Source organism: Aquarana catesbeiana, linkage group LG03 (genome assembly GCF_042186555.1).
Source record: "Aquarana catesbeiana isolate 2022-GZ linkage group LG03, ASM4218655v1, whole genome shotgun sequence".
Classification (NCBI taxonomy): Eukaryota; Metazoa; Chordata; class Amphibia; order Anura; family Ranidae; genus Aquarana; species Aquarana catesbeiana.
Window position 1 is genome coordinate 485,804,363 of NC_133326.1, and position 508,109 is coordinate 486,312,471.

General features: G+C 42.4%; 1 protein-coding gene and 1 long non-coding RNA gene across 8 annotated transcripts; one reads left to right on the forward strand and one right to left on the reverse strand.

Moving 5' to 3' along the window:
• Positions 1–46,231: 46,231 nt before the first annotated feature.
• On the reverse strand, positions 46,232–78,813 carry LOC141132509 (uncharacterized). The gene is made up of 3 exons (XR_012242918.1): positions 78,430–78,813; positions 49,963–50,129; positions 46,232–46,488 (listed from the first exon to the last, which is right to left on the reverse strand). It is a non-coding gene; the product is annotated as an uncharacterized lncRNA (long non-coding RNA).
• On the forward strand, positions 78,704–374,905 carry PCDH1 (protocadherin 1). 7 transcript variants are annotated; one of them, XM_073621042.1, is made up of 7 exons: positions 78,704–79,093; positions 130,859–131,679; positions 139,701–141,893; positions 297,170–297,389; positions 349,952–350,084; positions 352,090–352,109; positions 366,715–366,833. In XM_073621042.1, exons 1-5 carry the CDS (start codon positions 79,042–79,044, stop codon positions 350,071–350,073), a joined length of 3,408 nt encoding a protein of 1,135 aa, XP_073477143.1. In that variant the 5' UTR covers positions 78,704–79,041; the 3' UTR covers positions 350,074–350,084; positions 352,090–352,109; positions 366,715–366,833. The 7 variants fall into 7 exon arrangements, with proteins under 7 accessions (XP_073477143.1, XP_073477144.1, XP_073477142.1 ...); XM_073621043.1 differs by having other exon boundaries at positions 352,093–352,109; positions 366,715–366,824; XM_073621041.1 differs by lacking the exon at positions 352,090–352,109 and having other exon boundaries at positions 366,715–366,842.
• Positions 374,906–508,109: the final 133,204 nt, after the last annotated feature.

A 508,109-nucleotide genomic window follows, 5' to 3' on the forward strand; every position in this document is an offset into this window, starting at 1 on the left:
GGGGAGTCTGTGGTAGATCAGCGGCCCTTACAGGGGTGGGTGTTACATAAATATAAGAAAACGTTTAGGATTCATTCACACATACATTGCTGTAATACACAGTAAAATGCAGCTACTGTTATGTTCATCTTGTACACGTCACCATCAATTGAAATGGGTCGGATTAGGTAAGATAATTGTGCACTAGCTCTATTCACTTCCTAAGCACGTAAAGATTATTGTAAGAGACATTTGAATGCTTCTCATCAGTGCTGTACCTGGTAACCAGCATATCTAAAAAAAATACAGCTCTTTCTTTTATTTTTATTTTTTTTACTATTTCTGTAGAAGTGTTATTTCATGTCTTATGTAAAATACTCTAAAAGGTTGTAGCTGTAAAAGCATTACCATGTAGGAGACTTACTGTATACACATTTGGCCCCCCCTAATGTACAAGTAATGAAGAGAACTATTGTTTACTTTATTCAATTGAAGGGCCAATCGGCCCAAAAGTGAGGTTTTAGTTATAGATGGAGTATGGTGTGCTGAGTCTGCCCCTGAATTCTTATATGTTTTGGATACTCCAAGAGGGAGATCTCTTTGTGACAATTCCTTGCTCCTGTCCACCTGGGAATTTTAGGTATTCCCACTGACCATTGCATGTCGCAGCCCCTCATGTTGCATTCAGTATACAACATAGAATAAAATCCAACACGGAGAGTGAGGGATCCTCATAATGGCCACAGCAGGCATGCAAAACCTGCAGCAGCTGCAGCCTGCAGTTAATGAATAGTTCATTCTGTCCTGGTAGAGGAGGAGGATTCCTCCATCCACCTTGTTTGTGTAGATGGAGGAATCTGTTGAACAAAAAAAAAAACATTGTATGGCCAGCTTAAAGAGGAGTTCCAGCCTGTATAAAATAAAAAATAAAGTCAGCAGCTACAAATACTGTAGCTGCTGACTTTTCTTATAAGGATATTTACCTGTCCAGGTATCCCGCAATGTCGGCACCCCTAGCCAATTCCTAGGTCTGCTTTGGGTGCAAGAGCTGGCATCTTTACTAAGGGAAACAGGAAGTGAACCCTTGCGGCTTCACAACCTGTTTCCTACTGCGCATGCGTGAGTCGCACTGAGTTTTCTATATAAGAAATTGCCAAATTGTTTAAAACAGCCGGTTTTGTGGTCCAAATTACACACACTCCTGCCAGAAATCAAAGCTACCACCGAAGAGGCAGCACAGTCTAGACAAAAACAAATACCAGCCTACTGATTTGACAATGATGAAACAGCAGTACACTAAAGAGGTCATTACTCTGCTCACTCCTTGTCCTCCTGTTAGCACATTTCATGATCTTTTAATATGAATGCTTCTCATCAGTGCTGTACCTGGTAACCAGCATATCTAAAAAAAATACAGCTCTTCCTTTTATTTATTTTTTTTAATGAATACAAAACAACATTAATTGAGAAATAATTTATATCTGGCATTCTGCTTTACATGCCTCCAGGACTTCTCCCGAGCCTCTCCCATCCTATGGAACTCCCTACCTCAGTCTGTTTGGCGATCTCCTACTCTATCCACTTTTAGGAGATCCCCGAAAACATTTCACTTCAGAGAAGCCTATCTTGCCCCCACCAACAACTGTACTTTTTTTTTTTCCATCAGCTCATTCCCACAGTTATTACCTTAAGTTTCCTTGACCCTCCCTCCTAAATTGTAAACTTTAATAAGCAGGGCCCTCTGATTCCTCCTGTATTGAATGTATTGTAATTGTACTGTCCGTTATCATGTTGTAAAGTACTGGGCAAACTGTTGGCTCTATATAAATCCTGCATAACAGTAATAATAATAATACTCAAGTATGTAACTTCTGGCTTCTTGTACATAAATAATCTACCTTTGTGACCTAAAACACCATACAGAATGAGGGGGAGGGAGGGGGTTACTGCAGGAGAGGATACTAATTGCGCTCCCATTAGTGCATAAGACATCAGTTGCCAAGACACTTAACTGAAGGCATCTGAACGCATAACGAGTGTTATTATACACAAGGGTGTTTGTTGTATGTGTGTGATCTGACCCCAAATAAGGGTCAGCAAATATCTGAACAAACATTAGATGTGAACAGCAGCATGGGGCTTATATGTAAAGAACACAGGAAACAATGCCAAACAATGTCAGCACTCAGCACACTGGATTAATATGAGATATTGAGATTGTAATGGTTATTTTATGCTACAATATGTACCTCATATACTGCCAGGTTGTGTAACAATTTAGTTGACTTTACTTTTCCTAGGAATAACCATACAAAACAGTACTTTTATTTTTTACAGAAAAACAAATGTGATGGTAGTGGAATGGCCCATTTACTGCATGTATTTGCATTGTGGTAATATGCAGTAAAATATATGTTGCACTACACATACATTCCCACAATGTGAAAATGAGAATGGCACCCCAACACTTTATTACAGTAATGGGCAATACTATAATGCCCCGTACACACGATCGGACTTTCCGACAACAAATGTTGGATGTGAGCCTGTTGTCGGAAAGTCCAACCGTGTGTATGCTCCATAGAACATTTGCTGTTGGACTTTCCTACAACAAATGTTTGAGAGCTGGTTCTCAAATTTTCCGACAACAAAACTTGTTGTTGGAAATTCCAAGCGTGTGTACACAAGTCCAACGCACAAAAGTCCACGCATGCTCGGAATCAAGCAGAAGAGCTGCACTGGCTATTGAACTTAATTTTTCTATGCTTCATAAGGCTTTAAAACAAACCTCAGACCAAATAACAAAAAGCCTAACCAAAGAAATAAGAGAGCTGGGAAACCGCACCGCAGCCTTAGAAATAAAAATGGATGAAATTGAAATTACAACCCAAGAAAATATAACAGAATTGGAACAATTAAAAAAAGAGAATTTAATACTTCAAACTAAGCTTGAAGATTACGAAAATAGAGCCAGACGTTCAAACTTGCGCATAAGGGGAATACCTGAAACTGTGACAGACCTGCAATCTACTATTACTGCTCTATTACAAGAACTAAAGCCAGATATCCCTATTGAACGTTTAGAACTGGACAGAGTACACAGAGCCCTCACAGCCAAAAAGAAAGATGGACCCCCACGTGATATAATCACAAAATTTCATTATTACAGAACGAAAGAACAAATACTAATTGCTGCAAGAGAAAAAAAGGAACTTAATTTTCAAGGACACAATTATCAAATTTTTGCTGACCTATCCCAACTTACTATTACTAAAAGACGATCCATGAAACCCCAACTAATGGAACTGCAACGCCACAACATTATGTATCAATGGGGCTTCCCCTTTTCAGTCAGATTTAACTACCAAGGTATAATTTACAGAAGCAGATCAGCAGATGAACTACAACAAACCCTTTTAAAATTAAATCTGACAGAACCCACAAGCAGCAACTCTCCCACACGCAGAAGAATAGCGTCATCTTCACCTTCAGGCAGCACCCAGAAAATTTCAGAACAAAATGGGAATCATCATTCTCACAAAAGAGGCCGTTATGCCACATCATCCATGGACCAAGAAGATTCAATGGACTGACATCCTAATTCCTGATATCTCTTCATATATTATACTAAGAGATGGTTCTCTATAAAAAACCTATATTTATAACTGAATGTAACTGCATTCTGATAGTCACACACTGTGTGGGATCATGTTACATTCCAGTTATATTTCTTATTACTTCTGATTCATATAGCCTTAGAATATATAAGTGAAATAAGGAAATTCTTGTTCAGTTATATATTATCAGGTAATAACAATAGATTTATTACTTTTTAGGACAAATATGTTCAATAATCCAGAAGTAATGGAAGCTTTTTCTTTCTTTTCTTAAAACAAATATATTATTACCTAACTAGTTCCTAGAATTATGTTTTTGTTTATTCTAATCTGAAGCAATACAACCTCAATTTTATGAGTTAACATATCTAAACAGTTACATATGAATAAAATATGTAATTGTTTACTCTAAAAGGGTTAAAATCCCAAAATAATTCAAACTATCTTCATCAATACCAAAGTTATTAACAGTACCTTTCTAACTGAATTATTTAGCCTAGGGCAAGACTAACCATATACAACCACCCTGGAATAAATAATTTCAACAAAAACTATATTCTGCACTCCAATTAATGAAACATCATTTTAAAGCCTTTTGACATAGCACTTCTCTCCTGTAAGCGGAAGATCCGTGTACCCCCATTAGCCCTCCTCATTCTCCCAACCATATTATGTGGGAGTGTGACGAAGGCACTTATTCCCCTGAGAGAGATATTTATTCTCTTTCACGGGTAAATTGTGATTACTTGCAAAAAATAATTTATACAATGTATCATCTAATCTCATATGTTTTTTGTTTACTCTTTACTCCAGAATTCACTGGTTTCTTTTCTATCTATTCATCTCTTCAGTCCACACAGGTTGATCTGCGCAGTCAGCTCTGCATAACAAAAAGTAAGTCAAAACTATTTGATCTATTGCCATGGCACCACTGAATATACTTTCCCTGAATGTTCAGGGAATAAATGTCCCTCAAAAAAGGACCAAAGCCTTCCGTACTTTCCATAACAAGAAGGCTCACATAGTATGCCTCCAAGAAACACACTTCACCAAAGATTCTACTCCAAAATATATTTCTCCTTTTTACCAACAAATTTACACGGCTTCTGCCTGTACCAAGCAAAGGGGAACTCTAATTGCATTTCACCGATCCACACCATTCACCTTATCATCAGAAATTAAAGACCCAGAAGGTAGATACCTGATACTCATGGGTTATATAATGGATACAGCAATCACGGTGATTTCCTACTACGCTCCTAACAAACAACCTACACCATTCCTCTCACATATATTACAAGTGATTAATACACACAAAATAGGAACAGTGATAATGTGTGGGGATTCGAACCAGGTCCTCCTCCCATTTCTAGATAAATCACCTTTTACACCATCCAAAATAACCTCTAGATTACCTTTTTCTCAACTTCTTTCCAAATACAATCTGGTAGATTCATGGAGAGAAAGTAACCCAATGAAAAAGAAATTCACTTATTTCTCGCACCCTCATCAAACCTTCACCAGAATAGATCATATTTTTCTAACAATAGGAATGATACCAGAAATTATTGCATCAGATATAATTCCGATTCCGTGGTCTGACCATAATGCAGTATACACTACTATAGCCTCAGCCATACCAAAAGCGCATGACCCAACGTGGTACTTACCGGACATAATGCTCAAACACCCACTACATCAGATGGCCATTGAACAAGCTTTAAAGGAATACATATCAATTAATAATACAACAGACATCTCCCCAATAACACTGTGGGAAGCTCATAAGCCTGTCTTGCGTGGTACAATACAAAGACAAATGGCACTATTTAAACGGGAACGCAAAAATCTAGCAAAAAAACTAGAACTCAATTTTAATGCAGCCTACATATCATTTCAAGATAATCCATCTCAGAGTACAAAATCTCATCTGGAAAAATCTAGATTGGAATACGATCTATTTCTCACTGAGTCAGTTGATAAATCCCTCAAACGCTCCAAACACAATTTCTACATGAATACAAACAAACCAGGTACATATTTGGCTCAGGCATTAAATTCAACTAACAAATCTTTCAAACCAATACGTTTGAAATTATCAAAAAATGTTTACACTTGTAATCCAGTTAAAATAGTCCATAAATTTCACTCACATCTCGCAACTTTATACAAGACAAACAATGAATTTAATCCTACAGAAGCTGAATCCTTCTTCTCAAAAATAACCTTACCTGAGTTATCTCAGAATCAAAAAAGCAGTTTGGATGAGCCTATAACTATAGATGAAGTTGCTAACGCCATAAAAGACCTAAAACTTAACAAAAGACCAGGCCCAGACGGCTACTCGGCTTTATACTATAAAACATTCTCAGAAATACTCTCTCCCATTCTCACTGAAACTTTTAACAAACTTCTAGATGGACATTCTTTTCGGCAAGAAACACTAATGGCAATTGTTTGTATGATCCCAAAACCCCTTTCTGATGATACTTCCTGTGTGAATTATCGGCCTATCTCTCTGTTAAACCTTGATATTAAATTATTAGCAAAAATAATAGCAAAACGCCTCAATAGCATTATAGGAAAATTAATACATAGAGATCAAGTAGGCTTCATGCCAAATAGACAGGCAGGCGATAATATACGCAGGGCAGTGTTATTGGCACATATTGCTAAAAAACGGAAAATCCCTTTATGTTTTCTATCTCTCGATATTAAGAGGGCATTTGACACAGTATCCTGGCAATATATGCAATATTCATTACAAAAATGGGGTTTTGGACCCCACTTTTTAACATGGATCAAAGCATTATATAATAAACCCAAAGCCTATATAAAATATGCTGGATATAAATCTGAAGCCTTTAATATCGAAAGAGGTACCCGACAGGGTTGCCCATTATCTCCCTTATTATTTGCCCTTATACTCGAACCCATGGCCCAATACATCAGAACAAACCAAACTATAACTGGCATTGAAGTAGGAGGTATTACACACAAATTATGTATATTTGCAGACGATATATTACTTTTTCTATCATCACCACAGGTCTCTGGTCCTAACTTAATACCAGCTCTTGATGGATTTGCAGCCCTATCCGGCCTTATGATTAATCCTAAGAAATGCCTAGTGCTTAATATTTCACTCACAAACATGGAATTGATCCCGGCTAGGGCTGCACTCCCATTCACATGGGCAGAAAAATCAATCCCATATCTTGGAATTCATTTAACAGCATCTCATTCTGACTTATTCTCAACCAATTATCCTCCTGTATTAAGACAGATCACAAATCTAATAAAACAATGGTCGCAACTTCCTTTATCCTGGATAGGGAAGATTAATGCAATCAAAATGACTATTCTACCCAAATTGCTTTATCTATTCAGAGTCCTCCCTATTTCAATTCCTTCCTATTTTTTGAGAATAGTACAAAAAAGAGCAACTTCGTTTATATGGGGATCTTCTAAACCACGTATACCTATACACACACTACATCTTCCCAAAAATAAAGGAGGCCTGGGATACCCTAATTTTACTAACTACTACAGAGCAGCACATTTGGCCAGTCTGTCCAAATACCATGCAAAACAGGAAATCCCATTATGGGTATTTATAGAGGCTTCAGAAAATGACCCTCTATTAATATCAAATTTATTATGGCTTGATCCTAAAGACCGCTTTAAAATTCATAATCCCATAACTAAACACTTCTTATCTCTCTGGGATAAACTAAAAACCAAATATCAGTTACAATCTCCACACAATCCTCTCCTTTCTTTTATCAGAAATCCGGCCTTTTATCCGGCATGGATCTACCCAAATTCTTTTAAAGCTTGGACAACATCAGGCATTCAGACACTAAATGACTTCATAGCATCTAAATCATTCCTTTCATTCCCATCGCTTAGAGAAAAATATGATCTACCAAACTCTGAGATATTTAGATATCTCCAAATTAAAAATTTCTATACACCATTCCTAAAGGGGGATACACCATTATCCCAATTATCCATTTTTGAATCAATCTGTACAAAAGATCCATTTGCTAAAGGTACAATTTCATCACTTTATAATCAATTATATGGAGTAGCAAATCTTAATAGACCCTCTTACGTTCAGAGGTGGGAGGAGGACCTGGGACGAACTTTAGAAGACACGGACTGGTCTAATATATGGCTCACATCTAAGTCATCTTCACCCAACATCTTGGCACTGGAGACAAATTATAAAGTCCTAACTCGCTGGTACCTTGTACCCGCTAGAGTGGCAAAATATTCACCTAATACCTCAGCTCTTTGTTTTCGAGGATGCCCAGAAATAGGCACATATTTACACATATGGTGGACGTGCCCAGTAATCCAAACCTTCTGGAAGGAAGTCTTCGTGATTGCATCTAAAATATTTAAAAAAATAATACAACCAGATCCATATTTAACTTTACTTAATCTAAAACCGGAATGGTTAACACTCTCTCAATTCAAACTTATGATCCAACTAATAACGGCTGCAAAACAAACAGTGGCCAAGGCATGGAAATCTCCTACATTGGTACTAGCAGAAACAATTCACAGAATGAATAATACAATGTCCCATGCTAAGATGGTAGCCATCGATCAAAATCAAATTCCAAAATTTGAAAAACTTTGGCATCCTTGGATAAAACAACAGTTCCTGTCAAATTTCAATGACTCTGTCCTGTTGCCATGGTAACAGATTAAATGACTTACAGAGACACCCATTCTAAGGCTTCAAAGAGAACTAAAAAGAATAATAAACTGACGAGCGGGACAACCTTGTGGACCATACCTCTACCTTTCAACCCTTTTTCTTCTTTCTCTTTCCTTTTCTCCACCTTACGATTAAAGCTCATTATCAGAATTTATTTGACCTATATACACTCTACTTGTAAACAATATGTATAGTAGGTATAAATCATTTAAATACCTACAAAAGTAACCAAGGAAATGATATATATCTTTAATTTAGGTTTACGTGAACCCAATGTTTAATATTTGAAATTTCATGATATTTACCTATATAAACCCTACTGTAAAACAATGAGCTTACTTTATAGATCCTTGTAAACTTACTTTATGTATCTTTATGTATCTTTATAACATTGTATACTCAATAAACTTCTTTTGACAAGGAACTTAATTTTTCTTGGCTTGTCGTACATCTTGTACATCACCGCGTTCTTGACGTTCGGAATTTCCGACAACATTTGTGTACGCAAGACAAGTTTGAGCCAACATCCTTCAGAAAAAAATCCACGGTTTTGTTGTCAGAATGTCCGATCATGTGTACGGGGCATTACACTGTGATGTGCTGCAATACAAAAAGGGCAATATCTGTTGTTTTTTTTTTTCCTTCATTAACCAGTTTCCGACCAGCCACCGCAGTTTTACTGTGACAGTTCAGTCCGGCTGCGCAAAATCACGTTAGTATACATGACGCACGTGGCCGGCTGGGGGGCGCGCGTGCGCACCCCCCTCCCTGCCGGCCATGGCGATCGGATTCGTTCAGGAACTGATGAATCCCCAGGCCCAGGCCAATGAAATCCAATGAAATTCGCTCCTGGCGAATGAGATCCTTCCCCTGCATGTGTAAGTGTAAACACAGCAGGGGAAGTGATGTCATCTCTCCTCGTGTTGGTTTTTTCGGTCCAGACCGAGAGCAGAGAGCATCTAATGCCACGTACACATGAGCGGACTTTTAGACCGGACTGGTCCCACGGACTATTCGACGGACTTCCGACAGACTTTCCGAATGAATGGACTTGCCTACACATGATCATACCAAAGCCTGACGGATTCGTACGTGATGACGTACGACCAGACTAAAATAAGGAAGTTGATAGCCAGTAGCCAATAGCTGCCCTAGCGTTGGTTTTAGTCCGTCGGACTAGCATACAGATGAGCGAATTTTTCGACCGGACTCGAGTCCGTCGGAAAGATTTGAAACATGTTTTATTTCTAGGTCTGTTGGACTTTTGGGAAAAAAAAGTTAGCTGGAGCCCACACACGATCGAATTGTCCGCCGGACCAAGTCTGCCGGAAAGTCCACTCGTGTGTACGCGGCATAACAGTGAGTTGCACCAACACTACACTGACACCAGTTCACATAGGCACACAATTCACCCCCCAGTTAACCCCTTCACCACCTGTCACTGTGTCACCCAGTACAGCAATCGGATTTATTTTTGATCGCTGCACTGGTGTCATTAGTGACCAAAATCAGTGTAATGCCCCGTAAACACGATCGGAAATTCTGCCAGCAAAAGTCGGATGTGAGCTTTTGGTCAGAAATTCCGACCGTGTGTATGCTCCATCATACTTTTGCTGGCAAAATTCCAACCAGCAAAAGATTGAGAGCAGGTTCTCTATTTTCCCGCCGGAAAAAGTTCCTATCGGAAATTCCATTCGTCTGTATGCAATTTCGACGCGCAAAAAACAACACATGCTCGGAAACAATTCGACGCATGCTCGGAAGTATTAAACTTCATTTTCTCGGCTCGTCGTAGTGTTGTACGTCACCGCGTTCTTCACGGTCGAAAGTTCAGAGTTTTTTCTGACGGAAATTCCGATCGTGTGTACAGGGCATAAGGGTAATTAGTCTTAGGCCCAGATAGGTCTAGGGACCCCCCCTAACCCCCCCAATAAAGGTAATCCCCTTGAATACCCCCTGTCACCTGTGATCACAGTATAAGTGTCACGGGTGACGCAGTTTATTTTATTTTTCATAGTGTCGGGGCACCCGCCGTATTTTACCCAATAAAGGTTTAACCCCCTGATCACCCGGCGGGTGATCAAAGTTATCTTTTAGCGTCAGATGGGGTCTGCGTCGCCAGCGTCAGATTAGTGCCAGTACCGCTAACACCCATGCACGCACCATACGCCTCCCTTAGTAGTATAGTGTCTGAACGGATCGATACCTGATCATATCTATACTAGCGTCCCCAGCAGTTTAGGGTTCCCAAAAACGCAGTGTTAGTGGGATCAGCCCAGATACCTGCTAGCACCTGCATTTGTTTTTTTTGCCCAGCCCAGCCCACCCAAGTGCAGTATCAATCGATCACTGTCACTTACAAAACACTAAACACATAACTGCAGCATTCGCAGAGTCAGGCCTGATCCCTGTGAACGCTAACAGTTTTTTTGGTAGCGTTTGAATCAGTCACTAACAGTCAGGAGCTTTTTTACCTGTGAGTCTCACTAGTGTACCATTAAATTTAGAGACCAAAATGTCAAATCGAAGGTACACTAGTGAAGAGGCCTACATGTTTCTGAGCATGACAGATAGTGAAGAGGAAGTCACTCATCTGTCAAATTCAGGCTCAGAATATGAACCTGTAGACAGCAGCGGCACCCTGACAGATAGCTCTGACGACGGTCCCTGCCAAGGTCAGGTGTACCAGACCCCGATCTTCTTTTGCTGTCGTTGAGGTGCAAGAACCGCAGGTCCCTTGTATGGAGCAGAGAGCCAGTACTAGCGCCGCTTTTCCTTCTGATGAACTGGAAAGCGCCAGTGGCCTAGTACATCCTGATCATACATCCAGCACTGCAGTAACACTTGGTGACGTGCCGAGTCCCATAAGTGCAGTTCAAGCTGGCGAGGTGGCAAGCACAAGCAGTGTCCCGCTGCCACCAGGAAGAAGACAAACACAGACCCGTCGAGCCCATAGTGCCCTTCCTGCTGCATTCGCCAATCCTAATTGGGAACCCACCACTTCTGGCCAACTCACTGGCCAACACGGAATTCAGGTGGAAACAGTTGATTTTACGTCACTTGATTTTTATTTGCTGTTTTTCACTGAAGATCTCTATAGATCTATTGTGGACCAAAGCAATTTGTATGCTGGTCAATTTATCACCGCTAATCCCCTGCTGACCCTTGCCAGAGATTGGACACCAATTACGGTTTCCGAATTTAAGACCTTTCTGGGCCTACCCCTCCTCATGGGCATAACTAAAAAGAGTGAGTTGCGGTCATATTGGTCCACTGACCCAATTTACCATATGCCCATGTTCTCTGCCTCCATGGCCAGGACTAGGGATGAGCTTCGTGTTCGAGTCGAACCCATGTTCAACTCGAACATCGGCTGTTCGATCGTTCGCCGAATTGCGAACGATATGGGCCATTCGCGCCAAATTCGTGTGGCGCGTCACGGCCCATAATTCACTGCGGCATTGCAGTGCATTGCTTGCTGATGATTGGCCAAGCATGCACTATGACCCGCATGCTTGGCCAATCACAGCGCCGCCTTAACAGAGAGCCATAATTGGCCAAAGCCAAGGAGGCTTTGGCCAATTATGGCTCAGGGGATTTAGTACACGCCCCACACTATATAAGGCCGCCTGCACGGCGGCCCTGTGCAGTGTGTTCCGGTGTGCTTAGAGAGAGAGAGAGACAGTGTCATTTCATTTGAGTTAGCTAGATTAGGCAGGACAGTCAGTCAGTTAGCTGCACTTAAAGTGTATTGTGTATATATATGCATCCCAGGTGTTGCATATATATATATATATATATATACACTGTATTCAGTTTAGCTAGATCCATTCCTGTTATCTTCTACACTATTTACATTTAGTGCAGTGCGTCCTGCTCACAGTGTTCAGCTAGATCCGTTCCTGTTATATTCCTACTGACAGGCAGGCTTGTCTTGTTACAGTATTTTAAAGAAAATTACTGGTGTTCTTTTGATCCTATTAGTACCACAGTCAGGCAGCTAGACTATTTACATTTAGTGCAGTGCGTCCTGCTCACAGTGTTCAGCTAGATCCGTTCCTGTTATCTTCTTACTGACAGGCAGGCTTGTCTTGTTACAGTATTTTAAAGAAAATTACTGGTGTTCTTTTGATCCTATTAGTACCACAGTCAGGCAGCTAGACTATTTACAGTTAGTGCAGTGCGTCCTGCCCACAGTGTTCTGCTAAACCTACAAGTAAGTGGGGTGCGTCCTGCTCACAGTGTTCAGCTAAACCTACAAGTTAGTGGGGTGCATCCACCTCACAGTGTTCAGCTAAACCTACAAGCTAGTGGGGTGCGTCCTGCTCACAGTGTTCAGCTAGATCCATTTCTGTTATCTTCTTACTGACAGGCAGGCTTGTCTTGTTACAGTAAATACAGCTACCTGAAGAAAATTGCTGGTGTTCTTTTGATCCTATTAGTACCACAGTCAGGCAGCTAGACTATTTACAGTTAGTGCAGTGCGTCCTGCTCACAGTGTTCTGCTAAACCTACAAGTTAGTGGGGTGCGTCCTGCTCACAGTGTTCAGCTAAACCTACAAGTTAGTGGGGTGCGTCCACCTCACAGTGTTCAGCTAAACCTACAAGCTAGTGGGGTGCGTCCTGCTCACAGTGTTCAGCTAGATCCGTTCCTGTTATCTTCTTACTGACAGGCAGGCTTGTCTTGTTACAGTATTTTAAAGAAAATTGCTGGTGTTCTTTTGATCCTATTAGTACCACAGTCAGGCAGCTAGACTATTTACAGTTAGTGCAGTGCGTCCTGCTCACAGTGTTCTGCTAAACCTACAAGTTAGTGGGGTGCGCCCTGCTCACAGTGTTCAGCTAAACCTACAAGTTAGTGGGGTGCGTCCACCTCACAGTGTTCAGCTAAAGCTACCTGTAGAAGGTTGGTGGTGTTCTCATACTACAGGCAGGCAGTTGATTTTGCTAGCTGCAGTATCAGTACATATATATATATATATATATATATATATATATATCCCAGCTTAGTGCAGCTACAGGCCATTAGTATGTCTGGAAGGCCAAGAAGGAGAGGCAGACAGTCACAAGCCAATAAGAGAGGGCAAGCAGGCTCTGTGTCTAGTGCTGGTCGTGGAGACGGTGCATCCTCATCAGCACGTGGCCATGGGACACGCTTGGCCTTTTTTTCGGCAGCTGGCCATGTTGAGCCGCAACATGCGGAAGACTTGGTCGAGTGGATGACCAAGCCGTCCTCATCCTCCTCATCCTCCTCATCCTCTCTCACCCATGCCCAGGGTACTTTGTCTGGCAAAGCAGCGGCCTCTTCCCTTGGCTCAATGTCATCAGTGACTCCTTCCCTAGCCCCACCATGTCCTCCTGAGGAGTCCCTCGAACAGTTTGACCACAGTGTTGGGTACATGCTCCAGGAGGATGCCCAGCGTTTGGAAGGCTCTGATGATGATACTGAGCTCGATGAAGGCAGTAACACGAGCACGGACAGAGGGGGTGCCCAAGAAGGACAGCAATCTGGCAGTCATGCTCCCCCTGCTGCAGCATACTGCCAGGTTTGCTCCAGTGATGAGGAGGGAGGGGATGATGAGGTCACTGACTCAACGTGGGTGCCTGATAGGAGAGAGGAGGAGGAGGAGGAGGAGGAGGAGGCGGCACATCACCAACGAGGCAGGATGCCCTCCAGGGGCCAGCCTAAGGGCAGCACATTGACTGCATCACACCCCAAAGCTCCACATGTGCAGGGCGCTGCAGTCTCTGCGCGTTATTCAAAAAGTTCTTTGGTGTGGGCCTTTTTTGAGACGAGTGCATCAGATCGCACTGCTGCTATTTGCAACATATGTCTCAAGCGTATCTCGCGTGGCCAAAACATCTCCCGCTTGGGTACCACATGCTTGACCAGACATATGTTGACCTGCCATGCAGTTCGTTGGCAAGCGTATCTAAAAGACCCACACCAAAGAACAAAGAGGACCTCTGCTTGCTCCTCATCAGCTGAGATTTCCAACCCCACTAGACCTTCAGTCCTCTCTGAGACCTGCACTGAGAGGAATGAAGGTGTAGAATTAGGTGTGTCACAGCCACGTACTTGTGGGCAATCTGATTTTGGTACACCGACGTCAGATTGTACCAGGCAAATTTCCCTGCCCCAGCTGCTGCACCGCCGAAAGAAGTTTGCTCCCAGCCATCCACATGCCCAACGGTTGAATGCTAGCTTGGCAAAATTGCTAGCACTTCAACTGCTGCCTTTTCAGTTGGTAGACTCTGCCCCCTTCCGTGAGTTTGTGGAATGTGCGGTTCCTCAGTGGCAGGTACCCAAACGCCACTTTTTCTCACGGAAGGCAATTCCGGCTCTCTACCAGCATGTGGAAGGCAATGTCCATGCCTCGCTGGACAGGGCGGTCAGCGGTAAGGTGCATATTACCGCTGACTCATGGTCCAGCAGGCATGGACAGGGACGTTACCTAAGTTTCACGGCGCATTGGGTGACTCTGCTGGCAGCTGGGAAGGATGCAGGACAAGGTGCAGTAGTGTTGGAGGTTGTTCCGCCACCACGCCTCCAAAATGCTAATGATTGTGACACACCTCTCTCCTCCACCCCCTCCTCTTCTTCTTCCTCCATGGCCTCTTCCTCGGAACCAGCGGTGCTCCGTAGTCGTTCAAGGGGCTACGCAAGTACGCAGGCCAAAAGATGCCATGCAGTGCTTGAGCTGGTGTGCTTGGGGGACAGGAGCCACACTGGGGCAGAGGTTCTGTCAGCTCTGCAGGGGCAGGTTCAGAGGTGGTTGATGCCACGCCAACTTAAGGCAGGAATGGTGGTTTGCGACAATGGCACCAACCTCCTCTCTGCCCTCCGACAGGGACAAATGACCCATGTGCCCTGTTTGGCTCACGTCCTTAACTTGGTGGTGCAGCGGTTCTTGGGCAGGTACCCGGGCTTACAGGATGCCCTGAGGCAGGCCAGGAAAGTCTGTGTGCATTTCCGCCGGTCATATAATGCCAGTGCTCGGCTGACGGACCTCCAAAAGGAGTTTAACCTGCCCAAGAACCGCCTAATCTGTGACATGCCCACCAGGTGGAACTCAACGTTGGCCATGCTGCAGCGGCTGCACACGCAGCAGAGGGCCATCAATGAGTACCTGTGCGACTATGGCACCAGGACAGGGTCAGGGGAGCTTGGTTTTTTTTCCCCACGCCAGTGGGCCATGATCAGGGATGCATGCACTGTCCTGTCACCATTTGAGGAGGCCACGAGGATGGTGAGCAGTGACAGTGCATGCATCAGTGACACTGTCCCCCTTGTCCACCTGTTGGAGCACACGCTGCGTGGAATAATGGACAGGGCACTTGAGGCAGAACAGAGGCAGGAAGAGGAGGACTTCCTTAGCTCTCAAGGCCCCCTTTATCCAGACAGTGTTCCTGCGTGCCCGCCGATCACACAGGAAGAGGACGAGGAGGAAGAGGAGGAGGAGGAGGAGGAAGATTGTGTCAGTATGGAGGTGGAGCCTGGCACTCAGCATCAGCAGCAGTCTTTAAGGGATCAGTCCCAAGAAACACATGGACTTGTACGTGGCTGGGAGGAGGTGGCTGCGGACCATGTCGTCCTTAGTGACCCAGAGGACTCCGGACCGAATGCCTCAGCAAACCTACGCTGCATGGCCTCCCTGATCCTGCAAAGCCTGCGTAAGGATCCTCGTATTCGTGGTATCAAGGAGAAGGACCAATACTGGCTGGCAACCCTCCTTGATCCACGTTACAAGGGTAAGGTTGCGGACCTTATCTTGCCATCGCAGAGGGAGCAGAGGATGAAACATCTTCGGGAGGCCTTGCAGAAAGGTCTGTGCAACGCGTTCCCAGAGACTGGGAGGTTACAAACTCCTGTTTCTGGACAACGTGTTGCTGAGGCTTCGGTCAGTCAAAGAAGGAGCGGTGGAGAAGGTGGCCGTCTGACCGATGCGTTCAGACAATTTTTTGGTCCGCAGCCCCAAGGTATGATCGGTTCCAGCAACCATCGCCAGCGTCTGTTTTACATGGTGCAGGAATACCTAGGGGCAAGATCAGACTTGGACACCTTTCCCACCGAAAATCCTCTGGGTTACTGGGTCTTGAGGATGGATCACTGGCCAGAGCTTGCACAGTATGCAATTGAGCTACTGGCCTGTCCTGCATCCAGCGTTCTTTCGGAACGCACATTCAGGGCTGCTGGAGGCGTGGTAACCGATCACAGGGTGCGTCTGTCCACTGACTCGGTCGATCGACTGACCTTCATAAAAATGAATGAGTCTTGGATCACCACCAGCTACCAAGCACCTGATGCTGATGTAACCGAATAATTTTTTTTGAAATCTCAGATCCCTTCAAAGACTGCCTATGCTGATGCTGAGTGACTATCCCTGAGTAATTATCCTCTTCCTCCTCAATCATCACGCTGATAGCTTGTAAGAACATTTTTGGTTCTGGGTGCCACCACCAGTGCCTAAGGCACAATTTTTCAGCCCCTGTTTAACAGGGGCGTGTAATTACGATTTTTGATGTAATACTTTGCAGCAGGGCTCGTTCCTGCATTCCAACTAGAGTGTCTGTGAGGGGTTGCAGTGTTGTGGCACCAGCACCAGTGCCTAAGGCCCAATTTTTCAGCCCTTGTTTAACAGGGGCGTGTAATTACAATTTTTGATGCAATACTTTGCAGCAGGGCTCGTTCCTGCATTCCAACTAGAGTGTCTGTGAGGGGTTGCAGTGTTGTGGCACCAGCACCAGTGCCTAAGGCCTAATTTTTCAGCTCCTGTTCAACAGGGGCATGTAATTACAATTCTTGATCTAATATTTCACAGCAGAGCCCTGTGAGGGCTTACAGTGTTGTGGCCACAGCAACACCTAAGGCCCAAATTTCTGCTGAGTATATAGGGCAGGACCCTACTTTCAAACAACTAACTTACAAACGACTCCTACTTGCAAACGGAAGGAGACAACAGGAAGTGAGAATAAATCTACCCCTAGGAAGGGAAATTCTCTCCTGTAAGAGTTAATATGGGAAAAACATTTCTCCTTTCCACTGATGCTTTCCAATCCATTGGGACAAAAAGTGAGGTGAAATCTTCTGAAGAGGAGGAAAGACAGCAAAACAAATGTCACAGGGGTGATAACCCTTCCCTATGTTTTCCAAAAAGCTTAAAAAAGATTTTTTGGCTGGAGCTAAACACGTTAAAAATGTACCCGTTCAAAATTACAAAGAGATTCTACTTAACAACAAACCTACAGCCTGTATACTGCTGTTCAGAGTATATAGGGCCTGGTGGCCCCACACCTTTCCTTATTTTAATTTGGGTGCGGGGTTTCCCTTAATATCCATACAAGACCCAAAGGGCCTGGTAATGGACTGGGGGGTACCCATGCCGTTTGTCTCACTGATTTTCATCCATATTGCCAGGACCCGACATTACATTAAACCCGCAAGCAGTTTTAAATGAGATTTTTTCCTTTAAAAATGACATTTTGTGCAGGGACTGTTCTAAACACGGGAAACACGCGTCACTTTACAGGCATACTATAGACACCCCTCAGGTACGATATTTAAAGGAATATTTCACTTTTTTTTTTTTACTTTAAGCATCATTAAAATCACTCCTTTTTTACTTTAAGCATCATTAAAATCACTGCTCCCGAAAAAACGGCCGTTTTTAAAAGTTTTTTTTGCATTGATACATGTCCCCTGGGGTAGGACCCAGGTCCCCAAACCCTTTTTAGGACAATACCATGCAAATTAGCCTTTAAAATGAGCACTTTTGATTTCGAACGTTCGAGTCCCATAGACGTCAATGGGGTTCTAACGTTCGTGCGAACTTTCGGTCCGTTCGCAGGTTCTGGTGCGAACCGAACCGGGGGGTGTTCGGCTCATCCCTAGCCAGGACACGATACGAGCAGATGTTGCGGTTCATGCACTTCAATGACAACGAACTCTGTCGTCCTCGGGGTGACCCTGGATTTGATCGGCTCTACAAAATTCGGCCCCTCGTAAACCACTTCAACCAATGTTTTGCAGCCTTATTTACTCCAGATCAAGTTGTCTGCATTGATGAGTCCCTGATTACGTTTTCTGGCTACTTGTCTATCAAATAGTATCTTCCCAGCAAGCGTGCCAGATACGGGGTCAAGATGTATAAGCTCTGTGACAGGGCCACAGGCTATACATATAGTTTTATGGTTTACGAGGGAAGAGATAGTCACGTAGAGCCGGAGAACTGCCCAGACTACATAGGGAGTGTTGGTAAGATAGTGTGGGACTTGATGTCACCCTTATTCTGAAAGGGGTACCACATGTACGTGGACAATTATTACACCTACAATTAAGTCACCTTTTTGATTATGGAATTTGCGCATGTGGCACCGTGCGATCTAATCGCCGGCGCTTCCCCCAACCGCTTGTAGAATCCCGACTTAGATGGGGGGAGAGAGCCTGCTTGAGGTGTAATAATTTGTTAGCAGTGAAGTGGAGAGATTCACGGAAAGTTTTCGTTCTGTCCTCGCTTCACGCAGACACGGCAGTCCAAATTCCTACGGCGACTGGTGCTGTGGAGAAACCCCTCTGTGTCCACGAATACAACCTAACATGGGAGGGGTGGACCTCAGCAACCAGTTGTTGGTGCCGTACCTAATTGCCCGTAAGGCCAGACGCTGGTAGAAAAAAGTGTCTGTTTATTTATTTCAATTGGCTTTGCTGAACGCTTTTGTGCTATACAAAGCTTCAGGACGGACTGGATCCTTCCTTAAATTCCAGGAAGAGATCGTCAGAGCCTTTCTGTCTCTAGACGGTGCTCTTGTCCAACTTCCCAATCCAAATGCAGTGAGCTGGCTGCATGAGAGGCATTTTCCTGTTGTCCTCCCTGGTACCCCTACCCAAAGAAACCCCCAAAAAAGATGTCGTGTCTGCAGCAAACGCGGATTTAGGCGTGACACCCGCTTTTATTGTCCCTCTTGTCCTGACCAACCTGATCTCTGCATTGGTAAAAGTTTCAAACGCTACCACACACTAGTGGAGTTTTAGCGTAGGGTACAGCACCACACAGTCCTAGGCACACTAACACAGGGTCTCGGGGTCTCGAAAGATGTGATGGCCATCACATTTTGAGACCCTAATCTGCAACAGTTCAGTTTACAGTTTTTTTACAATTTTTATAAAAGTGAAAAAAGTGGGGGGAAAAAACACACAAAAACACAAAAAAAATATGAAATAAAAAATCCAAAAATAGTTACATAGTTAGTCAGGTTGAAAAAAGACACATCTAGTTCAACCTTAAAAACAATAAAAAATCAAATAAAAAATATCGTACAATCCAATATACCCAATTTTATACCCACAGTTGATCCAGAGGAAGGCAAAAAACCCCAGCAGAGCATGCTCCAATTTGCTACAGCAGGGGAAAAAATTCCTTCCTGATCCCCCAAGAGGCAATGGAATTTTCCCTGGATCAACATTACCTATAAATGTTGGTACACAGTTATATTATATACATTTAGGAAAGTATCCAGGCCTTTCTTAAAGCAATCTACTGAGCTGGCCAGAACCACCTCTGGCGGGAGTCTATTCCACATTTTCACAGCTCTTACTGTGAAGAAACCTTTCCGTATTTGGAGATGAAAGCTCTTTTCCTCCAGACGTAAAGAGTGCCCCCGTGTCCTCTGTGTTGACCATAAAGAGAATAACTCAACACCAAGTTCACTATATGGACCCCTTATATATTTGAACATGTTGATCATATCCCCCCTTATTCTCCTCTTCTCAAGAGTGAATAAATTCAGTTCCTCTAATCTTTCTTCATAGCTGAGCTCCTCCATGCCTCTTATCAGTTTTGTTGCCTTTCTCTGCACTTTCTCCAGTTCCCAGATATCCTTTTTGAGAACTGGTGCACAAAACTGATCTGCATAATCCAGATGAGGTCTTACAAATGATTTGAACAGGGGCAAAATTATATCTTTCTCTCTGGAGTCCATACCTCTCTTGATACATGAAAGGACTTTGCTCCCTTTGGAAACCGCAGCTTGGCATTGCATTCTATTATTGAGCTTATGATTTACCAAAACCCCCAGATCCGTCTCCACCACGGATTCCCCCAGTTGTACTCCCCCTAGCATGTATGATGCATGCATATTCTTAGCCCCCAAGTGCATAACTTTACATTTCTCAACATTAAACCTCATCTGCCACATAGTCGCCCAATTAGACAGTGCATTGAGGTCGGCTTGTAAATTGGAGACATCCTGTAAGGACGTTATTCCACTGCATAGCTTGGTGTCATAGTTGTGGTTGTGGTTGCATAGTTGTGGTTGTATTTTTCTCCTATCTCTCTTTTGTTCTCTCTCTTATGTTCGCTCTCTACTGTCCGCTCTACTGTTCGCTCACTATTGTTCTATATCTATCGTTCTCTCTCTGTTTTATTTTTACTATGTTTTATTGTATTTGCTTTGCAGGTATGGTATGTTATACTGTAATGTTTGTTTTATTGTTAACCATCATTTGCTTAGCAGGTACGCCATTTAGCCGCAGCACGGGTTTATTTATCTTGATAGCAAAAGCGTTTGCTCCCACGATACGTAAAGCCGTGACTCCAGCGCTGTCGGAAGTGATTTCACCACCACAGTTAAAAAAAAATGGTGCATGTATGCCCATCATTAGAAGTGGGTGGATGAAGGGCGGTATTCTAATGGTGGGCATACCCACCGATCAATCTCTTTTTTTTCGTTCAGCCCACAAGCTGCATGAAAAAAAGAACATTACAATGTATGCTCAACAAGGACCAGCAACGTACAGGTATGTTGCTGGACTTTGAGTGGTTATACCAGAATGATGCCTGCGGCTTTAGGTATCATCTTGTATCATTCTTTTCAGCCAGCGGTCGGCTTTCATATAAAAGCAATCCAACAGCTTATTAGCCTCTAGACTGCTTTTATAAGCAGTGGGAGGGAACCCCCCCCCCCCCCACCGTCTTCCATGGTTTTCTCTGGCTCTCCTGTCCCAACAGGGAACCCGAGAATGCAGCCGGTGGTTCAGCCAGCTGATTATAGAGCTGATCAGAGACTAGAATGGCTCCAATCATCTCTATGGCCTAAGAAATCGGAAGCTATGAGCATTTCATGACTTAGGTTTTGCCGGATATAAACAGCGCCATTGGGAAATTGGCAAAGCATTTTATCACACCAATCTTGGTGTGGTCAGATGCTTTGAGGGCAGGGGAGAAATCTAGGGTCTAATAGACCCCAATTTTTTCACTACCTATTGCTATCATAGGGGACATTTACATTCCCTGAGATAACAATAAAAATGATTAAAACAAATGAAAGAAACAGTTTAAAAATATAATAAAAAAGCAAAATAAATAATTTAAAAAAAAATACCCCTGTCCCCCCGTGCTCACGCGCAAAGGCGAACGCAAGAGTCGGTCTGGTGTCATATGTAAACAGCAATTGCACCATGCATGTGAGGTATCACCATGAAGGTCAGATTGAGGGCAGTCATTTTAGCAGTAGACCTCCTCTGTAGATCTAAAATGGTAACCTGTAAAGGCTTTTAAAAATGTATGTAGTTTGTCGCCGCTGCACGTATGTGCGCAATTTTAAAGCATGTCGTGTTTGGTATCCATGTACTTGGCATAAGATCATCTTTTTTATCTCATCAAACATTTACGCAATATAGTGTGTTTTAGTGCATTAAAATTTTAAAAAGTGTGTTTTTTCCAAAAAAAATTGCATTTGAAAAATCTATGCGCAAAAAAAAATTGCAACGCCCACCATTTTAACCTGTAGGGCCTTTGCGTTAAAAAAATATATAATGTTTGGGGGTTCAAAGTAATTTTCTTGCTTGCAAAAAAAAATATTTTTTTATGTAAACAAAAAGTGTCAGAAAGGGCTTTGTCTTCAAGTGGTTAGAAGAGTGGGTGTGACATAAGCTTCTAAATGCTCTGCATAAAATGCCAGGACAGTTCAACCCCCCCCAAATGACCCCTTTTTGGAAAGTAGACACCCCAAGCTATTTGCTGATAGGCATGTTGAGTCCATGGAATATTTTATATTTTGTCACAAGTTTCGGGAAAATTGTTTTTTTTTTTGCACAAAGTTGTCACTAAATGATATATTGTTCAAACATGGCATGGTTATGTGTGGAATTACACCCCAAAATGCATTCTGTTGCTTCTCCTGAGTACGGGGATACCTCATGTGTGAGACTTTTTTGTAGCCTAGTCGCGTACAGGACCCTGAAAACCAATCACGGCCTTCAGGATTTCGAAGGGTGTACATTTTTTATTTTACTCCTCACTACCTATCACAGTTTTGAAGGCCATAAAATGCCAAGATAGCACAACCCCCCCCAAATGACCCCGTTTTGCAAAGTAGACACCCCAAGCTATTTGATGAGAGGCATGTTGAGTCCATGGAATATTTTATATTTTGCCACAAGTTGCGGGAAAATTACATTTTTTTTTTTTTTTTGCACAAAGTTGTCACTAAATGATCTATTGCTCAAACATGGGCATATGTGAAATTACACCCCAAAATACATTCTGCATCTTCTCCTGTGTACAGGGATACCACATGTGTGAGACTTTTTTGGAGCCTAGCCGTGTACAGGGCCCCGAAAACCAATCACCGCCTTCAGGCTTTCTAAAGGCATAAAATTGTGATTTTACTCCTCACTACCTATCACAGTTACGGATGCCCTGAAATGTCCAGATAGCACAAATCCCCCCAAAATGACCCCATTTTGGAAAGTAGACACCCCAAGGTATTTGCTAAGAGGCATGGTGAGTATTTTGCAGATCTCATTTATTTTTGAAAATATAGAAAGAAAAGAAAAAAATTTTTTTTTTCTTTTTTCAATTTCAATTTTCAAAGCTTTGTGAAAAAAAGTGAGATCTGCAAAATACTCAACATGCCTCTCAGCAGATAGCTTGGGGTGTCTACTTTCCAAAATGGGGTAATTTGGGGGGGATTTGTGCTAACTGGGCATTTCATGGCCTCCGAAACTGTGATAGGCAGTAAGGAGTGAAATAAAAAATGTACGCCCTTAGAAAGCCTGAAGGCGGTGATTGGTTTTCGGGGTCCTGTACGCGAATAGACTGTCAAAAAGTTCCACACATGTGGTATCCCCTTACTCAGGGGAAGCAGCAGAATGTTTTTTGGGGTGTAATTCCACATATGCCCATGGCATGTTTGAGCAATAGATCATTTAGTGACAACTTTGTGCAAAAAAAAAAAAAATAATAATAATTTTCCTGCAACTTGTGGCAAAATATAAAATATTCCATGGACTCAACATGCCTCTCATCAAATAGCTTGGGGTGTCTATTCTCCAAAATGGGGTCATTTGGGGGGGTTTTGTGCCATCTTGGCATTTTATGGCCTTCAAAACTGTGATCGGTAGTGAGGAGTGAAATCAAAAATTTACATTTTTAGAAATCCTGAAGGCAGATATTGGTTTTCAGGGTCCTGTACGCGGCTAGGCTCCCAAAAAGTCTCACACATGAGGTATCCCTATACTCAGGAGAAGCAGCAGAATGTCTTTGCGGTGTAATTCCACATATAACCATGCCATGTGTGAGCAATATATCATTTTGTAACAACTTTGTGTAATTTTTTTTTTTTGTCATTTTTTAGTCACTTGTGACAAAAAAATAAAATATTCAATGGGCTCAACATGCCTCTCAGCAATTTCCTTGGGGTGTCTACTTGCCAAAAGGGGGTAATTTGGGGGGGGGGTTGTACTGCCCAGCCATTTTAGCACCTCAAGAAATGAGATAGGCAGTCATAAACTAAAAGCTGCGTAAATTCCAGAAAATGTACCCTAGTTTGTAGACGCTATAACTTTTGCGCAAACCAATAAATATACGCTTATTGACATTTTTTTTGACTATGTATGACTAAAATTGAGTTTATCAAATTTTTTTTATAACAAAAATAGAAAATATAATTTTTTTCCAAATTTTCTGTCTTTTTCCATTTATATCGCAAAAAATAAAAATTGCAGAGACAATCAAATACCATCAAAAGAAAGCTCTATTTGTGGGAAAAAAAGGACGCACATTTCGTTTGGGTACAACATTGTATGACAGTGCAATTACCGGTTAACGCAGCGCAGTGCCAAATTGTAAAAAGTCCTCCGGTCATTGAGCTGCCAAATCCTCCAGGGCTGAAGTGGTTAAAGAGGAGCTCCAGGCTCCTGCAGAAAAAGTAAAAGTCAGCAGCTACAAATACTGTAGCTGCTGACTTTTAATATTAGGACACTTACCTGTCCAGGAATCCAGCGGTGTCTTCACCCGAGCCTATTTTTCATTTGGCTATTGGGTGCTGCCGCAACCATTTCCACTAAGGGAAACCAGCAGTGAAGCCTTGTGGCTTCACAGCCGCTTCCCTATAGCGCATGCGTGAATCGTGCTATGCTCTGTGAAAAGGCCAGGCTGCGGGGGAAGGAGGAGGGGGGGTGAACATCTGGCTAAGTCAAAACCAGGTACCGCGCTCCCTGGAGCTTCCCCTTTTGGGTGGAGCTCTGCTTTAAGAAGCATTGCAAGCCCATCCAAAAACAAAATGCATTGCATCATCTAAATGGGCACTGGAGGTTGGTCCTTTTTCTAGTTTGAGTAGTTGCTCTGAATAAGCAGTACAAGCCCTTTTAAACAAGCCCTCAATCATATCTGTATCTATAAGCATTGTGAAGATATTAATTTTGAAAGTTCACAGCACAGGCACTGTGTTTTTCTACAGATCTTGGCTGGCTGCATGCCAGACCTGTAATGTAATTAAACAGCAGTCGCTGCTAAGCTGTTGGGCCTAGCTGCTGTATTGTGAGCTGAGGTGCTGCTGTCCTGTGTTTAGTAAATGATTGGGCAGGGATATGTCACCTCCCTTATGCCTGTTTGAAGAGGGATTTTACACAAAAAATCCCTCTTAAACATGCCGCAACCTTATCTATTGCAGCATGACCCCATTCACCTCTATCAGGTATTGTGGCATGTGATATTTCCTGCCAAATATGACATTGCCATTTTTATTTTTTATTTTTTGCTGTGTGGTGCAATGGCAATTTGCATGGGGCTTTCCAGTGACCTGTGCCTGGTATTGACAGGTGGTGAGGAGAGTTAAAAACATGCTTTAACCGCCTGATTTTGCTGCCTGACAGTGCTTCTGTGAAATGTGCATTAGAAACTGACTAAAACCCAACTTTTATGTGCTCAAGCAAGCTACTTTCATACAGTGATGCCCAACTCAGTGCAAGGAGAATGCAGTTTGTTTTATGTCCTATGGCTTCAGTTCACACCAATGAGTTACTACAGAGATAGAGATATAGAGAAAGAGAGTCATACAGGCTGGGTTCACACTAGTGCGAATTGGACGTGGATTTCGCCGCATCCAATTTGCATGACAGGAGATTGTGACCATCACCACCTGCCTGGAGTTTGCATGTTCTCCCTGTGCCTGCATGGTTTTCCTCTCGGGTACTCCAGTTTCCTCCCACACTCCAAATATATGTTGGTAGATTAATAGGATCCTGTCTAAATTGGCCCTAGTATGTATGAATGTGAGTTAGGGACCTTAGATTGTATGCTCCTTGATAGTAGGGACTGATGTGAATGTAATATATATTATATAAAGTATATAATATATATATATATATATATATATATATATATAAAGAGTGCTGTGTAAATTAACGGCGCTATACAAGTACTTGAAATGATAATAATCTCTCAATGGAGCCAGTTCACATATCTCCGTGACGGCTGTGGAGCAAATTGCATAGGGGTCCTGTGTGTCTTTGGCTCCGTTTCAGGTCCAAATTCAAAAATCTGGGCCTGATTCGTCCCTGTAATGGAGAACAGGGACGCACCGGACCCCTGCTGTTAGCGGCATACGATCTTAATGTGAACCCAGCCTGAGAAAGACAATGAAAAAGAGTGTAAGATAAAATGGAGATGAAAAAAAGAGCGAATACTACTTACCAGTAGGGATGACATGAACATACCTGGGTTTGGTTCAAGGAGGGTTCGGTGAATTTTAATGAAGTTTGGGTTGCCGAATTCAAACTCTATTGTAGTTAATGGGAGTAGAATGTTAAAAACCAGTAATGGCCATTTCTAGGCTAATAAGCAACAGGGAACTGCCCTGGGGAAAATTGAATAATGTGATACATTAAACCAGCAAAATGTCTTTAAATAGCAAACCTGTCTGGGAAGTGGCATATCTGTATGCATCTGTACTGGCAGCTTAACTAAATAAATGTTAATCAGAGACCCCACCAAAAAAAAATACAGCATGGGGTTATCCATAAAAATTCATACCAGACCCTTATCCCACATGCCCTCAATGTGAGAGGAATACCTTTCCCCAGAAAAGCATGTTATCCCCATGTTGATGAGGATAAGGGCCTTTTCTTCACAACCCTGGCATAGTGGGTGTGGGGATCTGCGGATAGGGGGGGGGGACTTATGAGAGTCAAGATTCCAGATACCACCTCCCTCATGTGAATATTAAAAAAAAATGAAAACAGAAAATAACAATACCACACTTTTTAACAAGTCCTATATCTACTTCCAAGGCAGCAAGGGTAGGCTTGATCACGTACATGTACACGATCTAGCCTGTTCCAGGTTTGGGACATGTTGTGTCCACCAAATGACAAATACCTGTAACCGGGTATCATGTGGTCGCTATGACTGGTCATTGATAACAATGTAAGCAAACTGTAATTAATGAATTTCCATTCATGAACAGCTGGCTTACGGTTGTCATATGTAATTGTCCCACAGCAATTACATGGGACCTGACTACTTCAACCATGTGTGTAGCCTATCACAGATCACAACCATAAGCAAGCTGTTCACTAATGTTAACCCATTCATGACAGATAAAACTACTGCTTGGACAGTGACTATCACTGTATAAGCAATAACAGTATAAAACAGATAGTGACAATAGTGAAAAATAGTGTCACCATACAGTGCCCACCAATGCCAGCGATCAGTGCCCACCAGTAGCAGCAATCAGTGCCCACCACTGCCCACAAGTGCCACCAATCAGTGCCCATTAGCGATGCCAGTCAATGCTGGCAATCAGTGCCGTTTATCAGTGCTGCCCATCAATGCCCATCACTGCTGTCAATCAATGACCATCAGTGTCGCCCATCAGTGCAACCCATCAATACCCATCAGTGCCCATCAGTACCACCTATCCATGCCGCTATCAGTGCCGCCTCTCAGTGCCCACCAGTGCCGCCTATCAGTGCCCACTAGTGCCGCCTATTAGTGCCCACCAGTGCCGCCTATCAGTGCCCACCAGTGCAGACTAACAGTGACCATCAGTGCCGCCTAACAGTGCTCATCAGTGCCACATATCAGTGCCACCTATCAGTGCCCATAAGTGCGGCATATTAGTGCCTCCTCATCAGTGCCACCTCATCAGTGCCCATAAGTGCCACCTCATGAGTGCTCATAAGTGCCACCTCATCAATGCCCACCAGTTCAGCCTATCAGTGGCCATCAGTGCCTCCTCATTAAGGCACATCAGTGAAGGCGAAAAAAACATTTTTTTTACAAAATTTTTGGTCTTTTTTTTGTAAAGAATAAAAAAACCCAGCAGTGATTAAATACCACCAAAAGAAAGCTCTATTTGTGTGAAAAAAATTATAAAAAATTTGTTTGGGTACAGTGTAGCACGCGCAATTGTCATTCAAAGTGTGACAGCGTTGAAAAATGGCTTAGGCAGGAAGGGGGTGTTAGTGCCTGGTAGGCAAGTGGTTAATTTCTTCATAGTTCAAAAAATTGTGACAAAAAAAATTATAACTTAAAAAAACTTGCGATACCTCTTACCAAATACCTTAGACTGTCTACTTTCCAAAAAAGGGGTCATTTGGGGGGTATTTGTACTGTGCATTTTCGGGCCTCAAGAAATGAGATAGGCTACCAGTAGGGATGAGCCGAACACCCCCCGGTTCGGTTCGCACCAGAACCTGCGAACGGACCGAAAGTTCGCACGAACGTTAGAACCCCATTGACGTCTATGGGACTCGAACGTTCTAAATCAAAAGTGCTCATTTTAAAGGCTAATTTGCATGGTATTGTCCTAAAAAGGGTTTGGGGACCCGGGTCCTACCCCAGGGGACATGTATCAATGCAAAAAAAACTTTTAAAAACGGCCGTTTTTTCGGGAGCAGTGATTTTAATGATGCTTAAAGTAAAAAAAAAAAAAGTGAAATATTCCTTTAAATATCGTACCTGAGGGGTGTCTATAGTATGCCTGTAAAGTGACGCGTGTTTCCCGTGTTTAGAACAGTCCCTGCACCAAATGTCATTTTTAAAGGAAAAAATCTCATTTAAAACTGCTTGCGGGTTTAATGTCATGTCGGGTCCTGGCAATATGGATGAAAATCAGTGAGACAAACGGCATGGGTACCCCCCAGTCCATTACCAGGCCCTTTGGGTCTTGTATGGATATTAAGGGGAACCCCGCACCCAAATTAAAATAAGGAAAGGTGTGGGGCCACCAGGCCCTATATACTCTGAACAGCAGTATACAGGCTGTAGGTTTGTTGTTAAGTAGAATCTCTTTGTAATTTTGAATGGGTACATTTTTAACGTGTTTAGCTCCAGCCAAAAAATCTTTTTTAAGCTTTTTGGAAAACATAGGGAAGGGTTATCACCCCTGTGACATTTGTTTTGCTGTCTTTCCTCCTCTTCAGAAGATTTCACCTCACTTTTTGTCCCAATGGATTGGAAAGCATCAGTGGAAAGGAGAAATGTTTTTCCCATATTAACTCTTACAGGAGAGAATTTCCCTTCCTAGGGGTAGATTTATTCTCACTTCCTGTTGTCTCCTTCCGTTTGCAAGTAGGAGTCGTTTGTAAGTTAGTTGTTTGAAAGTAGGGTCCTGCCCTATATACTCAGCAGAAATTTGGGCCTTAGGTGTTGCTGTGGCCACAACACTGTAAGCCCTCACAGGGCTCTGCTGTGAAATATTAGATCAAGAATTGTAATTACATGCCCCTGTTGAACAGGAGCTGAAAAATTAGGCCTTAGGCACTGGTGCTGGTGCCACAACACTGCAACCCCTCACAGACACTCTAGTTGGAATGCAGGAACGAGCCCTGCTGCAAAGTATTGCATCAAAAATTGTAATTACACGCCCCTGTTAAACAAGGGCTGAAAAATTGGGCCTTAGGCACTGGTGCTGGTGCCACAACACTGCAACCCCTCACAGACACTCTAGTTGGAATGCAGGAACGAGCCCTGCTGCAAAGTATTACATCAAAAATCGTAATTACACGCCCCTGTTAAACAGGGGCTGAAAAATTGTGCCTTAGGCACTGGTGGTGGCACCCAGAACCAAAAATGTTCTTACAAGCTATCAGCGTGATGATTGAGGAGGAAGAGGATAATTACTCAGGGATAGTCACTCAGCATCAGCATAGGCAGTCTTTGAAGGGATCTGAGATTTCAAAAAAAATTATTCGGTTACATCAGCATCAGGTGCTTGGTAGCTGGTGGTGATCCAAGACTCATTCATTTTTATGAAGGTCAGTCAATCGACCGAATCAGTGGACAGACGCACCCTGTGATCGGTTACCACGCCTCCAGCAGCACTGAATGTGCGTTCCGAAAGAACGCTGGATGCAGGACAGGCCAGTAGCTCAATTGCATACTGTGCAAGCTCTGGCCAGTGATCCATCCTCAAGACCCAGTAACCCAGAGGATTTTCGGTGGGAAAGGTGTCCAAGTCTGATCTTGCCCCTAGGTATTCCTGCACCATGTAAAACAGACGCTGGCGATGGTTGCTGGAACCGATCATACCTTGGGGCTGCGGACCAAAAAATTGTCTGAACACATCGGTCAGACGGCCACCTTCTCCACCGCTCCTTCTTTGACTGACCGAAGCCTCAGCAACACGTTGTCCAGAAACAGGAGTTTGTAACCTCCCAGTCTCTGGGAACGCGTTGCACAGACCTTTCTGCAAGGCCTCCCGAAGATGTTTCATCCTCTGCTCCCTCTGCGATGGCAAGATAAGGTCCGCAACCTTACCCTTGTAACGTGGATCAAGGAGGGTTGCCAGCCAGTATTGGTCCTTCTCCTTGATACCACGAATACGAGGATCCTTACGCAGGCTTTGCAGGATCAGGGAGGCCATGCAGCGTAGGTTTGCTGAGGCATTCGGTCCGGAGTCCTCTGGGTCACTAAGGACGACATGGTCCGCAGCCACCTCCTCCCAGCCACGTACAAGTCCATGTGTTTCTTGGGACTGATCCCTTAAAGACTGCTGCTGATGCTGAGTGCCAGGCTCCACCTCCATACTGACACAATCTTCCTCCTCCTCTTCCTCCTCGTCCTCTTCCTGTGTGATCGGCGGGCACGCAGGAACACTGTCTGGATAAAGGGGGCCTTGAGAGCTAAGGAAGTCCTCCTCTTCCTGCCTCTGTTCTGCCTCAAGTGCCCTGTCCATTATTCCATGCAGCGTGTGCTCCAACAGGTGGACAAGGGGGACAGTGTCACTGATGCATGCACTGTCACTGCTCACCATCCTCGTGGCCTCCTCAAATGGTGACAGGACAGTGCATGCATCCCTGATCATGGCCCACTGGCGTGGGGAAAAAAAACCAAGCTCCCCTGACCCTGTCCTGGTGCCAAAGTCGCACAGGTACTCATTGATGGCCCTCTGCTGCGTGTGCAGCCGCTGCAGCATGGCCAACGTTGAGTTCCACCTGGTGGGCATGTCACAGATTAGGCGGTTCTTGGGCAGGTTAAACTCCTTTTGGAGGTCCGTCAGCCGAGCACTGGCATTATATGACCGGCGGAAATGCACACAGACTTTCCTGGCCTGCCTCAGGACATCCTGTAAGCCCGGGTACCAGCCCAAGAACCGCTGCACCACCAAGTTAAGGACGTGAGCCAAACAGGGCACATGGGTCATTTGTCCCTGTCAGAGGGCAGAGAGGAGGTTGGTGCCATTGTCGCAAACCACCATTCCTGCCTTAAGTTGGCGTGGCGTCAACCACCTCTGAACCTGCCCCTGCAGAGCTGACAGAACCTCTGCCCCAGTGTGGCTCCTGTCCCCCAAGCACACCAGCTCAAGCACCGCATGGCATCTTTTGGCCTGCGTACTTGCGTAGCCCCTTGAACGACTACGGAGCACCGCTGGTTCCGAGGAAGAGGCCATGGAGGAAGAAGAAGAGGAGGGGGTGGAGGAGAGAGGTGTGTCACAATCATTAGCATTTTGGAGGCGTGGTGGCGGAACAACCTCCAACACTACTGCACCTTGTCCTGCATCCTTCCCAGCTGCCAGCAGAGTCACCCAATGCGCCGTGAAACTTAGGTAACGTCCCTGTCCATGCCTGCTGGACCATGAGTCAGCGGTAATATGCACCTTACCGCTGACTGCCCTGTCCAGCGAGGCATGGACATTGCCTTCCACATGCTGGTAGAGAGCCGGAATCGCCTTCCGTGAGAAAAAGTGGCGTTTGGGTACCTGCCACTGAGGAACCGCACATTCCACAAACTCACGGAAGGGGGCAGAGTCTACCAACTGAAAAGGCAGCAATTGAAGTGCTAGCAATTTTGCCAAGCTAGCATTCAATTTGCCTGGTACAATCTGACGTCGGTGTACCAAAATCAGATTGCCCACAAGTACGTGGCTGTGACACACCTAATTCTACACCTTCATTCCTCTCAGTGCAGGTCTCAGAGAGGACTGAAGGTCTAGTGGGGTTGGAAATCTCAGCTGATGAGGAGCAAGCAGAGGTCCTCTTTGTTCTTTGGTGTGGGTCTTTTAGATACGCTTGCCAACGAACTGCATGGCAGGTCAACATATGTCTGGTCAAGCATGTGGTACCCAAGCGGGAGATGTTTTGGCCACGCGAGATACGCTTGAGACATATGTTGCAAATAGCAGCGGTGCGATCTGATGCACTCGTCTCAAAAAAGGCCCACACCAAAGAACTTTTTGAATAACGCGCAGAGACTGCAGCGCCCTGCACATGTGGAGCTTTGGGGTGTGATGCAGTCAATGTGCTGCCCTTAGGCTGGCCCCTGGAGGGCATCCTGCCTCGTTGGTGATGTGCCGCCTCCTCCTCCTCCTCCTCCTCCTCTCTCCTATCAGGCACCCACGTTGAGTCAGTGACCTCATCATCCCCTCCCTCCTCATCACTGGAGCAAACCTGGCAGTATGCTGCAGCAGGGGGAGCATGACTGCCAGATTGCTGTCCTTCTTGGGCACCCCCTCTGTCCGTGCTCGTGTTACTGCCTTCATCGAGCTCAGTATCATCATCAGAGCCTTCCAAACCCTGGGCATCCTCCTGGAGCATGTACCCAACACTGTGGTCAAACAGTTCGAGGGACTCCTCAGGAGGACATGGTGGGGCTAGGGAAGGAGTCACTGATGACATTGAGCCGAGGGAAGAGGCCGCTGCTTTGCCAGACAAAGTACCCTGGGCATGGGTGAGAGAGGATGAGGAGGATGAGGACGGCTTGGTCATCCACTCGACCAAGTCTTCCGCATGTTGCGGCTCAACATGGCCAGCTGCCGAAAAAAAGGCCAAGCGTGTCCCATGGCCACGTGCTGATGAGGATGCACCGTCTCCACGACCAGCACTAGACACAGAGCCTGCTTGCCCTCTCTTATTGGCTTGTGACTGTCTGCCTCTCCTTCTTGGCCTTCCAGATATACTAATGGCCTGTAGCTGCACTAAGCTGGGATATATATATATATATATATATATATATATATATATATATATATACTGATACTGCAGCTAGCAAAATCAACTGCCTGCCTGTAGTATGAGAACACCACCAACCTTCTACAGGTAGCTTTAGCTGAACACTGTGAGGTGGACGCACCCCACTAACTTGTAGGTTTAGCAGAACACTGTGAGCAGGACGCACTGCACTAACTGTAAATAGTCTAGCTGCCTGACTGTGGTACTAATAGGATCAAAAGAACACCAGCAATTTTCTTCAGGTAGCTGTATTTACTGTAACAAGACAAGCCTGCCTGTCAGTAAGAAGATAACAGAAACGGATCTAGCTGAACACTGTGAGCAGGACGCACCCCACTAGCTTGTAGGTTTAGCTGAACACTGTGAGGTGGACGCACCCCACTAACTTGTAGGTTTAGCTGAACACTGTGAGCAGGACGCACCCCACTAACTTGTAGGTTTAGCAGAACACTGTGAGCAGGACGCACTGCACTAACTGTAAATAGTCTAGCTGTCTGACTGTGGTACTAATAAGATCAAAAGAACATCAGTAATTTTCTTTAAAATACTGTAACAAGACAAGCCTGCCTGTCAGTAAGAAGATAACAGGAACGGATCTAGCTGAACACTGTGAGCAGGACGCACCCCACTAGCTTGTAGGTTTAGCTGAACACTGTGAGGTGGACGCACCCCACTAACTTGTAGGTTTAGCTGAACACTGTGAGCAGGACGCACCCCACTAACTTGTAGGTTTAGCAGAACACGGTGAGCAGGACGCACTGCACTAACTGTAAATAGTCTAGCTGCCTGACTGTGGTACTAATAGGATCAAAAGAACACCAGCAATTTTCTTCAGGTAGCTGTATTTACTGTAACAAGACAAGCCTGCCTGTCAGTAAGAAGATAACAGGAACGGATCTAGCTGAACACTGTGAGCAGGACGCACCCCACTAGCTTGTAGGTTTAGCTGAACACTGTGAGGTGGACGCACCCCACTAACTTGTAGGTTTAGCTGAACACTGTGAGCAGGACGCACCCCACTAACTTGTAGGTTTAGCAGAACACTGTGAGCAGGACGCACTGCACTAACTGTAAATAGTCTAGCTGCCTGACTGTGGTACTAATAAGATCAAAAGAACACCAGCAATTTTCTTTAAAATACTGTAACAAGACAAGCCTGCCTGTCAGTAAGAAGATAACAGGAATGGATCTAGCTGAACACTGTGAGCAGGACGCACCCCACTAGCTTGTAGGTTTAGCTGAACACTGTGAGGTGGACGCACCCCACTAACTTGTAGGTTTAGCTGAACACTGTGAGCAGGACGCACCCCACTAACTTGTAGGTTTAGCAGAACACTGTGAGCAGGACGCACTGCACTAACTGTAAATAGTCTAGCTGCCTGACTGTGGTACTAATAGGATCAAAAGAACACCAGCAATTTTCTTCAGGTAGCTGTATTTACTGTAACAAGACAAGCCTGCCTGTCAGTAAGAAGATAACAGAAACGGATCTAGCTGAACACTGTGAGCAGGATGCACCCCACTAGCTTGTAGGTTTAGCTGAACACTGTGAGGTGGACGCACCCCACTAACTTGTAGGTTTAGCTGAACACTGTGAGCAGGACGCACCCCACTAACTTGTAGGTTTAGCAGAACACTGTGAGCAGGACGCACTGCACTAACTGTAAATAGTCTAGCTGCCTGACTGTGGTACTAATAGGATCAAAAGAACACCAGCAATTTTCTTCAGGTAGCTGTATTTACTGTAACAAGACAAGCCTGCCTGTCAGTAAGAAGATAACAGAAACTGATCTAGCTGAACACTGTGAGCAGGACGCACCCCACTAGCTTGTAGGTTTAGCTGAACACTGTGAGGTGGACGCACCCCACTAACTTGTAGGTTTAGCTGAACACTGTGAGCAGGACGCACCCCACTTACTTGTAGGTTTAGCAGAACACTGTGGGCAGGACGCACTGCACTAACTGTAAATAGTCTAGCTGCCTGACTGTGGTACTAATAGGATCAAAAGAACACCAGTAATTTTCTTCAAAATACTGTAACAAGACAAGCCTGCCTGTCAGTAGGAATATAACAGGAACGGATCTAGCTGAACACTGTGAGCAGGACGCACTGCACTAAATGTAAATAGTCTAGAAGATAACAGGAACGGATCTAGCTAAACTGAATACAGTGTATATATATATATATATATATGCAACACCTGGGATGCATATATATATACACAATACACTTTAAGTGCAGCTAACTGACTGACTGTCCTGCCTAATCTAGCTAACTCAAATGAAATGACACTGTCTCTCTCTCTCTCTAAGCACACCGGAACACACTGCACAGGGCCGCCGTGCAGGCGGCCTTATATAGTGTGGGGCGTGTACTAAATCCCCTGAGCCATAATTGGCCAAAGCCTCCTTGGCTTTGGCCAATTATGGCTCTCTGTTAAGGCGGCGCTGTGATTGGCCAAGCATGCGGGTCATAGTGCATGCTTGGCCAATCATCAGCAAGCAATGCACTGCGATGCCGCAGTGAATTATGGGCCGTGACGCGCCACACGAATTTGGCGCGAACGGCCCATATCGTTCGCAATTCGGCGAACGATCGAACAGCCGATGTTCGAGTCGAACATGGGTTCGACTCGAACACGAAGCTCATCCCTAGCTACCAGTACATCAGGATTGATCAATTTTCAAATATATATACCATAGTTTGTAGACGCTATAACTTTCACACAAACCAATTAATATACACTTATTGGGATTTTTTTAATGAAAGAAGTGTAGCAGAAAACATTTTGGCCTAAATCTATGAAGAAATTAGATTTTTTTTTGGATATGTTTTATAAAAGAAAGTGGAAAATAATAAATGTTTTCAAAATTTTCAGTCTTTTTCTGTTTACATAGCACAAAAAAAAACCCGGCAGTGACCAAAAACCACCAAAAGAAAGCTCTATTTGTGTGAAAAAAAAATATATATAAATTCCATTTGTGTACAGTCTTGCATGACCGCGCAATTGCCAGTTAAAGTAGCCCAGTGCTGAATAGCAAAAAAATGCTCTGGTCATGAAGGAGGTAAAACCTTCTGGAAGACAAGTAGGAGTAAAAAAGTCCCATGATGCGGTACATTCATCATCTATCATGTCATCTGGTAATCCAGATCCAAGTCAATCATAATGAATGAAGCCCTCCATCACAATCTGTTCCTGTTGCTCACCAAAGTTAGTGCAATCTCCCTCCCCTGTTTACATGGCTGAGGATTCCTAGACGATAAAGAATGGGGACGGATAATGTCACTGGCAGGGAGGCCCGGGCTTGTTGTAGTTCAGAATGTGATAGGGTAATGTTGAGCGCATTTGATTTTTTGGGATTAATATGGAGCCCAGAGACAGAGACTTAAGCAAAGGTGTCTAGTATGGTGAGCAGATTCGGGGCAGAAATGTGAGGATTAGCTAAGAAGACTAGAATATTGTCTGCGAAGAGGCATACTTTATGGTGGATGCCACCTAATTCTATCCCTTTGACATCAGGGTCTGACCTAATCAATTGTGCCAAGGGCTCTATGAGTAAGGCGAAAAGCAACGGGGTCAGGGGACACCCTTGCTTTGTGCCTCTCCTAATATCTATCATCGCTGACTTGTAGCCAGCATACTTAATGTATGCCTTTGGGTTATTGTATAGGGAGAAGATCCAGGTCAGAAAGTGGTTCCCAAAACCCAATTGTTGGAGAATGTATCGTAGGTAGGGCCAGGTGACAGAGTCAAACGCTTTCCTAATGTCGAGGGTTAGGAGGCAAGTCGGGATGCATCGGGTCTTAGCTGCATGGGCGATTAGGAGAGCACGTCTAATATTGTCACCGGTCTGTCGGGTTGGCATGAATCCTGTTTGGTCGCAATGTATCCGTCGTCCTATAATGGTATTCAGTCGGGTCGCTAGGATCTTGGCTAGTAGCTTAATGTCAAGGTTCAGGAGAGAGATGGGGCTGTAGTTGGTCCACGAGGAGGAATCCGATTTGGGTTTGGGTAGCACAGAAATTATGAAGGTCAGCGTTTCAGTTCTAAATGAGTGCCCTGTTAGCATAGAATTGAAGGCTTTAGTTAGTAAGGGCGTCAATATGGGCGCAAACTATTTGTAATATGTTGCCGAAAACCCATGGGGGCCCAGTCTTTTATGGGGTTTCGTCGCTTTTATGGATTCTTTGACCTCCAGATCTGAGATGGGGCGCTCAAGTAGATCTCGCTGTTCCTGTGGAAGGTTCGGGAGGGTAATGTTGGAAAATAGGGTATCAGCCTTTGCCGCATCAAAGTCCTGATCAGGGGTGTAGAGTTTAGCTAGATTAGAGCGGAACACTTTGAGTATTTTAATGGGATTGCTGGTGTACGCATTTTGAGTAGTTTTTAAACGAATAGACATCTGTGGGTGGTGGATCGTCCGCAGAATGCATGCCATAGGTGTGTCTGGTTTGTTAGCCTTAAGGTAGGATACATGTTGACGCTTGCAGATAAGTTTATCTGCTGAGTCAGTCAGGAACAAGTCAAAGTCAAGACAGGCTTTATCTAGACGCGCATTAGTGGTAGTATTAGGGGTGGCTTGAAAAGCTGCATGGCTCGCATTGAAGGTGGCCTCTAATTGTTCGAATCTAATTTTGCAATCCCGCTTGAGGGCTGCTGCCTGTTGGATCAGTTTGCCATGAATGACAGCTTTGTGGGCTTCCCATAATGTCAGAGTGGAGATATCTTCAGTGTCATTAGTTGAGATATAGTCTGTGAGTGCTGCCTCAATCTCCAGGTGGTGGGAGGGGTGGGCTAGGGTAGTGTTATCAACACACCAGGACGTATCATATGTTCTGGGTATCGGGGAGGCTAAAGTGGTGCATACAGCGCAGTGATCAGTCCATGTAAAGGGTGTGATACTAGAAGAGACGATCTCCGGGATCATGCTAGCTGAAGTAAAGATGTGATCTATGCATGAGAATGAATTGTGTGGATGTGAAGAGTGTGTATAGCATCTACTATTAGGGTTAGCTTCACGCCAGGTGTTGACCAGGTTGTGAGTAGAGAGTGGGGTTGGTGGAGATTTATCGAGGAAAGGAAATATAGTTAGGTTGGAATCTCCACAGAGAATGACAGTTCTAAACTTGTGGTTTTCCACCACGTGGAATAGATGGGAAAGAAAGGCCATCGGGCGCTTATTGGGAGCATAATACGACACAATCGTGAACGCAGTGTCTGAGATACAGCCTGCGAGTATGAAGTACCTACCCTCAGGATCATTTATTTGTGAAGTAAGAGTGAATGGCATGGAACGATGGAAAGCGATAAGGGTACCCCTTTGCTTGGTTGTGGCTGAGGCTGAATAGATTTGCGGATAAGAAGCGCTGAGGAATTTCGGGGAGGATTTATCGATAAAGTGAGTTTCATGTAGGCAGATAACATGAGCTTTAGCGGCAGCAAAAGAATGTAGCGCCTTGGTGCATTTGTGAGGTGTGTTATATCCTTGAACGTTCAAGGAGGGGTTGTAAGGGGGCCATAGCGTGTCCATAACAGGCATTATCATGGTGAAGACATAACCTAAGTGAGAACCGCAGCTACCGAGGGTTCAGAGAAAAGAGGGAAGAAAAGGACAGGATAAGAGAGAACAGAGCAAAATCAAACAACCCTGTTAGGTGCAATTGATCAGTGAATAATAGCATAACAATGGGGTATGGGAACGTCTCAGTGGAGTGTCAAGCAGTCCACGAGAGGCTCCATGTCTACCTTCAGAGTCCTGCATAATATAAGCAGGAGTTTGAGGGCAAAAAGCGAGGCAGCAAGAAGTTCCAATGGGGGGAACAACACCGGAGAACGAAAAATATATATAAAAAAACATGAAAACTTGGATGCAGCAGCAGCATGACAGTATTATCAAGGCCAACTCACAATGTGTAGCCAACCAACTGCAAAACCTGTAAGGAAAGAAAACTGGCGATTGCAGTGCAGAGATAACCTGGATCCTAGGGCCAAGAGGGCAATAGAAGCATCCGTGGTGGGATCGTTTAGTGTTAACTTGAGTACAAGAGCAGCAGTACCCTTAACAGCAGTCCAGTCGTACACTGGGGACCCAGGGAGCTTCTGTGCGGATAAACTGGGCTCAGAGTATGGGTAAGTATGTCCCAGGGAGTCCAAAAGAACCAGGAAGACTCACGGGTAGGATTTTGTGCTGTGAGGTGCGACAGTCCGATAGGGACGTGAGCAGGGGTAGATCCAGGGAATGTTGATTGAAGGCAGTCCAGGGCTGTGAGAAGAGTTCTGCAAGACTATCGCCGGAGGGTTTCAGTAGCTCATATGGGTCGCAAAGGAACTGAAGAGATTCGAAACAGAGCCATGGGGCGAGGTCAGTCCATTGAGTCGTCGTTGGATGGTGCAGGATTACCAAAACTACCGCGCTTGTAGAGATTTTGACGCGTGGAATCCATGTGGTTTTTTGCTGACAGTCACCTGCTTTTGGGGGGAGCGAGAGGCAAATCTCCAGCGAGATGAGTCTCTGTGTGGGGTGTGATCCACGAAGCCCAGGTCCATCATGGCAGACTGTAGCTCCTCCACTGTGCGGCATACATATTTGGTTTGAAGATGAATGAATCTGATCGAGAATGGAAATCCCCAGTGGTATGCGATTTGGTTGAGTTGGAGCACCTGCAGATGAGGCTTGAGAGCACGCCTATTTGCCACTGTGAGTGGGGATAGGTTTGCAAAGAGCTGGTACGCATGGCCTTGGAAGGAAAGGGTGTCCTTTCCTCTGGCTGCTGCAAGTAGCTGTTCCTTGGTGCGATAGTAGTGGAACTTAGCTATAATGTCCCGGGGTGGGCCATTGAGTTTGCGTGGGGCTAGGGCTCTGTGTACCCTGTCCAATCTCACCACTGGGATGGCAGGTTGTAGTTCCTGAAACAAGGCTATCATGGTGGCCTGCACATCCAGGATTGTCTCAGGGATCCCCCTAATCCGCAGGTTAGAACGGCGGTCCCTATTCTCTTGGTCTTCTAAGCGAGACTGTAACACTAAGTTCTCCTCCTTGATATTTTCAAGCTCAGTAGTGTAAAGCTGTGTATGGTTTTTTTTAACTCATCCACTCTCACCTCCAGCTCAACAGTTCTCTACAAGTTTTCATAATTTTCATTATTATGTATTGGTTTGTTATCAACACTACATTTTGTTTTTCCACACTATTTTTTCAGTGTCTTGTAACACGTTTATATATTATTCCCACACCCCTATCATCATCACACCTTGCACACCCAGCACACTTTCACACTTTGACTACATTGGGTATTATACCCCATTTATTGTATTCCTATTTAATTTATCCCACTTATATTAATTAAAATTAACTAAACTACAAACTTTCTAACCCATGACTATACTATATAATAAAACCATTAGGTCTAATTAATATGAATCAAACATTTGTTGTAGTACGGGCCAGTCTGTAGTCGTCCAACTGTACTAGACTCTTTTTATTACCTAATAATAAGGTCTTTCAATACCTAATTGCAGGTGCCCAGCCCCCCCGTCCTCCCCTGTAGGTCTAAGCATATGGCCCCTTGCAAGCCCTATGGACTGTGGATCCGCCTGGATGGCATGGAGGGGGTATTCGTGGTCATTGGGATCTCTGAACTCAAATGTTTTTAACAATCTGGTTTGTGCGATGCATCTTCACATCATCTACTTAATGGAAAATATACCTCCACATACATGGAGAGACTTTTTTCTGCATAATTTGAAATGTTGCAATGATGTCTGTATATTGACCAAAGTCTTAAGTTAAACTCTATTTTTGATATATTTCCCTAGAATCTAAATCCCCCTGAAGAAGACCAGAATGGGTCGAAATGCATTGGGGTATTCATGTAGATATCAATGTTGTATACGTACTTAGATTTTCTCCCGGGGGCCTCTTTGCCATGAGTGATGTTTTATGTTGTCGTTTATTAAACGTGAACCTGAGTTTGTATTTTACAATAAACCTATTGCATATTTGAATCTATCTTGAATCTCTGATCTACTCTATTTTTATATTACAAATTAAATGTTTTGCTGCTTAAAAAACCCCCTGGGGAAATTTTTGATTTTTTTGAACCTTTTTTTTGGGTTGTGCAGCCCCGGGTATTCTTACATATGTGTTTCTCGATTTAACAGTTCTCTATCCCAGCTCTCTGATCTCGTGTGTCAGTTTGTCAATGATGTGGTCTGATGTCTAAGTGCTTTTTGTAACATTTGTTCAAATTGCTTAAACATGCTGGACTTTATCACTGATTGAGAGCTGCCAGTGTCAGAATCAGACTCACCGGTGACTGCTTGTGTGTCTTCAGGCTGCGGCTTGGCAGAGCTCGGTATGCAGGGATGTGAGGAGGCTGACAGCGCCATCTTGGCAGACGGCCGGGAGAGAGCATCCCTGATGTTTCCAGCCTTGTACTTGTCTTTGGAACCCCCTAGGACCATGACTGTGGTAGCGGAGGGTTCTGGGGGACTATAGGCGTCCAAGGGTGTCGTTCAAGGAGCCGCTGCTGCTTGTGGTTCTCCGGTGTGTTCGTCCCTGTAGCGAAGCTCTAATCCTGCATGTCCGCTCAGCTAGGCTCTGCGCATGCGCCCTGTAAATATAAAATATATTTACTATACACGCTGCCACCGATGTCATCGGAGCATGCGCAATGAAGGAACAGCCCGCTCGTGCCGTTTCTTCAGGGCCTGTGCTGTGACTGGCGGCTCCCGCACACATGTGCAGAAAGTGACATCATCTCAGCTCCGGCCAATCACAGCGAACCCAGAAATAACTCCGGGAAAGATGTTGGCCCTGTCAGCAGTGTGCCGGCGCCAATTCAGGGCATCGTTCTAAAGTAAATAATTTGATCCATACTAGCTCATTATGCCTTTGTCTTGCATGTTTTTTTTTTTATTATTTATTTTTTTGGAGGTTTACGACCTCTTTAAAGGTATGGACGTCAGCAGCAAATTGTTTTTAGTGGGAATTAGATTCCAAGAATCATAAAATTTATGGTCATTGAAAGAAGAGGTGATAAAAGAGAGCCACACACTGCACCAAAAACTGGGTGCAGCTAAATTGATTAGAGGTTAGGTTTAACACATTAATGAACACTGTAAAAACATGTTGAGCAGGAAATTATGCAGTGTGCTTAGTGAATAAGAACAAGAATCACTGCCAGGATGCAAAAGAAGTAGTGCCAGTGTCTATGCAGGCATAAGAACATACTGAGAATTATGTCCAGTATACAGAACATGAGCAAAGCTACAGAACAGCACCCACGCCTACAGAACAGATACTAAATCTTTGTACACACGGTCAGATTATTAGATGAATTTTCATAGTTTTTTGTTTGATGCTAGTCTCAAATCGAAAGTGAAGAGGGTACTCACCATCAGAAAATTTTCTAACGACAGAATTCAACATCAGAAGTGACGTAATGTGTTGAATTTTTTTGTATGTGTTCTTTCCTTACTGAGCATGCCTAGTCTTGCTCTTCAGATTTTTTTTGTCAGAAAACCATACTAATGAAAAGAAAATTGGACGTTGTGGTCACATCAGACAAAAATCTTCAAGCCTGAACATCCTGTTTTCATCTGCCGAAAATTTGTAATCGGCTGTCAAAAGCAGCATGCTAACCATTCTGGGGCCTACAACGATGGAGATAGAGATGGAGATAAACTATCTCTAGGTTTTTGGTAATTGCGGCCCTTGACCATGTTGGAAATCATTCGTAGATACACTTTGGAGTACGTAGGTACAATCTCTTTTTAATTACTGTGGTTTCAGGTTAAGTGCATGAAGGTCCCACTAAACACCTGGACCTGTGACACATGAGGACCCAGGCCACTGAGCATATACACTTAAAGAAACCATACTTATCACTGCAAGGCGAGTGGACCCTCCACTGTCAGACCACCACCACATCCAAAACCATTTGTCATGTTCACACTTCCCAAATGTTGGCCGTGCCATCTTAGAAAATGCAAGATCAATTAAGCATGCATTCTATCAACAGTATTCTTAGATCACATGGCTGCTGAACACTTACTACTAAGCTGAGCTCTGTGTCACATGCTGTTGATCTTTGCCATGAGAAACGTCTTAGTTGCAAAACATTTACTTAACGTTTTGTCTACTGATGTAACAGAAAGCTGTTTAGATTCTTAAAATTATAGTCCATAAACATGGTAATATCGTGTACAGTACATGGTAAAGTTTTGAGAATATGACTTTGTAAGTCTTCCATACTTTTCCTGATAGCTTATTGGCTACTATACTCAACTGCACCAGATTTTGCACTCTCCAGTTTTAGTAAATCAACCGCTATAAGTATAAGGTCTATTCGGTCTCCCCAAAGGAAACAACATGCACATGTCTTTTCTACACAGTTCTCGCGCTTCTCCATTGTTGCTAAAGCCCCTAAGGAGATCAACGTCTCACTTTGAAGCTCTACATAGTGCTGTAGACTGTGGAGCTACATACCATCGCTCCACCCTTTCCTTCCACTCCCCTCAGGTCTATATATGTTCAAAGTGGGCAGGACCCAAGTTGTGACTAACTGGGAAAAAGATGGGGAAAGTCCTAGAGGGGACCAACACCCCATTACATCTCAGCATACAGGACAAGAGAAATGCTACTGCACAGAATTGATACATGTAAAATCAGAACAATACTGAGAATAACACCTGCATACAGGACAAGAAAACTGCTACTGTGCAGAATCCATACATACCGAATAAGAACAGATACTGAGGAGAACACCTAGCATACAAAAGATGGGAAGCAGTGGTACTGTGTCATGCTTACATACAAAAATACAAAACAGCATTGCATTGCTTCCAGTGTGTTCAACAAAATATGTATTATTACTAAGCCAAATATTGTATTATAGAGACAGTATCCAAGGCACCAAAATACACATTTACCGCATCATACAAATACCATATTTAATGAAGTAAGATTGATGGGTGTATAACTGGCACCACACCCCTAAAAGTACATATCGAAAAATTGTGAAATAGTTGTGGGGCATTAAAGGTGAAAACATATGAACTAAAACGTTAAATAAAAACAAACTTTTATTGTACAAAAAGGTAAAATTTCAAATTCTTTTTTTAAAAGAAATAGCATTCAATGCATTATACAGATTGATGCAACATTAAAGAAAATTATACTCGTACAAATGTTCCTGACTTGGGCAACTACTAACAAACCCCTATATAGTTTGCATTACAAAAGAAATGCTGCACTTGTGCAAACAAAATAATATATCATACAAATAAAATGAAACGATTACAGTGTAACTATTCAGCAGCACCACTAAAGTGAGATATAATCACATTAAAGAGCATGTACAAAAACAGTGTTACGCTAAACATAAAATTGCTCATGAAGTGTTGATAGAAAATAGTCCAATTGTAGAAAAACTCAAAAAACACAAATCTGTGAAATTGCAGATGAAGCCAGAAGACCCTCCACCTTGTGCATTTACCGCCACCTCAAGCAATATTGACTCTTACCAGAGAGCCCGGACCAATTATTACGGAGGGTCAAACAGGCTTGATGTAATAATATTTGCAGGAGTCATCAGCTGGAGATGTATCCGCAGAACAAATTAAAGTGGACGTCCAGTCAAAAATGAAAAATGTTCTATTAACTCTATGTAAAATATCTTTGACATTATTCATTTTCTGTATAGCGGTTTGTGTCGATTTGAAAGTCTAATCAAAGCCAATCAGCTCCGTCCAGTTCTTCAGGGCCAACCTTACTTCATTATTTCTGAATTCTGCATAGGGACCTCTCACTTCCTGAAAACGTTGTCCTTCTCTTCTACACGCCCCACCCCCCACCCTCCTCTCCTTTTTAGACAGACATGCCTAGACCTGCCCAGACCCGCCCCCATCCCTCCTTCTAAGATCTCCTCCTGTCTTCATAGCCTCGATTTGGATTGCAGTTTCTCCTGAGGGGGGGTCAGGCTTTGGAAGTATGTTCTGTTTGTTAGAAATTGTAAGATAGATTACAATGCAACATGCTGCAGATTTTCTACAGTGTACAACCACGTGGTTGTTTCTGCATGGCACTGTGATGGACACGGTGTGCATGGTGTGGCACACGCCCAGCTGAGGGAGCTACATGTGAGTAATGAGTTTAAGGCTCCCTTTTCACCTGTGCAACTTGTCATGCGACTTAGGACACATAAAGTTGCATGACAAGTCACAGCCCATTGATTTCAATGGCAAACGTTCCCATCTATGCTACTTTGAAAAGATGCCTGCACTACTTTGATGCGACTTTGACCCAGAGTGTAAAGTTGGATCAAAGCTGCATTCAAAGTCGCACTCTAAATCGCACAGCTTTGGAGTAGCACTAGTGGAAACGTAGCCTAATGCCGCGTACACACGACCACACATTCACATCCAACAAAATCCATGTTTTTTTTCCTACAGATGTTGGCTCAAACTTGTCTTGCATACACACGGTCACACAAAGTTGGTCGGAAATTGCGAACGTCAAGAACGCAGTGACGTACAACACGTACGACGAGCCGGGAAAAATTAAGTTCAATAGCCAGTGCGGCTCTTCTGCTTGATTCCGAGCATGCGTGGAACTTTGTGCGTCACAATTGTGTACACACGATCGGAATTTCCGACAACGGATTTTGTTGTCAAAAAATTTGAGATCCAGATCTCAAATTTTGTGTGATGGAAATTCCAATGGAAAATGTCCGATGGAGCCTACACACGGTCAGAATTTCCGACGACTAGCTCCCATCGAATATTTTCCATCGGAAAATCCGACCATGTGTATAAAGCATAGGGCTAAAGTGCGACTTTTGAGTGTGACTTTGCTGCAACTTTACATTCTCTGGATAAAAGTTGCATCAAAATATCGCCGGTACCTTGATTTTCAAAGTCACATAGATGGGAACGGGTGCCATTGAAATCAATGGGCTATGACTTGTCATGCAACTTTATGTGTCCAAAGTCGCATGACAAGTCGCACTAGTGAAAACAGAGCCTTAGTGTGGTTGCCTGTACTATGATCAATGTAGACTGTGAGATGAGACCCAGGAGCTCTTCCAGCTACACTGACAGCCCCCCGCCCCCCGTGTCCAGCTGACTTCTCCTGTGCACAGCTATACTGTATATGTGCCCTGCACCTCCCATACCCCCCCACCCCCCACCGTGTGGATTGGTCTTTTTATTTCTTAATTTTCTCATGAATTAGGATGTACAATGAGAGAACATTGGGCAGGAACCTATGATCAGCTCCTCCCATCCTGTATATGCCCACTGGCCACAGAGGAATAGTGTCCCTCCCAGGAACTGATGTCACTAGCTTTCAGTAACCACACCCACTGGCTGATTTTAGTTTTAGAAGGACGTAGATTCAAAGTCATGTGACGGCACTGGATTCTGCAAAATAAAGGTAGAAAAACTGTGATTTTTGCATTTTGAGACATAAGGCTGAACATTAATGATTGCAGGGTGAGAATTTAAGTGTTAGGGTGGACTTCCACTTTAAGAACTTTCACTGGATAATCAGACCAGGCTCCATTCACCCCAAGACCAGATTTAACCATGTAAATGAAGAAGATGCTAGATAGTGTAAAATCCCAGAAGACTCATTTAAAAAAAGGTATTGCACTTACATTTGTTTATATAAAAACCAGCATTGTATACAACATAGGCGGCCACCATAAAAACATCCAGATACTGTAAACAGGAACGCGATAGATGGAATCAGCACCTTTACCCTATATGGTTTTGTCATACATAGCTTTATATAGACAATCTTATGATATATGCAGGATGATGGGTATGTGCCAGTCTTCTACGTGTTTCGCTTCATGGCTTCCTCAGGAAGAGATGTTGAGAATGTATGTTGAGGGAATCTGTAATTTTACTTAACATAGACATCAAATAAGCTTATATATCCCTTTATAATAAGCCAATATAAATATAATAATCATTGAATTATGCTACATACATAGAAGTGCTGAAAAGACCCACAGAAAACAAAGTAGAAGGAAGCCAAATAACCCTTGTGCATTAGAATCTTCTAAAATGTTAGTAAATATGCTTACTTTTATTTCTGCTTCTGTACTGCAAAGGGTGATGTCACTATTCTTCTGATGAGATCCTGGAGATTTGATGATGATGTCACCGTTGCCTAGGCATCATGGACAGGAGTGGGGGTAAGGTATGTATATTAACTACTTTTTCTCCTGGTAACACAGCACTTTAGCATGGGTGAAGGGTTCCTTGGTGAGTAAGCAAACCTTGCATGTTTAGAGCAAGTGTTTATTAAAGTCCGCTTTAAGCTCTTCCTTTTTCAATCGTGATCTTGTTTTCAGAATTATCAGTTGCAAGTTGTGAGCTTTCCTAAACCAAGCTATATGCACAATATATATAACAGTGACCAGACTTTCCCAGTGTTGGATGCTTATAAAAAATGCATGTCACAGAACTATATTGATGCCAGTGCAGACCTACAGAATAAAACTTTCATGACTGCCCTGCTTAAAAATTAGGTCTGTTCACTTTATACTGCATATATAATGGCATGGGTGCTAATGACCTTCTGTCCACAAGAGACATTCCTTTAAACCTTCTGTCACACGTCCGCTCCTAGGCCATCATCATCTATCATATGTTTGTAGTATAGATAGTGAAACAAAAAACAACTTTTCTCACACTGTTACATGTTCGCAGTATAGATAGGAGAACTAAAAAAAACTTCCGTCCTCACGCAGGCAGTCAAATGTTCACCGCTGTTTTGGGAAGTGGATGTATTCTGATACCAGGCACAGCTTGTTGTGATATCATTTTGTACTCTTTAGAATTTGTGCAATACGCTTGGATGGGATAAAGTTAATTTCAGAATAGATATTGGGTCAGTAGTAGGGACATTCTGTTCCCTGCCAGGAAAGAAAAGTGCTGATATGGTCTTAAACCATGAATACATGTTTGTAGTGTAGGGACCCTGTCTTAAGCTGGAGTGTTCCTAGCTAAATTTGATTCAATTTGTAGTTAGGCTGTAGCCATTCTGAGATCTGTGCTCTCTATTTTTCTACGAAACCCATGGCATTATTATTTTCTGTATGATGCTGTTGAATTGTCTCCCATAGTTAGTGTGAGAAATAACAGTATATTGCGTTATGAATATTTTTCTGCCTTGGCCAATCACTGGGGGGTTTTGTTCCAGTGATGCTGGAGAAGATAAATATTTGAAGCAACCTTCTGGAAGGGTCATTGTCCTTTCCTCCTGGGCTTTTTTCTGAAGAGGATGCCACAGTGAGGAGAACCTAGCCCCAGCCATGGCGTGTTACAGTACCCAAGAAATCTGAGCTGGTCTGTGCTAGGGCCTAAATAAACAATAAATGGCTACTTATAGAAGGAATCTCTAACAAAAAGGCTTAGGGAATCTACTATGAAATTTAGCTACCCAGAGGGAAGGGAACCCTAAAGCAAAAAGGTGGCTACCCAAAAGGGTAGCATCTTCAGGGAGGTCTACTATGTAGAGGAGTGTCCAGAAGAGTTTAGGATTAGATGCTGCAAGATGAAAATTGCATGGGGAACTCACTATTCAGAATTATAAGGTAGAAAGACTGCATCAGGGAGATCGAGTAAATGGCCGTGCCTGAAGATGTGTATGTGAACAGTTTAGCTTGTGGACCTGTAGACAGGTTGCTTAATTCTGCCTAGGTACTGCACCAGGAGTTTCTCTTGGTGGGCTTCTTGGGTCTGACCCACTGGTCCTGTGTGAATATAAAAAGGACAGAGGTCTGGATCCAGGGAGTCGTTGCTGCCAGTGTCATTCTAACTGTTGATGCCGTTGCCAGAGTCCTTCCTGTCAGACTGCTGTGTCATGCCGAGTCCGGAGTACGTCTGGTCTTAGGAGCCTCAAGCATTGTAGGGGGATTGCTGGGACCTGCAGTCCGCCTTGAAGATACCAACCCTGGTTCCTGCACCTTGGACTTTGCCAAAGATGAACTCTTATCTGTGCAGGCACAGATAAGGAAAGACAGTTGCCTTTGTTTGACTGTCATGTTTAAATTATTTCAAGTAAAGCTTTAGGAAACGTTGTCTTTATATATATATTTTTTTTTTTTTAAGTTTTTGATAGGGTACAGAATAGGTAGTAATCCATGTCAACTTTTTTTCTGTCTGTGTCCAATTAGGGAAAATTCATGTCCTGGAAAAGGAAGTTTAAAAAAATAAAGTCTCTGAAGTGATAGGCAATTCCGTATTAGAAAGCTATCACTTTCCACCACCACCCCCTCATACTTAAGTTCTCACTTTCTTTTAAGCCCAGTGGAACTTTCACACCTTTTTATCTATTTGGCCTCATTCACATGGGCATACACCCAAGCAAAAGGTCATCTTTGCTCATGGGGATTCACAGGTGTGCATCTGCGCAGTCTGTCCCATTAATGTCTTTTGGGATTCAGCTGCTGGTCCCAATTTGACAGATATGTGGGTGCATGTCCCCAGACACACAAGAGTTGATTTACTGGAGAGTGCAAAATCTGGTGCAGCTGTGCATGGTAGCAATCTGCTTCTATCTTTAGATTGTTTAATTAAGCTTTGACAAAAAAAAACCTGAAAGCTGATTGGTTTCTATGCAGAGCTGCACCAGATTTTGAACTCTCCAGTTTTAGTAAATCAATAAGACACTGTCTGCACACAGATTCATGAAACACCTATGCGAGCTGTTCAAGAAAACACACCCCTTTGCATGGGTGTGCATATAGGTACATCCAGGTGAATGTGACCTTATTGTCCTGTACGCCCACATGCTATTGTTATAGGGACCCTGTCACCAGACCATTTATTACAACAGTATGATTATATATGCAATTACCATATTTTATGCATGTTATTTACCTGCAAAAGCCTTCCCTTTCTAAACATCCAAAGGCCTGAGACTGCTGTTGGGCGCCACTATGCTGGATGTGATGTAAGTATCCTAAGAAGACTCACAGTTGTCACTTCTTGACCTTTGTACCCCTAAGGAACCCTTGAAATAATTTTGAGGTCTCAGGCAACCCTTGCTAAAAAAAAAAAAAAAAAAATTACATTCAGATTCTGGCACATTAGCATAATCCGTAAATTACAGAACATTTTAAATAGAGGATTAAAGAAAATAGCATAACTAGAGTATTTGTCACCCAGAGCAGAACAAACAATAACGACCACAAAAGAAGGTTTTGTATTAAAGCAACCCTTTTATGTTAAAACACACAAAATGGACATCAGATACAAAATAGTTGACGGTGTAACAAAACTTTGGTTGATGCAGTAATTAGCATTGAACAACTGTAATTTCCTACACAGTGGTTTTTGTAGTCTCTAGTACATAGTTACCAGATTTTCAACTTGAAATCTCAGAATAACCTACTGACCATGCCCACTTTTAACCACAGTTACAAAAACACTCCCAATTTGTAGCTGCACCCACAATATCACATTCCCATTTTTAACACACCCTGAAACAATAGGTCTCATTGAAGGTATAAAGATCCTATGAGGGGGGAGAAATTATGCATGCCAAGATAAATTGTGGGTGTAGCCAAATTGCGGTAATAAGTCTTTAAGGGGTATGGTAAAATAAAACCTGAGCCTACTCTGCTCTGAGCCAATAATGTGTAAAACACAGACAGCAGGGGGGTCAGGAGCATATACCACAGAATGCAAGAGTTGAGAGTGCACGGAGTACAAGAGTTAGAAGTGATTAAAGCAGAACACAGAGATCAGGAGTGTGAGGCACAGAGTAAAGGGATAAGAACTAGTAACACACAGAGTACATGGATCAGAGGTATGTAATGGACAGAGTGCAGGGATTAGGAGTATGTAGCGCAGCATACAGGGGTCATGAGTATGAAAAACAGAGTGCAGGGGTCATGAGTGCATTACACATGGAGTGCAGGGGTCAGGCATATGTAACACAGCATGCAGAGTTCAGGAGTGCATATTGCATGGAATGCTGTGGTCAGGATTGTGTAACACATGGAATGCAGGGGTTGGTAGTGTGTAATACCCAAAGTGCAAGAGTCAGACGTGTGTAGTGTGGTGCATAGAGTTCAGGAGTGCATAATATACGTCAGTGTACATAGAACCAAAATACCCCCTCCTCTGGTGAAAACCCATTTCCAGTACAGATTACCCCCTAAAATCACTCCAAGTACAGATCACTCCCCCACAAAAACCCTTCCTGTTTAGACCTCCCTCACCCCATATCACCGCCAGTACACATTGCCCCCAACATACCCCTCAGTACAGACTTCTGCCCCAATATAGAAGACCTCTCTCTCCCAGTACAAAGCTCTCCCACCAGCACAGACCTTCCTCCTCAATTCAGACCCCCCACCCCCACCTTTTCCCTATGTACAGACCTCTTCCCTTTCCTAGTACCTTTCCTTTACCTCATCCCCAGTATGGACATACAGCCTGCCCCCTTTTCCTAAAGTGTTTGTACCAGACCAAAGATACAGTGGCATGGCACAGTGAGGGAGAAGCCCTCAGCAGTGCCATGTGACACTGCACATCAGAGCCAAGGAGGATCTTAGGAGGAGCTTAGGGGGAGCCTTCCTTGGCTCTGTACAGCTGCTGTGTCTGAGATCTATACAAGCCAGCAGTTGCAGTGCAGATGACACTGCAGTGCCAAAACTAAAAAAAAAGGCAGGTCATCAGGGCATGACAACCCAGGGCATTCCATAAGAGAAAGAGATGCTGGGCAACCAGGGGCAACTCTAGGGACCCTTGTTTCCTAGGGACAGACCCCTTAAAACGGGGACTGTACCTCCAAAACTGAGATAAATGGTAACCATAATCTAGTGACCTACAAATGTATTTATTTTTTTAATACCAAAGATTGTTTTTATTGTAGAATAGGAATAACAGGAAATATACATACAAAAACTTGTACACGAGTGCAATCAGCTCTATAATAACAATTTTTGTTCTGATATATAGCCAGTGACCCAACTGGGAACATTCAGAGCGTGTCATTTTAGATTGTCTCAGCCATGTTTCACATGTGAATAGTGTAACAACGTAACAGAAGAAAAGCATACATTTAAAGGGAGAAACATACATAAGGGTATCAAAACTATGTGTGTAAACCACAAATCCATACTACGACCAGGGTTCCCATTTTCTGTTATAAATCGGCATTGTTTAAAAAATAGTATGATGCACCCTTTTCATGAGCTGGATAGCCACCATACGTTTTAGAATCTGATCCCAAGGAACCCTAGGGGAACCCAAAATAATGCAATAGCCCAGTAAACAGCATTAAACAAGGTGTGGACCGATTTTTTGTTCTGGAGGAGAGACCTTGGGTAAATCGGCAAAAAGAAGGCACATTTGATATGTCAGGGCCAATTGCATACTCGTGATCAAGGCAACCTTGGAGGAAACTCTCTGCCAGATCGATTTGATCACACCACAGTTCCAAAAAATATGTAGGTAAGTACTCCTGTCTGGACAATCTCTGAAGCAATTTTCTGGAACCATGGGGTAGAGTTGTAATTGTAATGTAATTTAGAAGGTGTGTAATACCACCTAGTGCTGAGTTTGACAACTGTTTCTTTCACTGCCCTGGACTTAGTGCATTTATGCATATTAGATATCATATCTAACCAGTCCTCAGGGGATATTTCCTGGCCCATCTCCTCCTCCCAGCCCAGCATTGCTGAGGACTTGGCTGGAAGACCCTTCCCATTAGGGTACCTGTACGAAGTAGAAATTGTACCCCTCTCTCTGTAAGAGGACATGCACAGATGCTCAAAAGTGGAATTTGTGCTAGGTGAAATCGGTGGCAAAAAAGTGCCTGACCTTCAATTATTTGTAAAATTCTGTTCTGGGGAGGGAGTAGCTCGACTAGAGGGAGGAGAAAGAGCAAAATGTGCTGTCTTTCATCAATAAGTCCAGGGTAATAAGGTCGTGAACTTCAGATTTAATTGACCTTAGGGGGTGTATAATTATAAACCAGTAAATGATATTTGCAGAACATTCACAGCAGATGAACCTTTATGGTGTATGTGTTTTAAATTACAAAAAATTTTGTTTGGTAAACCTCACAATCACTTCTTTATAAATAGGCCTATAATGTGGAAGTTAATGCTGTGAAAGAGCACAAGCTTACTCAATTTCCCTTTCACTCTATACTACATACAGTATTTTATGGGATTAATAGGAACATTCTTTCTGAAAAGGATCCTTTATTAAGAGAGCTGATCTCATGCAGTATTATATCGGGTGCATCAGCAAAAGAATGTGAGTATGAAATATTTCCTAACGTGCAGATTATGTTGTGCTTTTTTTTTATATGTTTCAGTACATTAGGTTTATTCAAAAATATTGCAATGTGCAAATACAGTCATAGGCAGTTAGAAACACTTTGTCAGTACTGTGCATTTCATGTTGTATGCCTTTTGCAATTATATTTATCTGGATTCAAAAAGAATTAATATTTGTAGTATGGTTTATGCATTTTCCATGTACATGTAAATGCTATGCATTAAAGTATAACTAAAGTCAAAAGTTTTTTTACATACATTTTGAATAGAGTATAGAGGGAATTAGAATGCTTGTGCATTTTTATTTCTGTCTGTGCCCCGTTAAGGATATACGCCCTTTCTATTTGTCCTGTTTACTAGTCTTACTGAAAGCAAATGTAAAAGAAAAACCCAAATTTTGGGTTGTCCCCAGAAAAGTAATAGAGTGGAAATCTTCCAATGGGATCACTAGTTCTGGTGACCTGAGGGGCTCCTAGGAATTCCTTTAATGCGCAGGAATTTTCTCTCATTTACTGTTTGGCTATGGGACATAAAGTGAAGGAAAATCTCCGAAATGGGACACAGATGGGGAAAAAAAAAATCTGACAGGGGTTATAATCTTCCCTTGCTCTATCCAAAACGAATAAAAAAGTTCTACTTTAACTAAGTTTGCCAAAAATGTAACTAATAAACAACACCAGTGTAAGTTTTCATCTAGATCAGCTCAAACTTGATTGAAACCCTGTTATTGTGTGTACTGGCTACTAGTAGTAGATGTGATGGGCATTTCTTCATAGTGGTTGTTATTCAAAGTTGTAAATGTGTCTTTCTGTCCATTCCTTTATCTCACTGTCTTGCTCTCCATCTTTCTTTCTCTCTTTTCTCTCAAACCCATTTGACCATCTGTTTATCCCTCTGTCGATCTATTTATGTATCTGTTGTAAGGACCATGCCAAAAGTTGGCGCATCCCTAGTCCAAATTTAATGTTTGAAGCTAGGCTGTAGCCAGCCTGAGCCCTGATTGTTATTATTTTCTGGATTTGTTGAGTTTTCCCTTAGCCCAGGACATTGTTTTCATCTGCCTGCTGCTGGGGGGTCTTCTCTTGTAGATAAAGTGAGAACATACAGTGTTATGGTTTGAACATTTATTTCACCAAGGCCAATCGCTAGGAGGTGATATGAGCTGGGGAAAGGGGTAAATATTTGGTTAATGTGCTGCCTTATCATGGATTGCATTGGAGCACATTCATTTGTAAGCAGGTGTTACCATGCTGTTGCATGTGATAAATGTTTTTTTTTTTACTTTTTTTTTTACTCTTATGGGTTTTGGTTACTTAGTCTGCAGGTCTGTGAGAAAACTGCATATTCTAATTTAAGTTCATTATACTGTTAACTGTTGTTGCACTGCTGAGCTGGTGAGCCCAGAGAAGTAAGAGTTAATATCGCTGGTTTGGTGTTCCCGTGCTTTTCCGGAGAATAAGGCCCCCTGCACGTCAAAACATATAAAAGGGGAGTCATTTGGCCCTTTATTGGGGGGGAGGGGGTGATCATGTGAAGGATGTAGCTGCCACTCTGCTGCTTTTCTGCCCTTGTGGGAACCCAGTTGGGGTTAGAGGTAATTATGCTGCCAAACATGGACTCTTGATATCCAAGGTATTCTAATGTAGTGTTTCTCAACTCCAGTCCTCAAGGCTCCCCAACAGGTCATGTTTTCAGGCTTTCCACAGACGATTTGATCAATTTCACTGCCTTAGTAACTACCACAGCAGTTTTATCTGAGGGAAATCCTGGTAACATGACCTGTTGGTGCGCATTGAGGACTGGAGTTGAGTAACACTGTTCTAATGGACTTTAAGGACTTTCACACCTAATAAGGTATGCCTACGTCATTGGGCAAAAGGGAGCATAAGGGGCACAACAGAATGTAACTTTAGAGAACATGTACAGAGAATATGTGGAAGCTGGCTGATTGAATTGTTCATCTGTATTCTTTAAGTACTTTAGCAAAGAACTTTGTTGTGATTCATAACAACAGGCCTGAAGTCACTAAAGGGGTGCATGTATGATGTATCCAAAGAACAGGGCTTACTAAGGGGACAAGAGAAGTAGAGAAGACACAGTACAAAGGTCTAATGAGCAGAGAAGTTATACTAAGGAGGCCATTGTGCTTAAAGTGGGTATCCGGCGACCAATCTTTTTTTTTTTTTTTTTTTTTTTTTTAGGTCATTGATACACTTTGCTAATCCCAAAATAATATTCACAGTTTGGGTGTAATATTTCCGCCTCTGTCTGTTTTTGTACTGAAGAATAACTTTAAAAATGTGATGCTGGCTGTTTCCATCTTGCTTGTGGGCATGTGAAGCCCACAAGCATTGATTTCCTGGATGCGGTGAATGCTGTTCATTCACAGCTTGTTCACATGCATGATCATTGTTTCCCACACTGAATCTTGGGAAGCCTGACACTAAGCTCCCAGGAGACAGTGCGGCGCCGGGGAAAGGCAATAAACACGCCTACTCCCATGGGAGGAGAGACAGGAAGTGCCACAATAAAGTACAATATAAAGGTAATTACAGCGATAAAAAAATTTTTTGTGCGGCATTTGAACATCTATGCAATTAACTGAAGGGGGTAAGATTAAGTTAAAAATTTGAGAGGAACCCCACTTTAAACATATAACCAGTTAGGAAGTGAGTGACATGGCAAGGGTGATAGAGACTCTGGTAGTGAAGGGCCCTTTTTCTAGTGACCAGTTCCCCACATACTAGGACCAACCTTGCGGCAAGGTCTGTTTTGCCGTCAGTTTTACTCTAAAAGAGGGATCACCATTGTCCCAGAAGGCTTCTTTAACTCAGAACAAGTATAGGGATAAGGAATTCTTATTTACAAGCTGAGTCTGTGACTCAAATGTTCTCAAGTCAGACAGAGCCAGACATTTAGCATATTTAAAAGGAGGCCAGCTAAGGCAACCCCAAAAATTTCTCCCGGTCACATTAATTACTCCCTCCCCAGCAGCACATACTCATGTTCTTCTACCAAGAACAAAGAGAAATACAAAGTACTTCCCAGTCCACCAGAGCATTTGACTCACTACCCTTTCTCTATTGTTCCAGCACTGGTGCTTGGTGATTGGCCAAGAGCTGTCATATAGTGGCAGTGAAAGAGTCCTCCACCATGTGTATGTTCCAACTAGAGCATTTAAGTGCTTATACAGGGCCTTTTGTCCTTTTTCCCATGACCTGGACAGAGCACTGGGTGAGAGATAAGAAACCAATTGATTTGCTTTGTTCTCGATTCTATTATATGTTCCAAATTTGCACGTGTATTTTCAAACCATTGATTTTTTGGGTAAGCTACATTATTGTTTATAGAAAAAAATGTTGGTAGAAAAGATTAATTGGAAGTGCTGATTGGATGTCGATCGGCAAAACTTTTTCGGTCGTCACAGAAGTGCTTCTGTTGGACCTGCTTCCGTACACACGAGCCGAATGCCAGGCAGTTTCTATTGAACCGGCTGATGCCACCCGATATTCGGCCCATGTGTACGGCCCTTTAGATTCCTCACTCAGTCCGCAGAATGGATGGAGGAATCTACACTGCTGACTATTGTATTTAGACAGCAGCAGCACCCATGGATGCCTGAATACCTGCACAGTTGCTGCATCTGATTGGAGGCAGTCACTATTCAGCTGATAATTTTCCACCTGTCTCCTGCATTTTTTAAATCCACTTTGGTAAGCCAGATGATGCCAACAGGGCCAACCACAGCTCGAATTTTAGCCGGTTCAGCGAGAGTCAGCCGCATTTCAAGTCGCGTATGGCCAGGTTTACACTACATTTCTCTGTCAACAAAAATTGCAGGATCAACAGAGGCTGGATATAATGGGGAGTTGCACTCCTGCCCATTGTTTAAAAAAAAAAGCATCTGTGCATGTATGGCCCCATCTAAACCAATAGCAGGTTTAAGTAAATATTTCATCCTTAAACACATAGGTGAAATTAATTTGCATCCGTTGCAAAGATTAAGAAAGCTGGATCAGAAGAGAAAATGTGTATTCTAGACAAATAATGAAAGAGAAAATGCTGCTTTACTAGACCCCTCCGTCACGACATTTTATTATGTTTTTGATGCTATAACAGAAGGTAATTTTTCATGAGGACTTGATTGCTGTGAAGCCTTTTGCATCCATTTGGCCGGTCTCTGCTGGCTGATATTTTAACCCCCTCAGTGGCTATCTCTCACACGCAGCCCAATGCGGTTCACTCATTGGATGGGCAAGTTCCCGGATCCTCCTACCTTTCTAAAGCAAAGAGATTTTTAACGCTCTCGGCACCAAATTCAATTGCATCCTCACCGCACATCAAATAGAGGAAGGGTAATGCACACTACACAGCCATTAGGAGAACACAGCCCACAGCCATTAAGAAACCTCTCCAATTCTGCATGAATGTAGAAACAGTGTTACAGGATATTGAACGAGTATGAGATAATAATTAAATTGGAATAGGAATAGCACGTTTGGTATTTTTCCTTTTTTTTTTTTTTTTTTTTTATTGCATCTGTGCTTGGAGATGAGAACGGGATGGTTTGTGCTAGAAAGCTTTTCTTTTCTCCCTCTAGGGAACAACAAGAACTACAGATTAGCAGGGTCAGGCACATTCTATCCTGGTTTTAAAAAGAATTCTCACCAAAGGGCTCTAGACAACATACTGCAATGTGGGGTTGATGTGGGGCCCCCCCTTGAGTTTAGGCACTCCTTATTGAGCCAAGCTGGGAAGCTCTCCAGGGAACGCTGCTGGGTCTTTTGTGGCTATGTGTTATCGCTAATGTTGTGCCAGACAATCTACAACTCTTGCACAAGGTGGATTAAATTGCAGGTCTAGAATGGCTCACAGACATTTAAATATGCAATATTTATTCAGTTCATATTTACAAACAAGGAAAAAACTCCTGTATTTATCATAATTACACCTACAGTAGAATGGTCAGGAGGGGCAGCACCAAGCATCATAACAGTACCTACGGTAGAAGGGGGCAGCAAACATCATAATTGCACATAAAGTAGAACGGTCAGGAGGGGCAGCGCCAAGCATCATAATTGCACATAGAGTGGCACAGTCAGGAGGGATGCTTCAAGTTTTATAATTGCACCTATGGTGGTACGGTCAGAGAGGACAGCATCATATTTGCACCTATGTTGGTAAAGACAGAGGGGGCAGCATCATAATTGCACCTACAGTGGCACGGTCAGGAGGGATAGCATCAAACTTCATATTTGCACCTTCAGTGGTACAGTCAGAGATGACAGCATCCTAGTTGCACCTATGGTAGTACAGTCAGAGGGGGCAGCATCATAATTGCATCTATGGTGGTACAGTCAGAGAGAACAGTATGATAATTGCACCTATGTTGGTAAAGACAGAGGGGGCAGCATCATAACTGCACCTATGTTGGTACAGTCAGAGGGAACAGCATCATAATTGCACCTACAGTGGGACGGTTAGGAGGGGTAGCATCAAGCCTCATAATTGCACCTACGGTAGTACAGTCAGAGGAAACAACATCATAATTGCACCTACAGTGGCATGGTCAGGAGGGGTAGCATCAAGCTTCGGAATTGCAACTTCAGTGGTACAGTCACAGAACACAGCATCCTAGTTGCACCTATGGTGGTACAGTCAGAGGGGGCAGCATCATAATTGCACCTACTGTGGCACGGTGAGGAGGGGTAGCATCAAGCCTCATAATTGCACCTTTGGTGGTACAGCCAGAGAGGGCAGCATAATTGCACCTATGGTGGTACAGTCAGAGGGGGCAGCATCATAATTGCCCCTTTGGGGGTACAGTCAGAGGGGGCAGCATCATAATTGCATCTATGGTGGTACAGTCAGAGAGAACAGTATGATAATTGCACCTATGTTGGTAAAGACAGAGGAGGCAGCATCATAACTCCACCTATGTTGGTATAGTCAGAGGGAACAGCATCATAATTGCACCTACAGTGGGACGGTTAGGAGGGGTAGCATCAAGCCTCATAACTGCACCTACGGTAGTACAGTCAGAGGAAACAACATCATAATTGCACAGTCAGGAGGGGTAGCATCAAGCTTCGGAATTGCACCTTCAGTGGTACAGTCACAGAACACAGCATCCTAGTGTCAGAGAGGGCAGCATCAAGCATCATAATTGCACCTACTATGGTACCGTCAGAGGGAACGGCATCATAATTGCACCTTCAGGAGGGGTAGCATTGAAAACTGCACCTATGGTGGTACAGTCAGAGGGGGCAGCATCATAATTGCACCTCCAAGAGAGCAATCTAGTACTACTTTAACAATCAAATAAAAGAAGGGTGGGTTCATAAGAAAGGGGATCATCACTCAAATGTGCCTAGGGCAGCATAATGTCAGTATATAGCCCTGTATGTAATACGTGGGGCTACCTAAATAAATGATTTGATTAATAAATAGGCTCTCCCATTACATTTATTGGTAATTGTTGCTGATTTAACAGATATTATCTAAAAAAAAAATAGAAAAGCTGGGAAGACAGGTCAGGCATGCAAGCATGAATCCACCCTCCCGAGGCATATAATAAGTCAAGGACTTTCATAAACATTGATAACCCACTGGACAACTGCTTGGGTTTAGATCTACAAAGAGACGTAGAAAAGGCACACTGCAGACTATATATATATATATATATATATATATATATATATATATATATATATTATATATCCAGTAAATAGGAAATGTGATGATTTATGATGAGCTTACAATTAATGAGGTCTTGTGTATTTTTACATTCTAACTGCTGAGCTGTATTTCCACACTTCATTCATTATCCACAAACATCTATTTTTTCCCTTTTAAAGCAGACACATGATTCTGACGCTACAGCTCATGAAAGATTTTGATGCAGAGTGAGAAGCCAACAGTCTAAATTTGGAAATAACAAATTGTTTATTTTCTCGTTCATTCACTCATATTTAATGAAGACTGCTAAAGGGAAAAAAAAAAAAGCTTAGCTGTCAGTCTTCTCAGCTAGAGGAGATGGAGAGCAGTCCAGGACAAATGGTGAGAGGCTGATGGGTAATACATGCGCTGGTTGCTATTACCTGCGGGTATCGCAAATCTTGAAATGCTTACGCTGTAGTCACAGAAAGAATATCTCATACATTGATTTAATCATCTGTCTTGATAACTCGCAATCATTGCTTCTGTGGAGCAGAACATGACATTTTTTATGGACCGATAGCCACGGGTAAGTAGAGTAATATATGATCAATAAGAGGAAACAGGATATGGGTCTTCGTGTCCTGGAGAAAAAGAAGGCTCCCTTGAGAGAGTGCCATGGAATTGTAGGGGCTAATGCTTGATTCATGGAGACTCACTTGTAAAAGTTACAGCAAGGAGGAGTAGAGGTACAGTATTGTCCTGAGCGGACAATTCGATTTCAATGGTCAAATTTTGAGCAGGATATTAAAGCAACATCCTTATTAGTTATGAAAAAGAACCATTTTTTTTTTTTTGCATTATTTCTGTATAAGGGCATCTATCGCTAATAAACCAACCTTTTTTATTCTTTTTTAATGTGAAGCAACCCTTGAAATAATTGTAATACTTTAATTTTTCATGGAACCCCTGCAAAATAATTATTATATCTACAGCCCACAAGACATTAGCATGAGCAGTTATACAGTACTGTGGATATTAGACAAAAAAAAGAATAAGAAATATTAGACACTCCAGGCTGCTCGATATAACAATATTGTTTTCTGTAAAAATACTGAAATAAAACAAATAATAATGATAATGACCAGAAAAAAAATAAACTCAGCCAGTGAAAACTGTAATGTTCCCTCACAAATTATGTTAAGCAGAAAAGTGACCCTTCCTTTCAAACATGGTTAGTAGACACGTTTCCCCTTACGTGGGAAGAATGCTCCTTATATTTGTGGCCAGGGAGAAAAATGGCCCTTACATTGGTGGTCAGTGGGAAGAATGCCCCTTACATTGGTAGTCAGCGATAAGAATGGCCCTTACATTAGTGGTTAGTAGAAAGAATGCCCCTTACATTGGTGATCATTGGGGAAAATGCCCCTTACATTGGTGGTCAGTGAGAAGAATGCCCCTTACAGTGGTGCTCAGTGGGAAGAATGTCCCTTAAATTGGTGGCCAGTGAGAAAAATACACCTTACATTGGTAGCCAGTGGAACAATGTCCCTTACATCGATGGTCAGTAGGAAGAATGCCCCTTACAGTACATTGGTAGTTAGTGAGAAGAACGCCTCTTACATTAATGGTTAGTGGGAAGAATGCCCCTTACATAGGTGGCCAGTGGAGAGAATGCTCCTTACAGTGGCGGTCAGTGGGAAGAATGTCCCTTAAATTGGTGGCCAGTGAGAAAAATGCCCCTTACATTGGTAGCCAGTGGAGCAATGGGGGTGATTTACGAAAGCCATGCGCCATCAGTAGAGGCGCAATGCACATTTCCATATTTATGAAATGGCGCGCCGGTAACAGAGTGGGAATCCCACATTTCCTATAGCGATCTCGGCGCATGGGAGAATGCAATCCGTGCGCCACTATGGACATGGCGCACGGCATCTCCAAATCAATATTGACAGAAAATGGAGGTGCCAATATTATAGGGTGATGTGAGAAAGTTCAGTAACAACTGCCCAAGTAACAAATATGCCCAAAATAGAATGAGAAAATAACTTTTTCAGAGAAAGCCTGCTGTGCCCGCAAGTACGTTTACAACTGCGTGAGATCAATGTAAGCACTGCACATGCGCAAGAGGCTGTTGCGCTCGTTCACATGCGTTTGCTCACTGCATGGCCAAAATCTTAGTAAATGTTAAACAACATACATGCAATTGCACGGGTTGAACGGGAGCACCTCTAAACTTGACTCCTTAACCATACAAGGCCACATGCACTCACGTCAGATCATATGGTCAGACCTCAAAACCATAGTCTGTTAGTGTACAAATTAACATACATGTGTTTTTTGCTTTCCTTGCTCTTTTCCAAGTCCTGTTTTGTTGACCAACAAAATTTGTAGCATATTTTTATGTTTTAAAAAAAAAAATTACAGAGAGGTAAGTATTCAATTTTCCATTTTAGCGCAGTGGTTCTCAGCCTCAGTCCTCAAGTACCCCCGGCAGGACATGTTTTGGGAATTTATCTTAGCTAAAATAGCTGCCCAAAATACCAAGCCATTGACTCTGATTTAAAGCACCTGTGCAAGATGAATGAAAACCTGCAAACATGGCATGTTGGGGGTATTTGAGGACAGGGTTGAGAACCACTGATTTAGAGTACTGAGCTAAAATCTAGCTCAAGACAATCCTATTCTAATTGTGGGCATTTGAGGGAAACCAATTGAGTGTTGGAACCTCTGCTTGTCTTTTTTAGGTTGGGCTTTGTGTCACTTTTCTGATAATTGGCTTCACTTCCTGACACATAGCCAAACAGGAAGTGAGGGTAAAACCCTACCAATGTCGTTCCTTGGGGACACACAGGTCAATTTAACTAGTGTCCCCATTAGGCAAATTGCACTCTAATGCCCTGTACACACGGTCGGATTTTCAGATGGAAAATGTCTGATCGGAGCGTGTTGTCGGAAATTCCGACCGTGTGTGGGCTCCATCGGACATTTTCCATCGGATTTTCCGACACACAAAGTTGGAGAGCAGGAGATAAAATTTTCCGACAACAAAATCCGTTGTCGGAAATTCCGATCGTGTGTACACAAATCCGACGCACAAAGTGCCACGCATGCTCAGAATAAATAAAGAGATGAAAGCTATTGGCCACTGCCCCATTTATAGTCCCGACGTACGTGTTTTACGTCACCGCGTTCAGAACGATCGGATTTTCCGACAACTTTGTGTGACCGTGTGTATGCAAGACAAGTTTGAGCCAACATCCGTCGGAAAAAATCCATGGATTTTGTTGTCGGAATGTCCGAACAAAGTCCGACCGTGGGTACGCCCTATAACACTTTGTTGTGTACACCCCAAATTATTATAATAAGTATTTTGGAGTTCATAAAAGGCAAATCCACTCTGGAATACAAGTGTACTCGCTGTAAATCTGAGGGGAAGCACTGGTGATTTTATCATCCAATCATGTAGAAGCAAAGATGCTGTTTTTTTTATCTTCCTTGCATGTCCCCTCAGATCTCCAGCAACTGCACTTCCAAGTGTGCTTGTACTGCAAAGTAAATTAGCCTTTAGTAAATAAACCCCAAAGTCCAAGATACCTAATAATTTTGGGTGTACAGAGCAAAATGCTAGAGTGCACTTTACCTAATGGGGAAACTTTTTAGATTGACCTGTGTGTCTCCAAGGAAAGACATTGGTAGGGTTTTACCCTCACTTCCTGTTTGGCTATGTGACAGGAAGTGAATAAATTTGAAGGAGAAACTGGCAAAATTTGGGAGGTGTCTTCACCCTGTCAGGGGTGCAGACATCACCAAAACTGACAAGACTTCTAATCCCTCTGCACTCTATCCCCAAGCAAAAAAAAGAAAAGATTTCATTTAGTTTAACTTTGGAAAGACACATTCCTAAGTTCAACTGTGATGCATGTCAATGGCTCATTTAGACCTTGTTTAATAGAAAACACCAGTTGCCTTTCACTAGAAACATGTGTTAGTCCAGCCCTGGAAATCTGCATATGCTTTACTATTAATTTCCATAAAAATTGGTTTCCTACAGCTAGATGCGTGACCGCTGTGTATGTGAGATGCGCAACTGCTGTGTGCGTGGAGGTATGTACCCATGGCATATATCTGGTTCCCGGGAAAGGGTGGCCAGCACACAGGAATGACACCACGCCCCTCCAGGAAGTTGCTTGTACTGCTGCTAATTTCTTCCCACCACCATGCCCAGCTCACTGTTCTCTGAAGAAGAGATGATCCTCATTTGCAAAACAAGATTATTAAATAAGATTTATTTTTACATGGAGTGGTGTTTGTGTGGGTCATGTGTGAAGGGCTAAATGAATTGAATGAATGGCTTCAATGGCCTCAATGAATGGCCCCAAACACACACACCTACTTCCTGTGTACAGATTCACTTCCGGGCCAATGTGTATTGCTTCCTGCTTCAGTGTGTGTGTGTGTGTGTGTGTGTGTGTGTGTGTATAGATATATCTATAGATGTAGGTTCTTGTGTCCACCTCCAATTCTGGAGGCATAATAATGGTCTAGCACAGGGGTCTTTAAACTACGACCCTCCAGTTGTTCAGGAACTACAATGCCCATCATGCCTAGTCATGTCTGTGAATGTCAGAGTTTTACAATGCCTCGTGGGATATGAAGTTCCACAACAGCTGGAGAGCCGTAGTTTAAAGTTTCCTGATCACTCTAGCATGTCTTGAAAAAGGTGTTTGTTTATGTGCCTTGTATAATGCCCAATAAATATCCTTTGGAAAATACAAGTGGCTCATGGCACGTCTACATTCCAAATTTGGCACTTAAGATGGTCATGCACTATGCAATCTGATTGGCCAACCTCTATACAACTCGATATTTAGGCAAAATAGGTAATAGGAAGACGCTCTTGAACAATTAATTCAAAATATAGGAAATCAAACAGGCTCTTGCACTAATTTATTTAAGATCTAAATGATTGCAGTTTATTGTCACCTTTAAGGATCAAGATCTAAAAATTTTTTGGGTTTAGAAACACTTCTCTGTTCTTTGTAATGTATTGAAAGATTTGGGTAAAGAAAGAAAAAAACACATTTCAAAGATATATTAGTAGTGATAGGAATGAGATTAGCATCAAAAGGGTTAATTAACTGAGAACACCTACCGTACTAATTGCCTAACAAGACACATCCAATGAGATGAATTAACCAATTGTATTGGGCGTCCGCTGTTATCAATGAGAAAACTGCACTTACCCTAGCGACAGTTGCAGTTTACATATGCGGGTATTTATTATTGTTTGCACTTCAATGTGCGCCGGTTCGCACGTTCAATTAATGACTTTTCCGGCCCACCAATTAATGTATGAACTGGTGCAGTGCCTTCTTCTTAAGCCCCGTACACACGATCCAATTATCGGACGAATGATCGTCCGTTTTTTTTTTTGCATGCTAATCTCACGTCGAATCTGATGAGTTTACTAAAGTCCCGAAAATTCCCGTACGACAGAATAAAAATTCGGAAGTGATGTCATGTGTTGTAATGCATTTGTATTGCATTTTGGAATGATAGCTGTACTGATTGAATGAAAATCATACGATCTGACATCGTACGAAAAATTCGGTGCATGTACGATAGAATAATATCGGATGAACCATCCTTATCGACTAACGATCCGATTATCGTACGATCAATTCGAATGCAACATTTTTCGTACGATTTTCGGATCATGTGTACGGGGCATTAGTAAATCACCCCCAATGTCCCTTACATCGGTGGTCAGTAGGAAGAACGCCCCTTACATTTGTGATCAGTGGGGAAAATGTCTCTTACAATGGTGGTCAGAAAATTGCCCCTTAAATTTATGGTCAGTGGGAAGAATGCACCTTACATTTGTGGTCAGTGGGGAAATGCCCTTTACAGTGGAGGTCAGTGAGGAGATTGCCCTTTACAATGGAGGTCAGTGAGGAGAATGCCCCTTAGTATTTCCCTTCTTTGGCATCCTCGTAGGTTGCAGGGCACTGGGCTTGATGATGGCAGAGGACCTGTGACCGCTGGGGCATAGGGAAGAAGAGGGGAACAGTCTTACAGCCTGGAGGCAGTCTGCATAACTGGAGGACTGGGTCAATAAATCTGCTGTTTGCAGCCCCCTAAACCTAAATGAGCATTTAACATTTTGCAGTGCAGGTACAACCCACTGCAAGGAAGAATTTTTCCTTTCCCATACTATAGCTTGAAAAATGCACTTTAAAAACATAAATTTTATGTGCAGAAGTGAAAATGGGTCATTGAAGTGCAGTTATCTTGATTGCATGGTATGAGCCTTCTCCAGCTAGACTAGGCTAAACACAGCTTAATTCAATGTATTATTGATCCTGTTCAAAGTTCCTAGTTTTACCTAATAATATCCTTAAACAAAAAAAAAAAAACTTTGAAAAATGTATCATGCAAGTACAAGTATATGTATAAGTGGTAGAGAAAACCAGCTCTTACAAAAAAAAAAAAAAAAAGATTTATAATAAAATGTTAAAAACATGTACAGTATTAACTTGGTGTAGATATTGTAGTACCCCGTGCTGAGACAGGGTTCTAACAGATGACATAGATGGACATGCTGCCCTGCATGCTCTGCTGTGCTATCTATGGCCCTGCCATTTTCTTGCTTTCTAGAAGCAGAGGGGGTGGCATGGCTGTATAGTGAGCACGCTGGAGCACGGTGTGACAGTATTAGTTGCGGCCTGGTAGAAGGGAGGCCACACCCTTTTAGATGCCACCAATCTGGAGTGTGCATGCAGTGTTCACACAGTGCCATGCACCCCCCATTGTGTAAGGGCACTGCACACTGGGTGGTGGAGGACACAATTACTCTGACACACCCGGAAGTGCCGCTTTATATTTTGAAGAAAAGAAAGATTTGATCCGCCAACTGCCAGAAGGGGAACTTCACTCTCTCAATCAAGATTAGCCTTTGTTCCAGGTATCCAATGCAGGGACCTAGATCATGGGATATTAGATCATGGGATATCGGAAGTGACATGATCGCGTTCCAAGTTCCGACTTGCGTATTTTGTCATCGGACGTCGTCAAAAGCGGTGCCGCTGCTGGTGGCGTCAGATGACGAAACGCGCAAGACGGCACTTGGAACGTGATCACGTCACTTTCGATATCCTGTGATCTAACACACCGTGGAAGAGGTCCCTGCGTTGGATATCTGGCACAAAGGATAATCTGACTACATGCGTTTTACCCCTGTAGGGGTGCAGCTATCTGGTGAGTGTGGAACCGAGAGGGGAGCACGAGTGTTGATCACTTTCTGCACAGAAGTCGTGACCAATCCTTCGTATATAGTCACTTTGGAATTTGGTACCAGTCACTTTGGAGAGTCACGTTTATTGACATTGATTGCACAAGTCACTTTGGATTATAATAGGATATTGCATATATAATTTGTGTTGCTTTTTATACATATATGTTCTTTTATTAGCCTGTTTATGGATGAAGATTTTGGTACACAGCAATATTTGCATATAATTCTCATAGTTTTACAAGGTAGTATCTGGATGTGATATAGTTTGCGGACGTGTCTGGAAGTTCCCCACTTTGACCCCTGGGGGCACGGACGTTTATTTGGTTCAATTGTACTCCCGTGGATCATGTTATTCTAACTAAGCAATCAGCTAGATGGAATAATGCTGTGAGAACTCTTAGTGCACTCCCAATGAGATATATATACCGTATTTATTGGCGTATAACATGCGCCGGCGTATAACACGCATCCCAAGTTTAGGAGGGCATTTTAAGGGAAAAAACTTTTAGGAGGGAAGTTTAAGGAAAAAACTTACATTTAAATGCCCATCAATGCAGCCTTATCAGTGTCCATTTGCAGCCTTGCCCAGTGCCATTTGCAGCCTTGCTAAGTGCCATTTGCAGCCTTGCCCATTGTCATATGCAGCCTTGCCCAGTGCCATTTGCAGCCTTGCTAAGTGCCATTTGCAGCCTTACCCATTGTCACATGCAGCCTTGCCCAGTGCTGTTTGCAGCCTTGCCCAGTGCTGTTTGAAGCCTTGCCCAGTGCCGTTTGCAGCATTGCCCAGTGCCATTTGCAGCATTGCCCATTGCTGTTTGCAGTATTGCCCAGTGCTGTTTTCAGCATGTAATTGTTTAAGTTTGCCACCACCGAGATAGACAGAGCCTGTGTACTCGGCTCGTCTTGCAGTCCCGCCCAGCTCCTATGATTGACATAACACAGGTCCATTGGAGGGACTGGGCGGGACTGCGAGCGGAGCCGAGTACACAGTACACTCGGCTCGGTCTTTTTCGGCAGCGCTCGCTCCTCATCCTCTCAGAGACAGCAGGGAGGCGGGACGGCGTGACAGCGAGCGGAGCCGAGCACTCTGCTCGGTCTTTTTCGGCGGCGCTCAGTTTTTTTCGGACAGTGGGGATCGGCATATAACATGCACCCACGATTTTTACCTGATTTTAAGGGGAAAAAAGTGCGTGTTATACGCAGATAAATACGTTATATAGATACAGTAAAACCTTGGTTTGCAAGCATATTTTCGTTCCGGAAACATGCTTGTAAACCAAAGCACTTGTATATCAAAACAAATTTCCTCATAAGAAATAATGGAAACTCAGATGATTTGTTCCACAACCATTTATTCATAAGTCTTTCAGTTTATAGTCCATATAAAAAGATCATAGCAATGTGATGGGTTGTGTAACCATAAAATGTCCATTTACAAATGGAAGACTCCATAAGGGGATTAGAATGCATGAAGGTAAAAATCCTTGAGCCCTTAAAACCACTTTAAAGGATAAATTCCCCTTTTCACAAAAAATAATAAATGCACTTTTTTTGAGGGTAAAAAAATGTGCATTTATTATTTTTTGTTGCAGGAGCCTGTAAAGCATTGCAGATTGGTGGTGCCATGCAGATCTGTCAGTGTATCGGCTTTCCCGTACCTTGTAGGAGGAAGCCGATACATGCTGACAGGAAGAATGTATGCTCACAGCGCCATGGTAGTTCATTGAAAACTACACGCTGATAGCCACAAAGGCTGCCCGGACCTTATGTTTTCCATTCACAGAGCGCTGTGAATGAGTGACATGGCCGGGTGGGCGGAGCCCCACCAGGCCGAGTCTTTTAAAATGTTTTGACAGCTAGCGGGGAGTGATTCCCCGCTAGCTGTCACAGCGGGAGAGCAGGAGGTGAGGGGGCTGGTGCATTCATAACATGTTACACCCCAAATATGGGTGTAACATGTTAAGAAAGGTGAACTTATCCTTTAAGCTGGCCATAGATGGATTGAAACTGGGTCACTTCAGCGTGGGGGAGGGGGGACTGGCCAATCTTCAATGCAACTCTGGCTGTTCCCACTGAACAGAAGTCGATCTAACAATCTTTTCCTGTTGAACCAAGGGCCGGGTTCACACTGGAATAACACAACAGTCGTACCACTTTGGATCTGACTTCGCCCTGCGACATGCGTCCGACTTTAATGAACAGGGATCCGACTTTGATCCCTGACAATACCAGGTACTGTGGCTGGTATGAATCTTTAGGGGGAACATCACGCACAATGTAAAAAAAAAAATGGCATGGGTTCCCCCTTAAGGAGCATACCAGGCCCTTCAGTCTGGTTTGGATTTTAAGGGGAACCCCCACGCCAAAAAAAATGGCATGGGGTCCCCCCAAAATCCAAACCAGACCCTTTTCTGAGCACACAGCCAGGAAAGGGGGTGGGGGCAAGCGAGCACCCCCCCTCCTGAACCGTAACAGGCCGCATGCCCTCAACATGGTTTGGTGGGTGCTTTGGGGCGGGGGGCCCTGCGCCCTCCACCCCAAAGCACTGTGTCCCCATGTTGATGAGGACAAGGGCCTCTTCCCAACAACCCTGGCTGTTGGTTGTTGAGGTCTGCAGGCGGGGGTCTTATCGGAATCTGGAAGCCCCCTTTAACAAGGGGGCCCCCAGATCCCGGCCCCCCACCCTATGTGAATGAGTATGGGGTGCATTGTACCGCTACCCATTCACCTAAAAAGAGTGTCAAAAATAAAATACACTACACATATTTTTAAAGTAATTTATTAAGGCAGCTCCATTGTCTCTTACAAACTCTTCTCCTCTCTCCGGCTCTTCTGCCTCTTCCACTGATGTCTTTTCCCCTCTCTGAGTCTTCTTCGCTATCTGCTGAGGTCTTCTAGCCCTCTCAGGTTCTTCTCCCTCTGTCTGCTGTCTTCTGCCTCTGCTGGGTCTTCTCCGCTATCTTCTCGCTCTTTTGCTGGGTCTTCTCTGCTGTGTTCTCCCTCTGTTCTTCTGCCGATGTTGACTCAATGATCTCTCCCGCTCTAATGCTGGGTGCGCGGCGTGCCGCTACTTATATTGGCATGGGACGAGGTCACCAGAGGCCTGTCCCTTATGATGTCACTGCCCAGGGCATGATAGGGCGGTGATATCATAAGGGGTGGGGCCTCCGGGTGACATCACCCGTTGACTCCGCCCCATGCCAATAAGTAGGGGCACACTGCACACCCAACATTAGAGCGGGAGAGACCGTCAAGTCAACATCGGAAGAAAAACAGAGGGAGAACACAGCAGAGAAGACCGGAGAGAGAGCGGAGAAGAGCCGGAGAGGGGAGAACAACTGTCAGAGGCAGAAGACGTCAGTACAATGTACCCCATACTCATTCACATAGGGTGGGGGGCCAGGATCTGGAGGCCCCCTTGCTAAAGGGGGCTTCCAGAATCCGACTGATAAACCCCCCACCCACAGACCCCGACAACCAATGGCCAGGGTTGTTGGGAAGAGGCCCTTGTCCTCATCAACATGAGGACAGGGTGCTTTGGGGTGGGGAAGTGCAGGGCCCCCCTGCCCCAAAGCACTCATCCCCCCATGTTGAGGGCATGTGGCCTGGTATGGTCCAGGAGGGGGGGTACTTGCTTGTCCCAACCCCCTTTTCTGACCTTCCAGGCTTTGTGCACAGATACGGGTTTGGTATGGATTCTGGGGGGACCCCCACGCCGTTTTTTCGGCATGGGGGTTCCCCTTAAAATCCATACCAGACCAAAGGGCCTAGTATGCTCTTGGAGGGGGAACCTATGCCGCTTTTTTTTTTTCAATTGACGTGGAGTTCCCCTTCAAGATCATCAGACCACAAGTCGCATGCCAAGTCGGATCAGTCAAGATGGTGATCCGACTTTAGTGATATTCAATGGGCTGAAGTAGGATCAAAGTCGTACCAAAGTAGTGCAGGGAGCATTTTCAAAGTTGAACCGACTTGTGTCTCCCACAGGGAAACATTGATTTTCACATGTCATGCGACATGAGCTCCCAATGTCGGAGCATTTGTCATACCAGTGTGAACCTGGCCAAAATGTTGGAAAATGTTAATTTAATTAGCAGTTGCAGCCAATCAGCTGCAGCACTGATCAGTGTATTCTGACAGCAGAGGAATATAATAACACAGTGGAGGTATTCCTCCATCCACCTCACTTTTGTGCATGGTGAAATCTGTTCAGCCCACTGGCTGATCAATAAATAATGACCCATCTACAGGCAGCCTTACAATTGCAAAAATAGAGAAAACCAGGCAGTTGGCATTTTTTAAAAGAGGCCAGCAATTACAACCTTTGAATATGGCTGCATTTTCTTTTACTAGTTCAATGCAGCCTGGGTAAATTACATTTCCATAACACAGGTAACCCTGTACTATTTCCATCCCTATAAGAAGATGGCTGCTATTTATGTCTCTGTATAATCATACAATTATTGTACATTTTTTATCCTCGGCCCTGTGGCGAGCTGCAATCCAATCCCTGTATGCCATGTAAACAGAATCCAACTAGAAAAACCTGTTTTGCTACCAGGATGCACTCAGTAGTGTCATTGTACTGGCTTGAATTTCCAGTTTGGGGGGATCTGAATGAATGGAATGCCACTGGTTTCATGGTGGAGGAAGATGAATTTTGGTATTATTTTCCTGCAAGCTTTTGAAGTAGAGAAATGTTGATGTGAGTTCTTCCCATACAGGTGTGCAGTCTGTGTTTCCAGTACAAACGGTGCCGTGTTTTGTCACTACCACACCCAGACTGGCTGTAACACAAACAACAAACTTTCAACCGTTAGTGACAAAAGTGTGTGTTTACTGTCAGCATTTGCTGAGCACATAGCAGGACCTTGTTTAGTGGGGGAAGACTAGACCTGGTGTTCAGCTTATCAGCATTTGTCAACAAACACCTCAGTGCTTACCTTGTTTATCAGCAAGTGGGCTATTGAATGGGGCTGCTTCTAAAGTTACTGAAGAGTGTGGCTTAAAGTATAAGTACACTTTAAGACAATGCACTTATCCTATTTGTCTTTTTAGACTGACCTAAAGTAAGCCCCTTTCCCCATCCTTAGATGTATACTTACCTGGATCCCAGGGCTGCGGCCTGAGCTGTTTGTTTACATCCTGGCTTTGCCTGAGAATTACAGCACTATAGATGTTAATTAAGCTGTCTCCCATTGTTTCCAGTAGGAATAAGCTCAAGCGTGTTCGGATCTTAAGTTGGCCATAGACAGAGTGATTTTCCTTACCTGCAACCACGGGTTGCAGATAAGGAAATAGCTCAAATGCCTCCCATGGAGCCATTGTGTCCTCTCAGTAGGAAGCTGTCCCTGCAAGGAGAACACCGTGATTACTGCTAGTGGCTTAAGTAATAATTCCATGTAAAATCTGATGGGCTGGTTGTACCCAAGATGATTAATTTGGGTACATTCGCCTGCCCAGACATGGTTCGAATGTTGTCCAGTTCCTGCTAAACCAGCTGAAATTTGAACCGTCTATGGTTTTAGTCCTAGGTCAAACGCACCCTCCAGGATACTGTCATTGAGGCAGGCGGTATGCAAGAACAATAACATGCAATAAATTACTACAAGCAAAGGAAACGCTGCTTGAAAAAAATTGGCCACTACTTTTTTTTAAATTTCAGATAAATGTATAAACTTTATTAGCAGCAACATATTTGGAATAAGTAAACCCATCAATTTAAAGTGGTTCTAAAGGCTGAAGGTTTTTTACCTTCATCTATTTTACGCATGAAGGTAAAAAACTTTCTGTGTGCAATGGCCCTCCCACTCCTTACTTGAGCCCCCTTCGATCCAGCAATGTTAACAATAGCCTTGGCTGGATGGGGACTCTCCCTCCTCATTGGCTGAGACAGTCCATTGGCTCCCACTGCTGTCAATCACAGCCAGTGAACCAATGAGAAGATAGCAGGGGGTGGGGCCGAGCCACGCCTTTATGTGTCTTATGGATGCAACCAGGACAAGCAGCTTTCTCTAGGGACACTGCTCGAGTTGGAGGAGCCAGGAGTGTCAGCGAGGGACCCAGGAAGAAGAGGATCGGGTTTGCTGTGTGCAAAACCATTGCACAGAGCAGGTGAGTGTGACATGTTTGTTTGTTAGAAAGAAAAAAAAAGAAGCTTTAGTATTATTTTACTGGTTTCAAAAAAGAGTTACATTCCTGGAATGCCGGGATTGCTAACTGTCACATTGTTTATGCTCTCAACCAATCTGTCAAACCATCAAATGGCTGGTGTCATAACTGATCACATGTGAGAGCCGGTCAAAATCTCCTGCTCCGCATCCAATTCGCAATGGTGTGAACCCAGCCTAAGGGCTTTTGTATGTCTACACAGAACATGCAAAAAATATGTTATGCATGTAACATATGGGAAGATTGTTGTTGAAATGAATGGTCAGGCAATAGGGTCTCCATTTAAAGTGTTCCTGTCAGCACATACTTACCTTTATTGTGGCCCATTTGTTAAAGTGCTATATATTCACTGTTACTTGAGTGTCCACCAACCCACTCTGCCACTTCATTCATTTGCTTCCAAATGCCCAGTGAATAAAATTCAAAATACTAGCAACATCATACAAAGCTATCGACAAGCTACATCACCAGTCTTGCCTCAAAATATCACCCAAACCATTTTTTCTGATGGCCTCGGCTTGCATGCGCAGTTCCAAGCTGAGCGTCACAGCCATATTTTTTACTGGCAACCTTTTTCCTGTCACTGGCATTTATTGGCAGGAGAAAAATGCCCGTTTTTTACAGGCTGCCTGTAAAAATACTGACGGTTGGCAACACTGCCCCACCCTTTTAGACTGCAAGCTCTCACAAGCAGGGCCATCCTAACCCTCTTGTGTTGAACTGCATTGTAACTGTACTGTTCATGTCCGAACCCACCTACAGCCGGCCATAGATGGAGTGATTTTCATTTCCTGCCACAGGTGGCAGGAAAGAAAAGTTCTTGATTCCACCATCAACAGTGTTAATGGCTGAATCCCACCCGCAGAGCCATTGTGTTCTCTGGGCAGGGGAGGTTGTACCCACTGGGAGAACACAGTGTCTACTGCTAGCGGCTATAATTGCTGCTAGCAATAATCACATGTAAAATTCAACAGGCTGGTTGAACTCAAGTAGATCAATCAATCAAGTTGGGCACAGACAGCCTGCCCATGCATGGTTGGAATCTTGGCTGGTCCCTGCTGAATTGTCCGAGATTCAAAGCATCTACAGACAGCTTTAGCTATCCCGCCAGGGAGCTGTCAAAGCTGACATCCCACCATTGGCAGTGGAGGTACTTCCAGTCCCGCAGTCACACGTTAACAAATAGCGTGTATGTGTGGCGTGTATATGTGCCACTGTGAATGTTTCTGCTGCCTATGATTGGCCGTCCGCTTTGACAGCTTCTTGGTGAAGTAGCTCTTGTCTAAAGCAGCTCATGGATGATTCAATTTTTGGGTGAAAGGAAAGAAAAATCGCTTGATTCCCACATCAACACAGTCAAGGTTTTTGGGGGAATGCCTAACACAGCGCTATTGTGTTCTGCCAGCAGAGGGGGGCAGAGACAGCGTCTCTGGCTGGTAGAACACAATGATTACTGCTAGCTGCTATAGCCGCAGGCAGTAATTGCATTTAAAAAATCCAATAGCCTGGTTGTACCCAAGTCGATCAATGAATCGACAGCCTGCCCATACATGGATTGAATCTTGGTCGGTTCTTGCTGAACCGGCCAAATTTCGATCCATTTCGAACCATCTGAGCTATCCCACCAGTAGAGATGGGCTGGGGCGTGTTCGAAATCCCACGTGCGCGATCCTGCCAGGAAGCCGATACTGCACACGGCTAATCACAGGCAGTGAGACATTTTCCTGATCTGTGCAGCTGCGGAGCAGGAAATGTCTCACTGCCTGTGATTATACGTGTGCAGTATCGGTTACCTGGCGGGATCAGGAACGTGGGATTTCGAACACATCTGAGCCCATCTCTACCCACCAGGAAGCTGTCAAAGTGGACAGCCAGCAAGCATTCCCACACATATACAAGGAGTATGTATCCGTGAGGCTGCAGGACGGGGAATGCCTGAGCCACTTATGATTGGTAGACACGTGCACTGACGATAAATTAGTTTGTTTTCGTTTTAGTTTCATTCGTTTTTTTTTTTTTTGTTCGTTTTTCGGGTCGTTTGTTATGATCACAATTCGTAAATTTGAAAATTCATACATTCGAAAATTTGTAAACACGTAAATTCATAAATTCGTAAATTCATAAATCCGAAAATTAAAAAAATCCAAAAATAAGAAGGAAAATCCGAAAATTCTAAAGAATTACTAAATAACTAACTAATGATAACTAACTATTAAATTATAGTTATTGGAATTTCCTTTTAAATTTGGCTGTTTGTGAACATAACGAATACGAATTTATCCGAAGTTACGAATTATCCGAAATAACGAATGCTGCATCTAAACAAATGGAACGGAACTAATTAATAACAAATAATAACAATAAAAAGTTTTTTTTAATTATTATTAATGTTATTTATTTTATTAAGGAGAAAGAAAAAAAGTTCCAAAGAAATAGGTTCTTTCCAGCTTAAGCAGCGCTGCTTAAGTTGGAAAGAACTTATTTCTTAGGAACTTTTTTGCTTTCTCCTTAAAGAGGAAGTAATGCCTCTGAAAAAAATTATGAATGACTTACCTGAGATCGAAGCCCTCACATCGGCCCTCGTTCACCTTCTCCGACGACGCCATCCATCCCGGAGTGACTTCCAGGTATCGCGGCTCCGGCGCTGTGACTGGCCGGAGCCACGATGACGTCCTTCCGTGCATGCGTGCTGGTGCTGCCACTAACGGCATGATCGCCGTTAGAAACGGCACGCTCAGTGCGCCTGTGCCCGATGTTAACAGCGCATGCGCCGTAGACATCAGTGCCGCTATTTCTGCAAATATCTCCTAAACCTTTAAGGTTTGGGAGATATTTCTTGCACCTACAGGTAAGTCTTAATCTAGGCTTACCTGTAGGTTAAAGTGGTTGTAATGGGTTTACAACCACTTTAATGTTATATTTGATTATAGCAGCTGCTTAGTTTAATATACTTCTTATCTTGAGCGCTGGATAACTGACCCTGTTTGCTTTTACTTATTGTATTGTTATTTATTATTATTAATTCATTATGTTCCATTTGTTTAGATACGGCATTCGTTATTTCGGATAATTCGTAACTTTGGATAGATTTGTATTTGTTACGTTCACTAACAGCCAAATTTGAAAGGAAATTCCAATACCTCCAATACCTGTAAATTAATAGTTAGTTATTATTTCAGATTTTCCGGTTTTCAGATTTCTGAATTTACGAATTTTCAAAGTTTTGAATTTACGAATATTCGGGAAAATTCGTTAAATGGGTTTTCGTTAATTTGGATGTTTCCGAATTAACGAATTTGTCAAAATTCGTTAGAAAACGAATTCGGAGTGAAACGAATCGCACATTTCTAATGATTGGCTGTCTGCTTTGACAGCTTCCTGGCAGGACAGCTTTGTATACCAACCCGCCTGCTGCTAATGGAGGCAAAACTAATGATCATTTTACACCCTGGCCAATCAACTTAAGCCTTGCACACAGGATCATATTTTTGGACAACCGTTTTTTGTTGCATGCTAGTTTCATGTCGAAAGTGAAGAGGTTACTCACCATACGAAAATTCACATATGACAGAATACAACTTCAGAAGTGACGTCATGTGTTGATTCGTTTAGTATGTGTTCTTTCGTTTTTCTGAGCATGCGTAGTCTTGCTCTTACGATTTTTTTCGTACGAAAACTGTACTGATTAAACGAAAATCGGACGTTGAGCTCACATCTGACAAAAATGTTATAGTCCGCACATCCAGCTTTTGTCTGATGAAAAACCGGACTTGGCTGTCAAAAGCACCTAACGATCCGAAAATCGGCAGATCGTTCGTTGGACAAAATTTTTCTTCTGATTTTTGTATCGTGTGTAGGGGCCTTAAGGTTCACTGAAACTGATCTAAAGCGATTGGAAGGGAAGATGTGACTATTCGATTGCTTGCAGATTCATCCATTTTTTATTTTTGATCAAATCGTGCCTTAATCGAGTAATAAAATAGAAGCGTGCGTGGCCAACATTAACCACTTGCCGACCGCCGCATGACGGCGCAATGGCAGCAGTGAGCAAATGGGCGTACCTGTACGTCCCCTTTAATTGGTGGGTTAGCGGTGATCGTGTCACGGAGCCGCAGAGCGGGGAAGTGCCTATGTAAGCAAGGCATTTCCCCGTTCTGCCTTGTGTCATGACAGAGATCTACTGCTCCCTGCCATTGAGAGCAATGATCGCTGTCATGTGAGTAGTAGCCCCCCCTCCCCCACAGTTAGAATCACTCCCTAGGACACACTTAACCCCTTGATCGTCCCCTAGTGTTTAACCCCTTCCCTGCCAGTGTCATTTACACAGTAATCAGTGCATTTTTATAGCATTGATCGCTGTATAAATGACAATGGTCCCAAAATAGTGTCAAAAGTGTCCGATGTGTCTGCCATAATGTCGCAGTCACAATAAAAATAGCAGATCACTGCCATTACTAATACAAAAAATTATAATAAAAATGCCATAAATCTATCCCCTATTTTGTAGACGCTATAACTTTTGCACAAGCCAATCAATATACGCTTATTGCAAATTTTTTTTTACCAAAAATATGTAGAAGAATATATATCGGCCTAAACTGAGGAAAAAAATGTTTTTTTATATATTTTTGGGGGATATTTATTATAGCAAAAAGTAAAAAATATTGCTTTTTTTTCAAAATTGTCGCTCTTTTTTTTGTTTATAGCGCAAAAAATTAAAAACCGCAGAGGCGATCAAATACCACCAAAAGAAAGATCTATTTGTGGGTGAAAAAAGGACATCAATTTTGTTTGGGTGCAACGTCGCAACGACCGCGCAATTGTCAGTTAAAGCGACGCAGTGCCGAATCGCAAAAAGTGCTCTGGTCAGGAAGGGGGTAGAATCTTCTGGGGCTGAAGCGGTTAAACAGGAGCCGATGAACCTACCGGCAGGTCTTTGGATCTATACGAATGCAAGGCAACCATGCAAACTCCATGCGGACCCATACATCGATCGATCCGACTGTCTGTCTCCTGACTTGGATGGGGCTTATCCTTCTCCATCAGATCACAGCCTAGCAGAATGAGCCTGTGATTGTAACACCCAGAAATATTGCAATGAAATGATTTTTTTTTTTTCCTTTGAGTTGCCCCCCTCCTTCTGTTGGATCAAACAAGTAGAGGAGGAGGAGGAGGAGGGGCTGTGTTTGTTAAGGCAGTGAGGAGGAGGAAGAGGAGCCCCCATTTGCAGAGTTAAGGCATGCAACAAGCAGCTGACAGCTTTGCATTGAGAGAGGCAGGGAAGAGATGCTGGCTGAGTGCTGATCCCGGCCGGCTCCTCCCCCCGCACACAGACAGCGGACTCCGCTCTTCTCCCGGCTCATACACAAGCATAGACTTCTCCGGGACGGATCTCCCCATCCTGAGCGCTGCCTACTGGAGGAGCAGGTGATCGCAGGGGAGCCGATCAGCCGGCACACACACACACACCGCTCACCATCCGATCGCCCATTTCTCCGGGACTTGTGGATGTGACAGCCCAGACCGGCCAGGCGAGCGATGAGGAGCGCAGAAGGGGGAGGCGGCTGGAGGAGACAGGGGGACAACACAGGTAAGGAAGCCCCTAAAACTACTAGATCTAGTGTGGAGGAACCTCCCCAAATCCTCATCGGATACTTCTCGGACACATCACCTGCCTGCTGCTGGGGGAACCCTCCATGGAGCACCCCTTTAAGTCATAGGGCGTCACCCCCCCCCCCCCCATGATGGAGAGGTGAATGGGAAGTGGGGGGCGCTGTACCCCCCAACATGGGGTGACCAGGATGGAAGCCTTGGATTGCTGCTTTCTGCTGATCGTCCAGGACACCGAGGAATACCAACCATCAATGGTCCATCTAATGACCCTTCACTGCTGCTTATGGATGGGGGGTCCTAACACCCCCTATGTCATGATAGATACGTTTTACCAAAACTGGGGAACCCCACTTCCACTCTGCAGAGCACGACCCCATGCTTGGTCCTAGGGGGGCTGATCACATCACCCCCTAGATTCCCAACGTCTTTAGAGGAGGGAATCACTACTGCTACACACACATCTGCACCCCAAAATTACAGACATGTCACAGTAGTATGGAGTGATGCCTGATGATGTACGAAGGACTGGATGGAATGGGCTGGCTTGTGTGACCATGCATGGTCAGATTATTCCTATGTTCCCTCTGTGTGTATATAAGAGAACCTCTCTACTCCAGAGGGATCTGCACCCCAAAATATAGATGATCTCTCCTGACATCTCACAGTAGTGTGGAGTGATGTTTGATGATGTACTAAGGACTAGCTATGATGGACTTGTGTGCAGAGCAGGACCCCATGCATGGTCAGATCATTCCTATGTTCCCTCTGTATATAGAGAGGAGAACTCCAGAGGGATCTGCACCCCAAAATATAGATGATCTCTCCTGACATCTCACAGTAGTATGGAGTGATGTTTGATGATGTACTAAGGACTAGCTATGATGGGCTGGCTCGTGTGCAGAGCAGGACCCCATGCATGGTCAGATCATTCCTATGTTCCCTCTGTATATAGAGAGGAGAACTCCAGAGGCATCTGCACCCCAAAATATAGATGATCTCTCCTAACATGTCACAGTAGTATGGAGTGATGCTTAATGATGTACTAGGGACTAGCTATGATGGGCTGGCTTGTGTGCAGAGCAGGACCCCATGCATGGTCAGATCATTCCTATATTCCCAATGTATATAGAGGAATACACCAGAGGGATCTGCACCCCAACAATACAGATGATCACTCTGACGTGTCACAATAGTATTGAGTGATGCTTGATGATGATGTACTAAGGACTAATTATGAGATCATTTCTATATAGAAGACACCTCTCTACTCCAGAGGAATCTGCACCCCAAAAATATAGATCACTCTGACATGTCACAGTAGTATGGAGTGATGCTTGATGTACTAAGGACTAGCTATGATGGGCTGGCTTGTGTGCAGAGCAGGACTCCATGCATGGTCAGATCATTCCTATATTCCTTATGTATATTAGAGGGGAACCTCACAACTCCAGAGGGATCTGCACCCCAACAATACAGATAAGCACTCTGGTATGTCACAGTAGAGTAGCTGTTTGATGATAGGCATGGCTTGTGTGCAGAGCAGGACCCCTTGCGTGGTCCGAAGAGGCAGATCGGACTATTCCTATATTCCCTACGCTGTATAGGGAGGAGAGCCTCGGTACTAAACGGGGTGGTTGGCTGTGTGATTTGTATCACACTGACATGTCACAGTAGTATAGAGTGATGCTTTCTAGTCAGGCTTGTGTGCAGAACAGGACCCCATGCACTGTCATAAGGAGGCTGATCAGAACATTCCTATCATTTTATAGAGAGGATAGCTTCAGTACTCAAGGGGGTGGGGGGTGGGGGGGGGGGCTGTGTGATCCTGCACCCCAGTAATACAGATGGTCACACTGACATGTCACAGTAGTGTAGAGCAATGCTTGATGATGTACCAAGGAGTGGATGTGATGGACATGGCTTGTGTGCAGAGCAGGACCCCTTGCGTGGTCAGTGGGATGCTGATCAGACCATTCCTATATTCTCTGTTGTATAAATGAGAGCCTCAGTACTCCAGAGGTTGGGGGGCTGTGTGATCTGCACCCCAGTAATACAGATGATCACACACTGACATGTCACAGTAGTGTAGAGTGATGTACGAAGGTCTAGATGCGATGAACATGGCTTGTGTGCAGGACCTCTTGCACATAGGGAGGCTGATCAGCACATTCCTATATTCCTCTTGTTCCTCCAGAGGGTGGTGAAGGGGTTGTGTGATCTGATCTGTACCCCAGAAATAAATATGATCACAGCAACATGTCACAGTAGTATAGAGTGATGTTTGATGATGTACTAAAGAGTGGATGTGATGGAGATGGGGTATGGGGAGGGGGGGATCTGGAGAGATTAAGGGGAGACCCTGCTCTGGAGACCCTGACGTAACCTAGATGACCACATCTTATTCTGCATATAGATTTGTAAATAACATTCATTGCAGGTCTAATAGGAGTCCATTGCCTTTTCTTCCAGCAATAGCTGGCTATGTCCACCCAGACTTGCATAAGAGGGTATGACACGGCATCTAGTGCTGTGCTGTCTCTAGCAGTGGTCAGGCTCTGTAGCTGTAATTGAGCTGTATTCAGAGGCAGTACTGTGATTTCCCTGTGTACTGCTGCTACGTTGCTTGATATTTCCAATGTGTGCATGGAGGTAAATGCTTCTGCTAGGGACACTATAACATATGTATGCTGGTGAAGAGCACCGAGGGTGGGTGGGAGGAAGTAGGTTGTGAGATATTCTACAGAGCAGATTGCAAGCCTGCATAGTCTAGCTTTGCCTTCTCAGCTCGGGTTTCCTGGCTTTGCACTGCCAGCGGTAGGGAAAGCAGCTGCACCTTCTCAGATAGGCTGGAGATGCCTGCAGGTGTCTTGTGAGCACTGATCCAGCCGGTTAGTCAAGGAGTAGTTCAGTGCAAGGCTGGGGTCTTCTCACTCCAGTTATTGCAGTGAGTACATTAGTCTTATCCTTGGATGCACCTGCTGTAGCATCTACCCTTTTCCAATCATCTGAAACCAACTGGTGTTCTAGGTTTACCTGCTGTGGCATCCACCTTGTCTAATCTTCGAAACCCAACATCTTTTTATATGTACCTGCTGAGGCATCCACCTTTTTTAAAATCCCAACATCATTCTATTTGTGCCTTCTGTAGCACTTTCCTTTTCCTATAGTCGGAAATCCACCATCGTTCTGTATGTACCTGCTGTAGCATTCACCTTTTCCAATCACTGGAAACCCACCGTCGCCCTAGATGTGTAGCATTCACCTTTTTCCAACCATCAAAACCCACCACCTTTCTATATATGCTTGTTGTAGCATCCCCTATTCCAATATTTGCAAACCCACCGACGTTCTATATGTACCTACCATAGCATTCACCTCTTCCAAACCTTTGTTCTATATGTATCTGCTGTAACATCCACCCTTTTCCAATCATTGAAAACCTTAGTACTATATTTATGTAAGGCTTTTCTATTTATTTTTTTTTTGCCAGTTCTAGTGCAACTTTGTCCCCCGTCTCCTCAACTGCATTTTTTAATGGACAATATGTGGCGTTTTATGTCTTCTCAGTATTTAAAACAATCCTTACATTACCCACTGGCAAGTTGGCCAAGAGACTTATTTAATCAGCGAATGCCATTAAAATAAGCCAGTCTGACTGCCATAAACAGTTCTTATGACTTGGCACTTAGGAAGACGCATCAGAATTGCTGCCATGATGATAAAGGTGATGTATTTGCGGACAGATCATGTATGGCGAAGCAGATTTCTAAAGATCCTATATGCCTGTCTATCAGATATAGTGACACAGGTTTTCTTGCGCTGATCCCCAAAAAAAGTGTGTTGCAGCTGGAGTGGAATTCTTTTAGAATTTATTGCTCTTGTCTTGCAATTTAAACCCATTTTAATGAAATCATTGATCGAGGCACTTTTCTAATGGTTAACGAACGTTGTGCCTATAACTGATCAAGCCATGTAGATTCGGTGGGCTAAATGCAGGAATATGGATTTGTTAACCTAATGCATTATAGAATATTGCACAAGCTATAGAGGTCTATGGGATGCCATACATTATTTAATTTCTAATTTGTCTACATCTCAAGTGAGAATGGTGGTGGTATATTATTTGGGTGGCTTGAGAGATAGGCAGGCAGTTCATTTATTCTTGCGCATATATGCTCTTCCTTTTTTTTTTGCATTGCATTTATTTTTGTGTAGCATGTGGGAAATGTTTGCTCTTTAACCCAAGGTATTGCTGATGAGTGCAATATGTAGCACCTGTTCTATAACCTTGCAGAGTGCCTTTTATTTTTTTTTTTTTCCCTTCCTATTTAACTATTTTTTTTTTAATGTTTTTCGTTAAAACCTTCCGACTGCTACCCAGTTCACAGATGGTGTGATACTGAGAAAGTTCATCTTAATTAGCAAATCTATTTCCTGTTCCCTTGAAATGGGCAAGATACGTTCCACAATTGGATGGACTCCATGAGTTGTTTTTTATATATATATATATATATATATAATTTGCTACCATCCATTTTGTTGCAATAGGCAGGTCGCTTGTCATGGGCAAAGCCACGATCATGGCAGACCTGACAAGATGTTCATATTAAAGTAATGTAATTCTTGATGGTACTTGTAAATGAAGCAGAGAAGGCTCTATTGATCGTAAAGCGGTGAGTTCAGTCACCCATAGCATCCAGTGATGCTTCTATATTGAGCACCGACAGGTTGCTGTGGGTTACTGGTTGTTGTTGGTTACCACTGCACTTTGCACGGTACCCTGCTTCATTAAATGGGCTCGGTTGGCTTGAAAGACATTGGAATGTTGGCTGGTGTAGTGGTCAGCGTTGCAGGTCCCACCTCTGTTGTGTACGTACACAAAAGCTTGCAATCTCCCTGGTTGTCATGTCCCCATCCTTTCCTGGTTTTAATGAACGTCTGGCTCAGCCGCTGCAGACTCTTAAGAGCTGCCAGTCCCGACCTATCCCTGAATCTCCTACTCGCGTCTTGCCTGAAATGAGATGCGATCAGCCTCGCTGGGCTGTGCTTTTCTGCCTGACAAACGGGTCTCCATGAACGCTTTCATTATTGCTTTTTTGTTTTTTAATCAGGTTTCCTCTTTTGTTTTGCCATTAAGTGTATTTAGTTGTTTACGGAACACAATGCAGGGGAGAAATGCGTAACAATGGAAGTATTGATCTCTTTCGAACCGCACAGATTTAACTCTTAACATTCTTGACCAGATTGCGGCCAGTAGATTAAGGTCCAGTAGGTTTGTTGCATCATAAATAGAAAACCTAATATGTCCTAATATCTTGTTCAAGGCACTGCAGCGGTTGCATTTCCTTCCGCCGAAGCTCAGTCACTTGGGGATATGCTTTGGTCCTTAGTCTGGGAATTGTTTGACGGGGAAGGGAGGGGGATTTGTGCCACTTTTTTTTTTTTTCCCTGCCGGATAATGAAAGTCCATTCGCCTCCAGAGCTATCAATTATCTAGTGACTACAGCATTCCACTTGTGCTCGGCGGCAGTGAAAGTCAGGCTGTGTTATAGAGGCTGGCTAATCACGGTTCGCCAACTGTGGTCTGTGTCTGCCAGTAGAGTAAGCGAAGAGGATTATTGGGAACGAACATGCCTGTGTGGTGTTTTATTTTTCTCTTATGCTGTGTATAGAAATCAGATTCAACAGCTTTTGTATTCGCTCGTTCGTAAATGCTTAAGCTGCTTTGTATAGGTTGAATAAGCTATAGGTTTGTAGGATTCCCCTGTCAAGTCGGATTAGGAAAAAAAATAACGAAGGCGTTTGAAGACGTAGGGCTGGCGTATTTGCTTTTTGAATGTGCGTTTGCTCATCAGGAGGAAATCGGAGACAGCGAGTGCGTTTTTTTGGTATGTGTGAGGGGAGAATCGTGGCCAGCGTCGGCGAGGATGCCACTGAGATCCACCTAACACTTGTTGTCTCAACGTAAATCCTTGGTGTCTGTATTTGCAATATTAAACCTGCTTTCTCCAAGCTGTCACCTGTAGCTTCAACCCCACCCAATCTCCACAGTCCCCCTCCTACAATATTCGCCGTGCCTGCGTTCTTAGTGATTTTCACAAGGCAGTGACTAGAATATATATGAATTTATGTACTTGGCTACGCACTCCCTCAGTGCAAGCGTTAGATTATTAATGATGGCTGTATGGTGAAATAAAAATCGAGTGACGCCGTGAAAGATCAGAAGCTGCTTTGCACATACGGGCTTGCTTAACAAGGCTGCACAGAGAGCGATGAAGTGCAGTAACCCGTGGCAACCAATCAGACGTCACTTTTGAAGCAATCAAAGACGATGAGAGATAATTGCTAATTGGTTGCAGCGCTGCTCTTTGCATATTCTTCCTTTTTTTTTTTTTTTCTTTTGTCCTTATTAAAGACACTCAATTTAATGTTGATAACTGCAGTATGTGAGTGTATATGCGACAGACGTGGTCGTAATCTTATAGGCTCTATTAGCCAGCAAGCTTTGTATTTACGTATTTTATTAAGGATATATATGTGCAGATGCACATACCTAGTACGCTTGATTTTGTATATTAATTTAAAAAGTTTCCCTTTTTTTTTTTTTTTTTTTCCCCGCCAAATCACGCCATATTAAAGGCTTACATTTGATAGCATTATGCCTGATCCTTGAATCTGTGTTGTGTCTCTCCATCTCGTGCTGTTTTTCAGGATCTGCGGTTTATATTCTATGCGCTGTGCCAAAAAGCAGCCAGCGCGGTACAGGGACTCTCATAAAACGTAGCGTGATTATGTATGTGATTGAATACAATGCACACTTCCTAATGTACTGTTATAATGGATGACAGAAGCTGGCTTCCTAGAACGCTGTGGAAGATTTGGAGAAAGGGGTGTGTGTGTAATATATTGTGTGTGTGTGTGTGTGTGTGTGTGTGTGTGTGTGTGTGAAAGGGGGGGGGTTTGGGGTCGGGAGAACGCGGGGGGGGAAAAAATTTTTTTTTTTATATATATATTATATTTCGCTCTCTCCCAACCCCCCCCCCCCCTCTGAGACAATAGCACTTTGAATAACACAGCTTTATAGCTAAACTTCTTCAATATGCTGGGCGAGTCGGGCCCTATAAAGGGGAAAAAAAAAGCGGAAAAATTGAAATCTCTTGTTTTGATATAGAAACATAACTAGACGTAATGTTTTTGTGTCAGGTTGGCTCTTTGTGTTTGACGTTGAAGCTGCAGAAAGTCCATTCCATTATTAAAGAATACATGCCGGACCCGTCAATATTCTGTTTCTAATTTTTGTTTATCAGCTAGCTAGACACCAACATATAGGATTTAGGGAAGGTTGGTGCATTTACAGACGTAGTATAGACCTAATATAGCAAATGCCTGCTGCCAATCAAATTTCCTCTTTCATTGGTACAGAGTAAGCAGCATAGAGAAAGCTGATTGACGATTGGTTGCTGTAGTGTATGGCGGTTGCGCACTGTTCGCTGCTTCTGTTAAATACACTTGGCAGTCTTGCATGCGTAAAAGCGACAACCGATAGAAACCACTGATCAAACTGGGTGCTGAAGGTGACTCTGGTTCCCATGGGTTATGCATCTCTTTAAGTTACTAATAAATAAGCCAACGTACTATTGTAATTAACATGTAATGTGAAGATTAACTCGATATGTTTTGTACCATTGTGTGCCTTTTTAAAATTGGTAACCGTAGATCTATACGGAAAAGGAAAAAATAAGGTGTTAATTATTTAGGATTGGTCATCTATCTGATGCCTGGCTACTTGAGGCAGAGCCTATATTTCCGAGCCCTCTGGGGTATACAGTGTTGTGTAGTCTTTTTAGCTCAATGAGGCATGGCCAGAACGGATTATCTTAGGTGTGTATATTGGCAAAGGACCTATTTAGCAATAGAGGATATTAGGAGGCATCAAGCTTTTAAGTATATCCCATACGCGTGTGCATTAGAAAAAAAAAAAAAAAAAATAAAAAGTTGCGTGTGTAAAATAATATAATATATATTTATACACTTCTTTTTTTTTTTTTTTTTTTTTTTTTTTTTTGTAGTAATTTCTGTTTGTGGTAGAAATAATAAAGAAAATGTATACTTTTTTGATGTATGTAGTTTCAGAAGGGTTAATCCTATGAACCTGGTGCCATTTTGTTCCTACCGTTTTGCCGCTGTTGGTCACTGCACTGACTCTTCACGTTAAGATAAAATATAAGTAATTGCACAAAGAACACTGACACAAAATACTGTGCATCGAAGCAAGCCTTTTTCCCTCATATTTAAATATATGCTTTTAATACTGCCACCATCGAGCGATGGGCACTCGCTTTGAAGCATCTGTATTGTTTGTGATTTTGGAGCTTAGTTCCTGAGCGGTTTAGATGACGCAGGAACACCTAATTGTGTGATGATCATTAATATAAATAAAGTTTTTTTTTTTTTTTTTTTTTTTTTTTTTATATATAATATAATATTTATAATAATTTTTTTTTTTTTTTTGGCTGTTCGAGGAGGCTGTAATTATTCTGACAGCCACTAGAGGCATCGTAGAGCCATAGAACAGGTGGGCAGCTGTATTGTCATCTTTTATGTATACATGGTTTTTGAGACTACTTTTTTTTTTTTTTCTCAAATTTATGTGCACACGTAATGAAGTTGTGCAGCAGAATCAAGTCTCTTTGCTCAATTCTGACACTTCAAATTTGACAGTGCTTTGCTGTAGAACAGGGACATTAGATGTGCAATAATTCTTCCGAGTTCTGTCTCGGATTATATTTGCAAGTGATCACACAAACAAGCATTTTACGTTTATGGGAATAGACGTCAGGCGTTGTAAAACTGTAGCCGTTTGACCGTTTTAAAAACAGATGTTTGCTGAGTGCTGCACATAAATGAGAGAAGGGTAACCCATAAAAAGTGCATTTTCAAAATAAATGAAGGGGGCGCTAATTTAACTCATTCTTTTCCAGAACCGCGCTCAATAAATATAATAAATATATATATATAATTTTTTTTTTTTTTTTTTCAATTGATCGTATTTAAAATTATTATTATTACTATTAGCGTCCATTCTAACCATTCTAATTTAACTATAACTATTTAACTATAATCTTCATAGCCATCTATAAGTTCTAACTTGATAGTCGGAATCTGAGCATGGCTGTAAAGAAAAAATGAGCGTATGTGTTGTAAGGAAAAAAAAAAGTTGCTAAAGAGAAAACAAAAATTCTTGTTAACCAAATAGTCTTTTTTTTTTTCCAATTCTGATTTGCAAATACAGTTTGTTGCGATGGGCAGCACAGAAATTCTTTCCTGCCGCATTGCAAAATTGTATAGACTAGTCTCAATTCACAAAACTTCAGGATAAAGATAATTCATTATTTTCAAAAAGTGAGTGTTATTTACACGTATGTTTGTTGAAATTTAAAAAAAGAGTTCCATTATAAAAATTCTTATCCTTTTGTCAAAGCTTATTGAATTTAAGCTTAAGGCCTTTTGATACTCGATGCTTCATGAAATATTTGGCCTTTGAAGGAAAGGAAGTGATTGATGCCCATTTATCTGGTGCCATTTTTTTTTCTTTAAGTATCTGGTTGGTTGCTATGGGCAAAGTGTGTGTGTTTGTGTTCGTTTTTTTTTTTTTTTTTTTTTTTTTTTTTTTTTAGTAAATGGTCTTCACCAGCCTTTCTCAACCAGGATTTTGTGGAACCACAATGTTCCTTCAGAGCTTGTTAGGGAATTTTTTTTTAAAAGAGAGCAATTTTTCCATCTTGGAAAGGTAACCAACACCACCAAGGATCTTTTTAGTTACCTGTAAGGAGAACGTTCTTCCCACTGACTACTAATGTAAGGAACAGTCTTCCTGCAGACCAGCATACTAATTTCCTTGTGAGCTATAATGTGATTATTAGCTTGGATTCCCTCAGGCCTGAAAGTTCTTTCAAGGGTTCCTCTGTGTTAGGTTGAGAAAGGCACCACACATGTGGTTCCCAGTTTACAAACCATATCACCTATTTCAGCATTGCTTAGAATTATTGTCCATTGAATGGCTTAATGGGATGAATTATGAAAATTCAGTTACCAGGAGTGCTCATTATTGCTATAAAACACACATTGCTCCATTTTTTAGGCTCAGTGCACACTGGTTTAAAAAAAAACGCTGCTCCTAGAGTTTAGTGTTTTGCCTGTAGAAGCAACTAATGTTATCCTATGGGGGAGATTTACTTTAACTAGTTCACACAGAATCTGGTGCAGCTGGGCATAGTGACCAATAGACTTCTAGCTTCAGCTTGTTCAATGAAGCTTTGACAATAAAAACTGGAAGGTGATTGGTTACTATGCACCCCCTGTGTGTTCATGCACATTAGGTAGTCTCAAAATTATTATTTTTTTCCTTTTAAGCTAGTGTGCATGGAGCCTTAATGTTGTACGTGTCACATTCACGCTAACTTAACCAGGAAAAAGTGGTGATGGGTCTGTTATCAGAGCGAAGGCTGGCAGAGCTTTTATTTATTTTTTGCTGATTATATCAATAGGAGACCAGTCGATATGTTGAAAACCTTCTCATTCTTAACCACCTTGAAAACCTCATTCAATGAAGCAGTTACAGAGCTGATTTCTGATTGGGAACAGAATTTTGGTATATTTAAAAGGCTCTGAGCTTTTTCTTATTGAATGAGCATGCCTGTGTATTATACATATCCTGTCCCTTCCTTCCCTCTCTTGTATGAACGGGCTACTTGGTGTGATAGTAAAAGACAGGAACAGAGCTGTTTCTTTAGGGCTGACTATTCACACTGCTGTGTCAGAATTTGCCGGAAGCCTATCTGCTAATTTGTTCAAGCTGCAGTTGAATAAATTGGGCCTTCCTGTCATTACCCCACCAGCGGTGACCCCCTGTAGGGCCAAAAGGTACAGATGCTACAACTGGCAGATGGAAATATTTAGGTGGTCTTGCACCAAAGCGATTTTCCTAACCTTTTAATTGCCTGCTGCTGGTCTGCAAGTCTAACATTTGGTACAAGTTTGTCTTTGTGTATAAATGGCTTTTTTTTTTTTTTTTTTGTTTGGCACTGGAATTTATTTGTTTGGTTTTGTGTACATGCATTGTGTCTCGATTTGTAAAAATCTTGAGATCTGTTTTCCCGCCAAGTAAGTTATAAGGTTGTTGGAAGAGTAACGGGTGGCCAAGGATCTTGCTTTCGTCACATATGTGCAGTTCTGCCCTGTAGACACTACAGATACTTGTGTCAGGCCATTTGGGTATAAAACAATTTTTACCCATCTAGTAATCTTTAACCTTACTGGATATGGGCAGAGGAGAATTCTCCACGGGGTGCCAGTTAGCATGATTTTGTAACCAGGCGATCAGCCATTTAATGTCTAGCCAATTTTGTTACCTTGGAGAAAACCTTAAAAAAAATTAAGTCTTAAGACGTGTCTTCTATTTTATTTAACAGGTTATGGTTACATTTATCATACACATTACATTGTAGATGCATAAAATAAGAGAAATAGATCATATGTAGCATATACCACACCCACCCTGGATATTTTGTCTTATTACACAGCTGCTCTATGCAACAACATTTATTTTCATCAATAATCCTAAAATGATTCTTAATAGTGGCCAGAAAAGAACCAGTTAATGAAAATGTGTAGTGTCCCCTTAGGTAGGTGGTCTTTGGGCGAAGGGTCCCCTTAGGTAGGTGGTCAATGTGTGAAGCCCCCCCTCACATTTAGGCAGGTGGTCAGTGGGCCAATGGCTCCCCCTTAGGTAGGTGGTCATTGGCAGAAGGGCTTCCTTTTTTATGTCGGTGGTCCGTTGGAATGTCCACCTAACAGACTGATTCATAGGGATCAGTGGTTAGTCACCTGAGGGAATAAATATGAGGCTTCTTCTTGCCACTGGTTCTGCCGAGTGATGTTGGTGCAGATCAATCTACAGCTGCTCAAGGAACCCCTAGAAACCTCTGGAGGAACCTGCCTGGAAGAGGCTGGTCTACAGGGATATTACAAAATGTATTTAATTTTCTTTAAGCTTTGCAATCGCCTTTTAACTAACCACTGTTGTTGCGAAGGCTGGCCATATATTAATATATGTCGTCTTGTACAATTTTCCTTTTAGATTTAATAAAATCATATAATATGAGGTCAAACCTAAACACTTTAAATTTGTATACAATAAGGCAGGCTCTTGCACGACATATTTGAAGGTAAATCTAAAGGAAATTGAATAATGTATGGCTAGCTTTACCCTGGTCTAAAAGAATGAACGGTGAAGTCTGCTTTGTTGCTGCTTTTTGTATAGACTTTTCTTAAATAAGCCCTTTAGTTGGATTTTCTGCTTTTCTTTTTATTAGCCTTGTATTTATCTTGCAATAAGTGAGTTCACATTAAGAAGGCTGGATGTCTGGCTTCATAGTTCAAGTCATGTGCGATCTGTTCCTCTTCACTGATTGTCTTGCAGCCTTTGGGTTAGTGCCGTCCTGGTCTGCAGCGTACAGGCTGTGCTTGTTTGGCAGTAAGACCCCACACATGTACAAGCTGAGACCTGCGGTCATACCAGGATCTACGACTCTGGACTCTTTAGAAGCTTCTGTTGAGATGCCCAGAGGCAACCTATCTGCTTCAAGTGTCAGGTGTAACGAAATGGCTATTTTAACACTTTGATGAATGCCTGTGAAAATCCACATACTGCCGTGGACTTTTACTGCCTTTGGTTCCTGGATCTATGTATTTGCCAGCGTTAGTTACCAAGTCTGTAAAACAAAACTTTGTTGTCATGGAGAACTTCATCTCCTCGTCCTAAATTGAATGATATATTGTTTTAAAATAGCATTTTCAACATTCTTTCTTGGAGGAAAGAGTTTTTTTTTTTTTTTTTTTTTTAAGGGATTTTCTACTTACCATTTTGAAAGATTTCTTCACTGCTAGACTGATGTAAAACTGAGCTACTTTCAATAAGTGTCTGAAGTCGGAGCAACTAAAAAAACTCAGTAAGGCAACAGGCCAATTTAGATTGTTACCTTGTGTTACCGCATACATGTTAATGTGCATTGGATTGAGGCAGGTTAATTGTGCATACACCACAATATAGGTTGTAACAGACTAGATGTTTTGTGGTGCCATTCTTACACACACATTTTTTTGTAAATCATTCTGTGCTGTTCTATATCGGATATCCTGATGGCTGAAAGGCATCCTGGTGCATTGCGCTAAAGCTGATTTTTTTATTTTATTTTTTTTTTTTGCTTATTCACATGCATTTAAAAAAAAAAAAAAAAAAAAGACATACAAGAAATTTTGGCAACACGAGGCATCACAGCACACATTAGTGTGTTATGGTGAGCTACAGTGCATGTGCATTGGAATTAGATTTCCTCAGTGCGTTGGCATGCCATTCAGAATAATGGGTGTTCCAGCATCACAGTGAAAATGTTTCGGCCCTAAAAAGACATTACTGACACATAGCAACGACCTTCAAGCTATCTGCATCTTGGGTCTGTCTTGTGCATAGGTTCATACATCTAAGGCAGGGTTCCTCCAATGGTTGCTAGGGGTTCCTTTAAACAATGACCAATTTTTGCCTCTCAGATAAGTTCCCAGTGATGCCAATGATCTTTTTAGCTATCTGTAGGGGGAAATTCTTTCCCAAGACCACATATGTAAGGAGCACTCTTCCATCCCACTGATGTATCATGAGTTGTAGATATAGCAATTTTTAACAGGGATTCCCTGAGACCGAAAGGTTATTTCAAGGGTTTCTCCGTGTTGAAAAGAAAGTCATTTGGTTAAAAGCCCCAGGGTTGGCCAGTTACTCTGTTAGCTGTTCTCAGTGGCCAGACTGTTAACCTATAGTCCTATGTGAATGTGCTCATTCTGTGGAGCTTCTGTTTGAAATCTGACCTAAACTGCAATCTTGAGGTGTCTTTTATGTGAGGACTGCACTGGATTAGGGCTTTTCTATAATCCTTATTGTAATAGAGAAACCAATGAGGTGAGTTTTAGTCCCCTTTCACACTGGGGCGGTTTGCAGGCGCTATTGCGCTAAAAATAGCTCCTGCAAACCGACCTAAAACTGCCGCTACTGTTTCTCTGCGCCTGTCAGGAGAGAAAAAAAACTCCTGCAAACAGCATCTTTGGAGCGGTGAAGGAGCGGTGTATTCACCGCTCCTGCCCATTGAAATCAGTGGGGCAGCGCGGCTATACCACCGGCATAGCGCTGCTGTAGCAGCGCTTTGCGGGCGGTTTTAACCCTTTTTCGGCTGCCAGCGGGGTTTAAAACCACACCGCTAGCTGCTGAATACCGACGCTAAAGCGGCGCTAAAAATAGCGCTGTTTTACCGCCGTCGCCCCCACCGCCCCAGTGTGAAAGGGGCCTTAAGGATTTATTGACCTCCTTGTCGAAACTTCTTAAGAAGTCCCACCAGAAATTGAAGATGAACATTCAGTGTAATACTCAGAGGCACATTTGGGGTATCTTAGTATTTTCTATTATATATAAAATTGCTGGAACAGGTGCTGTTAAATGAAAAGAATGTATTGAACTATGAAGACCAGTCACATTCAGAACATGGTGATAGTAATGGCTGATGGACTTTGGTGAGTTGTAAAGTGGATTTAAAAGGAATCTGTCATCCTATAGAAATAGGAATTTCCTTACTTCTTCCACTACCTAAAAAGTCACTGGGGGTTATTTACGAAAGGCAAATCCACTTTGCACTGCAAGTGCACTTGGAAGTGCAGTCGCTTTAAATCTAAGGGGTAGATCTGAAATGAGTGGAAGCTCTGCTGATTTTATAATCCAATCATGTGCAAGCTAAAATGCTGTTTTTTATTTTCCTTGCATGTCCCCCTCGGATCTACTGCGACTTTTCTTCCAAGTGCACTTGCAGTGCAAAGTGGATTTTCCTTTAGTAAATAACCCCCTATGACTTGAAAGCAGCACATGTGTTGAGATACTGATCTACAAATGCTTGCTTGAGAATCACAACTTAGTACACGATAAGAAGTCTGTACTTTTTTTATTTTTTTAATAAAAAGCAGAATATAAATGCTTTTTAGGTGTATGTTTTAATGACTGGATTTTTAAAATGAGCTTTTCATCCTAAGGGAGACTTTTTTTTTTTTTTTTTTTGAAAATTACTTGGCAGCCCTATATAACAGTGCAGCAGATTTTTTTTTTTTCTAAGCCTCTATCTAAAGTGGTTGCTGTCAGAATAATTCATTCTTTCTGCTGTATAGAAATAAATACAGTATTGGACATCTAATACTGGGCACTTACAACATGGACTGATTTGACTTGTAAATCGGTAGCTTTCAAAAAATAAATATATAAATAACGAATTTCTTTTGTTTTTAGATAGAGGGATGGTTGTTGCTTCTGGTATGTGTTTAATGCTGTCTATTTCTCCTACTAGAATTTCTCTTGCTAGTCAAGCAGAGTAAAATGCTTGTATTGCTCTTCTATCTTTGGAGAAATGCTCATTGCTTCTCTATACAGTAAGTTAAGGCAAATAACCCTGATGGGTTTACTTTCTTTGTTTCCCTGCAAAGGTAAAGCATAATGGGCTACTATGTATCGCATAGTAGCCCATTATGTGTCACTTACCTGACACAGGAGCCTGCGATGTCACCGCTGTCCCCTCTGCTACAGAGCGTCCATCTTATTTCAGGGTATCGTGGCTCTGGCGCTGTGATTGGCCGGAGCCACGATGACGTCACTCCCGCGCATGCGCACGGGAGCCGCTACTAATGGCATATCGTCGTTAGCAGCGGCATGCTCGGTGCGCCTGCGTGCCGCTGTCTACGGCGCATGCACCATAGACAGCGGTGCCTGTCTTTTTGCAAATATCTCCTAAACCATGTAGGTTTAGGAGATATTTCTTGGACCTACAGGTAAGCCTTAATCTAGGCTTACCTGTAGGTCAAAGTGGTCTGTAAAGGTTTACAACCACTTTAAATCCCATTAAACATCTGTGGAATGACTTGAAGACTGCAATCCACAAATGGTCACCATCAAATTTAACTGAGCTTGAGCAGTTTTACCAAGAAGAGTGAGCAAATAAGTCTAGATATGCAAAGTTAGTAGAGACATATCCCAACAGACAAAAGGCTGTAATTAAAGCAAAATGTGGTTCAACAAAATACTGACAAAAGGGATCACCCTTTTTCCAACTCGGTGATTCTGTTTCAGAATTTTTTTTCTGACATGTTGGTGTTAGATCTTTCACTTGGATGTCAAGTAAATACAGCTAGATAAAACAAAAAATGATTCTGTCTTCATTTCAGGCTGCAAAGCAAAACATTTTCTATTCTGCGCTCGCGCTCTCTCTCTCTCATATATTTTTGAGACCCTTGCCTGGATTTGTGTGGTAATGTTGCGGTAAAAACTGTATTATCATTCTTTAGTGTAAGTAATACCGTAACATCGAATGTGACATCAGAATACCGTTTGCACTGCCACGGTATTCTTTATTGAAACAAAATATGTGTAGAATTCTAGCAAACGTGTGCTCACTACCCAGTTACATAAGATTTTAGAGAAATAGGAGAACACAGCCTATTGATCAAGCTCGTATAGAGAAGCTGGTCATTGCGAAACGCGATGGTCTCTGGGGCTATCCAGCAAGAGAGACTTTATAAGATGTTGCCATGGAAACTCAGCAGTGCTTTGACGCTAGGAGGAGATCATGTCGGCATACTGGCATCAAAGTGGTTAACCCATCCTAGACAGTGTAATCGGTGGCGTGTAATGTATCAGATTGCTATATGCATTCCATCCCCCCCCGCCTTTTTTTTTTTAAAAAAGCAGCATATCTTTGTATAAATGTGGATTTATCTGCCTGTTTTTAGGAAATTCTGGTTACTGATAAGACCGATGCTGCCCATTTTTTCTTTTTCTATAAACCTATGTATATGTTCCCTCTCTAGAATTACTGCCTTTTCCTTGTACATATCTCTGTCCATAAAGACACAGCAATTAGTCTTGACAAGCTAACAGTTTGGTCCATTATAATGAATAACTTTGTATGTAATTGAAAATATTGTAAGCATAATCCGTGCACATAGACGTCCATGTCGATGAATTGTTACAGAAATTGGTTTTACAGAGGAATTCTGGATTGCTTCAGGGTATGGTCCAGTTTTTATTAGCTGCAGTGTTGCCCGTTGCCCACCCAAGCCCACCTATTTTTGGTGATTGTTTGGCAATTTAATATGTTACCCACTCCGTCTACTATATAGGGGAACAAATAGACTCAAGGCAATTCGTTATTTCATTTGGATGTTTTAACAGCAGTGATGATATGAAAAGTGCATTCACCCAAATTAGGCAATTCATTATAAAGGAAATTGGTCTTTATTGGTGTGTTTTAGCTAAATATGTAAAAGTGATAATTTTGGGAAAAAAGGGACTTGTGTGGTGTCCCCCCCCCCCATGTCAAATTTTGTATTTTTCTGTGTACTTGAGGAAAGCCATATTTTTTTTTTTTTCCTTTTTTTTAATTTTTTTTAATAAATATAGAGATATAGATAGATAGATTCTGCTTCCTGCACTACACAGTGGCTGTGCCTTACTGTCCCTTCTCTCAATTCAAATCAATGAGTTGCAAAAAGTGCACTCCCTGTGTGATCTCTAATTTCAACAATTGTCAAAAAAATAGACTGTAATTGCATCAAGCCACTGAGAGCTCCATCTAGTGGCCAAACTGCAATTCTCTATTAAGCCTAGGTTCACATTGATGTGATTTGGCATGCCAAATAGGCAGCTATTGCCAGCAACTGCACCGCCCGCATTGGTGCGACGCCACACCGATTCCCAAAAGTAGTTTCTGTACTACTTTTGGTGACTTCAGGTGCGATTTCAATAGACATCTATGCAGGAACCCACACAGATGTCTGAAATCTCCCCTGAAGTCAGACTGACATGCGGGTATGATATCGTGCAAGTTCAGCTGATTTCAATCCCGCCGTCAGTGTGAACCTAGGCTTAATGCCATTATGAATATGGGAAAAAGTACGTTTGTGAAAATGTAAGTCCTATCCAACATCGTGTATAAAATCCCAATGCCCCTAAATTTTTTTTCTTTTTTATATCCTGTCCCCTGACCCTCTACTCTCTCAGCACTGGTTCTCTTTTGGATTGAATGACAACTTTATTCATCCCATTTCCTGGTATCTGTCATGTGCACACCTACTAGGGTACATCATATACAGTACTTTTAGCCTGGGCCCACAGTACAATAATGCTGAGAACACTTCTGAGACCATCCATTGCCACTAGATGAAGAGGAAGGATATGGGATGTCATATGACCATCTAGAAGACCTCTTGAAAAAGATATGTATTCTGGGAACTTTTTAAAAATTTACTGCAGAGGTGGGGCACTCTAAACCTAATTTTAAGGTAAGTGCTCGTAATAGTTTTTTTATTTTTATGTTGACTGGAATTTTAGTTTTAATGAGGAGCAACCAACAGTCTAGGGATAAGGGGAATTCTAGCCAAGAAAGATTGTGTTCCAAAGCTAACAACTGTTTCAGTTTTAAGCACCTTTTATTATGGCGTCCTTCATGTCTCTAAAGCAGGTGCCATTCCTTTAAAAGTCTCTGCTTGTTCTGCTCTTTATTGAAAGGCAAACCATCACTCTTCCCAGACATTTTATTGCCCAAAACATTGCATTTATGCTTTTTTATTTCTTTAAACATGTTATAATCAATAGTAATACATCCTTGGGTAAAGTATTTTTAGAAGGTGTTAAGATGTCTGTCGCGGTCAGCGACTGTAACTTTTATTGTTTTAGTCTTCAGATTGAAAAAGGCATATAAATTTGCCCATAATTACCTCTATTGTGATATATTTTATATTTTGTGATATATTTTGCCCTTAATTAACACTATGGGGATATATAGTGTATATATTGTCTTTAATTACATCTTTTTGATGTGTATAATATATAGTAAGTGTGTGTGCGCTCTCCGCCCTAAGACTGGCCATCCACCTATAGATTATCTGCAGATTTTCTATGGTCAGATGGAAAAAGTGGAACAGATTCCTCCATCTACGCTGAACTGTGTGATGGAAGAATCTCCCACTGGACCAAGCTTCCATATCTTGCTAGTCGGCCCCACTGGCTATCACAATACCTGAACATTCTGATTGGGTGCAGGCTTTGTTAAGGTTGAGAGCCAACGGGGCTGACTAGCAAGTTACTGAAGCTTGGCCCAGTGGGAGATTCCTCCATCCACACAGTTTAGCATACATGGAGGAATCTGGTGCACTTTTTCCATCTAACCATAGAAAATCTGCATATAATCTATAAGTGTATGGCCAGCTTAAACTTGCCCAAACTGCTCCCACAAAGTTGGGAGAATGAAATTGTCCAAAATGTCTTGGTATGCTGACACCTTAAGAGTTCCCTTCACTGGAACTGAGAGGCCTAGCTCAATCCCTGAAAAACAAACAACCCCACACCATAATTTACCCCCCCCCCCCCCTTCCACCAAATGATTTGGACCAGTGCACAAAACAAGATCCATAAAGACATGGATGAGTGAGTTTGGGGTGGAGGAACTTGACTGGCCTGCACAGAGTCCTGACCTCAATCTAATGGGGATGAATTAGAGCAGAGACTACAAACCATGCCTTCTTGTCCACATCAGTGCCTGACCTCACAATTGCGCTTTTGGCAGAATGGTCAAACATTCCCATAGACACACTCCTAAACCGGGTGGGCCAACTCAACCCTTACCCTACAGACTAAGCTATTAAAGTGCAGGTGTGTATATGTAATTTATATTTCTCACAAAAGTGAGTACACCCTCACATTTTTGTAAATATTTTATTATATCTTTTCATGTGACAACACTGAAGAAGTTACACTTTGCTACAATGTAGTGAGTGTACAGTTTGTATAACAGTGTAAGGCTTCATGTACACGGGACGTTTTTACAACCTCTCCTGAACGATTTAACTTGACAGTAACCCACATTTAAAAGGTCAGTTTTTCCACGTTTACATGCTGCGTTTGCGTTTAGAAGCGTGTGTGTTGTGTGTTGTGTGTTGTGTGTGTGTGTGTGTGTGTGTGTGTGTGTGTGTGTGTTTTTTTTTTTTTTTTTTTTGTTTTTTTTTACGCCTGTAAACAAAATGCGGCTAAACGTGCGTTGTCTCGTTTAGCCACGTTAAGAAGCGTTTGCCGCTTAAAATGCCTCTAAACTCAGCTTCTGAACCTGTTTTTTTTGTGTTCCAAAAAAAGCCTCTAAACTCAACTGCCTAGAAAGGACTGTAAATGACCCTGTGTACATGTACTGATAAGATAACATAGAGGAGGGTTCAGGAGCAGTTGAAAAAAATGCCCAACTGCTTCTAAATGTCCGATTACCAGCAGCAGTGTACATGAGGCCTAAATTTGCTGTCCCCTCAAAATAACTCAACTTGGCCGTTAATGTCTAAACCGCTGGCAACAAAAGTGAGTACACCCCTAAGTGATAATGTCCAAATTGGGCCCAAAGTGTCAATATTTTGTGTGGCCACCATTATTTTCCAGCTGGGCATGGAGTTCACCAGAGCTTGACAGGTTGCCACTGGAGTCCTCTTCCACTCCTCCATGATGACATCACGGAGCTGGTGGATGTTGGAGACCTTGCGCTCCTCCGCCTTCCATTTGAGGATGCCCCACAGATGCTCAATAGGGTTTAGGTCTGAAGACCTGCTTGGCCAGTCCATCACCTTTACCCTCAGCTTCTTTAGCAATGCAGTGGTTTTGGAGGTGTGTTTGGAGTCGTTAGGTTGGAATACTGCCCTGCGGCTCAGTCTCCAATGGGAGGTGATCATGCTCTGTTTCAGTATGTCACAGTACATGTTGGCATTCATGGTTCCCTCAATGAACTGTAGCTCCCCAGTCCCGGCTGTACTCATGCTGCCCCAGACCATGACACTTCCATCACCATGCTTGACTGTAGGCAAGACTCCCTTATCTTTGTACTCCTCACCTGGTTGCCGCCACACACGCTTGACACCATCTGCGGGCTTTCTTGTGCATCATCTTTAGAAGAGGCTTCCTTCTGGGAAGATAGCCATGCAGACCAATTTGATTCAGTGTATGGTCTGAGCACTGACAGGCTGCCCCCCCCCCCCTTTCATCCTCTGCAGCACCTGTTCTGAGTGGAACCTCTCCTGACCGCTGTATGGTCTTGGCCACCGTGCTGCAGCTCAGTTTCAGGGTCTTGGCAATCTTCTTATAGTCTAGGCCATCTTTATGTGGAGCAACAATTCTTTTTTTCCCCAGTTCTTTGCCATGAGGTGCCATATTGCACTTCCAGTGACCGGTTTGAGAGAGTGAGAGCGATAACGCCAAATTTAACACACCTGCTTCCCATTCACACCTCAGACCTTGTCACACTAACGAGTCACATGACATCGGGGAGGAAAAACGGCTAATTGGGCCAATTTGGACATTTTCACTTAGGGATGTACTCATTTTTGTTGCCAGCGGTTTAGACTTTAATGGCTGTGTGGGAGTTATTTTGAATATAAAATATATATATATATATAGTGTGTGTGTGTATACATACTATCTACGTACAGTAAGTGCTTAGTTGCTCTGATTTCCAGGTTTTGTGAATCCTGCAATCTCTGTCTATCGCTTGGCTGGCGCAAAAATACATTGCAGAGACAGGTCGCTCTTCCGCTGAAGCTAACATGGAGAGCTGTAACTGTGATGTAGCAAAACCATTAAATGGTCCCGATGTCGCCATTGTATTCTCCAAATCAAAGCAGTCCTTCCATTGATCTATAGAATAGGGTTTACATTTTGTCTTGTGTAGATGTTCTGAAATTGATATACATTCATTTTGCCCCACTTTATTTAAATTGTGTGTAGCCAGACTGTTCTGGGACCTTTGATTCCCTGGGCCCCATAGGATTCAAAATTTTTCGTGTGTGCAGGTTTTTTTTTTTTTTTTTGTGACGTCCTGCCCCAATCTGTCTGTTTATATAGCTGGCTAAAAATACATTTCAGAGACGGCTCCCTCTTTTATTGAAGAAAAGGTGCCATTTGGCTGCACATTTTTTCAGAAGCGCCCACTGAAGTGTCCTGTAATTAACCCCTTCAAAGCCACTTTAGAAAGATATGCTGAGATTTGGCCGCTCGTGTGTGTGTGTTTGTGTGTGTGTGTGTTTGTGTGTGTTTGTGTGTGTGTGTTTGTGTGTGTGTGTTTGTGTGTGTGTGTTTGTGTGTGTGTGTTTGTGTGTGTGTGTGTTTGTGTGTGTGTGTGTTTGTGTGTGTGTGTGTTTGTGTGTGTTTGTGTGTGTGTGTGTTTGTGTGTGTTTGTGTGTGTGTGTTTGTGTTTGTGTTTTTTTTTTTTTTTTTTTTTTAATTTTAGTAATCTGTCACTTCCAGCTTCTTTTTAACCTTTTGGGACCTCTGTTTTTATTGGCTGTCTCCTTATCTGTTAATGGGCCTGTAGCCCAGATCCTCTGAATAGACAGATAGTGAATCAGTCATCCTTCCGGGAGCTATTTAGAGGTGGTCTTGTTGTTAATTTAGGAATAGTCACGTAGAGACAGTCCAGCTTGAAGGTGAGCCGCGGTGACTGATCTCTCATTCATCCCCTACACAGTTGCTTCTGCTTTTATTGTCATGTACTGTAGAGCAGACCTTTCACCTCTGGTAGTCCATTACATGGATTTAAGGTCATGGTTTTCAGCGGGAGTGCTGTTATTTACAAGGAATGTAATCCTCTGTTGAGTAAACTTCTCACAAAGCTAGTAATCGGGGAAATAAAAGGTTTGTTCAAACCTGTCTGCTGACAATTTCTTAAAGGTCCAATCCAGAGGAAACATGAGCCTCGAAATCCACGAGGGGTAGAGCCTTCTTGAAGCTTGAGTTTTCATACTCTTCATACAGAGAGACTTTTGTGTCAGACTTCCAAAACTGATATCTTAAACGGCAACTAATTCAAAACGGCCATGGAGTTAGGAATCGTAGTAAATGCTTAGTTTGCTATAACTGGAAGGGAAACGTGTTGGGTGTTTTCTACTCACAGGCCCTCCCTGATTCACCAGGCTCCCTTGGCAATTTAAGGTTTTCTAAATAGTATGATAGCATTCTAAAATGCTATACCAGAATATTGACTGATGGGTCATTCCTTCAGTACACTTCAAGATGCATTAAATGCTACTTGAAGCTTGACAAATCTGGGCTAAAGGGTGTTGGGAAAAGAATCTGTTTATGTAGTACTTAGAGAATGGTTGACATCAAAGAGTGGAAATTCGAACTCTTTTTAGGATGTCTTCCTAGCTTTGTATAACTGCAAAGCTAAAGGTGGAGATATTTAAAAGGTATTGTATCTAGGACCTTTTTGCTTTTATATGTGGTCTACCATATTTCTTGCTGAGTTTCAGTAAATTCTCAGGTCATGCACTGATGCAACTATCCCTACTCTTGGGGAGCTATTGGGCAATTCTTTGATTGCCCAGGAGCTGGAAGGCTGCTGAGTGGTACATTTGCTTTGGGCTCACATGAAAATTGATAACTTACATGCAATTGCAGACTAAATAAAGCTGCATCAGAAATAACTGTTGGTACCCATGATCGAGCACTATGGACAATTCTGCAGTCTTCCATACTAACTGGTCATAGAGCGAAGATGGAACACAAAGTGGTTGTGTATTGCCGCAAACGGACTTCTCCTATTTATTTAATTTATTTTTTTAAATCCCTACCAAGCCAACATTTCGTTTTTTGCCTCATGCTTTTTTATATTATATTCCCCCCCCCCCCCCCCCCCCAAAAAATAAAATTATTCACGTCTACCACAGAAACTTTTAGACAAGGTTTTTGCAAGTGAATGTGAATATCTTTTGTCTATGTGACCTTTTTATTGCACTTGCCAATTTTATAGCTTGCATTGTTTCTATTGGTTGAATACTGTAAATCTGATTGTGGGCGGCTGAAGAGATTGACATTCTGTTTGGAAATCTGTGTGTTCATAAGCATGTTGCATTAAAAAGCAGATGAACTTTCTCTTGACTGGAGCTCCCTTGCCCTGCAAGGGGTGGAGCAGGCCCTTGAGACACATGAGTTGGGCAATGTTGGCAACTTTTGGAATTCATAGGAAACAAGCGAAAGGCATTGGGGCTGTTTTTTTGTTTTTGAGCTTACAGCTAGACTTTAGTGTCAGGGTTGCACAGTTTATTAACTACAACAATTAACAGTTGCAAAGATTTCAGAATGTCATTTTCAAGATTGTCTGTCTGCTTCTGGGTCCATTAAGTTTTCCCAAAACAGCAAAGCTAAAGTGCAGGCTGGCGACTGGCACAGATACAGAGAGTAAAGATAGAAAACAGAGCCCGCTTCCCCTGTCAGCTCTCTGAGCAAGCTTGGAAGTGCTGACTACATTGCCAAAGGTCATCCCTGTCAGCCAGATGCACTATTTCTGGTCCTGTCATCGGAAATTACCATGCTTAGGTCTGTTTGACAGTTGAAAAGCCTCCATAGTGCATTAAAGGAGCCCCGGTGTTCACACCAACAAAGATAGCATTCCATGCATTTTGTGAAAGTTGAAGATGATCCCAACAATATGTAGAAATACCCACACCTGTACAGAAACTGAGTTGATGTGGGGCTGCTGACTGAAAAAAATCTTCTTCCCCGTCCACACTTTAAAAATATTTTCTGATCGTATTTCTTCAACTTTTTTACATTTTGTATTCACATAAGAATGCTCTTGGAATCCAGTAGTTGTGCTAGAGTAGAATTCCATGACTAAAAAGGATCCCCTTGCCCAGGTGGCCTCCAACACTAGCCCCCATGTCACTAACCTGCTCTGTAGTTTTTGATCTCTCCAGTTGCTGACTGGAACATCCAATTCAACTACTCTAGGCCATTGGACAGATCTCTTACCAGGAGGAGGTAGTGGGGGCTGTTCATTGCTGCCTTCTAATTGGTGTGCACAGGTAGCCACTTTGAATGAAGGCCTCTTGGATTCCATAGGGAATGGGAGCATTGACTGCAGGAAGAATTGTCCACGCCCGGTAACAGAGCCAGAGTATGAATGTGAGTGTCCTAAGATTAGCTGTTTTGACACAGGGTGAGGGGGTTGAAGCTGAAGAGCAAGTAAGAAGTTGCCTGCCCATCCCATTCTTTCTTTTCAGGTTGGTTGTCACAGCTTCAAGTGCTTCCTTGCCAGCTTTAAGTGTTTCTTTGTAATGGGCTTTGCCCTTGAGTGAAATTCAATCAGTCTGGCTGTCCAGAACTCATGGTAACGACAGGCCTTTTAGGTCAAATGAAGGTTCAAGAGTGCTCATAGTACTGTGATTGGCACTGGTTAAAAAAAAAAAATGTTTATGTTGGAAATTAAATAAATAAAGCCGTGGCCTTGCCCTTTCAAACTTGACCTGTCTTGTGGTGTTTACTGGGCAAGGCTTTTTGGTTGGTTTATGGCTTTAAGCCTATGCACCTCAGCAGTCAAGCAAAGTTGCAGTCACTCTACCCAAGAGAAGGAATACTACAAAAAATCCTGCTGCAACATTGGTTCCTGCCTAACTTTGAAAATTTGACCAGTAGGAAGATTGCTGCTGTTGGCAGGCAAGTTTGTTCCTCCTGTTGGTCTGTACATCCTGTAGTGATATACAAACTGTCAGGAGTAACCAACACAAAGCTATGTTTATCCATGCCTCCTTTACAGTTGAGCTGTAATGTAAAAGTGACTCTTTAAAAATAGGTTCACTTTAAGGGCTCTTTCACACTGAGGCAGTGGGGGCGTCGGCGGTAAAGCGCCGCTATTTTTAGGGGCGCTTTTCAGCTGCTAGCAGGGAGCTTTTAACCCCCGCTAGCGGTCGAAGGGGTTAATGGTGCCCGCGTAGCGGCGCTGCTGAAGCGTTTTGCAGGCGCTTCCCATTGATATCAATGGGCAGGGGTGCTTTAGGAGCAGTGAATACACCGCTTCTAAAGCGCCCCAAAGATGCAGTTTGCAGGACTTTTTTTACGTCCCGCAATCGCTATTTTTAGCGCTAAAACGCCTGTAAAGCGCCTCAATGGAAGTAGCCTAAGCTCTTCCTTTTTTTTTTTTTTTTTTTTTTTTCTTCCTCCACTCCGGTATATAGGGGAAAACATCAATGCATAAATGGAGCCATTTATCAGCTATGTTATCTGTTTTTATGTCCACACAGCTCTTCCGGAGGAGAAGCTACAAAGACAGAGCTGTTTGCCTGTAATTGTGTCAGTGTAACTGTCTGTGAAGTCACTGTTGCAGCAAAGTGAAGCTATAGCTTAGTAAGGGCTCCTTTCCTAGAGTCATTTACAAATACCTGAGGCTCTGGACTGGAGGCGGCATTTACTACCAAGGTCACAAGGAGGACTCTGTTACAAGTCTTATCTACCGGTATTTCACTGTGAGACTGCCAAAGCTTTTCTAAATCCTTTAGATATTAGTGACTGCATACTCCAGCCATACTGCTGTGACTGATTTATGGTGGACTTTGGTATGGCTGGAATTTATCTACACAAGGAACAGCATATAAGATCCTGGGATTACATATTAGAACATTTTAGCGAATAGCTGGATTGGTGCACTTGAAACACGCCAGCACGTTAATTAGGTTGATTATGGGTGCATTGATATGAAAGCGTTCAATAAGGCAATGCAATGTGAAATAAACTAGGGCAATCAGATTACGCTTTTTTACTCTGCTAACTGCAATTAAAGTAATGAAACCCCAATCACAAAAATCTCATGTACACTTTTTTATATATTTAATATAATTTCATTTTTAATAATGTGCAGCATTCGTGAGGGTCCTGCCATTAAGGTCCTTGTGCAGGCACTTCCTATTATAGGATAATCTGCTCTCTGTCCTGGTTTTCGAGTCGTGCTCCCGTGTTCTCACTCTGTCACATGGGTTTCTGAGGGAGAGTACAAGTTGCCGCTTTTACAGTCCTCACGCTCAGATGTCAATCTAAGAGACCAGAGATCTAAGTTCCCCCCCCCCCCCCCCCCCCCCCAGAAGATTGCCCGGCCAGTCAGCTGTGAAGCTGCAAGCTGTCACCCGCGGGTGCCCACGCTTGTGATGCTGGGGAGAGGCGAGGGAGAGAACCGAAGCTTCGAGCGGCCGCATCACTTGATCATGGATAGCGTCTGTTTATTAAAAGTCAGCAGCTACAGTTTTTGTTGCTGCTGACTTTTAGGCCTGGTTCACCTATGCATTTTTTTTTTTTTTTTTTTTTTTTTTTTTTTGTGCGTCTTCAGTTTTGCATATAAGCAGGACAGTCCATTTAACATGGTTTGCTATGGGTCTTATTCACATCTGTGCATTTTATGGAAAGGGCCAGGGACTTCTTTTTCCTGGTTTTTGGTTCCATAGATTTCAGTGGATCAAAAACATGTATTGAAAAATGCACCTGGAATATGCAAACTGCAACCTGCATAGGTGTAAACCAAGCCTTAATGAATACAAAAACCACTGGAACTCTGCTTTAACCCCTTAGTGCAGCCACCTGCCTTTTTTTAAGGGGTACTAAGACAGGAGGTCGAGTTAAACAATCTTGATCGTGTGGCCACTGTGGTTGGTCGTTCAAGCATTCACATGATCGGGGAGCACCGCTCACCAACTCCTGGCTGAAAACAGTGACAGCTCAGTCACTAAATGGAACAGTAGAGCCAGCTGATGCACTGTACTGATGCATATGGGCAATTGGGAAGCAGTGGGAAGAGCCTAAATATGCCATTGAAAGTGTGTTTTTCTTAATATTTGTTCGATAAGTGTGTGTATGTATGATATATATACTTGAGCGTTTGAGGTTATTTCACCCGCGGCTCCAGAAATAGATGAAGCCTATTTTATCAATTTTCAAATGGCTGCCTCTGGAATGCTACCTGATGATTCCCATGTCCTCTCTTAGCTTCTAGGCTTCTTGAACACGGTATGGCGGTGAAGTCACCTGGGTGCCCAGACAATGCAGTTGGTGACACCATTGCAAATAAAACATTATTCATTCTTAAATCAGGTTAATTAGCTTTTTTTCCTGAGAGCTGTAGGCACTGACCTCCAGTGTTTTTTGCTTTTATACCATTCTGTGCTGTGCAAACTGGGACTTTGCCCACATAGACCTTGGCTGCATTGTAATAGACAAGGCTTTTGTGTTACCGTGGCTTACAAAGGTGTCTGCATTTTCTGCCAGGCTCGTGGGGAAAGGTGTGCAGTGTAAAGGTCTCCTGTAATATTATTTCAAACAAAACCAGCTCCTTTTCATTTCCCCTGCTGTACAGTAGCCAGAAGCTGTGCGTCCTGTGACATGAATGTAATTGCTACAGCTTGGATATATGCAGTTAACCTTGTGCATGCATGTCTGTTGCTCATAGCAACCATTCGTGTGTGTGTGTGTGTGTGGTGTGTGTCCCCCCCCCCCCCCCCCCCCCACAAAACCCTGTAAACAGACTGGAGAATTAAGACTCATGTGGACAAGGCGGGTTTTTTAGTGCAGGTCCTTTTTTAGGTGTGAGGCCAAATGTTTTGTACAGATGCTGTAGAATTTGTGAGAATCGTTCTATGTTCTTTGTATGTGTTGTGCTTCATAGCAGTGGTGCCCAAACTGAGGTCCACAGTCTAAAGAGGGCCCTTTATTTGCCTTTATCTGTTCCTTGGGGCACTTTTCCTCCCACTGACACTCTAATTGGCTACCAAGCCTTGAGGCATTATTCCCACTGACATTGGGGCATTTTCTATTCCTATTGGCCACAGTCTGCCCCAACCAAAGTCTGAAGGACAGTAAACTGGCCCTTTGTTTAGAAAGATACTCCTGTTACTTTCACAGCGTGTTCAATGTAAAATATAACTGATTATTATGGGCAAAACCATTTTTAGGATGGGTCAGCTAGGGCAACCCTACGTGGGCATATCTTTCGAGAGCTGCTTGTTCTCCTCTTTGCCAGTTTTTCCCATGTGAACTGAACTGGCAATATTCCCCCATTTTCTGCAAGTCCATTCCCCATGCAGCGAACTGTCCCACCCTGCAAAATGGCCGCTGTGCTTTCCTCCTTACAATAAAGTTTTTTTTCAGGGGTTTTTTTTGTGGGAATGGTTGACACTATGTAAGTGCTTATGGGTGTGCTGTATGTACAATCTTTTTATAGGCTAGGTTCATATTTCTTTCCTTTATCCTTTTAAGGTGGGGTAGGGTGTGTTGTTGGGGGTGTGTGTGTGTGTGTGTGTGTGTTTGTTTTGTTTTTTTTGTGAAATTGAACAAGCATTTTTCATAGGTGTTTTTTAGCCTTGATCCTTTTTTGTTTTACGAATAGGAAGCTAGTTACTAGGCAAGAAATTGCACAAAAAAGGCACAGTTTACATGGTTTTAGGCACACTCATTGAAGTCTATAGGGATCAAAAGATATGCAACTCTGCCCCAAAACAGCTCATTTACTTTTTCAAGCTTTTGAGCAAATGGCTTCATGTGACACAATGCTCAAGTGTGCACAGCACCATAGGATACAATGGGAATCCTTATGTCGAGCCATGATGTGCTTCTAGAAAAGTACTTCACATCGCTCAGATGTGAACCAGGGTATTTTGACTCTGCTAAAGCCTGGTACACACTCCAGAGGAGCTCGCTGTACTATCTGATCTCCCCTCTGAGCTATTGTGTTTTTACAGGGGTACTGCTCCCCCCCCCCCGCCCCCCCCCTCCAGAACAGCCAATGGTTGCCAGCACTGATCGGATGCTGGTTTTCCAGTATGCCCATACACATTTATGGCCAGGTTCTGTCGGACAGGCTGGTCTACACACAAGCTGAATGTTGGCCGGTTTCTGTTGAACCAGCCGATATTTCGGACGTGTGTACTAGGCTTAAGTGCTAGTCAAGACTCAGGAGATAAACTTTGTGACAAACGCCTAAAACCACCTCTTCATCACCTGATTTTGACATGTCCATTTCATTGCAAGCGTTGCTCCTAATGGTTTGATTGTTTGCTAATATTAGGAAGCTCGTGGTCAGCCTATTTTGCTAGCTATAAGCTATTCATGTAATGATGGCTTATTTTACGTATCTTTGCCACTTGAGTAAATGCGTGTTTTCCACTCTTTTCGGTCTCCCCTGTAAGCCATAAATCTCGGATGTGCAGGGAGAGTTAAGAATAAATGGGGATGGCTTGTGGAGAGGGAGCAATGCATCAGGAATTCAGGCGTGCCGAAGTGACTGGCTGAAGTGCAAAACCACTTGATCAAATGCCCCATCAGCTCCCTCTCTGCAGTGCTCACAAGGCCTGCAGAGCGTTGCCGTTCCATCTTCAAGAGAGAGAAGTTCATACACTGTGACACAGCGACGCAGAACGAATCCAGCTCCAATGTTTGTGTGGATGTCCCTCGCCGTGGCGTGATATATATAGCCTGACACTCTTTTCTGAGAGTTCACCTTTTTACCCTGCCAGAATTTTTTTTTTTTCAGTTTTTCTGGTGTTTGCTCCATCCTCAGTGGAAGCATAAAAGACCAGTTAATGACTTTTGGCAGCATTTGTTAATATGACCACATGGTATAAAAAAGAAACCTCAATGTATTTTTATTTTACATACCACCTTAATCATGACTTGAGATCACTGAACTTTAGAAGTCCTATGGGATATCTTGTGTAATTTGTAACACCTGATAGAAGTAGAAGATGTTGGTTAATGGTCCATATTTTTTGCTATACCCTATAGACCTGCCAGCTGGAGAACTTTTTCCCCTTTTCCCCTTTTCCCCTTTTCCCCTTTTCCCCTTTTCCCCTGCTCTAGATTTGGGGATAAAAAATATTGCATATTAGGTTTTAGACTGTATTGATAATGAGCACTGGCCGTGGTGCATTCCAATCAGAATTTTTAATATTAAACTTTTATTCTTTATAGTCCTGTACCCCATATGCAATTGGAAAAATCTTCAAGTTAAATTCCAGCTTTCATTTGACTTTAAATGGTGCATTTGGGCCAAGCTGGCCTCTACAATCTATTTCTATCATACACTGATGTGGGCACTAGATCATACCATTGTCCCATTTGCTACATACAGTATACAACGCTCTTTTTTCTGCGGCGGTATGGATGACTTTGCATTGGCTACCGGAACAAAATTGAGTCAACCTGATTGCTTCTCCACCATTCAGGAGAATCCTTGTATTTTTATCAGTGAATTAAAGGGGTGGGGGGGGGGGGTGGTATGGGGTTTTCTGTGAATGAATGATGTCTCGATTTCAATGTCCGCCATCAGAGGATTCATTGATAACAATTCAAGGGTTCTTTTGAATGGCAGAGAAGTTTTTATACCAACTCATTGTATTTGTGCAGCAGATGGGAAGTCGCCTATACTGCAGCTGGAACACCTTTTCACATGCTGTATGTAGATAACGCTACAGCAGTATGATACAGCACACATAATGGTGGCATAGAAATGTGATGGAAATTTTTTTTTCTTGGCCCAAACATATTTTTTCATAATGAAAGCTGGAATTCTACTTTAAAGTACATATGAAAAATGCATCTTCCTGGTCTCTAGCTCCAGTGCTCTGTGCTGCCATTGCACAGACTTGTACTGCAGAGGAAGACAAGGGGGCATGTGTCAGACCAGCTCTTCCTGAGTGCTGATTACTGAATGCACTAGGTCTAAATCCGGAGCCTTTTAGATTAGTCATATTTAGATACCTAACACAGCAGTAAAGTGAAGGTAGTTATAAAAGTTTTCATAAACTGCCTATCCTATTCTATGACTTGGGATTTGAGCCGGAGATAGCCAATATAGGCAGGCTGGACATATATACCATAATGGGGGACGTGCTGGCACCAAAGGACATTCCCTTTTACAGGCTAAGGAGGAGGTGGTGAGTGGGATGCCAAGTTCTTTCTAATAGTGCATTTGGCACCCTCCATTTGTGCGCTGTACATTTTACTCTCGTCTGTTCCATCCTCCGCAATAAGCTTAACTGTAGCTTCTGAAATCGGCTGACGTAGCCTGAGCTGAGGCTGCAGCTGTAATAGGGGAATTACGTTGCAATTATGCCCAAAATTGACTTTCCTCCAGTTAAACAATCGGGTTAATTCACACAAGCAGTGTTCTCTCTCTTCTCTATTATAATACTTAATGGCCCTGCAGGGTCCTGTCTTTATTGAACCCTTCCTGTGGAGCTTTGCATTGTGGGTCTTCTTGGTTGCAAGAGCTTTGAAAAATATGTACATTGCATTAACTATTGTGAGTTGGAACTCTTGGGATTACTCCATTCAAAAACAGACATCCCGTCACAAGATTTCACGCTTTTTTTTTTATTTCTAACACAATACAACACATCCCACCTCTCAACGAAAGTGAATAGCTTCACCCCAGGCTAGTGTGATGCAAATCAGGGTGTTTGTGCCCCTCGCTAACTCTGTTTTCTCATCACACCCCTCGACAAGCTCTTTACTGCCATTAAGTAGTGTTGCAGTTCAGCACGGGGCGAAGACATGTCAGAAGAAGCAAAACATTGCATATACATTCAAGTCAAATTAGATTTTCTTTCAAAACAATAATTGTTGCCTACACTATTTACCTATTTCTGTAGCCTATAGATGAGAAAACGCATACGCTGAAATGGATCAGGGGAAATGCCTTGTTGCTCTTAACAGAAACTTGTATAAAGAGCAATACGGATGTTGCCATTGCCGACCTCCCTGAAAATACTACAGTAGTTGTTTTCGACATCTCTGGCTTCATTAATGGAGACTTTGACCTCGAAAAATCTTAATACTTGTTTCAGATTGATATCTACTGAAACCACTGGATTAGCAAGATCACTAGAGCACTCTATTCCAGGTACCCCTGAAATGTATGCATCACCTGTGATGATCGAGACACGTAAGGGTTAATTAGTGATTCTGAGTGACAGATTTCTGACCTCTCTAGCAGACAGCTGGTCCATGCTTCTTCTGTGAAGCCACGGAAAGTAACCTTTTCACTGCAGCATTACCGTTTTTCAGCTGAGTCAGGTTGGCAGGTGTCATTGGAACAATGATTCAGGAACAGGCAGATCTTTAATCAAAAAAATCCCAAATGTAGTCATGGTTGTGCCCTTCAAGCCCAAAATGAAAGGCCCTGAGGACCTCTTAACTGCTGCAAGAATGTGTCCTTATTGCAGCTTTTAAAGGTGTTGTTTTTCTTTAGTGTAACTGGTAGGGATGCACAGATGTTGATACCAGGCTTTTGAGTGAGTAATGGTGTACGTCCAAATGCTCCTAATACCAAAACTGCTACTTTGCGGTGCGATTTACGCCAATACAAAATGAATGGGTGCAAATTGCATTACAATAAATCGCATGTGATTCCAACAGGAATGGGGTACAATTCCTGTCCTAATCTCATCCGATTTCCTCCACTGGTGTGTGTGTGAGTGAAGATTACATCGCCATCTAGTGGGCAGTTTAGAACTCACAGTACATATCTGGTAGGAAATCGGGGCCGCTGGAGGAGATGTAGAGGCGGTCCGCGCCCAAGCTGATATCACTTCCACCCTATACCCACAGGGTCCCGAAACTTCTCCAGCCCTCTGAGCACCTCCAGCGGCCCTGATTTTCTACCAGATATGTACTCTGAGTTTTAACTTTGTTTAAACTGACTAGATGGCACTTTAATCCCTTTTATACACACGCACTTATTTGCAGTGCAATTTGCGCCAATTTTTTTTGTATTGACGCAAATTACATTGCAAACTATGAGTACTTTGTATTGGCAAGTACTTGACCTTAAGTATCGGTACTCCTACTCTCCGTTAAAAAGAAAAAAAAAAAAAACGGTGTCAGTGCAACCCTAGTAACTGAGCATATACTGTATGTTTGTTTGTTTTGCACTACTTCATTGTGTATATCCATATACTCATCAGATGCCTTCTTGCACCAAAGTATGCAGAGCAATATTCAAAGGGTCAGTGACATTCTATCCAAGCTAGTGGATCCCCCTTACCTACCCCTTATCAGAAAGGTGCAGAAATTATAATTGTCTAAGGATGCTTAAAAGGTTTCCTGTGGGTTTTTTTTTTTTTTTGGCTTTTGTATATTCGTGGTATATATCCAATTCTTTCAGGTTGATCATAGCATACAATAGAGCTTGTTCCACTTCTGTTATTTGGCGCAGTTATCTCACATGACTACACAAGTCATTCATGACTTATTGATCACCTTATCTGTCATCTCACCATGCTGAAACCTTGCAGTGTTTCTATAGCATCCATTGACTTGTTACTCCTTGCTTTCTCCAAAGGCAGATGATACAGTGTGCTATAAGTTGAGTAATTTTGCATAATAACCAAATACTGCCTGTCCTGTAATTAGAATTATGCAAGAAAACCGTACAGAGTGCCCATCATATCTTTGGTATTATTGTGGAACCCCTGAAACCATCCAACTTTTACGGATCTGTCAGATTTCACTTATAGGTGTTACAGTGCGAGAGGTTGTCTTACTGGTTACCATGACATCTTGCATATTGAATTTTGGTGGTAAGTGTAGAAGTTGCTATAGGCAGGAGATGACTGCCACAAAATTGGTTGACAATTGCATGTATATTGGTAGTATGCATTCTGGACAGTCACCTTTGACTAATCAATCTCCAGGGAAAAATCCGTCAGCTAGGATAGATTTTCCAGACCAACTGCTGCTATTCACACAAGATAAGGCAGGTTACAGGGGGAGTTTGCATAGCATTATTTATCTCTACAGGCCTGCAGGGTTAAGCATCAACCATTAGATGGTCAGATCTTCCAACTGCAATCTTCAAACTTCAGTAAGTCAGTGGGTGGCCATGCATAGTCAAAATTTACCCACAATGTGCCAGTCAGACACGTATTTGGCAATGTCTGCAGTACTTATTGCAGGTGGAATTATTGCAGAAAAGGATAGGAAGTAACTGGCTGCACTTGTGATGGTTTCCCTATTGGCCAAGATGCAAGTTGGTTGATTCCGGGGAGATTGAGGGTGAAGATATTTTCTAGGCAGGCATTAGTTCAGATATCTACCCATTTGTACCTCCTCTAAAGCAACTCGTAGGCATGGGAATAAGTTGCCCAGTCCCTTTGGGGTCTGGTGTCAGGGAACTCCTCGGCCTGTTCCCATTTTATTTCGCATTGACTTAAATATAAACACTCTGGCGAGTATTGCCGATGCCCTGGAACCTGCTTGTGGGAAGGAGCCATTGGCTGGGATGAGTTTTCCTGGCCATTCAGTAGTAATACCCCCTCTCCTTCATAAGATCAGATTTACAGGGTTGTTTAATGCAGACTTGTACATTTACGTTGACTATTATATAGATAGCTTGAGCTGGCTATACACTAGTAGAATTGTGTTTCAAAAATTTTCGTTATATTTTCTAAACTTAAAGTTGACCATATGTGATTGAATTTCCATTCATGAGGGGTTGATCTATTGATCGTGTTTTCATAAACTGTCCTGCTGCAAAATTGTGCTCAATCAGTGCTTGCAGCCAATTGGCTGCAGCGCTGATCAGTGTGTTCTGACAGCAGGGGAGTTCCGCTATCAGAATACAATGACCCAGCGGGAAGAATTTCCCTCTGCACCTCCAATGTGTGGATGGGGAAATTGGCTCTGGCTTTTTGGTTCAGCCTGCTGGCAGAACCAAAAAAAAACTGTAACCATGTATGGCCAGCTTTAGTAGGGGTCAAAATGCTCAAAAGAATTTCTAAATTTCGGCGGCCGAAACATCGGCTGGAAATGGTGTTTTCGGCATATTGCCAAAAGAAAAAAGTGCCACTAAGGTGCTGATTGCTGGGTGTCCTGGCGGCTCAAGGTCCTCTCCCTCCTTTCCTCCCGCTCACCTTGCAGAGCGGCAATCTTCCTGTGTCAAGGAGCTGAATTGCCTGGGCCCCAGTAACAATGTCCCGCCTCTTGTGATAGATGGCACACTGATCCTCAATGCTGGGACATAGTTACTGCGACCCAGGCAATTCAAATCCAGCTCCATGACACAGTGGAGGATTGCCACTCTGATCGGGGCACTGATGAGAGGCTGCATCTGACATGCACTGGCGAGGCTGCGTCAATCTCTTGTATCGTGTCTGCAGTCTCTGATCATCTCCTGTATCATGTCTGCTAGAGGTGTGCCAAATGGAAATTTTACTAATTACTGTTAGCAGTGTGTTTTTTAAGTAAGATTGCAAGCACCAAAATTTCCAAAATTGCGTCGCATCGCTCCTGCAGGCAGTTCACATTGCCCTCTGCGAACTGCTGTGGGTGTCAATACATTGTTAATGACACCCCCAGATCGGTTCACAGTGCGAACTGTAAACTCTCACATGAATCAGATCGCATGGGTGAGAATGCCCATGCGATCCAATTATAGTACAGGGGAAAAAAAAGTCCCTGCACTTTTTTCGTGTGAATCCAATGCGAGTTCAGCCATACAACTGTATGGCTGAACCCGCACTGCACAGACCATGCATGTGATCGGCACCTGCGGTGCGGGTGCGAATTGCAAGCTATATCTGAGATTGCATATATATGTGAACCTAGGATAAAGGATAACGAATAAGCTTTCATCTAGCCTATACTAATGTAAATGTTCTACTCAGATAAGTGTAAATCCTGATGGTTTTTCACTGATTGCTTTCTTGCACATAGCATGTGTGCCTTCACACCTCGTTATCAGCCTTTAAGGTGGTCTAGCGACTTGGCTGCTGGTTACCTAACAGGTGATTGTGGAAGGCCTTGTGTTTGTATTAAGCTTCATGACCCCAAGAGAGCCTCCATAATTCATCTCCACTCACACAGCACTCCCCTTTCTTTCCCCTCTTAGGGCCACAGTCCATACTTGTCAGAGGTTGGTAGTTGTGGGATGAAAGACACTTTTGATTAACTGCAGCTACCTTGGGGAGGACAGGCTCATTTTTAAAAGTAAAGGAGAAGAGTCTGTTGATGTTTAGAAGGAATAGGAGATCTCGGCAGGGGAGATGGTGGCTGGTAATGGGGGAGGTAGAACGACGTAGTCTATAGCTAAACAGAACCTGCTTGTGTGCAAACAATGGCACCATTAAGGATCTTGAAGCTGAGTGATTAAGTAATTGTATGGGCTTCCTGCTTTTGTCCTTGTCTTCTATACATTCTGGTAAATTGTATACACTTCCTATTTCTCTGCATACAACACTGTCCGCCCACCTACTATACACCTCGGCTGCAGAGAATGAATTGTTTTATTACTTTTATATTTGGTTTTCTTTAGGTAGCTACACCACATTGCTTGTTTTTGCTGAAGGTAACATGATCATGAGATAATTACACATTCGTTCTAACTAGTGTTTTTAAGCTATGATTACCTCCAGAAGCCTTAAAGGAAACATCACTTAAGACTGATTTTATGTTATTTACCTACAAAAAAAAAAAAAAAATGGCGAATGGAATTTTCTGCTTCCCACTACTTTCCAAATACCTAGCTTGGCTTGGTAGGGATAATGTGGGAGTCCAGGCAGGACGTGGTGACCCTGTTTGGCATAAAGCCGATTTAGCAACGTGCAGCTGTTGAGGTTGGGCATCTATAAATAGGAGTGTTTTTATAGGAATTGGTGTCAGTGGCCCATAGTTTGTTTTTGGGTGGGCTTACCCTTTAAAGTTCTCACTAGCAGATGGGACCAGCGTGGAACAGATGGGTCGCTAATAGGTTTGGTCATACATTCGTGTCAAATATCACAGTTTAAACAGGAATTTAAGAACTTGTTTGTACAAGGTAATTCTCGTATTTTGATTTTAACTTTTATTAGTAATTCTATCAAGGAAAACTTAAAATGACTCTCTTGATACAATCATTTTGAATAGGTTATGACTGTAATGCCCTGTACACACGGTCGGACATTGATTGGACATTCCGACAACCAAATCCATGGATTTTTTCCGACGGATGTTGGTTCAAACTTGTCCTGCATACACACGGTCACACAAAGTTGTGTGCATACACACAAATCCGATCGCTCTGAACGCGGTGACGTAAAACACATACGTCAGGGCCTATAAACGGGGCAGTAGCCAATAGCTTTCGTCTCTTAATTTATTCTGAGCATGCGTGGCACTTTGTGCGTCAGATTTGTGTACACACGATCAGAATTTCCGACAACGGATTTTGTTGTCGGAAAATTTTGTAGCAAGCTCTCAAACTTTGTGTGTCGGAAATTCCGATGGAAAATCTGTGATGGAGCCCACACACGGTCGGAATTTCCGACAACAGGGTCCTATCACACATTTTCTGTCGGAAAATCTGACCGTGTGTACGGGGCATTAGTCCCATTACCACCTCTTAAAGATGAACTTCAAGCCACGTTAATTTTTCTTTTTAAATCCCCCTCCTTCCTTTTTTCTTTTTTTTCTTTGGTTATCTTTAAATAATATACTTGTACACCCATCAAATCCAGTGTTCTTTTTTGTTATGATCAGCCACTCCGCTGCTACACACTGGATTCTGCGCTGTCATCTTCCTCTGTCTTCGGGAGGTGGTTGTCTTCTGCAGATTTTTTGCAATAGGCCCCCTGGCCCTGTGATGCACATTAACAAGGGGGAGGCATTTTGCTGTGAAGGTCTGCTTTAATTGGGATATGTTGCAAACGATAGTTTACATGTTTTACACAATAGCTTGTTGATAGGGGGACCTTTTTTGTAAGAAAGCCTAAAGTGTGAAGAAATGGGCACCTCCCAGCTAGTGTTGGTCCAGCTTAGCACTGCTGTGTACGTTCTCTGTTAACATCCTATGTTGGCCTTCCGGACTAAGAATGGCAGAAGTTTGTGCAGGATTTTTCCCCAACTCCGATAATCCGTTGTAAGTTTGGGATTGGGGATTGAGGAACCTGGTGGAGGGAGCATCACGATATGGGGGTATAGCAGATTAGTCAAAATAAACACATTATCTGTAGGAAATAAGTCATGTTCACCTTTGGCTGTCTATAAACCGTCAGAACTTTTTAATAAGGAATGACTAGTAAAGAGTCGTCTATCCTTTTATGATGCTTTTGAACTGTGGAACCTGCTGCAACCTTTAAGCCCCCTCACACTTGTGCGACTTGGGACTGCAAAGTCGCATGACAAGTTGTACCCCATGATTTCCAGTGAGGACCGTTCATATCTGTGCAACGTTAAAGTAGTCCCTGCACTTCTTTGGTCTGATCTTGATGTGACTTGAGGTTCATAGACCCAAGATTACACCGGCATTGCTTCAAGTTGTGTCAGTCACGCTACTTTCAGGTCGTACAAGTGTGAAAGGGGCCTCGCTTCTTTATGCTGACACAACAGGCGCACGTGCCCGCCACGTGTCCCCGGAGCCGATGTGCGTGGGGGGCACGATGGCCGCCGGGCACCCGCGATCACTCGTGACAGAGCAAGAACCGGGATCTGTGTGTGTAAACACACAGGTCCCAGTTTTCTCAGGAGAGGAGAGCGATTGTGTGTTCATACTAAGTATGAACACCGATCTCTCTCCTCTCCTAGTCAGTCCCAGCCCCACTACAGTTAGAACACACCCAGGGAACACAGTTAACCCCTTGATCGCCCCCTAGTGTTAACCCCTTCCCTTCCAGTGACATTTTATACAGTAATCGGTCAGCTGAGCTGTCCTCAGGCCTTTCCGGCTCTTTCCGAGGCTCTCTGGCACCCCCCACGCCTCTGGTTGCATGCGGTATTGCATGTCATTGAAGTCAATGCGTAACAAATTATTTTCGTTTCCATTGACTTCAGTGGGGAAACTCGCTTTGATATGCGAGTACTTTGGATTACGAGCATTCTCCTGGAACGAATTATGCTCGTAATCCGAGGTTCTACTGTATAACACATTTGTTAAAATAAATAACTGAGCCTTTACAATCACTTTTAAGTATAATTCTGAATTCCAAATGGAGATTTTCACTATGCAGCAATATGCCTGAGAATTGCATGCTTGTTAATCCCCAAAGGATCTGATTATGCTTAAATACATCAAATCTCTTGCAAGTATGTAGATGTACGTAAATCTGAATCCGGGGAAATGGTTAAATCCCCCGCTCAGACACCAATGTATGCACTGATTTACTTGCTAAAGGATTTTAAATCCTGTTCAGCTTGTCTTGTGATCCTGCCTGCACCACCAGGTTCCTGAATATTACTGCTTGGTGGAAGACGTGACCCCAGCTTGATGATTGGGGAAATTGAAGGAGCAGCAGAACAGTTCCTTCTGTATGCATGTTCATTATACTGACAACACTATGTAAAGCCGTGTGCTGTAGGCGTGATTTGGACAGATTTTTTTTTTTTTTACGTTTTATTTTTTTTTGCAGTGGAGGCCCCCCCCCCCGTCAGGTTCCAAGCCTGAGGTTCAGGTTCCCTTCTTAGGTAGACTTCCTCCAACTTGTGTCCCAGATGCCTCCAGGAGAAGACCAGAGTATGTAGAAATCTACACAGTGTGCTATCAGGCAGCTGTAAAAAAAAAAAAAAAAAAAAAAAAAACCCTCCTTTCACTCAAGCCTAATTCCATATTTATTTTTTAATTATTTTTTCTTACAATAGATTTTTGTGTATATGTAACGGGAATACAATGTGTTTAAAATCTGCCTGATGTTTACCTTCAGTGGTCCTGGTTTACTTTATTTATGGTGACTGACTAGCTTTTAATGCTTGGTATTTGACCTGAAAGAATTCTGTTCTTTATCAATGACTTTGTTTTTTGTTTTTTCTGTGCCCTGTCTGCTATTTGGCACACTAAATCCCACTACCCACCCTCTAGTAGATAAGGCTGCTACTTCAGTAGTGTATCTGGCAGCCAGCCAGTGTCTGGACAGTTTTACTGAAGGCCATGGGAGGACATTGGTTTACCCTATTTTTTTAAATTTATTACTTTTTTTTTTTTAAATATCCAGCGCTTCTTTGCTTCCAGAGCTTCCCGTACATAATTTCACAGAGGTTGGCGTGATGGGTCTCCTAGGGGCGGCCTTGTGCAGGAGCCCATTTCCTGTAATTATCCATCTGGTTCATACACCTGGGCAGTGTAATCTGCGTTTATGGCTCATACACATTGGAGGTCAATTTGTGCAAAATACAAAATATTTTCTTAGGGACTTGAAATTGCCGAAAAACTACCAGGGATGTAAACGGCAAAGCAAAATGTTTTTAGTCTTTGAACTTCATCCAGAAACGATTTTCTCTACCCGCTGAATATTCCAGGCTGCTGTATATTTTCTTACAATCAAGATGTGCTGGTCTTGTTGAAATAATATATTTTTGCTAAAGCGGTGAAACGTGGATAAAAATGTAAAACAAAAAATAAGAGCAAACAAATGTGTGCATCACAAATCCCCTCTTTTTTTAATTTTATTTATTTTTTTTATTTTGGGGGTGTTTTTGGAATTGTGGATACACTGGTCCCTTTTTTTCACAAAGGTCGACAACAAGTTAAAGTATACCTAAAGGCAAAGCTTTTTTTTTTTCAGTTTTGGATAGAGAAGAGGGATTAGAACACCTGTCAGTTTTTTTTTTTTTATTGCTGTCTGTGTCTCCATTAAAGAGAGTTATCCTCTCTGCTTGTCCTGTTTACCATTATCATTGAACGTAAAAGAAAATCCCAAATTTTGCTTTGGAAATTTTAGTTCTGATGGCCTGGGGGATTCTCTAATTTGCAGGGATTTCCTCTCACTTCCTGTTTTGGCTTTGGGACAGGAAGTGAAGGTAAATCTCCCCAAACCTTACAGGGGTGCCTTATGCTATCCAAAATAAAAACCAAAAGCTGTCAGGTTAGTAAAACAGCCATATCAAACAATTTTAGGTTACATAGTAGGTGAGGTTGAAAAAAGACACAAGTCCATCAAGTCCAACCTATGTATGTGATTATATGTCAGTATTACTTTGTATATCCCTGTATGTTGTGGTCGTTCAGGTCCTTATCTAATAGTTTCTTGAAACTATCGATGCTCCCCGCTGAGACCACCGCCTGTGGAAGGGAATTCCACATCCTTGTCGCTCTTACAGTAAAGAACCCTCTACGTAGTTTAAGGTTAAATCTTTTTTCTTCTAATTTTAATGAGTGGCCATTGCCAACGCATGTTATCTCAGCTTGCGGAGCTTGGATTCTTTGAATGAGTTTACCAAAAATGTAAATATTGCAGAATATACAGCCTCATGCTACATAACTAAGCTCCTTTTTTTTTTATACTGAATGAACTAAATTATTGTATCGTAAATAAAAAAATATCTAAAAAGATAGTTTCTATTGTTTTTTTACTGCAAAAACATTTTATAAAAATTTTGATAAAAATCAAAAATCTTTTTTTAACTGCTTGCCAACCAGCACACAGAATGGCACTGGCAGGCAAAAGGGCGTACAGGTACGTCCCCTTTAAGAAGCGGTGTCGTGAGCCCGCTGCGGTCTCCGTGACCGCGGGTTCCGCGGACTCTATGTCTACCAGGTGTCCGCCATCATGTCACGGAGAGGAAGAATGGGGAGATGCTTATGTAAACAAAGTATTCCCTGTTCTGCCTAGTGACAGGACAGAGATCACTCCCTAGGACACACTCAACCCCTTCACTGCCCCCTAGTGGTTAACCCCTTCACTGCCAGTGAAGGGGTTAATTACACAGTAATCAATGCATTTTTAATCGCACTGATCGCTATATAAATGACCATGGTCCCAAAAACGTGTCAAAAATGTCCGATGTGTCCGCCATAATGTCGCAGTCCCAATAAAAATCGCAGATCGCCGCCATTACTAATAAAGAAAAATTAAAATTAAAAATGCCATTAAACTATCCCCTATTTTGTAGATGCTATAAATTTTGCGCAAACCAATCAATATACACTTATTGCGATATTTTTTTTTTTTTTTTTTTTTTTTACCAAAAATATGTAGAAGAATACTTATCAGCCTAAACTGAGGAAAGAAAATTTTTTTTATATATATTTTTGGGGGATATTATTGCAAAAATTAAAAAATACTGCGTTTGTTTTTTTTTTTTTGTTTTTTTTTTTTTTTTTTCAAAATTGACGCTCTTTTTGTGTTTATAGCGCAAAAAATAAAAACCGTAGCGGCGATCAAATGCCACCAAAAGAAAGCTCTATTAGTGGGGAAAAAAGAACATCAATGTTGTTTGGTCGCACAACCACAATATTGCCAGTTAAAACGACGCAGTGCCAAATCGCAAAAAACGCTCTGGTCTTTGGGCAGCCAAATTGTCCGGGGCTGAAGTGGTTAAAGCAAAAAAAAATCTTTTTTTTTTTTTTCTTTCTTTTTAATAATAAAATATATATTTTATAAAATTTTTTTTTTTTTTTTTGCTTTAACCACTTCAGCCCTGGACCATTTGGAGAAATAAAAAAAAAAAAAATATATATATATATATGTTATATTTTATCTTTTTTTTTTTTTTTTTTATCCACCCTGCACACCACTCGAAGTAAGTGGCTACACTTTCCGTATTTCAATCCGTCAATGGCTGGTTTAACACTACTACCTCTTCATTACTATCAACGGGATCGTCATCACGCTGTCTCAGCTACAGAGGGAGTGTTTCCATAGGGAAATCTAAGCAGCCTCTTAGCGATCACTAGTGGTAGGATCAGCCTCAGGGCTATATCAGACATGCAATTTTGTAGCAATGACTAATTACTGCTGCAAATGTCTAATGTCAGCGATTTAACAACACTATGGGGGTTATTTACAAAAGGCAACTCCACCTTGCACTGCAAGTGCACTTGGAGGTAAAGCCGCTGTAGATCCGAGGGGGACATGCAAGGAAAATAATAAAAGAGCATTTTAGCTTGCCCATGATTGGATGATAAAATCAGCAGAGCTTCCCCTCATTTCAGATCTACCCCTGGATTTGCCTTTCGAAAATGACCCCCTTTGTCTCTAGTAGCACTTTGTTGTTGCTACAAGTTAAACTAGTATTATTGCATAGGGTTGGTTTGTTCCACTACAAATCTCTCTCTGGCCTCCTGCACACTGAAGCTGATAAAAAAAACTGAAGTTTTTGGGAGTTTAGGCATTTTCTTTCTTTCTTTTTTTTTTTTTTTTTTACCAGCCCTTAAACTCCCCTCCTATCTATCCTATGTGTCCATGCACATATGAACGTTTATTGAAGTTTATTAGCAGGGGAGTTTATGGGCTGTTGTCTTAACGCCCTAGAATCGCATTCAAGAGCAGTTCTGACCACAAATGATAAAAAAAAAAAAAAAACCCAAAAACGTTTTTAAAGCGGTGTTTTCCTGCCCGCAATCCGACGTCCAGAGACTTTTTTTGTTTTGAACGTCCTGTGTGCATGGAGCCTATCGGTGTTTTGTAATCCATAGAAGTAAATGCAGAGTGAGTGTTGCTGGCGTAAAACACTGAGGCTTGGTTCACACTTGCCCGCAGTCTGCGGCTTGGTTGCGGGTGAAGGAATCGCCAAATCACGCTGCTCTTTATGAACACATGAAAACCTTTTGTTTTGCAAGGGACAGCCCGCAGCGTGTTTGCAGGTGCGGGAACTGCAGGGAAATCGCATGGTCACCAAGACTATGCAGTTTCCCTGTAGCCGCATTTTTAAAAAGGAGCATGCACTTTTCTGTGGGAAACGCGGGCACAGCAGCCCATTCAAATGAATAGGATGCCGTGCCCAAGCAAATGTGCACCAAGCCTGAAGCCTGGTTCACATGTGCAATTTCATATGTTACTTGAGTCGCACAGAATCGCATGACAATGGAAATCCCATTGTTTTCAATGGTTTCGGTTCACATCAGTGCCACTCCGCAAAGAGCAATTTTCAAAAAGGGTTCCTGTACTATTTTGGTATGATTCCAATGCAGTCTTGGCCCCATAGAATATGCAAACCTTATCCAAGTAGCACTACATGATCGCCCTGAAAGCTGGATCAAAATCTTATCGCAGCATTGTAAACCTAGACTAAGCTACCGATTGCTGTAAAATTTGTTACTTCCATGGAAAATAACTGATTTCTGTTACAAGAAATTGTTAAAAAAAAAAAAAAAAAATAGCAGTGAATAAATTGCCCGTTTTGACATGGCCCTGCAGTGATTTCTTTTTACCGTTCTATAACAGCCTGCTTCTTGTGAGCTGTTCAGCTCTTTAGTATGATGAGTGTTCCGTTTTTTCTCAGCAGGTTTGCTTATGTGTCATCTGTTCTCTACTGATTAAAAAGTAGACGAGTAGTCATCAGCGTTTCTTCTGTTTTTTTTTTTTTTTTTTGTCGTTTCCTCCTTGGCACTTACTGCCCCTTCTACGTTGGCTTGACTAAGAGCAGACGTGAGAGCCTCTAGGGTATTCATTGTACAACACAAAGCCTTGGAAATGCAGGCTGTCCCACGGACGAGGGAGGCACAAACACTAGGGGAGGGAGGGGACTGACGAGTAACACTAAAGGAACAAACTCCCTGACTCCTTATCATCTCCGTGTTACCTTCTGAATCATCTGATACTGAGCTGTCCCACCTACCTGAATAAACTGCAAGCAAGAGACTGAGGAGGAGGCAGCTGGCGTTCTTCTCCTCCCGGGAGGCAGCGAGCAGAAGGTGGGAATTGTAAGTGTAGCTTTTGGATTCCACTATGTGCACCTGTTGTCATGTAGACAAGGACGTTGTAGCTGCTACAATTCCTATGTACTCTCTCCCTTTCCGTTCTCTTGGGTGTGCTAGAGTGTCATTTTTATTTGTTAGCAGAGGGGGGGGGACAAATGAATATGGAATTTAGGAGCCAGCCTGTCCAATCCAGAAGCCAGCAGGATTTGTTTTAGGCACAAGCTTCATTGATTACTAAAGAAAACCTCATAAGTTAGGCGCAAGCTGTCATTTTTAATATGCTTTGGCTACCTGGCTCTTTGTACTAGCCAACGTGTGCCCGTTCCAGTTACGGCCAAGGTTGGGGATATTACAAAGACTTTAAAATGTAGCGTGTAGTACGAAACGTTGCCACAGAGTACATTACTAGGATTATAATGTGTTACTCTAATCCAGCCCCCCCACTGGTAAAACGGAAGTCCAATTTATCTAGTCTGTTATCCAATTTATATATTGTGGTACACCAGCTAATCTACTCTAGGGTAGCCATACCTATCGGAGTATTGAAGGCTTCAGAACTGTATAGAGTACTTCCAAGTAGCCAGAAGCTGTAATAAAATCGGTTTCTTTTTACGATCGATCCCTTCAGACAGGAAAAATCAATCTATAGTCGTCAACCTGTCTGATCGATATGCCCACACACAGGGAAGTTGATTTTGTCCAATAGTTATAAGATATGATCAGTAGTCGGTTATTTAGGATATGCCACCTGTAGAGAGAGAGCCTTTTCTCACTATCTTAACATGTGATCACTGTTATAAATTGCATATCTGCTTCCGCCATGTAATCATTTGGAACGATCGTATTCATAAACAGTTTATAGCTATTGGCTCAATTGTGGAGTTGATTAATTTGATGGAGTTACACCTCAATCCGATAAAAAAAAAAATCTAAGTGCGTATGGCCAGCATAGTTGCTGCATGCTGAAATATTTTTTTATTTATTTCCAGCAAGAACAAATGGTGAACCTGGGTGGAGGTTGTGGGCTGTGCTGCCATGTGATTCTTGCACAGACAGCTAGTGCTCCAGCCGCTCATTACGCTTCACGAAAGATCTAGATCTGTGGGCACCATAGGACAACTACTAGATCGCTCTTCTCCTAGTTGATAAACTTAAGGCGTTGCCATGACCGTACCCTCCGATATGAAGCAGCGCATTCGCAATAAAGGGGTCGGCCCTTTTTTATATCTGGATTAGGGGAATTTGGGGGTCTCTTTTGCATTGGAGTTATAACCGCTGAAATCTGCAGTGCTTCTGCATTGTTTTTCTCTGGAGGATATACTTTGTACTCAAAGTTTCAAACTGGAAGCCAGAACCTGATTGGTTGCTTTTGGCTGCACCTTCTCTTTTAGTTCAGTAACCTTTGTTCCTAATGTTGCTCAATGTCCAACAGATAAGCCCCCTCCCGATCAAACCATTTGATAAAAGGCGGTCATTTTTCTTCTTGGAGTAATGCCATTACCACACTTTTTCTTTGCAATTTGTGTGTTTGCCTCCTAACCCCCCTCCTTTTCCTTGTAATATGAGAAATTGTGAGGTTCCAGGTAACTGACTTGCGAGCTAGGGCAGAGGTCGTGTGTCTGCTGCGGAGAGGAGCTGTGTCGGTGGCAGTGGTCCTTGGAGCTCTGGTGCCTACTGAAGGCTGTAACCTCATTATTGGCTTCTCTAGGTTTCATGCTTGGGGGGAGCCACATCTAAGATGGCTTTGCTTCACCTACAAACAGAATTACTCTTGGGTGCTGTTCTGTTAAGGCTAGCCTGCAGGTGACACTCACACCTTAGATGATGAAATCCAAGTGAAAACCACAATCTTTGAGTTTTGGAGGAGTAATATCAGATTGTAGTTTTTACGCTTCTAACCATTTTTTTTTTTTTTTTTTTTTTGTGAACATTGCTGTGTTTATTACCAAATTCCTTCAAATCTAGTTTTAATTCTAGTGTGTGGGTGTTACTGTTTTTGCTTTGTGTATGTTTGCTTACTCATGTTTTGGATACAACCGCTTGCATGCTGAGCATTTTAGGTTTCAGCGTGAACACATTTGCATGTCTATGCAATGCTTCTTCTATGGCTGAAATAAAGGTGTGTGTGTGTGTGTGTGTTTGTTTTTTTTTGTTTTTTTTTTTTTTATTTGAAATTGGTCAATTCTATGAGAAGATAGTCAGCTAAATTGGTCGGTTTTGGTCAGAGATGACAACAGTCTCATTTCAGTGGTACCAGCTGGGCATCTGTCCCACAACTCTGGACCAGGCGGGAGTAAGACATTGGATAGGTTTAAAAAAAACCTTAGGACTCCTTTCACACTGTTTAGTTTTTGATGTGCAAAAAAAAGCACACGGGTGTGTTTTTTTTTTTGCCCCCCCCCCCCACAAAAATGGATCAGTGCAAAAGGGCCCCAAAAGTCCTGCATGCTGCATTTTTGATTCACGTTAAAGGCCGGGTTCACATGTGCGACTGCACATGGTCCAGTGCGTTCCTGTTCACCGATTTTCAGGTGCCAATCGGGTTTAAACATTTTGCCTAAAATCGCACCCGAATTGGAACCAGAAACACACAGGACCCTTTTGGAATGCGGACTACGGCCGCCTCGGACCTGTGTGTACTGGCTCCACTGCAAGCTGGGCACACTCGCTTGTCATGTAAATTGGATGCACCTCTCCATTGAAATTAGAAAACTCATCAAAAATACATAGTGCATTTTTTGAGTCACATGTATAAGTTTTACATGCTGGCAGTCAGGAATTCAAGAAAACGCACCAAAAACTCATTAAAACACCTTTAAAAACATAAGCGTTTTTACAAAACACATACAGCATTTTTAATTGCACCAGTGGGAAAGGACTCTTTTTTTATATTGATGTTTCTGTACGTTTCTCTTTCTCCTTCTTCTCCTCCTTATCATCCATCATCATCATCATCATCATTTAAAATGCTCGATGGTGCAACCTTCTAAAGATTAGTAGGCTTGGTTTGATTCTCAAAATGCTAAGTTTTATAGCAAAAAAGAACGGTCATGTTGGAATTTTTTTTTTTTTTTTTTTTTTGCATTAACACGCGGTTTTCTAAATGTTAGTAGTGGAATCGATCGGAAACAGAAAAAAAATACAACGCATGTGCATGGTAAGATGTAACCCCCGGAAGCACAAGGATACGTACAGTTGGCGAGTGGGAGGGTTCACAAAGGTCAAATCTTTACATAATTTCTGTGGATCATGCAATCGATTGACAAAAAATACATCATTTATGTTCACGATCGATAATATATTGAACAGTGGAGAAATTTTTTTTGACACAATGGTGTTATCGATAGATCTTTATCAAATATGAACCTTTTTTTTTTTTTTTTTTTTTTTTTTTTCAAACGATATTCTAACCATCTATGGTCAGCTTAAGATTTCCATTATATTTTGTAGTGAGTGTAGTGTCACTTGAAGCTCATGAATTTGGTGCAAGGCTTCTATCTACATCCCCACCACTAGAAATGGGTCACAGATGCCATCTTAAATCGTCTCCACTTTGACGTCCATGTAGGCACATTTACATAGTGACAGGTGTACTCTTAAATGCATTCCAGTGTAATGGGCGCTTGATTTTACCAATGCTTAAGAGGTTCCTCACTTTGATTATCCAAGATTATGAAAATGATTGTGCCAGCAAACGAAGTAATACTATATGTGAATATTTAAATATTGACATTTGAGTCACTAGCTTTATATTCTTAGCTTGGTAGATATTTTACTGTTGACTAGGCAGTTTCAGTTTGGGAAGAATTTTAATGACGTGTTATCCAATAAGGGCCGAGCCTTTCTTTTAATTGAGGCCTTTGTGCCGAGTTGTCGCAGCCAGTCACACCGGTTTTAAAAGTTTTCAGTACAGGTGAAAGATGCCGGACGAGGAAGTTTATGTAGTGATTATCTTCATAGTGGCACAAATTCGGGAACATGGCGATCTCGCAGTCACAAAGCTTCCTGCAATGCAGGTTGCTAATTAAATGTTTTTTTTGTTTGCTTTGATGTTTGTTTAGTGTTTTTAGTTTGTTTTGAGTGTTTCAATTGCCGAAAGGAAATTCTTTTCAGCACCTTAAACATATAAAAATGAATACTAATGGGCTGATGTTAAGGAGATGCTGGATCCTTCTTATTTTTTTTTTTCCTTTCTGCTGTAAAAAATTGGCAGCTGAACTTGTAGATTTGATTAGAAAAAAAACATAAATATACAATTTTTTTTGTGTGTGTAATATATTCTCTAATACTATATTACCAAAAGTATTGTGACACCTGCCTTTACAAACACATGCGCTTTAGTGGCATCCCAGTTCAATATTGAAGCGGATTTGTGGGGTCAGGCACTGATGTTGGATGAGAAGGCCTGGCTCGCAGTCTCCACTCTAATTCATCCCAAAGATGTTCTATGGGGTTGAGGCGCAGGCCAGTCAAGTTCCTCCACCCGACACTCGCTCATCCATGTCTTTTTTTATGGACCTTGCTTTGTGCACTGGTCCAAATCATTTGGTGGGCTTGGCCCCTTAGTTCCAGTGAAGGGAACTCCCTAGGGCGTCGGCATACCAAGACATTTTGGACAATTTTATGCTACAACTTTTTAGGAACATTTTGGGGATGGTCCCTTCCTGTTCCAACATGACTGCGCACCAGTACACTAATCAAGGTCCATAAAAACATGAATGAGAGAGTTTGGGGTGGAGAAACTTGACTGGCCTGCACCTCAACCTGATAGAACACCTTTGGGATAATTTAGAGCGGAGACTGTGAGCCAGGCCTTCTCATCCACATCAGTGCCTGACCTCACAAATGCGCTTCTGGAGGAATGGTCAAACATTCCCATAGACACACTCCTAAACCTTGTGGACAGCCTTCCCAGAAGAGTTAAAGCTCTTCTAGCTGCAAAGGGTGGGCTAACTTAATATTGAACCTACACTGTGGACTAAGATTGGGATGGCATTAAAATTAATGTGTGTGTATATATGTGTGTGTATATATTGTGTGTGTGTGTGTGTGTGTATGTATATGTGTGTGTATATATATATATATATATATATATATGTATATATATATATATATATATATATATATATATATATATATATATATATATATATATATATATATATATATATATATATATATATTTGGGGGGGGGGGAGAATGGAGTAGTGGAAGACAGGCTGGAAAACCAGTCAAAACTTTATTTCCTGTCTAGTGAAACCAATATCACAAGGAAAGTAAGTGAGGGGAAAACCTGACCGGGTTTTTTACCCTATCCCTTTTTTATCTGTAAGCTGACAGATAGTAACCGACATTTAAAAATGTCCGTTGTGCTGCGTTTACATGCCACGTTTGCTTTTAGAAGCTTTTTTTACATTGAAAATAGTCAAAAATGTTTCTCCATTAAAAAACGCCTGGAAACCAAACGAGGCTAAATGCGAGTTACCGCGTTTACAAGCTGTTACAGGCACTTCGCGTTTCAAATGCCTTGGAACATCTGTCCTGAACGCATTTTTTTTTTTTTTTTCTTTTTTTGGAAATCAAAAAAAAAAAAAAAAAAAAAAAAAAAGCTTCTAAACTCAACTGCCTAGAAACGACTATAAACAACCCTGTGTACATGTACTGATAAAGATAACCTATAGGAGAGTTCAGGGGCAGCTGAAAAAACCGCCCAACTGCTCCTAAAGGTCCGTTTACCAGCAGCAGTGTACATGAGGCCTTAGTGCTATTCTTGTCCTATTTTGTTGCATAACTTTCTGTGAAGTGTGACACATTTTATTACTGCCCTTTCTGCATTCTTTGTACATGTGCTGAGATGATTGCATTTTTTTTTCCTTTGCTCTAATCTGTCGGAGTCTGTCATCTCACCCCCTTGCTGTGAATGATTAAATTCTCTGCATGGCACCTGTTAAGTAAGTTATCTAATCACACAGGTGTGGCTCTTCATTGTGTCACATTAGGGACAATTGCTAGGTGTATGTGACAACAGCTTTTCTTTCCAGCTAAGTTCTACCTTGACTGTGTAACAAGTCAAACAAGACCGAGTGATCAGGAACAGACACCTGCATTCCACAGCAGGGTGTCCTTCAGAGTTTCACTGATTAGCATGAGAGTAATTGCTTTTTTCTGATTGGGCAATAGTTTACCTGGCCCTAACCTTATTTCTGTTTTCTCTGCAGAGTGGCCACACTCACTAAAACCAAGGATGAAGAGGGCAGCATCCTGCTTCTACCTATGGCTTTTCCTTCAACTTCCCCTAATTGGTTCTTCCACCCAGGTGAAATACAGAGTAGAGGAGGAGCAGCCACCAAATGTCTTGATTGGAAGCCTGGCTGCTGACTATGGCTATCCAGACTCAAAGCACCTGTACAAGCTGGAATTGGGACATCCTTACCTCCGAGTGGATGGCACGAAAGGGGACATCTACACAACTGAGACTGCCATTGACCGAGAGAGCCTGCGTGAGTGCCAGAACTTGTTCCCAGGCCAAGCATGCTTCCTGGAGTTTGAAGTATCTATGACAGACCTGATGTCCCCAGTTCCCAGGCTTATCGATGGTCAGATTGAGGTTTTGGACATAAACGATAACAGTCCTAATTTTGCCTCTCCAGTACTCATGTTGTCCATTCCAGAAAACACTAATATTGGAATGCTTTTTCCAATCCCTGCTGCTACCGACCGGGATTCTGGAGTGAACGGGGTGGCATCCTATGAGCTGATTGTGGGCCCTGAAGCACATGAACTTTTTGGACTGCAAGTAGCCGAGGACCAAGATGAGAAACAACCTCAGCTCATTGTCATGGGAAATCTTGATCGGGAGCAAAGAGACTCTTATGATCTCACAATTAAAGTTCAAGATGGTGGCAAGACCCCACGAGCCAGCAGTGCCCTACTACGTATCTCTATCCTGGACACCAACGACAATGCTCCCAAATTTGAAAAGATGGCTTACGAGGCAGTGCTGCCTGAGAACAGCCCAATGGGGCATTCTGTACTCCAGGTAAGAAGAGAATTCTCTACAATGTAGATTTGTTTTACTTTTTAAAACCTGTTTTCATTAGTTAGATTCAAGAGCAGAGGACGAGTCGTCAGCATGAATGCCTACCTATTTTCTATCGGATAAGTAATCAAAGTATGTGCTGTGTGTCTAATGGAGTGGCTCTTCCATTTTGTTCAGGATTACAGCCTGAAGGGATTAAGCAGTGGTTGGATGAAAATGTTTAATGTGGTAAATAAAGCACTGATCAAGTTAAAGCAATCAGGGGACTTTTAAAGTCTTTCCTATTAAAATGCAGCTTTCAAAAAAGGTAGTTCGTTCTTCTGGCTTTCAATGTAGTTATCGTTTTGTTGTTTTATTGCATTAGGCAGGTAACATAAGATCAATGTCGTCAGATACAACTCTTCAATTGAGAAATTGCTGCTAATGATCCTGCATTCCACAGCCTGGATACTTTATATGTATGTCATGGCTGAGTTATGCAGGTAATTTACAAGTGCATACATTCGCATATAAATTAACTTTTGAAAAATGTTGTCCATGTAGCCACAACAGGACAATTGCTAGTCGTTCAGCCAGTCTGTTGTTAATGTTTTTTACTTTTCAGTGAGTCTTAAATGGCCTGATTTTCCTTTTAAGGATAGGAATTTGTTATGCTCCAGTAAATGAAGCTGTCATTCTAGCTCTTTGCTGCAATAAAAATTAAAAAGACAGGGTTTTTTTTTTTTTTTTTTTTTTTTTTTAAAGCATGATTGCTCAAGGCCCTTTTTTTTTTTTTTTTTTAGCTTTTATGGTTTAGCATAGGCCAAAATGGAGGTTCACATGAGTGTTTCCTATCCTCCAATCAGCTCTCACACTGAATGTGTCAGACCTCTAACTGCAGCTCTCCACCCCCTTCTCTGTGAATACTGAAAAATGTAGAAGGATTTCATCCCTTCACTTTGAAGGGAAGTACAAAAGAGAAGACTGCAGATAAACAAGTAAAACTTGTGTACAAGGCTTTGTTTCATCTGTGTATTATCTGAGGCTGTCAAAATTAACACTGGTGCCAACTGAACATCTAATATCTATGGGTACCTAAACCCAAGGATAGCTTCTGAGACACCAATACCTACCTATTATAATAACTATTCTGGAATAAATATAGATACTGCCATTGCTGGTATCCTTCTGAAAATGATAGCTGCCTGGCTGGTTTAATTATTTTTGAGTCGAACTTTGAAACAAGTATGTAAGAAAGTGACAAGAGTCAGGTTTTCTTGCCTCCTTTTTTTTTTTTATTGGTGGCAAAGTACTGAAGTCAAAAACATCAATTGACAGCCAAGCAATGACCATTTTCAGAAGATGTTGGCAGAGACGGCCTACTTAGGCATCTCATGATAAACTTCCTTTAAGGCCTTGTTTGGAAATCCTTTGTAATGGGGTATAAACAGTGGCATGTCTTTTGTGGACAAAGGATGCAGTAGGCATCCTCTGCCTTCCAATAAATGGCATCTCCATGGCAAACAAAACATTTCTAATGGTAGAGCTAAAATGAAGCTATAAATTGCTTTTCTGTTCCTGCTAGGGAGACAGCTTGTATGCAAATGAGCCAATTTCCTACACCAGACACCTAAAAAAATTTATCGTCTGTGCCCACCCTTCTTTACGATTATTGTGAGTTGGTGGGAGGAGTTACATCAATGACCGCTACGATATTTTTGGGAAGGAAAAGTAGCCATACACGGCTCCTAATATTTAAATTCTTCCATTTGTTTGACTTCTAGAGGCCAATATTACACTATTTTTATTTTAATCTGAATTTACAAGTGGTCTTGTGTTAAGTGGTCCACATAAATGCAGATAGTGCTTAGTGAAGTAACTCTTTAACATCTACTTCACAAAAACTGCGTTGTCAGTTCTAAATAAGAAAGGGCACCTTGGCAATGCCATGTTTCTTCCAGTTATCAAATAGGGGAAAAAACTGTTTTGATCTCGCTCAACACAGTTTACTGTGACCGTGACTGCTCCTCTAAGCTGAAACTGGTTCCAGGTGACTGCTTTGCTGGATGTTTTGCATTCCTACCATGTAACATAACTTGGGCCTTTGCCTGGCTAAGAACTGGTTGGGTGAGTTTTGAATGGTGACTTATTTCTCGGTCTATCTTGGGAGAGGGTGACTCTAGGTCTGACTCCTGAATTCATTTCTTTGTGCTCTTCCTTCCTTAATGTGGCCTTGTGTAGGATTCAACAAATTAGCACTGTCAAGAGGTCATGTATGTCCTGAGCAATTAAACACCTATTCCAGGACCAGTGTCTTCAGCCTCTGGCTTATTTGTCTGGCTCAAAAATATTCCAGGGAAGTCTAGAAATGGAGAGGCAAACATTGCTTCAGACCCTTCTCTCTCTAAATACAAATTGTATATAGTGCATCTTTCAGAATCACAGGACCACCTAAAGAAACACCATAACCTGATTGAGGCAAATGCCATACAACACAGCTGCAGTGCTGATTAGAAAATCGACAACCTTTTTGTGATGGGGGGGGGGGGGGGGGTTGGGCGACATATATCGGGCATATTGGTAACAAAGACACAAATCAGTTCCCCTCAGTTAGCAAAGTCTCTGTTACAGTTTTAAGCTGGACATACACTATTTACATTTTCCCTCTATGGGTGGCCCTGTTGCCACCCTCCCACCCAGCATCTTTCAGATAAACTGTCCAAACTGGCGTTCAGGTATTCTGACAGCTGCTGGTGCCATGGTTTGCACAATAGCCACAGTTTGAGATTTGTCCACCAGTGCTGTATAATGGAGGGAATGTGGCAGATTCTTTCTTTTTTTTTTTTTTTTTATTCCGCCCACAGGCTGGATGAAAAAAATCTAGCTGTGCATGACCAGCCTTAGGCCCCTTTTACTCTAGTGGACCGATCGGGTCCACCTGTTGGTTTTTCAGGCGGACCCATTTGGACCCTCCAGTCCCATCTGTGGATCTATGTCCCTTGACACCTGCCAACATCCTGTCTGCTCCTAGCCACCAAAACTGGACTGATGGGAATCCATTCCCCTTTGGTCTGGTGGATGGGATGGTAGCTGTGTGAAAACGGACAGGTGGTCCATTTTACATCCAACCGCCTATAGAGGAGAGCAGGCTGTACCTGTGTCTGTTCTCCATAAGCAGAGTGGACACAGACCAGCAATCTGCTCAGCAGTGATTAGCAGACAGCTTTACCACTGAGCAGGCGGACTCCATTGAAGTCCGCCTCGTGTGTAAGGGGCCTTACTATGTTTTTGTAATCCTGGGCAGCCAACTGCAAGTTTTTTAGGCTCCATGCACACTGGAGCTCATAAACGGCCTTTTTTGGAGTTTGGCCTTTTTTTTTTTTTTTTTAACAGCCCATAAACTCCATTCTATGTTATGCTATGTGTCCATGCAGACATGGACGTTTTTTAGCTTTTATCAGCAGTAGAGTTCATGGGCTGTTCTCTGAACGCCATAAAATCGCGTTTAAAGTGACGTTTTTCTGACCACAAAAAAAGCTGATAAACGCTCATAAACGTACGTTAATTGGCATTCTATTTTTTTCAATGCATTGTAGGATTTTTGGAGTGTCCTCTGTGTATTTTTATTAAAAACGCCCATAAACGCTAATGCTATAAAACGCTCATAAACGCTAGTACCAAATGCTGTTAAAAGCGTGTTTTTCAACTGGCGTCCAGAAAAAAAGCTTTTTTGAGCTTCAGTGTGCATGGAGCCTTAGAGTTTTGAGATTTATTGCTGAAGATGACAGATTTTCACTTTTAAACGCATGCACAAGAAGTGGTCAGGATTAGGTTTTATTCTGTCGCAGTGTTACTTGGAGCAGTTGAGAGAATTTTATAAATCGAGATGTAACCTTGAACCAATCTATCTTGGAATAGGTAAATGTTCCCCATGGTCATTTAGCCACTTTTACATTAACCAGCAGAAGGACTGGAGGTGATTGTACACTGATACTTTGGTGGATTTGGTCATCCACAAGTCCTGTGTTAATGTGCTTTTGTTTGCTTGAGATGCGTTTTTGCTTTCTATTGCAAGTCTATGGCAAAACTCAGGCCAAATGCAGGTTAAATGGAGGTCACATGCAAAATTAAAAGACATCTACCACTAAAATTATAGACTGATCATTTCTTTGTCAGTGGGCAAATGTACAAAATCAGCAGGGTATCAAATACTTTTTTTTCCCTCACTGTATAAATATCTTAAAATGCATAACAGAATTGTGCAGGATTCCATTGTTGCTCTCTCCTTTTGAGTTCCCAGGCTTGTACTCAAGCTCCAATGCTTTGGGTCATAGACCTGCAACATGTATAGTTTTCTAGTATTTATTTCCAATAGCCTATTTTGAGCCTGTGACTCTAACAAATATTAAAGATTAGTTTTAACCAGGTAACTAGCAATGGCTTTTCCCATTACAGATGTACTTTAAATATATTTAGTGTGACTCTAGTGACATCTAACTTTGATGGTAATAAACCTTTACTTGAAAAAAAAAAATCAATTGGGATCCTCATATCCCCCCCCCCCTTCCTTACAGATACTCTCTTATCCAATGTAATATGTAGTTATCGGAAGAAGGGGCCTTGCTCTAATTTACCTACAAGGTCCTCTTTACCTTAAACAGGCTTACAGCTTTATTGGCCAGAAATATTGGAGAGGTAGTCCATATAGCACAGCGACACTGTGTGGCAACATCTTTGTGAAAAAGTCAGAACTGTTTTCACTGTGACTGAACAAAGCTAACTTTGCTTGCTGTGAACAAGCTATAATCTTGGAACAAATCATCCTTCAGGCACTGGGTGCTCTTGTTTTTATCCACACACAGAGAAGCTTATTGTGTGCTCTGACATTCTGACTTTTTAATGAAAAAAAAAATTTTTTTTGAACATTCCTCAACGGCAGGTGTAGCTTAGCACAAACGAGACAAATATTTCTTTCTGCTGTGAAATGCCATTTATTAACAGTCCTGTGCTGGGAGCATCTTTCTTTTAGACTTGTGCCATATGTGGATCCTGATTGTTCACCTGGCAGGGCCTACTTTTTCTTTAAAGTGGTTGTTAAGCCACTCTAACCCAGCCTTTCTCAACCTTATAATCACAGAGGAACCCTGGAAATAATTATCTGGTCTTGGGGAACCCCTGCTAAAAATGAAAAATCATACATTAGTCTGATGGTCAATGAGAAGCATGCTTCTTACACTTGTGGTTATTGGGAAGAATTACCCCCCTTACAGAGAACTAAAAAGATCAATGGAGTCCTTGAGAACCTACCTGAGAGGCAGAAATTGACCATTGCTCAGGGAACCCCTAGCAACCTCTAGAGGAACCCAAGGGTTCCACGGAACCCTGGTTGAGAAACCCTGCTCTAACCTGTATACACCATCAGCACTGCCTCCAATTGTACTATCCCCCATCTGTGTGTGATTTATAAAAATAAATGCTGCAAATGCCTAATTTAGCTGCCGAGATGGCGATCACATGACCGGTCAGCTTTCTCCTTTCCTCCTCTGAGATGCAGCGGACGGGGCTGAGATTCCTTTGACGTCAGTCTGGAGGGGAGGAGGAGAGAGCTGGCTGGTCATGTAATCGCAATCTCGGCTCTTAAATTAGGTTTTTACAGCATTTATATTTATAAATCATTCACAGAGGGGGACACTGCAATAGGTGTATACAGGTTAGTGCCGGTTCACACAGGGGCAGCCCGACTTGTAGTGCGACTTTGCAAGGCCATCTTCACACGACTTCAGGGGCGGCTTCTGTATAGAAGGCAATGCAAGTTGCCCTGGAGTCATCCCAAAGTAGTACAGGAACTTTTTTTTCAACTTATGTCGCAATGGAGTGCGACTTGTCAGGATGCTAAGTCGCCTCACAAGTCACCCCTGTGTGAACCGGCACTCAGTGTTATGAGAGCAGCGGGAGGAGGACACAGGAGAAGGGAGGAGAGCTGCTGATGACAGAGGCACATAAACTGACCACGGTGTCTCATGGCTACTGAGACCAGACACCGTGGTCAGTTTACAGGGGGTTGAGGAGAAACTGTCAGGATCAGCCAGGTTTTTTAGGTGTTACAGGGGGCCAATTGACACAAGACAAGCACTGTGTCATATAACATGCTTTAAAGGAATAGGATCCATTTTCTTTTCTCTTTTTTTTTTTTTTTTTTCTTTTTCTTTTTCTTTTTTTGGGGGGGGGGTGGGGGGGGTTAACAAATGCTTTAATTTTATGTAACAAAGGAGGCATTAAGTCTGTGACAACCTTCTGTTGAAGCAAAACCAGGAAATTTGGCTAACGCAGAAATCTCTGAAAAATATAAGAATATTCAATAATAGTTTCTGGAAACCTTGTCATATAACTGAAAAGCAAATGTATTCAGTACATTTGTAAAGGCAAGTGTTAACAGAGCATAGCAAACCCAAAGCCATAGAAGGCATATGTTTTGGATGAAGTCAGCCTACTCTCCATGCACCGTCACTCAAAGTTGAGGGCATGTATTTCGCAGCAACAGGAGTTGGATATGTTTCAAACAGTTAGAATAAGACCTTGAGGAACAGTGCAAATAATTTCCTGCTTGTAATGGTTGCCTTTCACCCTTCTGCTTTGGGCTAGGCTAGTTGGAAAAACGAGGAGTGTTCAGTAGCATATTGATCACAGCCCTGTCCCACATAATTGAGGCAGCCTGGTTTAAAAGGGTTCAAAATCACGCCCGTCATGGATGAGTGGCTCTGACACCATCAATATGTGATCAAAGCAGTCCTCGCACTTCATGACTGTATTGACCTTTTTGGCAGATATTCATTTCACAGAATTGATTTCAGACTATAAATCCAGAAAAAAAAAATAAAAAGCTGAAGCTTTCTCTAGAGTTTGGTGCAACATTGTTGAATTTTCTATTCCTATTTTTTTAATAATTGGTGGTAGTTTAACACTCATTAAAATGTTATTTATGGGAGGTTTCTTCATATTTGGCAGTATATGAATGGATTCAATAAAAGTAAGAGACATGGTGCTATTTTAGATAGGGATGCACCGATGACACTTTTTTTTAGCAATGAGTATGATTTTTTTTTTTGTAAGTACTTGCTGATACCAGTTACTGATATCTATTGCCAGCAATTGGGGAGCTCAAGATGAAGAGAAGGAGGAGCAGGGAAGGCGGGGCGAGGGTGTCTCCAACATCTATCAGTGTGCTTACCATCTGGCTTAGACCAGGTGATTAAGAAAGACAACACTGCTGAGGGGGGAGGGAGGGAATCTGTCCCCACCATACCTAAGCCGCTGCATCTTTGAGCGCTGACCTTTTCTATCGTGGTGCCCTCTACTGGTCAGTCTGCCCCTAGTTTTGTTTACATCAGTTTCACTATCGATGCATTTGCACAAGTACCGATACTGGTGCAAATGCTTAGTATCAGGCACAACCGTAATTTTATAATTTGAGTCTTTTTTGTTACTTTAGATGTTAGGGCAGAATGATGCTAGTTATGATTAATGTAGGCTGTTATTACAGTTATGACTTTTTGGTTATTTACAATAGCAATGCCAAACTTAAAGTATAACTATTGGCAGAACTTTTTTTTTTTTTTTTTGATAAGGAAGGGTTAAAACCCCTGTAAGGTTTATTTTTGCCATCTTTGTCCTATTGGGGAGATTTACCTTCACTTCCTGTCCCATAACCAAACAGGAAGTGAGAGGAAATCCGCTGCAAATTAAGGGAACATCTTGGGCCCCATTGGAAAGTTCCCCCTCTATTAGTTTTTGGGGACAACCCAAAACTTGGGATTTTCTTTTTACTTTCAATGATAATGGTAAATATGGTAAATGATTTTGAAAGGGGAAAAAGGATTAGGATTTATGTTTACAACAAAGAAATGTAACTTATTTTGAAATATCTTCAAATAAATACATTTTTGATTTTAGATGCCTTGTTTCTTGTTTTCTGTATTTTTAACTGGCTGAAAATGTCTGTCTGTCAATATTTGAGCTAATTATCTTGTTTATGTGTTTTGCAGGTGAAAGCCAATGACTCTGACCAGGGTGCCAATGCTGAGATTGACTATTCCTTTCACCAGGCCTCAGATACTGTTCGGAGGCTCCTGCACCTAGATAGGTCATCAGGTTTGATTACAGTTCAGGGTCCCATAGATCGTGAAGATGTTGGAACTCTGCGTTTTTCAGTGGTGGCCAAGGACAAAGGATCGAATCCTAAATCTGCCCGTACCCAAGTTACAATCACCATACGTGATACAAATGACAACAAGCCAGTAATTGACATCAGAGGGTTTGGCCTTGTAACACACCAAGATGGTGTGGCAAATATATCGGAAGATGTCCCTGTGGAAACACCCGTGGCATTGGTACAGGTGTCTGATATAGACGAGGGTGAAAATGCTGCTGTGACCTGTGTTGTGGCTAGGGATGTTCCTTTCCAGCTGAAACAGGTTAGCGACACAGGGACTGATAGCAAAAAGAAGTATTTCCTGCAAACCACCACACCGCTGGACTATGAGTCTATGAAAGAATATACTATTGAAATTGTAGCTGTTGACTCTGGTAACCCTCCTCTTTCCAGTACCAATTCTCTTAAGGTGCAGGTGACAGATGTGAATGACAATCCACCTATCTTCCCCCAGAGTCTGATGGAGGTGACCTTCAAAGAGAACAACTCTCCTGATGATGTTGTAATGGAAGTTAGTGCAACTGATGCTGATAGTGGTTCAAACGCTCAGATATCTTACTCCATACTTGCAGATGCCAATACTCGTGCAATCTTTTCTATCAACCCAGATTCTGGTCAAATTAGAGTCAACACCGTATTGGACCGGGAACAGAGGGAACATTATGATTTTCATGTTGTTGCTGCAGATAAAGGATCCCCAAGTCTAAAAGGGACAGCTTCTGTTGTTATCACTGTTCTGGACTGTAATGACAATGATCCTAAGTTCATGCTAAATGGCTATAACTTCTCAGTCATGGAGAATATGCCTAGGTTGAGCCCAGTTGGAATGGTGACAGTTATTGATGCAGATAAAGGTGAAAATGCTCGTGTCCATCTCTCAGTAGAACCGGACAGTGGAGAATTTGTTATCCAGAATGGGACGGGCACTATCCTTTCCAGCATCTCCTTTGACCGGGAGCACCAGAGCACGTACACCTTCCGGTTGAAGGCGGTGGACGGAGGGGACCCGCCTCGTTCTTCATATGTGGGTGTGACTATAAATGTCCTTGATGAGAATGACAATGCTCCAGTTATCGTTGTACCTTCAAACATTTCATATGCTTATCTTACTCCTTCTACACACCCAGGTACCCAGGTCAACAAGGTCCGAGCTGAGGACATGGACACGGGTATTAATGCTGAACTTGTATATAGTATTGCTAGTGGCAATCCCTATGAACTTTTTCAGATAACGCCCACAGGAGGTGAAGTAACCCTAGAAAAGCAGATTTTAAGGAAGCACCATGGCCTGCACCGTCTAGTAGTAAGAGTAAGTGATCGAGGAAAACCTACCAGACATGGCACAGCCTTAGTTCACTTCTATATCAATGAAACTTTAACAAACCAGACTTTTGTGGAAACTCTACTTGGTCACAGCCAGGATACTCCATTGAACATTGACATTGCTGGGGATCCTGAATATGAGCATAACAAACAGCAAAGAATCATCCTATTTGGTGTGTTTGCTGGGATTGTGGCAGTTGTCGTAGTCATTGTGGTGGTTGTTTTGGCTCGATACTGCAGACAGAAGGAAGCAAAAAGTGGCTATCAGGCTGGTAAGAAAGAAACAAAAGATCTGTATGCCCCAAAGCAGAGTAATAAAAACAGTAAAAATAAAATCAAAACAAAGAAGAGCAAATCTCCAAAGCCACCCAAACCAGTAGAGGAGGATGAAGAAAGTGGGCTGCAGAAGTCCCTTAAGTTTAATCTGATGAGTGACTCAGTTGGGGACAGCCCGAGGATTCATCTTCCTTTGAATTACCCACCTGGGAGCCCGGATTTGGGGCGTCATTACCGCTCAAACTCCCCCCTGCCATCCATCCAACTGCAGCCACAATCCCCATCTGCCTCCAAGAAGCACCAGGTGGTACAAGACCTACCGGCTGCCAACACCTTTGTTGGCACTGGGGACAACAACTCCACTGGCTCTGATCAGTACTCGGATTACAGCTATCGGACCAATCCCCAGAAATACAACCATAAGCAGGTAGGCGATTACTTCCTACACAAGGCTTCAGCGGATGGCACTATAGCTTGGACTGACGTATGGTGATGCCTTTCCTCTTGAAGTACCTAAGAGCCAGTGGGGATGGTGGGGTCAATAAAGACTTTTTATTTTTTATTTTATTTTTTTATTTTCCTTTTTATATTTTAATTTTACCTTCTGTAGGTCAGGTAGTAGTTTGATTGAATTGTTGCTGTGTCGAACCAAAAACAAATTGTATTGTAAATTTCAGCAGCAGTTCATGTTAATAGGCCCTATGAGCATGTGCAGGCCTCACAGTGCCGTGTGTATATAATTTTAAATTATTGAAGAATGGGCTGGAAATGCACAAGTAGTATGCATATTAAGAAAACTATTTTTTTTTTCGGTTTACTAGTGCAGTGTTGTGAGCTGGCTCTCACTGCAAGAGCTCGTGTTAACCGTGCTTGTGTTGATGCAGTGTCGTTCTCCTTTTTTTTTTTTTTTTTTATCTTTTTATCTGTTTTGTTGGGGGCAGGACTATGCTTTCCTTTGCAATTAATCATTCCTTATACCTTTTGCTGAGCTCTGCTGGGTGACTTGTTCTTTATTGTGGCTGTAGCTGATAAAGATCTTGGCTTTTGCTTGATACAAGTGGATGGTTTTATCATGGCATTGAGTGTTATGACTAAGACTTTTTCTAAAGGGTTTTTCATGGGGTTTGGGATTCTTTGAAAGAATAGGCGCATTGTGTTAGGGCTGCTAACTTGTACAGTGTTATTAATATTTTCCTTTAGTGCCTGCTGTTTGCATGGTTTATCTCCTACTTTCTCCTCTGTTCGCTCTGTGCTCTAATTTTCTTAACCAAATGTGTCTTTAGGAATACACCGACACACTGTTCTAATGCCTAATGCAGGACGACTGGAAGTCTGTGGTCCATAGCAACTATTCAAATCCTTTCTATTCAATGACTTGCACTCTAAGATTTGAAGTAGGTTGCTATAGGCAACGGGTTTCCTTTCCTCCGGTTTTCCTAGCCTGTTCCTTTTTAGTCCAGTGAACCTTCTAAATGTACACAGTTGAAAGGGTGAGCTCAGGCTGATATGTATGGCTCTAGAAATAATGGACTACATTCACAGGAAAACTGCCTCTCCATCTGTGTAACCAGAAGGTTTAGGGTATACCTGGCTGGTACCCAAACGGCTATAACTGCATTCATTTGCAGCCTAGGTGCCCTGAATCCAAAACTGTTGTAATTGACAACTTTTTGTTGTGACCCCAAACCAAAATTGTGGATGGTGCTCAGGCTGTAGGAATCCCATTCAGTAAAGCCAACCACTGTGAGTGGAGGCTAGGACAGCACTCGTTCCAGCTCCAGACAGCAATGTACAGGGAAGAAAATGTCTATATGAGCCACACATCCCTGCAAGCTCCAGCTAAGAAAGTATAACAGCCTCAGCCCAGGCTCCAGCCAGGCCATGCCCCCAACGCGTTTCACTCTGCCCCTCTGGCTTAATCATGGGGATCTCCATCATTAAGCTCCAGGGTGGAGTGAAATGCGTTGGAATGGCCTGGCTGGAGCCCGGGCTGAGGCTGTTGCACTTTCATACGTAAGGTTTGCAGAGATGTGTGGCTCATATGGACATTTTCTTTCCTGTGCATTGCCAACTTTTGTTGGTGTTGTTATGCTGGTCCCTCCCCTTACCACAAATTCCTATTGATTAGTAAAGCTACCTATCATATAGATTGACCAATAGTAACATGCGGGATGGCAGCAATACCATTAAACACTATTAGGAAATATTTAAGCCTGCCAGTTAGAGCAGCCTAGGATTTTACACACCTGACATGCAGATTAATCTAAAATGATATGCATGCACCATTTTTCTGCTTTGTAGTCCTTCAAGTCTGTCAACGTTTGGGTACTGACAGCTTTACTGCAAACCTACGAAGCCGACTTAAGTTGTCATAGGACAAAAGCGTAATTATTTTTAGTGAGGTCATACACTGATTGGAACATGGCAGATTAATAACCTAGGAATGTTATTAACCAGACCTCAGAGGGGCCTGTGTATAATGACGGGGAAAACAGTTAGCTATACTTTTCAATGGTTACGTTTGTGTTGCATGACTGCTGTAAATAACTATTTTTGGTAACATTCTGCATAACCAAGCAAGACTTGCATGTTTAAATAATTACTCAAGGAAGATCACATAACCTTGGTTTCTCAATAGGAATTCAAATTCCAGCAAAGTTTTACTACGTCTGCAAAGTTTTAAAGTGCAGAGTCTCCAAATCAATAGAGACCTTTGCCTAAAGAGCTCTCTACAAAGAAGTCATGCCATTGTGCAGGACCTTGTAAAAGCACAATAAATATTGTCCTCCTTAAATATGCCTTATAAAAACTCGAGCAGCGCCAATGTGCCTTATCGTGTGATAGCTTTGTAACTTAAAGTTTTGTCTTTTTTTTCTTTTTTTTTTTTTCCAAGACCATAAAATATTTTGAATATTTGTTCGAGAAATCTCTACTTTTACATGTTAATAAAAATGAAGGATTTTTATAACTGCTTTGTGTATATATAAATATATATATAAAAAAAGTTAAAGTTTCATATTTTGAAGACCTCTTGGTATGTCATCTTATTGTAATTTACATTTTTGGCACCGTCGTGGACTTTTATACATGTAATTTATATCTGTATATTAGACTTGTTAATTTTATGTTACTTCTTTGTCCTGGACTTATACAAGGAAAAAAGCCAAAGTCAAAACCTTTTGTGTAACATCTCTTGGAGGCCAAAATGAAGTATGGTGCCAGTTTTGTCATGGAGATGATCTAAGACTGTGTAATATTTGCCTTACTTTATGGTCCCGCACGCCATTGCCGGTAGTGACAACCTGTCCCACAAAGCTTCTGTCCTTGCCAATGTCTAATTATGTCACCTCCCCTCTTGCCGACGTCAACAGTTGCAATGCAGAACCGGTGGCCACAGCAAATTGTGGGATGATAGAGGATGGGAACACCAGCTACCGCGAGACTGCGGAGAAAAGCAAGAGTTACTGGCTTTATGTTGTCCCCAAGACAAAACAAACCTTCTAGTCTGCATCAGATTTTGGGGAAGCTCAAAGTTTATAATGCGAGTGCCAGCTTTAAGATAGTATACCTTGCGGACCCTAAACCCAACCACATTCTTTTTTTTTGTTTTGGGTGGGGTAGGAAGGGGTAGACCATTGTAAAGTATTATTGTGTCCCTGCTTGGCAGATTTTTCCTGACTTCCTGTCTAATTTGATGGATGTCAACCACATGTCCAATAGGGGCACTAAATAACCAACAGAGGTTTTACCCCTTTCCTATCCTTTACAAAACGAAGTTTCCCTGGAGCTGACGTTTTAATAGGCACTTAAATTGTCTTCCTCGTAAAGTTCCTATTGTCCATTTTGGTGGGTGTTTAAAGAACTTCTTAACTTCCGGACAGAAAATAGAAACCCTAACTAGTTTCTGGTAGGGGTCCCCCTACTCAGAATGCATACTGATCAGCTGCTCAATGCCGACTCTGCCAGAAATAAACACATCTATGTAACTATTACAGAAGTGTTTATTGCAATGCGCATCATACAGCATGGAGAAACAGGGTGTGGCTGGCGTAATAATGAAGTCACTATCTCCTCATACCAATTGCAGTTACAAAATTTTGAATTGGTTTAGCTTCACTATCCCAGAGACGCATGTGCGTTAGGATATGGTTGTTTCAAACACAGGTTTTATAGACTATTTTAACTGCTTGTCAGCAAGGGTCTTAATGGAAAGCCGTGTACGTAGAGATTTCTCTCATTCAACCCACTGGCTGAGAGACGATAAATAGATTCCCCCATCTCTAATTATGTCCACTGCTGGCTATGGTGTACAGATAGCCAGCCCCTGTGGTTGTCTGAATAACTAACTAGCGTCTGCAGAGAATGCAAACACCGTTGGGCTTAGTTTCTATCAGGCTCAGTCAGTTTGTAAATAGATTTTAGTGGGAGGTATTGACAGGGTCACCCATGGCTGCAATTTTGGCTGATTCAGCAGGAGTCTGCAAAAATTTGAGCCATTTATGGCCAGCTTAACTCCTTGCTAATATAATTTATTTGCAATGCACTAATGTAAACCATAGGAAGTCACCAATAAGTAGTCCAGTCTTTGTTTACCAGCGATTTTGTTGATGTGATTAGCAAGTTTCTAGAGTCCCTCTTGTTAGTGGACCTAACAAGTGAACTAAACATAACATACCTTATATACATGCCCTCGCTATTTTGTCACCTGATCTGATGGCAAAGGTTATGTACTTACCTGTGAATAGCTCCAGGCTTCTTCTGGCTGCCAGCCCCTGAACAGAGCCAAGTTATTAGGTCACATGTTCCCCATCAAAGTGGCATGTTGAGGCATAACTAGCAAACTGCTGAACACAGATCCTGCTTTTATACTAGAGAGTATACTAGAGAGTAGGTGTCCTACCGCCATGGTTGTGTTCTGGTGTTGGCAGCCAGGGAAAGCATTGACAGGTACAAATCACACTGCTTTCATTATCGGCTTAGCTGATTGAACAGTGCGAGGTGTAAAATGGGCATGGTTCAGAATAGACTTGGGTTCACTTGAATGTTCATAAGGTTACTGTAGACTTAACTAGCCCTGGCACAGATTCCTTGATAAATGCAGAGCACCATGTATGACTTGTGTCTCGGCTCTGGTGCTCCAGCAATTAACATTGAAACGTGTTGGCCATATACCAGCAACACCATGCAACTTATGGTGTCACTCAACACCTCTAATGCTATCTAAGTCTTGTGATTGCAAAGCCTGACTTGCAAATGCTTTCACTGTTCCTGCCAAAGACATAGATGTCGCGAGAGGATTGAGCGACATCAGTTGCATGGTGTCATTGCAAAATGGCTGGCAGTTTCCCAAAGCCTATTGCTGGGCAACTAAAGCATTGACAGAAGTCAAACCTGGTGTCATATATTTATCAAAGTACACGTGTTTTAATTTTCATAGAATATTTCAAGGATACATTTCCACTTTAGCGCTTTATAAAGCTTACAAAACATGTTACAAACTGATTAATCTTCTTTAAATCTACCAACAACTATGAAGTGCAAGAGCTTACCTGAGTTGATCAAAATTGATTATTTTGGGTAGACGGTCCTATTGCGTATTTTTGGCACATTTTAAAGTTGATTGTACAAAGATTGTAATGTGTATGGTAGACTTATTAAAGCAGAATTCTAGGCCAATGGCAAAATTACACAATTAAAATACTTATGTAAACTATCTTGTGTGCTAAAGAGTTGCAATCCTTTTGCGTTAGTCTTGTGACATAACATAAGGCACCTGTGACACACAGAACTGCCACATACTTGACCCCCAGTACCATTAAGCCCAAAAACTTGGTCCCGGACCTACAAACTGGAGAGTGAAATTGCAGCTCTCTGACTAAATTACTCATTCTGCTTTTCCTTTTCGGTAACCACGTTCAGTTTTAGACTGGCAGCTGACAGTGCCAACTCCCTCCCCAGTCCTGCTGTGCTGGGGATTACAGGAAGCCAATGGGTACAAATCAAATCTGGATACCTATATTGGCAGTATTTAATACATTTTTTTCATGACTTAAAGCTGACCTCCAGGAATGATATGCATTGCATACTTAACATTGTTCCAGCTTGACATATACATGTCTCAGACCTGATGGGCTGCTGGGAAAGCTGCAAAACGCTGATAGCCGCAATCTTCCAGTCCCTGCTATTGGTTATATGTGAGCTACATCCTCTTTGCATACTGACCACAGGTGGTCACTTACTCTGCATTTCCATCATTTTTTTTTCAATAATTACAAGAGGTTTTCTGATTGGAAGAGGTGAAGATCGTGACGTCGCCCCTCCCCTTCTGCCAAGCTGAACCAATGTAAGTATGCAATACATATAATTCCTGGAGTTCAACTGTAAATGAATACACGGCTGCATTTGTATAATTGGCCTTGGCTTCAGCTTTTTAAAAGCATTTCTGAAGTACAGTATGCACCAGGGTGAGTGATAGGTGACTTATCAGACACCTATAACCCTCTTTTTTGCGAATTCATTATATCCTATATGGTCTTGCACTAGAGGTTTCTATGTTCTGTACCCACCTCCTTGTGTAATGACTATGCAATGTTTGAAAATATGACTACCAGTTTGTTGGTCTCTCCTCCATTTTTCTACTTGATTGATATTTATTGAATACTGTGAAATATTGATTTGTAAATAAAGTTTTTTTTTTCTGGTATTTTGCAGTACTTTTCTTTTTCTTTTTCTTTTTTTTTTCTAAGCATTAATTTAGTTGGGAAAATGGCTATTGCCGTTGGTTGCTGACTTTGAATATGGAATTGAAGCTCCCCGGAGGCCTTGCTGAGTGCCTTGTGAAGTGTACAGAGCTTTCCTTGGTGTCCAAATGCTGCAATTAAGGCTGTGAAAGAGGGGAAGGCACACTTAGAAGCATATTAGTGGGTATTATAGGCATTTTCACTTGTAATGGAAGTGATCCTAATGGACAAAATGCTAAATTACTGGATGCAATTTGGTCTTTGTAAAACTCAACACTTCTTCTTAAAAAGATGTTGGCATATTTTTTTTTCAGTTTTATGGGCAGGTGAAAAAGTAATTGCAGATCTGTTTCACTGCGTCTGCACAACAATTAAAAAAAAAAGAAAAAAAAGTATAATTTCAGACTGAATACTAGTTACACTAGTTACTTGTAAATAAACAAATGCTTATTCCACTTCTAAGATAGCTACCTTTTTTAGCTGCAAAAATAAACGTATTTGTAAAGCCAATCTCTAAAAATCCCCTGTAAGCTTTGACATGTTAATGCCTTTTTAGAAGTAATTTTCAAAATTCCCATTTGCATTGAAAATCTTGTGAAGGTACATCCTGTTTATAGGGTGACAACCATGATTGAGTTAGGCGCAACCGATACCCTAGGCACAGCCCAACAACGGTGCCCCCACTCCGCTTGAATAGGACTTCTCAGGTACATTAACTCTATCACAAAAGAGGAAAATCTGTTCTCTTTTTCTTTTTTTTTTTTTTTTTTTTTTTAATACGGGATAGCTCAACTTATTCATTCATTTATTTATTAAATACTCTGAAAGGTATATGAGTGTTACTGTAATGATAGAATATACAAGATCCTTTGGACTTGCATCTGCCATTCTAATAGAGTGTGCATGGTCAGACACAATATCCACTGAGCTGTGTTTTTCTCTCCCGTTGCATTTTTTACATTTGTATGCTCCATGCACACCAGGCTTTTTCATAAGCTCAAAATAAGGTAGAAAAAACATGCTGGGTGTAAAATGCCGATCATTTTTGTGCCAGCTTCTAGTAGCATTTTAGTAGTTCTTAGAAGCTTTTAGGAGCATTAGCCTTTTATTAGCGTTTTTTTCAGTACATGAAGAAAAAAAAAAAAAAACGAAAAAAAGCTGTTAGGAGCATTCAGCGTGTGGTGTTTTTTTTTTTTTTTTTTTTTTTTTTTTTCTGCTCCTAGACGCCAAAGCTCAAAAAATGCTAATGGCCTAAAGTAGAGCGCATGGACACCTAGGATAACACTATTTAGCTTCTAGGAGCAAAAAAAAAATAACCGCTTCTAGGAGCTTAATACAATGCTCGTGTGCATGGAGCCCTAAATTTAATTAAAAAAATTAAGACAAATTTGCTACACCCCTATAAGGCTATTTAAGTTTTTTATATATTTGCTATTCTCCGCTTTAAAGGCTGTGGTAAGGAGGCAGATTTTCATTTTAATATCATCTGGCCCTAGGCCTGCCTAATACCTCTTGTGTGAAGGTGTGTTTGATGGGACTGGTACGTGATCTACAGCTCCACTCCCCTGAAATTAGAAGTGCAATACTATTGTGCTAACAAAAAAAAAAATCAATTATTCTTTCATGGGAAAGACTCTCCCCTCCCTCAATCGATGACTGGCAGCAACTAGTTAGCTCTGTTCCTCCATTATATTAGCTTACCTCAGCCTTCCTTAAACTTTTTAACGTGGAGGAACCCTTGAAGTTTTTTTTAGGTTTCAGGAAACCCCTACTAATAATTAAACGAATATCCACAGCTCACAGTGCATTCGTTTAAACCAGTAAGCGGAGACACAAGGCTCCTCTACCCAAAAATAACTTGCTGTTGGTGGTCAGTGAAATGCTGCCTTGGATTGGTGAGCAGTGGGAAGAATGCTTCTTACAGTGATGGTCATTGGGAAGGTTGTCCCTCTGAAAAGATCATTGATCGATGGTAACTTATATGAAAGGCGAAAATTGCTTAAGGAACCCCTAGCAATCTCTGGAGGAGCCCTAGGGTTCTACCACATCGTGATTGAGAAATGCTGGCTTGCCCTCCTGCTCACCTTTTTTATAGCTACTTTCTCTGACAGCCAGTGAACCAGAAGGTTAATTCCTCTTTATTAAATTTTGAATACTCCCCTAATTTGTATGTTTCAGCAACATTTTATGGACAAGCTTTTATGTAACCAGCAATGAAAGACGAGACTGTAGTTCGTCTTTTGAATTTGTATGATAATGCAGTGTTTAATATAAAATATACATATTTTACCAAAAGTAATGGGACGCCTGTCTTCACACGCACATGAACTTTAATGGCATCCCTGTCTTAGTCCGTAGGATTTAATATTCACTTGGCCCACCTTTTGCAGCTATAACCATTTCAACTCTTATGGGAAGGCTGTCCACAAGGTTTGTCTTTGGGAATGTTTGGGCCAACTCAATATTGAACCCTACAGACTAAGAATGGGATGCCATTAAAGTTTGTGTAGATAGGCAGGTGTCCCAATACTTTTGGTAATATAGTATTTGTACAGCTTGTATAACCATGTAAATTTACTGTCCCCTCAAAATAACTCAACATACAGCCATTAATGTCTAAACCATTGGCAACAAAAGTGAGTACACCCCTAAGTGAAAATTTCCAAAGTGAGCCCAATTATCTATTTTCCCTTCCCGGTGTCATGTGGCTGGTTAGTGTTACACGGTCTCAGGTGTGAATGGGGAGCAGGTCTGTTAAATTTGGTGTTATCGCTCTCACTCTTTCATACTGAAAGACAAGTATGTCTTGCCTGCGGTCAAGCATAGTAGTGGGAGTGTTATGGTCTGGGGCTGCATGAGTGCTGCCGGCACTGGGGAGCTACAGTTCATTGAGGGACCCATGAATGCCAACATGTACTGTAACATACTGAAGCAGAGCATGAGCCCCTCCCTTCGAGGACTGGGCTGCAGGGCAGTATTCCAACATAACGACTCCAAACACATCTCCAGGAGGACCACTGCCTTGCTAAAGAAGCTGGGGGTAAAGGTGATGGACTGGCCAAGCATTTCTCCAGACCTAAACCCTATTGAGCATCTGTGGGGCATCCTCAAATGGTAGGTGGGGAAGCGCAAGGTCTCCAACATCCACCAGCTCCGTGATGTTGTCATGGAGGAGTGGAAGAGGACTCCAGTGGCAACCTGTGAAGCTCTGGTGAACTCCATGCCCAAGAGGGTTTAGGCAGTGCTGGAAAATAATGGTGGCCACACAAAATATTGACACTTTGGGCCCAATTTGGACATTTTCGCTTAGGGGTGTACTCCCTTTTGTTGCCAGCGGTCTAGACATTAATGGCTGTGTGTTGTTATTTTGAGGGGACAGCAAATTTACACTGTTATACTAGCTGTTTCACTACTTTACATTGTGGCAAAGTGTAATTTCTTCAGTGTTGTCACATGAAAAGATAAAATAAAATATTTACAAAAATGTGAGGGGTGTACTCACTTTTGTGAGAAACTGTGTATAGTGGATATAAAGTCTCCACACACCTGTTAAAATGTCAAGTTTCTGTTATGAAAAAAATGATCGCTAAATTTTCGAACTTTGTCCACCTTTTTAATGTGACCTATAAGCTGTACAACAAAAAAAAACCAAATCTTTTTGGGGGGAGAGTAAAAATAAAAAACTAAAATGTGGTTGCATAAGTGTGCACACCCTCTTTAGAACTGAGGGTGTAGCTGTGTTCAGAATTTAAGCAATCACATTCAAACTCATGTTAAATAGGAGTCAGTACACACCTGCCATCATTTATAGTGCCTCTGATTAACCCCAAATAAAGTTTAGCTGTTCTTGTAGGTCTTTCCTGGCCTTTTCTTAGACACATTCTACAGCAAAAGCCATGGTCTGCAGATCTTAGTCTCTTTTTTTTTTTTTTAACATCACAGAAACCTGACATTTTTAACGGGTGTGTAGACTTTTTATATCCACTGTATATATAAGACTTTAGCAGAAAGTTCTTTTTGCAGGTTCAGAAAGTGCAAAAAGACCCCAGTGTTGCCAAAGTTTCAAGAAAGCAACATAAATTTAGGGGAGCTTTTAGAAAACCATAGCCACTGTAGTTTGGGAGCTAAAGGAAATTGACATAAAAAATGGCTTCTATGTCAATTCTATCTTACGACCTTTATTGCAAAAGTCAAATATTCCTTAAAATGTGCTTTGTGTTCCAACTTTTGTATGTTTCCTGTACAATAACACTGGCATTAGGCTGTCTTTTGCCACATTTACAAGGATCTGCATCAAATCCAAGTGGAGTCCAGTGGTGTGACATAAAATACAGTTGACAGGTTTGTCATAGATTCTGTTGAATGTCACTGGGGAGTCTTTCCCACACCACAACACAGTAATTTCATGCCTGAGGTATCAGGTGAAAATTTAAAGAGAGAGAAAAGGTATACAACCAAAATAATATGGTGATAAATCACTGTAGTGCATTTTTAGGTGAATCCTGTTGTAAAATCTAAATGGGGATGAAGATCTGAAATAATTACATTCAAGTTGAACCTTTATTTAACGAGGACAGGGATATCACCGGGGCGGGGGGGGGGTCCTGTCTCTTCAGGTCAGGAAATGTCTCTATCATAGTGTAATAATAAAGGTTACATTCATCCTTAAAGAAGATTGACCATGCAGCCTAGGGGCCCCAATAGGTTAAATGCACTGTTAAAGTTGGAAAAATAGGTTTATGTAATTGCTATGCCTGTAGGCCCTTTTGTGACACCCGAAAAGCCTTGCAGGAAAACTCTCAATTGTTTGCACTCTCCCCATCCTGTCTAATTGCCAAGATGCTCCATACGTTAAGTGACCCTTCCCCTGGAGCAAGAGCTCAGAGTTGCTGCACAGCCTTTAAACGAGGAAGAGTGCTCACTTTTATGGTGCTTTTGGCCCAAGAGAATGAAGCTTGCATTGACCAACAATGGTTTTGCCGGTATTTTATTATTTATTTATTTTTTTAATTGCGCCTATAGATATTGATAAGTCTCTTCAATGGTGGTCAACTTGAAAATTTCTAGAGGGCTTCAAGTGTTCCAGAGGGATGCACAATAGCAGTGCATTGCCGTGTTGGGAAGCCCATTCGAAATGGCCTATAATGCACATTTATGCCCCATAATAGCCCTGGCAGTAGTAATAACCCCAGGATTAGTGTCAGTGGCAGTTATAATAAAAACCCCCAGCATTGGAATCAGTGAATACAATAATAACCCTCAACATTGGTGTCCGTGAACATAACTCCCCCCCCAACATTGATGTCGGTGAATGCTGTAGTAACCACCAACATTGGTGTCAGTGACGGCAATAAATAGCCCCACACATTGGTACTATTACAACCACCCCCCTACATTGGTCACTGGCAGTGAAATTTAATCCCCCCCACCCCGTGTTGGTGGTCATGGCATTAAAATGTACCCCCCATCCCCACCCCGGCATTGGTGGTCAGAATGACAAAGCTATCCTTGTTCAGGTATCATTCAGGGTCAGATTTGAATTCCTGGACTGGATCGGAGATTATACAATCATGTGATGGTTCCTGTGCATTTCTTGGGCATTTTTACAAATGGCTGGTATAGATCAGCCTCAGCTTCTCACCTTGTGATTGGCTGCAAAGTTGGGGCCTGTGTCAACCGACTTTTGTTTGCTCCTGCATTCCGATACAAGACAAGGAGAATACAGATCCCATTTAAGGCAGGTCAGAAGAAGTTCAACTGCGGGTCAAATGTACCTGACATTGATTTTTAAATTACTTTACAAGTGTTCATACTGATGCCATCGACACACATCCAGAACCCATCAAAATAATGTGGTAGCCTCTTTACTGGGGCAGTGAGACTTGTTTGCAGCAGACTGATGACATCATCTCAGCCAGCACTGATTGGTGCTCAAGGACAGCTTTTTAATATCAAGAGTACTGCTTTTTTTTGCAAAAATGGAGTTGATTTATACAGTATGGTGACGTGTCAGGAATGTGTTAATGATGGATATAGTTAAGCAGGCCATACACCCATAGATTTCTTTTGTTTAGCCTGAAGACTGAGCAAAACAAATGTGCTTCAGTCCCCGGTGCCAGCATACTACTGTGGGCAATGTCATCATGCTGTGCTGTGGCTGCTTGCGGCTTCACAGCGCTATATGAATGGTCCTCAGTGGCGTGACCCAGAAGGCTGCAGGGGAAAGAGGGGGCCGAACAGCGATCCATGGGGGAGCTGGTACCTGTCAAACCCAGGTAATTGCTTCATGGCTCCTTTTGCTTCACACATACTCTTAGGGAGAAGGGAGAACAAAGGAACAACCACACTGGTGTGCTGCTGCACCTCCACTGTCCAATCACAATCTGGGGGTGGGTTCTGGACCCAAGTTGCATTACTTTACTGCAGTGTAGACTGGGAAGGTTCAGCATGCCATCGTGCTGTCTGGCATGGTTGGTCAAATCCTAGAGACTGAACAAAATTACAGGTTCAGGTAGAAAAGTATACATATGTTTATCCACTGTGTATTTAGCTGATTTTGTATGCTGCAACATTTTTTTTTTTTTTTACATGGCTAAATTGTTGTGATGTCTGCGATGAGATTCCTATTTAGATTCCTGGGCCAAGGTTTTTCTGTACTTTGTACATATACTTTACCAGCATCAGAAAATGTTAAACGGTGTACCTGTTAACAATGCCTAAATGGTAATGTTTAATACACAGTCATTCTTTTCTTTTACAGAACAGTAGGTCAGCCACATAGCTTTTAGCGAAGACCCCGCCAAAGTATCTGATTTATTTATTTTTTATTTTTTATTCCGCAGTGCAAAATACTTTTGTCTCCATATTATAGTGCAGTTGTACATGTAATATTGAGAACCGTCCTACAGTGATTGCATAAGCTGTTGTGCAGAAGTGATTGTATCATTTTCTTAATCCCCTTTTTATTTTTTTTATTTTTAGTTCTTTTTTTGATACTTTTGTATTGTATGGGGCAGAATTTCTCAACTCCAGTCCGCAATCTCTAAATGGGACACAGATGGCTTTTCCATTATGTGGACTGCTTAGGCGGTGCTCAGATTTGATTCCCCATACCAGTGTTTCTCCACTCCAGTTCTCAAGGCGCCTCAACGGGTCATGTTTTCAGGATTTCCCTCAGATGAAACGGCTGTGGAACTGATCAAATCACCTATGCAAAATAATGTAAAGCCTGAAAACATGACCTGTTGAGGTGCCTTGAGGACTGGAGTTGAGAAACACTGGTATGGGGAATCAAATCTGAGCACTACCTAAGCAGACCACATAATGGAAAAGCCATCTGTGTCCCATTTGCAGAGATTTCCCTTCACTTCCTGTCCCATAGCCAAACAGGAAGTGAGAGGAAACCCCTGAAGATTAAGGGAATTCCTTGGGGCCCCCAGCTCACCAGAACGAATGTCTTCATTGGAAGATTTCCCCTCTATTACTTTTCTGGGGACAACCCAAAATTTGGGATTTGTTTTACTTTCAATAATAGAGAGGATGAATCTCCTTGAAGGGGACACAGACAGCAATAAAAACTGACCGGTAATCTATCCCTCTCCACTCTATTCAAAGCTACAAAAAGTTTTGCATTTAGTTATACTTTAAAGTGGTTGTATATCCACTTTTTTTAAATTTTAATAAGGCTTACCTGTAGGTAAAATGAATATCTCCTAAACCTGTACGGTTTAAGAAATATTCACTTTGCATGCAGCCGCTGACATCAGCGGCACATGCGATGTGAATGCCCGGCTGAAGGTCCGGCAGACGCTGCTGGACCCTGCCTGGAAGAAGACTTCCGTGCGCAGGAGTGACGTCATTGCGGCTCCGGCCACTCTCAGTGCCAGAGCCACGAACCCGGAAGACACGCTGAGGGCCAAATGTCAGCTCCCTCTGCGTGGACCGGCCTGCGATACGGGGACCTCGTTTTTGTTCAACCCGGCAGGTTGAACAAAAAAACGGACAGCTCAGGTCAGAGCGGCTGTTCTAACAATCCAATGTTAGTCTAATGGTCTCCCCTGCTGTGCTATTGTGTTCTTAAATGGGAACAGACCCCCCCCCCCCAACCAGAACACTCTGGTCAACGTTCTCATCCATTGGCTGAGAGCGCTGATTGGGAGGCGGTTGGCAGAACTTTATTGGTCATGACCCTTCGACATAAGCTGGCCCCGCTGCCATACACACAGGCCGAATGTCTGCCCGATATATGGCCCATGTGTATTAGGCTTAAAGTGATTGTAAAGTCTTGTTTTCTTTAAAAAAAAATACTAAACATGTTATACTTGCCTCCTCTCTGCATTTTGTTTTGCACAGAGCAGCCTTGATCCTCCTCTTCTTGGGTCCCTCTTCGCTGTGCCTGGCCACTCCCTCTTATCGAGTGCCCCCTTAGCCAGCAGCTTTCTATGGGGGCACCCGAGCCGCATCAGAGCTCCGTGTATCCATTCAGACACGGAGCCCCGGCCTGGCCCCTTTCTCCCGATTGGCTAAATTACTTTGACAGCCGCGGGAGCCAATGGCGCCGCTGCTGTGTCTCAGCCAATCAGAAGGAGTGTCCCGGGTGACTTAGACACTCGTGAACATCGCTGTAGAGAAAAGGGGCTCAGGTAAGTAATTAGGGGGGTGCTGGGGAGGCTGTTACGTACTAAGGTTTTTATCTTAATTCATTGAACGCATTAAGATAAAAACCTGCCTTTATAACTTCTTTTAAGGCTTTACAACCACTTTAAGGCCAGCCAAAGATGGTGTGAATTTTGCCACGATTCTCTGATCAACACAGACAGTACTGACACGGGAATCCTTACTGCAGAGACCTTGTGGTCCCGTGGCAGGGGTGCGGGGGAGGCCTTCCCCACTGAAAGAAGACTGTGAATATTGCCAGCTGCTATAGCAACTGCTAGCAATAATCCAAAGTGAAATCCAGCAGGCTGGTTGTAACCAAGCTGATGGATTGAACCGGCTGATATCTGGACAGTCTATGGGCAGCTTAAGGAAACTTGATAGCAGTAAAGAAATACTCTTGCGCACAAGTGTGTTGATAAGGAGATCTAAGGTTCCGGGTGGAAAATGTCTCAGGCCTTGCTGCCCTCCAGGATAGGGGTATCCTAGCAGTCAGAAAGAATAAAGAAAAGAGGGCGCACCAGCCTTGTGCATTATCCTTTGATATATTTTTTAAAAGACTGAATTAAAAACTACTCGCAAGCATATGAAAGAAAACCGCAGTGTAAAAGCCTTTAACAGGTGGCAGCCGGTCTGATAAAACAGTCTCCAGATGGAGAGGACATGAGGACCACTGTTTACTGACGCGTTTCAAAGGGATACCTTCTTCCTCGGAGCCTCTGAGGAAGAAGGTATCCCTTTGAAACGCGTCAGCAGCATTCCTCATGTCCTCTATATCATCTGGAGACTGTTTTTATCAGACCGACTGCCACCTGTTAAAGGCTTTTACACTGCGGTTTTCTTTCATATGTTTGTGAGTAGTTTTTAATTCACTCTTTTAATAAATGTGTGGAAGGATAATGCACAAGGCTGGTGTGCCCTCTTTTCTTTATTCTTTTAGGGAACCTTGTGCTGAGAGAAACCTGGGAGCTGCCATGGCTGAACTCCCCCCTCCCAAAAAAAGAAAGAAATTCAGAAGCACTGTCCTAGAACAAGCATCAAGTCAAAACGATCTATGTTCTAAGTCATTGTAGACAGATCAGTATGACAGCCAAGCAACCAGCATTTTCAGAAGACAACAGTATCATCCGCCACCATCTATGCCAGTTTCCTTCAATATTAGGTGTGGTTTTGGCGTTTTGCCAGCTGCAATGACGACACAGCCTGGGAGTGTGAAATATCCTACAGTGATTTCTCTGCCATATAAACAGGTATGTATATATTAAAATAAAATCCTAGGTTTCTAAATATCATCACCTTAGATAAATACAATTTAAAAAAAAGTACAAGGTGTTCATATCTTGTCTATCTGAATTGGTAGAAGCGTGTCCTAAGCCATCCTTGGAATCTTCCCGTTTTTATTGCCGTAATGTCTTTTGATGACTCAATCCATCTTCATTCCATAAGCGTTTAATGAACTTGTCATTGCTGCATCAGAGGAAGCAGATTCCACAGTCTCCATGTCATCAATTGAATTCCTTTGTGACTGAGCCGGGCATATGACACTACTGTCTCTGGTCAGTAGTCGAGTTTAATTAAAATGTAAGGATATAAATTGGAAACGGGGCAGTAAATAGCATTCAGCGGGCTTTTATAGAGGCTATACAGACGGCTTGCGTAAAGTATTGTGTAGATTGCTGTGGGTCGATAGCTTGGTATTAAAGTTTGTCCTCTCCGAAGTGTAAAAGAAATTCAAAGACTATGCCAGCTCTTCAGGTTTGCTGCTGGCTTGGAAAAAAAAAAAAGAAAAAATCTGAGAAGTGCCGTGACTGATGTCTTGAGCATCTCCTGAGGCTGTATAAGATACAAGCTTTTGGCTGTTTTGTGGTTCAAGCAAAGGGTGAAAGGTTTAAGGAGCACTGAGTAAAGACACGTTAGGTGATAGGAGAACTGATTTGCAAAGAAAAGGAATTGCACAAAATGTGGATGCTCTAGTAAAGAATTATGGGGATGTTACTTGGCTGCCATGCTGCTCCAGTGGCTTGAACCCTTTCTACGGCACCACCGTGACACAAAGTGTGCAGAGTAGAGTTCCGATTAGACTTTCTGATTTGCAAGCTTTTTATGGGGATGTCTGAAAATCTTGCAGCCAGGCAGCTAGCATTTTCAGATGGGGATCGGCAATGACAACTTCTGTATTTCAATCAGTATAGGACAGGGATCCTAAAACTATGGTCCTCCCAGCTGTTGCTGGACTACACATCCCATGAGGCATTGGAAAACTGATATTCAGACATGACTAGGCATGATTGGAATTGTAGTTCCTGAACAACTGGAGGGCCATAGTTTGAAGACCCCTGCTATAGGGTATCTTTAACCACTTCCGGACCCCCCACCACCATTTTATGTCGGCTGTTTGAAAAGGAATAAAGTTGTTATGGCAGCAACTATCTGCCATAACCCCAGTATCCTCTTCTTCAGTGAGCGGTCCGGTTTCAGATAAAAGTGGTCTCTGCGGTGGATTCGCTGCGAGATCACTTTTATTGGCAGCGGCCCGCTTACCGGAGCCTTCGGCAGCGGCGGAGGCGATCTGATCTTCACCCTTGCTAGGCATGGAGACGAGTAAGGGGGAGATGGTCCCCACCCGTCTCCATAACAATGCAGGGCAGAAGCAACGTCAAAAAGTCCCATCTGCCCATAGCTCTTAAAGGGCCTTTTTTTTTTTTTTTATATATATTTTTTTAGTGACAAATTTTTTTTATTTATTCATTATTGCATTTTAGTGTAAATATGAGATCTGAGGTCTTTTTGACCCCAGATCTCATATTTAAGAGGTACTGCCATGCTTTTTTCTATTACAAGGGATGTTTACATTCCTTGTAATTGGAATAAAAGTGACACAATTTAAAAAAAAAAAAAAAAAAACAGTGTAAAAATAAAAGGTAAAATTAAAAAAAAAAAAAAATATATATATATTTTTTTAAACTCGTCCCGTCGAGCTCGTATGCAGAAGCGAACGCATACGTGAGTAGCGTCCACATGTGAAACCAGTGTTCAAACCACACATGTGAGCTATCGCTGCAATCGGTAGAGCGAGAGCAATAATTCTAGCCCTAGACCTCCTCTGAAACTCAAAAAATGCAACCTGCAGAATTTTTTAAACGTTGCCTATGGAGATTTTTAAGGGTAAAAGTTTGTCGCCATTCCACGAGCGGGCTCAATTTTGAAACGTGGCATGTTGGGTATCAATTTACTCGGCGTATTTACATTATCATTATCTTTCATAGTATTATAAAAAAAAAAAAAAAAAAAAATTGGATTAACTTTACTGTTGTCTTATTTTTTAATTTAAAAAAGTGTATTTTTTACAAAAAAAAAGTGCGCTTGTAAGACCACTGCACAAATACGGTGTGACGAAGTATTGCAACAACCGCCATTTTATTCTCTAGGGTGTTAGGGAAAAAAAAGTAGAATGTTTGGAGGTTCTAAGTAATTTTCTAGCAAAAAAAAATATGTTTTGAACTTGTAAACAACAAATCTCAGAGGCTCGGTCCTTAAGTGGTTAAAGTTGAATTTGAGCGAGGTTGGCAAACGGGTGTTCAAAGCTCTAAAAATCTTACTCTATGCCCATTAGGCATAAGCATCCAACACAAAAATACTGACGTGTTTCACTCTTATGGACTTTAGTCAGGTCTAAGAACTCCAGACAAGTTAATGCAGCTCTGTATTCAGTTCTGGATGTGCATTTGGCTGTTGGTGTGACGCAATGATTTGCATGGCTCCATCTACTATCCTGAAATGAAGAAGAATTTTTGTATTTTTTTGGACATGTGATGGATTAACATGTGAATAGCTTCTGTAATTAAAAGGCTGAAGGTTTTTTGATTTGCTTTCTCACCATAACTTGTTAATACAGTTTTGTTGGGTCCCTACTCCATAGAAGTCATGGTTTTCATACACTGCACTGATGATGTCCAAATGGCCCAAAACAGTTGTATGCAGTTTGGAATAAATGGTTCTAGGTTAGGTTATATTTGTCCTATACACCAACAGTTCTGGATGTGCACCTGGCCAGTGGGGCGTAAAGCAATGATTTGCACGGGTCTGATGATTGGTTAAGGCCCCATTAACATCTAAAAAAAACGCTTTTCAAAGGACAGGAAGGACCCCCTCGTGCGTGAAAGAATATTTCTTTGTATTCCTTCTGTATATTTGCCCGTAGTTCCGTTTTGAAGGGGTGACTCCACTCAAATGTGATATTTTGGTGGTAAATGGAGCCGGAGGGGCTGAGTCAGATCCTGCCTTGTGTTGTATGTTGGATACTCGAAAGCAAGACCTTGCATAGCTCCTGACTCTTGCCAGACACAGGGCTATGCAGTATGGCAGCTGTGTAAATCTCAGAACTGGATGGACAATTGGGCTCGGTTTCCACTACTGCGAGTTGTGCGACTTGACACATGTCAAGTCACACAAGAAGTCAAAACCCATGTATTTCAATGATCCCCATTCTAATTGGTGCGACTCAAGTTGCAGCGACTCCAAAAAAGGTTTTTGTTCTCACTGGTTGCATGACATTGCATCAAAAATCGCATTGCAAAGTCGTACTGTAAATCGCACAACTTTGGGGTGTCGCAATAGTGGAAACGGAGCCTTAGCAAAGCCTTTCACAGGTAAAACAACTCCCTCTATTTATTTAATGCACAAATTTAGCTGTTTGACAAAGTATTTTAGATAAAGAAGATAATGTATACAACTACATACATCTAATAGCAGCACAATTCGGTACGTAAAGCAAACCTGAGCTTTGCGCACAAGATTTTAATTACTAATAAAACTGCCCATGCAGAGTAGTAATCTATAAATGAGCCGTAAGCATAAAAGTGAATATTTTCATATATGAAAAAGCACGTGAAGTGATAAATGAATAAAATATGCTGCGCTAATAACACGGAGTGCTAAATTGTGTTACAAGCGATTAATCTAATTCTGTTAGCATAAACCATTAGCGATTTAAAGGCTAATTTGACCGTTTTGAAAAAAAAAATGCTAAATACCCATATTTTTGCAGGAAATATTATTTATATTATTGTATTGTAATATTATATATTATTGTATTTTTTATTAAAAAAAAAATATATATATATTCCCAGGAGCCTGCAGAGGATGGTACCCACAATCGGTGGATCATGGGTGCAATGCCGGGCTCCTGCACACACTGCCTGTAGCTCTGTTGCAGTGAGAACTACAAGCGGCCTGCCACAGTGGAAGATGGAACTTGTAGTTTTCTCATTCACAGATTCCTGTGAGGGTGATGCCTACTCTAAATATGAGTGTAACATGCTCCAAAAGGTGGACTTCTCCTTTTTTAAGGCCCACTCTATGCCTGAATGGTCCAAGACCGCGGATTCAATGCAGTGCAATTTTTAGCCTATTCATTTGAATAAGCTGAAATTATAGTGGATCACACAAAAAGTTTGTGTGTGTCATCCACTGGTTTATGGACACACATGGAACAGTTTATCACAAGGGTGCTTTAAGAGCGGATATTGAAAGCATTTATGGTTTGTGCCAGTAGAATTTGATTGTTTGTAACACATTTTAGCACAGAGGCCCGGCTCATACTGGATGCGGTGCAGAAACTGCATGCGATTTGAACAGGAATCGCATCACATTCCTGTTGAAATCACATTCGATTCTGCAGCAGTGCGACTTGAGCCATGCCCTAAGAGGTGGTATTCTGTGTTCTCATTTAATGCTATGGTGATTTTATAAGCATTGCAATGTTCCAAGGAGTAAATACATTCATGGGTCCCAATGGGAAACATGACTTCATTCTCAATAGGCTACTTTATTCACAATATAAATACGTGCCTGTGACCCAACCTGCAATGTACATGTAGAAATAGAGCAGCCATAGACCCAATATGTAAAAATGTTTCTTCCCAGCAGAACGCAGGTGAACGATTGGCAGCTGGCCACATGGAAATATATTCATCTCCGTGTAACTTCACCGTCCCACTCCTGCCCTCTGCTAATTACAAATTGGGACTTTTACCTTCTACATTTTAATCAATTGTTCCGTACCAGTCTCAGAGCTTGTTGTGATCATTAAAGATAAAGGAACGGAGTGGTTTTCTGTGCCTCCGCCTGAACTGTGAATGTAAACCGATGGGAGCAACTCCCTCCCAAGTTTTATTTAAAATTAATTAAAATATACTTTAGTTGTCATGTTTGTTTAAGAATGCCATCCATCATTGCAGTGACTGCCTAAAAATATTGCTGCCACTAATCTGTGCCTTTGGAATAAGAAGCTTTGAGAGTGGAAAGGTGTGACTGCATACAGAAGCAACGGTGCCGCTTTTCGAGGCAACTGTCAATTTTTTTTTTAAAGTTTGTTGATTTTGACCTGGTTTAGAATGGAAGTGTACAAATACAGTTTACGCAATAGCGGCGTTTTGCCGGCAGTATCCCAGCGCTGCCCCATTGATTTCAATGGGGAGCAGCGGAGGAGGAACGGTAAACGCACCGCTCCTTCACCGCTCCAAAGAAGCTGCTGGCAGGACTTTTCCCCCTCGGGCTTTCACACTGGAGACAATGCTGCAGCTGTTTGAGGGCGGATTGCAGGCGCTATTTTTAACGCTATAGCGCCTGCAAAACGCCCTCGGTGTGAAAGGGGTCTTACAGTTGGCGTTTTAGTGGCCCCAGTGAATATTCATCATATAAAGTATGCAACACTAAATGACCCCTCTCTCGTTCCTTCAGTGTTGGCCTTCTGCCCCTCTGCCAACCCCTTGCTTGGCTATAATTATAATGGGCATTCTTTTTCCCAATATAGATAAAAGATCGACTTTAGCCACTTGTGGTTTTAAACTGAGGCCTGAAAAAGTGTTATCTAAACCCAACAACAAACACTTTTTGTATATTGCAGTTTGCAAGTCCTTAGTTTGGTGGTCTCCAAACTGCGGCCTGGGGGCCGAACGTGGCCCTTTGCTTGCCTTTTTATCAGGCCCTTGGGATGCTATTCCTCCCACCGATAGACGACATAATTCCTGTCACTGACACTGACCAATAGGGTACTATTTCTACCACCGGCCCCAACAATGGGGCACTATTCTTCCCATGACACCAATGATGGGGCACTATTCCTTCCCACGACACCAATGATGAGACACTATTCCTTCCCACGACACCAATGATGGGACACTATTCCTTCCCACGGCACCAATGATTATTCCTCCCCACGACACCAATGATGGGGCACTATTCCTTCCCACGACACCAATGATGGGGCACTATTCCTTCCCACGACACCAATGATGAGACACTATTCCTTCCCACGACACCAATGATGAGACACTATTGCTTCCCACGGCACCAATGATTATTCCTTCCCACGACACCAATGATGGGGCACTATTCCTTCCCATGGCACCAATGATTATTCCTTCCCACGACACCAATGATGGGGCACTATTCCTTCCCACGACACCAATGATGAGACACTATTTCTTCCCACGACACCAATGATTATTCCTTCCCACGGACACCAATGATGGGACACTATTCCTTCCCATGGCACCAATGATTATTCCTTCCCACGACACCAATGATGGGACACTATTCCTTCCCACGACACCAATGATGGGACACTATTCCTTCCCACGACACCAATGATGGGACACTATTCCTTCCCATGACACCAATGATGGGACACTATTCCTTCCCACGACACCAATGATGGGACACTATTCCTTCCCACGACACCAATGATGGGACACTATTCCTTCCCACGACACCAATGATGGGACACTATTCCTTCCCATGACACCAATGATGGGACACTATTCCTTCCCACGACACCAATGATGGGACACTATTCCTTCCCACGACACCAATGATGGGACACTATTCCTTCCCACGACACCAATGATGGGACACTATTCCTTCCCACGACACCAATGATGGGACACTATTCCTTCCCATGACACCAATGATGGGACACTATTCCTTCCCACGACACCAATGATGGGACACTATTCCTTCCCACGGCACCAATGATGGGGCACTATTCCTTCCCACGGACACCAATGATGGGGCACTATTCCTTCCCACTGACAGCAACGATGGGGCACCATTTCTCCCACTGATACCAATGATGGGGCATTTTCTACTCCCACTGGCCACAATCTGGACCCCTCAAATTCTGAAGGACCGTAAGCGGCCCTTTTGTTTAGAAAGTTTGGAGACCCCAGCTTTTGGATTTTTTTTTTTTCCAGGCAAAGTATAGTTTATCATAAATGCAGAAAAATACCTGTTTCTGTCAGCAACCTTGTGTTCTTACAACCTCTAATGCATTCCACTGAAATCTTAATGTTACCTGCCATGCCAGTTCTCTTCTGCGGACTACAGAACAGCTCCCCAATATGGTATGGGGGTGGGTGTGATTGTAGTTCAAACTAGGAAAGCCCTTCTAGAGTGACAATGCTGCTCCTCCATACAGTGGATAAAGTACAATAAGTGTTACCACCCTTGGAGAGGAAGTGTTACTGGCACGATCACCAGATTAAAAATAAAGGGGGGAAAAAAGTTGACTACAGCCACCAGATCTAAGCACTGATATACTACAATATTTTCCATTTTTGTTCTTGGGTTCATATACTCTGAGAGCTCCTACATAAGGGCTTTATTTCATAGCTTCTGTCAATATTAATAATATAACCATCCATGTTACAAGACTGCCAGCATTGCTTTGTGCCGATGAAAATGTGTTCTGAAACGTGGACCCCTGTGTTGGGCTGAAAATGCAAGTCAATGGGAGTGCTGGATAATTGCCCATAAAATGGCCACTAGGCATTATCTGTGATATTTTAGTTGGCTCAGGCTTTAAAAAAAGATTTTAGAAGGTTTGTGAAAGGCTTTTTTTTTTTTCCTCTTTTATAATAATCCTTTTACAGTAAAAAAAAAATCTTTGCGAAGACTTGATCAGGCTTCTTGGTTTAGCTTTCATTAAGGGATGCATACAAAAAGCTGTAACATTGTAAATGGGCTATGTAGCGCTTTTTACATTTGCTGCATGTAAAGCATTCCAGGAGTTTCTGAAGGTGTTGAAGATCGGGACCATGTCATTAAGATGAACAGCTGACTGATTTGTCAAATATCTTGCTTGCTTAGCATAGCCTCATTGATGAGCCTCATTGAAGTCATTCTAGGGCTCTGATGAAGGTAAACTGGACACCTCTCACCTTTCTAAACTGATGTGGGGTGGAAAATAATGTGTAGGTAGTCGTGTTTTCTAGCAGCTGGATTGGTAATGTTTGTAACCCAACAAATGAATTGAAGAAAGGTTGCACGATTGCTAATAAATTGCCATTCATATCTTACAGTGCTGGCTGAATTCCCACCAGTGTTCTGTGTTTTTCTTCCAGGTGCTTCAGCTTCTTCCCATATCTCAAAACCTTACTGATGGGTTATCCAGTTTGCAAACCCAAATTGAAACTAGTGTGTAATTAAGGTAGGGACCTTGGTTTGAGAGCCTGTTCAAGGACAAGGTCTGTTGATTCTGCTCTGCAGAGTTTGGCAGCATTTTATAAATGCACGCAAAGAAGTAAAGTGCTTCAAAACCTGGAATTCTACACATTTTTGCTATGAAATATTTCTTTGCTGAGCTTCTGTCCTTAATCACAAGGGTACTATAATGATCTTTTAGTTTTCTAATACATAGAATCCCCTCTCTCCTTCCTCTCCCTCCCATCTGGGACATATAAATAATACTCCTATATAAAGAAAATGCTCAGCCGTTCAGCACTGTAATGGCTTCTAATGCGACAGATCTTTGTTTAATAGACTTCTCTAGCTGCCCCAGTGTCTGCAAAATGAAGACTTCAAGGTTGCTCACAGAACAGAAGCCACAAAATATGTGTTCGAAGGCCCAGACTATTAACGGGTGACCCTGATTAACCCCATTGAGTCTTAATGGGGCCTTACATGAAGAATTTATAGATTTATGCACCCGTAATGGAGTGATCCAACTCGTGATGTTAATCTGAGAACCGGAGAAAACGCGGGAACCTGTAACATGGCTGGAGCATACGGGCTTTCAGGAAATAAAATTATTACTTTGAGCGATGTTCATCATAAATTATTTAAAGTGTGTATGTCTCAGAATTCATTTAATGTATTTTTGTCAGCAGTTCTGGCATTTATCAGTTATAGTTGGTCATGTAAATCCAGCTAGGTTCATTTTTTTTTTTTTTTTTTTTCAACCAGTGTCATTCACGTGTTTCCCAGCTTTGGTCGCTATGGGTAGCATATTTTTTTCTAAAAATGGTAGCAACCGCAGTACCTTCCTCAATTTCTAGGGAGTGCTCTTCTTAAGACCAAGTGAGATTTTTCCCCTGGAACATGTTTTCCTTCTATTCATGCATTCTAATGCATTGACCTGTTTAATACTAAGTAGAAGCGTCGGAATGCTTCTTAGTTCTCAGTACATAGAAGTGCACATTGCCAGGCTTGAACCAACACCTAGACCATTTGAGTCATTCGAATTCCCATTGTGTAGTTGTGAAGCGGAAGTGTGTACAGTCTTTTAAGACATACCGAAATCATGTAATCCCCAATAGTCCAATCACACTTACTATCTCTATATAGTTGTTGGTAGAGCTAAAGGAGATTGTGCAGTAAGATTGTAATAAGTATAGTTGGCTTAACTTTTTGTTCTAAGAAGGCTCTATGCTACCCATGGGTTAAGTGGGAGGCTTTTTGGTTCCTTTTCTCCCTCTCCCAATAGCTTCCTGGGTTATGTCGTCTTGGTTCCCAAGCCATAGAAGCCGTTGTTTCCATTCACCACATTAATGATGACCAACCACATTGCTTTTTGGCATGAACAGCTCTATATTAGGCTGAATCAGTGCCATATAGCAGCGGTTTTGGATGGATAGTTAACCAGTGGGCTAAAAAAAGAATGATTTACATAGTTCTGCCCACTATCCTGAATTAAAGTATAACTAGAGGCAATTTTTTTTTTTTTTTTTTTTTTTTTTTTTTTTTACGTTTGAGTGGAGAGTGATTAAAACACCTGTTCAGTTTTTATTAATACCTCTGCCCCCATTAGGAATATTCACCCTCTCTATTTGTCCTGTTTACTGTTCTCATCAAATGGGAAGCTAAAAGAAAATCTAAAATTTTTGGTTGTCCCCAGAATGGTAATAGAGGGGAAATCTTCCAATGGGGCACTAGTTCTGTGACCTTGGCAGTGGCGTCACCAGGGTTGGTGTCACCTGGTGCGGTAAACCATGGTGTCACCCCTCCTCAGGCTCTCTTCTGCCACGTTGCCCTGCAGGGTGCTGGTCAAGCTAGTTTCAGGTCAGTAGCATGCACACACCAAACCTGCCCCTGTAAATGATGCAGTCAGATATTCATACTTGATCCAGGGCCATCTTTTAATAATGACCCTAGGAAAACATTTTCTTTGCCCCCCCCCCCCGCAGGCATACTACAGGAGACGGTCAGAGACTGCAGGCATGGTACAGGAGACAGTCAGAGACTGCAGGCCTGGTACAAGTACTGTGGATGGTGTGGTTGCAGTCAGTGCACACAGCTTTGGGGAAACCTCCCTCTAGAATGCACCCATGTAATCTCTGACCCACTCAGTGTGCAGCCATCGCTGGAGCTCTGCTCACTTCCACTATCAGTGTCCCGGTCTGGATTGCACTCAGGTCTCCTTCTACTCCTGACCATCCAGCTCAAGCTCAGCAGCACTGTCCTGGTCCCAGATATCAAGTCTCTAGAGACTCTTGGGCCTTCTGTTGTCAGTGGGAAGTAGATAGTCTCCAGAGACTCTTGGCCCTTCTGTTGTCAGTGGGAAGTAGGTAGAGGCAGAGCAGCTCAGGAGGAGGAAGTTACATCTTTCTCTTCTGAATGCCGTGGCCTCCATGCACCTGATTGGTTGGTAGGCGGGCCCAGGCAGCAACCAATCACATCCTAGATGTTCTGCCACTGGTGCAGGTTTTTATCCCAAGTTAAAGACGGCCCTGCCAATCCCCCCCCCCCCCCAGCGACGCCACTGGACCTTGGGCCCCCAGGGGATTTTCTTTTACTTCCTGTTTTGACTATGGGACAGGGAGGAGGGGAAATCTCCCCAGTAGAATACAGATGGAAAAAAACTGGGTTATAACCCACCCTAAACCCGGCCATAGGTGGATCCAAATATGACCGATTTAGCAGGGACCAGCCAGATTTCGATCTATCTACGGGCAGGCTGGTTGTACAGAAATGTATCTCCCGTTTGACTTCTGTACAACTAACCTGTTGGAAAAATTTATAAGCCCTTTTTTTGGGACATGTGATGGAATTAAATAGGTGAATACCTTCTGTTCTAAGACTCCAGTGTGCTACTCATGAGTTTAGTGGAGGGCTTTTGGTTCATTTAGTGCTGCCTCACCATAACCTTCAGGGTATTTTCATAGAGTAAACTTTATTTATTTAATTTTTAAAGAAAATTGTTTAAAAGAAACCTAGGGAAAATCTGAGGAGAGGAGCTCCCACTTTGTAATACACACCCTCTCTCCCATATCACTCTCTAATAATCAACAGTAGTACCCTTGTCACATTTGTTAACATTTGAGAGAACTGAAATGATGGATCTTTGTTTGGACAGGAGGTGGACGAGGGACCAAGAAATGGAGGACTTTATCTGTGCTGCTGCATGTTTGATTTTCCAGCTGGGGTTGCAGTGTTTTGGCTCCTCCTGAAAAAAAAATGCTTAAGACATTAGCAGCTTTGTTTTCATCCTCAAACTGACCCCTTTCTCCGCTCCAATATATGGTCTAGTTGTCACCAACCTAAATTATTAAGCATGTCTGTGATGATATCACTCAAATGGCATGTAGAGGCTTTGATAGTAAAAAGACTGCACCTTTAAATTCTTTAATCCTTGCTTTTTTTTGTCTTAGATTCATTCGCTTCCCTCATTTCAGGATGCTTTTATTGCTTACCAACCGAAACACATTAGCAGATGCCTACAGAAGGTCGTAAACCACAGGCAGTGGGAGCAACATCCTGTCCTCTTACTAAGCAATAAACATACAAACATCAGGCATTCAAGGCTAGCTCTGTACTTGCCATAATGTCTCTGGAAAAGACCAGAACTATAGCTGAACATTCCATAGAATCAGATATTTATCCTATTTTATTTTTTAAATCACGGTTTTCCTGTCAGTGCATATTTACTAAACTTACCCTGTACATTGATTTATTTTTTGCCTTCCATGGAGTCATTGTGTAACTGTTGCGTGATTTCACTTTATCATATATATGTTCACCTTTCATCTGGCACAACTATTTTTTGTGTGTACACAGTACTTACCTAATTTGCATCTGCTCTGCTGTGATCACATGAACCCGCAGCTCTGGTGCCGCTCTGTATGTCATGTTGTGATCATCCAGAAGTACTGGAAGGTTTTTGGGAGACCCTCAAAGATGTTGTCTGCTTATATGAAGGGGAGAGGTTGGGGTTGACAGATGAATGTGAAAGTCAACAAGTCTATTGGGATTAATCGGCTAAAGTAGGGTGAAGAGCTCTGATTAAACACAAGAATACCAACCTTTAACAACCAGGCTACACCACTTACATTGGATAATTAAAGGATTCATTTGAATGGGAGTAAGAGGTGACTCCACTTTTACGGTTTCCCTAATTGAATAAGCCTGTAAGTTTACTTTCCCCTTTTTTCTATTAATTTGATCACAGGATGAGTGCAATCAATACAGCCCTATATCCCTCCAGAGTTTGCTGTATGGAGCACAAACCGAAGGCCACTCCAATGCATCGGAAATGACTTTTGCTCATGAAGCCTCATTGACAGATATGTAGTACATTTTGTTGGTGACTAATGATTTGAGGTGTCAGAACTACAGTTGTCCATACATGGTGGCCCTGTCAGTACCTTCCCACCCAACATTAGTAGAATGAAAATTTGAAGCAAGTGCCTAAGAAATTCTGGTTGGGTACTTTGACAGCCAGTAGCACCAGCTGTCTGGATACAATAGCTGCAGTGGAGATTTTTCGATCTATGCAGTTTAGCTTTTGTGTGTATGGCCAGCTTAAGGCATGCCATAGACTTAGATTTCCTGCAACCAATCTATTTTCCTGCCAGGAGAACAGTGATTATTTCTGCTGACAATTGCATGCTAGAAATCCAACACGCTGGTTGTGCTCAATTTGCTTGATGGATCGACTTTGATACAATCAGCCTGCCCAAACATAGATTGAATCTTGACCGGTCCCTGCTGAAACAGCCAAGATTGGAACCATCCATGGCTGGCTTTAGGCTTTCAATGTGAAGATAAGTTGTACCCCTCTCCTAAGACCCAAAATCGATATCTCAGTGTTTCATGAGTGCTGGAAAGATAACCCCACCTCAGTTTCTTCTATCTCTCTGGGACTTGTTGTTAGGAAATATTTTTGTCCCACGTTCAGAGATAATTCTGTGTTGCTAAAATACACATTTAAGCCCTAACTGTAGATTCACTTACTGTTGACCTCTCCTACAAGTCATACCCCTGTGTTCATGAAAACACTACCTAACCGTTCGCTAGGGAAAGAGATGTTCCTAGTAAAGTACTATGTAATCTTCTCATGGTTACCCGTTCAACATACAAAATGGCTGCCCAAATGCAACTTTAGATCATCTAAGCTAGTATAGCCATAAAAACTGGTAATCACTTCACAGTGACTAGTATGTAATACAACAGCAAAAATTATTAGCCAAAGTCTCCTTATCCACCACCCTGGCTAAAGATCATTAGCAAAATGCGATGGTTTAACTGCTATTTCAATAACGCTAATAAAATGTCCAGTGCCATTAAACTAACTGATAGGCTGACATAAATCAAGGAGGTTTGCCTATATTTTCTAACCAGGTTTTATGTCTAGAGTTAAATACATACAAATATAAATAAGTCATGTCGATATATGTGCCGCATAAATTTAGTAATTGGGAAGAAACAACAGGCTCTGAGAAGGTAGAACGAATTTCAGTTATTGATCACTTAATGTAGTGACATTAAATAACTTGATAGTGGTCATCAAAGGTCATGGATAATTCCAGTAGTCAAGTGGATACTTGTAATTCACTAAATGAAGTATAAATATAATTACCTTGTATTTCCCTCCTTTTATAATCTATCATCTTGATAGAAAGTCTTTAGATCACAAAACTTTATATTTTATTTTTTTTATATAGCATCAGCATTTTCCACATAAATTCAGTGTATAAAAGCTTGATATATATAGCAAGATCATTTTTTAGTTTTTAATCCAGTTTTTATACTTGCCTTTATCGTACTTGAAAAACACACTGCGTGAAGATCTTCTTCCAGTGGCTTCCTGCTCATGGCCATTTTGGGTGAACATCCCTTATTGGTGAAAAGGGCTAACTCCTGCTTGGTCTTAGTCTGTGGACTCCAATTAAATGTGCTGGAGTTGAATTGTAGTCCAAATCATCAGAGCAGCCTGGGGTAACAACGCTTATCTTCCATAGTTGTAGAGTTAGGCTGGCCATACATTGAGCAAATGTCTTTCCTGTAAACTCAGGTTGCAGGAAAGAAATTTGCTTGATTCCTCAATGAACACTGTGATGCCTGAATCCCTCCGGTGGGGTCATTATCTTCTCCCTGCTGGAGTGCAGGGGGAAACTATCCAGGCCGTGAGAGGACAGTTATTATTGCTAGGGCTATAGCAGCCGCTTGCTATAATTGTAAGCGAATCCAGCAGGCTGGTTGTGCCCAAGTTGATTTGATCAACTTGGTACATTCAGCCTGCCCACTAATGGTTTGAATTTCAGGCGGTTCCTGCTGAACCCGCTGAGATTCAAACTGTGCATGAAGGTATTTGAAGGTATTTAGAGGCATATTTGGAAAGAAACAAAACAAAAAAAAAAACCTGTGCATTATGGCTGGATACACGAGAGGGGCTGGCAGTGACTTTTTTTTTGAAAGTTTAATTTTCTATTGATAGGGGAGGGGGGGAGAGACAGACACACGGAGCTGACAGGCAGCGAGGGTGGGAGATGAGAGCTGAGCTGCGGATGACGGAGGCACGTAAACTGACCTTGGTAACCTGGGCTCAGCAGCCAAGATTATCGTGGTCAGTACAGAGAGGGGGGACACAGAAAGGATCAGCCAGGTTTTTTACAGTTTAGAAAGGGGCAGATTAGACAGCACAAGTACTGTGCTGTTTAATCTGCTATAAGGGAACAGGAGCTCCTCTTCCACAGGTTACAAACGCTTTAAAGCTATAATCACATTGGCACCGGTTAGAATCAGATTATTTTCAGGCATACGAAATGCTGTCTATATACTATGTGTGAACAGCAGACGCTGTCATTGGCGGCTGTCAGATTTGTACTCTGTACAAGTCAATGGCCGGCGTTACCATTGTTCATGTGTAATCGCTTATAAACTTTGCACTGACCCTAGATGCAGACGGTGTTTGTTCAGGGTTGGTACTTCAGTAGAGTTTTGGCTACAGCTAATCACCCAATTTGTAGGCGGCCATAGCACAGTGTTGTGCATCCAGAAGCAGCCTTGTGAATACAGCCCTACTGCTCTCCATCGTAGAGCAAAGGCTTGGGACCACCTGCTTGAAGACAAGTTTTTCAACAAATTTGTTTTATAAAATTGTTGATGGCTGTAGATATGGGATCTCCAAACTATGGCCCTCCAGCTATTGCAGAACTACATGTCCCATGAGGCATTGTAAAACTCTGACAATCACAGACATGACTAGGCATGATGGGAATTGTAGTTCCTGAACAACTGGAGGGCCATAGTTTGGAGAACCCTGCTGTAGAATAAAATAGAAAAGTCATTTTCGGCAACAAATTACGAAATGACTTGTGTAGCAATTATAGATTATATCAATTTCTTTGTAATGAGGGTGGCATCAAGGTATTGGTGGCTTGCTGTCTATACAATTTGTGTGCCATGCATGCAGCAGTTGCACATGGTCTTGTGTGAACTACAAACACACTATCAAAGGCTTATAAAAACGTCCTTTTATTTTTCAGTTTCATGCATTAGAATAGTTTTACTTGCCAGACATGATAAATAATGTTAAGATTTATTGACAGACAGCTAGAAGGCAGAAGGCCACGTGGCCATTCAAATATGAAGTTCTCATGCAAACTAGATATTTGCTTTGCATGGTACCCTTAATAACCACTTCCTTGTCACCAGCAGAAAACTTGAAGCAGTAAAGCCATGAAGATTTTTAATAGATAGTAGAAACAATGTAACTGATATCAGTCAGCAAAGGCAGAAAGCAAGGAAGATTTCAGGGAAGATCAACAGGTTTCCTTTTTTAAATTTAACAAATTTGATGGTACCTTTCCACGGAAAAAGAAACGCACAATTTTCTCTGTTAATGTGAAACCGATTGGCGTTGGCAAAGTGATAGGAATCCATCATGCTTTTGATTTTTGGCTAAACTGAATATTTGAAATAATAAAACCAATGAAGATGCTGTGGACAAAAATCGGGGGAATCAACTTCTCAATTCTTGGACAACCTTTAGAGGCAATCGCTGCAAACAAGCTCTTGGTGAGTTTTTGACATCTGCCAGCAGATAGTTTGGCCCTCCTCTTCTTGAGTAAGCATCAGGGCTCATTGAAGGGTGCTTTAAGATAGTCCAGAGTTTTGATCTTAGTCATTGTTTGGTGCAATTAGCGGTGGGTTTTGAGTCCTTGTGTATTTTGGCTCATTATCCGGTTGGAGGCCCGTTCACCATGGCCTGAGACTGAGCTTTATGACAAAGAACAGTTTTCTCTCCAGAAATCCTTAGTCTTAAAGAATAAGTTCACTTTTGGGAACATGTTACACCTGATTTTACGATGGAACATGTAACATGTTCCCAGTGCTGTAACCGCCACCCAATTCCCCCCACTCAGTGGCAGCAGTACTTGGAGAAGTTCCCCGTACTAGCTGCCACTATTTGAAAGCAGCGCGGCCATGCAGGGTCGCACAGCTTTGTGTGTCTGGAAGAACTACAAGTCCTGACATACTTTGCGGCTGTTGTATGTAGCTCTCAATGAACTTCCACGGCACTGTGGAGCACCGTGGCAGTTCATTGAGTCTTCCTGTCAGGGAGTATCTGCTTACCCGTACAGGATGTACGGGTAAGCTGATACACTGACAGATCTGCAGGAAACCTGCATGGCATCAGCGATCCGATGATCGCTGGTGCAATGCTTTCCACGCTCCTGCAACAAAAAATAATAAATGTACATTTTTTTACCTGCAAAAAGTGCCTTTTTTAAAAAACTATTTTGAAAAAAAGTGAACTTATTCTTTTAGACTTCAGACAACGCTAAAAACATGAAATGGAACTATATATAGCCCTTTTAGCCCCCCCAAAAAAGTTTAGTGGGTTTTAATCTTTTTTTTTTTTTCTGAGATTGTACCAAAAAAAAAATACAATGTTTAATGTAATTTTTTTGGTGCACAAAAGAGCTTGTATGCACAGGCTTGGCTCATAGGAGTGTGATTCTTCCATCTTTTTTGGATGATTATTCCGGATTGAGCACTTTGGTTTTAAACCAGTGGCCTCTAATATGTGGCCCTTTGCCTTTTTATCCGGCCCTTGAGGTGTAATTCCTGCCACTGACCCAAACAATGGGGCACTATTCCTTCCAATGACACCAATGATGGGGCATAATTCCTTCCACTGACAACAAAAATTTGCCGCTATTCCTCCCAATGACGCCAACTATTTATTCCCTTAATACCAAAGATCGGGCATTGTTTACTCCCACTGGGCACAGTCTGTCCCCCTCTAAAGTCTGAAGGACAGTAATCTGGCCCTTTCTTTAGAAAGTTTGGAGACCCCAGTTTTAGACCATGGAAAGTTGGTTATTGGGAGGAAAGGCAAGAAATTTCATTAAAAACATGTATTACTTGCATTTCAGGTGATCCTATAAGGACTAGATATGCATAACTCTGCCACTAATAGGCTCATGTAGTTTTTCAAGGTTAGTGTGACAAGCTTCAAATGACAAGACACTCAGGTGGAAACGGCACTATAGGATAGAATGGAAATCCTCATGTTGAGCATTGAAGCCCTATTAGAAAAACACTTTAAATTGCTCAGGAATGAACCAGGTTTTTGTTTTTTGGTACTTTTACCTTTTTATTTGTCCATTCATCTCAACCGCAAAGGGATCCTAGAACAATGCAAACAATCTGTGAATGCACGACAATAAATAGGAACACACATGAACATGTACATTCTGGTGTGGCCAAGCACTCATTTTTTCCCCTCATAGTTTACATTTTTTCCCATCAGCTGTCAAATGTTCAAAGAATTATAGTATGGCTTCTCTTGAACTTGTGTTAGTCGTAAACCACAAGAAAGTACTTTTTATGGCATCTAATAGCTGTGGATGTGTTTTGTGGAGACAGTCTACCTAACCTAATAAATACACACTTCCTAAGCAGAAACCAGCCGACAAACTGTTGACATGCAAAGTGGGAAGGTTAATCATCTGCATCTTTACAGACAGTCGTGTTTAAACTGTTACACCATATGCTAGAAATGTGAAGGGCAAATATAAGGCTTGTTTGCCTGTGGTGTGGCATTTGCAATATGCAAATGGTCCGTCAACAAAGCAGATACCAACTTTTTTTCCAGGGGGAGCTCCCATACACACTAAGATGTGGCTGCTTGATCTTGCCATAGAAGCTTTGCAAAAAAAAAAAAATGTGTGTGTATGTGTGTGTGTATATATATGTATATATATATATATATATATGTGTATATACACACACATATATATGTATATACACATATATGTATATAATTTTTTTTTTTTGCAAAGCACAGATGATCCAAATCTAGGAGTTGTGTGCGCTAAAACACAAGTGTGCAGTGTTGCTCAGGTGCATTGCAGTGCTGCAACACACTACATTCTACATTACTGTGTGATGCAGTAACACACGTTAATGCTGCGCAATACTGTGAATAGGACTTTAGGCTTCGTTATGTAATTATAAGTAGAATATTCGAGCAGCATCTAAATTTTCAATTTAGTACAATGAAAAATATGATGACAGCACTCCAAACTTTATTTCCTTACAATGGAATAAAGGAAGTAGGTTCCCCGCTTTGGCGTGCCGTCGTCATATTGTCAGTTGTAGTAAGATCTTTCAGTAACAAGCGGAATGCGCACCCATGAGAACAGGTCTGAAGCAGTAATGTTTAAATGAAGAGTTTTTGCTGTTGGGCTGATACAAATGTATACTAGTTCAACAAGGAAAGACTAGCCATTTTTTGTGGACAAACCAGTGTTTCTGCATTCTGTTAATTCACTAAAAAGTACTGAGAATACAACGTCATCAGTTCAATAGGAATATATCTGACTGGTGTAAATGTATTAGTTTGATAGTTGGCACTATAAAGACTGGCAAAAAATTGGGCAGTCATCAAAATGGCTCATTTTCATTTCTGGCCTCTACAGCTTATTCATACTGGTTCATACAAATTAGCACTTAGTGGGAATCTTGCTGACGAATTGCTGTGTACCACTGATCTTTAGTTCTCTCTAAAAAGACAATTCGCTGCTTCCATCATAATATCTTCCTGAAACCAAGAGGTGGAGCACATAGCAAAATGGCATTTTTAATAAAGCTGATTACTGAACTCCGCTTCTAGTCCTGGAGACTATCATTTGGCGCAGAAATCGATTTTTCTCAGAAATATGAAAGCAGATGTCCTTTTAAACATGTATAATTAAGGATACATGAAAGGTTTAACTCTGTTTTCGAATGTTCTTAAGAAAACAGGAAGTGCTTTATTGCAGAACATCTCAGAAATAAAGTTCAAAGCACTTTGATGTCCTGCAGGAATAGACACTTCTGTGAACATTTCTTTACCATTTTACATGGACTCTACTATCCAAATGGGGAAAATATGTTCATATTAACACAGTATATGCATAGTAAAGAGAGCTTTATTTTCAAAATGTGACTACACAAAGTCTATTCCAACCTTCTACTCCTCTGGAGCAAAATCTCCAGTAGGTTTGAAGCCGCTTTGAAACTTCCTGATAAATGTAAGTGTCCTACATATAGGCCATTTGTCGAACCCTAGCCCAAAATCTCCCATTAAAGCGGAGCTTCAGTCATTTTTTTCATCTTTACATCTATTAAATCTTCTGCCCTTGTCTTAAAGCGGTTGTATACCTGCTGAATTTTTTTTTTTTACCCCTGTAAAGCAAAAGGCATAATGAGCTAGTATGCACCGCATACTAGCTCATTATGAAATACTTACCTTAGAACGAGGTGTCGGTATCTTACCTGGTCCACGCCGAGGGAGCTGTCATGTTGCCTCGGCGTGTCTTCCGGGTATCGTGGTTCCAGCGCTGTGAGTGGCTGGAGCCGCGATGTCGTCACTCCTGCGCATGCGCGCGGGAGTTTTCTTACCCGGCAAGGTCCGGCAGTTGCCGAGCCTTCAGCCGAGAATCCCCTGTGCGCATGCGCCGCTGCAGTCAGCTGCTCATAGCAAGGGGAATATCTCCTAAACCTACAGGTAAGACTTATTATAGGCTTACCTGTAGGTAAAAGTGTAAAAAAAAGACTATACAACCACTTTAACTTTGGATAATAAAACATTTTTTTTCTGCCAGCAAATACCTTATACAGCCCATGTCCCTTTTCTTGTCTGGTAAAAAGCCTAGGCTTATGACGACATGCTCATCGCTCTCTCTCTCACTCTCGTGAGAGTTTGCCAGCAAGGGAGGGAGGATGAGTCATAAGAGGGCCAATGAGAGCTGGAGGTGTGCCTCTGTGTGTAAATCTAGGAAGTGAACAGGCATCAGCTTCAGCTGCCCACACTTAAAATGTATGCAGCTAGACTTGGTGGAGGAAGATTTCTGCAGCATATTTGGCAAGTACAGAATCACAGTATATATAAAATAATATGCAAAGTTGTTGGAGGGAAGCTTCAGAATGGCAAAGATGTTTTTATTACAAATTATTGTCAGTAGGCTGTAGTTCCTCTTTTACATAGTAGTCATCCCCCCTTCCCATCTAGTTGCTAGAATGCCTCACACGTTGGACGCGCCATACGTTGTTGCTAAGCTCACCATTGCGGAGGCAGAGAGCGTCACTGCGCATATTCGGCTTTTACATCTTGGAGAGTTCTCATTCTTGTGATGGGAGTGGGCATCCGATGTATGGAGTGTTTTATCAACAAGGAAGGATCGGGGAATGATAACTATAGGGCAGTTTTTTTTTAGGTCAGGCTTGGAGGCCCATCATTTAGGAAAGGCTGACATAGAGGACCAAGAGTGTCCTACCATTATTAATAATAATAAAAAAAATGATTATAGATTAATTTTTTTTTTTTTTTTTTAGATTCTGGGGTAGGCCTTACCCAGACATTGCCACTTTCTCTTGATTGGGCAAGATAACTGGTTCTCTTTACCCTGACCTGTGAATTCAGAAGCAAAGATAAGTTTAAAAGACATTTTCGGTTTAATCTATTCTAGATTTCTTTTATTGATCGCTTGTACCGCTGGTGTGATTTCTACTGCTCCTTGACAGTGCAGCATTATAGGGGTTAAAAAAGAGCACCATCTTTCCGTCTTAATGCGTCTTTACAACAAGCCCTTTTGACACTGAGCTCTGCAGCGGCAGCTGCCTTGGTTCATAGGTCCTTCATTTGGAGGAATTCGCTGCTTTTTGTCCTCATGGAAACCAAGAGACAAAAGGCCTTTATTGTTTCTGCCTTCTCTCCCTCTGTGACTTAATACACTAAAGATATCATGAAGCAGACGCTCGGCTACACGCTAATATATTTGCTCTCTGGCTGTTCCATTACCCACACCTGAGCAGGGTCTAGCGATAAGGTGCTTGAAACCCTGATAGCACCATATAAAGCCAGCAGTCATTGTTTGCACAATAGCTTTGCAGCATTGATTGCTAAGTTATTACATGGTCTCTAGCTGCATTTAATCTCATCTCAGCTTTTTCCACTAGAACATTAGCATGCCACCTTCACCTGATCGATTATTACATTATAGATATTTTTGTCTTTCTGCTGTTTAAAGTAGATGTTGCAAGCAAAGTGGAAAACCATATGTCAAAACCGTTCATAGATCTAAATACAGACATCTGAAGTTGTATGCAGAGCTTGGCTTCCTTATGCATGTATGTTTTGCTTGTGCCCACCCACACCTGCGTCCCAAGCTTCCTTCTGGTCACTGCCTACCCACCTATGAAGGGCAAAGGTTCTTCCTTAACCCCCCACCCCTATATACTCACCTTAGCTGCACTCCCTCGCAGCTTATTACTGAATTCAGCTGTTTTGGTAACTTGGGATAGCTGTAATATCACTCCCCCAATCATGTGACAGTGCTAGCAATTGGTCACATGTTCCACCATACCTGGAAGCGCTTGGGGTTCTCGCTGGCTGTGGAGAAGAAAAGATCTCAAAGGGGTTGGCTAATGCCTCTTGCAGAGACACTTTAACTTTGCCAGACGGGTAACTAGCCAGCATCTCTTACTGGCTAGTAAGGGTGGGGGGAGTAGGAGGTCAGCCATTGTGTGACAGTGGCTAATCTGGTGGCTATGTGCATGTTGGAACATTAGGATTTTGAGCATCCTGTGGATAATCCCCAGGTGCCTGCACTGAGGATTTGGGCTGCTTTTCCAGTTGAGATGAGCCCACAAATTTGCCTTATGGAACCCAGACACATCTGATGATCACTGTTCAAGGAATGATTCCTTAGTTCAGGGGTCTTCAAACTGCAGCCCTCCAGTTGTTCAGGAACTACAATTCCCATCATGCCTAGTCATGTCTATGAATGCCAGAGTTTTACAATGCCTCATGGGATGTGTAGTTCTGTAACAGCTGGAGGGCCGTAGTTTGAGGATCCCTGCCTTAGTCTATGGGTAGCCACAGCTAACCGTTGCTAAGAAATTAAACTTTGCCTTGCTTGGATTTTCTTTCTTTTTACAATTCTTGTTCCATTGTGACATTACGATGGAATTATTTCCATTGTGACAATTCTTGATCTTGTGACATTTAAATAGTAACTGATGGAAACCTGGTTTATTTAGTATACTATGAATTCTATTTAAAGGCAAATTGAAAGGTGCCAGCTTACCTTTAAATAATTCTATTGTGTGCAACTTCTGTCTACTTTGTGTAGTTTATTTTTTATTTTTACCTGGTGATCCTGCCAGCAAGATCCTTCCCAAGTGCTTCTGTAACAGAAGGACAGTGAGCAGTGTTGTCACCTTTTGATGTCACTTATAAGAACTATATGGTGATTTGCCAATGCATTAGAGCACTGGTGTCCTGCGGCCCGAATGTGGCCATTTCCTTGCCTTTTTAATCTGACCCTTGGGGCACTGTTCCTCCCACAGACACCAGCAATGAGGCACTATTCCTCCCAATGACACCAACGATGGGGCACGATTTCTCCAATACCAATGACAGGGCACTATTCCTGCTCTTGCTGACCAAAGGTGCTATGTCCTTCCTTTTTTTTTTTTTATTCCACTGAGCACAAAGTCAGAGGCATTGTTTACTCCCACTGACGCTGGGGCATATGGTACTCCTGTGGGACCACAGTCCGACCCCCTAATATCTGGACGACAATAAACTGGCCCTTTGTTTAGAAAGTTTGGAGACCCCTGCATTTGAGCACAATCATCCTGTGTCTTCAGAGCAAAACCTGTAACTTCCTTCTGTAAATCCCCCATTTTTTACCCTGATAGCAGCTCCAGGGGCACTGCATTTACAGCTATGGTGCATCTTTCTGTATCTAAAACTGTGTGCTAAAGCTATTGAGATGTTGTCATCTCTCAGTGTACATCCTTCTCATATATAAGTAAATGCTAAAAAAGGTATAAATTGCAAAAAAGCAGCAATCTGGTATGCGTTAACACTGAAAAATATAGAATTGTGTCTCAGTGGTTTAGTTCTACTTTAAGCCCAAGGTGAAGGCTGTGATAATTCCAAGAACTGAAATAGTTTAAGATTACACGTCCCTGATAAGCAGTTGATAGCCCAGCCTGGTTTCACAATAAAGTCTTTGCCCAGTATGCATCATCTGAGAATTACACCATTTCCTGAGTGTTGGTTTATATAATGACACCTTTGTCTTTCGTCTCTGTGGCATTTATAACATTCGTAGATATTTGACGGGCTTTGTCTAGCATATGATGGGTTTAGACTAAGAAATGTGACATCGAATCCTGTATGCACAGTCCCTCCTTTGTTGTCTTTTGTAGGTGTGTTTTGACTGTAAAAGGGTGACAGGTTACTTTTACCTTTTAGAGCCAGTTTTGCTTCCGGATTAGCAAACTTCCAATGGTACTTTTCTCTTACTGTCATTAGAATTTTCTATATAATTTTCCTAGCTGGTATTTTATTTCAAAGATAGTGACCTGGAGCTTCTAACAAGCTCCATTCATTACAACTTGAAGCAAACATATTGTGCAACTTTTTTAAAAGCTAACATTGATAATGCAGCCAACAAAAGCAAGTACATCAAAGAGCACTTGTACCTGTGTAAAGAATACAGCAAAGGAAATGGGTGCTAGAGTTAAATTAAATATTATTTGCTTCTCCAGTGGTAAACATTTTGGTGAGTTTTGCAAGAATTAGTTGGAAACTTTGTCCATATCCACACCCTCTCTAGCTAATCGTGCTCATTTTATTTAAAAAATAAAGCTGCGCTAGATGCCCTCCAAAACTCATCCACATTTGTAGTCACATGATGCATCAGGTCCCGAGGTTTCTTACAACTTGACAGCAGAGTTGGAGGATCCTTTTTTGGGTGCCCACGTTGCTTCCTATTTTTGGCCTGTATAGAACAGGATGGATAGTTTCCTCTACCATGCCTCTAACATAGTCCTGGTGAAGAAATGCATAGAGTAGGATCTCTGAGATATTGTCATATTCTCAAAGCTGGATGCTCTTAGGTTTCTTACAACTTCACTGCAGAGTGTGTGTGTGTGTGTGTCCTTTTTTCAGGTGTCCACATTGCTTCCAATTTTGGACTATATACAACAGGATGGATAGTTCCCTATTCTGCGCCTCTAATAAAGCCCTGGTGAACAAATGCATAGAGTAGGATCTGCGAGATGTTGTCATATTCTCTAGGCTGGATGCTCAGATGTGGGGTGCAAGGCATTAGTTAGGCTAGTAGTTGTTGGATTTTCCATTGATCCAGGCATCAAAAATATGTTCATCAGCAAATCCAGTAACTTGCAAAGAGCAATTTTAATGCTCCCATTTAGAAGCTTTGCAGGACCAATAGTAGCACAGATAAACTGTCACCTAATGAAGCCCTCTGAGGCTCTAAAATATCACTTTCTGCTTGTGAGCATTAAAGTTGCACTTCACAAGCTTCTGGGTATGTTGATGAACATTTTATGATGTCTGACTCTGTGGCACCGTCCACCACATTCTCCAAGTACCCCTGATGTTAAGGTCCTAAAGCCATTTGAAGTGCATATTCATATCTTATTGGGGGATATATGTGATGCCCAATAAACATCTTCCAGTAATGAGAATAGGAGATACCTACCGTATATACTCGAGTATAAGTCGAGTTTTTCAGCACATTTTTTGTGCTGAAAGTGCCCCCCTCGACTTATACTCGAGTCATGCACTTTTCTGCAGCAAAAAATGTCATTTTCCGAACCGACTTTGGGGCCCCTGTATCTCAGGGCCACTTGGAGCTAGGAACCCCAAATTTGGTGTGCAAACCCAGCGGAACTGGTATCACAACATATCCAAGCTGAAGTTCCTAGCACTAATTGGCCCCAAGATACAGGGCCCCAAAATCGGTTCAGAAAATGTCATTCTCTGCTGCAGAAAAGTGCTTGACATTTTCTGAACTGATTTTTGGGGCCCTGTATCTCGGGGCCACTTGGAGCTTTGGAAATTTTATGGTGCTAGTTCCACTGGGTTTGCACACCAAATTTGGGGTTCTTAGCACTAAGTGGCCCCGAGATACGGGGCTCCAAATTCGGTCAACTGTGTCCATCTGCAGCAATGTCATTTCGGGACCCTTTGGGTTCAGAGACCCCAAATTTTGGCTGCAGCTAGGGGGCATCTAGGAACCCTTAACTACTGAGTTTGAAGTTCCGGGGACCTATGGCTGCAAATAGGCACAGTGAGGCATGCAAATGGGCACAGTGAGGCATGCAAATGGGCACAGTGAGGCTGCAAATGGGCATTGTTGACCCTCTTTTCCACTTACAGTAGCTGTGCATTTCTCACCCTCGTCTTATACTCGGGTCAATAAGTTTTTCCCATTTTTTTGTGATAAATTAGGGCCTCGACTTATACTCGGAATTACTTATACTCGAGTATATACGGTAAGTTCTTTTTGACCTATACATTCTGTGGAGGTCATACAAATATATAGTGCCCTATCCTATTGGCATTGGTACTTTATTTTTGTAATAATTACAAACCTGTGCTTCTGAAAAGTTTAGCAACATAGATGTAGACTTTTTCACTTCTTTTTTTTTTTTTCTTTTTTTACTTTTTTTTTTTTTTGTATTTGTCTGTGCTGGGACGCGGTTATGTGCTTTAAAGTTTTTTTTCGAACTGCCAAACCCAGTTGAGTCAGTCCTGTAGCACAATTCCTCCTGGAGCTCTGCATATAGGTCTCAATACAAGGGTCCATGGCGATGGCATTACAGTGAAAGTTAGATAAAAATAGGCCTTGAGGGGAGAAATGAATTCACCTTGCCAGAGCCAACGTAACCAGGCTTAGCATCTGGATTTCTTCAGCGCTTCCTTTTACTGTATTATACGTGTATTAATGTTGTCTTCTATGTCATGTTCCTTTCTTTTGTGTGCCTTTCATGTCCCATCTCTTCTACCCCCCTCCTTCTTCGCAGTCTTCTCATTTTCCTTGTACACACTTTCTCCATATGCCAACGATTCCTCGGATTCCTCCGAGAGGCTAGGTTGTGTCTGTGTACGCACTTGAACTGATTTATCTGAACACAGGCGAGACCAGAGAAAATATAGAGCCAGTTAAGAATTGCCAATCGTCTGTAAAATTGTATCCTGGGTTTTTCCATTTAGAAGTCTGTGTAGTGCTTTTAATAACGGTTCTTTAGCCGCGAGAATTTTCCCACAGTTAAAGGAGAGAAAGAAAAAAAAAAAGCGATGTCCTGTTAAAAGAGATTTCTAATAATCTGCTTCTTCACGGAGGGAAATACAGCGATTCTTTCTTTATCCTGGCAGGTTGGAACCAGAGACCAAGTAGAACCCATTGCCAGTCTGTCGTCATAATTGAATTTTTATCTTTTAATCCACATTTGTAAGCAACTTTGGATTTACAAAAGGAGCACTATGGAGAGGGAGCAGGTTATTAGCGAGAAAAGTGGACCTGTCAGTAAGTATTAACTGTATGATTAAATATTATATTAAACGATGTCATACTCTCACCATTTGTTATAGAAGTACATTTTTCATTTTCTTTGCCCAGTGACCTGTCCCTTGCTACTTTTACTTCTCTGCAGCCAATAACAGTCAATGTTAGCGATATTAGACAGGTTCAGCTTCACTGCCAGCAGATTGCAGCTTTTCAAAAAACAAGATTTTGGTGATGGGCTGTTACCTTCAGGTTGCTGCAATCGGCAACTGTGCAAGCCAATAGAACTACCTGGGGCGGCCCATCCATTAAGGGCGCGCGGCTGCTGCCCCCCCATGCATGCTGCCACCCCCCCATCCATGCGTCCGGCCCCTTGCAGGACGCCGGGTGCATGAATTGGTGGCAGGGGTGTTTTTTTTGAAGCACCTAATTAGAGCCAGAGGCTCGAATAGACTTCAAAATGGGGTGGGCTCCGTACGCAGGGCATTGCTCCTGGAGACCACCCAGGTGTGTTGCAATAGCGAATCAATATTCGCTGTTGTAACACTGATCCTCCTCCCAGCCAATCAGGAAGCGGGTCTGAAACCGTCACCCGATTGGCTGAAAGGACAGGCGGTCCTATTGGACACCGAGGAAGAGGGGAAGACACAGGAGCCCAATACCCGCCGCTGCCTGATGCCCACCGCTACCCGATGCCACCACACAGATGGGGTAAGTGCCGGAGGACCGGCAGACAGAGTGGGGGAGGGGGTGATTGTTTGCCACCAGCCAAAAACCATCAGCCGCCACTGATTACTACACAAGGTAAGGGCTTGATCACATCAGGCAAGATTGCGTTTTTTTTTTAACTTTATTAAAGCGTCACAAAAATAACACTTCATCCAGGTCTATGCACCTTGGCCGAGGTTCGATCCGTCCTTGACCGGCTTAATTCTTCCTCAGTCACAGCCCTTGCAAAGTACCTAGTGCTTTTTTTATATGGGGGAGCATGTGATCTCCTGCCATGATACAGATGGGGTTACAGAAGAAGGCACATCAAGGGCGTGCTGGAGTATAATTGAGCCAGAGGTGACACAGACTGGTCGCCCTTACCTGAAAAAGTGACTGTCTCCCTAAGTTAGACATTAGTTGACTTATAAGATAAATGTTAGCCCAACTACAGCCAAAGCTTTTTTGGTTGCATCCTAAGCATATGAGGAGGCAACACATCCATATGAGAAGGCACAGTACATGTTGACTTGCATGCGTTCATGCACTACTTTAAAGTGAATACTTTAAGGCTGGGTTCACACTTAATTCCCATGCGGCTGACAGCAGGGGTCCGGTGCGTCAGTGTTCTCCGTTTCAGGGACAAAGTTTTGCCTGAATTCGGATGTGAAACTGAGCAAAAGACGCACAGGTCTCCTGTGCAATTCGTTCCGCATCCGCCATGGAGGTGTGAACAGGCTCCATTGAGAGCCAGACACAATCTCCTGTTATGTGAATTGGATGTGGAAAAACCCACATCCAATTCGCACTAGTGTAAACCCAGCCTTCGTGTGTTACTGGTAAACTTTGGTTCAGAGGAGGTGAAATTTTTGTTAGAGAGCCTGTTTGTTTTGAGTGTTGGGTTAAACTTTTTGGGTAATGTCTCGTACACATGATGAGAATGTTGAATGAATGATGATCTGGTTTTTTTTTTTTTTTTTTTTTTTTTTTTTTTTTTTTGCATGCTAGTCTCATATCGAAAATTTTCGTTATTTTTCGTTAAAGGTTTCGGAAGTGATGTAATGTGTTAGTTTCTGAGCATGCGTAATTTTGGTCTTCTGATTTTTTTTTTTTCTGGACTACTGTACTGATTAAACAAAGATCGTATATTCTGGTATTGTACGAAAACATTTTTTGGGTTAATTTCACATAAACTTGTCGTGATTGGCTCTTGAAAGCTGTGAACGAACGAACAGATTATTATAGGATCGCTTCGAAAGCAGTATTTTCTGCTCGGCATTAGCAAGAGTTTAGGACTAAAGAGCACTACTTATACGTAAAGTTTCAATTATAAAATCTGCAGCAAAGTTAGGCATTTCCTGCAGAAACCAGTTGATTTCATCTTTCACGCAAACCAAGCTATCTGATTGCCATGAGGTGTTGCGATTTTGCTATGGATTTTGTAAACCGGACCTACTGCCTTTTCATCCTATATCCCTGCCAGATTTCTCACTGACTGAAAACATAAAATGGACTCCATTCTTTTTTTTTTTTTTTTTTCAATCTCTGGCTACCTGGGAGGAAAACACCATTACCCATAATTCATGGCTTCTGTGAAAATACCATAACCCATCTGTAAATATCACATTGTAGAGACCTCTTATAACAGGCAAGGTAAATTGTTAGTCTGCCCTGTACTAGAGGCAAGCAGAATTTGAGTCCCTGTAATTTATAGCAATCTGCCTATTTTTGGTACTTGACCAAGTGTATTTATGTGAAAGAGCTGGGTGGACAGGATTTTCTCACCTTTTTTAGCAACAAAGTATGTGAAGATACAGTTCATTTGTCAGCATTTAGTAGTGAAGGTTTTCGTCACTTGAGCTATAATTTTCCATGATTATGTGTAGGAAGGAACAGGTAGGTTGATTTGAAAAACTCCAGGATCCTTGGCCCCAAATGATGGTAATGGCGCTCACCTACCTGAGGGGTTGCTAAAGGAGTGCCAGCAGCTAAAGTTCTGCTCCCTTGGTCATTGCTTCCAGCCTAATGATTGGACAGTGGAAGAGCAGCTGTGTGATGTCAGCCTTCAGTTTGCGATTTTAAAGTGTATGTAAATCCTAACAATGCCTCCCATCATTGGTTTCCGCTAGGAGAGTACCGTTGTACCAATCTCAGTTCATCACACGGTTTCCTTTTTTTTCCCCCACAGTGGTACTGAATGACCTACCTACATGCTTCTACATATTTGGTGGTCCTGCCCTGACAGCAAATAGATTTTGACTGGATATATGTCATATCCTATCAACACTTTTCCAGGCCACCATAACCCCAGACCCAATATTGGCATTTATTACCAAGTGCCCCCCCCCCCCCCCCCAATCTTACATCAGTCCAATTTTTAAAGTCCTATTCCTTTTACTACAGCTTCCAAACTGAGCATAGGGAAGGCCTGGAAGTCCACTACAACATTTTCCAGACACTAAAAACAAAATTACCCAGGCCATGATCCACAGCAAAATCGAAGCTACACTTCTCGATTAAAATTCACCAATACATGAAAGTCTGAAAGCCATGGGTGGACCTTTACATTTTGATACATCTTTGTTACGACCATACTCAGAAGCTATGGTCTCCCATCTCCTTGGTACGTTATTAGACCACCGGAAATCCCTATACCCACGATCCCTATTCTCTCTCATTTCTACTCCAGTTTCCTTACCTTTACTTTTTGTTTAAATTTATAGTTGTATCTTTTTAAAAAAGACTCTTAAGGTATCTACTTATTTGGCCAAAGAACAGCATGTCTATGCCAAATATCTGAAATCTCTCATGGCTGAGAAAATGTTTGTATGTTATATGGTTGTTCAAGGCTTGTTATATTCACCTTTTAATTATTGTTGTAACTAGCATAATTTACAATGTTTTAGACTGTATGTATCTCTGTACATTGAAGCTGTACTATTCCAATAACCATATTGAACAAGAAATGTCACAAGTGACAATGCACTACAGTTCTATTTACTGCAGCAGCATTATGATGCAGTGGTTCGCATTGTGACCCACTGCACTAAAAAAAAGTTCTGCATGTACGGTTATTTTTTAAGCACACCCACAGCAGTGCTGTAGTGAGAACTAACACCATTAGAGACATGACGTTTTGTCTTGTTGGTTTGCTGGGTTTGTGCTGGCAATAGCCACTGTAGCACCAATGCATCTGAGTCCTTAGGGAAATGAGGAGAGGAGGAAGTGTTCAGTAGTGCTAAAACACTTTGTCATAAGGCGACAATGCTGCTTCACCATAGATGCACTATGATGAGCGGGCAACATAGGCCAGAGAGCGTGTTATTGGCAGGGTTACCAGGTGAACAAAAGGGGGGGGGGGGTGTGCCCTGGAAAAAGAAAACTAATGCCGCCTCCCAAATGCTGTTGCTGGAATTGGATAAACTTTAGGGCTCAAGCATACAAATACTGAAATGTATGCATTATCTTACTAGCACAAAGATCCTGCGTAATGGTCCGTAGTGCATCTCAACCTTTAGCCCATATGAGTTGAGATGCATACGGGTAGCTACACGGGCTGTTATACATAGTAGTTTATATTCCCACCCTGGCTGCCCTGAATAAGTCATTCCCTAGACAGAGGCAGGCGCAGAATTACCTCAGCTTTCAATCATTCTAAAAGACTAAGGGCTGATTCACACAAGCCGCTGTGCTACAATGCAGAATCTGGTGTGTGGTTCTGCTAGATCAAAGCAGTGCTAATGCGTCAATCTTGGCACATCGTACTGTTCACTTTTTTTTTTAACAAACTTTATTGAAATGTCACACAGACTCCCCCGTGTCAGAATACAACAGCTCCACAGGAGGGATTCCCCCATCCACCTCGAATACGTGGATGGGGGAATTGATTCATTTTTTCGTTCAACCTACTGGTTGAACAAAAGAAAATTAATCAAGTATGACTTTCCTTACAGTCTGCCCCGTCTTCTTTTAGTTTGCCAAGAACCATGTACTGTTATAGCTTTGGAAAGACCCACTTTTTTTTCTTTATGTCAAAGCAGATGGTACAAGCTTGTCCAGTGCCTGTTAGTGCACATAAAAAGTTTTTTTATATGTAGCCAAATAGTGGACTAATACAGCTACAGTCCCATTAGAATTCCTATTAGGCCTCGTGCACATGGGCGTTTTTACAGTGGCGTTTTTGAGCTTTTTTTTTTTTTTTTGCAGCTTAAAAACGCCACTCCATGTTATTCAATGGCCTCATACACACCATGGCGTTTTTGAGCTGTAACAAGCATTGCTGTTTTATAGCTCCAAAAAGAAAAAAAAAAAAAAGATGACCAGCATGTTTTGAGGCTCCAGTGCTGTAATAATGCCAGATGCCGGTAAAAGGTGTTAAACGCAATTTAACGAGGCTTAGCGCTGTATACACAGCGTTAAGCCTCATCCAGCGTTTCTCTGCCCCTATCCAAAATCAATGGTTCCCTATGGGAAGCCCATTGATTTGAATAGAAGTCGCATCAAGATGGTGTGACTTGTGTGCTGAGAATGTTGAAGGGGAACCCCGCCAAAATGTAAAATAAAAGTTTTGCGTGAGGTTACCCCCCCCCCCAGACAATACCAGACTCTTATCCCAGCACGCAGCCCCCCTCCTGGACCATACGAGGCCACATGCCCTCTACATGGGGTGGAAGGGTGGGTGCTTTGGGGGTGGGGGGGGGCTCTGTGCCCCCCCACCCCCAAAGCACCTTGTCCCCATGTTGATGAGGACAAGGGCCCCTCTCTGACAACCCTTGCCGTTGGTTGTCGGGGTGTGCGGACAGGGGCTTATAGGAATCTGGAAGCCCCCTTTAACCAGGGGGCCCCCAGATCTCAGCCCCTCAACCTAGGTGAATGAGTATGGGGTACATCGTACCCCTACTCAATCACCTAAAAAAAAAAAAGGGGGGGGCAAAAATAAACACTACACAGGTTTTTAACATATTTTATTATGGCAGCTCCGGCTCTTCTCCCTCTTTTGGCCTGTGTAGCGTGTTCATTTTTGACATACTCATTCACCTAGGGTGGGGGGTTGGAAACTGGGGGCCCCCATGTTGAGGGCATGTGGCCTGGTATGGTCCAGGAGGGGGGCTCTCGCTCGCCCCCCCCTTTCCTGACCTGCCGGGCTGCGTGATCAGATAAGGGTCTGGTATGGATCTTGGGGGGACCCCCACGCCATTTTTTTGGCGTAGGGGGTTCCCCTTAAGATCCATACTAGACCGAAGGGTCTGGTATCCTCTTGGGGGGGGGGGGGAGTACCCCACGCAAAAATGTTTTTTACATTTTGGCGGTGTTCCCCTTCAAGATTCTCAACACACAAGTCACACCGCAAGTCGGATCATACGACTTCTGGTGCGACTTCTATTCAAATCAATGGGCTCCCATAGGGAACCATTAATTTTGAATAGAGGCAGAGAAACGCGGCTGAAAGCTAGTGTGGCTAAACGCGCATTGACGCCAGTGCAAAATGTGGATAAAATCGAATTTTTAACGCCCTTTTTTTTTTTTTTTTTTTTTTTTGTCCTGGCTTTGGTACTAGCTTTACATCGCGTTTTTTTTTTTTTTTTTTTAAACGTCCGTGTGTATGAGGCCTTAGAAGAAATTCAGGTTTTTATAACCCGGTGCACAAAGCCAAGATGTGCGTCAATCCATAGCAACCAGCGCTCACCACTGATTTCTTTAGTTTAGTTAAATCATAATAGAAAATGATTCCTATATGTACAGGGAGGGGAGGGGGATTTCCATTTTGCGGAAGTATTTTTATTATATGTTCTGTAGCCAGAAGGTTAATATCACATAATTTGAAGAATGAATACAATTAAATTGCGTAAGACTCATTGCGGTATAAATAACTAAATATCGCACACACATAACATTCCTGAGATTGTGAGCATTTAATGCTCATCATATATGCCTTGAGCATTAACTAAAATATCTGCTGGTGTAGGCAAGTTCTTGTCATATTATTCCTGGAGGTGCAAATGGTGCCATTGTTCTGAAAGGTGGCAGCGATCATGCGTGTATGCTTCTGCCAAAGCATGGTATAAATATCTCCATCTGCATAGATGACTAAATTAAAGCAGAGTTTTGAAAATCAACACTTGAAACTGTACTAAAGCACAAAATTGATGAACGTGGAAATTTTCATATGTCTTCCATTGTTATAAGCTTGCTCTTGTCTATTTGGGTTGTATTAGAACAGCCATTCTCAATCGGGGTTAAGTGTAACAGAATACTTTGTGTTTTACCGCTGTATACCTGGAGTACAGCAGTGCATGGCTGTTCCTGTCTATGGGCAGCTATATGCAGCACTTGGGCTGCTCAGGTGGTGAAGAAATGCTGGTATTTATGTTGCTTGGGCACTCATGTGCAAGAATCTTCAATGTTTAGCTGGAATTCAGCTTTAATTAGTCAAGTCTATCTAAATGTGCTAGTGTATCTAATACTGAATCTAAAGGTGTCAGTTTGTAGGTAGGGTGCAGCGTAGTGCGTCGGCAATAATTCACACGGTCGGGTGCAATATAGAACTTGCATTGAAGTAATGCAGCAACAGTACATAACAACCCAGAAGGATGACTGCCCTACCGGGTGCACTCACAGTTTCCAAACAGTGTGCCAAGCACAGTAATCGGCCGGGTTGATAGTGTCAAGAGAGCAGAATGCGACTTTGCAGTCTCCTGCCCAAATGGGATGACATCCAAAGGAGTTGCGGCCCTACGTTTTACCTCTTAGTCAGGAACCTTTCCCTACTGCTAGTACTATCCCTAACAAGCGGTGTACCTTTCTCTACACTGCCCACTCGCATAAAGCATGCCAAACCAGGGAGCCAAGGCCATAAGTAGGCTCTGCCTGACTCGAGATTGCTGCCATAGTCACATGGGGTGGCAGTATTCAATTGGGTGCTTCACCAGTGACCCAGGAAACAATAGAGGAACTGTAGACTGCACCATGCTTAAAAGTTGCTTCTCCATCCAGAGAGGAGACACCTGAAGACAGGAAGTGTGTTATTGGCCAAATCACCAGGGAAAAAAAAGCCCAAAGAAAATGATGCAGCTACCATGTTTAAAGATTGGTAATCTGCAATAAATTGCTACTTTATTTTTGGGTTATCCTCTTGCGGTCAATGTAACACTAATGTGCAGCAGCAAAAAAAGGGTGGCTCTTAATGCCCACACGCTGCACATGTGTCCCATTGGTGGCAGAGGTTTCCATACTGTGATCAAGCTGGGACAGGCTCCTGATCATATGACCACTGTGACAGCCAATCACAGTGGTCATGGGATCAGGAAGACCTTCCCATTCCAACCCCCCCCCCCCCCCCCATCCAAGGCATAATATCCCAGTTTAATGATTTTAGCACACCTGTAGTGTTTGTGGATGAGTTTTAGTAGCTCTTGTATTTTACTTGATGCTCAAAATTGTTCTTTGAACTTTCCAGTAGATGCTAAAACTGTACCAACGGTCTTATTTTTCCACCTGGAAGATAAAACTAAATTGCCTGTTTGTGTGAAACTGAGAATTCTTGTCTCTGCTACTGCTATGCCAACAAAACACAGTGGCGCTATCACTCCTGCGGCTTCTATCAAGTGGGATTTGCGTAGATGTGAAATGAACTAGGAACCTCTTTAAGAAAAACATTTCTGCCTCGGTGTCAGAGGCTTTGGGTCATGGAAAGCTTCTGCATCTACGTTTTCTCTTGCTTTCTACTGACCGATTCTCCAGGCGGTTTCTGCAGGCTCTATTGTATGGCTTTGATGCATTGCAGGAAGAGAATTAGTTGAACTTGCTATTGTGCGATAAGAGGAATCTTCACGTATGGAAGTGGGAAAGGAAAATCAAAGCATTTCTGTCTTACAAAGCCTCAGGAGAGGGAAATACAATTAACCTGTTCATCGAACACTGCTTTTCTCCTTTCATGTTCAGTATCTCTATCTCTCACGTTCCTCAGTCTTATCTTATATTTTTCTTCTCCCATAAACTTATCGCTGCCATGCTCTCTTCTGTTGCCAAGCCTTGTCCACTTTCCTGTCCTTGTCGCATTCAGTCATGGTTCTTTCTTAAGGACTTCTTTTTTTCATGTCCTCCTTAGCGATGCTATTCACGTTAAAGGAACCATGTACTGGAAATACAGTATGCACTTCCCTACCAGAGGCTGGTTGCATGAGTGTCATGCTGATCCAGTGGTTCCAATAGTTTTGACCTTGAACTTGAATATAGCCAAGACATTCTCTGCATATATGCTGCATTCATGTCCAAGGTTATAGCTTTGTAAATGTTGAAGTCAGAAACAGCCGTGCAACTTATGAATGGAAGCCTACACAATTCTTGCGTCTGAGGTAGGAGAAGCTTTTACTTTAGCTCCTAACTGAGCACTCTATACCTGCGTCTGAAAGGGGCAGCTGACTTCGTATTTATAGTAAAGGCCAAGTCCACTTTTTGCAAGAATATTAAATGCACATACTGTAAATTTGCAGAAAGTAGACTGCGTGGGGCACCATAATCTCCAATGCTGGCCCTGCGTAGCCCACCCAGACACTGCAGACTGCAAGGTGAAATATGAAAGGATTTTCTGCAATGGAGGGAGCATTTCAAAGCAACACTATAGATTTTGATTTAATAAGTGTGAGGTAAAGTAGAGAGGTGGCACAGAGAGCAGAGATCAATACTTCCTCAAAGAAAGATCTTGCAGACCCTCATTTATCTGGAGGTGAATGGCTGATAAAGCACAGTCTATGGGGGAAGCACCCTGATTACCTACAGTATCTATCTATAGCAAGGCCTTTTGCATTGATTTCATGTGGCATTGCACATTTCAGGTGCTGTTAAATTGGTGTGACCACAAAATAATTTTTTTCAGTGGCTTATTCAGTCAAAACATACTTCCCCAGATGTATGTGCAGTGTGCCTTCTGTTTTTTTTTTTTTGGGGGGGGTGATGGGGTCAGGTGCAATGGTTAGGGGAGGGGGTGGGGGTCAGATGCAGCGGTTGGGGGGGGGGGCTTTGGGGATGGGACCAGGAGAGGGTGTGGAGATTAGGGTCAGGTACAATAGTTGGGGAGGGGTTGAGAATGGTGATCAGAGTTAGTGGTTAGGGGAGGGGGTTGGGGCTCAGGTGCAGTGATTAAGGGTCAGGCACTGTGGTTAAGGGAGGGGATAGGATTGGGCATGGTGGGACAGGGGTGGAGGTCGGTGTGGTGGTTGGGGATTAGGTGTCATAGTTAGGGTAAGGGTTATATTAATAGAGTGCAGATTTCCTAACAATTTTTGAAAGTAAGAGCCATGGTGAGTCCAAGAGGAGACTGGTCTAGTGAGTGGCATCTTTTGGCATTTGAGAGGAAGCCAATGGATGGCTTGGTGAGTGAGGGAGAGTGGAGGTGCTGAATCCTGGCCGGGCATTATCCCAGTGGTGACTGCTTTGTTATAGTGGGATCTTTGCGACAGAGGGGTTTATGGTTGTTCGCAGGAGAAAACTAAAGGATGTTGGAGGTATTCCTTCCTTTTTAGTGGCCTCAGGCATAGACATCCAGGGCCATACAGGCGTACACCTCACATTAGTTTGTGCAGTGGGTATGGCCAGGTCTATCTATCTATCCTCCACATCTGCCTGTTCAGCTCCATGAGAAAACTAAATTCTACTGTTGCATAGCCAGCTTTACAGATGTGATGTCATTTAACCAATAACTAGGTATTCATGGAAAGAAAAGTTTTCACAAGCCTATAACTGCTTGATAAAGATTTCTGTTTTTGACAGAAGTTCTATTTAAAAAAAAAATTATTCATGTTGCCTACCGCAGTGCCCCTAGTCTTTTTTTTTTCTTTCTGCTCAATATATGGTAATCTCCGTAGCGACTGTCAAAAACTCACTTTGATAGAAATTGCCCTGCCAATGACTTTTTCTGTGGATTCTAATGATCCTTATCTGATGCTACATTTTAATTACATTGGAAATTGCATGGTAGGGAAGCAATGAATGAAACGCCAAGAGGTCAGCTCAAACCCGTGCTGGATTTGGCAGGTTGTATGGGGAACAATCTTAAGATTTTCACACATTCTGCCTCTACATTAACTACTTCATGTCCCAGTACAGTGCTCCTGATATACACGGTATTCTTAGATGCAGACCACGTGACTCCCATATGTTTCTATGATGGTCATACATTTGTGTGAATGTTGAGTACATGTGCTGGTGCAGTTTCAAGGTGGCCTGTGGGTTTTGGTGGCTGGCATGCTTTTAGGGCCATCATTTTTAGGATTTTGCTATCAAAGCTGAGGCCATGTAAAGATGATGGTGGACAGCAGATATCTCCATAATTTTGAAGGCATAGGCCCATCCTGAAGCAGCTCCAGCCCCACCATGATACTTGCCCAGTGCTGACTGCAGCACATATGTGGTACTCCTTATTCTTCATGGTGAAGTGAAGGGTCAGGATCTGAATCCTCAGGACCCAAAATCCCTCTGCTTCAGTATAGGATCTTCAGGAGGATCACTTGCTTTTTTTTAAACCACTTATGAACAAGTTAATTTAACTGGATCCCTACTTAAAGCGGGGGTCCACCTATCTATCGTTTTTTTTTTTTTTTTTTAGTTCATTCACAAACTTTTCTTCTCAGCATTACATACTCACATATTGTGTGTAATATGTCCGCCTGTGTCAGATTTCGCCGGAAAGAATAACTTATATTATTCACTGCAGGCGGTTTCCATCTTCATTGTGGGCATTTGAAGCCCACAAGCATTTATTTCCTGGATGTGGTGAATGCTGTGCTCCCAGCATTCACCGCTCGTTCCCGCACATGCTCAGTGGCATCCTGGGAAGCCTGAGACTAGCTCCCAGGAGTCTGGGAGAGGCTAGAAACACGCCTACTCCCACGGGAGGAGAACCAGGAAGTGCAAAGAAGAATAGAAAAATAAAAGGTAATTACGGCGATTTAAATTTTTTTAAACGGCATGTCAACATCTAGGCAAGGAAGAGAATATATACAGATATTGTTCAAAATTTGGGTGGAACCCCGCTTTAAGGGATCGTTGTAAAAAATCACATACCTTTTAAGAGGCTCTATACTTGCCCTTCTGGCTTACTGCGGCACTGCTTGCCAGCTACCGCATGCATTCCACACTTCCGGGTGTATAATACCTGTCCCCCCCCCCCCAACGCTTGTTGTAGTGTCCTCCCCTAGCTTGTACGTCACTACAAGCCAGAAGGAGGAACCATTGCATTTAATGGGGGAAACTGGTATTCTACTCCTTCTGCTTGTCCAATACCTACAGTGGCCAATGAGCACCCCCAGAAGTGACGTTTCAGTAAACAGGCTGCCAAAAATGGTAAGTATCGAGTCCTTTTTTTTTTTTTTTTCTTTTTCTTTATGTATTTATTTTTTATTGCAGATATGTTATGTTATTCTTTACTCTGTGCTGACAGGGTTACTTTAAACATGCCGTCCCTTACACACTGCTAGAGCAAAGGGAAATACAGGTACTTAAGCGGAATAACCACCCATTTAAAAGTCAGCAGGTACAAGTAGCTGCTGACTTTTAATAATCAAACGTTCACCTGTCCCACGGTCCAGCAATGCGGGTGCAGGAAGCCTCGCTTCTCTCCTCCCTCCTCTCCGAGGTGCTAGCATTCTATCTGTGGGCACCCGGATGTGGCTTCACAGCCGGGCGCGCACTGTGGCTGGCCGGGCAATCTTCTGGGACCTGGGACCTGTGACGTGTGACAGAAGGGAATGTGAACATAGGCAGCTAGGGGGCTTGGAATTAAGTGCAACAACTGCTTTGTTGTTCATGGGGAAAAAAACCTTGATTTACCTGAAAGCAAAGCTATTAATGATTCAAAAGGGAAAGTTACCCGGGGAGAGCTCACAATATAAGACATTAATGTGTATCGCTGTGAAATCTCTGTTATTGCTCTTCTACAGGTTGAATAAAAGCCATTTCAATCCATACAATCTCCACCTCAAATCTGAGCATTTGGAGACAACAACATAGCCCTCCAAGCCTTGTCACGTTTGGTGACTATATTCTTAACCCTTTCATGACTAAGCCTATTTTTGAAATTTGGTGTTTACAAGTTAAAATCCATATTTTTTGCTAGAAAACCAAACATTTTCTAGAACCCCCAAACATTATATATATTTTTTTAGCAGAGAATCTAGAGAATAAAATGGAGATTGTTGCAATATTTTATATCACACGGTATTTGTGCAGCGGTGTTTTAAACGCAAATTTTTGGAAAAGGGACACTTCCACGAATTTAAAAAAATCCAAACAGTAAAGTTACCCCAATTTTTTTTGTATAATGTGAAAGATGATGTTACGCCGAGTAAATAGATACCAAACATGTCAGGCTTTATAATTGCACGCACTCGTGGAATGGCGACAAACTATGGTAGCTATGAATTTCCATAGGCGACGCTTTAAATTTTTTTTTTTTACGGTTACCAGGTTAGAGTTACAGAGGAGGTCTAGGGCTAGAATTATTGCTCTCGCTCTGATGATCGCGGCGATACCTCACATGTGTTATTTGAACACCGTTTACATATGCGTGCGCGACTTCCGTATGCGCTTTCTTCGCTGCGCGGGGACGGGGGTGCTTTAACATTTTTTTTTTTTTAATATATTTATTTTATTTATTTTTATACTTAAAAATTGTGTTTAAAAAAAAATGTTTTTTTTTTTACTTTTATTGCTGTCACAAGGAATGTAAACATCCCTTGTGACAGTAATAGGTGGTGACAGGTACTCTTTATGGAGGGATGGGGGGTCTAAAAGACCCCCCATCCCTCCTTTACACTTCAAAGTATTCAGATCGCCGAAAACGGCGATTCTGAATACTGTGTATTTTTTTAAATTCGGCGCCATTGGCAGCCGAGTAAACGGGAAGTGACGTCATGACGTTGCTTCCTCGTTTACATTGAGAAGGCTGGAACGAAGCCACCCACAGCTTCGTTCCAGCCCGCCCACAGCCGCCGGAGGCAGCCGATTGGACACCGGGCCTTCCGATCGCACGGGAGGCCCGGTAAGAGCGGCGGGAGGCGGCGGGAGGGGAGGAGATGTCCCCTCCGGTATAACAGCCGAGCGGCTTTTAGCCGCATCGGTTGTTATATACGGGTAGCCGATCGCCCGCTCGAAACAACGGTACCGGGATGATGCCTGCAGCTGCGGGCATCATCCCGGTATAACCCCCGAAAGCCGAGTACGCAGATGTGCGTATGGTCGGCAGGAAGGGGTTAACTGTCCCAGCCAGATGGGTATTGTTGTAATGTATTATATGTTCTTGACAACCTGGTCTAGTTTGTAGTTCCAGGTGTATATCCTAAATTCAAAACTCTTTAAGGGTTATGACAGTCAGCCGCACTTGATACTTGACTATGCTCAACAAGTAGAATCCCATAGTTTGTAATTTGTGCCTGTTCACATCTTAATGCTTAGTTGCTTGTACAATCTACACCTTAAACCAGGGGCGTTGCTAGGTCTACAAAAGATCTGGGTCTAGAGCCCACAGCAGCGAAGCAAAGAAAGTCATACGCTTGGGCGGGCATACACATGCATATAATATACGTGTGTGTATGTGTATGTATGTGTGTATGTATGTATGTATATATAATATATTGTATAGTACATATATTATCATTACATCAGGATTCCCAGAGAGCCCCCCTTTCATCAGTGTCCTCAGAGAGCCCCCCTTTCATCAGTGTCCTCAGAGAGCCCCCCTTTCATCAGTGTCCTCAGAGAGCCCCCCCTTTCATCAGTGTCCTCAGAGAGCCCCCCTTTCATCAGTGTCCTCAGAGAGCCCCCCTTTCATCAGTGTCCCCAGAGATCCCCTTCCTTACATCAGGGTCCCCAGAGAGCCTCCCCACTTACATCAGGGTCCCCAGAGAGCCTCCCCACTTACATCAGGGTCCCCAGAGAGCCTCCCCACTTACATCAGGGTCCCCAGAGAGCCTCCCCACTTACATCAGGGTCCCCAGAGAGCCTCCCCCCTTACATCAGGGTCCCCAGAGAGCCTCCCCCTTACATCAGGGTCCCCAGAGAGCCTCCCCCTTACATCAGGGTCCCTAGAGAGCCCCTTTCTTACCTCTCTGTTCTCTCGCCCTCCCGGCTCTCCCATACTGTCTGCCCGCTCTCTGGTGCTGCCCGCCGCACTCACGGCCCGGCTGCAGAGAGGCCACGACCACGGCCGTCTCTGAGAGACTCGGGGCTATGGGCCCCAGATTTGGGGCTATAGCCCCAAAAGCCACCCCCTAGCAACGCCCCTGCCTTAAACGCAAATTTGTTTTAATATAACTAGGCATTTTGGGCCTAATAGACTTCAATGAGACCACCTGTAGACACATGACACGTGTTTTCGAGCCTGAAGTTCTCCTTTCTTCATCCAGAACTGCCCTTCTGCCCTTGCCCAGAACTGCCCTTCTGTCCTTGCCCAGCCCCAGATAGAAAAAAAAAATCAAGTTTGATACACATGCAAAATCACTCACACAAAGCTGGTAAAATGCTACAGTTCACTTTTTTCCCCTAAATTCCAGCTCCCCTATGTTTCACTATACCATTAATCATAACTCCCAACTTTTTGAGATGGGAACAAGGGACACCTATTAGCAAAAGTGTGTAGGCATAGGACACACCTCCTACCATGCCCCCTTAAAGGAGAATCCTACCAAAAATATGATTAGGTAAACCCACAAATGCTTTTTTTTTAAACCACTACTATTCCTTTATATTGGCTTTTGAAATGTACAAATGCAGCAATTTAGAAATTGGATGAAAGGTTTATCACTGGGAAACACTTTTTGAAAGCTAAAAAGTGCATTTTATATACAATTGTATAGATCAGACCAAAATGAGGGACAAATGAAAAGGAAAGAGGGGACAGAGGGACTTTGTTCCAAATCAGGGACAGTCCCTTGAAATCAGGGGCAGTTGGGAGCTATGCCATTACGGCACTGCGTCACTTTAACTGACAATTGCGTGGTCCTGCGACACTGTAACAAAATAAAATTGACATACTTTTTTTCCCCCACAAATAGAGCTTTCTTTTGGTGCCATTTGATCACCTCTGCAGTTTTTATTTTTTGCGCTAGAAAAAAAAAAAGACCGAAAATTAAAAAAAAACAAAAAAAACAATATTTTTTACTTTCTGCTATAATACATACCGTATTTAAAAAAAATTAAAAAAATTGAATTTTCTTCATCAATTTAGGCCAATATGTATTCTGCTACATATTTTTGGTAAAAAAAAATCCCAATAAGCGTAGATTGATTGCGCAAAAGTTTATAGCGTCTACAAATTATGGGGTAGATTTAGGGACATATATTTATTTTTTTACTAGTAACGGCGGTGATCTGTTTTTTCTTTTTTTTTTTTTTTTTTTTTTTGCGACATTGCAGCGAACAAATCTTACCCTAAGTGACACTTTTTGGTGACCAGTGACCTCAATACAGTGATTAGTGCTATAAAAATGCACTGATCACTGTGTAAATGGCACTGGCAGGGAAGGGGTTAATACTAGGGTTCAAAGGGTTAAATGTGTTCCCTGGGTGGTGTTTCTAACTGTGTGTGTGGGGGGGAGTGTTACACTGGAGGAAAGGAGAGATTGTGATTCAGCTTAGCTAACACACGATCTCTTACTTTTCCTCACTGACAGATCAGCGGTGCGCTCTGTTTACATCAGCACACCACTGATCCGGCTCTCCTGTGAATGATCGGCAGGTCATGGCAGCCATCGCAGCCACCAGACCCATGACCCATTGATTGGCTCCCGCTGTGTCCAATTGCAGCAGGAGCAGTGTGTGCTCCCTAAAGTGCATGCACGAAATCGCGTACAGGTACATGATTTTGCGCACCCGGGCCGCCCTGCCACAGTTAATGTACGTGGGACAGCCTGGAAGCGGGCAATGTACCTATGTCGCAGAAAAATATATTCTTTCTATGAATTTTAGAACAAGGCTGCTAACTCTGTAATCTGATACCTCTGCACATTTTTTTTTTTGTAATTTTTAGTTTCCAAAACTATGGAACAGGATGACCCACCTATCTATTCATTCACTCTGTATCTAATCAGGCAGGCTCTTGCACTACATCACAGGTGTTCAACCCCCACAGCCCCAGAGAGTTTAGCATGCAACCCATGCCTGTCTAGAGAGACCCTGGGGATGCCTTGCAGCCATGGCGGCTTGCATTGACCAGCCAGGCAAATGCACGTCTGGAGAGATGCCAGGGATGCAGTGCCAAACATAGTTGATGGGTGCATGTGCTAATGAGGTCAGCTGGTGAACTCCTTCCTGTGTCTTAAAGTGGAAGTAAATCCTATTCTGGCACTTGTACCTACAGGTAAGTCTATAATAAGGTTTACTTGTAGGTACAGTGAATATCTCCTAAATCTGCAAGGTTTACGTGATATTCACACTGCAGTGACTGCATGCAGCCAGTGACGTCACGGATGCATGCGCTCTGATAGGGCGGTATACCTGTACTGTCCCTTCAGAGCTCTGTGCTGTGCTCCATGACTCCTGCATGCACGGGAGTGACGTCATCGCAGCACGTCCAATCAGACGGCTGGATTACGCAAACCCGGAAGAAGACCAGGTGAAGATGGAATCAGCTGTCAGCGGTGACAGCGCAGCACGGGAGGACTTTGTTCTAGGGTAAGGATTTCATGATGTGCTAGTATGTTATGCATACTAGCAGATTATGCCTTTTACCCCGCAGGGTTTTTAAAAAATTGGTGCAGTTTACTACCACTTTAACAGTTTTTACATCCCAAGCCTTACATACCAGGAAGCCGTGAACTTTTCTATGGAACACACCAGGGCTGAGGTAAGTCCTTGTTCTAAAAAAAAAAAAAATTCATAGGCTTTATTTTTCTGTAAAATTACATTAATGGTTTACTGGTACATAGGGGAGCTGGAATTTAGAAAAAAACTTAGGTGAACTTAGCTTTAAAAAATGCCAAGAACTAAAGTTTTAAAATCCTGAGGAATACATTCAGCTCACGTGTGAATGCAGGCTAAAATTCACACTGTTTATGGGCTCTTGAAATAGCACCAGGGCAGTTTGGGAAATATGGACTCTTAAATCAATGTAAAAAGTAATACTCGTCAGAAATACCGACTGTATATAGAGGACCATTTTGTACTTATCCTTCCCCTCTTCATAAAATGTAGACTGTAGTGCACATGGCAGTTTTGACCATTCTGGTAATGAAGTAATCAATACAGAGGAGCAAAGTATAAATATCCAGCTTGTTTAATCATCTTGGCCTGCTATACCCCATGCTGGGAGTTCACCATCTCCTGCCTGGTATATGCGGTATCCTACGGTCTCAATTATAGCACAGTCTCCGGGCCTGCAAGAAAATGAATGGAAGGAATGAAACATCATTCCTGCTGCTTTCCGGGACCTGTCCCGGCCTCTACCTGGCGCATATGAAATCCGTTCTATTTTCTGTTCTATTTTAGCTTCTCTTCCTGATAATTCCTTCCTGTGTGGACATTGCTATTTCTTTCTGACTTTCTCACCTTGCTTTTATACCTCCTTTTTTTTTTCTTTTGCTGTGCTTTTTTACTTTATTATTTTTTTTTTTCATTTGTCTCCCAAAATGCTTTAAGTGGAATTGAACACTAAAGTTATATGGAGAATGTGGAAATGTAAATTGTACCCTAAAAAATATACCCATAGTCTAGAATTCCTTCTGAAAAATGGCCGTGCACTTCTTGGCACTCCTGTTCCTATAGCCTCATAGCTGTATATTTTTAGTGTGAGATCTAAGGCACTGCTGCCACTAATGGCTAGTCTCAGAAGAGATGGACTAAAACTTGGTGATGTCACTTCTGTGCTACTCTCTATTCTCCTTGCTGGAGGCTCTGACATGAGGAAGCAAAGTCCTGCCTCTACCAAGATAGTCATCTCCAAACAGACACGATGAAGAACAAGGCATGTAATGGGGAAAGATCAGCTGCAGGGAGGCCACAGTCAATACAGGTAACCGGTCCTTTGCCCCCCTCTTGCCTTTTTGAGGCAAAGCTTGCACAATTCAGTTGTCCTTTAACTCGCATTTGGGCATTTTGGAATCTTGGGCAGAATCTCTGCAAGTCTACCCGCGATCTCAAATTGCGCTGCAATTGCAAAATGTAGGTTCGGGTGCCATTAATTTTCAATGGCACCTAAACTTGGTTTGGTTTGCAATGATTACATGCGGCAAACTGCAATGCGTGAAGCTTGTCACCTGAAACAAGCTCATGCTCCTTTTTGAGTGACTTTTATTATTATTTATCGCAGTGAAACCACACTGCGTTTTAGGTGCCATTGAAAATAAATGGCACCCGGACCTGCATTTTGCGATTGCAGTGCGATTTGAGATCACGGGTAGACTTGCAGCAATTCTGCCTGATTTTCCAAATCGCCAAATGTGAATGGAGCTTAACTTTTAATTGACACCTCCAGCAGATCACATGAACACAGTGCCATTGCTATATGTTGTGGAAAACACACAGGAATCGCTGCATTTCCCGCATCCGTATGAACCAGGGCTTAATTTAATGATACCTAAACGCAGTGCGGTTTTGCTGCGATTGATGCGCGAAAAAATTGCAGCAAACCACTTCGCTCGAAGCTTGTTGTCCAAAAAGGAGCAGGCGCTTCTCTTGGGCGACCAGCTTTGCGGAATGCGATTTGCTGCGATTGCAGCGTCATTTATCGTGGCAAAACCACATCACGTTCAGGTGCCATATAAAATGAGTGGCACCCAAACAAGAGTGATGCGTTTTGCCAGCATTGCAGTGATTTGGAATCGCTAGATTTGAACAGGACCTAGAGAACTGGGTGCATATCTTTTTTTGTTATGAGACCACTCCTTGCGATAATTAACTCGCTGCAATCTGCCCCACCTTGAATGGACAGTTTTCTGACTATATGCTTTTTCATAGTCTTTACTGCTTGGTTGTATCACTTGCCTAGCCTTGTGATTTTTGCTTTGGTGTGCTCCTTGCATACACCTGGCTTAGCTTTTGAGCACAATCGTTCATAAATCCATACAGGCTCATTTCTGAGCACGTGCAATTGTTTTATAAATAAATATCAAGAAGCAGCATCCATGCTCTGTAAGCACTTGGCCTGTGACCCTTTGATTACAGCCTGTGACCCAGTGGTGGCTGCAAGCTGATTTGTGATTCACTCTGGGAAGACATCCAGTCTAGCAGAACCAATCACAGGTATCTTCCTCCAGAAACTCAGAGGCTTAATAGTATTTGGTTACCATTGATGCGTGCAGAATTTCATCAGTCTCCAACAGCTGGCAGGCTCAGGCCTCATAAAATAACTTTTTTTTTTTTTTTCCTCTCTCCGTTTTCTCCCCTGAAACACTTTTTGTTTCTGTGCTCTCTGGATGATGATCTGACATTCGTACTGCACAAACGAAGAAGAAAAAATATATTATTTTGCAATTCTGTTCAGTAAGGCTGTGTGTTTTTTTTTTTTTTATATACTGTATAAATAAGAACTCCTTTGTCCCAGAGAAGTCCTGGATTTCCTAAATTGTAGAGCTTTGTTATGTAGTAATAGTCATCACTACGCCTGCGATTCAATCTTGAGAAATTGCAAAAATTTTGGCCACCAAGGAGTACATGAGGTAACAATGTGTGGCCAGACTTTACAAGCAATAGTATATATAAAAATAAAAGTGCAGTGCTAAAACCATATCTGTAACCATATACAGTATGTGCAAAACAAAGTAAATGAGAATGATACAATAAATAACATATGTAAAGGGTGGACTGACAACTCATGGGGCCCCCGGGAAATAGGAGATTATGGGGCCACACATTATACATATACACACACTATAAAATCACAGTATACATACACATATACACACACACATACGTATACACATACATATTCATATACATACATATACACATTGTGTGTGTATGTATATGTGTATGTAAGTATGTATGTATATGTGTGTGTGTGTGTGTGTATATATATATATAATATATGTGTGTGTGTGTATATGTGTGTGTATATATATATATATATATATATATATATATATATATATATATATATATATATATATATATATATATATATATATATATATATATATATGTATATGTGTGTGTGTGTGTGTATATATATATATACACACACACACACACACACACACACCAGCAATTTCCATCTAGAAATCATCCTGATGGAACACACTGCTGCTGCCCCCATCTTCTGTCATGCTGGTACTTGTAGTGCCCCAGCAGCTCATAGACACATTAGGTGGTAGTACAGGAGAGGAGGGGGCTGTGCCTGTGTACTGGTGGGCAGGCAATGAGTATGGAGATGTAGCAGAGATTGGGGGAGACATTCAGGAAGTCCTTCCGGGAGCAGTGCACTTATTACACAAAAACGATCTAATAGCCTCAGAGACAGGAGGAGCCATGCTAGAGGAAACACATCCTCCACTCTGCTCACCAGGGTAAGCCACTGACAAGAATGCATTTAGCTGGAGCCAGTTAGCTTACATTCCATCAGGCAGCAGTCTGTACCCATACTGCTGGCTGTGTCCCCTGATCCCTCTCCTCTCCTCTCCTCTCCTCCAGCAGTCGGCATCTCCTCTGCTACAGACAAATGAGCCCCGCTGGAGAACGGGACATGTATGGCGTGTTTCTATTGGCTGAGAGGTATTGGAGAGGCAGGACAGCTATAATCTTAGACCAAAAGGATGTTGGTAAGGGACATTTTAGGGACAGTAAAAAAAAACACAGATTTTTACATACTGTCCCTGGTTTTACTGGCAACCCTGATGGGGCCCCCTAGTGGCCCGGGGCCCTCTGGCAGTGCCCAAGAGCCAGAATGGTCAGTCCGCCCCTGCATCAGTCTAAAGAGTGGTATCCAAATGACAAAGTAAAAAGAGTATGTTCACAATTCGTAGTGAAAAAAAAACACTTTGTGAACAGTCTGTGACAAGCAGTCTGTCATGTGGTATGTAGTGCACCTCAACCAAACGTGCAGAACCAGAACTGATTGGCCACTGTGTTACAGATGGTCCTGAAACACTATTAGGATTAAGGTCTCCCTCTGAGCCTCTTCCACCAGAGCCAATAAGGACTGTACCACTAAGATCACTCAAAGATAGGATATAAAAGGCACTCGTAGTGTAAAACTGCATGTCATATGTTTATTAAAAATGTAAAAAAAAATGCATGCTCACATGGTAAAAAGGCAATAACCGCTTCGCAATCAGGTGTGACAGCTGATGGCATTCTTATGGGCTTACAGAGACTGTGTTCTAATTATGCAATGCGTGATGACGTCACCACCGTAGGCCCCTCTCTATGTGTTTCGTCGTCTGGGGGATGGGTGAATAGAATGTTATCTATGAACAATTTCAAAAATTTTTATAAGCTATGTTCTAATACCTCCCCCCTTCCTTTATAAGCAGAGCACTGTGGGCCTTTGCTTATAGGACATAGCGACAGGACTCTTTTGCCTGTAAAGTTGGTGGATATGTTTTGTTGTTTTTTTTTTTTTTTTTTTCCTTTATCGCCATCATTTATTAGTATTCAACAAAGCTTCCATCCTATATTGTATCTTTTTACATTTTATGTTTTTATATCTTATATAGATCTTTTATATTTATATCATACATGAAGGGCAGGGCTAGAACCCCTTGTCAGTTGTTTTTGTTGGTTTTGCATCCGCGCTGAGGAGATTTACCCCCTCCATTTTTCACCATTGGGCAAAAAGTGACGGTAAATCTGACATTTTACAGTTGTCACCCTAAGGGCTTGTTCACACTTGACTAAATTCCTGATGCTCGACAAACGCTTCTATAGCGATGGATGCCATTAGTATGGGTATCAGACAGGCATCAATGAGCTTTAGAATGGGGCGTTTTACAAGCGTTAAAAACGCTGCCTAAACTCCCTATGTGTGGTTTCGTAGCATTTGAGGAGCATTAAAACTGCTCCTTAATGGAACGTAACAGAAATAAAAAATGTTAACGTGCCGCAAAGCACACCAAAACCGCCCTGAAAACGCCTGCCAGAGCTTTTGCAGAGCGTTACCATAGACTTGAATGGGAGGCATTGAAAGGCTTCAAATGCCTCTTGACTCGACATGAGGCTTTAATTTTGACGTGACGCTTAGTGTGAACAGCGCAATGTGCTGTCTATTATATCTTGTGCATAGGCATTTGAGGGGCGTTTTTAACGCCTGTCAAACGGCCCTCAAACGCCTGCTCTTAATGCGAATGTGAACTGAGCCAAATGGGTATGGGGAGTTAATCCGTCAGGCAACACCTATTCTGGTAAACCGTCTAAGGCAGTGGTTCTCAACCACTCTAGTGCCGTGACCCCTTGATAAAATTTCCCAAGTTGTGGGGACCCCTGACAGTAAAATTATTTTCGTAGCGTGGGTTGTCAGCACCCAAAGCAAGACAAGTAATTTGCGCCCCCAACCCACAGATATTTAGCGCTTCCTGAGTCCCTTCCACTTGTACAGTATTAAAATCCCTTATGGTACATTTTAGGATGTACCACTCTTTCTCTTTGTTCTCATTTCTTTCCCTTTTATCTCTCTCTCTTCTCTATTCTAATTTCTTGTTTTTTTCCCCATCCCTCTCTCTAGCCGTCTTCCTTGTTCTCTTATTTTTCCTCTCCCTTTTTCTTTGTTCCTCCCTCTTTCCTCTCCCTTCTATGTATTCTCTATGTTCATTCTTTCTCTTACTCCTTGGTGAGGGGAATGGTACGAGTGACAGTGCTGGAGGGGAGATGGGTTGAGTGGCAATGCTGGGGGGAATTCTGATTAGCCAACTTAGGTGCTCTTGTTTAAGGTCATCTGCTGATCTGAGAACTGTAGTGGGGACTTTTAATAGGAACTATAATCACAGGTAGTGTTACTCACTGTGTCTCCGACTTTGGGTCTCTTCCAACCCCTCCTATTTCACATTCCTCACCAGTCACCTGACCTCTAGTTTCTGCCCCCAAGCCATGCCGTGAACTGAATGGGTGGCTGCGAAGAGGCTGAGTGGGCGGCCGCGGGCTCCAGGAACAGCCCAGGATTCGGTGACCCCTGGCAAATCATCATTCGGCCCCCAGGTTGAGAACCACTGGTCTAAGGGGATTTTACCTTTCTTCCTGTTGTGCCTCCAATACAGGAATTGTCGAGAAATCTCTCCAAAGGGATACAGATGGGGAAAAAAATCCAGGTTAGGTCCAGAAGAGGTTCTACTTGACCCTAGAAGTGGGATGTTGCATTGGGCATAAAAGTTGGTGGTCTAGGATGGAATTCCAACCTTGGCTTTGTAAATAGTCTATCATACATATGCATTGTTGTTCCTTGTTCCTGATGCCAGAAATTACATACATTTCATACTTTTTTTTTTTTTTTCCCTAACTACAAAACCAGCGTACAGCCTTTTTCAGCAGCTGTGAGTAAGGAGAAGGGCTTTAGTGGTTAGGGCGCCAGAACCTCAGCACAATTCCAGCATGCTAATGAAATTTGTTATTGGCATCCTGGATTGGGGGCCTCAGGTGTTCCCGGTGACAGCCACACTGACAGATTCCAATTATTTGTGAGCAGTTCATGTTTTCAGCAATAAGCCTGACTTCCATAGGTTAATTCTATATAGGGTATCTGTGTATATAATGTGCGTCTAAGCAGCTTAAAAAGAAGGGGGTTGCAAGGGAGAAAAACCTGCTTAATTAGGGAGGAAGTAGGTAATTGCCCTTCACGGAGAAAGCTTCAAACAAATAATTTTTAATCAAGAAAACAAAATTAATTAGAACCAGAGCATCACTCCCCGCTAATTAGGATTCTAAGCAGCCTCGGCTCAGGAACATATCAAAGGCTATTTGTTCTGCAGCTTGTTTTGGCTGAAGCGCTGATTTGCATGGGGATCATGACCCGCTCTGCTCCACGGCAGATTTTGGCCAGCGAGCGCTGTGTGTGTCAAATCAGGCTTACACTTCAGGTACTTAGCACCTCTATTACCCCTCAACTTTACTGCTGTGCCTGCATTACTCCTACCGTGTATAGCAACAGACCTCTCTGTTATTTATAACCAGAAGTCCGTTTGATTGCAAGAAATCACAGGAAGACCAAATATGGAAGAGGTTATTGTAAATGAGGTCTTATTTATGGAAACATTTAAATCCAGGCAGATGTAAATGACTCTAATTCAGGCTTTCTCAACCTTTTAACCCTAGAGCAGTGATGGCGAACCTTGGCACCCCAGATGTTTTGGAACTACATTTCCCATGATGCCCAACCACACTGCAGGGTGCATGAGCATCATGGGAAATGTAGTTTCAAAACATCTGGGGTGCCAAGGTTCGCCATCACTGCCCTAGAGGAACCCCAAAAATCATTTTCAGGTCTCGAGGAACCGTTACTAAAACCAATTCATTGGGAGTCAATAGGAACAATGCTCCTTATACTGGTGGTCAATAGGAAGAATGTTATCCTTAGGCCTGATTCACACCTATGCATTTTTAGTGCTTTTTGCATTTTGCAGATTTGCACTACAGAACGTGTTCCATAGGAAACAATGTTAAATGGACTGTAGTGCAAAATGCAAAAAGCACTAAAAATGCATAGGTGTGAATCAGGCCTTAAAGTGGTGCTCAGAATGCCACCCTTAAAGATGGCTAAAAAGATATTTTATGTCATGCTGCTGGCTTTGCTAAGTGATGTTGAACCTTGAACTCTGTAGGCACCATCAAAAAGGTGGTTCATCAGCCACAGCTCAGGGAACCCCTAGCAACCTCTGGAGGAACCCCAGGGTTCCACGGAATCCAGGTTGAGAATGGTTGCACTAATTAGTGCAGCTCTGTGTTCATTGGTACTTTAAAAATGCTTCTATTGTAAATAGCTACATTCTGATTTGGTGAAAGCTTCCTGCGATTTGTCTACAGCAGCACCAGGAGTGGGAAGGGCAGGACTGAGAGCCAATCAGATGTGCCACATGCAGCGGCATTTGCAAAAGACATGCTAAGAGGGGAGGGCTGAGGTATGACCTAATCAGTCTGCTGCTGCTCTTTTATGTCCACTCAGAAAACTGAAGGTCAAAGAGAACACTACAGTATTCCTTAACTGTAATTGGTGTCATCCACCTGGCTATGCTGTGTGAAGGGGCTTTGTTACATCTCCGGGGGGGGGGGGGGGGGGGTCGGTTTGCTTCAGGCCCTGTTCACATCTGTCAATTTGGGATCGTGGCAGAATGGCCTAGATACTGACATTTAAAATTGCACTGCAATAGTGGCAAAATGCACCCCACGTGTGTGGGTGCCATTCATTTTTAATGGCACCTCAAAACGCAGTGGGGTTTTGCCATGATTGTTGCGGCAAACCACATCGCGCAAAGCTTGTTGCTGAAAATGAAGCAGGAGCTTCTTTTGGGTGGCAAGCTTCGCATGATGTGGTTTGGCACAATTGCCATGCAATTTATCCCATCAGAAACCACACCACGTTTGCGGTGCCAATAAAAACGAATGGCACCCGAACATGTAGTGCGTTTTGCCACTAGATCAGTGCAATTTAGAATTATGGGTAGAATCACAGCAATTCTGGCTGCGATCCCAAATCGCCATATGTAAATGGAACCTTTTAGGTTTACTCCTTTGATGTCTTTTAAATATCAGATTCTGTCCTTGAGTCACAAAGATTTTTATATATAAAGTGTATAACAAAAACTCCCCTTCCTCTTTACACTGAATTCGAGCAGCAGCAGAAGCCATTGCCTATTGCTGCTGTCAATCAGAGGAAGTGAGGGCGGGCCTAAGTCCTGCTGTGTAAGTCTATGGAGCGCGGTTCCGTAGACACAAAGCTCGGGAGCGCAGGGACTATCTCTCTCCATAGCAAGCGGCTATGGTAGTCCTGCAGAAGAAGAGGAGGAGCCAAGATCGAAGCCAGGGACCCCAGAAGAGGAGGATCGGGGCCGCTGTGAGCAATACCACTGCACACAGCAGGTAAGTATAACATGTTTGTTTTAATTTTAAAAAAAAATTGAGTTTAGTAACATCCTAAGTAATGTACATAAGAGTTCTGTGCTTGGGCAGTGTAAGGCTTCATGTACACGGGGCGTTGTTCAACCTCTCCTGAACAATTTAACTTGACAGCTAAAAACAGCCGTTTAACCACGTTTACATGTCGTGTTTAGCCGCGTTTGCATCTAGAAGCGTTATTTTTCTTTTTAAAGGAAAAACGTCTAAACGAAACCCTGCTGAACGCGAGTTACCGCTTTTAGCAGCGTTTACAAGCTGTTACAGGCATTTGGCGTTTCAAATGCTTCTGGACATTCGTCTGAACCCATTTTTTGCCTTCAAAAAAAATCTTCTAAACTTAACTGCTTAGAAATGACTATAAACGACCCTGTGTACATGTACTGATAAGATAACATAGAGGAGAGTTCAGGGACAGCTGAAAAAAATGCCCAACTGCTCCTAAATGTCCGTTTACCAGCAGCAGTGTACTGTCTGGAGAGGTGCCCAAATTCAATGATGTGATTGGTTGCTGAGGTTACCAGCGGTCCAATCAAATAACACTGCAAAGTAGTCTGTAATTAAAGCCAATGAAATGAGCTGTCTTCTAGGACTGTTGGCTGTCGTTCCAACCAGCAGCATTGGGCTATGTTGCCCAAGGCAGTCCCCATGCAAGCACAAGCCAAGGGCATTATGTCCTTTGAGTTCAGTTCTATTAGTTGGTGTGTGCTAAAAAAAAAATAGGATATATAGCATTTTAGTGTAGCACACTCTGGCATGTTATAATGCAACATGCTGCGGCTCATGCTAATATTGCATTCATGAAAAAAATAAAAAGAGTTTAGAAAACATACTAAATTGCCCAATAAAAATGCTTTCAGCACAGGTTTAAAAATGCATGACAATGCATGCCCATAATGAGCACACTGTGGAGGTTATTTACTAAAGGAAAATCCACTTTGCACTGCAAGTGCAGTTACTGTAGATCTGAGGGGGGACATGCAAGGAAAATAGCATTTTTGCTTGCACATCATTGGATGATAAAATCAGCAGAGCTTCCCCTCATTTCAGAGATTCCCTTCAGATCTACAGCGACTACACTTATAAGTGGACTTGCCTTTAGTAAATAAACCCCTGTGTGCTCTATGGTGTGAATGAGCCCCTACAAAAGCTTTTGTTCCATTCTTGTGACGGTAAAAATAACAGACTCAAGCATCAAAGCCAGGTGTGGGGGCAGCGGCTGTTTCAATTTACAAAGGATGTAATTAATCAAATCCCGGCTGTATACCACTGGTCAGGTGTCTTTTGGTGCTTGGTTTCATGTTATTGTTACTTTATAATGGTGGTGGGAAAAAAAAGGTAAACTTTGACTTCTCTAGTGCTTTCTGCAGTTTGGTGCTTCAGCCACCTGCGTACAATAGTTCATCATTGCCGTTGTTGGGTTGTAAACCAGGGTTCATTAATCTTCTTGTCTTTAAAAGTAATAACACTCAGGTGTTTAACCAAAACAGAAATAGTCATTTTGGGTTGCCTTGGTCCTTGAATTAGAAGCATAGGTTTATGGTTTACATCTAAGGGTGCCCATACATGGATCGAAATTCAACCGGTTCAGCAGGGACCTGCCAAATTTCGATTCATGTATTGGCAGGCCGGTTGTACACAAGCCGATATATCGACTGACTTGTGTACAACCAACCTGTGGGGTTTTTTCCTGAACAATCCGTGCCGACAGCTATAGCCGCCAGCACTGATCATTGTTTTCTGATGGTGGGGAAGTCTCTCTGCCGTCAGAACACAATAGCATATTGGGAGTGATTCCCCCATCCTCCAAAAAATGATTAATGAATGGCCAGCTGAACTCAGTAGGCCGCTAATGCTGATCTCTCCTGAAAATGCTACTGATCAGCTTCAATACTTTGGGTAATCAAGCCAGGATATATCGACAGTTTAAGTGTATGTAAACCTGAACAGTGAACCTACATATCTTTTTCAGCTAGGAATCTGCCACCTTGGGTTTTGTTTGTTCTGCAACTGCCATGATGCTGCACATGTGATCAGTTATGACACCAGCCATTTGATAGTTTGACAGGGCTCTTTCACACAGTAATGTCGGTTTTCACTGACTCTGCTTGCTCAGCGGGGATCGATACGTTGATCCCCGCTGAGCCGGCAGATGACAGGTCCGTCTCTGCTCACTGTGTGGAGACGGACCTGTCAGAGCCCCGCTCTCCTCAATGGAGTTCGGATGAAAACTGATCCGCCTGTCTGTTTTTTCATCTGATCCGCCAGACGAATGGAAAATAGGGTTTCCATCCGCCTGGATTTAGCGGATCGAATGTCGGCGGACATTTCACTGCTGACATCCATCACTCCATAGAGATGCACGGAGCGTCCGTCTGTTCAAGTCTGCCTTAAAAACTGACAGGTGGACCTGAATGTTCCGCATATGTGAAAGGGGCCTTTGGTTGCCAGCACAAGCAGATGTGACAGTTGCATTCCTGGCATGCCAGAAATTTGACTTTTTTTAAACGGTTTAAAACTTGATGGGTTTAGTTCCGCTTTAAGTGTACCATTAGAAGTATTTTGTTATATTTTTTTGATAAGTGAAAAAAAAACAAAAAAACCTTGAGACCTGGTACACATTGGTGCGATGCGGGAAACACACAAGATTTGCTGCATTTTCCCTGCATCCCACTGCAAGGCAATTGCACCGCATCCATGCGATCTGCTGCAGGTGTCATGTTAGATTAACGACACCCTGAAACATTGCAAAATGCAGTGCGATTACCAGAATCGCATACCCATGCGGTACGATTTAGGGGAAAAAAAGGGTCCTGCACCATTTTGATGCGATTTGAGCCAAATGTATGACTCAAATCACATAGCATGTGTTGTGCACAGGAATGCGGTGCAACTCATATGCAGTGTTTTGCATGCATCAATTTGAACCTAGGCTGATCCTGCAAGAAATCCAGTGAGCTTAAACCTTGTGCCTTCTACCTGTACTGCAGTCATTTTAGTTACATTGGTCCTCGGTCCATCTGTGGGCTACAGAATATCTTCCCCTTAAGGCTGGATTCACACCTATGCATTTTTAGTGCTTTTTGCATTTTGCAGATTTGCACTACAGAACGTGTTCCATAGGAAACCATGTTAAATGGACTGTAGTGTAAATCTGCAAAATGCAAAAAGCACTATAACTGCCCTGATGTGAATCCAGCCTTAGTTATGGAGAGGAGAGGGGGGAGGTATCCGGTTGTCCTTTCCTAGGATGACACTCATGCTCTTCCATAGATACAGTAGGGTGAATGAGCGTGGTCACCCCAGGACAGAAAGTGTTACTGGCAAGATCAACAGGCAAAAATAATTGGAAAAAGAAAGCTAATGCAGATTTTAGATTTGGGGCCCATTTACTATTATGTGGTTATGTGTGTTATGTCATGTGTTGTGTTGAGGCAGCCCAGGCAGTGGTAATAGTTGTACTTGACCCTTTTTTTTGTAACTCAACACATGGGTGCTTTGGAGTGCTACTCAAAATAAATGGTACTACAACGCAGTAACACATATCACGTGTTACTACAGAAGTGTGAAGGGGTCCTTGATGACTGGGGAGCTGCAATATATTCAAATTTTCTTCTTGGGTTTAGATATGCTTTAAGGATCTCTGACATCTGCTGCATGTTTGTTCTAGCGTGCCTCCGGAATTGTCCTGTTGGCCTCAAAAGCCACCCATCACAGTGACAGGTCAATAGGAATATAAAGAAGTTGGCAGAGGATGGGCCAGCTTCCAACAGTATCAAATTAGCATCTAGCGAAGGTCTGGGATTTGGGGGAACCACCAGCGCTAATCATTGTAAAGCTGACAGGTTGGCTTTAAGTGTTTGGTCATTCTGCATCATATGGTGTTTATCATTTTACTGCGGACTCGTAAAAAGACCAATTCTTTTTTATGTACTTTAATAAATATTGCTTCTATATGTTGAGACAGCTTCCTGATAGCTGAAATGGGGCCTCCTGGCAAACAAGGGTTCATCTGAGCCCAAATGGCCCGTAGACCAGAGTCACGATGTATAGAACAGAAGCTGCTTTTTGGCATTTTTTACATTCTTGAACGTATCGTCGTATAAATCTCTCTGCTGCGTTTTTTCCTCTGTTCCTGCACCAGCTCAGTAGTTGCAATACATTATGTCTGGCAGCGGCGGTGATTAAGTGTTATAATTTACTTTAGTGCTGTGTAGGGTTATACATTTCAAAAGAGATCATTAAATTTGAAAGGAAGAGAAACAAGCAGGTATCTTGGAAATTGGGTCTTTTTTGCATATTTATAGCCCGTTGTATTCCAGAGAATGTAAACCAAGAACAAGTTTGGGTCCAATTTTAAATTATTATTCTTCTTTTAATAATGCAGGAGAGTAGTGTGGAAATGGTGATAGCATCTAACTTTTCATCCAAAGTCTATTAAGGCGTGCTGGAATAAAGCTTCGGTGATTTACGCTCACAGATGTAGAATATAAATATTAACTGTTAAGACTGCTTGTTGAGCCTTGTCGAAGGTACAAAATGCATCTTTTGAACCATCCAACTTTACTGTTCTTTAGATTGCAAAACATAACGAAGGGATCCGTGCCCGTTAACTGTTTAACGCTCAGTACTTCTCCAGCTGAGAGTCATTTTGCTGCTAATGGCAGCGACAGTTGATGCGTCTTAATTGGGAATCTGAGCAGTGAATTAACGAACATCTGCTTCATGCCTTAAAGGTTGTCTGCAACCTTTTTTTTTAATTCAATTTTTTTTTTTTTTAAGAGCATGAGGCTTTGTGGTGCAGATCAGCTAAGGTCAGCTCCTGCCATTGCAGTAGCCATGCTGGATGGGTGATGGCAGGTAATGGAGTAGAATGTCTCGAAGGTAGTATAGCTTTATCCTAGAATAAAATTCGGCATTCGTAGAAATGTGGGCATATGACAGTTAATACTTGGAGACTGTTCAGATTTGGTTTTGTGATTCCAAAAAATGAAGTGATATGAAGATGATTGGCTTAATTTTAATCTGATAATCAGTCTGCCTGCACAAACATTATTGCATGTAATCTGGCTGTGAACAATCATATCTGTCAAGTCTTGATTCCCTTTGTGGTCCTGTTGGAAGCTTACCTAGTTGCCAAGTACTTGGGCTAAGCAGTGATATTGGCAGGGAGGCTCGGTGTCCATTTTAAAAAGCCTTTTCATTTCACGTTATGGAGGCATGCATTTGGTTGGCCAAACTTTTCAGATAAATACATTCCTATTAATTTACTTGGGACCAGACAAGCTGGAGATGGACGTAATCAACATCTCGTCATATGCTTTATTAGAAAAATTGAAGAGAACGTGTGGAAAAGCAGTTTCCAACTATATTGTGCAGCTAATTCTGAGCAACTGTGATTTTCAATATGTTTTGAAAATCTATCCACCAGCCCTGCAAATACTGATTGGCAAGGGTCTCCCGAGCTGGATCCCACGCTCACTGGTTGCTTTAATATCTCCGGCTTCTCTGACTTCTCGGGGCCTTGAAACCTCATGCTTTTCATTGAGTTTCTGAGACAGGGCTGTGCCTGTAAACCCACCTTGAAGACTACTGGATTCTGAAAGTATTCTGGGTTTCCTCATAGAAATTGCTACTGAATAGTCCAAGGCCTGGTAATCAGGAGACCCTGGGATTAGGGTTGCCACCTGTCCAGGATTCACCCGGACAGTCCGGGTTTTGAATCACGTGTCCGGGTTTCAGTCTGCCTGAAACCCAGACTCATTATTCAGACTGAGCTGGACCTCCCTAAATAACCAAGATCAGGAGCAGTTTGGTCACACCTACTGTGCGCCGCATAGTTACTACTCTTCTCGGGGCACCCAAAGGTGTCCCAGGTCTTTTATAATCCTATAGTGTATACTACAGAAAAAAGAAATTGGCCCTGTGCCACTAAAGTGTGTTGGTTTGTCTTGAAGAAAAGGTGGCAACCCTACCTGGGATGCATCTGATGGTGATGCTGGAACATAGTCCCTTCTGCCTCTCATATACAAAATTTCTGATGTATGTAGCGTAAAAAAAAAAAAAAAAAAAAAAACCCTTCAGGAAATACTCCCAACAGTAGTTGGTCTGGCACTGTGGTTGCAGTGGGTTATGAAAATGGCTACAGTGAGGAATGCATTAGTAGCACCTTTGTAGGTTTCACCTTTTTTTCCTGGTATTTTTAGAAGTTCTAACTCTTCTACTTGTGGTGTTACCTGCCCTGACGAGAAGTGAAGGGATGTCTCACCAATGGGGACACAGATGTCAATAATTTTTTCCAGAAGCTCTAACCATACCTCTAACCATGGCCTGGAGTTAGGCTTTAAAGCAGATCTTCACTGCATTTGAGCACCACAAACCAACAACACAATTTCATTCATTTTTAATATTCAAAGCAAACTCCTCCCATCCATTCATGTCTCCATGCTTTATTTTGTTGAGAAATTAATTTGAAAAATGACCCCCTAGCATTTCTGCCCATGGCCATCTTGAGTAAGGGCAAATGATTCATGTAGCAGTTACTTCTTGAAATCCATCTGCCCCTAGCTCAAGCATGCATGCAGAAAAACACCCCTCTCCTCCCCTCCCTCCTGAAGGCTCCTGGGATGCATGACATCATTTGCCTAGGAAAGAAACCAGGAAGTAACTGAAGAAATGTAAAAAAAGTTTAAAGAACGTGTATCCTGTTTACTTGTTTATTTTCTAATGCTAGCAGCATGAGAAGTAAAATAATCAATGTTGATTGAGAGTGTGACGTTCCACTTTAAAGTGTATGCTCAGTTAAACTGTTTTTATTTTTATTTTTTTTATTTTGGGTCAATTGGGGAGGTATAAGATCCCCTTTCAGGTTTTACAGCCATCTCTGGCTCCAATAGAGACATTTCCATTCACAAATTCTTCATCTGACAGCCATTTTACCAGATGGGAAGTGAGGAAAGTGCTCAAACAGGGACAAAGACAGAAATATAAAGCTTAAAGTGATACTAAAGTCTCGTTTTTTATTTCTATAGAAAAAAAAAATTTTTTTTCTACTTACCTGCTTGGTGTAATGGTTTTGCACAGAGCCGCCCAGATCCTCCTCTTCTCGGTTCCGTCTCCTGCGCTCCTGATCCCTCCCTCCTGTAGAGTGCCCCCACTGCAAGCAGCTTGCTATTGGGGTACCCGAGCCGCTGCTCTGTGTCCATTCAGACAAGGAGCCGAGGTTCGGATCCGCCCCCCTCCCTCTCCTCATTGGTCAGTGGCAACACTGCTGTGTGTCAGCCAAACAGGAAGGAGAGTCCTGGACGGCAGAGGAACTCGTGCACATCGCTGGATCGAGATTGGGCTCAGCTAAGTGTTAGGGGGGGCTGCTGCACAGAGAAGGTTTTTTTTATCTTAATGCATTAAGATAAAAAACCTACCTTTACAAGCGCTTTAAGTGAGCCAAAAGAGCACCAAACAAAAGTCCATCAGGAACACAACACATTTAAGCCAAAAATACCGCTTCATCAGGGCTTAGAAAATGTAGCAAAAGTAATCTTTTAAACTTTTTTTTTTTTTTATACGCCTTTAACGCCGCTGAAGACTTAACCTCACGTCTTGTCTAGTAAAATTACCAGCAGAACAGGAAGTGAGGGGATATCCCCTAATTGGGTCCCTAAAAGTAGTAAAACCCAATAGGACAGGGGTCTCAAATTGGTGGCCCTCCAGCCCTCCAGCTATTGTGAAACTACAAGTCCCATGAGGCATAGCAAGGCTGACAGTTACAAGCATGACTCCCACAGGCAGAGGCATGATGGGACTTGTAGTTTTACAACAGCTGGGGGGCTGCCAGTTTGAGACCCCTGCAATAAGGGCTCTATCCAAAGCTTTACAAAAAAACAAACATAGCGGGACATACACTTTAAACTGCCACGTAACAAGCATTTGTTTGTTTTTTGTTTTTTTAAATGTAAATCCTATCACTTGACACAGCGGTTACATGATCAGGAGTCCCACTGACTCATGGCCAAGAGCTGTCTTCGACAGTCTGGGCAATGTGCTGGGAGCGCGATCTCAGCCCAGAAAGCTCTGCCGCCCATTAACGCGTAGATGTGGCGTGTGGGTGTGAAAACGCGCCCTCTTTGCTACTGCAAGCTTTAGGTGATCAACAAGAGATTAATATGTAAAAATAAGAAGGACCTGTTACTGTGGAAGGACACATTGAAAGGTACAAATGACTTCCAATAAAAACACCTCTAGCTTCATTTAGCCTAAAATCGCAGATAACAGGGGCAGGTTGCAGATCCAAGCGATGTGGATGTCAGATGTTAAGCATGGGAAATTCTTGATACGATCTTGTAAATGCAATTAGTAGCCGTTTCACGTAAAGTAACTTTATTGTTTCAGGTATTACAGATCCTTTAAATGATTGTTCTAGAAGGGAAGTGTAATGCAGCGATTTAGAAGGTGGGGGTGGCAAACCGGCCGTTCTGCTGTTTTCTTCCAAATCCATTAATTGCTGAGATTTATTGAGCTGAAAGCCCGGCCTTAAATGCTGAGAACAAGTGCTGCTATTTTAAGCACATTGATAGCATCCCAAGCTCTCGGAGGCCCTCTAACACCCCATAATCCTCGTCAACAAAAGCAGTTCTGTGCTTCTGGAAGTCGCACTCAGGGAGGGGACCTTGGTGCAAGGCGAGCCACTTCGCACTTTTTTTTTTATTTTATTTTTTTTCTGACAAGCTCACACGCAGTCAGGATAGCGAAGTACGGATTAGTCATGGGTAGGGAGCGTGTTAATCATTGCTGTGTTGAGCAGTCTATTAACATAAGGTGTGGGAAGCTTCAGATTTTCCACACATAGGCTACCCACTGCTTACAAGAGCCGTGCAGCCCCCTTCATCCTCCAGAATGCTGATCCGACACTTGCCGCATTCTCAGCAACACAATCCCACTTGCTGTATGAGAAAGAGAAGGTGAAGCCTCTGCTGATTATTGCTACCACCCACTGACAATGCTACGTCAACATTCCCTGCCGCCTGGCTGAGGCCTTTCATACAAGCAGTCTGCACCTACCATGGACAGCTACTGGAAACCCAAGCCTGCTCAGAGCTGTGAATGGTCATGGCAACAGTCGTAGTCGTTAACATCGCTACCCTTATACATGGCTCAGCTGCCAAGTGCTTACTTAATAGTGGGAAGCCCTGAAGAACGCGTTGTGCCTGCCAAAGTATCCATTTACATTGAGGATATTCACCTGCAGAGGCCAGAATATCCATTTCTGTATTCTTAGTGGTGACTCAGCTTTCTTTCTTAAAGGGTAGCTCCACTTTCATGGGGGGGAAAAAAAATTGCAAATAAAGAAAAAATAATATAGCGCATATAATTGCAACACTAATCATTTTGTAATTGAATGCTATTAAAAAAATCCTTTCCTTTTTCAATCTGCAGCCACTGTAATTTTCTGAGAATACATTACAATATGGCTACATGGAGTTGTTCTATACACAATGTGTGTACTGACCACTCCCCAGAAACATCATTTCCTGCTTGTGTGATTGGCTCAGCAATTTACCCAGAAGTCTGCCTAAGATACAAGTCAGATTTCAGGCACCCCTTGCAACAAAAATGTCATTTTTTTGAAAGATACTTTCAATAGGAACACATCTAAAGGGATGCAGGCCCAGCAGATTTCCTCATTAGTGCCCTGCAGCTGCACACCTGACAGTTAATTATGAAACCACTCCCATTAGACCCAGATATTTAGTCTGATTTCCAGATCTCAGGCTCTTCTCCAGCTCTCGAATCTTCATCTGTCACTGAAGGTGGAGGAAGATAGAAGGGATGGGGCACAGCATTAGGAATCACCTAGACTATCCATGCAAATTTGGGACAGTTGGCATCTGTGGTGATGTGCAGGTAGTGCTGGAATGAGTGCATGTAGGCAGGAGATCAGCGGCACTGGGATTATCATATAAAAAATGCCTATTTTTCATAAAATACAATTTATTTATTTTTGTCACTGAGGCCGGGTTCACACTGGTTTACTGCGTTATGACCGCAGCGTGGGTGTGTGCATGAATTATCTGGATTTTACACACATTTTTAGCCACGGTCCCATTGACTTCTGTTAGGTTGTGCATTTTTGCCACGTTTTCTAAAAGAGCACTAACAGTCTCACATGCCGCATCTTTGGATCGCTTTCAGAAACTGCCACAAAACATGCGCAACCTAATAGAATTCAATGGGACCGCAGCTAAAAACGCACTGTGGCCCAAAACGAAGCATACCAGTGTGAGCCGGGCCTTAATGTATTTCATGTGTGTTTAGATCATAGCACAACTTTAAGCCTTTGTTTACACTAGTGCGATTGGTTGCGTGTCTGCCGTCACGCTGCGGTGCACAACAATGGAAATGGCATTATTCTCCATGGGGTCCATGCACATCCATGTAACATCCATGTAACATGGTGCAGTGTGATATTTAAAAAGGTGCAGGTGCCCCTTTTTGGTGCTATACAGTTGTTTTTGGGTACGTAGACTTCAGTGAGAGCGCAAAAAACAAACAAAAAAACGCATGTGATTTATGTGCTTATAATTTAGTCTCTTCTTTGTTACAGCAGAAGTGCAACAGCAAAAATGTGAGCCTAGGCTAAGGGCTCTTTCACAAATGCGGACCATCAGTTTTTCAGGCGAACCTGAACGGACGCTCCATGTACCTTCTATGGAGCAACGGATGTCAGCGGTGATATGTCTGCTGACATCCGATCCACTAAATGCAGACGGATGGAAGCATCCGTCGATCGGATGAAAACGCGCAGGCAGTCCGTTTTCATCCAATCCCCCATAGAGGAGAGCGGAGCTCTGACAGGTCCGTCTCTGCACAGTGAGTGGAGATGGACTTGTCATCCCCTGGCTCAGGATCAATGGATCAGTCCCCTGCTGAACAAGCGGAGTCCGTGAAAACAGACATTAATGTGTGAAAGGGGCCTTAGGCTTCTTTCACACGTGTGCGACTTGAAAGATGCGCAATTTTGACTTGACTTGGAGCAACACCTGTGTAATCTTGAGGTTTATGGACCTCAAGCCGCATCGAAGTCGGACCAAAGTAGTGCAGAGACTAGTTTGAAGTTGCTGCAGTTGAAGACGCACAGATGGAAATCATGGGGTACGACTTGTCATGCGACTTTGCAGTCCCAAGTCGCAGAACAAGTTGCACAAGTGTGAAAGGGGCCTAAGGTGTCGCATTTGTGTGATTGTTCTTTTTTTATCTATTTTTATTTACAGAATCCAATAGAGTGATACAGGTGACAATGGCTTATCTCTGATTAATCAGTAGTGGTGGTCTCAAGAAACCGCTCTAAGACCCCTTTCACACCGAGGGCGTCTTGCAGGCGCTTGCAAATAGCGTCTGCAATCCACCCTCAAACAGCTGCAGCATTGTCTCCAGTGTGAAAGCCTGAGGGCTTTCACACCGGAGCGCTGCGCTGGCAGAACGTCAGGAAAAGTCCTGCCAGCAGCTTCTTTGGAGCGGTGAAGGAGCGGTGTGTTCAATCAATGGGGCAGTGCTGGGATACCGCCGGCAAAACGCAGTTATTGCGGGCAGTTTTAACCCTTTCTCGGCTGCTAGCAGGGGGCAAAAGTGCCCCTGCTAGCGGCCGAAATGCGCCGCTAATCCGACAGTAAAACGCAGCTAAAAAGAGCGGCGTTTTACCGCCGACGCTATGGGAGGCTCAGTGTGAAAGGGGTCGAAATATTTCAGCCTTTTGTTTGGTGCTTATCTGCTGCAAGCTTTACCTAAGGGTCTGCTGGTTCGAATCCCGACCACGACACCATCTGCCTGGAGTTTGCATGTTCTCCCTGTGCCTGCGTGGGTTTCCTCCGGGTACTCCAGTTTCCTCCAACACTGTAAAGACATGCTGGTAGGTTAATCAGATCCTGTCTAAATTGGCCCTAGTATGTATGAATGTGAGTTAGGGACCTTAGATTGTAAGCTCCTTGAGGGCAGGGACTGTACATTGTATATGTAAAGTGCTGCGTAAATTGTCGGCGCTATATAACTACCTTAAAATATCCATAGCTGCTCAAGTCGTCCTATCGGTGTTTCTATTGGAATCCTTTAGATCGGGCATCAATTTCACTAGTGCGAGTGTGTGTGCATTGTGTGAGTGTGTGTGTACATTGTGTGTGTGTGTGTGTGTGTGTGTGTGTACATTGTGTGTGTGTGTGTGTGTGTGTACATTGTGTGTGTGTGACTCACTAGTTAAATTATTAACTTCTGACCCGCAAGTGAACCGAACTAGTCAATATTCAGGAAGCGGCTCTTGGGAAAGTAGGTTGAAATTGATGAGATAACGTTTACAAGCAACAAAACAAACAAGAGCTTAGTGACGCATCGGTGACTGGCCTTAGGATGGGTGAGTCTGTCAGGTAGCTGAAACCCGTTAAAGTGGCCCTGTCATTGTGGATTAGCTGCTAGCGGCAGGACACTCCATCGGGAAGTGACTACGTATGATGCTTGTTTGTTTTATGCATTTTGTAGTGCTGAATCCTTTGCTCCTGTCAGCGTTCTCTCCAATGTCAGGGCAATGGCATGAATCTACCAGGCTGAAGGCAGATTTTTGAAATTGATCCTATTAGAGCTTATTATTGAGTCCCCAATGTAATTCCATCTGCACCGGATTTCATCCTGCGACGTGTCACGCACAAATGATTGTGTGCTGTTTGATCAGAGCAATCCTCATAAAGTTCCATAATCTGGTCCAAAAATGGACTTGAAGATGCCAGGTACTGACCCCTGTCAGATTTGTATTGTATTGTCACCACGGGAAGATTCACCTTCTATTTGTCCGGGTGAATGTCGTCATTGGGACAGAAAATTCTAGGAAATCCAAAATGTTACCGTTTTGAACCAGGACAGGTAGTGAAGGAAATCTTCCTTTTGGGACATCTGTAATGGTGACAGCTGTCGGATATCACTTTTGAGAGATTTCCTTCCACTCTTACGTTGTTTCCAGGACAGGAAGTGACACAAAATCTCCCCTGTGGGGGACACAGCAAAAATCAACAAGTGTTTTTAACCCCTTCCCAATCCAAAAACACAAATGATAGTTTTGGCTTTAGATCTCCCTTAGGGCTTGTTCACATGAACAACAACTTCTCCCATTAGACAGGCTGTGAGGAGGCGATATGTTGTCTTTTTTAACCCTGTAAATGCCACACCACACACCTCAGTCACTTGTATTGCACATGTTTGTGGCGCAGCCCCATAGACTTGCATTACACTGAATGCAACATGCTGTGGGGTGTGTGTACAGTCCCAAGCATCTGTATGCTCTGGTTCAGGTGGGCATGTATGAACAAAGCCTTAGTGAAGTAAGCATCAGTTTTGGCCATGTGTTTGAACATTACAGATACCCGTTTACAGTCAACAGTTGTATTTTAAAAGTTTTATGTAACATTTAACTCTGCTGTTTTTTTGCTCTGAGAAATATACCAAAACTGCAAAAATACTTTACAAAATAGCCGAACTATATTATTATTATTATTATTATTATTATACAGGATTTATATAGCACCAACAGTTTGCACAACACTTTACAACATTAGGGCAGACAGTACAGTTACAATACAATTCAATACAGGAGGAATCAGAGGGCCCTGCTCATTAGAGCTGACAATCAGGAATATGTATAAAATTTACACTAAAACATTTTCACAGAAATCTAAGTACAGTAAAACCTTGGATTGTGAGCATAATTCTTTCCAGAAACCTGCTTGTAATCAAAAGCACTCATATATCGAAGCAAATTTCCCCATAAGAAATAATGGAAACTCAGACGATTCATTCCACAACCATTTATTCATAGGTCCTTCAGTTTATAGTCCATATAAAAAGATTCCACAACATCGCCCCCAGCTACATCACCAAACTCATCTGCAGATATCGCCCAAATCGTCCCCTCCGCCCCTCCCAGGACCTCCTGCTCTCTAGCTCCCTTGTTACCTCCTCTCATGCTCACCTTCAGGACTTCTCCAGAGCCTCTCCCATCCTCGAACTCCCTGCCCCGGTTTGTCCGATCAGCCCCTAACCTTTCCACCTTTAGAAGATCCATGAAAACTCACTTAGGCCCCTTTCACACTGGGGTGGTTTGCAGGCGTTATTGCACTAAAAATACCACCTGCAAACCGCCCCAAAACAGCCTCCGCTGTTTGTTCAGTGTGAAAGCCCGAGGGCTTTCACGCTGAAGCGGTGCGCTGGCAGGAGAAGAAAAAATCTCCTGTCAGCCGCATCTTTGGAGCGGTGAAGGAGCGATGTATTCACCGCTCCTAAACCGCTTCTGCCCATTGAAATCAATGGGACAGCGCGGCTATACCGTGGCTATAGCCGCGCTATACGAGTGGATTTAACCCTTTTTCGGCCGCCAGCGGGGGGTTAAAACCGCACCGCTAGCGGCCGAATACTGCGGTAAAACAGCGCTAAAAATAGCGCTGTTTTACCGCCGACGCCCCCTACCGCCCCAGTGTGAAAGGGGCCTTAGTCAGGGAAGCCTATCCCACACCCACCTAACAACTGTCCCCGAGCCACCCCCATCAAATCATTCCCTGCATCTATTACCCTTTGTACCACCACCCCATCTCTTTAGAATGTAAGCTCTACGAGCAGGGCCCTCCTGTCCCTTCTGTATTGAACTGTACTGTAATTTTGCTGTCCCGCCTCTACATTGTAAAGCGCTGCGTAAACTGTTGGCGCTATATAAATCGTGTATTAATAATAATGATCACAGCAATGTGATGAGATGTGTAACCATAAAATGTCCATCCACAAATGGTAGCCTCCACAAGGGGATTAGAAGCAAAATTCAGCAGGAGCTAGAGAGCATAAAAGAGAAGAGAGGTGCCTCTAAGGCCCCTTTCACACTGGGGCGGTGGGGGCGTCAGCGGTACAACAGCGCTATTTTTAGCGCGGCTGTACCGTCGTTCTTGCAGCTGTATTCGGCCGCTAGCGGTGCAGTTTTAACCCCCGTTGGCGGACGAAAAAGGGTTAAAATCACTCGTACAGCGCGGCTATAGCTGTCCCATTGATTTCAATGGGCAGGAGCGGTGAAGGACTTTTTTTACCGTCCTGCCAGCGCACCGCTTCAGTGTGAAAGCCCTCGGGCTTTCACACTGAACAAACAGTGGGGGCTGTTTGCAGGCGGTATTTTTAGCGCAATACCGCCTGCAAACCGCCCCAGTGTGAAAGGGGTCTAAGTGTAGCAATATAAAGGAATAAAGATGGCGCTGCCCTCAATGTGATTGAGTGATGTAAACTAATATAGTAAGTGAACCCAAACTATGTATTCATGATGCAATCTCACTGAATTTGCAGAAATAACCCAAAAACGAAAGATCCAGAAAGGTCAAAAAACACAAGACAAATGCCGTAATCTCAGTACATACGACACTGCTACTAAAGTAAAAAGGAAAATAAATTAGAATCCTCCCAGTGGATTAGATAAATAAGTCAGAATAGAGTGAAAAAATATAAGTGATAAAGTGAACCGTGATTAAATATAAAATATTGTGTTTCCTTAGAACTCAAAAGTTTTGGGACAAGATGGCGCCAAGGGTGATGTAAATATTGTGCTGAAAAATAATTAATTGGATGTGTATATAATATTACTGTGGTCTCCGTATATCTTTACCATGTGTGTATAAGATAATTCCTACAATTTCCAAAAGTATTGGGACACCATGACGTTTGTGAACCACAACAACTTATTGTGAACCATAAAAAACTTAATTGTGACACCCTGTTAACACACTCCTTATGAGTTAAATGCAGTTATATAAAAGAGCATACAGCAGCCATAAATCCAGTTATAAAAGTACATATTCAGCAATCATTAGTTCCTAAAAGGTCCATGCAAGGGGTCATCCCTTAATGACCAGATGGAGAAGACAAAGTTCAACACTATAAATGCTGTTGATTTTATCCTTGGGGACACACTGCAGTGACTTCCGTGCCTTTTACTCAAGCCAGTGACTTTCAGGTGCTCACCCCCCAATGATACCCCACTCACCAGAGATGAACACCCCTACAGGGGTACCGAGTGACAGAGTGGGTGTCCCGGGGCAGGTGATATTCACTACAGCGTTCGATCCTCACCGATAGGTATTTGATCACCTCTGTGTGGGGCTGGAAGTTTGAAGCTCAGCAACTCAACTCAGATACATGGTGGATGGTGGATGGAAGTTGTCGATGCCTGAGCCTCCATCCTCGGCGCAAAAAATAAAAACCGCAGAGGTGATCAAATACCTATCGGTGAGGATCGAACGCTGTAGAGGAAAGCAAGCAGACTTGGAGTGAATATCACCTGCCCCGGGACACCCACTCTGTCGCTCGGTACCCCTGTAGGGGTGTTCATCTCTGGTGAGTGGGGTATCATTGGGGGGTGAGCACCTGAAAGTCACTGGCTTGAGTAAAAGGCACGGAAGTCACTGCAGTGTGTCCCCAAGGATAAAATCAACAGCATTTATAGTGTTGAACTTTGTCTTCTCCATCTGGTCATTAAGGGATGACCCCTTGCATGGACCTTTCAGGAACTAATGATTGCTGAATATGTACTTTTATAACTGGATTTATGGCTGCTGTATGCTCTTTTATATAACTGCATTTAACTCATAAGGAGTGTGTTAACAGGGTGTCACAATTAAGTTTTTTATGGTTCACAATAGGGCTGAAACAACTAATCGATTAATCGACAACTAATCGATTATGAAATTAATCGATTACTATTTTCATAATCGATTAATCGTCCAGTAAAATAGTGGGGTTAAAAAAATAAAATGAGCCCCTTATAGTACAAAAAGAGCAAATCGCTAATGTAAATATTACTTTCATCGTTCTACAGTAAAAAAAATGAACCCCTTACAGTTGCGATTATTTGCTTTTTTTGTACTATAAAGGGCTCATTTTAGTTTCTTTTAACCCCATTATGTTACTAAACGTCTTAGACCTGGTTCACATCTATGTGTTTTTTGGTGCTTTTTGCAGAAACACACTACAGTTAATTTAACATGGTTTCCTATGGGACACGTTCACATCTATGCTTTTTTTCAGCCGCTGCGTATTTGGAAAGGGTCAAGGACTTTTTTTTTTCTTAATGCAAAATGGTGCTTTTTAGGTTCAATATACTTCAATGGAGAAGCTGCAGAAAAGCATGTAATGCGTTTTTGCAGCAATTTGTATTTTTTAATCTGCCCAACAACAAATTGGCCAAAAAACAGTATTTCTCTTCTAATAGTGTATACAGTATATCTCCTCTAATAGTGAATATACAGTATATCTCTTCTGTCTATTATTCTCAGAGTGGATTCAATATTTTGCTCCCTAACCATATAGTTGGTTGTTTATATTTACCACTGCATAGAGATATTTAAGAATGAATTGCCTTTTTTTTTAAACTTTACATATTAACTAAATTATACACCACACTTTTTTTTTAAGGTTATTAACCGATTAATCGATTAATCGAAACAATAATCGGCCAACTAATCGATTATGAAAATAATCGTTAGTTGCAGCCCTAGTTCACAATAAGTTGTTGTGGTTCACAAACGTCATGGTGTCCCAATACTTTTGGAAATTGTAGGAATTATCTTATACACACATGGTAAAGATATACGGAGACCACAGTAATATTATATACACATCCAATTAATTATTTTTCAGCACAATATTTACATCACCCTTGGCGCCATCTTGTCCCAAAACTTTTGAGTTCTAAGGAAACACAATATTTTATATTTAATCACGGTTCACTTTATCACTTATATTTTTTCACTCTATTCTGACTTATTTATCTAATCCACTGGGAGGATTCTAATTTATTTTCCTTTTTACTTTAGTAGCAGTGTCGTATGTACTGAGATTACGGCATTTGTCTTGTGTTTTTTGACCTTTCTGGATCTTTCGTTTTTGGGTTATTTCTGCAAATTCAGTGAGATTGCATCATGAATACATAGTTTGGGTTCACTTACTATATTAGTTTACATCACTCAATCACATTGAGGGCAGCGCCATCTTTATTCCTTTATCATTTTAATCACTTTCATATTGGACCCTTTGGGGTACCAATTAGGAATAGGCAGCAGCTCTCACACTGTCCTAAGCGCGGACTCTTCCATTTATATTATAAGTGTAGCAATATGGTTACATTTAATGAAGGTACAACATTTAGCAACTCACATGGTTGATGATCAAAACCGACACATCTAAGTATGCAGGAATCCAGGATAAAGCTGTCCACATAGACCATCCTTCTCACCTTAGGCTCTCACCGCTGTCAGTCTGTAATCATGATCGGGAAGGCTACCCTGCAGTAGAGCGATCTGAAAGCGAGGCTTGAAGCACTCGTGGAGTCTAGCGTGGAAGGGACGATCTCCATGGCGGTGCGGAGGATGGTCTATGTGGACAGCTTTACCCCAGATGCCTGCATCTTTAAGGCCCATACACACAATCAGACTTTTTGACAATGGTCCGACGGACCTGTTTTATCGGACAATCCGACCGTGTGTATGCTCCATCGGACAATTGTTTTCGGTTTTTCATCGGACAAATGTTCGCTGTGAATGCTCTCAAACTTTCCGGCAACGAATGTCCGATGGAGGATAATCCGATCGTGTGTACACAAGTCCATCGGACTAAAGTACAAACATGCATGCTCAGAACCAATGCTAAAGATCGGACAACAATACCAGAAGTTGCCCAAAGGGTGGTAGTAAAGAGCTGAAAAACCACATGATTTGGGGAATGTTGGCTGAAAAAGTTCTGCTGTGTGTATGCAGAACAAGTTCACGGCCAACGCCCCTTCGGACCAAAATCCATGGAAAAGTCTGATGGAAGTCCGATCGTGTGTACGAGGCTTTAGATGTGCCTCTTTTAATTCTCAACCATGTGAGTTGCTAAATGTTGTACCTTCATTAAATGTAACCATATTGCTACACTTAAGGCCATACACACGATCTGACTTTTTGACAACGGTCCGGCGGACCTGTTGTATGGGACAATCCGACCATCTGTATGCTCCATCGGACAATTGTTGCTTTTTCAACGGACAAATGTTCGCTGTGCATGCTCTCAAACTTTTTGACAACAAATGTCCGATGGGGGATAATCCGATCATGTGTACAGAAGTCCATCGGACTAAAGTCCAAAGTACAAACACGCATGCTCAGAACCAATGCTAAACATCAGCCAACAATAGAAGAAGTTGCCCAAAGGGTGGCGATAAAGAGCTGAAAAACCACGTGAGTTGGTGAAAGTTGGCTGAAAATGTTCTGCCGTGTGTATGCAGAACACGTTCACGGCCAACGCCCATTCGGACAAAAATCCACGGAAAAGTCCGATGGAAGTCCGATTGTGTGTATGAGGCTTATGAAGCACCTCTCTTCTCTCTTATACTCAGTGTCACTCAGGCGGCTGTTGCCATCCGTGACTGCATCGAATAGGATGCAGTCCCTGTTTGGGAAAAAAATTTCCACCTAGCTCCTGTGATTTCTACATAGAAGGATGTTGAGTTGGGTGTGGCTGAAAGGGTCACCCATGGCTCCAATTTCAACTGATTCCTGCTGAATTCAAGCTGTGTATGGGCTAGCATTGGTTAAGCCTGAATATGGTGAACTTGGGATGGGGTGCACTTTTGGAATTTATAGACTGATTTTTGGGAATAAAATAGCTGGCAGTGGGGATTCCTCCATCCACAGTGTGATTAGCATGGATGGAGGGGGATCAAGTGGTTTTCTTTCCTTCAGCCCATAGGTATGCCTACACTATGCCTTGCTCCATTTGTGGCCTAAAAACCAAGACTGTGCCAATATTGGGACAAATGGAAGCAGGTTTGGATGATTCTGTATAATTAATTTTTTCCTAGCAATATTTTACTGAACTCCTGTACAGCGTTCCCATTTTCCATGTAACCATCACCATGAAAGTTCCTGGAAAAATAAACAAATCTGTTTCCTAATGTTCTTCTTTCACATGAAACGATGATTTGAAGAGCATAGCACTTGCCATTCTTTACACTGTACACAGGTCTCAGTCAGCTGGTGCGTTACTAATTAGCAGTTTGACATTTTCATGACAATCTGTTGAACCTTCGTTAAAAATAGACCATAAGTGTCCAACTCCACAGGTGCAGCTCCAATTACCTATGCAGCTGAAGAATGGTCTCCGTGCTGCTTTATCATGCTGGATTGTGGCATTATCAGCGCGTTTGGGCCAAAAACAAAGAAGTCACTAATCATCTCTTTTAATAATGTGCTATACATCTCCTTTCCCCCTATCTCTGTGTGCCAATGCCATTTACAATAGGTCATTAGGATTATTAGAACAATGATGTGCAGCAAGCTAATAAGGAAACTTTTATTATATTAATATGTTAAAATATCCAATTTTGTTTCCAGATATCTATCATCTTTTATTACATACATTTTTAATGTAGATGCTGGGCACTCCTAATTAAAGCTGAACTCCAAGCAGATATAAAAGTCCCAGATTAATACAGTTCTGTAATCATTAATACGTCTTAAACAGCCTTTTGCAATCCACTGTACAGCAGAACTCAGACTTGGTGGCCACACATGCTTAGATGTTTTATTTATTTTTATCTGATGGTTGATTCAATCAAAATAATTGAACCCACGAGCAATCGGATATCTATAACTTCCTTTTTGATTGGTTTAGAATCCATTTTGATTGGATTTGAGATCTACCAAGACTATTAAGATCATATAACCAAGATTGCTCTTAATAATTGATAATTTTGCATCATTCTGGAGCACTGTGACGTCATGAATAAGATCATATTTTGATTAATCAGATGATGAGATAACCTGGTTTAAAACAGAGATGCAATCAATAATTTACGATTGCAAGTTACAAATTATGTCTGAACTATTAATCAAAATTCACTTTCCACGTTGTGTCATATTGATCAAATGGGTTGCTGATTTATAGAGTATGGCCACCATAAGGGAGGGAGAAGCAGCACAAACAGTTAGCCAGTTCTACGGTTCTGACTTGTGCTGATAGGATGAGAGAGCAGATTGACAGAGAAGTGCTCATCTGTCTGCTGCTTCTCCTTTCACTGTCCAGTCACAAGGTTGACACCGAAGAGGATATTTATGATAAAACTGAAGTTCACCTTTAAATGACATATTTTGCTGGTTTTCCATATAATATGTCAATATACTGTATATTCTGTGAAATCTGAACCTTAAGCAGCTAAATACTCAGGAGTTGTTTTAGTTACCATGTATAATTCTGTGCTGCCAATTTGTAATTCAAACAGTACGGACAGACAATACCACAGATACTTGAACTTCATACCAGCAGCTGCACAGCTTGGTCAATAATTCATCCCAAGTCTCTTGATTGGACAGTGAAGGAAGAGAAGCCTACCGATAAGGTCATCCTTCTGCTAATTCAGTTTTTCATCTGTCAGCCTGTTCATTGCCAGAAATCTCAACTGCAGGGCAGCCTAGTTGGTTCGTAGAGCTGCTCTACAGTGATTTACTGCAGGCTGGTATCAAGACCCATTCAGTTACATTAGTTGCAGCTAAGCGATACAACATTGCCGCCTTACGAGGTATTTACACTGTATTGAATTGTCTTGTGACTGTACTGTCTGCCCTCGCTTTGTAAAATACTGCACAAAGTATTGGTGCTATAATAATCCTTAACAATAATAATCCTCCTCACTAGCACACAACTCAGAAACATGGACCTCAATCAGTGGTCAGTGTCATGCCAGTCGTATGTTTTTGTGCCTTTTAGCAGTCTGTGGATTTAGAACCACTGGCGTGTAGCAGATACAGCCAGTATTTCCAACTCCCATACAGCCTGTTCATACTTCTCGGTTCTTGACGGTACAAGATATGGCTTGACTAGCTCTATGGTGTAGGGTTTGTGAGTCCAGGACAACAAGCAACCATTAAGGCCACACTGAGACATTACTAATATTGGAAATACAGGCTCTGTAAAATTATGGCTATATCTGTGTTATACAACAGTGGTTTTGAATGGACTGATGGCTAAAAGGGGCAAAAAGCAATGACTTGCATGAATCCACCGACTTACTCATAAGCACAGACTGAGTATCTTGTTTTTGGGTTTTAGCTCTGGAAATGAGGACATGCAAATGCATTCGGTTATAAGAAGACAGTGTTGTATCTCCCAGTAATTTAGAGGTGGACTTTTTGGTTCCCTTTGTACCACTTCACCACGATCCTAATGCTTATACTCTTTCCTTCAGTTTCAATTCATGAATCTTTTTTTTTTTTTTTTTTTTTTTTTTACGAATACATAACCAGATTTGTGTTTTGTGTATGTTGGCCTAGAGTTAAGAGTTAGAGTTAAAAAGCTTAAAAACTATTTCTGTAAATTGAATTCTATTAAACAAACTTTACTGTTTTCTAATTTTAACGAGTTGAGAAGAATAATGCCAACGAAACAGGATTTGACCATCCCCACAATGCACAGTATAGCACATCAGAAGGAGAACAATGGCGACCTGTACTCTAACCTCTATGACTTTTTCCAACAGCTCTCCAAGCTCTGGGCCCATCTGCAGACGTATTAGGGTGTCCATCCAAAAACAGTCCTTATCTGTACTCTTAGGCGTCATTTTGTTCAACACTTCCACAAAGTACAACCCCAAAGGTTTCTTCTACCCTACCTAATACTATTTTATCCTTGTTTTAGGATTCTTTTTCTCACTCTTTGCTGAACACTTCATGTTCAGAAATATTTTTTGGCTGTCTAGCGTTCCGTGCATGTTTGATGTCTAGCTACAGATTTTCAATGAATTTCTAGTTTAACTAAAGTGCATTAGAAATGTTGCTAATATGTAAATTCTGAATTTTTCACTGCAAAGGTTTTGTTAGGTTTCAATCATGACTTGGTTTCTCTAAGAGGCCACCATTGCTGGCTGATAGGGCTGTAAATTCTGAAAACAGGTGGACAGAAATACAAGTCTCCTAGTTAGTAAAACGGCTCGCATATGTTTGTACGTGTGTGATATAGATCTATCTATCTATAATTTCGAGAGAGAGCGAGATATTCTGTTCTTGAGGTTGGCTTTCATTTTTTACATTTTGTCAATTCTTACCTGTTTGGGATTGCCCCTCACTTCCTGTATAGTCACCGCGGCTAGATATGAGGGTTAAAGGACAGACATCCATATCAACCCTTACCTGCTCTATTTAAACAAAAATATGTTTTGGCCGGAGATCTTATTTAAGAAGCAGAATACTCTTACATAGTTACGTAGTAAGGTTGAATAAAGACACCAGTCCATCCAGTTCAACCTGAGTGAGTGTGGGTGCGTGTCTACAATTGTCCCTATCCCTGTACGTGTCTCATTAAGATGCTCATCTATTATATTATTATTTATTTAAGGTACCCATATAGCACCGTCAATTTACGCAGCGCTCCACACATCCATCCCACACTCACATCGGTCCCTACCCTCAAGGAGCCCACAATCCAAGGTCCCCAACTCGCATTCATATACTAGGGCCAATTTTTGGACAGAAGCCAATTAACCTACCGGCATGTCTTTGGAGTATGGGAGGAAACCAGAGTACCCGAAGGAAACCCACGCAGGCACAGGGAGAACATGTAAACTCCAGGCAGGTAGTGTCGTGGTTGCTGGGTGAGAGTGCTACCCACTACACCACTGTGCCGCCCCACTCTTGCTCCTTGAAGGTGATGTATAAAATATGTTTCAGGCCATTGGTCTTGTCATGCTTACCAACAGACCTGGATTTCTTTAGGATAGTTTCAGAACTGGTGGTCACATAGCGATGGCCTTTCCCACAGTGGGCAAGTGAGTAAAGAGCACAGTTGTATCCATACTACCCAAACCTGGGACAGTGCAAGTTCTCTTGTGCTTTGAACTCCATAATATTTGCAATCATGCCTGCGTTATCCAAACCTCAGTGCTGTAGCAAGTCTAGATTGCAATTTGTAACTGTGAAACTGACCTATCACTGAAGGCCTGGCAGCACTGAAGCCATTGCCAGCCATTGTCCCCGCAAGCCAAATGTGCCGAGTGGTTCATCACGAACTGTCAAATTCTCATTTTCTATGCCGACATAGGACAAAACTAAAAAAGGCCCTTTTGTTTCCTTAACCAAGCAGAAATGAGTTAGACCGTTTTTTTAGAATGTTCCTGCCAAGAGTGGTATTAACTAAAATGTGTGCAGATAGATTATACAAGTTTTTTCTTTTAAATAGATGATACAATGGTTTTATGATTACTGAGCAAGTAATCAATCGTCCTTACTAAGCAATTTCCCCATCTGCTTCGCTGTGTTCTGCTGCTACGCATCCCTAGGACTTGCCAGCTGAGTCAGTGCAGAGGATTCTGTTCTCACTGTGGGCATGTTGGACGGTAAATTGTTGCTTATAGCTCATCTGGCACGCACCCTCTATCTCGGTCATCTGGTTTCCTGTCTGTTGTTTTGTAGCTGCTGTCCCTTTCTCTTTCGGCTCCTCCATCACTTTTTCATTTTCTCTCGTTCTGCTTTTAACGGTTATCTCTTTTCTAGTCTGATGATAACTTGTCCCTGTCCTTCCTTCCCATTTCTATTTCGGCTGTGATAGCATTTGGTTAACCCTTCTGCTGAACTCCCCTAGATTAGAAAAATTACAAAATCTCCTTTGTTTTATCGCCAGTGCTCCTAAATAATTATTTTTTTCTCCTGCTTACCTTTGTTAGGAGCTTCTGTTTTTTGATGACCTGACACCAATAACCTAACCCAAAGGCAGTTCAGGTAAAAAAAAAAACCTTTCTGTCTTGGTTGGGGGTAAAGGGATCTCGTCCCCCCACCCGAAAAAAAATGTCAAGTCTGAAGTCTTGGGTTTATGAGGGTCAAAATTTGGCAGTGACTCTGTTAGCCTTTTTTTGGAAATGGAAAGTCAAGGTAAAAACATTTTGCAAACCACTGACAGGGGGGCAAAAAAACAAAACTGTGCTTTTGCTAGTGCCCCGAGCTCAAATGTTGACAAAGTGACCTTACCTGCAGAATGCCAACAGGCTTTTGTAATGTGTACTTTTTATTACTATTATTGTTATTATTAAATACTGCCAAGTCAGTAGGGTAGAATCGCATAAACTAGTTTTAGCCATTTCTGCTTAAAAGAGAAGTATAGCCAAAGCTATTTTAGCGATAGTTTCTCCTGGGGATCACAAGAGTGCAGTTTCTTCTGTACTCCTGTGACCTGTTTTCAGCCGACAGCGGGCTAAAGTCTTGTGTCGTCTGAAGTCACTCAGCCGAGCCAAGCTTGGGAAAGATCCCGACTTTACAGTCTGTATCCACCGAGGTGCCAGGACTGGCAGCTGGCTCAGCCTCTCAGCGAGCCGCTCATGCCTCCTCCACAGCCTGGTGCTCCAGTGAGCACTGGAGGAGCAGAATGAAGGGTGAGAAGTGAGCAATCGGCAGTGTTTGATTGCTTGGTTCTCAGTCTTCGAGTTGGCGGGGAACAGATGCGGCATTGGATCAATGCTACCCGAAAAAGAACCCCAAAAAATTGCTCCGCCCACCGTGAAGGCAAACGGCCAAATGATGACCCCGCACTTACCTATATAAGAGCTGTCAAACAGTGGAGGAGGCTTTCAGCGGTCAGCCGTCAATGAGTGCGGATCATTTATTTGGGGTTTTTTTTTCGTGTTCCGGTGGTGCAGCGAGCGTCGTGATTTTCAATGGCTTTACATTGGGGGACATTGTTTTTTAATTTTTTAACCTATACTCATTGACATGGGGGGGCAGGATCCAGGGGCCCCCGTCTTAAAGCGGGCTTCCAGATTTCGATAAGCCCCTGCCTGCAGACCCCCACAGCCCATGGTTGTGCGAAATAGACCCTCGTCCCCATCAACATGCACCCCCCCTCCCCCCATGTTGAGGACATGAGGCCCGATATGGTTCGGGGGGGGGGGGCCTCACTCGCCCCCCCCTTTCCTGACCTGCCAAGCTGCATGCTCGGTTAAGAGTCTGGTATGGATTTTGGAGGGGGGACCTCACTTTTTTTTTTTTTTTTTTTTTGCCATGAGGTTCCCCTTAAAATCCATTCCAGATCCTCTGCCATTTACTTTCAATTCCTAAGGACCACGTATCCCAAGTTACCTTGCTGCCTGCAAGTAGCAAATCCTATACTGACTCCGCCTTCTGAAACTCCTTCCCTCAGCACCTCTGTAGTTTAGAACGCAGGCTCTGTGACATGTGTGACACAATATGAATGTTTCACAGAATTCAAGGAGGTACGTTTTTGGGGATCTTTACAAAGTAAGTTTACAAACTTCAATTGTTCAGGTTAATAGGAGTAGGCTAGAAATATAATTTTAAATTGTCACCATAGATGCACTTAAAAACTTACAAAATAAAAATAAAAAAAGGGGACTTTTTGGGACCACTCTGTCTTCTTAGCATGCCATACCTAAACACATATGAACCAGCAAGAAAAAAAGCTTTTGGTGCAGTAAGGCTAGATTGACATATTCATGTAAATAATAATGACACCTGATTTTGAGAAGTTTAGTTTAAAGAATAACTTGTCCATTAATCAGGCAGGATGTTTTCAAATTAGAAGTTGATAACGTATGACCAAATGCGTGTGTATATATAATTAAAGCGGTAGTAAACCACTGGCCTTCAGAACGCATGCGCCGGTGATGTCACTGGTTGCCTCCAGGGTGAATATCTCCTAAACGCTACACATTTAGGAGATATTCATCTTACCTACAGGTAAGCCTTATAGACTTTCTTGTAGGTAAAAATCACAAAGTAGACTATACTACCATTTTATAATAATTTGAACCTCTAGCTAATGGTAAGCTTAAAAAAAAATTGTCACGTTGGATCGGCAATTTGCCCATTCAGAGTGAGTGTCTTCTGATACCCACCTCCCTAGCAAGGTATGCTCACTGATCTATGCTCTCCACCCTGGGTGACCCTAGGTGAGCTCTGGGGCTGTATTGTGTTGAAGTTTACCCGAATGACTTCATTGTCCCACCTCAATCGAAAGTAGGGAGGCTATGTGCTTCCCCATCCCTGGAAGCCTGCTGTATTAAAGCCAACAGAGCAAAGGCTCTGATGGAGCAGGTGGGTGGCAAAGGAGCATGGATTTGGTGAGTATAACGTGATGGTGGGGGGGGGGGGGGGGTGCTCTCAGTGGGCATAGCTTAATAGGCAAAAGTGACCATGTCCATTGGTAAGAATGAAGTCAATGGGTTCAATCTACTAAGCCAGGGATCTCCAAACTACGGCCCTCCAGCTGTTGCAGAACTACACATCCCATGAGGCATTGTAAAACTCTTACACTCACAGACATGACTAGGAATAATGGGAATTGTAGTTCCTGAATAACTGGAGGGCCGTAGCTTGGAGACCCCTGTACTAAGCTATAACGCATTTTATTTTCAGCTGAGAATAATCATGGCAAATTAAAACGGTTAAAGCTTACTGAGCTGATCTTTACTATATATCTTCTTTTTTTTTTTTTTTTTTTATTTCCTTGCTCCTGTAAGTAATTGTTTTTTTTACTACCTAATATAAAAACAAGGTCTACCAACTGTCAGGTGACCACGGATCTCCGAAACGCTCACTGCTGCGCTTTCCCGCTAACGATCCTTCTGCCTGCTGTATTAAGGTTTGTTTACTTATACCTTAAAATATTCCGAGAACCTTTCTCTAGTCCTTATTTTGCTATGTGTCCATGTCAGGATGAATTTGCTAAAGCAATGTCGCACCATTCAAGATAATCTTTTGGCTGTTGTAGGCTGCCCAGTCAAACACGATTTGTTCATCCCCATTAGTTTATCCCAGCTGATAATAGGGAAGTGTGCAGTTTGTAAAGCGCCAGCTCTGGCATTCTTGTGTGTCTCAGGTCAGCGTGTATGCCTGAGCCTCCAGCTGCCAGCGTTCAAGTACACTTCTCTACGGGGAGATGTGCCTTTCTGATTTTTATTATTTATTTTGCCTGACCTGGTTTTATGTCAGGGGAACCTTAAGGCTAATAGTGTTCTTAGAGTGTGAGTCGGCAAGCCCTCCGTGGGGTCTGCTTCAATAATGACACCAATATGATGACACCGAAAAAATACGGGCATCGATTGAGATGTATTGAAGGAGCGTTATGTATGAGTTTACTGTGTATATATTGTAAAGATCCCCAAATTTATTTCAATGCTTGTTGCCATGAACAGCTAACAGAAATCCCAGCCACTTCTCGGGGATTAACTACCCCTTTTCAACATCACTTTTATATATTATCTGTAGATTACGAGAGGATTGTCCAATGCAGATTCAGTCTGTAGGCTTTGTGCCTTTTAACTGAAAATGGAATGTTAATGTGTTTTTGTTGTGAAAGGTTGGCGGCGGCGGGGGGGGGGGGGGGGCTGTAGACCAATGCCTGGCTGAGAACCATGGAAGAAGAGACCTCTGTCCGTCCTCAAATGACTTGTTGTGTTGTGACCCGCCAAGCTATAATTCCTAAATAGGCCAATACATGTAGCGGATGCAGAGTGAAAGCTGGGATCCTTTCTGCTTAAAGTGTTACTAAACCCACAACAGTAAAATCTGTCTTTATATGCAGAATAGCGTGTATGTTCTACTCGCTGTGGAACTCAACGGGTTAATCTTCTTTATTGTGTATAAAGGCTTTTTGAGCCTGTATGGACAGATCCTCCCCCTCCTGCATACCTCCCAACATTTTGAGATGGGAATGAGGGACACCTACTAGCAAAGGTATGTAGGCAGAGGACACGCCTCCTTGTCACACCCCCTTAAAGGAGAATTAACCAAAAAAAGTTTAAATCCACAAGGGCTTTTTTTTAGCACTAATATTCCTTTATATTTGCTTTTAAAATTTACAAATGCAGCAATTTAGAAATTGGAGGAAAGGTTTAGCACTGAGAAACACTTTTGAAAGATAAAAAGTGCATTTTATATACAACTATATAGATCAGATCAAAATGAGGGACAAATGAGCATGAAAGAGGGACAGAGGGACACTTTTCCAAATCAGGGACAGTCCCTTGAAATCAGGGACAGTTGGGAGCTACCCTGTTTCCCTGAAAATAAGACCTAGCGTGATCGTCGGTGATGGCAGCAATATAAGCCCTACCCCCCCAAATAAGCCCTACCCCGTTTCCCCCAAAATAAGCCCTACCCTGAAATTTAAGACCTACAAGGACTTTAACTAGGGCTTATTTGGGGGGTAGGGCTTATATTGCAGCCGTCACCGACAATCACGCTAGGTCTTATTTTCGGGGAAACAGGGTATGCCCTCCTGCAGGGTCTCTCTTGGCAAGGCCAGATAAGACACAGTGGAGGGTAGTACTGCTGCACATGCTCAGTTTGGTCATGAGAACATTACCTTGTTGAGCTGAGCTTCTCAGGTCACATGGTATTGACATCACACATTTGGGCATGTATACAGATCCTAAAATGACAGCCCAGTCCCTCCCTCCTACTCCATGCCCAGTAACTAAAAAAAAAAAAAAAAAAAAAAACCACCGTAGGTGGGTCGTCACATCTTGGCTCCTGGATGATCCGCCTCCCATAACAGCATGAGGACACCAGCTGTAGTGGAAATCTCCTCCTACCTGCACACTCAGCACTTGGGTGGAGCCTGCAGTTTATCACATGACCGTGGTATACAGATCAGCCAAAAAGGTATATAGAGGCAGCATTTTAATGTAAAAAGAAGATTTATAAGCTGTGGGCAATGCGGATTAACCATTTTCATATTACTGGGTTTAGTAACACTTTAAGAAACTGTAAATAAGCTCCAAACCTGCAGGGGGAGCATAGTTGATTGGCTCCAGGGTCTTAATCCAAATTGTAGACTTCCAAGGCGGCCACCTAAATCAGTCCCACTTGGGGGTCTAATGACACTATAACATAAGAGAATAGGCGCCCCTGTCCATGGTTAAAGTTTCCTGCTTAAAGCCCTACTCCAAGCAAACTAAGTTTTCTAATGCAGCAGGGCTGTGTCCCCACTGCACAGGTTAACTGCTCGCTTTGTCCACAGGGATTGGTCTTGTGTGGGAAAGATTGGAGGATTAGGTATATATATCTCCGTCTCCGTATATCACCCTAAACAAAAACGAGCAGTTAACCTGAGCAGCCCCCACTGCATGGGGAAACTTTTTTTTTTTTGCCAGGAGTTTGGCATGGAGGAGACACTTGGCTATTGCTTACAAGAGCTGTTAATAGGTCTCTTTTCAGGATAACTATTGTTTTTGTTGTTTGGAGGTAGACATTACACTTCTGCATAACCAAATTGTATCATGTGATGTTTGAATTGGCAGCATCTACTCCTTTGATCTGGCTGTATAGCTTGCTAGATAAGTGCTACTTACAGTTTTTAAGTAGAGCAGTTAAGATTAGTCTGGTAAATGTGAAAATGAACCCGCTGAGTGGAAATCCTAAATATATTATTCATATGCAATATTCAAGTGCAATATTTCATTTTTTGACTACAGAAAAGAAAATTTAGATGTAATAAAATTTAAAATTTAGCACGGTTTGGTAGCTGATCTGGAAATGCAGAGGACACTTCATTTCACATTAGCCCTACTTGTCATTTCATCTCTCGGCCGAGCCTGGTGAAGTGTCTGAAGTTTAGCAAACTAATTTAGGTCTGCATTTTGCGAACTGCATGGCAGTTAAAGCAATTGCCTGGATTGCAAACACTTCTAATGGTTTCAAAGGGTGAAGACAGGAAGATTGTGTTGCGTGCATGAATTAAAGATTTTACGATGGTTCGAGAGTGCTAATCAAAGCAGGAGAATGCATGCAGGAATATTTCGTTTACACTATGAAATTGTGGTCATCGACACGGTTTTCTACTCCAAAATAAAAAAAAAAAATTTATGAGCGCATTTCATTGACATCACGGGCACTTGGATAAAACAAGTCTTTAAAGGGCTTTTTTTTTTCCAGTTTCCAAAAAGTGCTTTGTAACTACAAAAATCTGTAAATCTAAAACAAGCTATTTTATGTAAAAAAGTTACAGATAATGTTCATAGTCAAATGTCTTCATTTTTGTATAGTCATGTATACTATTACAGACATGTAAGAGTTTTTATGACAATACAAAAATGAAGACATTTGACTTCACTTTGTACAATCTGCTGTTCTGCTGTCTACCACTACTTTTTGTTTGTTCTGTTGGGCTATCTGGACTGAAGGTCTTCTGGGTGTTGGAAATATCCTACTACCCAGGGCCGGGCCACCAATGAGATCAATTAATGTGAACTCCTCATGGAGGCACGAGAGTGGCACTGAGGCCAAAGTGCCCGTGCTCAATGCATCTCAGCGATGCAAAGTGTTGCCACCCAACCACTAAAACTTACTGTGCCAGTAAATGGCGTGTGCTACTTGAAGCAGCAAAATTCGTTTTCAGTGGCATCTGTCCTTGGTACAGTCCTGATGCTGCAATATACATTCATTGTACTGTATATTCCTTAATTAAAATGTAGTTCCACTTAAAAAAAAAAAAAAAAATCACCTTTGGGTGATCAATGTAAACAGTAGGAATTTTAACAAACTTTGTTGCAAGTTCCTTCTCTTTTCCGCTCTTAAGAAAGAGCTGCACACCTTTTTCAGACTAATTCTGAATGGGAGGGACTGGTTCATTATAATTAGCTACTGCACTTAGTGTTCTGATGAGAAAAGCTGCAGTGTCTGCATCCCTTTAGTAGTATTTAAAGGGTTACTAAACCCACAGCAATAAAATCGGGCTGTATATGCAGTAAAGTATGCTTGTTATACTCGCTGTGGAACCCAAGGGGTTAATCCTCCGCATTGTGTAAAAAGGCTGTTTGATCCTGTTTTTTGCTGATCCTCCCTTTCTTCCACAGTCCCCACTCCATCTCCTGATAGTACAGATCCTTTGGAGTCACTCTCCACATGCTCCGCTTGGTGTGCATTGCTAGAGTTTGTTTTTTTTTTTTTCTTGGGAGGGTGCATGTGATCAGCACAGGGCCAGACAGAGGGTCGGGGGTCCTGCAGCGTCATAGGACAGTCAGAGCAGAATAAAAACTGCTCCTACTAGCTTGCTAACCAAAACCTCATATTTATTTACTAAAATAATTGTATTTCTATGTTCTGTGGGAGACCAGATCTAATGACTGCAGAGTCCTGGGTTTAGTAACACTTTAACCCTTGGGAATTATCTCACTAAAACTATAATTCCTATTGCAGAGGGTGCCTAAATTGTGACTTGTATTTTAGTGTAGACTTCTGAGAAAATCGGTGAGCCAATCACACAATTAGGAAATTACACTTTTAGAGGCATTCTGTACACCAACGATGTATAGAACTTCTCCAGGTTTCCTAAATTTATTGATTTTTACAGCAAATTACAGCACTGCAGATTGAAAAGGAAGGGCAATTTTTAAAGTAGAACTATAGGCAAAGAGTTTTTGTTCATTTTGGATAGAGCAAGGGAGGGTTATAACCTCTGTCAGATTTTTTGTGTCCCATTGGAGAGTTTTCTTTTCACTTCCTGTCCCATAACCAAACGGGAAGTGAGAGGAAATCCCTGCAAATTAAGGGAATTCCTTAGGGATCCCCAGGTCACCAGAACTAGTGTCCCCCATTGGAAGATTTCCCCTTTATTACTTTTCTGGGGACAACCCAAAATGTGGGATTTTCTTTCAATGATAATGGTTAACAGGACAAATATAGAGGGTGAATCTCCCTATTGGGGGCACAGACGGCAATAATACCTGACAGGTGTTCTAATCCCTCTCCACTCTGTCCAAAACTGAAAAAAAGTTGTGTCTTTAGTTCTACTTTAACCGCTTCCCAACCACCTCACGCAGATATACTGTGACAGAAGAGCACGTACAGGCAGATTAACGTACCTGTACGTTGCCCTTTAAAAAGGCGGCTTGCAGGAGCGTGCCGGGAGCTGGTCCCGCGGTCTCCATGTCCGCGGGGATACCCGTGATTGTCTCACGGAGAGGAAGAACGGGGAAGTGCTGATGTAAACAAGCATCTCCCCGTTCTGCCTAATGACACTGATCACAGCTCCCTGCAATCTAGAGCGGTGATCAGTGTCAACGGCCCCTCCCCCCTACAGTTAGAATCACTCCCTAGGATACACTTAACCCCTACAGCACCACCTAGTGGTTAACCCCTTCACTGCCAGTCACATTTGCACAGTAATCAATGCATTTTTAATTGCACTGGTCTCTGTATAAATGTGAATGGTCCCAAAATCGCGCCAAAAGTGTCCAATGTGTCCGCCATAATGTCACTGTCGCAATAAAAATCGCTGATCGCCGCCATTACTAGTAAAAAAAAAAATTAATAAAAATGCCATAAACTATCCCCTATTTTGTAGACGCTATAACTTTTGCGCAAACCAATCAATATATGCTTATTGCGATATTTTTTTTTTTTTTTCTTTTACCAAAAATATGTAGAAGAATACGTATCGCCCTAAACTGAGGAGAAAAAATGTTTTTTTTAATATATTTTTTGGGGATATTTATTATAGCAAAAAGTAAAAAAATAATGCATTTTTTTCAAAATTGACGCTTTTTTTTGTTTTCTAGCGCAAAAATAAAAACCGCAGAGGTGATCAAATACCACCAAAAGAAATCTCTATTTGTGAGATGTCAATATTGTTTGGGAGCCACGTTGCAGGACCGCGCAATTGTCAGTTAAAGCGACGCAGTGCCGAATCGCATATATATATATATATATATATATATATATATATATATATATTATAAAATTTATTTTCCCACAAAAAGTTTTTTTAAATCATTGCCTAGGCTTTGTTCACACATGCTTCAGCTTGTATAAAAGCAGTGTGTACAACAATCTTTGAGCAGCTTATGTCAAGGGTGGAAAAATGAATTAGTATGTCTCTGGAATGCATGCACTTTTCCTATGTTATATTCCTTTAAACACACCACAAGTGCATAAAAATAACCGTTGATGTGTTAAACATATATGTATGCTCATATTTTCCTCTTTGACATGAATTACAAAGAACATTTCCATAGACCTTACATAGACCTTTCCTCCTCTCCAGAACCCCTCCTTGTGCACAGGAAGCAATCACTTTACAAGAGTTATGTTCAAAGTCAATAGGTGTTTTTGGCATTTATCAAACAGAAATAACAAAATCTTTTCAATGGTATTTAGCAGGCCAAAGGGGAGCAAACGAGAAGTTTATTGCCAGGCCCCTTTCACATGGAGCGGGTCCTGTGTGAAATCTGATTCAATCAGCAGCGGATCAGCTCCCAGAACCCCTGCTGATTGGAGCAGAGCGGGAGAATGACACATCCCTGTTCTGTAGAGAGGACACGGACAGAGCCCATTTTCCCCGTATTGGACGGCAAGGAGTAAACAGACTCCGCTGCCCGTTTACACCTGACTACCTTCTGATCTGCCTAAACGGAAGAGGATGGCTCCCCTTCAGGTTTGTTTTCTCAGTGGACCGGATTGGACCCAGAGGTAGGCAGATGTAAATGGACACAAGTATGTTTACACCCGCCTGTCCCTGACAGGCGGACCTGAACCTGATTGGATCCGCTGTGTGAACGGGGCCTTAAAGCGGTGTTCCGCTGAAAAAATATAAATAAAAGTCAGCAGCTGCAAATACTGTAGCTGCTGACTTTTGAAATAAGAACACTTACCTGTCCAGGGCGCCTGCAATGTCCTCCACTGAAGCCGACCCGTCTCTCGGGTGGAGGCACTGGCATCTTCAGTAAGGGAATCAGGAAATGAAGCCTTGCGGCTTCGCGGCCTGGTTCCCTAATGCGCATGCGCGAGTCACGCTGAGCGTCCGGACTGATCCCTGCTGTCTTCTGGGACCTGTGTGTCTCCCAGAAGACAGCGGGAGGGGCCGGACATAGCGTAGATCGCCGCGGGTTCTGCGGCGATCTATTGCCAGAAGTGGGAGCAAATACCTGTATTAGACAAATATCTGCTCTTCCCTGAAAAGGTGCCAAATGTGACACTGGAGGGGGGAGGAACCGGATAAGTGGAAGTTCCATTTTTGGGTAGAACTCCGCTTTAAGGTTTACATAAAAATATATTTTTTTGTTTGTTTTGGAAGCCAGAGTTGAGTGTCACTTTAAAGTGAAATGCTATAGAAACCCTTAAAGTGGTTATAAAGCCTAAACATTTTTTTACCTTAATCCATTCCTTTCGTTAAGGTATAAAATGTTTAGGCATCACCTCCCCTTTTCCTTACCTTGGCCTTCATTCGGTCCAGCGCTATGCACGTCTGCAGCCTTTTTTTTCTCCCCTCATTTCCGGGTCTCGCTGGCTTTGATGGGGCACTAAGAGCCATTGGCTCCTCATCACTGTCAATCAAAGCCAGTGACCAGGCCGAGTCCCGCTGTCTGGGTCAATGGATGCAGCAGCGGGGCTCGGTAGCGCACATGCACAAGTGCCCCCATGGGAGGCAGCTTCCCTGGACAGAGAGGAGGAGCCATGAGTGCTGGCGGGGGATCAGAGAAGAAGAGGTGCAGGTAAATATAAACATTTGTTTTGTTACCTTTTACAGTTGCTTTAAATAGTTTAAATACATACCAAGGGTTTATTTCAGTTCTCTACCGGTCAGTAAGACCAATTTGCTTCTTTCTGGTTTATTATTAAGTCTTCCTTTGGTCAGCTGTGGTCATTGGATAAATGTGACCATATGGAATTCTTGTCCAATACATAGCCTAGAGTTCAATTACATTGTAAGCTGAATTGCTTGCTCAGAAAAGGTGTCTCTGGTCTGTGCATTGTAGGGAGCATGTGTAAATTGCAAGACTGTCTGTGCAGAACTGCAAACCCTTTGCCATTTAAAACAGTAACCATGTATTTCAGCTCTGTATTCAGCGGATTGCCTGAAGCCTTTATGCCCAACATTTGTCTCAAACCATTTGTGTATTTCAGGAATAATCCAGCCATGACAGTCTGGTTTTCCTCTACATCCTTGTGTAACTATGTCCATTTTATATCCCATGAGTATATTCACTGTGTTGTTCTTGCAGCATAGCCTTGTCATTTTTCTGTAGTTTATTTAAAGGAATATGTTAAGTTAAAGTTGTAAGGCCCCATGAATGTTTACATAAGACACAACGTCTGCCCAAAGGCAAGCTACTGTGACAAATGTAGATTCAAGTGAGAACTGTACAGGTGTGAAGTGACCTGGCTGACACAATGCTGGAGTGCAAGATGGTAACAACTGTGAAAGCACAAACATCGCAACTAACTGTTGTTTACATTGCATATACATACCTCTTCCTATCCTGTACTGTTATGTGTAGCTAAAGAAAATACCTCAATAACCAGGGATCTCAGGATAAACTTAAAGAATTGAGTAGAAAGCTGTCAACGATTTTTTTTATGCCTGTTTGAACGCTGTGCAATGGTTATGTATAACATGCATATAACGGTTCGCTTTAGTTTTCCCAATAAAAACAGTATTAATCTTAGCAGATTTTAGAGTACCAAAGTTACCCCAGATGTGGTTAACTTTTTTTTTTTTTTTTTTAAATAACAATTTTTATTGATCATAGCAACAGATGAGTTTACATGAATCAAATGCTGTAATGCACAGATATCATTATGAGAAAAAAGCCAATGCATACAACAGAGCAGTAAACAAGGTATCATATTGTAGGTATATGCAATAAGCGCAATATTTAATCTGTCAAACATTAGGTAACATCTGCCATAGGCCTTCATTAGGTCAAAGAAAGATAGTAGGAGGAAAAAAAAGGAAAAGAGTTATGCCGTGTACACACGAGCGGACTTAACAGCAGACTTTGCCCGGCGGACTTTTCGACGAACTTTACGACGGACTTTCTGAATGAAAGGACTTGCCTACACACAATCAACCAAAGTCCGACAGGTTCGTACGTGATGACGTATGACCAGACTTAAATAAGGAAGTTCATAGCCAATAGCTGCCCTAGCGTGGCTTTTTGTCCGTCGAACTAGCATACAGACGAGCGGACTTTTCGACCGGACTCAAGTCCGTCGGATAGATTTAAAACATGTTTCAAATCTAAGTCCGTCCAACAAAGAGAACAAAGTCCGCTGGAGCCCACACACGATCGAATTGTCCGACGAAATCCGGTACGCCGGACCAAGTCTGCCGTAAAGTCCGCTCGTGTGTACGCGGCATTACAGAGAGGGGAAGAGGGGATTAAGAGGATGGGACCTGGTTAGCTTTTAGAGTACCTAACCACGAGTGGTATTGAAACAAAGATTGAATTTGGCTCATCTTACCTAAAGAAAAAGTTCCATAATCTTGGACCCAGATTCGTTCCAGAGATAGTAGAAGTGATTTGACAATAGCAAACAGACCTGGCCGATTTCTTTTGACCTGTTAGCCCCTTTATTCTACCAACAAAAGTTTGAAACTCCCATCTTGTCACTAAACAATTGGTTATTGTCCCAGTAGGCCAAAAGGATCTGCTTAGAGAAGTAAATACCACATAGACCCTAGCAGAAGTATTGCTGAAGCAGGCGTTCTTTGCACCTGTGAAAAGAAATGGGTGACTGCAGGCATTTCCATTTGTATATAGAGCAGTGTTTCTCAACATTTTTCTAGTTAAGACATGCTTTAAAATCATGGACAATCTCAAGGCACCCTCCAAAATTATGAACAGTCTTGAGGCACCCCATTCTAAAATGTAAAAACTATTCTAATAGTTTTAAATAATGCTGCAACATCCACACACGTAGGACACACAACGTTGGAGGTGATTTATTCTTCTAACACGAATACACTTTTGCAAGCTGGTAAGGAGTAGTATTCCAATGTTTCTCTTCTCTCTCGGTTTTTCTCCATCACTCAGCTAATCAGACCCCAAAGCTGATGGAGAGAGGCAAGGGAGAGTCAAACAATGCAGGTGACTAGCATCCTCCATATCAACTGCAGTTAGACGGTCATAATGGTGCACAATGAAAACCTTTTGGCTTTGTGTTAACTTTGTGTTTTGGTTGCCAAGGCACCCCTGAAGAAACCTCAAGGTACCCCAGGGCGCATGGGCACCCTGGTTGAAAAAGGCTGATATAGAGCCATCCATTGACCCCCTACTTCAAGTGAATGTGTCCCACGGTGTTCCTGCTGCTTCTGAATTAGCATTGAGTACTTTTCTGTTCCTGGTGTCCATACTCTTCTACTATTTGCCCGATACATAAAGGAACATAAAAACGATTTAGAGTCTAAGGAGCTGTATATTGAGGTGATAATGAGAAGCGTGAGGAAAGGATTTCCTTTTTATATGGAGAAAATAAAAGGGTTTCATTCCAGTTGTGTCATATTCAGCAATTTGCCCATAGCCAACGATGCATGCGGGAATGGGGAGATCTCGCAATGTTCATCAAACTTTAACATAGATATACTATTCTGTTGCCACCCAGAAGATATCCAGAGACACGAGACGATAGTTGCCTGATCTGAGCGTTGTTTGCTAAATTAGGTGACCACCTCGTGTCTGTGAATTCGTACAGATTAAGCTGTCAGTGCCATAGGTTGACTAATGAATTGGACCAATTTAATAAAAAAAAAAGGCTTGCTGCTTTTTTTTTTTTTTTTTTGAAAATTCTTTAAAAATCTAACGGTACAATATCTCACAAAAATTGGACAGCTTCACGGGACAAGATGTATACAGGGTGATTGCCAGAGCCCTAGGGCTAGCGTAAAAAAAATCATCCCTATAGGCACCAGAAAGCTTAGCATTGCCTACTGTTTTACTTTTAACTGAAAAGCTAATGAAAGCCCTTTCCCTTTCAGCATGTCTTCCCTTCCACATTAGTTTATTTTAAAGTCAGTAGAGTAGCCAGCCTTGAGCTTGGTCAGGTGGCACTTGTGTATATACAACTCCTCAATTCTGCAGCTGCACACCTACTGTGCAAAATCCAACAATCAAAGGCAAAACCATTACGAGACCTATGTAAATACTATCTACTGTTCAAGAGTCAGAACTAAAACTCACTGCTCCCAAGAACTATACTGCAGCCAAACGATGCCCCAGTGAGACATTACTGTGGATAAGAGCAGCTACCAGTGAAGTGAGCCTTGTCAGAATGTGAAAAATGGAACTGAATTTCAGGGATGCTCCCGGACACACTCTGAGTCTAAGGTGGTTACAGGACGATAAGATTTATTATCACGGCCCAGCATCCCTAACAGCTGGTACCATAAATAATTAAGGCCAATGGAATTGTATCCCTTTTATCACCCACAGCCCCCCTATTTCCCTCATCACAGCTCACTGGTTAAAAAAACAACTCTGCACTGAAATACAATCATAAAGATAGGCACTTAGTAGCTGTCAGTCCTTTAAACATAGCCTTCACTAAGTGCCTGTAATTGCCAAGGCTACCGTAATATTTACTAACCTTTTAGGTCTCTGCAGATAGTGGAATAATGAGCCGGTGGAACGTGGGGTTAGACTGCATCATTCATTTTCATTTCTTGGGCCACTTGCTGTTCTGGATGCCAAAAATATAGACTGCCGCATTTTAAACCCCTTTTTAAAAAAAAATCATCATCATCATTTTACACCAAGCGATGCATCTAGTGCTTCAATCTACTTTCTAGGTATTTTACCTTTTAAGCGCATATGTGAGAAAATTACAGGTTCTTGGGATCTCTCCTGGATCGATCTAATGATCTAAGATTTAAAGACATAGATGAAAGCAATTTCTCAGAGAGTTTGGTGGCTATTCTGACTTTCAAATTGTGTATATGTACTGTATTCATAACTTCTACAATTTCTACATACCAAATACATACTTGCATGTATTTTAAGTCCTTTTTAAATGTGCAGTTTTCATTAAAATACCTGGTGATCTTGGCATGAAGGCCCTTGTTCATGCACTTCCTGTTATAGGGTGTCTCCGTCTACCAATTGTGCTGCTACATTGTCATGCTGTCACACAGGCTTCTGATGGAAACTACAAGAGGTTGTTTCAACACACTTTATGCAAGTATGGCCCGCTGAGGTGTCCCCATCAGAAAGCCCACCCAAAGTGTGTGTTTACATCTTCTGCCTCATTTTTTTAACATTTGTTCTGGCTAGTGACTCAAAATATTTAGCTGGTGGGTCAGTTTGACAGCTAGGAGGCTAGCAGTAGTATCCCTGTATTTTTCTTACAACAGGTGTTCTTTAGGCTTGATTTATACCTAGATGATTTGACATGCGATTTGAACCTTCACCAGAAGCACTTTTTAACGTTTGGTTCCTTAAATTTCCATTTTATTCAGTGGTGCTCATTCACACCTGAGCAAAGTGTAGTTTGAAGCTCCAAAAAGTGCATGAGCTTTTTTTTGGGGTTTGAGTTGCATGTTCTGGTCCCAATAGAACTCAATGGGAGCTCCTAAAAGCTGTGTAGAAACTAGCTTTCCATTTGCGAAAAATCATTTTAAGAAAATGCTCAAATCTGAAACAAACATAAAATGCCTATACGAAAAAAAAAAAAAAAATTACTAAGGACACTGTGACTGGGGACTGAAAGTGTTAAGAATCTATCCACTTTCTGTTAAACTTTCCAGTGTTCAAAATCAAGTTGGGCGAGTTATATTCATTGTGCAGTTTTATGTATTTGTGGAAGAAAAGAATATATTGTCCAATATTCAATCAAAAATTTTAGGATTTTTTTGAAAAATTGTTGTATGCAGGAGGTGATCTATTCGATCACCACCTGCTTCATTTAGCGGGACAGGGTATCCCATGAAAAATTCTAATTGCAATATTTGTAAACAACCACTTTAATCACTTCCCACCCGCGCTATTGCCGAAAGACAGCTACAGCACGGGCTCACATTGCTGGAAGGACGTCTATAGTTGTGCCATGATCGCGCTTCCCACGCGCATTGGCATAGATGTGTTCGCTGCATCCTTCGTCCTGACAGCGCAAGAGGAGAGGAGAGCCGATAACTGGCAAATCCACACAGGGGACATCTACACTGATATTCAGGGCACTCATCAGTTTCCTGATGATCAGTGCCACCCCAACAGTGCTCACAAGGACTGCCAGTCAGTGCCCATCAGTGCAGCTTCATTAGTGCACATTAGGGAAGAGAAAAATTACTTATTTAGAAAATTTTATAACAAACTAAAATGTTTTTTTCTTTTCTTTTTAATTTTCCAACTTTTTTCGTTTGTTTAGCAAAAATAAAACAGTGGTAATTAAATACCACTAAAACAAAGCTCTATCTGTTTTAAAAAAAAATTAAAAAATATTGTTTGGTTACAATGTTGCGTGACCGTGCAATTGTCATTCAAAGTGTGACAGCACTGAAAGCTGAAAATTGGCCTGGGCAGGAAGGGGGTAAAAGTGCTCAGTAGGCAAGACATTAAATTAAAGGCCCCTCCACCTAAAACTGATTTTTTTTTTTCTTTTTTTTTTGTATACCTCTTGGAGATTCTATTGGTGAGATCTTTGCATGGCTAAGATTAAATTTGCAGTTGGGGAGCAGCAAAAACAGGTGGTTGAGATGTGTTTTTACGATCCTAACACATCTTCTTCAAGCTGTGAAGGCAGGCGGTGTATATGTGCAATTTTACCCCCTGTTATGTTTGATACGCAGTACTGCCCGCTAAACATGACCCCTGTTTGGAGTGAATGAGGCTGCACTGCAACCCTCCTGCAATGCACCCAGTTATGGTGTGGTGGTGGCTGCTTCTAGAGGTCAAAACAGGTGGTGAGGAGGCAACATAATGTCAGCTGTGTGTCAAGCACCCTCTGAAATAGTCCACCGCCAGTTGCTCTTCAGAGGGCAATGCATTCGTAAATGAGCTTTTTATTTTATATTGCGAAGAAGGAAACCACAGGAACTGGAATATGTCAAAGTAGGCAGAGCCTTTTGAAAAATCACTATTCAAGACCTATAGTTGTTGGCTTCCTGATTCAACATACTTGACTGCACTTACAACTATGGTACTTTTGTCACCCCAAAAACACTATTCACCTAATGCCTCCCCTCCACAAAGCATACAAAGCTGCCTATTGTTGCCCTCTTTAGAAGATGTCTAGAGAGAATTTTTCTAGTTACCTGCGTTGGAAGAGGCCTGCCAGTTTAGCTCTTTTGCAGGAACCCAAACCCTAAACGGGTCTCTGAGAATCTTCCTTTTATCATTTCTGCACATAATGCTTGCTCTGTTACAGTAAGCAATCTTCTAACATTTAGGAATACCCAGTAATATTTACATTTACCTTGAGATCACAGTATTTTTCAGTTGTGAATTTTAATCGGCAAAGATCCAATTCATGTACAGCTTTGTTTGGGCAACAGGTCCGCTTCAACTTTCTGCGTTCCAGAAATACAATGTTTGGGATAAAAGCTATAATTAACCTAATGTGTCTCAGAATTGGTTCTGTACCCTTCCTTTGACTGCCTTTTGTAGCGAAGATTTTCACAGCACCTTCCTTCTGAACATGTGTACTTTTGTTAGCCTCTAACACAATAAAGACCAGAAGGAGAGCTCTTGAACCTATTGCTTTGCTGTTAAGGGTCCTACTATAGCTGCACGAAGATGCTTGTAGAACATTCTAGGTAAGACGAGGATCAATCTTCAGCTGTGAAGTGTACGTTTTTCTGGTATTAGAGTGGCCTGTTTGTGATGTAACCAAACAAATGTATCTGCTGAGAAATGACACACAAAGATCCCTTGCTTGTTTTGGCTGAAGGCATAAACCGGCAGTTACAAAACAATGATAATAAAAGTTTGCACAGTTAAAGTGATATTAAAGGCATATTTTTTTTTTAATAACGAACATGCTATAATTACCTACTGTGCAGTGGTTTTGCACAGAGCAGCCCCAGTCCTCCTTTTCTCGAGTCCCATGCCGGCGCTCCTGGCCCCTCCCTTCTGCTGAGTGCCCCCATAGCAAGCATCTTGCTATGGGGGCACCCGAGCAGGCTCCCTCCTGAGCTGCTGCTCTGTGTGTCCATTAACACACGGAGTGCGGCTCGGTCCCTGTTCTCTCCTCATTGGCTCAATGGCTGTGATTCAGAGTAGTGGGAGCCAATGGCTCTTGTTGCTGTCTCAGCCAATGAGGAGGAAGAAACCCAGGAGAGCCACTACTCTTGTGCACATCTCTGGATCGAGATGGGGCTCAGGTAAGTATGGGGGGGGGGGCTGCTGCACAGAGAAGGTTTTTTTTAAAAAAAACCTTGAGCCTTTACAACCACTTTGTGTCTAAAACAGGGGTGCTCAACCCATAGCCCACAGAGCCATCTGTTGTGGCCCACAACCTCAAACCAGGGAAGCGCATGCCCATGCTCTGGAATGGCGGGTTGATGCACCCAGATTGTGATCAGCAGTTTGCTGACCTGCTAACCCGAGGGCATCCGAGTACATCGAGCCAGCGTGGCAGCGGAGGAAGCAGCCGCAGCTTCATTGTTTTGGGCTGGCTCCTGTCCCAGGCGGAGTGATACCAAGTGCACTTTGCCTGAGGTCATTCTAGCAGCCTGGAGACAGAGCAATGCCCGCAGAAGCTGGAAAAGGAAAAAAAAAGTCAGTGTATTCAACACTGTGCTTTTGCAATGGACATATTAGCACCTATAAAAGGGTTAGCAACTATTAGGCTGCTATCACACTGATCCACGGGTGCAGGGCAGTGCACTTGTGGCTTTCCTGCGGGTTCGCTGCACTGAGCCATAGACTTCTATTATATCCTGTGGGTTTGTGGTTAGCACTTTCACCTAGCAGCAATAGGGTAGCCGGTTCAAATCCTGACCACGATACCATCTGCCTGGAGTTTGCATGTTCTCCCTGTGCCTGCGTGGGCTTCCTCCGAGTACTCCGGTTTCCTCCCACACTCCAAAGACATGCTGGTAGGTTAATCAGATCCTGTCTATAAATTGGCCCTAGTATTTGTATGTGTTTGTAAGCGCGTCGGGACCCTGCGGGGTAAATGATTGAGCTATATCAAGATGCAACTCAACTCATATCTTCCAAATATCCTCATCTCCATATATGTTCTAGTTTCCTAAACATGACCATCAACAGCCAAGCCCTTTCGATGGCTTCTCCAGTAGTGAGAGTCCTGAGAGCCATCATTGCCCAACACCGTCTTGATGCAAGAACTGGACACTATACCAGTGATAAATCAGCGCAATCACATACGATAAATATATAATAATAATAAACAACCTGTAATAAATTGCTAGCTAACACCCATAAGTGATATAAAACTTACTACATCAAACTAATATCCAAAATTGGTGTAGCGCAACTCTTTTATATAATCTCAAATCAGTGTTATACAAAACTTCACAAAACATATAAACAAAAAATTGTGTACAGAAAATGTGTATCCAAAAAATCTTTAGTGATATATTGTCTCCAAATCTCAAACAAAAATGAAGTCTAATGGATATCCAAATGTAGTTGAATCTGCTCTAGATGATCTCCACCTTCACTGCACTTTAATCACTACTGTGACACGCATAAGATAAAGTGAATCCACCACCCATCAGAATGGCCTCTCTCCTCCCTGACGTGACCCCTGCTTTATCAGTAGGTCATATCACACAGTTTTCCCTCTCTGGGGATGAAGCAAAGACAGCTACTCCTTCCGAATCATCCCTGCTTCCCAATCACAAGAGTGGATGGGTGGCTGAATGGATCGCCAGTCACAGCATTACATAAACGGGAAGAGAAAGCACACACCCTAGTCTTTGTTTAAAACTCTCAATTTATTAAAAGATAAATATTGCACTTAAAGGAAATGGCACTATCGGCAGTGCTAACCATATATCGCTCGCCTTTAATGAGACAGCTTGGTACAGAGATGGTCGTGGAATGACGTCCTGTATGGGGTTCCTCGTCCTATACCTATTCCGATCCAGGACGAGAAACCCCGTACATGTACACGTCCTTTTGGTTCAGTATTTGTGCAGGTGTATTTTCTTTTTTATAATTGAAGCTCGTTAACGACCCATTTAAAGTAAATGGCCTGCTTAATGCAACACACACATAGGTGTTAATGGGCCCTGAGACTGGAAACAGGTTTTAGCTGAGGAAGACCCTAAGATTTTTGACTGCAGTTAGTATACAGGGTTAAATTGAGAATGGCTGGGCTGTTACTGCCATGGTAGGTGCATCTGACTTTTGCTCTTCTGGACTAGACATCATTGTTTAATTTGTCTCAACGGCTAACTAGGACCCCCTCCACCTCAAGCTCAATAGCAACTGCGTGGACTGCTATGACTATAGTTTTAGTTCTACTTTGTAAAAAAGCTCTACCCACTACAGCAATATAATAACTAATATTCTTATCTTAATAATCTTATCCACCTTACCAACCGCTCAGTGTCTGCCAACCCTCTACTCCAATCCCTACACTGACTACCAATCACCCAGCGAATTAAATTCAAAATACTAACCACAGCAACAAAGCCATACACAACTCTGTCCCGAGCTACATCACTAATCTTGTCTCCAAATATCACCCAAATCGACCTCTCCGCTTTTCTCAAGACCTCCTGCTTTCAAGCTCTCTCATCTCCTCCTCCCATGCTCGTCTCCAGGATTTCTCCAGAGCCTCTCCCATCCTCTGGAACTCGCTACCTCCATCTATCCGGCTATCCTCTACTCTTGCTACCTTCAGGCGATCCTGAAAACTCATCTCTTCAGGAAAGCCTATCACGTCTCCAACTAATCTCCTACCACTTCCACTAGCTCATTCCCCACAGTTACAACCTTTTGTACCACCTGCCCCACCCTATTAGATTGTAAGCTCTTCTGAGCAGGGCCCTCTTAATCCTCTTGTATTTTATTGTATTATAACTGTATTGTCTCCCTTATATATTGTAAAGCGCTGCGTAAACTGTTGGCACTATATAAATCCTGTATAATAATAATAATATATAAATGTGAGCCATTTATAACGCTGTACTAAATCTTATATACATTTCTCTTATGAATTTGTACAATATGCAGTCAAATATATATCAATATTAAAGAAGAAAAATTAAATATGTTAGTATAGAAGTGAAATATAGTTATATTTTATTGATATTTGTATAGAAGACCTCTGCAATTAAAAAGATATCGGCACAGTTCATTTTTGTTTGATATACGGTAAATTTGGGGGTTTTTTTGATCATCGTATTGGTGTAGTGCTATGTTTAATAATACTTTGATTTTGCTTTATTTAGTCTCTTTGATATCCATATCCTAAAGTACTATAAATTTATTTTTTGTTTTTATTATTAATTTTTGTAGTTTTTATCAGGTAGTGTGGAAAGCTTATATTTTTTGGTATACATACATTCACACAGTGCTAATCCATCAACCTCTTTCTCCCTATATACATTGCTCGGTGGCTTCCTTTTCCCAAAATACTATGATCTTACCCTAAGGCAAAAAGAGGCTACAGGCACACAAGGACACCATCTATCAACTAAAACATTTCATGCCACTTATCTTGTATTACTCCAGCACTCAAGAGCTGCTCTGTGACGGTACTAGTGACAAATGACTGTTCCTTGCCTGTGACATCGAATCATCTACCCTTTATTATTGATAGACTTCACTAGAGAGTGTAGCCATTTTTCTTACAGCGCTACAGAGTATGTTGGAGCCATACGTACATTTTAATTAAGATACATCCGTCTTAACAATTCTTTCGCTGTTTGAGTGTCAGAATTGACCTTTTAGAAATGTGACTTCAGATAACATACTACCTCACATGTATTACTAACAAAATCCTTAAAGGATTACTTGTGTAATATCTGCATGGCAGGGTACATGGCAGACATTTTTGAGAGGGCTTGAGGTGAGGTTAGTAGGCCCTTCACAAATATTATCTCAGCTTAAGGTCACATGGAACATAAGGCCAGTCACCCTTGGGTACACCTAAAGCTGGCCAACGGGGACCAGACAAATTTCAATCTGTGTGTGTGTGTGTGTGTGTGTGTGTGTTTTTCCGCTCAGCAGATGTTAATTATTTGGTCAACTTCTGTCGAAGGGATATGTTAAAATTTCCTGGCCGTAACCAATTAGCTGCAGCCACTGATCAGTGTATTGTTGTCAGAATACAATCTCCCGGCTGGGGATTCCTCAATCCACCTAGTCTGTGTGGATGGAGGCATCTGTATGACCAGCCTTAAAGTACTGTATAGCTAAACATCAACCCTTGTCAGTTTGTTTTGCCATCAGCAGATTTTATTCTTTCTTTGGGAGATTTCCCTTCACTTCCGGTTCCTGTAGACTGATTGGGAAGTTAAAGGATATCCCCTTAGCACCCTCCTAGATAGCTTGCTACATTTAGTTCTTGTTTGGCTCCACTGTAATCAGTGGATCAGTTTGTGATTGCTTTGGGCTATTCTGGGCTCCACTGGTTGCAGGTTTGATTGTTTCTCCCTGCCTTCTTGAGAATTACAGAATGTAGTGGGCTGAAAAGGCAAATCAGCAGCCTGAATATTTACAGTAAGGTCCATATATATTTGGACACAAGCACAATTTTCTTACTTTTGGCTCTGCCACCAGAATAAAATTAAAACTAAACAATCCAAACTAATTTGAAGTGCAGATTTTCAGCTTTATTTTAAGGGGTTGAAAATAAATATAAAGTACAAATGTTAGGAACTGCAACCATTTTTATACACATAAATAATTAATAAGTAAAATGTTAATTTTTAATATTTTGTTGAGAATCCTTTACTGGCAATTACTGCCTGAAGTCTGGAACCCATGGACATTACCAAAGACTGGGTTTCCTCCTTTCTGATGCTTTGCCAGGCTCTAACTGCAGCTGTCTTCGGTTGTTCTTTGTGGGTCTTTCTGCCTTTAGTTTTGCCTTCAGCAAGTGAAATGCATGCTCAATTGGGTTGAGATCAGGTGATTGACTCAGCCATTGCAGAATATTTCACTCCTTTTCCTTCAAAAACTCCTGGGTTGCTTTTGCAGTGTGTTTTGGATCATTGTCCATCTGTACTGTGAAGTGCCGTCCAATCAACTTTGCTGCATTTGGCTGAATCTGGGCAGACAGTATATCTCTAAACACTGCAGAATTCATCCGGCTGCTTCTGTCACATCATCAATAAACACCAATGACCCAGTGCCACTGGAAGCCATGCATGCCCATGCCATCACACTGTCTCCACCATGTTTTACAGATGCCGTTCAGTTGTTACAGGAACAAGTGTCTTCATTGAAAGATTTCCCCTCTACCTATATTCTGCTGGCATACCCAAAAGGGCTAGGAGATCTTCTGGACAATAAAGGATGTCTATTGGGTATAGTGTTTTGTACAGGTTGTAGTGTATGAGTCCTACATCGGTGATCTAGGAACCCTTTATTTTTTCTTGCCTGTTTGCATTATAGCAGAGGTTTCCAAAAAACAACTCACTGTAGGATCCTTGCTTTCTCTCACAAACAAAGCCTAATCTATCAAATGATCAATACTAGAATGTTCCTTGCAGCAAATCAGTCAGATTCAGACCTGCCTTTACCTTTTGAATCTGGTGATATATCAAGTAAAGACAGAGAGGACATTGCAGTATTCCTTAGAAAACAGACTTGTCCAGCCAACTTGGTGTGGTTTCTGTGCCTTTCATTGATTTGCACTTTGACTCAATGTACACAGGAACAAGTAGGCTGCCATTGCAGAGCTGTTCCTCAATCCCCATTCAGCCCTATAAAGGTAAACGGGTAAATTAGGTGGACTTTCTGCCTTTAGCATATTTGCAGTGTTTTTTGGCAAGCATTAGGCTTGCACTGATTTGATTTGTTGATTGACATTTAGGCCTCATGCACACAGAACGTTTTGCAAACTAGAAGCCTTTCCTCCTGGCCGCAGCGTTTTTGGCAGAAAAAAAGGCTGACACTTGTAAACGTGTCCTAAAGCTTTTACAGGCTTTTAAGGGGTGTTTACAGGCATCAAGAGCTCAGGCGTTAATGAATTCCAGTGGCCAGATTAATGATTTATGCTGCCCATTGAAATGAATAAATGCTCAAGCGATGAACCCGCCTAGCATTTAGATGCGTTTAGCAGCGTCAGGTGTTTTTTCTGCCAAAACTCTGCTGCTCCTGGACGCACTGGCAGTGTTTTGTTTTTTTTTTCCTGCCACTAAACTGTGCTAACAGCCTATGTACAATAGAAGTAACTATGTTGAGACCTGAACTGAAAGTAGAGCTTGTTCCCCATTAATTCACCAATGCATTGTACCACTCAGATGTAGCTAGCTCCTCTAGTTTCTAGTATTTTTTTTTTTCTTTTTCTAGTTTTCCTAGTTCACCTCCATTTTATAGCCTGAGAATTATTTTCTTCTCAGAAGCTGCTTGTGTATGGGTGACAGGTACACTTTATCAATTAAGTGATTAACATTTTCTTGAGTAAAAGGGGTCTGTGCCAATAGCTAATGCAGCAGCAGCAAGATTTGACTGTTCCATCCTGGCTGAAATCAATGCAGCTTTATTTGTCTGGACGCTCTCCATGTCACACTACCTGTGCCAACAGGACAAGGCAGATGCCCTACCTTGGCAGCTGTCATTAGCACCTTTTTGTCACATTTTGTTTCCCATACTGAGAACAGTGAAAGGTGTTTGGGGTTTACTTTACTATAGCATTTGATACTGCTACAGTGAGCGGCAGGTTTTCCAGATAATTAAAATTCTGCTATTAGACCCCATTCACACCTGAGTGATTTGAAGTGCATTTCCTGAAGCATTTCAGTGCTCAACATCAGGATTTCTATTATGCTAAATGGTGCCCATTTATACTGTACCTAATCATCCTGGCACTTGAAGTTTGTCCATCAAAGCTCAAAAAATTACATGAGCTTTGTGAGTCAGATTTTGCCAATTTTTTGCCCCTATAGTTTTCAATTGGAGCACTTGAAGATGAGTGTTTTTATTTATTTTGCTTGCCTCTTCACCTCCAGTATCCAGCTTTCCATTGGCTAAAACAAAAATGCTCAAGCTTGAAAATAGCCTTTAAAACACCCAACAACCCAAAAAAATCTGGAATATCACTGCAAAAATGCGCACAAGCTAGTGTTAATGTAAGCTTATCTCTTTTCATTATTGTAGTTGACAATTTTCTGCTTCAGTTATCCAATGCATATTTTTTTTCTCTCCATGCTTTAGCTTTTGGAAACTAAAAACACCAATTAGAAGCATAAAATGTCACAGGAGGTCCATTTTTTCCCCTCATTCAGCAAACAGACCTTTGACAGACCTGGTCAATAGAATAATAAATGGGGGGGGCGGGTGTATGAAGAAAGGCTATTGCATTATCTTGTGCAGAATGTAATCTCGATAGTATGTAAATGAAGAGGATTGGTCACCATGACATCATGGACCCAGGAGTAGGGCCCCCCCCCCTGTAGTTACCACCTAGCCAATCTCATTTGATGGGGCTAGTGAATGCTAGACAATTTTACAACTACTGGCCACATTTTTGGGTACAGACACACCTTAATTCAAATAGCCAAACATTCATGCTTGCAGCTTACATATGGTCCAAGTCAAGTGGTTCTGGTAGTTTTCTTCTGAACATTAGGAAATGGAAAATAGTAGATCTAATTGACTTTTACTGTTGAAGGATTTTTGGTGCTAGGCATGGTGATTGCAGCATCTCCGAAAAATCCTAAGACCTGTGATTTCCACAATCTAACTTCTCAAACGTGCATGCACAGTGCAGTACACTTTCCTGCCAAAATTACATATACAGTGGTATACAAAAGGAATGGGATACAATAATCCATAAAAAGGGCAAAATAAAGTACAAGATATGAAAAGAGAAGTCAGATGAGAGTAGGGGGATAGATAATCCGCTTTTTGTACGTGGTTATGGATTACAAAGTTGAGACGTTTACCATTTCTTGGACGTGGAACCAACAGGGCTATATCCGAGTGAATTTCGTGGGAGTATCACGCGCTATGTTGATCAGCTCCTCCATGTCAGCCATTTAGCTCCCCCATATCAGCCGTTTCATTCCTGACATTTTCAGTGGTTGGTCAAAGTTGTTGGCTTGGGGCTTTAATACCAAGTGTACCACATTCCATTACATGCCACAGTAAACCCCAACCCTTTACTGACAATGGTGTGAAAACCCAAAACACATCAGCGAGAGGCACTTTTTCCCAAGATGCAATACAAAGATATATGAAAAGTAATAGAGGAAGACTCAAACTAGTCCAAAAGGTCGGAGTCTGCTTAGATGAGCACTTTCTCTTTTTTTCTACAACCGTTCATAACAGAAGAACTTTTCTGAAAACCCAATCTGAAGCTGGGCTACAGAACCAGAAGACCATGATAGGTTTCCCTCCTGTCAGCATGGGCATAAGAGTACCAAACTGGACAGATTAAATGGAACTAAACCTGAAATAAAAAACTATTTCTCAGGTAAAAGTGTGTTTTTTATTTTTTTTTTTATTTTATTTTTTTTTATTTTTTAATTTTTTTATTATTTTTTTGGACCTTTTCCTGTGGCTGACATCTTGGCAGTCAAGATGTTGCTGGACACATACCCTATCCCTTGTTGTTTTATTGATAAAAATGACAAGAACACAGAGACCGGAAAGTACATCATGACCATTAGGAAGAACATTACATTATACAAGAACATGGCAGAACTAGTACTCGCAGTATAATATGACAAATGTTGTTGCTAACAGTTCCGTACACACTCCTGTCATTTTCAGTGTTTGGTCAAAGAATTGACCAACCGCAAACCCTAATTCTGTTGCTAAGCTTGTGTAGTTCTTTACTGGTACTTCATTGGTTAGCTGATAAAATGGCTATTAAATGTAGGCTTGTTGCCATTGCCCTGGGTTTGAAGCACCAAGTGCATGTAGCATTTGTAAAAGAGGAAGTATGTTGTTGGTACTGGCGACATGTGAGTTCTTTATATTTGCCTGTTCATTTGTTTTGCCTTCAGACACTGTACAGTTTTGAATGATTTTCTCCAAACTACTTTGTGTAGGAAAAGCAGGCTCGGTCTAGGACTAGGTCATTAAATTGTCCAGTAGAATTCTGCTGCAATTGCATTTTTGTCTGTGTTCTGGACATTCTATTTATTAAACATAATCTGAGAGAGTGTCTGTCACCAATGGTGGAGTCCATTTATATTTCAGGCTACATGTACATTTACTGAATAAAATGTGCATTCACTAACGTTCTACCCAATGAGTCACTTTTAAAGCAGCATATGGAATGGCTCATGGATGGTTATGCCTAGAAAAAAAAAAAAAAAAAGATTTAGCTATATTTCTATACATGTACTTTATACACTTAAAGGGGTTGTAAACCTTCAAGGTTTCTCACCTTAATGTATTCTATTGTACGATCGCTTAGAAAGCGGTATTTTTTCGTCTGATTTTTGGATTTTGTGTACTAGACATTACTGGCAAATGTAATGGTTTTTTATTGGTGATGAAATAATCTATTTATTCCTCGCAGCCATCTAATGCTTTATTTTTTTCCAGTTTTACACCTGTCAGAAATTTGAACTTGGTAGGCACTTGTAGGAACATGAGGGCTATGTAAGCTAAAGGCCAGTGAAGTCTTCATGGTCTATTACCATGGTGATTTAGGACATGTCTTTGACAAACCAGGCTCTTTTGTCTATTGTTTTACGGCTTATACACTGCAGAGATGGTAAGTAGACAATGAGGTGGCTTACTCATTCTTTGTCAACTACTTGACTCTATTATGAGCCTAAATGTGTAGACAGTATATTTTGACTTTATGACCAAACAATAAAGCTTGTATTTCCTGGGTTTCGTGACGCCTAGCAACCAAATGTGGTTAACTGCCAGTCTGGTGAACAGGTACTCTTTTTTTGATGAGCTACACCAGGGACAGTGATTCCAAAATGTTTGCGTTTATGTCAAATGAACATTAGATTAGGAAATAAAATGGCTGCCTCATCTTTTCTATAGGCCTTTGTTCACCTCAAACTTGTAGTTGTATGACCATTACTTCTTTGACCAAAAGCTTAGCCAAAAGTTTGTAGACACCCCTCCAAATTAATACGTTTCGATATTTCCAATGACGGGTACAGTTAATGCTACCGCGATCGAGAACAATTCGCCAACTGTGCTTCCAATTTTGTTAGAGCAACAATTTAGGGAGGTCCCTTGTTTGATTCAGTGCGACTCTGACCCGTCGCAAAGTGCTTTGTTTTAAGTTCAAATCAAAGTCCTGACCTCCTCCCACTAAACATCTCTGTGATGAGCTGGAATGCTGATACCGATCTTCTCTAGCTAGATCTTCTCCTCCAAGATCGGTACCAAATTCCTACAGACACTCCAAAATCTTGTGGAAAGCCTTCCCACAAGAGTAGGTGGGGGGCCTACTTTCTAGTATGCTTGTTCATGGTCTGTAAGCCTGCCACAGCCTCAAAGGTTCCCACTCTTAGTGCTGGATTATTATAGGGAATATTGCAGAAGGTACTGAAGCAAGTGGATGGAAATGCCCAGGTGGATAGCAATAGACTTGGGTCCTACTGTATGATATTGAGCTCTCGCTGTTGACCTAAGGCAAATAAGCAGCCAGAGGCAGACTTTTCCTTTAATCCAAAATGACCACTTTTTGTAGACCTGTTCCTTTAAGAGCTTCAGGAATGCTTCTTTGTCAATACTTACTGTACATGTTGCTCCTTTACCAGCTGAAGCAAGTGTGTGTGTTGTGTTTTATAATCTGATCAAAGTCGTTATTTTAGCCATGTGGCATATATAGTGCTAAAACCCAGTAATAGTATCCGCTTCCCCCTTTTATTCTACTGAAGCCAATGTTTACGGAATCCGGTTTCAAACTTTATTAGCCAGTTATTAAATCTGCAAAATTTAAATATTTTAAATACTGTATGTTAACATTTTCTCAATTATACTTCACATTAGAATTATCAGAACAGCAGCATAATTGTAATGCAATATATTTTACTAGACATTTCTTTATATAAAGCACAATGCTTTGAAACAATCCACTAAATTAATATCATAATTACTTTTTCCCTTCGTGTTCCTCATGATGTTGTAATTTGCAGTCACTGTTCTGTAGTTAACCCCTTGTTTTCCTGCTGTTTTACTAAATTGCAGAGCATGGACGAGGTTTTTTGGAAATGTGTGAACTCTGATTGAATATTTGCATCTTATTTCTTGATCCATTTGTCTTTTTTAAGTGTAATTGAAGCTTTAACTTAAAGACTTTCCTATGTGCCATCTTATTTCAGGGAGGATACTAGAGAATATTCTGCAGTATGGAGGCTTGTGTAAAGAAATGGTTATGATCGTGTTTTACCAGCAAACCGGTCTGTTTACAGCCTGCTTTAAATGTATATACAGTACATCATGTGGACCACACAAAAAACAGGACTTGGCATGAGGTGTAATGCCAACCAAGTACATCATATGGTCACCATGTACAGCCTAGGGGCATAGTATCTTATTTTATCACTATCACTTAAATAGACACCAAAACACTGTAATATTATCTTTAATGCTTAAAGCAGAGCTCCAGTCAAACGCCTATATACATTATTGAAATATAACCTGTTGCACAGCTAGCTTGGTGACCGGACTTTACTTTATTGTAGTTAAAGTGGTTGTAAACCTCAGACATGAAATATGAACAAAGCATATCCCTTTATTGTGTGCACTTTGTCTGATGCTTCATTCATCTGCTATCAGCATGAGTCACTTCTGACAGGTTTTCCTGACACCAAGAGAAAAAGGGTGACAGGGGAGGAAGCTCTAGCACACAGCTTGTGATTGACAGCCTCAACCCTGTTCTTGTGTGCTGTGTGAAGGGGGTGTGTGTTCCTTTCCTCCAATCCGCTCTGAGCTCTTCTCGCTAAGCTCTACAGTGTGTAATTTCAGCTCTCCGCCCCTCCTTTTTTTTTTTTCTGAACGTTCAGGCAGGGTTCACACTGATTCCGGATGTGGCTTGTAGCAGGGGTACGGTGCATCCCTGTTCTCCTCCATTTCAGGGACAAATCGGGGCCGAATTTGTGCCTGAATTCAGGCCTGAAATGAAGCCAAAGATGCACAGGACTCCTGTGCAAGCCACTCCGGAGCCACCATAGAGAGTCGTTCACAATCTCCTGTCATGTGAATTAGATGCGGAGAAACCCTCATTCAATTTGCACTAGTGTGAACCCAACAGAGTGCTTTAGTTTTGCAGCTTACTTCAGCAGCTCTACACAATTATTTTTCACCTGAAGAAGATATCCATTCTTTAGAAACATTTTGTTGTGCTTTAATGGTAACCAGCTATTGCAAAGCTTGTTATAGAGAACCTTTTAAAGGTAGGAACATGGGAACCATCTTTGCTGGCTTCTGTTAAATGACAACTTTTACTTTGACTATACTAAGCAAAGGAACAGTCTACCCAAGATATACTTAGGGCTCAATCACAGCAGAATGGTCTGTTGTGTATTAATGTGCATTATGTTTAGGCAGCCTATTCAAATGGATGGGGTGCTGACTAAAATGTGGGACCTGCACCAAGCTGGAGTGCGGCACGGGGCAACACATGATGCAATATTGTGCGTTTGGGCTGAAATACAGGTGTGTCAGGAAAGTGCATTGGTGTGCCTTTCACAGTGAATTGTATCACACCAATGCATGTAATGTGAGGTAACACAAGACCTTGGTGTCAATAGGCCCTAGTGTTTCAAGGTACAGGATGTCATGACTTGCTTCCTGCCTACTCACCGTGCTTAGTGCCTGAGCAGCCAAGCACTCTCATGTGGAATTGGGGGGGGTAGCTTGTAGCTTGCAAAGGCATATATAAGGTTTGGTCTAGCTACACAGGAATGTCTGCTAGCCTGGCAATGCTTTATGGTGGCTGGTAAAGGCAGAGAAAGAATACATTCCTCAAATGTTCACTTAATGGAGCAAGCTCTGCGCTGTCAATCTTATCCATTCAGTCCCTGACTCAAGTATGCAGCCAATGAATCTGGAATTAGTGATCTGCATTCTTGTTCTGTATTATTGGCTCATAAGTAGTGCGGTGAGGATGAAAGCATCCGCTTTAAAAACACCTTGATAACGGCATTTTTATCCCAAGATGTTGACTTTAAACTTGGAGGACCAATTATGCCACTAGCATAGGAAGGGTTATTTTCGCTAGTACACAACATTTTCCTTTGGGATCTGCTGACACTTCAAGCGCCTTTAGAAGCACAGGAATTAAATGGGTAGTAAGAACTGGTTACAGAGTTGATTAAAGGTAGAGCCATGCTGAGCATCCTGGGAGATGCAGTTCATTTGTAGTTTGCTGCATGAAGGGTTGCTGTTTTTTTTAGACAGCAGAGGCTGCAAGAGATTGCTTTTTCATTTATGCTTTATGGACCCTACAGGTTTTCCCCCATAATCAGTAGAAATATAACTTTTTTACCATTGTCAGAAAATACTAAGCTGGGTTAGGACAAGTAAACAACTATGTGAAAGAGATTAAACTATATTTAGAAGCAAAAAATTTGTAGGGAAGGACCCTCTTTTTACCTCTGTGTCCCATTGGGGACTTTTTTTTCCTTAACTTCCAGTCCTCACATTAGGTAGTAAGAGGAAGTTTCCTGAAGCAAGTATCCCCATTAGAACACTTCTCTATTCTTGTTCCAGTGACAACTGTAAATTTGGGATTTTCCCAGACTTTGTCACCAGGACAAATAACAAGCCAACCATTGAATGATTATGCTAAAAAAAATTGTAGGAATTTGCCTGTATGCACCTGCAGGTGTTAGCTTATATAGTGGGAAAAAATGGCGATCAAATGGGAAAGTGGTTTTATGTAGGGTATAGTGGGGAGGGCTTAAAATCATACAAAGTTTTCCGGTCCAACTGTAAACTGGGTAAAGGTTTTCTTACAGTATATCTGTAGGTTCTGTTACTTAAAGAATAAGTGCATCTTAGACAGATATTTCACCCCTACCCACCTAATTGTCTTGCGTAAATTCTCATAGGACTCTGAAGAACACTAATACAGGTGGACCCTGCTTTGTCCGTATCTATGGTCTACACTTTTTTTCCCAAATTTGATGAGTAGGAGTAGAATAGAAGTGCTGTGAAGAAGGCAGCTTAGATGACAATGGTAATTTAAAAGAATAAAAACAACCAAAAACATTTTATTCGGAAAGGAAATCTGGTGCGTAAAAAGTACATTCCAACTGCTAGCTATTATCTTTTGCATTTATCCGTTCACTTTTTTTGTTTTTTTACACAAGCTTATCTTTTGTCTGTCTTTATTTTCCTTCACTTTGCAGTTTTATTTTCACCACTCATTGTCTGTTTTCGCTACCATTGCTGCTGTTTTATTTGTAACACGCGTGAGCTCATCGAACAGCCCTGTTCCAGCGGGATCTCAGAGAATTAAATTCATAATTAATTGACCTGTATGACTCTGTTCATACCTCCACCATGGGAGGGAAAAATCTCTTGGTGAACCAGTGACACTCACCTCAGGGGATGTTAGTGGTGGAATGATTATCGGAGAGATACAGGTCATGCACCAGCAATCCTATAGTCTAGCAATATATAACAGAGTCTTTCTTTCTAGTTTGCAGTTCTCCTACAATTCTGTGTGTCATGTAGTCTTCTATTCCCCAAGGCCTTGGCTCCTTGGGGAGAAGATTATTACTGCTGGACATAGTCTGCCATGGAAATCATAGAAGCACGGATGGCAATTGAAATACGGTAATTCTAGACCAGGGGTCTTCAAACTACGGCCCTCCAGTTGTTCAGGAACTACAATTCCCATCATGCCTAGTCATGTCTGTGAATGTCAGAGTTTTACAATGCCTCATGGGATGTGTAGTTCCGTAACAGCTGGAGGGCCGTAGTTTGAGGATCCCTGTTCTAGACGTTATAAGAACTATAGGAATCAGTAAATTTAAGATCAGAACTGTGTGTTTTTGTTTTTTTGTTTTTTGCTGGATATGAAACAGTTGGTCTCCAGCTTTGATTCTCCATTTTCCATTCTGATTTGTGGTTGTTGGGTAATGGACAATTCTTGTTAAATGAGGTATAAGATAGTTGAAAGGTAGGATCTAGTTACTTTCCTTAATATCCTATTATGGATGAAAGGTATCTACATGACAATGGTGGCAGGTAGATGTCTGCCAATCCTTAAAGTGGTTGTAAATGTTCAAGGTTTTTTACCTTCATGCATTCTATGTCTAGCAGCCCCCCTAATACTTACCTGAGTTCCATCTCGATGCAACGATGTACACGAGAGCCATTGCCATTTCCCTTGCTGAAAATGCTAATAGTCTGAATAGTACACTGACTAAGGCCAATCATACTGTAGACAGTTTGAATCTCGTCCGGTACGAGATTAGAACCATGTATGGCAAGCATCAATTGATCAACTTGGGTACACCCAACCTGCAGGATTTTACATGCAGTTATCACTAGCAGCTGATATAGCCACTAACAATAATCACGGTCTTCTCCTGTCTTCCCCAATCCCCCTGCTGAGAGAATACAATGGGTCAGTGGCAGTAATTCCCCTGTTAATACTTACTATGTAGTAGTTGCAGGAAAGAAAATAACAGTCTATGGCCAGACTAAGGTAAGGAACACAAAGTACTGAAGAAGAGAGTAAACATAACTAGCAAACTAAAGTTTGTAGAACAAGATATCAACATTGGCAGCTTCCATATCTCTTTCAGGAGAGGTTTCCTGAACTAAATCAGAGAAGTCGCCTAAGACTTGTAGCAATTCTTTCCCAAGTGTCGTTGGGCACATGCATTGTGCAGAGCTTCTTCAATCTTCTCCATAGAATAGCTGGTGATCTCACAATAAAACACCTGTCAAGTATAAAGTGCAGTAACAGTTTAATCCATCTTGCACTATACCCCCCCCAATGAAGGGTTCTTGGCCAACAATTATAACGTATTAAATGTAAACCTCAAACGTGCAAAAAAAACTTGCGTTTTTCTTTTTTTTTGTAACATTTTTTTTGTGGAAATAAAAGATCATGACAAAGGAGGGGGAGGAAAGTCCTCCCCTCAAAGAAAGCGTATACATCTTACAGGAAAACGCGTGTAAAGTTGCATCTTGATGGTTACATTCATAGTCAAAAGTGTATGAGGGAGCATATAGGTGGTCAGCGAGGACACTGCTTCTCAGGGGAGAGGGAGTATCCAGAATGGGGGAGAAAAGAAGGGCAGGAGAAGGAAATTAGGGAAAGAAAGAGGACACAGAACTTGAGTGTATGCGATAGCATAGCTTATTATGAACCTAAAACCGGTGTATTACGGCTCCATTTGGTCTAGAAGTGGTATGGTAGCATCACTTATGGGGGGAGCCGATTATCTGTACTCAGGTGTATCATGTTTAGCGGGTGTCAGAGTGGGAGTGAGATGGTTCTGGTGTCAGACAACTTGGGGAGCCAAAGTGTGGTAAATTTGCTCATTGTTAAATGTGTTTTGGCAAAAAGAAATTCCATGTGGCAGTGGTCATTAATGGATGAGATAACAGAGTGGTGGGGGAATGGGATTATTCTAAGAGCACGCTATTGCTAAACGGCTACAATCAAGATATGTGTAACAATGGTATGAAATTTAGATGACCATGATGATAGGCCTAGACCAAAGAGAGCCAACGGAGGTGTGAGTACACATAAGATACCAGTCCTGTATTAGATTAGCAATACTTTTCTACTTGCCCATCACTGTCACCCTGTCACATTCTGCCAATGGGGATTATGTTATGCAGACATGGTCCACTGTTTTCACCATCAGGAAGCCCACCTTGAGAAAGGCATTTGAGTTGCCTCAAGAAAACAATGTGGCTGAAGGGGATCAGCAGCACTGAAATGCAGCAAAGGATGAAAAAGGTTCAAACTGAATTTTCTTTAAAGCACATCTCTTTTTAACGACAGTGCTCTACCAAAGTAAATATTTAGTTAGGATTTACATATACTTTAAAGCTTAACCCCAGGTAACTAAAAAAAGTTATCCCTTGCAGTGATGGACCTGCACTGCAAAGGGTTAATTGCTCATTTAGGTCTAGGGGATCAAAAAATAATTTTTTTACTTGATGCTTCACTCCTCACTGATGCTAGACCTATCTCTGCAGTGTCTTTTCCCGTTAGCAGTGTAGGATCCTGATGACGTCATCAAGATTAAAGCACGGTCCATAGCCCTTCAATGAACGTGTTGACACGAGGGACAGTCCACAGCTGGAGCGCCATCAGACTGGAGTGGAGGATCGGGTAAGTAAAAGTTTTCCTCCTCTCTCCTAGACAAAGCTAGCAATTAACCCTTCCACTGCAGGGACAGCCCCACTACAATGTATAAATGTAAATTTTCCTAGAGCTGGGCTTTGGAAAGATTTAGGATAAAAAGCTGACAAAGGCTTTATTTTTTTCCTACTGTGTCTGAAGCTAGGATAAACTTCATCCTCCAATTGGCTAGAATTCAACTTTATAGTGGTCCCTTTTCTGGAAGTTGTTACGGAATAAAGGAACACATAGCTATAGAGGAACATGAAAGGGTTCTGCATAATGAAATAAACCCTCTTAATGGTTGTAGTGAAATCGGGGTGGACAGTGATGGGGATTTATGGCATAACTCTTCCTGCTGCATCTTTTCCTTCTCATTACCCATCCCTGTCAGAGTCTCGCAGGGACTGAGCTCTTAGACGGAAGGTAAAGCTGTTTACATAAGAAAAGCGAGATTTTGTTCTGGGTCACAGGCTTCCATTAAATTCGTGTCAGTGGCTGTGGCGGAGTCTGTTAGCATGCCGAAGACTCTGATATTCTTTATAGACTCATGAATCAAATGGGATAGCTGCCACTGGTGAGTCAAAAATGTGTACTGAAATGACCAGAACATTTTTTTCCTTTTGTCATTGGCTCCTGGGATCCTTCACTTCATGTTTTGAGCTTGGCTAAAATAATTTGTCGTCCTAACTCCCTATCGGATGCCAGTCGCACAACTTCATTTTTTAAATCTGTCCAAGATAGGCTGGCCAGATACATCAATGAATGTCAGTACTTCAGGGCTCATTCACACCCTGTGCAGTGACCTTCGTTTTTTTTCTGCACCTGATTGCGCCCGAAAAGCGCCGCTAATGCACCGCAAAAACACAGCAAAGCTTTAGCGGAGCTGCAGTGTGAAAGGGGTCCTAATGTGAAGCTGAAACGTAATGTCCTCTCTGAGAAGGTACCATAAGGCATCATTCTAATGACAGCTTTGCTGGCCAGTAGTTTGTTGTATGTGGAGACAGTCTTGCTTTAAAGTAACTTTAAAGCTTTGGCCTTTTTTTTTTCTCACTTCCTACTGCTCAAATAATGAGTTTACATTATCTGCTGTTTTTTTTTTTTTCTTTAAATACTGCAGTGGTCCCATCCTCCTGGATTCTGATGAAGCACACAATTCTACCTAAGCTCTACCTAAGCGCTCAGGGTGGCTCCTTTCCCTTACAGGGTCCTATGGACCCCGAGCTGGGAGCCTTAAGACTGGGTTCACATTAGTGCCAATTGGATGCAGGTTTCCCCACATCCAATTCGCATGACAGGAAGAATGTGACTGGCTCCCTCTGGAGTCGGTTCACACATCTCCGTGGTGGCTGCAGAGAGGCTTGCACAAGAGTCCTGAGGTGTCTGGCTTAGTTTCAGGGCCGAATTCAGGAAAAAATTTGGCCCTGATTCATCCCTGAAACGGAGAACAGGGACGCACCGGAGCCCTGCTGCGAGCCGCATCTGGAATCACTGTGAACCCAGCCTGAGACGGCAAGCCACACTTCTATTAGCATCTTCTCCTTCCTCAACCTCTTAACATGGCGGAACCCTTGAAATAACTTTCAAGGCTCGGGGATTCTCTACTAATTATTACTATTATATATGTATAGCTCACAGTACGTTAGCACGATGGTCAATGGGAAGGATGCTCGCTATATTTGTGGTCATTGGAAATTTACCCCCCTCCCTACAGATAGATAAAAAGATCATTGGTGGTAGTGGTTAATTATCTAAGAGGTCATAATTGCCCATTGCTCATAGAATCCTTGGCCACCCTTTAGAGGAACCCTAGAGTTCCATGGACACTGGTTGAGAAAGGCTGCAATAGATGGATAGCTGGTGTCCATTGGGACTTGGTAACTAGAGCTTACTTTCCTAGGCAGGACATTCATCAAAGCTTCCCTTGGGAACTTGGAGCCAGTGACAGTGATTAGAAAGGTTTATGAATGTTCGGGCACATTATTAATGAAGAATGTACTGTACAATGTTTCCCAGCTTGCTTATCATGCAATATGTTTAAAATGCTGAGTGTTTGGTTGTGAAAGCATAATAGGGGGGAGGTTTAGTGTTCAAACCAGTTTGAGTTTATTTTTGCTGTGTGCGTTTTGCTGGCGAGAGTCTCAGTTGCAATTTCTGACCTGGAGATGCAACAGGAAGCTGAGAGGAAATATCTACAAAGTGACAGGAATTCTTTTCTTAGACAATTGTTGCTTAACAGGTGTCCCCGTTGAAAGATTTACCACAACTATTTGCTCTGGTGACAGCAAAAATGTTATATTTCCCGTCATTATCTGCCTCAGTAGTAATGGTCACCTTGACATCCAGCGAGGGTGAGTATAGCTAGTGGGAACAGAGAACGTTTTAAAAAATAAAAATAAGAGGTTCTAATCCTTCCGTACTCCAAAACTAAAAAAAAAAGTGACTTTACGTACACTTTAAATTGTAAGTGAACCTTTTTACACAAAATGAAAAGGTGAACGGACAGCCTACACCCTCCACCAGTTCTTGCTGTACTTGCCTCCCTGGGCGTTCTCAATGCCCATACAGCTGGTGCAGCACTCTAGCACTCTGTGGGCACTGACTGCTCATCACCCACCAGAAGTAAGCAGAGCGGGGACTGGAAGGGTGCAGATTGTTCCCCTATTATTTTTTTTCTGACAAACTAAACTACATCTTTAAGGTCCCTAAAATTGAACTTTAGTCAGAAAATGAATTCTTGCTAGATCACTTCATGCTGGCTCCTTTTGCAGGTATAGCATTAAAAAAAATAAGGGTCTATACTGTTTAAAATCCAGAAATACTGTCACACCCTGCTCTGCACATGTTCAGTTACTCTCTATTTTTAGACACTGTGCTGAATTTGTAAAGGCCGATCTGGTGACAGCCTAAAGATTCACTGCTGTTCAGGGGCCCTGGCCTTCAGAAAAAATGGCAGCCTTCAGCAGAAAGTAACAGGAGCAATGCTCAAGGCAATTTACAGCACACGCTAGATTTGGTAGCATAATTATTAATGTGACATGTATGTTCCTTGCTAAAGAACTTTATCAAGTTATTATGGGTAAAGTTCCACTTTAACGGATCTGGGTTTTGTGCGTTAAGAAAGCCTATTTGTTGTGAATGGGCTGTTAGCGCCCTGTAATGCACGGAAAAAATGTATCTGCATACACTATGTGCATTGTGGCGAGCTGTATTGCAGGTGCGCTGCCAGATATTGTACATGTGCATTCAGGTGCCATACTTAATGTATAGCAATTAACAGAGTACTATTGCAATTGCTCTTGTGGACAGAGAAAGGGTTAAACCCCCCTGTATGGAAGAGAGATTCCAGACCCGTCTTCTCCTTCCAGCGCCTGCCATTCAGTGTAGCAGAGCATCGCAGGCCCCTGTGGCAGCAAATGGATTAAAAGTGCGGTTTCACTTTCTTGGTCCAATAAATCTCTTTGAACAAATTGCCCTGACTTTACCATTTTCATCCTGCTCACATACTTCATCATCAGAACCCCCAGGAGCCCTCAAATAAAAATTGATGCACATATACAGTCACTTATGAGTGAATTTCCAAGCCACGGCATAAGATCTCAGCGCTGTGACTTTGCAGATGATTAACAAAGTTGCGTGTAATGAAGGAAACGTGACATGTGTCTGTGTTTTCATACTACAGGTGTATGTATGACTGATAGCCAAGACGATGGCACTGACTAATGAAAACCCGCTGAGATCTCTCATCCTACGGGAAAAATACATAGCCGCCTTTCAAAATGTACCTGTTGCAGATTTATTTGAAGGAATGCTATTTTATTTATTTTTGAATACGCTGTACATAACGTGAACCATTGACTGCAAGTCAGCATGTGCAAAGTCCTAATCCTAAAAATGTTACTTGCCCCTTCCTTCTGACATACTGCAGTTGAGTCCAGATGTCAATGGTGCCTGGCGCCGACATGCACAGACATTCTTTCTCAACCTTAACATGAAGGAATGCTTGAAATAACTTTCCAGTCTTTGGGACTAATATTTACAGCTCACTGTACGATAGTAGGATGGTCAGTGGGAAGAATGCCACTTACATTTGTGGGTAGTGGGAAAAATTCCCCCTCTTGCTGATCTGTTCCCACTGACACCAATGATCTTGTAGGCTATCTGAAAGGCAGAAATTGGTCTTTTCTCAAAGAACCCCTAGCAATCTCTGGAGAACATTTGCTAAACACTATGCCCATGGACCGAATCTGGACCACTAGGCCATTTCATGTGGTCCCCCCACCTCTTCTGAAGCTGTGGCACACCCCTCGTTTCCACCAACAACTTGTCTCAGTAGTTGGAAGCAGAGAGGAGGACATAACTCCAACTACAGATCCTGCAGCTCTCTGTGCAGCTGCAGAACCCCCTCATCCCTGGCTCCCCTGGTCTCCGCATTCAGCAGACTCCAGCCCTCCTCTGGTCCTCCTACAGACCCTGCAGGTTCTGCTTCCTAGCTCCCCCCACAGCTTCTGCCTGGCAGCACAAGATGAGGGAGGATGGGGGACTCTTGACTTCTGATGGTGAGGGGTCTCTTGACATCCAATGTAAGGGGGGAGTGGGGTGCTCTTGACATCTGCTTATAATTTATTATTTGAATAATACAATTCTATGACAGTTGAAAAGAAGGGTCGCACACTGCTGGTATCAAACACAAGAAACTTTATTGGAAACTGTGCAGACAGAACACCATGGGACAACCATGTTCTGTCTGAACAGTCACTGATAAAGTTCCTTGTGGATCATACCAGCAATGTGTGACTTTCCTTTTCAGGCTTGCATCACCTGCTACAGGAGTGTGATTGGGCTCCATGCCGGTCTGCACCTGCCCTTCACAGCTTAAGTCTGAAGCTATTACTAAAACCAGTGATAATTAAAAAATACAGAGGCAATCATTTAATGTGATAGAGTAGACACATCTGTATAGTCTTACAGATACAACTGGCGCTTCAAGGGCAACTATAGTGTTGATGCGACCTGCGGTGAAATTGAGTTTGACACCCCTGCTCTGGAGGAACCTTGGTTGAGAAAGGTTGGCCAAAGAGGACAGCATGCAGAGAATAAGCCTCTGCTGATCCTCCGGTCTGACGGGGACTCAAGTCAGTGTCCTTAAAGTGTCACTAAACCCACAACAGTAAAATGAGTCTGTATATGCAGTAAAACATGCTTGTTATACTCATTGTGGAACCTAAGAGATTAATCCTCCACATTGTGTAAAAGGCTGTTTTGTCCTGTAGGCACAGATTCTCCCCTTCTTCCACGGACTCCAAAACATGTCTGGATAAGACAGAGTTACTGGAGTCAGGCTGCACATGCTCAGTTTGGTGTGTATTGCTCAAAAGTTTTTTTTTCTTAAACCTTGGGAGGGTGCATCTGATCAGCACAGGGCCAATCGGCACTGTCCAGGCAGAGGGTCAGGGGTCCTGGATAGGACAGCCAGTGCAGTGTGAAGACTTTAACCTGGCACTGATAGAAGTCACAAGACTGCTATATACCGCTGATGAGAAAAGGTATTTAGCAGTTTATATTTACTAAAATGATTGCATTTCCATGTTCTGTGTACTGTGGGAGATCAGATATAGTGAATGCAGGGTCCTGGGTTTAGTAACACTTTAAAGCCCTGTTCACACCTGCGCATATTGGAATTGCAGGTAGAATAATGTGATTCTGCCTGCGATTCCAGAATCACCGCAAAATGAGGGACGTGGTTGCAGTGCCTTAATTTTTTAATGGCATCCCAAATGTGGTGCAAATTTGCCACAATTGACGTTTAAGAAAATGCACGAAAATCGCCGCAAAACACGCAATGCCAAACGCACCTGGCTCTGTTCCAAAATTTGGTAAGCAAGCTTTTTTGGAGCATTTTTGGAGCAGAGGGAGGCCCATTCCTTTTCTGGACTTTGCTATAAGCCATTGTTGACATGTGCTGTGTTGGACTACAACTAGGCTTTAATACTGCTTTTACTCTTGGTGACAATGGTTATGGGACATAGGCCACAATAAAAACTGACAGAGGTTCTAACACTACCCCCCACTCTATTCAGAACTACAAAACAAAGTTTGGGTTTTAGATACGCTAAGGATAAAGTGGAGCACTTACTAGAAGCCTGAGCTATGGCTTCATACATTTTATAGTAGACGGCACGTGAATAGTTGCAATCTCTCTATAGTTGGTGGCTTTGTTCATTATATTCCATACAAAGAGCCTTAAGAACTCCACCAATTCAATAGTTGGGACACCACAAAACGATTGCTTCATTATTTTAGCAAATCTTTGCCTGTCTTCTGCGGGATTGGATAGCCGGAATTATTTGGGAATGTGTGAATTCTTTTGTTTGAGGACAACAAAGAGTAATGGGATGTAAGTTTAGAAAGTGACTGACCCGTTACTAGGGATCACTGACCTGTAGAAAGTCATTTCCCATGGCCTGCCAGTATGTAGATTTAGCAGAAAGTGACTGGTTAATACGCTGAAGAGGACTTCTTTACCTTGTTCCTCATTGTTAGGGCGCTGATGGTAGGCTTACAGCAGGGCCGCTTCATCTTCTGCTTTTCCTCCCGTTAGAGGTCTTTGGGGAAATTGAATTACGCACAGTTGAAGGACCATTATTCTCTTCTTTAGTTGATGATAAATGTCTGCACCTGATTTAACTCATCAACCTGCTGAATGCCAAGTAATGTGAGCTTTTGTAATTGAAATTTTAACCAATGTGAGACGAATAGATTGATTATTAGAGGAACCATGAAAGACAACTGTGGCAGTAAGTAAAAAAAAATGTTTTATATAGATTAAGGGGATTCCATTCTGCATCTCCAGTGAGTACTAATTTTGCGTAAATTATGTATAAACCCTACATCCAATTTTCAGGAGGTTAGAAACCATGCCTCACTGTATAGTTAGAGTAGTAACGGCACTTTCTGCTCAAGACTGACTGTTGTGTCCTACATATTATGGGGTTACTGCAGCTGCAATGTACAGTATTGTATTGTTAATATAGTGGTGTCTAATGGCAGTGTGGTGCTGCAACAAATGTATTTGTGCCCTTGTTCTTCATCCTGTTTAGTGCTAGTTGGTACACTCCTGTTTTCTCATGCTTCCTCATTCATTGCAGACACGGGCTTAGAAAGTCATTGGGGTTGATTTTCTAAAACTGAGTGCAAAATCTGGTGCAGCTCTGCATAGAAACCAGTCAGCTTCCAGTTTTTTTGTTTTTTTTTTGTTTTTGTCAAAACGTGAACTGTTACTAAACCCGCAAAATAAAATCAGTGTGAATATGTAGTAAAGCATGCTGGTTATGCTCCACGTGAAACCTAAGGGGTTAATCCTCTGCATTGTGTAAAAAGGCTGTTTGATGCGGTCTTCTGTGAACCTCCCCTTCTTCCATTGTCCCCAATCCATCACCTGATAGTACAGAGCCTTGGGGGCAAGCTGCGCATTCTCAGTTTGGTGTGTATTGGTAGTGTTTACCGCGTTTAGCCACGTTTGCGTTTTTAAAGGAACATTTTACAACCCGACTTTGGAGGCCCATATCTCGGGGCCACTTTGTGCTAGGAACCCCAAATTTGGTGTGCAAACACAGCGGAACTAGCACTACAACATATCCAAATTCCTAGCACCATGTGGCCCTAAGATGGGGCCCCAAAGTCGGGTCACAAAATGTCATTCTCTGCTGCAGAAAAGTGCTTGACATTTTGCAACCCGAATTTGGGGCCCTATATCTTGGGGCCACTTGGTACTAGGAACCCCAAAGTTTGAGTGCTAACACAGGTGGACTAACACTATAACATATCCAAATTTTGGATTCCTAGCACCAAGTGGCCCTGAGATACGGGGTCCCAAATTTGGTTTGCAGAATGTCATTCTCTGCTCTGCAGACGCTTCTAGACGCAAATGCGGCTAAACGCGGCATGCAAACGCGGCAAAAAGGGCGTTTCTAACTGCCGGTTTCAGCTTTTAAAAACGTGTTCAGCAGAGTTTGCACCGGCGTCTCATGTGCATGAGGCCTTACAGTTTATATTTACTAAAATGATTGAATTTCCATGTTCTGTGTATTGTGGGAGACCAGATATAGTGAATGTAGGGTCCTGGGTTTAGTAACACCTTAATTGAACAAGCTGATTGGCTACCATGCACAGCTGCACCTCTCTGGTTTTAGTAAATCGACCCCATTGTCTTCTTGCACATCAAAGGTTGGGGAAGCATCCCCTGTACTGTACTTTGTGAAATTAAGGTGTTTGTATCCCTAAAAGAAAAAAAAAAAAGAGATCCTGTTCCCTTATAGCAGATCAAACAGCACAGTGCTTGTGCTGTCTAATGGGCCCTTCTCTAAACTGTGAAAAACCTGGCTGAACCTGCAACTTCCTGTTTCCCCCACTGTGAGCTGACCACGATAATCATGGCTGCTGAGCCCTGACTACTGTGGTCAGCTTACGTGCCTCCATCATCTGCAGCTCTCTTTCCTCCCTGCCTGTCAGCTCCGTGTCTGTGTCTCAGTCTCAACCCCCCCCCCTCGCTATTCGTAATAAAAAAAAAGCTACAAAATATCCTGGCAGCCCCTCTCCTTTATCCGGCGATAACTTGCTCTGTAAGTGTTTGTTTAAATAGATGCTTCTTAAATACCTTTTTCTGTTATCTTCAGGCCGGTCACATGACTCCCGGCCGCTCTGCTAACTGCGATCCAAGACTACAGTCGGAGGTGCTGAGCGGCCAGCAGCACAATGGTCACATGACTCCTGGCTGACATTAGTGAGAAGATCTCGGCCCCTCCTGCTGTAGCCCTGAATCGTAGTAGCAGGGAGGCCAGGAGTCACATGACTGGCCTTAAAATAACTGGAAAAAGGTATTTAGAGAGATTTTTTTTATAACAAACACTTACAGAGCGAGTTATCGTCAGATAAAGGAGGGGGGCTGTCAGTGAATGACGTTTTAAGGGTTTCAACCTCTATACACTCCATTGGATTCAACTTCTATGCCTGTGGATTCTGCCCCCCAAAACAATCCACCGCTGATCACTTATCAGTGGACAACCGTTATGTAAATGAGCCTGGGGGGGGGGGGGGGGGGTAAATCTTTCTAACCAAGCCTCAGATACCAATAAAAACCCAAAAGGGTTTGGATTTTGTGAATTGGTTCATAGAATAGAAAGTATTCTGTGTTTGGATAAGGGGAGAGGAGGGGTGGGCAGTGCTGCAAAAAAAAAAAAAGAAAAAAAACCTTACACTTAACTCCTTGTGTGCCAACAGATTTAAAAAAACATATTTTTCCAGTTTTTCTTTAAAAAAAAAAATAACTAGCCTTAAACTGTAAACATATATTTCTTTATAGTGTATGTGTAGTACCCACTGATAGATTTCTCCCTACCTCCTATTCTGGCAACAACTGGAAACTTTCTATTTTGCATCACTTTCTGGCCTGGTGACCAAATAGGCAGGCTAAGCTATCCAGTAGGCTCATATGGCAGGAACAACCTGACAGGGGGCCTAACCCTTCCCTACACAATACAAAGATAAAACAGTCATGTCTATGCATACATTTGAATTCATATTTGTTTTATTGGCATCATAAAAAAACGGACCTTGTTGAATTCTAAATATTTTCTTTCTTTTAATAGTGACTTGTCGTCAGCCCCCTAGAGACCCACAGACATATAAATTGGTTGGATGTTATATCATGGCTGCCATAGTGATACCCACTATACCTATTACACTTCAGTAGATTTTTGTAGTTATAAATGTATCCGGTCTGCACAGAAAATGCAGAAAATATTCATTTTTCCAGCTGAACGGACTCAGTTAATTTACTTTTTGGTTCTATACTCGGTGCCTGCTTATTTTTATTAATCTGAATACACACCTTGAAAAATGGCTCTGCATTAATCATATCACTGAGGAAGGTGTAGTGTGTTAGGCTTTTCTTTAATCAAAAGGAAATGTTTCTGAAAGTCATTTTTGTCACAGCTCTAAAGCCGATGAAATGATGAGTTTGGCTAATTGTTGGAACAAACGGGTTCTCTTTTTTTCTGTTCTATCCATGTAGAGCTAGAGCCACGGCTGTCCACGTACAACTGCACATTGATCGGATACACGCGCTTAGGGACAGATGTGTGGCCCTGGATGCAAACTGCCTGGGTCCACAGACATTCATCTGACCCTAATCACATATAACCACTCGCTGTGAGGTTCCATGTGAACCACGCAACACTGTCAGTCTGTCATTCATTCGCTTTTTGGCCATGGCTGTTCACACACACACACCTGTGATCCCCACTGTAGACTCTGATAGGCCATTTCAATGAGGCCCTTTGCTGCTTCAGTTTCTTCTCCTATGTATTGACCACAACTCTCTAATAGTTTAAAGTCCATCCGATATTTTTTTTTTCTCTCAACCTTTAGGCCGGGTTCACACCTATGCAAATTAGATACAGGTTTCTCGCATAGCAGGAGAATGTGACTGGCTCCCTATGTAGCCGGTTCACATAACTCCGTTGCGGCTGTGGAGCGCACTGCACAGAAACGCTGTGTGTCTTTGGCTCAGTTTCAGGGCCGAATTCAGGCATAGAATTGGCCATGATTCATCCCTGAAACGGGGAACAGGCACGCACAGCTCTCCTGTGCGATCCGCAGGGGGTTACAGTGTGAACCCGGCCTCAAACCAGAGCTCAAGGATTCTAAAATACTTTTCCCAATATGCACGTTCTCATGTAAATGGCATTGTATGTAAACGGGTGCTGCAGCGACCATTGGCTGAAACCGAAGATCAGAGTGGAAGAATGTCACCACAGATCTCCACAATGGGTCCAAAGCTTTACTCAGTCATCACATCATTACAGCAGAAGCAACGTTTCGCAGCCATGCAGGACCAAGTCATCAGGCATGTGACCGTCACATCCGTGGTATGCTGGTGATATTCTTTCACTCTAAACCAGTGGTCATCAACTATGGTTGCCACCTCAACCCAAACACATATTAATTACACAGGTTCTGTGGCTGATTAAGGTGGTAATTAAACTCACTTGGTGCCTTATCTGCATTTAATTAGCCTCAGAACCTGTGGAATTTAAAGGTGTAAAGGGATGAGGTGGCAACTCTATCATCAACCCTGTCCTCAGGGCCCACTAACAGGTCAGGTTTTATGTATTACCTTGGGGAGATGCAGACTAGAATACTGCAATCAATGAGCAGCAAATGATATCACCTGTGATGTATTTCAGTTATCTTGCAAACCTGGCCTGTTAGTGGGCCCTGAGGACAGGGTTGATGACCACTGCTCTAAACCAAAGCTCAAGGCACAGAGATTTTGTTAAGCTCTGTATAAACAAATGTCACCTCTGCTCAGGTGTAATTCATAGCCAGTTCGCTGCATTGTACTTGAAAGTCAATATCTTCTTGGCGGATAGTACGGCTCCCGTTTTTTACTTCCTGCCTGCTCTGGACAGGAGTGTTGAGGGTCCTGTAGGTTGCAGCTCTAGTGTTTTTCCACTCCACTTTCTCTCCTTAGCTAATCACAGAATAGATAATGTTCTGTGAATGACCAAGGGGGGGGAGAGGGTGGAAAAAAACAACTCTAGCACTGCAGTCTGAGACCTGCTGTGGGGATTTGGTGGACTTTGTAGAAAATATAATAACTGTCACTTTTAAAAAAAATAAATATCCTTATCCTGGTGTGTTAGTTTTGGAATTTAGCTTATATTCTTACCATAGATCCTCACTTTAAAGTGTGTGTGTGTGTATAGATTTGTTTGTGGTCCAGAATTGGTGGAATATGACCCATTATTTTAAATCCAACCCCAGATGATTCATTTAGGAGATACCACCCCACGTTTGATAAACCCCTCCTCTCCAATGCCTAAAGTGTTTTTAAACCTCTGACATGAGTATGAACAAAGCATATCCCTCTATGGTATGTACTGTGAGCACTAAGTGTCATTTCTGTCTGCTGCTTCGGTCCTCTGTTATCACAATGAGTCATTTCTGACACGTTTTCCTGAACCCAATAGAAAAAAGGTGACAGGGGAGGGAGCTCCAGCTAACTGACAGCCTCAGTTCTTTTCTGTGTGAAGGGGGGTGGGTGTGTCCCTTTCCTTCCCCTCCCCTCCAATCAGCTGTCAGAACTCTCCTCAGTGAGCTCTGCATACAGCTTTTTGCCCACTTTTTTTTGTCACAGCTCAGACAAGTTGTATAAATTCTGAACTTTGAATAGCTGTGGAAAAGAGAATACTGCAAATGGGTACAACTTATATAGGGGGATTAGATGTCTGTGCATCACCCGAGGCTAGTCACTTCACTGGGTATACATAAGGCCCCTTTCACACATGCGGACCATTCGTTTCATCGGTTCAGTCATGTTTTTTCAAGATTTACATCTGGTTTGTCATCGAATGGATGAAGAACGGACAAACGGTCCGCATGTGTGAAAGGGGCCCACAAAACTGTTTTTCTTAAAGTGGAACTAAACCCTCCTAATAATTTTCACTCGAGGAACGTGCCATCTTGGCCTCTGTTTGATCTTCAATTACCATGTTGCTGTACATGTGATCGGTTATGACACCAGCCATTTGATGGTTTGACAGTTTGGTTGAGAACACGACTAATGGGACAGTTATATTCCTGGCATGTGCCATAACTTTTTTGAAACTGTTGAATCAGTGGCTTTAGTTCCGCTTTAAACTACATTCACACAGCCACACATGGGAGACAACCAGTCAGAATCATTATTTTCTTGCTGGCACTTCCAAACAATGATTGTACACATCTTGTGCGACCAGCAGGAGCTGTCAGGCTTATACTTCGTCCAGACAGTGTGCCTCCAGGGTTGGCTTTTCTGTGGAGTTTCTGACCGCACACAAACTGGCAAGGGCTAGACAGCTTGTTTGTAAGTTAGCCATTGCACATGGTGTCCCTGCGTCCAGAGGTGGCATTTAGCACCTCGTGTGAATATAGCCGAAAGCATAGGCAGTTTATGTGGTTCCTTTTTTCATTTTGTTCTGCTAAATTAGAGGCTTTATTCTAGTTTCCATGGATTGCTTTAGATGTATAACTTTGGGCTGGTTGCCTGTCTCAAGAGCTGAGCAAATTACGTGATCATTTAGAATGGTAAGAAAAGGCAGTTTCCTCAAATCGTGGTTTCCTTGAGGCAATCTACTGTTATGCTGTTCCTCCTGGGTTGTCTGCCTTGATCTTGAGTTTTCCTGCTCACATCCAATCCTGTCAGAGCTCCTGTGAGACTTGAGAGAGAAATTTAAAAAGTGGATATGCCAGATTCTCCAGTTGATCATATTCAGCTTGAAGAGCGTTTCTCCAGGAAATGTTCTGCCGTATATCCCAGAAGATCTTCACCCCCATATATGTCTCATTGCGTATCTTCTGCTAGTCACTGGAGCTGCTTAGGGGGGAAACTAAATTAATAGGGCCCTTTCTGGTACTAAGCGTCACTTAGACATGTATATTATATGTCTGTTTCCTAATCCCCAGCCATGGTCTGTCAATGAAAAATACTTGGTTAACATACTACAAACTTGAGTATTTCAAAATGAACATATGAAAAAGAAATACAGAAGAGTATTAGAGATATTATCCTCATGTCAAAATGATCAGTGCATCCAGGTATAGGCAGCTGAAGGTATATCAAATCTCATATACCTTTCTTACTAGAAATAAGGTTACCCTAACACTTTTCCATGTCTTAAGCTTGCTTATTGGTCAGTGAGGTTGTCTACCACAATAAAGTAAAATGCAAAACATTTTTGTTTAGGTAGAGCTGGGAATTACCCTAGGGCACATGTGTCAAACACAAGGCCCGCAGGCCAAATGTGGCCCCGCCGGGCCAATTCATGTGGCCCCCGCACCTCCACTGCAGCTGCGGTACCCCCCTCGTCTCCATCCCACCTTGTCTCAGTAGTCGACAGCAGAGAGAACGACAGATCTCCTCTGCCAGATCCTGCATGTCTCTGTGCAGCCATGGAGAGATGCACCCCCCGTTTCAGCAGTCAGCAGCAGAGAGGAGGACAGGACTCCAACAGATCCTGCGCCTCTGTGCAGCCGCAGCACAACCTTGTCTCTACCTCCCCCCTGGTCTCGGCAGACTCCAGAAGCTAACTCCAGTCCTCCTCCAGACCCTGCACTTTCTGCTTCAAAGATCCGCCTGCAGCTTCTTCCCAGCAGCAGCAGCACAAGGTCGGGGGGGGGATTGTTATGTAAGGAAGGGTGGGTGACTCTTGACTTCTGATGTAGAGGGGGTGTGGGATGCTCTGGACATCCAATCTTACAGATACAACTAGTACTTTTGAGGACAACCAGATTGTTGTTGCAGCCCGCAATAACATTGAGCTTGACATCACTGCCTTAGGGGTTTAATTTCTACTTTGGTAGATTTCATCCTAACCTCTTTTGTGGTCTCCAGGACTCCTCCAGCTGACCCCTAAGTCACTACTAGGGATGAGCGTGTGCTTGTTCTGAACAGGTTTAGGTCTGAACCCATTTCTTGGCCAATTTGGCCACATGTATTGGGTCAATGATATGGACTTAACATGGCCATGTGGCCATATTAAAGCGATGTTGTCATTAGCATCCCCACCCCTTTGTGTGAGTTAGCTGGATTCCCCACCCACAGCTCATTGGCTCAGAAATGACGGGTGACTTTTGGGTTCTGACCTAAGCCTGTTCAGAACAGATGCAAGCTCATCCCTAGCTGTGACGTAGGGGTGGGCAGGAGGAACCACGGCACACTGACAGGAGACTAGGAAATTAATACCCAAGTTTCAGATTCTGCAGGTTCTTTAGCCACCGGTTTCTTTTCACTATTGTGGGCAGCAGGAGAGGAGTATTCTTTGCAAGAAGTCATGTATTTTGAACATTGATTTTACCAAGAGTGTCACTTTGAGGCCAATGGTGATTTTCAAAAATATGTGCAAACAGTACATATAAAGGTCTTCCCCCTCAAAAAACAGCACACTACATTTTTTACACATATAAGTCAGAAATTTCTGTTTGGTGAATATTCAAATAAATACGCGTCAATTTTTCTGCATTTTTAACGCATTGGATGGCCCATAGAATTCAAAGGCAACACGTCAAAAGCATTTGATATGCATTTTGATGCAATGGCAACATGCGTTAACAAGCATTGGTTGTTGACTTTATCTTCTAACTACTGAATTCAGAAATGCGCGCCAAGTTGCATTTTAGCTGAGAAAGGAAGTTACCGTCACATACAAGACTGCACCTGCCTGATGCTACAGAAAAAGTCCCTTTTAAAATGGACCCTAATATTGCTTGTGAGGTTAAATTGCATAAGTAAATTGACTATAAACTGTTGTGTATTGCCCTGTATATCTTCCAAACCATTCGTGCTGTTGGTGTGAGAAGATGATCTGTATTACACAAGGCCAAATCTCTATTGATTGAGCGACCCTGCGCAGAAGTATATGCTATTGACAATTGCCGGCATGTCCCAGGTTATCAGTTTCTCATTTGTCTGCATTACTATGTAGTGTTGTCAGGGATTCCTGCTTAATGGGTGCAAACAGACGACTGCGGGGCAGTAAAAGTGGTGTGACCCTCTATAACCGATTGATTCTTTTCTACTGCTAGGTAAACAATGAGAGGGTATTTGGTTGCTGTTTTGTTATGCATTTGCTGCGATATTTCATGACTTATTTGTAAAATAACTAACTTCTCTCAAGAAGAAAAAAAAATTAATGGTTTGCAAAGAAAACTAAACTGAGTTTTTCTACAAAAACCTATACAGTAAACCATAGCAATCATCCAGCAGCAATTCTGGGTTGACATATGAGCATGAGCACTTTGTGATTTCAGGTGATTTCAGGCTTGAGCATTTTTGGTTTAGCCAATAGAAACCTAGATACAAGGAGGAAATGATTGTGTTTCTCACAAAAAAATGTTTTTTTTCAGGCACGCCCGTTAAATTATTTTGGAGCCAAAAATATGCAGTTATTCCCCAAAGAAGCTCCTGTATATTTTAGTACTGCAGGGGTACTTTTTGCCTAATTCCTAGAAATGGGCAAGTTCAGCTTTAATCATTACTATTTTTTTATTCAATTAGGCTTCATTCACATGGGCATATTGACCGGTGCATCCATGGATAGGGGTGTCTTTAGCTGCCCGGAATGCACAGTTTTTCCATGCAGGGGCATGCAGGCAGCCTATTGTAATCAATGACAGGCAGCTGGCTTCACTGACCTGCACAGACCTCTACGTGCATCCCTGAATACACATCTGTGTGTATTCAATTCACAGATCACAACATGAACTGTATTCTGATCTATGCATCAGACCAGCCCGATGTGCAGTTTGGGATGCGCCGGCTGCCTGCATGCAATGCCAGGACAAGGCAATCCAGCATCCAGGGAAAAGATGCCAAACAGCACATCACCCCCTTCCCTTATCTCTGGCCCTGCCTACAAGGAACACCTGTGTATCCCGGGAAGCTCCAGGTGTATGGATTGTTTGAATGCAGCCTTAGTGTAAGCAACTGATTTCACGTCTGCCGATCCAGTACTTCTCCAGAGCCTCTCCCATCCTCCTGGAACTCCCTATCTCAATCTGTCTGGCTATCTCCTACTCTGGCCATCTTTAGGCAATCCCTGAAAACTCATCTCTTCAGGGAAGTCTATCAGGCCTCCAACTAACAACTGCACTTTTAACTCTTCCATCAGCTCATCCCCTACAATATTATTACCTTTTGTACCACTTGCCCCACCCTATTAGATTGTAAACTCTTATTAGCAGGGCCTTCTTGTATTGTAACTGTACTGTCTCCCTTTTAGATTTTAAAGTGATGTGCAAACTGTTGGCATGCTATAAATCCTGTATTATAATAAATGCAATCCCTTACATCACTTAGAGCCCATTCACACAGGGGCAACACGACTTCTAGCACGACTTTGGGAGGCAACTTGGACACGACTTGAGTATGAATCACAGCACGACTTGGGGCAACTTACAACACAACTTGAAGTCGCCTCCAGGACAGGGAACTTTACAAGTGGCCAATCAGAGCTTATCAGCTGTGTGTGAGAAGGAGGGGGCTGGCTGTTTAGTGGAGGAAATTACTTTCTATTTCTTTTCTGCTTCCTGTAAAGTTGCCTCAGTATGAACAGTGATCAGACTTGGAGGCAACTTCCATTGAAATCAATGGGTACAAGTTGCCTTCAAGTCGGATTGAAGTAGTACAGGAACCTTTTCTGAAGTCGGAGCGACTGCAGTAGTGTGCATTAAGACAGATCCATTCACTTACATTGATTTTTTCGTGTAGCGCGACTTGAGGCGACTAGGGGCGACTTGGGGCGACTTGAAGTCGGATCCAAAGTTGCCCCTGTGTGAATGGGCTCTTAGACTGGGAGAAGGAGGCTTAAGGCCTGGTTCACACCTGTGCATTTTCAGTTTTGCAGAAATACACTACAGTCCATTTAATGTGGTTTACTATGGGTCAGGTTCACATCTATGCATTTTATGGAAAGGGCCAAGGACTTTTTTTTTCTTCTGGTTTTTGGTTCCATTGACGTCAATGGATCAAGAACTTGTATTTAAACAGGCGAAATTCACCTGCAATATACAAACTGCAACCTGCATAGGTGTGAACCAGGCCTAAAAGCCAATCAGGCATGCTGTAGGCAAATGTGCTGACAGAAACCATGCTGACAGAAGGAGAGTAGAGGAGGCATCGGTCTTCTGCTCCTTCACTGTCCGGTCAGAAGGGAATTTGGTTAAGAGAGGACGTCACTGTGTTCCTTAATTGTATCAGAGAAAGTGGTGCCCTCCATTTGGTTTTGCTGTGCAAATCTCAAGAATTGATTAAAATACAAACTGTTTAGCAGGTAAAATGCTTCCTTCTATGCATTTCCTCTATATATTTGGCTGTTTGCCTGGAGTTGAGCTTTAATTGAAGTCTCTGGTCCATGTAATTGGTCATTTGAGAGCAATCACAACTATTTTAGTCATAACATGACCATTATATAGGTGAATAAAGCAGGTCAACCATAGATATTGTCTCTTGTTCCACTTTTACATGTAAAAATGTAAGAGGTTCTACTGTTGCATGATCCTCTACTACCGCCAAAAATACGATGCTTGGTGTAATCCTGTGCTGTTCTGAATGGCACCACAATACATTTTTCCAGTGCACCGTAGAACATGGTAACACCAGAAATGCTGCATGTCCAATTTTTGTGGTGCATTGAGCAATTCATGAAATGATTAGATTATCCCAATGCAGGCTAATGTGCAATGTAATGTGCATGCATTTAATGCAATGCAACAGACCTGAACGATGTGAGTGGGCCTTTTACCTTTTTACATTGGCACCTCTACCAGGAAGATTAAAGGACAGGAGATTCTACAGCTCAACTCAGTCGCCCACCCTTTTCAATCGTTCCAAAGCCTGTACAGGCAACACAGGCCGAACATTATTTTTTGACAGGACATAAATACATGTAGTTTTTTTTTTTCTTTGCTGTGCATGTTGACCTTTTATTGGCTAACTGATGTTTGTAAGATGCCGGCTTGCAGAAACACTTATAGCCTGAAAGCTTTTATCTGTAAACCCGAGGCGGCCAATTGAAGAGAGCACTAGTGCGATTCTGAAAGTAGGCATCTGCAAATCTCCATAAACATCTGTTACTTAATACAGGTATTATCTCCTACTGAGACAAGTGTCCAACATCTCTACAGTAAGGGCACCTGAGAACAGAAATTTCACCTAGTCACGATTCGCTTATAACAATAAAAGTGTTATTAATGTGGTTTTTTTTGTTTTTTTTTCTCTCTGCTCTTCCAGGATTGAAATAAAGCTCAGCAGTAGCTGAGAGACCAGATGAGGTTGTCATTATGCTTACCATGAGGATAGACTGAATGTTCTGAAGGAAGCTATAACTACTTCCACAGTAGGCCAGAACTGCAGCCTGCGGCTTCCCAGCTGCTACCAAACTACAGTTCATAGAAGTGACCGCAGAACATGCTGGATTTTGTTGTTCAGTAAAAAAAAAGATTGGCTGTAAAATAGGCACTTAAAATCTGCCAGGCGTCTGACAATGGGCTTGTCTGGCTGGAACAAACTGGAAGTCGTCCCAGCAGAGCAGATTGTATAGATATGATATGGTTAGAATTTCAGATCCTCAAACGAACAGGATGATCAAAATTGGGTGTGACACCTACCACATATCAGGTGGTCTCCGCTTTTTGGGCAGGTCAACCCAGTTTTGAATTCTGAGCAGATGGGAACATTGGGCCTTGGTATAAGGTGCATACAGACATTTTAGAATATTCTAGGCTGGGAAACGTTCGCATGGTATAGGCCTAGCTCTGTGGTCCATTGAAGAAAAAAAAAAAAATTATATCTTTAAATGCCTTCTAATATCGACCAAAAAAAACTGAACTGTAACTGAAAGTTTGATCTTTATCAAATTGCTATGTGCATGATCAGTTTAGAGACCTATCACAACTTAAAAAAAAAAATATCAGATAAAAGCACCAAAAAACTAGGATTTAAATGCTTACGTTTTTCCATCAAAGTCCCTTGCGGGATTTGTAGCCACGTCTGTTGCAACTAAAGAAAACCTAATACGTAACAAGGAGAATATGGTATACAAATTGAGATTTTTTTTTTTATTATTATTGTGTGATTACCAGCTAGTGAGATTATTAAGTGTCTCTGCGGTATCAGTATACATATCCCTGCCTGATGATGGGTGGATTGATTAAAGGACCAGTCATTTTCCACGGAATCCTAATGGGGTTATTTTCAGTATGTAAACATAAAATTTACCGCGCTGTGGTAGGTGCAGATGGAGCCATTAGTGTGCCAGAAATCATTAGACAACATTGCTGCTCATATGTTGCTTGTTCCTTCTATAGACAGTCAAAAATAACATGGCTTTCCGTTATAGCACTGACAATGGCCCCATGACTACAATTGATTTACTTGAATGGAGCAAACAATGGGAGATACAGGAATTCCTGTCATATGAATGGAATGTTTTTTGTTTTCTGTCCTATACATAAACTTCAAGAGCATTCTGGGGTCTGGTAGGTCACCTCATGTCATGGTAACACCAATGTATACATTCCCTGCTGGCCAGAGCCCTGCAAGAAATAAACAGCTGGGAATGTGCTTAGAGGTGAACTTAAGTCAAATCTAAAGAAAGCAGCCTTTTGTTCCTTTAGGCCCCTTCACACTTTTGTGCATTAGAACACACACAGGTTGAGTGCGTGTTGCGTTAAGGCAGACTATTCATGGTAAAGGGTTGCCTAACGCACCAAAAAAGGTGCAGGAAGCGATTTTGGACAGTGTAATACACACTTGTTTTTCAGACTGAATGCAACTACATTGCACAAGCATCATACTACCTTGTGCATTACTGCAGCACAGTAGTGAGAATGGGCCTATATGTAATCTTTTGCAATTTTTTATGTTTAAATTCAATTTGTGTACTTTATCTTTTTTTACTATGTTGCCAAACGCCATCTGAAAGTTAAGGCTAGGCTTGCAGTAGTAGTTGTTTTCTAACCTGATAGGCAGTAGGGGAAGGTTTCTAAGTAGGTGTCAGGACCTGGATCACCTGCTGGTGGCACCGTGCTTCCTAGAGCAGAAGTTTGAAGTTTCTGTGTCCACCAGCAGGTGTCTCACAGCATCCAGATTCCAGTAATCAGTTTCCACCTGATGCTGGCTGCTGGTGGGGTATTTAGGTCCTCCTCTACTAGTGCCCCTTGCTCCAGTGTTTTGCTGCTGCCAGATTCTGTTTGCCATTGAACCTGACCTTGCTCCTGCTCTGTACCCTGTAGCCTTGTACCTGCTCCCCCTTGTTAGGTTGATTAGTTAGGTATTCTGTCACTGGTTGGTTCACTTACATTCTTATGTTTGCTGTGTGCTGGCGTTTGGATTGATCTTCTTTCCATGTAAATAAATCTCACTTAAAGCATACACAGTCTGGTCCCAGTCTGAGTGTAGGCACGCAGATCTGGCCATCCCTGCTGCTGATTCCTGACAGTAGGCTTACATGTAAATGCAAACCCACTTAAAAGCTGTTTTCCAGCCAAATATAATACACATAATTTAATGCAACCCAATAAACCCAAAGCACCCCTCCAAGCTTCATAAAAAAAAAAACTTCATCACTCAGTGATCCCAATCCTGCCAGGTGCTACTTTCCAAAGGGCCTGTCTTGCCCAGTCAAAAGGCTCTGAAAATGAAAAAGTGGAAACGCACGCTGGACAGCTGCCTGGTTCTAAGTGTATCAGGCTTCAGCATTGCCTTCTCTCAATGCCCATTAACGCATTTCACCCACTCACTGGCTTATTCGTAGACCTCTCGGCAGCTTTCCACCTTTTCATTGACATAATTTAATATATTTATGTGTTCATTAATATATTGGTTATTGTGTTTGTTTTTTTTTTTGTTTGTTTTTTTAATGCAGCTAATTTAAGTATCAAAAATTTACTGGGTATAAGCCTTTTGCAATCCCCAGTAAAGCAGAAAGATTGGTAGATGGAAAGGCAGAAGTTGGGGACAGTGAGGCATGCCGCATTTATATATACTGAGAGGAGAAGACGTCAGAGTGAGCAAAGTGATGAACTCATCGGTCTGCTGCTCATCAGTCAGTGGTTGTACTTTTATATGTTTCAATAAAAGTACCCTTATAAAAGATTATTACCTTAAGGTCAGCGTTAAGTAGATTTTTAGTTGGCAGCCACTTGGCTGGATTGCAAGGATGGCCCATATGCGCTGATGACCTCATCTTTTTGGGTCCCAGGCTTCTGGTAAGAGGCTTATAATTGCATTTTAGGTTGTCATGTGTCATCAGGATATGGACTCATGCATTGTGTGGATTTATCACTTTTTTAAGAATTTCACATCTTTTTGGATTATCGTCACTACATTGTTTAGTGCTGTTCTTGGTATTATTTTATTATTGCTGTTATTGATTGCATTTGAAGGGGAAGCACATTAGCAGGCTGTGCTTTCCATTTAATATTCTGTATTCAGATATTTTTTAATGTGGTATTCCCCATATTTTTTTTTTTTACACACTAGAACACAGGTAGTACCTAGTGCAAAGTTTTACACAAGAATATAGCCTTTAAAAAATAAAAATCCCCAAATATCACCCCCAAAACAAAGGTAAGCTTTACAGCAAAAAAAGTTTGTTTCAGCAACTAAAATTACCCACTTACCTCAAATCAACTTCAAAATAAAATGGAAGACAAAAATCCCCCCATAATGAGTGAAAAAGAACAAGCAGTTAGAATGAAAGTGGTTCTAAAGACAGTAGTTTTTTTTTATCGTAATACATTCTATGCATTTAGATAAAACACCTGTGTGCAGCGGCCCCCCTCATCCCCTAATACCCAAGACTCGGCCTCGATCCAGCGATGTTGCATGAGAGCCTTGGCTGTCTGGGACTCTCCCTCATTGGCTGAGACAGCAGCGGGTACCATTGGCTCCTGCTGCCGTCAGCCAGCGAGCCAATGAGGAGAGATAGGGAATGGGGCAGAGTCGCTGCTCCATGTCTGAATAGACACTCAGAACAGCGGGTGCCCCCATAGCAAGCTGCTTGTTGTCTGGGCACTTGGCAGGAGGGAAGGGCCAGAAGTGCCCACGAGGGAGCAGAGGAGGATCCAGGCTGCTCTGTGCAAAACCACTTCCCAGAGCAGGTAAGGAAAACATGTTTGTTATTTTTAAACAAACAAAAAAAGACTTTAAAAGAGAAGTATGGGTTGGGGGGGGTTTCCCCCCATCATACTTACCTAGGTGGATGCAGCATTGGTCCGATGCTGCTTCCGTCCCCCAGCCCCTCTACACTGAGAACCGAGCGATCGAATATCGCCGATGGCTCGGTTCTCACAGCTTCCCGAGCAGAGAGCTGCTGCCTGTCAATCAGCAGCTCTCCTGCGCTGCTCCTCAACACTCACTGGAGCGCTGAGCTGTGGAGGGGCAGAGATCGGTCATCTCAGGCTCTCAGTGGCTCGCCGAGAGGCTGAGACGGCTATTAGTCCATTGTCGCGATGACGTGGTGCCTGGACCGATTTCTGTGACGTCAGTCCGCTCTCTGCTGAAAACTGGTCACAGGACTGCAAAACGAATTGCACTCCTGTGACCCTTAGGAGAAGCCCAGCCAAACGAGCTCAGGCTGGACTTCTCCTTTTAATATCACTTTAATGTAGAGTTTGTAACGGACCCCAATCTTTCCTTCTGCAGTTTTCCATCTTTCCCTGTGCTTTCCCTGCTACAGCTTCCAATTTACTGACACTAAGGTGTGCATTTAAAAAAAAAAAAAAAAAATCACATAGCAATTACCAAGAGCACATACATTCGCTCTCTGCAAACAGGGAAACAAAACGTAGCACTCTCTAGTGGCCAGATGCAGTATTTTCCATTTTAAATCAATGAAAAACAGTCTTTCAGCACTGGAAATGGCCTAATAACATTTGCTTGTCCACCCTTTGCACAGAACACACACTTTTAGTGGATGAAATGTTAGGCATTTTTTTATGATTACACCAATTTATAGTGAACATTTATATACCTTCCCTTTTAAGTACATAAATGCTGTAATGCAACCAATGCTACTAAACTAGAATTGATATAATACCAAATAGAAATATTATTGCTTACATTCTGTAATAAAGCACTGTCTGCTTTTTTTCTATTCCATTTGTTCTGTGTTGGTTTCTATAGCACCCAAACTAACACCTAGTTTATCTAATAATAGATCAGTTGATATAGTTGGTGCATACATCCACATTATTCCTGTCCAATTACTTGATCTTAATGGGGGCAATGTTCAGTCATTTTATTTGTCCAAATTCCTGATCATTAGCAATACCATGCATGTGGAAGAGTGATGTGTTTTTTTTTTTTTTGCAAAAATAATGCATATTGTGTACTGTATAATGATGGCATGTAATGATGTGGATTCCACGCACATGGTATACTCAGTAATAATTTGCATATAATGAGGTGGATTGTTGCAAGAGTAAATGGACTTCTTGTATTGCAAGTGCAGCATTTGTTACTACTGTAGCTATAAAGCAAAAATGAATAAACTACAGTAATACAGAACCTGAAACACATCCTAACTGTACCATTTGCCATTGTTCCAACCTTTTACAAGAAGATTGTTTTTTAAAAAATGTCTTCCTCCATGCTGAATTTGCATATGGACATGCAGAATCGGGAATCGGTATTCCATGCTAGGGATGTCTTTCATGCAATGTAAAGCAACAGGCTAGTTATTAATGGAGACCTTTACAGCATATATTTGCTGGGATATATATACTGGGATAGTAAGCAAAATCCCTGTCTAAGGTATGAGTTGTTATGGTATGAGTTGTTGGACTAGTAGCTTACACAGGACTTCACATGTGACAACGCTGATTGGCAGCTTTGTCACATGGAGTGAGTTCAATGCAGTACTTATACATGTTTTCCAGTATTCTCCTTTTATCTCCCAGTGCTAAACAGAGAAGAAAAGGTAGGTACGGTATGTGCGGCTGAAAATGAGGGATTGACAAATCTGTTACATTTTCCCGATCAGGCCAAGCATAGGTTTGCTTTAAGGATTTGCGTATATGCTCTGTGCAATGAAATTGTTTACCAGCACTCCTGAATATTTTTGCTTAACTAGATGATGGCAAGTTAATGTGTCTAGACAAATGCAAGGAAAGGTGACTATAAAGAACTATATGGTTGATGTAAGAAAAGGATTCTACAGGAACATTTCTTATTATCTACCAATCAGTTGGCTTGTTTTGTTTTCAAACTTGATTGCAGGAATTAAAGCCAAAAGCTAATTGGCTGCTACTTGCAGCACAGTTTTCATACAGTACATTAACCCCTGTAGAGCTACAATACACAAACTAAAGATCAGTGCATTTCCTTACTGTATAAGCTTAAAAGTTCTGTTTTAATGTGCTGATGCATCCAATGAATTAAATTAAATTTTATCTTTTCCGTAGTTACCTCATCGCCGAGTGACGTTCTCTACATCCAACCAGGCCCCTGACCTCCAGGACCCTTCTCAGCACAGCTACTATGACAGCGGCCTAGAGGAATCGGAGACCCCGAGTAGCAAATCGTCCTCTGGGCCAAGAATAGGGCCTCTCGCTCTCCCAGAAGACCACTATGAGAGAACCACCCCTGATGGCAGCATCGGTGAGATGGAACATCCTGAAACTGGTAAGAACAGGAGGAGAACAGGGCCTCTTTATCACGCTGTCCAGTGTTGCACCATCACCAGGCCGCCTGCTTTGTAGCTCTGTCTGTAGCATTTCACTTTAAGTGTACGCGTTTTCCAATACATATAGTACTTCAACTTTTTTTTTTATTTCATCACATTCTGCAGCAGTGGGAAAGGGATATAACGCAGCAGTTTATTAAGACAGCGGTAGATAAGAGGTTGACCCACAGTTCTTTGGTCGTGGAGTTGGTTGGCATCCTAGCCTTAGGCAGGCTATAGACTAGTCGATTTTTGGACAAACATTCTCAGTACTTGCAATGTCAGAAAGGACTTCAAGTCTATGTTTAACGAAAAACAAAAACATAAAAATTAGCACAAGGGGCATAGCTTACAGTTTGTATGATGTGACCTTTGTGTTCAGCAGAAATATTCCTCTGTCCTACCTTCTCCTGCCCCCGCAGCCATAATCCTCCAGTGCAACAGGAGTTAAGACAACTAAAGGGCTGTCAGGAGTTCTCATCATGAGAGCTCGTCTATGCCCACTCTTTCCTGCCAGATCTGCCATTCACAGATGCCTAAAACAGCTTATATGAATGACATAGGATATCTGTATGTAGGGGACAGTGCTATCCAATGGATTCTGGAATTGGCAGATCTGGCAGAAAAGGGCAGGCATTGTCGGTCTCTCTTGATTGGAGTTCCTGACAGCCCCTAAGCCGTATTACCCCCTCCCATGGCATCGGAAGAGTTCGGCGAGGTGAGTGTGGTAGGACAGGGGAAGACCAGATTCCATTCCTCCAGATTCTTTTAGCATTCGAGTTTGGAGTAATTGTAATTTTCCAAACAAAAACCGCATACACTGTTAGTAATTAATTTGAGAAAAAAATTCAGTCCAAATTTTCTCATCGCTATGGTTGAAAACTAACATCGATTTAATCTAAGGAACAATTTTAAAAGTCATAAAAATGTTTCCTTAAAATGAAAAATGAAATAGTATAGTAGAGCTGCACGAATAATCGTTAAAAAAAATTGCGATCTCGATTCAACCCCCCTCATGATCTCTATTCAGCATTTCCCTGATTCATTCATGTAACAAGTACAGAGGTTTCTCTGCTCACTCAGAGCTGTCAATAAAAAAAGCAGGCAAATGTTTATCAACTTTGTCAGTGCTGTGAGATAACTATAAATAAAAGTATCTTTTAGTTCTTTTAGCTCAGAGGAACAAACTTCTGTCTGTAAATGAGGCCAGTTTAACCACTTAAAGACTAAACCTTTTTTGGACACTTGTTGCTTACATGTTAAAATCAGTATTTTCTGCTAGAAAATTACTTAGGACCTCCAAACATTATATATATATATATATATATATATATATATATATATATATATATATATATATATATATATAGTGGAACCTCGGATTGCAAGTAACGCGGTTAACGAGCGTTTCACAATATGTGCTATTATTTTTTTTTAAATCCTGACTCGGTTTGTGAGTGTTGTCTCGCAAAACTAGCAGGATTCAAGCCTCTGCGGTGTTCAGTACCGCATTTGGCCACAGGTGCAGGGCACCGATGATGTTCGGAGCTGCTCTTAAATACTCCATTCCTGAGTGCATCCGAGTGGTCTCCGAGTTTTTTCGAGTCTCTCTAGCGCCCCCACCTCTGGCCACATGCGGTATTGCATGCAAGAGAAGTCATTGTGGAACGAATTATCTTTGTTTCCATTGACTTCTATGGGGAAACTCACTTTGATATGCGAGTGCTTTGGATTACAAGCAGTCGTAATCCAAGGTTCCACTGTATATATTTTTTTTTAGCAGAGACCCTTGAGAATAAAATGGCGGTTGTTGCAATTATTTTATGTCGCACGGTATTTGCACAGCGGTCTGTTGAATTTTCAAAAAACTAAACCGTAAAGTTAGCCCAATTTTTTTGTATAATGTGAAAGATGATGTTACGCCACAAGAATCGTGATCTTCTAAGGAAAAAAATTGTGATTCTCACTTTAGCCAGAATCATGCAGCTCTATACTATAGTGATTCTCTGTGGTACGACTCAAATTCAAATTCACACCTAATGCAGCTGATCAGTTGCCTTTTTATCACAACTTGGTCACCTTTAGTCATTCTAAGTCTATTCAAACGTAAGGCCTGAAATATTGCAAAAAAGAAATATATAATTGTCTCTGGGTATTGTAATGGGCCAGATTTTTTTGATTTGAAGCATGGTAAACCAAGACCATAACTATACATGATGGGGCTTCATAAAAAGCCATTGCAGGGTCCCCGTATCTTTAATCTCTCTCTTAGGATACTTGCACATGGTACAATGTATGAACATTAGATATTCCTAACAGAAAAAGTGTGAGGATGGGCTGTATAGCACATACACATGTGCAAAAAATCTTTTAGCTTTTTTTTTTTTTTAAATCAAGGCAGTGTGGTATGTGTATATATGCGCATAGAAATACTGACCAGCAATGCAGATTTTTGTGTCTTTTCTTTTTTTTTTCTTTAGTGATCTATACGCAGTGTGTGTTTACATGTCTGTGTATACAGACCCAATGAAAACAATGGCCTTCCTTCGATCAGTAAAAAATAAAAAAAAAAAGAATGCCTAATAACACCTAAAGAGAAGTTTTTATCCAAATGGATTGACTACATTCTATGCACTGTGTAGATAGACAGGTTGTGAGTCTTCTGTGCTTCTGAACCCAATACCAGTATCCATTGCAGTACATTTTTGCTGCGGGCATTAGTGATTTTTAAGTAGAAGTTAGTGAGGCAGGAATAAATTGGTAGGCCTCAGTGCCTTCAATTTTAGTACAGTGTTCAAAATGGCTTCCTTCACTCTTCAAATCGTGCCATATACCAAAACATACCTCTCAACGTTTTGAGATGGGAATGAGGGACACCTACTAGCAAACATATGTAGGCATAGGACATGCCCCCTGCCACACTCCCTTAAAGGAGAATTAACCAAAAAAAAAGGTTTAATAAATCTACAAGGGCTTTTTTTTGTTTACCGCTGCTATTAATTTATATTGGCTTTTAAAATTTACAAATGCAGCAATTTAGAATTTGGATGAAATGTGTAGCATTGGGATACACTTTTTGAAAGATAAAAAGTTCATTTTATATGGATCAGACCAAAATGAGGGACAAATGATGAGGAAAGAGGGACATTGCTCCAAATCAGGGATAGTTGGGAGCTATGTACTAAAATACTTCTCAGCAATACGGTAAAGAATACAAGGTTATGAACAGGGTATAGCTGCTCATATGTCCAGATTCTTTTAGTGACAAAGGCCCTAAATCTCAAAGGCTTAGTCTCAGTCCTCAAATATTATGGTGGTCATGGGAATAGGCCTGAAATTCAGTTTACCTTTTTAGAGCTGCAGCTCAATAAGACTTAAAATCTACGATGACTAAAGGCAAAACTTTTTTTTTTTTTTTTTTTTTCAGTTTTGAATAGAGTGGAGAGGAATTGGAACACCTGTCAGTTTTTATTGTTGTCTGTGCCCCCAATAGGGAGATTCACCCTCTCTATTTGTCCTGTTTACTATTATCACTTAAAGTGAAAACAAGAGAAAATCCCAAAAATTTGGGTTGTGCCCAGAAAAGTAATAGGGGGAAATCTTCCAATGGGGACACTAGTTCTGGTGAGCTGGGGATCCGCAAATTATTCTCTTAATTTGCAGGGATTTTCTCTCACTTCCTGTTTGGCTATGAGACAGGAAGTGAAGGCAAATCCCAATGGGACACAGATGGCAAGAAAATATATCTGACAGGTTATAACCCTCCCCTATCCTTGCCTATAGTTCTACTTGAATTCTAAATCTGAACTAGGACTTGAGGTTTCCTTATTCCTGATACCTTTCATACAAATGCTTTTACACAGTGTAGGCAGCAAAATGCTAAACGCACTACTGCTATTTCGTAGTGCCTGAGTGGAGAAGAAATAGACATTCTTGATTCAGGGTTGGAACCTTGAGGAAGCCATTGAAGCATTCATTGTTGTGTGTTCAGTGAGTACACTCCAAGTTTTAATTGTCACACTTCTCTTAGGGCTCCTTCACACTTTTGAATGCTTTTTTGTATTGTGGACATTGTTTGTGGTACAGCAATGTGATGTGTATGGACATTGCCATGTACACGTCGCAGTGTGCGTTAAAAAAATAAACATTGTGAGCTCTTGGCCCATTGACACTCTTCAAGGGCTCTGTAAAAATGGAGCATGGTCACATGGCACACCATTATGCATTAAAAGAAACAGTATCATTTATTGCACAAGATTAAAAACACTTACAAGATATAAGTGGGAGTAATAGAACTGCCAGGACTACATACTTAGGACGAGCATTACGCCCATTTATATCCTGTAAGTGTTTTTAATCTTATGCAATAATTGATACTGTTTTGATACTACACTTAGAGGCGCCTCCCCCCTTGTTTCTTTTATATGTTTTGCAGAGTTGCTGGACACACTCTGAGGATGGCTGCCCCTTTTTAAAATCCACCACTTTACAGTGGTTCAAGTTTATTTTTACCTAAAGACTGACTAATCCAATATACATTATTACAAACTAAGGGCATTGCCTCCTGAAGTGCCAGATACCCAATTTACCTCCATTGTGCATTAAAATGCATTAATATGTACACAAGTGTAAAGGGGCCCTAAAAGTAATTCTGGCACATTAATATGCTTGCTACCCAATGTTTTTGCAACTAAATTTCATACACAGATCTGTGGACTTTCCCTCTCCTGCCTGTGTATCAGGGAATGTATTCAGAAGAATTGATCAAAGGATAATGTAAGAGATTTAGGAAAGATGCTTTGAGAAGGGGGAACAGTGAAGCACAATAATTCTGCAGCACTACTAAGCAGGAAGCCAGGCATGCATATGTAACAGGCAGAGCTGGCTGCCCTATATACATATATTTTTACAAACTATGCCTAGAAACAGAGTTTAAAGCAGACATTGATAGTATTTTTGACATTAATGTGAAACTCCTGCCATAACTGTCAGTATGAGGCATGGGGAAAGCACCACAATCCCCTAAAAAAAAAAACTGCACTGCTTATGTAAAACATAAATAAAATAATGAAAAAAGTACACCAATCAGCCATAACAACATGACCACCCACCATAACCCATTGAGGCATAGACTCCACTAGCCCTCTGAAGGTATGCTGTGGTATCTGGCACCAAGCTGTCATTTGCAGATCCTTTAAAGAGGAAGTAAACCCTGATGGGTTTTACTTCCTCTTTATTTCCCTGCAAAGGTAAAGCATAATGGGCTACTATGCATCGCATAGTAACCCATTATGTGTCACTTACCTGAAGCCGAAGCCTGGGATGTCACTGCTGTCCCCACTATCAGCAAGCTTCCATCTTCACCCCTCTTCTTTCCAGGGCCGCGAACTCCGGCTCTGTAACTGACTGGAGTCGCGTGACGTCACTCACGCACTGGAGCCACCAGTCACGGCATGACTGCTATTAGAAACGGCATGATGTGCCCTTTCTAAAGTGCGCATGCGCCGTAGTCATCGGCGTTTAGCTTTTTTGTAAATATCTCCTAAACCGTGGAGGCTTAGGAGATATTTCAAGCACCTTCAGGTAAGCCTTAATATAGGCTTACCTGTAGGTAAAAGTGGTTTTACAGGGTGTACAACCACTTTAGGTCCTGCATGTTGCGAGGAGGGGCCTCCATGGATTGGACTTGTTTTTTTCCAGCACATCTCACTAATGCCCAATTGGATTGAGATCTGAAGCATTTGGAAGCCAAGTCAACACGTCAAGCTTGTCATTGTGCTCTTCAAACTATTCATCAATTCATCAGACCAGGCCACCTTCTTCCATTGATTCATGGTCCCCCACTTGTCCTGATCACCAGTATCATTGGGAATAAGTGCCAGGTAAAGTTCAAAATTTTGAAATGCCACCAGAACAGGAATATTGGTAAAATCTTCCAGTGGGGCACTTGTTCCTGTGGGAAATTACCTCATGTTTAAAAGATATCTCAGTTCTTATCAAGTATTTGACAGAAATTAAAGTTAGTTCTCCTTTTATGGGACATAAATGATCGGTTGTAATGCTCCCTTTCTATAAACAAAAATGTTTTGGCTTTAGACTTGAATGATACTATGTATGTGTGTATATTGTGAGGAATTATCTCAGTAGAGTGTTGTGCTTGATGAGTTGCAGCACAGTGAGAAAGGCACAGCAAGACCGCAGGATCTTGGTGAAACACAAGTTGGTTTATTTAGTCTGTGTCCACAAAGTGCAGGTATCAAAACCGCAAAAGAAAACAAAAACAGAAAATAAACCCTCGCCACGCTTGGTATCGAAACAACAAATTTAGGAACCTAGCTACTTGTCTTAGAACAGCCTACTGCTGCCCAGACACTTGAATTTTTACACAGAATAAATCAGAGTCCATAGTCACACAGACGTAATCTCGCCATACAAGCAAATGACTGCTCCCCAGTCTGTCATGCACAGAGATCTGGTTCCAGGACGGAGCATCCTCCCTAAGCAGCCTGGGAGCTTTATAGAGCCCAGAGTATTCAACCTGCTACAGCTGAGCTTGTTAACACCTCAGTGAGCCAAACGGGCTCACTACGCAGCACAAAAAGGAAAACTGTATACAGCATTAATCTGGGACAAATATACCTGCCATCCTGGAAACAACCCATCGTTTTTCCTGGTTTCCTGTCGCAATATACACTAACTGGCCACTTTATTAGGTGCACCTGCTCAATTGCTTGGTAACACAAATTGCTAATCAGTCAATCACATGGCGGCAACTCAATGCATTTAAGCATCTAGATGTGGTGAAGACAACTTGCCGAAGTTCAAACTGAGCATCAGAATGGGGAAGAAAGGGGATTTTAGTGACTTAAGGCATCAAAAACCATGCCACATTCAGACAGACTGGTCTCAGTATTTAAAAAACTGATCTACCGGGATTTTCACGCACAACCATCTCTGGGGTTTACAGAGAAAGGTAAAAAAAAGAGAAATTATCTAGTGAGCAGCAGTTGTGTGGACGAAAATGCCTTGTTGATGTCAGAGGGGAATGGGCAGACTGGTTCAAGATGATAGGCAACAGGAACTCAAATAACCACTCGTTGCAACCAAGGTATGCTGAATACCATCTCTGAATGCACAACACATCAAACCTTGAAGCAGATGGACTACAGCAGAAAAACACAGTGTGCCACTCCTGTCAGCTAAGAACAGATAACCGAGGCTACAATTCGCACAGGCTCACCAAAATTGGACAATAGAAGATTGGAAAAATGATGCCTGGTCTGACGAGTCTCAATTTCAGCTGCAACATTCAGATGGTAGTATGGTCTGAATTTGGCGTAAACAACATGAAAGCATGGATCCATTCTGCCTCCTATCAACGGGTCAGGGTGGTGGTGTAATAGTGTGGGGGATATTTTCTTGGCACACTTTGGACCCCTTAGTACCAATTGAGCATCGTTTATACGCCATGGCCTATCTAAGTATTGTTGTTGACCATGTCCATCTCTTTGACTACAGTGTACCCATCTTCTGATGGCTACTTCCAGCAGGATAATGCACCATGTCATAAAGCTCAAACTGGTTTCTTGAACATGACAATGAGTTCACTGTACTCCAATGGCCTCCACAGACAGCAGATCTCAATCCAATAGAGCACCTTTGGAAAGGTGGTGGAAAGGGGGATTTGCATCATGGATGTGTAGTTGACAAATTTGCAGCAACTGCATGATCCTATCATGTTAATAGGGACCAAAATCTCTGAGGAATGTTTTCATTAAGGCAGTTCTGAGGGCAAAAGGGGGTCTAACCCGATACTAGCATGGTATACCTAATAAAGTGGCCAGTGAGTGTGTCAATAAGTGTCAATTTATTGTGTGGCCACCATTTTGTTTCCAGCCCTGCCTTCACCTTCTTGGCCATGGAGTTATCCAGAGCTTCACAGGTTGTCACTGGAGTCCTCTTCCACTCCTCCATGACGACATCACGGAGCTGGTGGATGTTAGAGACCTTGCGCTCCTCCACCTTCCGTTTGAGGATGCTGCACAGATTTGGGGTCATTATCATGTTGGAATTCTGCCCTGCGGCCCAGTCTCCGAAAGGAGGGGATCATGCTCTACTTCAGTATGTCACAGTACATATTGGCATTCATAGTTCCCTCATTGAACTGTAGCTCCCCAGTGCCGGCAGCGCTCATGCAGCCCCAGACCATGACACTCCCACCACCATGCTTGACTGTAGGCAAGACACACTTGTCTCTGTACTCCTCACCTGGTTGCCGCCACACACACTTGAGACCATCTGAACCAAATAAGTTTATCTTGGTCTCATCAGACCACGGTTGCAGTAATCCATTTCGTTAGTCTGCTTGTCTTCAGCAAACTGCGGACTTTCTTGTGCATTATCTTTAGAAGAGGCTTCCTTCTTGGATGACAGCCATGCAGACCAATGTATGGTCTGAGCATTGACAGGCTGACCCCCACCCCTTCAACCTCTGCAGCAATGCTGGCAGCACTGATACGTCTATTTCCCAAAGACAACCTCTGGTTATGACTCTGAGCACGTGTACTCAACGTGGCGAGGCCTGTTCTGAGAGGAACCTGTCCTGTTAAACCACTGTATGGTCTTGGCCATCATGCTGCAGCTCAGTTTCAGGGTATTTGCAATCTGCTTATAGCCTAGGCCATCTTTATGTAGAGCAACAATTCTCTTTTTTTTTTCAGATCTTCATAGAGTTCTTTGCCATGAGGTGCCATGTTAAACTTCCAGTGACCAGTATGAGAGAGTGAGAGCGATAACACCAAATATAACCAACCTGCTCCCCATTCACACCTGAGACCTTGTCAGGTCTGGTGCAAGGATTTTTGACACCCTAGGCGAAACCTCATTTTGCTGCCCCCCTGACTCTGCACCTGACGCCACCCCCTTTGCCCTTCTCACGTATACGGTGGGGGGGGGGGTTTTGTGACGTCTCTTCACCTATTAAACTGTGGTCCGCACCTGCGCCTCAGGATCCTGTCTGAAGACAAATGGTAGTAATACAGCACCCCCTTACAATACAGTGCCCGCTTTACATTACAGACCTCTTTTGCCTCCAAGTCCCCCAATTTACATCACAGCCCTTTTTACATCGATACCCTCTTTCACCGTCACATCACAGCCCCCCTCTTTACAACAAAGACCTTCCCTCTTTACATCAGTGTCCTCAGCCCCCTTTCCTTGCATCCAAGTCCCCTTCACATCCCCCTTTCTTTGCACCTCATTCCCCTTCACAGCCCCCTCCTTGTGTCCCAGCCTCCTCAGCAGCCCCCCCCTTGTATCCCAGTCTCCTCAGCAGCAGCCCCCTTCCTTGTATCCCAGTCTCCACCACAGGCCCCCTCCTTGTATCCCAGTCTCCTCCGCAGCCCCCCCTCCTTGCATCCCAGTCTCCTCCGCAGCCCCCCCTCCTTGTATAACAGTCTCCTCCTCAGCCCCCCTCCATCCTTACTTGCCCCTCATTCCCTGTCACAGTCCCCACCTTTCTGGTATCCTGGTCCCCTTTACAGCCACCTTTGTGACACAGTCCTCTTACTATCACTGCTCCATCCCTTACCTCACACAGCAGGTAGAAGACAGACAGAGGATGCGGCACGTTCGAGCAGAGGGCAGGAGCTGTCCAACTTTCCACAGACAGACGATTGGTTGCTAGGGCCGCCCCTAGCAACAAGTCACAGGCATTTTACCTTGAAAAGTTGGACAGCTCCTGCCTTCTGCTCGGACATTCTGTCTTCTACCTGCAAGGATGAGATCGGCGGCGGGGGAAGGAGGAGTCACACGGGAGGAGAGGACACCCAGGCAGGCTGAACTACGTGTGCATGCCCTCCACCCTGCCCCCCACTCACTCCCTCCAGCAGTGATACGCTGCAGCCAGCACTGGAGCTAGCAGTGCAGGGAGCTCAATCCGCACTGCAGCGCCGCCGCCTCATGTACCTGAGAAATAGGCGGGCAGGAGCGGTCATCTTGGAAGTGCCATTACCTTCTCCTCAGTCCAAATTGATTTCCAAGCCTCCTGAGGGTGGAGGTAGGGGCGGGATGGGAGTTCTCGGTGTCGTTTTAGGCAGTCTGTCCGACAGCACAGCTGAAGTGCTCACTCCTCACCGTCGCATGTAGACAGCGCAGCGCCCTCTACTGATGTGCGCTCTAGGCCGGCACCTACCTTGCCTATTGGTAGCACCGGCCCTGGACCTTGTAACACTAACGAGTCACATGACACCGGGGAGGGAAACTGGCTAATTGGACCCAATTTGGACATTTTCACTTAGGGGTGTACTCACTTTTGTTGCCAGCGGTTTAGACATTAATGGCTGTGCGTTGAGTTTTTTTGAGGGGACAGCAAATTTACACTGTTATACAAGCTGTACACTCACTACTTTACATTGTAGCAAAGTGTCATTTCTTCAGTGTTGTCACATGAAAAGATAGAATAAAATATTTACAAAAAAATATAATATTCTTTAATCTAACCGCTTGCAAGAAACCTAAAGCTTAATTCACAAAGCTAACCAGTATAAGGATCTGTATTTAATACATAAGTGACAATAATTTTGAGTAATATTTTTACATGGCTAGCTATGGCTCTTTTTGTCCCTTTCTGAATGGAGCCTACAGAGTTTCTAGGTACAAGGACAGGCATATGTCTTCCTTGCCTCCTATAGACCTGTCTGTAGCTAGCCCAAATCTTTTAGATGATTTTTCCATGTAGTTTTTTTTGCTTTCCAACTTCCTTTCTACATTGCTCCAATCACTGTAATGCAGCGCTGTGAATTGAGTTAAGGCCTAGCTTTTAACCATGTTAATCAATGTAACTGATGTTAACAAGCCTCATTTGATGACTTCTGAAATGGAACGTTCAGTCTCTTTATTGTAAAGAGCCGTATAGCCGTAACTAGTGGTTTCTGAAAGATGAGATGCAGGGAAGTCACAACGGACAATTTGGAGACAGAATTTTCAGTTTGATATATGGCAGGCTATAGGTTGACCTGACCTTTCCAGTATTGCTGTATCTTCATGAAAAATGTATTCCGAGGAGTTGGCTGGCTTCTTTTCAGAGCTACAGAATGACTTTTTCATAAGCTCAAGCTCCAGCTGGCCTTGTAGCGTAGTGAATATTGTGTACTGCAGACAGTAGCCCTCCTTTGTGTATGCCCTTTAAATGGACAGAACAATTATTCCTTCTTATGTTCCTCTGTTCTTGAATCCTCGAGCATTTTTGTGCACAGAGAAGGGTCGATCTATGATGCTGTGTACTGCTGTATATGGGGTTGATTTCCATAAAGCAGCAGATCTTCTAGGCAAATATGTGCCCTGCCTATCCTCAAAACTCACAATTTTTCACTGTCCCAATCATGATGAGAGCTCTCAGCTTATATGCCTTTGTTTGATGCATGCACATCGAAATAATTCTGGTCATATGGCTATTTCCAGGATGCTTATAAATATTTTGGTACAGGCCACGCCTAACTGTCCTCTGCCCGCAATGTCCCAATATGTGTGATTGATCGCTGCAAGATGCTGCTTCATGCTACTTGTGTGTCCGACTCAGAAGGTAGACATTTGCTCCATCTGACTAGCAATCAATTTCTGCTATTGGTTATTATTAGGGATTTCAGTAGCACAATACTAATAAATCTGGGTTACTCTAGTCTAATGAGGAAACTGTCAACAAGTGGTTAAAGTAAAATAAAACCCTATTTTTTTTATAGTTAGGATGCTAATGGCAGTCTTTTCATTGCGTTCTGCTTTTTTTTTTCCTTCTAGAATCAAATATTGAAACCACTTTAACACTTTCCAGAGCATTTGCATCGTCAGTAAAACATACAATAGTGTCTCAGTGCAGTTACATACAGCATAAAATTATACTTGAGACAATATCAAATCTGAACCCAGGAAATGGAAAAAGGGGACTTTTAAGGTGCCTACAACAATGAAAAACTATACCATGTATAGTAAAAATCTAATTTTTATTGAATACATTTGTTAATTTTTTTTTAACAAATGTATTCAATAAAAAAATATATTTTTCACTATACATGGTATAGTTTTTCATTGTTGTAGGCACCTTAAAAGTCCCCTTTTTCCATTTTCTTTAATTTGGGATGTGATGACTTGTTCCATCTATCCTTGGCTGATTTATTATATCCTTTATATATCTAAACCCAGATTAAGAAAGCCTAATTACTTTCCCCAACAATACACCTTCATAACTTTGCACACACTTATAGTTGCTTGTCCCATCTGGTAGATTCTTGCACAGAAAATGTAAAGGAAATTGCAACAGCAATCACGCCAACAGACCAAGTATTGCCAACCAGCCATACCAAACGTTGTCAAATTTGACAGGACAGCCCCGATGTTGATCTATAACTTTTTAATACCTAAGAGTAGTGTCGTCTGTGGTCAATCCACTCCTTAGGGGAGAGAGAGGAAGTACTCTTCCAATGCAATAAGTGGACTTTACGTGCCTGAAATAATGCTCTAGTTACCGCCTCCCTAACGTATCTGACCAGAGTTGTTTGGAATGCCTGGTTAAGTGTATGTTTCACAGTTTCCCAATACCTGTGTAACTTAGGGCATCACCACAGCATGTCGTCAAATCCTCATGATCCCTACAACATTTAGGGCAAGTGTGGTCCAACAATAAGCCCATTTTATGCAAGTTGAAAGGAGCGTAATGTACAGTACTAGTAGAATATAGTTGTGCGAGCCGTTGGACACATTTCCCATTGATCCACCAGTCAGTTCCCCCATGTCTGGTACCCAGTGTTCTTTTTTTGACACAGCTTCTGCATTTCTGTCCTCCTCCTATTTCACCAGGTGCCCCCATTATTGGCGTTGACTTCCGTTGTAAGGATGGCTTTTAGGGTCCTTTGAAGCCATGCCAGAGTCACCCTTTTAATCACAACCACTGTATAACTGCCACAGCTCCCTGTGCTGGCCAAACACAAGCAGCACAGGGATATGGAAACAATATAATGGCGCCAGTGCACATTCACGCCAACGCTGGGAGAGATGGAATGCGTAGTCTCGAAGAGGGGATCAGGAGACTTTGTTTACATTCAGAGTGCATGCAGGAGCATGCACTCTGAATGTAAACAAAGCCAGACGATCAGGGAAACCAAACAGAGGACGCTGGCACTATTTTCAGGAAGAAAATGTGAGTGTTTAGTGGCGCTGTAGCAAATTATGATTTGATGGCAAGTGAAAAAATTGGCAAGAGGGATGTGTTTGTTATAAAAACGTTGGGATTTCAGTACTGCTTTAAATCTCTCAGGAGCAAGAAATGTAATTTGCTATTGTAGCTTAGCATTTACAGATGCCATGGGTGCCAGGACCTTGCATAGAATGCAGAATTGAGACAGTCCAAAATCTCCAGTATAATGACCCAATTCCTATAGTTCCTCCTCAAAGCCACCATCTGATGCTCCTCACCACACTTCATTGATGTAAACTTACATGCTTATGAAGCACTTTTCATATAGCTTGGTGGTGTGGTTAGAGGGTTCTAGCACAAATGATTACCCTCTCAAGTTTCTGGGTAGCTTTATTCAGCGTTGGCAATTTTACTTTTCTTCCCTGGTCTGTAGTATCACAAGCAAAGGCAATTGGTGTATAATTTTAACTGTCCATTCCCTAATTAGTGACATCCCCGTAAGCTTGACCCTCAGAGATTTGCACACCCCAATTAAAAACAGTCCGCCTTGGGGAGATCACACTGGAGATTCTTCACTAATCCTTTCTTTATGCTGAAAGCTTAGTAGGACTTAGACATGAAGATAGAGATTGTTAACTAGGGATTAGTTATATTAACCATAGACTGATAAAAATAATTTGTCTGCTACTGTCTGTAAACAGACCGTCTTAACTGCTAGGTTGAAGAAATAGCTGGCGTATTTGGAAAACATTGAGTGTTTGTTGGTAGTGTTATGTTGTGGCTTGTAATTAAACTGTAAATGCTCGTCCTGGGCATTAGTTATATTGCACATATAAGGCCTGTTGGCCTCCGCTACTTGCTGGGTCAGCACAAAATTAAAAATAAATTAAATTTTGGCTTGTGAATACTGTGCCTGTGTTACACCCTTCATTGGTTGATCTGCATTACAATATCCATGGAAAATAAATATGGGCTTAGCGTTCAATAGTACCATCTGTTTTCTCAAAGCACAGAAAGTGGAATGCCCACTGCAAGCACAAGACCTAGCCAGCGTATCAAAGGGACACTATTATATAGTTAATAATATAAATATTCCAAATGTAATGCTAGTTTTAGCCTGTCTATTTATGTAAATCCTCCATTACAACAGGGTTGTCCTACGTGCTACCTGCAATGGCTATGAATGCGACCCAACACATAACTGTAAATTTAAAAATTTTAATTTTTTGGGGAAGTTTTTGTAAAAATGCATTTACACTTGAACACATGCAGCCGAAGAAAAATTTGACAGTGTCTCTTTACTGGACTTTTACAAGTTTTATCTACCCAAATAAAAATATCCCACTCTTCACAATCACGCCTTATTCATGTCATCAGTTTTCAACAGATAAAGAACTTGGCTAGTGCTGAACTGTAGTCTAGTGACTGTACTACCACATCCCGAATTACCAAAAAAGAAGGAACCCCCCCTATGGGACTTTAAGGGCAGTAGATAGATAGAGCGTAACCAAAGTATATAAAAAAAGTATACATTTTATTACAAATGATTAAAACAATTTAGTCCATCAATTCATAGGTATTGAATAAAAAAAATGAACCATAATATAACAATCAATGTACAATAGTATACAATACTCTGAAATAGAAGGTGGTTGGCCCCAAATTAGTCTTTTAAAAATTTGGACTTAGTCTTACATAGGGGTTCACCAAATGACTCGTACTCCCAACATGTTTTGGAAATGCAGGATCAATTCCTTCATCAGGGAAGAATAGAGACAGAGTATACCGTTTATATATGGTTGTTTAATGAAAAGGGTAGCAACATGACCTATGTGGATGCATCTCCCACATACATCAACAGCCACTAGGAGTCTAATCTGGGGCCAACCACCTTCTTTTTTTCAGAGTATTGTATACTACTGTACATTGATTGTTATATGATGGTTCATTGTTTTTATTCAATACCTATGAATTGATGGACTAAATTGTTTTAATCATTTGTAATAAAATTTATACTTTTTTATATACTTTGGTTACGCTCTATCTACTGCCCTTAAAGTCCCATAGGGGGTTCCTTCTTTTTTGGTAATCCGTTTTCAACAGCACCTATTGTATATTTGTGAGCAACTATTTTCAAGGATGAAGCATGCGAAGGGAAAAATTGGAATCACAATATCTCGTGAGCACATTAAGAATTCATTGAGAGTTGCTACTACATCATTCTAAACCAGATATTGATGCGTTCGTTTATTTAAAAAAATGTCCAATATCGCATTAGTGTTGTGTTGCCCTCTTTTACTTTTATAATAAAAAAAATTACAAAAAAGTTTTATTACTCAGGTACATTACCTATATTGGTGAGCTTTAACTTGTGCTCATCAGCTATCCTTATTGTTAGTGTATTTTATATGTGGCCCAAGACAATTCCTCTTTTTCCAGTGTGGCCCAGGAAAGTCAAAAGGTTTGACACCCCTGCATTAGAACTTATGGATCTAAAGTCCTTTTTTAGCATGCAGTACCTGCTCAAGTTGCTCCCCTTTTCCAAATTTTTCTTCTGGAACAGTATCTCACTGCAGGACACCACAACTCACACTGTTCTGTGTTGTTAGATAAAAAGTGCATGCACCTTATATGGTGCATTAGGCAGCCCATCCAAACAAATAGGCTCCCTTGAGCTTGCCATACACAGTTCAAATTCTGAGCCGCTTATGGTCCTGCCAGCACCATCTAGCGCGACAATTTTCAATTGAGAAAGCTACGGAGTCGGGCAAAAAAAATTTGGCTGGACAGTAATTGCAGCCAATGAGCTAGGTATTTTAACAGTGAACCCATGCAAACACTAAGCTTGCCGCTCAAGGCTCCGATAGGTCCGCAGACAGGAAAGGAACTCGTCTGATCTTCATGGATGTCAATGAGAAGAAAAGGAAAGTCCCAAAAGCCACACATCACAAACAAAACCCCTGTGTGTAAAGAGTAAAAGCAGTCTCAGCCCAGGCTCCATCTAGGCCAACTCCCCTTCCTCCCCGATGCGTTTTTCCCCCCTCCACGGGGCATAATCATGGTGACACTCTTTGCACACAGGGGTTTTGTTTGTGATGTGCAGCTTTTGGGACTCCTGCGTATTCTAACAGCCACAGTTGGCAACTATCAGAATACAATAGCTGGCAGCAGGAGATGTGTCCATCTACGCTGTTTAGTGTGACAGAGAAATCTCTATGCGTATGACTTGCTTTAATGCAGCACATGGTAATACATGGCATAATTTGCATTAACATGAATGCATTAATGCATAACAGGGTGAATCCAGCCTCACTCTTCGAACACTTTTTTTGTTTTGATGCACCGTAAATAGCGTTTTATACTAAAATTTCACCTGGCCTTCAAACTGTTTTTGCACACTAGAAAAGCTTTCCCTTTTATCATAAGAGAAGTGGAAAGATTTAATTGCATTTGTTTCACTATGGCATTTGTCAGGCAAAGTACATGATAAAAAGCAGGGGGTCCCAGGACTATCATTGACAGGTAGACATGTGCCTATCGATCAAGTTTAAAGAATCATTTTTAAAATTGTGCTGATGCTCATTGTTAAGATTATATAGTTTGCCTGCAGCCATGTAATGAGCAATGGCTGGATCTGGTAACACTCCCCTGGGTGGTCTATGGGTACTGAGCTCACAGAATTTGCCAAAAAAAGCAGTCTATCACATAGCAACTGGGCAGGTTAGAAAACCTTTTTGTTTTCAGTTGCTGCTGTATTCCCTGGTGCTGGTGATTTCTTCTCCAAGCTCTCCTCCTGCCCACTTCTTCCTTCATAGCACAGAAATTAATACTAGGGTGAGCCAAAAGTTCATGTTTATGCTTCAGGCTTACATATCTGTTCTCTGATGTCTATGGGGAGCTTACAATTGAGCAAAGGCTGAGGACAGAGTTGAAATACATATATGTGAACTGAACTGTTAAACTAGGATGATGAAGAATTTATGATTCTGTTCAGTCAGTCCTGAGATTCACATACCTATGCCACCTTTTTGAGCTTTCTGCTTTCAATGTCCTCTCAGATGGAGGTGATGATACTAATTTATTGTCTAATAAGCAGGCTGGTGGTGGAAAGGACACAGGAAGGTGCAAAGCTGTACCAGGAATTAGTGGCGTCACCTGCCTCACTGGGTATGCGGTGGCAAAAGAGAGCTGTGTAAGAGAAGTTTGCAGATTTTCCATAAAACAAGTCTGGCTTAGGGGTTTCCCATAGTGATCCTCCACAGTACCAAATGTATGCCTTTGTGGAGTACCTTGAAGTGGCAAACTTTTTCTAGTTTGGGACAGAACGAGTTAGAACCTCTGTCAGATTTGTTATCATTTCCTGTCTCAGGGGCACAACAGGAAAGAAGCAGAAATATTCTCAAAGTCAAGGCCTCCTTTGACTTTTATGACCTGTAACCGGAAAATGTCCCCTCTACTCCTATTCTAAAGGAAGAGTATACAATTTTATAGTTCCACTTACAGTTGTCCCCAGGATATACCATAAAAGTAAAAAATATCCAGCGGGGTCGCAGACTGAAGTCTAAACCCAAAAAAGATTTCTAATTCTTCCCCACTCTACCCAAATCTAAAAAAAAATACATTTTGGCTGGTTCTAATTTAACCTGAAGACAGGTTTACGTTAATCCGAAATATTATTGGAGTGCAGTATCATTTTGAAAAGAAACGGGGGGTATTTTTATACATTTTATGATGAGGGTTTTGTTCTTTACTGATACCCCCCAAGCTAGATGGCGATTTAGTTACAGCCATACTTTGCATATTTATTTAAAAAATGTAATTTAAGGATGACTCATCCTAGCTCTAGGGAACTGTGTTCTGTTACAAATCAGCTTTTACTAGAGGAAGTGGTCATAATTATGTGAATTAAAGTAATTGATGTGTTAATTCTCGCAAATCCCATGTTGTAAAATTCATAAACCAGGTTGTGGTTTATACCTTGCTAATGCAGAAGTGCACAAATTATACGTTTTTAATAGTCACACATTGGTTACAGGAGAGAGATTGCCATTGCTGACAGCTTTTATTGGCCAGACTCCAGACATTTCTTATGTGAGCAGCATGCATTAGATATTATATATCTACTCTTGTCCTGTGACATTTTCCCTATGTTGCCCAATTACAGTTATGGCGCCAATAAAATTCTGCTTTGGTACTTGAACTAAGAATTTGAGCTAATGGCTACAAGTGTTGGTGTCCTGACTCATCATCTGTTCTGCTTTAAAGATTATTTAAACTTTTTTTTTTTTATAACAAACGTGTCCTACCTCCTCTGTGCAGTTTATTTTGCACAGAGTGGCCCCAATCCTCCTCTTCTGGGGTCCCTCAGCGGTGCTCCTGGCTCCTCCTCTTCTCAAGTGCCCCGTCGGAGAAGCGCTCTCCCTCCTGGCACCCGTACGGGCGCGTTCACATGTCTTGTGTCCATTGACATAGGCAGCAGGACTCAGCTCCACGCCCGGGCATTGGATTTGATTGACAGCAGAGGGAGCCAATGGCTGCACTGCTATCAATCTATTCAATCAGGAACAGACACTCTGGCTGGAGCGCAGGACCAGACACACCGGCTGGAGCGAGTGTGCTCCTCCCTGGCGCAGGAACGGTCGGGCTCAGGTAAGTAAAAGGGGGGCTCTGGGGGGCTGGTGCACTACAAGAGGTTTTTCACCTCAATGCATAGAATGCATTGAGGTGAAAAATCACGAGGGTTTACAACCCCTTTAACAGATCAGTAGGGCCAAGGCTAGCCAATTCTTCCAAAGATTCAGTCACACAAACTGATGTTAAACAGATTTAGCCAGTGTTCTCATTTGTGAACATTCTTTGGAGATTAGAAGGCTGGTAAAGTTGAGGTGCTGGTCGATACTGGTGGACCATTAAGCAGTTGGATTTTCCTTCTGGTTACAGATTTGTTCTGAGTGGTTAAAGTGTATTTAAAGCCAAAACCCTTGTTAAGTTTTTGTTGATCACTTGACTATTCCTGTCACTTGATCAGGAAAAGAAGGGTGTTTTCCTCAAATTTTCTGTTTTGTCTACAAGGCCAGAAGTGGGGAAGATCCCTCCAATGAGACACAAACATAAACAAATAAACATTGAATGGAGTTTTAATTATTCAGTACAAAATGCCAATTCATACACTTTGATTGGTTATATATTCATTTATGTCTGAGATGACCCCTCTAGTCCAATATTTTGGCTCATATAGTGGGCAGCTGGAGAGTCTCTTTGATAACAAGTACTTCTGATAGACAGGAAAGTTAATTTTCCCCTTGTCTGGCTCAATCCGTGCATTCAATCATGACATTGACTCATACCATGTAAAGCCTAGTACACAGCACTATTTTTTATTTATTTTTTTGAACGAAAAAAACTGATATCTCGGGTCATTGTCTGCTGGTTTTCCAGCATGCTTGTCCAACCAGATTCTGTTGGACTGGATGACATACACACGGGCTGAATGTTGCCTTAGGGGTAATAAATAGAGCACTGGGAAGTAAGAGTCCTTTTTTCACCTAATGCCAAAACAATGGAAATTTAATATAATAAAACTAGACAAACTAAAATGCAAGCTGACAAACATTAGATGGCAGTAGGGCGTGTGGGTGTGATAACAACTGACAGATCTTTCCATAAACATGCTTGGATAAGCCATGTATTGTCATTCTTCTACCAACAATAGGTTATTTTTGTGAAAAACGTTATCAATGGGCCAGTAAAATCTGACCTGACCACTTGGTTCCTCTCCTGTGGAGTCTGGCCAGGAGATGTATAGCAAGGTTGGCGTACAGATATATTGCTGTCTGACTGTAACTGGTCAGGGCAAAGCTGATTTTGTAAAGCACTGCACAAACGATTGTCGCTATATAAATCTTGTATTATAATAATAATCTGTAAACCTTTATATATTAACAAAAAACTAGAAGAATTCCTACAATCAAAATTCAACACCGAAGCCTGCATATATCTACCAAACACAAAGGAGCATGTTTGTATAAGCTTGTGGAAAGAAAGTAGAAAAGTTGCCTATAGCAATCAGGTTTCAACTTGAAATCTCTAGGTGCAGCAACTGTTTTGCTTTCAGGAAAAAAGAGACAATTCAATTAATAACACTGTGAAGATGATTTTGTGCACAATCATTTTACTCATATGCTTTTAAAACATAAGCAGTCATACACATACGTGTTTTCCTCTCATTGTCAGAATAAAAATTCTAGAAATAGTCAGCGATTTGTTATACACAAAGCAAGGCCAATCAGCTCCCACCTCCCTAGCCCTTGTCCTCAATCTCCTCTTTCCTCTCCGGATGTATCTGGGCCGCCGCGTCTATCTGCTATGAGCTTATTCAATTAGAAGCTTCTAGCCCTTGGGGGTATAATTCCATTTTCGGCTGCTGGATCTCCAATATGTGAGGTTATCCCTTGTTAGTTCCCCAACACACTCTCCCTCCCTGCCTGTAAATGCATTACCTTGCCATCCCATCTAATCATTTCCCGTTAAATGCTGCTAATTGAATCACACCCATATTAGCTGAAACCTTCTCCTGCTCTTGTTTTTGCTTCTCTTGCTTCCTCTGCTCTCCAGTGACTCAGGTGCAAACTGTAGCTGCCATTGTTGCAGAGACTTCTGGGCTGTGGACTTGTCTGGTGTCTGGTTTTAGCAAGGGCTGGCAGTGAGCATCCTTGCTCTGGGTGTGAAAATACGAGCTTCTAAAGGATCATCGTCTTTATAGAATCAGCTCAAATAGAGTTAACACCCTAACCTTGCCTCGTTTACACGCATCCCACCCTTTGGCCCCCCGCCTTTCCTGACTTGTCACTTCCACTAATCCATCTGTTCCTGGCTGCAGATATCCGTTTGTTAGCCAGGACATCAAACCAATTAGAGTAGGATTTAAGAGCTGACCAGGGCAAGCAAGTGTGGGTGAGACACAAAAGGATACAAAGCGACTTCAGGAGATGATCCCGTGTGGACCAAACCTCTGTCTCCTTTGCTGCTGTTCTGCCCTCTGAAGTAGAAATGTTTGTACTGAGCTGTGAATCACTGTCCTCTGTTTTGCTCTTGAACTTATTTTTTTCCTAATGGCTTGTTGAAGTTAATTGTGTACAAAAGCCTATTGTATTGAAATGTATTGTTTACTTCCTCATTGTGTATAGGCCCAAGGTTAAGTAAAAACTGTAGAACAGAGCTTTATTTCAGACATGTTTTCCTGACAGTGAATGTGTATCCCAACTTAGTTGTCCTCATTGGAAGTTATTTCCTCTCCTCTTCCTCTCATGACAACTCTAAAATTTAGGATGTCCCCTTTATTTTTTGTCTCAGGTTGGAATGGTCACCAGAATAAAGAGAGGAATGAATGGGATACAGACTCAATAAATATTTGACAGAGGGTCTAACCAAGGGGTAAGCGATCCTGGGACTCCAGCTATAATGAAACTTACCCATCCCATCCTATTCCCCTGCTTCTAGGAGTCATGTCTGTGGCTGTCAGAGTCTTGCAATGTCTCATGGGATTTGTATTTCCTTCACAGTTGGAGCATCAAGGAAAACATGGTAAATGCTCCTGGAAAAGCATTAGTTGCCCAGTCAAAGCCTGAAGACAAAAATGTGTGTAAAAGGTTTAAGGCTCCATGCACACTAGCGTTTTCTTAAGCTCCTAGAAGCTGTTCCTAGAAGATAAATAGTGTTATCCTATGTGTCCATGCGCACTACTTTAGGCTATTGGTGTTTTTTTAGCTTTAGCGTCTAGGAGCAGGAAAACAATTGTTTTTGTAGAATTTTTTGGAGTGTTTTTCAAGCAGAAAAAAAAAACGCTAAACGCTACTAAAACACTTTTTTGAGCTTTTTTTTTTTTTTTTATGTACTGTAAAAACTTGAATAAAATGCTAATGCTCCTAAAACGCTACTAAAAGCTGGCACAAAAAGTCATTATTGGCATTTTTCATCCAGTGTTTTTTCCTAATGTTTTTTTGAGCTTATAATGAACAGTGCATGGGGCCTAAAGCCTGTGATAGCGCCACCTCTAAATGCAACCATCCAAATTATGGTGCAGTATGATCACCCAAATAAAGTATGGAAAAAAAAACTATATCAAGATGGAAATGGCATAAAACACACTTAGATTAGTAGTACAAGAACCACCTTTGTACTTTTTAACACGGAACTCTAGGGAAAGTTAAAATCTATGTTTTGCAGTGGCATTCTTCCCACACTGTAATGCCCCGTACACACGGTCGGACTTTGTTCGGACATTCCAACAACAAAATCCATGGATTTTTTCCTACGGATGTTGGCTCAAACTTGTCTTGCATACACACGGTCACACAAAGTTGTCGGAAAATCCGATCGTTCTAAACGCGGTGACGTAAAACATGCACGTCGGGACTATAAACGGGGCAGTGGCCAATAGCTTTCATCTCTTTATTTATTCTGAGCATGTGTGGCACTTTGTCCATCGGATTTGTATACACACGATCGGAATTTCCGATAACGGATTTTGTTGTCGGAAAATTTTATATCCTGCTCTCAAACTTTGTGTGTCGGAAAATCCGATGGAAAATGTGTGATGGAGCCCACACACGGTCGGAATTTCCGACAACAAGGTCCTATCACACATTTTCGGTCGGAAAATTCGACCGTGTGTACGGGGCATTAGTGTTAAATGCTGCTTTTTGTCAAGGGTTTCAATAAAAAAAACATCCCTGGCAGCCTGCCTCCTTCTTTCCCCTTTGATACTCAAGGGTGTGGATGAGCCTTGTGTCCTCACTTACAATGCAGATTTTAATCATAATAAAATAGATTGTCAGTTACATTCTAGCACACCCCAGGTGTGCTGTATGCACTCAGGGCACTTTAATATACACATACTGACTTATCCTAGGAATTTTGTACCTGGATCCGGAGCTGCTGAATCATGTGACTGGATTGGATTAAGGTTGGGTTCACATGTGTGCGGCTGTGGTTTCCAGCTTGGGGTCCGGTGTGTTCCTGTTTGTTCTGTTGTTGATTATTATATCAGCACAGTGGCTAAGTGGTTGGCATTTCTGCCTAGCAGCACTAGGGTCCTGGTTTGAATCCCAACCGTGACACTACCTGCCTGTAGGTTTGCATGTTCTCCCTGTGCCTGCGTGGGTTTCCTTCGGGTACTCCGGTTTCCTCTCACACTCCAAAGACATGCTTTTAAGTTGATTGGCTCCTGTCTAAGTTGGCCCTAGTATGTGTAGGTATGAATGTGAGTTAGGGACCTTCGATCGTAAGCCCCCAGAGGGCAGGGACTGATGTGAATGTACTAGGCGCTGCATAAATTGACAACGCTATATAAGTACCTGTAGTATTAAAATAAATATGTATGACAAATTGATATGGATAACATACTGCAAGCTCTAGTTACAATTATCCGGTATTCCCCGAGACCTGAAATTGGTTCCTCTGGGGTAAAAAGGAGACAGGCTGCATTAGAGGATATTCTGGCTCATTTGAAGAGAAATCATCCCACTTTAAATGGAGTTAACAGTGCTATACTCACAGTAAACCAGATTAAATGCAGTATCAGCAAATTAAATGTAAAGATTGCTTCCCTTTAATCAGAAGTATTCTTTAAACCATCTCTATTGGGGTTAGATGAGGACGGGCATTGCAGTAAAAGTAAATCTTGGCTTCTCTTACAGTGTCGTAGCTCTGGCAGAAGCTGGCTGAACATTGTTGCCTTACTTTTCCACTTGGGTTTTCATTTCTACATGCTCCCCGTGACCCCCTCAGTCTTGGTAGAGCATTACAAGGGGAGGTCGGGATAGAAAACCAGAGGCAATTTAGCAAACCGTGATCTATTTGTTTAGTATTGATCAGTGCAGCGCTTGAAGCAGAGAGCTGTGTAGGTGTGCCTCCAGTTTTCTCTTGTTCTCTGGCATTCTGTTGGGGTGTTCGATCGAGGCTCTGTTGTTTCCAGGAGTTGTGAACTCGCCGTACTTTGTTGGAGATCCCTCGCTGATCTGGCCTCGTGCCCACTGTTCTGTGTGTCAACTTTTGTTTTGTGCCTGCATGTGTAATTATCCTCCTGTTTGCATGGCTCAGCATGGTGCAGCAGTGGCACTGCTCACAATCGGTGTGGGGTGTGCGTTTTCTCTGCTGTCCTTCTTCTAAATTTTTTTTTTTTTTTTTTTTTCCTGTTTTTGGATCATAGTAGGCACTGATGCTTTTTTGGAGTAGAGGCTACATTATTGAAGCTGAAAACCAGGGGGGTTGCTACTGGTCCTACTGGTGCTGTCCCACCCTCTTGGAGGGGGGGGGGGGGGAATATATATATAAATTTTTTTTTTTTTTTTTTTTTAGATTAGATAGTATTCATACCCCTTGAAATTTTCCACATTATGTCCTGTTACTACCAAAACTGTAAATATATTTTATTGGGATTTCATGTGATAGACCAACACAAAGTGGCACGTAATTGTGACGTGTAAGGAAAATGATAAATGGTTTTCAAATTTTTTAAAAAAATATCTGAAAAGTGTGGTGTGCATTTGTATTCAGCCCTCCTCGGTCAATACTTGGTAGAACCACCTTTCGCTGTAATTACAGCTGCAGGTCTTTTTGGGTATGTCTCTACCAGCTTTGCACATGTAGAGGCTGACATTTTTGCCCATTCTTTGTAAAACAGCTCAAGCTCTGTCAGATTGCATGGAGAGCGTCTGTGAACAGCAATTTTCAAGACTTGGCACAGATTCTCAATTGGATTTAGGTCTGGACTTTGACTGAGCCAAACCATTTGATTGTAACTCTGGCTGAATGTTTAGGGTCGTTGTCTTGATGGAAGGTGAACCTCTGCCCCAGTCTCAAGTCTTTTGCAGACTCTAATAGGTTTTCTTCTAAGATTGCCCTGTATTTGGCTCCATACATTTTCCCATCAACTCTGACCAGCCTCCCTGTCCCTGCTGCAGAAAAGCATCCCCACAACATGATGCTGTTTCACATTGGGAATGGTGTGTTTAGGGCGATGTCCAGTGTTTTTTCTGCCACACATAGCGCTTTGCTTTTAGGCCAAAAAGTTCAATTTTGGTCTCATCTTACCAGAGCACCTTCATCCACATGTTTGCTGTATCCCCCACATGGCTTCTAAGCAAACTGCAAACGGGACATCTTATGGCTTTCTTTCAACAATGGCTTTCTTCTTGCCACTCTTCCATATAATAGATCAACTCTGGTACATTCAGCCTGCCCATACATGGTTAGAATCTCGGGTTGGTTTCTGCTGAACTGGCTGAGAGTCAAACGGTCTATAACTATAACTTAAGTCATGGCTCCTTGCTGATACAAAATAGAGATCCAAAAGTGATATTAAAAATATAGATAGAGCATGGTGGAATGAGTCCCCTCATGGCTTCCCATAACGTCTGATGATTCTAGTGATAAGATTTCCCTGCCATAGTTCTTATCTTCTAGCCTCTCTTGGGGGCCCTGGTTGTGCCTTTTTCATGTTTTGCAGTCTCCATATATAATCTAAACTAAAAATCCGATCCTTTATGTAATGGCCGCAGCAAGTGTGCAGGTCTGGGTATTAATTTAAGAAGTTTACACCACTGGAGTTTTGTCTCTCCGACGCTCCTGCAAGTTACCTGCAAGTAAGGGAGACCTCCCATATGGGATCAAACAACCGTAAAATCTGGACAGTGGTCCAACTCTCTACCACCTTATGCAAGTCTGAAGTTGGGCTTTAAGTTCTAAATAGTAACTACATTTGGTAGCATTGTTACTTGCTGCCTTCTGTTGCAGATTGCCTGCAGTTTTTTTTACATCCTGCAGCTTTTCTGCTGTATCTATTTTGGTCTTATTGACTGTTCTACACATTTAATTTCTTTACCTCTAAATCATCTAATAAACTTGTTCCCTGTGGTCACCCTCCACATTCACTTCCTCTAGTACTGCATCTTGATTTCATAGACTTAGCACCGTGGGATCTAGAGGTCTTTGCGAAAGGGAATTGGTGGATTAGTGAGTCCTGCTAAGCAAGATTGGGTGGCAGTGGAAGGGAGGGGGGGTCACCAAAAGAGATTGAAGCCCTAAGAAGTAGTGAAGATCAGTGCGGCGGCTTCTGAAGAGGATCAAGCTATTGCAAGCAGAAGAGGATTATGGGATTAGTGATATCCCAGCTGTATCGGACACCAGTTGGCCACTCGTAAATCCACTGTGTCTGCTGCACTTGATCAGCCAGTGTCAGGTCTGTTCTGATGAGAGGGACCAGCTATAAGTTTCATACTGTACATGAAAACACAGGGGACAATTACTGTCATACACAATTAGATTTATGCAGTACATTTGTTGGTTTAACCTCATTTCTGAGGATCAACGCATACTTTGTGCATTAAGTCGATGTTCTTTATTGGGTAATAGAAGGAAGACAACCTCAGGATTCATTATCTCTCGTCAGTCTGACAGATATGACACTTACATGAAAATATGAAGCTTTCCTTATAGATTTGAATGCACAACTTTTCCAATGTCTTTTATTATCCAAGACAAGAGCTGCTAAAATTTATCAATGTATTTAACTTTCACATTTCTTCATGTGACCCTATCACTAAGAAATGCTTTCTAAAAAAAAATAAGGGACAATATGATGTATTTTCAGTGAGTATGCTTTGTGGATAGATTAATACACACGTTTTCCTTTCTCAAATAAGGCAACCTTGTAGTGCATTTTAGTGAGGGTGTCTATTGAGACTAGAAATAAGCAAGTCGAGTGATAAAGTAATGAACCATGAGATAAAATAATGATTGATGATAAATAAAGGTTTTCAGTGATTTAAAGGGTAACTCCACCTTCGTATGAAAAAATATTGCAAATAAAAAAAAAAATATAGCGTGTACAATTGCGACACAAGCATCAGTTTTTGTGAGATACTCCCAAAGGGTTATTCACATCTACAGAGATTCAGACCCTGCAACTGTCCTCAGAACACTGTCAGCGCAGCACCTGATCGGTAATGAAAACCTCAGTCACATTCACTTTGCACATGGACACAGACAAACAGCTATTTCTTCAGTCTCTTCAGTATTTAGGGATCTACAGCAAAGGTAAAGTGGTTTTAAAGGGGAAAAAAATCTCTACCTACCTGCTCTGTGCGATGGAATTGTACAGAGTGGCCCGAACATCCTCTTCTTGGGTCACTTGCTGGCCCCTCCTCTCTGTCATTCCCAAACACCGCTGCTGCATCCATTAACACAGACTGCGGGACCTGGCCCTGCCCACCCGCTCCCTCGTCACTGGCTTTGATTGATAGCAGCATGAGCCAATGACTCCCGGTGCCCTATCAAAGCCAGTGAGACATGGAAGTGAGGGGAGAGAAGAGCTGTGGACGTGCACAGCCCTGGATCAAATGAGGGCTCAAGTAAGTATGTAAGGGGGGGGGGTGTAAGGAGTCTAAACATTTTTTACCTTAATGCAAGGTAAACACATTAATGCAAGGCCAGCACATTAAAGTAAAAAATGTTTAGGCTTTAGAACCACTTTAAAATCCCTGCAATGTACAGTGATCACCCAGAAGGGAAAGTGGAATTTCTATTTAAATAAAACATTTTACCTTGTCAATATTTGTAAATTAACCATTTTACAGTGAAAATTATTATTCAATAATATTCTGAGAGTAGCAGATAGGTTGCAGGTAGCTGCAGCTATTTGCGACTGTCCACGCAGTCAGCGATTACCTGCGATGATCACTGCTAGATGCACACAAAGTGGTAGCTGCGATCAACGACAACCTTCCATTATAGTGAACAGGCTGCACCTAGCTGCTCACAGCAGCAGCAATCAGAAGATTTCTGCAGCTGCAAGTTGCACCAAACTAAATTACCAGTGTGAATGTAACCTTAAAGTGGTTGTAAACCTCAGACATGAAATATGAAGAAAGCATATCCCTCTTTAGTGTGAACTAATCAGCTCATGCTATCAGCATAAGTCACTTTGGACAAGTTTTCCTGACACCAAGAGAAAAATAGTGACAGAGCAGGGAGCTCCAGCTGATTGACAGCCTCACCTGTGTTCCTGTGTGAAGGGGGTGTGGCCCTTATCTCCAATCAGCTTTCAGAGCTCCCCTTACTGAGCTATGCAGAGTGTCTTTTTTTTCTGTTTCTTTCAGCCCTACAGGGTGCTTTTTTACATGCTTAGCCAAAGTTATATGCCGTTTATTTTTTCCAAGTTTTTAAACCTCAAAGATTGTGTAATGATCACATCTATTGGCACTGTTATTTTATTTTTTTTTTATATATATACAGAAATACAAAGTGAATAGTCTGCTTTATCCCTAACATTTTATTGATGTCCTAGGTTGAACTGTGCCTTGTTGTTGGCTTACCTTTTTATCATATGCATTCCGCCCACTCTCTAATTGGCACACAGATGAATGGCTTATCACGGTTGTCCCTCTCTGCTTCCTCCTCTTCCTCCTTTGCGTGGATGCTTTAATTGGTACGAAGATGAACCAGAACTCTGGTGCTGCATTTTGCTTCCACCCCCTCTTGATTCCTTTTCTTTACTTTGTTACATAGGGTTTTTTTTTTTTTTTTTATTCACCCATGCCTTCATTTTGTGCCAAGATCAGCTTTGATTTCATCTCTTCCCTTCTTTTGACTCATACAGATTCCACCTCTTGCCGCCAACTGATAGATTTGGTTTGGGATTAAACAGAGGATTTCATTGAAGCTTTATCCACCTTGAACTTTTTATCCCCCCTCTTTTTTTATTCTCTCGGTCCATTTGTCTTTTGTGTTTGATTCTGCTATCATTATTTATCCTTTTATTGCTGTTGTATGGGTTGTTGCTATTACTGGTCATGCACCCCTCTTTTAATTTTCTACTTTCTCGGTTCCCGTGGGTTGTTTTTTTTTGTGTGTTTTTTATTTTTTTTTTTATTCCTGCTTACAATAAATTACCAGTCTTTTCTCATTAGTCAAAACTTCTGTTTCACCTCAATTTTTGAGTTGTCGCTAACGTGTTTCATTTTCATCATTCTGTTTTCCTGTCTAATCCCCTCCAAATGGTTCTCCTGTCTTTCTGCCGTTACCAATCCGCTTTCCTCCTTTCTGCTCGCCCCCACCTCGTCTCTCTATTTGTGTCCCCTTTGATTAGGTGGAGACAGCGCGGATATTCAGAGGTTTTAATTAAATGATAACAGCCCGAGGCTCCCTCCCTTCCGGATGATAACACAGGCCTTTATCGCACTCGCGCTTCCAATCCCTTTTCTGCCTCTCTCCCGCTTTCCTCCTTTCATGTGTAATTTTTAATTATGTTTTATAATCTCAATTGCAAAATAGCCCTAAAACAAAAAAAACGAAGCTCCCTTTTCTTACCATGTGTCACTTTTCTCTACTCCAGTGCTTTTGCTGTATGTCCGGGAAATGGCTACGTGCATGTGTGTGGTCTGCTCCATCTCAGCGCTTTTTAAAATCCAAGAAAATGAAAGCCTTAGACTTTAATTTAAAATAAGTAAATCGTGTATCATTTCTAATGAGATAGGAAGCATTTGTCATGACGAATGGAACATTCTTTTATTGTGACAGTAAATTGTGCAGCCTCAGTAATCGAAGACAAATATATTATGGCCCTGTTCATGGAAAGGCCTGAATAATGCAGTTTACATGCATTACGAATGTGCAGCTATGCGTGCAATATTGCTGTCAAAGGAGATCTCTTGACTTTCCTAAGTTATGGCTGTTTGTCCATAGATATTTTTGCCCCTGGAAATGTTACAGGTTGTTTTACAAGTTGAACCCTCGTTTGTCCACCCCACATTTGAAAACCCTCACCACCATTTTCAAAATGCACCTATTTAGCTGGCGTCTTGTTTATCTGTGCCAAAGCTATGATTTTGGTTGGTTTGTTAGTTTACCTGTTGCCATATGAGTAGGAGGCAATGACAGATATTTGATTGAATTAAAAAAAAAAAAAAAAAACTCACAAGATTTTGGTAATCCATACATCTGCATCTACCTCATTGCACACATGACATGGCATCTGTTCAGAAAAAATAAATAAAAAATTAGTGGGCATTCCTGAGATCTCAGTTTACCCACAGGAGCTTCCTGGAAGGTATTTGTGATGTAGCCTTTCCAGGGAACAGAAGGAGACACTGGCTACTTCACCAGTGCCTTTGGAAAATCAGCAGGTAAAAAAATGTTAATTTTTTTGAAATAATGTATGTTTTACATGTGGCTATAAAGTGATTACTGTTCAGTATGCAGAGCTGCATTCTGATGGGATTTATTCAGCTGGGTCTGGGAGGGGCTGATCTGCTTTAATGAATGACTTAAAGCAAAATTCCACCCACATTTTTTACTCCTCACCATGCAGCACTAACGTACATCCTTAAAATGAATTGGCAATTTATTTATTCTTTCTGTTCACTTACCTGATTTATGCACATATCTAATTTCACTTCATCCTTTAGTGGCCGCGGCGACGTATGTCATTTCCGGCTTTGTATTGACTCCTGGGAGACAATCCCAGGAGGCAATGGTTAGGCAAACCCGACCTACAAGCTATTGTGCTTGCTCTGCACTGCCTATGTACAAGATCGGCAGGTGAATGCTAGGTAGCCAGCATGCACGGAATGCCAGGAAGGAGGACACTGCGGCTTCAGATGGCCACACTGAAGATGGCCACGCTGTGCAGGAACTTCACAAAGGAAGAAAACGATGCTGCACAAATAGAAAACTGGTCATAGGTTACAGCATACCTTTATTATAGTGCATGAGGCATGAGTATTCTAGGGGTATTTTCCTCTTAAGTCATATTTCGGCCAGAACCCCACTTTAATGCCCCGTACACGCGGTCGGATTTTCCGATGGAAAATGTCCGATCGGAGCGTGTTGTCGGAAATTCTGACCGTGTGTGGGCTCCATCGGACATTTTCCATCGGATTTTCCGACACACAAAGTTGGAGAGCAGGAGATAAAATTTTCCGACAACAAAATCCGTTGTCGGAAATTCCGATCGTGTGTACACCAATCCGACGGACAAAGTGCCACGCATGCTCAGAATAAATAAAGAGATGAAAGCTATTGGCCACTGCCCCGTTTATAGTCCCGACGTTCGTGTTTTACGTCACCGCGTTCAGAACGATCGGATTTTCCGACAACTTTGTGTGACCATGTGTATGCAAGACAAGTTTGAGCCAACATCCGTCGGAAAAAATCCATGGATTTTGTTGTCGGAATGTCCGAACAATGTCCGACCGTGTGTACGTCCTATTAGAGTTATTGATCTTTGTGGCAGTGGGCTTAAAGTGTAAGTAAAGTCACTTTTTTCAAAAAAAGTTATGATAGTTAGCCTGTTTGTCTCCTCTGTCAGAGTTTTCCATTCTTGTCAGCTTTTTTTTTTTTTTTGTAATTATACTGAGCTGCACATGTGCAACTCCGTGTATAGTCTCGGCACATTTCTGTGCCAGGACGAATCAACTCACTTGAGCATACGTAGATTTACGTCGCCTGGGCAAAGCCAGTCAAGCGGCCGAAGGCTCTGAACCCAGGAGATGAATGCATTGGTGATGGAAAGGATAATCGAAAGCGCCACACTGGAGGGGATCGCTTTGGTAGGTAAGTCTACCATAGATGAGCTAATATGCTGTGCATGCGGGCACATTATGGCTAAAGGAGCCTGGGGGACCCAATTTTTTTTTTTTTTGGTTGATGATTTCCATCCACTTAACAATGTCCTTGAGATCATTTTAAAATGATTATAATTATTTTTAAATTTTACATAAATGTTACAATCACTCCTTTTTTAGAATTTCACTGCTGAAGTCTGAATAAGGTGGATAAAATTAGCTCTGCATCCATGTTTCTGGGAAAACCTGTTTTCGCTCTCCTAAACTGCATTGGAAAGGCTGGGGCGGATACATAATATGAGAGGATGCCAGTTATGGGACGTTGTATAGAATTCAGAGCCTATATGGAGAAATGTTACCTTTAGTGACCTTAAAGAACATTGAGGTTGTATGTTGTGCTTTTTAGGGACCTAAGAGTTCAATTTATTTAAAAAAAACCTTTTTCCCATAATGTGCAGCATTGGTTTATTTCACGTACAATTGTAAAAAAAATCCAGGCTGCCCAGAGGGTGATCAGTAGCATGCTATATGAAGTCCACTTTAGGTATAGTGGTGTCAGAAGCCTTTGCAACAATTTGACCAATGCAGTAATGCTGGCTGTACTGCCTGTAAAGCTTAGCTGGCATTGCAGTACAGGATAATCAGTTGCTACAAGATACACCTTCTTTTCGATGATAACATGCATTTTTCTTCTCATTTGCTGCTCTAAATGTGGCACACAAGGCAATGCCAGCTGTCTTCTGAACTGCAGTATAAAATGCAATAAATGTGCAGGGTGCAATTATCTATAGCAACCAATGACAAATCAGCTTTAAATAAGGCTTTCTTATTTTATTTCTTTAGTGTCAATAAATTGTGCCGTAGTTTAGAGTACAAATACGATTTACCTTGATCCTTGCCCCCCCCCCCAGGAACATTATCAACATCTCCTAGAAAACAATTGCCTATAAATCGTGTCTTTTAATGTCTTTATCCTTTTAATAGCATTGACATTAGGTCAGTACTAGTAATAAGCCAAGCCTATAAAAAAGGAGGTGGCATCCTGATTGTCCTATAGAAATATGAAAGGTGACTGGTTGCTATGAGTTGCAGTTAACTGCGTATATCACCTCTGCTCTTTGCCCTCCCTTATGACTAGGCCCAGATAGACTAAACTGTTTTTCCTGTGTCCCAGGATAGTGCTCATTTTGTAGAATCGTACAGCTATACATTTTTGGGAGCACATTTTATTTTTATAATTTTTCGTTTAGAGTATAGTTTTAACAACCATTTTTACCCTTTTTATCAAATTAGCTGTTTAACATAGACTGCTGTGTTGCTACACATACTGTAACAATAAGAGGTTAAAAAATATGATATTGTAAGGTCGTTAATGAAATCGAGAAAAAATCCTGACATGTTTTATTTTCCTGATTTCATTGACTTTGGGTAGGCGGTCGCTGTATTGAGTTTCCCATGTGCTAAGTTGACAGTAACGAGAGGGCCCCCTCGGGTGGCGCTTGTAAATGTGGGAAATATGGCACAGTTGTGAATGTGTGAAGAAAAGCCAGGTTGTTTCACTCATACATCTGTGATCATCCAGATTAACCTAAGCTGCGCGCCCTGCTTCAAAAGTCATTTATCAGCGTTAATGTGAATTCTCCAGGACAAGATTGTGACATGCAAAGTAGACAGTGAGACACATGGCTGCAGGATGAGGAGCGTCTGAGAGTCTTGCGTGCTGGACCCACACGGTGATGCTGTTGGCACTTTGCAGGCAACAGAGAAGCCATTTTCTATCAGCTTTAACATGCTGCTCTTTTCATACTTTCAATCATCACTCAATTTAAAATATTGCTACTTTTGGCTTTAAAATTATTTCCCAATGAATGTTTTAATAGAAGATGCATAGTAAATATACAGTGTATGCTCACTTGCAGTTTCTATTTGCAGATATGGTGCGAGGATGAAGGGAAGGGAGGGGGGGGTGACAAATCAGTGTTAGCTCAATTTACATTTATGCAATGGCTAGTTGGTGGTATTGTTTGCCCCCTTTTTTTGTTACAGACCCAAATGTTAAAGACATATTCTCTTTCTTCGCAACAATGCTTCAGGAACAAAAAGCGGACGCTGGAAAATAGCAATAACAATTGCTTACTTATCACTGGACCGTCATATGGATGTGCCAGCCCCACAGTAGTGGAAAGAGATGAAACTGCATTTTCTCCATGTGAATGTGCCTGCTCCACAGTGGTGGAAGAATGGGTCAGTGGGAGACACTTCAGTCTAATCTTGTCGCCACTGGAGAAAGCTACCTGAAGCATCTACATCCACCTACCCAGATCTAGATATACAAATTTTATATTATGAGAATGATTCACTGAAAGGTTTTTCATTGAGCAAAGTGAATGGTCACTGAATTTAGTGAATAAGGTAAAGCTGCCATTACTTTGACTACCCAATCATGCGCAAGGAAATGAAAAATTAAAATTTGATTTTTGCTTGCATATGAGCAACAAAGCTTGATGTAGCTTAAAAAGAGGTCAAATGCAACTGTCATTGTTTTTGTCTAAAACTGATCCCAAATGCAAGTGAAACGATAAACAAGCTGCATTTGCTTATTGACACAAGCCCAAAGCCCTTCGACACAGGCCCTTATTCTGTCTCAAAGGTGACATCAAGACAACTTTCAGGATCTCCCAAGCTTTGGAACTTTTGAAGTAAGTCATTGAACTGCAAAATGAAAAACACTTTTGAAGAAGATTTAGATTTCTTTTTATACCTTTATGACCCTTTTAAGCCCGTCCTTGGGTGTCCTCAACAGGAAAGCACTCATTACCCCAAGACGTATGCAGGAGGAGCAGGTGGTTTGCTTGGGAGTCTGCCGACTTGCTGCGTGCAATATGAATAAATTAGAGTGGCGTTACAGATAATCTGAACAGAATTACTGTCAACTGAAAGCTGTTAATTCTTCGGGTGCTTTATCATCATCTTACCATATGTTTCATAAAATACATTTTCAATAAAACGAAGTGTTACTAAAAAAAAAAAAAAATGAAGGGTTAGAAGCCTAAGTTTATGAGGCCCAAATCGTTATTTTGCTGCTAGTCTGCGTCTTCAGTAAGCAGGCTCTTCCCAAACTGAAATAGTGGTCAGTGATGAGATCTGAACAGAATCTGTTTAGATTGGAATTGTATCCATTCTAATATGCTCTGGGCCACTCCCTCCTCCATGTACCATGCAGAGTAAATAGCCATGCACTGTATATATTGATGCCCAAAGACCACCCACAGACTGGAGCTTCAGTAAGCAGAGGAGAGCACTAGAATGGAGGGGTTAAGGCAAACATTACTCCTGATTTCGGCACCGCTAGACTTGAGCAGTTAACCCTTGCAGTGTGGGGTGGGGATTGCAAGGGTACATTTTGCCTAAATTTTGAAGTTCAGCTTTAAGATTTGCATTCCATGAACACAGCTTACATTCAGGCTTTACTGTAGTAATTCAACTTTACTTTTGGTAATGTTTGAGGTGTTTTCAAGCTCAAACGTAAGATCCAAATGTCTCACATTGGTGGGACTTTACTGTAACTCATGCTCATTACAAAGATGTTTTTAAAATTACTCTGTCATGAGAGAAGTCCAGGGCTGGCATTCTCGACCTTCTAAAATAAGCACATTACCTGGCTGTGTTAAAGTTAATGATCAGCGATAGCGGTCTCCATGATTCTTTAGTCACAGGTTTAATTTAAGACTTGACTTAGAAGTTTGAATCTGATTGGTAATAGAGCAAGAAAAGCAAGTAAGTTGTGGGCAGGTCAATGAGCTTTGAGTATATGTCAATGGGTGCATGCAGCCTGCTTTAGGATATAATATGGAAACACTTTAGATATGATTGAGAATTCATTGATACGCACATTGATCCCCTTCTGACCTGCACTTGATCTGACAGGCTTCAAACTGCTTTTGCATTCCTTAAGACTTGGATGGGGGGGGGGGCAACAGTTCAACATCGGTCCCTACGTAGCTCAGGCTTCAGGAAGTAGACACACCCACCCTTCAAATGAGACCATCTGGAGTATGGCTGCAAGTAGCACACCAAAGAGGTTAATTGAGCAGACTTTCCTGCTTTCACCACAGTAGCCATGCTTGAGGGAAAGCATTAGAAGTTGACAGATTGGTTTCATTCCATGCCTAGTATTGCTCTTTAAAAGGGAGGAGGATTTGAATTCTTCTAGAACAAGTACCAATTTCACAGTAGAAGGTGATGTGTCTACGACTAGCCATTAGCACTATATGGTACAATATGTTAATGTTTAAGGAGTCCATTTCCTAGAGAACATCATTTTCAGGTTGTAAAGTTCAACCCCAATTAGCAGCATATGGCCAAAGAATGGGAGCACTCAGCCATCTAATGCTGCTAATACATAATTTAAGAGCCATGTAATAGCTTCTCACATTTAGATTTTAGGACCATAATGAAAAATCTCTTGTTATACTTTTGGCCCATAGCAAGGGTTTTACACCTACAACAAAACGTTGGCGGACATCCAGGTATTATCTATAATACTATTTGAAATGCCATTTTTTATTGTTATCCTCCAGAAAGAGTTAAGAGTATCCCTATAATGCTGGGTGTATTCGAAGGTCTAGCTCTGGCCTGTAATTGCTCGGGGCCTAACTTGATCCCATCAGTATCACCCATCCCGCCGCTGGAGATGTTTTCTGGATGGGTTAATGATGGTGAATTTCCCTGGCCACTCCGCTAACTGTGCACATACGCTCTGCATCTCATCATATAGTCCCCCAGTAATTACACATAGAAAGCTGGCTTCAGTGTTCCAGCAGGATCTCTTGAGTAACTCGGCTGTATGCCAAATACTCATTCACTCTAGGCTCCTTCTTTATATTTTAACTCTCTCCATCTTTCTGATTTCCATGTCGGCATATATTTTCCAACAATACGTTTTTTTTTTTTTTGTTTTTTTTTTTGCCTTCTTAAATCATTACTTCTTAAAGAACACCCAACTGCCACCATTCATAGCAGTCAATGAGTGGGCCAGGCAAATTATCGTGGTTGCCTGGTCTGGATGATCAGTAACAGCCCTTTCTGCTTTATAAGCTTAGAAAAACTTGTAAAAGTTCATTTAAGAAATCCAAACAGATTTGAGATGGCCTCTTTCCCTATATACAGACTTAGTGGCCATTTTTTATGCTCCGCTAATATTTGATGGATGTAATGGTGGGCATTAAAGTGGTATTAAACTCGAAAGCAAACCTTTATTAAATTGCAGCTTAGATGTAAAGGCTGAATTTTTGTTTTCTTTTTTTAGAATTGTTTCTTTTTTCACCTGTTGATCCGGTCAGTAAATGATTTTTTCAACAGAACCAGGCTGTCCATCAAATGTAAAAAAGGGTTGAGACAAACCATTTAGCACTGACAGGGGTGCTTACAATGGCCAGCTTGTATTTATTTATGTAAAGCCTTTATCCCAAAAGTAACAAAAGCTGGTGCTGTAACTGCTTATAAAGTGTGAGGAGTTTGGATTTAATTTGTTAGTGCATCTAAATCTGCTAGTGCATCTAACCCCAGGAATAAAATGATATTAAATTTATTTGGGGGGGGTGTTTTTTAACAAAAATGTTATACTTACCTGCTCTTTGCAAAAGTGTTGGGCACAGAGCAGCCCTGATCTTCTTCTTGGATTGCCCTGCCGGCGCTCCTGTCTCTGTCTCTTCCCCTTTGACCAGTGCCTCCAACAGCAAGCCGCTTGCTATGGGGGCAGTGGTGCGTGCTCGCTCCCGAATGCGTTTATAGGACACACAGAGCTGCGGCTTGACCCCGCCATCGCTCTTTCCTCATTGGCTCACTGGCTGTGGTTGATGACCCCCGCTGCTGTCTCAGCCAATAAAAAGAGAGGGACTCAGGACAGCTGAGGCTCCTGTGCACATTGCTGATCGAGAGGGGGCTCAGGTGAGTATTCGGAATGCATGAAGGTAAAAAAAACCTTCAGCCTTAACAGCCACTTTACAACTATGCTTCTGTCTAAGGGTGTCTGTTGCTCTTTCATACAGACCGAAGGCACTCTAATACAGGTGGTGTGTTATTGACAAGATCACCGGGTAAAACGAGGGTAAAAAAAATCCTAAAAAAAAATAATGTAGCCACCACATCTAATGATTGATAAGCTGAAATATGTTACATTTTTGGTTTAATACCACTTGAGGCCCTGCGTTTAATCTCAGCTGCAACTCTGTCTGCTTGGAGTTTGTATGTTTTCCCTGTGTTTGTGTAAATTAACTTTGCCTTGAAAAAAGTGGTTGGTATTACTCATCCCTTGACTACGACAGGTTCCAGTTCTTGCTAGCAACACCTAATCGATCACATTGCTTGCAAATGTCAGGCCTTAAATGGCAGACAAGGAAAGGTGTTTTCTGATTGGTTACTATGGATTAGTGCACATTGAGCTTTCCCTTATTAAATGAAGGCCTCAGAGTAAAAAACAAGCAAAAGGCTGTTTACATTGCAACATCAATGAACCCATTCTATTTAACCACGAAAGCATTGTAAATATATAAATCCTTTTTTGCTGCATTGAGTCTCTGGGTGCCGGTTCTGCTCTCGCCTGTGAGTCAGCGTTCCTGATTACCTGGCACACTCGGGCTGCTGATTGGCTGCGTACAAATCCTGTACTAGAATAGATGTTTAGCCTTTAGATTAATGACAAGAAAATCAATAGCTTGTGCTGGCAGCCGGTTCATGATGACTGTTATGGCAGGCTGTGATGGCCTTGCAAGTTACCCCATGCTCAAAAACTGTTAATGCACATTGATAGCGAGCGGCACAGCAGCTGATCTCTGCCAATAACTTGCTTGCAAACTCTTGATGCCAGAATCGCACGGCTGGCAGCACGGCCAGCTCTGCAGGCTGATCTGCTATCTGATACCCCCAGGAGAGCATCTTCTGAAACTGTTCATAACATTGCCTCATGGACAAAAACAACAGCTTTAAAGTGGATAATGCCATAGCTTTGACAAATTTAATTAGAACATTGTGTGTTTCTTTGGAATGCCTTCACTGTAAAAGCAGTTATTTTATTGCATGATGTCACTGGATTGTAATCTTTGGTGGTTCATTTTTGAAATCCTCCAATTTTGGCAAGCAAAAGATACCCAATGAATACATATTTTAAATTCTCTAAATAGAGGTCTTCTTTATATTGACAAAAGTGTGCAAAAAAAAAACAGCCACAGGCCAGCTTCAAGGCGACTGTGTACATTATGGACCTTATTGTAATCTAGATATATGGGTGCTATCTCTTATATCTAGATATATGGGTGCTATCTCTTATATCTGCAGAGGTATGCAATTTCTAATTTACTGTTATACTAGCAAAAAGGGAGCCCACTTGTTGAATTAAATGAAGACTGAATTTCTTAATGACCTAGCAGTATGAATATACAGAAGTTTACAGAGTTCAGCAGTCTGGGGAGTGCAATGCATAGTGTACTTATTGCATTGGTTTTTGGTAGATGGAGTTCCATTACAGAATGTGACATCAGCTTTAAAGTGTGTCTTAACCCAAGAAAAAAAAAGTAAAATATTTCAGGTTTCCAATCCTCAATGCCATGTACACATGACCGGACTTTTCGTCAGCAAAGGTGCGACGGAACGAATCCGCTGGACAATTCGATCATGTGTGGGCTTCATTGGACCTTTGCTGTCGAAAAATCAGATGGACTTTAGAAATAGAACATGTTTCAAATCTTTCCGACGGACTCGAGTCCGGTCAAAAAATCCGTTCGTCTGTATGCTAGTCCGACAGACAAACGACGACGCAAGGGCAGCTATTGGCTACTGGCTGTAAACTTCCTTATTCTAGTCCGGTCGTACGTCATCATGTTCGAATCAGTCGGACTTTGGTGTGATCGTGTGTAGGCAAGTCCGTTGCGTCGGAACTCTGTCGAAAGTCCGTCAAATAGTCCTTCGGAGTTCAGTCCGGTCGTGTGTACACGGCATTAGATGTGGTGAATGCCTTCTGTTTTCTCTCAAAAGTGGAAAAGGTTTCCCCATGGGGTTTTGTATTGCAGCAAGAAATTCAAAGTAGAATGAAAAAATATATTTATTACAAAAAATTATCATACAAAAGCGTTAATAAATGTTAAAACATGAGCTCTGTGGATGAGGCTAACATACATACATAATGATACAGCCATTGAGTAAACATAAAAATCATAGCATGATATAGGTATACATGTTCATACTAGAACACTGACGCGTTTCGACCATATGTAGTAGAGGTCTTCTTCTGGGGGAAAGAGTAAAATACAATATATCAGTAAGCACATTTAAAGTCAAACAATAATCTATACTGATTTTAGCACATTAGATTATAATTTATTATGCTATTTACCACTATCGGCTGTGAAGAGAGCCTCCCAAGTATTGTGCCTAAAAGATTTTCTTGAGGATCTAGACAACGCAGCAAGGACTCGGACCCCAGCACCAAGGAGGGGCAGATGCCCACAGGGCCTGATTTCTGATTTACTGTTATACTAGCAAAAAGGGAGCCCACTTGTTGAATTAAATGAAGACTGAATTTCTTAATGACCTAGCAGTATGAATATACAATAGTTTACAGAGTTCGGCAGTCTGGGGAGTGCAATGCATAGTGTACATATTGCATTGGTTTTTGAAAGATGGAGTTCCTTTACAGAATGTGAAATCAACTTTAAAGTGTGTCTTAACCCAATAAAAAGAAGTAAAATATTAAAGGTTTCCAGTCCTTAGATGTGGTGAATGCATTTGTTTTCTTCTTTTTTTTTTTTTCGTAGGCTTTTCTTCCTTTATTTTTGCCTGGTAATCCTACCAGTAACACACTTTCTGTCCTAGGGTGACAACACACACTCAATGTACTATATTTATGGAGGAGCAACAATATCTTACTATGACAGGACATATGTTTAGAACACATCTCCCTCTCCTCACCTCTATAACATAGATAAGAGCAGGGATCTTCAAACTACAGCCCTCCAGCTGTTGCAGAACTACAAGTCCCATGAAGCATTGTAAAACTCTGACATTCACAGACCTGACTAGACATGATGGGAATTGTAGTTCCTGAACAACTGGAGGGCCATAGTTTGTCCCCTGGATTAGAGGTGGTCTGTAATTCACAGAGGAGAACTGGGCTGGGCTGATAACATTGCAGAGCTTACAAGCGTTAACAAACTTACCTCATTTCTGGCAGGATCCTCAGAAATTATTGTTGCACTCACCAGGCAGATATACCAAAACATCTTCAATGGTATTTTTAAGGTGGACCTTCACTCTTCAATAACTCTCATGTTGCCCTGCTTCCTCCTCCCTCCCTCTCTCATAATTGCATATCCATTTTTAAAATTTCATAATTAAAATGTAAAAGATTTCTTGTGCTAGAAAGCAGCGCTTCGGCCTAGACAAGAATGATCTTTGTGCCCACCCAGATTCTGCACTTACGCAGATGTGCCACGGAGCTTTGGGTTCTGACTAAGCCCCGTGGCACATCTGCGCATACATAGCTTTCCAGCACGTCTGCACACGTGTGACTTCCCCCACGCAAAGATGGTTATTACGGAACCCCCAATTCTTCTCTGTCTTAATATGGGTTTAATATGATAACTAATAAACAGTGCTGGGCATTTTTGATGGGGCTTCAAAACATGGTACAAAGAGCAACAATGCACAAAGTTCAGTATTCTATAGCATTCATCACTAATTCTCACTAACCGCATCTGGGGTTGGTGTTATTAGATCTTTGTCCTTTGAATCTCTTTGCACTTTGATTTGCCCTATTGCACAATTGTGTGTGCTTAGGGCTCTTCCCAATTACTTGTGGCTGCAAACCCTGAATGAAAATGAAGCTGAAATGCTTCTATAACCCTTATTCAGTGGAGTGCAGTAAACCCATGGCAAGGAATCGGGTTGTATTTTTCGGTGTCAGTGCCTTTTTGTCATCTTTTTTTTTTTTTATTTCACACTGGCACAACAAAGAGTAGGGGGGCTTATGCCATAATACTACTCCCTACAAAGTCTTTGGACACATGCCAATATACTTAAACTAAAACATAATACCAGGCGACTCCACCAGTAGACCCTGCTGCCAGCACCACCAGTAGAACTATACTTGCTTGGTTTTTCTGCAGCGATAGATTTCACCACTAGGAGGTGTTGTGAATGACTTCTAAGATTGTGGCCCAGGTAATTGTAGGAAAGGAGATCACTCAGGTCCAGGCAGAATGAGCTGACATTGCCAATATTATCCCAGTATCCACCAGAGCTGTGGATAGTGAATTGTACAAGGATTTGGAATCGTAGCCAGACTAATAATTAAAAAAAAGTATAAAAAATTAAAATGAGCATATGGCACTTTTATATAGTGTGTAAATTTACTATTTCACTTTAAATGTGAGAAGGAAGAGTGCACAGCAGATGTGCCCCAAAAAGGAGATGTGAAAATGAAGAATTTTATATTGCAGTCATTGTATGAATATAGGCGTTAGACTTTATTAGTTTGTCTGAAAGGCAGAAATCGAGATTGCATTTAAAATTCTCTCCCTTTTTTTTCTCTTTTTTTTTTTTTTTCAGAGTTAAGTTAGCCGCTTCTACGTGATGTCTCAATGTATCTGTCTCTTGTATCTATTCTGCCCTCAGGTCTTTCTTTATATTTTTTTCTCCCTGTGTTGTCTTTGTAATAGAGCTGATAGCAATCTTTTCAAACGCTCCTGTTGTATATAGAGCACAGTACGGATGCAATTGGTTACTCCTCTCTTCAGTTTAAGGAGGAAAAAACAAAGTTCACGAACAGCTGCAGAAGCAAAAGCCATGAAAGGTGAAATCCTGTTCTTAAACTGTGCATACAGAGTCATGTTGTCACAAAACCCAAACTTTTTCTGAGTCATTTTACAACCTATTGACAAGGAACAATTACTTTTGATGTGTTCTGATCCCTACAGCATCTGTAGGCTGCAAAATCAAACTGAGGTTCCATAGATCTGGTACAGGAATTTGAAGTAGTAGGGTGCCATTACTGACCTAATTCTGAATATGCTAGCTGCCTGGCTTTCATATTAACCCAGTAGCTTAAATACCTGAGGTACTGACCCAGAAAAGTATCTAGATTAGGATTTCTGAATTCACTTCATGTTTGTTTTGGGTCAGTGACTTGAAAAGCGCTATTTTTCAAAAACTGCTAGGCAGCTAGTTTTTTTCAGAATGAGGTCAGTACTGGTCTGCATTTTTTCTCACAGTGCTATCTCCTTTATAAAGTGTAAGCTCAATTTCTACAAAAATGCATTAACCATCCCTCTTCAGGCTACAAGCCCCCATCCAAGCTGTTCAATACCTCCGAAACCCAGCCCCAGCCCGCTCTGGCAGGCAGCTTTATTAACATCCGCCTAGTCCAGAATCCTCTTAAATAGTTAACACTTCTGCATACTGTGCTCCCATTGACTAAGGGGAACATCCTTTCAGTTGTGTTGCTACATACAAGTCTATGAGGGCTCACTATGTAGACAAGGCCTGCCATAAAGAGGCCTTCAGCCTGACTCTGAGCAGCCTAAAGCTGTGTTGCTGAAAGAAGTAAAGGGGTGGGATACATGTACACATTAAGATGACCTGTGGTGGCTATTTTTTCAAAAGCCAGATGTGCATTATATACTCAAAGACCAAGGTTTTTGAGGACCAAAGACAAAGATGGCAAAGCTGGCTTGGTTGGAAAACCTTTAACAATCACTGCTTTCTCCTTTATAAGCCAGGACTACTGGGATTTCAAAGGCACTTGTTCTTTAGGCTTAAAATGAATGGCTGCCTTAGGAAAATTTGTAAAGGGGGTATAAATTCGGCCATAGACAGTTCAAATCTCGGCCGGTTCAGCAGGAACAGGCTGAGATTCAAACCATCTATGGGCAGGCTAAATGTCCCCAAGTTGACTGACCAATCAACTTCGGTGCAACCAGCCTGCCGGAATTTACATGCATTTATCGCTAGCGGATGGTATAGTCACCAGTAATAATCACTGTCTTCTCCCAGCGGGGACAGCTTCCCCCACCAGGAGAATACAATGGCTTGGCGGGAGGCACTTTCCTGTTAGCACTGTCTGTAACCCGTGGTTGCAGGAAAGAAATTTGCTCAGTGTATGGCCAGCTTAAGATCCCTAAGGGTGGTAGAATTGTGCCTGTAGTCACTTTTTGGTTCATGGAAAACACACAGGAGGAACATAATGCAGCATGAGTATCTGAAGTAGACATGGCTGAATAGGTGATGTGAATCAGTCATAATGATTATGGTGAAACGAGCAAGGTTTTCATTAACATTATAATAATCAAAATGATTTTGTCTGTAGGGGAACTAAGGCAGCTGATAACTCCTCATTCTCCTATTGAAAAATTGCTAATTTTATTCTGTGATTTGCCCCTTTTTTTTATAAAGGTGCTAAAAGTGTTTTTGTAAAAGTTATTTACAAATATGAAGGCATTTTAAATGTTGGGTATTTTTATAATGCAGTGGGGGGGGGGGGGGGGTGGCTAGTATCATCCTGTACTTGCTGGATATGGATGTCTGACAGAAGGTTGGTCTTGGAACCATTTGCCTCTTCCTGATGTACAGTGCCTTGCAAAAGTATTCACCCTCCCCCCTTGGCATTTTTCGGGTTTTGTTGCCTCACAACTTGGAATTAACATGGATTGTTTGAGGATTTGCATCATTTAATTTACAGAACATGCCCACCACAACATTGAAGATGTGTTTTTTTTTTTTTTTTTTTTTTTTATTGTGAAACAAACAAATAGCACAAAATAACAGAAAAGGTCAATGCGCATAACTATTCACCCCCCTAAAGTCAATACTTTGTAGAGCCACCCTTTGCGGCTATCACAGCTCCAAGTCGCTTTGGATAAGTCTCTATGAGCTTGCCAAATCTTACCATTGGGATTTTTGCCCATTCTTTTTTGCAAAACTGCTCCAGCTCCTTCAAGTTGGATGGTTTGCACTTGTGAACAGCAATATTTAAGTCTGACCACAGATTTTCTATTGGATTGAGGTCTGGGCTTTAAATAGGCCATTCCAACACATTTACATGTTTCCCCTTAAACCACTCAAGTGTTGCTTTAGCAGTGTGTTTGGGGTCATTGTCCTGCTGGAAGGTGAATCTCTGTCCTAGCCTCAAATCACACACAGTGTGATACAGGTTTTGCTCAAGAATATCCCTGTATTTAGCACCATCCATCTTTCCATCAACTCTGACCGGTTTCTCAGGCCCGATTGCTGAAAAACATCCCCACAGTATGATGCTGCCACCACCATGTTTCACTGTGGGGATTGTGTTCATTGGGTGATGTGTTGGGTTTGCGCCAGACATAGCGTTTTCTTTGATGGCCAAAAAGTTAGACTTTAGTCTCATCAGACCAGAGCACCTTCCTCCATACATTTTGGGAGTCTCCCACATGCCTTTTCACAAACTCAAAACGTGCCATTTTGTTTTTTGCTGAAAGTAATGGCTTTCTTCTGGCCACTCTGCCATTGAGCCCAACTCTATGGAGCGCACAGCTTATTGTCGTCCTATGTACAGATACTCCAGTCTCTGTTGTGGAACTCTGCAGCTCTTTCAGGGTTACCTTAGGTCTCCGTGCTGCCTCTCTGATTAATGCCCTCCTTGCCCAGTCTGTGAGTTTTGGTGTGCGGCCGTCTCTTTTTTTATAACCTAACCCTGACTTGTACTTCTCAACAACATTGTCCCTTACTTGTTTGGAGAGTTCCTTGGTCTTCATGGTAGTGTTTGGTTAGTGGTATCTCTTGCTTAGGTGTTGCAGCCTCTGGGGCCTTTCAAAAAGGTGTGTATATGTAATGACAGATCATGTGACACTTATATTGCACACAGGTGGACATCATTTCACCTATTATGTGACTTCTGTAGGTAATTGGTTGCACCAGAGCTTTTTATGGCCTTCATAACAAAGGGGGTGAATACATACACGCATGCAAATTATCAGTTTTTTATTTCTGAAAAATAGTTTTATATATATATTTTTCTAATTTTACTTCACCAACTTGGGCTATTGTGTTCTGATCCATGACATATAATTCAGATTAAAAAAACATTAAACTAAAGGCTGTAATGTAACAGAATAGGCAAAAAGCCAAGGGAGGTGAATACTTTTGCAAGGCACTGTATGTGTGTATACAGCTGGTCATACACAGCTTGGTTAAAGACAAGTACTATAAGGTGGGGGGATAATTGCAATGCAGTAAAAAGTGCTTGCAAGCATTCAGAAAACGTATCTGTCAATATTTCCATCCTGCTGACACGTGTCAAGTCCCACCTTTCAAGAGACACATCTACTTCTTTTGTCACTGAAGTGGTGAATTTTGTATTGAAGATCTCATCTGTGCAATTGTTACCCATCCCTTCAAGTCCTGCACAAAAAGTTCTATTTGGGAAAATCCATTTAACCCCCAAGCAGTTAGCCCTATCTTTCCACAAATTGCATGGTGATTGCTATCATTTAATAGCAGGGTGTTCTAATGCTCCATTAGTCAGTATAACTGTAGCCAAAAAACAGTAGTGAGGGAAATTTTCTATGGAGCACACTTGGTACAGTAACAAGGGATTTCCTCTCAAATGAAGAAAGCAGTGTATCGCTCAAAGGCAGCCCACACTTGCCCACTCAAACCAAGGTGCCTAACCAGTTTGCTGATAACCACTGTTCAAAAGAATCGGATGACTGCTCATCAGCTATTTGCGAACTCCATCTTTATTCGTTTATAAAAGCAATATACGAGATGAATGGAGACTTTTGATATGTTTCACACACAGGTGCAAAATGAAGTGTCACTCTATCTAGCGTCTGCATGTGGTGAAATACAATGTCAGGGGTCTCGATTTATTTTTTGTGTATTGCTATTATGACTAATAAAGAGGGAGTTCGGAAATAGCTGGTGTGCGGTCATTCCGATTCTTTTCAACTGGGATCTCTTCTCACTTCTTGTTGTGTCTCTGGGACAGGAACTGATGGGAAAACACTGATATTGGGCTTTAACCATTGCCTTCTCTATTCAAGACTAAAAAAGTAAAGTTTAGATTTCCTTGAATCCAGTAGAAAAATGGTTTCACTAGAACCCCAAGCATCAGTGTCGTAAGCACCTGGCAAAAGATGACTTGCCTCAGAATATACAAAATTCTTTGTAATCCGTAAAAGAAATTGCCACCCCAATAGGCTCTCCACCATGCATGGTATGCACACCTTGGCAGCTGAGAAAACATTTCACCTGCTTTGCTCTGCTCTACCTCTCTCAAACTCTTGAGTGTCTTGAGGTTGTAGAATGTTCTCCAGAGACACTTGTCGCACACGTGCAGCTTCATGGAAAATATAATGCCTGATACTTTTCCTCCCCTACCCTGTTATTTCAGCCAGTATAATTGTGTGGGGTCTCCGAAATCCCTATGCTAGAATCAGCAAGCATATAATTATGCTGAAGAAGCAAGCCTCTGGGAATGGATTGCAAGCTTCCTTTCAGATGGTATCAGGTCCATTCCCCTCCAGATTTTTAGCATTGTATGTAGCTATATGTGTAAAAACGTACATTTGCTGCATCTGAAAGTACACTATACATAGGTCTGTACAGCTGCCTTTATTTTTATTGTATGAGCTTTTCTCTTATTAGAATTCTAGAAGTGGAATGACTATTAGGGTAATGCGTGTTTAAGTAGGAATTGCAGATAATGATATGCAAAGTAAATGCATCTGCCTTGATATATTTTTGCTGTCTGCTTCCTAAAATAATTTTAGAATTTTTAAAACGTGGATGAAAGCAGACACATGTTAGCTACCCAGCTGCTATATTACTACAGGTGTGATATATGCAGCACCTTTAGCAATGAACTAATTTCACTTGACAGTAGTTTTAAAGTCTAAAGCTGCCTACTCCAGTCACATGATCAGTCTTATGTTGTAAAAAAAGAAAAACTCCGATGAAAATCAGTGGACCAATTACACAAACTAGGAAATTTGTGTTTTTTGTTTTGTGTTTTTTTTTTGTTTTTTTGTATTGTAATGCAGCCAGGCTGCATAATAGGAATACTTTTGGGTGTCGGCTTTTTCTCCTGCGTCATGCCCTTTTAAGCAGCACACCGGAGATCTGGGCCGCCGCTCAACACAAACACCCCTTCACACTGTGCCAGGCAACAGTGCTGCTCAGAGAGCATAAGCTGTTGAATGGAGCACTGTGCAGAGGGCACATCTGACTGCAGGAGGCCCATACTGCTGTGCAGATCTCCATCGTGCTATCAGCACAGAGTATTTTATCCCTAGCTACAGTGAAATAGTACAGTTAAAAAAACAAATAATACAAAAGATGCCCACATTTATTACTGTTCATGTCATTAGATTGCATTACAGTTATACCTTTTTGTTTGCAAAATTACAAATAACAAAATCGCTTTGGTAGGAATGATATATGTAATGTGTTTTGTTTTTTTTCTGTAATGATTTAGTTCATGTTTTTACATGGAGGGGGGATGTAAATGCTAAGTGAACGTTGAACTCTGTGGGACCGCTGGAGCTCAACATGAGTACAGCTCTCCATAGGAATGAATGGGGCCACCGTGCAAGGTTGAATGCACCCGGAGAGGAGAGGGCCATGTCTTTTAAAGGACAACTTTAAAATTCCTAAACTAGCGTTGCACCGACACCGGTATTGGTGTTGATGCTAAGCATTTGCAGTCGCGCAAATGCTCCGATACTAAAACCTATCCCTTCAAGGCAGAGACTTTGAAAAAGGTTCCTGCACTACTTTTTTGCAACTTGCATTGACTCTTGTTATGAATTTGCTTGCTGCAATTAAATCGGAGGTACAAATTGCACTGATCTTTTGGCTCTGAAATCGCGTTGAAGTGTCTCGATTTCAAAGCTGCGCTGGTGTGAACCAGGGCATACAGTTCATAATTTGTCTAAAAAAAAGCTGTCACATGACACTAAAAATAGGCATGGGCAATTGGCATTGGCGAGTACTTAAGAAAAAGTATCGGCACTTGTACCAGGTCTTAAAAAAAACTGATATTGGTGCATCTCTACCTAAAAACACTATGGTCCACAAAAAAGAGAGAGAGCTGCATGTGGGCCAGAAAACACTAGTTTGTGGCATTTCTTCAGCTGCTTCGGGACAAGGTTATCAGCCTTTTTTCTATTAACTGATTTACAAACATTCAGCTTTTTTTCCCATCATGTGCGAGAGTCAATCAGGAAAGAAGTTTAGCAGTGTGATTAACAACCAGTTGTCCATACCCAGGACTCATTCACACTGCTGTTTGCCAAGTGATGCCAGCATCAGGTTTTGTCATTCATTTATAGGCGCATAAAATATTCTGCATACACTACTTTAACGAACACTGTGCAAATATAAAGTTGAGCCACTGTTAAAAGCAAGCCTGCCGCTGTTTGGGAACGCTGCAGAGCAGTGGTCTCCAAACTGCGACCTGGGGGCCAGATGTGGCCCTTTTCTTTCTTTTACCTGGCCCTTGGGCTGCTATTTTATTCACCAACACGAATGAAGGGCACAATTTCCCCCAATTACATCAACAATGGGGCTCAATGACACCAGCAGTGGGCCACAATTGCTCCCACTGACACCGATGATGGGCGATTGTTTACTCCAAATGACACTGGGACATTTTGTACTCCTGATGGCCACAGTACGGCCTTCCTGAAGTTTGAAGGACAGGAAACCGGCGCTTTTTGTTTGGAGACCCCTGCTGTAGAGGATGGTGTTGGGAAGTTTCACTGAAATGCCTTGAAAAAGGGGCTGCGTCATTGGCATTAGTTTAACATGCTTCTGAGATCATTCAGAATTCATTGACGTGTAATTGACTTGCAGTCGACCTTCTTGTGACCTGCGCTTGATCTGCTTCAAAGGAGTTTTCCTTTCCCATAGTTTTGTATGGGAATGCCAACTCGTTGTAACCAAAACCCCATCAACGCAGTTTTTTAGGAATAGTTAGCAACCATAATCTATAGTCTAATAACTAAATGAACCATGGCTTTGTGAGTGCATATGTAATAATGAGCTACATGCTATAGAAGAAATAGCTTTTAAGTTATAGAATCAAATGCATACAGGAGGTATTGAAGCCAGTAGCAACCAGTCATATGGCAGCTATCACATTTTTACTTCAGGTTGTAGAATACAGTTCACTATTGTTCCATCATTGTGATACATTTTACCACTGCCTGAAAATTTTTAAGCAAAATAACACTCTAGTACTAGGCTCACATTTGTAAGCACCTTTAGGCTGGCCATACACTAGTAGAATTTTGAATCAACGTTTGTACGGACATTTGTACTAGAATTCTCTTAAATATGTGTGATGCCCTTGCGCATGTTGTTCACAGGTAATTCAAAAATTTCTACTGTTTTTACATTTGATTTTGTAATGTAGTATACCAAATTAAATCCACATTAACTGTTGGAATTTATTTCGTTTGAGAAACGATCCTGCTCCTTCAAATTTTGTAAAAATAAAGAACGTATATTTGACCCTACTAAAAATTTTTGAAAATCAAACGAATGGGCCCTGAAACAAACTTATTCTAGTGTATGGCCAGTTTTAAGATTTAAATGATTGGTCCCTTTTAAATGATTATTATTTTGCTATTACTCTTCCATTGTGTTGGCTCTTCTGCCTTGAAACCTCCTATAGAGATATACTGGATCTTTTGAAAATGGTACACGCTTCAGCTCCTCATTTGCATGCCTGTTTCCATATTCCCTTTTGGCTTCTGCTATGCTTCACGCAATGCCTAGCTTTTCCTCCTTTGGGCCTCCACTTGTAATTTTAGATTACTGAGAATATATGTAAGTCCTGCATTGTTGCAGATGGCTGCTGCAACAACGAATCTAGCCAAATGGTCCACCAAGCTTTTGATAAATTATATTTTCCCCTTGTTTTAGCATGTTCTAGACCTGTACAGCTTCCTGCATATTATATATTGTGCTATCGGTCCTATTTTGATTTTGAAGCCTATAAAGAGAAGACATTTCACATTCTACCGAAAGCTACAGCCATTGATATTAGAAGGAGCTTAGTAGCCAAGTATGAATGTGTCATTAAGACCCAGTCAGATTAAAGTGACTTCTTATACAAGCCCATAATTGTGGAGCTACTGTTTCAAATATTAGGTCATCAGGGCTTGTAGAAATGGACACCTCAGTAACGGCCAGCGCCTAGGAACGACAGGAGGGCTCAAAACCATACATAGTGCCATATGGGTATTGTAAAAAAGTCAAAGTTCCAGAATAAAAATATAATTTAGTAGACAAACCCCAGTGTATTAAAAAAAAAAAACCTTAACTTTATATATTAATTTATGAAAGTACCATAAAATGTTTTTCTAAAATCAGCTTCCTATTTCAGAAGCTGCACCCTAGGAGGAGAGACTGCTGCACATAGGTCACATGACATTGGGACAAGTTTTGATCGGATTATAAACTTGTGGTGCTCTCATTCTTTACATTTTCTTTGGACTACTCTGGGGTCCCATATGGATATCCTGTATGGTAGAGAGCTGCCTCTTGAGACCAAATTTAATTATACTTACCTTAGGGCCCAGCACTCCACCAACACTTATATTGTACTGTTGCCCCTCTATGGAAGGGGGGGAGGCAAGGCTTCAACCGGATGTTGTATCTGCAGTGCACATTCTGAGCCATGTTTGCTTTGGAAGTAGCAAGCTGTGGCTATTGGTGCTCCAAATACAACCCAGAGGAACTTTTATCAGGACAAAAATGTAATTCCTAATAGGTCAAGTTTACTATTTAATTTAAAGCTCTGTAGATTGACATGATTGGAAGATCATCAATTCTAGGTTTTAAAAAATCCAAATTAAAGTTTTTCTGTAGTTTAAAAATGAACCATTATGTTTTTCGTTACCTGGTTAATTCAGTGCCAGCATTCCTAGTGATCATTTCTTTATTAGCACGTCTTCAGTGCAACGTCTGGAAGCATGTACAAAAGAACATCTGCTGAAAGGAGGAGGAGAAACAAATAGAAAATGTTTTCTGATGCTCTATTGAAGGCACAGCTAGCATCCCTAGGTATGTATCATCTTGATTTCTGCAGGCCACAGGTGAACTAGCCTTGGTAGTATGCACATTTAAAAAAAAAATACTGAGGATGCTTTTTGCTGTATCTCTGTATAGAGAGTCCAGTGCCTGCAGATAACGGTATCAGAAAATAGCATTACACTTGATAATCCCAGTACAGCTTTTAAAAGTTCAGCAGGTCAACATAAAATGGTAACATGTTATTAAATGGGCCAAGCTGTGTTAAAAGAGCATTTTTTTTTAAAAGTAGGGTTATCTGGAATTGAAACCCTTCAAAAAAGTGCTTAATATGGAAGAGTATAGCTTAAGTAAAACTTCAAAACTGAACTGGTAGCTAAAGAAATTCTAGGCCTCTGTCCTTAGAAACAATGGGCGGGACACGCTATATAGTTAGATTATATAGGATGAGATGATATACATGGAGGTTCTCTATATACTAATATCCAGCTAGAGTAATTGTTTGCAGTAATTGGTTTTAGTTGTTTCTTTTGTCCCAAATGGGACTACACATTGCAGTTTGTGTATGTCATGTTCGTCTCTCCCTGTCTCACTGGCCGTCCTCTCTCTCTCTTTATCTCTTTCTTATACATGCGCACTGCCACAGGGAAGAGCGGTGAAAAATTCGATAGTCCGCTAACCCGGGACGTGCCAAGATTAGGCTGCGGTCTGCCTCATTATAAAGTTCTAAAGTCCGCAGGGCAGGCGACTCTGCAACCCGCGATGTAGAAAGGATTCTGGTAAATGACCTCCTGTTCCTCTTCTGCCCACTTGACATTGTTTTAGTGAGGACAGGGGTGTGCTGCTTTTAGCGATAGTTAATCTATTGTTGTGGTGGGGATTGGCAGCCTCCATCCTCAGTGAATTGGGACCAAAGGGAGAAGTTTTGGGTCTTGTCAACAGAACTTTTACTTTAGACTAGTACGTGTTAGTGTTGTGACTTTGCTTACTCAACTGTTAGGTCGTTTTAGTAGTAACAGTGTATGAAGAATATTATTAATATAAGTACTTTTAACATTTAAAGGGGTTGTCCACTTTCAAAATCCACCTTCAGATTTGTTTTCTTGTGCTTGTGTTTGTGTGTGTGTGTGTGTGTGTGTGTATATGGCTTTAGTTATTTTTAGGCTTATATGAGCATTAAAATGGAGAAATGGACAAATACATCTTTACTTCAAGACATAATGCTACAGACCTTCACATTGCTTTTTGCCTTATTGCCCCCCCCCCCCCCCCCAAATTAGTCAGCTGTAAATTAAAATTCATAATTTACCTTCAATTACACGCAAATGTATATGCTAAATAATCCGCTGTATTAATTTTTTTTTAGCTATTTTTGTTTAAATATGGCTATATTTTATTACTATAACTGTAGAAATGATTTTATATTAATGGAGAAAACCATACTGACTAGTTGGGGATCTTGCATGGAGAGGGTGGGCAGGTCACAGCAGTGCTTGCACATAATTTTCTTTTGAGGAACAGGTTGCTGATAAACTACATGTCCACCATTTTGCATTTGGTGAGCATTTTTCTTGAAATAAGAACATTTAAGTGTGACATTGTTCTAATGATGGAGGTGATGGGATAATCTAAAGGAAGAAAGGAGGTCCCTTCTGGTACCCTGAAACTGGCTGAAAGAATTCTACTAAAACCACCTTTAATTAATATTAATATTTATTTCATAAAATCACTTTTCAGTTTCGTTTGTGTAATTGCCCAAAATCTGTCTTTATATTTAGATGCCAGAACCCAGATAGCAAGCAATTGTGCTCTAAGTTTGAAAACGACTTGCTAAGCTATTGCTAGATTTGCCAGGCTTCACAAGTTTGTTGCATAATTGCAGCAAGTCCTCATTGGAGGCCTCCAGATTTCTTTGAAAACATTCTGCAAGTCTGCTCTAAGTTCTGGTTCAGTTTTGTTGTGCAATGCTCATCCCACCACAGGGGTCATAAATTTTCATGCTGTAGACTTGCAGAGCTCTTGCTGTAGACTCACCACTGCAACTTTGCTCGTGGTAGAGACCTGCCAAGCAAATTTGCTTAAAATTGGAAAAGTGTCAACTAGAACTGTTTCAAATGTTCTGCAAGTGTACAACTTGACAGTGAAAATGTGCATCAAGTTAACAGATTTCCAATTCAACACTGCCACAAATTTGTTGCACATTATCTTTGCTACCTGGGAAGCTAATGGCAAGTTGTAATCAGGTGGGCAAGAGGGTAAAGTACTCAAAGCCCCCCTAAACATTAAATTGGTGCCTTTCATGCAGCATATAATGGTTTTAGTCTAGAGGGGCTCTAATAGGGAGATTCTGCAAACTCCCTTCCCACCAGTTTTGGCAATGGCGATAGACCCTTCCTTCTTGCATGTCATCACATACAGTGCAAGATTGGTACCCACTGCTAGTTCTGCATTGTACATGATGATGTCAAGGCCTGACCACATTGCAGGGTAGGAGCGAAGAAGACTAGAGGAACTACTGCTGCAAGACCCTGAGTAACGCTAATTATTCCACTCTCTAGATCAGCCTAATTAAAATAGTAGAGGACACACAAATTGTTTTATTTATAGCCAGACTGGAGTTTAACTTGGGATTACAGAATCAATAGGTGTCAGGGTTGACCTTACCAGTCTAGTGGTGATCACTAATGGACCAAAAGCAGGTAGGAGGCGTTGTTACAAATCTGCACACCCGCTTGTGCTGAAAAGTCCAGTCACTTTTTTTTTTCTTTTTTATGCATTGCACAGCAGGAGTGGGTGGAGCACAGGTATGTGCATTACTTTGCATTTTTTTTTCTTTTCATAAGGATTTTAAGTGTGTATAGCTGTTTTGCTGAAGTTCTGTTGTCAGTTGAACCCTGCTGGTACATTCCTGAAGTGATCTAAAAACTGTATTACACTGACACAACATCATCAATGAGCATTTGTTCACCTCAAGGCTGAATTGTGGGTTATCAAATCACAAAGGGGCAGCACTGCTCAGGTCAGCATTTCAAAGATCCCATTTTTCTTTTCTTAGTGCTAAATCATAGTCTGACCCAATGACCTGTTTGAGAACAGAAATGAGAGTTCAGTTACTTGGTGGTTCCTGAACTCCGAGAAATATAAGATTATTAATGAAATTCTGTATGTGGTTACATACCATACTATCTTTGTTCTTTTTAGGGCTTTGCATGAGCCATTTAATTATAGATTTTTCTTTTTAGCTGAAAAAAAAAAGTATTACCGGACTAATTTAGTAGCATAGGCAGTAAAGGGAATGTCTCAAGCAGAACGCACCTGTGATGGAAGCATTTATTTGTGATGTAGACTGGCTCTGTGATAGTGATCTGTGATCAGTACATGAACTGGACAATGGCTACTTCCACTAGAACCACTCTCACAATCCTTTTGATTGTCCCATAGTCCCTTTAAGGTATAAGCAAAAATGAGTAGTATCATTCATTATTCAGCAAAATGGCATTTGAAATAAGACCTGTTTGATGTAGAGTCTGAGTTAGAAGCAATGTTATTAGGAACAGGCAGTTCCTCACATCTTTACCCACATGAAAGGTTCCTCTGTACATGGTCTTGTTTTAGCTTTGAAGGTGAACCCCTCCCGAAGCCAAAATGCCACTTTTATGTGCATGTGCATGTCCATGTGTGGACTGAGGTTCTTGTATCTTTCAGAGAATGTAGTGGCAATTTCCTATCTCGGCCATGTCCAATTAAGGGGGGCTCTTGCCTCTGATTTTTGTTTACAGAGACTATAGCAAAATGATTAAGGCTACTTGTCCTGATTTCATAAGGGCTCATGCACAAAGATGATAGTTACAGACACACATCCAGTACATGTGGTTTTGACGTTGTGTTTCTCTGAGAATGAGGCCAGAAACCAAAGTCCACATTATATACACTGAGCAGACTAGTAATGCTGATGCTGAAATGGCTAACCTGTACCTCCCCACACCCCCCTCAAAGTACTGTGTCAAGATATTTGCTGTGTGAAGCTTAATCTTCAAATTCTTATGCCCAGGTAGAGCTCACCCTGCACATGCAAGCTGCAAAGCACCATTTAAACCTTTTGAGGGCTCCACACTTCATTGGAACAAGTGGAGTAGGAAAGCTCCATAAGAATTAATGGAGTCGGCAACAAACATGTACAGAGGGAGCCAGAAGATTTTGAAGACCTGCTGTGGTGCTGAGCAGGCCATACAACAAAAATCCTGGCACAGTGGGGACTGATGAGTAGAATGTTTCTGGAATCGAGCTTTGGAGCTGTACTTGTAAAGCCGAAAGCCTAATCTTAAAAGTGAACACAAAATAGACCCCTGCTAAACTGCCAACCCCACTCATTTAAGATTGTAGGAGCTCCTCCTAGAAGTAAAAGCCCAAGAATGGGTCATTTTCTCTTTGCTGAAGAGGAGGCTAGAACAGCATTAATGATTGGCCACTTTCCTCTAAGATCTCATGAGCGTTGCAAGAGCTATTGACTTTGTAATGGCTGTGGGGTCCCAGAACTGAAGGTTTATCAAGAAAGGTTGCCTTTTCATGCTCCATGGGGAACAATGCAGGTTCTCTTCAAATGGCTGTACATACGGTACTCGTTCTTCAAACCCACCACCCCATATCTTGCTGTACAAATACATTGTGGGACGCAGTCGCTTGTAGAATGATTTATTGCTTCTTGGAACACCTACCCAATTATGATTGCAACATGCCAGGAGCAGTAGAGAAAGTAATATCATTAGCCATAGGAATCGACACACTTAATGGGGAAAATGTGTTCCACAGATTCAGGAGAAACAATACAGAATGCAGTATTTAACAATGTATTTCTTTAGGCCAGTGAGGCTTTAACATGGTTTTAGCCTTGCTGTGCCTGAAAGCAAAGAGCGTGACTGTTTTTGTCCAGAGAATGAGAACTGTTTCCAATTCTCACATTGTTTTTTTTCATTGGCTGAGACATTATGAATATGTCTTACAGGAAACCGTACAAGATATTGCACGTTTGTTTAAAGTAGGGGTCCTCTATATTCTAGTGGCTGCTGCTGTTTATGCTTTTTTCTGTTATATGAATAATTAGAATATGTTATTTAAGTACAGTATGTACAAACCAAATAAGTAAAATCTTGTATATGTGCATATACATGCATGCATATGTGCAGCAGCAAAAAGGGTGAGCTTCAACGCCCACACACCTCACATATATGTCCATGGGCAGCAGAGGTTTCTGTGCTGAGAGCACACACACTGCGCACACTGAGCGTAAGAAAAAAAAAAGCAAAGGCTGCTTTTAAGGGTGTATTGATTTTTGTTTTTTTTTTTCAGCCTCTAAATACCCCTCTGTTAGCCTATGTGGCCATGTACACATAGGCATTTGCAGGTGTAAAAGAGGTTAGAAGAGGAGCATGTAAAGGTTGGGGGAAAAAAAAATATATAACATGAGTGTAGGGGAGAGGAGCATTTTGAGCAGAAAAAAAGCTTGATACGCCTAAACACCTATAGGCGCGTCTAAACATGCCTAAACGCTAGTCGCGTTTAGTGCTTGAGAGTTTGTTAATTTCAAAATTAATTAATTGGCCAAAATAAGTAGTTATTCTTGCCAATGGAATAAGCGCCTAAACGCATTTACAAAACATAACTATGTGCATTTTTAAATTTGCTTTTCTCCTGCCAAGAGAAAAGGAGTTCAGCAGAGCTGGGCAAACATCTAATGTGCATGAGGCAGTTTCCATTAAAAATACCTAGTGTTTCTCCCATGCAGGTTTTTGTTGAGACATTTCCTGTTATACGAGTTGCAGTCTCCAAATTGCTCCCTTGTCACACAGGCTTCTGACAGGGACTACAACTAGCAGTTTCACTACATACTTAGGCACTGTTGTCACCATCAGGAAACCATCCTTAGCAATGCCATGCACCATGTAGATAGGAGGCTTTTAGAAGACGTGTCAAACACAAGACCCGCAGGCCGAAAACCAGGCCACCAGGCCATTTCATGCAGCCCTCGCGCCTCTTCCGCAGCTGCTGCACCCCCACCTTGTCTCAGCAGTTGGCAGAAGAAAGGATGATAGAGCTCCCACCAGATCCTGTGCGTCTTTGTGCTGCTGTAGAAAGGCTCTATTCCCCTACCCTAGTCTCAGCAGTTGGCAGCAGAGAGGACGACAGAACTCCTACAGATTCTGTGCAGCCGCAGCAGCCTCCTCATCTCCGCTTCCCCTGGTCTCAGCATTCAGCTGCTGACTCAAGCCTTCCTCTAGTCCTCCAGACCCTGCACATTCTGCCCCCAGCTTTTTCCCTGCAGCAGCACAAAGTAAGGGGGGTGCACTGTGATGTAAGGAAGGGTGGGGGACGCTTGACTCCGGATGGTGGGGAGGCTCCTGACATCTGATTTAAGGTGGGTGGGCGGGCGATGTGGTGCTCTGGACATCTAGTCTTACAGATACAACCAGCCCTTTGAGGGCAACCATAATGCTAATGAGATCCATGATGAATTTGAGTTTGATATACAGTTTAATTTAACAAACACGAAATATAATTCAGTTAGTGTCAACATCTACTCTAACTAAATAGCCATTAGCATATAGAACACATTATCTGATGATAGAGGTGACAGGAGGGTTGGTTCCAACGTGTTCTGTAAGTGTCATGTGTAACGGTGGTCATGCACAGGCAAAGTTCTCCCTAAAAGTCATAGGAAGATAAACATTCATCCATTCTCAAATCCTCTAGTACTTGATTGGTGTCTTGAAACCTGGTCAACAGAAAGAAGTTGGTTAAATAGAGAGAAAGTTCAGTTTGGTCTTGCAGAGATTTTGAAAATGAAAGCAAAATGCCTCCAACAGTCAGTTACACTTGTCACCCTCTAGAGCATCTCTGAATAGCCCATGTCCCATAGCCCAGTCCTCGATGTGACAGATTGTAGGTAAATGTATGAGAGGAGGATCTTAGGCTAGCCATACATGTTTCTTTGATTCCTTCCAGTGTGACCAAAAAAACATGAAACATGCACCCCAGGAGATAACAAGATAACAATGAATATGGCAGGTACCCAAAATATAATAGAACCAAAAACGTTGCATAAAAGCATCACATGGCATCAATTGGCATAAATGGTTTAATGGTATATAGATTATGACAGAAGTAAAAATCATAACATTCATACTAGATACTATAAAACCCAAATGCTTTTATGCAGCATATGTGGTTCTATTATATTTTGGGTACCTGCTATATTAATTATCGTGTTATCTCCTGGGGTGCATGTTTCATTTAAAGTCCCACCTTATTTGTTTTTTGTTCAAATTATCGGGGATGGAGGCGCTTGGCTCTACACACCTCGCACCGCATACAAAGTCCCACCCTGCTGCTCTGTTTTTAAACTTCCTTCCAGTGTGAGTTGAGGAATCTCCCCTGCCCGCTCTTGTATTCTTACAGCTGCTGCTCCAGTGGCTATACCCAAACAGTGACTACATCTGATTGGCTGCCGTAACTGTTCAGGCGAGATTTTTCCGCCTGTCCTCCTTTGATTGAAGTTTGTTGAGCCAGGTGGTGGCAATAGGGCCACCCACAGCCAAAGTTCAAGCCATGTATGGCCATCATTACTTTTGTAAAACTAATTGAATCGCGCTATTGAAAAACAGATGTGTATATAAGTGATAATTAAATCACCTTTAGGATAAATCCAAATGTGTATAATCATATAGATAGACATGTATAAATAATCAATAAGTCTAACATCAAAAATGCAGTCTTCGTGTGCAACAATGGAAAAAAATTAATGTGAGTCAATATGTGAACAATAGAACACCCGAGTGTTGAATTAAATGAAATGAAGATCCTGCAGGATGAGGACAAAGTCCTCATCCCTTTGACCCCAGGTCACATCACTCTGCTGAGAACCTGATTTCCCGCTGATCCATCCATCCACATCGAGGTCCCTGATGTTCCATCCTAGTGTCCAATCTCGGCTTTACAGTGGTCCGGAGCAATTAGATCTAACAGCTCACTCAGACCCTCTGTAACGGGGGTCATGGGTTTCTGGTAAGCGGCCAGTCACTCTATACATAGTGGTGGATTCAGGCACTTAGTCCTCATCCAGCAGGATCTTCATTTCATTTAATTCAACACTCGGGTGTTCACATATGGACTCACATTCATTTTTTCCATTGTTGCACACGAAGACATTTTATGTTAGACTTATTGATTATTTATACATGCCTATCTATATGATATATGATTATACACATTTATATTTAACCTAATTTTACAATATTCATGTTTTGTGTTTGTGTCACATATAGGAATTTGCAGCTTTTATAATATTACAAATATTTCATTTATTTGCTATTTCTACCTGATCCCTTTTTTTGATCACTTTATATCACTTATGCGCAGTTAATCTCCCCCCCCCCTTTTTTCCATCATTACTTTTCCCCTCTTTCCAATTTTGTAAAAACATTTGGATGTTTAAACAAAACCCCATTTGGTTAGAAAGCCCCATTTACCTGAAAGTAAAATCTCTTTTGTGAAATCTAAAATGTAAAAGCCAAACTTGCTTGTGGGGTAAAAAACGTAACACTTAGGCCTCTTTCACACGGGGCTGTCCATTTTGAGGGTTCTGCTTGCTCAGCAGGGATTGATCTGTTGATCTCCGCTCACTGTGCTGAGACGGACCTGTCAGAGTACTGCTGTCCTCAATGGAAAATCGGATGAAAACGGATCCGCCTGTCCATTTTCATCCGATTCCATCTGATCCGCCAGAGGGATGGAAAATAGGGTTTCCATCCGTCTGCATTTTGCGGATCGGATAGCGCCGGATGTCAGCGGACATGTCACAGCTGACATCTGTCACTCCATAGAGGCGCAAGAACGAACAGGCAAACCTAATCGAACAGCATGTGCGAAAGGGCCCTTACCATTTCTTTTCTTTGATATGCAGCACCTAGTTAAACAAATAATAAAACAACAATTCTACAATAAACACTTTAGCTAAAAGTAACATCTACGTTTTTCGTTTTCTTTTTTCAGGTACATATGAAATATTGTGTATGAATAGTTTGTATTAGTCCAGCCAGTAGATCAGGCTGTAGTCTCCTTTCCACATGCTTTTCTGTAAACTGTTTAAAGAGCTCAATAGCATCAGCTGTAAACCAATGTGGGAGGAATGAGTCAAAAATTACATTTAAACACAATGAATGTGTGTTTGTAGATATAACAAAACATTCTTCATTAAACATAAAGGAGCCAAAACCATCATTGTTTTCCTTAAAATTTATATTTTACATATTTTTTTCATTATAATTGCAAGGTTTTCCTTATTTAAGTCAGATAAATCAGACATTTGGATAAATTGTTTCTTTTCCTTTTTTTTGTATGTAACAATCTCCAGATCTTGTGTGTCATTTCTAAACTATCAGGAGTCTGGGGATCAGGTTGAAGAGATGGAAAGAGGAGGGGTAGAAGGAGGGAGAGATGGGACTCTTAATAACTCAAGGGAAGCTATGCAGCAGCTGTCAGACAGATAGAGGCAAATACATGGCGAACCTTTTGGGTCCCCAAATCAGTAGGTTTATTGTTTGGCATGACTAGTAATTAAATGTTTTGTTTTGATACTTTAATGGTGCGCCTGGGTCTTTTGTCTGCGCCTTGCAAGCTCTTCGTACACAGTTGCATCAAATTTCCCTTTTATTTAACCTCTGTTGCATCACAGCAAGCCAGCTTCTGACCAGCACTGTCTGAAATGCCTGTGCAGACTTGATCTATAAATTATCTTTATTAAAGAAAAAAAAAAATACAAGATCTGTAAAATGTAAGCAGATAATATACATGATCAGTGCCAGGTGCTTCCAGCTGGCTCTTAAAACAACACTATCAATCACTGCATATTTTTACATTCATTTTCATAGCAGAAATTGACTTGTGCGTTTCATACCGTCAGTGATTTTTTTTTTTTCCATCCATACGTTATGCAAAGTTTTTAGCAGTCTAACCATGCAAGCTTTATTCTCTTGAGCTGAGGAGCCAGCTTTCATTTTCAGACCAACACTTTTCTGTAGCGTTTGGTACTTAATTTAGTGTGAGTCCTGCTCAAACACAGGGGAGGTAATGAAAGGCAGATACTCTGATGCTTATTTAATAAGATGCAAAGAGCAATATTGTACAGTAAGCCATGGCTATCAATCATTGACAGAAGATTGTTATGGGCTACACTGCATTGCTGTCCCATTTAAAGGAAACCTTTAAGTAAGCCTTTCCAAAAAGAAATATGGAGGCTGGCTTTGCTGAATAATTTCTGAAATGCTAGTTGCCTAGTTGATCCTTGGGCTTCTTATTTTTTTGTACCCAGTGCAGAAGAAACATGCAGATAAAGATTCTTAACTACTCTGACTCTCCTATCTGCATAATTCCAGGTCAACGAATCTGAAAATATTAAAGTCAATTGGTTGGCATCGCCCCCGTGTGAACCGGCTCTAAGGCAACCAGCATTTCCAGATGTTGGTCAGCGATTTATTACATGACAGGTTTCTTTTAAGATGGATTGTTATCTAAGGCCCCTTTCACACTGGGGCGGTGGGGGCAGCGGCGGTACAAAAGCGCTATTTTTAGCGCTGCTGTGCCGTTGTTCTTGCAGTGGTATTCGGCCGCTAGCGGTGTGGTTTTAACCCCCGCTGGCGGCCGAAAAAGGGTTAAAATCCCTCGTACAGCGCGGCTATAGCCGCGGTATTGCCGCGGTATAGCCGCGCTGTCCCATTGATTTCAATGGGCAGGAGCGGGGAGGGAGCGGTGAATACACCGCTCCTTCCCCGCTCCAAAAAAGCGGTTTGCAGGACTTTTTTCACCGCCCTGCCTGCGCACCGCTTCAGTGTGAAAGCCCTCGGGCTTTCACACTGAACAAACAGCGGAGGCTGTTTAGGGGCGGTTTTCAGGCAGTATTTTTAGCGCAATACCGCCTGAAAACCGCTCCAGTGTGAAAGGGGCCTAAGCAACACATCTCTTTATAATCTAATGGCAGCCTGTGCCCTCCCTAATTTTAAAGTGGAATTACATTTATCATGGTGGGGATGAGCTCTCATAATGTAGAAGTATGCACAGCATTTGTCTTTGAAGGTTCCCATTTCTTCAGGTAATGGTATATATCAGCGGTCGGGCCCTTGGGGCACTATTCCTGCCACTGATAAGACACACTATTCTGCCAACTGGCAACAGCAATGGGGCATTATTCCTCTCAATGATGCCAACGATAGGGCACTATATCATCCACTAATACCAAATGTGTTGATGTTTACTTCCACTGATGCCAGGAAAATTTCCACTCCCGCTGGCCACAGTTCAGCCCCCCTAAAGTCTGAAGGACAATAAAGCGGCCCTTTTGTTTAGGAAGTTTGGAGACCCGTGGTGAATAGTTGTAGTTTGTCAACATTACAGAAAAGTCTAGCTGCATGTGACTGTATGTTTTGCAGCTTCTCCAAGACCCTTCCAATAAGTATCAGGAAGATACCCCAACATTTTTATCCACACAGGTAGCACAGACTCTGTAATTCAATTAGCTTGACATGTGTAGATGTTATTGGTTAAGAGAAGGATGGGAGGTGTGAAAGTTGTAGAACCATACTGTTCTGGTTACATAACCTCATCCTTGGTGTCAGGAAGTTTACAGAGGAGTTTAATTTGTTTTATTTACTTGGCTAAAGGTATGAATTGTAAAATCACTGAGTTAGAAATATTAAGACTGATGTAGTAGATGGTTCCCACCCCTGTTCAGGGATGGTTGATGTAGCTAACCCCTTTCTCACCTCTTGCGGGACAGTGTTTTTTCCTTTTTGCTTTGTATACAGTGGGAAGGAGTTGGCTTTCTGTTTTTGTCTGTTTCCCCATGGAAGATTTTCCTAATTTCCTGTCTACTTTGCTGAGACAAAATTTGCTGGGGTGCTAGCATCATTGGGACAGAAAGGTGCTGCTTAAAAATTAAACAGTGTGAGAAATTCCAACCCATGCTTGCACTCTGCTAACACTGTTTTTGTCTGTGTCCATATTGGAAGGATTTCCTCCTTTCCTTCCTAATAAAGACATGGCAATAAAAACCAAAAAATAGAAGCTTTAAACCAGCCCTGCTATATCCAAAATGAAATAAGTCTTGTAGCAGTTTAGCTCTATGGTGAAGTTATGAGTTAAGACAAACAAGCATTTTTGGCACTTTTTTTTACTGTAGTTTACCTGCCGACCACTCATAGTAAATATACTGCTAGCGGACGGCAGGTACAGCCACGGCAACGTACATGTTAATTGTTGGTCATCTTCCGAGTCTGGTGTGTGCATGCCCGTGCCCCCTGCTGACCCGTTCTGTGATTGGACACAGCACAAGTTTGGTAGCAGATTTCATCCAATGATTTTGTCTCAAACCTGCTCAATATCCAATTACACCCAGAGTCCAGTGTTTACAAAAACACAGAACTCTGTGTACAGTAAACAATGATCTGGCGGTTTCTTCTCCCTGAAATGCAGAGAGAAAAAAAGCCAGATTAGTAAGTAAAAGCAGCACTCATTACGCTTGTTAGGCACATGGTTAACCCCTTGATTGCCCCTAGATGTTAACCCCTTCCCGGCCAGTGTCATTAGCACAGTATTACTGTCTTAGTGTCATTTGCGACGTCAGTGACCTTCCCAGCCAGTGTCTGTTAGCGCCTGACTGCCTATCACCCTTTCAAAGTCACACTAAGTTGGCTGATCAATGGACATACCCACTTGGGTTTGTGGACAATGAATAATTAAAGCGAAATTAATGTTCCGCTGTCACAAACTAAAAGCAGGCAGGCTCCTTATTGCAGAAGAGACACCTACCTGCCTGCTCGTAGCATTCTCCTGCATGTAAACTGAGCTGCTCATTACAGGCATGGTCTCTGTGTGCCAGGAGGACTTACTCCCAGGCATGTGTGGAAGTGACGTCATCCCGCAACTGCCAGAGGCCAGTCCCTAGAAAAAGATTCCCCAAGGGATTACTGTATAACATCTGTAGCTGTGTACATTTTTTCATTTATATTGCAAAAAACAACCCAATACAAATACCACCAAAAGAAAGCTCCATGTGTGTGAAGTTATATAAATTTCATTTGTATATAGTGTTTTGTGACTGCGCAATTGTCAGTTAAAGTAGCACATAGCCGAATAGCAAAAATGGTCTGGTCATGAAAGGGGTAAAACCTTCCGAAGGTCAAGTAGTTAAAGCCAGTCTTAAAGCGGGGGTCCACCTAAACCGCCAAAAAAAATGTATTAAAAGCCAGCAGCTACAAATACTGCAGCTGCTGACTTTTAATAAATGGCCACTTACCTGTCCCAGGGTCCAGCGATGTCGGCAGGCGACGCAGAGAACCCGCTCGGTTCTCGGCAGCTGTCGCCGCCATCCTAGGTGAGGGAATCAGGAAGTGAAGCGTTGCGGCTTCACTTCCCAGTTCCCTACTGCGCATGCGCGAGTCGCGCTGCGCATCGTAACTGGTCCCCGCTATCTGCTGGGAGCTGTGTATTTCCCAGGAGACAGCGCGGAGGGACAGGAAGAGGCATAGACTCCCATGGGAGTCTATGCCGGAAGTGGGTGCAAATACCTGTCTTAGACAGGTATCTGCACCCCCCTCCCCCCTGAAAGGTGCCAAATGTGACACCGGAGGGGGGGGGTTCCGAAAAGCGGAAGTTCCATTTTTGTGTGGAACTCCGCTTTAACCAAAAAGCGAAGTTTGAATATACTACAGCTTACTAATCCTTAAGCCTCGTACACACGATCCGATTGTTGGCAGGGGATTGTGTGATGACAGACTGCCTAGAATGCAACCATTCGTACGCTCCTTCAGACTATTGTTGTCCAACTTTCGGCCAACAAATGTTGGCTGGCAGGCTAGTAAATTTTTGGCGGACAACGGTCTGTTGTCAGATTTTCGTATCGTCTGTACACAAGTCCATCACACAAAAGTCCAAAGGACAAACACGCATGCTCAGAATCAATGTTAACCAAACGCGACATTAGCAGAAGGTGCCCAATGGGTGTTGCTCAAAAGCTGAAATTCCACGTAGTACGTCATTACGTTCGCGTTTGTTGGCCGACAATTGTGTGCCGTTGGTATGCAAGACAAGATCCAGGCACACGCCCTTTTGACAAAAGTCTGCCGCTCTGTTGGCTAACAATCCGATTGTGTGTATGAGGCTTTAGATGTGGTTTCTGCATTTAGTTACCTTGTTTTTACTTTTCTCCTATATTTTCACCTGTATATGAAGCCAGTATGTTATGTTATTTTTCAACTTCCTGTAACAGACAAAAGCTCTCAAGCAAAATTGTCAGTTATAGGGCTGTGACAAGGGGTGCTTACGATGGTCAAAGGTTTATTTATCTAAAATCTTTTTCCAAAAAGGAAAAAAAAGCTTTTACTGCCTAAAAAGTGTTAGCATAAGTTTGGCTTTAATCTGTTAGCCGAGTTCATCTTCCACATAACACTATGCTCTCCACAAGTTGACAATGCTGCTTTTCAAGGGTGGTTCAGTTGATCTTCCGTAGAGTGGAGAAACCCTAAGACAAGTGTGTTACTAGCTGGTTTGCCAGTTGAAAACTAATGCAGCCACCACATTTAATTATTGGTTAGCTGCAATTTATTGTTTACTTTAGTTTTTGGGTTTAGATGCTGACCCTTTTGGGGTTTGGTAGCTTTTTCAAACATTCTGCCTTGACGACTGAGAAGTTTTAAAGTTATAAAAAAAATCATCACTGCCCTGTGAGGATTGATGCCATCTTGGCATGTGACTACTACTGTGTTTGCGCACTAACAACCTTGAAAATCTTTTGGATTGGGTTTAGAGCAGGGATCTTCAAACTATGGCCCTCCAACTGTTGCAGAAATACACATCCCATGAGGCATTGTAAAACTCTGACATTCACAGACATGACCAGGCATGATGGGAATTGTAGTTCCTGAACAACTAGGGCCATAGTTTGAAGACCCCTGGTTTAGAGGTTATGAAGGCTCGGGTCTCTGAATTTGGTGCTGTATGATATGCATAGCTTAGTGTATACCCTAAAGTAGCGGTCTCCAAACTGCGGCCCGGGGGCTGGATGCGGCCCTTTCCTTGATTTCACCCGGCCCTTCAGGCACTTTTCCTTCCACTGACACCAACACTGGGACACCATTTGGCTACATGAATATGTAGAAACAAGGGTCGTACTCTTTGGTCCCCCTCCTACCTACACATTTCCTGAAGGACGCAAGCAAGTATAAATAAAACTAATTCTTTAAGCACAGGAAACGCACAGTTTGACACAGTCGTGAACAACAGTTCACAGTATTTTTCTCATGATAAGATTTTGTAATGAGCAATAATCCAACCTTGCCTAAAACAAAGTATTTGACATAACTTCCATCTTATATCAAAAAGAACAAAAAAAATGCTGAAAATTGTGTAAGTTTAACAAGGAGAACAAAACCCATTAAAGCAATGATTACATATACACTATATCACACTATATATAGTGTTAGTGTGAACAGCATAAGCGGCTCAGTGTACAATAAATCTGGCAGGCATTAGGGTCCCTACTCATTATAATAATGTCAAATTAAACTCTACAGTTAATATGATGACAAAAAAAAGGAAAAAGTTTGTAAAAATGCAAAAGTTACATAAATAATTTAAACCCCCACAAATAACTACTCAAAATATGTGCTCACTAAAAGTACATTATGTTCTCTTTATTGGTTATACTGATTATAAAAAGGCCCTTATTGATCAAAGGACCCAATTTATCATTATGTCAGAACCGATTCTTGCTTTGTAACCACCAATTGGATTTAAACCTGCCTTGCAAAGGGATAGTTGGTGAATAAAAAGTCAATTACTATTGGCTACTGTGGAGAATTACAGTCTTCCATTTGAGACAACTTGATAAATGAGACTCTACTTGAAGTAAAAACTATTTGTTGTCTAATCACAACTAATTGACTTTATATTATATTTATATTAGAACTAAAAAATATAGATTCTGTCATTGCAAAAATGGCCTCTAAGGCTGGCCATACATGGAGCAAATTTCTTTCCTGCAACCAACCTGGGAGAAGATGGTGATGATCGCTAGCGGCTATAGCAGTTGCTTGCGATAATTGTAAGGGAATCCAGCAGGCTGGTTGTACCCAAGTTGACTAACTTGGTAGATTCAGCCTGCCCATTTACGGTTCAAATCTCGGCTGGTTCCTGGTGTACCAGACGAGGTTTGAACCATGTATGGCCAGTCTAACCTACAAATTGCTTACCTCTGCCCTGCAGTAGGTTTCCGTGGAGTCCATCCAGTCTGTTTTATCTGCCTTCTCTTTGTTGTGACAAAGGACCTGATCTGGGTTAGGTGGAAGCTGTGATTGGACGTTCAGTACAGGTAACCACAAAAGCCAGTTGCAGTTTTTTTTTGCCTTAGCTATAACAGAAGGTGAAGCATAGCAGCAACTATGGGATCCCTGCTTTAGAACCGAGATATGCATTTAGGGGTTGTGGTGGGCCATCTTGGTGATGGAAGCCGCAATGGGAACTAGCATGCCTAGAATCTTTTCTCCTTTAAAATATGAAGTGTTTGTGTTGCCACATTACGAATATCTTTTAAAACATTTTAGTACGTGATCCTCTGTAGTATTCTTAGTCCTGGTTGTTCACTGATTAGCTTCTCTTTTTGTGACAATTAATATTGTAAAGTTTGAGTGGGCAACCTACTTTTTTTTTTTCTTTCTTGTTTAAGTCTTTTTTATTACGATCTCATTAAACTGTACTGTTTGGCTTATTCAATAATCTGCACTAGGAGAAATGTGTAGTAATTCATTGCAGCCACTCAGAATGAAATCTAATTTCAACTGTCTTTGCATTTGGCACTTTCTTGTGCCATTTTAAATAAGCCTAGATATATAAAATATTCCATTTCAATTTGATGTAGTTACTTACCATAATTGCTACTGTCACCTTCTGATCTTGCATTGTTGCTGGAGCAGAGACGACACATGACCAGTAGATCAGGAGCCCTGACTGTTTTTTTTTTTCTCTAAATGGCATATAGACTTGACAAGGTGCAATCAGGAGCATGCAGTGGGTAGGGCCAGACTCATACTAAAATCTGACATGACATAGGTAATGCTTGTTAGAATGTCTTTATTCCCATAGGATCCGTATAAGGCGTTTGTATAATGTTCAGTGTAGGAATGTTGGTTTTTTTTTTTGTTTTTTTTTATGAGATATGACTCATGTTTTATTCCTATAAAACATGATTCGCATTTGAAAAAAAACACTTTGTATTAAGACATGTGGGTGGGACTGGATAGATGTATAGAGAATCGGGATCTTGCTAGATTATTGGTGCATTGACCAATGATTTTTTTCTAATTCTAGATCTCAGACCACTGCCTGATGTAGCCATGACGGGAAATTGCACACGGGAATGTACAGAATATGGACACTCTGACACTTGCTGGATGCCTGGTCAGCCATCACCCAACCGCAGGCCCAAGAATGCCCTCAAGCTCTCCACTTTTGTGCCTTACCAAGACAAGGGGAGTCAAGAGCAAATTGGCAATGGCAACCCCAGAATTCCAGAGGACCGCATCGGAGGCAACAATAACAGCACCACCAAAATGGCTAACATTCAGCTGTTACCGACTTACAGTGCCTTTACCAGTAACAGCCATGAGTCGTCATGTACGGACTCCCCTTTGGAGGAAATCCCACTAACCCAAACGGCTGATTTCCAGCACGCCACCACTCCATCTCAATCTGCCAAGCGGGAGATATATCTGTGAGGTTCACTTGACCCTTTTTTTTTTCCTGGCATGGATTAAAGTCAAAAGGACCAAGGGAAGAATTTGGGAGATAGACCTAAACCAAGCTAACTTTTAAATGAAGGAGAAAAAATTAAAGGTGGACAAAGGACAACACAGTGCTTTATGGTCCATGCAACTGCTTCTGGGCTTGCGCCTACATTAATTTCTAGTGTTTTATTTTTGTTTGTTTTTTTCCTTTTCAGGTTTATTTTATTATACCTATGTAAAGTTTCAAACCACCCTCTACATAGACAATTCATTGTCATACAGGTCAGAACTGGATTTGAAGAGGGGTGGGGGGAGTTTTTTTAAGGTATAGTTTTTATATATGTAAAAAGGGAGCTTGCATTTTGGTTTCTCATGCTCAAAGAGGGAAACCTCAAAGCAACGGAGGACTTTATAAGCCATTCTGGTTCTGGTTTCAGTTTGAAAAAGTCTAAAAAAGTTCTTGGTGCTCTTCTGGTACGTAGGTTTGAATGTCCTCATTATTAAGAAAAAAACACTTCTTTGTGATAACTGAAGTGGGTGAAGGCTTCTGATTTTCCGCTGTGCTATTTAAAGTCCTTGCAGTTTTTCTATGCGTTTGTGGGTAGAGCAAATTTTTACATCTGACGGTAGGCTTTGTAACCAATTTCTCCACTAGGAAGAAAAACACAAGGTCATGCTATTATCTAAATTCCAAGCTTTCTTGAAGATCCCACTCCAAAGCGCACGCCTCTGGACTCCAAATTCTTTTTAAATATCTGGTACCAAGTCCTTTTTCATTTTACATTTGGAATACATTTTACTGGAAATATTTTTTATATTTACTCTGAGGCTTAAAGCCCACAGTTTTTTTTCTTTATTGGCCTAAAACTTACTTCTTAAACACGGCATGCAGACTTCAAATTTGACATTTTTATTTTTCTTTATAACCAAGCGGTTTCCTGGTATATAGGTGGTAACTGCTGTTTTAGGGTCCAATTGCTATCAACAGTGCTTATTTAGATAAAGAAGGTACATGCATCTGGTGTTTGTTGAATGGTGTCCACGTGTCTGTTTTTGAAGCCAACAAATAACTTGTATAACGCTGTTATTTAAAATTCACAATAATTTTATGCACATTTTGTTTTTCATTTGGTTTATTGCATGCTAACTTTTAAGTAAGGACTGCTCACATTTGAGCCTAATTTGGTTGAGGATAGCCAAGTGCCAGAGGTTGCTCCCTCGGGTGTGCTATACAAGATGGCCTGGTCAAAGTAGTTCTGTGAATCTTAAAAAGGGCCGTCAACCAATAGGAGGAGGGGGATAACATATGCCAAAGGTGCCAACTGAATGAGTATAGATGTTTTGCAATGGAAGCCTGAAGGGGACCAAACTGTATTCTATCTGCATATCTAACTTATCAATACAGGGTAAGCTGCGACTGACCTTTTCATGTAGACTTCTGTAAATACAATCCCTTTGAATGATGATTAAGTCTGCCTGATTTCAGCTTTTAATGTTGCAAATACCCTTTATTATTATTTATTTGTTCTGCACTCTCCAAAGTGGTCGAAATAAGATTTGGCACTTTGGCAATGAGAGCATGTATATTTTTTAAAAATATTTTTCTTTTTTTGTTGGAGGCATTACATCCTGTTCTCATCTACTGGAGAAAGGAAAGCTTGTCTCCAGAGTAGAAAGGTTAAGTTCCCCTATGTGTATTCCTGTCAAATGATGATACATACTAATTTGCACATAATTGGCCTAGATTTGCTAAGTGAAAGTTGCTATTTTTTAATGTGACTCTTCACCTGTGAATTGCACCACAGTCTTCACAGAAAATGATTTAACAAGTTTGTTTCATACGGTTTTTAGCTAAAAATACATTCGCACATTTGCTGGGGGATAAAAAAGAGCAAACATCACTTAAGCCAGATCTAGATCAAATGTCAGGGGTTTTAGCCTACGAATTGAAACTGGCTGTCTTGATACTCATATGCCAGCTGCCAGAGTCATATTTTTTTTTTGGGGGGGGGATTTGGAATTCATTTTTGTACCATTTTATAACATTGTGTGCATGTGGAAAAAGTAACAATTGTTTTGCATTTGAGACTACTTACATTTTAAAGGACCTTCACTCCGTTGTTATCCACAAGGTACTGTTTACACTGATCAGTTTTACATTGTGTGCCGGCTCTATATTCATGGTTAGCCATTAAAAAAATATAATTTTTATAAACACATTATGGAAGCCTATATCCTGTTCAAATATAATACTGTACTCATTTAAGTTATGTTGTATGAGGAAGATGAGCCTCTTTACATTGTGTACCATTGGCTATCAACATTTTATTTTTTAATTCACACGTATTGGGTTGTTTTTGCTGTTTTATCCATGTACACGTCTTTAAAAGTTTTGCACTAGAGCTGTATAGATTTTTACAAGGTTGTTTATGGCCATACCGACTTATTAAAAAGACAGTGGTGTACTAAGTAACCAATATTAACCAGACAAGTCTCAGTTTAGAACAATGAAAGGTGGCTGCTGATTGGTTGGGTTTTATATTTGAGCTACTGCATTTTAAGACTTCACCCTTTAATCAGCTCATGTATTACAATGGGGTAATTGTCTATAGTTACACAGTGTCGAGGATCTATTTTTCTGAAGTTAAAACATGCATTTAATTGGTTGCTCAATGTTGTGTTCTCTGTAAACACCCCCAGATTTTACCATGGTTGACATCAAGCCTTGAAAGTATTTATTAGGAAGGTATTTGTGTCTCCCAAAGCTCCAAGTCTGACTCCTACTTCTAGTTTTTAACCATTTCTAACCAGCACTGGAGGATTAAAAGTTGGAATGTGATTGGTTCCCATCAGACTCTTTATACTAGAGGCCTATTATGTTTTAAGGCATATTTGGAAATTATATACTGATCTCGTTGAAACCTTTAACAACTATGTACTGTTCATCTAGCATCTGTTCCATAGATAAATACAGAATTCTTTAACCTTCTTAGTGAAGAATTTAGCCCCCCATCCTATTTTTTCCCCCTCCCCTCTTACCTGTACAGCCGGGTTGTTCACCAGAAGAATACTGCCCAAGCCTAGCAATCCAGTGGTGTTCCCTAGGGATCAGCCTCTTCTTTGCAACACCTATGGTCCCACACCTCTTTTGTCTTCTGATGTCACCGGGGGGGGGAGTCTGCTGTGTCTTCTGGGTTGTTCAGCCACCCCATGATGACATACATGTGTTGTGCCTTTAGGGAGGTGACTGTAAAAAGCCTGGATAGGCTTCTGGCTCCCCTGATAAGTTTTGTGCATGCATCGTAGAGTACCCTTCAACCTCCTGGAACCCCTGATGTGGGTATCCCAGGAGGTTCAGGGCAGAGTACATGTTAGGACAGCCATAGTATCAATTCCATTAATGGAGGAGAGAGGAAGGAAAATGAATAGGTTGTCTGGGAGAATAAATTTTCTCTTTAAAGTTCAAGTACCCTTTGTCCACAGATAAGCAGCTATTTTGTGGGTGGTATTCGTAATGAGAAGCTTTACTAGTGAAAATGCCTAAATAATTTACGGACAAAATACAACCAGGTATTTGTCAGAATGCAGTTTGGCCAGGTTCACCGTATGAAGGTAAACTGCAGATGAGGTTTTTTTGTTCATTAAAACCCACCAAATTGATAGGAAACATGGAGCTGGACATCGTTTTAATGGATTTAGGATTACAAGTAACCAAAAAACGTTGAGATCTGAATGCTGTGCTGATGGAAAGGAGATTCCAACTTTGGTGTCATAGGCCAACAAGTAATTAACCTTAAACCTTTCACTTTATAGCAGGATCCTAGCTATTGTCAGTTGTGATGTTCTCTTTATCCTTAAGTTAAAAGAAAGGGAGCTTGGTACTGCCATAAAATCTAGGCTAGAAATACATAGTCTGAGCTTCAGGTCCTACATTCTGGATTTGGGTTCTCTAGGCTGTCGATATTGGGCCACATAACATTGCCAATCGCATCTTTCAACATCTTGAAACAGCAAAACTTTCATGTCCTAGAAAAAATTAGCATTAAAAAAATAGACGCTTACAAGGCTGTAGTACAGAAAGATGGTGCTTTCACAAGGCAGGAGCTTAAATTGGAATCTGCGACAGCCTCTATATCTGACATACTGCTTTTTCCACCCAACACAGTCAATTATAGATATATATTGGATTCAAAATAGTGCGATTGTGATAGAGATCTTTTTAGCCATGTCCAAGTTTTTGTGCACCCTGGTATATTAAAACAACTCAGGCATATCCTCAGTTTTGGGTCTCGAACGATCCGCAAATCATGTGCTTCCTCATCCTTATAGCTCATGCTGCACAGGTTTAAATCTCTGCTGCTCTTTAACACATACTGCCTGTTGTAAATATAATTTCTCATAAATGCACTGTCAGTTTGGGGCCTTTGCCCCTATGTTCTGAAGCGATCTTCCTATCTTGTTTCTGTTTGTTAAGAGAGTTGGACTGGAAGATGGTGGCATACACCATTCCAAGCTAGTAAGTGATGGGTGCCTGTGTTGGAGCCAAATGTTGCTGCAGCATGCTGAATTATGACAATGACACATTAAACACTAACATAAAGCTCTCTCTTGGTGGATTGTTAATTATCCACTGCTATCTTTCATTCACTTCCCATCTTTCCTCGCATTTTCCTGCCCCAGTGTTTCCTGCGTTGGACAGTAGGGCCCTTCAGCTCATCTTGCAAATATAATTGTTGCTGCATTTTTAATAGGGGTGAAAATGTTGTTTGCAGTTTTTAAAAAAAGTCAATTTTTTCCTGCAGTGATTCTTGACTTTCAAGTGTGATCGATTAGAATATTTGGACATCTTGTCACTGGCACCATAAGATACTTGGACTCCTCAGGCTTTTGACAGGTACAGAGCTCTGGCTGTGACAGGTACATAGTGTAAAAACAAACTGTGCTTTGTCAAATAAGTAGCGATAGGACACATGTAATTGGATTCCTTTCAGGATCGAGCCTTGTTTGCAGGACATGCAGAGCATGATGGGAGATTTTTGTCTGGTCCTGTAACACTGCCATTCTCAATGCTAAACTGATCCTTTTTTCCATATTGTAAGAGTTCATAACATTTTTGTGATGCTTCAGATATAGAACAACTGCCTATTATAAGGGAATTACTTTTTATATACTACTGATATTGTCATTTGAACTATGAATAGAGATCTTGCTTCTGCATGTTGGGCTTAGTAAAGGATTTAGGGTCTGGCTCAGAACAAACAATCTTGGGATTTATTGCAGGGTCCTTTTCTGCTGTGGTATCCTTAGCCCCGGTTCACACTGGGACGACTTGTCAGGCGACCTAGTCGCCTGACAAGTAGCGTCCCGTTCTGTGCAATGGAACCGTTCTAATCAGAGCAACGCAAGTCGCTCCGACTTAGAAAAAGGTTCCTGTACGACTTTCGGGGCGACTTGCATTGACTTCTATACAGACCCTTAATCGCCCATCATGACACAGCCATGATGCTTGAAAGATGAATGATATGGAAGCATAGTGTTCTGTGGCTGATGGTGAAACACCATGCGATTTTATTTTGTTCATGTTCCCGAGTAATGCTACCCACCAACATTCCTATTTTTGAATTCCAAAAATGCAGACAATAGAGTTGGTGTGGTCTTAAAGGAGCAGTATGGATTTAACAAAAAAAAACATTTATACACATCTAGGTGATTGCAGCATCAATCCGATGCTGCATTGTTCCCCACCGGCTCTACACTGAGAACTGAGTAATCAAACACCACTGATCACTGAGTTCTCCACCTCTGCTTTAAACAGAGAGCCATGGATCTCTGCTCAGCCCCTCGAGTGCTCACTGGAGCTCTGAGCTATGGAGGGGCTGGCTCAAGATTTCACTGGATTCGCTCAGTGATGTAAGCGAACAGCAGAAGTTTTACATTCTGCAACATTGAGTGCAAAGATAATATTTTATATCCAATAAGAAATCAACTTTCAGGAGCTGTACTACATAGAGTGCTAAAAATATTTCTCTTGGTTGCTCGGGTGTCCCTGCTTAGATTTTTGCCAAAACTATTTGACAGTTTTTTTGGGTGTCATTTCTTCTACATATGGAAATAGTTGAAAACAAGTACACATAGAAGAGTGCTTTGACACTTTCCTGATAAGACTGTCATACAGTTAACATTATTAGGTTTAGGTTTAATCTGTCCAATAAATTGAGGCTTTTTGATACATATATGTTGATTTTTGAATGTTAAAAGAAAAGGAAAAAAAAGATCAGTGCCAACATTTACAACCTTAAATGGAAAAAGCATGTTTAAAATTTGTTTGAACGGATCAGTGATTATCCACCAAGAACAGCCAACAGAGTCCATTCAATCCAGACTTCCAGGCAGTTACTGTATATTAAACTCATTAATATTTCACTTCTGTTTGTGGGAAGAGAACAGGAAATCATGCACAGTTAGTTGAACTTGGAGGCCAAGTTTAGGGAGCACAAAAATTCACACTTCCAAGCTTTGCTTTGCAAATGTTATGTTACAAACTTGGGGCATTATTAAATTGTGCACGGGTTGAAAACGTGGCGGTTTCTGTACTTTACTAACGGTATGCTTTATACAGTTTACCTTGAAAATTTACAGAATTTTGAATAGTCGATAAGAATTAAGAATTGCTTTAGCTAAAATACACACCATTTGGAATAAAACACAAAGTGCAGAAACTGCCTGGTTTTCTGACTGTAATAAATGTAGCCTACTGTCAAAAAATGTACACTGATCCACAGCACAAGGATCCATGCTTTTTGTGACAACCTTGTTCTTTGCAACATGTAATGGAATTGGTTAAAAACATTGTTGTAAATCCTACATAAAACATTATTTTACATTTAAAGCCTGCACTATGTTAACACGGCTTGTTTTATCTTTTAATTTTTGGACAAATACCAAAGGTACGAAAAATGAAGTGATGGTAAATTGGGCCAAAGTGGCTACAGAAGGCGGAGTAGTCTGATGCAGAATGCAGAGTGTTTTACAAAAATCCACAAAACACAAATGTATAAAAGGAAAAAAATAAAAAGCCTGTTTTTTAGATTTTAGTGTTGATTCTCTTTGCCCCCGATCTATTGAGGTTTGACAATGTTAGGTGTTCACCGTGTATCCAACAATGGAAAGGGGCTAACACAAAAATTTAATTTACTTGCTTGTGATGCTGCCTTGTTTTGTACAGTTTTATGTACATGAAAGTGTTGCTTTTTAATATATAAACCTTTAAAGAAATATATATAAAAATTCCCAAACAAAAAAAAACTCGATTGAAATTACTATGGCAAAGTATGTAACTATTTTTAAAATGGGTAAATTCATATGTATAATCAGAAGCTTATCGTTACATTTTTCTCGGTTTATAAATATTTGATGTATTTTATTTTCCCCAAGTGACCCAAACCTTGACCTTTCTCTCTGGGAAGTTTTTCTTTCTTCTCTTCCAGTTTTAATTTCATAATTTTTATTTCTACATTTTATTTTGTCCATTTTTTAAAAATTCCCTGCCCTGCTTTTATTTCACATTGTTTTGTTTTGGTTTTCTTTAGATTGTTCCCCGTGTTTTTTTTTTTTGTTTTTTTTTGTTTTGTTTTTTTAATTGTTTCAGCATGGCAAGAATAAAACAAAATGTGGTCTGTCTATTACCGTTTTTACTTTTCAGATACATGAAAATATTTCTGTTCTGTTTGCGGAGCTGTCAAATAAAGAATTCCATTGTAATTATACTTCAAAAAGCCTCCTATTGACTTGTGCTATGTGTCAATTTGTTTTGTATTTCATCTGGTTTACTAGCTGATATATGCCTGTTTGTTAAACAGAAAAAAGTGTTTTCAAGAATGTGCACAGATTTTATTGGGAAAAGCAACAATGGGAAACTTGCCTACCTAACAATTGATTAGCCATTGGTAATGGAAATTAAATCTATAATACAGAAAGTTTGTATTTTCACAAGACTGTCTTTATGAGATGAGCTTTACTAAAAGAAAGAATGACACTATGATACTATGTTCTTTGGTAACTATATCTGCATCACAAGTCTTTACATACCATTCCTGTGCATGGAAAGGCTAACTTCCAGAACTGGTCACTGAAAATATCTACAGTATATTATTATTATTATTATACAGGATTTATATAGTGCCAATAGGTTGCTCAGAGCTTTACAACATGGGGGCAGACAGTATAGTTACAATACAAATCAATACAGGAGGGATCAGAGGGCCCTGCTCATTAGCGCTTACAATCTATGTGCCACTACCATCTGTAGTGAGCAATAGGACTCGGAGTGCATTCATCCAGCAATGGGTTCAGATGTATCAGCTCATGAACACTAAAGTTTAATCTCATATGTTTTTTGGAATCTTTTATTCTGCTGAATATTGAAAATTGAATGTCTGATTTCCAGTAAAGAACTCCTTAGGACCAGTTCACAATAGAATGAGGTGTTCCATGCACCTTTCCCACACTGCATTCAAAATGCACTGCCTTTGCAAACTGCCGCAGGTTCCAGTACATTGTTAACGGCACCCCAAACACAGATCACAAAGGCAGTGTGTTTGTGGACACCAGGTCACATGATACCACAGTACCATTCAATTTGGTGAGGCATGTTTTGCATGCGCTACCCATTTAAATAAAAAGGATGCCAACTTAAACTGCAGGGGAACACGCAGGAATCGCACAAGAACGTGGGCTGCGTTCCTATGTGATTCTGGTGAGAACCGGCCCTTAAGCAATGTTGGAAAGTGAATTAGCATTACAGGACACCTTCCTCCATGCTATGAAGAAGGGGAGTTGTTCTGCAGGCCTAACACACTTTTATATAGCACTGAGAAAACACTGCAAAGTGCAAACAAAACATGACTTCACTAGATTTGGGTAATACATACAGAAGAGTAAAGTGTAGATGTGGTCTCCTGCTTTTATATTGTCCAATCAACAACCTGGTGAAACCACCTGCACTCCATAACTATAACAGAAATACAGGTGCATCTCAAAAAATTTGAATGCCATCAAAAAGTTTATTTCAGTAATTCATTTCAAAAAGTGAAACTCATATATAGATTCATTACACACAGAGTGATATATTTCAAGCACTTCTTTCTTTTAATTCTGCTGATTATGGCTTACAGCTAGTGAAAACTCAAAATTCATGCAAAGGCAGGGTATCAATCTAGAAAGTACTGAGCAGGACTAAGTGTGGCCAGGTGCTGACTGATAAGCTATGAGCTTTTGAATCGGCAGTAACGATGATAGCCATGTCCCCTGAAACATCTTTCTTTTACTACTATTGAGGGACACAGAGATATAGTATTCCATAGATGTGTGGGTTAAATGCAGCTGCTTTCAGGAGGTGGACACTGACACCATAAAAAATGTTGAAGGCGTTCTGACGATAATCCCACCCCTAATAGCCATGCCTCAGCTTATAGTTAGTGTCCTAGACGATTAAATGCTTTTTCCTCAGCTCTGATGGGGAAAAACCTACACTTTGCTGTTTTTCTCTAACAACAACATTCTTGGTGCTAAGTGGATGTTTTTTCTAGTCAATCAGGATTTTTATTAGGGTGCTTGAGATGGTTTTTAAATAGTAGGTATCCAGATCGTCTAATCCTTGGCATAGCCTTGGAGGCCATACCCTAAACAAGCTGGACAGCAGATTGTGAGGCCTGGCTGGAGGGTGACTTTTGGGCTCTGCACTCTGCCATTGGTGGTTTCCAGACTCTTTGTCCATGTCAGCAGCCGAGCACTCAGATTCAGAGAAATAGGCACAGTCTTTGGTGTGAATCTGTCTCCAAAGATTCACTCTAAGTAAGCCCATGTACAGGGCGAAGATATAATGGAATGTGACCTTTGGGCACTAGGCTCTGAATTATGGGTATTACAGCTTTCCAAACCTGTGGGTACTGTGTCAGTTGCAGAGTTCTCCACTTCTCCAGTTTTGGAGCAGTGGTACAACCCTCGGTATACCCAGTCTCTATTGTTTCCCTCTGACGCAGGCATCTTGGTAAATGCGATCTTCGCTATAATCTGGTTAATGCTGTATTCTAGACGATACCTATAGGAGTTCAATATGCTGATACAGATATAGACTCCTCTGTGACTTATACCAGTGTTTGTCAACAAGGATGCCACAGTTGAAAAACACTGACCCAGTTTGCCCTGGATCAGCATCATGAGTTGCCATCGCATGAGTGGGTCGGCCACCCACAACATATCAACTGATGACGCTCTAGGGCCAGGTTGCATGGTGTCAGTTGCTATGGTGATGGCAGCCAACTCTAATCCAGGGCAGGTGGCATGCAGGGCTGCCCCCAGTATTCAAAGACAGAAGTCTGCCTCGTCCACCTCTCATCCTCTGCTGGAGAAAAAATTAGAGTTTTAATGTGGAGATGAGACATTGTGGTTGGAGGGTCTGATCATAGGGAGGCTCCAATGTGATAGTGTCATCTCTACTCTTCAGTGTAACAAACACTATCCTATTTACCCTCTATAGAATTGTGGATACAATTTGTCATTCATGGGAATGACATTTGTGCCCTAAGGAATCCGACATTCCCTAAGGTCAATGATTATGTATCCTAGGCACCAGCCTTTTCTTACAAATTTTCTTGTTTTTTTGTTTACCATCTTTGCTTCTGTTCTAGGTTTTCATTCACCATATGTTGTTTCCTTATGTGATTGCTTGGCTCTCCTCTACTTTATCATTAAGGCCCTGGTGCCCAACCTGTGGCCCTTTGGTATAAAATGTGCAGCCTTTGGACCTCAGCATTCTGTAGTGGGAACATTGATTAGGGTAATGGCATTGGTCTCTACTAACCTCAAGTAACATGTTCTCAGTTTCATATTGTTTTCTTTCCAAAAATGTAGCATGTCCATACTTTCTGACCCTCATTTACTCTATTGGGTCTGCAGTTTCTGACAGTCTTCTCAAGCATTATATATATTGAACATCAAATGCCACCCTTTGATGTCAAGGGCTGCATTTAAGGGCCCCTTTTTCTCATAAGTTGAAAACCACTGCATTAAAGTGGATGTAAACCCAATGTCATCCTTTCTAAACTATTGCCATAGGGGTTATCTATAAGGATATACATGCCTCCTGTATGTATCTTCACCTGTCAAATGTCTCCCCTCTGTCTGTTATGAGAGCCGAAAAACTGCATATTCTGTGGGTGGGTCTGTTGTCTGGAGCTCAGTGGGTGGAGTCGTGATGTCAGTAGACTCCCCGCCCACCTCTACACTCCCCTTGTCAATATGCATTTTCTCCTGTGTATTTCTTACACTGAACTTCTGCTATGATCTCTAACATCCAGTGAAAAGGCAGGAAAGTAACCACATGACTTCAGCATGCCAAATCATGCTGAGGTGTGGAACAGCCAATCCTTGCAGAGCTGCTGAAGAAAGGAGTGGGGGTGGAAATAATGCCTGTGTCTTAGGCTAGTGCACGAGATATGTAAATCACCTGTCACTGGCAGCAAGGGGGAGGATTTGACAAAGTTTTTCTCTGTCAAGATTTATCTCACTGAACAATAAAAGAGGATTGCTCAGAGATGGATTAACTCTTTGTAGCAAGACTGGGCTCAAATGATAGGAAATCTTATACTCTACATTATGACATAAAAAGAAAAATTTTTCGGGTTTACATCCACTTTAAAATCTACATACGTCTCCCTCTATTGGTGTTGCCTATCTGGTTCTGGAATATCAAATTCATTATTGACAAAACTAAAGCACAATCTTTAGGGAGGTTATATTGGGTGGGCTCCCAATGCCTTTACTGTTGCAAGTGCCCATCTCCTGTAGGCAGCAGTATAAAACCCACATTTCTATGATTTACCCCTTTGCCCCTGTGTAAGTGCAAATGTACTTAAGTGCTGCTTTTTTTTTTTTTTTTTCCTAATTGGGAGCCATAGTTCTGCTTTAAATCCAACTTAGGCAGAAGTCAAGTCCCTGTGCATGACACTTCTGGGTTTCAGGAGATACTCAGATACACTTTGATCACACTTTGGTGATTTGAGTATCATCAATGGCATTTGCAGCCAATATAGAGAATTTGTACACTGGTAGTACTGTTTTTTTTTGGTTTTTTTTTGGTCCCTTGAGCTCGCTTGTGCCACCCAGCATGGGCTGCAGGGGAGAGAGTGCCCCGAGAACAGCCGGTAAAGCTCTAAAGCTGTGATGTCACCCATAGGCTTCAATGGCCTATCCATTGTCGGTGCTCCCTCCTCTCCGTGCAGCTGCGCTGGCTGACAGAGCTGGATCATATGATCGGACCAGAGCGGGCTGAAAATGAGGTAAGTATATGAACCTTTCTTACAGTTAGCATAGGTGTTAGGAGGGGGGATGTTAAATTTTTAGACTAATCAGCTGTAAGATGGAACTATACTTTAATATATCTGTTAAGCATGCTTAAAAGTTAGACCCCATACAAACCATTAGATTTTCGGCAGATTTTTGTCTTCAGATTTACCAAAACCATATAATATGAGGTCAAACCTTAAGAGTTTCAATTTGTATGCAATCAGACAGGCCCTTGCATTACATGGTTTTGGTAAATCTGAAGACAAAAATCTGCAGAAAATCTAATAGTGTATATGGGGTCTAAGTGTCAACAATGTGATTGTAGTATTCTCTGTAGAGCAATTTTGATCCTGCTTTAAGTCCAACTTTATTTTGCCTACCATAAGTTATCCATGCTTACGTTCCCCACACTCTCCCGTCTCCCCATATAAGCGCCAAGGTAAATTTCCTCCTACACGTGGCTATGCACACTTTTCTAAATGATTGGTCACATAGACAGTGATCACTGTTTTTATGAGTGGCAGAGTGGATGACTCATTGCTTATCCTACAAACGAGAAGCTTTGTTTGTGAGCAAGCACGGGAAAAGTGCAGGCCCTGCCTACAAAGCATTCTATGCAATAAACAGGCTACTTTGCCTAGCATGGACTATAAAGTTTTGTGAACAATAATGGTCTTATAGTAAAGGAGGGCATATATGCAACCAATATATATTATGGTATCAAATTTTTTTCAAGACTTTTCTTCTGCTGCTATGTTTCATTTTTATAACCTCACTCAGCATGTTCAGAGATACCAATTAACTAAGTTAAGCCTTTAGTAAATTATGTCAGAAGGTTTATTTACCAGCACATAAAACAAAACCCCAGTCTGTCAGCTACAGATAGGTAGCATGTAACTCCGCTATTTGTTTCCTTGATTGGCTGCATCCTAAACATTCTCTTGAAAAGGTCACAGTCATCCTGCATAGACATAAGACAACATAATTGATCTGTTTAATGGGTTAAATAAAGGTGGTCGATGGCTGGTTTTAACAATAGATGCTTGTAAGCAATTAGTATCAAAATAACCTCTTACTGTACGGAACATTGGCTAGAATATACAAAACATTGCCTGCTCAGTGTTGGGGGTTAAAATGTCTACCTAAACTTAGAGCTTCCTGCATGACCTTAGGAGCAGTGAGAGAGGAGACATTTTCTTTGAAATGAGTGGAAAGTACATTTCTAGCTCATAGAATACTTACAGGGAGCCTTTTAGATCCAAAGGTAATGTCAATCATCTGTTGTTCTTGGTAAATCGACATTCCAGATTTCAAATAAAAAGTCAATAAGTATTTGGTGAGGATGGATTTTATTCTTTCTCTACAGTAACATTTGTTTTTTAAGCTGTCAGATTTGGACTACTTAGACTAATCAGTGAGCTGTGCCTTTGTTTAAAATTGTTATCCAAATAAAATGGAATTCTGCATCTGCTTTGAATAGTGGCATGATGGACTCCTACCTCCAGAACCACCTCATAATTGGCACCATGATGTTTACCCGGCTATTGCTTGGTGAGCCTAAATATTTTTTGCAGATGTATATATTCATAGAATGTTCCTTGCCACAAGTCCAGACACTCTTCTAATCAAAGTGATAGACACAAGAAAAGCAACCTTGCAGAAAAGAAGAGAGATGTCCCAAAAAGGTTCAAATGGTGGCCTCTGATGGACTGACAACACCATATTGAGTTCCCACAGAGTCAGTGGAGCGTGCATTGGTGAGCAAAAATTGAAAAATCTTTCTGTAATGAGAATAACTGGTTTGCGTTCTCTAACAGAGGAAGCAGGAGTTTCAGATGCATAAATCAGGCTGAACTGATTTCATGGAGTGACTAGGCCAATGGCCCTCTTCTCCTATCATCAGGACCCACTAACAGGCCAGATTTTAATTATGGCCTTGGGGAGATGCAGACTGGAATACTATAATCACTGAGCAGCAAATTATATCACCTGTGATGTATTTCAGTTATTTTGCAAACCTGGCCTGAGGACAGGAGTTAAGAACCACTGGACTATGGCATTTACTCTGAAGGGTGGGACACAAACCTGTCCAGTTTGTGGTAGAGTCTGGATCCCAGTAGGTCTATGTCCCCAACCCCCTTCAGAGACAAAGTGAAAAAAATACCTGCTTGTGGCTTAGGAGATTTGCTTACCAGTTTATCACCAAATGCATGTAGCGCTGATGAGGCAGAAAAATGTGAATGTGGGGGGTAAACAGCCATGTTTTCAATCACAGTTTGGAATTCCCCCCCGATGGAGATAAGCAGCCAATAACCACGCAAGTTCTCTACGGAACTTTTGAATATACAGAAACTTGTTCAAGTGCTTTAGATCCAGAAAGGGCCACGCATCGCTGTTGGACTTGGGTATCATGAAAAGGTTGGAATATGATCTCTTTGGAGTACAACTGGCCCAGTGCAGTAAACAGGACTGCTTATTTGTTGGATGTAGCAGGTATATCTGACAGTAGGAAGTGTGGAGCAAGCCACAAAACTCCAGCTTGTATCCTTTGGAGACAATGTGATATCTTGGATCGTCTCAGCTGCAAAGGCCACTAGACCTCACCCTGAAAGGCTTCCAAAAGTAGGCTTTCTGGTTAGATCCCAAGTTCTGAAAAGAAACATTCTTGGCTCCAGACGAAGATGGGTTTTTCTCTGAAGATTTCTACTGCTACTTTAGAGATAAGTGTCTGTCCCCCCAAGGTAGTTGCAAAAGAGGAATTCACCAGTGCCCAGAGCAATTTCTGGCAAAAGAGGTCTGCTGACCAGCATTTTACCCCAAGCACTCACCTTATATGAAACCAACATTATTCCCAGGCAAGAGAGTTATGTGACAGAATATCCCAACGCATCCACATGGAAGCATAATGTCCCTGGAAAAAAACTCCAAGAGCTGTCTAGCTGAAGACCCTGACTTAAGGGCCCCAGGTTCCTTAGCCATGCACTTTGCCCGTACCAGCAAAAGCAGGCAAACTCCCATGGGTGCAATAGCAGGGTTTCACTTGCCAAGAAAACAAAAACAAGTATGCAGTGTACTTAATCACTGGTACACTAACCACTGGAACTGTCAGTGTTATTATTTAAATAAGACACTGGTCCATCGGCAGGACTGCCAACATTTTTGCAGAAGTTGTCCTGCAACAGATATTGCTGCATGAGAATGCATAAAAAAGGATTCAGCTGGTTTGTACGTTTTCCAAGGCTCTAACGCTGTCACCTTAGGCCTAGAGGTTGCAGGCAGTGACTGCTTCAGATTCTTACAGACCACCTCTGTGAAGAAGTTCTCCTTAATGGTTGGAGTTTGGGAAATGTTTGAGACGGAAGTTTCCTCTGAGGAGGGCACTCTGGCCTCAGAGGTGTCCGATTCCCTAAACCCTTTCTCCTATTCTTCCAACCATAGAATGGATGGGATAGAAAACTCACAAGGCAGCTCCTGTGGTGAAGGAGACCTAGACCATTTACAGCTGTCCCGTTGTGATGACAGAGGCCTAGACTGTTTACAGTTGCCCCGCTGTAATACCTTACAGACACCTGCACCAGCACAGTAAAGAAAGCTTAAGAAAATCCCCCCTTGGCTACAAAGACACCTTCGGAAGGACAGACATTGATTCAGGGCCAGAGGTGATTTGTTTGCCTCCAGATTCCTCCCCCCCCCCCCCCCCCGAGTCATATTCACTATGTTCCCTGTGCCCATCAGTGCATGGTACCTGCAGTACCAGATTAAAGGATGGGGTGGGGTGGCCTCCCAGTATCCCACCACCTGGAGGCCCACGGTTGCAATATGGCCTGTGCTGTCTGTTGTCCTGTGTGGTCAGTGTCCCAGTCAGGGAAGGGCAGGTTTTGCTCCAATTTGGACACACCTGCACAGTAAAGTGGATGGCCATGTGTGCACAGGAGGCAATAGGTTACATCTGTGCATGTACCCTCTAGCACCACAGGCTGGGTGGTGAGTGCATGCCCAGTGTCCAAGATACCCAGAGACTGGTCAGAGATAGCGTAGGCCCAGAAAGCCTAGTACAGTGCAAAATTGTGACACCCTCTGGTTGCTGTATGCAGCTCCCACACAAGACAGGGAAGCGTCACAGCCTGAGGGGGGAACTCAGTAGGACCCCACATTTTAGGGGCAACTTATCTGGAGGTCAGCTCAATCTTCACCTATCCATGGTGCAAGTAGCAGCTTACAAGCCATTCCCATTCTTCTTCCAGGGTTCTGGATATAAACCCTCCAGGAACAGAAATAACTTAAATTGGGATTGATCTGGATAACTGCACCTGCTTGCTGCTCTTCAGAACTGAGGCTCAGCAGCAGGATGCAATTGTAAGAAAATTTTGCATATTAAAGGAAAAAAACTCTCAGCAGTAAGACAGGTCAACACTAACGAAAAAACTGAGGCAATGTGGAGAGGGGTAGAGGGGGAGGGGTCGTGCAGGGCTAACTCAAGCTCTTTGCCAGTGTCCAATTAGCTGGAGGTGGAGCATAACCCAATGGTCTAAGAATTGACTCCCCTGTGTCCTGTAACAAGCCAAGAATACAAGGCTTCCACTGATTGGCTGAAGTAGAGACCGTGACATTGCCCAACCAACCACCTCAGCCAATCAAAGGAACCCTTGTATTCATTCATAAAAATATGAGCTTTCTTGTGAATGGCTAAGCAGTACTCAGCATGACACAATTTTGTTCTGGCCATCAACGGGAAGTCCCTGTACAACTGCCAGGACACAGTGCTGTATACAGTATGTAGCTGATGCTATATACAGTTTATACAGCTCTGACAGCGGCCACATCTATCAGTAATGGAAATGTATATTGACTAAACACAGAAGGCATGTTTATCCTTACTTGATTCTTGGTTTGATTTTAGATTTATTTTAGATCTGTTCAGGCTTCTGTCTCCTTGTGCAGGGTGACTGGTCTTGTACCTGCCCCCACTGTGGCAGACTGTAGTGGGTGGAGCTACTGGGTCCCTCCCATAGCTCTGCTGTCTGCCCTGGCAGTGATGAGATCAACACTACTTTTACAAGGTGATATCTGGATTTACAAAGGCATTTGGTGCAAACAAAGTGGATTTATATCCTTACGTTTTTAACCACTTGCCCTCCAGAATATTTACCCCACTTCCTGCCCAGGCCATTTTTTTTGCGATACGGCACTGTGTTACTTTAACTGACAATTGCGCGGCCATGCGATGCTGGACCCAAATAAAATTGATGCCCTTTTTTTGGTGGTATATGCATTTTTTTTATTTTGAAAGAAAAAAACAATATTTTTTACTTTCTCCTATAAAACCTATCCAATAAAACATGTAAAAAATCAGATTTCTTCATCAGTTTAGGCCAATATGTATTCTGCTACAAAATTTTGGTAAAAAAAAATCCAAGTAAGCGTATAAAGTTATAGTGTCTACAAATGATTGTATATATTTATGAAATTTTTATTTTGCATTAGTAATGACTTAAAGCAGGACTGCGATATTGCGGCAGACAAAACGGACACTTGACACTTTTTTTGGGGGAACCAGTGCCCAATACAGTGATCAGTGCTAAAAAAATATGCACAGTCACTGTACTAATGATACTGGCTGGGAAGGGGTTAACAGGGGCAATCAAAGGGTTAAATGTGTGCCTGACCAGTGTTTTACTACTGTATGGGGGGTGATTGTACTAGTGGAAGGCAAAGATCCGTGTTCCTGCTTTGCATCCGGAAATGCAGGATCACATATACATATACAATTGTGCTCAAAACTTTGCATACCCTGGCAGAAATTGTGGCATTAATATTGAAAATATGACTGATCATGCCAAAAAACTGTTTTTTATTTAAGGATAGCAATCACATGAAGCCATTTATTATCACACAGTTTTTGGGATCCTTTGTTAAATAGTAATGATAACAGAAATTACCCAAATGGCCCTGATTAAAAGTTTCCATACCCTGGAATGTTTGGCCTTGGTACAGACACAGAAGGTGGCACACACAGGTAAAAATGGCAATTAAAGGTTAATTTCCCACATGTGTGGCTTTTTAAATTACAATTAGTGTCTGTGTATAAATAGTCAATGAGTTTGTTAGCTCTCACATGGATGCACTAATCAGGCTAGACACTGAGCCATGAGGAGGTAAAAAAGAACAGTCAAAAGACCTGCATAACAAGGTAATGAAACTTTGCAAAGATGGAAAAGGATATAAAAAGACATCCAAAGCCTTGAATATGCCAGTCAGTATTGTTCAATCACTTATTAAGTGGACATTTTGGGGATCTCTTGTTACCAAGCCAAGGTCAGGTATATCGAGAAAGATTTCAGGGTATGTACTTTTGGGCCATTTGGGTTATTTTTGTTATTATGATTTAAAAAGGATCCAAAAAACTATGTGATAATAAGTGGCTTCATGTGATTGCTATCCTTAAATAAAAGACAGGTTTTTTGGCATGATCAGTCATATTTTCAATAATAATTCCAAAATGTCACAATTTCTGCCAGGGTGTGCAAACTTTTGAGCATGACTGTGTCTGTGTTGGGGTGTGTGTATGTATGTATGTATGTATGTATATATATATATGTATGTGTATATATATATATATATATATATACATACAGTGGGGACGGAAAGTATTCAGACCCCCTTAAATTTTCCACTCTTTGTTATATTGCAGCCATTTTCTAAAATCATTTAAGTCCATTTTTTCCCTCAATGTACACACAGCACCCCATATTGACAGAAAAACACAGAATTGTAGACATTTTTGCAGATTTATTAAAAAAAGAAAAACGGAAATATCACATGGTCCTAAGTATTCAGACCCTTTGCTGTGACACTCATATATTTAACTCAGGTGCTGTCCATTTCTTCTGATCATCCTTGAGATGGTTCTACACCTTCATTTGAGTACTTGTGAGTACACCCCTCACATTTTTGTAAATATTTTGCTATATCTTTTCATGTGACAACACTGAAGAAATGACACTTTGCTACAATGTAAAGTAGTGAGTGTACAGCTTGTATAACAGTGTAAATTTGCTGTCCCCTCAAAATAACTCAACACTCAGCCATTAATGTCTAAACCTCTGGTAACAAAAGTGAGTACACCCCTAATTGAAAATGTCCAAATTCAGCCCAAAGTGTTAATCTTTTGTGTGGCCACCATTATTTTCCAACACTGCCTTAACCTTCTTGGGCATGGAGTTCTCCAGAGTCCTCTTCCCCTCCTCCATGACGACATCACAGAGCTGATGGATGTTAGAGATCTTGCGTTCCTCAACCTTCCGTTTGAGGATGCTCAATTGGACATGCTTGGCCAGTCCATCACCTTTTACCCTCAGCTTCTTTAGCAAGGCAGTGGTTGTCTTGGAGGTGTGTTTGGGGTCGGTATCATGTTGGAATACTGCCCTGTGGCCCAGTCTCCAAAGGGAGGTGATCATGCTCTGCTTCAGTATGTCACAGTACATGTTGGCATTCATGGTTCCCTCAATGAACTGTAGCTCCCCAGTGCTGGCAGCACTCATGCAGCCCCAGACTTTGGACACTCCACCACCATCATGCTTGACTGTAGGCAAGACACACTTGTCTTTGTACTCCTCACCTGGTTGCTGCCACACACGCTTGACACCATCTGAACCAAATAAATTTATCTTGGTCTCATCAGACAACAGGACATGGTTCCAGTAATCCATGTACTTAGTCTGCTTGTCTTCAGCAAACTGCAGGCTTTCTTGTCCATCATCTTTAGAAGAGGCTTCCTTCTGGGACGACAGCCATGCAGACCATTTGATGCAGTGTGCAGCGTATGGTCTGAGCACTGACAGGCTGTCCCCCCACCCCTTCTACCTCTGCAGCAATGCTGGCAGCACTCATACATCTATTTCCCAAAGACAACCTCTGGATATGATGCTGAGCACGTGCACTCAGCTTCTTTGGTCGACCAAGACGAGGCCTGTTCTAAATGGAACCTGTCCTGTTAAACCGCTGTATGGTCTTGGCCACTGTGCTGCAGCTCAGTTTCAGGGTCTTGGCAAGGCCTAGGCCATCTTTATGTAGAGCAGGGGTAGGCAACCTTAAAGAGGTGGAGATCTATCTGAACAACATGGGAGAAGTTGCCTCCTCACTCCTGATTTAAACTACCGTATCGCAATCGTGCGCATTGCACACCAATCATGGATTTAAATCAGGTGGTAAGGAGTCTAGAAAATGTGGCGAGAGGTCAGCACCAAACAAAAAACATAACATGCAAACGTCCCAACATCCCTGGAAATAGTAAACAAAAAATTTATTGAGAATGGGACTTTAGAGGTACTTCATAGTCAAGACAGAACAATTGAATAATATAAAAATATAAATCATTTTTTCAAAAAACACAAAAAATTATAAAAATATGGCTACAGTTGCAATCATGGTCCTGGGTATACACACCTAACCTATCCCTGACCAAATGAGAGAACTGAAGTTACATATATGTTGTTCCTACGTCCTGAAATTTCAACATGTTTCGCCTGAACGGCTTCATCAGGAAAAGGACGGAGACATTCAAATAAATGTTAAAAGCAGCGAACTGTGCACAACCTTAACCAGTTACCAACCGGCCCATAGCCAAATGACGGCTGCAGGGCGGTTGGATAACTCTGGGAGGGCGTACAGTAATGTCCTCCCAGAATCCTGCTCTTGCGCGCCCCCTGGGGCATGCACCCAAGAACATCTGTGACCAGAGTCCAGCGTCCAGAGGATCGGATGGCAGCAGCGCTGTGGGCTGGATGTGTAGTGCTCACAGCACTGCTCTGTGACAATTGCTGTCACATCCATGGATCCATCCATCCATTCTCAGCCATCTCTCCATGCTCAGCAATACTCTGCAATACCCTGCACTACTCTGCCATACCCAGCCATACTCTGCCATACTCTGCAATACTCAGTGATACCCATACCCAGCCATACTCTGCAATACCCAGCCATACTCTGCAATACTCGGTGATACCCAGTCATACTCTACCATACCCAGCCATACTCAGCCATACCCAGCCATACTCGGCCATGCTCAGCCATACTCAGCTGTACTCGGCCTCTGTATGTGGCCAGGCTGTGGAAGTCTCACACGTGGTATCGCCGTACTCGGGAGGAGTAGGAGAATCTATTTCGGGGTGTCATTTTTGGTATGTACATGCTATGTGTTAGAAATATTGTATAAATGGACAACTTTGTGTTAAAAAAAAATGCATTTTAACCACTTCCTGTCTGCCGGCCGCCATAGGACGTCCTTGACTTTGTGCCGGAATATCTGAATTATGCCTGCAGCTATGATCATAGCGGCTGTTCCACTGCTTGATCGTTCTTACGGGAGGCGAGAGGGGACGTCCCCCCCCCTCCCGCCGCCCTCAGGTGCTTCTACCGACTTACCACTATGATCGAAGCCAGGATCTTTTTTTTTTTTATTTCAGGCTTCCCAGCCTAGAGGTGAGATGTGGGGTCTTATTGACCCCATATCTCACTGTAAAGAGGACCTGTCATGCCACATTCCTATTACAAGGGATGTTTATATTCTTTGTAATAGGAATAAAAGTGATCAAAAAATGTATTTTTTGGAAAAAAGTGTCAAACTAAAATAAATAAAGTAAAATGAACAATATTTTTTTTTTTTTCCCATTGTCCTCAAGTGCTCGCATGCAGAAGCGAACACATACTTAAGTCCCGCCCACATATGAAAATAATGTTCAAACCACACATGTGAGGTATCGCTGCGATCGGTAGAGCGAGAGCAATAATTTTGGCCCTAGACCTCCTCTGTAACTCACAACATGTAACCAGTAAAAAATTTTAAAGCGTCGCCTATGGGGATTTTTAAGTAGCGAAGTTTGGCGCCATTCCACGAGTGTGTGCAATTTTGAAGGGTGATATGTTAGGTATCTATTTACTCGGCATAACTTCATCTTTCACATTATGCAAAAACATTGGGCTAACTTTACTGTTTTGTTTTTTTTTAAACTAAAAAAACATATGTAATGTTTTGGGGTTCTATGTAATTTTCTAGCAAATGATGATTTTTACATGTAGGAGAGAAATGTCAGAATTGGCCTGGATGCTCCAGATTGCCTGAAGGTGCTCCGTGCATGTTGGGCCTCTGTATGTGGCCACGCTGTGTAAAAGTCTCACACATGTGGTATCGCCATACTCAGGAGTAATAGCAGAATGTGTTTTGGGGTGTAATTTGTTGTATGCATATGCTGTGTGTGATAAATAACCTGCTAATATGACAATTTTGTGAAAAAAAAAAACTCTTGATTTTGCAAAGAATTGTGAGAAAAAATGACAACTTCAAAAAACTCATCATGCATCTTTCTAAATACCTTGGAATGTCTTCTTTCCAAAGAGGGGTCATTTGGGGGGTATTTGTACTTTTCTGGCATGTTAGGGTCTCAAGAAATTAGAGCACCATAGCTTTTGGACTCTATAACTTTCACAAAGACCAAATAATATACACTGATTTGGGTTATTTTTACCAACGATATGTAGGGGTATAAATTTTGGCCAAAATATATGAAGAAAAATTACTAATTTGCAAAATTTTATAACAGAAACAAAGAAAAATGCATTTTTCTACAGAATGTTCTTTTTTTTTCTTTTATAGCGCAAAAAATAAAGAACCCAGCGGTGATTAAATACCACCAAAAGAAAGCTCTATTTGTGTGAAAATAAGGACAAAAATTTCATATAGGTACAGTGTTGCATGACTGAGTAATTGTCATTCAAAATGTGAGAGCACTGAAAGCTGAAAGTTGGTCTGGTTATTAAGGGGGTTTAAGTGCCCATTGGTTAATGGTAGGCCCTGGAGTGAGCGCAGCTGGGAGGAACCAAGACAGCCCCTCTGCCTGTATCCAAAACCGGTCCATAAAATGTCAGACTTCCCAAAACCTACCCGGGCGCTCATAAGTCATACGGATGGGATTTTAAGAGATCGATTTTAGCCATCTTTTCCATTTGGAAATTTGGCTTCCTGATCCCCTGCCATCCCTATGCATCTTTCCAGTACTGGCGTCTGGGAAAGATTGGAATAGTGTAAGAGTTAGTTACTCTGAGATTTTGTAGATGGCGTTAACTGATTTATACATAGTGCTCACAAAGCAATAGGAGTGTGATACTGCTGCACTTTTATCTCCTTGATCAAACTAAAAACCACATCTCTCCAGGGAAGTCTGACATTTTATGGACCGGTTTTGGATTTAGGCAGCGGGGCTGTCTTGGTTCCTCCCAGCTGCGCTCACTCCAGGACCTACCATTAAGGTTGTGCACAGTTCGCTGCTTTTAACATTTATTTGAATGCCTCCGTCCTTTTCCTGATAAAGCCGTTCCAGCGAAACATGTTGAAATTTTAGGACGTAGGAACAACATATGTGTAACTTCAGTTCTCTCATTTGGTCAGGGTTAGGTTAGGTGTGTATACCCAGGGCCATGATTGCAACTGTAGCCATATTTTTATCATTTTTTGTGTTTTTTGAATAAATGATTTATATTTTTATATTATTCAATTGTTCTGTCTTGAATATGAAGTACCTCTAAAGTCCCATTCTCAATACATTTTTCGTTTACAGGTGGTAAGGAGGTAACATATCGCCTCCTTGTCACCTGTCAAATACACTTTTCAGAGCGCCTTGTGCTCTTGTGCATGAACCCTTAGTTGCATTTGGGAGTGGCACCCTTAGAGCTCGTCAGTGCCGGGACAAGGTCCCCCAGCGCCTAGGGCGAACTTTTCAAACTGCGCCCCCCCCCCCCAATCACCTTGCCTACACATGATCATTATACCTACAATTGGAGTGCAGAAGTCAGGATTGGATAAATTACAAAGTGCAGGGAGCAAAAAGAGATGTGAGTGCAGGAGTCAGGAACAGGGTTTAATGTAAAATAATAAATTGGACCCTGCTTCTAGAGGATGCGGCTTTCACTGTGCTGGCTATTGGGTGAGGCTTAAAGGGATGCGCAGTGCAAGGGTTCAGTAGCAAGTGATGCAGATTTCAGACCTTTATGACTGTGGAAGGGGGGCATTCAGAAGATCCAAATGTTTTTAGGGTTGGGAGGGTCTACTTTAAAGTACTTTTGCTGTTTTTGTTCAGAATATCTACAATACTTTAGTGTGCATGAACTGGGGAGTGGTTCAGAAATATTAACCTGAAAAACAAAGGCTCCCACTCTGGATAAAGGAGCACATGAGGCACAGCAGACAGCAACACTATCAGTCTGGGGGGAGAGGGGAGTGTTCATTTATCTAACAGATTTAAATACACTAACAAATTGAAGTAAAACTCCAGTTCACACTTTATAATTTACTGTAACATATTTTTTCCCCTTTTTTAGTAAAAAGATTTTACCTAAATATATGCTGACCATTCTAAGCACCCCCCTGTCAGTGGTAAATGGTTTGTCTCATCTCGGTATCTGCAAGTGAGCTTGTTCTTTTGAAAAACAACAGACTTGCTGGCTGGATTACCAGATAAAAACAAAAGAAAGCCTAAAAAAGAAAACAAATGCAGCCATCACATCTAGGAATTGGTAACCTGCAATATAATAAATGTTTGTTTGTGGGTTTAATGCCGCTTTAATGTTTATTCCACACTTGTGACCATGTTGCTGGTGACAGGTTTGCTATTGAGAGCAGAGAAAGTCATCACCTGACATTGCTACCATGCTGACAGGCTAGTCCTGCTGTTGGCTAGTTGACACCAACAACTGGATCATAATTGTGACATAATGTACTTCAAGTCTGGTTTGCTAGGAGTTAGGTAATCCTGACAGTTTTATCTGTTACTATATTCCTGGTAGTTTCTAGGCCAATTTAGAACATACTGTTCATCACAAGCCTATGGAAAACAGGATCCACCATACCACACTTCAGCACACCTCTACTTTCTGCTGGCCTATTCCAAGTGAACCTGGGAAAGAGAACAAGGAGATCACACTCTGACATGGGGGACTCTGATTCCCAATGAGGTTTATGGCAAATAATGTGTTTGTACAGCTGGAATCTCCCAGCGCTGCCCCAGTCTGCACATACACAGAGCTCTGTACTTAGACCTCAGGACTTCTCCTCCATCTCTGCTGACAATGTGGGGGGCTGTAAGAGAAGCTCTGCCCCTGGACCTTTTCCTGTGCTTGCACTGAGCTGTAATTTAGAGGCAGGGCATGAATGAAGCAGGACACACTGACAGAGAGTTCAGGGGACCTGACTGCCATGTTTACACACACAGAGGAAAGAAACTTAGATTTTGGCTGGGATCCAAAATCATCAGGTTTACAGCACAGCCAGATAGAGTTTAGATTTCAGAATAGATCAGGTCTTACAGTTGCAGAAGACAGGTCAGAAACTATCCATCCATCCTCTCATCTTCACTCTGCCCTGTGCTGAGCTCTGATGTCTGCAGTGCTGGGCGGGAAGCAGTGATCGGGGCTGCAGTTTAGTGTTATCTTCTTGCTCCGCCCCCTGTAGAGAAGCTCTTCCTGTGACAGCCCCGATGGAGCTGGCCAGACTGAGAGGAACTCAAGCCCAGCCTGGGAGAGAGCGTCCCTCTAGCTTCTGAGATAGGACATGAATGTCACTCAGTGACAGTCACTGTACAGAGGAGGCAGCCAATGGGCGTGGGCGCATCGTTAGCCCCGCTTCTGGGCAGACTAAAGCAGCAACAGAGGATGCAGCACAGAGCGGTGTGAAAGCCTGACTATTCTGTGATTCTTATTACTGGCAACCCGGCGCCCCTCCCCCACTCCGCCCAGGGCAGACGCCCCTCCCGCCCCCCCCCCCCCTTGTACCAGTCCTGGGACTCGTTCACACGTAAAGTTGAGGAGTGGTAAAATCCTGCGGTTAAATCGCAGTTTTACCACCCCCTAGCCCTACCTGCTTTAGCTGCTGAAGCAGCAGCCAAAGGTGCACACATGCAGCAGCAGGATTTAAGCCCATTTTGTGGGTGCTACCGTCTGCCAATTACAACCTATTTAAGTAAATAGGGCCATTCTGCAAGTGCCTCGCAACTGAATGCTTCTGCAGTGTCCAAAGGGTTAAACCAGGTAGTGAGAAAGCAACACAACCCTGCCTGCTTTAACCCCTTGTTTGCTGTACTGCGCATGGCTGCAGGGCATTTGCAGAGTGGCCTCATTCACTTGAATGGGTCATGCTTGGCAGGTGCTGCACAGGTGTGGGTCGCTTTCAGAAAGTGCACAAAACCTGCAGGGTATAATAGAAGTATAAGCACTGCAAACCTGCAGGTACACTGCACTGCACCTATGGTGTGTGTAAGCCACAGTACATCAGTGTGAAGGTAGCCCTATACTATTATGCCCGGTGTATTGCTGCACGCTGACCTGAAGATCTGTTCTTTTCTGCTGCTGGCACCACTCTGGAGACTGCTAGCCGGGATAAGAGGTGGAGTGCAGTTGGTATCACTCCGCTTGGGACAGGAGCCAGCAGAGACATCAGCTTATGCGGCTCTTGCTCCCTACTACAGCTCCAACTTTGCAAGTAGTCCCTCTGCGCTGCACTCTGTTTGATGTTCTGGGGTGATGTGTCAGCAAGTCCAGACCGCAATCTACCAGGCACCTGTCAATGAGCTACATGTGGCTGAATCCCAATGTAGAGCAACAATTCTTTATTAGAGATCCTCAGAGTGTGCTTTGTCATGAGGTGCCATGTTGAACTTCCAGTGACCAGTATGAGAGAGTGAGAGCGATAACACCAAATTTAAAACACCTGCTCCCCATTCACACCTGAGACCTTGTTACACTAACTAGTCACATGACACCAGGGAGGGAAAATGGCTAATTGGTCCCAATTTGGAAATTTTCACTTAGGGGTGTACTCACTTTTGTTGCCAGCAGTTTAGACATTAATGGCTGTGTGTTGAGTTATTTTGAGGGGTCAGCAAATTTACACTGCTATACAAGCTGTACAATCACTACTTTACATTGTAGCAAAGTGTAATTTCTTCAGTGTTGTCACATGAAAAGATATAATAAAATATTTACAAAAATGTGAGGGGTGTACTCACTTTTGTGAGATACAGTATATGTTATCCTGCGCAGTGCGGCCACCTTATTACAGTAAATCTGCTATGGGGCAGTGGGCAAGTGGCTTTACAGGAACATGTTTAAATAAAAGTGCTTGTGTCTATAGTTCAGCTTTATGACTTCTGGTCTTGACGTGGTTACTGCCCTTGTATTTTTGTTTTTTTTTTTCAAACGTTTTCACTAGTCTTCAAATCTGACATCCTGATTCTTGTCTCTATTAGGCCACTGCACAGAATGAATGAAATCACAGTCTGGCACGATTCCACTAAACCAATCTAATTGTCATTCTATTAGTAGGGTAAGATTTCTACAGCCCTCATCAGGCAATTAGAACCATATTGATGAAAATTTCTGTGGCAAGCCCAACACCTAATGTAATATTGTGATTACATTAAACTCAATACACAAAACGGCTTTATGGGAAAATGCCACTCACAGCGCTGTTCTTGTTCTTTCAAGTAGATATACAATTTTATATTCACTTTTTTTCAAAAGTGGCTTTAAATATTTTGCTACAGAAAATATTCATTTGATTTTTCTTTTCTGTGGATATTTATATATTCAAAGGATTCATACTGACTCATCATAAAGCACAGTAACTGAGCAGTCATTTGACCAAACGATTACAGAATATATAAACCCAACATTTCACATTCATGATATGTGCCTGCTGTACCATGTACTTGTATAAAAAAGGATCCTGTTCTCTTTGTATTGCTTCCTTTGTGTGAAATCCCTGGTGTTCCCGCCAGTCCCTTTGCTTTCCTATTTAAAAAAAACTGACCACGCTAGACATGAGAGCACAGCATGGTCAGTTCTCTATCTGTGCTGAAAACTCAGCCTTCTCTCCTCCAATGATTAGACTTGTCCCGACACGATTTTGCATATGATTGGTTAAGTGAAGTAAACCCAGCTTCATCCTATTTACTAAGCTCAGTGACCAGCCCCTATCCCCTTAGGAAATCAATCTCATTACCATTATTCTATCATTTCTATCATTATCATTATTCTCAATGGGCTTTTTTATTTATTTAGCACCAACCACTTATGCAGAGCTTTACATACATGATGTGAATGTATATGTTGCTCATTCACATCAGTCCCTGCCCTTAGGGAGCTACGGGGCTCTTTCACGTGAGCGGCAGTGTCCACTGCCATCTGTGGTGGATTGCTTTTTTTGTAGATGGCGGTCGAGCAAAGTATGCCTGGAATTCCTGCGAAATGGATCTGTGCTCCATTAACTTTATTAGAGGGCAAGTGAGAGATCAAGGATCTAAAAGATCTTAAAGAGGAACTGCAATCTGCTCACATAATTTATAAAAACATCTTTTCCATTCTGAAGCTTCCCTCCAACCATTTTGCATATTTATCACAAACTCCCTGAGCCTACTTGCAATTACTGAGACCTGGATTCAAGAATCTGACCTTCCTTCTCCTGCTTCTCTCTCCTATGGTGGCCTCCTGTGGACTCACTCTCCCAGGCCTAGTGGACGGAAAGGAGGTGGTGTTGGAATCCTCCTATCCCCTCAAAGCACTTGAAGCTCACTGTATTCGTCTATTTTCTCCAGTTTCATTGAGAATTGCTGTGATCTATCGGCCCCCTGGACCGGTATCAAACTTCCTTGACGACTTCTCTGCCTGGCTACCCTACTTTCTCTCTTCTAAAATTCCAACAATCATTCTTGGTGACTACAACATCCCTCTTAATCTTAACACTCCCGCTACTTCTAAGTCTCTGAGCCTAACCTCCTCTTTTTACCTAAAACAATGGACAAGCGCTTCTACTCACTAACCACCTCATTGAGAATAACCTTCTTGATCCCCTTCAGTCTGGATTTCGCCCACAGCAGTCCACAGAAACTGACCTCCTAAAGCTCAAAAACGACTTACTAATAGCCAAATCCAACGGTCATTATTCTATACTCTTACTCTTGGACCTTTCCACTGCCTTTGATACAGATGACCACCCCCTCCTCCTCAAAAAACTCAATTTGCTTGGTCTCCATGGCTGCACTCTCCGTTGGTTCGAATCTTACCTTATCTCATCGCACCTTCAGTGTCACTTACAACTCCACTTCCACTTCTCCAACTCCTCTTACCGTTGGGGTCCCCCAAGGTTCTGTCCTTGGACCTCTACTATTCTTGATCTACACGTCCTCCCTGGGTCAGCTGATAGCCTCTCATGGCTTTCACTACCATTAATATGCTGATGACAGCCAAATCTATATCTCTGCCCCTCAGCTTACCCCATCAATCTCCTCACACATCACTAATTTACTAACAGACATATCAGCCTGGATGACAAACCACTTCCTCAAAATGAATCTATCTAAAACCGAGCTCATAATATTTCCTCCCCCACGTGCCCCCTCCCCTGACTTCTCTGTCAAGATCAATGGCACATCTATTAGTCTGTCCCCACATGCCAGGGTACTAGGGGTAACCTTAGACTCTGAACTGTCCTTTCAGGCCCACATACAATCCCTGTCCAAATCATGCCGCCTTAGCCTCCGCAACATTTCCAGGATACGCCCCTTTTTAACTAATGACACCACCAAGCTTCTAATTCACTCACTGGTTATCTCTCGTCTCGACTACTGCAACTCCCTCCTCATTGGATTACCTTTACATAGACTATCCCTCCTTCAGTCCATAATGAATGCCGCTGCAAGACTCATCCACCTTACCAACCATTTAATGTCCTTCACCCCTCTCTGCCAATCCCTCCACTGGCTTCCACTCACCCAACTAATAAAATTCAAAGTACTAACAATAATTTACAAAGCCATCCATAACTCTGCCCCCAGCTACATCACTAACCTAGTCCCAAAATACCAACCAAGCCGCTCTCTTCGGTCATCCCAAGACCTCCTTCTCTCTAGCTTCCATGCTCGCCTCCAGGATTTCCCCAGAGCTTCTCCCATCCTTTGGAACTCCCTACCCCAATCTGTCCGACTGTCCCCTAATCTATCCATCTTTAGGCGATCCCTGAAAACACTTCTCTTCAAAGAAGCTTATCCTGCTTCTAACTAATACTGTTTTACATCCCCCATCATCTCATCCCCCCACAGCTATTACCTTTTGTATGAATTGACCCTTCCTTTTTAGATTGTAAGCTTTAACGAGCAGGGCCCTCTGATTCCTCTTGTACCAAATTGTAATGTAACTGTAATGTCTGCCCTCATGCTGTAAAGCGCTGCGCAAACTGTTAGTGCTATATAAAACCTGTAAAATAATAATATTATTTATATATATACTGCGATTCTCTACTTGCCAAATATGCTGCAGAAATCCCCCTCCACTAAGTCTGGCTGCAATCATTTTAACTGTGGGCAGCTGAAGCTGCTGCCTGTTCACATCCTGGATTTACACAGACACACCTCCAGTTATGTAGCTCTCATTGGCCCTCTTATGACTCATCCCCCTCCCTTCCTGGCAAACTCTCACGAGAGTGAGAGAGCTGTGCATGATGTCATAAGCCTAGGCTTTGTTCCAGAAAAGAAACAGGAAGTGGGATGTATAAGGTATTTACTGGCAGAAAAAAAATATTTTACTATTCAAAGTTAAAACAACAAGGCAGAAGATTTAATATATGGAAAGATGAAAAAATGACTGAAGTTCCACTTTAATAAAGAGAACCTGTCACATAAAAAAAGCATCACATAGGGGACTTTTTGTCCTATGTGTGATGGAAAATAAAGTTTAGCATAGAGTTAAAGTGTAAAAAATTAAAGTTACACCCAAGCACTCAAAACTCCCTTAAAAACATAAACACATTCATCGGGGTTACCTACTCATGAAAACATTGATTGTGCTACACATGTTACGTATGGTTATACATGCTATGAGTGAGAGCTGGAAGTCTAGGCCCATTATTCATGATTAACTTTATACTGATGACCTGTAGGGGCTATTAAAGAATTACCTATGGAAAATATAGGTTATTGAATGTTTATTGCCATTTCACAGGCACACACAGATTTTAGGCAAAATTACTGGGTAATATAATAGGTTTGTGTGCCCTAAAATTAACTTTAGTGTATTTTTTGCTGAAATTTTGCACTTGATAAAACACTGCACTATTATTATGTGTCCTAAAAAAATGGAACTAACACTATTTTATTCTCCAGAGTTCCTGCTTTATGAAAATATACAGTATAATGTGTTGGGGGTTTTTTTCATAATCCTCAGGCCTAAAATGATTTTTCAAACTGCAAAAAAAAAAAATGTATTACCGTATTTATCTGTGTATAACACGCACTTTTTCCCCCTGAAAATAGGGGGCAAATCACGGGTGCATGCTATATGCCGATAGTGTACCTCGAAGGGGAAGGAGGGGGACGTGCGCTGCCGGAATTCACTGAGCCGTCTTCTACTGTTTACTCGGCGCTCACTTGGCTCTAACTCGGCTCTCATGTCACACACAGTCCCACCTCCGCCACCGGCATTGGACCAGTGTTCTACTGTCTATTACTGGAGCTGGTCCAATGCTGATGGCGGAGGCGGAACTGTGTGTGTGTGACTGCCGACTGAGAACCGGGTAAACAGGAGATGACGGCTTGGTGATTTCCTGCACTGTATTGATGAGAGATGGTGAGGCTGCAGATGGACATTGATCAGGCAGGTGCATTGATGGGAGATGAGCTGTAGATGGGCACAGATCAGGCTGCATTGAAGCTGCAGATGAGCACAGATCAGGCTGCATTGAAGCTACAGATGAGCACAGATCAGGCTGCATTGATGAGAACTGACCATTATTTTGCTTCAAAGTTGTTCCTGAAACTTCCTTCTTAAAGAGGAGGGCCAGTCAAAAAAAAAATTAAAAGTCAGCAGCTACAAATACTGCAGCTGCTGACTTTTAATTGGACACTTACATGTCCCAGGGTCCAGCGATGTGGGGGATTGAAGCCCCGCTCGTCTCCCCCTCTGTTCAGCGGCGCCGGCATTGCAACTGTGGGCGCCGGGCTGTGGCTTCACAGCCTGGCACCCACTGCGCATGCGCGAGCGGCGCCGCGTGCCATGATTGTCCGCTCAGTAACCTGGGACCTGTAATGGGTCCCAGATGATTGACAGGAGGGAGGGAGCAGAGCTGAGCCCTTCCTGTGCCGAGACAGAAGTGATGTCACCAGCCCAGGCACTGAAAGAGGCAGACTACGAGGGACCTCCTAGCAACAGGCATTTAGAGGTGAGTAAAAAAAAAAAATATATCAAAATGTTTTTTTGTATTTTTTTTTTTAGGATTTTTCATGTAGTTTTTTTTTTTTTTTTGGGTGGAACCCCACTTTAAATTGAAGGTGCGTGTTTAAAAAAGAAAAAGAGAGGTGGGACTTTAAATGAAGCACACAGCAGCACAAACGCAGGTCAAGTGACCAAAATTCATTTATTTGATATAATCCATGGTATGTAAGAAACATTTTGGGCATCCAACCTCTAAAATGCTGTGGGCATCAAGCCTCTATATAATAAACCATGGATTAATTGTACATAAAATACACATAAATTACACAATAAGCCATGATCCATTGTCACACAGAAAGCAAAGATAACAATCAATATGCATGTGTACATTTGTTACTGTAATTAGACCCAAAAAGAGCCATGAAAATTAGGACATAAAAATTAAAATAGTAAAAGAGACTTATTGCCATGACAGATACTTATGGAGGCAAGTAGAATCATTGAAATCTTGGTATTCCATGATAAGGGAAGATTGGTAATAATCAAAGCTCTACATGTTTCGCAGTATAGCAACCGCTCATCAGGAGCATACGTCATGGAATGATTCTAAAAAATATTTTTATAAAAAAAAAAAAAATTATACAGTAAATATGCAGGAAATGAAAAAAAGGTTTTGTATAAGAATGGTTTGGTTGTACAAAATTAATTAAAGGTTTTGCGTCCAAACTCACTTCTGCATCAGCGATCCAGTGAAACAGCATCCAGAATCGCATAGAGCTGCAAAGCAACGCCGCCGGACGCCAGGGTGATCTGCAGGAATGAGAACAACCGCCATAGGCAAAACCATAGCTGGTGGGTGCAATGAGTGTAGGATGCGGACCTCCATGTGGGAAACCTAGATGAAACAAAGCGTAGTGATATGTGTTGATGTGTAAGTGTGAGAAAATGTAAAAAAGAGTGATGTGGTGACAAACGTGGAAATAAGGAGAGAGGGTGGGATAGGAAGGAGTGAAAAAAGAGAAAAAACAAAGAAAGAAATGAGGCCAAGAAAGAACATAAACAACAAAGACTGATGAAAAAGAAAAAGTAGGGAAAAGGGAATAATACCTGATGTGCACAAGGTGGTCAATTCCATACATGTGTGTGTGATGCTGAACAGGAAGGAAGGTAAAGTGTGTGAAGCCCAGCCTGAGAGATGCCTATATAGGTGTTCCATCATGGCCCAACCCCCCACATCAAGTCGACAGACAACACCTGAGAGTGGAGCACTTTCACCTGGGCGGCTCAGGTGATTAGCGCCAATCCATCTCCCCAGTGTGTCCGCCGAACAGTGACACACCGCCGGAAATGGGCAGATGGGCACAGATCAGGCTGCATTGAGGCTGCAGATGGGCACTAATCAGGATGCATTGATGAGAACTGACCATTATTTTGCTTCAAAGTTGTTCCTGAAACTTCCTTCTTAAATTTAAGGAGCGTGTTATACGCTGATAAATACGGGTACACTGATTATTCATTTCAATTGTCTCATTATATTCACATTTCACTTAGTCTATACACATTTTATTTATATTCTCTTCAACACCCTGTGCGTCCTCCTCATATGGATGCACCATACATTATATTTCATGCTTGCGTAACATCATTTACAACATATATTTTTCACAATTTTTTTTCTTCATTTAAATTCCCTTCACAAATGAATCACATATAATATATCAAGTTTTCACGTATTTTCTTCATTTGTAAGCATATTTGTATCTTCACATTGCAATGTTGGATTTTTCTTATGCACCGCTGTGTTTCATTTTTTGCTAATTGATCAATGTTTAGCCATTTGGCGATTGCCAGACCAGGTGAAGGTTTGGTGATTCTGGGCTCCCGATTGGTCTCTTCCATGGACTTTTTGCTACAAATAAACATGCACATTTGGGGGTACTCCAGTGATGACTAAGCACGTCTGTATGAAACGCATCCACTGAGCACCTTTTTTTGGATTGATGTTTGTAATGTTCGCTTGATTTTATGCACTTTCAACAAATTCTTTTGATTTTACTTCTGAATGTGCCACCGTTCTTCTTTGTTTCCATTGGGTAATATAATATGTTTGTGTGCCCTAAAATTTAGTGTATTTTTTGCAGAAATTTTGCACTTGGTAAATCACTGCACTAATATTGTGTGTTCTAAAAAAATGGAACCACCACTATTTTATTCTCCAGGATTCCTGCTTTATGAAAATATATAGTATAATGTGTTGGGGTTTTTTCATAATCCTCAGGCCTAAAATTATTTTTTTAAACTGCAAAAAAAAACAAAAAAAAGCAAAAAAATGGCTCTGGCAGCAAACGAGTTAATAGATTAGGAATAATGGTTGACCAGATAAATAATATATGACCAGATAAATAATATCTTGAATATTTTCTAGGTAGAACGATCGGTTTATCATTGGTGGCACCATTGTTTTTTTTTCTCTATAATGAGTGTCTCTGGTCAGTCAGCTACTCATAATGTTGCTTTGCTGATGGGGAACAAGGAGCTGGTGCCAGCTTTAAGTAGGCATATACCTTCCAATGGTGTAACACCATGCCCTTTCTACTCCTTGACTCTTGCAAACTAAGGCTGGCCATACACGGACAGTGTTGATGCAGGAATCCCTCCTTCTAGGCCATTGTCTACTTCCGGCAGGGGGGTGGGGAAGAGCAGGGAAAGCCGTCCCCGCCGGAGAAGACAGTGATTATCGCTAGCGGCTATAGTAGCCAGCTGGCTGGTTGTACTCAAGTTGATCAATCGATCAACTTGGTACATTCATCTTGCCCATTAACAGTTCGAATCTCAGTTGGTTCCTGCTGAACCAGCCATGATTCAAACCATGTATGGCTGACCTAAGGCTCTGCCACTGAAATAGACCTTTTAAAAAGAATATATGTAAAAGGAAGAAGAGATACCAAGTAGTTTGTAGGCACAGGCTGCTGTGGAAGGGCCTGCTCATGTTTTGTCTCAATTCTGACCTTGTCCCTAAGCAAAGACACTCATCATCATGAACATTCACTTGAATTTGAAAATCATCATTGCCAAATATAGCATGCACAATTGTCAAAAAATACAACTTACCTTGGAGACTTCTTAAATAAGTATTTACAGTTTTGCTTGGTGAACAGTAGACACATGGAATGTTTTATTTATGGTAGTACTCTGTAGGCAACAAAAGACAATGAAGACCTCAAGGGTAGAAGTTCTAAATAGGAAAATTATTATCTTTAAGAAGGCACAAGGACAAATGGAACAATTTAGGTAGTAAAATTACTTTTTTCCCCAAAACGAAACTCAATTAGGGTAGCTGAAGATGGCAACTGTAACAACACATGATGGTAGGTTCAAAAACAATACTTGTTTAGATCAGGAGTCTCCAAACTTTCTAAACAAAGGGTGACTGGTTAGCTCTTCATGTGTGCCGCTCAGCTCGATGAGCTGGGGATGTACAAATGGGTGCCTCTGCATCTGCTGCTAAGAGTGCCAGCAGGAGATGGAGCCCATCCTGGCTCCTGTAATGGCTCAAAGGGAAAATGGGTGACCCCTAATGGCTCACATTGGGAGGTGGATGTTTCTAAACAAAGGGCCAGTTTATTGTCCTTCAGAATTTAGGGGGCCGAACTGTGGCCAGTTGGAGTGTAAATTTTCCAGGCAGCAGTGGGAGTAAGCATCACCACATTTGGTATTAGGGGAAGGAATTGTGTCACATTGTTGGTGTCAGTGGAAGAAATGGTGCCCCATTGTTAATATGAGATACTATTCTACCAACTTATATCAATGGGAGGAACGTGCACCAAGGGCTGAATAAAGGCAAGCAAAAGGCTGCATCTGGCCCCCGGCACACAGTTTGGAGACCACTGTTCTAGATAATTGAATAAAATGGGCCATAAACAATAAACAAAACAGAATTCAGGGGCCCCAACTATTAAAGTATACATAAAGGTAAAACTTTTTAAAGTAATTTTGCAGAGGAAAGGTTAAGTACTCTGTCAAGTTTTTACTGCTGTCTTTATCTTGGGGAGGTTTACTGATTGTCCTGCTAACTATTGCCACTTAACTATAAAATATAAATTTTACAGATGTCATGCGAGCAAGAGGGGCCGGGAATTCATCCAATTGGGACAATGTTCCAGTGACAACACTCTAAAGTGGAAATTGCCTTCACTTTAGGGAGATTTTCTCTCGCTTCCTGTTGCATCTACAAGACAGAAAGTGAAGGGAAGGCCTCCTTAACAGTGCATAGACAGACTGGTAGGGGTTTTAACTCTTCCCTACTCTATGATTAATTAAAACAAAGGTTTGAGCTTTATATACACTTCAAATAGACTGTTTCATCAAATATTTTACAGATTGTAATGAAAAAAAAAGTGTTGGTAATACCACATGTATGTATGAGGGAATTTAAAAAATCCTCAATGTCATTCACCCCCACTGAGTATTATCAAACTGGCCAATTTATACAGCCCATCAAAGAAAGTATGAAGGTCTAACTTTAGCTGCTGCAGATTTGCCTAGGTCAGTGACTTATTGTTATAAAACATACAGTTAGAGGATTAGAATTGCAACCAGGCATCCAGTGTTTTCAAAAAGAGGTGAGCAATGGCAGCCCATGTTTATCTCCATACAGGTTTCACTGAGAGTATCTTTTCCTTTTAGAAAGTGGCAATAATTAACATAGAGAATAGTGCTTTATACACAAGTAGCATTAAACTACACTCATTAGCATGTCTTATGCGAGACACCCAACGCCCCTGACTCATTTGTATCCCCACTCCAGACATCAGAGTTAAAAGCAATAAAGGCTGGTCGTCATTATTACAACTGTGTCGAACTAGTTTAATAGTGAGACGGGAATGCGATAAACACGTTAATGGGAGTAATATGAGATAAGGAAAGATCATTACAAGCAATTTATGCCATCAATGTAATGAGGTTTTTGTTGTTTGTTTTCTCAACATGCCAAACACAATTTGGAGATCTGTATGATGGGTAAGATTATGATCTTCAAAAATCAATCTAGGAATACAGTATACTCTGCTCTCTTCCATTAAACATTTTGTAACTTTCAATAATTCTTTTTTTTCTCTTTGCAAAGCTTACTGCCGTCTTTATCTTCCCTGTTATCACATATCCTCGCTTGCCCTGTAGTCATAAAACCAGTTTTAAAAGGACACTGCGTAAGACTTCAGCTGTATTTTACATACTGTCTTATGGTATTTGCTGTGTAAACCTGGGAAATGTCATGCATAATTATATTTTCCAAGAAAGTTTGTTGTAGGATGTTTTGTCTGGTAACAGTCTGATGCCACCAAATTCCAGGTCTGATCGAAATCCACCTGGATATCAAATGGTAACATAGAACATGCAGTTGTATGAGGTTCTCATTGAGGTGGGTGTTCAAATCCATTAATTGCCAATGCTGTAATGGGTTTAGGTCACCAAGAGACATGTGCTGGAGTGTCTAGGGTTGAGGTTATGTAGCTGAAAATACCTTCTCTTGAGCATAAAAGATGTGGAGGTGGTGAAAGCCACCTAGGAGACAATTCAAATACTTGTACTAAAAGTTCTTTTCTTGTTCCTCTTATAAACAGGAGGTGTAAAAGCATCTCACTGATGAGTCATTATTACTAGGCATAATTCCTTCTACTTCTCTTGTTATCTTTTCCCTGTTCAGTCTCTTTCAAAAATCTATCTGTGCTCCATTTTACACTCTTAGGACCCTTCACATACTTATGTTCCATTGCAGTGCTATATTACACCTCTGTTAACATACTGAATTTTGCATGTTAACATGCATTGCATATGGAATGGGCTCCTATTACATTGGTAATGCACAAAAATAAGACATCTGTTCAGCATTTTTTATTTTTTTTTAATGCAGTGCACCTTGATGTGTACTGCAGTACAAGTGTGTTGCCAATTACTGTAGTTGTAAATTGTGGGTGCCATTCTAAATGTGCTGTGTGTTTTTTGCAACACATACAGTAGGTATGAAATCACCCTTAAAAGGAAAAGTCCTGCCTAACACCAAATGTCACAAGATATCTTCTGTTACATAATAGCTAAAAAAAAAGCTTATTTTGTACCCCTCTCTCTAGGACCTCACTTTTTCTGACTTCATGGTTTAGCCCTGTGCTCCTGCTCAGTGAACCTTCCTCAGTGATCAGTGTGATAATAATGAGGTTGACATGTCCCCAAAAAATTAATAAGAAAACAGATTAACACCCATATCCTATATAAATTCAGCAGTCTGCAGTGCAAGTTAGTTTCAAGTCTGTAAAGTCCAGCACTTTGCATCCAGGGCTGATCATTTGCAGCAATCACTCTATGAGCAATTACATGCGAGCGAGCGCGATTAGCTGCGGGAGCTGTCAACTTACCATTGCTTCCAATTGGGCAGCTAATCAATAAACAATAGTTTTAAATAATTAAAATTATCTCTGTTGCAGTAAGCTAGAACTTAAAGAATCCATGCCACTACAGTGTGAACGTCCAAATTATCCTTAAGCCTGGGTTCACACTATTGCGAACACAGGCATCGCATGTGATTTGCACGTGTCAGGTATTTTTTTGGAGGGATCTGAGGTCTATAAGACCCCAAATCCCTCCTATGCACTTAAAAGCATTCAAAACGCCAAGTTTGGCTGTTTTGAATACTGAATTTTTTTAAAATCTGGCGCCTTTAAGGCTCCAGTAAACCGGAAGTGATGTTATGACATCGCATCCGGGTTACTAGATCCGAGACCCGATCGAATCCGATTCCCGCTTTGTTCAGGTCTCCAGCCAACCGGTGAACATTCTGGCTGGTCGCTCGGACTTCCCGGTGGAACGGAAGAACCCGGGTGGAGCGGTGGAAGGCGACGGGAGGAGGGGGGATGTCCCCTCCGACTGCTTGTGATAACAGCTGCTTAGCCACATTCGTTGGTATCACAAGAAAGCCGACCGTCGGCTCTAAAAAACGTACAGCTACAGGCATCTCCCCGGTACAACCACTTGAAGCAGAAGGACGTACAGGTACGTGATTTTGCGGCAAGTGGTTAAAGTTTAGACTTGTTACAGTATTTATTTTAAAACGTTTGTTTCTCTGATCAAACACAAGGTGGGAACTATTTGGTGTGTAACAGGTTAACTGTATAGTTATCCAAAACCTGTGTCAATCACTCTAAAACCTGGTACACACTATTATTTTTTTTTTTTTTTTCATTCAACCCAGTGGGCTGCATGAAAAGGAACTGAAGAGCTCAGGAGGAGATCCTATACTAGCAATCTGATGACGCCCCCCCGCCAGAACACACCGTTAGCCAATGGCTGAGAGCGCTGATCGGATTCCGATTAGGCAGACCTTTTTCGGTCATGCCTCTTAGACAGAAGCTGGACATTTGGCCAGCTTCTGTTTAACTGGCTGCCATACTCAAGGGCCGAATGTCGGTCAGTTTCTATTAAACCGGACGATGCTGCCTGATATTCAGCCAGTGTGTACAGCCCTTTAGTCTGCTGGCATCTAGATTGTAGTCCTGCGAGCTGGATAATCTTTGCGTTGGGTCGGACTGAGCGTTGTTGTCATGTATTGGTGGCTGCACAGTGAGATAGGACCTGCTCTTGTCATACATTGGTGGCAGTGGCTGGGCTTTGACAGGGCTTTTATCACATATTGATGACAGCAGTGGGATCTAACACTGATGTTGTTTTCAAAACCAGTAAAGACACTCCAAATACATTGTGAGGTGGAGGTTGCTGAGGCTTAACCATGAAGTCAGGGAAAGTCAGGGGCCTGTAGTAAAGTGAAACTAAGGCTGGGTTCACTTCTAGTGCAGACGTGGCTCACAGCAGGGGTCCCGTGTGTCCCTGTTCTCTGTTTTAGAGATGAATCAGGCCTGAATTCGGACCTGAAGAACTAAAACAGAGCCAAAGAGGCACAGGGCCCCTGTGCAATCCACTCCACTGCAGCCATGGAGATGTGTGAACCGGCTCCATTGAGAACCAGTCATAGTTTTTTGACATGCGAATTGGATGCGGAAAACCTGCATTCCAATTTGCACTAGTGTGAACCCAGCCTATATTACAGAGGACAGAAGAGGCTTGCATTGGCAAATAAATGGTATATATTTATGTAGCGCTTACCCCCCGAAAAGGCCCATTGATTTGGTTCCAAGGTTCTTTCCCTAGTTAGGATACTAGCAACCAGGCACACAGGTGCAGTCACTCTTTTGGCCCATTAAACAGTCTAGGGCAGTAATGGCAAACCTTGGCACCTTAGATGTTTTGGAACTACATTTACCATGATGCTCATGCACTCTGCAGTGTAGTTGAGCATCATTGGAAATGTAGTTTCAAAACATCTAGGGTGCCAAGGTTCGCCATCACTGGTCTAGGGCAGCTCTCAAATTTTCCACTCACCTACTCTCTTTTTGCGAGTGGAAAATGAGGGCTTGCAAGCTGGGCTGCCTGGGAGCGGGAGGGGGGGGGCGAGCACTGCCGGCGGGTGGGGTTGATTGGGAGCCGTTCTCCCAGTGATCGCCCCGGTGGAAGAGAGCATGGAGGAAGAGGAGAGCCACGGGGTAACCGAGCGGTATAGCACCCTGTTACATTGAAGTTGCCTCCGCTCTGCTCGCCATCACACACACCCCAGCCTCCTCCCAACCTCGCACCTGTGATAGACAGAATGCGGGGTCCAATGCTGGGATCACAGGCGCGGGGTCAGGAGGAGGCGGGGCTGTGTGTGTGACGGCGAGCAGAGCGGAGGCGATTTCAGTGTAAGCTGTAACAGCGTGCTATTTGCGCTCTGTAATCCCGTGGCTCTCCTCTTCCTCCAGTCATGATCCGGCCACCCTCTCTGTTCCTCTGCCCTGGCGAGGCTGCAATGTTGGGCACAGTGAGTCTGCAATGGGGGCACAGTGATTCTGCAATGGGGGCACAGTGAGGCTGCAATGTTGGCACAGTGAGGCTGCAATGGGGGCACGGTGAGGCTGCAATGTTGGGCACGGTGAGGCTGCAATGTTGGGCACGGTGAGGCTGCAATGTTGGGCACAGTGAGGCTGCAATGTTGGCATGGTGAGATTGCAATGGGGGCACGGAGAGGCTGCAATGTTGGCACAGTGAGGCTGCAATGTTGGCACAGTGAGGCTGCATTGGGGGCACGGTGAGGCTGCAATGATGGGCACGGTGAGGCTGCAATGATGGGCACGGGTCACGCTGCATGGATGGGCACTGGTGAGGTTGTGCTGAGGGGAACTGATAAAGTTGTTGTTAATATTTATTTTTTGTAACTTAAATGTTTTATGCAGAATTAAGTGTCATGTCATGAGATAATTTATGAGTGCGTGATTAGGGGCAGAATTAGGGGCGAGGTAGGGGTTGGGCGGGGAAACTGGTGGCGAGTAACCCATGAGACCTGACTAGTAGCTCAGGACTTGAAATTTTGAGCCCTGGTCTAGGGGTATTCTTTTCTGATGCTTTATTAAACACAGTAAGACATTTAGGACACCTCTCACTTCCTGAAACTTCGTAGCACAGTCTTTGCAGCAGAAAATAATGAACCGGGCTGCACAGGGACACCATAAGTAATGTCCACTTTTAAGTAGGCTCACACTGATTCCAGAGGGATAGCAGCAACACACAGTTACTGGGATCACAAACACCAGTCTGTACTCACAAATGTCCCTGAATAATTGGAGGCCTCCTTCCAATATTAGCCAGACATGTCTCCTGTGGGCTCTTCAGGCTGGATACCTAGACAAATCCCTTGATCAGCTCCAGAAAAATTCTGTAGATTAGGCCCCACAGGTCTGCCATAGCTGAAACCTCAATGAGCAAATAGAGAAGTACAGCTGGATTGCTCAGAAGGGCAGGAGCCCCTTGGGCTGGGAATTTCTCCTCCTAGACAAGAACAGGGCAGATCCAGGCCTTAGACTATTTATGCTCAATCCTAGCCACCATCTGGGCAACCTCCCCCAGGTATTGCCTAAGACAACATAAATATTCAGCTGCTGATTTACTTCATCCAGCCCACTACTTTCCAGAACTATTGAGAAGGCAGGGGAAGCAGTCAAACCTGCAACCAGTGTGACACAGAACAGCCCAAAATAACCCAAAGCTGCTTAACTGATTACAGTGGAGCTAGATACTAAATTTATCTAGCAGCCTAACTTGGAGGATGAGATATATATATATATATATATATATATATATATACATACACACACACACACTGTATGTGCATATTCATAACCCCAGTAGCAAACCTGTGGCCAAGAGTATCGCATGTGACCCCTTGACACTTCCTGTGTTGCCTTCAAACAGTAGTCTATTTTTTGGTGCTAGGGAGAGAAATATATTATTTACACTGGCTTCAAGCAGATGGTAAATGGTTTGCTTTTTTTCTTTCACACTATATTTTTCTGTGCTGTCATGTTCATGCCTTTTGTCTTTTATGCTTTTTTACGTCCGATTTTTTTTTTAATGAATCCTGAATGATTTCTAGCAGTCTCATTTAAATTATTTCCAGTCAATGGCTGTCTCCTGAAGCATGCTATAGAAGTTGCTGGAGACTGGAGACATGCCTTATGGTCTCTGACCACCTTCTGTAGCATGCCTGCAGTCTCTGCCCATCTCAAGTAGCATGCCTGCAGTCTCTGACCACCTCAAGTAGCATGCCTGCAGTCTCTGACCACCTCCTGTAGAATCTCTGCAGTCTCTGACCATCTTCTGCAAGATGTCTACAGTCTCTAACCATCCCCTGTAGAATGTCTGCAGTCTCCAACCATCTTCCGTAAAATGTCTACAGTCTCTAACCATCCCCTGTAGAATGTTTGCAATCTCTGACCATCTCTTGTAGTATGTTTATAGTTTCTGGCAATCTCCTGCTGTATGTCTCTTTAACAGCTTTCTGTAGCATCTGGTGATGTCAGAGACCATACATGAAGTGCCCTAAATAAAGTAAATTGTGCACAACTGGCTTAAAGCATAATGCCAGTGTTCCTGGATAGTATTAGATGGTCCGTTGACAGAGTTTTCTTTTTGCCAAAAGCTGCTTTAAATGATAGTCCAGTTCTGTCCCTGTTAAGCCGGGAATTATAAAGCACAATGTATTTTGTCTTCAGTGAAGACCAAATCCAGTCTATCAATTGGAATGAAAATTAAAGTGGAAAACATTAGAATAAATACATATCTCTCATCTAGTCATGTCTGTCTAGAAGAATAGACCATTAAAATATAACGAGTCCCTTCCACTTGCTCTTCCCCATCCACGGCACTCTTAGCTCAAATTAATCTTTTAAGTCTCCGCTAATGCATTGAATAAGTGTGTTGGTAAATGACGAGCCATTACTTGTACGTCTCATTTGCTATAAGCTCTCCATGATCCCCAGTCCCTCACAAAGCCGTTACTGCAGCACTGCTAATGAAGCAATATTTTTATATTTTGCCTTAAAAAAAATTGCCTTTCTGATTATAAATTTGTAGAACTTTTTTTATTTTTTTATTTTGCAATAAGGCAATTTTCTCCAGATGTAATGGATATAATAATATTCTTGTCTCCCTTTTTTAATCTCTTAAAACTTTGCAGTATCATTAAATCCCTTTTTTCTATATTAAACATATAACTCATAGAGAACAGCTGGGGATATTGTGCGCCTCTCTTTGCAGTTTCACCAACTTGGAGAAGGAAGGGTGGCTAGCAGTGAATGCAGATATATGTCTGCCCCAGGCATAAGTGGGTTATTAAGGAGGAAGAGCTCAGCTCAGTCGATGCTATCTAGAATTAGACCTTTGTGGTATCTAAGTGCCTCATATTCTAATTTTCTTGTCATTTCTTTCATATACTTTACTGGTTAACATCACTTTCAGCAAAGATCATATTATGTTTTAGTGTACCCATATGATAATCTACAAAAATTTATGAAGGCGGTAACACACACACAGTTTGTAATTCTTTGGAAATATGTGTTGGTTCTCAGGGCGTCAGATTTATTAGGGATGGACAAGGTAAGGCATGCACAGTTTGTTATGCCCTGGAAAATTTCTGAGGGTTGTCATGGTGTCATCTGCTGGTGCAAAAAGAATATTGAGGTATTGTTCATGTGCTATCAGGTTACTAATACAGCCTTCCTGCCTGTATTCTGAGTATGTTCAACAAAAGGAGTGAACATGACTAAGATTGTAACATAACTGGAAAAGCAAATTTAAAACACTAGTGGGTGGATGGGGAGCAAAGTTGCCCACAGTCAACCCCTACCCTTCCTCTATTTCCCCCCCATACCTCTTGTTAACATTTTTTTTTCTCTTTGGACCTTGGTGTAGCTTTTTGACATGGAACCTTTGCTTGGGGAAGACCAGAGACCAGGATGGATTCATTTTAAAGTCATCAAAGTGAAAGCCCTAATTAAACATGTCCCTGTAAGAAAAAAGTAAATACTTATCTCTATCTAAAGTTGTTTAAGAAACCATTTAGGAGTGTCAATCTCCTGCTCACCTGTAGAGCTTGGTGGTTCGTTCCACAGACTCATTGTGTACTTCACTACAGAACACAGTAGAGAAATGGGGGTTGGCAAAGGAACCACTAAGTGATGTGGGGGTGCAAGAGATTGACATTCACAGTGTTTGTCTTTCAGCTGCCAATTTCTCATTAATGGGGGACATAAGAATTAAATATTTACTTTGCAGGCACAAATTTTATTGGAACTTTTAGTTTTGATGATAGAGTCACAAAAGTCTGCAACTGGATGGGCAGGTTTTTGCCATAATGCTAAAGTGCCCCCAAGCAGTCTGTGTTGTGGTATTCATCCCTGCGCATGTTGAACTAAATGGAAGTCTGTTCAGTGCACGGCACGGTCCCGGCCCTGGCCAGCGGCAGCATCTGTCAGCCTCTCATAGACAGGTTGCCAGTAGCAAGGCTGGATGGTGTGTCTGTACCTTCCACCTGCACCTAAATGCGGTATGCATGAGACCTAAGTAACCTATTTTCTTTGCATTATATGTTCTTTTAAATATACTCCTACATGGAGGGAACCATACTGTATGGTAACGGCTTATAAATGCACAGAAAATGTATTGATGCATGTTTAACCGGTTGTGCTGCATTTTTTACTGCACGTTGAATCTCTCTTTACTTGTGTTTTTTCTGTACAAGCCATTTCAAGGCCAAAATTCGAACCTTCGCAAAAATTATGAGAGGCATGCTGCATTGACACAATTTTTGAGCGTTGCATAAAAATGTAGACATACTGTAATTTTATGCAACACATGTGTATACAGTACAGAAAACAATTGTTTTTTGTGATGTGTCCTTATGTTGAGCCTTCATTCAATGCAGCTTAATGGACATGGTGTAAACAAGCCCTTACACTATCACCCTACAGCCATCATTGTTGAAATATAAGGCACTAAAGCTGGCTGTAGATGGAGCATTTCTCTTTCCTGCTGTTGGGGGACTTGGCAGTCAGTGTTGTTGGGGGAATCTGTCCCATGGAGCTATTGAGTGGGGGTGCGGGGAGCTGTCCTGGCCTGGAGAACACACACTGATTATTGCTAGGGGCTATAGCTGCTGGTAGTGGCGGCTGGTGCTCAGTTTTCTTGAAATTGAAGTTGGCCAACCAGCCTCCTCCCCCCCCGGCGCTCACTTGATGGCCACTTCTCCCGCTCATTCGCTGCATTGCTCTGCCCGTCGCCTGCCAGGCCCTCCTGCCAGCCCTGTACTTACCCCATCCGGGTCGTGGCTTCAGCGGCTTCCCCCCTGCGTCACCTCGCAAGTCCCGGCAGTTGCTTCTCCTCCCGGCCAATCAGGACTGGCAGCCAATTGGGTCTTAGGACTACCAGTCAATCGGATCTCAGGACCGCTTCCTGATTAGCTGGAAGGAGAAACAGGAAGACATTAATGAATAATAATTTGCTAAAGTCATACAACTGGGTGGGCTCCAGGCACAGTGCTTGATTGATCAATCAGCCTTCCCACACATGGTTTGAATCTTGGCTGGTCCCAGCTAAACCGACCAAAATTCAAACCATCTATGGCTGGCTTTACTCTCACGCCCAACCTGGCTTAAAGTACCTATGAACTTTATTGGCAACATAATATAATACCAGTGATTATGCAGCTTCTGGTGCCACTGTGGTTTAACATTTGTAATCGAGGTGGAACCCTCTGGTGGCATCAGCACTTCTCCCTACACCCACAAAGGCTGATTGACACCATAATAAAGGAGACCAGCAAAAATAAGTACGGGCATGTTGAGATACTCATGTGGCTGAGCCCACCAAAAAGCTGTCACCTGTAATGGGCAGCTGCAGGGCATGGAATGCTCCACTGCAGATGATTGGTCCATTATAGGTGACAGCTTTCTGGCGGGCTCTGTCACATGTGTTCGAAAGAGTATCCAAACACTCAATAGAACCATGGGGCCACTATTGTCTGTAGTGTATTTGGATAGTGTAATCAGACAAAGGCTTATGCAGGAGAATATAATGGCAGCAAGAGAAGTACCACCTGTGCATTAAATATTGGAACCAGTGGTATATGGTATAAAAGTATATTATCAAAAATATAGTCATACAGCTGTCTTCTCCATGTATGGATAAGATTTATGTGCTTATGGTAAGGTTTGTTTTCTTTCAGTGAAACCCAAACCTTTGCGCTGAGCTCATGAGAACAATCTTAGCATAGAACTCTGATCACCTGGTGGGTGGCATCTATAGTATGAGCTGGGAATAGGTAACACCTGCAGTTTGTCTTTTGTATGCAATTTGATCTCATGACAGGTGTGTGATGTAACATAGTAATTGTAATAGGCTCTTATGGGGGTCATTGTTGAATACAGCTGGAATTAGATCAAGGAAAGCTTAATTATCAGAGTTATGCAATGGTGTGACTAGAGTTGAAACAACTATTGAGGGGAAACTATATTGAATTTTCAGCATTATGTACACATTTTGAATTTTTATTGTAACATTTATCTAAAAGTATTTTGTTGATGAGACTCCTATATTTTGACTTGCTTGATATTTCATATTTTGGTTATATTGCACATACAATGGTAGTTAGCTCTTCTACTTTGCAGCACTAGGATCCTCAGCTCAAGTCTCAGTCAGTAGAAATTTCCATGTTCTTCTAGTATTTGCATGGGTTTCCTCCCACACTTTAGCCCTGGCTCACGCTGCACACCTCATGTGATTCGTACAGGAAGTGCAAATCACATGCAATTCAGTGCGGTGCAATTTGAGTCCATTCATTTTTGATTGGCTCAAATCTCACTGCCTCTGCATGAAAAAGGTGCAGGCAGCTTTTTTTTGTTTGCAATGGAATGGGATGAGGTTTTGCACTGGAACACACATGTGATCCTGTTCAGGCAAACGCACTGCATTTTGCAACCTGATTTTGGAGTGTCGTTAACTTTTAATTGACACCCACAGCAGTTGGCATGAACATAGTGTGGGAAACGCACATGAATCGCTGCATTTCCAGAACCGCATCAGTGTGAACCAGGGCTTAAAGAGGAACTGCAGTCTGCTCAAACCATTTGTAATAAAAAAAAAAAACTTTGCCATTCTGAAGCTTCCCTCCAACCACTTTGCATATTATTTTATATATATACTGTGATTCTGTACTTGCCAAATATGCTGCAGAAATCTCCCTCCACTGAGTCTGGCTGCATTCATTTTAACTGTGGGCAGCTGATACTTCCTGGATTTACACAGACACACCTTCAGCTCTGCAGCTCTCATTGGTCCTCTTATGACTCATCCCCCCTCCCTTCCTGGGAAACTCTCACAAGAATGAGAGCTGTGCATGATGTCATAATCCTAGGCTTTTTACCAGACAAGAAACAGGAAGTGGGCTGTATAAGGATTTTACTGGCAGAAAAAAAAATGTTTTACTATCCAAAGTTAAAACAACAAGGGCAGAAGATTTAATAAATGGAAAGATGAAAAAATGAATGAAGTTCCGCTTTAAAGCAGGACTAAATTGTATCTGAACACCACAAATCGAAAGCACTATTTATTCCATGTCTCCATGTTTTATTTTGTTGAGAAATCACTTTAAAAAACACCCTCTAACATTTCTAGCCATGGCCATCTTGAGTGAGGGCAGATAATTCATGTAGCATGTACTTCCTGGAATCCATCTGCCCTTAGCTCAAGCATGGAGACAGGAGTGTGTGCTTAGCTGAGAAAGCCCCTCCTCAGCGTTGAAAAACACCCATGAAGACTCCTAGGATGTATGACATCAGAAAGCAACTGAGAAAATGAAAAAAAAAATTAAAAATTAGAGCAAGTCTATTTACTAACGTTAGCAGCATAAGGATTAAAAATAGTTAATGTTAATGCGCTCGGCTATGGGATCGGACATGTTCTGACTGGGCTCTGCAAGCCGCCGGCCTTTTCAAGCTTATAATAAGCAATCTGGTGGATTGTCAATCCCTTCAGCTTGGGGACTTAAACAGCGTAGAACCGTAGGAGCGGTAAAGAATAAGCCGCCCAAGTCTACAAAATCGACACGCTCGGTACGTCAGCAGACTTCTTTACCTAAGATGGCAGAGAGAGGCTCCACGCACTGCCCAGTCACAAAAGGACTCAGCTAATTTAAACATACTCACGGTTGTAATGTATTGCCGGCTCCTGGTAATATAGGGGGAAAAAAAATAGAGGAAAAAAAAGGTGTGGGTCCCCCCCCCCGGACCATGCCAGGCCCATTGGGTCTGGCATGGATATTGAGGGGAACTCCACACCAAAATGTAAAAAAAAAACAAAAAAAAAAACAAAACAGCGTGGGGTCCCCCCAAAAATCCATACCAGGCCCTTATCCGAGCATGCAGCCTGAAGGACAGGATGGGGGGAGAGAGCGAGCACCCCCCCCCCTCCTGAACCATACCAGGCCACATGCCCTCAACATGGGGACTCGAACATCGGGACCATCCTTACTGACCTTGCTAAACTAGCTCTAACTCAAATGAGTCCTACAGAAGAACTGTCACCCCCACAGCCTGCTTCTCACTCAGTTGATGCAGTGTTACTGGCTACATTTTCTGCACTACTTCAATAGGAACTATCTAAAGCTTGTGATATAATAACTGTTGAATTAAAAAATGATTTACATAACAATGGTGAGTGTTTAGACACTATCAAATTAAAGATGGAGGGCACAGTGAAAAGAGTGAACCAAAATTTCACTATAATCTCATCTTTACAGAAACAATTAGATCAGGGCAATGCTAAAATAGAGGATTTGGAATATCGATCCAGACGATATAACTTTAGAGTACGAGGTCTGCCAGAATCATTGATGGATTTAAAAGATGCAGTACACACATTGATGTGGGATTTGATCCCAAATATTTCACCTCACTATCTTGAAATTGACAGGGTACATCGTGGCCTGATGGCTCTTAGACCAGATGGCTTACCCAGAGATGTCATAATTAAACAACATTTTTACAGAATTAGGGAGAAGGTTATGTCTGCAGCCAGAATCAAAAGTGATATCAACCTCCAAAGTCATACCATTCAAATATTTGCAGACATTTCTCAATTAACCAATCAAAAAAGGCATTCAATGAAACCATTGCTGACTCACTTGACTGATCATCAAATCAAGTTTCGCTTGTCGTTTCTCTTTCGCTTATCCTTCTTCTACATGGGCAAGTCACATTCCTTTGCCACTTTTCAGGATGGGGAGGAAATTCTACTCAACCTGGGCCTAATATCCAGAGATTCATCATCATCTCCTAAAGCTCAACAGATTCGGGATAACCGACTCTCACCCCTGTGGTACAAACAAGAAAGATCTTCATCCAAGGGGTCTTCTCCTTCTGCAGGATCATACGGCTGATCGTCATTACTTTAATTTAAAAATGCAACTTGATGGTTGATGGCTTGATTCTTCAGAATTCTGAAGAACGCCTCCTCAAGCTGTTTGGGACTTACAATTATTCTCATTTACTTCTCTCTTAGTTATAGTTGATTTTTGGACAGTTGGCACATAGAAATAAGTTGGCGCTTGCGTCAGGCTCAGTGTTAGCCCACCAACCTAATTAGCTCATAGGGGAAGGCTATGGTGGAGGGGAATTTAAAAGATGGCTAATAAAAAGTCCATATAGTCTGTGTAATAGCACCTTGAAGGCAGCCCAGTGGAAGATAAGAAGCGACTTCTGGGACAGCTGAGAATAAAACACAGGCACCACTCTAATGCCCCGTACACACGGTCGGATTTTCCGATGGAAAATGTCCGATCGGAGCGCGTTGTCAGAAATTCCGACCGTGTGTAGGCTCCATCGGACATTTTCCATCGGATTTTCCGACACACAAAGTTGGAGAGCAGGAGATAAAATTTTCCGACAACAAAATCCGTTGTCGGAAATTCCGATTGTGTGTACACAAATCCGACGGACAAAGTGCCACGCATGCTCAGAATAAATAAAGAGATGAAAGCTATTGGCCACTGCCCCGTTTATAGTCCCGACGTACGTGTTTTACGTCACCGCGTTCAGAACGATCGGATTTTCCGACAACTTTGTGTGACCGTGTGTATGCAAGACAAGTTTGAGCCAACATCCGTCGGAAAAAATCCTAGGATTTTGTTGTCGGAATGTCCGAACAAAGTCCGACCGTGTGTACGCCCTATTAGTGTAGTATAACAGAAGATTTAATTTCACAAACGGATATAAGTACTCACAAGAGTAAGGTAGTAACAGGCATTTAGGCACAAATTGCCAAACGTCCATGAAGGGAATGCATCCGTGGAGCTGCTTGTTGGTGACTCAGAGCGGGCTGCATCGGTGGTCCCTGATGCTTCCTGGATCTGGAATACACACAGGGAGCCGAGGGATGACGTCACTTCCGGATAGAGAAGGGGATGACGTTACTTCCGGATAGAGAAGAACCAAAAGGCGACACGTTTACAGAGCACGCGCTCCTTCTTCAGGCCGAACGGAGGCCATGTTGGATGAGGGCTTATAAGCACTGGAGCCGCTGCTAATAAGTTTTTCCTTTCGCCTTGAATTCTTTTTAGCCCTGGTTGACATGTTTGCATGTCAGACACAGTGCCTTACGGCACTGGTACATGCCCACTAGAAGGATGAGGCATAAAGTTTGTGTCAGCGAAACGGAGTGGGGTTTGTACTGGGAGCTACTAGGTTTTTGATATCTCTGGCTTTTCTGTAAGAGAATTTGGGTTTGGCTGGGATGGTAGATTGCAACTGATGATCCTCAAGTAGAATGGACCAATGTTTTCCCAATATGCGTTCCATTTCTTTGTTTAGTGTGGAAGTGGGTAACAAACCTAACTGGTTGTACAATGGACTTATTGGTGTCTTTGAGCTACACAGAATGATCAGACAGATAGAAATTAAAGGAGTTCTAAAGGCAGAAGGTTTTTTTTTTTATCTTAATGCATTCTATGCATTAAGATAAAAAAACCTTCTGTGTGTAGCAGCCCCCCCAGCACCCCCCAATTACCTACTTGAGCTCCTTCTCTCTCCAGCAATGTTCATGACCCCCTCAGCCATCCAGTACACTCCATCTGAATGGCTGAGACAGAGCAGCGGCGCTATTGGCTCCCACGGCTGTAAAAGTCAGTCAGCCAATCAGGGGAGAGAGGGGGTGGGGGGGGTGGGGCCGGGTCAGGGCTCCGTGTCTGAATGGATACACAGAGCTCTGACTTGGCTTTGGTGTCAACCTGTCGCAAGCTGCTGGCTGAGGGGCACTCAAAGGAGAGAGGGACTAGGAGCAGCAAAGAGGGAGAAGAGGAGGATCTGGGCTGCTCTGTGCAAAACCAATTGCGCAGAGGAGGTAAGTATAACATTTTTGTTATTTAAAAAAAAAAAAGTGAGCCTTTACAATCACTTTAAAGGCTTCATCTATGAGTTTGGGTGGGAAGACTTTTTCAGTGAATTTTTTGAGATAGGATACTGTAGTGGTGCAAAAATGAGTTACCGGCTGTGGGCTTGGTGTAGTTTTTAGCTAATATTTGGCCCTCATGGTGGAACAATATTAAATCTAGGAATGCTAATTGTTGAGAATTGTGTTCTAAAGTAAAGGATAAACTGTATGTGTTGTTGCAATGCTGTACGAATTCCATGAACAGGGACTCTGGGCCGTCCCATTTTTTTCCCACAAAAAGAGCTTTCTTTTGGTGGTATTTGATCACCTCTGGGTTTTTTATTTTTTGTTAGACCGAAATTAAAAAAAAAATGCAAAACCGTTTTATATTTTGTTAATAAATTTTGTAAATGGGTAATTTTTCTCCTTCATTGATGTGGCTGCATTGATGGGCACCGATAGGTTGCATTGATGGGCACTGATAAGGTGGCACTGATGAGTGGCACTGAAGGGCACTAATAGGTGGCACTGGTAGGTGGCACTGACAGCTGGAACCGATAGGTGGCAGTGATGGGCACTGATGGGTGGCAGTGATGGGCACTGATTGGCACTGGTAGGTGACTATGATAGGCAGCACTGCCAGGTGGTACTAATGAGGCACTGATTGGCACCACTGGTGGGCATTGATAGGTGGCACTCGTGGGCATTGATAGGTGGCACTGATTGTTGGCACTGTCATGCACTGGTGGGCACTGATTTGTGGCACTGTGGGCACTGGCAGGCAGTACTGGTTGGCACAGATGAGGCGGCTTCGCCTCTTCCTCTTCGGGACCGATGTCCCTTGCACAGAAGTCGGTGATCGCCTTTTTTTTCTCCTGACGCTGTCATGATTACCGATCTTCTGTTTGCATCACGTGATCAGCTGTCATTGGCTGACAGCTGATCACGTGGTAAGGGGGCAGGATCGACTCCTTGCTCCGATCTGTGATCACCCGAGTCGTATGACTCGTTGATCACAGCGCGCACCGCGCACACCCTGTCAGGGGGCACGCGGGGAGTGTGCAAAGGGGAGGACGTCCTACCTCCAAATTTAAAATATTAACTCACAATGTCCAGGGACTCAATTCTCCCACTAAGCGCACAACAGCCTTTCGATATTATCACAAGCTGGGTATAGATCTATTACTCCTTCAGGAAACTCACTTTTCCCGAACTTCTGACCCTAAATACCTACATTCCAAATACCTCACTTTCTATCTCTCTAATGGACCGGAAAAAAAAGAAATGCTAACGGCTTTGATGCCCCATATAGATGGTCATTTCATATTAGGTGGAGATAGTAACCTGCCCCTGGATCAAGCCCTTGACAAACCAGTCCGCATAAACCAACTTTAAAACACACTCCAAAACAAAGCAGTAATTTGGCTCAACTATTATACTCTTATGATCTTATAGACATTTGGAGGGATCATAACCCCACAGTTTGAGACCATACTTTTTATTCTCACGTACACAAAACTTATTTGAGAATGGATCATCTGTTTACGCTATCGACATTGCTTCCCTTTATTAACTCAGCTGACATACTTACCATACCATGGTCTGATCACTCCCCAGTACAAATCACATTATCAAACCTATGGTTCAAACCAAAGCCCTCCTCATGCCGGTTGAATGCCTCTCTACTTAATGATCCTTCTATCTATAGTGAAATAGAGACAGCTATACGTCAATATTTTAGTGATAACCACGTCACTGATCTCTCCCCGAGTATCACCTGGGTAGCGCACAAGGCCACGAATCGTGACAAATTGATTCAAATTGCCTCTAGAACTAAGCGTATCCATGAACAAACGATACAACAACAAGACGTGGAACTACGGCGAATCACGCGTGAACAGAAATCTAGTCCTCAATTAGATGTTCGACGTAAAATTGGCGCTGCGCGTACGATTCTGCATCTTAGCCTTACCACCAAAGTGGAAAAGTATCTATGATGGTCTCAACACTGATTCTATACCTTTGGAGACAAACCATCCACACTATTAGCGAAAAAAACTCACTCCCCGATCACTTAACCCAGCTATACCAAAATTACGTTTAAAAAATGGAAAATTAGACCAACTATAATATGCCCTACACTTTCCTTTTCAATAAGTTTATGGGATAGACTAACGAAAACACATACACTTGTATCTCACCATATTCCTTTGGCTCCCGTAACTTGCTATCCTACATTTACCTTGGGTCTAAATCGAGACGCAGGGTAAATGAACAAAGGTTTAATACGCAGTGCTGATTTCTGTGAGCACAAAGGTATTTTATCAATACAAACTCTGCAAGAAAAATATCAACTTCCCGATTCAGAAATACACCGTTACTCCCAGATTGTACACTTTCTGAAGACTTTACAACATACGTCTGACCTAACTACTTCCACCTATGGAGATCTTTTGATAAACATACAAGTCACATATCGAAAATATATTCTATTTTCATTTCTAAATCAGACAAATTATTTTATATGAATAAATAGGAACAAGATATAGATGAAACATTTGAAGCTTCTGAATGGTTAAAAGTGATGCAATATGCCTCTAAATCCTATATTAATACATCCCTGAACGAAGCTAACTAAAAAGTGTTGCTGAGGTAGTACATGGTACCAGTAAGAATAGCCGCGTATGTCCTGGGGATTTCTGGAGGTGTGGCATAGAAGGCACATGTACCACATATGGTGGACATGTCCAAAAATCAAACAATTTTGGATCCGCATTTATAATTGAATATTACTTCTTGACTCCTTGCTGTGGTGAATCCTATTAAATCACCACAGCAGGCATTACTAGGATGCCCAGTTGGGGATGCTCTGGGACATACGAGGAAGCTTATAGACTTCATATTTACTGCTGCAAGGATTGCAACAGCCAGGTCCTGGAAAACTCCTACAATTTCCCTTGAACTGATGAAAAGTAAATTGTCATGGATCATGATCAATGAACGCTTTTCGGGGATATTGCTTGACAAACAAACTTATAAAGTGTGGAAGCCCTGGATTGACCACTTGTCGGATGCCTTATGACAGGGCTCAAAATTTCAAGTCCTGGGTTACTCGCCACTAGTTGCCCCACCCAACCCCTACCCTGCCCCTAATTCTGCCCCATATATGATCTCATGATAATGAATATAATATACAATACAATACAATATATATACTGCCATTGCTGACCTCCTTCTGGAAAATGCTAGTTGCCCAGCTGTCATGCTTGTCAATACTTGTTCCCCTTCAGTGACTCAGAAGCCATTAAAGCTACAGGATCAGAATGACAGAGAGGCAACTACCATTTTCATAAGCAATGGTGGGCTTTGTATTTCTGTCGAGACAGGTTCCTTTAAAGCTGAACTCCAGGTAAACAGCTAAATACATAAATTAACTAAGGTTGCCCTCTTTACCTGCTAAAGGATCTGTGATCCTGTCCATCCAGTACTGAGATTAATGCAGCTCTGACACACAGCAGGACTGGAGCCCTCATTTTTCTTTGCTGCAGTTAAGTAACACTTACAGGTCTCCTCCCCATCCCCTGCCTGTGACTGGACAGTAAAATGAGAAGCAGCAGACTTTTGAGCTCATCTTTCTACTCTCCCCCTCCTATCATTTTCTTTGTTCAAGAGCACAACTTGTTAGCTCCTTGTGCTGCTTCTGTCTCTCTCCTTCTCTCAGTCTAAGCTCTGCTGCACAGGGATTGCACAGGGCTGATACAAATTCAGTAAGGTACTTACGGTATATCACTAGCAGATTTTAAAAATACATTTGATAATGTATTAATGAATATCGAGCTGCAATAATTTGGATTTTTTTAAATATATGAGTTCAGCTTCACACATCAAACTCCCATGGCGGAGATGATAAAGAGATGTCTGTATGCCATCTAAGACTTCATATAAAAAATCTGGTCCACTAATTCAGCGGCTGCAAAATGTCTTATTTATTCAAATACTGAAATGCTCTTATCTCACTAAAATGATTTCACTTTTTTTTTGTTTCCTGTGTTAAATACTGAATTTATTTAAGGAGATAGATATGTAAATACAGATCCTTTCTCTGCAGCTTGAAGATGGGATTCAAAGGAGTAACATACATTCCCCAATGTCATTTCATCATTAAAAAGCACATCGATTTATGTTTGGGAGGCACCCAATTATATTTTTTTTCCTGCACGTCTTCAGTACAGCGATTAAAGTCCCTATTTAAGCAAAATTAAAAATAAACCTCTAGCTAGTTTTCCGTTTCTTGACAACATAATTAGATTGGAAATAATAACTATTCTTTTTAAAGCCAATTTATCAGATCCCTTTTATATTTGATTTCTTTTTTAACTCATCAGACTGAAAAAGGCACCGCAGTGGGTTTGGCTTGCTGCATTGACTCATAGCACAGATGTCCTGGTTAAAAACCATTTTAGAATGTTTATTGTTAGGACCAAGAAAAAAAATGATCGCATTAAATGGCCTTTTAAAGGGGTAGCTGGACAAATCAAATCCGTTTTTTTTTTTTTTTAAATTGCTGCCTGTGTTATATTTTTTGTATACACATTTATTTCTTAAAAATAACAAATGACAGTTTTTGTTGCACTGAATATCCTGCTTGCAGAATATCCTGCATAAAGCATGTGCCTTTAAAATAATTGCAATTAGAAGCATACAATTTTTTCGAATGACTTTATGTGTGTATGCGCATTTATTCACATTTTCATGCATACATGCTCAGAATCTACAAAAACGTATGACCCCAGACACAACCGTGTCCTACTTCTTTTCTTTTATACTTTTTTTTAATAGATGCAGCTGTGTGTATGACCCCATTCATTCCTATTATGCTGCGTTTAGAAGTGTACAAAACTACAGGTGCATCTAAAAAAATTAGAATATCATCAAAAAGTTTATTTATTTCAGTAATTCAATTCGAAAAGTGAAACTCCTATATAATATAGATTCATTACACAGAGTGATATATTTCAAGCATTTCTTTCTTTTAATGTTGATGACTATGGCTTACAGCTTACAGTGAGAATCCAAAATTCAGTATCTCAGAAAATTAGAATAGTGTGAAAGTCCAATATTTTAGACTCATGGGAGTTTATTTACTAAAGGCAAATCCACTGTGCACTGCAAGTGCAGTTGCTGTAGATCTGAGGGGGACATGCAAGGAAAATAAAATCACAATAAGCGTATATTGATTGGTTTGCGCAAAAGTTATAGCGTCTACAAAATAGGGGATAGATGGCATTTTTATTATTACTTTTTTCAAATAATGGTGGTGATCTGCGATTTGTATCGGGACTGCAACATTGTGACAGACACATCGGACACTTTTGACACTTTTTTGGGACCAGTGTCTTTTATACAGAGGTCAGAGCTAAAAATAGCCACTGATTACTGTATAAATGTCACTGGCAGGGAAGGGGTTAATACTAGGGGGCGAGCCAGGGGTTAACTGTCTTCCCTGTGTGTGTTTCTAACTGTGGGGGTGGATGTGGCTGACTAGTGGAGGAGACTGATCGGTGTTCCTACTTAGTAGGAACACACAATCTGTCTCCTCTCCCCTGACAGAACCGGGATTTGTGTGTTTACACACACAGATCCCTTATCTCGCTCTGTTATGAGTGGTCGTGGGTGCCCAGAGGTCACGCGCCTGCTACAGTGTCTTAAAGAGCCCACATACAGCTACGATGGCCCATGCAGCTGTGCCAACTTGCCGCAGTGTAACTGCGGCAGCTGGTCGGGAAGGGGTTAATGGAAAGTTCAGTGGAAGGAAAACGTGTGGTAGAATAAGGTGCACGAGCAACAAGGATAACTGCAGCCATGGGAGGATTGTGAAGCAAAGGCCATTCAAGAATTTGGGCGAGATTCACAAGGAATGAACTATGGCTGATGTCCGTGCTTCAAGAGCCACCACACACAGACGTTTCCAGGACATGGGCTACAACTGTTGCATTCCTTGTATCAAGCCACTCCTGAACCAGAGACAGAATGCCAGATGTCAGAAGCGTCTTACCTGGGCTAAGGAATTAAAGGACTGGACTGCTGCTCAGTGATCCAAAGTCCTCTTTTTGGATGAAAGTACATTTTGTATTTCATTTGGAAATCAAGGTCTGAGAGTCTGGAGGAAGAGTGGGGAGGCACAGAATCCAAGTTGCATGAGGTCCAGTGTGAAGTTTCCACTGTCAGTGATGATTTGACCAGCTTTATGGAGATGCTGATTTTATTTCCCAGCAGGACTTGGCACCTGCCCAGGGCTGGACTGGGACAAAAATGTGGCCCTGGACTTCATCCAGACTGGCATAGTTTAATTTTGCAAACACACAAAAACAGTATATAAACTATACGCAATTGCACAAAAAAAGCCTGCCCCTTACATCAGAATCCCCAGAGAGCCCCCCTTACATCAGGGTTCCAGAGAGCCCCTCCTTACGAAATGGTCCTCAGAGAGCCCCCCTTACATCAGAGTCCCCAGAAAGCCCCCCTTAGATCAGAGTCCCCAGAGAACCTCAGTCTTGCATCAGTGTCCCCAGAGAACCTCAGTCTTACATCAGGGTCCCTAGAGAGCCTCCCCTTACATCAGGATCCCCAGAGAGCCCCTCCTTACATCAGGGTCCCCAGAGAGCCCCCCTTACATCAGAGTCCCCAGAGAGCCCCCCCCTTACATCAGGGGCCCCAGAGAGCCCCTCCTTACATCAGAGTCCCCAGAGAGCCCCCCTTTACATCAGAATCCCCAGAGAGCCCCCCTTACATCAGGGTCACCAGAGAGCCCGTGCCTTGCATCAGGGCCCCCAGAGAGCCCCCCTTACATTAGGGTCCCCAGAGAGCAACCCCCTTACATCAGGGTCCCCAGAGAGTCCCCCCTTACAACAGGGTCCCCAGAGAGCCTCTGCCTCAGATCAGGGTCCCCAGAGAGCCCCTCCTTACATGAGGGTCCGCAGAGAGCCTCTGCCTCACATCAGGGTCCCCAGAGAGCCCCTCCTTACATCAGGGTCCCCAGAGAGCCCCCTCTTACATCAGGGTCCCCAGAGAGCCTCCCCCTTACATTAGGGTCCCCAGAAAGCCCCCCCCTTACAACAGGGTCCCCAGAGAGCCTCCCCTTACATCAGGGTTCCCAGAGAGCCCCCTCTTACATCAGGGTTCCCAGAGAGCCCCTGCTTTGCATCAGGGTCCCCTGAGAGCATCCCCTTAAAACGGGGTCCCCAGAGAGCTTCCCTTCTTACATCAGGGTCCCCAGAGAGCCTCTGCCTCACATCAGGGTCCCCAGAGAGCCCGTGCCTTGCATCAGGGCCCCCAGAGAGCCCCCCTTACATTAGGGTCCCCAGAGAGCAACCCCCTTACATCAGGGTCCCCAGAGAGCCCTCCCTTACATCAGGGTCCCCAGAGAGCCCCCCCTTACATCAGGGTCCCCAGAAAGCCCCCCCCCTTACATCAGGGTCCCCAGAGAGCCTCCCCCTTACACCAGGGTCCCAAGAGAGCCCCTACTTACATTAGGGTTCCCAGAGAGCCCCCCCTTTACATCAGGGTCTTCAGAGAGCCCCTCTTTACCTCAGAGTCCCCAGAGAGAGGGCGGACAGTGAGAGATGATGTAATCTCTCTGCTGCTCGTGGCTGTACAGTGAGGGTGGAAAAGCAGTGATGCAGTGCGGGTGGTGAGAGATGATGTCATCTCTCTGCTCTCTTGCCCACCCGGCTCTCCCGTGCTGCCTGCCCACTGTCCGGCTGTCCCTTGCTGCCCGCTGCACGGCTACAGAGAGGCCACGGTCTGGTAGTGGGCCATGGCCCTGTGGTTCAGGACCCCTGGGACCTGGGGCTATGGGCTCCAGATTCGGGGCTATAGCCTCAAAAGCTACCCCCTAGCGACGCCACTGGCTGTCACTAAAACCAGCCCACCAGGAAACTCCTGGTAGTTCTGATGGCCAGTACATGCCTGCACCTGCCAACACTGCCAAAAGTACCAATATTTGGTTTAATGATCATGGTATCACTGTGCTTGATTGGCCAGCAAACTCGCCTGACCTAAACCCCATAGAGAATTTGTGGGGTATTGTCAAGAGAAAAATGAGAAACACCAGACCCGACAATGCAGATGAGCTGAAGGCTGCTATCAAAGCAACCTGGGCTTCCATAACACCTCAGCAGTGCCACAGGCTGATCGCCTCCATGCCACGCCGTATTGATGCAGTAGTTCATGCAAAAGAAGCCCCGACCAAGTATTGAGGGCATACTATACTGTACATGGACATACTTTTCAGTAAGCCAACATTTCTGTATTTAAAATCCTTTAAACTGGTCTTATGTATTATTCTAAGTTCCTGAGATATTGAATTTTGGGTTTTCATTAGCTCTAAGCCATAATCATCAAAATTAAAAGAAAGAATTGCTTGAAATATATCACTCTGTGTGTAATAAACCTACATAATATATTTGAGTTTCACTTTTTAAATTGAATTACTAAAAATAAATTAACTTTTAAATGATATTCTAATTTTTTGAGATGCACCTTTTTTTATGCTGTATGCATCTAAATGCATAACTTTGGATGCACAGATGAATGAGCTCAAATCCTAAAACTGTGAGAGAGGAGGGTAATAGAGATGCCAAATTTGATTCCATGTGGTTTGCTGCAATTTGATAATATAAGCTATAAGCACAAGTTATCCAATGTTAGCTTCACATCTGAGCTTTGCAATAATGTGAAGTATAATGTGGGCTTTACTTCATCTTACTGTAACACATGGTGTTGCATGTTCCGTGGTAGGTACATTGTGGTGCCATTAATTTTGAATGGCACCCCACAACAACAATGCACCACAATGCACTTGCAATACAGCTCACAATAACCATGTCCATTTCTGGATTTTGGTGCATTGGCAGGCCATTGAAAAAGAATGCGCTCCCCTAGCGCAGCACAAACACATGGAATATTACGCAACACACTACGCAAAGTAATTTTCACTTTTTTTCAATCTACAGATTTAAAGTGGATGTACACCCTCACATTAACCCAGTGAAGAGAACACTCTCAGATGATACACAGGGATGAAACAAATCTCCCTACATAAGTTTTACATGTATATCTGCTGTCTTCAGCTTTATATATTCTTTAGAAAGTGCACCTCGTGTTAGAATGTTACTTCCTCTTTCAGCAGTGGGAGGGGAGTCTTGGCATACACCGTGTGACAGCTGATTGGAGGAAAGTCACCCCCCCTCCACATAGGCAGAGGAATGAAGAAACTTGCAGAGCTGTCTTGTGAACAGATCAGCTCTCTGCTAATCTATTTATAGCAACCTCCCCGACACAAATTTCCAGCTGCTTTTATCTCCTGTGTGGGAGAGCTTGTCAGAAGTTATTATGCTGATGTAGCGATGGCCCTGTGGGGTCCCTGTGTGTTTCAACATCCACAAATTTCACCCTGCTGGACAGACATCCATTTTGGCACACTTTCCCAGACAATGAATAGTCTCTTGTTAGATTTTTTTTGTTTGTTTTTATTAGGGAATTAAACTTGGATGGGGAAAAGGGATATGGGATGCCCAGATAATGAATACTTCAGAATAAGTAGAATAAAAGTAGTTGCGTCTTTACTTCTTAATAAAATAAAAGTAGTTGAGTCTAGATCTGACAGTCTCTTTCTCTGCACATCTCCTCCAGCACACTACTTGAGATCACTTGCTTCACTTCACTGTCCAAATCTAGATTCCTGTCACAATTAGCACATGGCTGGGCCCCACTCTGAGTAAGTCCTAACGTTTTCCTGATAGCCCATTACAGGCAAGGGTGGGCAGGCCCCTTTGAGGTAGCAACCATTTTAGAAGAGAAGAATAAATGTGCTAATTGCTACTTGATGGACTACTGATCCCAGCATGTCCGATGCAAATCCTGCCTGCCCTCCTGGCTGCAGCGACTTGACTTCACAACAACCCCACAGTCTCTCCCTCACTCCTCTCCCAACTCCTGGCATGTCTCTTCCAGAGCTTTCCACTGTGCTTTTCACTCACCAACCCCAGCATGGATCCCTCCTAAATGACTTTCTCCGGACATGCTCCCAACTGTTCTCTTTCCTGCTCCTGTTTCAGGACACCTCTCACCTCTCTAATGAAAGGCTCCCTCCCAGCTCCCGAGCTCCAGACCTGAGGTACACCCCCCCCCCAGAAAAGGAGTTCCCTCAGATCATGACAGTCTAACACTCCATCATCCAGTTCATCCACCCGACAATACCTCACACAGCAGGCTGACCATGGATATACAGTATATAGGAGGCCCAGTTGGGGATTGGTCAGGGCTCCCACATACACCCCATGTCACTCCAGCCCTCGGCCCTGCCCCTTTTCCACAACCTTCTCCCTGGAAGCAGAGGAGGCGCCCAAGAGCTGAGGCACATGTCAGTCACCTGCTGCTACACTAAACCACTCCCCTGCCACCAGATCAAAACAAACAGGCCTAACTCACAGCGTAGGCCTGCCTAAATTTACCTGCGCTGACAATAAAAACAAACCTGCTACTCTAGCACCTACCTACCTAAAGTAGAGGGTGCTACACTGATAACAGAGGAACAAAGCGGCATAAAAACACGGGACTTAGGGCTTTGGAGAGAGATAAGTAAACACTGCAGATAGATGTGCCCAGGTCCAAATTTAATGAATCGGGTTTTCATCCACTTTCAATAAATAATAGAAGATCATCTTGCTATAAAAGTAATTGATGAGGTACTTTCTTTTATGGAGTAACAGCGCTTTTTCTATAGCGGGAAATTTCCCGGTAGGCCACTTTGAGCTGTGGCTGCAAACGCCGCTGCCCCCCTCTCCTGCCCCGAGTAGCCAGGAGACACTAACACACTGCAGAAAGAAGGCCAAATCCTGCCTGTGCAGCTTGTAGTATGAAGAGGAAGATGATTGGCCAGCTGTAATGTCTCTGCTTTGCACTATATTCTCTGATGTCCGAGAATGTAGGTCCGAAGGCAGGTTCAGCGCCTTCCTTTTGCTAACAATCACCAGGATGGGATCTCGCTTATTTCCTGCTTCCTCCTCTCCCGGGCTGAGCGCTGAGTTCCCAGGCCACTGCACGCCCAGACGCCAAATACATCGAACTCTCCTCTCTATAGGACTTTCCTGTCTGTGCTGTTTGAGTGTGTAGTCCTAGTACTGGGGGGGGGGGGGCACAGCACTGACAATGGTGTCCTGATCACACCATACATGGAGGAACCAAGCTCAGCAAGCTGCACATGCTTTGTATAGGCCTGGGGCTTTATGCACACTAAGGAAAGGTTCACATTTACATGTGCGCAGCAGTGCAAGTGGAAGTAAAGAGGTTAATATGCACTTTATAGCTTCACCCTCTAAACCGCAGGTGTCAAACAACTGGTGGCCCTCCAGCTGTTGCGGAACTACAAGTCCCATGGAAGTAATGCAAGGCCGACAGTTACAAGCATGATTCCCACAGGCAGAGGCATGATGGAACTTGTAGTTCTACAACAGCTGGAAGGTCACCAGTTTAAACCATGATCCTTCCTCTCCTCTCCTCTGCATGGATTATGTTTTTTCTTTACAAAATTGTCCGCCCCCACCACCCTTGCACATCATTTGCCTAGGGGAATGACATGCACTGTCCTCCCTTAGCTTCCTGGAATATACATGTCACACAGGGCCAATCCTAGGTGAGTACACAGGGTGCATCACGCCCAGGCGCCACAAGTTGAAGCAGGCAAGCCAGTGGCGTACCAGTGGGGGAATGGTCCACCCCGGGTGCCACACATTGAGGGGGTGGGGGGATGTCAGGCTGGAATTGCCTGCTGTGACAGCTTTGATTTGAATTGCCAGGCTCTCGCAGACAGTCACACAAAGTCCTGCCTACTGAATCTGCTCCTTTAATAGACAGCACACTGGTCCAATGTTGGGACGTGTGATGTCTATCATAGGGGCTGATCCAGGAGACGGGACTTTGTGTGACTGCGAGCACCAGTAACACTGGGCGATTCAAATCAAAGCTGTCACAGTGGGCGATCCCCACTCTGTGTGATAATCTGGCCAGGTCTCCTCTTCCTCTCCTCTCTGTGATTACATGCACTAGTCAGGCTGTGCTGATGGGCACTGGTGAGGTGAAACTGCATTGATGAGCACTGGTGAGGCTGCATTGATGGCCACTGGTGAGGCTGCATTGATGGGCACTTGTGAGGCTGCATTGATGGGCACTTATGAGGCTGTGCGGTTTGGCACTGGTGAGGCTGCATTGATGGCCACTTATGAGATTGTGCTGATGGGCACTGGCGAGGCTACATTGATGGGCACTTTTGAGGCTGTGCTGATGGGCACTGGTGAAGCTGCATTGATGGACACTGCTGAAGCTGCGCTGATGGGCACTGATGAGGCTGTGCTGATGGGCACTGAGGAGGCTGCACTGATGGGCACTGGTGAGTATAATACACTCTTCAAATGTGCTTTAAAATGCATGGTTTTCCCTTTTATGACCAAAAAAAATGACATAATGCTGTTGGACTGGTATAAAAATGCTATGGGGCTGGTATGAAACTATTTCCTGGGCTAGTTTTTATTCCCAGTCCGGCCCTGTACAATACATTATCATTTATTGAAGTCAAATCATAATTGTTCATACAATAAAAAATATCAGATATCTGCATATCCACTTGCTAGAAGAGTAGCAAAAATTATACTCAGAATGAGTTCTGGGGACACACTATCAATGGAATAAACATTTCATCGAAGAGCTCTTTGTACAATTAAAATGTTTTTTTTTTAAATGTTAAAGATGAAAGGGTTATTTCACCATTGATAGTGGTGCCTCAGTGTCCCAAGATCTTTTTTGAATATACCTTTTGCTGCTCATTTTCTATGCTTTAATGACCAATGCCTATAGAAATGTTTCTTTTTTGTATGGATCATGTCTTTGGTACTATCATCCTCATCCTTTCTATATAGCTGCTTTATCTTGAAGTGCAGAACCACATTTTCTGAGACAGAAATTGGTTTAATTTGGCTTTCAATGCACCATCTCCTGACACATTCGTGAACTCTGAGTGCTGTTTAAACACATCTTGCCTCCTCCATCACCTGAGTCAGGTTTTTCATATTATATTTAGTTAACACCAAAAGAAAAAGAGAAGAGATTGGAAACTGTCTGCGTTCCCTTTCCTTTCAACAGCTAGTGTAGGCATTGACAGGGAAGAATCGTCCATCTATGGCAGGGGTAGGCAACCCCTGGCACACGAAGCCTCTTTTGCCAACACTCGACTCCCTCTCCATCAGCAGAGCAGGGCAGGGAAGTTTCAGTGAGACACTAATGCATTCCAATATCAGAATTCCCCACACCGCACCTGCACTGAGGGGGAGGCACTGTGCCCCTACACATTGTAAAAGATGGGAAATATTGTTTGGTTCCCTAATTTTGCTGTAGCTGTGATTGTCAGCTTTTGTGATGGGGAAGAGATTGGGTACAGTTCTGCTGGGGGGGGGGTGGTCCCTGTTTCCAGGAGGAGGAGGACTGTGATTGGCCACTGCCAATCACAGTCCTGCTAGCCCCGCCCACCGTCTGGAGGAGGATGACTCGTTTGGTTGCCAATCTCAGAAAGAAGAGATTTCACTGTGATTGAGAAAACCACAATCAGGTGACAGTTTGTGGAATTACTGTTGAGCTTCTGGGAACTTTGTTGAAATTATTCCTGAACCTTTGCATCACTTACTACTGAACCCCTGCACTCTGTGCCCCTTTAAGCCACAGCCAGTATTCAGTGCAATGAAAATCACACCCAACTTTTCCTGTGGTGCAGAGCGCCGCACTTTTCCTCAGCTACGGGGGCCCAACTTATGATCCTGCACACAGGCCCACTGCTTTCAGAAAATGTCCCTGACCTGAGCTCATCATTGCGCATCCATTTCAGATGCTTGTATGTGACATCACATACATCACATACATCCCAAACATCACATACATCCCAAACATCACATACATCCCATACATCCCAAACATCACATACATCCCAAACATCACATACATCACATACATCCCAAACATCACATACATTACATATAAGCACGTGGGCTGGATGCGAGAGGTGGATCAGCAGGATGAGTGGGCCAGGTCAAGTAGATGTGTCTCATCTCTGCTTCCTTTCACCACTCTGCATATCACGCATATCATAGATGAGAAGAGGGTACAGCGGTGGAGCAGATGAGCAGGAGGGGTTCAGAGGTGGGACAGATGAGCAGGAGGCTACAGTGGTGGAAGAGAAGAGAAGGGGCTTCAGCAGTGGGACAGAAGAGCAGGGGGGTACAGTGTTGGGGCAGATGAGCAGGGGGGTTCAGTGTTGGGCCAGATGAGCATAGGGGGTTCAGTGTTGGGCCAGATGAGCGGGGGGGGGGGGTTCAGTGTTGGGTCATATGAGCAGGGGGGTTTAGTGTTGGGGCAGATGAGAAGGGGTACAGTGGTGGGACAGAAAAGCAGGGGGTAGAGCAGTGGGGTAGATGTGAAAGGAGGTGTATTTATGGGACAGATGAGCAGGCGGTTACAGCGGTGGGGCAGGGGAGCAGGGGGGTACAGAGGTGAGACAGATTTGCAGGAGGTACATTGGTGGGGCAGATGAGAAAGCGGGGGGCAGATGAGCAGATGGGTTCAGTGTTCAGTGGACAGATGAGAAGGTGATTCAGTAGTGAGACAGTAGAGCATAGGGATATGGCGGTGGAGCAGATGAGCAGGGAGGTAAAGTGGTAGGGCAGATGAGAAAAGGGGGTACATTGATGGGGCAGATGAGAAAAGGGGGTACATTGATGGGGCAGATGAGCAGGGGGGTTACAGTGGTGGGACAGAAGAGCAGGAGGTACAGTGGTGGGAAGGATGAGAAGGGGGTTCAGCGGTGGGACAGAAAAGCAGGGGGGTACAGTGATGGGGCAGATGAGCAGGGGGTTACAGTGGTGGGACAGATGAGCAGGGGGGGTTAAGTGTTGGGCCAGATGAGAAGGGGGTTACCGTGGTAGGAAAAATGAGCGGAGGGGGTTCAGTGTTGGGGCAGAGGAGAAAGGAGGTACATCGGTGGAACACATGAGCAGGGGTTTACAGTGGTGGGGCAGAAGAGCAGGGGGTACAGTGGTGGGGCAGATGAGAAAGGGGGTTACAGAGGTGGAGCAGATGAGCAGATAAGTTCAGTGTTAGGAAAGATGAGAAGATGGTTCAGCAGTGAGACAGAAGAGCTTGGGGGTATGGCGGTGGAGCAGATGCACAGGGTGGTACAGTGGTGGGATAGAAGAGCAGGGGGTTACAGTGGTGGGGCAGATGAACAGGGGTGTTACAGTGGTGGGGCAGATGAGTAGGGGGTTACAGTGGTGGGGCAGATGAGCAGGGGGTTACAGTGGTGGGGCAGATGAGCAGGGGGTTACAATGGTGGGGCAGATGAGCAGGGGGTACAGTGGTGGGGCAGATGTGCAGGGTAGTACAGTGGTGGGGCAGATGTACAGTGGTGGGGCAGATGAGCAGGGGGTTACAGTGGTGGGGCAGATGAGCAGGAGGGTACAGTTGTGGGACAGATGAGCAGGGCGGTACAGTGGTGAAACAGATTTGCAGGGGGGACAGTGATCTGAGGTGTGGAGTTGTAGGAATTGGGGCTGATCTGAGGCGTGACAGTTCAGGATGTTAATTTCTCACTACTAAAGTAGTTTACAGCATTTACTTTATAAATAATCCTTTTCATGATTAAGAGCGTGAAGTTTGACATTTTTTTTGTTAAAAAATCAGCACGCTCAATTTCTTTGAAATATATTTATCATATTATAAATAATAATCTTTCTATTGTATTCTGTTTTTTAATTCCATAAAAATGCTACATTTTTCTAAAATGAACCTGTGAACTCTGTGTTAGTCTGCTGGTAACAGATATAATTCCTGGGGTAGATACATTTGTTTTTTCAAGGATACCAGCTGCTTCAATATATACGTAAGGTGCCATTAAAGCGAAATCAAACATTTTTTATATTGCAGCTCACTGCTTCTTAGATGTGATGGCTGCATTTGTTTCCTTTTTTTAGACGTCCTTTCTTCTATTTTCACCTGGTGCTCCGGGCTCTAATAGGCTTCAAAAAACGGTGGGCTCGGGGGCCAGAGCACTGCACCTGAAGCCCACCCAGTTGTGTGACACTAACGAATGAATATTCGCTACTTTCATACTAAATCTCCTCCCCGCCAACCAGGAAACGGGTCTGAAGCCCATTTCCCGATTGGGAAGAGCAGAGAGAAGACATACGCCAGAAGCTGCTCCAGGAGAGGACACCTGAGCCGCTTTCCCTGAGCCCGCCACACTTAAGGACACCGGACCGGGGGGCAACTGCAACTGAAGATGGCCACACTCTGAATCAGCTCCACTCCTCGGCTGACCAGCGCACTCCATAAGGACCCGACCGCAGCTATCTCCACCCACATTCAGCTCTCACAACACCCCCAGACCTCGCCACATGTCCTTGCGGCATCGAGACACCTGCCCTCCTCACGCTGGAGGACACCGGAGCCCGCCACCCACCACCGTGATGGGGTAAGGACCGTCTGGCAGACAGTGGTTGGGGAGGTTTGCTAGGGGTGTTAGTGCTGCACCACCAGCCACCCAAGGGGTGGGGGGGCGATTTTGCTAGGGTAGCCATGCCGACCGCCCGGGAGGGTTGTTTGCCGCTCCCCCCCCAAAAAAAATAAGAAACACCAGCCGCCACTGATCAGACCAAAATGAGGGACAAATGAGGAGGAAACAGGGACTTTACTCCAAATCAAGGACAGTCCCTCAAAATCAGGGACAATTGGGAGCTATGAAAGAACCTGTTCTGCAGATGTAGCAGTTACAGGGTTGAGACAAACTATTTACCTCCGACCGAGGTGCTTACAATGGTCAGCTTTTATTTATTTATGTAAAACCTTTACACTGACTGTGACATTGAAATCGTGCTACATCACTTGAAGTATCATGATTTCAAAGTAGCATTTCAGTTCTACTTCAGGTGAAACTTGGAAGACGTCTGTGCAACTTCATGCACAGATGTCTATGCAAGTCCCACCTGAACTTGCAAAAAGTAGTGCAGAAACTACTTTCAAAATCAGTGCAACTCTGACTCTGTTTGACCGATTCCAATACAGACAATAGTGTGCGACTTGTCATGCAATTTGAAACTGTCAAAACACATGACAAGTCGCACCGGTTGGACCAGAGGCTTATCCCAAAAGGAATTTTTCTTTTTGCTGTAACTGCTTATACAGTGTTAGCTAGAGTTTAGTTTTAATTTGTAAGTGTATCTAAATCTGCTAGGGCATCTAACATTCCCCTGCGCTCAGATTGACAATGCTGCTGTCCAAAGATGCCCCTGCACTCCTTCATCCAGAGTGGGGGCACTCAAATACAGGAGGTGTGTTACTGGCCTGATTACCAGGTCAAAACTAATGCAGCCACCACATCTAATGATTGGTATGCTATACAGTGGCGTCTCCAGCTTTCAAATTTAGGGGGGGCACATGGGGGGACAGGGACAAAAGTAGGGGGGCAACTATAAAATGCATATATATATATATATATATATATATATATATATATATATCCTGGGGCCCTTTACTACGACCCCACAACGGGCCCTTTCACATGTTCTGCAGTGAGCTCCCTTCCTACTGTATTGGGGTCCCCCAGGGTGGCAGAAAACAAGAGATATATGTCACCAGCATACCAAGAAAATATAAGGATCCAAAGCAGTGGGAGAACTATCAGGGTTGCAAAGGTTGTCTTGCCTCCGGGCTCTGGTGTTCTGCCACTGTGGGGTTCCCCAGCCTCCTCTTGCTGTCCTGCCCCTGCTATTGACAGCTCTGGTCTGGCATCTCTTGGAATTTACAGGCTGGTCCTCCTGTCCTGAGGACGGGAGAAATCAGTCTGTTTTTTCAGTAACTGAAAGTCCTGGTGGAGTCCTTCCTGCAACTCGCTCTTCTCCCTGCCAATGAGGATGCAGGTGAAGGAGCAGATCAGGCGGCCGTGGTTGTGTGAACGCTCGCATTATGCAGTGTCAGTGAGCAGGGGAGGGGGGAGGAATCACCCGCAGGAGCTGACTGGGGACTCTCTCCCTCTTAGACATTGATTTTTTGTAAAAAAAAAAAAAAAATTTTTTTTTTTGGGGGGGGGGGGGGGGGCACATGGTGGGGCACAGCATAGTGTTGGGGGGGTCAGGGCCCCCTCTGGCCCCCCCTAGGGTCGCCATTGATGCTATAATATATTACATTTTTGGTTTTGGGTTTAATACCACTTTAAAGCTGAATTCCAGCTTTTGATATACTGTACTTTTCATAGTTTGTTTGGGCCAGCTTGGCCCAAACGATCTACAGTGCCTTAAAAAAGTATTCATACCCCTTGGAATTTTCCACATTTTATCATGTTACAACAAAAAAACATGAATGTATTATATTGGGATTTTGTGTGATAGACCAACACAAAGTGGCATATAATTGTGAAGTGGAAGGAAAATGATAAATGGTTTTCAACATTTTTTACAAATAAATATATGAAAAGTGTGGTGTGCATTTGTATTCAGCCCCCCTGAAACAATACTTTGTAGAACAACCTTTAAGTGCAATTACAGCTACAAGTCTTTTGGGGATGTCTCTACCAGCTTTGCACATCTAGAGAGTGAAATTTTTGCCCATTCTTCTTTGCAAAATAGCTCAAGCTTTGTCAGGTTGGTTGGAGAGAGTCTGTGAACAGAAATTTTCAAGTCCTACCACAGATTCTCAATTGGATTTGGGTCCGGACTTTGACTGGGCCATTCTAACACATGAATATGCTTTGATCTAAACCATTCTATTGTAGCTCTGGCTTCATGTTTAGGGTCATTGTCCTGCTGGAGGGTGAATCTCCACCCCAGTCTTAAGTCTTTTGCAGACTCTAATGCAGCGTACACATGGTCGGACTTTTCAACCGGACTGGTCCGAAGGACGCCGACGGACCAAATCCGGCGGACAATCCGATCGTGTGTGGGCTTCCCCGGACCTTCAGCGGACTTTTCCAGTCGCAAATCTGACGGACTTTAGATTTGGAACATGCTTCAAATCTTTACGTCGTAACTCCGCCGGACCCAGAAATCCGCTCGTCTGTATGCTAGTCCGACGGACAAAAACCGACGCTAGGGTAGCTGTTGGCTACTGGCTATCAACTTCCTTATTTTAGTCCGGTGTAAGTCTTTACGTACGAATCCATCGGACTTTTGTGTGATCGTTTGTAGGCAAGTCCGTTTGTTAGAAAGTCCGTCGGAAGCCTGACGAAAGTCTGTCGGACAGGCCGTCGGACTTTTGTTGCTGAAAAGTTCGACCGTGTGTACACGGCATAGCAGGTTTTCGTTCTAAGATTGCCCTTTATTTGGCTCCATCCATCTTCCCATTAGCTCTGACCAGCTTCCCTGTCCCTGCTAAAGAAAAGCATCCCCACAATATGATGCTGCCACCACCATGTTTCACGGTGGGGATGGTGTGTTCAGGGTGATGTGCAGTGTTAGTTTTTCGCCACACATAGCGTTTGGCTTTTAGGCCAAAAAGTTCATTTTTGGTCTCATCTGACCAGAGCACCTTCTTCCATATGTGTACTCTGTCCTCCACATGGCTTCTTACAAAATGCAAACGGAACTTCTTATGGCTTTCTTTCAACAATGGCTTTCTTGTTGTCACTCTTCCATAAAGACCAGATTTGTGGAGTACACAACTAATAGTTGTCCTGTGGACAGATTCTCCCACCTGAGCTGTGGATCAGGTGACGTGGCAAGTGACAATCCGCAATGTGTGGCAGGTGACATCGTGGCAAGTGACAATCCGCAACGTGTGGCAGGTGATGTGGCAAGTGACAAACCGCAACTTGTAGCAGATGACGTGGCAAGTGACACGCTCAGGGCTCCCACTGACTCTGCATTATGGTGAGTTGAACCATTTCATTTTATATAACAATGTAGTAATAGAAATAATGCACTTCAATCATTCTTTTTTTGCGATATGGCACTGCGTTGCTTTAACTGACAGTTGCGCGGTCGTGTGACATTGTACCCAAACAAAATTGACGTCCTTTTTTTCCCACAAATAGAGCTTTCTTTTGGTGGTATTCGATCATGTCTGTTTCTTTTTTTTTTTTTGCGCTATAAACAAACAAAGAGCGACAATTTTGAAAAAAAAAACAATATTTTTTACTTTTTGCTATAATAAATAAAACAAACAAACAAAAAAACCCCAAATTGCTCAGTTTAGGCCAAATATGTATTCTTCTACATATTTCTGGTAATAAAAAACGCAATTAGCGTATATTGATTCGTTGGTGCAAAAGTTATAGCGTCCACAAAATAGGGGATAGATTTATGGAATTTTTAGAACTTTTTTTTTGTACTAGTAATGGCGGTGATCTGCGATTTTTAGCGGGACTGTGACATTGCAGTGGACAGATCGGACACTTTTGACACATTTTTGGGACCATTGACATTTATACAGTAATCAGTGCTATAAAAATGCACTGATTACTGTGTAAATGTCACTGGCAGGGAAGGGGTTAAATGTGTTTCCTGGGTGGTGTTTCTAACATTGGGGGGATGGGACTGACTGGAGGAGGAAGAGAGATCTCTGTTCCTAATCACTAGGAACAGCAGATCTGTCTCTCCTCCCCTGTCAGAAAGGGGATCTGTCTGTTTACATTGACGGGTCCCCCTTCTGGCTCTCTGTGGAGTGATCGCAGGTGGCCTCCAGCCACGCACATGTCCTTTTACACTCCTATATTCCTATATACATGTATAGAGCCATGACATGTCCTCTTTATACTCCTACATATATGTATAGAGCCATGACAGGTCCTCTTTATATTCCTACATACATGTATTGAGCCATGACACCTCCTTTTACACTCCTATACACATGTATAGAGCCCTGACAGGTCCTCTTTATACTCCTTTAAACATGTATAGAGCCATGACAGGTTCTCTTTATACTCCTTTAAACATGTGTAGAGCCATAAAAAATATGATATGTGAGCGTCACAGACACCTTAAATCTGTAAACCAGGTGTAGTGGAATACCGCAAAGAATGTAGTGGGGATGGGGTGAAGTCCATATAAATAAAACCAAAGAGAAGTGAAAGTCCCCAAATAAATATGTACTTAAAAACTCACTGGCAATGGGAATGTTCCCAATGTGGACAGAAGACTGGGTTGGTCAACACACAGATACGGCTTCAACCTGCAACAGCATCAAATCAAAGAATGGTAGGCATGGACTCTTACTGGATCCTGTGGACTCCCCTGTCATATGACATGGAGTCATGTAGGCATTTCGCCACTCAGGGCATGTAAACCCTAGTAGAAGACCTATGGGTCGAAACATGTCGGGCTTCCTTACCTTCTCTCAAGTTGCCCTTGACTTTTTACAGTGATCACTTTGTTTTTATGTATCTGGTTTTATTACAATAAAAGATACCACCTTTTTTATTTGCACCATGGGGAAGCTCTTCTTTTCTTTTTACATAATACCGGGAGAGAAGTAAATACCCCATCTCCGTTACCTACTGCATATTCCAGTCGGCAGAATTTAGTTTATACCCACTGCGAAGATCCGTCTGATGACTCCGCGAAGATTTGGGGAATTGACATCTGCGAACCCTGACGGTCCGGATATCGGTTTACATGCCCTGAGTGGCGAAATGCCTACATGACTCCATGTCATATGACAGGGGAGTCCACAGGATCCAGTAAGAGTCCATGCCTACCATTCTTTGAGTTGATGCTGTTGCAGGTTGAAGCCGTATCTGTGTGTTGACCAACCCAGTCTTCTGTCCACATTGGGAACATTCCCATTGCCAGTGAGTTTTTATGTACATATTTATTTGGGGACTTTCACTTATCTTTGGTTTTATTTATATGGACTTCACCCCATCCCCACTACATTCTTTGCGGTATTCCACTACACCTGGTTTACAGATTTAAGGTGTCTGTGACGCTCACATATAATATTTTTTATGCGCTACATTTTTTATAGATTTTGTATTTTTGTTTGTCACATTGTATGTAGCTGCTTTATTTTTCAGCCTAGCGCAGTGTTTTTTTGTTTTTTCAATGTGTAGAGCCATGACAGGTCCTCTTGATGTTCCTTTACATGTATAGAGCCATGACAGGTTCTCTTTCTACCCATATATACATGTATAGTGCCATGACCGATCTTCTTTATACTCCTATATACAGTGGGGAGGGAAAGTATTCAGACCCCCTTAAATTTTTCACTCTTTGTTATATTGCAGCCATTTGCTAAAATCATTTAAGCTCATTTTTTTCCTCTATAATGTACACACAGCACCCCATATTGACAGAAAAACACAGAATTGTGTGCCACTTTGTGTTGGTCTATTACTTAAAATCCCAATAAAAAACATTTACGTTTTTGGTTGTAACATGAGAAAATGTGGAAAACTTCAAGGGGTATGAATACTTTTTCAAGGCACTGTACCTGCTCTGTACTCTGCTCTGTAACTTTTGTGCAAACCAATCAATATACGCTTATTTTGATTTTTTTTACCAAAAATATGTAGAAGAATACATATCGGCCTAAACTGAGAAAAAAAAATGTCAAAAACAAAAAAATTGGGATATTTATTATAGCAAAAAATAAAAAATATATTTTTTTCAAAATTAGCGTTTTTTTTTTGTTTATAGCGCAAAAAATAAAAACCGCAGAGATACCACCAAAAGAAGGCTCTAAAGAGGACATGTCATGGCTCTACACATATTTATAGGAGTATAAAAGGACCTGTCAGGGCTCTATACATGTGTATAGGAGTGTAAAGGGGACCTCCAGTCATGGCTCTACACGTTTATGGCTCTATACATGTATAAAGTGGACCTGTCATGGCTCTATACATGTATATAGGAGTATAAAGGGGACCGGTCATGGCGGTCTACATGTACAGTGGGGACGGAAAGTATTCAGACCCCCTTACATTTTTCACTCTTTGTTATATTGCAGCCATTTGTAAAATCATTTAAGTTCATTTTTTTCCTCATTAATGTACACACAGCACCCCATATTGACAGAAAAACAGAATTGTTGACATTTTTGCAGATTTATTAAAAAAGAAAAACTGAAATATCACATGGTCCTAAGTATTCAGACCCTTTGCTCAGTATTTAGTAGAAGCACCCTTTTGATCTAATACAGCCATGAGTCTTTTTGGGAAAGATGCAACACATTTTTCACATCTGGATTTGGGGATCCTCTGCCATTCCTCCTTGCAGATCCTCTCCAGTTCTGTCAGGTTGGATGGTTAACGTTGGTGGACAGCCATTTTTAGGTCTCGCCAGAGATGCTCAATTGGGTTTAAGTCAGGGCTCTGGCTGGGCCATTGAAGAACAGTCACGGAGTTGTTGTGAAGCCACTCCTTCATTATTTTAGCTGTGTGCTTAGGGTCATTGTCTTGTTGGAAGGTAAACCTTCGGCCCAGTCTAAGGTCCTGAGCACTCTGGAGAAGGTTTTCGTGCAGGATATCCCTGTACTTGGCCGCATTCATCTTTCCCTCGATTGCAACCAGTCGTCCTGTCCCTGCAGCTGAAAAACACCCCCACAGCATGATGCTGCCATCACCATGCTTCACTGTTGGGACTGTATTGGACAGGTGATGAGCAGTGCCTGGTTTTCTCCACACATACCGCTTAGAATTAAAGCCAAAAAGTTCTATCTTGGTCTCATCAGACCAGAGAATCTTATTTCTCACCATCTTGGAGTCCTTCAGGTATTTTTAGCAAACTCTATTTCATGTGTCTTGCGCTGAGGAGAGGCTTCCGTCGGGCCGCTCTGCCATAAAGCCCCAACTGGTGGAGGGCTGCAGTGATGGTTGACTTTCTACAACTTTCTCCCATCTCCCGACTGCATCTCTGGAGCTCAGCCACAGTGATCTTTGGGTTCTTCTTTACCTCTCTCACTAAGGCTCTTCTCCCCCGACAGCTCAGTTTGGCCGGAAGGCCAGCTCTAGGAAGGGCTCTGGTTGTCCCAAACGTCTTCCATTTAAGGATTATGGAGGCCACTGTGCTCTTAGGAACCTTAAGTGCAGCAGAAATTTTTTTGTAACCTTGGCCAGATCTGTGCCTTGCCACAATTCTGTCTCTGAGCTCTTCAGACAGTTCCTTTGACCTCATGATTCTCATTTGCTCTGACATGCACTGTGAGCTGTAAGGTCTTATATAGACAGGTGTGTGGCTTTCCTAATCAAGTCCAATCAGTATAATCAAACACAGCTGGACTCAAATGAAGGTGTAGAAATGGGATATGCAATTAGCGGACCTCCAGCTGTTGCAAAACTACAACTCCCATCATGCCTCTACCTCTGAGTGTCATGCTTCAGGCTGTCAGAGTCTTGCTATGCCTCATGGGACTTATAGTTCTGCAACAGCTGGAGGTCCGCTAATTGCATATCCCTGGTGTAGAACCATCTCAAGGATGACCAGAAGAAATGGACAGCACTTGAGTTAAATATATGAGTGTCACAGCAAAGGGTCTGAATACTTAGGACCATGTGATATTTCAGTTTTTTTTTTTAATCAATCTGCAAAAATGTCAACAATTCTGTGTTTTTCTGTCAATATGGGGTGCTGTGTGTAAATTAATGAGGAAAAAAAATGAACTTAAATGATTTTACAAATGGCTGCAATATAACAAAGAGTGAAAAATGTAAGGGGGTCTGAATACTTTCCGTCCCCACTGTACATGTAGACCGCCATGACCGGTCCCCTTTATACTCCTATATACATGTATAGAGCCATGACAGGCCCACTTTATACATGTATAGAGCCATAAACGTGTAGAGCCATGACAGGAGGTGCCCTTTACACTCCTATACACATGTATAGAGCCCTGACAGGTCCTTTTATACTCCTATAAATATGTGTAGAGCCATGACATGTCCTCTTTAGAGCTTTCTTTTGGTGGTATTTGATCACCTCTGCGGTTTTTATTTTTTGCGCTATAAACAAAACAAAAAAACGCCAATTTTGAAAAAAACTATATTTTTTACTTTTTGCTATAATAAATATCCCAATTTTTTTGTTTTTGAAATATTTTTTTTCTCAGTTTAGGCCGATATGTAATCTTCTACATATTTTTGGTTAAAAAAAAAATCGCAATAAGCGTATATTGATTGGTTTGCGCAAAAGTTATAGCACCTACAAAATATGTTATTGATTTATGGCAATTTTATTATTATTATTATTTTTTTACTAGTAATAGCAGTGATCTGCAATTTTTATCATGACTGTGACATTGTGGTGGACAGATCGGACACTTTTGACACTATTTTGGCACCATTGACATTTATACAGCGATCGGTCCTATAAATATGCTGTATTACTGTATAAATGTCACTGGCAGGGTAGGAGTTAACAGTAGTGGGCAATCAGGGGGTTAAATGTGTTACCTAGGGAGTGATTCTAACTAGGGGGGGGATGGAACTGACTAGGGGAGGAGACCGATCGGTGTTCCTATATACTAGGAACACACGAACTGTCTCCTCTCCCCTGATAGGACGTAGATCTGTGGGTTTACACCCACAGATCCACGTTCCTGTTCTGTCACAAGCCATCGCGGGTGCCCGGGCGGACATCGCAGCTGCCGGGCACGAGCATCGGCTCCTTGGTTTTATTTGCTATTAACATTCAATATTGGAATGAATTGGCTTTACTGAACAAAAACCATATACATTGTTAGAAATTCATTCATTAGAGAAAAATGTCCAACCTTCGCTTTTTCTTATCACTGCAGTTACCAGCAAATGTTAAAGGGATTGTAAAGTCAGAAGGTTTTTTTATCTTAATGTATTCTATGTATTAATATAAAAAGCCTTCTGTGTGCAGCAGACGCCCCAACATCTCTTAATACTTACCTGAGCCCCATCTCTGTCCAGCGATGTCCACAATTGACTGTCTGGGACTCTCCCTCCTGAATGGCTGAGACACAGCAGCAGCGCCATTAACACCCACTGCTGTCAATCAAAGTCAGTTAGCCAATCAGGTGTGAGAGGGGGCAGGGCCGAATCAGGGCTCCGTGTCTGAATGGACACAGGGAGCTGTGACTCGGCTCGGGTGCAAGCAGCTTGCTATGGGGGCAGTCAACAGGATGGAGAGGCCAGGAGAGCAGAACAGGGACCTGAGAAGAGGAGGATCTGGGCTGTCTCTGTGCAAATCCACTGCACAGAGCAGGTACAGTGCCTTGAAAAAGTATTCATACCCCTTGAAGTTTTCCACATTTTCTCATGTTACAACCAAAAACATAAATGTTTTTTATTGGGATTTTATGTAATAGACCAACACAAAATGGCACATAAGGAAAATGATAAATGGTTTTCCAAATTTTTTTACAAAAAAATATGTAAAAAGTGTGGCGTGCATTTGTATTCAGCCCTCTTTACTCTGATACCTCTCCCTAAAATCTAGTGGAACCAATTGCCTTCAAAAGCCACCTAATTAGTAAAGAGAGTTCACCAGTGTGTAATTTAATCTCAGTATAAATACAGCTGTTCTGTTAAGCCCTCAGAGGTTTGTTAGAGAACCTTAGTGAACAAACCGCATCATGAAGGCCAAGGAACACACCAGACAGGTCAGAGATAAAGTTGTGGAGAAGCTTAAAGCAGGGTTGGGTTATAAAAAAATATCCCAAGCTTTGAACATCTTACGAAGCACTGTTCCATTCATCATCAGAAAATGGAAAGAGTATGGCACAACTGCAAATCTACCAAGACATGGTTGCCATCTTAACTGACAGGCCGGGCAAGGAGAGCATTAATCAGAGAAGCAGCCAATAGTCCCATGGTAACTCTGGAGGAGCTTCAGAGATCCACAGCTCAGGTGGGAAAAATTGTGCACAGGACAACTATTAGTCGTGCACTCCACAAATCTAGCCTTTATGGAAGAGTGGCAAGAAGAAAGCCATCGTTGAAAGAAAGCCATAAGAAGTCCCATTTGTAGTTTGCGCGAAGCCATGTTGGGAACACAGCAAACATGTGGAAGCAGGTGCTCTGATCAAATGAGACCAAAATTGAACTTTTTGGCCTAAAAGCAAAACACTATGGGGTGGATTTACTAACCCAGGTAAGTGCAAAATCTGGTGCAGCTGTGCATGGTAGCCAATCAGCTTCTAACTTCAGCTTGTTCAATTAAGCTTTGAAAATAAAACATGGAAGCTGATTGGTTTCTGTGCAGAGCTGCACCAGATTTTGCACTCTCCAGCTTTAGTAAATAAACCCCTATGTGTGGCGGAAAACTAACACTGCACATCACCCTGAACACACCATCCCCACCGTGAAACATGGTGGTGGCAGCATCATGTTGTGGGGATGCTTTTCTTCAGCAGGGACAGGGAAGCTGGTCAGACTTGATGGGAAGATGGATGAAGACGAATACAGGGCAATTTTAGAAGAAAACCTGTTAGAGTCTGCAAAAGACTTGAGACTGGGGCAAAGGTTCACCTTCCATTAGGACAACAACCCTAAACATATACAGTCAGAGCTACAATGGAATAGTTTAAATCAAAGCATATTCATGTGTTAGAATGGCCCAGTCAAAGTCCAGACCTAAACCAATTGAGAATCCGTGGCAAGACTTTAAAATTGCTGTTCACAGATGCTCTCCATCCAATCTGACAGAGCTTGAGCCATTTTGCAAAGAAGAATGGGCAAAAATGTCACTCTGTAGATGTGCAAAACTGGTAGAGACATCCCCAAAAAAAGACTTGTAGCTGTAATTGCAGGGAAAGGTGGTTCTACAAAGTATTGACTCAGGGGGGCTGAATACAAATGCATGCAACACTTTTCACATATTTATGTTTATTTTAAAACATTTTGAAAACCATTTATCATTGTCCTCCCACTTCACAATTATGTACCACTTTGTGTTGGTCAATCACATAAAATCCCAATAAAATACATTTACGTTTTTGGTTGTAACATGACAACATGTGAAAAATGTCAAGGGGTATTAATGCTTTTACAAGGCACTGTAAGTATGACGTTTGTTATTTTTTATGGAATCTTTTTTTTTTTTTACGTTTGTAAAACGTTTTTATATACCAATAGCTTTTATATTATTATACCTGCTTTGTAGGATTATATTAACTTAAATCCAGATATTGAGTCTGTTTATTCATTTTTATTTTTCACACAGACAGAAAGGGGATAATTCTGACCATATGGCATTATAATTATGAAGAGGCTGGAAAATGTCAGGTATTTAATGTGTTTGCATCTTAGACATGGACCTGGTGTTGAATATACCCTGCATTCTTCAGCAGCCTGGTGAAAACTCCTTTAAGTTACTAGTTGCCATGGTTACATTTTAAGAGCTTAAATTTAAAAAGCTTGAAAAATCTTCTTTCATATGGTAAGTTCTTTTCAAGGTGCATTCACCCTTAGGTCGAAAATGGTATATTATTTTATTGTATTCAATGTATAGCAGTAAAATCCATTTTTTTTAACATGCTGCATAGCTGTGTATTTAATGTTCTGAAGCCGGCACCAATATATTATTTTTTCTCTTTAATTTTATAGCATTAAAGGGAGTTGAAATTTTTTTAGTACAGGGTGGAAGCTGCTAATGTTGTGAAATGCCCACCTCTCTAAGTAATGATCAGTTTAGAAAAGAAAGGAGCCTGTTTCGTACAATCTCAGGGTATAATACACATGTATAAAAGTGTATTCATTTTTTTTTTTGTGTCGTAGGGAAATGTGTCCTTCGGCAAAGATTAGGTACCATGGGATCTCTTAAGTGACGGAAAGAGGGAAAGTGAGATTGACAAGTTAATTGGGTCACCTACTGTTTGGCAAAAGTTCTATTAAAGGGATTTGGAAGAAAAAAAGCTTAAGGAGTCAGCCCAAAATTATAAAAAATAACTTATTCAAATCCTTCATTATTAGACATCCGTGTCCCTTGTAATGAGAGCATCGCAAAGCACATCCAGAAAAATACACTTAAATGTTTCACTTCTCCAACTTCTCCAACTTCCCTTAGGCCGGGTTCACATACAGTATCTCACAAAAGTGAGTACACCCCTCACATTTTTGTAAATATTTTATTATATCTTTTCTTGTGACAACACTGAAGAATTTACACTTTGCTACAATGTAAAGTAGTGAGTGTACAGTTTGTAACAGTGTAAATTTGCTGTCCCCTCAAAATAACTCAACACACAGCCATTAATGTCTAAACCACTGACAACAAAAGTGAGTACACCCCTAAGTGAAAATGTCCAAATTGGGCCCAAAGTGTCAATATTTTGTGTGGCCACCATTGTGGAGAATCCAGCACTGCCTTAACTCTCTTGGGCATGGAGTTCACAGGTTGCCACTGGAGCCCTCTTCCACTCCACCATTACGACATCACTTAGCTGGAGGATGTTAGAGACCTTGCGCTCCTACACCTTCCATTTGAGGATGCCCCACAGATGCTCAATAGGGTTTAGGTCTGGAGACATGCTTGGCCAGTCCATCACCTTTACCCTCAGCTTCTTTAGCAAGGCAGTGGTCGTCTTGGAGGTGTGTTTGGGGTTGTTATCATGTTGGAATACCTCCCTGTGGCCCAGTCTTCAAAGGGAGGGCATCGTGCTCTGTTTCAGTATGTCACAGTACATGTTGGCATTCATGGTTCCCTCAATGAACTGTAGCTCCCCAGTGTTGGCAGCACTCATGCAGCCCCAGACCATGACACTCCCACCACCATGCTTGACTATAGGCAAGACACACTTGTCTTTGTACACCTCACCTGGCTGCCGCCACACACGCTTGACACCATCTGAACCAAATAAGTTTATTTTGGTCTCATCAGAACACAGGACTTGGTTCCAGTAATCCATGTCGTTAGTATACTTGTCTTTAGCAAACTGTTTGCAGGCTTTCTTGTGCACCATCTTTGTAAGAGGCTTCCTTCTGGGACGACAGCCATGCAGACCAATTTGATGCAGTGTGTATGTCTATTTCCCAAAGACAACCTCTGGATATGACCCTGAGCACGTGCACTCAACTTCTTTGGTCGACCATGGTGAGCTCTGTTCTGAGTGGAACCTGTCCTGTTAAACCACTGTCTTGGCCACTGTGCTGCAACTCAGTTTCAGGGTCTTGGCAATCTTCTTATAGCCTAGGCCATCTTTATGTAGGGCAACAATTCTTTTTTCCAGATCCAGTATGAGAGAGTGAGAGCGATAACACCAAATTTAACACACCTGCTCCCCATTCGCACCTGAGACCTGGTAACACAAATGAGTCACATGACACCGGGGAGGGAAAATGGCTAATTGGGCCCAATTTGGACATTTTCACTTAGGGGTGTACTCACACTTGTTGCCAGCGGTTTACACTTTAATGGCTATGTGTTGAATTATTTTGAGGGGACAGCACATTTACACTGTTATACCAGCTGTACACTCACTACTTTACATTGTAGCAAAGTGTCATTTCTTTAGTGTTGTCACATGAAAAGATATAATAAAATATTTACAAAAATGTGAGGGTTGTACTCACTTTTGTGAGATACTGTATGTGTGAATTGGATGCAGGTTTCTCCGCATCCAATTTGCATGACATGCGAGTGTTACCATCTCTCAATGGAGCTGGTTCACACAGGTCCAGGGAGGCCGCGGTCCACATTCCAAAAAGGGTCCTGTGCATGTTTGGGGGTGGTTCAGGTGCGAATTCAGTCAAAAATTCAGCAGACCTGATTCGCACTTGAACCGGTGAACAGGAATGCACCAGGCCCCATGCTGGGAACCGTGGCCGCACATATGTGAACCCAGCCTTATGAGGAAGGCATAAATTCACTAAACATGGTCCCACTGCATGTCCCACCTTCCTCTATTCACTTTTTTTTTTATATATTCTTTATTTTATTTTATAACAATACAAAATATATAATACCCAGAAAAAAGGAGCTAAAGCTCCCTACAAACCTTAAATAAAAATTCACATATTATTATTAACTTATGATACAGAATAAAGTAAGTTCGTACTGACACATCTAGCATAGAAAGCGCTCATTGTTAGACTACTTTCACACTGACAGCGCCGGCCATTAGCCCTAAAGCGCCACTCATTTTTGTGATGCTTCAGCACTGTTTTTGCAGCGCTTTTGCAGAAATTTTCGGCCGCTAGTGGTGCGCTTTTTACCCAAAAAAAGAGTGAAAAGTCCAGTTTTGCAACACGTTTAACCACTTGCCGCCTGCCCACCGTCAAATGACGGAGGAACGGTGCAGCTCTCATTCTGGGTGGAGGCCATATGACGTCGCCCCAGAACAGCCACTCTCGCATGCCCGTGGTTGCGACCGCGCCATGTTGCTAGGACACGGTACGACCCCGATCTCTGTAAAGAGCCAATCACATGACTTTTTTAACCATGTGATCGGCTGTGTCCAATCACAGCCAGTCACATGCAAATATGGAAGTGCCAGTGATCACACACTGACAGAGTGTGTGGCGAGGAGAGCCGATCAGCGGCATCTCCTCGCAGGGGACAGCCAGATATGTAATCAGGGCACTGATCATCAGTGCCCTGATTACAGTAAAGCCCCCCTAGTGCCAACAATCATGCCTAGCAGTGCCACCAATCAGTGCCCATCAGTGCCTCCTAACAGTGCCCATTAGTGATGCCAGTCACTGCTGCCTTTCAGTGTTCATCAGTGCTGCCGATCAATGCCGTCCATCAGTGGCCATCAGTGCCGCCTATCCATGCCCATCAGTGCCACCTATCAGTAACCACCAGTGCCGCCTATCAGTGCCCACCAGTTCTGCCTATCAGTGCTCATCATTGCCACATATCAGTGCCCCCATCAGTGCCCATCAGTGTGGCATATTAGTGCTTCCTCATCAGTGCCACCTAATCAGTGCTCATAAGTGCCACCTCATCAGTGCCCATCAGTGCAGTCTCATCAGCGCCCATCAGTGAAGGAGAAAAATTACTTATTCACCAAATTTACTGACAGAAACTAAGAAAAACTTTTTTTTTTCTTCAAAATTTTTGGTCTTTTTTTCTTTTTTTTTAGTAAAAAATAAAAACCCAGCAGTGATTAAATGCCACCAAAAAGAAGGCTCTATTTGTGTGAAGAAAATGATAAAAAGTTAATTTGGGTACAGTGTTGCATAAATTGTCATTCAAAGTGTGACAGCGCTGAAAGCTGAAAATAGGCCTGGGCAGGAAGGGGGTGAAAGTGCCCTGTAGGCAAGTAGTTAAAGCACTTTGGAAGAGCAGCCCATTCATTACAATTGATGCTGCTTGCAGGACTTTTCCCGCAAACGCACCGCCCCAGTGTGAAAAGACACACTGCAATGAATGGGAGGCGGTTTTCAGGCACTTAGACAAGGCTATATCTAGCGCTAAAGTGCCTGAAAACCGCCTCATTGTGAAAGTAGCCTTAATATCGCTGCTCACAAAGCCCTGCCCCAGGCATCGGAACAGAGCAACACAATGAACAGAGCAGGAAGAGAGTGACTGCACATAGGGATTGTGCGCATTGAATACAAAGAATTGCAATTTGGTGAGAGTGCAAGTGACCACAATATACGTTCTGTTCTATATATGTTCTGCTCATACCCACAAACTGGAAATTAAAGTGGTTGTAAACCCTTACAACTATCTAGTAAAGTGACTATCTTCAGGTGATACACAGAGATGAAACAAATCCTCCTACTTAAATTGTACCTGTTTATTTGCAGCCATCTCTTCTCCACAGTTGTTCAAAGTGCAGCATTTATACAGCTTGTCTGAGATTTAGAAAGCAATGGGCAGGGAGCTGAAGTGACACCATGCAGAGCTCAGTGAGAGCTGATTGGAGGGAAGGGACACACCCCACTTCACACAGGAACAGAGCTGAGGCTGTCAATCACAGACTGTGTGCTTGAACTCCCTCTTCTGTGACCTTTTTATCTCTTGGTGTCAGGAAAAACATGTCAAAAGTGACTGATAACAGGGTAACGAGGCAGCAAAGAAAAATTACACTTAGTGCTTTTGCGTGAGACACGTACACAATACAGAGGTATGTGCTTTGTTCATATTGCATGTCAGAGGTTTATAACCACTTTAAGGAAAAAGAGACTTTGTAAGGGGTGCACAGAGAGAACTTCGACAGTAAAAAAAACAGCATGTGCTAATAAAGTATTTAAAGTGGAGTTCCACCCATTTTTAAAACTCTTCAGCATCGATCACTAAACTGTGCACTGTAAACAAATTGGATATTTTTTTATTTTTTTCTCAGCACCTACTGTATATCTGCTGTATTCATTTTTCACTTCCTCCTCCCTGGCCGTGGCCCATCGCATCATTTCCTGTTTGCAATGCTTTCTGGGAAAGGGCGGCAACTTCCTCTGAAACTGCCATTGCTATGGAAACCTGACCTGAAACCTATTACACTGCTTGTGCTGCACTGAGCATGTGCGAGATCTGCAAGGATGATATCCAGGAAGAAATACAGTCTGGCTTCAGATGCCCACACTTAAGACGGCCTGCTGTAAGTTTATAAAATAACAAACTACTGCTATAAACTAACAAAACAGACCTTAGTTTACAGACTAACTTTACTAGAATACATTAAGCTTGTGTATTATAGGGGTATTTTTATTTAAAAAGTATAATTTCGTCCGGAACACCACTTTAATATACTGCAGTGGTAGTAGTGTAGTATTGCATGCTACATTAAGATGGTGCTTTTAGTGATGTTTTAAAGTTGATCTGGACTCAAACTGAATTATTTTGTTTGTCCAAACACTATAAAAGATGAACAACTGACATTTTTTTTACATATACAGACATACCCCACTTTTAAGTACACAATGGGGTTTATTTACTAAAGCTGAAAAGTGCAAAATCAGGCTCACTTCTGCATAGAAACCAATGAGTTTCCAGGTTATATTACCAAAGCTTAATTGAACAAGCCGAGGTTAGAAGCTCATTGGTTTCTATGGAGAAGTGAGCCTGATTTCTTTCTCGAACATCACGGGACACAGAGCCACAGTAATTACTGATGGGTTATATAGGTATCACTGGTGATTGGACACTGGCACACCCTATCAGGAAGTTCAACCCCCTATATAATCCCTCCCCCTTGCAGGGATACCTCAGTTTTTACGCCAGTGTCTTAGGTGATGGACGTGTAAAGATGTCCTGTGCTGAGCTCCAAAGGGAATATCCTAAGATCCTATACTGGGGCAAGCCAGGCGAACCGGATCCATTCAAAGTGTCTTTTCATGGCCGAATTGAATGGTACCCGGGCCTCGTGTCCGAAGAAACGAGGTTTTACCCGTAATGCTTCTCTTTTTAGAGAGCTGGACCCCGCAGATCAGAAAATGGCTTTAAACTTCCTAATTTCTGGCGAGGTGCTTTACGGTCCCAGAACTGTTGGATCCCCCTACTGATGGGGGCCCCAGTCTCTGACGGTTTTTTCAAACGGAGCCCACCGTGAGAGGTGAAGATTGGGTCTGTGTAAACAGCACCCTGCGGCTGGATAAGGTAAGAGGAGATTCCACAGAATTTTTGAGTTCTAGTGGCTTTTCTCCTTTAAGGTAAATGCATGCTATGCCTATTGTGACCACCGGGGGCTGCCAAGAGCACAAACCTACACATGCTGACTGATTGTCTCAGGTGTTCAGTGCTGATTATTCCCAGCATCTCAAAGCAAGCTGCAAGCAGGTAAGGTGGAAGGGGGGATTTCTCATGTTTGAATGTTCCCCCCAGGCTAGAGAGGGGCCACAGGGGTCTAGAAAGTGGTTATACCACCCGGGCTCTGTGGCCTAATGGCCACCATCTCTGAAGATAGCCGTTCAGGCAAATCTTGTTACCAGTCTCCCTCCTTCTCCCCCCCCATCCCCAGCCTTTTCTCTAGAAGCATGACAGGAGAGTTGGCAGTGTGGGAAGCGCTCGTTTTTTTCAAAACTCGAGGGGGGGGGGGGGGCGGTAGAGGAGGGGGCGGGATGTCAGCACAGAGTGTTTAGACTCCCACTCAGGCCAGCTGCAGGCTATTAAAGGCACTCTGTACAGGTGCACTCAGCCTTCTGAGAGACACAGAGCTGACGGTCGCATGTAAGGTGGGACACAGGCATTCTCCTAGGCAGCATTTACTGAAGTAACACCAGACTGAGCATTGGGTAGCAAGGCTTTTAGCCAGACTACATCGCTCAGCGGGCAGTGTTCATTTGTATACCTCACACCTTGTTGCTTTGCACTATGGGTAGAAGAGGTTCAAGCACCCCAGGAACCAGAGACACTAGGGGATCTCGTTCAGGTTCTGAGGGCCCCCTGTCGGCAGCATCCTCCCCCCTAAAGATGGGCCAGGGACGGCTAGCCAGGGAAAGCCATCGGGGTCAGGGGCTACACCTGCTTCTGGCACTTCAGCCGCTGTATATATTACACAAGAGGTTTTTTCCTCAACCTTTAATGGTCTAGAGGAAAGATTAATGGCCGTGATTACGTCTTCACTCAGTGGAAGAAAACGCACTAGGCTTTCCTCTGTTCCCCAAGACCCTCAGACAGAGGAGCTCTGGGATAAAGGAGATGAATCCCTTTCAGAGGATCGGGATGGGATGGATGATTCCTCTTCGGAGGATTCAGGTGGAGAGGGACCCACTGCGACTTCCCAAGAGGAGAAAGTCTTAGTGCAGATCCTCACTGGATTGGTCCGCTCCACATTTAAGTTGCCCATACCTGAAACTGCTAAAGAATCCTCTTCTGCTTTGGGGTCACTGAAACCTTTCCAAGCAGCACATGCTTTTCCTGTTCATACTTTACTTGAAAAGCTTATTTATTCTGAGTGGGATCACTCAGACAAACGTTTTTTTCCGCCGAGAAAGTTTTCAACACTTTATCCGATGGAAGAAAAGTTTATTAAAATGTGGGGGATACCAGCTATTGATGCCGCCATTTCCTCCATAAATAATAGCCTGACTTGTCCTGTAGACAATGCTCAGATGCTCAGGGATCCTGTAGATAAAAGGATGGAATCCCTATTGAAGGATGTTTTCTCCTTAGCAGGATCAGTGGCCCAACCTGCAGTAGCAGTGATTGGAGTCTGTCAATACTTAAGAGACCTTGTTAAGCAGGTCATCAAAGTATTACCTGAACAGCAGGCCCAGGGGTTTGCTAACCTTCCAGCGGCCGTATGCTTTGTGGTTGACGCCATTAGAGATTCTATCGTGCAAACCTCCCGTCTTTCACTGGGGTTGGTGCATATACGTAGAATCCTATGGTTGAAAAATTGGTCAGCCGAAGCACCATGTAAGAAGCTACTGGCTGGGTTTCCATTTCGTGGTGCAAGGTTGTTTGGAGAGGACTTGGATAACTATATCAAGAGAATCTCTTGTGGGAAAAGCACTCTCTTACCTGTCAAAAAGAAGAGTAAGCGTCCCTCTTTCAAACGGACTCTTTCCCCAGCGCCAGGGGCTTCAGCCTCCAGGCAGTCTCGACGGCCGCCTCCATCGGGGTCCAGAGACAAGAGTCAACCTCAGGGACAAAAGAAGTCCTGGGGAAAGAAGCCTACTAGGCAAAACACTAAGACCTCTGCAAGAGGGGGCGCCCCCGCTCACTCGAGTGGGGGGAAGACTGCGACAGTTCTCAGAGCTCTGGCAGGAGGACTTCCAGGACAGAGGGGTAGTCTCCACGGTAACCTTAGGGTACAAGCTGGAGTTTCAGGAATTCCCTTCTCCTCGGTTCCTCAGATCAAATGTTCCCAGAGACCCAGAGAAGAAGCAGTCGCTCCTTCTAGCGTTAGAGCGACTTTTGTCGCAGGAGGTCATTATGATAGTTCCCGCAAAGGACCAGGGATTGGGCTGCTATTCCAACCTTTTTACGGTCCAAAAGCCAAATGGGGATGTCAGGCCCATTTTGGACTTAAGGGATCTGAACCGATTCCTAAGGATTCAATCCTTCCGCATGGAATCAATTCGAACAGTAGTTCCCACCCTGCAGGGAGGAGAATTTCTGGCATCAATAGACATCAGAGATGCATATCTGCATGTGCCCATTTTTCCTGCTCATCAGAAGTTTCTGCGCTTCGAGGTAGGAGGGCGCCATTTCCAGTTTATGGCTCTGCCCTTTGGGATAGCCACTGCACCTCGAGTGTTCACAAAGATCTTGGCTCCTCCTCTGGCCAGATTAAGGGCTCAGGGTATAGCTGTCATAGCATACCTAGACGACCTGCTCTTGATAGACCGGTCGGTAGCCTCTTTGAATGGAAACTTGAGGACCACGGTCAGGTATCTAGAACACCTGGGTTGGATCCTCAACTTAGAAAAGTCTTTCCTAAAACCAGTAAGAAGACTGGAGTATTTAGGTCTGATTATAGATACAAGCCAGGAGAAAATATTTCTACCCCAGGCAAAGATCACTGCTTTGAGAGAGCTGATTCTGACAGTAAGGACCAAGAAGGGTCCCTCAGTCCGCCTTTGTATGAGGCTACTAGCGAAGATGGTGTCTTCATTCGAAGCAGTTCCCTATGGTCAGTTTCACTCAAGAATGCTGCAACACAGTATTCTGTCGACCTGGAACTAGAAGGTTCAGGCATTAGACTTTCCGATGCACCTGTCGCATGCGGTGCGTCAGAGCCTCAATTGGTGGCTCATACCCGAAAACCTGCAGAAGGGGAAATCCTTTCTACCGGTTACCTGGACGGTGGTAACAACAGATGCCAGTCTGTCAGGTTGGGGAGCAGTTCTGGAACAGGCTGCGGTCCAAGGAGTATGGTCCAAGACAGAGAGGACCTTACCCATCAACATTCTGGAGATCCGGGCGATACATCTAGCTCTAAAAGCCTGGACTATCAGGCTACAGGGTTGTCCGGTCAGGATCCAGTCCGACAATACCACAGCAGTGGCTTATGTCAATCATCAGGGAGGCACCCGGAGCCGAGCTGCTCAAAAAGAGGTGAACCAGATCTTAGTCTGGGCAGAGATGCATGTGCCATGCATATCGGCAGTTTTCATCCCGGGAATAGAGAATTGGCAGGCGGACTATCTAAGTCGCCAGCAGTTACTTCCAGGGGAATGGTCTCTGCATCCCGATGTCTTTTGGGCCATATGCCAAAGATGGGGGGTTCCAGATGTAGATCTCTTTGCATCCCGATTCAACAAAAAGATAGACAGATTTGTGGCAAGGACAAAAGATCCTCTTGCATGCGGGACGGATGCGTTGGTGATTCCGTGGCATCGGTTCTCACTGATTTACGCATTCCCGCCTATTCTGCTACTACCACGACTCCTTCGCAGGATCAGGCAGGAAAGGAAGTCGGTACTTCTGGTGGCCCCCGCTTGGCCCAGAAGGACTTGGTATGCAGAAATAGTAAGGATGACGGTGGGTTCCCCGTGGACCCTACCGGAACGCCCAGACCTGTTATCTCAAGGTCCAGTGTTCCATCCTGCCTTACAAACGCTAAATTTGACGGTTTGGCTATTGAAACCCACGTTCTGAAGAGTCGTGGGCTCTCAGGTCCTGTCATATCTACCTTGATTAATGCAAGGAAGCCAGCTTCCAGGATGATTTATCATAGAGTCTGGAAAGCTTATATAACCTGGTGTGAATCCAGAGGTTGGCATCCCAGGAAATATGTCATAGGTAGAATCCTTGATTTTCTACAGATGGGATTAGAGATGAAGCTGGCCTTGAGTACCATCAAGGGCCAGGTCTCTGCTTTATCAGTATTATTTCAGCGGCCACTTGCTTCGCATTCTTTGGTCCGAAACTTTATGCAGGGGGTGATGCGTCTTAATCCTCCGGTTAAAGCGCCCCTAAACCCCTGGGACTTGAATTTGGTCCTGGCTGTGTTACAGAAACAGCCTTTTGAACCAATAAGTCAGATTCCTTTGGTCTTGTTGACAAGGAAATTAATTTTTCTGGTGGCCATCTCTTCTGCTAGAAGAGTATCAGAATTAGCAGCTCTTTCCTGTAAGGAGCCTTATTTGATTATACACAGGGATAGAGTGGTACTACGCCCTCATCCTAGTTTTTTACCGAAGGTGGTTTCTGATTTTCATTTAAACCAAGACATTGTTCTACCTTCCTTTTTTCCAGATCCCTGTTCTCCGGAAGAGAGATCTCTACATTCGTTGGATGTAGTAAGAGCAGTTAAGGCCTATCTAGGGGCAACTACTCAGATCCGCAGGACGGATGTTTTGTTTGTGCTGCCAGAGGGTCCCAATAGAGGACAGGCAGCAGCAAAAGCTACCATTTCGAAATGGATTCGACAATTGATCATTCAAGCTTACAGTCTGAAACAGAAGATTCCTCCGTTTCAGATCAGGGCACATTCCACAAGGGCTATTGGTGCTTCTTGGGCAGTGCATCACCGGGCCTCTATGGCTCAAATCTGCAAGGCCGCAACCTGGTCTTCAGTTCATACATTCACCAGATTCTATCAGGTGGATGTGAGAAGGCATGAGGATATCGCCTTTGGGCGTAGTGTGCTGCAGGCAGCGGTACAGGGTCCTCAGGTCTGATTGCACCCTACTTGGTCGTGGTTCCCCCCCCCTCAGGTAGCATTGCTCTGGGACATCCCATCAGTAATTACTGTGGCTCTGTGTCCCGTGATGTTCGAGAAAGAAAATAGGATTTTTTAAAACAGCTTACCTGTAAAATCCTTTTCTTTCGAAGGACATCACGGGACACAGAGGTCCCGCCCCTCTTCTAATACACTATATTGCTTGGCTACAAAACTGAGGTATCCCTGCAAGGGGGAGGGATTATATAGGGGGTTGAACTTCCTGATAGGGTGTGCCAGTGTCCAATCACCAGTGATACCTATATAACCCATCAGTAATTACTGTGGCTCTGTGTCCCGTGATGTCCTTCGAAAGAAAAGGATTTTACAGGTAAGCTGTTTTAAAAAATCCTATTTTTGCACTTTCCAGCTTTAGTAAATAAACCCCATTGTGTACTTAAAAGTGGGGTATGCCTGTAATATTCTTCCAACCTCCTTTAGCATTTTTTTTAACTTACATGCACTTGCTTCAGCACTGGCTGCCTATCATTGCTTTGGACAGGCTTTCCGATAGTGGTGGACCATGTCTCAGCACTGTGTGTTGGCACTGACTGTAGTCTCCATTAAAGGCATGCATGACTGGCTGACAAATCACAGACAAACTAAAAAAATTCCCAGCACACTTACGAGCAAGCCTACAAAAAAAAATGTTATCCTGTCTAAAGATTCACGGTAAAAGCAGAGGGTTTGTTTGTACACATTTGCAAACATATGTGAAAACCGCAGTTCTCACGTCAAGGCTCCTCTGAATACTGCGGACCTAAGGCCCCTTTCACACGGTCGGACCATTTAGGATTTCGCATTTTCTGACCAAAAGCTCTCATCGGTCTTTTGCTGGCCGAATTTCCAATCGTGTGTACGCGACATTAGAAAAGCAAATGAATATTTGCTAATCTAACACTTAACTGCCTCTCTGCCAATCAGGAGGCGCGGGTCTAATAGCCGTCACCTGATTAGCTGAAGGCACAGGTGCCCCTATTGGACGCCTAGCAGAACGGAAGAACAGAAGAGGGGGAAGCATGGAGGACATAGGAGCCGTCCCACAGCTCGCCACGGCCACCCGCTGCCTGAGCCGCCACTAAGCTAAGGTAAGTGCCAGGCAGACAGCGGGCAGGCAGGGGTCACAGTGGCGGCATATGATGGGCACAAGTGGCAGCATTTGATGGCCACAAGTGGCTGCATATGATGGGGCACAAGTGGCGGCATATGATGGACAGAAGTGGCTGCATATGATGGGCACAAGTGGCTGCATATGATGTTTTTTTTCCTGTATTTTTCAGTTTGTCTGTACCCCTCCAAAAATATTGAGCACCAGCTGCCACTGCATTTGAGAGTCTCCAAGTTGGAGCATACAGTGTATAACAGTGGATAAACTAAGGGCAGGTTTGCCTGGGTGACAAAGCAGAAGCACAACTTGGAGGCCCCATGACAGGAACTGCCTGAACAACGACCATCGTGGCAGGATTAGCAGCTATTATTTTAATAAAGCTGCAAAACTGAAAACCACTTTTGAAATGATATTAATATTTTAACACATATCTAAACCCAAGAACAAACATTTACTGCATTGCAGTTCACCAGTCCTTAGAGGCAATGGCTGCATCTTTTTTTTCTCAGTCTTTTTTCCCAATATTTTCACCTGGTTATCTTGCCATTAGCACACTTCCTCTCCTGGGGTTCCAATGCTCACTCACCTTACTGTGTCTATAGAGAAGAAGCGTTGTCACTTTACGACAGGACTGCAATAACATCCCCCTCCCTGCTGTGCATAACATAGAGGGGAGGTGTTTCGCAATCCTCAGAGATAGCTGGGAATGAAAGCTGAAAACAATGTAACTGGTAACAGTGAAGCACCACCAGAATTGGGAAAATAATAGCTGACGATTTATGGAAGAATCAACAGATTTTTCTTGCACTCTGACCCACAAGGTGGTCCCACACTCACTGACACACCTTGAGGCTGAGGGAAGGGTTGCTTGTTTGGGCAGCACGAGTAAGACAACAACAGTAATATCATTAAACAGAGGCATAATAATAGCAATAAGCAGCGCATACAACAATAACACAAATTTCAAACAAGATAATATCAGAATCATGTGTAATGTGTTCCCAACAACCTGGTTCAAGGGGCAAAGTTTAGACCTCCTAGGCCCTGACATAAGGAGTATGGGAGATATACTCAGGGGTTATAAAAACACAGCCCCCTCATATCACCCTCCCATTGCTGTAAACAGCTGTTGGTGGTCAGTGCTGGAGCACAAAGTCTGCATTGGAGCCCTCTAAACAGAGTTTTGTAATCCCAACTAAAGGGGGGAAGAACCCTTCAAAGGGCAAATCCTAAAGGTTCCAGAAAGGGTCAGGTAGACTCTTGCGGGTTCTGAGGGTGATGGTAGCAGTCCTGAACACAGCAACAGCGACCCCCAGATAAAGCAGCAGACGTCCCGCTTATTAAAGCTTTCTCCCTTACAGCACACTGAGCGGTCCCACAGCAATGCAGATCTGGACAGCGAAAATTCAACGGGGTTCCACTTGGTCAGGGAAGCAGTCTCTCATAAACCACAGTACACAGTCCTTCATCCACCCTCATGGGTTCATCTACCCCATGGCAGCAGCGGTCTCTGGGCAGATCTAGCAGTTCAGCCCCCTGAAGCAGCATTGCGCAACCGGGTCTCTCTCTCTGCAGAACTAACAGCATTAAACAGCACAGCTACCTCCTCTGACTCTATCCATCCTTTTCTATACTCCTTAGCAACACTGTCCCCTGGGACTTGTAGTCCAACTCTTTTGTCTTTGTCCACTGTCTGGGAATTACCTCTCTCATAGGCAACCTGCAGCTTCTGAGGTTGCTTCTCCCGAGCTGTGGCTGCACCTAATCACAGTTCCCCTATCTGATGTCCATGGTGGGCAGGCTTCTGCCACAGCTACAGCCAACTGCAGTTCTGTCTGCTCTCTCTCTACCATCCCAGTTGCTGAGTACACTTGAAGCCAGAGAAAGGGATATCACAGCACCCTTGGTGGTCCTGTTAAATCCCAAGGTCCTTCAACTGAAGCAGGGCAGGCCTCTTTACTTCCATTTTTGGAAACGCCTTTGGGTTCCTGCACACTCCTGGAGAGTATAATACTCAGCTTCCTTCCCTCAAGAGCTCAGAGAGGCCATGCCTAATGAGGCAGAGGTAACTGGGCAGTTAATCTGCACCCAGATGAGATGCACTCCACTGTCAAAACTGTGTGGGCATCTAGACTAATAGTATGTGGCTTCTCTGGGAGACCCAAATATTATGGAAATCTCCTACCTGATTGTTGATTGCTACCAGGGTATTTTATTTCCAGTGGAGTGCCCCTCATGTCTTCAGATCTGGGATGCCTCCAGCTTTTCACCTGTAACCCTGGACCTCCTTGAGAAGGGAACTGTTTATACAGTAATTGAATTTAGAAGGCTGCTCCATGTTACGTGTAGCGCACTACTCCCTTGGGAGCTGCAATGTTGTTCAGTTTCCCACTGGCCATCCCGGGCACTCAGATCTACCCTACCCTCTGACACCTCAGGTTCCATTCTATCAGTAAAAGGGGCACACGCAGTTTTGTAGTTAAATCAATGATTCATTTTACTGAATAAAGATTAGATTAAATAACTTAGAGAAACACCTCTGAATCAAGTTGTACAAAGCAAATAAACAGCAATAAAGGGTATTTTAAAAGGCTCTCAAAAACACACACTGAATAACTGAGGTATGTGTACGTGTCTCCAAGTGGGACTAATGCTCTGAGTGACAATGCCTTGACACTGGGCACCTTCCCACTTCCAGCACGCTGTACCAAACACAGTAATGCAAAGTTATCAACACAGCATAATACAATTGCCAAGGAGCTCCCCCTGCTTTATGATGCAGACCTTTGTTATTGTGACTGAACACAAGGCCTTACAATGAAAGATGTAGTCTTTGATCTTCTGTCTTCTGCTAGCTATTATACTGCAGTGATTGTAATCCAAGGGTTTAACAAGCAAAGTAATAGTGTAGAATAATAATTGAAACCGTTCTTGCTGTATAACACACTTGTAACTGCCCCCAGTACAGTTGTCTCTGAACCGCACAGTATCAGTTCTCAGCAAAGTATAGGCTTGAGGCCTGCTTAAACTCAGTCTGCTTGAATGAGACCCCTATGCGGAACTACAGGTCTCAGCGAACACTGTGGTATGAGTCTAAGTGTGTAAAGTGCATTAAAGAACTGTGGACGTCTGCCCTCTCACCACACCGGGCCTGGATAAATGGATGCCTCCGTTCCATTGGTCTCAGTCCTGCCGTCAGTCAGCTCTGCCACGCTGCACCACTCCGCAAGACGACCAGGACCTTCAAATGGCTCCGTCAGGTGTCTCTGGATCCTTCCCGATCTGGTCACACTGTTTCTCCAGCACACAGGTGTAAGGCAGAGTCGCTGGTTGTTCCGCTCCGCAAGATGTAGGCCGCGCTCTCTGGACCACCTCCTCACAGATCCTCACAGGCAGGCCATGCGTCCAGATGAGAAAGAAAATGGCTACCCAGCATGCAGTTCAGTTACTCAGTGTTCATGGGTAGGTCAGTAAGCATTGTGGGTAGATGAAACCTTTCACAAGGTAAACATTAAGTCACTTCCTGTCAGGCTCTGTCAATTTCCTTGTGTGAAAATAAGCAAAGTATCACATTTATACCGCTAGAGGGAGCCAAATACCAATTCACAATAATGTTCATTGTTTAACATTACATGGCAATACATATGTATAACTGCAGTACCCTGGTTACTGATGTAACCTAATACACGCCTCTAAACCTCTTAAACCAAATCAAATGGGGGTAAGGGTTTATAGACAATGGGAATAAAAATTTAGTAGTGGAACACATACAGTGCATATGAAAAAATACAAAGTAAGAGAAAAAAACCTGCATGAACCCCTCCATACATGGAATGAGACACTCGTACCGTAGTCATTAGCAACAGCAGTATAGCCACCTCCGTATAACTTCTCTGCACGTTAGACCTCAGTACTATATCTTCACTAACTCCATCTCCATCCCTTGCCAAGTCCTGTTCTTTGGATACTCTATGCATGCATCACTTTAGCGACTTCAGACCAGGTAAACTGAATCACAACAAAGTTCTTTTACTGAAGTAGTTAAATAATACAGATGAACAGTTCCGTACACAGTCCTGTACAAAGTGCCCTTTTAGTGTGCTCCCTTTTGCCCCATGAGGTAGTCATACCTTAAATAGGCGAGAAAGTCTGTTAGTCCATTAGTCCATTCCGCAGCATAAGTCCATATTCCTTGGAACCCCAACTGGGCTACCACAAAGGGTGGTAAAGTGACAGAGTGTAATTACATCCTCAGCAGCACTCTACTTCTCTTCCTATGCAAAACAGCAAACAGGAAACCCAAGGAACCCTTGACCTACGTACAGTTCCCCTTGTATATGTTTTTTCCAGCAGAGGGCGGTATTTCTCAGAAAAGCCTGGGAGAACCTGGCCAGAGAAGTTAACCCTTACCTCTGCGACAGCACCACTTCTGCTGGGCAACATTTAATAAGCAGTGCAACTCACACACTCACACATCAGAAAATACAGTTAACCTAAAAAGATAATTACACAGACAGCAAAGGTAATTTTTCAGCACCTTCTTACACACAGACACTGCTCCCAAACTGACATCCCTTTGGGTGGGTGCGTCTCTCACGCACCCATGCATACCCACATAAATTTCAAGTTGGGAGTAACGGCTGTGTCCGTGCAGCCTCTGCATCCCAAATGACATCATTAAGACTGCCGGCATGAGCATGAGGATGCATGGAACAACTGTGCATCTCCATGCGGGTAAACATGGCACAGCACCCGGGTAGGCATTGATACACCCCCCATGTGAATGGGGCCTAAACCTCATTGCACAGATGTGACCAGGCCCTTTCTCCCTGTCTGATCTATTAGCCGATTACCTATTCTGTTAAACTTGTAAGGGCATGATGGAGCAAGACAAGAACCTGCTCTGCATACAATATCAAATTTGTATGAAAAAAATGATTGTACAATATTATTTTTACACACCACTGAAATGGTAGCAGTGTAGTCTGGTAAAGTATTTTATAAGTATAGTTTTCCTGCCACTGCTTTTCATTTTCAATTCATTGAAATGGAAGTGGAATGATCACTTAGATGTCTCTTCCAGCAAAATACAATGAGGTCAGCTTGTTGTCAATAAAACCCTTGGGGTTCATGGACGAAACATGGAGATCAATGTATATAGCTGCTGGTGTTATGCTGATTATCAGCTTCCAAATCTGTTCCAGAAGGAACTAGGAGAGCTAAATAATGCATTTTGTGTTGTGTTTTAAGCCTTTATTTATTCTCCATTTGCTGTACTGAACAAATCTAGTGGGGTCTTGATTGCATTCTTGAACATTCTTAAATGGGGTGCTGGGAGCGCAAGTCCTCCTGGGTACATGAGGTGAGAGGAATTCAAAAGTCACCAGTTCACCAATTATTAGCCAGCTATGTGCTCATACACATTATTTGATATAAAGTGTTACTAAACCCAGGACCCTGCATTCTCTATATCTGTTCCCCCACAGTACACAGAATATGGAATGCAATTATGTTAGTAAATATAAACTGCTAAATACTTTTCTCATTAGCAGTTAGAGCAGTCTTGTGACTTCTATCAGTGTCTGGTTAAAGATTGTAGAAGTTTTCATTCTCCCATGATTGTCCTATGAGGATGCAGGACCCCTGACCCTCTGCATGGACAGTGCTGACTGGCCCTATGCTGACCACATGCACTCGTCCAAGAAAAAAAAAACTCTCTAGCATTACACACAGGATTTTAACAAACTTTGTTGTCTGTATCCATGTGGGAAAGTGAATCTAATGGGAGTGGTTTCATAATTTTTAATCAGCTGCTGCACCTGTAGGAAAGCTGATGGGCCTGCATTCCTTTAGACATGATTTCCTATAGGAAAAATCTCACCAAAAATGTCAATTTTGTTGAAGCGAATGCCTGATATCTGATTTGTATCTTAGGGCAGACTTCTGGGAAAATTGGTGACACAAGCAGGAAATTATGTTTCTGGGGGGCATTCTGTACTCATTCTATGTACAGAACACGTCTAGGTAGCTATATTGCATTGCATTTCCAGAAAATTAGAGGGCTGCAGATTAAAAAGGAACTAGGAAAAAGCAAAATGCTCCCTCGCAATGGGGCTGCCCCCACAGTACAAAGGTTAAATGTTGTTCTAGGACTAGGTCTGGGGAATCACAAAAAGTAGTTTTACTTACCCAATCCTCCACTCCCACAGGCTACCTCCGGGCTGTAAGACCAGTTCCTGCATTTCATCTCATGCATGCGCAATATGACCATATTACAAGATCTCACAGTTTAGGTGCCGTGGTTGTAGTGCCTGGCACAGTTGTATATTTATAAAACGCTGTATTGATAAGATCAAACTCTGTATGTAATTGTTGAAATGCCTCCTTTGCAATATCACATTGTGTCTTCCTGTTGTGTGGGGTCTCGCCGCTATCTTGGGACCCTGCTGTAAGGTTTTTATGAGGCATGGCTAGTGTAAGCAGGTGTTTGTTGGGAGTTAGTTAGATTCTCAGTCTGCCCAGAAGGAAAGGGGTTAAGCAAAGCTTAGCACTTTCCTGGGAATTTCTGGACTCTCCCTCACATCCTGTGTTGTAAATAAAGGGGGGAGGCCCTGCTCTAGTACTCTTTTGACAAAGCCTGGATGGGAAGTAAGACCAGAGACGAGGGAAGGATGTAACGCACAGCAACCCACAAGTCCTTCAAGGGAGAACACCTGAATCAGGACTCAGAAGGGAAGGCGTGCACTGGGCAGCCTACTCTTAAGAGATAGGAAGAGACTAAATGTTTGTTATGCTGCTGGACTGTACTACCAAGATGTTCAGTAAAATCTGATCAACTTTTTCTTGCCTTGTCTGAAGTTATTACAAAAGGGGTGCATGAAGGTACATGGTGTAACTAAAACAGGGCCTGTAAGCACATATGGGGGTGAAGAGGAAGAAATGTTACGTCATCACATAGAGATGTGTGTAGTTGCTTGGGTAACCATAAACTGGTGCAAGTGTAATAGCAGCAAGACAACGGAGAGTGGTACCAGGCATGGATGACAGGTCCTCTGGTAGCGAGGGAGCCAGTGCTCGGGCCCCCTCCCTAGAGGACAGTGTCCTAAAGCTTTTGGGACTGTATTCACAGAACAGAGAACCCAAGGACCTAGCCATAGATATGGAAGAGTAAATAGTTAATTAGTGCAATGCACAGTGGGACTCCATTCTGTCACTGGGATTGAGGTGACAGAGGAGTGCTGGACTGCTGGAGTGGGACACAGGCTCAGTGGTGTCCCCCTTTAAATGCTAAATTCTTGAAGACAAGGCATTCATTTATGCATGTTGTCACACAGCTGCGAGCGGTGTATGGCTCACTTCTAAGTGAGGGCCGTGCCTTAATGTTGAGTTCACATGAACGCCGCCCTGCCTGGTCCTGGGCATTAGTGAGCGTGTACACGAGAAGAGGTACCCCCATGTGCAGGGCAAGTAGGTCCCGCCCATGGGACAAAGGAAACAGAATTACACCAATCAGAAGAAGAGGTGAGGGGCGAAGAGTAGAAGGACCAGGTACAGAGAAAAAATGGCAGCAGGAAAGTGTGCACAGGATGTAACTATCAGGATTATCAGTTGGAGCTCTCTTCGGTGCATCCACTCGCAATTACTGCAGGCCACACTCCCTAATTAGAGATAACAGAAATAGTGCACAAGACACAGGACATGATCAAATGGTATTTTTTGCCCTTATAGAACAGATGCTGTACAACAAAAGGGTTTCAATGGTATATTTAACAGGACAAAAGGTAGCAAATAAGAGATGCCTATTGCTAGAGTTCACAAATAATTTGCTTTATGTTTGATCTGGAGTTCTCTTTTAGGTTCCTTTTATCTTAATCTTTGATTTATTTTTCCTAACCAAAGATACTCTTGTTTTAAAAGAGTGAAGGCTGTTAAAGAGAATTGATTATGCTTGAGAAGTTGCAAGAAAGTGCCCAAAAACGAAAAACTGCTAAAGCAATTAATGTGATTTTTTTTTCAACTTTGCTAATGCTGTATTTTTTGGCTGAAAAGAGATTTCAAGATGAAAAGGCTGAAACTTGGGAGTTTGAAAATGGAAGCTCTCTTGGGAAAAAGAGTGTGAAATAAACTGTTGAAGATTTCAAAATGTGAGACCTGCGCCTACAAAATAGTAATCTAGATTGCAAATGCTATTTGAAATATTCATTCTGTAATGGTTATAAAAAGCATGAATGACAATCACACTGACTTACGGACTTGATTTAAACAGCTACTATCCTGCTTATATTAGGAAAGAGATGGACTGGTGTAAGTCTTCATACTGTAACAGGATAACATATACTGTAACACACACACACATATATATATATATATATATATATATATATATATATATATATTGTAATTATACTGTAACATGTACTGTAACTGTAACCGGTACCTTACTGGAGAATTATGAGCAACATGTAAAAATTCAATGAGTACAACATGCTGCACTATAATGTATCATACTTTGGTTGCCTGTAACCTGTTCTGGGAATATTCAAGCCTGTGACATTGCAGGCCATGTTTCCCACCTCTATTCATTGAGCCATCCTGGAATTCTGATTATGCATTCTCGGATTATTCAGAAAGGAATTGATTATGCTTTTCCAGACCTCACTGCACTCTGCAATAGGAACTATAACCCTTAGTAGATCTAGTAGAAATGTAGATGTAAAGGAGGAAGGTTGCTCAGTAACGCATGACACAACATGAAGCTGTATGAAAAATGAGTCTACATTTTTCTTTAAGTTTTGGAATAAGGAAGTGTTTTTTGCAGTATGTGGCTAGTTGGTGAGATTTTCCTTGACTTTTTGTCTTCCTGGAGATACAGTACAAAATGAGAGGATATCCCCCCGTTGACAGTTGTGACCGGAACAAGTATTCTTATTAGAGGATTTAGAACACCTGTTCTTGTGACAACTGTACAATTTTGCTTTTCCCATCACTTTTTGTCCTGGTGACAATGATTACTAGGGCAAATGGGGAGGATGAATCTACCTAGCATGACCACAGACAAAAGTGAAAACTTCTAACCATTCCCTACTCAAGTCTAGAATGTTTTAGCTACACATAAACTTTAAGGCTTTGCCAAAGCGGTAAAGGTTCTTGGATGAAATTAGTAATTTTTTTCCCTTAAAATTGGTCTTTACATAGTTACATAGCTAGTCTGGTTGAAAAAAGACACAAGTCCATCTAGTAATTGGGAAAATCTGTTGTTAGGGGAAGAAGTGAAAAGCCCACATCCCCAATATGGTAACCAAAACTGCAAACCCCTATAAATGGGATAATATATATAAAAAGTATATTTTATTCAAATAGTTTAAAATATTTCATACAAAAAAAAAATTGTTAACAAGAATTAGAGGCAATTGAAATAAAGATAACCATTTTGGACAGTCGACATACAGGTTTGATGAAGACAATGACAGCCCATCTAGTTCAACCAACAGAATCAAAGTACATAAAAACCCAACTCAGTAGAGAAAACCTATTACAAGCATTAAAAACCTTAACCAAGAGAATGTAATAGAGCCTACACAAAAAAATTGCTGCAAAGGATCTAATCAGTGGCGTCTCCAGCTTTCATATTTAGGGGGGGCACATGGGGGGACAGGGACAAAAATAGGGGGGCAATATAAAATGCAAATATAGATAGATAGATAGATAGATAGATAGATAGATAGATAGATAGATAGATAGATAGATAGATAGATACATCTATCTATATGTATATTTTATCTATCCTGGGGCCCTTTACCCCTTTACTACGATCCCACAACGGCCCTTTCACATGTTCTGCAGTGAGCTCCCTTCCTACTGGGCCCCCCCCAGGGTGGCAGAAAGCAAGAGATATATGTCACCAGCATACCAAGAAAATATAAGGGTCCAAAGCAGTGGGAGAACTATCAGGGTTGCAAAGGTTGTCTTGCCACCGGGCCCTGGTGTTCTGTCACTGTGGGTTTCCCCAGCCTCCTCTTGCTGTCCTGCCCCTGCTATTGACAGCGCTGGTCTGGCATTTCTTGGAATTTACAGGCTCGTTCTCCTGTCCTAAGGACGGGAGAAATCAGTCTGTTTTTTCAGTAACTGAGAGTCCTGGTGGAGTCCTTCCTGCAACTCGCTCTTCTCCCTGCCAATGAGGATGCAGGGGAAGGAGCAGATCGGGCGGCCGTGGTTGTGTGAGCGCTTACATTATGCAGTGTCAGCGAGCAGAGGGAGAGGGGAGGAATCACCCGCAGGAGCTGACTGGGGACTTTCTCCCTCTCAATAGAGACTGTGTTACCCTAGCTGTGGCCCGAGTAAGATGCGGCACATCCGATATGAATACAAACAAAAAGAAATTGCCTTTTTGTAAAAAAAAAAAAAAAAAAAAAAAATTTTTTGGGGGGGGCACATGGTGGGGCCCAGCATAATGTTGGGGGGGTCAGGGCCCCCTCTGGCCCCCCCCCCCTAGGGTCGCCATTGGATCTAATTGGTAATGTGATGTAGCCATGTGATATGGGGAGGAAATTTGCTCAGCAAAAAAAATTCAAAAGGCACGACAGAGGAAGGTACAATGCTGTCAATCAACCCCTTCGGGCAGGGTAGAGAGGCAGAGAAGGACTAATGTCAGTGGACAATTCCACCTTCAATGTAAATTTTGAGCAGTTGGTGGCATCAGAATTGGCAGAATGCTGCAATTTGATTGTGATGCCACCACTGTGGTCCAAAGGAACTGGTATGGTGGCCACACGTATTAATATAATCAGTCAATCAACCTGAGTTCTAGATCAATTTAGACTCTGTCAAGTTGATCGGCCATTGTGGAATTTTGTCGCACTCTGTTTATCGACCAAACAGATATCTGCATGTGTGTTGGAAAACCAATTGTAGTTCAGATTGATTGATTGATTTTAATAGCCCCTGAGTCTTTATGATGAAATGCATAGGGTGGGTAAAATCGAAACATTGTTTGTCAGTATCTGTCATAATTCAACTTGTTTTTAAGTCTATTGCCCTGTACACACGGTCGGATTTTCTGATGGAAAATGTGTGATAGGACCTTGTTGTCGGAAATTCCGACCGTGTGTGTAGGCTCCATCACACATTTTCCATCGGATTTTCCGAAACACAAAGTTTGAGAGCAGGCTATAAAATTTTCCGACAACAAAATCCGTTGTCGGAATTTCCGATCGTGTGTACACAAATCCGATGCACAAAGTGCCACGCATGCTCAGAATAAATAAAGAGATGAAAGCTATTGGCTACTGCCCCGTTTATAGTCCCAACGTACGTGTTTTACGTAACCGCGTTCAGAACGATCGGATTTTCCGACAACTTTGTGTGACCGTGTGTATGCAAGACAAGTTTGAGCCAACATCCGTCGGAAAAAATCCTAGGATTTTGTTGTCGGAATGTCCGATCAATGTCCGACCGTGTGTACGGGGCATAAGAGTGAAGTACTGATAGAGTGCTGTTACATTGTGCTGTGTTGCACTATGAATATATAAGTTCTCTTTGGTTTTATTTATTTTATAAATTTAAAGCGAAGATTTAGTACTGTGAGTATTCTCTGTATTTTGGAGCATCTTATATTATATAAAACTGCTTTGGATTTCAGAGTGAATGAGGAGTTGCTATAGCTTGATATAATGGTGGATGCATTTCAGAGCATTTGGACCTACCTGTATTTTAGGGGTCATGATCATATAGTGAGTATTATTTCATAAGGTACTCTGGATGGTCATCTTCACAGATTTTTATGGCAGTGACTAATGTAAAGATAAAGATTTATGGACTTTAAACATTTATGTATTATACATCTGGCAAATAATGCACCTATGCTCATTTATACACACATTCCTTATTTTTGATATTGATCTTTTTTTAATATATTGTTAAGATTTATAATGGGAAGATTTATTTTTTTAATTGATGTTTTAAGTCGATCGCAAAGTGCGGAACAATACCATGCGTGTTGCATCATTCAATATTTTAATCAATGATAAATCGCTTGTTTGCATTAGCTCATATCTAAATTGACTACAAATTGCTATGTGTAGGGCCACCTTTACCCAAAACATGACTGAAATCTATATCAGGAGTTCTTGCTACAGAAGAAGAATTTCATAAGAAAAGTACATTGGTAAAGAGTGCTGCAAATGAGAAAAACTTTGCTTTTATCTCTAGTTCAAAGCAGTATTAAACCTAAAACATAAATGTAATATATTGCATCATTCCAGTTCTTAACTGTGGTGGCTGCATTTGTTTTCTTTTTTATTGTTTTTCCTTCATTTGTACCTGCTGATCTGGCCAGTAACACAATTCCTGTCTTGGGGTGTCTCCAGGGGTAACAGAGACACCAATGGACAGCAGCCCTGTCAATCTGGGGAGAGGACTGTATTAGCTGCACTAAATTTAGATGGACCTAACTAATAAAATCCAGACTCCAGCTAACACTTCTGAAGGTGTTACAGCAAGTTTGTTTTTTTTGGGATAAAGTTTTTACATAAATGAATAAAAGTTGATCATTGTAAGCACCCTGTCAAAGACAAATAGTTTGTCTCAGTTCTCAAACTTCTACTTTTGCTGGACAGCTTTATCTAGTAAAGAAAGTTTAAAAAATAAAAGACCTATTGGTTGGATCACCAAGAGGGAAAATAAAGTAAAAGAGCTTAAAGGATCAGTTCACCTTTACATATTCAAGGTGTAACATAACGTAACATATTACAAACGTACTGGCCTCCGCAGCCCCCTGATCCATTGTTTTGGTAGTTAGCAGGGGGTCTTCTTCTTCCTCTCGCTGCTCACAATCTAAAGAAAATGTGGCCGTGTGGGGCTCTGTACACTGACAGTCTTGAATGAATGAATGAATGAATGAGTGACTTGTATAGCACTACCTATGCGAACTGAATCGCCGCAGGGCGCTTTCTGCAGGAGACCTGCATGGCATTAGCGATCTGCTGATCACTGGTGCAATGCTTTCCAGGCTCCTAAAACAAAAAAAATTGTAAATGCACATTTTTTTTTCCAGCAAAACAATGTGCATTTATTATTTTTTGTTATCCTTTAAAAAAAGTTGCAATGTATTACATTTTTATTTTTCAAATTAAATATCGGTTTTCTATTTTCTGTAAGCTCTTTAAAAATAGAAAATAAATATATGATAAGAAGCACAGATTATTTGGCATAGCAACATCACTTAATAATCGAATGCACACTTAAAAATGTTTGTGGACTTGCCTCTAAAGTCACAAAAAAAAGGGAGTTCCCTATGTCACACATATCAACACCCTCCAGGGCTGGGACAAACGTGCCCGAACACTGTTCCTGTCACAACAGATGATAATAATGTATATGTCATTTCAAAATATGTAATAATATTATGCAGTACAATCTTTGTCTATTCTAATGCCTGTTGGGATAGAACCCCCACTAAAGTGTTACTAAACCCAAAACAGTAAAATCAGTCTGTATGTGCAGTAAAGCATGCTTGTTATACTCACTGTGGAACTTAAGGGGTTAATCCTCTGCATTGTGTAAAAAGGCTGTTTGATCCTGTCTTCTCTGATCCTCCTCTTCTTCCACTGTCCCCGATCTATCTACTGATAGTACAGAGCCTTGGGGGCAAGCTGCACATGCTCAGTTTAGTGAGTATTGCTGGAGAGTTTTTTTCTTGGGATAGTGCATGTGATCAGCACAGGGCCAATCAGCAGACAGAGGGTAAGGGGTCCTGCATCCTCATAGGACAATCATGGGAGAATGAAAACGTATACAATTTTAAACCAGATACTGATAGAAGTCACAAGACTGCCCTAACTGCTGATGAGAAAAGTATTTAGCAGTTTATATTTACTAAAATAATTGCATTCCATGTTCTGTGTACTGTGATGGACCTGATATAGTGAATGCAGGGGCCTGTGTTTAGTAACACTTTTAATTTATATTGTTGCCACATTTAGGGCACATCTTATCTAGTGGGAAATGAGGAGAGATTGTCACCAAAACAGGAGGTGAGGGGAAATCCCTCAAATGGGTCACCTTTCCTGGTTCCTCATTTTTGGGAAATTCATTTATACTTCTCTACCATGTGTTTGGTTGCAGTGGTAATGGATAGTAAAGAAGAGGTAGGTTAAAGAGAGAATAGAGCCACTCCATAGATAGCTGCCCAGATATAGCTCTTTATTTGTTGCAGTAAAAGGTTCTTTTTATGAATACACCCAACACATGTCGGAGATAAACAGAGGTCTCCCTTCATCAAGGCTTACATTTATTGTACTGGAGGGATCTGGACAAGATATTATTGTTCTGAGCCTTTATTTGCTTACTACAATCACTCCAGTCTATAGTCTAATTGTTATTCAACTAAAGGACCTTTTATTGTGACAAATACAATACATTTTAACACACACAACTTGAATATCCCAAGGACCCTGGCAAAGTGTATCCTCCAGGCATTGGAAAACTTCAATCCAAATGTATTCTATTAGACTTGACCCTTTTTTCAGTCTGGAGTCCAGCGCTCCTCCACTCTAATGAAGGTATCACAATGCATGTTAAACCTCTTTATATGAAATAAGAGAGTCCTGTTTTTGCACCAGTATGTAATGAAAGAACGATCTGTTAGGCTGGTAATAGATGGGCAGTTGTATTTCCAAGAACAATGGGAGGTGATGACAGCATCTCTCACTTCTCACATTGTTACCAATAAGTAGATGCAACAGAGAAAAGCTAATTCTCTTTTCAAGAGAGAAAAGAGTATTATGAACAAAAAGATTGTCCATCATGTTAGAACTTCACATACTGTGATGACATTGCCTGATTGTTGCCCTTTCTTAATTACAAGGTAAATTTAATGGGCCTTTCTACAGTACATGGATGAACTTTCAGTGCAATCTGATTAAGTTACCTCTACTTCATACCAAGTTTTTAAAAAAGAAAGAGTAAATTCATTAGAGTTAACCCAGACAAGAGTGGTTAGAACCTAGAGACATCCACAGACATTTGTCATTTGACACTTTGGGGTTGATTTAAGCAGGCGGAAGTAGACAGTGATTATTGCTAGCGGCTATAGCAGCTGCTTGCGATAATCAAAAGCAATTCTGGTAGGCTGGTTGTACCCGAGTTGATAGATCGATCAACTTGGTACATTCAGCCTGCCCATTAATTGTTTGAATCTCGGCAGGTTCAGCAGGAACCGTGTATGGCCCTGTAGGGTCGGCCTTAGACTGTGCACTTTGCAAGTGCAGTTGCACTTATTTTCCCCAGAGCTTAGTTGACTGCTTCATTGCCAGGCACTTTTACCCCAATTTTCAGCTTTTAGAGCTGTCACACTTTGAATGACAATTGCCTGGTCATGCAACGCTGTACCCAAATGAAATTTTTATAATTTTTTTTCACACAAATAGAGCTTTCCTTTGGTGGTATTTATTCAACACTGGATTTTTTATTTTATGCTGACAAAAATGTTTCTTAGTTTCTGTCAGAAAATTTTGTAAATAAGTAATTTTTCTCCTTCACTGATGTGCGCTGATGAGGCTGCACTGATGGGCACTGATTAGAGAGCAATAATGAGGTGGATTGATGAGGAGGCACTAATATGCAGCACTGATAGATGGCACTGATGGGCACTAATAGGTGGTACTCATGGGCACTGATAGGCGGCACTTATGGGCAATGATAGGCTGCATGGATAGGCGGAACTGATGGGTACTGAGTGTCACTGATGGGCAGGCACTGATGAGCGCTAATAGATGGCACTGATGGGCACTGATAGGTGGCACTTATGGGAAATGATAGGCGGCATGGATAGGCGGCACTGATAGGCACTGAAGGGCATCACTGATGGGGACTGATGGACATCACTGATGGACACAAATTGGCATCACTGATGGCCACTGACTGGCATCACTGCTGGATACTGCTGGAACTGCACTAATAATCAGGGCACTGATGATCAGTACCCTGATTATCTGTACAGGTCTCCCCTGTGAGGAGATGTTGCTGATCGGCTCTCCTCTCCTCACATTTTTTCAGTGTAAGGCAAAGAGAGCCGATAACTGGCAAGTCCTTGTTTATGTGTAATCAGCTGTGATTGAACACAGCTGATCATTTGGGTAAAGAACCACTTCATCAGCTCTTTACTGAGATGGGGGGGCTGTGTCATATGACGTCGTCCCAGAACAAGAGAGCACCCCCGATTTGTCTATACAGTGGGCGGGAGGTGGTTAATGGGGTGAAACGTCACTTTGTAAAGAATATTAATTTAGGTTCAAGTAAGAATGAAAAAAAAACTGCATTTTTGCTTACACAAGATTGGATGATGGAAATCAACAGAGCTTTACCACATTAACTAAGCTCTGGGGAAAATTAGTGCAGTTTCATTTTTTGCAGATTGCAAATGAACTTGCAAAGTGCACAGTCTATTTGCCGTTATTAAATCCACCCCATTATATGCTGAGATATTCCATTACATCTTTCTTCTCCACGGTATGTACAAAAGCAACAGGGTAAAGTGGCCTAAAAGCAAAACATGTGTGCAAGGGTTTAGAGCTCTTGTTGATGTAGCACTCACTCCCGTAGCGGCCGCTGTAGATTTAAATAGGTTATTTTCCAAGTAAGTGCAAAGCAGCAAGGCACACAGCAGCAGTCCATCAATCCTGGTTCAATAAACAGTCTAGGGGTGCCTTTTTTTGTAAATTTATTGCTAGTAAAACTTAGAAGAGGTTTTGGGTTTGATGCAGGACACTCCAAAATGAAACCGGTTGCTAATGGAGGATGCTTCTAACTTAGTGGTAGCAATAATAATCATGTAAGTAGTAGTAGCAAGCTAGAACATTCTATATGTGCACATCTGGGGACCATGACCAAAGTGTAGAGCAAGTAATAGGTGATTGAAGTAGTCCATGTTTCACAACTGGAGACCAGGAGAACTTTAGCACAAGTGAAGAGGTTCTACTCATGGGGTCCTAGAACATACACAGTCCATGGATGCAGCCCTAATAAAGCAGTCCAGTCGAGAAGCGCGCCAGGCTAAGCAGCCCCCTGAAGCTCACAAATTCATTCCTACTCAACGGAAGCAATCCCCTCTGAGTTCCAGCCTATTTAACAGACACACATCCACCATCTGGGCCTCCCCAGGGATTGGATTGGCTCTATTAAATATTCAGGCCGGGTATTTGATTCTTTTTGCTCTAATCTCTAGAAGTTTCTCAAAGAGTCAGGGGGTGGTAATCAAACTCCCAGCCTGTGGAGCCTTGAGCAGATCAAACTAAGCAATTCTGGCTCCTGTAGCTACAGCAGAAGCCCAAACTAAATTTACCTAACAGCCTGTGTAGGAGGACGTTACACTGATAACATAATTCTAAAAATGTGGACACCATCATTTACTATGAAGAAGAGGGGACACAGGGAAGAAGGAAGAGTGCTGCTCACCCCTGATAATTGAAACAAAAAAGAGAGAGACGAATTCCCCAATTGGGGTTTTTAGGCAGCAAAAAAAGGAAGGGTAGAGAGGCCAATACGTAAAAATGTATCTTTATTGTACAAAAAACTTCAACACACTGGTTAAAAAGAATGAGCTCCCATAGGGTGTTTACCAATACATGACACTCAACACATACACTGTATATATATGTTCATGACAACTTGGCATGTGCGTTTGACTTGTGGCAAAATTATGGACCTGACGCGTTTCGACCTATATATTCCAGGTCTTCTTCAAAGGTCAATTTGCTAAAATTATATCAAGAAATGCATGTGTCAAAAAAATTAGTGTATATTGGAAACAAGTACATAGCATATCAATACAGCATATTTACCCAATAATGAGTGTCCTAAGCCCAGGAGCTTCTTGTTGGGTAGATCCCTTTAAAATCAAAAGATTGCCCGTTCGCCTTCCCCCGGAGGTCTCATGGCATCACCGCCGCAGCCCCCATTCCCAGGGGAGGATCCCAAAAGGATGTGGCTTACAAGAGGTCACACTGTAAGGCACCCCCTATGCGCAGACCACCCAGCCGGTCAGATAGGGAAGACACCTGCAGCAACAACCCAGGGAGAGAAGAGTAACAAAGATAGAGACAATGTATATTATGTATTGGTGTGCACTCCAAACATAAGGTCTAAGAAGTGCAAGAAGTGTATATATGTTTGTATCTGCTTGGTTATAAAAACCATAGCTACCTATATCCACCCATTACATTGGCCGTGGCCTGTGCGTACTGGGTGTATGTGTCTGTGCGTAAAAAAAAAAAAAAATCCGCACAGACATGTACATATGTGTGTGCACACACACATATGTATACCATACTTATGGTTTTAAGGTACCTATTTTAATATGAGAGATATGGCGGAGTGCACACTATGGTAGGAGAAATAACAGAAGGGAGTAATAGATTACAAATTAGTACCTCAACCCTGTAGAAAAGTGTAAATGGAATAGGGAATGTGATTAATGAGAAATAACACTGGAAAGTGAAAAAAGTTGTAGGAACCAAGGACGTGAATCCCTGATGTGGACAACAAGTATGTGTGAAAAGTGAACACGCAAAAGAGTGAGAAACAAAGACCATTTAAAAATAATGAATGTGAAAACCGGGTGAACAAGTGCCCACAGGTGGGGAAAAAAAAAAATATATATAAGGTGTGCCAAGTATGTTACCTAATAAACAAGGTAAAAGCAGTGCAGAAACCACACTATGTTGCCCGGTATGCTTGCACTTAGGTATGACCTGACCCGGGATTGGTCACTGCCTAGAACTGGCTGAATAAACGCCTGTCCAGGTTACCATTTGGCAAGTCTGAAAGTATAAAGTAAATAAAAAATAAAAAATATTGTATACATTTGAGTATTTAGTGGTCATTGTAATAAACCAAATGTTATGTTATGGGGCAACAAAAGTGCAATGACGTAAAACAAAATAGTGTACTTACAATGTGAAGCCGCAGGAGAGACCGTCAGCTGGACAGAAAGTGTTCAGAGTGATAAAGGAAGGATGAGGAAGTGTATATAAGCCCCTAATATTAGGGCGGGACTCCACATGGGTTGATTGGTAGCAGGTGCCAGTATTCCACTGATGAGACCGCTCCGGGGGGACCGAGCCCGGGGGCATGGCGGCTGCAGGGCGGCCTCGTGTGATCTCCTCGGCGTTCAGGGCGAGCGAACGCCCCGTCCACTGACGTCATCACCGTCGCAAATGCGTGACGCACCCGCATCACGTGGCACGCGCGGGGCCCCGCGCATGCGCAGTGAGCGGAAACGTCCGGGGATGTCCCTGAACGCCGCCGGCAAGGGGGAATCCCCAATCTGGCAACCAGGTCCACCCTGGGTATCCAATGGGGAACGGCGGGAGGGGGAGCCATCCATAGAGGAGTCCCACCTCCCCGCCTTACCTTGCCGGGAAGACACATCCAGGGGAACCAACCCCGGTACTGGGGCGGCGCCAGCAGCCATGATGACTACTCATGGGGGGAAGGGGAGCAAGCTATAAAGGGGACAACATTTCAATGATTGTACAAGATCAAGAAAATACAAGAATGGTATAAAATATAAATGTAAGCGTATCATCCTATATTGATACATACAATTTTTGGCGGAAAGGATTTTCACATGAGACATCCATATATGCAGGGTAAATTCACATGTCTAGGTATATGGAGGTAACATGAAATAAGAAACACATTCTAGAGCAAAAAAGAGACAACACAAGGTGAAGCCAAAATCACATATACACTGCACATCAAAGAATGTATGCAGAATAAATACATAAGTGGTCATAAATGTCCCTAAGCTATCAGAAAGGGAATGGGAAAAAGGGAGGAGGAGGAGGGGGGGGAAAAAAAAAAAAAAAAAAAAAAAAAGGAAGGAAGGGGAGGGAACTGGGAAGGGAAGGGAAAGACGTAGAAACTAGTAAGAAGGGGGAGCAGGGGAAAAGAGCCCTAAGGGGCACAGTTGCTTTCTAATGTTGGCAGAGGGCAAAAAGACCTTATTGGGTCTTACCCGAAACAAACCCTTTTAGAAACGGGGCAAACGATATAGCGTCATTTAGTCCTGGGAACGAGGTGGCATCTAATTGAAATATCCACTTTTGTTCATGTTGCAACAGGATTTTGTTCCAATCACCGCCTCGATTTGGTATATGTACTCTATCGAGGGCGGTGAAGGATACTTTTGGCATTTTATAATTGTGTACTGACACCACGTGTCGGCCCAATGGTAGATAGTAATTGCCAATTTGCATATGATAAATATGCTTGGACATGCGACGATGGAATTCCTGTTTGGTCTTACCAACATAGTAAGCCCCACATTCACAAGACATAAGGTAAACAATCCCTCTTGTTTGACAATTCGTGAAATGTTTGGGCTTGAACAGTGCCCCATTTGGGAGATGGAAGGTTTTGTCCCGTCTGAAGGTTTTGTCCCCCTTGCCGGCCGTGCTTTTACGAAAGAGAGTGCTTGAGATCTTATTGTCAGGAGTACGTATCAATTTGACATCCAAAAATGTCGTTTGATCAGGATCATAGGTCATAGTAAACTTCAAATTATGTTTGTTTTGATTGATGTGATTCAAAAATTGAAATAACATTTCCTCCGAACCCTCCCAGACGATGAGGACATCATCGATGTACCGTAGCCACAATTTGATGTGGCCCGTGTACACCGCGAGGTCCCCACCGTCTAGGAGGGCCCTCTCCCACTCCCCCAGGTACAGGTTGGCGTAGGCCGGGGCACAACAAGTGCCCATGGCCACGCCCTGCACCTGGAGGTAGTGGGAGTTGTTGAAACAAAAAAAGTTATGATGTAGGATGTAGTCAAGTCCATCCACAATGAACTCGTTCAGTGCCTCATCGTATTTTTGGCTTCGATGCAAAAGCGCCCGCACAGCAGCGATCCCCTGGTTATGGGGGATCGAGCTATACAGGGCCTCGACATCGATAGCCACCAGGAAGGAATTCACTGGAAGGGTAAGCTCTTCAATTTTTTGCAACAGGTGTATTGTATCCTTCAAGAAAGAGGGCATACTAAGGACAAAGGGTTGCAGAAAGGAGTCGATAAGTCGGCTCAGATTTTCCGATATACCCCCATTGCCCGAAACGATGGGTCGTCCAGGGGGATCTGTCTGGCTCTTATGTATCTTGGGCAAACTATAAAAAGTTGCCACCCTTGGATGTTTAATACAAATAAATTCGTATTGGTCCTTGGTAATAACTCCCCTTTCAAATGCTGATTGAATCAGTCTGTAGAAATCAGTGTAGGAGGCTTGTATGAGTCTAATGGGGATGGTCCTATACCACTCCTCATTATCAAGAATATTTTGGCACATACGTACGTAGTCCTCATTATTCATCAAGACCACGTTGCCGCCCTTATCAGATGGCTTAATTGTAATTTTGGTGTTTTTGCATAAGGAGTCTAAGGCTTGAGACTCCTCTTTAGTTAGATTTTCAGGGCGTACATTCTTGTTGTATTGGAGCTTTAGGAGATCTCTTAATGTTTGTTTAACAAAGATCTCAATGCTTGGATTCAAATTGAGGGGAGGAAATTTAGCAGAGGGTTTCTTAAAGCATATTGTGGAATTCTTAGTAGGCTCATTGGCAGTGGAGAGTAAAGTCTCCAAATCAATTTGATCAATGAGATCCAAATTGTTGCTTTCCTGAAATAGAAGGGTCAAGTCCCGTAGGGCCTTAAACTCTCTCATGTTGAAGCTAGGCCAGTCCATTGTATCGACATTTTCATCTACTTTTGCATGGAGGCTCTTGAGTAGTAGCCGGCGTGCAAAGAGATGCAGATCAGTGATCACTTCAAAGATGTCAAAGTTGTTCTGTGGGCAAAAAGTTAAACCACGTGATAGTACGCTACTTTCTGCTGCAGAAAGGGGATGAGATGATAAGTTAATTACACTGAGGGATTCTGTTGTCCCCTTGTGACAAAAGCGTCCAAATTTCCTGTTCCCCTGTTTGTCTGGGATAGGGGAAATCCCCGTATCGGGTTTAAAGGACTCTGAGGTCCAATTTTCGGGCGCCCTGATGTTTGATTTGTATGAATGGTATTTGTGGGGATATTTTGAGGTAAAGGATCTATTTCACTCGTTCCAATTATTGGGCCATTCGGTCCAAGATTGGAAAATGTGGTTTGTTCACTTATGGGAGAATCATGTACACTTTCCCCATTGTTCTCCACAATACGTTTTTTCCTTTCCTGCTCAGGTGAACCCCTGTTATTGCGATTTCTTTTGAATTTCCCAGATCCCTTAGGAAGTCCCTTTTTGTTCTGGTTGGAATCAGATTTATCATGGGGTTTGAGTACATTGTTTGTATTCTTTTTGTTATTAATATTCTTGGGTTGTTGTTGTACTGTATATTGTTTGTTCCTTAGATTGCGCGAGATCTGGGTATTCCATTTATATGCCCGCCCATCTGTAAATGCCGATTTGTCCCTCCAGAATTTTGACTCTTTTTTCTGTAGGATGCCTCTATTATGGGCCGACAGGCTATCCCGAAGGTTCCCCTGTAGTTCCAAAAAGAGGGCATGCTGTGTAAAGGGTTTTAATGCTTCTTCTATATGGTTGATTTCTTCATCTAATGATGCTATTTGTTTATTGTACTCTCGGGTGAGGATAACCATCATCTGCCGAGAGCATGCATCAAGATTGGCCTCCCATTCATTTTTAAGGTCGACACTAATTTGATCCAGGTTGGGGAAAACCTGGATCCGTAGTCCCAGAGGGTTAATTTTTTCTTCAATATACCTATTTAAGGATTTAACGTGCCAGAAAAGTGCTGATTTTTTCTCCAAGATTTTAATTAACTTTTGGACTAAGGATGAGATCAGGGTTTTCATGCGATCACCCTGTTCAAAATCCGTCTCGTATCCCAACATTAGATTGGCCCATTCCTCTCCCTGATAGTTGCTCATTTTGAAAAAAGTACAAAAACCTCTAAAATATCATAAATACCAAAAAGGAAAACATATGAATAACCCTACACCCTGGAGCTCATATTTTTCTTCCCGTGTGTCAACGGGGAAAGGGGTGTTTAACCACCCAAATTTGACAAATGAAGAAGAGGGGACACCGGGAAGAAGGAAGAGTGCTGCTCACCCCTGATAATTGAAACAAAAAAGAGAGAGACGAATTCCCCAATTGGGGTTTTTAGGCAGCAAAAAAAGGAAGGGTAGAGAGGCCAATACGTAAAAATGTATCTTTATTGTACAAAAAACTTCAACACACTGGTTAAAAAGAATGAGCTCCCATAGGGTGTTTACCAATACATGACACTCAACACATACACTGTATATATATGTTCATGACAACTTGGCATGTGCGTTTGACTTGTGGCAAAATTATGGAACTGACGCGTTTCGACCTATATATTCCAGGTCTTCTTCAAAGGTCAATTTGCTAAAATTATATCAAGAAATGCATGTGTCAAAAAAATTAGTGTATATTGGAAACAAGTACATAGCATATCAATACAGCATATTTACCCAATAATGAGTGTCCTAAGCCCAGGAGCTTCTTGTTGGGTAGATCCCTTTAAAATCAAAAGATTGCCCGTTCGCCTTCCCCCGGAGGTCTCATGGCATCACCGCCGCAGCCCCCATTCCCAGGGGAGGATCCCAAAAGGATGTGGCTTACAAGAGGTCACACTGTAAGGCACCCCCTATGCGCAGACCACCCAGCCGGTCAGATAGGGAAGACACCTGCAGCAACAACCCAGGGAGAGAAGAGTAACAAAGATAGAGACAATGTATATTATGTATTGGTGTGCACTCCAAACATAAGGTCTAAGAAGTGCAAGAAGTGTATATATGTTTGTATCTGCTTGGTTATAAAAACCATAGCTACCTATATCCACCCATTACATTGGCCGTGGCCTGTGCGTACTGGGTGTATGTGTCTGTGCGTAAAAAAAAAAAAAAAAAAAAAAAAAATCCGCACAGACATGTACATATGTGTGTGCACACACACATATGTATACCATACTTATGGTTTTAAGGTACCTATTTTAATATGAGAGATATGGCGGAGTGCACACTATGGTAGGAGAAATAACAGAAGGGAGTAATAGATTACAAATTAGTACCTCAACCCTGTAGAAAAGTGTAAATGGAATAGGGAATGTGATTAATGAGAAATAACACTGGAAAGTGAAAAAAGTTGTAGGAACCAAGGACGTGAATCCCTGATGTGGACAACAAGTATGTGTGAAAAGTGAACACGCAAAAGAGTGAGAAACAAAGACCATTTAAAAATAATGAATGTGAAAACCGGGTGAACAAGTGCCCACAGGTGGGGAAAAAAAAAAATATATAAGGTGTGCCAAGTATGTTACCTAATAAACAAGGTAAAAGCAGTGCAGAAACCACACTATGTTGCCCGGTATGCTTGCACTTAGGTATGACCTGACCCGGGATTGGTCACTGCCTAGAACTGGCTGAATAAACGCCTGTCCAGGTTACCATTTGGCAAGTCTGAAAGTATAAAGTAAATAAAAAATAAAAAATATTGTATACATTTGAGTATTTAGTGGTCATTGTAATAAACCAAATGTTATGTTATGGGGCAACAAAAGTGCAATGACGTAAAACAAAATAGTGTACTTACAATGTGAAGCCGCAGGAGAGACCGTCAGCTGGACAGAAAGTGTTCAGAGTGATAAAGGAAGGATGAGGAAGTGTATATAAGCCCCTAATATTAGGGTGGGACTCCACATGGGTTGATTGGTAGCAGGTGCCAGTATTCCACTGATGAGACCGCTCCGGGGGGACCGAGCCCGGGGGCATGGCGGCCGCAGGGCGGCCTCGTGTGATCTCCTCGGCGTTCAGGGCGAGCGAACGCCCCGTCCACTGACGTCATCACCGTCGCAAATGCGTGACGCACCCGCATCACGTGGCACGCGCGGGGCCCCGCGCATGCGCAGTGAGCGGAAACGTCCGGGGATGTCCCTGAACGCCGCCGGCAAGGGGGAATCCCCAATCTGGCAACCAGGTCCACCCTGGGTATCCAATGGGGAACGGCGGGAGGGGGAGCCATCCATAGAGGATTTTTTTTTTTTTTTTTTTTCCCCCCCCCCCCCTCCTCCTCCTCCCTTTTTCCCATTCCCTTTCTGATAGCTTAGGGACATTTATGACCACTTATGTATTTATTCTGCATACATTCTTTGATGTGCAGTGTATATGTGATTTTGGCTTCACCTTGTGTTGTCTCTTTTTTGCTCTAGAATGTGTTTCTTATTTCATGTTACCTCCATATACCTAGACATGTGAATTTACCCTGCATATATGGATGTCTCATGTGAAAATCCTTTCCGCCAAAAATTGTATGTATCAATATAGGATGATACGCTTACATTTATATTTTATACCATTCTTGTATTTTCTTGATCTTGTACAATCATTGAAATGTTGTCCCCTTTATAGCTTGCTCCCCTTCCCCCCATGAGTAGTCATCATGGCTGCTGGCGCCGCCCCAGTACCGGGGTTGGTTCCCCTGGATGTGTCTTCCCGGCAAGGTAAGGCGGGGAGGTGGGACTCCTCTATGGATGGCTCCCCCTCCCGCCGTTCCCCATTGGATACCCAGGGTGGACCTGGTTGCCAGATTGGGGATTCCCCCTTGCCGGCGGCGTTCAGGGACATCCCCGGACGTTTCCGCTCACTGCGCATGCGCGGGGCCCCGCGCGTGCCACGTGATGCGGGTGCGTCACGCATTTGCGACGGTGATGACGTCAGTGGACGGGGCGTTCGCTCGCCCTGAACGCCGAGGAGATCACACGAGGCCGCCCTGCGGCCGCCATGCCCCCGGGCTCGGTCCCCCCGGAGCGGTCTCATCAGTGGAATACTGGCACCTGCTACCAATCAACCCATGTGGAGTCCCGCCCTAATATTAGGGGCTTATATACACTTCCTCATCCTTCCTTTATCACTCTGAACACTTTCTGTCCAGCTGACGGTCTCTCCTGCGGCTTCACATTGTAAGTACACTATTTTGTTTTACGTCATTGCACTTTTGTTGCCCCATAACATAACATTTGGTTTATTACAATGACCACTAAATACTCAAATGTATACAATATTTTTTATTTTTTATTTACTTTATACTTTCAGACTTGCCAAATGGTAACCTGGACAGGCGTTTATTCAGCCAGTTCTAGGCAGTGACCAATCCCGGGTCAGGTCATACCTAAGTGCAAGCATACCGGGCAACATAGTGTGGTTTCTGCACTGCTTTTACCTTGTTTATTAGGTAACATACTTGGCACACCTTATATATTTTTTTTTTTTTTCCCCACCTGTGGGCACTTGTTCACCCGGTTTTCACATTCATTATTTTTAAATGGTCTTTGTTTCTCACTCTTTTGCGTGTTCACTTTTCACACATACTTGTTGTCCACATCAGGGATTCACGTCCTTGGTTCCTACAACTTTTTTCACTTTCCAGTGTTATTTCTCATTAATCACATTCCCTATTCCATTTACACTTTTCTACAGGGTTGAGGTACTAATTTGTAATCTATTACTCCCTTCTGTTATTTCTCCTACCATAGTGTGCACTCCGCCATATCTCTCATATTAAAATAGGTACCTTAAAACCATAAGTATGGTATACATATGTGTGTGTGCACACACATATGTACATGTCTGTGCGGATTTTTTTTTTTTTTTTTTTTTTTTACGCACAGACACATACACCCAGTACGCACAGGCCACGGCCAATGTAATGGGTGGATATAGGTAGCTATGGTTTTTATAACCAAGCAGATACAAACATATATACACTTCTTGCACTTCTTAGACCTTATGTTTGGAGTGCACACCAATACATAATATACATTGTCTCTATCTTTGTTACTCTTCTCTCCCTGGGTTGTTGCTGCAGGTGTCTTCCCTATCTGACCGGCTGGGTGGTCTGCGCATAGGGGGTGCCTTACAGTGTGACCTCTTGTAAGCCACATCCTTTTGGGATCCTCCCCTGGGAATGGGGGCTGCGGCGGTGATGCCATGAGACCTCCGGGGGAAGGCGAACGGGCAATCTTTTGATTTTAAAGGGATCTACCCAACAAGAAGCTCCTGGGCTTAGGACACTCATTATTGGGTAAATATGCTGTATTGATATGCTATGTACTTGTTTCCAATATACACTAATTTTTTTGACACATGCATTTCTTGATATAATTTTAGCAAATTGACCTTTGAAGAAGACCTGGAATATATAGGTCGAAACGCGTCAGGTCCATAATTTTGCCACAAGTCAAACGCACATGCCAAGTTGTCATGAACATATATATACAGTGTATGTGTTGAGTGTCATGTATTGGTAAACACCCTATGGGAGCTCATTCTTTTTAACCAGTGTGTTGAAGTTTTTTGTACAATAAAGATACATTTTTACGTATTGGCCTCTCTACCCTTCCTTTTTTTGCTGCCTAAAAACCCCAATTGGGGAATTCGTCTCTTTCTTTTTTGTACCATCATTTACTATGTCTCTTTATTGTGGGGTCTACAAAGCTCTAGCATTAGATCTGTTGATTGGATATCAGATGCTCCAGCCCAAAATCCAAAGATAGTGTCAGTTTAAAATGTTTTATGGTCTCACAGGTACACTTTGAGCTTTGCCAAAGTTTTCCTAATTGAAAGTATATGTAAACCCTAACAGGATGACATTTGCAAGCCACAGTATGGAGCCAGAGGTAGTTGAGGGAGTTCTGTCTGCTTAATGCAACAAAGCAAAATCTATGATTGGAGCAAAGCCAGAAATATGCTCTTGAAAGGTCATGTGACAGCTCTCGCCCTTTTTTATTCTTTTTTTTAAATACTTTTTACACAATTCAATGCACTTTTATTGCACTCCACTGGCTACTGTTTTCAGAAGCCAACAGAGTGAAATGCCCATTTGTAAAACCACACTGTGCTTTATGAATGTCTGCAGTTTTTGTTTTTTTGGTACAGTGATACCAGTTCCTTTTAAATTCTGTGCAATAAATTAACCTCCCCAAAATCTATACTTACAATAAGGCTTTTTGTAGGTTTTTTTTTTAGGTAGCCATAACTTTAGACTCAAGTATAGTCAGAACTGTAATGCCGCGTACACACGGTCAGATTTTACGATGGAAAATGTTTGATGGGAGCTTGTTGTCAGAAATTCCGACCATGTGTAGGCTCCATCGGACATTTTCCATTGGAATTTCCGTCACACAAAATTTGAAATCTGGATCTCAAATTTTCCGACAACAAAATACGCTGTCGTAAATTCCGATCGTGTGTACACAATTCCGAGGCACAAAGTTCCATGCATGCTCGAAATCAAGCAGAAGAGCCGCACTGGCTATTGAACTTAATTTTTCTCGGCTTGTCGTACGTGTTGTACGTCACCGCGTTCTTGACGTTCGGAATTTCCGACAAGATTTGTGTGACCGCAAGACAAGACAATACAAGTTTGACAAGACAAATGCAAGACAAGTTGGAGCCAACATCCGTCAGAAAAAATCCATGGATTTTGTTGTTGGAATGTCCGATCGTGTGTACGGGGCATAAGGCTCTATTTACACGTGTGTGAATTGTCATGCAATTTTGGACACCAAAGTCGCATGACAAGTCATTCTCTGTATTTTTCAATGATAACCATTCATATACAGTATGTGCGACTTAAAGTTGCAGTGACTTCAAAGCAGTTTTTGCATTACTTTGGTCCGACTTTCATGCAACTTGAGGGCCATAGACTTCAATATTAAAGCGTAACTCCACTTTTGTTGAGAAAAAACATTCCCCCCTTGGTGATATTTGTGCATTACAAGGATTTTCACAAACTGTTGCAGGTTCCTACTTTCTGTTATTCTGAAGAAATCCCTGTATGTTCCTCTATGCCCATGTGGGAAAGTGGGTCTAATGGGATTTCATAATTATCAATCAGCTGCAGCAGCTTCAGGGTACTAATGGGGAAACTGCTGGGCCTGCATCCCTTTAGATGTGTTCTTATTGGAAGTATCTGACCAAAAATGAAAGTTTTGTTGCAGGGGATGCCTGAAATCTGACTTGCATCTTAGTGTAGACTTCTGGGAAATTCAGTGAGCCAATCACACAAGCAAGAAATGATGTTCCTGGGGGGGTGTTCTGTACACATTCTGTGTACAGAACACCTCCAGGTAGCCATATTGCATTGCATTTTCAGAACATTATAGTGGCTGCAGATTTAAAAGGAAAGGTAATTTTTAATAACATTCAATTACAATATGACTTATGTCGCAATTGCATACGCTATATCAGCCGTAAAAAATTCCACTCGCCTGCTCGCATTTTGCGAGTGGGCCTTGAGGGCTGGCGAGCTTTGGCTGCCTAGGAGCGGGGGGGGGGGGGGGGAGCACTGCCGGCAGGCGGGTTGTATGGGAATCCTTCTCCCAGCGCTCGCGGAGGGGAAGAGAGGAGAGCAGGTGGCCGGATCATCAGAGTGTGAGGAACATCAATAGCGGCTTTCATTTCAATAACAGAGTGTTCCCCGCACTCGCTGTCACATACAGCCCCGCCCCCTGGTCCCGGGACTTTGATAGACAGATCACCCGTCCAATCCCGGATGAGTAATGTGTATCAAAGTTCCCTAGGGGGCGGGGCTGTATGTGACACTGAGTGGCAGGAACACACTGCTATTGAAATGAAAGCTGTTCCAGTGGTATTCTTCAGCGCTCTAATCATCCAGCCAGCAATCCTCTTCCTCTCCTCTGTTCCCCTGCATGATGGACACAGGCAGGCTGCAAGGTGTACAAAGGGAGGCTGCATGGTGGACAAAGGGAGGCTGCATGGTGGACAAAGGGAGGCTGCATGGTGGACACAGGGAGGCTGCATGGTGGACACAGGTAGGCTGCATGATGGACACGGATAGGCTGCATGATGGACACGGGTAGGCTGCATGGTGGACACAGGCAGCTTGCATTTGTGGACACGGTTGGCTGCATGGTGGACATGGGTAGGTTGCATGATGGACACGGGTTGGTTGCATTGGTGGACATGGGCAGGCTGCATTGGTGGACACGGGCAGGCTGCATTGGTGGACACGGGCAGGCTGCATTGGTGGACACGGGCAGGCTGCATTGGTGGACACGGGCAGGCTGCATTGGTGGACACAGGCAGGCTGCATTGGTGGACATAGGTGAGGCTGCATTGATGATCACAGATAAAGTTGTTGTTATTATTTCTTTTTATAACTTAATTCTGCATAAAAAATGTAAGTGTCATTTCATGAGATAATTTATGAGGGCGTGTTTAGGGGTTGAATTAGGGGCGAGGCAGGGTAGGGGTTGGGCGGGGCAACTGGTGGCGAGTAACTCTTGAGGCCTGGCTAGTAGCTCAGGGCTTGAAATTTTGAGCCCTGTGCTATATTACTATTTTTTTGTTTGCTATTTTTTTCCCCAGGAAAGTGGAGTTACCCTTTAACCCTCAAAAGTTGCATGAAAGTCATACCTGAACGCTATACAATGCAACAGTTGTCCATTATCACTGGTCAAAGCCAAAGTCATATCCAAGTTGCATCCATCCAAGGTTGAGTCAAAGTTGCACTCCAAAGTCAGCACAACTTTGGAGTTGTACAAGTGTGAATAGAGCCTTAAAGTGAATCTCTCTCTGAATGCCATTGGTTACTATACATAACACCTTCCTGGTTACTTTGTTCAAAGAAAGCTTAAGAGGATAAGTAGGCTTCCTTTGCTGCCCTACTTTTGAAAGTGTTAGATGCCTTGCTGTCTTTAGCTATAATTACCGGTATATCAGAGCCACTGACCCAGAACAGGTATGCTTCAAGTGAAGTCACCGTGAGCTCCTATGGGTGTGCACATTTTTTAAGGCAAGTGACTTAAGGCAAGGTACTGAAGCCATTGGATCAGCTTAGCCTGGCAGCCCAACAACTAAGCATTTTCAGAAAGAAAGCTTAGCACTGGCAGCCTCCAGATATCTTGGCATAGGTGTCATTTAAAGAAACAATTATGTATAATTCTCAAAATTATCCAATGAAAACTAACATGATGATTAGGAATCTGCAAATTGTATGCATTATGAAATTTAGGTGTATCTCAATGCTGTCATTCACATTAATAGGTCAATAAATGTAAGGAAAGCAGAAAGTAGAATGGGCAGCTCTGTTAGGCACACCCTTGATGTGGACAGATTAGAAAGTTGTTGGTTTCTCTTGTTTGTTTTACACAATATTCAACTTATTGGGTGTGTATCAGATCCTTTATAAATATCCACCCGTGTATTAACCCTTGGTTAATGCATTGACACTTGTGCACAACCTAAATAATAGAATGAATGGTGGTGAATGAGAAATACATTCTATAGGTACAGAGCTGGAAAGAGCTTAATTTACAGCAGTGTATATTAAAGTAATTTACCACTGTTCTATCTCTATTTTTTCATGTGGAGTGCATCAATGCTAAGTCAGTGTAAGACCTCATTCCCATGGGTGGCTGGGGAAAGGGTTAAAGATAGGCGGTTGACCCGCGGTTTTACCTACCCCAAATGTCCACCTAATGCCTATTATACAGCTGAAGGGGGCTGTTCACATGCTGTGCAAAGATGGAGGGGAAAAAAAATGTTGTGCTTTGTGTAAAAATGTGTGTACAGAGCTGCACCTACTAAACATCAGAATACTGGATGTTAGATCTGAGTATATATACATATAATAGGTGTGCATTGACATAAATAAAGTCTACTAAAAAAAAAATTGTTTAAAAATGCGTTCACACTTCTGTGATGTGATAATCTTCAACTCAATCTGAGAGAAAAAGTTAAAAAATTGAGTGGAACATTCAACCATCCACCCATACCATGTAGATATCTCATAAGGTCGACCATACACCTTGTGCCATCACCACAGGTAACAATAGCCTCTTACCAAATTAACAGGATCCCCATAACAGAGATCAAATGAGTATGTTCCTCAATAAGCCTCTAGGCATCCATCCATGGTTAAAGTGATCTGCCAGCTTCAGACTTCAATATCTCCAAGGTTAAACCAGACATTCACAGCCTGGTTCCCTACTGTACGTGGGCGAGTCGTGCTGCGCGTCCTCACTGGTCCCTGCTGTCTTCTGGGACCCGTGTTTCTCCCAGAAGATAGCGGAGAGGGGGGAGGAGGGACATGGCGTAGATTGCCGCGAAGCCTGCGGTGATCTAAACCTGGAAGTGGGAGCAAATACCTGGATTAGACAGGTATCTGCTCCCCCCTCCCCCCTGAAAGGTGCCAAATGTGACACCGGAGGGGGGAGGAATCCGAAAAGCGGAAGTTCCATTTTTGGGTGGAACTCCGCTTTAAGCTGTTTAATCGAGTTCCTCTCTGCCTTCGCCTTGGCAAAACACATCCAGGGACTCTCTCCTGTGTACCTGTTGAAGACTCGCTTGGCTGACGTCTCTTCTGGTTCCTGATCCTGCTTGCTGCTCTACTATGCTGATTCTCCGGTTTCCTGATTTCCTGGCCTATCCTGAAGTACGCTGATCTCTGGCTCCCTGACGTCCTGGCTTGTCTGACTATCCGACGAAGGAGCCGCACATGCTCCAAAATGCATTACAGCCCCTTTCTCCCCACTGACGCCATCAGCCTTGTGTGTCCCGCAGTGAACACAGGCTTCCCTGCTGCCTCCTCTCTCCAGCACGTACAAGAACGCTTTACAGCTGCTGGACGGCTCTACGCTGCTCTCTACCACCGTGCCGAGAATGGACACATGCCACAGATGAGGACTCCTAAATTTATCATGTTTTTTAACACTCAACGATCTTGTAAGTGCTTAACCCTTTGTGCACTTTATTAAATTTTGCATACTGCACTTAGAGGCGCCTTTCTTTTCCTTTTTGACTATCTGTTCCGGTACAGAACTCTGGGTATGATTTGACTATGTTGCTCTGTTTACCTTTTATTATTGGTATTATTATTATTAAACAAGTTTAACTTAACTTGCACTTCTGTCTCGGTCTGATTCATGGTTTCTGACACACACATAGAGGCCACACATAGTGTAAAACTGGCAAATTATTTATTAAAAAAATAGACATGTACTTTCAGGGGTGAAAGTAACAGCGCCTTGCCAGCATCCACCTGGCACAGGTCTAGCCCAACTAACGCGTTTCGCTATCAGAAAGCATTGTCAGGGGAACAGCTGTACACTTTCAGGTTTTTACCTCTGACTGAGATTGTCCCAAACATTGATTTCATCTGCATGTAATATTCAGAGTCCGTGTTGAATTTCTGAGATGCTGGCTCAGAGATGAAAAAATCATGTCAGCCCTGGTGTGTACTTGTGCAGTTAATGCCTGTGTTTACAAATGTCTGACAAATATCCGCCTCCCACTGCAGCCATTCAACTTGTGGACTTGTTATAAAATATTACAATATTAAGCAGACTTATGATATCATTAGGCAAAGGCACTGGACCGTAGTTCAAGATGGCTTTTTAATAATAAAAGGTAGAAGTTTTTTGAACTTCTTCTTCTATTGCTGTAGTTAGTGCAATATCGGAAATGTATTAGAAACAGGCTTGTTAGTTACTGAAAGGTTCACTTTAAAGCTGAACCAATATTGTATCTATGTATTTTAAATTAAAATAGCGTAAATAACTTCCCAGACAGCAAGCAATTGAGCTGCAAGTTTGAAAAAATGACTTGTTAAAGCGGAGTTCCACACAAAAATGGAACTTCTGCTTTTCGGAACCCTCCCCCCCTCCGGTGTCACATTTGGCACCTTTCAGGGGGGAGGGGGGGTGCAGATACCTGTCTAAGACAGGTATTTGCACCCACTTCCAGCATAGACTCCCATGGGAGTCTACGCCTCTTCCCGTCCCCACCGCGCTGTCTCCTGGGAAACACACAGCTCCCAGGAGAGAGCGGGGACCACTTGGGATGCACAGCGCGACTCGCGCATGTGCAGTAGGGAACTGGGAAGTGAAGCCGCAACGCTTCACTTCCTGATTCCCTCACCTAGGATGGCGGCGGCAGCTGCCGAGAAGCCATGTATTAAAAGTCAGCAGCTGCAGTATTTGTAGCTGCTGGCTTTTAATATTTTTTTTTTTGGCGGTGTGGGTGGACCCCCGCTTTAAGCTATTGCTAGACTTGCCAGGCTTCACAAGTTTGTTGCACAATTGCAGCAAATCCACATTGAATGACTCCTCAACTTTCCTTGCAAACATTCTGCAAGTCTCCTGCAAGTTTTGCTTCAGTTATGTTGTGCAATAGTCATCCCACCACAGGGGTCTCTGTGGCTTAATTTTCATCTTTGCCCCCTGCTGTGTGTATGTTTTGGCGCTAGCAGCCATTTAACAATCACTGTGGTGTGCAGAGAGGTGAGTGGTAACCATGAGATCTGATATAGAGTTCACAGAGGTAGAAATCAAGGATTGACTAACCCTCATATCTCATTGGTGTAGCACAATTTGAAATGTTTTAATCTTCCTTGTTTATATGCTAAGAATATGGAGAATATTTGTGTAACTAACCGGAGACGTAAGTGGAAACCTCAGAGACCCGGTGCGAGAAACCTGGTAGTTCTACCACTGTATAAAGGACTACAAATCCCAGCAATACAGTAATGCTGCGTACACACGATCGCACATTCCAACAACAAAATCCATGTTTTTTTTCTGACTAATGTTGGCTCAAACTTGTCTTGCATACACACGGTCACACAAATATTGTCGAAATTTCCAAACATCAAGAACGCGGTGATGTACAACACGTACGACGAGCCGAGAAAAATTAAGTTCAATAGCCAGTGCTTCTGCTTGATTCCGAGCATGCGTGGAACTTTGTGCGTCGGAATTGTGTACACACGATCGGAATTTACGACAATGGATTTCAGATCTCAAATTTTGTTTGTCGGAAATTCCGACGGCAAATGTCCGATGGAGCCTACACACGGTTGGAATTTCCGACAAAAAGTTCCTATCGAACATTTCCCGTCGGAAAATCCGACCGTGTGTATGCGGCATAACAATGCAGGTCACCACCAGCTATAGGGGGTGTATATAAAGAGAGCCATGCATTGTACTGTAAATAGAGAGCCATGTATTGTATATAGATAGATGAATGCTCTGTACTGTTTACAGAGATCCACATATTGTGCTGTTTATGCAGTTCCATGAATTGTGCCCTATATAGAGATCCATGCACTGTACTGTATACAGAGATCCATGCATTATATTGTCAAGATGAATGCATTGTACTGTATACAGAGATCCATGCATTGTGTCATATATAGAGAGATCCTTGCACTGTACTATATACAGAGATCCATGTATTGTGTTTTATATAGAGAGATCCATTCAGTGTGCTGTATACAGAGATCCATGCAATGTACTGTATATAGCGATTTATGCATTGCACTGTATACTGTACACAAAGATCCGTGCATTGTACTGTGTATAGAGAGCCATACACTGTACTGTATATAAAAACGTTCATGCATTTTACAATAATATGCAGATCAATGCATTTTATTGTATATAGAGATCCATACATTGTGTTGTACATAGAAAGATCCATACATAGTGTTGTATATAGAGAGATCCATACATAGTGCTTTATATAGAGAGATCCATACATTGCACTGTATACAGAGAGATCCTTTTCATTGGAAAGAGGAAAAGGTGGATATTTTTGTCACCATCTATACCAGGCTCACCTCACACTACAGAGGTCTCAGGTCACATGATATCTTTCTGGTCTAGGCATGCCTTATATCCCTGACAGTAAGGCAGAGAGATGAGAGGAGGGTTCCCCCAGTATTGGTTCCTCAATTGTGCTGTGTTGGGGTTGGTCTATAAATGGCTAGATTTGCCTCCTACATTGTGTGCAATGATTACCATTTCTCTCTTACATTTTGTTCACTCCTTCTGTATTCCTGGCTGGCTATTCTCTGCAATCTCTGTATTTATGCATCTGCTGCCTCTCAATCTTAAAACACAGTGATTCCCATCATGGGATGCCCTTTGTAGTGTATATGTGTATGTTTCATCTGTGGATCAATGGGGTTGATTTACTAAAGGCAAAAAGACTGTGCACTTTGCAAAATGCAGTTGCACACTGTAAGAGCAGTTGCTCCAGAGCTTAGTAAATGAGCAGAAGCTCTGCTGACTTTCATCAACCAATCATGTGCAAGCAAAAATGTAGTTTTTTTATTGGGGCTCGTATATTTTATAACATGATGAAATGTAATGATGTGTACCATATGTTTTTTATTGTGGAATGTTGATGAAATGTAATGATGTGTACTTGTGTTTTTATTGTACTGTGGAATATGAATTGTGTTATTGGATCAGATCCGGTATTGTACCCAATGTAATTAATTAAGCCATGTCATTGGACATTGGTTTCCAATAAAATATTTGCCTACATTTATTAGACTACTTTCCTCGATTTTGCATATTGCTGTTTTAAAGCCCCACTGGGGAAAAATCTTTCCAAAAAATACAATATATATTTCCGGGGTGTGCAGCTCTCTTTGTCTCTTCCATATGTGTCTTTTTCCCATTGCATCCTTTTCTAACCCAGGCCACCCCAGATGAAGGCTCGTTAGCCGAAACATGTTGGGTGGACCCCTCACGATTACCGCGACTGATCTAATTTGAGCTGTGTTACGATCTCCTATCATGTGAGTGTCTTTTTTTATTATTTTAATAAATTGATGTTTTTTAAAACGATATCATGCCATGTGAGCTTTATTTCTCTCATGGTATTTAAAAACATCCGGTTGGCCTGTTGGAACGTTTGGGGACGTTTGAAGCTGTGACGAGATCCCTCCCCCCATTGGAAGCTGAGGATACCTGATGATCCATCTTGCCAGCCCTGATGGCTAAATAAGCTTTCTTGGACTTGTAAGACGTAGGTCTTCTCAAGTCACCTGTTTCCGGTAAGCCTCCTCTGATGCTCCGGTGATGGTCCCGCCACCTATTTAGACGTCCCATTCATTTGGTGTTTTATCTATCCATCTACCAGAAGCTTTCCATTTTTGTCTTCATTATTCAACCCTCAGAGACTCTTGGTGGTGGTTTTCTATTCCTATTAGGAATACAACTGTCAACGTCCATGGACTTTTTTGGTTGATTTGCCACTTATTTAGGATCTATTTATGTTTACTACACCGTTTTTCATCACTGGTTTATTACAATCACTATATCTCATATGTTATTTTGAAGCGTTCAGTGCATTTTTTGATTGTATTCACTTATTTTATATGTAACTTTGAAGTATTTAGTTTATTTTCTGGCCCTTAAGGGATGGCTAGAGCTTAGTTCACTGTTTTTTAAATCTTATAGTATTTACACACATAGCGCTACACTATATTTTCTATTTAACCCAGGCCACCAGAATGGACCAACTCTATGGTCTTGTGGATTCCAAAATGGCCTGCCAACGGGTGATCATGGCAGAACCCTAATACAGCCACTCGAGAGGTTTCCGGCACAAAGATCTGCTCTTCTTTCCATCGTAGGCCATTCTTTGCCTGCAATGTGACCCCTGGAGGACTGGATATACCTGTTGAGGCTTGCTGCAATTGTGGTAGTAGGCCCGACTGTAACAGAAGGAAGCTTCCGGCTGGTAGGATGGTATCTGTTGAAGGTAAGTCTTTTGGATCTTTGAACATGCGTGATAAAGCGTCAGGTTTGGTGTTTTTTGATCCGGGTCTGTAGGTGATATGAAAAGAGAACCTTGAGAAAAAGAGTGCCCAGCGGGCCTGGCGTGGTCTGAGACATTTTGAAGTCCATAAATATTCAAGGTTCTTATGGTCCGTAAAAATTAGTATCGGATGAGTGGCTCCTTCCAGCAAATACCTCCATTCTTCTAATTCTGCTTTGATCGCCAGAAGCTCACGATCTCCCATGTCATAATTCCTTTCTGGTTGGGTAAGCTTCCGGGAGAAGAATGTGACTGGATGGATGACATCTTTGGGGCCCTGTGGTTGCGCCAAGACTGCTCGGACTGCGCTTTCTGATGCATCCACCTCTAAAATGTAAGATCGAGCGGAGTCTGGGTGACTTAGAAAAGGGGCAGTAGTAAACCGTTTCTTTAAGGTCTCAAATGCGGCTTGTGCCTCGGTAGACCAGCAGAAGGGGATACCTTGTTTGGTAAGTTCTTGATGAATTTACAATAAAAGTTGGCGAAGCCTACAAAACGTTGAATTCCCTTTTTATTGGTGGGAGCTGGCCAGTCCAGGATTGCGGATACTTTTTGTGGATCCATCTTGATTCCATCAGAGGAAATAATTAACCCGAAAAACTGGATGCTCTGCTGTTCAAAGTCACATTTTTCAGCTTTGGCGTAGAGTCCGTGCTGGCGGAGTCGGAGAAGTACACTCTTGATGTGTCCCCAGTGTATCTCTAATGAAACGGAAAATATCAGGATATCGTCCAGGTAGACAACGACAAAAATATCTAGGAAGTCTCTGAAGATATCGTTGATGACGTGTTGGAATGTGGCAGGTGCGTTGCATAGGCCAAATAGCATGACCAGGTACTCGTAGTGACTGAAGCGGGTACGAAAAGCGGTCTTCCACTCATCGCCTTCTCTGATTCGGATTAAGTTATAGGCTCCTCGTAAATCAATTTTGGTAAACACACTTGCAGATTTGAGCCTTTGGAAAAGTTCAGGAACCAAGGGCAGGGGGTAGTGTTTTTTTACTGTGATTTTATTTATGTCACGGTAGTCTACACGTGGTCTTAGTGACTGGTCTTTTATCCACAAAGAATATACCTGCACCGGCTGGTGAAGTTGAGTGGCGAATGAACCCTTTCTGTAGGTTCTCTTCAATATAGTCCTTTAGAACCTTTAACTCACGCTCAGACAGGGGTTGTGAGCCTGTAACCAAGGGAGGCCCAAGATGACAGGGAAAAGTGGTGATGAAATTGCATCCAAGCGTAATAATTCTTGATGGTTGGTAGCAGTGATGGTTAGAAGCGGAGAGGTTTCTTTGGTCACAAGTCCTGATTTGATGCAAGATCCATCAGCCAGGAACACAGTGAGCCCTTGGTTCTTAGGTTGTAGCAGAATTTGCTGCTGGGCCGCAAAGGACAGATCAGTGAAGCAACTGCAGGCTCCCGAATCAATGATTGCGGTCACTGGCACGGTTCTTCCTGGAAGCTGGAATGAAATAGGCTGAACAATGTGAGCTGAATAGGCAGACATGTTGGGCTGTCGAGCTGAAGAAAGTGAAAGGCACTTACATAGCTTAACAGGGCAGGTGCGTACGTAGTGACCGGGCTCTCCACAGTAAAGACAGAGGTTGTTCAGTCGTTGGCGTTCCTCCGGGGTTAATGACGGGAGGATAAGGCCCAACTGCATTGGTTCAGGGGCCTCTGGAACAGATGGAGCAGGATTTCCATACATGGGGTTAGCAGGCATGGGTGTCTTGGGCAACATCCATACTGGTCTGAACTGCTGTGAGGATCTCTCAGATCTGCATTCACATAAACGGTGATCGATCTGTATGGATAATGTGATCAGAGTCTCTAGTGTGTTTGGCACACCTACCCGGGCAAGTTCATCTTTGAGACCTTCGGAGAGGCCCAGACGGAACTGGTGATGCAGGGCTGCGTCATTCCAGTCGGTATCTGCACTCCAACGTCGGAAATCCGTGACATAATCTTCGACCGGTCTGCGGCCTTGCTGAAGAATCCGTGCAGTAGTGGTTCGTTGCGGGTCATCATATAATTGCAACATGGCAGTGAAGAATAATTGCAAGGTGTTAAGCTGTGCGTTGTTTTCCTCCAGTAAATGGTGGGCCCAGGACTGTGGTTCTCCTTGGAGCAGGGAAATGGTAAATCCCACCTTTGTGGCTTCTAGAGAAAATGTCCTCGGCTGAAGGGGAAAATAGAGCTGGCAGGCATTACGGAATGCTCTAAACTTGCTCCGGTCACTGGAAAACCCTCTCAGGGGCTGGTACTCGAGGTTCAGGTGGTAGCATCACTACTGGGGAACTTGCGGGGCCCCAATTGATGTAGCAGGTGCAGATGCGGTGGAAGTCGCAGCAGAATGCGCAGCAGGTGTGGCCAGTGCCTGAACGTGACCCTCCAGTCGAGCATAGCCTTCTTGCAGGGATGTAACCGCCTGAGCGAGTGAGGCAAGGTGCTGGCAGATCTCATCTAAAGGAGAGGGTCTTCTTGCAGGCTCAGTGATGGCTGTTTGGTACTGTTACGTACCTTGTTCATGAGCCTGACGAGTAGAGAAGGGCCTCTCGTACAACACTGGCTTGTGGGTTACTGAAGGTGAGACAGCAGCCACAGAAGCATGGTGGCGTAGGAGTGCCTGAGATCAGTCCTGTAGTCTGTATGGCTGGTTGTCCGTGGATGGATGTGCAGCCGGCAGGCAGGTGGAAGTTAGGCAGACGAGGGCCTTGGCAGGCTGGGGTTGCAGCTAGAGTGGGATCCAGATGTGGATTGCAGAGCAGAGCCGTGACAGGCTGGATGAGCAGGTGCAGGGTCAGGCAAGCCGGGTCGGTAATGTTCAGGCACATAAACAGAGCAGCAGACAGAAGGAGTCCAAAACAAGCCGGGGTTGGGGTATCAAGCAGGCAGCGTTAGTGAGAACAATCCTCTTCAAGATCAGAGGTCAGCACAGGTAACAACACACAGAAGCTGCAGACCAAACAGCAATGAGTCTATGCAGGAGCTAAGTTTAAATAGCCCGCCTGGCGTATGGGCGTACACGTGTACACCACTGCACGAGTGCGTACGCTGATGTGCCAATTTACTAGTGCCAATGCGTGTACTGCGGACCTGTCTTCCCTGACACAGGTACAGGGAGATCGTGCATTCTACAGGCAGGTGGTGTCATGGTCGGGGTTCAAACCGGCAGCCCTCGTTTACTGCTGGGTGAGAGTGCTAACCACTACACCACTGTACTGCCTGGGATTGTGTGTATATTATACAAAATACACATATATATTTGAAAGATTTTTTATGAATGTGTATTATTAGGATTATTATTATTGTTGTTTTTAGTTTTATTATATTCTTAATTCTTTTTTTTATTATTATTAATTTTATTACTTTTTAATAGTACATTTTTAAGACATGCAATTGTTGATAAAGTATTGTGCACTGGGTATTGTTACTATCCACTCGGGTGGGTGGGGCCGTATGGATGACAGAAGCTGCTAGCTCCTCCCCCTCCCACACTTATACTTCTGGGTCATTTTCCCTATTTAATCTTCACACTCAGCCAATTAATCAGATAACCTGAAGAAGGGGCGTGTCATGTAGTGTCTCTAGTTGGCGATGTATGACTCTTTTTGCTCCTTTGGCATCAGCAGTTCCTAATTGGCTCCAGCAGCAGGGTTTGCCCATACTCTTCGGATTCCTTTGGCTGACTTCCGCCAGGCTGTGCGAGTGGCCGCTGTATACTGGCCCCAACAGTTCCTGCAGTTTGGTTCCCCCTTCATCGGACCCCTGGCCTTATGGTCCTGGACGGGCTCCCCACCAGCTTTGCTCCTGTGTTCTTTGTCCAACGGCTTTGTGCTGGGTTTCCCAAAGCCCCTGTGTCATCCATGCGGCTCCAGCCTCCAGGTTCTGTCAGTTTTTCAATCCAAGTCTCTGCATGACCATCAATTGACTGCTGTATGCCTTGGTAAAAATTGTATTATTTTATTAACAATAATAAAAAAGTTTTTACTTTGCCTTTGAGGGTCCTATTTATGTCTGCTAAACAGCGCTGTTCACCCCTTTGATTATATGATTAAAAGAAAGCTATTGCTGAAAACAATGGTTTCAAACACCCAACCAATTTGGTCAATAGGAGTGTGTTAAATACAGTACATGTGTGCCCTTATTTTGTTCCATTAAATCTATGCACAACTTTGAATAGCCATGGATAGGCTGTGACTTAAAACCATCCCTCTGGTTCGCTATTTCTCCACTTATGTTGGTACTAGGGCCATGGAAGGAATCATACGCTTACATAATTACAAGAGGCTTTTCATTTTCCAGTGGTTCCAGGCTTAGTATGCAGGGGTTGCCCCACACAACTAGGGCCCATATGACATGCAGGCCAAGGTTAGTAAGCACATGCAACCAGGGAAACCTTGCCTACCACTGCCTAGCAAGCATACTCTCCTCCATCAGACCATCAGTCGTTCCTGACCCAAACCGGTTCCCAGGTATTACTTGTATCAATAACCTCTCAAAAGGGAGCAGTTTATCTGCATCCAGCCATTATCATCTAACTCAACTCCAGATAATCGTAGGCTGTGTAAACAGTCACACATATCTGCAGCAGTCCGTCACTGTTTTTTATAAGCTGATCCATGGATTCTTGCAGCTAGAATTCGGAGTGTGTGTTACACATCCATGTGAATGCACCCTCTCTGCTTTCTCTGCAGTGAGAAGTGGTACACTGTGTCACTACATGGCAGTTTGTGAGATCCTTACCAAGAAAATGCATCCAGCACCACTGCTCTGGTCTCCGCTCACTCCCAGATAGCAAGGATAATGTGCCACAAATTTGTGGCAGTGGTGAATTGTGAGTCTGTTAACTTGCTGCACATTTTCACTAGCAAGTTGTATACTTGCAGAGCACTTGAAGCACAATTTCTAGTTGACACTTTTCCAGTTTGTAGCAAATTTGTGTGGTAGATCCCTAGCAAGAGCAAAGTTGCAGTGGTGGTTCTACAGCAAGAGCTCTGCAAGTCTACAGCATGAAAATTCAGCAACAGTGACCCCTGTGGTGGGATGACTATTGCACAACATAACTGAACCAGAATTTGCATCAGACTTGCAGAATGTTTTCAAGAAAGTTGATCTGGAATCATGCAATGCAGACTTGCTGCAACTGTGCAACAGTCTTAAGAAGCCTGGCAAGTCTAGCAAAAGCTTAGCATGTCATTTTCAAACTTGCAGCACAATTGCTTGCTATCTGGGCTGTTACTTCACAAGCTACTCCCTAACTCCACCTCCGCCTGGTTATATATATCTCTTACTAAGTTAGAATGATAGACAGAAGGGCCCCCCAGCAACCCATGGACAGAGCTACTCAGTAAAGGGGACTTACACCCTGTTACATGTAGCCCAAACCATCTATGCCCATAATGCATAAAGAAATTAGCTCTTATATTAACACTGTCAATCTGTACCTAGTGAAAAATGCATTTTAATATATATCATCTGCTTTTCGGTTGAAAGCTGTACTTTGCCATCACCTGCAAACAAAGCTACAAATCTCTGTTCAAAAAATATTTTTTTATAATTGCTTTTTTTGCTGCCTCTCAGGACTCCATTTCTTATGCCCTTTGAAGCACTAATTTCCCAGAATGCCCCTGGCTCACATGTTGCCTTGAAAGTGCCACGTGACACCTCTGGTCTTGTCACTGGAAAAGTACAGAAAGTCTAAAAAGAATCAGGTCACATTAGTTCTTTATTTGTGTTCAGCGAAATGTCAAATTAATATATCATTTTTTAGGCAACACAACAATCATTTTATTAGTCCTTTCCAATTCTCAAACAATATGGCTAATGAATATAACATCTCAAGGGGAGGAAAATGCAAAAATGGAGAAAGGCGCAATCTTTTGACTAAAGAGAAATGGTAAAGATAATACAAAGCCCCCCAGATATCTATTCAGATGCAAATTGCAACATTTTGCTATTTTAATTGGTTTGAAGTTTGTTTTTTTTAAGTAAATAAAAGAGTCACAACCAGTTCCAAATGGGAATTTTAATTTGAAAGTAAGCCCATTTTAACAAGATCTGCTTACTGCCATTCCCCTGTCTGTATATAATGATACTTAAAGTGAACCTGCCTGGCCTAAATAGTGCATATGGTTACAGCAGTGCTAAAACTTAGTGATGTCTGCAGATACCTGTTGCAGACTTGTAATTGAACACTGCGTCTCTGTGGAGCTCTGTAGAATATTGGGACAGACTTCCCTCTAAGAAAAGTGTATGAAAACCCTAACAATTAATTCCTCTTATTTGTTCCTGTTTGCTCTATTAGATATACAATTGAAAGCATTTTGTGCTTGGTAAGTGCAAAAAATACCTGCCAAAAATCTTGTATGCTGATAACTCTCTGCACTTTCTTCTTCCCAGCTATCCCCTTGGACTACAAAACGAATATGGAGAGGAAAAGAAGGAGGCATTCTGTAATCTTTTCCTAGTGTAACACTGTTCTTCTTTAGATAATGTATGGGGATTCAGCATTTTCATCCTAGGAGAAGGAGTGTGTTACTGGTAAGATCACAAGGTGAAACTAAAGGAAAGAAAATTAATACGTCCACCATATCTAAGGAGTGGTAAGCTGCACTTTTGTCTTGGGTTTAGATAAACTTAAATCCTTGACTACTTACAATTTTCTATTGAAAAAAGCCAAAGCCTCCACCCAGTTTCAAGCCTAGGGGTAGCCAGCAACCTAGGACACTTCAGCAGGAGATGGCTGCAAAAAGGGTGTGACTTGCAACCAATGCTGTAGTTCACAACTCATGGGGCATGCACATGTTGGTCTTTTACCTTAGGCCTAAAGCACCATGTCCCACCACTACCACCATCACTTACTAAAATACTACATTTAACAGGTAAATAATAGGGTCAGAGCTTAGTAGCAGAGAGTTTGGGGGTTTATCTTGACTTCAGGTCCTGTGTAAAACTGGGTCTAAGAACCAAGGAGCTCCACAAGGACACATATATTGATATGATGTCTTATGCCGCGTACACACGAGCGGAATTTCCGTCAGAAAAAACTTGGATGGTTTTTCCAACGGAATTCCGCTCAAGATTGCCTTGCATACACACGGTCACACAAAAGTTCTCTGAACTTTCTACCGTCAAGAACGCAGGGATGTACAACACTACGACGAGCCAAGAAAATGAAGTTCAATGCTTCCGTGCATACGTCGAATTGTTTCAGAGCATGCGTGATTTTTTGCGCGTCCAAATTGCATACAGATGAATGCATTTTCGGATAGGAACTTTTTCCGACCGAAAAATAGAGAACCTGCACTCAATCTTTTGCTGGCTGGAATCCTGCCAGCAAAAGTCCGATGGAGCATACACACGGTCGGAATTTCTGGCCAAAAGCTCACATCTCACTTTTGCTGGCAGAATTTCTGATCGTGTGCATGAGGCATAAGAGCTACTTACATTTTTGCCATGATTCTGCACTTTAGCAGTACATTCATCACTGGAAGGTTTACTTATATAACTGGTCATAGGCACGTCCACTTTAAGACACAAGCTAGTTTGGTCAGAGGCAAATCTAGAGGGCTTAATTTTACAAATCCAAGGGATACTGTTTCCCCCAAATGCAAAGTGAAATGAAGAGAACCTAGAGATGTTCCTACAACATTAAATCATATTACTATTTTATTTTTCCTATTATGTGTGTTGGGGTGGCTACTGACTACAACCAGGGCTTTTTTTCTCAGACAACAGGTGCAGGAACACCCCTTTTCCCCACCCCTACCCACCTCCGAGCACCGTCCCTTGGTTCCATCCCCTACCCACCTCCCAGTACCACCCCTTTTAGACAATACAGAACCAAGTATAATTTTGTGGTGCTAAGTAATTTGTATGGAATTTGGTAATAATATCAAGAAAAGCAGTAAAATAGATCCCCTTCAGCCAGCAACAATAGATCCCCCTAACAACAATGTACCACCCACAACAAAATTCCCCTCCAGCAACAATAGACTCCCAGCAGCCTCAACAGATCTCCGCACAGCCAGCATTAATAGACTCTCTGGCAGCCATCAACAATAGACCCCTCCCCCAACAGTAGATCACCTTCAGCAACAACTGACCCCTCAGCAACATAAGACCCACCCCTAACAATAGGTCCCCCTGCAAAAATAGATCCCCTTTAGCTAGAATAGATCCCCCAGCAGTGAGCATCAATACCCTGCAGCACACCCCAGCACTCCTTGCAGTCAGTCCAGGAGGTGCCAGAACTGTGTTCCCCCGCGTTCCCGCTGAAAAAAAGCCCTGACTACAACAAACTTTTAGATTTTTCTTTCCACAGCTATAATAAATTAACTTCTAGTATTTTTTTTCTGACATCTATATTGTGTTTTAAGTAACTTTTGTATCAATAAGGATGTGACATCTTTTGATGTGATGAGATTTTAATGAAAAGTCCCAATGGCCATTATTTACTATTAAAATATTTTTGTGCAGCCAGTTCTAGATATTATAATTTTCCTCTTGCCACATACCCTGTTTCCCCGAAAATAAGACCTAGCGTGATTGTCGTGATGGCTGCAATATAAGCCCTACCCCCCAAATAAGCCCTAGTTAAAGTCCTTGTAGGTCTTCTTTTCAGGGTAGGGCTTATTTTCGGGGAAACAGGGTAGGGCTTATTTGGGGGGTAGGGTTTATATTGCAGCCATCACCGTCAATCATGCTAGGTCTTATTTTCGGGGAAACAAGGTAGCAGCTTTCATTGGAAAGGTGTGATGCTCTTATATTTACCTGGTATGGCACATTGCTGAACTTGCAGTTTTTAAAGTGTATGTAAAGTCAAAACTTTTTTTTTACATTATACATAAAATATAGAAGAGTTAAATCCCCTATAAAGTTATTTTATGTTGTCTCTGCCTTGCTGGGAGATTTCCTTTCACTTCCTATCTCGGAGACACAACACGGAAAGAAAGGAAGTCTCTCCAGAGTTAATGGAATTCCCATCTTAGAGGGCTGCCATTGGAACATCTCCCCATTGGAAGATTAAGGCTGAGTTCACACTATGTGCGGTGCAGCTCACAGAAGGGGTCTGGTGCGTCCTCGTTCACCGTTTCAGGTCCGAATTAGGTTGACCTTGCTTTGTGCACTGGTTCAAATCATTTGGTGGAGGGGGGATTATGGTGTGGGATTGTTTTTCAGGGGTTGGGCTTGGCCACTTAGGTCTGGTGAAGGGAACTCTTAAGAAGTCAGCATACCAAGACATTTTGGACAATTTCATGCACCCAACTTTGTGGGAACAGTTTGGGGATGGTCCCTTCCTGTTCCAACATGACTGCGCACCAGTGCACAAACAAGGTCCATAAAGACATGGATGAGCGAGTTTGGGATGGAGGAACTTGACTGGCCTGCACAGAATCCTGACCTCAACCCAATAGAACACCTTTGGGATGAATTAGAGCGGAGACTGCAAGCCAGGCCTTCTCGTCCACATCAGTTCCTGACCTCACATGATGGACAGATTTGAGGCACCCCATTTCTAAAATGTAAAACTATTCTATTAGTTTTACATAATGCAGCAATAGCCACAAGTCCAAGTAGGACACCCAACATTAGAGGTGATTTATTCTGCCAAAGCAAATACACTTTTGTAAACTGGTACTGACTAGTATTCCAATGTGTATCTTCTCCCTCAGTTTTTCTCTATCACTCAGCTAATGTGACCCCAACTCTGATGGAGAGGGGCAGAGGAGGGTCAAACAAGGATGCTATGCAGGTGACTGACATCCTTCTTATTAACTAATGACCCCATTTGTAGTTAGGACGCTGGCAGCTAGAAGGTTGTAATAATGCACAATGAAAACTTGTGACTTAGTGTAACTAAAAGGTAGCCTTCATCCACACGCCAGCTTGTATACAATTTTTGGGCAATTTTTAGGCATTTTACCAAATCACTCTTGAAGAATCCCCAAGGCACCCTGGTTGAAAAAGGCTGCTGTAGGATAACCAAGGAGCTTCTGCTGCATGCTATGCTGATTGGATAATGAATGACTGATTGCTGCTCTGTATTGTATTGATATCCTCCAACAGGTCCTGTTACTGTCTTAATAATTTCAGCATCTGTTCTGGTTTCAGCAATACTACTTCTGGGCAACAAACAATCAGTATATCTATGCACGGGTAACCTCCACTGCCTGTTGGCTGCCCCAGCGGCCTTGTAGGTCTGGGTCTGGTGGTGGTCTCTCTGT

Excerpts from the sequence above, each read along its gene's own strand:
- PCDH1 (XM_073621038.1), top strand. The coding sequence starts at position 79,042 with ATGAGGAGCGCAGAAGGGGGAGGCGGCTGGAGGAGACAGGGGGACAAC. Across the intron at positions 79,094-130,858 it reads GAGACAGGGGGACAACACAG|AGTGGCCACACTCACTAAAA; the intron begins GTAAGGAAGCCC and ends TTTTCTCTGCAG. Across the intron at positions 297,390-366,714 it reads GATGGAACATCCTGAAACTG|ATCTCAGACCACTGCCTGAT; the intron begins GTAAGAACAGGA and ends TTCTAATTCTAG.